A 550,603-nucleotide genomic window follows, 5' to 3' on the forward strand; every position below is an offset into this window, starting at 1 on the left:
TTTTTCATCTGTCTTACTTCTGTTATCGACAGTAACGTCAGAACTGCCTCTCTGGTGCCTTTTCCTTTCCTAAACCTAAACTGGTCGTTCTGGTAAACACGCTGTACGCAGTCTTGTACAAACTGATGTAAGCCATAGGGCGTCGTAAAACCAACTAACATACTATATTTCAGTTACAATCTTTCTAATTTCCGACTGTCGTAACAATTTCTGAAGACGCAATCGGCCGACGTCCATTTTCTCGCGATCGCAAATTCCTGCGAATTCGTCTAGTGGTTCTTTTCTGTGGTATCGTTGCACATTACGCCGGATGGACGTGGCTGTGATTCCGTCTCTCACGGTTGACATGAAACACAAATCATAGTGACAGAAATCGTTCTTATGTTAATAAAGTTGAACCTGTAACTTATGGAAAGAAAACAAATAGAATTAGCTGAACTGTCTGTCTTTTGCCCACTATCTTGCAACGCTTTCAGAAGCTCTGAAAAAGGTAGTTACGCAAATAAGTCTTTTGTAAAACCAGCAAACAGATCTATTCTTAAAATTTCAGCTGAAAAAAAACATGGAAAATATAAAAAGTGTATTAGAATACGTAGAAACACAAACAGGTGAACTAGAGCGAGTCAGTAAATTTAAATATTTTGGAGAAACTGTACACCAGAATGAACTAGAGAAAATTGCAGTAGATGTAAGATTTAATAGAATGGAAGGGGAATAAGCTCTGAGAAAAAAATATCGACAAGAAAAGCATATCTAGACAAACTTATCTTAAACACTATAGCATAGTGTTAAGACCAGAATATTTATGTGCTTGTAAACGTTTAACAAAGAGCTATACACGAAGTAACAGAAGTCATCGAATAGCGATATGCACATGTACACATGCCGATAGTGTCCACAACATATAAAAGGGCTGTCACTTGTAGTCAGGTGATTCATGTAAAAAGGCTTCCGACGTGATTATGGTCGCATGACGGGAATCAACAGTCTTTGAACGCGGAATGGTAGTTGGAGCTACACACATGGGGCATTCCATTTCGGAAGTTGTTATGGAATTCAATATCCCGAGATCCACGATGTTAACAACGTGCCGAAGATATCATATTTCAGGCATTACTTCTCACCACGGCCAACGCAATGGCCAATGGCCTTCAATTAACTGCCGAGAACAGCGGCGTTTGCGTTGAATTGTCAGTGCTAACAGACAAGCGACACGGCGTGAAATAAAATCAGAAATCAATGAGGGACGTGCGACGAACATATGCGTTGGGAAAGTGGGGTGAAATTTTTCGTTAATGGGCTATAGCAGCAAACGACAGACGCGAGAGCCTTTGCTGACAGCCTGACATGGCATGTCGCGCCTCATCTGGTCTCGTGATCCTATTCAGTTGGAGACGACTAGAGAACCGTGACCTTGTCCCCAATTCCCCAATTCAGTTGGTAAGAGTTGTTGGTAGGATTCGAATGTGGCGCAGACCTCACGAAGTTATGAACCCAAGGCACTGTGCAAGTTGTTGGTGGCTCCATAATGGTGTGAGGTGAAATAGACCAGATCCTCTTGTCCAACTGAACCGATCACTGACATTAAATCGTTATGTTCAGCTACTTGGAAATCATTTTAGCCATTCATGTACTTCATGTTCCCAAACAACAAAGGAAGTTTCATGGTTGACAATGTGGCGTATCACCGCGTCACAATTGTTGGCGTTTGGTTTGAAGAACGTTCTGGAGAGTTCATGCGAATGATTTGGCCACCTATGGAACATTTATAGGACATAATCGAGAGGTCATTTCGTGCATAAATCCTGACCGGCAACACTTTCGTAACCAGCCGCTGTGGCCGAGCGGTTCTAGCCGCTTCAGTCCGGAACCGCGCTGCTGCTACGGTTGCAGGTTCGAATGCTGCCTCGGGAATGGATGTGTGGGATGTTCTTAGGTTGATTAGGTTTAATTAGTTCTAAGTCTAGGGGGCTGATGACCTCAGATATTAAGTCCCATAGTGCTCAGAGCCATTTGAACCACTGGAACACTTTCGCAGTTATGGACGGCTCAGTACCTCTGCAGGGGACTTCCAACGACTTGCTGAGTCCATGGTACGTCGAGTTACTGCTCAAAGTTGGGCAAAAGAAACTCCGACACGATATTAGGAGGTATCCCGTGACGTTTGTCATCAAAGTGTAAGCTGGAAAGCACAGAGATTCCCAGAAGATGGGTTTTTAGAAAATAAACATGCAATACATACTATGGATGATGCGGTAGTGAGAAGTAACTAGATCTAGAAAATTACAGAAAAAAATCACAAATAATGGCAAAGCGGAAGATAATCTTCTTTTGACGCCTGTCAGGAAAGAGTGAGAACGGGCTAACGAAACTAATATTCTTCTATATTTGGAGAAACAAATTGGCAAAAGTGTGGATTTCAGAAAGAATGATCGGAAATTACAGAAAGGAACCGTTTTAAAAATAAATTACTGAAGTTAGAAGGGATTCATGGGAAGAGAAATACGAAATTGGGAACAACATCCACAGAGAGAGCAAGAGACCACATGCGAGGTTAGGATTTACTGGAAAAATAGGAAGCAATAGAGCAAGAAGAGACACTGAGGTTGTTACGTGATCCTAGTTGGTCATTATGAAAATAAAAAAGTACAAATAAAAAGTTTCCTTTACTTACCCTGTACGGATGAAGCGGGAAAATATGCCTTACCTTTTAGAGCTCATGATACTATGAACTACATCGCAGTCTGTCTTTCTGGAAAAACCGACGCATCACCACAGCGCCACCGAGTTGCTGACAACATCCTGAGGCTTACCTTACGCGCGCCGGTCAAGATGCGGCGCACAGCGGTCAGTGAAAGGCGAAGGATTTACTCGGACAGCGGCAGTGGCCGAGGGACATCGTTAGTAACCGCGTCCGTTCCTCCGGGATACGGCAGTAATTTCAGACGCTATCGATCCAGTCCATTAGCAGCGCTGCAGCCGCAACATTGCTACTGTGCGACCAACTCCAATCGCCGACAACCACTTTCTTGTATGCTGCTCTACCTGCTTTCAGAGATGATCCAACCCCAACCCCTCCACCCTCCCCCCCCCCCCCCCCCTAGTAGCAACACAGGCGCTACCTGGGAGGCCGCCGGCTCACTGCTCTACCTCTCGGGGGAAAAGTAAGCATCGGCAGTATTTCACTTAGAAATACTTATACTGTCGACAGTTAAATGTGTATTCTACTGGTACTTACAAACCATTCAATATAATACAGGGTTATTACAAATGATTGAAGCGATTTCACAGCTCTACAGTAACTTTATTATTTGAGATATTTTCACAATGCTTTGCACACACATACAAAAACTCAAAAACTTTTTTTAGGCATTCACAAATGTTCGATATGTGCCCCTTTAGTGATTCGGCAGACATCAAGCCGATAATCAAGTTCCTCCCACACTCGGCGCAGCATGTCCCCATCAATGAGTTCGAAAGCATCGTTGATGCGAGCTCGCAGTTCTGGCACGTTTCTTGGTAGAGGAGGTTTAAACACTGAATCTTTCACATAACCCCACAGAAAGAAATGCATGAGGTTGAGTCGGGAGAGCGTGAAGGCCATGACATGAATTGCTGATCATGATCTCCACCACGACCGATCCATCGGTTTTCCAATCTCCTGTTTAAGAAATGACGAACATCATGATGGAAGTGCGGTGGAGCACCATCCTGTTGAAAGATGAAGTCGGCGCTGTCGGTCTCCAGTTGTGGCATGAGCCTATTTTCCAGCATGTCCAGATACACGTGTCCTATAACGTTTTTTTTTCGCAGAAAAAAAAGGGGCCGTAAACTTTATACCGTGAGATTGCACAAAACACGTTAACTTTTGGTGAATTGCGAATTTGCTGCACGAATGCGTGCTGATTCTCTACCGCCCAGATTCGCACATTGTGTCTGTTCCCTTCACCATTAAGAAAAAAGTTGCTTCATCACTGAAAACGCATCCTCTTCCATGAGCTGTTGCAACCGCGCCGAAAATTCAAAGCGTTTGACTTTGTAATCGGGTGTCAGGGCTTGTAGCAATTGTAAACGGTAAGGCTTCTGCTTTAGCCTTTTCCGTAAGATTTTCCAAACCGTCGGCTGTGGTACGTTTAGCTCCCTGCTTGCTTTATTCGTCGACTTCCGCGGGCTACGCGTGAAACTTGCCCGCACGCGTTCAACCGTTTCTTCGCTCACTGCAGGCCGACCCGTTGATTTCCCCTTACAGAGGCATCCAGAAGCTTTAAACTGCGCATACCATCGCCGAATGGAGTTATCAGTTGGTGGATCTTTGTTGAACTTCGTCCTGAAGTGTCGTTGCACTGTTATGACTGACTGATGTGAGTGCATTTCAAGCACGACATACGCTTTCTCGATTCCTGTCGCCATTTTGTCTCACTGCGCTCTCGAGCGCTCTGGCGGCAGAAACCTGAAGTGCGGCTTCAGCCGAACAAAACTTTGTTAGTTTTTCTACGTATCTGTAGTGTGTCGTGACCATATGTCAATGAATGGAGCTACAGTGAATTTATGAAATCGCTTCAATCATTTGTAATAGCCCTGTATATCACTGACTCTAAACTGTAATCATTTTGTGTAATGGCGGCAGAGCTCTGTGTCAGGCGAACAGCTCATAAAAAAATGCATGTTTAACGACAACAGCGAAATAATCAAGCGTGTTACCACGACAAAAAAGGGAAAAAGCACTACATCAAAAACTATGACAAGCTGTAAACTGTGCAGTAGTTCTAAGCCTAACAACATACACAGTAGCGTCGTGTGGGGAAGAAAATAAACGAATAAGCCAACTGAAAACAGCACAAAAAGTGCCCAAAGTGGGTGAAAACAAAACAACAAAAACTGTGTCTTGCATAAGGCGGAATTCCTCTTCAGTTTCTCTGACATTGTGTGTATTTTCCAACATCTGAAAAATACTACAGTCGTAATTCCGCTTTTTGATACGCCACATCTTACATATTACACTCTAAGAGAAAAAAAGGCACACAACGAAGGAATTATCCGAATGAGGCTCAAAACGGTAGATATCAACAACTCTACCACTGAAATGTTCACATTAACTCACTCTCTGCGCCACTTTCCTATTCATAAGGATCCCTACTCGCGTTACGCCATTTTCTGCCGCTTTTGATACTACCGTACACTCATCTGACCAAAAATCCTTGTCTTCTTTCCATTTCATTTCACTGACTCAAAAAAAGTTTCAAATGTGTGTGAAATCTTATGGGACTTAACTGCTAAGGTCATCTGTCCCAAAGCTTACACACTACTTAACCTAAATTATCCTAAGGACAAACACACACACGCACCCATGCCCGAGGGAGGACTCGAACCTCCACCGGGAACAGCCGCATAGTCCATGACTGCAACGCCTTAGACTGCACGGCTATTCACTGACTCCATTTTAACTATATTGCGTCTTTGCATTTCCCCTTTCAGATTTTCTAGCTTCCCTGTCACATCCCAACTTTTGATACTCCAAGCTCCGACATGGAGAACGTTACCCTTTCGTTAGTTATTCAGTCTCTTTCACATAGCCACCTCCCCCTTGACAGTCCCCTCCCAAAGATCGGAATGGGGGACTAGTCCGGAATCTTTTGCGAATGGAAAGATCGTCATGACACTTTTCCAATTACAGACCACATTTTTTGTGTTTAATGGAGTGGTTTCCATTTTCTTCTGCATCCTCATGTTGTTGATCATTGCTAATTGAGCCATGCGCGGCTCGTGTTTGTGCCGTTTATAGCTTGACATCTTGTCTTCGCGGTAGTGCCGTCCCGTTTCTTATTCGATTTGGTTCAAATGGCTCTGAGCACTATAGGACTTAATTTCTGAGGTCATCAGTCCCCTAGAACGTAGAACTACTTAAACCTAATTAACCTAAGGAGATCACACACACCCATGCCCGAGGAAGGATACGAACCTGCGACCGTAGCGGTCACGCGGTTCCAGACTGTAGCGCCCAGAACCGGCCGGCCACTCAGGCCGGCCCCTTATTCGATTTACTAGCATCGCTAAGTTGCTGGCTTTCCTGCCCGTGAGTGGCAGCAGCAGCGATTATCGATAAAAGCACTGTCGTACTATCTTTGGAGCGACCGCTAGTATTTCTGGATCGTCATGTATCGCGAGATGAGTCGGGACGGAGCAGCAGTGACGTCAGCACAGCGGTGACTCGCCCAACCGTTGCCGACACATATGATTTCAGTGAGGACGACCTTGGTTGGTCATTCGGTTGGTCATCTCACTGGACGACGTGTATTTGGCCACCGACCGCTCCTGGGTTCTCCATATGTGTCGACTTGTGATTCGTCCTTGTTCCACAGTTATTTTAATGCTGTCTGTGTGCAGCATGTACAGCATGTAGTCGGTCGGTTGGGACAGAGGAGGGAGAAAGTCTCCGTGGCGCGAGGTCAGGCCGGCACCGCTGGCGGCGTGCATGCGCAGTCGAATTGTGTGAGGTGCTAGCTGTGAGAGCTACAAGTTCGTTGCCCACCGAACATGAGCTCTGAAGTTGAGTGATCAGTTAACCTGTTATGAAGCGTCAACTGCTGTGACATCTCTTCATTCATTGTCAGTTGTAGCTTCCAGGGCCGTTCCGGCTAGCAGCAACTTATGCTGTGTTCGAGTCGGCGAAATTTTGCAGCTGGCTTCCTGTATGGTCTTTAACTGTTAAATAGGTTGTTACTTATCAGTGAAGTGCACCAGCGGTATTTTCTGCCTTGTGGCCGTTAACGCCCCAGTAACCTGCCCTGGTCATTAGTGTAGTTTTCTGGCAGTGTGTTTTTCCTCGCCATGTTGATGCTGTTTGGCGTGGTGTGTAGTTCGATAGCCTTTTAGTTGTTAGTTCATATTTTCTTCTTAGAGTCGTTATTTTGCCTTGGTTATATTTAGACGCCAATTTTGAAGACATAGTGCTGCTGGCTGATACTTTCCGTTGTCGTGCCATTGGTCGGGTGGAAGGGAATTGATTAGGTTGTTGATTGGCCCTTCAGCTGTCCCTGGGTCCGGTTGCCATCCTATTATTTAACTTTACTCTTGGTTACCTGACTCACCTCAACTTATGTTAGAGCTATCTCCTCAGGCCGACCCTTGGAACACTTCTGAGCACCACTGTTCTGTTGGTTTTAGATTGTGATTTTCATTTTAGTCTTAAGTACTGTGCAAGGCCTTCAGTCGTCTATTAATTTAGTTTGTTTTAATTTTAAAAGAAGGCCTTCAGCGGACTTGAATTAAAATGTGAAGACAGATTTGTATAAAAACTAAATTTGGAAAGTTTGTTCTATCTGAAATTCTTGTTGTCCAGACCTTAGGCCCTGAGTTGTTCAATATCCAGTGTGTGGCCTTCAGCCGAGCTTTTACGTGAAATATTTTTAAGATAAGGCCTACTGCTGTCTTAAATTAAAATTTTGATATTCATTTGTTTAAAAAGAATTTTTTTTCAATTACTCTATCTGAAATCCTTGTTATCCAGGCCCTAAGCCTTGAGTTGTTCAATGTCTTGTGTGTGGTCTTCAGCTAAGTATTTACGTGAAATATTTTTAATTAAGGCCTTCAGCTGTGAGTTTTCTTTACAGCAATTTTTTTATAACTTGTGTTCAGGTCTTCAGCCGTTCTTGTTTTGTTGTGGTTCTGGGCCTTCAGCTCAGGACGTATCTCAAGTTTTCTCAACTAGGCCTTCAGCTATATTGTTTTATTTTGATCCTTTTAAGTCAATGTTTAATTAAGTGGTTCTTAGGAATACAAAAGTTTGTGTGTTTTGTGTAACTGAGAGTAACTGATTACGGCCCCATCCACAACCATACCCTGATCCACTCTATCCTGCGAAACCAGATTTCACTAATTCTTTCTCATTATTCTGCCTTCAGTGGCAGTTTACCACCTCTGTCTGATCCTTCGCCCTCTTTGACAAAGCCGTTGGCACATTGAGGTGGCTTCTTATGGCGGAAGTCTTCGGCCGCCATTGCTGATGTCTTTTAATCAAAATTTAAACCGTGGCTGGGTTCGATCCTGCGACCGACGAGAACCTTCTCTCCAATGTAGACCACAATAGCTCAATAATATTGAAATCTGGTGACTATGGTGGCCAGGCAGGATGCGACAATTCATCCTTGTGCTCTAAAAACCAGTGCTGGATGATGATAGATGTGTGAAGTGGAGCCTGTCATCTTGGAACACATAATTGCCACTGGAGAACACACTTTGTATCACGGGCTGCACCTCATCATCCAAACTGGTCGCATCATCCTTGTCAGTAACGCAGCGTTGCAGAGTATACATGTGTCCCATGGAATACCTCGTTGTAGCTGCCCCAATAGTCACCGAACTCTCGCCAAATTTCACTCTCAGGTCGTAAACTCGCCCAGACGCTCGGAGCAGTATGCAGCAAAACTCATCCGACCAAGTGACAATCATCCATTGCGCAATAGTTCAGTTTTTATGGCTTCGCAGCATGTTCTCCTGCTACGGGCATTTACATCACTAATGTGTCGTTCTAGAATTCCGGCTCCCACTATAATTCCATGTTTTTGCAGACCTGTTCGTGTTGTTTTGGTGCTGACAGCGTTCGTGAGTGCGAAATTCGGTTCTGTAGTGAGTTTCGCAGCTGTCGTCCTCACCTTTTGCACCACAGTCCTCTTCCGTCGCGATCACTCAACACACACTTCAGACCGCATTGGAACTTAGCCCGGATGATGTTTTTCCTCTATCGTGACTGCTGTATAAATGTTCGATACGGTACCTGTTGAAACACCAAACACGTCGGCCACATTGGTTATGGAAGCACCTACCGTACCAGCACCAACAATATTCCCACGTACGAAGTTACTTAGCTCCGACATAATGCGCTCACAACTGCACAGAACATTGTTCCTACCACTATTGAAACTTTCAACGTATTAAGGACGTTGGTCAGGTGCCGTTCGTGATCAAATACAAAAACGCAACCTGCGAGCTTGACTAGCACGTGCATTTTTCATGTTCAAGCACGTATTTCGTGCTGTGTTTCCATAGTTTTGTAGAACTCCGTATATAAAATAATGTTTGAGTGATCAAAGTTTATAACATCTATTAATTATTAAATTCGTTAATCTAATTTTGTTGGACGTTATCTCCGCTCGTTGTATGAAAGTAAAATCTCGTTGTCCGCAGCTCGTGTCGTGCGGTAGCGTTCTCGCTTCCCGCGCCCGGGTTCCCGGGTTCGATTTCCGGCGGGGTCAGGGATTTTCTCTGCATCGTGATGACTGGGTGTGGTGTGATGTCCTTAGATTAGTTAGGTTTAAGTAGTTCTAAGTTCTAGGGTACTGATGACCATAGATGTTAAGTCCCATAGTGCTCAGAGCCTTTTGAACATTTTGAACATAAAATCTCTGAGGCGACGGAAGTCATGGGATAGTGATATGCATCTATGCAGATGACGGTAGTATCGCGTACACAAGATGTACAAGTGCAATACATTGTCGGAGCTGTCATTTGTACTCAGGTGATTCACGTGAAACGTTACCGACGTGATTATGGCCGCACGACGCGAATTGAAATCGGTGTCTCTGTTGCATATGTTGTTGTTGTTGTTGTTGTTGTTGTTGTGGTGGTGGTGGTCTTCAGTCCAGAGACTGGTTTGATGCAACTCTCCATGCTACTGTATCCTATGCAAGCTTCTTCATCTCCGAGTAACTACTGCAACCTACATCCCGAATCTGCTTAATGTATTCATCTCTTGGTCTCCCTCTACGATTTTCAACCCCCACGCCACGCGGGATTAGCCGAACGGTCTTGGGCGCTGCAGTCATGGACTGTGCGGCTGGTCCCGGCGGAGGTTCGAGTCCTCCCTCGGGCATGGGTGTGTGTGTTTGTCCTTAGTATAATTTAGGTTAAGTATTGTGTAAGCTTAGGAAATGATGACCTTGGCAGTTGAGTCCCATAAGATTTCACACACATTTGAACATCTTTTTTCACCCTCCACTTTCCCTCTAATACTAAATTGGTGATCCCTTGATGCCTCAGAACGTGTGCTACCATCCGGTTCCTTCTTCTAGTCAATTTGTGCCACAAATTCCCCATTCTCCAATTCTGTTCAGCACCTCCTCATTAATTACGTGATCTAACCATCTAATCTTCAGCATTCTTCTGTAACACCACATTTCGAATGCTGTAAGTAAAATAACAGGTATAAAAATATGAGTTGGTATTGCTGCGTAGGGACTCCGCGGTTACTGATTTCTACGGGTCCTGCGTCTTCTCAAACCCGCTCTGCCTACGTTGACGTTAACGTGATCAATAATAAAGTGTGTTTCCAAAAAATTATATCTTCTATCTGAACAAAGATATAAAAGAGGAGTAAACATTAACTTACGGATCGAAACTGAAAGTTTACTACAACGGCGCCAGTTTTGCCGATTCATGTGGCTTCCCGTAGGATCTCTATTCTGCAACTAGCCTGCTCGCTTGTCCATTGCAACAAAAGGCGTTTGCGTTTCCCGATTCTTCTCCTACTTCTTCTTCTGCATCTTCTTCTTGCGTTTTATCTTTGGCTGGAGCCGCTTTTCCTCCCTCGGTCGCAATCTTCTTCTGTCTTGACTTTCCTCAACGTTCATATTCCTTGTTGGCATTGCTTCCTCCACATCACTTTGCCAGTTGCGTCATAGCCGACCCACTTCCTTCCACTGGGATGGTATCCATCGTAATATAATACTTGGTATCTTGCCTTCATTCATCCTATTCACATGACCAAACCATATCAGCTGTCTTTCTTGGATTATGTCACAGATATTCCAATTCATGTTCTTCCTTTGTTGGATTACGTGATTCCTTATGCTATCCATCCTAGGACTGCTTGAGCTTCGTCTTAAATAATCCATCTCAGTGGCAAGCCTTCTTAAGCTCGTCCTTTATTAAATTTACCAGTGATTTCATCATTACTTGTGCCCTGTGTTTTACATAATAGCCCAAGATATTCTGCCTTTTCCACACGTACAATTACTGATCCATCTGCCTCCAAATCATTTACCTTTTCCGTTTCAAACGGCCAGGTACGCACACTTCTTCATGCTCGTCTTCAGGCCACCATTACTGTACAGGAAATGTATACGCAGTTCCGGATATGAACCACCATCGGCTGATTATTGGAATAACGTCAGTGAAAATTTGTGCCGGACCTGGCCTCGAACCCAGATTTCCCGGGTTACGAGAACGGTTGCCATAACCGCTTCGGTTATCCGTGCATGAATCATGGTCAGACCGAAATTTCCAAATGTGGTGTCACAACATACATTCGTACGTTACTGGCCACGCGGTTTAGGCGCTGCAGTCCGGAACCGCGCGACTGCTACGGTCGCAGGTTCGAATCCTGCATCGGGCATGGATGTGTGTGATGTCCTTAGGTTAGATAGGCTTAAGTAGTTCTAAGTTCTAGGGGACTGATGACCTCAGATGTTAAGTCCCATGGTGCTCAGAGCCACCCCTCGTACGTTACCTCTATTCCCGTTCAGGAAGCATACATTTTTTGAGCAGACGGCCTGGTATAGGCGAATAAATAAGAAGTAGCAGTGGGTATGTTATTAAGATGTACAGCGCAGTATTTCTTCCACCATGCAAGCACGTCCGAAGTGGAGGGAGACCAAGAGATGAATACACTAAGCAGATTCAGAAGGATGTAGGTTGCAGTAGTTACCCGGAAATGAAGAAGCTTGCATAGAATATAGTAGCACGGAGAGCTGCATCAAACGAGCCTCTGGACTGAAGGCTACAACGACAATTTACTTTCATACAACGAGCGGAGGTAACGTCCAACAAAATTACATTAACAAACTGCCTTGGCTTCTGTCTCGGGTTCTTCGGCCGACGTTCATCTAATGATTTTTCTGACGTTTCGCCAGCACGAGTGGCTGGCATTGTCAAAGCTTCACCCTCCATTGCCGGTGGTGAACTGGAGGCGAGCTCGCGGCCGCAGACTATATGTACCTGGCGCGCCAACGTCCGAGGGCTTCTCCGCGGTCATTTCCGGTGCGGTTCTCCTCTTGCTACCTGCGACGGTCGTTCGCTGCAGTACGGGAAGCCAGGATCCGTTTACCTTAAGGCTTTCCTCCTTCTTGTTGAAACTGTTCGCGTGTTTTTGGATTTCTACAGCTTCTCTGAACAAGCGCGTGTGATAGTGCTTCTCTACAGCCAGAACTTCCGTGTCGGAGAATTTTATTACATGGTCGGTCTCATTCAGTGCGTGCTCTGCCACGGCCGATTTCTCCACCTGCCCCAACCTGCAATGTCGCTTATGCTCTTTGATCCTGGTGTTAATGGATCGTCCAGTCATTCCGACATAAACTTTTCCGCATGTGCAAGGTATACGGTATATTCCCGACATTGCAAGTGGGTCTCTTTTCTCCTTCGCCGATCTAAGACACTCTTTGATCTTCCTTGTCGGTTTGAAAATCGTCTTTACGCCGTGTTTGCGCAATATACGGCCGATTCTGTCCGTCACTCTGGGAATGTATGGCAGAAAGGCCGTACCCGACAGTTCTTTTTCTGGTTCCTTACTTCGCCGAGTGTTTGGCTCTGTTACACTTCTAATGTAATTTGTGGAGTACCCATTGCTCCTCAGAACAGTTTCCAGGTGTTGCATTTCTCGTTTGAGGTGTTGAGGCTCACATATTCGTCCTGCTCTCTTTACGAGCGTACTAATCATGCCTCTTTTTTGGCTCGGGTGGTGGTTTGACAGTTTGTGCAGGTATCGGTCCGTGTGTGTCGGTTTTCGATACACGCTGTGTCCCAGGTTTTCGCCGAAAACCGACACACACGGACCGATACCTGCACAAACTGTCAAACCACCACCCGAGCCAAAAAAGAGGCATGATTAGTACGCTCGTAAAGAGAGCAGGACGAATATGTGAGCCTCAACACCTCAAACGAGAAATGCAACACCTGGAAACTGTTCTGAGGAGCAATGGGTACTCCACAAATTACATTAGAAGTGTAACAGAGCCAAACACTCGGCGAAGTAAGGAACCAGAAAAAGAACTGTCGGGTACGGCCTTTCTGCCATACATTCCCAGAGTGACGGACAGAATCGGCCGTATATTGCGCAAACACGGCGTAAAGACGATTTTCAAACCGACAAGGAAGATCAAAGAGTGTCTTAGATCGGCGAAGGAGAAAAGAGACCCACTTGCAATGTCGGGAATATACCGTATACCTTGCACATGCGGAAAAGTTTATGTCGGAATGACTGGACGATCCATTAACACCAGGATCAAAGAGCATAAGCGACATTGCAGGTTGGGGCAGGTGGAGAAATCGGCCGTGGCAGAGCACGCACTGAATGAGACCGACCATGTAATAAAATTCTCCGACACGGAAGTTCTGGCTGTAGAGAAGCACTATCACACGCGCTTGTTCAGAGAAGCTGTAGAAATCCAAAAACACGCGAACAGTTTCAACAAGAAGGAGGAAAGCCTTAAGGTAAACGGATCCTGGCTTCCCGTACTGCAGCGAACGACCGTCGCAGGTAGCAAGAGGAGAACCGCACCGGAAATGACCGTGGAGAAGCCCTCGGACGTTGGCGCGCCAGGTACATATAGTCTGCGGCCGCGAGCTCGCCTCCAGTTCACCACCGGCAATGGAGGGTGAAGCTTTGACAATGCCAGCCACTCGTGCTGGCGAAACGTCAGAAAAATCATTAGATGAACGTCGGCCGAAGAACCCGAGACAGAAGCCAATAGGCAGTTTGTCAACAAGTGGCCACGAAAGCCTCAACAATTTTGTAAAATTACATTACTACATAGTAACATGGACACTGCTATTTCACACCCTTATTATCTTAGTTTTTAAATTTTCTTCGTATTGTATAGGTCAGATCATCTTCATCTTCTGCTAGTACAGTGTACAGTCTGGTCATCTGCAAAATACAGGCTAAATATCTTGCTGTCCTCTACTGTCTCTTTCATATTCAAGAGGTGCAGCTCAGCTACAACTGCAAGGAGTGAGTTTTGTCGAGTGCGCAGCACTACACCGCTTATACTTTAAAGAGTGTACAGATAACTGGTCTCGTGTTGCACTATAGGCCTCAAAGGTCACTAATGTCGCGGTAAGCGATTTTTATTTATTTATTTATTTATTTATTTTTGCTTCGTAAAAGGCCCCTTTTTGTGCCTCCACTTCTAACAACTGCGACACCGCGTAACAACATTAGTTAATGCAGTAACTCCAGACAGACATGATCGCCAAAGTGAGGGATGAGTTTTGCTATCATCTGGATGCTCGTAGCGCAGCCAGTGGAGTGCACATTGAACATCTGTGAAAAGTAAATGAAAACTGTGTTCATAAACATAATTGTAAAAAGTAACCCAACACTTGATTCGGCTTATTTAGTTTCCCCTGAAGCTTTTGTGCATGACCTGCGATCAGGTCATGACATCTCTGTTGCGTCGGTCCAAAGATAGATGCACAGGGGGTACCGAGATGGAGAGCAAAACTAATGAAAAACACACATAATATGTACGTAATTCTGGCCTACATAACTTTGATGTCAGCAAGTCAAATTAAAATTCAATAGTTCCGCCAGACAGGCTGGTTCGTCGTACATAATAACAACAGAGGCTAATTAGCAACGCCTCGAAGGAACAGCAGATGTTCAAGAAAAGACTGAGCTGGTGTGAATTCTTATTTCCCCAACGGACTCACGGTTCTTTCGTGAGTTCGTGCGTGGCGCTATTGCAACCTATTCTTCCTTCCAGAGCTGCACTTCCTTCCCCATGCTCCTCCCTCCCCATCCTCGCTCCTTCCCCGCTTTCCACTTCTTCCCCTCTCTCGGTGTCTTTACTTATGTCGACTTGGCTGTCCACCTGGCTTCCTGTATTCCTTACGGTTTTATCCCTCTTTCTCTTTCAGCCTTCCTATTTGACGTTTTTGGTCCCCCTATGGGGTTTGAGCTTAACATGAAACATTTGGGGAAGAACTCCCTCTCTGGCTTCTACGGCGTGGATTCCTCTCTCACTTTCCTTCCTCTGTTCCTACCGTTCCATACCTTCCCCCCGCCCCACAAGGTCACCAGCACGTGTAGCCACTCCGTTTGGTGGTGCTGTTACGTTCTCATCTGAGTGAGCCGCATAATAACGAAGGTCACTTCTGATATCTAAGCTGCTGCCTCCCCACGTATGTATGCCTGGCAGTGGCTGCTTGTCATTCTGGAGCATCAGAACTCCCAGCAATGGTTGCCATGCCATACAGCCCTTGCTGGTCTGTACTAAGACGGACAGCGATACATTCAGCACCAGACAGACGTTATTTTTTGTGGAAAATGTCGAAGACAAGTTTGGCGAAGTGGAGTCTCTTACTAAGATGAGCTCAGGTTCTCTGTTGATCAAAACTTTTCTGATGGACGGTCTGCAGCTCTTCATTCTTGTGATCAACTTGGCGACGTCCCAGTGTCCATTACACCTCACCAGTCTTTGAGTATGGTCCACGGAGTCATTTTTCATAGGGACCTCACCCTTCAAACTAATGAGGAGCTCCAGGCTAATCTGGAACCACAGGGCATTCATAATGTTTGGCGTGTGCAGAAAGATTGTAAGGGCTACCGCACCGGTACTGGCGTCTTTCTTCTGGCATTTGAGGGAGATAAGATCATCTCCACACTTACCAGATTGTCCAGCTTATAAGAAAAAAAAAAAGATACAAGAGTATAAATCCCTGGATCGTTTATCTTGCACGGAGATTCATCAGAAATTTGACCGACTTCATCCTGTGGCAATTAATTCTACTTTTGTCTCTGTTCCGTCCTGCCTCCTCCTCCTTCTTCCTGACTCCAGTCCCATTTCCCTTTCCTCTCCTCTGCAGTTCCCATACCCTCCACTCCGGGTGCTGCTCCCCCTCCCCGACCAAAGAAGCTTCCCCCCTCTTTGGCGCCCACTGGTGATCGGGTCCCCTTCCAGGCCCCCTCTCCTTGGCGTCCCTCAAGATGGAGGCCTGCTACCACAACTGGGCCACAGGACACACAGTCAGTGCACCCCAATGTCGCCTGTTCTCTTTTGGTTCTGGAACTTGCAGATGCCTGCTCTCCCTCTGTGCCCTGCCCTCCTCGATCTATGAAAGAGAAGAAGAAGAAGAAGAAGAAGAAAGAAGAAGAACCATAACTCTCATGACAAGCCCCCTCTCCAATGCCCCCAGAGATGTCGTCTCTCCCTCGCAACCTGAGTCTGGCTTCTTATTTATGAATGTCACCCTCTCATTGTTGATGTCAAACAGTGACCAAGTGGCATGGTTGGCTCCAGCCCATTCGCCTCTCATTTGGATATCCACTCCATGCTTATTCAGTGGAACTGTGCTGAAAACTACTGTCACCTAACAGAGCTTCAATCCCTTATTGCCTTTTACTAGGAAGCTTGTGTCATCCTCCAGGACTCTCATTTTACCGATGCAACTGACCAGCCCTTCGTGAGTTCCTTCCATTCTGTTGGAACATTGTCGGCCCTTTGAGGGCATCTGGTGGCGTTTGTGCGTTGGTCCATATGGATATTGTTAGAAAATGGATTCCACTTCATTCACCATTGTAATCAGTTGCCATTTGGGTCCACTTGGACTCTGTGGTGATGATTCGCAATCTCTGTCTCCCTCCTGACAGATTACCTATATCTGCTTCCCTAACTGCCTTCCTTCACCAACTTCCCTTCCTCCACCTTGGGGATTTTAATGTCCATCACCCTTTGTGGAGCAATGCTTTTTCATCTAGCTGGTGGCTCCTCACTGACCAATTTCTTGTGGACCACGACCTGTGTCATCTGAAGGCCAAGTTCATTCAATGAGAAAAAAATTGGTAAGACAGGAAATATTTTGAGATAATGGAAAGACATACAAAGGAACTGTTTGGGGTTAATGTCTGACCATACTGTGAACTTCATTTTAGATTTTCAGTAGTGAAATGGTACTCCTTACTTATCACTGTCTTCAGAAATTTTCGAAGGTGCGAGTACTTCGTCTCTGGCAGGGGCCTCTCTTGCTTATAACGTCAACAATGACCATGATTATGATTTGAAAGTATAACGTCAGATCGTAGGGTAAAAGTGATTATTGATTCGGTTTATTTCGCGGAAAGGCGCGCGGTATTAATTACGAAATTTGAGGACGAAACAGTATAGTGGTTGTTGGTAATTAACTTAAGTTAATAAAACATACTGCTGTTTAAATACTTCTGTGATCAGCAATCACCTGTTAAATTAACGTGGAAATGCAACACAGCAGTGATTACTTCAGCATAAATGTGAAATGAGCTTAACTGTTGCTACAAGGGTGTATGACCTTAGGCGTTTTTAGCTAGTGTGTTATATGGTCAAAAAAACAAATCGAAGTGATATTGATTTCTACTGTTATTATTTCAAAATGAAATTTCTGATTTTTAATAGAGATTTCAACTTCGAGAAGTATAAGAGAAATAAACTGCATTCATATTAGGCACATGGTTGGGTTTATTTCATTACAAAGCATGTTCTCTGCGGGTGCTTCACATAGTCGACTGTGATAGCCGAAAAACGATTAAAATAAGTTTAAAAAATTTTACAGTCAGTTGGGCCTTGTCGTGACGGCTTCCTAAAGATTCTTATCTGAGCTGAAATGTCTTCCGACCTTCTCTGTAAAACCTGGAAATCAACCGTTGCGAGGCCGAAAATCGTTGGCACAAAAACAACGGAAAGACAAAGCTTAATTGTTAGCACAAAAGTTACGGTCTTCCATCGCGATCAGTCGCTGTTTTTATACGAAGATCTTCCGATTCCTGTCGTGGACAAGCAAGACTTCTTTCTTGAAATATAGCTTAAGTTCTTTGGTTTAACGGTTAGACAATGGAAAGTCTAGGATAGAATGTAACAATATTATGAAAATGAAAGTGCTACCCGCCATATAGCAGAGATGTTGAGTCGCAGAAAGGCACAACAAAAAGACTGACACAAATAAAGCTATCGGCTCGTCAAAAATAGACGACACACACGCACGCACACGCACACACGCGCACACACGCGCGCGCGCGCGCAGAAAGGCAACTCACACACACATGACTGCAGTCTAAGGCAACTGTAGCCACACTACACTGGCTACAGTTGCCTTAGACTGCGTGTGTGAGTTTCATTTGTGTGTGTGTGTGTGTGTGTGTGTGTGTTTGTTTGTGTGTGTGTGTGTGTGAGTGTGTGTGTGTGTGTGTGTGTGTGTGTGAGTATGTTTATTTTTGACGAAGGCCTTCTTTTGTGACAGTCTGTTTGTTGTGCCTATTTGCTACTCAGCATCTCCGCTCTATGGTGAGTAGCATCTTTCCATTTCATAATATTGTTAGAGTAATTATTGTATGATCATGGAACATAATTGCTGCACGGAACATAACCTCTCCATGACGTGAAACCGTTCAACATTGCAATTAAAGTAAATTTACTAAGTAAACAATGTGTCAATATGCCGAGTCCTTAGATGACTGCCAACGATGTTTCATTCTGAATATGGTGATTTAAAGCGTTCGAAAGTTTTCTCTGAGGATTTAAATCCCCTTTCCTTTTTACAGATCTTCTTTGGCTTCAGCACCAAAATTTTTTTTATTACATGATATTATAAATTCATTTGAAAGGCCTCTATATGAGCCAGTTCATAATGTTTTGCTAAAATTTAACTTCATTTTTCATCCACCTCACACTTTCGGTGCACTCAGTAAATTAGATTGGGAGAAAGAGGCATTTAATAAATAAGGTTTCGAGAAACAGTTAGTTGCTCAGTGTGTCATTATCAGCCATAAATTCATACATTCTCTGAAGTATTTTTAGTTTGCATCTGTTTTACATTACCAAGTTCCTATGTTGCCTCCACCTTCCCCACACTTTAGTATGATGTTTTAGTGTTGTACTGCTATCCGTTTCCACTCCTAAACTCTTATAATAACAGAGTGAGTAAATGCATCTGGATACTGCGTTTTCATAGCGTCTGGTGACGGGAAACCATTTTATCTGCTGCTCCAGTACTTTCGCTAATTTTTGTGTAGGTTTAAAGAGAGGCAAGAAAGGTCTTCATTCCTCTTGGTCGAATCGGTATCCGCCTAACTCGTCGGGGTGCAGAAAGGGTTTTCTCTGACAAATTGCGCTACCTGTGAGTAGCCCGTTTCGGTTAGGGTGTTTTTTACTCTTTCCTGGGATTTTGGAAAGAGAAGTTGCTCACACAGGCGCCGACTCCATGGGGCCTGAGCCCCCTCAAAAATTCGGTTTGGGGGGGCGGAGTCCCCCAATAATTTAAGAAAATTATTAGTTATATTATGCATTGTAAAATCACAAAATTATGTTGGAATATTTTATTTTCCTTGTTTGTCGATAGTTACCTTTTAAAATACATTCAGTAACGAGTTAAAACAAATAATTATTATGGTAGTAAGCAGGTTAACTAAAAACGAGTGGTGTGAATCATGATAGTGTTACAGTGCTGTGGGCACACTTAGAATTTGTCCCGGTGCGCGAACCTTCGGGTAAAGTCTGGCGCCGGGGTGCCAGCGCTGCGGCCGCGGCGACATCAAAAGGACTGGAGCAGAAGCGCCTGGACCCCTCAGCCTTGCGTCGCCTTGACGCTGCGAGACATTACGGTGCTGCGGCTATATAAAACCCACCCTGTCGCATCAGACATTCAGTGTGAATAGTTTTGTTCAGTGCATGCTGCAGATGTGTTTAGTGTTCCGACTTTAGTGTCTAGTGGACCACTTTAAATGAGTACAATTTATTCGTTTACTATAGTCTCGTAAGTGTATTGTGAATTAAGTTAGCAATGGATAAATTTGCTACCAAAAAGGCGCGCTTTGGAAGTTGATGATACTGAAAGTCAACTTCCAACAATTATTGTGTCGTCAATTGCTTCGCCCTTTTCAGGCGAGAATCGTTCACAGCCGAAACCTGGACAATCCGGCAAGGGAAGATCACTTCACAAGCCTTGGTTAATCAAATACACATGACTAGATTCATCTACAGAAAAAGGTTTCAGCAAAACCTGCAAAGAGGCAGATGCTAAAAATCAATTACAATTCTCTTCAAAGACAGAAGTTGCATTTACTTCCGTAGGGTTTTCTAACTGGAAAAAGGCATTGGAAAAATTCCGTCTTCATGAAAATACGTTTACGCATAAAGAAGGTGTTCTAAAACTAAATTCTATCACTAACCGAAGAGTGGCCTCCCAATTGAATGAACAGTTAGATAGTGATATGAAGAAAGGCCGTTTAGATCTTGATACAATTTTTACTACTGGGCAAATTCTATGCCGAGAAGGACTAGCAATTAGAGAGCATGAAGATGTAAAATCGGTTTTTTTTTCAATTGTTAAAACTCCAAAAGAATGATATACCTGAGTTTAAAGATTGGTTAGGGGTTCGGGGTATAACTGCACATCCTACGAAATTCAAAACGAGATCATTGATCTGCTGGGAAATTCTGTGCTGAAAAAGGTATTGGCTTCAGTCAAGAAGACTGAACATTATTCTACTATGGTTGATGAAACAAGTGATTCTTCGATTCACGAACAAGTGTCATTTTATATTCGTACTGTTGATGATTCCTTAATCGTCAACGAAGACTTTATTAGCTTATATGAGACCCCCGACGCTGAATCACAAACTCTGTTTGATATTTTAAAAGACGTTTTTGCTCGTCTTGATTTGTCAGTGGATAACTTAAGAGGACAGTGCTATGATGGTGCCTCGAATATGAGAGGTAAGTTCAAAGGACTAAAAAAAGTTAGTTTTAGATATACAACCCAAAGTACTTTATGTGCACTGCACTGCTCACAGTTTAGACTTGGCAGTTGTGGACAGTCTCCGCCATCTTACGTGTATGAGGGACATTATGGCTTTAGCGAAGGACTTAATAAACACCGTAAGAGAATCCAACAGAAGGATGGGACTTTACAGAAGCATACACTGTGAGAGCGACAACGACCAAGGTGGTCTATGACCCCTTTGCCCGACTCAACGGACTATGCGAGCTTTTAATATCTGGAGAATATTGAAAAACTTTGAAGAACTTCTAGAGTTTTTTGAAACATTTCCTGCAGAGGACAAAACAGAGGCAGGTTACAAATGTGCAGGCTACCTTGAGCCAATGTTACAATTCAAGACTTACTTCTTTTTATTTGTTTATTGCCATGCAATGAACCCAGTAGAGGATCTCGATGAAAAAATTCAATGCCCTCATCTAAGTGTTACTGATCTAGAAAAAATATATGAGGGCTTAATCTGTATATTGAATGGAAGGCGTGATAGTTCTGAGCACTTCTAGGAATTGTGTTTAAAAGAAAAACCTCCACAAGTTGATGATCCTTCGCTTCCTCGGAATCGAAGTATACCAAAGAAGTATGAAAACAACGGAGGCAGCTCACGGCACACTATCAAAATCCCAAAGGAATACTACAAAGCTATTTACTTTGAAGTTTGTGAAACGATGCAATCTTGCATTACTGAGCGGTTTGCTTTAACTGGACTCACACAGGCCATTGCAGTTGAACAAGAGTGCTTGATTTCAGCAAACAGACGTGAAATAAATTTGGAAAAATTAACTGAGTTTTTCAAAAATGACCTAGACATTGAGAGACTGCAGTTACACTTGAATATGGTAGACGATATAGCTAATAAAAAACAACTGGTCTTAAAAAACATATGTGATGTAAGAAATACATTACACAAGAGACTGCAGTTGGAGAAATGTTATGTGAAGTATTAAAGTGCATTAACCTTCTCCAAGTAGTTCCAATCACGACAGCAACAGTAGAACGGTATTTTAGTGCCCTCAGACGTCTGAAGTCATATCTCCGATCAACAGTGGGACAGAAGCGATTGAACAACTTGGCTGTTCGTCATGTCCACCGAGATGATTTGGAGGAATTGGATATCCGACCAGTCATCAACGACCTCATATTCAGTAATCCAGTCAGACGGTCGACATTTTCACCTTTCTAAAGACACTCTAGCCCTAATAATGGCATTTAGAGGAATATTAAAAATCTTTATAAAATAGAGCGTTAGGTACATACATAATGTTAAATTTTCAGTTTCGAAATATTAGTACTAGTTTAGTACTGTATTACTATATTACTGTATTAGTTATATTCAAATACTTAAGTATTTTTAGGGTGTAAGACCCAATTAAAACTCGCTATTTACATACTTTTTACTGAAAGCATTAGGCATACTGTATTAACTTTATTAACTGTATTAAGGAATTAACTTTGAGATATTGTGTTTATTTAATGGTCCCTGAGCCTTATTCAAAGTAAGCTTAAATTAGCTATTTCACTCATTAATCAAAGTGCTGTTACTGTGTGACAGCAATATTTTATGTTTTATTCTGTTAATGTTAGTTTAGGATTTATTTAAATATAATTTCAGTCTTTTTAGAGCTATATGTTCACTGCTCTGTAATAGGCTATATGCATGATTATTACCTTTTTACGAAAATACCATGCGTGTTTGTTTCGTTTCTTTTTTGAAAGCCAAAAATGTTAGGTCAAGCTTGTCGAGTTTCCCGGAGTATCGAGCTGTCAAGAGTCCAGTTTTCGGGGTTCTAATGGTGATCATATGAGTCTAAAATGCTTAAAAAACTTTAGAACTCACTATTTTTCATCGAAGATTTAGAAAATTTCCCGGGGCAAGACCCCCAGTAAGGCCCCCCCCCCTCCCCCCAGTATTTTTAATATGTCAATGCCCCTGGCTGCTCGTAAGTGTTCGTTTACAGTAGTGAGTATAGTACCCGAGTTTCTGCAGATTTCAGGCTAGTTGAGGTCTTAACCTATTTTTTAGGCAGCTTCAGACTTTTATAATAATACAGAACATATTATTCAGAGATTTTGAAGTTGTTTGATTTCACTGGTAGTTACTTCGTTCGGCTGGAATTTAGAAATGTGGTAGCGAGGTGTGCGAGCTAAGTTTAGACTCACTTAGAACCCGTGTTCCCCAGTGTTAATATCCGTGTACGTGTGTTTCTTATATTATTTATTTTTCTGTTTCGTTCTTTTGATCTGTATCCAGTAATTTCTCTCCTTTTGTACGTGTCTCTTCGTTTGTTCAACCTCACATGTTCTCGTTGATTTGGAATGCCCTCAGTTCTCGGAAACTGTTTCATATTGCAATCATTCCTCCGTAATTTACTTGCGAGGATAATTCCTTCCGTGGCGTAACAGACTTTCTTTGATCTAGCTTTGTCTGCCTTGGGCCACGTGTTTGAAGAATGAATGACCATTCAGTTCGTCTGTTTTCTGTTCTGTTCTACACCAGTACCACTTAAATTGCTTTGCCTGCATTTGCGTGTTATGTTTCACATGCGTTTCCGATCTGGTTTGTATTCCGGATAGCAATTCTAATTCATTTCCACTGCTGAGTTTTCCACGTTATGCGTTAGCCCTTCGACGCAAACCTTTTTCGCGCGACTGTATGAGTTTGTGGTACATGTTGTAATTCATCTAATTTCTTTTCTGCCATCTGTTACGTGCTGGTGTGAATACGACGTGCGAGTGTGATACCTTACCTTTACGTTATTCATATTCCTTGAAGCCCTATTGTTCTACAAGTCCATCGGGCAAGATATCGGATTATTTGTTGTGCTTGCGTGATTACGTAAGACAGGCACCAGCAAACGTTATGTTTTTAGACAAATGTGCAGTGACTTTCTAAATGTTTATGGTAAGATAAATGTTCAGCATGAATTAAACTGAATCTCACTGTTATTGCTGGTAATTCGTGCCACCCACACCAGTCTTTCTTCCGTAGTTACTTTGTTCGGCTAGAGTTTAGAAATGTGGGAGCGAGGTGTGCGAGCTAGGCTTGGACTCACTTAGAACCCGTGTTTCCCAGTGTGAATATCCGTGTACGTGTGTTTTCCCTCATGCAAACACACACAAGTGTACGCCTTTATTTACTTATCCAGTAAAGATTTATTTAACAAAGTAATTTACCTAGAAACATAATGACTGTTGATTATTAACAGATTTAAGCTGTGACACATATACTTCGAGCCTGGCCCACAACCAAAGAACGAAAATGTCGAATGTGCACTATTTACTGATCAGAGACTTGCCCACTGCTTATTAAATTCAAATTATGAACTATTGAGTAAGGTACTTAAGTGATGCTGGAGTTACTTTGAATTAACCTTGATACTTATCCAGCACTTGCATCAATGGATCATTTTATCTATTAATTTTAAATAAATCCATCGATCAGTCAATTATTAAGACACCCAATATTTGATATCAACGACTGTTTTATTTGAGGTCGACCATAAATCTGTATTGAATATACACTGCCAGAAACTAGTACAGTTGGAAAGACGACGTCGATTTTAATCCGATGGTGTCATTGCCACCTAAGGGATATGTGATGTACTGACAACGGTTTCAACGTCGCCCGCTAAGAGGTAGGGTAGTGACATAGCCAGCAGAGCGCCGTCTGTGCCTACCCTTTAATAGGAAATCCTGACAACCAGGAGGCTGAGTGTGGTGCAAACGTGTGAAGCACGCAGACCAACCATGCCATGCAGACGCACTCGTGCTTCCCGCAGCCAAATGAGCGAGTGTGAAAGGGGACAAATTGTGGCTGTACGAGTAGCGGGATGGTCGTTTCGGAGAACTGTCACACGAGTTGGAAGTGTTACGTCAGTTGTGCAACGATGCTGCTATCAGTGGTCATGTGAACAGGGCAGCAGTGGCAGATCGTACAGTTACCACAGCACAGACAAGATCGCTTGTGAGCCCAGACGTTTCAACACCAAGTGTTGCGAACCTGTTATTAGCTGTGGAATTATGGTCAGGTACACCTCTATCCCATCTTCCACTCACGTCAGCCTGCCGGTGTGGCCGTGCGGTTCTAGGCGCTTCAGTCTGGAACCGCGTGACCGCTACGATCGCACGTTCGAATCCTGGCTCGGGCATGGATGTGTGTGATGTCTTTAGGTTAGTTAGGTTTTAGTAGTTCTAAGTTCTAGGGGACTGATGACCACAGATGTTAAGTCCCATAGTGCTCAGAGCCATTTGAACCATTTTGAACTCACGTCACAGCATCGACGTGCAGGGCTCTACTGGTGCAGTCAGAGGATCACTTGGAGGACGAAATGGCGTGCCGTGGTCTTCAGCAATGAAAGCAGGTTCTGCCTGCACGTAAATGGTGGACGTTTGCGCATACGGTGTGGACGTGGACAGCACTGTCTCGCAGAGGTGCAGAGAGACACACTGGCGCCGTTGCAGGCTTTACGGTCTGGGGTGCGATACGCTACAACTCTCGTTCACTTTTGATGTTTCTGGAGGGGACACTAACCAGCGGTCGTTACGTGCAGAATTTTGATATTGTTGGTCCATTATTTTGCTGTTCTTGCAACTGGAACGTAATACATTCTTTCGAAAGCATAATGCTCACCCCAAACTGCCCGTAAACTCACCTTGCTCTGCTAGACGTGCAGCAGTTTACATGCCCAGCACGATATACGGACTTGTCTCCAATCGAGCACCAGTTGGATATGACGGGACAAGACGTGATTCGTGTGACTCGTCAACCAACAACACTCACAGAACCATATGAACAGGTCAACCAGGCGTGGAGTAACGTATCCCAGGACAGTATTCGCCATCTTACGATCAATTGGATGCCAGAGTCACCTCCCGCATTACCTTCCGTCAAGGCCACACCTGGCACTGATAGGGGTGTTTCAGCGTGGGTCGATACCTGTTACCTCAGAACCGCTTGTGCTGCTGATCTGTAACTAACCATTTAATGTACTCCAAATGCGCTGTTGCAACAAAAAATCTTGAGTGAGTTGGAAAACTCTAAAAGGATGGTCCAAATGGTTCAAATGGCTCTGAGCACTATGGGACTCAACATCTTAGGTCATAAGTCCCCTAGAACTTAGAACTACTTAAACCTAACTAACCTAAGGACACCACACACACCCATGCCCGAGGCAGGAGTCGACGTTTCCGGACTGCAGCGCCAAAACCGCTAGACCACCGCGGCCGGCTCTAAAAGGATGCACCAATTATTTTTTCCGGCGGTGTATCTCTATCATTCCATAAGTTAAAGATAAACTTTACTTCAATGGATAGCTTTCATCTTACTCTCAATATATGACGTTTACACAGCGTGCTATTACAACTAAGGCACCCGAAAGGGGCATGCAAAAAAACATCAAACCGTCATGACATTTACGATTTCCTTGGAAACGCAAATGATTAGCATTTCAATGCAACCGTACAATATACACTCCTGGAAATTGAAATAAGAACACCGTGAATTCATTGTCCCAGGAAGGGGAAACTTTATTGACACATTCCTGGAGTCAGATACATCACATGATCACACTGACAGAACCACAGGCACATAGACACAGGCAACAGAGCATGCACAATGTCGGCACTAGTACAGTGTATTCCACCTTTCGCAGCAATGCAGGCTGCTATTCTCCCATGGAGACGATCGTAGAGATGCTGGGTGTAGTCCTGTGGAACGGCTTGCCATGCCATTGCCACCTGGCGCCTCAGTTGGACCAGCGTTCGTGCTGGACGTGCAGACCGCGTGAGACGACGCTTCATCCAGTCCCAAACATGCTCAATGGGGTACAGATCCGGAGATCTTGCTGGCCAGGGTAGTTGACTTACACCTTCTAGAGCACGTTGGGTGGCATGGGATATATGCGGACGTGCATTGTCCTGTTGGAACAGCAAGTTCCCTTGCCGGTCTAGGAATGGTAGAACGATGGGTTCGATGACGGTTTGGATGTACCGTGCACTATTCAGTGTCCTCTCGACGATCACCAGTGGTGTACGGCCAGTGTAGGAGATCGCTCCCCACACCATGATGCCGGGTGTTGGCCCTGTGTGCCTCGGTCGTATGCAGTCCTGATTGTGGCGCTCACCTGCACGGCGCCAAACACGCATACGACCATCATTGGCACCAAGGCAGAAGCGACTCTCATCGCTGAAGACGACACGTCTCCATTCGTCCCTCCATTCACGCCTGTCGCGACACCACTGGAGGCGGGCTGCACGATGTTGGGGCGTGAGCGGAAGACGGCCTAACGGTGTGCGGGACCGTAGCCCAGCTTCATGGAGACGGTTGCGAATGGTCCTCGCCGATACCCCAGGAGCAACAGTGTCCCTAATTTGCTGGGAAGTGGCGGTGCGGTCCCCTACGGCACTGCGTAGGATCCTACGGTCTTGGCGTGCATCCGTGCGTCGCTGCGGTCCGGTTCCAGGTCGACGGGCACGTGCACCTTCCGCCGACCACTGGCGACAACATCGATGTACTGTGGAGACCTCACGCCCCACGTGTTGAGCAATTCGGCGGTACGTCCACCCGGCCTCCCGCATGCCCACTATACACCCTCGCGCAAAGTCCGTCAACTGCACATACGGTTCACGTCCACGCTGTCGCGGCATGCTACCAGTGTTAAAGACTGCGATGGAGCTCCGTATGCCACGGCAAACTGGCTGACACTGACGGCAGCGGTGCACAAATGCTGCGCAGCTAGCGCCATTCGACGGCCAACACCGCGGTTCCTGGTTTGTCCGCTGTGCCGTGCGTGTGATCATTGCTTGTACAGCCCTCTCGCAGTGTGCGGAGCAAGTATGGTGGGTCTGACACACCGGTGTCAATGTGTTCTTTTTTCCATTTACAGGAGTGTATGTACGAGTTACGCCGTCTATATTTCGTACATGGGTTAAAGTTTATCAAAAATCACGTTTAAACGTTGGCTGACTGTGACATAGTCGTATCATATCTCGCGTAAGTAGGAGAGTGTCTATCAGCACCACGTGTCGGAATTTCACAGCAGCAGGATTGTAGTCCAGTGACATTGTGGTTCACTGCTCCACGATACTGATGTTGACACTTGTTGGCATACGGACTCGATTGCTTCAACTTCATACAGGAAATCGGCGATCGCATGCGACAAGCACCCGAGAGAACAGCCATATTGTTTCTCGGGCCACGCAGAATCGTACAGCCACGTCACTGGAGTCAATAAATAGGCCCGTTTGCAAGAAGACGCTGCGGGACGTTCGAAAATCTGTAATTTGATGCTGCAGGTAAGTTAATTGCTATAGTGGGAGGCGTCGCACAAAAAGACAAAGGTACCCTCCAAAGGAAAGTGACGGGGCAAACTTATGACTACTAAATAAGATGCCGGACGGAGTGGCCGAGCGGTTCTAGGCGCTTCAGTCTGGAACCGCGCGACCTCTACGGTCGCAGGTTTGATTCCTGTCTCGGGCATGGTGTGTGTGATGTCCTTAGGTTAGTTAGGTTTAAGTAGTTCTAAGTTCTATGGGTCTGATGACCTCAGATGTTAAGTCCCATTGTGCTCAGAGCCATTTTTTGAACTAAATGGGACACGACTTACAATTACTTTGATTTATTCTAATAAGATAACTTGCGGCAACATTAATATAATTCCAACAAAAGGGCAGCCTGTGTCAGCCCTATCTGATATAGGGGGTTCGGGGGGAAAGATGCCGATAGTCGCGCAAGTGAATTAATTGCAAGAATGAAATTCCCAGTGACTGTTGTGATGTTACTTGAAAACAGATAGTACTACAGTAGGGAACACGTCACATCTGTGGTCTGTTTTGAAAGCAAACTGGCCACTGGCGATAAAATACAAGTCTTCAGAGTGAAGCTTGAAGAAACCAAATTACTATAAATGATTTTAATGCCCCTACACTTTGTCTCGCGGTTGAGGCTCGATCTCGCCATAATGTTGTAAGTGCAGGCTGAATTGACTGCGGAGTCAGTCATTGCCGGAACTACGATCCTTGCAACAGCTAAGCGCAGATAAGCCTGAAGATCTTCCAAGTCCCTAATACGTCAGTTCAGACAGCACAGTGGACTGACAGAGTCAATGGTGTAGCGAGGGAATCTGACGAAGGAAGCTTCCGAAGATGCAACTGGAGTTGGTGATGGAAGACGCAATTCTGATCGAATGTTAATGAAAAGGAAACGTGTTTGACGTCTCTTACTGAATTTTGATTGGCTTAGCCCCAGATGTTCTGACTGCCGACCAATAAAACTTCTCCTTACAAAAAACGAGTGCCCTACCTCTAACTGGTTAACCAGTAACTTACGTCCTACCATCCTCCACAGAAAAAAAGTTGCAGCACTCTCTCTCCATCACTCTCTGTGACCAGTGCGGTGCTCTTGATTGTCATTGTGTCATGCTTCTTTCTAACTTAGAATTTATTTATGTTAGCTAATGTTGGCGGTTTTACATTGCATTAACATTTGTTTTTTGCTGAGTCAAAACGTTCAGCAATGTATCACAGTATCAGACACCAAGGACTGCGGGTCCCCTATACGTCTTTGAGATGTTTATCTAACAATTGCTTCCTGGAGAAACCGCTAGCTTTCTACGCTGTGAGTGAGCACGACGGTGATTTCTGCTATATATATAAAAAAGAGCCTTTTAATTACACTCCCAGGTCGTAAGCTGTGTGTACACTAGGCCGGACATCCTCTGGCGGCACCACAAAGAGGTGACTGATTGGCGGTGCGTTACTGACCCTCACTCTCCCTTGAAAGTCCTTTCTCAAATTGGCTCTAAAGAGTATTCCGCTCTACTGTCTGTAGCAATCTACATGCCTTCTTGCCTTTCAGAGTATTTCTGGCGTTTTCTCACTTCTAAAAGGCATGCAAATTCGAATTAATAGCAAGAGAATGATAAGGTTGCACTAGTTAGTTGCCAGAAATTATTAGTGCTGCTTTTTATCATATTACTTGGTGTCAATTAAACATTCTGATGAAATGGTGCATGCATTATGAACTTGCATACGTTACGTTACTGTTTATGGAAAAATTTCCATAACAAAGACAAGTGTTCTCAGTTATTAACACATACGAAGTACACTTATAAAATTTAGCGTAACTGCAGTAGCATTCACTGGTGTGCAAACTTAGGAACGAAAGAAAGTTTCGCATGATAAGTCCTGGCTAAGTAACGTAGCTCAATGAAACTTGGTCCATTTGTAGAAGCAAGCGCTACAGTATAGTACGAAGTAACTGAAAGAAATAAGTGATGAGATTAATAGAAATGACACCATCATTCAAAGACAATAATCGCACTAAAGACAGCGCTATTTATAATGATCCCCTGTACATTACAAAAGATGGGATATAGTCCTCGATAAGTTGTGTGTTTCCCACAGACGGCAATTCATGCTCTGCAGCTTGCTCTCATTCTGGCCACAAGATTGTAATTGGTTCATGTGGTGGGACGCTCCATTCCCTCGATCACTGTGTTTCATAATTCCTGTATCGACGTTGGTTCATGTGGACCTGCTGCATACGTTTACATCTACATCTACATTTATACTCCGCAAGCCACCCAACGGTGTGTGGCGGAGGGCACTTTACATGCCACTGTCATTACCTCCCTTTTCTGTTCCAGTCGCGTATGGTTCGCGGGAAGAACGACTGTCTGAAAGCCTCCGTACGCGCTCGAATCTCTCTAATTTTACATTCGTGATATCCTCGGGAGGTATAAGTAGGGTGAAGCAATATATTCGATACCTCATCCAGAAACGCATCCTCTCCAAACCTGGACAGCAAGCTACACCGCGATGCAGAGCGCCTCTCTTGCAGAGTCTGCCACTTGAGTTTGCTAAACATCTCCGTAACGCTATCACGCTTACCAAATAACCCTGTGACGAAAGGCGCCGCTCTTCTTTGGATCTTCTCTATCTCCTCCGTCAACCCGATCTGGTACGGATCCCACACTGATGAACAATACTCAAGTATAGGTCGAACGAGTGTTTTGTAAGCCACCTCCTTTGTTGATGGACTACATTTTCTAAGGACTCTCCCAATGAATCTCAACCTGGTACCCGCCTTACCAACAATTAATTTTATATGATCATTCCACTTCAAATCGTTCCGCACGCATACTCCCAGATATTTTACAGAAGTAACTGCTACCAGTGTTTGTTCCGCTATCATATAATCATACAATAAAGGATCCTTCGTTCTATGTATTCGCAATACGTAAGATTTGTCTATGTTAAGTGTCAGTTGGCACTCCCTGCACCAAGTGCCTATCCGCTGCAGATCTTCCTGCATTTCGCTACAATTTTCTAATGCTGCAACTTCTCTGTAAACTACAGTATCATCCGCTAAAAGCCGCATGGAACTTCCGACACTAATTACGAGGTCATTTATATATATTGTGAAAAGCAATGGTCCCATAACACTCCCCTGTGGCACGCCAGAGACTACTTTAACGTCTGTAGACGTCTCTCCATTGAGAACATCATGCTGTGTTCTGTTTGCTAAAAACTCTTCAATCCAGCCATACAGCTGCTCTGATATTCAGAAGGCTCTTACTTTGTTTATCAGGTGACAGTGCGGAACTGTATCGAACGCCTTCCGGAAGCCACCGGTTGCATGCAATCTATCCTTTCTAAACACCGTCTGTGCCTTTGTAAAATGCGTCCCCAACGTGCGCGATGTATTTGAGTCAGGGGAACGGGCAGGCCAGTTCATTCGCCGAATATTTTCTCGCCCAAGAGCTCCTTCATCTTCGCTATTCGATGCGGTTGCCCATTGACGCCAGGGCCGAATGCATCCCGAAAGACGCATGTCGGGAAGGAGTACAGCGTGTCAATAATGTTCACCATTGAGAGTGCCTTGTTCTAGGATCTGGAAGTCAGTATGCCCATGCAACATTATGGCTCTTGACGCCATAACAACTGGACTACCAAAACGATCATGTTCAGCAATGTTCGTGGGTGCAGTACTTGTTTCCATCTCTCAACGTATGAGGCTACAGCCAGAATCACTACTTAGACAATCTGCTGTTATGGGGGAAGAGCAAGCTTCTCCAGCTCCTATGTTCTTGGCACCGTCGAAAACGGTGACGCTGATGTGAGGGTGTCAACGAAACAACGTACTCTTCGACGGGCAAAAAAATGCCATCCCCATGCTGTCACGTTGCCACGGTGGTGAGTAAAATTGCGTGCTTTGCTGTCGAGTTAAATGTCGTTGCAAGTGCACCCGCTGTATGATGTGCGCGCCTTCTTGCGTATTGCACTATCTAGTGGTCATCCGCTGATGTAGTTGACCATGCTTGACCACTTCCTCCCTGGTAGGAGGGGTACGTGTGGTTCAGAAGGCCCTCCACGCACGTGAAATAGTGCTGTGTGCAATACCAATCTCCTGGGCTTCACTATTCCCTGTTCCACTGCCCGGTGATTCTACCCCGTGTGAGCCATCCAAATGTGGTCTCCGGGCCGTATCGTAAGTACGCAGCTCGTGGTCGTGCGGTAGCGTTCTCGCTTCCCGCGCCCGGGTTCCCGGGTTCGATTCCCGTTGGGGTCAGGGATTTTCTCTGCCTCGTGATGACTGGGTGTTGTGTGATGTCCTTAGGTTAGTTAGGTTTAAGTAGTTCTAAGCTCTAGGGGGCTGATGACCATAGATGTTAAGTCCCATAGTGCTCAGAGCCATTTGAACCATTTTTTTGTGAGTTACTGAAGTCTCTCGCGGGTGAGCCTCCGCCATGAAGGGCTTAAAATAAAAATCGCTGAAAAAAATTAATACAGCTGTATAAAAATCATAACTGGAGAAGTAGACTGCGCAGCTGATTGTTAAAAAATATTTCGCCGCTTGGTGCTTCGATAAGCTCCAAATAGTACCAAACTGCTGAACAGACGTTCTTTGCACGATATTACAGGTAGCAATATGCTTCAAAAAACCGCGCTCGAAAATGTTATTAGTCGGCGGGTTATTTGTCGCGTTCTGTTTATCGCACAGATAAGGGGTCAAGTATTCTGTATAGCGCTCGACCTAACGACCATTTGGTTTCCAACTGGAAGAACGGACGTACTCTAGCCATCCTACGATACAGAGTCTAAATTGAAACATTACACACTGCTTCCAGTCCAGGCAAATCGAGAAAATCAATGGATTCTTTTGCAACAGGTGTCGTTTATGGTGGACATTAGACAGCTCATAAAAGTATCACTTTGTTCATGTGCGATTCCTGATAAAATCACGAAGAACCATGATTTTTTAATATGAAAAGTACTAGTTATGGGGATGATCACATATATAATTTGTATTCATGGCAGCCCGTCGAAATTTTTACCCTATGTGGTTAAGATGATATTCTTGCGGGAACCCGAACCCTTTTCCGACGTCTTTATACGCCACCTAGGCCCAGAGGTTTAAAGTTAACATACATATGCACATAACCATGCGCTTAAACTGTGGTCTGAGGCGTAAATGTAATTCTAAGTGACGTAGTGAACATATGGCAAGGTATCTAGGGTCATGACAAGGGTTTTGAGGTCACCAACCTGTTTCATTCATAGTATTCGATGTTTCAAGAAAGGTAAACTATGTTTTAGTAAGCGTTCTTTTCGCCAATAAATGTTTATGATCCATTATTTCAGAGTAATGGGTACTTAATGACTGTACAAATATGCCGCTACCACTGCAGTGATAACAATGGGATGAAAAGAGTCTTAACATGCCTGAACAGAACTTACCATTACTGATAAAAATTATGTAAAATTTATAAGACAACAAATTCAGTGAAGTACGAGGATGTGCTCAAAAGTAATGCCTCCTAATTTTATATATGAAATCTCTTAAATATTTTTGAGTAAAAGAAACTTCATTAACACGCTGGATCTTTAGTCCTCATGTTCAAAATGGTTCAAATGGCTCTGAGCAGTATGGGACTTAACATCTATGGTCATCAGTCCCCTAGAACTTAGAACTACTTAAACCTAACTAACCTAAGGACATCACACACATCCATGCCCGAAGCAGGATTCGAACCTGCGACCGTAGCAGTCGCGCGGCTCCGGACTGAGCGCCTAGAACCGCTAGACCACCGCGGCCGGCGGAGTCCTCATGTCTACATATTTATTTCTCAACGTAGTCACCATGGGGACAAACACATTTTACCTAACGGGAGACCTGTTTGTTGATGCCGTCACTGTAAAATGTATGACTTTGTTGACGGAGCCACAATCTCATTTCTGCTTGCACCGCTTCGGCATTAATAAAGTGAAATCCTCGAAGGTGTTCTTTAAGTTCTGTAAACAGATGAAAATCAGCGGAACCAACTCTGGACTATATGGACAGTGATCGATGACAGTGAACCCAAGGCTTCAAATGGTCAAATGTAGGTGAAATCTTATAGGACTTAACAGCTAAGGTCATCAGTCCCTAAGCTTGGACACTACTTAACCTAAATTATCCTAGGGACAAACACACACACCCATGCCCGAGGCAGGACTCAAACCTCCGCCGGGACCAGCCGCACAGTCCATGACTGCAGCGCCCTCAACCGCTCGGCTAATCCCGCGCGGCTGAACCCAAGGCGTCGAACTGTGGCACATGCCGCAGCGCTCTTGTCTGGTATGGCATTCTCATGCTGAAGGGGAGGGTGCTTCACGTATGGACGAACTCTTCAGCGATTAAAAACGTGATTAAAGCACGCTGTTTCTTAAGCGTACTTAAGTTACAAACCACCATTTAACACACGAGCCGCGCGGGGTAGCCGCGCGGTCAGAGGCGCCTCGCCACGGTCCGCGTGGCTCCCCTAGTCGGATGTTCGATTCCTCACTCGGGCATGCGTGTGTGTGTTGGCCTTAGCGTGAGTTGGTTGAAGCTAGATTAAGTAGTGCGTAAGCTTAGGGACCGATGACCTCAGCAGTTTGGTCCCATAAGAACCTCCCATAAATTTCCACACAATTCAGAGTCCTCTAGCCGGCAGAGGGCTGAAAATATGTAGACATGAAGAATAAACGTGTAGAAGGTCAATCTCTTTGTTTTATTTTAAAAATCTTTAAGAGTTTTCACACAAAAATTTCGGAGGTATTCTTCTTAGCACGCCTGCGTATTTCTGTTAACATTTTTTGTCTTTTAAAATACAAATCATAAGCCCAGCGTTTTCAGTGAATTGCGAATGATAAGAGAAGTATCCAGAAAAAATGTACAGTAAATGATTTCTGTGTTAACCTCATATTGTGCGTACTTATCTGTCGTTTATGTGTGTCAAATTATACAGTTTGAAAACCATGTAAACTGCCAAAAAGATCCTGTTAGTAGAACACAAACAATTTATTTAAAACGTCTAGTAACATGCTTGTTCATTTCCTACGGTTGCCTCAGAAATAAAACAAAAAGCAGTTCATCTCGGAATAATGTTTATTATGGACACGTAGACACTGGACATTGCACCAGGATTAGACGTGAGTTGTGTAAACATGACACACAGTAGAATGGGAAAATTCATTGAAAACGATTAAACACTACTGGGTGCCTGCTTTGCTCCCTCTCCAAACACAGGTGCATTTGTTTAAGCAAACGGTTGCTATTATTTACTGCTGCGCGTACTGACATCGCGAGTATGAGTCGCAAACACGTAGGCAACCAGGGCCTGCGTGGCTGACCCATTGCAGTACGCCGATCATCGACAATCACCGAGTTACCTGTGCGGACGCTATTGCGACTCTGTTAAACGGGAGGATGGATGGGAGATTTAGTATCGATGCACTATGAGATATACATTTAATTCATGACGAGGCAAAAGGTGTTGTGAAGCCAGCTGTAAGAATTTATGGAGAACGCTTCCCACGACGGAGACTTCCTGCACGATCAGCATTTGTTACTGTTCGCCAAAACTTTTTATCATCACAATTCTCTACTTTTACTCTATTATTTCGCTATTCATTCGTAACGAAGTACAGTAGTTATCCTAACCTTTTTATATTTAATTCTGCATGCGAAACGTTTGTCTGTACTGATATGCTTTCATTTTATTATTAAGTAAATCACAGAATAAAACTTACGAGTACGCATTTAATTTTCGTAGACAGAGAGATACTGGCTCTTTACTGTCCCGAGCAAAGGCTTAGGCCCACAACGCGAAGAACGTACATTCGAAGCTGAGGAACAAATTCTGGACCGCATCTACGAAGATCCTACTCAGAGTAATAGAAGGGTCGCCTGCCAACTGGATGTATCGCACACTGTCGTTTATCGCGCATTGAGAGAGGGGCGTCTGCGGTCTCACCACATTCAACGCGTACAACCGTTGGAAGAGAAAGATTTCCCTCCGTTAAGAGACTTCTCAGAGCGGTTTTTGTTACAAAGTGCGTAGCATCATTTTGTAAACAAAGTAGTCGTCACAGGTGAAGCATGTAATGCTTCACATGTGGAGTGTACACTATCCGCCCTAAGTAGTAGCGATACATTTTCAGCGCCGCTTTTCCGTAAACGTTTGTCCGCGAATAATCAATGATACATTACTGGGTCTTACGGCTCTTTCTTTTTACCTACACAATTGACTGGTAACCATTACCTAACCCCTTAGCCGTAAGTTATAACATGTGTTTCTTCCACGATAGTGCTCCACCCTACATCGGTCAGAGAGTACGAAGATTTTTGAACAGACGATTTTCAAGACGATGGGTAGAACATTTTGATCCACGTCGATGGTCGCACGCAGTCCTGATTTAAATCCACTGGATTTTTTCTTTTGGGACCATATGAAGGATGCTTCCACTACCATAAATGTGCATGTGTGTAAAAGTATCCGAGTCCGCCCGCGGTAGCTGACTGTGCAGCGCGACAGAATGTCAATCGTGAGGGCCCGGGTTCGATTTCCGACTGGGTCGGAGATTTTCTCTGCACAGGGATTGGGTGTTGTGTTCTTCTAATCATCATCGTTTTATTCCCATCGACCCGAAAGTCGCCGAAGTGGTGTCAAATCGAAAGACTTGCACCAGGCGAACGGTCTACCCGACGGGAGGCCCTAGTCCCACGACTTTTATTTTAACGTGTGCGACGAAAGTAGGTTCGCTGTAATGAAGCATAATGCCGAATCGAATGGTGAGCATTTTCGTATAAGAGGAAACAAAGTAACGTGGATTTCATACTGTTGTACAAAAGAAAATAATCCGAATTTAATTTTCGTTATGGTATTGTATAATGACGATACAGTTGATTGTAGCTAATGCACAGCGAACTACGTGGTAACTTGATGACTATGTACTAAGGGAAACACATTTTATTTGATATTAGCTTTTCTTTACTACCAAGCCTTCGTCAAGGTAACGCTGTGAAAGAGAACACGTCTAGTTTTACTTAATTCACTATTTACGTAAAACTAATTACGCGTTCTGGACGACCCAGCGACATTTCGCATTGCTTGTTTCGATAGTACCTGACCGCCGCGCCGCGTCGTTGTACATTCTCAATGTGTACATTGGTTTGGTTCGTTCGTTATCTTTCTCTGACGGCCGCGACAATGTTGGTAACATACAAGCGAGGCTGCGTACAACGTAAACAGAAATTCGTCTACTATCATGCCTACAAACACCTGTCTTCTAGGAATACAAAAATAAAGAACATAAAACGACGATATTTCATGAGACTGTTTTGTCAAGCACACCGAGATGTACCGTCTGTATATTTTTGCAGCTTATACCGTTTACACCCTGCATAAATGGACCGAAGTATATAAATAAGCTGTCAAAAGTGTATTGACCTATAGAATTCGTTTTACATAAGCAGTACACCATGCTGCAAACAGAAGGGAACCAGCTGAATAATGCTTCTGTCGAAGTACAAGAAACACGAATACGTTCCTCTTTAAAAGACTGAGAGAAAAGAGTTGGAAACCAGGATATTGAATTCTTGTTTCGCCTTTTTAATAGAAAATTTTTGTATGCCAACATGTTCCCGCTTTTTCGTGACAAAAGGAAGCACCAGAGAGACATTGACGGTGGAAGAGAGAGCAGACATTGGGAGTGGAAGATAAACAGAGAGGAGACAACGATGATGGGAGAGAGGAAGTGTCAAGTGAAAAAGAATGAATTATGGATGATGAGAATAGCAGTGAGAGGCAGAGAGGATATACTGGTGGTCAGTGGAAGCAGATAGAAGCAGCGGGAGCAAAAGGTAGATTGAGATAGTGGAAGTGAAAGATACAAATGAGTGGTGACCATAGATAGGATTGGTGGGTCTGGACCCTCCCAGATCGGTGATCTTGAACAAGTGAGTACAGGGCAGAACGCATTTTAGACCGAAATTTTAAACACATGAGCATAGGTGAAAAACAAGTTTGGAACCCCCAGAATTTCTAAGCTGCCGAGTTATAGTGGAGACAAGGGCAATGTGAAAGAAAGACAAAAGGAGACAGTGTAAGCGAGAGAAGAGACAGTGGCGATGATATATACTGTAAATCTGTAGGAGAAAAGGAGACGGTGAGCGGCATAACGCATATAGACCGTGGCAGTGAGAGGGAGATGTTGAGTAAGAAGGCTTAGCTGCAAAGACGTACTGCATTAAGAATGTTCTGTGTTTAGAGTGCGCAAATATTTTCGGATGCTAGAAAGGTTGGCGAGGAGGACGGAACGCGGATTGAGGACGTTGGTTCCCCACTTCTATGTCAGTCTTTTAAAGAGGAATATATTCGGCTTTTTAGTGCTCCGACTGGAGCATTTATCCTCTGGTAACCTACTGCCTCGGTTGCACACAGCAATTAATATGAAAAGCAGCACACTGCACTCGATTATTGGAAAAAATTGAAAGTTTTGAATTCAGTTCGCTCTTGAAGCGGAACGACTCACTACCGGATTAATTACAAATCATATATTCTTAACACAAAATTCCAGGCACTACGATTCGTCGCAGTAACATGCTATAACGGTCTTTTTAAAATATTAATGTTAACTGCGATAATCTTAGCCTGTCCCAACTACGAATACATCACTCCAGAATGCATACAACGTCATGTCTGACTGTCTGACTGGTCCAGTCATACGGCTTTCTTGTTTGTGCGTGACCACAGCGGCTTGTAGACTTCCTCTTTTGATCCATTGTTCTGTGTCCCCACCACAGGCGCTCTCGAAGTCGGGTGTGGGCTCGGAAGTTCTTCGTCGACTACATGTAACACTTTTTTTTCCAGAAAGCATTACTGAAACCATACTTCCCGACTTCACACCACTCTCCCGTCACTCAGCGACAATTTCTCCTGTTGATCCATTACGGGCGCGGGACAGCGGCTGGTCAAATATTTGCCACGGAAAATCTCCAGGCCAAACAGCCATACGTTTTGAGAAGTTATTTTATATTATTTTGACATTCAGTTTCGGCATTTCAACTTGACATACTCCGGCCTTACAAAGGCGTTTTTCGCTGTTACGAAATCTTCTCATTAACTTTCAATCACCAATTTTCTCCTCCGACTGAGAAAACATTCTGTTGACACCCCCTACATAGGGTAAAATTATCATCATGATAAAACAAGAGAAATCAGGGCCCGCACAGAAAAATTTAAGTTGTCGTTCTTCCCGCTCGCATCTCGAGAGTGGAACGGTAGAGAGAGACAGCATGAAGGTGGTTCATTGAACCCTCTACCAGGCACTTTGTTGTGAGTAACAGAGTAATCACGTAGATGCAGATGCATTTCAGGTACAGAGTTACGGCGTAGAGTGAAGCGCCGGCACGCCGGTCGGGAGCAATAGACCAGAGAGGGCTGTGAGAAGAAGTCAACCAATTGCATGCCGACCCACCCCTCTCCAGAACGACCCACCCCTCTCCAGGACGACAACGCGACAGCAGCGGCGCCTATGCGAAGAGCACATAACCGCCGCGCCCGACTGATCGTGGCCCAGTTGAAGAGTAGCTTCAAGACTAATCATTTCGCTTGTAGTATGTAGCGTTGTCTATACTGAAGAAACTTGATTATTTTGCATGTCGCCCATTGCCTCCAACACATCTGTGTAATTTACAAAGATACGTATTGTAATCTTTTCCAGTTGTAATAAAACTCATTAACACGACTTGTTTGAATGATGTCTACCGATCCGACAGAGCAGGTTTCCAGGACACCCCGTATTAGACGACTAGGCTGGTTTTAACAATCAGGTGTCTCGATATTAGCATACTGGAGCCATCAGTATCTGAATAACATTGAAGCAGGTCTAATGGGTGTTTCTTATTTCCACTTCTGGAATTTGTATATCCGTCGCTGGAAGATGTGCCTACTTCGTCATCGCTGCTGAGCAACGAGGACGCGGGAGTTCTATCGTTAGAGGGTAGTGAGTGGGACGACTAGCAGAAGGCTCGAGGCAGTGTACACGTGAAGTTCAGTGCATCTGTGTTCAAGTAAAATTATTTGTGTCTGAATATTGTGGCCGGCCCCTGTGCCCGGACGGTTCTAAGGGCTTCAGTCCGGAACCGCGCTGCTGTTACGGTCGCAGGTTCGAATCCTGCCTCGGGCGTGGATGTCCTTAAGTTAGTTAGCTTTAAGAAGTTCTACGTGTAGGGGACTGATGACCTCAGATATTAAGTCCCATAGTGCTTAGAGCCGTTTTTTTTTTAATATTGTGAAACAGAGGAGAAAGATTTGATTAGTGATTGAGAATGAAATGAGATGCAATGAGGTTAGAAAAGCATATGAAGAGGAATGAAGGTAATATTTTTTTATTTAATTGCATTGCAGTCGCGGGTAATTTGGAACCATTATCCGTATCAGGGAATTTTCGATTTTTCATTTAAGATTGAATAATTTTCATTGTGAGCTGTTTTTCACGTTTATTAATTATTTGTCTAACAATTGCGAGAGTAAGATGTTGATATCATTATTTCCCTTTGTCAATGCTAGTGAGCGTTGTAACACGAATTTCATACAAGTAATAATATGAGATAATTTAAAAAAATTGTTAAGGAAATATCTCATCTAAGAGCACTGACCCCATCTTCGATCCAAGTCATTTTGATTTAAAGAGTGTCTCACGCAATGATGAGTACAAAATAGTTTACTTATTGTCTGGAGCCTTGTGCTAAACTCTCAGGAATTGTAGTTAGAAATTTTCAGCTGGCGCAAAAATTGTGTTAGACGTAAGATATTTTCATTTCAAGATCAGTTTTTTACGAAAATTATCAACGCACAGGGACCATTTCATGAACCTCATTATTAGGCAGATCGTTAACCCAACGGGACCACTCATTCTAGTTAAAGAGATTAATTGTTAACTTCAGGGTTTAATCAGTTTGTACATTTTTAGGGAAATTATAAAACAGGTTCAAATTCGCTTTGCATTGTCGCAGGTACATATACTTGGTTTCTCTCGCAGTTGGAAATGCGTAAAATCACCCTAAGCTAAACAACAGCAAAGTTACAAATGGTTGTGAGCACTATGGCACTCAACTGCTGAGGTCATAAGTCCCATAGAACGTAGAACTACTTAAACCTAACGAACCTAAGGACATCATACACACCCATGCCCGAGGCAGGACTCGAACCTGCGACCGCAGAGGTCACGCGTTCCCAGACTGTAGCACCTAGAACCGCTCGTCCACACCGGCCGGTGCAAAGTTACAACCAACCAGCCAAGCCAGCACGAGCTCAAGATCAAACGAAAATAATTTTTAAAGGAAATCTTCACTATTAATTCGTTATTCGAGTGCTTGCTTCGAGGAATTGACAACAACTGAGCACACACGATTACTCAGACTGTGTGAAGTCTTCGAAGGAAGCACACGAGTAACGAATTCACGGTGTCCAAATACTGATGGCTCCAGAATGCTAATATCGAAACATCTTACAGTCTGTACATGAAGCTCATAAGAGGCCGGAAGATGCCATATTGAATTGCCGAAACCGGTTGTTAAAATAAAATAACTTCTCGAAAGGTACGGCTGTTTCGCTATTTTCCTTGCAGACATTTCAAATTAATGTTTTCCTAGCTAATATTTGTAATTACTATTTTACCGAGGAACAAAGAAACTTAATGTGTGTGGACCGCTACATACTGGATAGCAGTGCCTGCCCTTCAGCTTTCGCACGGTTGCTCTGTCTGTGTGTGCAGCGCGCGCCCGTCCAAGCTGAGGGCGAAGCTGTGCATCGCGGCCATCTGGTGCGTGTCCGGCGCGCTGGCGGCGCCGATGGCGGCCGCGCTGCGCGTCGTCGTCGTCACGGAGACCGTCGGTGAGTCGGCCTGGCCCCCAGCTCCTGGTCGCAGGGCGCAGCGCGCACCCTCTCCCACTCGACCACTCCCTCTAACGCTACTACTTCCTCAGTGACCCTCACCTCCTATTTTCCTCTCCAAGCACTCAAACAAGCAAGCACGCAAGAGCTTGCGCGCGCGCCAATACACACACACACACACACACACACACACACACACACTGACAAACAAACAAACAAAATCACTTGCATTCACAAATCTCATCTGACGCTCGTACCATTTCTCCGAGAAACAGAAACAGAAGTAGACCTTCAGACAGTCAAGATCGCTATTGTACAGCATTTATTGTGATTACCGGCTTCAGTAAACTACGTTGCCGTCATCAGATCTGTACATCATCGATCAACATATTCAAGCACACTGGGACCACAGGTAAACGTGCGTAATATGATTTTACATAAACATGGACTATACCATGGAATATACACTACTGTCCATTAAAATTGCTACACCACGAAGAAATGCAGATGATAAACGGGTATTCATTGGACAAATATATTGTACTAGAACTGACATGTGATTAGATTTTCACGCAATTTTGGTGCATAGATCCTGAGAAATCAGTACCCAGACCAACCACCTCTGGCCGTAATAACGGCCTTGATACGCCTGTGCATTGAGGCAAACAGAGCTTGGATGACGTGTACAGGTACTGCTGCCCATGCAGCTTCAACACGATACCACAGTTCATCAAGAGTAGTAACTGGCGTATTGGGACGAGCCAGTTGCTGGGCCACCATTGACCAGACGTTTTCAATTGGTGAGAGATCTGGAGAATGTGCTGGCCAGGGCAGCAGTCTAACATTTTCTGTATCCAGAAAGGCCCATACTGGACCTGCAACATGCGGTCGTGCATTATCCTGCTGAAATGTAGGGTTTCACAGGGATTGAATGAAGGGTGGAGCCACGGGTCGTAACACATCTGAAATGCAATGTCCACTGTCCAAAGTGCCGTCAATGCGAACAAGAGGTGACCGAGACGTGTAACCAATGGCACCCCATACCATCACCCCGAGTGATACGCCAGTATGGCGATGACAAATACACACTTGCAATCTGCGTTCACCGCGATGTCGCCAAACATGGATGCGACCATCATGATGCTGTAAACAGAACCTGGATTCATCCGAAAAAATGACGTTTTGTCATTCGTGCACCCAGGTTCGTCGTTGAGTACACCATCGCAGGCGCTCCTGTCTGTGATGAAGCGTCAAGGGTAACCGCAGCTTGATAGTCCACGCTGCTGCAAACGTCGTCGAACAGTTCGTGCAGATGGTTGTTGTCTTATGTCCCCATCTGTTGACTCAGGAATCGAGACGTGGCTGCACGATCCGTTACAGCCATGCGGATAAGATGCCTGTCATCTCGAGTGCTAGTGATACGAGGCCGTTGGCATCCAGCACGGCGTTCCGTATTACCCTCTTGAACCCACCGATTCCATATTCTGCTAACAGTCCTTTGATATCGACCAGCGCGAGCAGCAATGTCGCGATACGATAAACCGCAATCGCGATAGGCTACAATCCGACGTTTATCAAAGTCGGAAACGTGATGGTACGCATTTCTCTTCCTTATACGGGGCATCACAACAACGTTTCACCAGGCAACGCCGGTCAACTGCTGTTTGTGTATGAGAAATCGGTTGGAAACTTTCCTCATGTCAGCACGTTGTAGGTGTCGCCACCGTCACCAACCTTGTGTGAATACTCTGAGAAGCTAATCATTTACATATCACAGCATCTTCTTCCTGTCGGTTAAATATCACGTCTGTAGCACGTCATCTTCGTCGCGTAGCAATTTTAATAGCCAGTAGTGTAACGCTCCTTCAGTAGAATATTTCACTGAATCTTGGTCAAATGCACATTATACCATGTCATATCATAGTACGACATTTCATGAACACGAGAACAATAGTACATCAGCAACTCAAGAATAAAACAACAATTACATAAACCAACGTAGATAATGCACTGATTAAACAAGCACATGTTCGCACATTAGCAGAATGAAGACTGAGATTCTCAAGTAAACATCACAGACGTTACATCCAGCCACCAGGTTGCACTGTGGTCTTGTGACATGTTTATTATTATTGTATTTTGTTTTCATTATACGAACATGCAATATGACTGGTTTCACTACTTGTCTCAAACGATACATTGAAGGTACAGTTCTTCCTGTCATGTTTTGAAATTCGCATTAAATTTTATATAAAATAATTTAAAATTATTTTAACAAAATGAGAGCAAAGTACCATGATTTGGATTATTTATTGTACGCCTGCAGTGTAAAATCCTTGAACCGTTGGTTTGTCCTTACATTGTATATGATGGGACGTATTTTTGTAACTGTTGCCACAGTGCCACCTAGTTGCTGATTGTAACGTCTTAGGCCTCTCAGTCTTCCTTCTGCTAATGTACGAACATGAGCTTGTATAATCGCTGCAGTGCCTACGTCGTTTTAGGTAATAGTTATTTTACGCTTGACTTGCTGATGTACTGTTGTTGGAGTTGGGGCTGCGTTGTTTGGGGGAAGAGACCAAACTGCGAGGTCATCGGTCTCATCGGATTAGGGAAGGAACGGGCCGGGTCCTTTTAAAGGAACCATCCCGGCAGTTGCCTGGAACGATTTAGGGAAATCACGGAAAACTTCAATCAAGATGGCCAGACGCGGGATTGAACCGTCGTCCTCCCGAATGCGAGTCCAGTGTGCTAATCACTGCGCCACCTCGCTCCGTATATTGTTCTCATGTCCACGAAATATCGTTCCATGATATGACACAATATAATATACATTAATTTGATCAACATTCAGTGAAATGTACTGCAGAACGAGTGTTATATTCCATGGTATACTCCACCTTTATGTAAAATTGTGTTACACCCCTTTCCATCTGATCCCTGTGTTCTTGAATATGTTGAGCTATGCTTTACATATCTGATTATGACAATGTAGTTTGCTGAACCGGTTGTCACAATATATGCTGTGCAACAGCATTTTAGCTGTTTGTGTTTTGTTGTGTCTATACAAGACAGTCTAGACACAGGGTGAGGTTACCGATAGGCACGCGTACACACACGCCGGCTGGCGTGAGTTCTGGAACAGGATACTTAATGAATGCTATAAAGAAAAGAACGGAGCTTCTCGTATACTTAACTTTATTCTCTTGTGTGGTACATCTCTATGGTGAATACAAGTAAGACTCTCTCCAGATATGGTTAACTGCGCCTTGCTAGGTCGTAGCTATGGACTTAGCTGAAGGCTATTCTAACTGTCTCTCGGCAAATGAGAGGAAGGCTTCGTACGTCTAGTCGCTAGCAATGTCGTCCGTACAACTGGGCGAGTGCTAGTCCGTCTTTCTAGACCTGCCATGTGGTGGCGCTAGGTCTGCAAGTACTGATGGCGGCGACACGCGGGTCCGACATGTACTAATGGACCGCGGCCGATTTAAGCTACCACCTAGCAAGTGTGGTGTCTGGCGGTGACACCACAGTTTGAAATTGCAATTCTGTTTCTATGTTAATCTAGATCGACCCCAAACTTGATACTGTCGAGCATGTATATTTTCCGAGAAATATCGGATGATCGGATGTCCCAAAAATATTGACGTAAAGCAAACCGAAAGCAGGCACGCTGAATCTGGTATACAAACGTTCCTTTAAGATTAAAAATCTAGGCGTATTGCTCCAATGTATTAGGTCGGTGCAAAATTTCGTACTAAACACAATAGATACACATAACAGAGATTTTAGTCATCAATCAATAGTCTCCTTCAATATTTGCAAGTCTGCCAACGCTGGGAAAGCGTTTCGATTCTGTGACTATAGAAATTACGCGGTTTTTAGGCGAAGAACTCGTCCAGACCTGTTTGGAGCGCATTTCAATCCGGAAAGGAAGTTGCTTGAAGCTTGTTCGACAGAGAGCGGAAAAGGAGAAAATCTGACGACGCAAGATCAGGTGAATAAGGTGGGAGCGGAATGACTTCCCTACTCAGCTCCTGTATAGTGTTTTTTGTGTATCTAGCAGGACATGAGCGAGAGTTATGGTGAAGTAGCATCACTTCACGCAGTCTTCCTCGTCATTGTTCTTGGAATGCGTTTGTAAGACGTGTTAGTTTGTCAGTAAACGTCAGCAGTGGTGGTTAAATCTCGGGGAAGCAATTTGTAGTACACCACACCGTCACTGATCCACCAGAAGCTTAACATTATCTATCTATTCTGTATGTACATCGATACTTGTAAAGTCACACTTAAGTGCCTGGCAGAGGGTTCATCGAACGACCTTCACAATAATTCTCTATTACTGAACAGCGCGCGGAAAGAATGAACACCTGTATCTTTCCGTGCGAGTTTTGATTCCCCATGATTGTGTTATAAAATATTTTCGCATTCGGAGGAGAAAGTTAGTTGGTGATTCAGATTTCGTGAGAAGATTCTGCCGCAACGAAAAACGTCTTTGTTTTAATGATGTCCAACCCAAATCCTGTATCATATTCGTGACACTCTCTCCCCTATTTCGCGATTATACAAAACACGCTGGTCTTCTTTGAACTTTCTCGATGTACTCCGTTAATCGTATCTGGTAAGGATCTCAGACAGCGCAACAGTACCCCGCAAGAGGACGGATAGCGTCGTGTTGACACTCGCTTTAGTAAGTCTGTTACATTTCCTAAGTGTTCGGCCAATAAAACGCAGTCTTTTGTTAACCGACAACATTTTCTATGTGTTCTGTCCCGTTTAAATTGTTCGTAATAATAATTCTAAGGTATTTAGTTGAATTTACGGCCTTTAGATTAGACCGATTTATCATGTAATCAAAGTTTAACGGATTCCATTTAGCACTAATGTGGATAACCTCACACGTCTCACTATTTAGGGTCAGTTGCTAACTTTCCTACCATTCGGATACCTTTTCTAAACCATTTCGCAATTTTTTTTTACCTGATGAGTTTACTAGGTAGCGTCATCTGCAAACAACGTAAGACGGTTTCTCAGATTGCCTCCTAAATCGTTTATATAGGTAAGGAACAGCAGAGGGGCCATAACACAGCCCATGGGGACGCCAGAAATCACATCTGTTTTACTCGATGACTTTTCGTCAATTACTACGAACTGTGGCCTCTCTGACAGGAAATCACGAATCCAGTAATAACTGAGACGACATTCCATAAGCACGCAATTTCAATACAAGCCACTTGTGTTGTACAGTGACGAAAGCCTTTTGGAAATCTAGAAACATGTAATCAATTTGAATTCCCTTACCAATTGCACTCAACACTTCGTGTGCTTGAAGAGCTAGCTGTGTTTCGCAAGAACGGTGTATTTTAAATCCGCGTTACTGCGCGTCAGTAGACCGTTCTCTTCGAGTTAATTCATAACATTCTAACACAATATATGTTCCAAAATTCTGCTGCATATCGACGCTAATGATATGGGCCTGTAATTTAGTGGATTACTCTAACTATCTTTCTTGAATATTAGTGCGACCTGCAAAAGTTTCCAGTCTTTTCGTGCGAATATTTCGTCGAGGAGCGATTGTACATGACCGTTAAGTATGGAGCTACTGCATCAGCGTAATCTGAAAGGAACCTAATTGCTATACAGTCTAGACTCGAATACTTGCTTTTATTAAGTGATTTAAGTTGTACACTGCTTCGGGGATATCTACTTCTAAGTTACTCACGTTGGCAGTTGTTCTTAGTTCGAGTTCTGGAATATTTACTTCGTCTTCTTTGGTGAAGAAATATCGAAAGGCTGAGTTCAATAACTCCACTTCCGCAGCACTCTAGTCATAATATTTCCATTGCTACCGCGCAGAGAAGTCGTTATGTTTTACGAAAGAGCTAAGGGACAGCGCTCAAATGGTTTAAATCATACCTAACTGGAAGAGTGTAGAAAGTTGAAATAAGCAGTTCACATAATATGCAAAAAACTGGTGATTTCTCAAACTGGGGAACAATCAAGAATGGGGTGCCGTACGGTTCGGTCTTGGGTCCCCTGCTGTTCTTAATATATATTAATGACTTGCAATTCTATATTCACGAAGATGCAAAGCTGGTACTTTTTGCTGATGATACAAGTATAGCTATCACACCCAACAGAAAAGAATTAACTGGTGAAATTGTAAACGGTGTTTTTCAGAAAATCATTAAGTGGTTCTCTGCAAATGGGCTCTCATTAAACTTTGACAAAACACAGTATATACAGTTCCTCACATGGAACGACACCATTAATAAATATAGACTTCCATCAGAAATCGGTAGCTAAGGTAGAATATTAAAAATTTCTAGGTGTATGCATTAATGAGGAGTTGAAATGGAAAAAACACACTGAAGATCTGCTGAAAAGTTTGAGTGCAGCTACTTATGCTGTTAGGTCCATTGCCTATTTTCATTCTCTGCTTTCGTATGACATCAAATTCTGGGGTAACTTATCATTGAGCAAAAGAGTGTTCATTGGATAAAAACGTGTAATCAGAATAATTGCTGGAGCTCATCTAAGATCATCCTGCAGACACTTACTTAAAGAGCTAGGGATCTCCACTGTAGCCTCAATATATATTCACTTATGAAATTTGTTATTAACAATACGAACGAATTCAAAAGTAGTAGCAGTGTACATGGATACAACACTAGGAGAAAGGATGATCTTCAGTACTCAAGGTTAAATCTAACTTTGACCCAGAAGGGGGTAAATTATGTTGCCACAAAAGTCTTTGGTCACTTACCTAATAGCATCAAAAGTCTGACAGATAGCCATATAGTATTTAAAAGGAAATTAAAAGAATTTCTGAATGGCAACTCCTTCTACACATTAGATGAATTTTTGGATATAGTAAGCGGGTAATTTCCCCCAACCCTCACTCAAAAAAGAAAATTAAAAAATATTAAGTGTCATGTAATATTTTGTGTAATGTAATATCTTGTATAGACACCTTTTATTAACCTGACACGTTCCACATCATTACGAAGTGTCGTTTTCATGATCTATGGAACAAGTAATAATCTAATCTAATCTAAGGTTTTTGTACTGGGAATTGCTGCTTTGTTTGGGTTCAACCACCACTTTATTTTGCTTATGTCAGCACAAAGACGCCCTTTCTCGTTACCAGTAACAACACGGGATAGGAATGTTTGGCGTTGTTCACGAGCCAATTGATGACGAACAAGCAGGGATGCATATATGGCCATCCGCAGATTTTTTTGTGATTTTGGTTTAGAGCATGCGGTACACATACACGTGAGTCATTGCATGAAAATGTTGCACAATGGTGAAACGACCGCAGTTCGTCATATATGCCAGTTCTAGAGTATACTGACGTGGATAATTGTGGCTTAATGCATTTACAAGATCTCCATCAAACCTCGAAGGTCTTTCTGAACGTGGAGAGCCACTAACGTCAAAACTATCCTGCTTAAAACGATAAAACCATTTTCTTGCCGCGCTTTCGCCTATAGCATTATCCCCATGCACGGCGCAAATGTTTCTGGCTGTCTCCGCGGCTGTCACCCCTGTACTGAAATCAAGTAGAAGACTACTTCGAAAATCTTCGGATTTCCCCACTTGGTACTCCATATTGTAGCCTCCACAGCTCCACTCACTATCTTCAAATGAAAAAAAAATGACAATATGTAAGCTCAAATAGCAACAGTGAACTACAAATCAAAAAACTCACAATCGATAAATAAAACCATAGTAACCGGAGTACCAACATGCAAAACAAAAACCCTTCGAACTTATGCAGCGACCTAATAATTCTCACATCACTCCAAAAACGAGCGATATAGATATTAGTGGCAATGGTCTTGAGAAACAACTGAATCGCAAAAACTGAACAAAATTCCAGAACCCGATGGAATCCCTATCAGATTCTACACTAAATTTGCCGCAGCCGTAGACGCTTCAAACAAAAAACCGTATCCTGTAGTTGGAAGAAAGTACAGGTCCCAACTGTTTACAAGAAGGCTAGAAGAAGTGATCCACTAAACCACCGTCCAATATCATCGACATCCATTTTGTGACAGAATCTTAGAACTAATTCTGAGCTCTAACGTAGTGTGGTATCTCGAACACAGTGACCTCCTCCATGCCCACCAGCATGGATTCCGAAAACACGAATCACGTGGAACGGAACTGGCACATTTCTCGCTCGGAATCTTGAAAACCATGGAGCTCGGCAGTCGGGTAGATGCATTGTATCTAGATTTCCGAAAAGAAAGTCTCGCGCGAAATTTGTAAACTGATTAACGATTTTTGTTATGGAGGACGCACCATCTTTACTTGGATGCAGAACAATCGACAAATGTGGAAGTAATTTTGGGTGAGTCCCACGGAAGTGTGTTGAGAGACTTGCTGTTCTTGTTGTATATTAATGGTCTTTCACTCAATATAAGTAGTGATTTTCGACATTTCGCAGATGATGCCTTTATCTATCCGAAACAAACTGCACAAATATCCAGTCAGATTTTGATAAAGATTTCAAACCGGTTCAAAGATTCGCAATTTACTTTAAATGTTAAAAAATGTAAAACTGTGCACTTCACAAAACGAAAAACGTATTATACTACTGCTACAGTATCAACGATCCACATTTGTAATGTGTCAGCTAATACAAATAGTGCGTATAATAATTTGTAGGGTTTTGAAACAGAACAATCGCACAGATTCAGCCGTAAGTGGAGCATGTCGCTCACCGATTTATTGGTAGAATATTAGGAGAGGGCAGTCAGTTTACAAAGGGAATTACTTACAAATCACTCGTGCGACTTATCCTAGAATATTGCTCAAGTGCGTGCGTTACGTGCCAAATAGGACTAGTAGGGCATGTTGAACGCATAGAGAGAAGGGCAGCACGAATGGTCACTGATTTGTTTGACCTATGGGATAGTGTCAGAGAGATGATGAAGAAGCAGAACTAACAGACTGTTGAAGATAGACATAACTATTCCGAGAAAACCTACTTACAAAGTTCCAAGAACCGGCTTTAAATTAAGACTCTAGGAACATACTACCATACTCTACGTATCTCTCCCGTGGAGATCGTAACGGCAAGATTATATTAGTTACAATCCACTCAGAGGCATTTAAGAAACCAGTTCCCACGCTCCATACATGACTGGATGGGGAAGAAGCCCTAAAAACTATTAGAATGGGAATGGGGCTCTACCACGCACCTCACAGACGTTTGCAGAATATGAATGTAGATGTAGTTGTAGATTTATGGCTTAATGCATTTTGGCTAACTATAGGTTTTTGATGTTAATTTTATATGCTAAGTGTATGTATGATTAATGTAGATGATTATATATAGTGAGTGATGTTTTGCTTGAGGTATCCACGCCCAAGTGGGGCGACGAAATCCAGCCTCAATATGTGCTGTATGCCTCCTGAATAGCACCAACAGGAAATTTGGGCTTAATATCTCCACCCGACTGAGGGAAAACAATTCATAATGACATATCTCATCATTCCCATGGATACTTTTGAGAGAACTGGGATTACTCGAGGTCTTTGACCTGCAATTTTAAGATCAGGGAGTGTACCCCACCGTTTCCTTTTTCTTTCCCATTCCATATCTTAGTGATCAAGGTACTCTCCACCGTTAGGACTGGAAGAGGCTACCTACAGGTCCAGCGGTTCGTTCAGTGAAGTATGAATAAAAGTAGAATGTGAGATACAGTGGTTCATTTCTTCAGTGCTATAAATACAAACACAAAAGAACAACACATTTTTACATTACACTCTCTTGCACCAGCATTTCTCAGTAAAATCTTAAGTAAAATGGTCTTTGCACGATCCATTTCATTTTGTCCTTGCCGTGAAACAGTCTCCATTGGGGGTGCAAGAGCTGTCGCCTATAATCAGCTTCACATTCCTTAGTAAAATTCAAATAGGGTAAAACAAAACTTCGTCATGAATAACAAAACTTCTCACAACTGACACATTACAGTTTTTAATGTTAATAAAACATCAAAATGTTTGTGTGTGACAGAAGTGTTGAGAAATGGTAGCAATTCTATTGCAAACGATCAGGAATATGAAATATTTCCTGTTAAATTTATTCTTAATCAGTGATTATACTCTGTTCGAACATTATGAAATACATCGAAGAAAACGATTTATTGACATATAGCATGGATTCAGAAAATACTCCTGTCGTGATTGACAACTGGCCCTTTATTCACACGAAGTAATGAGCCCTATCGACAAGGGATCTCAGTTTGATTCCATCATTCTAGATTTCCAGAACGCTTTTGCGACCGTTCCTCAGAGGCCAATTCTAATCAACTGCGTTCCTATGCAGTATCGTCTCAAGTGTGTGACTGGATTAGTGATTTCCTTTCAGGAGGCACACAGTTCGTTGTACTTCACGGAAAATTTATCAGTAAAACAAAAGAGATATCCGGCGCTCCCCACTGAAGTGTTGTGGGTCCTTTGCTACTTCTAATCTATACAAACGTTTCGGGAGACAATGCGAACAGTCCTCAGACTGTTTACAGATGACGATTTCGTTAACCGTCTTTTCAAATAATGAGAAGATTGATATAAATTACAAACAGATTTAGACAAGATATCTTTATCGTGGCAGTTGACCCTGAACAGTAAAAGGTGTGACGTCCTCCGTATTAGTATTAAGAATCCGTTATATTTCGATTACACGATAAATAATACAAATCTGAAGGTTATCTAGTCAACTAAATATATAGGGAGTAATTACAAAAAGCTTAAATTGGAACGTTCACAAACAAAATATTGTGGGAAAGGCAAACCAAAGACTGCGTTTTATTGGCAGAACGCTTAGAAATGCAAAAGATCCACTAAAGAGATTGCTACATTGTGTTTGTTCATCTTCTGCTAAAGTACAGCTGTGCGGTATGGGATTCTTACCAGATAAAATTGATGGAAGATAAATGATCACCATATTAAAGTAAGACAAATCTCAGCCCGCATGGATAGATTTATGTTTTCGTTTTCGCGCATGTTGTTAGAGAGTGAAATGGTAGAGAAAAAGCTGAAGTTGGTTAGGTGAACCTGCTGCCAGGCACTTGATTGTGAATTGCAGAGTAGTCATATAGATGCAGATGTAGAACAGCGTAGGTGGGGAAGCTGCTGGAAGGAGATAGCATTCAGCAAACAGACTGGGCAGCCCGATCTCCCATTTAAATCCCATCGAGCACGTGAGGGATGCGTTGGTGAGTCGTATTGCAGCAAGTCCGTATACACTGTAATCTATAAATATAAAAACAGTGATATGTAAAAAATATACGGCAGTCTGCCAATGTAATCGTATTCTTAATGACTCAATAGTAGCGGCTGAAAACACCTCTCTGAAAATGACTCACAAGAATGTTCTTAATAGTGCAGTATCTTTCACGTTAGCCCGACACAGATCAGTAATTAATAAACTAGTTCAGTTCTCAGGGTAGTTACGTAATCGTAGATATTTAACTGTCTTTTCCTTATTTACCCAACACCACAGATATTATTCCAGGCACGTGAGAACTCGTGTGCTTATTGCATCAGAGAATATTTCACATGTAAAATACTGCAATACGTAACTTAATATCGTGGTTTCGTCTTGATTCCCCCAATATAAGATAACTACAGTAGCATCTACAAATGAAATCCTATAATGGAACGGAATTGGAATCCTGTGACCTGACCTTTTCTGCCTGGGATGTTATCTCGTGATATAAAGAAAAGCTGTAAGTAAAATTTGTTAAATTATTGTCAGAGGCCGCCGGGCTTTTAAGATCTGAAAGAAAGTTAATTATCCTAACCGACGGCACGTCTCGTAGATGAGTTAAAAGAAAAATGTTAAAGATTTTCTAAGATGGCGCCTAACAATGAAATTTCTTTGTTAAGGCCCATATCTACATAGGAAAATACATGTATCAGATTACAAATTGATTGACCGCATACACAAATTCTTTTGACAAAGTAACGATTATATTTTTCTGGTGCCGGCCGTTGTGGCCGAGCGGTGCTAGGCGCTACAGTCTGGAACCGCGCGACCGCTACGGTCGCAGGTTCGAATCCTGCCTCAGGCATGGATGTGTGTGATGTCCTTAGGTTAGTTAGGTTTAAGTAGTTGTAAGTCTAGAGGACTGATAAAAAAAATGTCGTGTGACCAGGGCCTCCCGTCGCGTAGACCGCTCGCCTGGTGCAAGTCTTTCGATTTGACGCCACTTCGGCGACTTGCGCGTCGGTGGGGATGAAATGATGATGATTAGGACAACACAACACCCAATCCGTGAGCGGAGAAAATCTCCGACCTTAGGGTTGACAGTCTGACCACTCAGCTACCGGGGGCGGACTAGGGGATTGATGGCCTCAGATGTTAAGTCCCATAGTGCTCAGAGCCATTTGAACCATTTTTCTGGTTTTAAGTACAGCTTACATTATTAGCTGGTACATAAAGATGAGCTTTACACAACAACGTCCTCTTTGGTCCGAACCCAAGCAGATAAGATAAGCGAATGACAAAGGAAAGATAGTTCATGCATAGAAGCGCAAGAGTCCATGGAATGACATGTCCATTGTAGTTCTATCTGTCTTCCTTAGTGTAACTTGTCGGTTCTTTATGAAATTTATCGTAATATTTAGTTTACATATTTTTAAACCCAAGACCACCCAGGAGACACAGTACAACACCAACGACCATCCAGCGGTTGTCAATTGCCCTGGCTGAGGAATAGAATTTTATACCACAAGAACTGCTCACCAATCTTGTGACCAGAGTGGCAGCACGTACAGAGCATGCACTGCCATCCCTGGTGATCTCACAACCTATTAAAAACGATATGCCGCCTTTTGTAATGTCCAGGGGATCTTCGTAAATCGCGGTGTGTAGTTATTGTCATTGAATAAAAGTGTAATTTCTATTCGCCTCATTGCGTATTTCTTTCAATTACCTTTTTGATTACTGAAGCAGTTCTATGTATGGTCCAAGTTTCATTTAACTATGTTACTCGGCAGTAACACATCATGAGAAACTTAATGCATTCTTGTCCTTAAGTTTTGCACATCAATGTACGAGGGGTGTGCAGAAAGTAAGTTCCGATCGGTCGCGAAATGGAAACGACTATGAAAATCAAATAAAGCTTTGCACATATGGTTGAGCAGTATCTCTAATGTGACCCCAGATAGCATCAAGTCGCTCTTCTCATTTCTGAGGTCACAGTGAGCGCGTAAAGATGTCTAGAAAATAGTGTCTCCCTCCAAGTACGAGGGCCTTGGTGAGAAATTTCGCCTGAAGCTATGCAGCCAACATAACATAACTGTCGTGCGGTGTATTCTTCAAGACAATTCTCAGCCGCATCCTGTGGGGGCGCTGAAGATGCTCCTGCATCGTTTTCAATTGGAAATGTTGTATTACCCACAATACAACCTGTAATTGTCTCCCTCTGAGTTTCATCTCTGCTCACATGAACAGCTGGCTATGGAAGACAACATTTTTTGCACAGACAACGAGCTGTAAGCCAACGTAGAGAATTGATGGAAAGCACTGGCGGCTACCTTCTGTGATGAGGGTATTAGAAATTTGGTACAACACTAAGATAAATGTCTAAGTCAGAACGACGTCTACGTAGAGAAGTAGCTGGAAGGCGCAGCTAACTAACAAATAAAAGATTTCTGATTTTCACTGTGGTTTCCATTTCGTGATCAATTGGAACTTACTTTCTGGACAGCCCTCGTAGATGCGGAGCCAGCATTCAAAAGAGGTATCTTGCCTTTTCAGTCCACGTCAGACGCACAGTTTTAACCCCATCAGAAAGTCCCAAAGTACCGCACACTACGCTTGACCGATGGGTTGCTCCTGCACACAGTGAAGCGACGACTCCCGTGCGCAGGTGAGCGCGTGGTGACGAAGCCGTTCTGCATCAACGTGCACCTGTCCAACGAGGCGATGATGTCGTACCGCATGGTGCTGTTCCTGGTGCAGTACCTGACGCCGCTGTGCATCATCTCGTACGTGTACGCGCGCATGGCGCTCCGCCTCTGGGGCTCCAAGGCGCCGGGCAACGCACAGGACACCCGAGACGCCACGCTCATGAAGAACAAGAAGCGGGTGAGTACCGGCGCTGCTGCGCGTACTGCGTCGTAGCAAAACGCGTAACGCATCCCAAACACGACGCATTTGTTTCACATAAGCAAGCAATCATAATTCTAGCTTACGATGCCCCTGTGAAAATTTCCACGACAGTGTAACACTATACCATTTAAATCACAAATATATTTATCTATTCTAAAAATCAAGTACTTTGTCAAATGTTTTTCCAGTTAACAGATTCTATCCCTAGAGTATCGAACAGGATGTCTGTAACATGAAACATAAGCTATATCATTCAACATGGTTGAAAACACTGTACCAATTGGTAAACTTAAACGATTTGGCATTGGAACAAAAAATTTAAAAATTACTTCAAAGGGTTATAGTAGTGGACTGGTCTGACTCACCCACACTGGACGGACCTTATTCTGGGCATTTAATCGCATGAATGTTCTCACAAAACAGTTGTTTAAATATCACATACATCAACACTACCTCGATAAAAGAAATCTTCAAAATTTACTTAAGATAAGAAAATACAATTTTTCGTTAAAATTTTTCAATGCTTCTAAAAGGAACAAATGAAGTCAAGGATAACCCATAATAAAATACTCAGTCTGTTCAAAGCAGCAAGTTCAGTTCAATCCGACTTAACCAAAAGGTAAAACATCAAAATGGATCTCAGAATTTCTTCGTTAAACGAACAATTATACTGAGGGGACATAAGTCATTGGATGGCGATACGCACATTTATTGATGGCAGTATAATAGTAATTGTGATAGGACAGGACACTGACGGATCTGTTATTGGTATGAATGCATGGTTTCGTGGCGATATGAATTAATAAAATTTTCTCGGGCTTCCAGCCGCGCTCGGTGGTTAAAATCTCACGAGATTTCGACCGAGCTCTCCTCAGTCGTTGTCAAGTGGTAAGACTGACTGCTGTGTCGCCGTGGCCGCGTCGTTATGCAGGATGTTACAGAAAGGTACGGCCAAACTTTCAGGAAACATTCCTCACACACAAAGAAAGAAAATATGTTATGTGGACATGTGTCCGGAAACGCTTACTTTCCATCTTAGATCTCATTTTATTACTTCTCTTCAAATCACATTAATCATGGAATGGAAACACACAGCAACAGAACGTACCAGCGTGACTTCAGACACTTTGTTACAGGAAATGTTCAAAATGTCCTCCGTTAGCGAGGACACATGCATCCACCCTCCGTCGAATGGAATCTCTGATGCGCTGATGCAGCCCTGGAGAATGGCGTATTGTATCACAGCCGTCCACAATACGAGCACGAAGAGTCTCTACATTTGGTACCGGGGTTGCGTAGACAAGAGCTTTCAAATGCCCCCATACGTGAAAGTCAAGAGGATTGACGTCAGTAGAGAGTGGAGGTCATGGAATTGGTCCGCCTCTACCAATCCATCGGTCACCGAATCTGTTGTTGAGAAGCGTACGAACACTTCGACTGAAATGTGCAGGAGCTCCATCGTGCATGAACCACATGTTGTGTCGTACTTGTAAAGGCACATGTTTTAGCAGCACAGGTAGAGCATCCCGTATGAAATCATGATAACGTGCTCCATTGAGCGTAGGTGGAAGAACATGGAGCCCAATCAAGACATCACCAACAACGCGTGCCCAAAAGTTCACAGAAAATCTGTGTTGATAACGTGATTGCACAATTGCGTGCGGATTGTCGTCGGCCCACACATGTTGATTGTGAAAATTTACAATTTTATCACGTTGAAATGAAGCCTCATCCGTAAAGAGAACATTTGCACTGAAATGAGGATTGACACATTGTTGGAGGAACTATTCACAGACGTGTACCTGTGGAGGCCAATCAGCTGCTGATAGTGCCTGCACACGCTGTACATGGTGCGGAAACAACTGGTTCTCCCGTAACACTCTCCAAACAGTGACGTGGCCAACGTTATCTTGTACAGCAGCAAATTCTCTGACGCTGACATTAGGGTTATCGTCAACTGCACGAAGAATTGCCTCGTCCATTGCAGGTGTCCTCGTCGTTCTAGGTCTTCACCAGTCGCGAGTCATAGGCTGGAATGTTCCGTGCTCCCTAAGACGCCGATCAATTGCTTCGAACGTCTTCCTGTCGGGATACCTTCGTTCTGGAAATACCGCGCCACGGCTATTGCCCCGTGCTAATCCATACATCAAATGGGCATCTGCCAACTCCGCATTTGTAAACATTGCACTGACTGCAAAACCACGTTCGTGATGAACACTAACCTGTTGATGCTACGTACTGATGTGCTTCATGTTAGTACTGTAGAGCAATGAGTCGCATGTCAACACAAGCACCGAAGTCAACATTACCTTCTTTCAATTGGGCCAACCGGCGGTGAATCGAGGAAGTACAATACATACTGACGAAACTAAAATGAGCTCTAACATGGAAATTAAGCGTTTACGGACACATGTCCACATAACATCTTTTTCTTTATTTGTGTGTGAGGAATGTTTCCTGAAAGTTTGGCCGTACCTTTTTGTAACACCCTGTATAGCCGCACTGCTGACTGTGATGTCACTAGTGCTCTCTTCCTCGCCATATATGGTAATGTTTTCATTCCACGTCTGTTATTTGTATACAGGTGATTCATATAAAAACCCTTTCGACGTGATTATGGCCGCACGAATTGAATTAACAGACTTTCAACGCCGTATGGTAGTTAAACAAAACGCATGGGACATTCGAGTTCGGAAATCGCAAGCGAATTCAGTATTCTGAGATCCACAATGTCAAGAGTGCGACAAGAATACCAAATTTGAGGTATTTCCCCTCACCGCGGACGACGCAGTAGCCGACGACCGAGAACGGCGGAATTTGCGGAAAGTTGTCAGTGTTAACAGACAAGAAACACTACATGAAATAAGAGCAGAAAATAATGTGGGACGTATGACGAACGTCCCCATTAGGACAGTGCTGCGAAATCTGGCTTTAATGGCCTTTTCTAACAGCTCGACATCGCGTGCAGCGCCTGTTCTAAGATCGTAACCATTTAGGATGGACTGTAGACGACAGGAAAACGCGGGACTGCTACGGTCCCAGGTTCGAATCCTGCCTCGGGCATGGGTGTATGTGATGTCCTTAGGTTAGTTAGGTTTAAGTAGTTCTAAGTTCTAGGGAACTTATGACCTAAGATGTTGAGTCCCATAGCGCTCAGAGCGATTTTTTTTTTTTTTTTTTTTTACAGGAAAACAGTGACCTGGTCATATGAGTCCTGATTTCAGTTGCTAAGAGCTGATGGTAGGACGCACTATACCAGCAGGTGGAGGCTCCATAATGGTGCGAGGCGGCCCGCACGGTTAGCCGCGCGGTCTAACGCACTGCTTTCCGGGCGGGAAGGCGTGCCGGTCCGTGGCACGAATCCGCCCGTCGGATTAGTGTGGAGGTCCGGTGTGCCGGCCAGTCTGTGGATGGTTTTCAAGGCGGTTTTCTAATTGCCTCGGAGAATGCGGGCTGGTTCCCCTTATTCCAGCTCAGTTATGCTATGTCGGCGATTACTGCGCAAACACTGTCTCCACATACGAGTACACCATAATTACTCTACCACGAAATCGTTGGGGTTACAGTCCACTGGGGGCCGAATCGCACATTAACCCTGGGTTCGGTGTGCGGCGGCGGTGGGATGAATGGACTGCTGTAGCCTGTTGTAGGGTTATGTACCACTGCGGGCTACCGCGCGGACTAAGCGTCTCCGTCGTTTCTAGGTCCCAAGTTCCATACAATACAACACAATACAGTGGTGTGGGCTCTGGTTACATGGAATGTACTGGGTCCTCTGGTCCAATGGAACCGATCATTAACCGGAAACGCTTATGTTCGGATACTTGGAGACCATTTTCAGCCATTCATGGACTTCATGATAGCAAGCATCGATGGAATTTTTATGGATGACAAATTCGCTCTGTCACTGGGTCGCAATAGTTCGCTCTTGCTGTGAAGAATATTCTGGACAGTTCGAGAGGCATACATCCCGAGACCTCGCCGCTTTCCTCTCAGGAATCTCCTAGGTAAGACCAGCAACACGGACAGGGCAAGAGAAGCACATAGAGCCAAAAGATGAACAAGTATAACAGACCACTGGAGAGAGCGGAAGAAGAGAAAAAGATAAGGTATGGTGAGGACTGGGCTGGACCACGAAGACCAGACAGATGCAGCCTGGCCTGGGAGGAGGAGGCAACGGAGTGTTCTGCCAACCCCTCAATTGGACGATAAGGTGAAGAGGCTATCCGTTATAAAGAGTGGTAAAAACACGCTTCACATATAAAACGAAGCGGGCCGCAGAGGCACCGTCTCCTACCACCAGGGGTAGCGAGCGTGGGAGAGTCCGCCGCTGGGCGGCTGCTTCCCTCAGGAGATCCAAATTTTAAGAGATATAAGAAATTATTATTGTTGAAGAAAAGCAGGTAACAGTTACTGCTATTCACTTCTTTGAAAGACTCAGCTTGTAAATACTTTCTTATTGGCGCCTATAATCAGCCATTTTTCTGGTATGGCACTTAGAACGTTCTTAATGAAGTACGTACGCTCTAATTTGTCTCGGTTATGCAGTAAGGAGCGTAATTCTGTATTATTAGAAAACTCCCTCTGACTTTTGGCTACAAATGAGTTACGGGAAAAGAAATTTGCATTGTTTCTTCATTCTCCTGACAAAATTGAGATTTGCATTTCGACACTTAGAACCTTTTCACTTTCCACTATTCAGTTGAATTTAGAGTCTGTTGTCAATTCGCAGATAACGGCCTTTAAATTAGTACCAGTTTTCTGGATTTTATAGCAAGGTTTGGCGTGGTGATATTCACAATATTTTCAGAACTTAGCGACTCGTTTCTGTGTTGAGATGATACGTTGGCGTCTTTATAAGACGGGTTAGTTTCTAAGCACAATACAGAAAAGGTTTTTCTTTAATCCAGCCGAATATTACGTTCTGTGGACTCATCACATTCCCATGTAATGAGCTTGATTCAGTATTTGGAGATACATATAGATAGTGTATTGTTCCTTCATTTCACGAGTAGTGACTCAATTGAACCATATGTTACATGGAGGTATGTTGAGCGTGTCACGGTAGCAAAATAACGCTTTCTGTGCAATTACATACTTTTTTATCAAATGTTGTAAACGTTATTCGTGAAACCTTGCCGTTATTTTCAAATTCTGATGTATTATGTTCACTCTGGCTTCATCAAAGTCAGCAGCCTTGCTAAACTATCATTGCGGTCAACATAGACATATGTGACTACAGTGAGCAATAAGTGTTGCCTTATTTTCTTTGCATGAAGTTTCAGAACAGAAAGTAAGTTCCCAGCAGGAGTTTAAAGAAGGTGCTGGCGCATCATCACTCTGTATGTGAATGCTTTGTTTCTGTCAGTATTCATATTTCTCAATACAAAGGTTATGCTAACAGAATGGGCCAAGAATGCGACAAGCCACATGCACAATGTGACACCTGGCTGAAAATGACTAACAAATTCGTGGCGCATGCCATCGGTAATGCTGGAATTCAGTATGGTGTTGGCCCACCCTTAGCCTTGATGACAGCTTCCACTATCGCAGGCATACGTTGAATCAGGTGCTGGAAGGTTTCTTGGGGAATCGCAGCCCATTCTTCACGGAGTGCAGCGCTGAGGAGAGGTATCGATGTCAGTCGGTGAGGCCTACTGTTATTTTGTCTATATTACAGAAATTTGCACTGCGCAAAAGAATTTAAGCGTCAATTTTTTCAAACCCCGTCATATTCTCGCCTTGCCACCCAAAAGTGTGAAATTAGGCTTAATGGTGCTTCGAGCTTCCTCCGCAACAGTACAAAACCATGCCGATATTACAGAAATTTGCACTGCGCAAAAGAATTTATGCGTCAATTTTTTCAAACCCCGTCATATTCTCGCCTTGCCACCCAGAAGTGTGAAATTAGGCTTAAAGGTGCTTCGAGCTTCCTACGCAACAGTACAAAACCATGCCGCTCTGCGACGTCACCCTCGGGCACGGCGACGCAAGATGTCGACGCATGCGAAAGAAAGACGAGAGCTCAGAAGCTCATGTGAGGTGTAAGATGGGTTAAAAATATCATATTGGCACCAAATTGCACCGGCATTCTGGCTAGCGCCACCGAGGTCGTGTCGCACGATGGAAGGGTCGTTACATCATCGCCTTAACCATATCTCAGCCGTTTTCTTGATGCTCCCGCGTTGGAAGTCATAACCGCGACGCCCATCGCTGAAATCACGCCTTAGTCTTATAGGTGGCCGAGGAAAACATTTCAAACACATCGCCACTCAGAATCTAAACACATTTTGCAGTGCTATGTGCAACAGAACGACGTTCGTGACATCTGTTGCCACTGATGACAACTTCCTGGAGGATTAACCCTTTCTCTAAGGATATTGATGGACTGCAACACCATTGAATGTGATCTCATTCCTTTCGAATGTAATATGACTACAGTGTTTGCTCTGGTATACAGGATGGTACCATTAGGAACCTTTCAGAAAAATTCGACGCAATTTGAATACGATCTGAAGCAGCAAATGGTGTTTATCAGTGTTCAGCGTCCTGTTTTTCAACATTCTGTGGCGTGACCAAGGGGAGGAGAGGGGTGCAAAGTTGACACGTGCATGTACAAAACGACAAAGGGTCCCTCTAAGAACCCTCAGTTCGGCAACACCCATGGTGTCACCTGCACACCTCTGTTGAGCATTTTAAAAATGTACCTGTTCAGAGACAACACCAGACCGATTCCTTGGCGCCTGCAGACTCCTCCTTCAACATCCTACAGCTGAGTGGCGCTACACTGCTGCTCTAGCACCTTCTTCAGGCATGCAGTATCTAATGGGTCAGAAGCCTATCCACAGGCAGCTAGGAAAACGGTAAAGAGTTGTCGCTGTACAAACACATTCGGTTAAAATGCTCCACAAACGTGAGTGGGTGGCATGAAGGGTGTTGGCAGACTGGGGATGGAGGTCTTAGAGGAATACTTTAGCGTTGTTTTATTCATTCACGTTACAATGTCACAGTTGCCCCCTTCCTCCCCCCCCCCCCTTCCCCGTGTGATCACTCCGCAAAGGATGGCAAAACAGGAGAGCTGTTTCCGATCACGTTCATATTTCGTAGAATGCTTTTGAACGATCCGTCATGTTTCCTCCCTGCATACCAGAGCAAAAATTGCAGTTGTGCTACATTCCAAAGGAGTCAAATCACTATCAGTGAGGTTGCAGCTTCACGATGTCCGCAGAGAAGCCGTTAACGGTGCTTGGGGTGTCGGCAGTGTCAAAGGCTGCTCAGAACATTGTTCTGTTGCACATCGTACTGCAAACTATCGTTTGCGCCCGCGAAATGTGTGTAAATCAACGCCCTAAGCGAAGGAGTAGATTCAGCGACGCGCTCTATGACACCTCCTGATGCCTTTCTTATCGATTCTCAGCGATGGTGCGTCTGAAATGTTTTCCCCAGCCATCCGTAAGACAACGGTGTGATTTCAACACTGATCGTCGTGGCTCTGACGTCCATCGCTGAAGCGTTAAAAGAAGTATGAGATGTAGTTAGCCGGCCGCTGTGACCGAACGGTTCTAGGCGCTACAGCCTGGAACCGCGCTGCTGCTACAGTCGCAGGTTCGAATCTTGCCTCGGGCATGGATGTGTGCGATGTCCTTTAAGTAGATCTAAGTCTAGGGGGCTGATGACCTCAGATGTTAAGTCCCATAGTGCTTAGAGCCATGTGAACCATTTAGATGTAGCTAACGGGGAGGGGGGCGGTGAGTGGTTTGACGGCCTTCCCATCGTCTGAAACGTCCACGGTGGCGTTGGTCAGAATTCTGGTGCCAACCAAGGTGACCTCATTAACCCACGTGACATCTCACGTGAACCTATGAACTCCGGTATTTTTTTGCGTGTGTCCACTTCGTTGCTGTTTGAAACTTCACCGAGCCTGAGAGTGATGCCACAAGGCGGTAAGTTTTCGCACCATTTCAGAGGAAGGCACTTTCGCGACAAATTTCAGATTTCTTCGTCGCATTGGATTAAAATGACGGGGTTTCAAAGAAGTGACCCTTTAGTTCTTTTGTTCAGTGTATGTTCAACACGTCCTCTTAAACGTATGAATCGATTTCAACCGAAACTAGTACACCACATACCATCTACTAACTGTAAAGGCGGACTGTGAGAGTAAGAACCACCTACCTGTCTAAGTGGTGGGGGTGAAAAAGAAGAGTAACGCACCGCTCCCAAATACCCAGACTATATTCATCCTGTGTATGAGAATGAGGGCACTTAGTGACTTGCAGTAAACTTTACACGTATTTTCAAACTTTTACTGTAATTTTTCTCACTGACACCCCCCGCGAAATGATTAAATGAATAAAGTTTAACGACCACGTTTTCACTACTCATGCAATAAAACTACCGCATCAGGTATGATGTTTTAATTTATTACTTCTTTACTAGTAACTCTATTGGGAAGGCATTTGGCAGACAGTACCCGCATAGAGCACTGAATGTACATGCAAATTTATATTATTCTAAACCACATAGCTCAGAAGATTTGACGTCATAAACACTGAGATATTTCAAAAACTAGCTCTTATAGAAATGGAGCGCAAATAATCCTTTCTATAATCATCTAGTGATTCATAATGACAGCACTTAGCAACATTCACCAAACTTACAACCTAATTTCAAACTTTTCCGCGCTTGCAGGCTTCACGTAAAATATTTAACAAATCATCTCATTTGTGAATTAATCACAAGTTTGAAGTTGTTATATACAGGGGATTTCAAATCTTTAAAGAATCGTTTGTTTACTGGTTACTTACAACCCCCAAAGTAGCATAGTGGAGTTAACAACCACCTATATCAGATAGGAATGGAAATTAAAAGGGGATGACATTTCACTTTAAATAAGGAACACCTGGAGCTATTTCAGTCAGATTTGTTAAGTACATGATTTTTAACTTATATAAAAACACTACAAGACTATGATTTCCCACTACCACTAGGAGTGGAGTTCTGGATAAATAGGGGTGACGGTAAAGTGTTCGAAAACGACCTGGGCCGGCCGGAGTGGCCGTGAGGCGCTACAGTCTGGAGCCGAGCGACCGCTACGGTCGCAGGTTCGAATCCTGCCTCGGGCATTGATGTGTGTGATGTCCTAAGTTCTAGGCGACTGACGACCTCAGAAGTTAAGTCGCATAGTGCTCAGAGCCATTTTGAAAACGACCTCCTGATATTTCTTTCCTGTATCAGTTAACCTGGAATACTTTTAAGAGTGCAAGTGGAATTTGTCTTTTATTTGTACTGTTTTGTGTGTCAACCACATAGCAAGAATGAATATTGCAGCGAGCCAATTAATTTGTCAAGGTGTTTCGGGATCTAAGATCGCGCCAATCGGTTGAACACCACAGAAAAAAATTAGCTATATCTCTGGAGTTGTATGGTGTAAAATAGAGAAGCATCAGACATATATGTCACAAACGTGTGTGTTCAACATCTCCTCGTAAGTCCCTCTCGTAAGTCATTGCATCGATTTCAGCGGAATGATGGACAGTGAAGGAGGGAAGCAAAAGGTGGACAGAGCGAGGAGGGATGCGAAGATGGAGAGACAGAGAGAAAGGGGGAGATGGAAAGAGACAGAGGAAGGACGAGATGGACACAGAGGGGAGAAGGAGATAGGCATATAGCGGGAGGACGAGGGGGGAGACAGAGAGAGGGGGAGGACGAGTTGGACTAATAGAAGGTTGTAATAAATAAATGCCCAGGCAACGACGTTTTTCTCACCTAGTACACAGGGTGAGTCACTAACTACTGCCACCTAGAATAACTCCGGAAGTATGATAGTAACTGAAACGTTTGTGGGACAAGAGTTGCATGGGACAACGGGGGTCATAATATGACGTTGGCTTCTAATTGCTAGGTGGGGTCGCGTCAGAGATATAAAGGTCAGCTTTGCTTTTTTAAATGGGATGCTATAGTTTGATACTTATTTTCTGATAGCGCCTATCGAGACGAATACGATGATGTGTGACAGTAAGGCCTTTGAAGGTCAACGAAGGTCACAAAGGTGGCGTGGACGTCCATTTACAAAATATATTCGAAGTGATGACCGTTGATATCAATGCAGTGCTGCAATCCTCTTATCAAGGATTGAGTGGCATTCCTTATCACATCGGCACTTATCGAAGCATATGCTCTGACAATTCTCTCTTGTATGTCGTGCAAATTGCGAGTATTCGCCGAATACGGCGTATCCATCAAATGTGCCGTTGACATGTAAACACCATTCGACAGTTTCGCAATACATCACTCATAGGAACGGTTAGACTAGTATCGTCGAATCAAGCGAATGTGAATGATGTATTCCTTCGAAAAACAAACCGATATGCTACTCATTTACGGAGAATGCCAACGGAATTCAGTGAGAGCTAGACACTTATACGCTGAATGATACCCTCAAAGCAATCACCCTACACGTCGTACATTTAAATATGTGTATGATAAATTGTGAACAACTGAATCTTTAACGCGTCGGAAACATATCCGGCAAAGGAAAGTTACTAACGAGGAAACGGAAATTGGTACTCTTGCCAATGTAGTTCGGGATCCTTGTGTTAGTTCGCGTCAAATGGCAGTGGAATCTGGCATGAGCCAGAGTAGTGTTGTTCGTGTTCTGCATCGCCATAAATATCATCCTTACCATATCGGTCTCCACCAAGAATTAACTAGTACGGATTGTATGCGTCGCACTGATGGACTCAAAACTTCAGATTCAGAGGGATTAATTTGATTTTATTTACTGACGAGGCTCCATTCACGAACCATGGAAATGTTAATTTGCATAACATGCATTATTGGGCAACTGAAAATCCATGTTGGCTGCTGCAAGTTGCACACCAAAAACCGTGGTCGGTGAATGTACGGTGTGGGATTCTGGAGGACAGAATTACAAGCCCCTGTTTCATCGAAGGAAATCTTAATGGTAGGAAGTACACCACATTCCTGCAAGAAACATTAGGTCTGTTATTGGAAGAAATACCTTTAGGAACAAGGAACCAGCCGGCCGTTGTGACCGAGCGGTTCTAGGCACTTCAGTCTGGAACCGCGCGACCGCTACGGTAGCAGGTTCGAATCCTGCCTCGGGCATGGGTGTGTGTGATGTCCTTAGGTTAGTTAGGTTTAAGTAGTTCTAGGGGACTGATGACCTCAGATGTTAAGTCTCATAGTGCTCAGAGCCATTTGAACCATTTGAACAAGGAACAGAATTTGGTATCAACACGATGGATGTCCGGCACATTTTTCGCTGATGGCTAGAAATGAGTTGCATAGACAATTCCCAAATCGTTGGATTGGACGCGGAGGAGATTTGTCGTGGCCGGCTCGTTCGCCATACTTGACGCCTCTGGATTTTTTTCTTGTAAAGACTGGTAAAAGACATGGTTTATAAAGACGTTCCAACTACACCTGAAGATATGCGAGAGAGAAATGTCAGCGCACGTGCTTCGATAAGTGGCGATTTGATAAGGAATACCACTCAATCCACGGTAAGAAGACTGGAGATTGCATTGATACCAATGGTCATAACTTCCAACACCTTCTGTAAATGGTCGTTGACCTTCAAAGACCTTACTGTCACACATCATTTGATTCGTCTCGATAGCCGCTATCAGAAAATAAGTACCAAGCTATAGTATCCCATTTAAAAAAACAAAGTTGAGCTTTATATCTCTGACGCGACCCCACCTAGGAACAAAGAACCAACGTCATATTATGACTCCCTTGTCCCATGCAACTTTTGTCCCACAAACGTTTCAGCTCCTACCATACTTTCGGAGTTATTCTAGGTGGCAATAGTTAGTGACTCACCCTGTAGATATAGATAAAGTATTGGATCAGGATAGATAAAGCACAAAGTACGTCTGAGCTATTCTGCTGTTACAGTAAGTAAACAGGAAACAAGGGATGGCAGACAGAGGGCCAATAATTGTGAGACCCATTTAACTGGCTCAGAAGTTGTAGCAGCTCGACTGTAATTTCCAACTAGCTGATGTCTCCAGCGGTCACCCACGTCTGAAGTCTGCCTCACATTGCGTCCTTTATAGCGAATTGGCAAGACTAATAAACAAATGTTACTATCTTTTCTTGCTAGCTTGTGAGAAGAAGAGCTACTTTTTATAGCCACGAAAAATTTAAAGTCATGAGGAACGGTGCATTAACTAATTAGGAAGTTAGAAACTCTCTCCTTTCGAATAGATGTGCTATGTTTGGACCACTGCACCACCTTGCTTGACCGTTGAAAGCTGAAAGAGTACCCAAAATTTTAATGAGCAGCAAAGTTAATTGCAATGTACGCTACATAAGGGAGGTCACTGCTACCCTCTGTGCTTCCAGCCGGCTTCAAACAATATTACGTGGGAAAGTGCAATAAGTGAAATTAACCGTTCTCCGTTTCACATTTGTGACCTTTCCTTTTTCTGCTTTTTCTACGCGAAACATCAAAGAAAAAATTCACGGCTGCTTCATTGCTGCATCCACTCATCAAACAACCACGCAGGACCTCCTTCACTGGTGGCGTTTGACAAATATTGCACGTTTAACACACCGTAATTTGTGTTTTCATTAAAGACACTGCATATATCAGTGGCTGATGTTTTCCACACTGACGTTATTAGTATACTTAATTGGATTATAGACATGAGTGATGCACTGTGTGTAACTTACATGGTTTAGTTACAACGAAATGCAAAAAAATTCTAAGCTGCAACCTGGTTTTGCAAAAGGGGCAGAAACATACAGGACACTAATACTGAATGTAACTTGTACTAAAGATAATACTTTGAAATGCTTTTGTTCTTAATCCAAACAGTTTTTGAAACTGTTAATGATCTGTTGTTTAACCTGGAAAATTTGGTGAGAAAGTTTGCGTATGTTGCTGTTGTACGTACGGATGTTACAGCGACAGACAATCATTACCAAATTATGGAAGACCCACAGAGATTCCCCGATCGATGCAGGAATAAGCAGCTGATTCTGAACGTAAATTAATGTAACTTACTGTGCTTAAAATACGAGAAATTTACCGTATTGGCGATAAATTACTAAAAATAATAACACCCGTAAAAGATCTATAAGTAACTGTTCAGAATGACGTAAAATGTAAGGACTACATAAAATATGACTCAGGGGAAACGCAGTTGCTAGGCTGAGATCCGTTGGAAATATCTGAAAGGTGTCCATTATAACTGGCCATCTTCCGTGTATTCTGTTTTTACGTAGCTTCGTTTCGTGATCAATCTTTGCTACCATATCTTGCTCGACTTCCGCATCTTCACGGCTGCTTCCGCGTTGGGATGAGAAAAACGGACCATTTAAAGCCGATGCCGGTATTTTAGTTCTGAATAACCGGCATTTTTCGGTATTAAGTTGGTCTCGGTTATAACAGATACTTCTTATTTTTCGCTAATAACCACCTAAAACACGTTGTATCAATTTGCCATAAAATGTGCTAAACATTTTAGTTTTTATATGAAATATTTTTTTAAAAAGCGAGTAATGTTGATTTGTATTATTTACGTTGCTCTGAAATATTGGGTTAATGTAGAAAATGGGAAACGCGGTCAGTGCTATTTGAATAACAACACTGACTGTTGGAACGAGCAACTAACACAATGCTGAGACAATAATTCTGAGACAATAATGCTGAGACAATAATGTACCTGTTACATGTGACGAAGCCCAGTGACGGAAGGCGTGTATGTGCAGTTTGCAAGACTGTCTAACACCTGTTCTGTCATTGCTGAGACAATAATGTACCTGTCGCTGTATTAGATGGTATGCGTGTATGGACAGTGTACAAGATTTGCCCTCATGTGGTCTATATGATAGTATCTCTCTGTCGTTACCAGACAGTGGCTATATTGCAGTATGGCGCCACGCCTACTCTGGAAGTCTTACGCTCAGTTTGCTTTAAAACACTGGACAATAAATATTAGCCAATGGATTAATTCGTTATTGAGATCTTAACTATTGTAATGGAACTGTTCCTAGTAGATGCTGTATTTTTCCTACCATATAGACTGTTCATTCGAATTTTTTGAAAGAGCATTTTTAGTTTTGTCAGTTAGTATCAGTTTTGTTCAAATTCATATGAAAAAGTAAATAAAGATATCTGATCACAAACAGAATTTTTCATTCCAAATCTTGAAGAAAAAGAAAGCTACAGATTTTAAACGAAAGCTTATTCGTCATGCCCAAATAGTTACACGATCCTCCAATACAACGTGATTTTTATGTAGTGTTTCAAACAGTTAGAACCAATAGGAGAATACCGGTGCGTTTCTGAGATAAGCAGCGAACGGTGGATGCACTAAATTTTCCCTTACGTACCTATTTTATTTGATATTTTGGTTCTATGTAACTTTCAACACATAACGAAAAAGTCTAAGGGTTTCTTTCGAATTTTTCAGTCTTTGTCCGCTGTCGACGTTTATTACTGAAAACAATGGGAATAAAAAAACTGAAATTTGTTATTTCAGAAAGCGGTTATTTTTAGCAGTTGCAACTTTCAGGTTAAAATGGAAATGAAAAAATCCGGTAAATCCGAAACCAGTTGCTTCAGCTATAACCACCATCCCTGCTTCGGCTATACGATACTTAAGGCATTATCGACCTTTGCACTTCATGCACTATACAGTTAGAGTACTCGACGGCGTTTACTATTGGCATGCTTTGTGTCGCTTTCCCAGTCCTGTAAACGTACCGCTGACGCAGCGGCACACCGCGAGCAGTCCAGTATCAACAACAGCTTCATTCATTTTGTGTTGAGCACTGCAGTAACCTGCCATTTAGAGGCATTCAGCTCTTTGATAGAGTCAGAGTAGTACCTTCAGTTTCAGCAGGTCACACACAGCAAAATGTTGGCGATCGGTTATATGTCACTGAAAGTGGTATGTCTAAGGTTTGTAGAATGTACAGAGAGACGGGAAATATGAACGATAGACCTCGCAGTCGTCACCCTCATATGACAACACCAATGCAGGATTGTTTCCTGCATCTGTCTCCTAGCAGCCGCTCAACATTCAGAAATGACTTCTCCCAGGTAACATGCATTCTTATCTGAGACCAAACAGTACACATAAGATTGCATTAGGGTGGTCTGCATTCCAGAAGACCAATGTTGCTCTGAACCAACAGAACCGACGCTATCGAAGGAAATGGGCTCTTGCACATCAACATTGCACCGCTGCATAATGGAGTAATGTCATATTTGCTGACGAGACCAAGATTGGTTTGCGACCGGACACTGGACTTTTTAGTGTTTATAGAAGCGCTAGACGACACCAGGAACGCCGATACGTTAGGGAAGTCCATCTGTTTGCAGTTGGAAGTTAATGTTCTGGGAGGCAATAATGATGGGACGGCAGTTCCATTTAATTCCCATCTATGGCAATTTTACTGGTCGTCGATACTTCTAAGATGGCCTACAAACGATTGTAAGGCCCTACAAATGTGAATTCGGTGACACCTCCACCCTAGTTGACGAAAATGAAAGACCGCACCGTACTCTAGCAGTGTCTCGGTATCTTCAAAGATGCAACATCAACCGAATGCATTGGCCAGCACAGTTCCCAGACAAGAATGCAGTTGAGCATGCGTGGGACCTGTAGGAGGTGGCCATTGCACAGCGTTTGAATCCACCTGACAATCTTCAGGACCTCACTGGAGCTGCCATTGAGGAGTGGAGCCTCAAACGCAAAGATAAATTTGATGGTATCATCTAGAGCACTCCTCGCAGAGTGGAAGAACTCATCCGTGTGCGGTAAAGAGGTAAAGAATTCACTGTATCTGTTTTCAAGATATACACTTAGGAGAGCGCCTGCTTTGTTTTGTAATGATTTTTTATAACTAACCAAAATCGTTCTTATTTTCTTAAGTAATTGTGTTTAGTTCGTTAACAAGGTATTGTTCACACCTCAATGGGTGTATTATAAGAAGTCATTGTAGTTAACTCTATGATATTCCAAACTTTTGTTGGGGTGTATAACTGAATTACCAGAACACTATTCTTCTAAAATACGACATGACACTTTCAAGTCTTAATTTTTTTTTCTAGCAGTTCTTGATAATATCCGCTATGCGGCTGTGCGCGACCGCTCCTTACGGAAGCCTAACTCCGACTCACGTTACAGCATCAGACATAGCAGCACTCCTTACAGGCTGTGCTAAAGACAGCACGTGTTTCATGTACCTTTAGATGAAAGTTTGTACCAAATCAGTGTCTCCGGCTCACCGGACAGATGCGCTAACCACTATGTCATACTGGCACAGTGGCTTTGCACAACTCCACGGACTTCCCTAACTCGCCTCCCCCATCAGTCCAAATTCTCATTCACGCCTCAGCCCACTTAATATGCCCCTTAAATTCGAACCGCATTGCAGTGGTTCTCCAGCTGTACTGGAATAGCTCCTCAGCATCGAACAAATGGGTCATCCTGCCTGAAACCCAGGCATAGGTGCTTTAATTAAATGAAACTACATTGTTCCAGAGACCTTTAAAGTTTAACCACTCCAATTGCAAGTATTAGAGAAGGTCTCTATAACCATATACACACATCAAAAAAGTTTTGCATCACCTCGGTTCCGAGAGTTCCTCAACCTGTACAGAAAACTGGAATAGAGATCAACATAAACATCATTTCCGCTCTTTTTATTGCCCATGAAAACCACACACTGACCTTCAGAGGTGGTGGTCCAGAGTTCTGAGCACTCCGGTACCTCTAATACCCAGTAGCACGTCCACTTGCATTGATGCATTCCTGTATTCGTCGTGGCATACTATCCACAAGTTCATCAAGGCACTTTTGTTCCAGATTGTCCTACTCCTCAACGTCGATTTGGCGTAGTTCCCTCAGAGTGGTTGGTGGATCACGTCGTCCGTAAACAGTCCTTTTCAGTCTATCCCAGACATGTTCGATAGGGTTCATGTCTGGTGCACATGCTGGCCACTCTAGTCGAGCTATGTCATTGTCCTGAAGAAAGTCATTCACAACATGTACACGATGGTGTCGCAAATTGTCGTCCATGAAGACGAATTCCTCGCAGGTATGCTGCCGATCTGGTTGCACTATCGGTCGGAGGATGACATTCACGTGTTGTACAGCCCAGCCGTTACGGCGACTTCCATGACTACCAACGGCGTACGTCGGCCCCACATAATGCCACCCCGAAACATCAGGGAAGCTCCACCTTACTGCACTCGTTGGACAGTTCGTCTAAGGCTTTCAGCCTAACCGGGTTGCCTCCAAACACGTCTCCGACGATTGTCTGGTTGAAGGGATATGCGACACTCATCGGTGAAGAGAACGTGATGCCAATTCTGAGCGGTCCATTCGGCATGTTGTTGGGCCCATCTGTACCGTGCTACTTGATGTCGTGGTTGCAAAGATGGACATCGCCCTGGACGTCGGGAGTGAAGTTACGCATCATGCAGCCTATTGCGCCCTGTTTGAGTCGTAACACGACGTCCTGTGGCTGCACGAAAAGCATTATTCAACATGGTGGCGTTGCTGTCAGGGTTCCTCCGAGTCATAATCCATAGGTAGCGGTCATCCACTGCAGTAGTACCCCATAGTCGGCCTGAGCCAGGCATGTCATCGACAGTTCCTCTCTCTGTGTATCACCTCCATGACGGTACAACACCGCTTTGGTTCACTTCCCTTGTTGAGAGCCCTTCCTGGCACAAAGTAACAATGCGGACACGACCGAACCGCGGTAGTGACCGTCTAGGCATGGTTGAACTACAGAGAACACGAGTCGTATACCTCCTTCCGTGGAATGGCTGGAACTGATTGGCTGTCGGACCCCCTCCGTCTAACAGGTACTCCTCATGCATGGTTGTTTACATCTTTGGGCGGTTTCAGTGACATCCCTGAACAGTCAAAGGGACTGTGTCTGTGATACAATATCCACAGTCAATTTCTATCTACAGGAGTTGTGGGAACTGGGGTGATGCAATTTTTTTATGTGTGTTGTTTCATTTGATTTAAGCATTCATGACTGGCTTTTGGCAGGATCGTTCGATGGTGAGGTGGTATTTCAATACAGGTGGAGAACCTCTGCAATGGTCTTCCACTTTTGGGTGAGTACAAAGTGCGCTGAGGCGTAAATGAGAATTTGGACTGAGGAGGGATGCTTACTGCGATAGTCCGTGGAGTTGTGCACTGCTAGGTTAGCGCGTCTGACTAGTGAGCACGAGACCCAGGTTACAATCCCGGTCTTGGTACAAGTTTTCATTCGTTGCTACAGTTTGAATATATGCACCATAAACTTCTGTATGCTTGAAACACAATAACAATTCTAAGATAATGCATATCTAATACCTTTATCTCAAATCAGTATTGTTCATATATTCAGTTAAATGAAGTGTGATTTTGTGAGATAATACACGTGACAAATTTCAAGGCCTTGCTCGTAGGCCTCTGAGAAAGTTCAAAAATGGTTCAAATGGCTCTGAGCAGTATGGGACTTAGCATCTGAGGTCAGCAGTTCCCTAGAACGTAAAACTACTTGAACCTAACTAACCTCAGGACATCACGCACATCCATGCCCGAGGTAGTATTCGAACCTGCGTCCGTAGCGGTCGCGGGGTTCCAGATTGAAGCACCTAGAACCGCTCGGCCACCACGGCCGGTCCTGAAGTAAATGAAATAAATATTTTCTTGAATAATTCAATTAACGTTTCATTCAGGATCGTTTTTGCTCGTAACGAATATTAAGAAGCAAGCTATTCTTTTCAATAGTAAGTTGCTTTCAGGAGACGGAAGGTAAGTTAACTACGAGCGTTTCAGGGCAGCAGCTGTTTTGCCGCCAGTGACGACCTTGCACTGTTAGGTCTCAAGCAGTTGCAGACCATTTCAGACGCCAAGAGAATTTCCGTTGCGTTATGTATGCGTGTTTGTCATGAATCATTCTTGAGGGCTATCACATCGCGTAATAATACACTGTTTCTTCATTTCGATCTTTTTCTGCGAAGAGTACATCTTTAATCAGGGCAGTTTCAAGTGTAACTTCAATGTTCACTGCTGCTTCTAAAGTCACATCCAGTTTAACAGACACCATACAAACCTTAAAGAAATGCAATTCTTCCACGAAAGAAGTCGCTACAAGTCATAGTACAGGCAAAAAGAGAATAGAATTTTTTTGCAAGGCACAGTCAATAAGTAATGCAACCACTATTTTTTTCTTAAAACAGGTTGGTTTTATTCAGGACTCCTGTACACCATATTATTTCCCACACTTATGGCTATAAAAACCTATTTTTCAACATAAGCTCCGTTCAAAGTGATGGCCTTACGCCACTTTACTGGGAGACGGTATATGCTGGCTTGGTATCACTCAACTGGTCGACTTTGGAGACAAAGTCTTGTTGCATTGACAACCTCCGCACCATCCATGTACTGCTTTACGCGTATTGCATCAACAGTTTCGTCAAACATGTGGAAGTCGGAAGGCGCGAGATCCGGGCTGAAGGGCGGAAGATGATGAACGGTCCAGTGAAATTTTGTGAACTCCTCTCGGCTGCGCAGATTTGTGTGACGTCTTGCTTTGTCACGCAGAACAAGTTCGTTTGCTTTATTGTGGCGACGAACACGCTAAAGTCGGTCCTTCAATTTCCTGAGGGTAGCACAAAGCACTATGAGAGAGGACATCAAACAGAATAACCCCTTCAGAGTCCCATAAGAGCTATCCATGATTTTACCGTCAGACGGTGCGGCTTTGAACTTCGGAGGAGATATGGTGCGGCGACACTCCACGGATTGTCGTTTTGTTCGAAATGATGAAACGGTCGGTGATCATTCGGCAGCCATATCGAGGTGCTGCATGGGCCCCAATTGTTACTCTGCAGGGTCACATTGCTGCCAAGTTTTATGTGACCATTTTGGCTGTTCAGGACCATCTCATGTTGCAGTGTTTGTTCCCTAATCGTGATCCAGTGTTCCTGGACGACAGCGTCCCTGTTCGTAGCTCGCATCACCCAGGACTGGTTTTTTGAGCACCAGGAAGAATCGTCTCATATCCCCTGGCCACCTACCCCAGTCACGGAAGTGTGCATGGTCACTATCCACCTCCATCATCGTTACTTGAACTTTTTCCAGGAAGAATATAAGATTCTCCTAAAAATATTCAAGCCTTGTATTTATCGATTCTGAGAGGACTGAAGTTGTTTTGAAGGCCAACTGGTTTCCTGCACGGTATTTTTCATGATAATGAGTTGTTGTTTTGCTGTTTCCATACTGTTGTCCAAATCTAGTAGATTCTGTCTTCTTAGATAACCACACGGCATGAAAGTAATAACCTACTCTATAATATTTACAGTATAAAAAATATGCATCATGAGTGACATAATGAACATATGTAAGAAAGAGTAAGCAAAACTAAATATAAATAAATAAAGTTATGTATTAAATCATATCGCATGCGCAGGTGAACGCTGCAGCATAGTTGTCGTCTAACCTACTATGTTACAAGGCTTCTGACACTGTACCACATTCTCGGTAGATAATCAAGGTATGGTCATATGGAGTATCTTCACAAATATGCGGTGTGGTCTACGTTTTTTGACTCAGTTGTTTAAGCTGGACGGCGAATATTCCAAAGAAAAGAATATACACTACTGGCCATTAAAATTGCTACACCAAGAAGAAATGCAGATGATAAACGGGTATTCTTTGGAGAAATATATTATACTAGAACTGATATGTGATTACATTTTCATGCAATTTGGGTGCATAGATCCTGAGAAATCAGTACCCAGAACAACCCACCTCTGGCCGTAATAACGACCTTGGAACGCTTGGGCATTGAGTCAAACAGAGCTTGGATGACGTGTACAGGTACAGCTGCCCATGCAGCTTGAACACGATACCACAGTTAACCACGAGTAGTGACTGGCATATTGCAACGAGCCAGTTGCTCGGCCACCATTGACACAGACGTTTTCAATTGCTGAGACATCTGGAGAATGTGCTGGCCAGGGCAGCAGTCCAACATTTTCTATACCCAGAAAGGCCCATACATGACCTGCAACATGCGGTCGTGCATTATCCTGTTGAAATGTAGGATTTTTCAGGGATCGTATGAAGGGTAGAGCCACGGGTCGTAACACATCTGAAATGTAACGCCCACTGATCAAAGTGCCGTCAATGCGAACAAGAGGTGACCGAGACGTGTAACCAATGGCACCTCATACCATCACGCCGGGTGATAATGCCAGTATGGCGATGACGAATACACGCTTCCAATGTGCGTTCACCGCGATGTCGCCAAACACGGATGCGACCATCATGATGCTGTAAGCAGAATCTGGAGTCATCCGAAAAAATGACGTTTTGCCATTCGTGCACCCAGGTTCGTCGTTGAGTACACCATCGCAGGCGCTCCTGTCTGTGATGCAGCGTCAAGGTTAACAGCCGCCATGGTCTCAGAGCTGATAGTCCACGCTGCTGCAAACGTCGTCGATCTGTTCGTGCAGATGGTCGTTGTCTTGCAAACGTCCCCATCTGTTGACGTTGACTCAGGGATCGAGACGTGGCTGCACGATCCGTTACAGCCATGCGGATTAGATGCCTGTCATCTCAACTGCTAGTGATACGAGGCCTTTGGGATCCAGCACGGCGTTCCGTATTACCCTCCTGAACCCACCGATTCCATATTCTGCTAACAGTCATTGGATCTCGACCAACGCGAGCAGCAATGTCGCGATACGATTAACCGCAATCGCGATAGGCTACAATCCGACCTTTATCAAAGGCGGAAACGTGATGGTACGCATTTCTCCTCCTTACACGAGGCATCACAACAACGTTTCACCAGGCAACGCCGGTCAACTGCTGTTTGTGTATGAGAAATCGGTTTGAAACTTTCCTCGTGTCAGCACGTTGTAGGTGTCGCCACCGGCGCCAACCTTGTGTGAATGCTCTGAAAAGCTACTCATTTGCGTATCACAGCATCTTCTTCCTGTCGGTTAAATTTCACGTCTATAGCACGTCATCTTCGTGGTGTAGCAATTTTAATAGCCAGTAGTGTAACATCGGGTTTGCCGCAAGGAAGAGTACTGGAACCTCTAAAGTTCCTGCCTTATGCAAACCAGGGCCAGACACGGCGCGCCAGACTTCACGCGTTCAGCCTGTGTGCGTCGCGTGCGGGCCAAGCCCTGGCCTGTCAGTCGGCTTTGCTTGGACTTTCTCGGAACTACCCGGTATACCGCGACATTTCATGTAACATTGCAGTGCGACAGTCTGCGGTCGGCACAACTCTGAGTTCGGCAGAACCGTGGTGTTAGCGCTTTTTACCCTTAGCTATTTGTTCTTCGTATTAAGGACGTTTGCAGGTCCAGTGGTTCTCTGCACTAAAAGAGAAAGTCTAGCGATCTGTCATCCTATCCTTTAAAATGAATATGAGTGACAGGAGAGAGAGATGAGAATCCTCAATTCGCGTAAGGGATGGATACTGCTTATTTGCTACGAAACCACATCATAGTACCATGCAGAAAGAATTTAAGCTTTTAGATGACAATGAATCTAAAAAATTGCAACGATCGTCAGACGGGATTCACTATTCTGTACATCAAGAAGCACTTTCTGCTAAATTATCAGGCAAGAAAGCACTTGAAGGAATTGGCGGTACGAACAGTAGAATTCTTGGAATCGCACCCGTTATTCCATTTTCAGTTGAAACAGTTTTCAATGGAAAAGAGCTAAGAGTACAGAGATTTCAGATATCATTACTAAGTACGCTGGGTAAGTTAAGGGGCACACCTGGAGTGATTTTTTATATTTAATCTCGCTATTATTGAATTTATGAAGAAAAAAGGAGTGCAGGAACCAAAGTGAGAACATCTCTCCTTGTACTGCGGACTTCACATTTTAAGTGGACTTCACTGCATACTGCCCACAGTAAGACATCGCAAGGTAACTTCTTTCTGATTTCATGGGGATGTATTTAAAAAGAAAATCGCGTTGTAGAAGGGACTCATTTTAACAAAGACATTCCAGTTCCGTAAGCAGTACTGGCGTTAAAGGAAGTGTAAGGTTTTAAGAATTCATTGTGGCCTTGCAAGAATTACAACGACAGTTCTATAAACGTGTTGAGAACACTGTCAGTCTTATGACTGTTTTCCAGACCTTTGCTTTTCAGTTGAAAGCGCACCTGTGCGTGTGCAGATGGAACTGATCGACCTGCAAGGTAACTACAGTTTTAATTACAAACCTTTTTGCATTAAAACTGTCAAGAACATTTACACTGCTTTTCTCAGGTAGACTTTCCAAGTTCCCATAATGTGGTAGCAAAAGTGCAATAAAATTTCGATCGAAGTATTTGTTTGAAACCCTTTTTTCGATTATTAAACTAAATAAGCCATGATTGGCAACTTGAGTGCAAAACCCTATGATATTTGCTGCATCTGTCCATATCCCGATAGTTTGCACCAGATAAACATTATACTATGTCTTCAGTGCGCCTTGCCGGCCGCGGTGGCCATGCGGTTCTGGCGCTGCAGTCCGGAACCGCGGGACTGCTACGGTCGCAGGTTCGAATCCTGCCTCGGGCATGGGTGTGTGTGATGTCCTTAGGTTAGTTAGGTTTAAGTAGTTCTAAGTTCTAGGGGACTTATGACCTAAGATGTTGAGTCCCATAGTGCTCAGAGCCATTTGAACCAATCTTCAGTGCGCCAAAAATAATTAATACTGAAAAGATGTTTTGTTTCAGTTCTATATTGTTGATAAATGTGAAATATAAAACCAAGTCGTACGCAGTACGACTGTTCTGCCATTTAAATGCGCTGTTTTCCCTCGCCTTCTCCCTTCTCGCGACCAGGCAACGTGGCATGGCGGTGTGAGAAATGCGAAGCGAGGCTGAGCACTTTGGCACTCAGGCCCTGGCGTGGCCCGCGAGCAGAAATCTCGGCCACCCCTGACGTAAATGATTTATCGGATAGGGTTAGTAGTACTACAGACTGTTCACTGCTGATGCTGTTGACTAAACGGAAATATTGTCGATTTACGAGCTTAAGAAAATAAAGAAGGACTTGAACGAATTAAACACCCGGGTAATGAATGTTGGCTGTAAACCTGGGTAACTGAACGATAACGGCAGTAACAATGACAAATACCCACATACTATCCGATTACAACATTATCTGCGAACATCTGGAGCATGTCACACTCTTTAATTATTTACGATTGATACTCAATAGTAAACCGTGATGATCATGTAAAATTCGTATTAGGGAGAGCAAGTGGAAGACAGGTATTTCCGAAGGGTTCTCGGAAAGTGAAGTTCACATTATAAAGTTATTACTAACCCGTGACAGGAGTCGGTAAATGCAAACCTACTAACGCTATTAAGGGCAGATGTAGGGCAAAATTGGTAAAAATGTCTAATTTTTTTATTGCGTAACTTAGATTGATCTCAAAGTTTCATAATCGAATTGCGCCTAAAAAATGTTTTAAAAAGTTTGTTTAGGCGTCTGCGCCAGCCACACCCCCTCTTTCTATGCTGTGATCCACAACTTCTTTACGTTAGAAACTTTTTGTGCGTAATTTTCGTTCACCAATCGAAAAGAACTGCAGATGAGTCGACAAAGCTGTGAGAAAGCTTCTTCCTTTGCTTACAACGTAGTTTTTAGAAGGTCGAAAACCACACTGGGAGGTGTCAACAGACTGACAGACATGGTAATTCACACTTCACAAATATATTATGGAAAAGCTACCACAGATAAATTACTTAGTGTGAAAACAGTGCAGCAAGCCTTGTGCGCAACACTCTTTCACAGACTTTTCACAGATGATAATCCTCAACATTCCCTTTGTAACATATTGTGGTGCAAATATCTTCAGGCAGAAGCAAGTGGAAAGCCATATAGCCACAAACAATGTTTACCATTTACTGTTTTATATGTTACAAAACCAACTTTTAGATACATAGCCAATCCCGAATTGCTGAAAAAATGTTTACATTCGAAAACACAGAATACAAATCAGAGCTACAATCACCTTATATGGGATGCGTTGTCCAAAAACAGGATTTGTGTTCTCAGTTGTTGTGAAGATAGCTGCATGTGACGCCTGCCTAGCGCCCAAATAGTGGAAATGTAGGTAGGATGAAGTGCCTCCATAGACGAGCCTTCCACCCAGGTACATGACACTGACGGTACTTACAAACACCGATGAAACGCAACTTGACAAATCTTAGGCAGCAGAGAAAAAAATGCAAAAGCTGGTTAGGAACAGGAGGCAGGGGAAGAGATTAAACCAGGAAGACGAGGAAGAGAATAAAGATTATGGACACAGACAGCATTAGTCGCTAGAGGTATAGCAATATTGTAAAAATTTAAATAAAAACTTTAAATGCAAATTGCCATAAACTGACTTTTTTGAGTTATAATATACCTTTTCTGAGGAACTGTAAAAGCCAACCTCCAGAAATTTGGCAGAGTTCTTAAGAATTGCTAACTGAATAATCATGTGAACTTTTCCGTTGTCTTTTCTCTCTTTTAAAATTTGAGAAAAATAGAGCAGTCCTGGGTAACATAAAACTGAAAAATTAATTTCAAAGCAACTATGACCTTAAACAAAAGCCTGTTCCACACAATCTCTTATGCAGATGTAAACTCTGAAATTTTAGATTTATTGCTTGATTAGTTTGCGAGAGAAGATACTTTATAGAAACAATGGTAATTAAAAATTCAGAGCCTAATAAAATGTATGTTGATGGGTGTTTTCAAATAAAAATCGCACAGAATATCGAGCATTATGTTGTACATAACAGTCTCAAGTTTCACTGTCGTAGCTGTAATATTTTGAGTGATCTGTGTGTTTAAGTACATGAGTCCACTTTGCCCTACGTCTGAACTTAAGAAAACTTTTATCAAAGTCTGGTCTCATTCTGCAAGGTTTGGGTACGTTAAACCCCCTCAGACACTTTTAGATTTAATACTCCCAATTTCAGAATATAAAATGGCTGAAACTGCCATTTACATTCATTTAATATCTCAACAACGTCTATCAGTATTTATAGCGTAAGTTCACATCACATTAAACGCAAGGGAAAGAAAGGAGTATGTATTGGGTAGTTTCATTAGTTCATAGTGTTGTGTCTAGACAAGACAGCCTAGAGCCAATGCGAGGAAGCCGAAAGGCACGCGCTTAAACTCACGCAGGCTGGCGTGAGGTCTGAAACAGGATACGTAATGAATGCTATAAAGAAAAGTACGTAGCTTCTGGAATACTTAACTTTAATCCACATTTGTAGAACATCGCTCTTGATGATACATCAATAGAATCTCAATATCAATTGAATACGGCGCCTTGCTAGGTCGTAGCAAATGTAGCTGAAGGCTATGCTAACTATCGTCTCGGCAAATGAGAGCGTAGTTGTCAGTGAACCGTTCCTTGCAAAGTCGGCTGTACAACTGTGGCGAGTGCTAGTACGTCTCACTAGACCTGCCGTGTGGTGGCGCTCGGTCTGCAATTACTGACAGTGGCGACACGCGGGTCCGTCGTATACTAGCGGACCGCGGCCGATTTAAAAGCTACCACCTAGCAAGTGTGGTGTCTGGCGGTGACACCACACATAGATTTTTATAGCGTAAGTTCACATCACATTAAACGCAAGGGAAAGAAAGGAGTATGTATTGGGTAGTTCCATTAGTTCACAGATTTTTCCATATGTTTAATAAACACAACAATTACACATAACAGAGACTTTAATCATCAATAATATATTGCCCTTCGTTATTCACAACAGTCAGCCAACGCTGGAATGTCTTTTCGATTCCTTGACGGTAGAAATTACGCGGCTTTGAGGAGAAGAACTCGCCGATCCACTTCATGCGGAAAGAAATCTCCTTGAAGGTTGTTACACAGAAAGTGGAAAAGGTGAAAATCTGATGACCTAAGATAAGGTGGATGAGGTGCCGTACGACTTCTCAACCCAGAGGCTGAATAGTGTTCTCTGTCAGTCCAGCAGAAAGCGGGCGTTATCGTCCATAAGCACCACTTCAAATAGTCTTCCTGGTGGTTGTTCTTGGATGCGTCTGCAAGACGCCTCAGTTGTTGACGATAAATGTCAGCATGATGGTTACACCTCGAAGCAGCGATTCGCTGTACACCACACCGTCGCTGTTCACCAGATGCGTAACATTATCTTCTGTGGATGCGCACAGGTCTTTTTATGGGGAATCACTGCTTTATTTGGGCTCAACCATTCCTTTCCTTTCCGTATTTAACATTTCTCGTCATCAGTAACGATACGAGATAAGAATGGTCGGTGCTGTTCACTAGCCTACTGGCGACGGGCAAGCAGAGATGCATATACGGCCATCCGCTGATTTTTGTGACTGGAACATGCGATATCACAACACCCGATTTTTATAACTTCCCCGTTGCATGTAAACGTCGCACGATGCTGGAATAATTTCAGTTCATCACATGTTGCCAGTTCTCTAGTACACTGACGGGTAGCGTTGTGGATTAATGGGTTTTCACGATCTTCATCAAACCCTAAACGCCGGCCGAAGTGGCCGTGCGGTTCTAGGCGCTGCAGTCTGGAACCGCGAGACCGCTACGGTCGCAGGTTCGAATCCTGCCTCGGGCATGGATGTGTGTGATGTCCTTAGGTTAGTTAGATTTAAGTAGTTCTAAGTTCTAGGGGACTAGTGACCTGAGAAGTTGAGTCCCATAGTGCTCAGAGCCATTTGAACCATTTGAACCAAACCCTAAACGTCTTCCTCAACGTGGAGTCACTAATGTCTAAACGATCCTCCTTAACACGAGAAGACCATTTTCTAGCCGTGTTCTGTCAAGTGGCAGTATCCCCACACACGGCGCAAATGTGTCTTGCTGTCTCTGCTGCTGCCACCCCTCTATTGATTTCAAAAATAAGAATATGTCAGAAATATTCAGAATTCTCCACTTGACGCTCAGTTTTACTGCGTCTACAGCTTCACTCACTGCGTCCAAATGATAAAATGACAATGTGTAAATTCAAATAACAACGATGAACTACATAGAAAAAATTAAAATCGATAAAGCCATAGGAACCTGAATACCAACACGCAAAACAAAGACGCTACGAACTTATGCACAAACCTAATAGTCTGAAATCCGCTTGCGTCAAAGAGTGACTGGACAGAGTGAGACAGTATTCCTCCAATAATTCGACGAGAGAACCAGAATATTCAGTTATAGCAGAAATAATTGCGACCTAACAAGTAGATAGTACCTTCATCCTTCCCTTTCCTGTGTAGTTTGATGTATCCCTTGATATGAAAATGTAGGAGCAATATTGATTTCACTAATGTGATAAAAGTTCGGACATGTAACGACGATAGGGTATCCATGTCGTTTCTTTATCAGTTAGCTTCGAAGTCTCCTGGAGAGTGCAAGCCGAACCAACGGGGCGGCGGTGGCGCGGTGTTGCGCCACGCCTGAAAATTTCTGGGGAAACATGACTTTGGAAAGGTGCGTTCTGCCCACACATATAGGGGCGATTTTACGGTCTCTTACCTGGACGTTACGTGTCCGAGATGCTTTCCCATGCGATGACACAGCTACAGCTTGGCGCCACCCATAGCCGTTGCACGTTCCAAACGATTAAAGCACTTTCTGTTGTATTTTAGTAGTCCTGGCCGGCTAGCTCAAATTTTCACTAGAGATGGGGAATTTAAAGGGTAGTCTCTGCTAGTTCATAGGTCGACCACTGGTTGCGGGCTTTGATTGGACGAATGCAGTTATATCACGCTGATGCCTCGGGCACTTCAGAGAACAGTGGGGACTCGAAATGGCAGTTTATTCTCATTTGGTAAGACGACAACCAGCCACAAGTTTCGGTTCGTCAGTAATAGAGTGATGATCTCATTTGTTTCAGGTGAACACCAGGAGTGGAAAGAAATAAATTTTTTTCTCACTCTTTTGCGAGCCGTTCAGAGAAACACTTCTGCGGCCGTTGGGGCGGGACTTTGGGTTCAGACTGATATGATGTGTCTAGGATGGAGTCGATCAGGCATCGGTTGATTTTTAGGATTGTCGTGATAACGTCTGATTTTACGTACTACCTTTCTTCAACATTTCTTATGATTCATACAGTCACTTTTTTTTCGCGATTTGCTAGTGAATTTTTACTATAGTGGATTCCGTATTTCCATACCTTGATCATTGAAGTGCCAAATTCCCGTTATCATGTCCTTCCGTGTCTCTTTAGTAACCATCCTTTTAACGTGGATAATGCGACTATTTCTGTCATGTCGCTGGAGGTCGACTCTTGCGAGATCTCTGCAAGTAACATTTTTCATTCCGTCTTCCCTTATTCCTAGATACCCACTCATCCTCATATGATAAAATAAAACTGGAGCTGTGTGTGTGTGTGTGTGTGTGTGTGTGTGTGTGTGTGATTCAGAGAGAGAGAGAGAGAGATAGAGAGAGGGAGAGAGAGAGTTTATGTGTGTGTTCCACATCTCATAAGCCATTGGACCGATTTCAACCTTTACTGTCAAGCAACAATCACTGTAGGCGTAAGAATCACATATCTATCACAGTTTAGGAGATATGACGTCATGAACAGTAAAATACGTGAAAGATTGCCGCATCATGCATGGCGTTTAAATATATTACTTCTGTGCTACTAACTGTATTCGCAAAAATATTCGCAGGCAGTATCTACATATGCCGCTAAACGCACCTACAAAAGTATGTCATGATAGCACACCCATTTCAGAACATGTTGTTGTTGTTGTGGTAGTCTTCAGTCCAGAGACTGGTTTCATGCAACTCTCCATGCTACCCTATCCTGTGCAAGCTGCTTCATCTCCCAGTACGTAGTGCAGCCTACAACCTTCTGAATATGTTTAGCGTATTCATCTCTTGCTCTCCCGCTACGATTTTTACCCTCCGCGCTACCCTCCAATACTAAACTGGTGATCCCTTGATGCCTCAGAACGTGTCCTACCAACCGATCCCTTTTTCTAGTCAAGTAGTGCGATGAAGTCCACTTCTCCCCAATTCTATTCAATATCTCCTCATTAGTTATGTGATCTACCCATCTAATCTTCATCATTCTTCTGTGGACCCACATTTCAAAAGGTTCTATTCTCTTCTTGTTCAAACTATTTATCGTCCATGTTTCACTTCCATACATGGCTACACTCCATTCAAATAGTTTCAGAAACGGCTTCCTGCCACTTAAATCTATAGTCGATGTTAACAAATTCCTCTTCTTCAGAAACGCTTTCCTTGTCATTGTCAGTCTACATTTTATATCCTCTCTACTTCGACCATCATCAGTTATTTTGCTCCCCAAATAGCAAAACTCATTTACTACTTTAAGTGTCTCATTTCCTAATCTAATTCCCTCAGCATCACCCGACGTAATCCGACTACATTCCATTATCCTCGTTTTGCTTTTGTTGAAGTTCATCTTATATCCTCCTTTCAAGACACTGTCCATTCCGTTCAACTGCTCTTCCAAGTCCTTTGCTGTCTCTGACAGAATTACAATGTCATCGGCGAACCTCAACGTTTTTATTTCTTCTCCGTGGATTTTAATACCTACTCCGAATTTTTCTTTTGTTTCCTTTACTGCTTACTCAATATACAGATTGAATAACATCGGGGAGAGGCTACACCCCTATCTCGCTCCCTTCCCAACCACTGCTTCTCTTTCATGCCCCTCGACTCTCATAACTGCCATCTGGTTTCTGTACAAATTGTAAATAGCCTATCGCTCCCTGTATTTTAACCCTGCCACCTTTAGAATTTGGAAGAGATTATTCCAGTCAACATTGTCAAAAGCTTTCTCCAAGTCTACAAATGCTAGAAACGTAGGTTTGCTTTTCCTTACTCTTTCTTGTAAGATAAGTCGTAAGGTCAGTATTGCCTCACGTGTTCCAATATTTCTACGGAATTCAAACTGAGCTTCCCCGAGGTCGGCTTCTACCAGTTTTTCCATTCGTCTGTAAGGAATTCGCGTTAGTATTTTGCACTCGTGGCTTATTAAACTTATAGTTCGGTAACTTTCACATCTGTCAACCCCTGCTTTCTTTGGGATTGGAATTATTATACTTTTCTTGAAGTCTGAGGGTATTTCGCCTGTCTCATACATTTTGCCTACCAGATGGTAGAGATTTGTCAGGACTGGCTCTCCCAAGGCTATCAGTAGTTCTATTGGAATGTTGTCTACTCCCGGGGCCTTGTTTCGAATCAAGTCTTTCAGTGCTCTGTCAAACTCTTCACGCAGTATCGTATCTCCCATTTCATCTTCATCTACATCCTCTTCCATTTCCAAAATATTGCTCTCAAGTACATCGCCCTTGTATAGACCCTCTATATACTCCTTCCACCTTTCTGCTTTCCCTTCTTTGCTTAGAACTGGGTTTCCATCTGAGCTCTTAATATTCATACAAGTGGTTCTCTTTTCTCCAAAGGCTTCTTTAATTTTCCTCTGGGCAGTATCTATCTTCCCCCAAGTGAGATAAGCCTCTACATCCTTACATTTGTCCTCTAGCCATCCCTGCTTAGCCATTTTGCACTTCCTGTCAATCTCATTTTTGAGACGTTTGTATTCCTTTCTGCCTGCTTCATTTACTGCATTCTTATATTTTCTCCTTTCATTAGTTAAATTCAATATTTCTTCTGTTACCCAAGGATTTCTACTAGCCTCGTCTTTTTACCTACTTGATCCTCTGCTGCCTTCACTTCTTCATCCCTCAAAGCTACCCATTCTTCTTATACTGTATTTATTTCCCCCAGTCTTGTCAATTGTTCCCTTATGCTCATCCTGAAACTCTGTACAACCTCTGGTTCTTTCAGTTTATCCAGGTCCCATCTCGTTAAATTGCCACCTTTTCGCAGTTTCTTCAGTTTTAATCTACAGTTCATAACCAATAGATTGTGGTCAGAGTCCACATCCGCCCCTGGAAATATCTTACAATTTAAAACCTGGTTCCTAAATCTCTGTCTTACCATTATATAATCTATCTGAAACCTGTCAGTATCTCCAGATTTCTTCCATGTATACGACCTTCTTTTATTATTCTTGAACCAAGTGTTAGCTATGATTAAGTTATGCTCTGTGCAAAATTCTATTAGGCGGCTTCCTCTTTCATACCATATTCACCTACTACGTTTCCTTCTCCTTCTTTTCCTATTATCGAATTCCAGTCACCCATGAAATTTTCGTCTCTTCACTATCTGAATAATTTCTTTTATCTCGTCGTACATTTCTTCAATTTCTTCGTCTTCTGCAGAGCTAGTTGGCATATAAACTTGTACTACTGTAGTAGGCGTGGGCATCGTGTCTATCTTGGCCACAATAATGCGTTCACTATGCTGTATGTAGTATCTTACCCGCACTCCTATTTTCTTATTCATTGTTAAACCTACTCCTGCATTACCCCTATTTGATTTTGTACTTACAACCCTGTATTCACCTGACCAAAAGTCTTGTTCCTCGTGCCATCGAACTTCGCTAATTCCCTCTATATCTAACTTTAACCAATCCATTTTCCTTTTTAAATTTTCTAACCTACCTGCCCGATTAAGGGATCTGACATTTCACGCTCCGATCCGTAGAACGCTAGTTTTCTTTCTCCTGATAACGACGTCCTCCTGAGTAGTCCCCGCCCGAAGATCCGAATGGGGGACTATTTTACCTCCGGAATATTTTACCCAAGAGGACGCCGTCATCATTTAACCATACAGTAAAGCTGCATGCCCTCGGGAAAAATTACGGCTGTAGTTTCCCCTTGCTTTCAGCCGTTCGCAGTAGGAGCACAGCAAGGCCATTTTGGTTAGTGTTACAGAACCAGATCAGTAAATCATCCAGACTGTTGCCCCTGCAACTACTGGAAAGGCTGCTTATCCTCTTCTGGAACCACACGTTTGTCTGGCCTCTCAACAGATACCCTTCCGTTGTGGTTGCACCTACGATACAGCTATCTGTATCGCTGAGGCACGCAAGCCTCCGCACCAGCGGCAAGGTCTATGGTTCATTGGGGGGTTTCAGAACATATGATGTCATAAATACTGATATGAGTGAAATACTGCCACACTGTGAATTACGTTTGAATTTATTATTCATTTTACAATAACCGTCTTCACAACACAGTTTGCAGTCAATATCCATATACGCTGCTGAACGTACGTACAAAACTATATCATTGTATGACACGTAGATCAGTAGGTATGACGCCATAAACAATGACATGCGTGAACAACTGCCGCATGATGCATGAAGCTTAAATTTATTACTCCTTTGCTATTAACGCTATCAGCAACATATTTCGCCGATAGTATCCACGTTTGCTGCTGAATATACGTAAATAAAAGTACGACACAGTTCAAGACAAAGTTTCCCTTACAAAAAGACAACGACTGTGGTTCGTGCACGATCAAGCACCATTCCATTTCCTACGGTTCGCTTGATAGGACTTCACCGCGACGTTGAACTGGACGAGGAGGTCCTGTACCGTGGCCTCCCCTTTCGCCAGACCTGAATCCGTTGCATTTCTGGCTATGGGGTCGTTTAACCCTTTGAGTCCCAAAAGTATGAAAGAAATTAATTTTAAACTTTTTCATAAAATTGGAGTTTGTCCTCATAAAAAGAAAAAATAAGAAAAAATTGGCAACAAGTAAACCGTCAATAATTTGAAGGATGTGTTTTCACTTCGGAATATTATTTTAGAATTTTTCATGCAATTAGCCGTTATCAACCCAGTAAGCAACACGAATACAAAAAAAATTGGCAAAAAGCAATCAATCAGTTGTTTTAAAGCTGTGGTTTCATTTTGAAACCACTGGGACATAAAGTTCCCAACCAACTATCACTTCATGGGATGTATTCGAAAAAAAAAAAATCCCTTTTTTTCCTAGACACAGTCCCACATCTCCAAACTTCCATGAACTCATAATGCCTAGTGCAAATTATAGTTCTAAATAACTAACCAAACTGGGCTCTTAATTTAAGAAATTATTTCAAAACTATACACTGATCAGCCAGAATAAAAGTGGTTCAAATGCCTCTGAGCACTATGGGACTTACCATCTGAGGTCATTAGTCCCCTAGAACTTAGAACAACTTAAACCTACCTAACCTAACGACATCACACACGTCCATGCCCGAGGCACGATTCGAACCTGCGACCGTAGCGGTCGCGCGGTTCCAGACTGCAGCGCGTAGAACCGCTCGGCCACAACGGCCGGCCAGCCAGAATATTATGACCACCGACTGCTATCCATATAAACAAGTCCTGGCGAGGATGACTGCTAGTCAGACACACACACGGTACATGTAGCATCAGTGAGCGTCCTGTTCGTGTGCCGAGTGGGGAATGCGCGCTGTCTATGTGGGTTTGACCGAGGCCAGATTATGATGCCCCGGATGCTCGGCACGAGCATTTCGGAAACCGCACGTCTTGTCGGGTGTTCGAAGAGTGCTGTGGCGAGTGTCTACAACATGTGGCCATCCCTCATTACAGCTTTCGGACGTCGTAGGCTGGGCAAACTGGTAAAACAGGATAGGTGGCGAACTGCGGCAGAACTAACGTCACACTTTAATGCTGGGCAGAGTACAAGTGTGTCTGAACACACAGTGCACCGAATGCTTCATACGAAGGGCCTCCGCAGCCGACGAGCCATGCAGATACTAGTGTTAACGCCACGTCATCGGCAACTACGACTGAAATGAGCACGTAACCATCGGCACCGGACGTTGGCGCAGTGGCAGGGCATTGCATGGTCTGATGACTTCCGATACCTTGTTCATCATGCCGATGGAAGGGCGCGAAACTGACGTCTTCCAGGGCACCAACTCCTTGGCACCTGTACTACGAGACGGAGACAAAGTTGGTGGCAGCTCCATTCTGCTCTGCGGAACGTTCACATGGGCATCCATGGATCCAGTGAAGCTCATGCAAGGCACCATGACGGCCAAGAAGTAGCGCACACAGGTTGCAGACCACATACACCCCTTCGCGACGATCACGTTTCCCGACGGGAGTGGCATTTTTCATCAAGCTACTGCATCATGTCACAAAGCCAGGAATGGATGGAGTGGTTCGGGGAACACAGTGAAGATTTCCAGTTGATATACTGCCCCCCCCCCCCTTCCCGAACTCGCCAGATCTGACCCCTATCAAACACATCTGGAATGTGATTGAACGTGCCGTCAGAAATCATCGCCCTCTCTCCGTGATTTACCGGTACCTTGTGTGTGCAGATGTGGTTCTATCTCCCTCCAGCGACCAACGAAGGGCTCATTGCTTCCATGCCAAGACACGTCGCCACTGTTATTCCTGCCAGAGCTGGACATACCGACTATTAGGTACGTTTTTATTGAAAATGAAACTCCTCTAGCTGTACTTAAGATTTCATATTTACTTGGCTACTAGTTTCGACGTTGCGTCAACGCCATCTTCATGCCCTATGTAACACACCATACATAAGACGAACAATGTGAGACATCAGTAGTTGTGAGCTATTGTACAAAATACATTATAAATATATTATATAAACGATGACTTCATTAAAAGTAGTTACATTCCGTTCATTTTCATTAAGATGCAAAACTATTCTGAATAAAAGGCCCCCACTCTCATGATCGTTCTCGTAAATGAGTTGATAAGTCAATTTATTTAAACTAGTAATTTTATACAAGAGCATGTTATAAGGATAGGAGAAATGAGTGAGTACTTATGGTGTAGTGATGATATAAATGTTCGACTTTAGTCGTCCAAGTAAAGTGGGCGATTAGGCTCAAATGGCTCTGAGCACTATGGGACTTAACATCTGAGGTCATCAGTCCCCTAGAACTTAGAACTACTTAAACCTAACGAACCTAAGGACATCACACACATCCATGCCCGAGGCAGGATTCGAACCTGCGACCGTAGCGGTCGCGCGGTTCCAGACTGAAGCGCCTAGAACCGCTCGGCCACTGCGGCCGGCGGCGATTAGGCGTTTCAATGATTGTTGTTCGCTCACGTCAACCCTTGACTAGATTACGTATAACAATACGAGAGCTATACTTTGTATATCTTACTATGTACTCTTCTTTGGTAATTAGTTATTAGAGGAACTACAAATATTTTACATATGTGACGGACTGTTTTGACTGACAACACCCTGTTTACTTCTGTGTGGAGCACTGTTATGTACTTGATCGTTCTTTTACTAACGCAGGCCTATTAGAATTAGATTATTTTAGACCTGGGTTACGGCCGTAAACGAGACACCGACACTGAAATGGTACATTTTGGTGGCATATTAGCTTACATTTCTCCTGTTGAATGAGTAGATTCATGAATTGACTGATATGTATTTATTTTACACCGTTGACTACCTTTTAATATATTGACTGGGTTCCATACCATTCTTCCAGATCCTCCTCACTTGTGTTTCGTATCGTTATGAATGATGTTGTTTAAGTGACCTATTTCACTTTGTTACTTCGTAGTGATCTCGATACAGTGCTATGCAAACGTAACTCCTTTCCACCTTTCCCACCTTTCACTATTTATAAACAATGGAATCATACCTTACATATGTCTGATTGGCAATGCATATTTTCCTTCCTCTCAGTTAAATTGTGCACACAAAGAACGGTTTAGGGTATTATTATTCGCCTTTAACACAATTTTAGTAGTGTTTCATGCCTATATTAGTAAGAGTAACGGTTTGTCTCCTAGACTTATACATGCCCTCATTTTATTCAAATTTCTGGTGTTCATTTGTAATGGAAGTAACCGTGTATATATAATCTCATTTGTTTTGTACCATATAAATTGCTAATGTCACGGTAAATTGCAGCTTAATGAAAATGTAACTACTTTTAATGAAGTCATCGTTTATATAATATGTTTATAATTTATTTTGTACAATATCTCATAGATTACTGATGTCTCACATTGTTTGTATTATGTATGGTGTGTTCTATAGGGCCTGAAGATGGCGTTGACGCAACGTCGAAACTAGTAGCCAAATAAATATGAAGTCTTAAGTACAGCTGGAGGAGTTCCATTTTTAATAAAAATTATACCAGCTGATGTCCCACCATCATTCAATTTAAATATGGATGTACGAAGATATTAGATAGGTCGTCATAATTCTCTGACTGTTCACTGTATACTGCTCCAGTGATTTCATTTCGAAACTACTCGTAACTGCAGTAGTAAAAAGTCGAATTCACTTTACAGTAACTGTAGACGTACTTACTTTCTCTGTCAATGAGCTCCTGAGGGTTGTGATTATAAAAAAAAAAAAAAAACACTTGTCACAATCTCCTACAGTCACGTCAAATAATATCAGCGGCGACTTTTGTTTTTAACACTGTTATTGACTGCTACAATTTACTACATTCGTAAGGTACTTGAGTGCACCACTAGACGTCTCTGCCTGCAGTAGCATCGGTGGTTTCATGCGAAAGGCATTAGTAATTGAAAAGAAATGATAGTTTCTGGCAGAAACATCAGGTACACAAAGGGTGAAAGGCATTGGTAAATGCTCAACTCATAGAAAATGTTTAGACGTTACAGAAGCGTGTGACAAATGCTTGTGGCGCAGTTCGGATGGAGAGAGGTCAATTTGAAAGAATGTGTAATTCAGTGCGAAGAAGGGGTGAAGAATGTCAGGATGTGTGGTAACCACATGCAGCACTGCCTATAGTGTCTAATTGTAAGCAAGAGACAGATGTAAAAGACTGATTGGGGCATATCTCATAAGGTTTGGGGACATATTGATATAGGAATTTTTCTTCTATATTGTTTACTTGTGCATAATAGAAAGACGTGAATGACAGGACTAACTGGTCCGCATCCCAGCAGGTTTCCAGATATATCATTATAGGAACTATTCTTCTATTTTTGACTACTTTCCTTAGGAATATCTCACTCCTTCTTAAACATCAGTATACTGGAATCTCCTCATGAATATTCAGTGACAAACTAGTTTCAGCTGTGGTGAGACTGTAAGAAGGCGTGTATTTTGTGCTTTGGGTTCACATTATTTTATGCACACTTCTACTTTAATTATTAAAATTTATTCTGAAGATCTGAAGGTGGCCACTTTCGGCAAAAGCGGTTATTTCGTTAGAAATAAATGTGATTTTAGCAGTTACTAAATTATTCTAAAAACTTATTATGTCAGTGGGAATAAGCGATGGTTCTGCGTCCCACAATATGTTAGTAGCGCTGGGCATAATTTCGAAAAGAGAAACGATTGAACCACACCAAGACAACTGATGCTGTAAATATAAATCAAAAGATCCATATGAAAAAAGAACATGGAATTAGTGACCAAAAATCTGTTCCTTTACATCAGATGTACTTGTATTAAGTGAAAAATTTAGGTTATAATGGACAAAGGACCTCGCCTCTGAAGCAGTAGATTAGGAATAGATCGAGTCGTGGCAATTGATCTTTGATTTCTGGAATGAGCAGAGAATTCAGTATAACTGTTTCACAAGGTACTGACATCTGGCAGAACTACTGAACTGTTACCACAGTACAAGTACAGTACCAGGAGGAGGCCGTGGATTTAATTTCCTGACTGTCAAGCAGGAGTTTGAATTTATAGTCTCTTGTCTCAAAAGTGGTAGTGCTCCATTGTTACAGTGGCCAAGTGGAATTTATAGCTGTGCAATCGTTCTCTCGAAAGGTCACCAGGTTAACGACCTCTGGAAAACAGAACCCAAGCAAAGTAAAGAGATTCTCCTGTTACTCCCCACGTCTCTCCACGCATTGAAACCTCGCCGCCCAAAAGAAGTGTTCGCTGGGTGTAAATTCCAGCTGCTAGTTGATTTTTACGCTAGAAAAGCCAAGACCAACAGACAAGTGCTCGTATCATAAAAGCCGTAAGGTGGACATGCAGCTTTCTCCGCATGGGTTTAACCTTTAAATCGAAGAAACAATAAAGGAAAGACTCAGAAGCTGGAATACAATTCAAAATGAAAGGATATCAACGAGGCCGTTCGCTGATTATATTACTGTCCTCTATGAAAGTGAGGAAGAACTACAGGATCTGTTGCATGGGGTCAACGGTCCACTGCTCACAAATTGGGGATTGAAAGTAAACCAAAGAAAATAATATTAGTGACAAACTTAACATAAAAACTACGGGCCACGTAGCAGATCAAGGGAAGGAATTCTGTTACATGGGAAGTAACACAGCACATGACGAACACAACAAGGGAGACACAAAAAGCAGATTAGCAAAGACACAGAGAGCACGACAATTCTTCGCAAGGGGAAGTCTACTGATATAAATCAGATGTATTTGCGAAATAGATTTCTATACTGTGTCACATACGTACCTCACGCACTAGAGGTAGAATGGTAGGTGTTTTAATGCATTAGATAATAGTTTCATGGTACCAGAAACAGCTGTTAACACAAAAATAGCAGAGGAAGACAGAAGCCGAATGTATCCCACAAGTAATTGAGATCGTCACCTGCGAGTGCTAATAGGAGGTGAAGAGGTTGGTACAGGGAATGACGTAGTGCTGGACCATATCGAAGCAGTCAAGCAGCTGATGAGAAAAAAAGTCTTTCACTCCTGCACGGCTGAGGACAGACGAGAAGCTACAACTTGACAATTGCTCTCTTCTTTGTTTCCAAAATCCACACGGGTTCTACTGGAAATCTCATCAGGGCTAAACACTGTGCTTACAAAATGAGGACTAGCGTATCGTAGTTGTTACTAAAATGAAACCTATTGCTACACAGATTTTCGAACTTTAGAACCTGTGGTGTCACCGCCAGACACCACACTTGCTAGGTGGTAGCCTTTAAATCGGCCGCGGTCCGTTAGTATACGACGGACCCGCGTGTCGCCACTGTCAGTGATGGCAGACCGAGCGACGCCACACGGCAGCTCTAGAGACAGATCCTAGCACTCGCCCCAGTTGTACAGCAGACTTTGCTAGCGATGCTACATTGACAAATACGCTCTCATTTGCCGAGACGATAGTTAGCATAGCCTTCAGCTACGTCATTTGCTACGACCTAGCAAGGCGCCATAGCATTTGATAATTATTATTGTGAAGCCTGTACAGTAACGAGAGATGTTCACCAATTGTGGATTAAAGTTAAGTATTCTACCAGTTACTCTTGTTTTGCTAGTCTTATTTCTCTGAACTGTTCCAGACCTCACGCCAGTCAGCGTGTAATTAAACGCGTGCATTTCGGCCTCCTCTAGCAACACAGTGTTGGCTCTTCTGCCAACACTTCAGAACCAACACCCCCTTTTACTAGACAGAAAGCCATAAAGTTCTTGTCGTGCTTTTAGACAGGTTTTATTAATTCCACACGCTCGCTAACGTATCTTTCTGGTTCGAAATTCCACTTTCTGTTATCTGATGAAATTACAATGATGTATTCACGTCCGAAATTGAAGACATCATAATTGCATACATCCATACTATATAAATTTAGAACAGTTACTGTTGATTGATTGACTAACTTCAATATTTTGTATGTTATTTTACTCAAAACTGATAATACACTCCTGGAAATGGAAAAAAGAACACATTGACACCGGTGTGTCAGACCCACCATACTTGCTCCGGACACTGCGAGAGGGCTGTACAAGCAATGATCACACGCACGGCACAGCGGACACACCAGGAACCGCGGTGTTGGCCGTCGAATGGCGCTAGCTGCGCAGCATTTGTGCACCGCCGCCGTCAGTGTCAGCCAGTTTGCCGTGGCATACGGAGCTCCATCGCAGTCTTTAACACTGGTAGCATGCCGCGACAGCGTGGACGTGAACCGTATGTGCAGTTGACGGACTTTGAGCGAGGGCGTATAGTGGGCATGCGGGAGGCCGGGTGGACGTACCGCTGAATTGCTCAACACGTGGGGCGTGAGGTCTCCACAGTACATAGATGTTGTCGCCAGTGGTCGGCGGAAGGTGCACGTGCCCGTCGACCTGGGACCGGAACGCAGCGACGCACGGATGCACGCCAAGACCGTAGGATCCTACGCAGTGCCGTAGGGGACCGCACCGCCACTTCCCAGCAAATTAGGGACACTGTTGCTCCTGGGGTATCGGCGAGGACCATTCGCAACCGTCTCCATGAAGCTGGGCTACGGTCCCGCACACCGTTAGGCTGTCTTCCGCTCACGCCCCAACATCGTGCAGCCCGCCTCCAGTGGTGTCGCGACAGACGTGAATGGAGGGACGAATGGAGACGTGTCGTCTTCAGCGATGAGAGTCGCTTCTGCCTTGGTGCCAATGATGGTCGTATGGGTGTTTGGCGCCGTGCAGGTGAGCGCCACAATTAGGACTGCATACGACCGAGGCACACAGGGCCAACACCCGGCATCATGGTGTGGGGAGCGATCTCCTACACTGGCCGTACACCACTGGTGATCGTCGAGGGGACACTGAATAGTGCACGGTACATCCAAACCGTCATCGAACCCATCGTTCTACCATTCCTAGACCGGCAAGGGAACTTGCTGTTCCAACAGGACAATGCACGTCCGCATGTATCCCGTGCCACCCAACGTGCTCTAGAAGGTGTAAGTCAACTACCCTGGCCAGCAAGATCTCCGGATCTGTCCCCCATTGAGCATGTTTGGGACTGGATGAAGCGTCGTCTCACGCGGTCTGCACGTCCAGCACGAACGCTGGTCCAACTGAGGCGCCAGGTGAAAATGGCATGGCAAGCCGTTCCACAGGACTACATGCAGCATCTCTACGATCGTCTCCATGGGAGAATAGCAGCCTGCATTGCTGCGAAAGGTGGATATACACTGTACTAGTGCCGACATTGTGCATGCTCTGTTGCCTGTGTCTATGTGCCTGTGGTTCTGTCAGTGTGATCATGTGATGTATCTGACCCCAGGAATGTGTCAATAAAGTTTCCTCTTCCTGGGACAATGAATTCACGGTGTTCTTATTTCAATTTCCAGGAGTGTAGAAAGATACCAGTGCTCTATATCGGGAACTTATGAGTGCTGCAAATAAAATTGTTTTTATAGATTTTAAACTTTCGTGTTCAGTTGAAGGATTTCCTTTATTTCTTTTAACTGAATTTATATACAAAATTTCCGTGACTGAAAATAGATCTACAATCGATCTAGCAAGACTTCGGTGCTTACAGACAAGCAGAGCAATCAAATTTATCAAAATATCTTAAACGGGGTGTGGTGCATGTACTCGGTACAGGGCATGTTGGCTAATAAGGAGAGGACGGTTTTTCTTAGCTATAAAAGAAATCATTCCAGCCCCTGGTCATAGGGAGGGCTGAGGTTATATCCAGAAAAATCGTAGCGGGGTGAGAGTGGGACAAAGGAGTTTCCATTTGGGAATATTCTGCAGGGGATTTCTAGTTTCAACATTTGCCTGATGTCAGGAGGGAACTCCCACAGTCGCGGACTAAAGTTAAAATTGTGTATGTTTGTATGCGTGCGTTAAATGTGGATCATCATCCCTGTGAAAAATTTAAAGTAGTCGGCATTAATTGGCTTGAGGTCTCATGTGTACCTAAAGGAGAGAGTAGGCGCTTGTTGTTGGACAGCAGGTGAGTGACAATAGACAGAACAGAGAAAATACGACCCAGTGAAATGTGATTTCGTCTTAGAGAAACTTACTCAAAGGAAAAATCTTCCAGTTAAGTGACATTAAAAGCTGTGGATAATTTAAAAGATTTGCGTGCGTAATTAGTAGGTCAAGATAACACTTTCCATCACAGATAAGAGTGTATACCACTTTTACACCTTTTTGTGAATAGCTCCTTTCATTATACCGTGATTAAAAAATGAAATTTATATTTCTGTTCCTGTCGCTTTTGTTCGATACTCTGCGGATGATCAGACAAATGCGTTGTGGATGCCTCCCGTCATTGTTCAGTAACATTTGACTGCAAAACTTCAGTGAAATTCTTACACCTAAAAATGTAAAAAATTATGTAATCGGACCGTTTCTGACAAAGATAAGCCGATTCTATAATGCGAAATTGATTAACGACAGAGCCAATATTAATCTCTAATCGTTTGGTCATTGAACAATGAGGCTGAGTCCTGATGAAGTCGGTCTCCTTTAAAAATATCAATTACGGTTTTCATTAATTAATAACAAGTAAATAAGGTACTTCAAATATTTCCACTCTTGAGCCTACGCCAAAAACTCACCACTGACCAACGTGTTACAGTTATTAGTGCATAGGCCCCGTCCCTAACTTGTGAAGACGATAAAAAGGAAACCTTCTACTCCCAACCTGAAATGCTTCTAACAATAATACTCCAAACTCACAAAATTATTCTTTTGGGAGAATTCAGTGCTCGAGTTGATAGAGGGCCAACATTCTGGTCCAAAGTAACTGGAAAAGAAGTGGTAGGGAAGTGCAGTTCTAACTCTTCTGCTCAGAAAATACTCAGAGTTATCACTAATGCCATCTTCAGGCAGAAGGATACATTTAAAATCACATGGCAACACCCATGGTCAAAACACTGGCACGTAACTCATCATGTAAATGTACGTGCCAGAGACCAACGTGATGTCATTATCAAGAAAGCACTGTCAAGTGCTGATGACTGCTGGATGGACCACAGACTGATACCGTCTGGTAGGAAACAGAGAAAACTTGCAAGGTCTAAAATGAACGCAGACCATCTTAAGAACCGTAGCGATGAATAAAAATTCCAGAAACTTGAATGAGAGGCTACTGGCTAAATATCCTGAAAGCACCGAAGAACACTGGGCAACACTAAAGGCTGCAATAATGTCAGCTGTTGAAAGATCAGTTAGATATCGCAACACCAAACACCAATACTGGTTTGACGAAAATCACCTTGAAATTCAGGCACTACAAAACAAAAAGAGAAAGGCACACATGGCTTTGCAGAGTAATCCTAAGTCAATAACCCAGAAAAGAGAATATCAAGAAGAGAAGGCGGAAGTGCAGAGGAAAACTTGTGCTTTGAAAAAGAAACGGACGATGATATCTCAATAAATGCAACATCTAGCAGAAACTAACAACACTCAAGCTTCAGCATGACGAAAACTTTGTATGACCCAGTAACTCAAGGTGAAAACCCACTTAAATCTCGGGACGGCTCTACCTCCGGAAGAACAGCAACTTGATTAACACACGACAGCAGGACCATTCCCACAAAATCTTGAATAAAGACCCATAGATCGATGAAATAACAGTTTCCAAAATTCCGTAAGAAACCACAATACCTCACCTTGGCGAATTTCTTTCTCTACAAGAAGTTGAGAAAGCTATTACACAACTGAAACAACAAAGCCAATGGACCAGATGAAATCCTCGTTGAATTTTTCAAGCAAGGTGGACATATCCTCACTGAACATGTACCAATTCTTACTGTCGAAATTTGGAACACTGAAATCATTCCTCCTGTTTTCGGAGATGCACTGATAGTTACCATTTTCAAAAAAGGCGACAGAACTCACTGTGGTAATTAGCGCGGAATGTCGCTTCTATCTGCTGCTGGGAAAATACTTGCTCGTATTCTATCCATTGGCCTGATACCTCTCGCTGAAGTCTGCTTACCTGAAACACTGTGGACTTCGACCTAATCACAGCGCAACAGATATGATTCTCTGTGCCAGAGAAATGCGGGATCAATGTAAATAACAAAAACTTCCTCTGTACAAAGCATTCATAGATCTTGTCAACGTTGTCGACTCAGTCGAGAGAGATTTGTTGTGGAAGATCTTTTCCAAAACAGTGTGTTCTGTCACGTACATTAACGTTCTTAGACTACTGCACTATAACATTAATGGCGTGGTTCTTGTCAGCTATAGCCCTGGAGAGAATTTCTAAATAACAACGGAGTGTGAAGCAAGTCTGCGTGATAGCTACCACTTCGTTTTGAATATTTGTTGGAACTACACAAGCTGCCAAAGGGCATAGAAAAGGATACTGGTGGTGGTTTGTTCAATCTCAATAGGCTACGGGCCAAGATAATAATCATTGAACGCCAATATCCAGATGATAACGTCGCTCTTGCCAACTCAAAAGATCACAAGCTATCTTTGATGAAGCATATACGAGTATTAGTCTAAGCCAGAACATCCAGAAGACGCACATCCTACATCAACCTGCACCCAAATCTATCGCCATACCCCAAAGAATCACAGTCCAAGGCAAAGTTCTGCAAAACCTTTCCCATATCTTGGCAGCCATCTTTCAGGAAACTCAAATATTGATGATGAAATACAATATTGCCTGAAATGTGCCAGTACAGCTTTTGGTCGTCTTGGGGTAAGGGTGTTTGATAAACATAACATCATCGCTAAGACAAAGCTCTTTGTATACTAGGGTACTGTTATACCATCTCCCACATATGGGTGTGAAGCATGGACTACTTAGAGAAGGCACATACGGTCTCTGGATGGTTCAAATGGCTCTGAGCACTATGGGACTCAACTGCTGAGGTCATTAGTCCCCTAGAACTTAGAACTAGTTAAACCTAACTAACCTAAGGACATCACAAACATCCATGCCCGAGGCAGGATTCGAACCTGCGACCGTAGCGGTCTTGCGGTTCCAGACTGCAGCGCCTTTAACCGCACGGCCACTTCGGCCGGCCCGGTATCTGGAAAAGTACCACAGCGCTATCTCACAAGGATCCTAAGGCAGCAACGGCAAGATCGGCGCACGAACGTTACTGTTCCGGAAGAAGCAAACTCTAGTAACACTAAAGCCATGGTCATCAAACATCAACTCCATTGGACAGGCCACATTGCTTGTATGCCTGGATTTCGTCTACCAAAACAAATTATGTATCCCAGCTGAAGGATGGCCAAAGAAAACTAGGAAGACCATAGAAACAATAAAAAGATTTGCTATAGCACAAAATGAAAAGGTGCCAAAACTGAAACTGATAACTCAGAACTACTGCATTTAACCGTCCAGTTGCCAGTATTTTGGAAGGTATTCAGCGCTTCGAACAACCGAGGCAGAAATCAGAAACTGACAAGTGCAATGCTAAGAAACACCGGCAATTCTTGAAGATGAGCAACGATACGCAGCCGGTACCCACCAGAACAAACGTGTGTCAACAATGCGGAAAAATTTTCAACTGTAGGTTTGGTCTCTACAGTCACTTAAGATCCCATAGAAATTGAGTTCCGAAGAAGACAATCATAATCGTCAGCGCGTGATAGCCCATCATCATTTTCAGTAATTAGGCTATTTCTCAGGTAGTATGCTCCCACACAACGTAACTACAGATAAGAGGGTAAGTAAGTCTCCACAAGACAAGCGAAGAAATACAACATTTTCTTGTCAAAAAATAAATGAAAAACCTTGTAATCAGCATTTTGGGATGTAAAACGTAATCTCTGATTAGTCAATATTTTTACGTACTTTGGGTGTGAGAAGTAAAAATCTGTTACATTTAATTTTTTTAATTAAAAAGTAGTACTACACGTGCGGTATAAAGGGTTCAAGAATAAGACGGGAACTCATGGGCGCTGCTCAAGAATAAAAAGAATTGTAAACAACAGTACTGTCGTAATTCAATATCTGAGCAGCACAAACAAAAGTATTTACATACCAAGTGCGAACTTTTTCCCGAGCGCCAGGAGAGAAAAGATACTTATTAAACACGTTCTCTTACTTGGGCATTTTACCCCTGATATGAGATATTTTGATTTATTCTTGTGCTATAAGGATCCTGTTTAAGAACTCTAGCAGAAGACATCTGCTGTAGGTGGCTCGGTACTGCGATCATGAGAGGATTCCTTGGTATTCATTCACACTGACTGCTCAGTGACGCTGGGTCGCGTCTGGTCCAGCCGCACTCTACAAACAGTCAACAACACAACACACCAGTGTCGCCTCTTCTTTTCTTCTTTGTGCAAGGTAGAAGACACGCGCATTAACGCATCACCCCTCGGCGGATAACGAGATGCACCTCGCTTAAAGCCAGGAAAGTCACTTTGAGATTATCAGAACAAAGTTATGCAGATAAAAGCAGTTATAATGTATGTTCAGAATATTCATGCAAATGGCGCAACACGTCATTCTACTGATTGGAAACGCTATACTTAAGAGCATTACTTTAATTTGTCTGTTTGATCGCAGTTTTCCTATACTTATCTACATTACTTGTAGTTAACAAACGTAAGTAACTTAATGCACAACAGAGGAAGAGGTAAAAGACAGCATCAAACAACGAGAAATAATGATCAGTTTCTAAACGGCTTCCACGCTGCAAGAGCAATGAGTCTTATCTACAGCTAGGATCAACCCAAGATGTGACCGTTATACAGGAGACTGTGCCGATGGATAGTCGATAGCACAAAATCTGTTACATACAGGGCAAGATACAGTATATCGTGATAACTAACAGTACAGCACTGAAGAAAATACACATAGAAAAATTACTGCTCAAAATGCTTGGGTGTGTATGTTTTGATCAGAACATGAATTGGAAATCACATGTTGTAGATCTTTTCGAATGTTCGAGTCCAACAACCCTTGCTCTACGTGTAATTGCTGATTTAGGTAGTGAAAACACTGGAAAATTAGCTGTATCTGCATATGTCTATTCATTGATAACACAAGAATTAATTTTCTGGGATAATTTCGCATACAGTAACGAAGTGTTCATTGCCCAGAAACGTTCAGTAATGATAATATCTGGTAAGCATCTCCGAACTTCATAAAGACAACTGTTCAGAATATTAGGCATAGCAACAACAACCTCATAATACATTTCACCTCTTATGAAGCTAATTTTGAAGAAGCAGCCAGATATCGAAAATAAATTCACAACCATAACACTAGAAATTAAACTTGGCCCCAATTTCCACAACTTAACCTTACTCTTTCGCAGAAAGGAGCAAGTTACGCAACAATAACGAAATTTCGCTATCTTCCTTGTAGCATTAAGGTGCTGTCAGAGGTCTGCATGTACGTCAACTACATCATTATTCTGCAGTTCATAACTCAGTGCTTGCCAGAGCTTTAAGAGAACTACTTACAGACTATTTGTTGGTCGTTCCATTCCCGAACAAAATTTCAGAAAAATTAACACCTAAATCTTTCGGTGGGAGCTCTGATTTTTTTTTACGGTTATCATTTCTTTCTGTGTTCTTTGGTGTCACTAAAATATTTTCGGGTTCAGAGGAGAAAGCGTCTGATCCAAAAATTTCGTGAAAAGGTCTCCCACAACGAAAAACGCCTTCGTTTTAGTGATTGCCACCCAACTCGCTCATTATATCCATGACGTCCTCTCCCCTGTTTCGTGATAATACAAAACGAGCTGCCATTCTTTGCACTTTTTCAATATCCTCCGTTAATCCTATCTGGTAAGCATACGGCAGTGCAGAGTAATACACGAGCAGCAGACTGACAAGCGTACTGTCTGCAGTCTCCTGTAGTAGACCTGTTGCCTTTGTTCTGCCAATAAAACATAGTCTTTTGTTTGCCTTGCCCCCAACATCATCTACGTGATCGCTCCAGTTTAAATTGTTGGTAATTGTAATCTCTAGGTACTTACTTGGAAAATACATGACAAATTCTGTCATGTAATAGTTGTTAATAACGACTGGTTTCAGTCACTCACCATCCTCGTGGTAGAAAAAGTTACAATCACATCACATGTGATACATGTCTTCACATACAAAACATAACTTGGACGTATTTACATGATGAAAGCCCGCATCTGGTGGTCGTGCGGTAGCGTTCTCGCTTCCCACGCCCGGGTTCGATTCCCGGCGGGGTCAGGGATTTTCTCTGCCTCGTGATGGCTGGGTGTTGTGTGCTGTCCTTAGGTTAGTTAGGTTTAAGTAGTTCTAAGTTCTATGGGACTTATGACCACAGCAGTTGAGTCCCATAGTGCTCAGAGCCATTTGAACCATTTTACATGATGAAAAATTCGCTTCAGTTGTCAGTAATTCCTTATTTACAACACGAGAGGTTTCCAAGCCTAAAGCTTCGTCTTCAGATGTCACCAAGTAATTGCGGCTGGCGACTGGGCCAGTCAGTCACAGAGGGGAGGGGGTCAACGAATGCATGCGACCATAGGACAGCAGCCACAGTGCCCACCTGGACAGCACGAAACGGAAGTTACCAGAGCTCTAGAAGTAATAAATAATACAAGAAACAACTATGTCAACCATTTTCTCAAATATACTCATGCTGTTAACTGTTACCTGAAAAAAATGTTCCCTACATATTTAGTTGAATCGACAACCTTTAAATTTGTGTTATTTAAGGTGTAACTGAATGGAAGAGATGGAAAACAAGCTCCGTGGTCCTGTCGCCCCACAGCAGAGCCGTACGTGACGCGGGTTTCATCTCCTCGCTACTAGCGCGCGCCGGCAATGGCCTAACCTGGATGTCCAGTCGGGCTTGCGCATTCTGTGCAACCACAGGCAGCAAGCTAATAATAGGCCCGCCTGCCAGTTCACCAGCCCCCACTGTGCCATGTGCTCCGCTCGACATAGTATACACGCAAAAAAGCCACCCCACGAAAGAATCCTCCGAATCGATAGATGCGATTTACATTTACACACAAACAAATGATTACAATTTCAGAAAAATTGGATGATTTATTCAAAAGAAAGAACTTCACAAATTCAGCGAGTCAATAACGCATTGATCCTGCTCTGGCCCTTATACAAGCAGTTCTTTAGCTTAGCATTTATTGATAGAGTTGTTGGAAGTCTGCTTGAGGGAGATCGTGCTACATGCTATCCAACTGTAGCATTTATCTGTCAAACTCCAGAGCTGTTTTGAGGGCCCTGCCATAGTGCTGAATTGGGGAGGGATCCAATTACCTTGCTGGCCAACGAGTATAAGCAATAGAATCTCTCGCCGTGTGCAGGTTGGCATTATCTTGCTAAAATGTGATCCCAGGATGGCTTGCTATGGAGGGCGAAAGTGATAACCAAAGTGTTCCTGTTATGAAATAAAATGGCAATCCAGACCATCACCTCTGGTTTTCGAGCTGTATGGCAGGCATCAGTCACATTAGTATCCCACCACTGTCCATGACGCCTCCAGATACATCTTCAGTGGTCATCAAGTAAGTAGGTTGGTTGGTTGGTTTGGAGTGAACAAGACTAAACTGCAAGGTCATCAGTCTTCATCTATTGAGAGGTAAACCAGGAGTGATGGTCGAAGGAAGAAGCGAAAGGCAAAGCCTAAATGTAATCTAACACAATAAAAAAACAGGAGTGAAAACTCAGGAAACAGACAGTACAGACAAACTGTTAAAAGACAAATCAAGATGAGGCGTTAAAACCAAGAAATTAAAAAGAATAAAAAGGTGAAAAGGGTAGAGGTCAGGCTGGGCCACCAAGCAAGAGCCAACAAAGGACCCCTGGGAGGGCTGCGAGAGGGGTGGGGGAATCAGGAGAGGCGTACCCCATCAACCCCTCAGTCAATGCAGCCAAGAAGCCGTATCTTAAAGGGGCGAGTAGTAACCACCTTCGTGAGCGAAACATAACACCAGATAAGCCGCTTTGGCGTCATCTGCTAGCACCAGAGGTAGTGTGCCACCTCAAAGCAGCCAAATTAGGGCAGTTTATGAGGAAGTGGACCACTGTCAGGCAGGCTCTGCATTGGCAGTGATGGGCATCTTCCCATCAGAGAATGTGGCCATGGGTCAACCAAGTGTGGCCAATGCTGAGTCGAAATAGAATGTAGAATTCCCTGCTAGAAGCATGCAGGAAAGATTTCCACGTGGTCCTAGTCTCCTTAATTCTCCTCAGTTTCTTTGCAGAGATCAGGGTAGACCATTCTGAGTTCCAGACTTCCAGCAATCGATGACATATAAATGACCAATGGTCTGGTTCTGGTACTCACATTACCAGAATTGTCACCCTGGGGGCCAGATGGCTAACTGGTTAGCTTATTCATTTCCCAAAATCCAAACATGATGGGGATCCAAACGAAAACACCTGGGCATTTAGCTTGATGGAGGTCAGAGACAAGATTCTGGATAGCTATGGCCAGTGGGTGAGGAGAATAGTATTGGCCTATCGCCTGAAGGCTACTCAGGGAGTCACTACAGAATAGATTACTGGCGCCAGTGCAACAATGGACGTCGTTAAAAAAATGGCTCTGAGCACTATGGGACTTAACATCTATGGTCATCAGTCCCCTAGAACTTAGAACTACTTAAACCTAACTAACCTAAGGACATCACACAACACCCAGTCATCGCGAGGCAGAGAAAATCCCTGACCCCGCCGGGAATCGAACCCGGGAACCCGGGCGTGGGAAGCGAGAAGACGTCGTTAAGGGCTAGTTTAATAGTCATCAGTTCAGCAGTGAAGACACTACAGACATTTGGCAAAATGTGGAGTTCACTGCACCATGCATGTGTGTATGAAAAGCCTGTTTGTCTGTCAGCTATTAAGCCATCAACATATACCATTTCTAAACCTGGTTCCTCTCAAGAGCAGCCAAGAACAAGTGGCGAAAAATCGTGGGGTCAGCGAAATCTTTTGGACCAAAGGGGACTTTGAGACAAATCCTAGATCGAGGCACAAGCCGTGGGGTCAGATGTGATGCCTCCTTGGAAGTTTCAGGTCCTGAACAGAGATACTGGAGGCATGCAACAATTGTAAATCTAGATCTGGGTCGCTGTTGTGGGAGGTGGAAGCAGTCTGGCCATGGGGCTGTACCAAGGCAACTGGCTATCCATTCACTAAATGGGGCAAAATATGGCTCCAGGTGGCGTTTGCTCTACCCACTGTTTAACGAGCCGAAAGGTGGGGTAGTATTTCTCAGATGCAGATGCACAACTCAATACTCAGCAAAATGTACGGTGCCACTCTGGATCAGGATAAAGGGCACCATCTAAGGAAACGCTTGGTACGCCTGTAGGGGACTGGAAGCCATAGAGGCATATGATCTTTGCCCATATCTCTGATATATGGAGGTATGCGATCTAATGCGAGAAACAAACCATTCCCAGGATTCTTGCTTTCGTCGTTTTGTGAGGTAGTAGACGCAGGCACAGACCAGTTTAAAGGCAGTTAGGTGCTCCAGTGAAGGGCTGTGCTTATGAAACTGGAGGGCACACCTCTAACAGCTGCAGCGATCTCTGGGGTCCACCAGTGTATCAGCTTCCAATGATGGGATCCTGAAGAAGACTGGGTGGCTTGGTTGGCTTCTGAATGAATAGCTGTCATTGTATGCTGAATAACTGCATTGATACTGCCTTGCAATGGACGACAGCAATGTCTTGTCCCAGTCAGCATTATCGAGAATCCATCTGGGTGGGATCCAAGGGAGCAAGGCTGAGGGAGGGAGAGGAAGATCGGAAAGTGGTCACTACCACACAAGTTATCATGGACTCTCCAGTGGATAGATGGTGGAAGAATAGGGCTGCAAAAAGAGAGATCAATGCCCAAATAAATCCTCTGTGCCACACTGATGTGTGTGGAGGCACAAGAGTTCAAGAAGCAAAGATCGAACTGTGTCAGTAAAGTTTCGATGTCCTTACCACAGTCAATAACGATTGTACCACCCCACACAGGTTTATGAGCATTGAAGTCGCCGAAGATTAGGAAAGGTGAGCAAAGCTTTTGGAACAATCCAGACAATACATCCTGGATCACGATACCATCAGGAGGGCGATAAATATTACAGATAGTAAAATCCTGATGTGCCCTTACCTGACCAGCCACAGATTTCAAAGGTGTATGAAGAGGCAGAAGGCCACTGTATAAAGACAGTGTCCAGCTAATACATACAAACTCCACCCGATAACCTCTCATAGTTAGTATGTTGCTTAAAATAACCTCTGTGGCCATGAAGGACAGGGGTTCGAGTTTCTGAAAACATTTCCTTGTTGGCAATGCAGAATGAACGGTAAATGCTTAAAAGCTGTCGTAGCTCAGCCAGGTGGTGGAAAACTCTATTACAATTCCACTGGAGGATCTGACTGTTTTTTTTTTAATTTTGTCGTAGGTTCCTATAAGGACAACACACACACCTATACCCAAGGGAGGACTTGAACCTCCGACATGGGTAGTCGCGCGAACCATGGCAATTCGTGGCCAATCTGACTGTCTGAATGCTGTGGAGCAATGAAGCGACCTGACGATGGGACCCAGGGGGGGAAGGCAGATTATTACCCAGGATCATGAGCTTTCACCGGTTGAGACATCAAGGGATTCAGAGACAGGTTCTGTGCCATGTTACTTGCGGAGATCTGGTGTCTCAGGGGCCACTGGGATCTCCACCTTGGGCACAGAAGGAGTATATGCAGGGTCTGATGGCGTGGGAGCCACCACAGCGTGCTTCATCTTAGAGGACTTCTCTTTGTCCTTATTGTCCTTCTTCTCCTTAGATGACAAGGGCTGGAAAGGTGTCACTGAACTGGTTTTGAGGACAGAGGAAGAACAAGAAGTCCAATGGTCAGCAGCCTGCGGTTTCTGCAGCCACTGGTTGGTGACTGGCCGTGGACCAGCAGGAACTGTGGAATGAAGAGTCCTGAGGGACCTCTTCCTAGCTATAAAAGCCAGAGGAGGTTCAGGAGCCTCCAAGTGGGGTATGAGACAGGTGTTCTCAGCAGATGGGGAGCCAATGCTGCTGAAGTGGGTGCCATGGCAGCACCAGAAGAGCTCCTGACCACATGGGCGGTAGGTACCATGGACAGCTCTGATGGCGCAATGTAAGTGGCGCAACAGATGAAGGCACTGCCGACAGAGAAAGTGACGATGTCGCAGCTGTAGTGTAAGACTGTGTCATTTGTACCGGACTAAGACGCTCATACTTTTTTCTGGCGTCTTGATTTGTGAGCTTTTCCACTACCTTACACTTGCGGATTTTCTTCTTAATGTCAAAAAACGATCAGTCTTGCTAGCAGGGAGAGAGGAACTCGCTGCAGCTTTCACATATGGGGAGGGGGGCACAAGGAATTTTCACATGCGTTGGACATTCACAGCTCCTGCAGACAAGGGTAGCATATGTCCGAACTTATACACCTGAAGCATCTCATAGGAGGAGGAACATAGGCTCTCATGCCACACCAATGAACCACCACCTTGATCTTCTCAGGCAAATTACCACCCTCAAAAACCAAGATGGAGGTTCTGGTAGCAACTCTGTTTTCCATTGGTCCTCTATGGACATGACAGACTACACACCCTGTCGCTCTAAGTTGGCCTGCAGCTCATCGTCAGATTGGAAAAGAAGATCACAGCGAAAGATGATGCCCTGGACCTTATTGAGACTCTTGTGGGGAATGACAGTGATGGGAATGTCACCCAACGTTTTACAAGAGAGCAGCACCTGTGACTTGGCAGGAGACGATATTTTCATCAGGAGGGAATTGCTCTTCATTTTAGAGATGGCTGCAACCTTCCTGTGTTTGTCTTCAGTGTGTTCAACAAAACGTAAAGACTCTGTTGCCAGAAAGGTGCCCTCCTCAGTCCCAGTACAGACCAGGTGTTGGGGAGGAGGAGTTTGCTCCTTGTCGTCTAGTCCTGCTTTCCTCCATGGTATGGCTAGGGAAAGGAATGCTTTGGTATCATACTTCGTTGCATCGTACGAGGCCTTTCCAGCACTGAGAGGAAGTCGCTTCATGTGCGAACTATGTGCCATGGTGCCATCCACTCTTAGCAGGGGCTCTCCTCACGGGTGCCACATAACTACAGCAACAGCTACCTGGCCAGTAATCTGTTGCTGGGAGTCCCTGTGCACCTCTCATGATGGGAACACACTCCATGGCACACAAGGGGAGTGTGCAGTGCAGGCACTAACAGTGCAGACCCTATGTAGTCAGGGGCTACCATCGAGCAGGTACTTGACGACCCCCCTCAATGGGGTGACTACAGTGCTGTGTTATGGTTGTACTAAGGCAAAAGTAAGGGCACTGAAGTGGAACATACACAACAGTGGGCGAGCTTACCTGTGCGACATATACTTCTGTAAGATTTGGGAAAAATGGCAGGTCAAACCCTCTGGTTGGCACCATATAATCGTTAATGGAATCGTGTACGAAGTCCAGGAACAGTCTGCGCCAAAAGGACGATCCAATGTAAAGTCAGAGGAGGTAGGAGATAGTTGAAGAGTAGATAGGCAGCATAGAAAGAGCAAGTAGAGCTGGGAAGGCTGGGAAGTCTGGGATCCTGTGGTACAAAGTATGAACTCACCAAATAGTAATTAGCCCTCTGAGGGGTGGTCATCGGGATTCAGTTCGAAGTGGATCTCATCACTGAAGACAGCTCTACTCCAGTCAATGAGTTTCCAGCCTGAATATGTGTCTGGATACAGCAATGGGATACCAAGCCGACTGTCGCTTTCCATACAGACCGACAACCATGAGTGATGGTCTGGGGTGCCATTTATTTTCGTTATAGAACCATTCTGGTTGCCATACGATGCACTCTTACAGCACAGCGGTATGTCGACGATATTGTACGCCTCGTTTGGTTGCTCTTCATGGCAAGCCAACCTGGGCTTACATTTCAGCAAGGTAATGCCCGCTCTTGCACACAGCGAGAGTCTACTGCTTGTCTTGGTGCTTGCCAAACCCTACCTTGGCCAGCAAGGTCGCTGGATCTCTCATCATTTGAGATTGTTTGGAGTATTATGGGCAGGAACCTACAACCACCTCGGGATTTTGTCGATCTAGCGCACCAATTCGGCAGAGTTAGGCATGACATCCCTCAGGAGGACATCCGACAACTCTGCTAATCAATGCCAAGCCGAAAAACTGCTTGCACAAGGGCCGGAGGTGGACGAAAGCGTGATTGACTTGCTTTATTTGTGAATCCCTTTCTCTTCAATGACTGAAATTTTTCGGAAATTCTGAGCTATTATTTTTCTGTACACGTATACCACATCTATCGATTCAGATAATTCTTTTGTGATGCACAGGGTTCTTTTTTTTTCTTTCTTCATTTTTTTCCTCATCCTTCTTCTTCTTACAATTATAGCTTACTGCACAAGTCCTACAATGAATCACTAGATTCTTACATTATCATTTTCAGCTGTTCCACTCTGCAAAAATACAGCACCTCTGCTTCAATAAACGATGCATCATTTCGAAATTCATAAGTGACATTAGATGTCTCTTCTGAAGGAGTTTTAAATGAACATAAACTGTACTTCGGGCATCCCCTCTATTAACGCATAAAATAGTTAATTGTACAAGACTCAGTACATAACCGAGAATAATGCCGCTGCAACCATGGCCAAAACCTTGGTTTTTCTCCATCAGCAGTAGTTTTATACATTATGACACTGTACCACACCCAGAAAACTTTTATGTCGACTGACTCTGGCCGTGGAAGCCTACGCAATTATAAATGTACAAATTTAAGAAATTTCTTTCATTGTTGTTTACATGTTCTTAGCTCGTGATTTAGTGGTTAGCACCGCTGCATCTAAATTGCAGCGACCCGAGGTCGATTCCTAGCTGCATCGAAGGTGTCATTCGCTTGTGGACTGGGTATTTCCTCTAATGATTTGGTCTCATCTTGATCGTCGTGCAAGGCGTCAAATAAAAGGACTAGCACCAGGTGGCCGAACAACCCGTAGTGGAATCACCCAGTCAGCAGTGTTACTTGGTCATTTCTTTTTTTTTTAAATCAAATGTACTTTTTGTCAGTGGTAATGCTGTGTACTGCAGCCAAAATGTCTGAGAAAGAGGGTCGCACAATAAAAAATTTACTACTGATCTGTTTCTTGTGGCTTTCCGACGGAAACGTGGCTCGCGCAAAGAATAATTTGCATCTAGGCAATACGATCCAGGTTTAGATTTTCAAGTAGAAACAGTGCGTCATTAAGGTGTAGCCATCTATTGACTTTTTGCCTTTCATATTTCCAAATTGGCTTCTATTTCAGAACTTTCTCATTACAACCATTAACAATGGTTTCACAAATCAACAATTATATTTTATCTTTAAAAATGCTCATATAAGTTAAACAATACATCGATGAGTAATTACGCTGGAAATTTTCGTCATACAGAGTAATCTGTATGAACTCCCAAATATAAAATCTTGGAATTAGAATTGTTCAACACGGCAGCATGCGCCAACTGTATCTGCTTCTCGCCAATTCAGTACTCCCAACTACTCACTAAAAAGAACGAAGATTATACATCTACCGAGTAGATCTGTACATAACAGGTGAGTTACTTACCGACACTCTTTTCTCCAAAATTATTTTAAAAGTTTATGCTTAACACTTTCCAAGCAAATGATTTCAAATAAAAGTAAAATGACATAAGAAAATCTCGAAATAAATGCAATACATGATAAATATCAAGTTTTTGGAAAATAATATAAATTTACTTTATTTTAACCAGCTCCATCATTTGAATACAAATTTCCTATATATTGTATGTGTATAAAATTATTTTACTGATGTCATTAAAACTATGCAAAATGTGAAACTTAAATTAAAATTTTGATCTAGTCTTTATCGTGTATGGAATTTATAAAGTACGTGGAATAGTGAATTTTCTTAACTATATCGGCAAGTACTGTACGTTGAAGAAGATAAGTTACTGATCAGTTTGATTACAACTGTTACGAAATAAGAAATTCCTCGACAGTTTTGCCCGCTTCTACGACGAATTCCAGCAGCATCCTAAAGCTCACCAGCATTGTCAGTGCCAGAAGACAAACGCAGTTGCAGCACAAATTATTATGAAGATAGCACAATCCTAAGATGTTGTGGTTTTAAAATGTAGATGTAAAACATTTCCTTATTTTATCGTTTTATCGTAACTGGTAGAATACACACTACTATAGTTGAAATTCTAGACAACAATGGCACTGTGACAACAGAGCCAGTATAGAGTCACGGGCCGTTCGAAGATCTTCTCCTTGTAGGCAGAATCTGAGACCGCCAGGAAGTAGAGGAATTCATGTACATTCGCTGGTTAGTCCTTAAATCCTTCTCTCTCTCTCTCTCTCTGTTTTGTGTTCCTGTACCCCTTTGATCCTGGCAGGAGCCCTCGGCACCGCTGTTTCCCGAAACCGCCCCAGCTGGAGGGGAGAGGGATTTTCATTTATTTGTCTATTTAGTTTTGGATTTGAGCAGGAAAGACCATACATCCAACAGTAGTTAGAAAAATACCATATTAATCGATTTCCACAGAAGAACAATAAAAAGAGTTCAGTGTACAAAGGTAAGTTCTTAACCTAAAATAAAAACACTAAAAGAGGGACACCATACAGCCAGCAGTAGTTACAGCAGCTTCAAGTTAACATTGATGCATTTGTTACAACAGAATAATAGAACAATGATAAGAGTATGTAGAACAAAGACAAGTTTGCTGTATACATTAGAAAACACAAAACCACGACCCACAGTTTGAACTGGGCCGACTCTAGAATGACATCCACAGCGACTGAAAGCTGGACAACGGTGTCGTTTACTAATATCGGTTCTTAATGCAAGGTAAAAACACAAACAAATGTCCCAGTCTGTCCGCAGCTCGTGGTCGTGCGGTAGCGTTCTCGCTTCCCACGCCCGGGTTGCCGGGTTCGATTCCTGGTGGGGTCAGGGATTTTCTCTGCCTCGTGATGACTGGGTGTTGTGTGTTGTCCTTAGGTTAGTTAGGTTTAAGTAGTTCTAAGTCCTAGGGGACTGATGACCATAGATGTTAAGTCCCATAGTGGTTAGAGCCATTTGAACCATTTGTCCCAGTTTTCGAACCAAGCTGCTTCGATGGTAGGATAATATCCACGCAATTTATAGATCAAAGCTAAATACCGAAATCTTTGTGAGCAAATAATACCTGCATGTATTGAATCGATAAAGTGAAGCAGTTACACTTGTAGGGTTGGGGTGGCCCCTCCGATCCAATTTTTTTTTGTACAAGACCGCCGGTGCGGGAGCATAGGTTACACACCAGTATCACGTGGTTCAGTTCCACCACCGCCATTGTGTCCTGATCACAGGCTCCAGAAGAAATGATTTTCAGTTAGTAGAGGTGGGTGGGGTAACACCTCTGTCCCAACCTCTGGCAGAGGGCATTGTTACTCTTCATGACACGACACACATACTCGTTAGTTAATAATATTTGTATAACAATCCATAGATTTATTCCACACGAAGCACACATATACACTATTTCAGTGTAACTCAGCTTGGTGTGGACTGTTTGGCGGCGATTTTAATGTCCAGAATAGACAAACCGTTATTAAGTTTGCCCATGACCACATAGCAGCACTCACGATTTCATAAATTTCAACAACCACATTTGCGCTGCCAGAGGGAGTACGACACCGACATGTGCAGTAAGTAGAGTCTGTGCAGGCTACTTTGGCCGATGCGCAGTTACCAGCTTTCGTCCAGTGCGCCGGGCGAGTTCATCCGTTTGTTCAGAAGGGGAGTCCAACAGTGTCTGCCACCTTAAAGCCAGTCAGTGATGTCAGAATCGAGGCGTACGCCCAGCTATATTTCTCAAAAGATTTTATAGAAACAATATGGTAAAAAAGTTTCATTTTTGCCTTTCTTATAGCTACATATCAGGTCCGTGATAACGTGCCCATCATTTCGTTAATGGTCATATTTATTGTGATATTTACATGGAATTATGACACTGTTCAAATTCGCGCTGCAAGTTTGCAATGAAAAATTCAGATCGCTTTGATTTTGAGATTGGTTCATATTACATAGTATGGTGCTGCATGTGAAATGTAGCTAACATATAGAACTTCTCTGTAGACTTGTGTAGAGGTCTCTATATGTCACCAATCTCGAGAAAACTCATCTATCTGTAACCAGTCTCGAACAAGTTGATCTAATGTAGCACATTCATTTGCGATCGTGCTGCTCCAGAGATAAGGCAAAAGTGAAATTTCCACAACATTCTTCATACCTTATAATCAGTTTGAGATATGAAAATGAGGTTTAGCAAATGATAGCACGGAAAAAGGAGAGTATTTTACCATATGGTTGTTGGGCAGAACTTAATTATCTGCCTTGTTATTCCACTAACTACAGACTTTTTCGATGAAAGAATGTAATTTTTAGGTGCCGTCGACAGCTGGCGAAACGAGAGATGCTACGGGTTTTGGCACAGCATAAGACATTACACGTTTACTTTGAACAGAGTATGTGCTTTTTCGTGAGCTGTTGACCCTACTTTTCCTCAGTTCCTCACTTATAAAACTGAATAAACCAGTGTTTCAGAATTCTCTCGCGATTTCGTCTGTAACACATGTTAGTGAGGTGACACGGTGTAAACTCTGCTGACTTTTGGAAAAATAAGCAAGTTTTTACAGGGCAACAAGGGAAATGTTTAGCTTTCACTCATCATTCGCCACTCTTGATGCTCCTCTGAATGTTAGAAATGATTAACATCTTTGAAGCCAATAATGGCTTCCTAAATCTTAGCCATCAATCTCACGTTAGTTGTAGTTTCTATCGTATAAAAGATAGTGAACTCACTTTGTGTAAAATGATGTTCCTGTTTTGTGAATAACAGCGTATCTACATCCACGTCATTTAACCTGCGGAAATTATTAATGCGTATCCATTCACCGTCCTTTAAAAATTGCTGCTATACGTACTCTGAATGTGAAAATTTTACTTGCCTTGCATTCCACAGTTTTATTCAGATTTAATTTCCCTCCCTTATCGTGAAAGCAGACACTATTTAATGCATTAAAAACGCCAGCGTTCATTACGTGTTCCTCTGAGGTTCTGATGCTTCCTGCAGAAAAATTAGCGTTGCACGGGACGGAAATTCTATTTCTAGAAGTATTTCAATAGATGTATTGCCGCACGATTCTACGAGGCGCCAGGTTTCAACGACGGCCTACGCGTACAGACGCCCACGCGCAAATAGATCGCCGTTCTTTCTACTGCGTAAGCTGTTCAATTAACTGCGCAGTTTGCGTCACCGGAGTTGGAAAAGAGGTGGGGAGGTAAAAAAACTATTTTTTTTTGTTTTTGACTGGAACGAGCTCTGGGTCCATTAACTGACTCCCACGCAGGGGGGCTCGCTTTTACGGCAACATTTTCCCCCTAAAAGGTGGTATTACTGACAGGCGAAATCCGTATAGTCTTTTTCGACCATTTTAATAGTTTCTCATCCTTCTTTTAAATGTAAACACGGGCTCAACTATAGACCGTACCGTGTATCGTAGTCACAAAAGGGAATCTTTAAATGTGGGTTCCAGCACTATGTATTGATCTTCTTGAGATTAAAAAGATATAAAGGCGTAACGAAAGAGGTGGCCAGATAAAAAATCCTTTCTTTGTTCTTTACTGGGACTAGGTCCATTAACCGACTCCTACGCATCGGGCTCGCTTTCGCCGCAATATTTTTTTCTTAAAGTGTGGTATTTCTGGGAAGAGAACCTGTGAACTCTTTTTCAGCCGTTTCAATTCTGTGACATTCTTTTAAATGTAAACTTTGGCATAAGCACCATTGGTTGATCTTACTGACACAGGGAACGTTTAAATGTGGATTTCAGTAATATGCGTTGACCTCCTCAGTAATATGCGCTGATCTCCATGAGATTGAAAATGCGTAAACGCGTAAACGAATACATTCTCTTGTTTTTCCGTTACCCTGGGAACTTAGGGAGAATTGTAGTTGTTATTTTTACAAAGCTGTGTAGTGTTGGCTAATTCGTTTTCCCCCATCTGTTTCTGCTTCTGGTTAGAGATTGGCTGCAAACATTTCAAGACAAACAGATTGTTGTCAAATTTGGACAAAGTTCGAAACATACAGTTCGGTACTAGCCACAGAACTCCAGCGTATGTAACTATGTTCTATTCAGATTGTGAAATAAGTACATCGAGCAAAAAGTTAGTAACCAGAGGAGACATTGCACTAACACAGTTTAGCACCGCCTCTAGTTTTCATACTGGCCTGATTTCGACAAGGAATTGTACTGAGCCAAAACTTAAATAATTACAAATAACTAATTGTTGTTATAGTTCAGGTGCTACAAACCTTTAATTAGTTATAGTAATATCCCAGACTTAAGCGATAGGTGGGACCGAGCGATAACCATGTAACGCGATAAGTCGGAATTGAATTTTGCATTTAAATTCACACGAATTATGTTAAAAAAAGTAATTCAGAAGAAAAATGTTTAATAAAAGTTCAATAAATTATATTACATTACAGTACTATGCACTGCAACAGTGTAAACCAAATTTACTGTGACGTAGAAGGCTTCATAAAATCTAACAAGTGCGTCTGACTAGTCAATTTTTTCTTCTTTTCGCACAAAATTTCCTCGCACAACGCTAATAAATCTCTTATTCACCGTTTTGTGGCAGAAATATGCATTTCCATCGAGTCTACAGAAACCTTCACGTCTCCACTATATCTCTTTTGTTACGCAACCTTTCCTTCTACAATAACCTACAAAACCTTCCCTTAGGATTTCTATCTCTTGCTTAATAATAACAAATGAAATCTTTCCTTTGAAATTAATTCTCTTTCTCAGTAATAATAAGTGCAATCTTCGCATACAAATTTTAATGCTGCTTATTAAAAGTGATTTGCTGATTATTTCGACGAAACATAGAATGTGTCGTCGTCGTGGCCCTCAGTCATTACCTGCAATAACCCAAAACTGTTCCTTACCTTTTTTACTGTTACTGAATCGCCATCTGACTGCTACATCGGACTGCGACAAAAATATACTTACTCTTTTTTACTATACTCTATTAGCTGCTGGTGGGCAGTCATAATAAGTGGCTGTATTTATTACCAAAGCTGACGTTATTCTTTAATTAATTTGACTGAAGTTACGTAATTCATAGTTAAACTTTTTCTTGACAACAATAAACTTTTGCAAAGTTTTACGTTGATGGTTTTTGGGATGGATTATAATCAGTAATTCAATATTGCTGGCAAAAATTAATTATATTCTGTAAACGATTCTTGAAATATTTACTGTTGGTAATGAAATGATTTTACAAACGTTCGAATGGGAGTTACTTTTTACAGTAATCTTACAACTAGCATTGCGCAAACAATCCTTCAGTACTCTTGAGTTTCTCAAAAAAATATAATTAAATAATATTAGTTCCTGTTATGATAATAGTTAGCTGATGTCTCTTTACATCCATTTATAATATCTTGCAAATCATAGCTGGTGGCTGGCAGGCACACCACTCCTCTCAACCTCTCGCTTCAGACCTGCTACAGACCCGCTTCACATATCGCTTACCACTGACTTCCTAGGAACGCTAAAGTGCGGCCTCTCCCGCCAACAATGCTTTCTGGTGCAGACAATCCCTGCTACCATCACAAAATGTATCAATGCGCAGTCTTTCCCGCTCTTTTCTTAAAATGTATCCATACGCTGTCTCTCCCGCCCTTTTCAAAATTATATCAATGTGCGGTCTCTCCCGCCAACAATACTTTGATGCAGACATTCCCTGCTACCACAATTATTTCCAAATGTTAATTATTCCTACTTAATCCTATTAATAAAATATAAGCATCTTTCATAAATTGTGGTTCGACAATAGACAATAGAAATATACACGACTTACACTATTTTTTTTTCTAAAATTTGAAACCCCTTTTTCGATTGAACTGACGCCTTTTGTCAAGTTTGCAACAGCAATGTGCTCGTCTGATTGAACTGCGTCTAAAGAAACACATTGTACAATGTTTTGCTCTTGCACACGCATTTCTATCAGCTTATCAATTGTCAGCCCCTGATCGTGTGAATCCAGTAGTTCTTGAACGTCATCACCATCCATTGCCTGACAAGACAGACTACTTCTTCAACCACATTATCAATACAATCAGGATCTAGTGATGATCACCCTGGGTTTCAGTGGTGGAAAACAATGGAAACTGGTTTTTTTTTCAGATGTCATTTAAAGTATTTTGTGAAATTCAATTCCATGATTGTCCAGTAATTCGTACGACTTGTAAAACATTGAATTGTTTCAAGAAGTCTTGAACAGAGATCTCGTTGTTTCGTCACATTACTTCATGCAGACGCACAAATGATCGTCTCGTGTGGGAAGCTTTAAATGTTTTAATGACTGCCTGGTTCATCGTTTGAACAAGCTGGTTGTATTCGGTGGCAACAATACAACATTCATACAAGGGTCGATATCAATTAGAGTAAGAGAAGAATTTTCTGATGTGTTGTTGATTAATAGCACCACTTTCAGTGGGTCTTGTTTTAAGTGCCAATAACGTTCAACTTCATGTATGAGGTGATGACCAAACCAGTGCTGAAAAAGGGAAGGTTTCACCCAAGCTGTAGATCTGACTCACGGGCAACCCACCTTTAGATGTACTTTTGAAAGTTTTTGGATTTTCTGAGATTTTAACTTACAATCAGCAGCTGCATTCGCGCCTACCAAAAGTGTCAATCGATCTTTTATTGCTATAAAACCTCGAGAGGTGTTCTCTTCATGAGCGATAAAAGTGCTTTTAAGCATTTTCTTCCAGAACAGACCACTTTCATCTACGCTGAATATGATTTGGCTGGTATAGCTTCATTCTTCTGTTACGGCCTTGAATTTCTCTGGAAAGAGTGACGCAGTCTGTATTAGCGCGTGCCGCCTCTTACATTCTTACGATAATATGCCAGTTACGTCGACTTTTGACTCGGCTAAACAATTTTTTCTAGTTTTAAAAGTTTCATTTTTGGCGGGCTCCCCAGCTTCTTTCAGTCTCTCAAAAATCAACTTTGTTAGAGAGCACAGCGTGTTCTGATCAACAGGACAATTTTTCACTCTTACTTGATTATCGCACCATAATTTTAACACTGCTTCCATCTGAGCGATAACGCCATTACATTTGCGGGTGATAATTGAATTCAAAGACTGAGCATTTTTCACAGCTTAGAGAATTTTTTCTTTACCTTTTGTAATTGTTCTGACTGCTGACTCCGGTAGATCAAACTTCTTTTGCCAATTAATTAATTTTTTCATCGACGTCTTTCAGAATATTAAGTTCACATTCCAAAAATAATGATTATCTTTTATTGCTGGATGCAAATGAAGCAGTTATGCTTCGTTTGGATGTCATAGAATCCATCAATCAAGCTAGCTTGCTGGAGAAAACGGTTCCGCATGAAACACGGCCGAACACTGTGTGTGCAGAGTGGGAGAATAAAGGTGCGCAGCCCTCAAGCAGACGAATCGTGTAGTTTCGGATTTGCGTAAAACGGGTTAGCGTAAGTTGGGATACTATTGCATTGTGTTCTTTGATACCAGGAAACCTGACAGTTATATTTATATTTCTATATAGAGAGAACACGGTGTAATTTAGGTTTTAAAAATAATCTGCATAATGTTTTAACACAAAAAAACGTACACTAATAACTCAACCTGATATGTTACCATCAGTTCTCTAGGCTTCAGGGACTGAAAGGACTACGTCCCTGGGTGATTCTGAACAACAAAGTTTATTTACCACATCGTAATAGCATAATAGCACGACACAATGGTATCAACATAGACATTCAGGTTACAGTAACCATTTCTTGGCCGGTAAACTTTATTTAAATAAAGTGTAATAAACTGAAAAACTAAAAGTCAGGACATTGAATTTATAGGTTGGAGGCACCGGCACTTAGTCTGTGAAAAACAACACACACAGTAATTTAAAAAATGTAAATTCTCATGAAAAAATAGAATGTTTGTCTATGAATGCCTCAGTGTGAAATTATATCTCAACTGAATTTAAACTTCAGATTCAAATATCGCAGTTCCATAAAAAAAATTAATCATCACAAGGATGCAACCAGTCGCTCCTCACGGGTACTTTAAGCAAGACAATTTTACAGAATTTAAATAAACTTATCTTAGAGTAAAATAGAAAAACACAAAATACTTCAAACAGCAATTTTAGTTTGTCTATTCTGCAGCCTGATGGGCCCAGTAGTCAGTAACCTCTACTTCCTCTTACTTAAAACAGCGTGATTTACAACTAAAAAACCTTTTTTTCTCTACTGCTTGAGCTTTCATCCCGCAGTTTGAGCAGGGTTGGCACTTTTACAACCGAATTTAGCATGGTTAATTCGAAGGGGTGGCTGAATGCCCTTCCTGCCACCACCCCATACCCCCTCCCCCCTAGGATGGAATCAGTGTACCACAGCTGTGTCCATCTAATGTAAATCATGAAATAGTGAGAGGGTGTGTCAGATGTCTGCGAGTAGTGTAACTGAGGCGGGACATGGGGACCAGCCCGGTATTCAGCTAGTGAGGTGTGGAAAACTGCCTAAAAATCACATCCAGGCTGGCCAGCACACCGACTCTCGTCGTCAATCCGTGGGGCAGATTCGATCTGGGTCCAGCGCGCCTACCCGAGTCCAGGAAGCAGCGCATTAGCGCTGTCGGCTAACCTGGCGGGTCGAAAACAAAAAAAGAAAGTAAAAAACTTTTTTTAAAAAGAAAGAATTGTCTGATTAACATTGTGTTGCTGTACTACGGCACCCTTGAGAGAGCGTAGGCCCCGACGACTGCACCCGACGGCGGCAGCACTTACGTCAGTCCCGTTGACGCAGACAAACGAGTTGCACTCGAGTACATATGGAAAACGCAATAAATTTATAGCCAAGCGTTGACTCTTGTGAAGTCATGAGTCTTTTACGTAGCACTGAATTAAGGTAGCAAACACAGAATTAACCGATCAGATGAATCAATTATTCGGTAAATAACACAGAGCTTGTTTTGGCTCATAAATACCAACTTTTAGACAAGGAGGTGAAAATTAACTATGGACACTACCTTTCCTCTTTAGATAATCACAGTGAAAACTGACAGTATATTAGCATCTAATTACATAATACAAGTTACAGAAGCACTGGCCGATTAGGAAGCTTAACTAATGCTCAGCAGAAAGATTTGAAAATTTCTGTGTTTATAATGACACAATCCAAATTGAATGTAGTTTAAGAATCACTAACAGAACTATGGATGTTTTGCGTTCACATACAGCCTTCACATTATATGGTACGTGCCTGGCACAACCGTTAACATAGGCAACACGAACACTTGAATAAACTGATTTAAATATGAATATCAGTGTAAAAGGGGCATAACTCTGGTGCTTGTGTACCAGCAGTGCAATCACAACACAGTACTGTTTCCAACAGAAAAATAACCGCCAGTAACTTGGTATGTCGGAGAGCAGAACTTAAGACTGCTCACCCACAAGAACCGACGCTGTCGGTAACAGCAGTACGAGGGTTGAAGACACTGCGTGATGCCACAGGACAGGCTACAGCCACACACAGGCCTTAATCGCCCACGGACACTAACGGCTTCCACTACGGACGCTGCTAATCCTAGTTCCGCTACGACAATGTGGCCTCTCCGCCCGACCCACTCAAGGAGAGTCGCTCCTCCGCGTCACGCCAAACCAACAACGGCCCCGCACTGCTCCAGGGCTGACAGTCAGCTGCGTCCGAGTAGCCGAACTACACTCGGTACACGAGAGTACTGCCCTCTCCCAGAAGAGCTCGTAACTCCCTCCAACCTCGCTGGAGACCGACCCCCTTGAATCGGTTTTCTTTTCTTTATTGTTACACTACTGGCCATTAAAATTGCTACACCACGAAGATGACGTGCTACAGACGCGAAATTTAACCGACAGGAAGAAGATGCTATGATATGCAAATGATTAGCTTTTCAGAGCATTCGCACAAGGTTGGCGCCGGTGGCGACTTCTGCAACGTACTGACATGAGGAAAGTTTCCAACCGACTTCTCATACACAAACAGCAGTTGACCGGCGTTGCCTGGTGAAACGTTGTTGTGATGCCTCGTGTAAGGAGGAGAAATGCGTACCATCACGTTTCCAACTTTGATAAAGGTCGGATTCTACCTTATCACGATTGCGGTTTACCGTATCGCGACATTGGTGCTCGCGTTGGTCGAGATCCATTGACTTTTAGCAGAATATGGAATCGGTGGGTTCAGGAGGGTCATATGGAACGCCGTGCTGGATCCCAGCGGCCTCGTATCACTAGCACTAAAGATGACAGGCATCTTATCTGCATGGCTGTAACGGATCGTGCAGCCACGTCTCAATCCCTCAGTCAACAGACGGGGACGTTTGCAAGACAACAACCATCTGCACGAACAGTTCGACGACGTTTGCAGAAACGTGGACTATCAGCTCGGAGACCACGACTGCGGTTACCCTTGACGATGCATCACAGACAGGAGATCCTGCGATGGTGTACTCAACGACGAACCTGAGTGCACGAATGGCAAAACGCCATTTTTTCGGATGAATCAAGGTTATTTTTACAGCATCCCGATGGCCACATCCCTGTTTCACGACATCGCGGTGAACGCACATTGGAAGCGTGTATTCGTCATCGTCATACTGGCGTATCACCCGGCGTGATGGTATGGGATGCCATTGGTTACACGTCTCTGTCACCTCTTGTTCACATTGACGGCACTTTGAACAGTGGACTTTACATTTCAGATGTGTTACGACCCGTGGCTCTACCCTTCATTCGATCCCTGCGAAAACCTACATTTCAGCAGGATAATGCACGACCGCATGTTGCAGGTCCTGTACGGGCCTTTCTGGATACAAAAAAATATTCCACTGCTGCCCTGGCCAGCACATTCTCCAGATCTTCCACCAATTGAAAAGGTCTGGTCAACGGTGGCCGTGCAACTGGCTCGTCACAATAGGCCAGTCACTACTCTTGATGAACTGTGGTATCGTGTTGAAGCTGCATGGGCAGCTGTACCTGTACACGCCATCCAAGCCCTGTTTGAATCAATGCCCAGGCGTATCAAGGCCGTTATTACGGCCAGAAGTGGTTGTTCTGGGTACTGATTTCTCAGGATCTATGGACCCAAATTGCGTGAAAATGTAATCACATGTCAGTTCTAGTATAATATATTTGGCCAGTGAATATCCGTTTATCATCTGCATTTCTTCTTGGTGTAGCAATTTTAATGGCCAGTAGAGTACTTTAATACCTTACAAAAGGTAGGCCGACAGCGGCCTATCTAAGCCGCTCTTCGGTCACATAAAACCAGAGAGCAGATAACACATAGACAGATGTACAGAAAATATCAATATGAAACAGCAGGTGACACAAATATGGATAATAACGAAGACGTTGGAACTGAAGACGCTGAATAGCAGAAGCAAGTGCAAACGTACACGAAGGCACAATGAGTACACTGTCGAACGGTGGAGGACTCTGAAGAGACACAGTTGCACTGGAATGGAGAAACACTGCACAGAAAACACTGACGATGATCTTCGACACACTGCACACACTATTGCACGATAAAAGGGGAGGGGGGCGCAACAGGGAACAGAGGATGGTAGGAGGGAGGTGGGGAGGACGCCAGTAGGAGAGAGGAAGTGAGGGGAAGGGGAGAGGGTAGGGTTGGGTGTGGAAGCCCGGGTGCGGGGGGGAGGAGAGGGAGTGAGAAGGGGAGGGAAGTTAGGAGGAAGAGAAGGGAAAGAGGGAGCCCTGGAGGAAAAGCTCAGGAGGAGGAAGGGGAGGATCAAATCTGGTAGGAGGGGTAGATGGAGGGGACGAGGGAAGTTTCTGGGAGAGGCAGTTGGCGGAAGATATCTTGGGCAAGGGTATGAAGGGTGGTAAGATGGAGAGTGGGTGGGATGCAGGAGTACAGGCATGGCAGCGGATTGGGGTGGGAATGGACGAGAGAGACAAGCAGGTGAGGGGGATCAAGTTCACGGGAGGTGTAAAGAATCCGTATCAGTTCAATGAAGAGGAGAAGATGTGGGAAAGGAATTAAATCGTAGAGGGGCCGCGTGGGGGATGGGAGGCGGATGCGATAGGTGTGGCGGAGCGGATGTCGTTCCAGGATTTGAAGGGACTTGTAATATGTAGGAGGGGGCGGAAATTCAGGCATAACAGAGGATGGGGCGGATCTTGAATCGTTCCATGCGTGCGTCTAAATAGGCGATCGCGACCAATTGTACCGAAGCAAAGCGCGGGCACGAGAAACTGCCGACAGACAAATCATTTTAGAGATAAGTTGCGGCTCACGACCTTTTTGTACAAGGTCATTGTATCTTCTTTAACATAAAACCTCGCTGCTCCTATGCAATATTCCCACAGTATACGGCAACGAAACCTAAAACTGCAATCAAAAGGAAATTCAGTTTGTTTTTATGAAATATCAGATCGCTAAGAACAGTTTTGTCATCTTTGTGTACCGGAAAAGCTCCTTAGAGGAATCTTTTCACGAGGCAGTAAAATAACGTAAGAACGTCTAGGCTTTTGCTGCGGGGGGAATGATTGCATTAGATCTGTTTTAACAGGAATAAAATAATTAAAACTTTATCCATATTTGTACTCACATACGATTGATTTAATCAGAAAATAGTAAATACTTATTGTGTTGTTCGTTGCGGCTACTCGCTCAAGTGCTCCGTAGAAAACTATGTTTCTCTCTCTCTCTCCTCGCCGTCAGTGCTACAATTCGAGAGGATGTGAACTAAAGTGTGCCAAATTTGTCCCGTATGTTCTCTGAGGAAAAAAAAATACGACTGTTAAAGGATCTCTCACAGCCAGCGATGGAAAAAAAGGCTGGCAGCATGATTTCGACGGCATCCCTCAAACACTGGAAGACAGATTCGTCACCATAGTTTAGAATTCGCTGTTATATTTCTTCTTGTCTTCAGCTTGATAGCTGCAGTCTACAGTCCAAAATTGCTGGATACAGTTGCTAGATCACAGCTGAAAATTTTTTCAAAAGTTAGGCGTTTCGTCTTTTGTCATTCCGTGTTATCATCGTAGCACGGTAGTCTTGTATCGAGGAAAAATCGAACTTTTTGTACGTGTAGTTTAATGAAGAGAACCTTCCGTTCATTTTAGCACTTCTTTCTATTTTCCTCCTTCCCCTCCATCATTCGCTCCTCCTTTCACCCTCTTCTTTCGCTGTTCCTCATTTTTTTTGCCCGCCACAAAACTGTGCTATTACAGAAGCGACACTCATGGCACGCGACATGGAGGTTACAGCATAGTTACAGCAAGAATGCAACATACGAGTGGATGGAGGGGGGGGGGAATTTTCTATCGGTGCGAGATGCCTAAAGCTGCCATTTTCGACATGTGCTGACGTACTGCGACACCATCTTGTATTGGAGACACTAACTTTCGTGTGACGGGAAGGCAACTGCGTATGAGGCTGTGTTTATCGTTTCTCCGCTTTTAAACCAACAAATCTAGTCTAAGAGCTAAAGCAGCTGGATTCTTAATGGTGCACAGACATCTTCAAGCGCTTACGAGCGCATGAATAAAGTAGAAGCCATTGTTAGACTTGTTGAGCACAGTGGCTACTTTGTAGTGTATGTTGCCATCCGTAGTTTCCACTTGGCAGACATGCTGTGTACTTACGAAAAGTGGCATCTCATCCCGATCCTCGGAAGAGATGCCACTGTTTTGTTGTGGAAGATGACGAATTTTGTTATTCTCTTTATACAGATGTTATTGCATACGAAATGCCTCGATACCAACTAGGGGCCAGCGGTGTGAAGAATCCCTACAAATAGCTATAGAGCGTGTCAAGACTGATGGAATTAATTGTTTTAGAGCTTCCCAAGAATATGGCGTCCCATACAGAACTCTGAAACGATGTTTGGTGAAGAACGATGAAAGAATCATGCCACGGGTCCACAGAGCAGGCAGCGTTAGATAAATTATAATGTTTTCCTTGATTAATGAGCAAAATGCGTATAGTTTTAATCATAATAGTTCATTAAATTAAAAATTAACGATTCAAAGGCAAAGTTGTTCGACGTTAACTATGGTGCTCGAAATGCACTTTACCAGTTTCTGCTAACATTTGTCAGTATAGAATAACTGTCAACTTATTATTATCATTATTATTTTAAAGGTAGCCTTGGTGAAGAGAGCGAGAAACTATTGGTTACCTACATAAAGAAGTTGCAAATGTATGGATTTCCACCAACCAGAGAAACTCTACGCTGGCTGGTATTCCAGTTTGTGGAAAGAAATGGAATTTTCCATAAATTTTCTAAAGAAAATCAAATGGCCGGTTTGGATTCGTTAAAGTCCTTTCTCAAACGTTACCCACATCTAGCCACGAGAAAGCAGCAAGGTGTCTGTCTCTAATGACAGGCTACGGCAATGAATAGGGAAGCAGTAGTTCTGGTTGTATTAACAGTAAATTCTTTACTGGATGAGCCAGGGTGCCTATACAATATGGACGAAACTGGCTTTCAGATGAATCTCAGGTCAGACAACAGCAGGAACAGATTCTCCTATATTGCGTCAAGTAACTTCTGGAGAAAAAGGGAAAACCATAACAGTTATCACTTATTGCAGTGCTGAAGGGAGCTTCAGTCTTCGGGGGAGCATGTTTAAAGGTGAAAGATAGAAGCCTGAATGGGAGGAGGAACTTCCAAATGGTTCAGTTGTATCCATGAATGACGAATCAATGTATGATAACCTGACATATTCATGACATGGATGGAATACCACTTTTGTCCCAGGAAACAACAGCTAAAAGTAGTTCTGGTTCTCGATGGCCGCACCTCACCCTCTGCTAATTGTTGTTTGCTACAGCCTGCTACGGGTGATGATGTGATCTTTATTTGTTTAGCCTCCTCATTCAACGCAGTGTCTCCAGCTTCTTGATAAGTGTGTTTTAAAATTCCTGGAACGGGCCTTTTACAGGGTAATGTGCAACTGGACATTGTATCATCTTGGGTGCAAAGTCTCGAGAACACAGTTATTGCTCGTCCTTAGTGAAGTATGGAAGAAAGCAGCAGTTCCATTCCGTCCTCATTCTGGGTTAGAAGTTTGTGGCTAGTACCCTTTCAACCCAGAAATAATTACAGGGGAGGCATTTCAAATTTATTACACGGTTTCTACTGTTGTGGCAGGCAGGAATGATGGAGGTATGCTCGACAGCAGGAAATGTGCTCGGGCTCCTACAGACAGACAACAGCACACTTGAAGCAGAAACTGAGAATGACTCGATGTCAGGAATATCCTTTGGAGGTATTATTCATGTGCTTAGCTTGGACGTGTTGTCATCTAAGCGCAGAAAGACAACAGTCGAACTGAAGAGGCAAGAGCTAGATCACAAGGAATTAGGTCTCAAAGCAAGAAATCCATTGAATCAGGCAGGTCACAAAATGACAGTGATTGTTGTGCTCAGTGTGCCGTGAACTACTTCGATAAAAATAGATTACAGGTGGTTAGAATTCAATGTGTCATGTGCAAAAAGTGGTTGTATGAACGCTGTACAGAAGAAGAAAACATGTGCAATAATTGTGCAAAGAAGCTCTGATTCAATGTGGAAGCAATCATGTTATTTGCTAGTTTTCTAAATTTGTTTATTTATTTATTTTATATTTTAGTCTTTGTACTCTATTAAATTTGCTTTCCGAATTATGTATTTAGCGACCCTGTATCATAAATCCACTTCGGATATGGCTACCATCTCACCGCAATGCTCGAGATGAGATGCCTAAACTACACTACTTATGAAAAAATTCGAAACTCATGTAATTATTAAAGGTAGCATAATGCCAAAAGACTTGTACACAGAAAACACTCCTCGGTGAACACCAATTTAGTGTGGAATCCAAACTCCAAATTGTAACTAATGTTTTGATCCTCCAAGCTGTACGTTGGGCAAGTTCCTGGTCTACAGTGTTGGTAGATTTACCTCTTCTTCCCGCCCCTCAACACTACCCAAAATTCTACGTTCCCAGAACTCGGACGAGAAAAAGTCCAAGTAGGCGAAAATAGCTACTTGTACTATGTGAAATCCCATGACTGAGGAAAACACTCACTTGTGTCACGTAAAATGTCAAAATGTTGAAAATCAGCCATCCATAACATGCAACAATTGATAAATACGCCCAATACGTGAAGTTGAAATGATGGGAAATTGAGACGGTACTCTTCGTCCACGCGAAAAACGGGTGGAAAGTATCCAAGATAGCAGATTTTTCTCACTTATTCCGTGTAACAAGCGTCGGAAATTCAAAATACGTTGAATGCGCTACGTTGCAGTGTTGCTGCAGTCACAAGTGGAGGATTTCTCTCCCTTACAATCGTATAATATGTTATTTCAACCTGCTTTGCTTCACCCAGCAGACTGTAGGTTTTCAACAAGTGGCACTGGAGTGACGCTGGTCGAATATTAACCCTAATCCTCTCTCTCCTCTCTGATTTCCTGGCCCTCGTTTGCGCATTTACGCCAAAAGCATTACTGGCTCATGTCCTATCGACGATGTATCCCATTTTGGGCTAATCTTGCAATTACTGCCCTCTGAAAGTATTTTAGAAGTGTCTGACGACTGATTGCTTCCGAAACCACTTACCCAGCCCCGACAATGCATTCCCACATCTTCCTACATCTTCCATTTTCGACCTCTTTGTGTAATTTTTTAGCCAGATTTGCGTTTGTTTTTTTTTTTTGGCACATGCAACCAATATTCTGCTATGTAACCTCCATCCCAAAGACCCTCACTCTGAGATACCGGTTGACAGTTATTGAATTACATGAAATAAAATCGTCATAACTTCTGAACGGCTTGCGTTGGAACGGTCAAACTGCATATGTCATAACATAAATCCGAATATCTGTAGTGATTTTTACATGTTGAATAATGTGTGTGGATGCTGTAGTTTGTAACTATTTTACATTTTTTTTATAATTGTCAGCATGTATTAGTTATCTAATACGCAAACCTGTCAAGACCTATGTTGCCAGGTGCTCCATTTTTTACCGAGCAGGTCGGTATTTCAGCCCCGTGTTCGGTACAGAACTACGAAGCTCTCGTAGCCTACCAAGGAGCCAAAGACTATCTTTCAGTGACGTGGATGTACGAAAAACATATACGCGTATCAAAAGTGGTTGGTATTGAAAAAGACATCGACAAAGTTTATCTTCGTGATGGCTGGGTGTTGTGTGCTGTCCTTAGGTTAGTTAGGTTTAAGTAGTTCTAAGTTCTAGGGGACTGATGAACATAGATGTTAAGTCCCATAGTGCTCAGAGCCATTTGACAAAGTTTATATGAAAGTGTCAAACTTCTACGACCACAAACTCGTTTCCTTTGAAAAAGTTTTTAAACGAAGAAGAAACACCTAGCAAAAAAATATCAAAACTATGATGGCGGTTGCATCAGCAGGGCATGTGAGGAAAGAGTCTTCACTGACATGAATCTTTTATGTTCTGATGTTAAATATAAACTAAGTTTTGATATGGTAAAAGCAGAAATATGCTTTCGTTGTAATTTGAACTTTGTAACATGTAACAACTTTTACCAAGAAATTAAAGGTAGCTTGCCGGTGTGGCCGATCGGTTCTAGGCGCTTCAGTCTGGAACCGCGCAACCGCTGCGGTCGCAGGTTCGGATCCTGCGTCGGGCATGGGTGTTTGTGATGTCCTTAGATTAGTTAGGCTGAAGTAGTTCTAAGTTCTAGGGGACTGATGACCTTAGATGTTAAGTCACATAGTGCTCAGAGCCATCTGAATTTTTAAATTAAAGGTAGCAAAAATTTGTTGAAAGCTGTAGTTTACAAGAATAAATATAATTTGTTACGCTTACTGTTTTATTGTTTTCGCCCTCAGCACAACAAATCCTTTCTCCAGGCAATGTGTCCGCCGCTCGTGGTCTCGCGGTAGCGTTCTCGCTTCCCGAGCACAGGGTCCTGGGTTCGATTCCCGGCGGGGTCAGGGATTTTCACCTGCCTCGAGATGACTGGGTGTTTGTGTTGTCCTCATCATTTCATCATCATCCAGGAAAGTGGCGAAATTGGACTGAGCAAAGATTGGGAAATTGTACGGGCGCTGATAACCACGCAGTTGAGCGCCCCACAAACCAAACATCATCATCGTCATCCAGGCAATGTTCGGTAATTTTGCATTTTAATCTGGCAACCTCAGTCTAGACACACTTGTGCAAAACTTGCAGAATACAAGAATTGCGAGAGTAAAAATTTCTCTTCCTGAAGTGTAACATAATTACGTTTTCTACTTCCATAGATGTCTTTTGAAAAAGAAATAAAACTGGAGAGTGAATAAATAAAAAAGGATGGATTAACTGAGCACTGTATGCGCATCTGCTGTTCAAATATTATTGAGAGTAAAAAACGAATAAAACTGTGATGTTTGATCAGTTCGCAGACTTTATAGCGAATGCAGAAGTCAGGAAATCGCGCTTCCATTTCCTTTCCTGTTGAGTTTCTTCCCGTATTGACACAGCGTGCGTCTAAAAGCATGCCGAATAAGGCGATCGAACACGGCGAATCCGAAGGGAGCCGGAGGGATTCGCTGGAGGCTTGTTAGCCCTTGAGTCAGTAATGCACTGCCAACTCCATCATCTCGCCTTCGACCGACCACCCCGCTAGCAGCATTTCCCGTTTCCTCACGAAGCGGCTCCTACAGGAAGTGATTTCTATCAGTTTGTAAGAGGAAAACGTCGACGCCTGACGGGACGGTCACCAGAGCGGTTCGGATAATTCGCGACTTGTATAAAGAGAAATTTACTTCCACGCTTTATCGAATTTTCTATAACTCTTCATAGTAAATTAATTCTACAGGAACAAACCTTATCATAATACCACAAAAACTCTTTTTTTTACAAGAAAGTTTGGAAAATGTTTTCCTTTAGCATTGATACTTGCATCAACTCGCCTCGTATGGAAATCCAGATGTATTACTGGAATATTGCGTCCCATAATAATGACACGAGGGCTACCTGCTTCATGAACCAAGCCTCGATTTAAAATAACTTTCAAATGCCCCCAAAATAGAATATCGAACCCAGGTACAAGGTACAGATACTCTTGGTGGGTGTATAGTGGAAGGCTGCGAAACCACACACAGTACTCCACTGATACACTATCCCATCAAAAGTATCCGGACATCTACTAGTGAACATTAATATAGGGTGTGTCCACCCTTCGACTTCATGGCGGTTCGCACTCAGCTGGGGAAAATTTCAGTGACGTGTTTCAATGCCTGTAGAAGAATGGCAGCCCATACTTCCTCAAGAGCCGAGACTAGAGAAATTAATTACACGAATGCATGGTGTCCCTTCTTTCGGACATGTCCGGAAGAGCAGCCACCACGCGAAATCCACAGCTGTGATGCGTATTTTTTAAAGTGGAAGTGGAGAGGGTAGAAAGGAAAGAAAAGGGACTACTGATGTCGCCTGCATAGGGATTTTCTGCGGAATCGGCAGCGACGTATTAAAATGTGTCGTACCAAGCAAGATTAGAACACGTGATCAGCTGCTTACTAGTCAGTTGTGTTAACCACTGCGCCACCCGGACACAGAGGCTTTGAACAATTGCGCGGACTGTCCCAGCACGCCTATCAACCGACCTACATTCCCGCCTAGCGCCACCTACGCGGAATCGCGTCCATGTCTTTTATGCTCGCTGGTTTGAGATTCCGACAGGAGCTCGGACGTTATGGTGCATCCACACTGAAGGTGGTGGATTAACTTCCGTTGAGGTGAATCCAGTACATGAATACGTGGTGTCTGTTCCTTCGCACGCAGTTTGCCTCTAGCTGCCACAGTATTGCCCCCGTGTAGGGGAAATTCTAGTTCTACGTCTACATCTACATCTACATGGTTACTCTCCAATTCACACTTAAGTGTCTGGCAGAGGATTCATCGAACCATTTTCGTACTACTTCTCTACCTTTCCACTCTCGAATGGCGCATGGGAAAAAGGAACGCTTCAATCTTTCCGTTCGAACTCTGATTTCTCTTATATTATTATTATGATCATTTCTCCCGACGTAGGTGAGTGTCAACAAAATATTTTCGGATTCGGAAGAGAAAGTTGGTGACTGAAATTTCGTAAATAGATCTCGCCGCGAAGAAAACCGCCTTTGTTTCAGAGACTACCACCCCAACTCGCGTATTATATCAGTGACGCTCTCACCCCTATTGCGCTATAACACGAAACGACCTGCCCTTCTTTGCACTTTTTCGATGTCCTCCATCAATCCTACGTGGTAAGGATCCCACATCGCGCAGCAATATTCCAGCAGAGGACGGACAAGTGTAATGTAGGCTGTTTCTTTAGTGGGTTTGTCGCATCTTCTAAGTGTTCTGCCAACAAAGCGCACTCTTTGTTTCGCCTTCCCCACAATATTATCTATGTGGACTTTCCTATCTAAGTTGCTCGTAATTGTAACTCCTTAGTATGTAGTCGAATTTACAGCCCTTAGATTTGTGCGATTTATCGTATACCCAAAATTTATCGGATTTCTTTTAGTACCCATGTGGATGACCTCGCACTTTTCTTTGTTTACCGCCAATTGCCACTTTCCGCACCATACAGAAATTCTCTCTAGATCATTTTGTAATTGGAATTTGTCACCTGATGATTTTACTAGACGGTAAATTACAGCATCATCTGCAAACAATCTAAGGCGGCTGCTCAGATTATCACCTAGCTAATTTGTGTAAATCAGGAACAGCAGAGGGCCTATGACACTACCATGCTTAACGCCAGATATCACTTCTGTTCTACTCGATGATTTACCATCTATGACTACGAACTGTGATGTCTCTGAGAGGAAATCACGTATCCAGTCACACAACTGAGACGATACTCCATATACACTCAATTTGATTAATAGTCACTTGTGAGGAACGGTATCAAAAGCCTTCTGAAAATCTGGGAACATGGAATCGATCTAAGATCCCTTGTCGACAGCACTCATTATTTCATGGGAATAAAGAGCTAGCTGTGTTGCACAAGAACGATATTTTCTGAATCCGTGTTGGTTATTTAACAATAAGTAATTTTCTTCAAGGTGATTCATAATGTTCGAGTATAGTATATGCTCCAAAACCCTACTGCAAATTGAGGTCAGTGATATGGGTCTGTAATTCAATAGGTTACTCCTATTTCCTTTCTTGAATATAATTGTGACCAGTGCTACTTTCCGGTCTTTAGGAACAGACCTTTCGTCAAGTGAGCGGTTGTATATGATTGCTAAGAAAGGAGCTATTGTGTCTGCATACTCTGAAAGGAACCTGATTGATATACCATCTGGACCGGAAGACTTGCCTATCTTAAGTGATTTGAGTGGTTTTGCAACACCTAAGATATCTACTTTTATGTCACTCATCTTAACAGCTGTTCTGGTTTCGAATTCTGGACACAATGTCTCTGGAATGTTCCCTGTGGTAAAGTATACATACGACTCTCATTCCTCACACGCATATCTGGTGTTCCCAGCTTCTACCGCAAATGGCGATTATTTCCACTGTATATGTGTATCTATAAATCAGTATAGGTGGCCAGTTATAACTGATACGTGCATGCAAAGTGCTCAGATACCGCTTATCAGAGTGTGCAAGTTTCCTTTGGTGTGCTATTACCAACCCACAAAGCACTTATTTACAGACGATATAGCTGATCTTAACCAAGAGTATTCTGCAGGGAATAAAAGGTTGTTTTTAACCCTGTGGCAGACAGTCCACATCGACAAATGGAGGTACTGCCTGCCTTTTGAGACTAAAATCACGATTCTTTAATGCTGATCACTGTAGGTCATGTTGCAGATGGTTTGTGTGGCAAGAGGATCAGGTACTTTTCCATACAACACATTCAAATATAACATCAAGTCGCTACTAGTGTAGTAGAGGGTGCAATACGAGATGCCTCGGACGTACTATTCTCTCATTATAAAGATCTTTTTAACAAATGTTTTAGCAATAGCATTCCGTAAGTGATAAAATGGCACCTTTTCAACCCTGCGAAAGTCTGTCCAGGTATGTTATTGTCTGTCAGTTCTACGTTTCGACACTGACATCATGATTCCATAATGAAGTTAAATGATTGTGACTAAATCATGTTACGAATATTGACCTGTCTAGATATTGTATAGAATATAGAATATAAATATCGTATAGAATATCGATGAGTGAGTGGTGTCTCACTTTAACAAAAGAACAACACCACATCCTTTAGATGTGAGTTTTTTCGTAACTCCACCAAAATATCCCTAAATCAGTACAAACTATACCGATTATCTAAAACTCATCTTCTATGTCCGAAGTATCGTGTAAACTAATGTGTGTGTAGTAAACACCTTCAAAAGCATAATTTCTTTCTGCAAGTATGTCAACGACCTTTCTGCTTTAGTAAATACCCATTTCACATCAAATTCTTTTTCATATTTTATGTATTTTTCATATTTCTTCCGTATTCCATCTGTAAATGTACAAGAAAATTCGTGCTCTTATTGCTTACTCTACAAAGTTGCTTTACCATCCTTAAGTGATATGGATTTCTCCACCGAGCCAGAGGGAATCTAAAACTGTCTGAAGATCACTCGTTCCTCTTCTTCTTCTTCCAAATGTCAACCCACAAAAAAAACTTCTGTCTACACACAAGGCCAACTTCCAGAGCCAACCATCATTCAGAACGATTCCCTGACAATAATACAAACTTTCAGGTATGATGAAGAAAGGTAAACGTGTCAATCTGAGTTAAGGGACCCTGGTCTGGAAAGGGCCTAGTCGAAATTTATAACTGAAAATCAATCTGATAACTCTGACAGTGGAGTACATGATAAGATTTTAGGATAGGCAACTTTCACAAGTGGCAGTATGGACCAAATCAAGACCAAAATGTGTGGTAAACATGGGCTCTAAAATGCATCCTTTAAGAGCTATGTGTACCTATCAGTTGGAGACAGGTGTTTGACAGAAGCTAAGATGAACAACTTCTCATAGCTTTTAAGATATGCATTTACTACCTCTTTCAAAAAATGTGGAAACCGAAGACTTTGCAATAGAAAATATTTATTTCACAGTTGAAGGTGAACGAGTGCCCATAGCTCTTAAGGTATTCATTTTACAGCCCATGTTCTTCTTTTTAATTTATTTATTGTTCTCTGGGACCAAATTAAGGAGAAGTCTCCATGGTCATGGATCGAGTCAATACATGAAATTATAACACGATAGTAGAAACAGATAAAATGAAATACAAGAAACGTAAGTTTAAATAAAGAAAATCAACAATGTAATACTGGAATTTGCTTAAATTTTCAGCTCTTCCAGGAGCTCCTCGACAGAATAGAAGGAGTGAGCCATGAGGAAACTCTTCAGTTTAGACTTAAAAGCGTTTGGTTTGGACTACTGCTAAGATTTTTGAGTTCTTGTGGTAGTTTATTGAAAACTGATGCAGCAGAATAGTGCAGTCCTTTCTGCACAAGAGTCAAGGAAGTGCATTCCACATGCATATTTGATTTCTGCCTAGTATTAACTGAGTGAAAGCTGATAACTCTTGGAAATAAGCTAATATTGCTAACAACAAACGACATTAAAGAAAATATATACTGTGAGGGCAATGTCAGAATTCCCAGACTATTGAATAGGGGTCGACAAGAGGTTCTCGAACTTACACCACATATAGCTCGAACAGCCCGACATTTTTTACTTGTTTTGGTAAATACCACCCGTTCTGAAAGTTGTCTATCCTACAGTCTTAACGACAGTGCTAGTTCCACTCGCTGATAGAGTGAGGGAAAAACGACTATCAATATGCCTCTGAATGAGTCCTAATTTCTCGTATCTTATCTTCATGGTCCCTAAGCGAACTGTATGTTGGTGCCTGTAGGATCGTTCTGCAGTAAGATTCAAATGCAGGTTCTCTAAAGTTTCTCAGTAGTGTTCTTCGAAATGAATGTCTTCTTCCCTCCAGAGATTCCCACTTGAACTCCCGAAGCATATCCGTAACACATGCATGCTGATCGACTCTACCGATAAGAAATATAGCAGCTCGCCCCTGCATTGCTTCGAGGTCTTCGTTCAATCCGACCTGGAGTGGATCCCAAATACTCAAACAGTACTCAAGAATAGGTCGCACTAGCGTCCCATACGCGGTCTCCTTTACAGATGAACCACACTTTCCTAAAATCTCCCAATAAGTCTAAGGCGACCATTCGCCTTCCCTACGACAGTGCTCACATGTTCGTTCCATTTCGTATCGCTTCGCAACGTTAGCTCTACATATTTAAACGACTGTTTCAAGCTGGACACTACTAATGCTATATCTGAACATTACGGGTTTGTTTTTCCGCATTAACTTACATTTTTCTACATTAAGAGCCAGCTACCATTTCTCACACCAACTAGAAATTTTGTCTAAGTCATCTTGTATCAGTCACTTATCTTCGACAACATCCTGTACAGCATTATCAACGAACAACCGCAGATTGCTGCCCACCCTGTTTACCATATCATTTATGTATATAGAAAATAGCAACGGCCCTATCACATCTCCCTGGGGCACTCCTGATTTTACTCCTCTTTATGATGAACATTCACCGTCGAGGACAACATACTGGGTTCGATTACATAAGAAGTCTTCGAGCCAGTCACATATCTGGGAGCCTATTCCATATGCACTTACCTTCGTTAACAATCTGCAGTGGGATACTGCGTCGAATGCTGTTCGTAAATCTAGAAATATGGAATCAGCCTGTTGCCCTCCACCCATATTTCTCAGTACATCATGTGAGAAAAGAACAAGCTGGGTTTCACACGAGCGATGCTTTCTAAAGCCGTGCTGATTCGTGGACATGAGCTTTTCGGTCTCTAGAAAAATTATTGTATTAGAATATGCTCTAGAATTCTGTAGCAAATAGAAGTTAGGGATATTGGTCTGCAATTTTGCGAATCCGTTCTTTTACCCTTCTTATGTACAGTAGTCACCTGCGCTTTTTTCCATTCGCTTGGCACTTTGCGCCGTTAGAGAGATTCGTGATAAATGCAAACTAAGTAAGGGGCCAGTGACGTAGAGTACTCTTTGTAAAACCGAACTGGGATTCCATCCGGGCCTGGCGACTTATTTGTTTTCAATTCTTTCAGTTGTTTCTCTATGCTAGGGATGCATTGTGCTACGTCATCCACACGTGACTCTGTGCGACTGTCAAACGACGCTACGTTTATATGATTCTCCTGCGTGAACCATTTCTTAAACGTGGAATCTAATTACTTCGGCCTTCGCTTTGCTATCTTCTACTGCCAACCTAGACTAGTCAACGAGTGACTGAATCGAAGCCTTAGATCCGCTTACCGATTTTACATAGGGCCAGAATTTTTTCGGGCTCCCCGCCAGATCTTTAGCCAAGTTATGACGGTGGATGCTGTTGTATGCTTCGCGCATAGATCTTTTCACAAACACACGAATCTCTAATAAACTTTGCCTGTCGTCATTTGCGCGTCCTCTTTTGAACCGAGAGTGCAACAGACTTTGCTTCCTCACTATTTTCCGAATTTCGTTATTAAAGCACGGTAGGTCTCTTCCGTCCTTAATCCACCTACTAGCACATACGTGTCCAAAGCAAGATTTACAGTCTGTTTAAACTTTGCCCATAATTTCTCTATGGCCATCATTGTGGAATTAAAAGATTGCAGTTCATTGTCTAAGTGAGATGCTAACAACTGCGTATCTGCTCTTTCTGGCAGAAACACACTCCCAGCCCTCTTGACTGATTTAATAACTTTCTTACGCATAGTCGCTATAATGATATCATGATCACTAACCCCCGTCTCTATACTGATGCCATCGATAAGGTTCGACCTGTTTGTAGCTACAAGGTCAAAGAGACTTAGATTGCATGTTGATTGCCGAACTAGCTGCTCAAGACAGTTTTTGTAAAATGTGTTCAAATGTACTTCACAAGACTGTGTGTCTGTACCCCCTGCAATGAATCCATACATATCCCAATCGATACCTGGTAGTCCATTAAATTTGGGGCATGCAGCCGTGCGAATAAAATTTCCTCCACTGACATTTCGGCCGCGTATCGTCCAGCCATCCTCAGAGTGAGTCACAAGACTGACGACAAGATGTCAAGCGCGGCCTTACATGCTCCACCGAGGTGGTACTGCGCATGCGGGACGCAGATGCTGGTCGGCGGCAAAGAAATACGCATACACATTTGCCGCACTGTGGGGAAGGTGTGCAGACATTCGATTCGCTTATCGATGTATGATCGGCGGCGGTGACACCATGACGACTTCACTGCCGTTTAATTACCCCAAGAGCCGGATTCCTTGCTTTGTCCAAATTAAAACCATTATCTCTGTTTATTAAATTATTAGCTAATCTAATCTGTATAGCTTCCTTGAAGACAGATTCCCAAAAGGAAGAGGTGGATGTTAAAATCGTCACATCACTGTAATTCACGGAATGCCCCGTATCAACACAACGTTCGGCCACAGCTGACTTGTCTGGCTCTGATAAGCGTGTGTATCTTCGATGCTCCACGAATCTCTCATGAACGATGCGTGTTGTTTGACCTATGTACGACTTCTCACAATTTCCGCAAGGAATCTGATACACACCCGCTTTACGAAACTGCAATCTTCGTGGGGGGGCGAAAGATTACCTTAACACAGTGTTTCTCAACAATACGGCCTATCTTCTAGAAAAAAGGCTGAATATTGATACAGGGCATCCCATGAATTACAGTGATGTGAAGATTTTAATATCGAACTCTTTCTTTTGGGAATCTGTCTTCAAGGAAGCTATAGAGATTAGATTAGCTAATAACTTAATAAATAGAGATAATGTTTTTGATTTGGACAGCGCATGCAATCCGGGTCTTGGTGTAATTAAATTGCAGAGAAATCGTCATGGTGTCACCGCCGCCGATCACACATCGATAAGCGAATCGAATGTCTGTGGCTTTCACTACAGGCGGCGCATGTGTGAGCGTATTTCTTTGCCGCCGACCAGCATCTGAGACCAGCATGTGTAGTACCACCGCGGTGGAGCGTATAAGGCCGTACTTGGCATCTTGTCGTCAGTCTTGTGACTCACTCTGAGGATGGCTGAACGACACGCGGCCGAAATGTCAGTGGAGGAAATTTTATCTGCGTGGCTGCATGCCTGAAATTTAATGGACTATTCACTGCACCGCGAGAAGTTGAAAAAGATACTTGGTAGGTTAAAGTCACCACCAACTAGTACTGCGTGATCTGGAAATTTATGGACAAATGACCATAGACTTTCTTTGAATGAATCTTGAACTGCCACAGCGGCGTCGGGTGGTTGGTAAAAGCATCCAACAATTAACTGGGTTTCACTTACACTTGTTATGTGCAACCAGGTAACTGCACCATCACACTTCGTTTCAACCTGAGTAAAGACATTATTTTTGTCGACTGCAAATAACACTTCCTTTCTACGGCGTCTAGTCTGTTTTTCCGATAAACATTCAAATACTCACTAAACATCTCAGAGCTTTTTCAAAAAAAAATGTTCAAATGTGTGTTAATTCCTAAGGGACCAAACTGCTGAGGTTATCAGTCCCTAGACTTATACATTACTTAAACTAAGTTACTCTAAGAACAACACACACACCCATGCCCGAGGGAGGACTCCAACCTCCGGCGGGAGGGGCCGCGCAATCCGTGACATGGGGCCGTAAACCGCGCGGCCACTCCACGCGGCTCAGAGGTTTTCACGTCAGGTTTCAACCATCTCTCAGTCCCAAGAACCTTTTGAGGTTGAGAATTTTCCTGGAGGGTAGAAAATGCGGGATCTTTGTTACGAATACTTCGACAATTTACTGACAACATTTTTAAAGTCGAACTGTCTGTACTCTGAAATGGCTCTGATCTCTATGAGATTTAACATCTAAGGTCATCAGTCCCCTTGTCTGTACTCTGAACGCGGTCTAATTTCCCTATATGCGGATCAACTGACGGGTGTTCATTAGAGTACCTAAAACTACCGCCTAGCCTAAAACATCCCAAAGTGTACTACCCGAGTACCTGCTTCCTATGTGTAGTGCACCCATGGCCTGTCAAATGGAGTCCTAGACATCCCCACCCGATAACGCATAATAGGAAATCTGCAGCCAGGACCGTCACAGAGACGACGAAGCCTTTGACTGAGACGCTCCACTCGGCCAAATTGCGAGCTCTGCTTGTCCCTGCGTGTGTGACAAGTAGTCTTCACCATCTCCGCCTTTAAGAACTGAGGATGGCCTCAGAACCCATGCGACAGGCGTCGTTGGTGCCGACCTGAGCCACAACTTGCAGACGACTGCACCCCGTACGCTCAAAACCAGCAGACAAGCTCGCCTCCACATCTTGGATGAGGACTCCCCCGGCAGACAATCCGAGTGCACATTGGCTTTCTTTCCAGCCCTGAACTCTATCTTCCTAGCTGGCTCCATAACAAGCCTAACATTGGAGCTCCAAATAACTAGCAAACCCTGTCCGTGTGTTTCTGCTAGGATCCTGCTGAAGGAACGGACACGTGTTCACTCACAGGGTGAATAGACGAGGCCATACGGCCAGCCTCCACATTGGCCCCACACTTCTCGATCATCTCTGGAAGTTTGAAATATCGTCACGAAATCTCACTGTATGCAACACAACAAATGGTTCAAATGACTCTGAGCACTATGGGACTCAACATCTTAGGTCATAAGTCCCCTAGAACTTAGAACTACTTAAACCTAACTAACCTAAGGACATCACACACACCCATGCCCGAGGCAGGATTCGAACCTGCGACCGTAGCAGTCCCGCGGTTCCGGACTGCAGCGCCAGAACCGCTAGACCACCGCGGCCGGCGTTTGCAACACAACACACACGGATTGCAGTAGAGATGGAGCGCTGGTTTAGCTATCTTAAATGCCGATTTGTGATAACTGACTTTTATAAAAAATTTACCTACATGAGCAGCTAACAGCGATAATGTTTATTTGTACTTTCTTGTATGTTGATAACACAGAATACTGTCCAGTTACGTTTGTCAAAGTTTCATATAAGGAGCAGTCAAATGAAAACGAGACAAATGGGAAAAAGGAAATAAACTGATTAATATCTAATACATTTACGCCACTGTGAGACAAAACGGTCAATGCCTTCATGGTACATTGTTTGCCTAAGGAACCATGATAGTACCCAGTCATGCACCTCTTTGTCCAAAGCAAGTAAGTTTTCACGTAATAAACTGGAAACACTTTGAAACGTCCCCTTTTTGAAAAATTATATACGACTGTGCTTAAACTGACACACAATATTTTTAGCGCAACGCAATCTGACTTTCAAAAATCCCTACAAAAGAATGGCCCTGACTAACATTAACCTATACGTTTCGCAAATCACTTACCTCACAAAAATCTTGGTTACTCGAACTACTGCAATACAGCGAGCGCCACTACTGCCAGCTAAATAAAAGATTCAAACTACTGAAGGCACTAACTACTGATAGGCATAGTTAGCAAATGAAAGATTTTAATAGAGAACAAACAATGTATTTACCTTAATAGTGTGGAAAAATCATAATATGCATAGCAGTTCACGACATCCAGTCATACAAATTTCAAAACTCCGCCATTTCTCTCCCCACATCCACCACTGCTGGTGGTTCACCTCCAACTGCGCAACGCTATGCGCTGTTCACATCCAGCTGCCCAACACTACAATGGCAGACAACAATGCAAACTAGCCACAGACTGCACACAGCACAGCCAGTGATTTTCATACAGAGCACTACATGGCGTTACCAATAAGAAAACCTAAACAGCCTACTTACAACTTCTTCTATACAAGCACGAGCTCAGTGAAGTTCTTTTGCCTACTCACATAAGAGAACTGGACAGGAAATGCTGCCTGTATATTGAAAAGCGATCAGCGTTCATGGTGGAGGAAGTTGTTTTTCCCAGAAGAATGCTACCAGTAGCATGCGGGACGACTAACAATCAATTTGCTCTCTAGCAGTGTAGAGTTGTGTGCAGACATTTACATAGATGCTGTCCCTATGCTTTTCTTGTTTCAGTATTGTTAGCAACTCATATCTGAGTTCCATGTCGTGTTAGCGCACTTAGTGAAAAATAAATAACCCCCAGGCATGTCTGCACACTAAGGCGCCAGTGATGCATAAATCAAGCTACGGAAGGGCTGGTATAACTTCGTCAAACACATTACTGTTGGTTCTTGTTACATAGTGGAGTAGAGAGAGTGGGAAATCGCCGGCTCACTCTTCAGTTTACAGGCCTATGAGGGGGGGGAAATGCATGACCACAATCCGGCGCCCTACCTACCCTCGCGCGTCTACTATCTACCCACTCCCTTACAGCCCATCACTCTCCCAGAATAGAATTCATCCTTTAATACTGCACCACGGCACTTAACACTTTTAATATTGTTTTCTTAATCAGCTTCCTTTAGCAATAAAAACTAATTTCATGCCATTAAAACAATATTGTAGAAATCTGCGACAACTCTCCCACGTCCTGCAATTGGAAACTATTTGTCATAAGGAAAAATGAATGGGACCTGCTTTTTAAGAAAGATTATGCACTTTACTATTGTATGCCTTGGTTTCCGAATTTTCAAGAAAAACGTAAAAAACTGCCATTTAAAGGCCCCCGCCCCCTCCTTGTTTAAACCCTACCAGTAAAGTTTCTTAGTATGGTATTCATTGTTCACTGCATACAAATCTGCGACTACATGAAATTTTTACCTTAATTTTCCTTCACTGACTGGTGTAACGTCTGAATAGGATAGGAAACAGTTAACTCTTTTTTTGTAAATGGGCAGTGACGCTATTGTAGGTCCACATTTTATAGCTAATTATTGTTGATGATAATTGGCAGTGTAACTGCCGATTGCTCACATTGATTACTTATGCATTAAGTGGCGCAGACAAGTGAAAAAATGATCCATTAAGGTCTCTCTGTTCCACCGCTAGAATCGCAAATACTGGTAGTATCATGGTTCAAAATACACTCCTGGAAATGGAAAAAAGAACACATTGACACCGGTGTGTCAGACCCACAATACTTGCTCCGGACACTGCGAGAGGGCTGTACAAGCAATGATCACACGCACGGCACAGCGGACACACCAGGAACCGCGGTGTTGGCCGTCGAATGGCGCTAGCTGCGCAGCATTTATGCACCGCCGCCGTCAGTGTCAGCCAGTTTGCCGTGGCATACGGAGCTCCATCGCAGTCTTTAACACTGGTAGCATGCCGCGACAGCGTGGACGTGAACCGTATGTGCAGTTGACGGACTTTGAGCGAGGGCGTATAGTGGGCATGCGGGAGGCCGGGTGGACGTACCGCCGAATTGCTCAACACGTGGGGCGTGAGGTCTCCACAGTACATCGATGTTGTCGCCAGTGGTCGGCGGAATGTGCACGTGCCCGTCGACCTGGGACCGGACCGCAGCGACGCACGGATGCACGCCAAGACCGTAGGATCTTACGCAGTGCCGTAGGGGACCGCACCGCCACTTCCCGCCACTGTTGCTCCTGGGGTATCGGCGAGGACCATTCGCAACCGTCTCCATGAAGCTGGGCTACGGTCCCGCACACCGTTAGGCCGTCTTCCGCTCACGCCCCAACATCGTGCAGCCCGCCTCCAGTGGTGTCGCGACAGGCGTGAATGGAGGGACGAATGGAGACGTGTCGTCTTCAGCGATGAGAGTCGCTTCTGCCTTGGTGCCAATGATGGTCGTATGCGTGTTTGGCGCCGTGCAGGTGAGCGCCACAATCAGGACTGCATGCGACCGAGGCACACAGGGCCAACACCCGGCATCATGGTGTGGGGAGCGATCTCCTACACTGGCCGTACACCACTGGTGATCGTCGAGGGGACACTGAATAGTGCACGGTACATCCAAACCGTCATCGAACCCATCGTTCTACCATTCCTAGACCGGCAAGGGAACTTGCTGTTCCAACAGGACAATGCACGTCCGCATGTATCCCGTGCCACCCAACGTGCTCTAGAAGGTGTAAGTCAACTACCCTGGCCAGCAAGATCTCCGGATCTGTCCCCCATTGAGCATGTTTGGGACTGGATGAAGCGTCGTCTCACGCGGTCTGCACGTCCAGCACGAACGCTGGTCCAACTGAGGCGCCAGGTGGAAATGGCATGGCAAGCCGTTCCACAGGACTACATCCAGCATCTCTACGATCGTCTCCATGGGAGAATAGCAGCCTGCATTGCTGCGAAAGGTGGATATACACTGTAGTAGTGCCGACATTGTGCATGCTCTGTTGCCTGTGTCTATGTGCCTGTGGTTCTGTCAGTGTGATCATGTGATGTATCTGACCCCAGGAATGTGTCAATAAAGTTTCCCCTTCCTGGGACAATGAATTCACGGTGTTCTTATTTCAATTTCCAGGAGTGTAGTTCAAACGGCTCTGAGCACTATGGGACTTAACATCTGAGGTCATCAGTCCCCTATAACTTAGAACTACTTAAACCTAAATAACCTAATGACATCACACACATCCATGCCCGAGGCAGGATTCGAACCTGCGACCGTAGCGGTCGCGCGGGTTCAGCCAGAAGCGCCGGCGGCGGTAGTATCATGTGATTGGGCGCTGCCTTCTTGTAATTTAGCCATTGCAATCTATTCCTGTAGATGATCTGTTCTATTCTCAGCGACCCCTGTTAATTAACGTGTTTTCATAATTGTACGTGTTCAAATGTATGTGAATTCCTAAGGGACAAAATTGTTTAGGTCATCGGTCCCTAGACTTACACACTACTTAAACTAACTTGTGCAAAGAACAACACATACACCCATGCCCGGGGGAAGATTCGAACCTCCGGCGGGAGGTATTCATAATTATGCAGCGGGAAAATGGATACATCAGTTGCACATAGTAGGCAACATGATAAATGAAGCCATTTTTTCTGTCATGGTGTCAATGAATTTAAAGTGGTCCTTATTTACAACGCTAAGATGATATCCATGAAAATCCCTTTATGCAAATCTAGCCGCTATGTAAAATTGAGACATATGTGTAAGACTTGTCTTCATTTGTCCAGCTCATCCTGACTGTTATGTAATAAACTCAAACCCAACATGCATTTTTTGGAAGTAAATCATGGACTGTGGGAAAGCCGTAGATGAAGATAATCTAATCTAAGCGTGCGAGATGTGGTGCTACAGAAGGATGCAGAAAACTAAATGTAAATAACATCTACATATGCACTCACAAAAACGTACCACCGTACAGTGGTTGTCGAAGGGTACATCCTGTTCCATCCGCGTACTGAGGAAAAAATGGCTATTATGTATGTGACGTAATTTCTTATCCTGTTCTCACGATACCTAGACGATATACACGGTAGTTATAGCATAACGGTACTGCAGCCTTCTTTAATCTGAGGTTGTTTAAACTTAACGTACATTGTCCAGTCATCAATATGATCACCTGTCAAAAAACTGAATAAACACCTTTTTAAGCTAGGACAGCTGCAAGGCGTCCAGGAAGAGAATCAGTGAAGTTCTGGATATACCAACAGTGATGTGAGCCATGCAGACTCCAATGCTGCCGCCAATTGCTCTAGGTTTCTCGGCTGAAGATTCATGGTGCGAACTGCCCGATCGAAATGGTCCCCCAGATTCTAGATTGGGTTTAAATCCGGGAAGCCCGGCGTCCAATGGAGTACAGTAAACTCATCTTGCTGATCTTCGAACCACGCCCTTGGACTGCAAGCTGTACGAGACGTTCCACTGCCATCATTCCGAGGAAAAACGAACTGAATTTAGGGGTGGGAATCGCCTCCAAGGATAAATTAATAATTGTGTTAGTCCAGTGTGCCTTTCAGAACCACGAGATCACCCAGGGAATGCCACGAAAACAATCCACAGACCATAAAGCAAGCAGAGTGTTTGCTTTCAGACGATCCATGCCGTACACGCCAATGGCCATCTCTTTGATGGAGCACAAAACGTGATTCATCTGAATGGTCACCTGTCGCCGTTCAGTGGACGCCCAGTTACGGTACAGGCGTGCAAATTCCAGCCTTTATCACTGGTGAACAGCAGTCAGCATGGGTCCATGACCCAGGTTCCTGCTGCAGACGCTTATATGCAGCAACGTTCGCTGAATGGTCGTTGAGAAGAAACTGTTGATAGCCCGTTGATTCGGCAGGGTGGACAGTTCCCTATAATTTGCAAGTCTATTGGCCTATACACATCTCTGTAACCGTTGTTCACCCCTCAACCTGACCCAAGATGCACCACAGTTGTCTCGGCGCTGGCTTTGATAACGTCATCCAACCATGCACCGTATACTTTAACCACAGTGGTATGTGAACTTGGCCGCTTGGGATATGTTTTCACCCTTGGCCCGAAAGTCAGTCATTACACTACTGGCCATTAAAATTGCTACACCACGAAGATGACGTGCTACAGACGCGAAATTTAACCGACAGGAAGAAGATGCTGTGATATGCAAATGATTAGCTTTTCAGAGCATTCACACAAGGTTGGCGCCGGTGGTGACACCTACAAGGTGCTGACATGAGGAAAGTTGCCAACCGATTTCTCATACACAAACACCAGTTGACCGGCGTTGCCTGGTGAAACGTTGTCGTGATGCCTCGTGTAAGGAGGATAAATGCGCACCATCACGTTTCCGACATTGAGAAAGGTCGGATTGTAGCCTATCGCCATTGCGGTTTATCGTATCGCGACATTGCTGCTCGCGTTGGTTGAGATCCAATGACTGTTAGTAGAATATGGAATCGGTGGGTTCAGGAGGGTAATACGGAACGCCGTGCTGGATCCCAACGGCCTCGTATCAGTAGCAGTCGAGCTGACAGGCATCTTATCCGCATGGCTGTAACGGATCGTGCAACCACGTCTCGATCCCTGAGTCAACAGATTGGTTACAGGTTTCGGTCACTTCTTGTTCGCATTGACGGCGCTTTGAACAGTGGACGTTACATTTCAAATGTGTTACGACCCATGGCTGTACCCTTCATTCGATCCCTGCGAAACCCTACATTTCAGCAGGATAATGCACGACCGCATGTTGCAGGTCCTGTACGGGCCTTTCTGGATACAGAAAATGTTCCACTGCTGCCCTGGCCAGCACATTCTCCAGATCTCTCACCAATTGAAAATGTCTGGTCAATGGTGACCGAGAAACTGGCTCGTCACAACACGCCAGTCACTACTCTTGATGAACTGTGAATCGTGTTGAAACTGCATGGGCAGCTGTACCTGTACACGCCATCCAAGCTCTGTTTGAATCAATGCCCAGGCGTATCAAGGCCGTTATTACGGCCTGACGTGGTTGTTCTGGGTACTGATTTCTCAGGATCTATGCACCCAAATTGCGTGAAAATATAATCACATGTCAGTTCCAGTATAATATTTTTGTCCATTGAATACCGTTTATCATCTGCATTTCTTCTTGGTGTAGCAATTTTAATGGCCAGTAGTGTATGCGCTTATTGACATCAGATAAATAGCCCCATTTCCAAATTTCGGCAATTGCACTAAAATTCGCGTCCCCCCTCCCCCCCCCCCCCCGATGCTCGTAATGTTCCCTCCAATGCTAGTGCTGCCACCCCCCTCCCCCGACGCTGTGTCTGAGTGGTTATTAAACGTTTACGTCGAACACAGACAGTGGTCACATTAACATGATTGTACCGTGTATGACGAGTCACACTAGCATGTATTGTATTTTACTTTACATATTATTGCAGAGCTCTCTTGATAAATCTATGTTTCACTTTATCCTTCCCCAATACTGATAAAGGGTCCATTCCATTTCAGATTGCTTCTGAGTAACACTTCAAAATACTTATACTATGTACTACGCTCAAGATTTCACCATTAATCTCGTAATAAGATGCTTTCACGTACTTTCTCTTACTTTTTCACATTGAAAGAAAGCTGCTATTTATTACATAGAGGCCTGGTGCGTGACCTCCACAGTGGTGGATGAGCTGCGTTGCGGCGTGGCAGTTAAGACCCCAGGGCATGGCTGCAGTGGCGGTGGTAGCAGGAGTCGGAGGGCAATCCATCATGGAAACATTTCTAGATGAGAAGATTTTTTATTCCAAACAAATACAGTTGTGAGTTAGAGGTGGTGAGGCAGTCAGCGGCCTCCATGGTGTAGGAAGCAAAGAGTGGTGTTGCATGCTGCCATCAGCAACAGGTTGTCAGGAGAACAGTACGTAGAGTGTAGCCATCAGTGGTGGTGGCTGTCAGTGGGGTGTTGTTCTCAGCATGACAGCAGAGGTGCTAACGCAAGGTGGTGGCATATGGTGGACAGCAGGACGTTATGCAACTCAGTGGGAAGCACATTGGGCAGATGAGATCAAATCTCGGTCTCCAGTGTTAAGACCCAATGCACCGCTGGAGCTTTGTTGAGAATTCCACCCAAGTAAACAGTGAAGAATAGTTTCATTTGGATATTAAACAACATAAACAAAAGCTCATTCAAGAAATAAGTTATTTGCAAGACAAAAAAATGAATTATTGTGTGAACGCCAAAATGAATAACAAAGGGTCTAGTTTAGATTCAGTACGTTGGACTTTTATAAATTCAGTGCAGATTATCAATTTGGATGGTTCAGAAGTTAATCTGTCAGTACTGAGATTATGTAAGGCTGAAGTATGAAGAAGTAAAAGTCACTGATCTGAGCTCAGTAGGTATTGCATGATAACGCAGAACGCAAGTTGTCCAATGATGAGACCTCAGCAAAGCGCTAAGTGATGAGCTGCGGATGCAGCTAGCGCTTGGCTCGCAGAGTACAAAGGATAACTGGCTTGTTAGCTAAGACCAAACTGCCGATCCGTGATTGAGGCTGGTCTACATACCATGGCAGCGCACAGATACAGCGTGAGCTTCTTGCGAGCACATGGCATGTTGTAGGAAAGTAATACCCGCAATTTCAGTGTCGTGTTTGTAAAAGTGCGCTCTTCTGGTAGCAGGCTTGATGCCTTTCATGGAGGCTGCCAGAAAGTCTAAGGACAACAGATCGGTGTGTCGTTGTTTGTTGTTGACGTCGTTGTCTGGAACACCCAAAACATGGGGAATGACTGCAGCTCATTGTTTGGCTTGCAAGCATGTGCCATGGTGTATGATGCCTGAAACCTGGTCACCCATGAGACGTGAGTGTGTTGCAGCGTTAGAGGTAGCTGGAGGAGGTGTGGCTGGTTTCGAGAGCATGTGCCCACACCTGCTGGTGGACAGGGGCAGCGTCTACCAGCCCTAAGTGACGAACAGCGGCAGTGAACCCACTCAGAAAGTGGAGGTCGGGCAACTAGTGGGCCTAGACTCAAATACATGGTCCACAAGGAAGGTAGAAATCAGCAGGTGCCAGCCATCCAGCAGGTCGCCTGATAGTGCAAAGACGCCAAGATCGTAGCATTCAGATTTAGCATAGGAGTGGCCTGCAGTTAAAGGTGGCAAAAACTGTCTGATTCACCCTGGTGTGACAATTGGTGTCGACCTCCCTGTGGCTAGCAGCCGACGATGACTTAGAATGTGCCTACATTTGACGGTACTTATGATGGCCAGGTCCGCTAGCATTTCTGCAACTGTGGTAGTTGTTACCTCTAAGCCAAGACTCCTCTAGTTTGTCCATCATAACAGCACTCCATATCTCTGGCAGTACGATAATAGTGTCGCAATTTCTCCTTTCTGAAGCCCAGTCGGAGACATTTGGATTGTCGGTTTGCTGAATACTGGTTCTTGCAATCTGAATGCATGTTCTCGCAACCTGGCACCTAGTTAAACAGCTGGTGTACACTGTATTCATTTTCACGCCATTTATCACGAGAGTAAGGTGGAACTGCAATGCCTCAAAATCTTCCAATGATGGTACTTCACTATACATAAAGGCACCATCAGCGAGGAAGATACAATATATGGTACTTGCAGAAACAGTGAGGAAGGTAATGTATGGGAAACACCGACCAGAAGAAGAGACAGGGTGATAGGATATTAGTCAAGACATCAGGGAACAACTTCCACAGCACTACAGGGAGAGATAGAGGGCAAAACTGTAGTTGAAGACAGAGACTGGAATATCTCCAGCAAATAATCGATGAAGATGTTTGGCTTGTGGGGCGCTCAACTGCGCGGTTGTTAGCGCCCGTACAAATTCCCAATCTTGCCACTTTCATGAATGATGATGAAATGAGGAGGACAACACAAACACCCAGTCATCTCAAGGCAGCTGAAAATCTGACCCCGCCGAGAATTGAATCCGGGACCCCGTGCTCGGGAAGCGAGAACGCAACCGCGAGACCACGAGGTGCGGACGCAAGTAATCTGAGATGAAGTATTTGTCACAGGAGACAGAGTTGCACCCTGCAGCATGTAACCTGTCAGAAGACTGCTGATGCGAAAATAAAAGCTTCCATTCCCCACTGGCAGAGTGACTCTGTGATAAAGATTATGAGAATATTTTCTTCAGTAACTTGGTTGAATATCGAAATCTGTTTCACTTACCCAAGCTGAAGTTATATTTCAGTGAGTCCACGAAGACATCAGTGTAACTATTACATTACTGTTACATGTTACGAAGCGATATTATTTCATTTTCCTTCCACTAATTCAGAATCATTTTGTCGTGAGTACTAGACATATTTGCTGGGATGCGATTTTCGCTTTTTTCTCGCGGGGATGTTGCAGTCCTCATGTAATCTAAGGTTCCTGTTTGTCGGCAGAAGGCAGTTAGTGAATCTCATTAGGAGAAGAGACCCTCTCCAGGTAGATGGCCGGTTTTTGCAGAAGCGGGTCTGCTGCCTGCTCTGTGATTTGTGGGCAGAACTGGCGCCTGTCATATCACCACTGTCATCGCCAGATAAAATATTTGCCCTTTCTTTTCAAACATCAAAGGGCGCCACCTAACCAATGTTTTAGGTTGCATTCTGTCAAAAAATTTTCTTGTATTCAACCAAAAGTGTAAGCTCCAGCACAGTGCTTAATGTGAAGAAGCCAACCAATCAAAAAGACACCACTCTTGGCCTGTACCAGCCTCATTTTTTGATAATGTGCGTTTTGTATGCCTAGAGTTTCCCTATTTTTTTGTATAAAAAGAGCAATATTCTCGTCTACCACATTGTTAGTAGTATTGAGTCATTCCCTCCCTGCAGAGAGTTATTGAGTCATTCCCTCCATGCAGAGAGTAGTTTTGTATCGTTTGTGTTCTGGCCACCGCCTGGCGCTTATGGGTGCACACCTTGATGATTTGGGGGTAAATGTAAGTTTTCCAGTCCACAGTAGCATGATCTGTATTCTGAGCAACTCGCTACTTACTTGTTCTGGCATCCAGCTTGAGTTGCACATTTTATTATAATTTGTGGTTTTGTCCCGTTAACGCTGAATTCACAAGCTACCAGATAAGTATAATGTATTGCATTTTTTTCCACGCAGTGTTCCGTATGATTTGTACTTTCCCACAGCGATCCGTTCTGATTGATTTCTGTCAGAATTTTTAGAAAACTTTGCTCTCTGTTAACCACTTCCGTATTGTTTCCAAAAAGTAAGAGCCTCTTTTAGACTACCTTTTAATTACAAGATCCTTTCAGTTGTCTAACAACTTTCCAATTGTTAGGCGACCCACAGACAATAAATATAACGTATTGCACATCTAAGCTTGTTGTTCTCGTTGTGATGGTGTTATCGCTTTGGAAAGTGCCCAAACTCAACGATCATTATCTTATTGTACAGTGAAGGTCTTGTTCGACTATAAGTGTGTTTAGTTACAAAGGATGGATGTGTGATCAGCCCTAGGTTTATACTTTTCCTGTGTCTTGTTTCATGACTATTTGGCTAACGAACTTGCAGTTTTCAGACGTAATAAGCAATAACATTTTTACAGCTTCGTCATATCATAACACAGATCACGGACACTCCGTCATAACGGTCAGAGATGACAAAACACCACTTTCAAGAGAAAGTAAAGGCTTGTTACATTGGAGCGTAAGCTGGAAAGATATTGTGAGTAGCAGGAGCAAAGTATCGGCGAAATCAAGTGTTCGATGGCATATCTTGGAGCAAGTGATGACGCTATCAGAGCGTGCTGCGGTTTACAGCCCTCTGGTGCCGCCTGCCGCTAGGACTACTCACATAAAAAATTTGCGCGCCCACGGCCGTCCCACGCATCAACTTCACGCCCAGGTAGACAAGCGCTCAATACCGCCGGGACCTCTTTCGGATGTAAAGCAGCGCTTGTATTGCGCCAGCAGGGGAACGAGAGCCCCTACGCACCAGCTTTCGGTTTTCCCGCTCTTGTGGGCCTCCTGCTCCTGTCTCTCTTCTTCCGCGACTCTGATGGCGCCTGCCGGGTCTTTGTGGGAGACCGTCGCGAGCGTACCGGCAGATGGGCACATATTGCGGGAAGTTATGGAACGGAGCGGGCGGGCGGCCTGGCGTCCTCACAGGCCAGATATTGACAGCTCTTCTGCGGCCCGGACCTGCACCTCTCCTGGCTGAAACAAAGGCCGACTCGCCCTCCTTTGTGTGATTGGCAGCGGCCGCATCCACGTCCTTTTTTATCTCCCACGCGGGGTTCGCGGTAGAGGACATTTTCTTTCGAAGCTAGTTGTCACGATCCACCTGAACGACTACTTCCCGTCTTATCAATAACCGACTTTTTCTCCTGCAGTTAGTAAAATAAATTCAGTTTTAAGAAAATGTTCTTGTCTTTTACACCAGGTGTACCGGTATGAAATGAGCGTTTTTTTTTTTTTGTGAAAATGAAACACTAATTTTGAATTGAAAAGTAAAAACATTTTATTTGAAGTACTGACCATTGCTTTCTATACATATTGACCACCTTTCTGGCAATTTGTGGACACCGCGCCAATAGAAATGCTCGTCTTTTGAAGCAAACCAGTCAGACACCCCATATTCGACTTCTTCGTAGGAATCGAAGTGTTCCTCAGCCAATGCGTGCCCCATTGATGAAAACAAATGGCAGTCGGAAGTGGCCAAGTCGGGTGAATATGGCGGGTGGGGTTGCAGCTCCCAGTCAAGTGTTTTGATTGTATCCTGAACCAGTTTTGCTTTGTGTGCAGGTGCCTTGTCGTGTAAAAAAATTGTTTCGCAATGTCTTCTGGCACATTCTGGTCTTTTTACGATGAATGCATAGTTCAAATTGATCATTTGTTGTCTGTAGCGATTAGTATTCACTGTTTCACCGGGTTTTAGAAGCTCTTGATACACCACACCTTTCTGGTCCCACAGAGAATTGTCTTCTTGCCGAATCGATCTGGTTTTGCAGTCGATGTTGATGGTTGGCCCGGATTATCCCATGATTTTTCCCGTTCATGATTCTTAAAATAAATCCTTTTTCATCTCCAGTAACAATTCGATGCAAAATTGATTTTCTTTCATGTCTTTGAAGAAAAATTTCACAAATGGTTTTTCGATTTTCCATCTGTCTTTCAGCCAATTCATGTGGCACCCATTTTCCACACTTTTGGATCTTTCCCATAGCTTTCAAATGGTCAGAAATTGTTTGTTGTGCAACATTTAGCGCTGCTACCATTTGCTTCCGACTCAAAGTATCATCTTCATCCAATATTGACTGCAATTTGGCATCTTAGACCTTTTTTGGTGGTCCTCCACGTTCTTCATTTCTTACATCAAAATGATTCTTTCTGAACCGTTGAAACCATATTTTGCATGTTGCTTCTGATAGAGCATGATCACCATCTGCCTCGACAAGCATTCGATGCGACTCTGCAGCACTTTTTTTCAAATGAAAACAAAAAATTAATGCTTTCCGCAAATCATCACTTTCTGGTACAAAATTCGACATTGTTAACACAATGAAAACATATGATGTCGTTTGTTCCATGACTTGATGTATACCAAATATCTTTGACAGATGCCATACCAACCAAACAAAAAGAATTAAGGCTCGTTCACAACAAATGTTCCCTATTGACACATTTGTATCTTAACGTTCATTTCATACCGGTACACCTGGTATTTGTACCTTTTTCGACAAGGTTTTCAGCCCGTACTTGAGCTGATCAATGATGTTACATACGGAAGCGTATACGAAACGCGTCGGAGGGGGGAGAGGGGACGCGAAAAAGTACAATCTTTGTCGGAAACGTGAAATGGAATCGTTTGTCTGACATCTAAAAGGCATGATTATTAGCTTTCAGTCCAGTCATAGAAGCATTTCCGAAACGTCTAACTTTGTAAACTGTTAGCGTGCTTATATCGATAAAGTATACCGTGCATGGCAAATTGGCGCTATCCAAAAATTGCGCCGACACAACTGTGATGCACTGCGGTGAACGACGGCTGCGGAGATATGTATGGGCGAAGAGAAGTGCAACTATTGGAAAAATGAGCGCCCAGAATGAACCAGTGTCTCATTAACAACCGGCCAGCGAACGTTGCTGCGCATGGGCTTCTGCAGCAGGTGCACAGGTCGTGCACCATGCATTTGTTCATGAGACAAGGAAAATATTAGATACAGGCTCCCAAGTAGATGCCATTTTCCTTGACTTCCGGAAGGCGTTCGATACAGTTCCGCACTGTCGCCTGATAAACAAAGTAAGAGCCTACGGAATATCAGACCAGCTGTGTGGCTGGATTGAAGAGTTTTTAGCAAACAGAACACAGCATGTTGTTCTCAATGGAGAGACGTCTACAGACGTTAAAGTAACCTCTGGCGTGCCACAGGGGAGTGTTATGGGACCATTGCTTTTCACAATATATATAAATGACCTAGTAGATAGTGTCGGAAGTTTCATGCGGCTTTTCGCGGATGATGCTGTAGTATACAGACAAGTTGCAGCATTAGAAAATCGCAGCGAAATGCAGGAAGATCTGCAGCGGATAGGCACTTGATGCAGGGAGTGGCAACTGACCCTTAACATAGACAAATGTAATGCATTGCGAATACGTAGAAATAAGAATCCTTTATTGTATGATTATATGATAGCAGAACAAACGCTGGTAGCAGTTACTTCTGTAAAATATCTGGGAGTATGCGTGCGGAGGGACTTGAAGTGGAATGATCGTATAAAATTAATTGTTGGTAAGGCGGGTGTCAGGTTGAGATTCATTGGGAGAGTCCATCAACAAAGGTGGTGGCTTACAAAACAATCGTTCGATCTATACTTGAGTATTGCTCATCAGTGTGGGATCCGTACCAGGTCGGGTTGACGGAGGAGATAGAGAAGATCCAAAGAAGAGCGGCGCGTTTCGTCACAGGGTTATTTGGTAAGCGTGATAGCGTTACGGAGATGTTTAGCAAACTCATGTGGCAGACTCTGCAAGAGAGGCGCTCTGCATCGCGGTGTAGCTTGCTGTCCAGGTTTCGAGAGGGTGTGTTTCTGGATGAGGAATCGAATATATTGCTTCCCCCTACTTATACCTCCCGAGGAGATCACGAATGTAAAATTAGAGAGATTCGAGCGCGCACGGAGGCTTTCAGACAGTCGTTCTTCCCGCAAGCCATACGCGACTGGAACAGGAAAGGGAGGTAATGACAGTGGCCTCCACCACACACCGTTGGGTGGCTTGCGGAGTATAAATGTAGATGTAGGCGTAGATGTAGACTCCTGTTCATCGGCGACGACGGGTAGAACTCACACGTCGGTACCCAGCTGGACGTACACTGAATGATGATAGGCGGCTGTTTCAGATCAGTCATGTTTTATGCTCCATCGGACAGAAATCCGTCTGAAAGAAAACTCCATGTAACAATCGTCGGAAGGGTCCAGGCCTGAAGAGGGAGTGTTATGGTCTGGGGAATGTTTTCGTGGTAGTCCCTGGGTGATCTCATCGTTCTGGAAGACAAAATGGGTCTTCACAAGTATGCAGTTACCCCTAGGGGTCATCTCCCCCGCTACATTCAGCTTGTTTTCCGGCACGCTGGCATCTACCAGCAGGAGCAAACAACGTGTCACACAGCTCGCAGCATTTTTCTAACAGCACGACATCTCCTTAGCGTCTCTCATGGGCTCGTGACCGTATCGGTTGGATCCTAGACGACTGGAAAACCGTGACCTGGTCAGATGAGCACCGATTTCATTTGGTAAGAGCTGATGGCAGGGTTCGAGTGTGGCGCAGACCCCACGATACCTTGGACTTAAGTCGTCAAGAAGGCACTGTGAAAGTTGGTGGGGGCTCCATGACAGCGTGGGCTATGTCTACATGGTCCATTGACAGCTACTTGGAGATCACGTACAGCTATTCATGGATTTCATGTTCTCAAACAACGATGGAATTTTTACGGATGACAATGTGCCAAGTCACGGGACCAAAGCTTTTCGCAGTTGGTTTGAAGGACATAATGAACAGTTTGAGCGAACGGTTTGGTCACCAGATCGCCGACATGATTCCCATCGAAGGTTTATGCGAATGATCGAGAGGTCAATTCGTGCACAAAATGCTGCACCGACAACACTTTCGCAATTATGGACGGCTGTAGAGACAGCATAGCTCAATATTTCTGCAGGGGACTTCTGCACTACATCTACATCTGCATCTGTATACATACTCCGCAATCCACCATACGGTGCGTGGTGGAGGATACCTCGTACCACAACTAGCATCTTCTCTCCCTGTTCCACTCCCAAACAGAACGAGGGAAAAATGACTGCCTATATGCATCTGTACGAGCCCTAATCTCTCTTATCTTATCTTTGTGGTCTTTCCGCGAAATATAGGTTGGCGGCAGTAAAATTGTACTGCAGTCAGCCTCAAATGCTGGTTCTCTAAATTTCCTCAGAAGCAATTCACGAAAAGAACGCCTCCTTTCCTCCAGATACTCCCACCCGAGTTCCTGAAGCATTTCTGTAACACCCGCGTGATGATCAAACCCTCCAATAACAAATCCAGTAGTCCGCCTCTGAATTGCTTCTATGTCCTTCCCCAATCCGACCTGATAGGGATCCCAAACGCTCGAGCAGTTCAAAATGGTTCAAATGGCTCTGAGCACTATGGGACTTAACATCTATGGTCATCAGTCCCCTGGAACTTAGAACTACTTAAACCTAACTAACCTAAGGACATCACACAACACCCAGTCATCACGAGGCAGAGAAAATCCCTAACCCCGCCGGGAATCGAACCCGTGAACCCGGGCGTGGGAAGCGAGAACGCTACCTCACGACCACGAGCTGCGGACGCTCGAGCAGTACTCAAGAATAGGTCGTATTAGTGTTTTATAAGCGCTCTGCTTTACGGATGAACCACATCTTCCCAAAATTCTACAAATGAACCGAAGGCGACTATCCGCCTTCCCCACAACTGCCATTACATGCTTGTCCCACTTCATATCGCTCTGCAATGTTACGCCCAAATATTTGATCGACGTGACTGTGTCAAGTGGAGTATTCAAACATTACGGGACTCTTTTTCCTATTCATCTGCATTAATTTACATTTATCTATGTTTAGAGTTAGCTGCCATTATTTACACCAATCACAAATACTGTCCAAGTCATCTTGCATCCTCCTACAGTCACTCAACGACGACACCTTCCCGTACACGACAGCATCATCAGCAAACAGCCGCACATTGCTATCCACCCTATCCAAAAGATCATTTATGTAGATAGAAAACAACAGCGGACCTACCACACTTCCCTGGGGCACTCCAGATGATACCCTCACCTCCGATGAACACTCACCATCGAGTACAACGTACTGGGTTCTATTACTTAAGAAGTCTTCGAGCCACTCACATATTTGGGAACCAATCCCATATGCTCGTACTTTAGTAAGGAGTCTGCAGTGGGGCACCGAGTCAAACGCTTTCCGGAAGTCATGGAATGTGGCATTCGTCTGATACCCTTCATCCATGGTTCGCAAGATATCATGTGAAAAAAGGGCGAGTTGCATTTCGTAGGAGCGATGCTTTCTAAAGCCGTGCTCATGCATGGACAGCATCTTCTCTGTCTCAAGGAAATTCATTATATTCGAACTGAGAATATGTTCGAGAATCCTGCAAGAAACCGATGTTAAGGATATCGGTCTGTAATTTTGAGGATCCGTCCTTCTACCCTTCTTATATACAGGCGTCACCTGCGCGTTTTTCCAGTCGCTCGGGACTTTACGTTGGGCAAAAGGGGATCCGCACGATACCCCATGGTTTTTGTCACCTCAGTGTACGTGGAGGGAGCAGTTTCTTTCAAGAGTTCATTCTGATCTGGGGCTGATGAAAAGTTGCAAGTTAAGATGGCTAGATTGTAAATGTTAGGCAGTCTATAGACAAAATGCCTCTACCTAAAGATCTTGATTGATCAGTTTTATGGATTGATTTATGCATGCGCCATTCTTGTCTTACTTTCTCAAGTACAGCTGAAAGTAATGGAGACAGCCTATCTCCTTGTTTTCCTCCCGTTTTGATTTCGAAGGAATCTGAGATTTCCTCCATAAATTTAACTTAGACGTAGAGGTAGTGTCTGTAAGTTTTTGTTTTATATTTCTAAGTGTTTTCGGATCTAGATATTGTTTGTGTAATATTTGGAAAAGTAACTTGTAATCAACACAGTCATAGACTTCTTTGAAATCAAATGAGCATACTAAATTTTTGGTATAAATTCGCTGGCGCCTTAGGATTAGCTTTAGGTTCAAAACCCGCTCTGGACATGGGCGGCCTGGTCTGAATCCTGCCTTGCATTCTTCAATTCTTTGTTCATATTGTTTCTTAGCTCTGTCGAGAAGACTCCCAGATAGAATTTTGTATGCAAGTAATATTAGTGAGATACCCCTGTAGTTATTTACATTTGTTCTGTCTCCGTTTTACTGTAACAGGAGAGTTAACGCATTTTTCCAGTCTTCAGGGATTTCGTCTGTTTCCCAAATGCTTTACACAATTTTGGTGATTGCTTTTACCGTATTTGAGCCTGGTTATTGGGGACGTCTGCTATGATTTTATCTTTCCCCGATATTTTATTGGTCTTTTGATCTGTCTAGATTTTTTTCTTCATCTGGCGGTAGTGAATTTGGATTAGTGTCATTAGGTTTTTGATGGGAATGATTATCTTAGTTCTGGGAGGTTAAGCAGTTATTTGAAATATCTGGCAAGTTCCTTGCAGTTTCCTTGAGTCAACTGCCCATTGTCTTTTTGGAGCACAGGCTTCGGGCTTTGTAGCTGATATCTTATTACAGATATTTCTTGTGTTGCTTCTTTCAATGTTTCCCTCTATTTGAACTAGTTGATCATTTTCGTCTGCCTTTGGCCTTCCTGATTAGATTGGCTGTCTCCTATCTCACTTTCAGCAATAGTAGTGTTCCCCTCTCTTGTTGCCGTCACAATTATTGTATGCATCCTGTTGAGATTGGATTGCATGCTCACATTCCACGTTCCACAATGTGTGCTGATATTTCCTTTTCTGCAGAGGAATTAGTGTTTGTGCTGTTTCGATCAGTAGCCTTTGACTTTATGCCAGTTATTTGACTTTGTTTAGTTCTGCCGTGAGAGATATATGGATCCTGCTAGGGTCAAAATTTTGCGATTTGTGTCATCTTTCTTGGGACACTCTGAGGTTTTAAACCTTGTATTATTCTTGTCCGGTAATGGCCTGAATTTCTGTTCGTACCCTTCCTGACTTGAACTTTTACAATTTTTATTCTGTGGTTTTTTTTTTTTTTTTTTTTTTTTTTTTTTTTTTTTTTTTTTTTTTTTTTTTTTTTTGCTACATGGTCAGATTGGAATTCACCAACTAGTGTGTCTGGTGATCTCTATATCACTTGTTTTCATGATTGTTTCATGTTTTGACATGATCTGAAGACTGAATATCCTTCAGAGTTCAAATAACCATCTTCTGTTTTGGTTGGCCCACTTACGTGTTTAGCCTAAATAATATTTATTATACTGTGCACATTTGACCTTATACACCCTGAAATAATTATATTTCTTCTCTTTTACAAAGCTTTAATATGTACCCTTCATTTCGATATGCTACGGCTTCGTTATCTGGAAAACATTTGGTAATTATTTCTGAAACTCGCGCTTTGTATGTTAAAGTGATAATTATTTCTTAACTTTAACTTTCTTACTTTCGTCATGTATGTGGGTAATTTTGTTTTTGATTTGTTCGACATACGGGTGACAGCTTGGGTGCTATATCCATTTGCAGTTGCTAATTGTTTAAATATTCCTAATTCTCTTTGCAATTCATCTTCCATCAGTTGCAGTCTCATTCTGTTGCACTTAGTATAAAAATAAGGTCTCTAATGTTGGCCAGGTTGGCACGAAGTATTTCCTGTAATACTGTGATTGCTCCATTTTCAGTCACATATTTGGGAGTTGCTTGTTTAATATTTCCATTACTTCGTTTTTCTTCCTGTTTAGTAACAAAATGTCCAAATACCGCTTGTAACAAACCATCTTCTAGAAAACTGTAATTTATTTCTATCGTTTAACAGCTCCGGAGATGGGTGACATGGTCCGAAACAGGTCATCCTGATATAAACGAACGATCGGCACACAGACAAAAAGACCATTTTTGAAAAATAACGATCGTAGGTAACTTTCTATGAAAACCACGTCCAGTTTCGGGCAGATCATAACAACTCCATTCGGAACTGACTCCACTGAAAACGAACGGAATGTGGCCATTACCCTCAGTCAGTTCTTGCAGGTGGTGCAGTCATAACATTCATTGTGTTATTAGTAAAAGAACAAAGTACGAGCGCGTTTTGCCAATGTTATTTGCTTCTGTATAGCGTACTGTGAAGGAGTTTTGCTGATATTTAAAATGCCATGATGATTACAATTCGCGCTGGAACAGATGGTCAAAAAACCTTTTGTATGAATTGTTAGACATAAACTGATATATTCGTTTGGTCTGTCACAGTCAAAACGATTCACTTCGCATAATTAGTATTTCTAAAATGCAACGATTTCACAAAATTCTACAACAGCAGCTCAGTCAAATGGTTCAAATGGCTCTAGGCACTATGGGACTTAACTTCTGAGGTCATCAGTCCCCTAGAACTTAGGACTACTTAAACCTAACGAACCTAAGGACATCACACACATCCATGGCCTAGGCAGGATTCAAAGCTGCGACCGTAGTGGTCGCGCGGTTCCAGACTGAAGCGCCTAGAACCGCTCGGCCGCCCCGGCCGGCGCATCTCAGTCGTTTCAACATATTTAAATACTAATGAAACATTTTACTTGTGCAGCTAACGAAAAGTGTAGACTCCAAATCTTGATATCATTACACCTGATTCATACATTAGTGAGAATTTATAAGCAGTGGCGAAAAGCACTATATTACGATCCATTTTAATGTCGGTTTCTGAAAACGGCACATGACGGCACTTTTTGGTTATTTCTGGGATTGGCCTCGATGATTCCTTTTCTTTCTTGACTGTTTCTACTACACGTTTTCCATTCCTTCGTCAGTCCAAACCTTCATTCAGTACAGAGAAACTGGCTTCCGCGGAAGCCTCGGATGATCTGTGTACTACGTAAACCTACATAAAGTGGCCACGAAAGCATTGAGTTCCATCTGAGTGAAGGGGGGTAATGATCCCTTTCCCTTTGGATCTGCGGGAGAGACAGCTGTTCAGAAACACTCGACTTGGCTGTCTCGTGAACGACGGGCGGAATTGCATAGCGGGAGCCGATCGTGGCGTCCTGTATCAGACGCTGAGGGATATTAAGGGCGCTGCTGCGAAAACCAACGTGCTCCCTTGTCGACGGCTTATATTTCAGTTCAGGAAGCCTCATGGGCCATTGCACGTTGCCCATCAGTGTATCGAGGTACAACTTACATACAACGAGTATTAATGTATGACGAGACACATGTGATTACGTAGGCTTTCCCGGCGTAATGAGTCATGAAAGTCTCTTCGGGTTTGCTGGCGGATCCTAAAATCAACTTGACTCGATATTTCGGCGATCCAACTGGTCGCCATCTTCAGGAAAATGCTGCTTCTGCTGATGAGTCACGCTTAGAACTGACGCCAGGTTGCAAATCGACGTCCTACATAGGCCACCGTTCAGTACACGGCGCATGCGCCGCCCATCATGGTTTCTGCCTTCCAAAACAGGGAGGTGGCGCCGCCCTTAGTGAAACACTGCTGGCAACGATATATCGCAATCAAGGCCGCACCGAAGAACGTTCAGTTTTGATGCCAGATAATACAGGATTCCACGTTTTGCTAAGAGGAAACTCATTGTCTCTGTTGATTAAATTATCAGCCAACCTAATTTCGATCGCCTCTTTGTAGACACTGTTCCTAAAACCGGAAATGTCTGCGGGAAGGCCTGACGCTTCTTTCAGTGCTAATTGTTAATCAACTCGGAAATGGCGCGACGCTACATTTCTTTCCGTTCCTGAGAGGTAGGGGGGGTGACTTTTGACCCACTTGACCCTGGGTATGGGTGCCCTTGCTTACAAGCTTTGCAGACTGTTTCTGACCACCCTGTACTTACTGCTGGAATCTAGCCTCCTCGGAGCTTCTACTCAAATAATGAAATTTTCGATACCTTCTAAATTAACGCCAGATATTAGTTGACTTTATGTAACTTATTTATTTCTTTTCTATGAAAGCCCCCCACCTATGAACCATGGATCTTGCCGTTGGTGGGGAGGCTTGCGTGCCTCAACGATACAGATAGCTGTACCGTAGGTGCAACCACAACGGAGGGGTATCTGTTGAGAGGCCAGACAAACGTGTGGTTCCTGAAGAGGGGCAGCAGCCTTTTCACTAGTTGCAGGGGCAACAGTCTGGATGATTGACTGATATGGCCCTGTAACACTAACCAAAACGGCCTTGCTGTTGTGGTACTGCAAACGGCTGAAAGCAAGGGGAAACTACAGCCGTAATTTCTCCCGAGGGCATGCAGCTTTACTGTATGATAAAATGATGATGGCGTCCTCTTGGGTAAAATATTCCGGAGGTAAAATAGTCCCCCATTCGGATCTCCGGGTGGGGACTACTCAGGAGGACGTCGATATCAGGAGAAAGAATACTGGCGTTCTACGGATCGGAGCGTGGAATGTCAGATCCCTTAATCGGGCAGGTAGGTTAGAAAATTTAAAAAGGGAAATGGATAGGTTAGAGTTAGATATAGTGGGAATTAGCGAAGTTCGGTGGCAGGAGGAACAAGACTTTTGGTCAGGTGAATACAGGGTTATAAATACAAAATCAGATAGGGGTAATGTAGGAGTAGGTTTACTAATGAATAAAAAACTAGGAGTGCGGGTAAGCTACTACAGTCAGCATAGTGAACGCATTATTGTGCCCAAAATTGACACGAAGCCCACGCCTACTACAGTAATACCAGTTTATATGCCAACTATCTCTGCAGATGATGAAGAAATTGATGAAATGTATAATGAGATAAAATAAATTATTCAGGTAGTGAAGGGAGACGAAGATTTAATAGCCATGGATGACTGGAATTCGACAGTAGGAAAAGGAAGAAAAGGAAACGTAGTAGGTGAACATGGATTGGGGCTAAGAAATGAAAGAGGAAGCCGCCTGGTAGAATTTTGCACAGAGCATAACTTAATCATAGCTAACACTTGGTTCAAGAATCATGTAAGAAGGTTGTATACATGGAAGAATCCTGGAGATACTAGAAGGTATAAGATAGATTGTATAATGGTAAGACAGAGATTTAGGAACCAGGTTTTAAATTGTAAGACATTTCCAAAGGCAGATGTGGACTCTGACCACAATCTATTTGTTATGAATTATAGATTAAAACAGAAGAAACTGCAAAAAGGTGGGATTTTAAGGACATGGGACTTGGATAAACTGAAAGAACCAGAGGTTGTACAGAGTTTCAGGAAAAGCATAAGGGAACAATTGACAGGAATGGGGGAAAGAAATACAGTAGAAGAAGAATGTGTAGCTTTGTGGAATGAAATAGTGAAGGCAGCAGAGGTGCAAGTAGGTAAAAAGACAATGGCTAGTAGAAATCCTTGAGTAACAGAAGAGATACTGAATTTAATTGATGAAAGGAGAAAATACAAAAATGCAGTAAGTGAAGCAGGCAAAAATGAATACAAACATCTCAAAAATGGGATCGACAGGAAGTGCAAAATGGCTAAGCAGAGATGGCTAGTGGACAAATGTAAGGATGTAGAGGCTTATCTCACGAGGGGTAAGACAGATACTGCCTACAGGAAAATTAAAGAGACCTTTGCAGAAAAGAGAACGACTTGCATGAATATCAAGAGCTCAGATGGAAACCCAGTTCTAAGCAAAGAAGGGAAAGCAGAATGGTGGAAGGAGTATATAGAGGGTCTATACAGGGGCGCTGTTCTTGAGGACAATATTATGGAAAGGGAAGAGGATGTAGATGAAGATGAAATGGGAGATATGATACTGCGTGAAGAGTTTGACAGAGTACTGAAAGACCTAAGTCGAAACAAGGAACCGGGAGTAGACAACATTACATTAGAACTACTGACAGCCTTAGATGAGCCAGTTCTGACAAAACTATACCATCTGGTGAGCAAGATGTATAAGACAGGCGAAATTCCCTCGGACTTCAAGAAGAATATAATAATTCCAATCCCAAAGAAAGCAGGTGTTGACAGATGTGAAAATTACCGAACTATCAGTTTAATAAGTCACAGCTGCAAAATACTAACGCGAATTCTTTACAGACGAATGGTAAAAATTGCTAGACTCCGACCTTGGGGAAGATCAGTTTGGATTCCGTAGAGAAGTTGGAACACGTGAGGCAATACTCACCATACGACTTATCTTACAAGAAAGATTAAGGAAAGGCAAACCTACGTTTCTAGCATTTGCAGACTTAGAGAAAGCTTTTGACAATGTCGACTGGAATACTCTGAAACATCCCCTTAGAAAAATTATGCAGGACTGTGCTTAAACTGACACACAATATTTTTAGCGCAACGCAATCTGACTTTCAAAAATCCCTACAAAAGAATGGCCCTGACTAACATTAACCTATACCTTTCACAAATCACTTACCTCACAAAAATCTTCGTTACTCAAGCTACTGCAGTACAGCGAGCGCCACTACTGCCAGCTAAATAAAAGATTCAAACTACGGAAGGCACTAACTACTGATGGGCATAGTTAGCAAATGAAAGATTTTAATAGAGAACAAACAATGTATTTACCTCAATAGTGTTCGAAAGTCATAATGTATATAGCAGTTCACGATATCCAGTATTACAAATTTCAAAACTCTGCCATCTCTCTCCCCACATCCACCACTGCTGGCGGCTCACCTCCAACTGCGCAACGCTACGCGCTGTTCACATCCATCTGCCCAACACTACAATGGCAGACAACAATGCAAACTAGCCACAGACTGCACACAGCACAGCCAGTGATTTTTCATACAGCGCGCTACATGGCGTTACCAATAAGAAAACCTAAACAGCCTACTTACATAGCCCCCATGCCCCCCCCAAAAAATTTTACAAATTGTTTTGGGCTGTGGCCAATAATGATTTGATAAAATTTTTCATAATTACAATAACAAAGATATCAAATGCACACACTTATTGATACAATGTTGGTCAAAAGCTAAAATTTTCTCACAGTCCCATAAAGACAGTCCTGATCATTCATCACAGTATTAATTACCATTTTATGCACAAAGTCTGAGCAGTAGATGAAAATGCACATGGAAGTACTGGATTTCCATGCAGTCTTGTAGAAGTAGTGTTGTCCTTCCAACAGAAAGATAATGCTGACTCTTGACATGCAGATAGGTAATGGTCCACAATAGGGCAAACCCACAGCAGAGTCAGAAGAATACTGAAGAATATTGGTAGGTAGGTCATCACAGAGCAGACCCACTGGAGTCCTGGTAGAGATTACAGTATTGGTGGGCCACCAGAGGTGCAGACCCACTGCAGTCCTTGTAGAAATAATGATATTGGTGGGCCCTCAGAGATGTAGACCCACTGTAGTCCTTGTAGAGATGGCAAGCAGCCATCTGCTGTGACTGTACAGGTGCACAATCACCATTGAAGAGTCTTGCGGATAATATAGCAAGTCCATAACCCACCACTTGTGCACTCACCAAAAAGATTTATGAAACGTCCTTAGAACCAGCAATGCTGTTATCCAGTCCCTTGCTAAATTATTAACAAACGTGCAAACACTAACAGTCCCTACTTCTCACATATTTTCCATATAATATGACCAACAGAAACGTGTGCGGTGAAATGGAACTTACAAGTTACTTAATTTGATTAATTGCTGTCAATTACAGTTTTATAACATAAGAATACAATAACAAAGGTACAAAATACATCATTAAAAACATAATAATACAGATAACATTTGTGGTGATATAGGCTTTACAAAAGAATTGAACTAACATATACATCAGTGTTACAGGAATTATGACATAAGTAAATACATAAAAGATCGGAATAACTTTCGAAACATCAACTTCACACATGAGCATTAAAACAGAACAGAATAAATAATGTCTATACATCCTTACAAAGAAAATAACATATTATCAGCAAAAATTCTACAACATAACTCTTATTAGCTAAACACATAAAGACAGGAAAAACACAAATACACAAGGGTACACAAACATATAGAGGGACAAGACAAAAGGAAAGGACAGGGTTTGTTTTACTGCAGTATTTTGCATGGAGATCTCCCTTCGTTCATCATTATTCACAAAAAGTCCTATCTAAGCCTGCTTTCTGTATTCTGTTCACATCCTTTTCAAAAATAGTTTTTCTCCACTGTACGATACTTTTTTGGCCAAACCATTTTCTTATATATTCTCAATGCATTTCTTCCAATTCATCATAGTTAGTTTCTTATATAGTCTACCCCCTCTTAAGCTAACTTAAATCTGCTGAGCACAGATATATATAGTAAGGGACGAGGCAATGCAGCAGCACAAAACAATTAACGCAAACAGCAATAAAAAATGCAGATTTGTGAAGCAAACAGCATTATAGAAATTAGCAAACCAATTGCAACATTACAACTAATATAAGGCAATGTGCAGCAAACAACAAAAATAAATCAGTAGTAAACTGGCTTAGAAGAGTAACACAAATTAAAATTCAGTAGCACTATGCCTGGCAAACAGCAGCAGCAAATGCAATAACTTATATCTAAACATGACAAAGCTCAAGCAGAAAAAATATTACAGTAAAAATGGCCATGTTTAATACCTATGTCACATCTTAACACTAGAGTGATGCATCACAATTTATTCTACAAAATAAATTACCAAGTACTAGAAAAGAAAATTCTGTATGCAATTCCTGTGAAGGGAAATGTGTTTTTGTGCTCCTTCGTTTTTTTTAAGTACATCAAAGTTACTCTTTACTGGGTCTGTAAGCATAAAATATTTATATTAGTACATTCATAAAATTTTATTTTAAACAATGCTGCAGGGCAGCTAGAAACTAGATATTAAACAAAATGAGTAAATAAATACATAAAGCAAGCCATATGGCATTTCTCTCAACTAGAAAGACAGTAGTCATAATTAGGTGTATAGACATAAAAATATTTCTCGTCATTTCATTAGGCATTGCAGTAAATATCATAAATTAGGAGCTCCCCAGTGTTATCATGTTTTCAATTTTGAGGGTGTCGTATTTACGATGCTTTCTACAAAGGAATGTCAATAGCAAGGATAATGGCCTCCCTTTTTTTTTCTACCTGTGCCTCTGAAAGGCACACACTAATGGCTTTTTTCCAGGCGACGCACAGCTGGCCGCTCAAGGCGCATTACATCATTACCGAAATATTTACGACACCAGTTTGCAATACAGTGACAGTCTCATATAAAAATATTTCACAGGTCAAGAATTTGCGTTACAAAGCTGTAGAAACAAAATCCTATTGATATAACAGTGTCCAAAAAATTTTCATTGGCATTGTAATACATTCATGCATTTACATACATTTCATAACTCTTAAAGTACGATTCTTGGTTTCCAACAACCTTTTTCACAAACCAGAGTCCCTAACCACTACTCATTATTCCTTACCTTATTCGTCGACACTTCAATATTTCATCATAACAGATACGTAGCATAATCAAATAACTCATATAGCATCAGCTTATTGATCATAAACATACCGCAACAGCATAATACACATAGTCATCGTAATAATAACATTATAACACCTCAGTCAACTCTCAAAATCGTCGTAGCTTCCTCCCATAATTTAAAAAAAATTCTCTGCTCATGTCAAAAGTGTCATCTGCCTCAAACTTACTTTAAAAATCGTGATCCCATACCAAATATATCATTCAAAGTTATCATAATATCACAATGGGTCTGAAAAAATACAAACAGTTCACAAAGTACAGACAAAATACAATTTCTTAAGTGTGAAGTTACCCTACTGTGTAATTGCGTAAACATGTGTCACTGATGTAGTAAAAAAATTTGTCTCTCTCAGTTGAATGATCAGATAGCTGTGTAATTTATGTATTAGAGAAATATGGTACCGATGTGTAAAGTTGTATAAGCAAGTACCATATTAGCTAGGGCTCCTTGTGCTCGCCAAACACATGGTTCACAAAGTAGGCGTGTACCCCCTGAGGATTAATGTAATTATACCCTCAGGTGTTACAGATTACAACAATGGAATGAAATGTATTACGGAAAACCTTTGTATCATTGTACTTCAAATATCTTTAAAAATAAATGATTTAAGTACAAAATTAATCACTCAAATACGTGTCCTATAGCGCTAAATGTGCGTCTTGCTGTAAGATAATCTCTGTGGAAGTGTCGTAGTTATTGTCCTCCGAAAGCTAAGTTCTGCAGAAGTCAATGTACTTACCTCATTATAAACAAAAGTGAAATGCTTTGCGTATAGATATCTTAGTTATTACGCTTATTGTTGTGATGAAGAAAGTACTGTGCTGTAACATATTGTTGTGCTACGAAAGAGGCCGTCTCATTGTAGCTATACCACAAAAGTTACTACTAAAACATGTTTTACTTTCCAGGATAATTCAGAAAAACTGTGGAAATGTAAAACAGAAACACCGCAAAAGCAACATTGTAAATTGTCACTCATTAGTAGTGTCGTGATAAAATCGTGTAGCTGTCACATAAACTAACCACTGTGTCATCTGGTATCTCACAGAAAGTACTTTAAATCCAGAATGTTTCTTCAAGTAAACCAAAATGTTGCATTAAAATCTCATTAGCAGTACCAGTATATGTCCTAAGTATGTAAGCCTGATAGTCATTATGTAATCGTGGAACTAACAAGCAAGAATGTACACACACAGTAACACTGTGTCCTCTGTTCACTATCACAATGCAGTGGTAATTACTGTCTAAATATGTACCCTAGGTTCTAGACTGGATAGTTAACTTCAAAACATAGTTGCATGATAAGTTTCGAAGTGTGACAATGCATACTAGAAATGTGAAGCGAAACGTTTTATGGCAAAGACAAAGTTAAAAAGCAGATTATTTTTCAATAAACGGTTTTACATGTGAAATGTGGTGTAAACCTTTACTCTTCCTAGTACACAGAGTTTCAACTTCAACGCAATTATCATGTGGTATACGTCGGATTCTGTAAGGTCCATTGTAAACTAGAAAGAATTTGTGACTCAAGTGTTTCTTCTTATGTGACAATGAATGAGCTTTAATGAGAACTTTCTGACCAATATATAATTTCTTTGCATTTGCTTTACCGTGTAGTTTTCTTATTTTGTTTGCTGCAAATTTTATATTTTTAAGAGCCAAATCAATTATGTCTTTGTGTCGAAGTTTACGTGTATTCGGGAAAGGTACAAGCTCTCTGATTCTGTTCGGTGGTTCTTCATTCTTTAGTACAAGAGTACGTGGTAAAGCAGTGGAATCATGAGGCATTTCATTCAGCACGTTTTGAAATAAGTGTAAACATCTGTCCCAATGCTGATGCTTTCTGTGACAATAAAGTCTGCAAAGCTTATTCATTTCTTTCATAATCCATTCAGACGGGTTACAATGTGGTGAGTACAATGAAATAAAAACAGGTTTGATTTTATGATTCGGAAGCATGCGTGACCAAACAGCAGATCTGAATTGCGGTCCGTTATCTGAAATGACTTTAGCAACGTGGCCAACTGCATGTACGAAATTTTTAACAAAGGCGTTGGATACAGACCGTCCAGTGGCTTTACGTAATGGAGTGAAAGAAACAAATTTTGAAGTAAGTTCAACAGCGACTAGAACGTACGAAAATCCATTCGATGTTCTGACAAGGGGTCCCAAGAGATCAACAGCAGCAAATTCTTTTAATTTAGAAGGAATAATAGGAAACAACAGAGCACGATGTGAGATAGTAGATGGTTTCGCCTTTTGACAAAGTTTACAAATAGACAAGTCTCTTCGAATTCTCTTGTCCATATTGTTAAAATAACAAGTCGTTATTGGGGTTTGGAGACCTAACTTCTACAAATTCACCTTGCTGAGAGAGCCCTGCCCTGTTTAAATCCCGCCATTTCTGATGCAATTCAGGTCTGTCGTTACGATCACATCGTCTGTCACCATGTCGGTAGTTCCTGCAGTTTCTTTCTTGTCGGTTAAGTGGTGGAGAATTTCTCCCTGAATCATAACTGCACGCTGGACCGTTGCGTCTAAAGTTATTCTGTCTCCCTTGATAATAACTATTTTGGTTCCCATATGGTCTGTTTCTATGGTTGTCTCTGTCACATTCATTACTATGGAAAAGCGATCTTTCTCTGTAACTATTATTCTGCCAACGGTTGTCATACCGATGGTGTCTGTTTTAGTCACGATTTGTGTTGTGAGAATAGCCTTGTCGTGTCCAGTTATTATTTCTTTCGTCGCGGAATTGTGACAGATGTGACCTGTAGTTGTTGTGTTCCTGTTTTCGCGTTCCGCGATTTCCGCGATTGTCAGTGTCAATTTCCAGTTCTTGTAACAGTCCCTGAAAAGCTTCAATGTCGTCTTTGCGACGTCGTGCTAAAATAATATGTCATAAATGTGCAGGCAATTTGATTAAGTAAATGTGGATGAGTTCTGAAGGGCTGTATGGGTTTGAAAGATATTGATTCTTATGCAACAAGTCTTCAAAATATTTCACAAGACTGGAAAATTCAGATTGTTCAAAGCGTTTCATCATCATGATGTTACTCAGTCTTGTGTAGCTTGAGACCAATATGCTGAGAGGAAGGCATGATAAAATTCTCCTTCACTGTGACAATCGTGAATGACCGATCGCATTCTTACAGCTGGTTCATTCTCTAAATAGCCACACATAAATTCTAATCTGTGTTCTAATGACCAGTTGGGAGGAAAACAATGAGAGAATTGATGGAGCCACGCTTTTGGATGAATGTCGTTGGCAGAATTCTTAAACGTTTTGAATTTACGTGTAGTAATGAACAGCTTATAGTCAAAATCATCATGTCGGCGAGTCGCATGTCGGTCATTGTTACGTCGTTTCGGCGGTTCCATCTCAAAATTCGGTGTACCTTGCCAATTTCTCTCATAATTTCCGAAGTGCCCTGTGTTATTATTTTGTGGCTGTTCCGTATTTCTATGTACCTCTTCCTGTATTGGAGCGCGAGTGTTCTCTGAAGTACGTAATTCTTGTATTACCTGTGTCAGCTGATCTTGTACTTCCCGGATTTCTCTTTGGTGTTGCGTATTAATTTGATTCAGATTTTGTTTCAGTAACCTAAGTTATTCGCACTCTTCTGTGTCATTAAAGACTACCGGTTTTGTGTCATTCAGGTTACCATCTACCTTCGTAGATGAATTATTTAGCTGATCCGAAAGTTCAACTACTTTCTCTGATAATGAACTAATTTCCTCCATGTGTCTTTCTGAACCAATTTTCAGAGTATCTACTGTGTCCTTTAAGTTTTCTTGAGTTTTTGCAAGTTGCGTAACCGAATCGGTAGATGCAAGTGAGTCAATTTTAGCTTGCAGTTCTCATGATTTTGATGAACAATAGTTTGCAGTTCTTTTATGGCTGCTTCGTGATTCAGTAATGCATTTTCATGCCGCGAAAAAATAGGTTGAAAATGCTTACAAATTTGTGTTTTTACGTCATTACAGACTTTTGGCATTTCGATTCAATGTTATATAACTCAGTAGTTAAATCTTCACGTGTTTGTTCAAGTGTGGTGTCTAACTTTTGAAGCTTTTGCTGTGTTTGTCTCTGATTTTGTTCCATTGTGTCTAACTGTTGCTGTGTTTGTCTCTGATTTTGTTCCATTGTGTCTAACTTTTGAAGATTTTGTTCCATTGTGTCTAACTTTTGAAGATTTTGTTCCATTGTGTCTAACTTTAGAAGATTTTGTTCCATTGTGTCTAGCTTTTGAAGATTTTGTTCCATTGTGTCTAACTTTTGAAGCTTTTGTCCCATTTGTTGCATTAATTGTAATAACAATGCCCTGGTGTCTGAAACATGTTCCTCAGTGCTATTCGGCAATACATTTGAACCGGCAATATTCGCAGTTTGAAAAGCAGAAAATGTGTCTTGACTTATTTGAGAAAAGGGTGAGGACGCAAAACCTGAATCTACAGTATTTGCAAGATTGTGTCCTGTCATTTCGGATTCCTGAGGCAAGCTGTTGCCGACCGATTGATTGATAATGCTTCCCTGTTCACTAATTGTTTCACTGTCTACACCATTGTTTGCAGCCCGCTCCATTTCCCTATGTACAATTACCAAATTACTACTTTGAACATTAGTTAATTCATTACACAGTGGTGCTGATAAGCTACGCTCGTCGTCACTATTATTTCTCAGTTTACTTTGAAGCCTAGTGTTACGTTTTTCACACGCCATTATTGTCACAATATTTCACACGATAACACAGAAAAGCACAATTTGAAGAGCAAAAATAAGAGAACACATCAACATAGCACTGAAAATAATATCTAGTTAATTGCAAGCGCAGCTGCGAAATACTTGGTGCAAATTTACATGCATGCCACAACTGCTTTACTGTACAACAATGAAAGACTGCCACTACAAAGGAGATTCTCTCTACAATTACGCGCCAGCAATAAACAAAATCTACACTAATTACACAAACTACAAGAAAAAATCAGAAGATTCCAGTGAAGTATCCTCGGCTAAGGGTCGACATATGAAACATCCCCTTAGAAAAATTATGCAGGACTGTGCTTAAACTGACACACAATATTTTTAGCGCAACGCAATCTGACTTTCAAAAATCCCTACAAAAGAATGGCCCTGACTAACATTAACCTATACCTTTCACAAATCACTTACCTCACAAAAATCTTCGTTACTCAAGCTACCGCAGTACAGCGAGCGCCACTACTGCCAGCTAAATAAAAGATTCAAACTACGGAAGGCACTAACTACTGATGGGCATAGTTAGCAAATGAAAGATTTTAATAGAGATCAAACAATGTATTTACCTCAATAGTGTTCAAAAGTCATAATGTATATAGCAGTTCATGATATACAGTATTACAAATTTCAAAACTCTGCCATCTCTCTCCCCACATCCACCACTGCTGGTGGCTCACCTCCAACTGCGCAACCGTACGCACTGTTCACATCCATCTGCCCAACACTACAATGGCAGACAACAATGCAAACTAGCCACAGACTGCACACAGCACAGCCAGTGATTTTTCATACAGAGCGCTACGTGGCGTTACCAATAAGAAAACCTAAACAGCCTACTTACAACTCTCTTTCAAATCTGAAGGAGGCAGGGGTAAAATACAGGGAGCGAAAGGCTATTTACAATTTGTACAGAAATCAGATGGCAGTTATAAGAGTCGAGGGACATGAAAGGGAAGCAGTGGTTGGGAAGGGAGTGAGACAGGAGTGTAACCTCTCCCCGATGCTATTCAATTTGTTTATTGAGCAAGCAGTACAGGAAACAAAAGAAATGTTCGGAGTAGGTATTAAAATCTATGGAGAAGAAATAAAAATTTTGAGGTTCGCCGATGACATTGTAATTCTGTCAGAGACAGCAAAGGACTTGGAAGAGCAGTTGAACGGAATGGACAGTGTCTTGAAAGGATGGTATAAGAAGAAAATCAACAAAAGCAAAACGAGGATAATGGAATGTAGTCGAATTAAGTCGGATGATGCTGTGGGAATTAGATTTGGAAATGAGACACTTAAAGTAGTAAAGGAGTTTTGCTATTTCGGGAGCAAAATAACTAATGACGGTCGAAGTAGAGAGGATATAAAATGTAGACAGGCAATGGCAAGGAAAGTGTTTCTGAAGAAGAGAAATTTGTTAACATCAAGTATTGATTTAAATGTCAGGAAGTCGTTTCTTATAAGTATTTGTATGGAGTGTAGCCATGTATGGAAGTGAAATATGGACGATAAATAGTTTAGACAAGAAGAGAATAGAAGCTTTCGAAATGTGGTGCTACGGAAGAATGCTGAAGATTAGATGGGTAGATCACATAACTAATGAGGAGGTATTGAATAGAACTGAGGAGAAGAGGAGCTTGTGGCACAACTTGACTAGAACAAGGGATCGGTTGGTAGGACATGTTCTGAGGCATCAAGGATCACCAACTTAGTACTGGAGGGCAGCGTGGAGGGTAAAAATCATAGATGGAGACCAAAAGATGAATACACTAAGCAGATTCAGAAGGATGTAGGCTGCAGAAGGTACTGGGAGATGAAGAAGCTTGCACAGTAGCATGGAGAGCTGCATCAAACCAGTCTCAGGACTGAAGACCACAATTACAACAACATCTATGAAAGCTTATAAAATCACCTAAATGTCTTGTACAATTTTTCTATAAATATATTTCTCTACTTCAATCTCAGGATATCATTGGGTATGGTTCTTACACCATGAAAATTTATAGTCACAATTTTAAAAATATAGGGTCTGAAAACAAGTCTAGGTAAGATAAAATAAGTTGTATTTTTCAATATTAACTGTAAATAAAATACTTGCCTTCACTTACAATTTCATTAATTTTACTGTCGATAATGGAATCATTGTTATAAAATAACAAGAAGCTTCTGTTTTTAATGTTTTCAAAATCTGCAACTTTTGTTATTCACCATTAGGCCTATAAATCGCCCCATAAATAATTATTTTCAGAAAACAATATATAAAACAAAACCGAAAACCATTTACAGTAATGAAAGTTTTCATAAAGTGAAACTGCTTTATTTTCGGTTCTACATGGGTCTGAAACCTTGGTGTATAATATACACTCCTGGAAATTGAAATAAGAACACCGTGAATTCATTGTCCCAGCAGGGGAAACTTTATTGACACATTCCTGGGGTCAGATACATCACATGATCACACTGACAGAACCACAGGCACATAGACACAGGCAACAGAGCATGCACAATGTCGGCACTAGTACAGTGTATATCCACCTTTCGCAGCAATGCAGGCTGCTATTCTCCCATGGAGACGATCGTAGAGATGCTGGATGTAGTCCTGTGGAACTGCTTGCATGCCATTTCCACCTGGCGCCTCAGTTGGACCAGCGTTCGTGCTGGACGTGCAACCGCGTGAGACGACGCTTCATCCTGTCCCAAACATGCTCAATGAGGGACAGATCCGGAGATCTTGCTGGCCAGGGCAGTTGACTTACACCTTCTAGAGCACGTTGAGTGGCACGGGATACATGCGGACGCGCAATGTCCTGTTGGAACAGCAAGTTCCCTTGCCGGTCTAGGAATGGTAGAACGATGGGTTCGATGACGGTTTGGATGTACCGTGCACTATTCAGTGTCCCCTCGACGATCACCAGTGGTGTACGGCCTGTGTAGGAGATCGCTCCCCACACCATGATGCCGGGTGTTGGCCCTGTGTGCCTCGGTCGTATGCAGTCCTGATTGTGGCGCTCACCTGCACGGCGCCAAACACGCATACGACCATCATTGGCACCAAGGCAGAAGCGACTCTCATCGCTGAAGACGACACGTCTCCATTCGTCCCTCCATTCACGCCTGTCGCGACACCACTGGAGGCGGGCTGCACGATGTTGGGGCGTGAGCGGAAGACGGCTTAACGGTGTGCGGGACCGTAGCCCAGCTTCATGGAGACGGTTGCGAATGGTCCTCGCCGATACCCCAGGAGCAACAGTGTCCCTAATTTGCTGGGAAGTGGCGGTGCGGTCCCCTACGGCACTGCGTAGGATCCTACGGTCTTGGCGTGCATCCGTGCGTTGCTGCGGTCCGGTCCCAGGTCGACGGGCACGTGCACCTTCCGCCGACCACTGGCGACAACATCGATGTACTGTGGAGACCTCACGCCCCACGTGTTGAGCAATTCGGCGGTACGTCCACCCGGCCTCCCGCATGCCCATTATACGTCCTCGCTCAAAGTCCGTCAACTGCACATACGGTTCACGTCCACGCTGTCGCGGCATGCTACCAATGTTAAAGACTGCGATGGAGCTCCGTATGCCACGGCAAACTGGCTGACACTGACGGCGGCGGTGCACAAATGCTGCGCAGCTAGCGCCATTCGACGGCCAACACCGCGGTTCCTGGTGTGTCCGCTGTGCCGTGCGTGTGATCATTGCTTGTACAGCCCTCTCGCAGTGTCCGGAGCAAGTATGGTGGGTCTGACACACCGGTGTCAATGTGTTCTTTTTTCCATTTCCAGGAGTGTATAAAGACAACTTTTTGGCGCCAGCGCATCAGAGTGTCGTTGACTTTTTAGAATTTGATGCATGTTGTTTTCTCGATCACACAGTTTTCGATGGAAGGCTTTGGAATGTATGAACAAGACAGTCGTACATTTTCTCTGTGTTTTTCTGAAGATTGTTACGCAGTATTTGTGAAACTTAGTGTGCTCAAATGAGAATAGCTCTGGTAAACTGATATGTTATTTCTTCACGTACGATTAATATTTATCACCCAGGACCTCCGGTTATAGAATATTTAGCAGCAGGAAAAGAGATACAGACACTGAAGCCATCATGAAAAGGTAAGTATCAATTATTATTGCAATGTTCTGAATCCCATCCTTAACCCAGGAAATAACTGTTACAGCACAAAGAAACACCACATAGAATTGTTATTATGAAGAATAATTGTGGCACGTTTAATGGTGGCATCATCACAAGGTCAGTATTTTCACAATATTTTAATAATAATATATATCCTAATAGCTCATGCTGCTTTCCATGTCATTGTCTGCCACCTGCAGTGCAGTAAAATTGCAGCACACCTGATTTTCAGTACAGTTTGTTATCTTCAACCAATAAGGATTTGTCTAAGTACTTAGGTTTGTGTGAAACAAAAAATTTAGGAGTAAAAGGAAACTATTGGCTTTTAGGTTATCTCGTGCTTTGTTGAAACCATTTATCTTGCTGTTCCGATTTATTTGTAAATTTTTGGAGTCAGTATGGCAGATTAGTTACAGTTATCGTTTTGTACTTGGTTCCTGTAACTGTTGTTAAAACATGTTACTCATGATATGGGAACTGTATGTAATTTGTTCTTGTGTGCATTTTGTGGTTTCCACCTTGTCAAGACTCTGTGAAACTATACATGCAAACATGCATAGTATCGCTTCAAAGGTTGGAACACGTGAGCTGGGAATGGAAGTGCTAGGCCAAAAAATATTTGTGCCAAAGAAACTATTTATTTATACTCAGTAGTTCATCCAGAACAACAAAAACTGCACAAGACTGAGAGCGAACTCTGCAGAGGAGCCTCTAAAACTCTTGTGGGACGTGATGGCATCTGCTGCTAGACTACTGAGTCAAAGATACGACAGAGGGAAGGCCTCTACACGACTCATCACTGTTTCCGAGACACTCGACTGTTCCGCCATCTCTATTATGTGTTCTGAGAGACAATACCGAACTTTGTTTTGATTGCAGGCTTTGAGAGGTGCATCGTACTTGTGTCCGTCTCTCTTTCTAAATACTAGTGTTGACAGCAGAAATTGGGATATAAATATTAGTAGTGAGAACAACTTAACAAAGCGTAAAGTATTCCAAACAAGAATAGCCTTATTTTAATTGGTACAACGTACTGTACTTATAGAAACCACTGTTAACTATAGGTGGCAACCTGTAGTGAAATACCAGCTATGTTGCAGAAAACAGAGAGCTACATGGACAACAGCATGTGCTAGTAAGGTATTAAATTTTCGTGAGATATTTTGAATATTACGGCCACACTTCCGAAAGTACATGTATTCCCAAATGTCATTTTACTTTTTGTCCGAGATAAATATAAAGGGAATACACTGATGATGATGATGAAGCATCATTGGAACACGTATAGGTGAAACAAATAAAAATGTATTTGTATTCATTGTCAGCTTCTGTAGCAGCTGTTGTGATGAATTATTATTGAATTTTTTATAATCTTTAGTGTAATTAGAGAGTATTTCTTACCAGACACATTTTGCTGTTTTTTAGGAAACATCTTTCGTGATCGTTCTTACCATGTATCATGTAATAAAATTGGTATACATTAATGTGACAGTACGAGAGAGAGAGAGAGAGAGACAAAAATATTCTTTATTACTCTGTGGCGCAGTGCGTTTGGATAATTGTTCTTAGATAGTAAGCTTTTGTTCTTGTTAAGATTAAATTCATGAGGAGAGGAGTGTGTTTTTTAGTGTGTAAATCGACGCCATTGTGAGATTATGAAGGAAATTTGTACATACATCTATATATATGATAGAGAGTCGCTAATTGATGTACGAGAAGAATTTCATTGACACTAAGGTCAATGAAACTTCGTTCGTTTCAAAAAGGTACGTGTTATTCCCACAAACGACGTATACTCAAGTATGATCTATTAATGAATACCAGTTCGAGAACAATTCCGACGGGAGCGTTCAGTTCTAATTAAACAATTTGATACTTTCCTCGGAAAAGAAGTGATTTCACGGATCTTTTTTTTTCCACCAATGTTCCTAAGAACTGAAGGCAAATCTGATTGTTATGCAACAGAGCTCCGACGAATATTTTTCTCGCAACTTTGATTGCCTTTTTCAGCTTCAATACAGCATCTGCAGCAGCTGGAGCAGATCGCCATAACAACGGAAGCGTATAGTGTGAAAGCAGTTTCACTTATCGCCCTGTGTCCCACCAACGGTGTATGTATTCACTAAACAGAACACACACATAGACAATCACTCATACATATAAAGCCACAAGACAAGGTGGTGTGGGAAACATTTCAGTATAATAGGCTCAGTATAGGCAAAATACAAATAACAGTAAGTGAAGATTAAAAATATGGTTCAAATGGCTTTGAGGACTGTGGGACTTAACATCTGAGGTCATCAGTCCCCTAGAACTTAGAACTACTTAAACCTAACTAACCTAAGGACATCACACACATCCATGCCCGAGGCAGGATTCGATCCTGCGATCGTAGCGGTCGCGCGGCTCCAGACTGTAGCGACTAGAACCGCTCGGATACTCCGGCCGGCCTAAGTGAAGATAGCTGAGCGATTTTATATTCTGGAAACATTGTACCGCATACATAACAAGTATTTTCGCTTTGGCATTTATGGATTAAAAACAAAACTTCTTTATAAAATTGGCGCACAAATAACTTCCGGTGTTCCTGTGTCTAGTTACATTTTGTGAAGTCGTATTCTCTTTCCGTCGTTGTTAACATAAGCTGAAATCGAAAAAGGCCATAGTTCCACATTAACTTTTCGCAGTTTTTCACCTCTTACGAAACCACTTTTTTTATTAGTTATTATATCCTGTCAAGCACTGACGGAACATTCAGATAACGCTGAAAGTAATATAATACACTGTCGTGTCACATTAATGTGACCACTTGTCAAAAGCCTGAATTACCACCTTTTGATACGACAGGGATTTGGAGCCATGCTAACTCCAGTACCGTAATCACCGGAGCCAGGTTTATCGGCTGAGGAGTCATGGCGCGAACAGCCCGGGTGAGGTGGCACCACAGATTCTGGATTGGTTCTGAATCCGGAGAGTTTGGTGACTAGGGGAATACAGTAAACTCGTACTGATTCTCTTCTTACCACACATGGAGTAAACATGGTCCGCAAGGCTAGATGCTTATTTTTGTTGATCCATTGCGCCTTCCAGAATCACGAGATCACTGAGCGGATGCCTTCTGGCGTGAACCCTTCTGATGAGTGGTTCAGGGTGTTTGCATTCATACTTTTCACTCCGTACTCGCCAACAGTCTACTTTCCAAAGGAACATCTGAAAAAGCCTGCTGTTCCCACTCAGTGGACGTCCATTTGCGGTATTGGCGTGCAAATTCCACTCTTCACCCCCGACGAACAGCAGTCAGCAAAGGTGCGTGGACCAAAGAGCTTACTACAGAGGTCCATACACAGCAGAGTTCGCTGAACAGTTGTTGAGGAGACGTTGTTGGTAGCCCCTTGGCTGATATGGGTCGTCAGCTGCTCAACAGTTGGACGTCTATTCACCCATACACATCTCTGCAGTCATCCTTCACCCGTGTCATCTATGGCCCCAGGTTCACAACAGTTGCGTTGTGTCGGTTTTGCACAGCGCCAGTTTGCCAAACCAAGCACAGAATACTTTCGTCACGGTGGCCACAGGTTACATGAGTGGACGACAGCTGCGGAGATGTGTAAGGGCGAACAGACGTGCAACTGTTGAGCAGTTGTTGTCTGGAGCAGTTGTCTGGGGAACGTGCAGCTCAAGTGCAAATTCTACTTATCGCCGCCGACGAACAGCAGTCAGCAATGATGCACCAAGCAAGCGCCTACTACAGTGACCCACAAGCAGAAACGTTCGCACACCGAGCGAGGTGGCGCAGTGGTTAGCACACTGGACTCGCATTCGGGAGGACGACGGTTCAATCCCGTCTCCGGCCATCCTGATTTAGGTTTTCCGTGATTTCCCTAAATCGCTTCAGGCAAATGCCGGGATGGTTCCTTTGAAAGGGCACGGCCGATTTCCTTCCCCATCCTTCCCTCACCCGATCTTGCGCTCCGTCTCTAATGACTTCGTTGTCGACGGGACGTTAAACACTACACTCCTTCTCCCAGAAACGTTCGCTGAACGGTCGTTGAGAAGACGCTATTGCTAACCCCTCGGGTGATAGGCGGCCAGCTGCTTTGAAAAGCACACATCCGAAAGCTTGAGAAGTACATGCGTCACGCAGATAATTTCAGAAATATAATAAAAACAAACTCTCCAACTTCCATAACGTCATAAGTTACATAATAGAAGATGGAAGTGTGCAGTGACAATAACCAGTATTTCCTTAAGCACTACGACTGTGAACACTAGTCTGCAACTTATGCCACGCGGGATTAGCCGAGCGGTCTTAGGCGCTGCAGTCATGGACTATGCGGCTGATCCCGGCGGAGGTTCGAGTCCTCCCTCGGGCATGGGTGTGTGTGTTTTTCCTTAGGATAATTTAGGTTAAGTAGTGTGTAAGCTTAGGGACTGATGACCTTAGCAGTTAAGTCCCAAAGGTTTCACACACACATTTGAACTTTTTTTTTTTTTGCGACTTACGGCTGTACGAGCGTGTAAATAAATGCAGTATTACTTCTTTCAGTAGTTTCTGCCTGCGATCTAGAAGTCAGACTTGTTGTCATTTTTTTCTTTGAAGATGGTCTGCCTCATTGTGTCTTTCCTTATACCAACTTTGGTTGCCGGTGCTACCTGTGGATTTATGAACCGTATCGGATGTCTTGTTCACAGTAGACAGATCAGTCTGCATATGCGTCCTTAACCTGACTGGAATGTTATCAGTTAAATGGCAAGCGCATCCACGAGGCCAGGCCTTCAAGCAATGCGACCAACTGAGAAGTATCGTTAGTTAAGCGTGGATTCTAAATCCTGGAACTCCACGCCATTTTCTAAATTTTACTTTTCACAGTACCTATATTCGAAATTTAGCTGAGAAAATTTGGAAACTAATGTGCACTGCCTGACAAAAAAGTAAATAACGCAGGAAGGGAGGAGGAAACAACATGAAACTTCACGGGTCGGGAGGGTACGTAATGTTATTTCAGTGATTAGGAACTACAGTCAAATTGACACAGAATTTGGCAATATTGGCCCACTTACTAGTATCACGTTCCAACCCCTCTGATCCGTATGCATGCACTAATTCGATTGAGAAGGGTGTCATAAAACTCTGTAGGCCTTTAAGCAATGCGAGCAACTGAGAAGTATCGTTAGTTAATCGTGGATTCTAGATCGTGGAATTCCACGCCATTTTCTAAACTTTTACTTTTCACAACACCTTAATATTTGAAATTTAGCTGAGGAAATTTGGTAATTAATGTGCACTGCCTGACAAAAAAAGTAAATAACCCAGACAGGGAGGAGGAAACGACATGAAACTTCACGGGTTGAGAGGGTATGTAATGTTATTTCAGTGATGAGGAACTACAGTCAAATTGACATAGAATTTGGCAATATTGGCCCAATTTTAGTTTCACGTTCCACCCTCTCTGATCTGTATGCGTGCACTAATTCGATTGAGACGGGTGTCATAGAACTGTCGTACCCACTACTGATGTAAGCAAGACACGCAACTACAGCGACTGGTCCAGGCTGTCCTGGATACTGGCCGTGTTCTGACGGGAACAGGTCTGGTGATCTTCCTGGCCAACATTAAAATTACGCAGACAGTTCTAAGAATCACATTTCACCTGTGAACGAGCTTTGTACTGTTGAAAAATGGCAACGCGGTACAGTCCCATGGGAGGGTAACGCATGAGGACGCTTGATGTTTGCCGCTTACCAGACTTCCCATAGTCACTACCAGCCATAATCTGGAGTCATACCCGATGGCTCCCCACACTACCGTATGAAAACAGGGAGTGACACCGTTGTGCCTCTCCAAAGCATTGTAACAATGAGACCTTTTCGCATGTCGCCTCGCCCCTCGCCCATCGCCGACGATGGTCATTTGGGGAAGATCAGAAGCGCGATTCATCGCTGCGCACAGAGTGACGCCGTCCATCAACAGCCAGCGCTTCGCGGGCGCGACAACTCTTCAAACACAGCCATTTGTTTTTTCGTGTTAACGGCAACCTGCTCTTGGGGCGGTAATTCCTTAATCCGGCTACTGCTAGTGCGTGATAAAGGGTGTGGGGTGACACAGAAAATTCTGTGAATCCATCACTTGTTCTCAGGTGGCAGCCACATAAATGATGGTGTTACGATGTGCTTGGTGCAAATTACATCGATCTCCATTGTGACGGTCAGACAAGGTCAACTGGAACCTAGACGACCGGTATGCTTGACCTCATGTTCCCTTGCAGCCCAACCTCGGGCCAGAGTCATATCTGGATGCCCTACAAAACTAAACTGTGCACGATTGAACCTGACAGCCATATGTAGATCCAAAATCAGGCCCTTTTTAAACCCTGTCAGGTGCTAATAACGCTGTTTCACATCAGTATCCAGCATTCCCGTGTCCTTCAACGTGATCGCTCTGCGCTTGTTGTTGCTTGCGCCACCTTATATACCTCATCAGGTCTGGTAACAACAACACTATGAACAACACTAATGTACTGTGGCAGCTACCTGTCACAGAGAATTGCTACCTTAATCATTTACATAGCCGCCTATGATGTGTACGTGTACACTGGTATCCGACCATGTGGTCTGGGCGCCTCAGCCGGCCGGAGTGGCCGAGCGGTTAAAGGCGCTACAGTCTGGAACCGCACGACCGCTACGGTCGCAGGTTCGAATCCTGCCTCCGGCATGGATGTGTGTGATGTCCTTAGGTTAGTTAGGTTTAAGTAGTTCTAAGTTCTAGGGGACTTATGACCACAGCAGTTGAGGCCCATAGTGCTCAGAGCCATTTGAACCATTTTTTTGGGCGCCTCACTTCTTTTGTTAGGTAGTGTATGTAAAAAAAAAAAGTTCTACTACTAAACATTATTTGGGGTGGGAGGGAGATGTCATGACCCCACGCCACCACTGTCTTCATCTTGAATCTGTGCCTATATTCGAAGCTGCAGCGAGGCCACGTTATAGAGCTGGCGACCTGTATATATCGGGTCGGACTCGCTCGCTCGCTTCATTTTCCATTTCCATCGATGGCGCTGCCTCGGGGAGCAGAAAGAGAAACAGCAAGCGGTGTAGGTGGGGGACGGGGAGAGGGTGGGACGAGCTTGTACAGTGCGCCAGAGTGCGCCCGGAAGAATAAGTCAGAGGGGCGGGCTCGCAGGATCCAGCGAAGACCGCCTTTATTCCAGCAGGAGCCAGCGGCACGCAGTTCACAGGAGGTACTGCGCTGCCGTCGCTGCTCCGAGAACAACCGCACATACTGCGAGACGGTCTGGTCCCATGAGTTCGACGGCTGGCCACCCCGTAGAGGAAGTAAATGAGCCTTCCAAGACTTTTAAGGATCCAATAGCCCGTAGCCTTATCTGCCTGCTTAGCTTGTCGATATGGTTTTGCACGTAATGTTCAGTTATAACCAAAAATTCATTTTACAATCTTCTGAAGCAGTGTTCAAAACAATGCTAAAATTAACAAATTAGGCTAGTAAAATTATGCAACCTTGTTTCAGCATACACCATATTCAGAGATATACAGCTAATACGTCCAGAACGAGTTGACGCTTCGAGGAGCGATTTTAGATAAGTTATAGGGGACAATACCGTAATTTCTCTAATTCTTCTCGATTTTTTTTTATTGGCGCTACATACTTTTTTATGCCATTGGAAAGAGCATTCCAAGAGGACTTCACCGACATAATGTGGGTTAGTCATGATCAAACAGTGCTAAAAAATGCTGTTCCATAAAAACACGGGAAACTGCCGAATGTCAGTAATGTCCTGCCACGATATTTCGGCGCAGAGTCAACTGGCCATCTTCAGATGATTACCACTTTAGTAGTATTGGCGAGTACGTGCTGAGCTCTGGTATTTAAAGCCATACTGAGGTGACATTGCGCATGCGCTGCTCAGCCTGCGCGCTCATAACAACTCCGTGTGCTGCGCCTGGCGCCCTCCACGGTGAAAGCTTGGCGTATCGATATCAGGTCAATTTCCATCTTTATGCAGATAACTACCTCGACTACGAAGTTTCTCTATAACAGGATTCCAAGCAGAGTTTAGCTGATAACCACTATCTCGATTGATGAGAGTCTCGTTGTCAGACAATCTTATTTCCACAGATTCATTGATAATCGAGCTCCAAAAATTTTATGTATGGGCCAAAATTTTTGTGTCGTTGCAATTCATGGAATGGTCTGTGGAAAAACAATGTTCGGCGATTGCGGACTTGGTAGGTTGGAGAAGGCGAGTATGCCGTTGGTGTTCCACAATGCGTTCCTGCACGGTTCGTGTTGTTTGCCCTATATATGATTTGCCGCATTCACACGGAATTTTGTAAACACCTTATTTACGCTGAAATATCTTGGCAGGACGTTACTGACATCCGGCAGTTCTCCCGTGTTTTTATGGAACAATCAGAACGCCGGGAAAGCTTTAAACATCATAGTGCTGAAAAACATTATTCTACCACCAGGAGCTATACTAGATATAGCTATGTCTTTGCTGCAAATGGTAACTTAACTGATGAAGTTTTTTTATGGATGCACTTCCATATCAGTTCTGTTTGTTGCCTGTAGATCATCTAGTCGATGCTCAGTTTCCCTCAATGTCTTTGCCTACATATTTTCCGTCACTGTCTCTACAGCATCTGTATACTTTCCTTGAAAGGCGAAAAGTCGCTTCATCGGATGAACAAACTTCATTACCATTGTCTGCATCGATTCGTTCCATAACGTTCCTAGCAAACACAGCACGTCGGGACCTGTCATGAGACTGCAGAGCTTGCAGGAGTCGTGCTTTTCACGCACGGAAACGCAGCCGTCTGTGTAAAGTCTTCATCACAGTGCACTGAGGTACGCCAGTTTCTCTGGAAAGACGACCCATGAATTTCCGCGGACAATGTTGAAAATCTGTACACACGAACAGCGTCGTAAGTCACTCCACATCTAATTGTGTTCTTTCCTGCGCACACCCAAATTATGGTACCTCTAACAAGAAAGAGTGAGAAAGAAAAATTAGACACTATTAGAGCACATCTAGAAGTGTCTGCATAAAAACTACACACATTAAACTGCCACTTACAAAAAATCGTGTAAAGACGTGGAACTGTATCCATAAAAAGCTTATTGAACTAAGCCACCATTTGCAACAAACCGCGTAGCTGTATTGGCATACTGGCATACTTCCGTGGAAACAAATTATTGTATTCAGTGATTCACCGCGTGTTATAAGTCGATTCTGGGCAGGAAATAATGCACGTCAAATTTCATCTGAATTATTCACCTGAATTTATCGCAGCATAGACCTGTGTTATGTAGCAAGTCTTCTGGAGTCGTCGGTGTTTCTTTGTCGACCTTTCCACCTCATTTTACCTCTTCCTGTCGAAGCAAAGCAGCTCGTATATATAACTGTTTCCTGTGTCTAAATGATTTTCAAGAATCGTTTAATGGATCCTAACAGATATTCTGTCACATTTATTGGAAATCATCTTTTTCATGTATTCCTATCTTCGTCTGTCTGTCACTGTAGTGCCGGCCGCTGTGGTCGAGTGGTTCTAGGCGCTTTGGTCCGGAACCACGCGGCTGCTACTGTCGTAGGTTCGAATCCTGCCTCGGGCATTGATGTGTGTGATATCCTTAGGTTAGTTAGGTTTAAGTAGTTCTAAGTCCAGGGGAATGATGACCTCATATGTTAAGCCACATAGTGCCTAGAGCCATTTGAACCATCTGTCACTGTAGTATTTACACAGCTTATCTAGTCTCAATGCCAATCTGCGTCTTCCTCGATGTTGTAGCTGATGTTTCTCCAAGCTGTCCATTCTTATAGTAAGACTTTTCTCTAGACATCTTTGCTCACCCACTAATTCTAATACAAAAGCAAAATTATGGTCTGAGTGGGGCAAAAGTCTACGAAGACTTTTAGCAAACGCTAGAAATATATAATCTGTTTTATTGTACAGATCCTCAGCTAGAGATAAGTTTCTGTTCACGTATTTATAATATCAGTATTGTAATTGTGGTGTCACCGCCAGACACCACACTTGCTAGGTGGTAGCTTAAATCGGCCGCGGTCCATTAGTACATGTCGGACCCGCGTGTCGCCGCTGTCAGTACTTGCATACCTAGCGCCACCACATGGCAGGTCTAGAAAGACGGACTAGCACTCGCCCCAGTTGTACGGACGACATTGCTAGCGACTAGACGTACGAAGCCTTCCTCTCATTAGCCGAGAGACAGTTAGAATAGCCTTCAGCTAAGTTAATGGCTACGACCTAGCAAGGCGCCATTTGTAACATTGCATGTATCTTAATGAGTCTCACTTGTATCATGAAGATTGCTGTATACCAAAGGATACATTAAAGTTAAGTATATTATAAGCTACGTACTTTTCTTGCTACCATTCAATAGTTATCCTGTTCCAGAATTCACGCCCGTCTGCATTACATCGCGTGCCTTTCGGCTACCTCAGAGTGGCGTGGCTCTTGATACGCCACAACAGTAATTACAGGGGAGATTTTTGTTCCCTGGGAATACTTTCCAGACTTCCGCCTCTAGCCATCCCTGTAAGAGGGGTCTAATATAGTTTTTACTCAGTTTTGAAACGGTAGCATTCACTTTATGTCTGCTGGAACCTATTCCGAAAGTACAAAAATTACTCCGGAAAAGTAAGGTTTTCCCAAACGTGAAAAACTGGTCCAAGTTGCAACATCGCCATATACCAAGGAAGAAATATTTTATTCAACTTTAAAAGTTGCAATCGAGAAAATCTTGCGAATACTGTATTTTATGGCCTGTGTGTTACATTCTTACTCTACTACACACCAGTAATGAAAAACTGGAATCAAATCAAGACTAAGTGTTATCAGAAAACAGTTACAAGTTAAAAGCTTTTTGAAATAGAAGCCGTTGTCAATTGACTCAAATTTCCATTTTCAAGATGGGAAAATCTTTAACTGCCTTTTGTCTCAAGGCACAAGATGATGCACGACAGCGAAGTATGGCATAAACGTCCAATGATGTGTAGCTAGTTTCAAAAATATACAGAATTTTAGTCACCATGAAGCTCTGCAAAGAATTAACAGTATCTTCAGAATAGTTTTAATACACTACGCGGCTCTTAAATATGCAGAACTCGCTTCACAGAACACCTTATGTTTCACAACAACAAAAACAACAGATGATGATGATGTTTGGTTTGTGGGGCTCTCATCTGCGCGATCATCAGCGCCCGTACAAAGTCCCAACTTTTATACTGCCCAATTCTTTTACCCAATCCAAATAGCCACTGTCACGAATTCTGATGATGGTGGTGTAATGATGAGGACAACGCAAACACCCAGTCCCCGGGCAGAGAAAATCCCCAACCCGGCCAGGAATTGAACTCGGGTCCCTGTGATCCAGAGGCAGCAACGCTCGCCACTTTTTTTTTTTAATCTCATTTTCTTCTATAGTGTTCGATTGTTATTTGAAATTGTTCGGGGCGGACGTCCGATGACACCCGTTAAGGTTCTACGTTGATCCGTTCAGTCTCCTCTGACCACCACTAGACCACGAGCTGCGGACAACAACAAAAAATACCGGAGTCTCCTTACTGCGGTTTTTAGCGTGCACTTCTTCGTGTGATTCTAAAATAAGATACTAGATTGAAGCATCGACCAGGTAACATATGTTCCGTGGTACAGAATTCTCCCCTGCATAAAGTATTTATGATATTTGTAGTATGAGAGGGAGTGTAGGCCTGTTCTATTATTTAGGTAAAATACAGTCGTATATGTCAGGAAGGACACGGTTTCAATACCTAGAACAAACTTATATCTACTCTTCGTTTGATATTTTTATCTGTTTCATAAATTATAGTCTAATAAAAATTATATTTGATTGAATTTTCTGATGTTGAGAAATTAGAACAAACGATCTGTTTTACTTGGTAAAAAAAAACATTCAATAGCCAGGAACGCATAAATTTGTCTTTATTTTTGACAACCGAAAAGATACAACTGTCATCTTCTGGTCTTCATAAATTTTTGCAACTAAACATGATCATTGTGAGTTAGAGCCTCACGCAAAGTTGTCGTTTTGGTGGATAAGATATGGCTCTTAATGCAAAAGTTTGTCAGAAATAAAACATTTAAAGTTAACAAGCACCTTGTGCACAAGGCCACGTATGTATTCGCCCACACATGATTGTCAATTCTTACAAATCACAATACGTTCTAAAACTCACATCTGTACATCTGTTTTCGTTTGCGTGGCACTTTCCAAACATTGAGGATCCGCAGTGGACGAGGTATATAGTTGCAGCATGTCGAGCGAACAGTCCAGGCGCGCACGACTCACAGTGAGGTTGGGTCATGGGTCGTACCTGCATAGAACTGCCCTCGGAAGGCCTACAGTCATGGTACGCGTCGGAATCTTGACGCCACAGTACCGCAGCACACCGACAGAGATGCCGAAACGAAATGGTGCAGCCCGTCTCATCAATGTGAAGCGTTATTAAGTTTTCGCACCTCTGTCGGCTGTGCTATGTTTCCGTGGCGCCAAAACTTCGGTGTATACCAGACGGTAGACATATACTTGTTAACATTAATTACGGAGCTTCACTTTTTACAGACGATCTTTATATGTTCGTTGTCTTCAGACTTTATTCACTCCTGTTCCAGCCTTTGATAAATGATGTGCAACAAATTAAATGACATATCCAGTCTCACACATATGGGCACACCCGTGGCTCACTTAGATAATCAACGCTGGATGTAAACATACAAATAATGTCATGATACAGTCGCTAAAAAGTTACATGTACGATGTGATTTAGCTGTTGCCGCTACCGATGTGGTTTGACGCAACCCACAATTCTATATCTGGTCTTCAAATGTCAAGCGCGTGATTTTTATATCCTTCGCTCGCTACACGCAGACTATTAGTCCTATAGAAAATAATGAACAGGACCTATTTGTATGAAATTAAATGTGGTTAAATTTTGTCCTGGGATACGTTTTCGCTGGAGGCCACGGTTTTCAAGTTATTCAAGAAAAACGTAAGAAAGTGACGACCAAGCGCACCTCCACTCCCACATTCACCCCTCAGCACTCAGTATTTCTAGTATGTTGCACGTTATTTGTTGCCTTCAGACTTTATCCACTCCTGATCAGGTTACAGCCTTTTATAAATGATGTGCAGGAAATTAAATGACTCCGACTACACGAACTATTCGCGATATTCGATCTTTTCTGATCAGTATATATTTGGTTATTACGACACCAGTATAGTTGGCTATTTCGTTAATGTTATTAATTTAAAGGGCCCCCTGATGGTAATGAAAGAGAAACGACTTTCGTAAACGTTACGGTGAAACTATTTATGTTTGCAAGTCAATCCAGAATCAACTGTTACAAGCACGGTGGTTTCGTAGTAATAAGGCCTGACGAATGCAACTACGTAATTCTTTACTTTATGCCGCTAATATTCATCAAATTTTTAGGTAAAATTACCCAACTTCAATTTTATAATTTCTATGTGCTCGAGTAAGCCGATGGAATAATACGGCCTGTCAGTGGAAACCAAGAAAAGTCGATTGTGGGAAATAATTAGTGCAGTCGCAAATTTTTCTACAATGATAGGATGGAATGTCATGAGTAACATACCACAAATGCTAACCGGTGGGGGCTGAGTGTGTGTGTGTGTGTGTGTGTGTGTGTGTGTGTGTGTGTGTGTGCGTGTGTTCAAATGGCTCTAAGCACTAGCGGACTTAACATCTGAGGTCATCAGTCCCCTATACTTAGAATTGCTTAAACCTAACTAACCTAAGGATATCAGACACATCCATGCCCGAGGCAGGATTCGAACCTGCGACCGTAGCACCAGCGCGGTTGCGGACTGAAGCGCCTAGAACCGCTCGGCCACAGTGGCCGGCGTGTGCGTCTGTTCGAAGGTCACTTTTGTACACTTTTCTTAAATACCTCGAAAACTAGAGCCTCTAGCCATAATCTATCCCGGTGCAAAGTTTAACTACATTAAATTTCCTCCAAAAGATTCTGTTCATTTTTTTTTTTTTGTGGGGCTAGCAATTCGCGCGTAGCAAGCGACAGAATATGACACTCTCGCGAGTGTCTTTTGAACGTCGGATAACATTGCTGGTTGCATAAAACGATGTCGGTAGGGGCAGCTGGATCACCTTGTACGTTTATACAGCGACACATCATGCTCGTGAGCAGTCTTCACCTTGGTGGAAAGTTGTTGGGCCTGAAGCACTAAGCACTGCAAGAAACTGGCTGTCACGTAGTATCGCACTGGGCTGCCGAAAACGATATGCTCGATGTCATGATCCGAGCCACGGTCGCATAGGGGTGAGTCAATCAATCCAAGCTTCTGAAGGTGCAGTCGAAACCGTCCTCGGTTAAAGCGGAGGCGGAACATGGTGACAGGAAACTTTCTGTGATACGTGCGAAGAGAGTACTCGGTCGTCCACGGATGCTTTGTAGTAAAGCTGCGTAGTGTCTGGTAAGAGAGAGTGGCATTTTTTGTTCCACAAGGTTCTCATCTGCTGTCTCAAGAGTCACAGATACTAATTTAATTTCGTTAATTTAACTTATATTGGCTTTATATTATTTTGATGAATTAACCACACCAGCGAGAGATTTAAAATTGTATAAGTAACCATCTTATAGTTGGCTGCCATAAAAGATTCGAAAAAGGGAAGAAGGATAAGTGTTTAATATCCCGTCACAACGACATCATTAGAGGTGGAGCACAATCTCGATAAGATACGAGAAAATAGTAACAAGCAGTGACGATACTAGAGAAGAGCATTGTGAATGATAAGGCAATGGGAAAGAGGTTGCCCAGAAAGTAATGCACCGCATTTTTTTCTCATCCGAAAACGAATGCGAAACGTTATTTATGTATAATTTGAAGTCTTCTGAGTGAGCGTGCCAAGTTTCCGTCACTTTTGACAGATAGCGTAGCTGCAGGATAGTTTGAAAATGGCGTCTGTAGGTGAGGTACGTTACAAGGAACGTGCCGTCATTGAATTTCTCACTGCAGAGAAAGAAACTGTGCGGATTATTCACAAACGCTTGTGCAAAGCCTATAGAGCACCTGATGTCGACAGAAGTACAGTTAGTCGCTGGGCACACAGGGTGAGGTTATCAGAAGGCGGTTCGGCGGAGCACCACGATTTCCTGTTGTCGGGGAGACCATCCACGGCTGTCACACGTGACACCGTTGACGTAGCCACCTAGGACTGGCACTTGTTTGGGTCATTAAGGGATGTCATTCGTGGAAGACGTTTTGAGGATGAGGAGGAGGTGATTCACACAGTGAATCACATGCTCCGCCACCAGGACAAGGACTGGTACCGACAAGACATACATTCCCTTGTTTCACGCTGGAGGAAAGAACGGAATGGAGATTCGTGAAAAAATAGGGTGTGTAGATAAAACACTATTCTTCCGTCTGTGTAAGTCTCATTATGTTCAATAAAGAATTTATGAAGAAAAAATGCAGTACATTACTTTCTGGGCAACCTTCGTATCTTTGTTGTGCATAGTGGATCTTCACCACATCTTTGCAGATGCAATTGGCAGAATTCCTCTCCGGCAGGCTGATATTGCGACGGAAAGGGCACACTGTACATGCCATGTCCATGGCAAGAGCCCATGCAGTATCGTTCAGATTAGAGGATGATTAAACCCCAATACATACTTAAATTCTGCGTAAGCTGTTTCCAAGTGCTCCTTCCATTCGTCGCATTAGTCCCTCCTCCACAACAGGAGTGCGATTAGTGTGAAGTATGCCACGATCCACGTCCGAGTCTGCCAGTCCCTGAAAAAGACATATGGTACCCTGCGTTCTGGATATTTTTCAGTTTACAGGATACGGGCGTGAAGGCTCTCTCCATCTGCCAGACCATAATAGATCTTATCTGCCATTTCTCAGGTGACACAACAAGCTTCCATTATGCTGGTAAACGTAAGATGAAAGTACAGTGTAAAAGCATCTCACAAACTTATCAAAACGTAAACTGTTTCTATTAGAACTAATGTATGCACTGCATTTACCCGCAACAGCGAATACTGTTTACAGTCTCAACAGATGGGTATCGCACACTGTATTCATGGACAATAACAGACGAGTGTGTCCTATGCTCACTGCATATTGCAACTCGTTCGTAATACGAAATAACTTCAAATAAAATTAGATCTCGAAGATTTTTCTCGGGCAATTCTCCCCTGCTATTCCAAAGTCATTCACTAGGTTTATCTTTAAATTGTCGACTTCTTTAGGTTTTGTATAGCAAATAAAGTGTCTGAACTCTCACTCGACAATGTTACCTTGTACGTAAATCGTTCCCGATTTTAAACGGAGTTGTCACATCACTTAATTCTGTTTTTCTTTAGGATTTAATTAATTTTACCTCTGTAAGTTAAATGTGGCTCACTCCCGCGAGATATTTTGTTTGACAAATGTTTTATGCTGCGGAGTTCGCTGGAACACTGGATGGCCTTACAAAATGCACGACTGCCAACCACTCATTGTCAGCCATGAAACGGACGGCACTGCGGGGGCGTTAATACTGCAGCGACCTCCCGTCGTCACAGTCGGCTGCATCCGGCCTCAGTTGGTCAGATCTATTCCGGTCGCTTTCCTCTTCCAGGAATAGCCGGCTAATACAATGACCACAGCCTGCATACGGATCACCATAATGAGCACGATGCCAGTCATGTACTCTATTTAAATTTTGGCTCTGCATCCTTCAACGCTGTTTTCCATTCATCTAGAATGCAGATATTACCACCATCTACGAAGAACTGAAGGTTATGTGTGCGTCGACGCTAAATAAAACGTTACAAGAGACATTTTTACATCAAGACCTTGCCATTTCAAGTCAACTGTTGCTTCAGTCGGTTGTAACAAGAGGTAATCTTAATGGTGTCCTCTTTCCCACTCTGAAAAATACTGATAGCCAAGCGAATGTTAGTCTTGTATAGACCAAGTTGCTATACAGTTTTAATGTGCTGCAGCCTGTACATAAAACGTACAGCAAGCAGAAAAATTAACTCTATAGAGGTTTTTTTGTTCACATATGTAAATTTCCTTAACGAACATCTATAGAACGTGAATAATTTCGACGGCAGTTACAGTACGTTAGACACGTAAATCATACTTCTAAAATTTATTTATACTTTTGTAGCTATGCCTCATTATCAGCTTAATCAAAATACGCCACATAATCATATACGCAATTTGGCTGTTCGCTACTTACTGCTACTATAAAATTTTACGTTCCTGCACCTATATACATCCTGAGGCGGCAAAACTCATAGGATACCTCCTAATATCGTGTCGGGTCTCCTTTTGCTAAGTGTATTGCAGCAGCATGACGTGGCAAGGACTCATCAAGTCGTTGGAAGTTCCCTGCAGAAATATTGAGCCATGCATCCTCCAGAGCTGTCCATAAGTGCCGGTACAGGATTTTGTACACGGACTGTCCTCTTACGTCCCACAAATGTTGGGTGAGGTTCATGTTGGGTGACCAAATCATTCACTCGAATTGCTCAAAATGTTCTTCAAACTAACCGTGAACAACTTTTGTACGTTCACATGGTGCAGCGTAATCCAAAAACATTTCATCGTTGTTTGGGATCATGAAGACCGTGAATCGCTGCAAATGGTCCCCATGCAGCCGAAAATAACCATTCCAGTTAGTGCAATTACCATTAAATCGATACCATTAGCCGCTGACAGGCGTTGTACATCATCGGGGACAGTTGAAAATGTGTGCCCCGACCGGGACTCGAAGCCGGGATCTCCTGCTTACATGGCAGACACTCTATCCATCTGAGCCACCGAGGATAATGCAACTGCAGGGACTTATCGCCGGCACGCCCCCCGTGAGACCCAAATTCTCACCTTATAGTCCACACACTACATTCGTAGTGCCCCTGCCGTTATACCCATTACTCGCGGCAGACAATCCACCGAGTCCCGTAAGAGTTCAGGCAATTCGTGTGCATCCTCACGACATAGCCACGAACCCAAGAGAGGTGCTGCAAGCGATGTCGTGCTGTTAGCAAAGGCACTCGCTTCGGTCGTCTTTTGCGATAGGCCATCAACGACAAATTGCGCGGCACATTCCTAACGGATACGTTAGTCGTATGCCTCACATTTATTTCTACGGTTATTTCCCACCGTGTTGTTTGTCTGTTAGCGGTGACAAGCCTACGCAAACGCCGCTGCTCCCAGTCGTTAAGCGAAGGCCATCGGCCGCTGCGTTGTCCGTGGTGAGATGTAATGTCTGAAATCTGGTATTCTCGGCACACTCTTGACACTGCGGATCTTGGAATATTGAATTCCCTAACGATTTCCGAAAAAGAATGTCCTATGCATCTAGCTCCAAGTACCACTCTGCTTTCAAAATCTGTTAATTCCCGGTCTTGCAGCCATCATCACGTCGGAAACCTTGTCACAAGAATCACCTGAGTACAAAAGATAGCTCCGAAAATGCACGCCCTTTTATACCCTGTGTACGCGATACTGCCGCCACCTGTATATGAGCATATCACTATTCCATGACTTTTGTCACCTCAGCGTCTATATGTACTATCTACCCCATTAATCATCATCCAACGATCAGTCATCTGCTTTAATACAATGACCAATATCACAAAGCTTCCTCCATAACTGAACCTGTGGTCTAGTGGCAGTCAGCCTTTGACTGTGGTGAGGCGCGCATGCCTTGTTTGCGTCTCGCCTGTTATGATGCTTGCGAGCGAGCGCACGTTTGTTTACTTCAGCGTAGCGGCTTGTCTCGGAGTCCGACTTCATCGACTTACATGCCGTTTTTTTACTACCAAGCCATAATTAAATTGTCCGCGGCTCGTGGTCTTGCGGTAGCGTTCTCGCTTCCCGCGCACGGGGTCCCGGGTTCGATTCCCAGCGGGGTCAGGGATTTTCTCTGCCTTGAGATGACTGGGTGTTGTGTGTCTTTCATCATCATTTGATCCTCATTCAAAAATGGTTCAAATGGCTCTGAGCACTACGGGACTTAACTTCTGAGGTCATCAGTCCCCTAGAACTTAGAACTACTTAAACCTAACTAGCCTAAGGACATCACAGACGTCCATGCCCCAGGCAGGATTCGAACCCGCGACCGTAGCGGTGGCGCGGTTCCAGACTGTAGCGCCTAGAACCGCTCGGCCACTCCGGCCGGCCATCCTCATTCACTCGCATGTCGCCGTAGTGGCGTTAAAGAACTTGTGGAGCGGCGGCCGGACCGCCCCGACAGGGGTCTCCCGGCCACCAGTGCCATACGCTCATTATTATTAAATTAACTTCTCCATTGGAACGTTTTATACGGAATGAAATGCGTCTCCCGCCGCAAGTTGTTCTCGGAATTCATTTTTCGATCTTCAGTATAACTGTGTACATAAAGCGGCACCACGCTAACGATCTCAAGTTCCGATACTCTGACGGACGTATGGGGACTGTCGTGGTTGATCAAGCTGGTTGTGGCCTGCGACAGTTTTCGAACTACCGCTTGAAGTACCGCCGGATTTTGTGATGGCAGCCATTAAAACTTACGCCAACGGTCGTCAGTCACGTGGATGAAACGTGGGAGACGCTCGATATATACCTTGTCTTCAATGGTCTCTGTCTGTCTTTCTTTCTTTGCGCCTTGTCCCGCGCCAACGCGGGGTCGGCCTTCTTATCACGTATCTGGCAGTGTTAGGGACAAGGGTGGCCAGATGCCCTTCCTGCCGCCTCCAGAACTTCCCGGGACATAAGTAGTGTACCCCAGCTGTCTGCGTCTAATGGAAGCATGCAGTAGTGCGAATGTGTTCAGATATCTGTGAGTCGTGTAACTGAGGCGGAACGTGGGGAGCAGCCGGTATTCACCTAGTGGGATGTGGAAAACCGCCTAAAAACCACATCAAGACTGGCCAGCATACTGGCCCTCATCCTTAATCGGCTGGTCGTATTCGATCCGGGGCCGGCGCGTCTACCCCAGTCCAGGAAGCAGCGTATTAGCGCTCTTGGCCACCCTGGTGGGTTATGTCTTCAATGATGTCTGTCAGATAAAAATCGAACTACGGAATCACGTGCCTTCCTAATTGGTCGTCACGTACCAGGGATGCAGGGCTGTCGTCACGTACGATGCCCAGCTGCGCACTGGTGGATACTCTGAAAGTCTCCAACGTACACTGGTTCAGACACTGATCGGGGACGACGCTCTTCCTACGGCGCCTGCTGTATTACGAGGGCTCTCCAGAAAGTAAGTTACGAACGGTCGTGAAATGGAAACGACTATGAAAATCCGATAAAGCTTTGCAAATATGTGTTGGGCAGTGTCTCTAGTATGACTCTAGGTATAATTATGTCGCTCTTTTCATTCCTGAGCTCTTTGTGAGCGCGTAAAGATGATAGAGAAAATAGTATCTCCCGCCAAGTTCGAGGGCCTGGTGAGATTTTTCCCCTGAAGCTATGCAACCAACATTACATAACTGTCGTGCGGTTTCTTCTTCAAGACAATTCTCAGCCTCATTCTGCAGGGGCAATGAAGATGATCCTGCATCGTTTCAATTGGAAATGTTTGGTTACCCACAATACAGCCCGTAATTGTCTCCAAATGAGTTTCATCTCTGCTCAAACGAACCGCTGGCTATGAAGACAACATTTTGGCACTGACAACGAGATTTAGGCCAGCGTAGACAATTGGCGGAAGGCACTGGCGGCTGCCTTCTAAGATGAGGGTATTGGAAAGTTGGTACAACGCTACGACGAATGTCTGAGTCAGAACGGCGACTACGTAGAGAAGTAGCTGAAAGGTGTAGCTAACTGTTACAAATGAAATATTTCTAATTTTCAGTGTGATTTTCATTTCGCGATTAATCGTAACTTACTTTCTGGACAACCCTCGTACCTATATCTTACGCGTCTGCGGCGATGTTGTCTGCTGCGTCCCCTCTGAATCACTCAGTACCGGCCTCGACTCCTCTAGACGACGCAATGGATGTTTTGCCTGTCTCTCCTACACTCCTGCTAGACGCAATACAAATGAATTGTGAGATTCAGCAGGCACAAGCTGCCTGTCCCGACCCCGTAATTGTTGATCATGGAGCTGTACCTGCCTCCGCTTTTCTGCCATCTGGCCACGTGTCGGACGATAGCCGCCCGCCATGCGAAACGAAACAGAATGTTAGGAAGCAACAGTCGCCGAGGGAACGGAAAGCAACAGTCGCCGAGGGAACGGAAGAGACAACGTCGTACCCGATCTGATGACTGCCTCCATCGGATGTCTGCACAGGATGACGACCCTGCTACTGATACGCGCTGTCCTCGGACGCTCTGACACCTGACAATGCGATGACCTACCGCGTCTACATCTCCAGTCAGTGTCGACCTCGGGACACCGACCTTACCCCGATGCTGCTGCAAACGTCGTCCAACTGTTCGTGCAAATGGTTGTTGTCTTGCAAACGTCCCCATCTGTTGACTCAGGGATCGAGAAGGGGCTGCACCTGCGTGTGATGCCCGATGCTGTCGCCTCCCTTTCTGTTTCTGACGGTACTTGTGGGCGCGCCTCTGACAGTGTTCCACTGAACCGTCCCAGTCAGACGTCTATCTCATGGGCGGACGACGTCGGTACTGAGGATGACATTCTGGAGGTCTACAGAACGATGGACCCCCCCTTGGAGGCGTCGGCTCCCTCCGCGTCACACTGGTGCGCTCTTCCATGGGGGCCTAACAGGGAGTTCTCTGTGCTTCTTCCGTGTTTGGATCGCCCATCCTCCTGGCAATGGCAGCTTTCCACACATATCACATAGCCACAGTCAATTTCAACATCATTCGCGTACGCTAGAAACGGGTTTTACTGCATGACATGCCGCATGCCGCAGATATTGACATTTCTCTCCTTCAGGAGGTGCACGTTGCAATTTTCTGTGCTCCCCATGGTTTTACAGCACATATTCCTCATGCTTCCTCTACTGGTTGCGGGGTGGCGATCCTCTTACATGACGGTATCCTCGCCGATGCAGTTGCCTGTCTCCCTGACGCCAGAGGCGTCGGGATCGTCAATATCTATGCGCCATCTGGTTCGTGTCACCGCCGTAGGGACATTCCACCTTCTTCTCAGAGACATTCTCGCCTCTCTTCCTGGGTTGGCAGGATGCATTGACCATGGGAGGCGATTTCAATTGTACCCACGCGCCCAAATAGCAACTACCACTTCACTCTCAATGCGCGGCGCTAGCGACAGTACTCCGGCACTTTAGCCTAGTGGATTCTTGGGAGTACGTTCATGGCCATCGTCCGTGGTTTACGCATTTGACTAGCCATTGTTCCAGCAGACTCGATCGCATCTGCCGCAAGGTGCAGGCTGCAGGAGTCTGGCCCATTACGTTCTCTAACCATGACACATATATCTGCACCGTCAGCCTCTGTCGAAAAAGGGCATGGTGCGGTCGTGGACCATTGGAACTAAACGAATCCACTTTACTTCACACGACTACCGGCAGCTCATCGAGGCCACGTGGGCAGATTGTCGTCGACGCCGTAATGGCTATCAGTTTTCCTTGTCTTGGTGGGTACTGTGTGCAAAGCGTGCCCTCCACAAGGCCTCGATTGGTTATGGAAGGGGGGTTGTGTCGTGAAGGCGACGGACTCAGGAATTCTATTTCACCATTCTCCGGGAATGTACTATGATGCCGTATTCGCCAGAGCGTCAGGCGATGGTGAATCATGCCAAGGTGCAGCTCACATCTCTCTCTCGCCGTCACCATGAAGGAGCTGTGGTCAGGGCACGCACCCACGATGCGTCAGTGCAAGACCGTCCATCTACATATCATGTCACAGCGGAACGATGCCACCATCAGAGGACTTTGATTAATGTTCATACGACCCTTCATGCAAATTATGTTATGCTGTACTCTGAACAACGTCACCACGCTGCCAACATTACGGCGATCTCCAGACTTCCATTGACTTAGTTCCCGTGAATGAGATGATGGATCTGGTTGCTAACGTCACAAAATGGCTCTGAGCACTATGGGACTTAACTTCTGAGGTCATCAGTCCCCTAGAACTTAGAACTACTTAAACCTAACTAACCTAAAGACATCACACACATCCATGCCCGAGACAGGATTCGAACCTGCGACCGTAGCGGTCGCGCAGTTCCAGACTGTAGCGCCTAGAACCGTTCGGCCACACCGGCCGGCCTAACGTCACAGAGGAGGAAGCCATCCACGCGGCTTCTACGAACAGGTCACGGCCTCCGACTAGAGGTTTATCGGACATTTAGTTCCCTTCTGGCGCAAATGTGGACGAAATTTGTCAGGACCTTATGTCGGCTTTCGTGCAGATACCAGACGTCTTCCTCGGTGTTTTCCTCATTCCCATCCACAAGCCTCAGCCATGTCCAGATCTTCTTCAGTGCGGATGCAGTCACATTGCTCAAGCTCTTACGGGAATCGGTAGACTGACTGCCGCGAGTAATGAGTATAGTGGTCAGGGGCACTACAAATGTTGTGTGTAGACAGTAAATGTGGGTCTCACGGGGAGCGTGCCAGAGATAAGTCCCTGCAGCCGCACTATCCTCTGTGTCCTCGATGGCTCGGTCGGACAGTCTGCCTTTGGCAGGGCAACAGCTCGGACCGCGCTCGGCCGTCCACGCCTCTGCGCAGACAGAGTGTTTGTTTACTACCTCGCCACCGCGCTTCTCAGTCGAACAAGCTACGAGGGTTATTCGGCAAGTAAGGAATGATCGGTCGCGAAATGGAAACCACAGGGAATATCCGATGAACTTTTGCACAGGTGTGTTAGGCAGTGTATCTAGTATGCCCGTCGATCGCGTTACGTTGTTCTTTTTAGTTCTGAGCACACTGGGAGCACATAAAGATACCTAGAACAACAGTGTCTCCCGCCAAGTACGAGGGCCTGGTAAGAAATTTCGCCTGAAGCTATGCAGCCAACATTACATAACTGTCGGGAGTTTTCTTCTTCAAGAAAGTTCTCAGCCGCATTATGCAGGGGCAATGAAGATGATCCTGCATCGTTTTCAGTTGGAAACGCTTGATTATGCACAATGCAGCCCGTATTTGTCTCCCTATGAGTTTCATCTCAGCTCAAATGAACCGCTGGCTATGAAGACAACATTTTGGCGCAGACGACGAGCTTAGGCCAGCGTAGAGATTTGGCGGAAAACACTGGCAGCTGCCTTCTATAACGAGGGTATTGGAAAGTTGGTAGAATGCTACGACAACCGTCTAAGTCGGGTCGGCAACTATGGAGATAAGTAGCTGGAAGTTGTAGCTAACTACTGCAAATAAAACGGTTTTGATTTTCACTGTGGTTTCCATTTCGCAACCTATCGTTCCTTACTTTCCGAATAGCCATCGTATAACGGCCAACTCTTACAGGAAGAACACTCTTAAGTTCACCTTCTCAAATGAATACGCACGACCCAAAGCACTGGCCGTCGAACGCTTCCTAAGCGAAGATGTGAAGATCCCCCCGTGACCATCTCATCGGCGAACACCTATAGATAAGTTGCAGCGTCGTTTATGTGAAGATTACTTCCGACGCTGCCTGCAACGAGATTATTCAACAGACGCGACACGGACTAAAATTTCAGCACTCCGACTGCAATGTCGGGCCTGTGGATGTCGACCATGCAGGTTTTGGCCTTCGAACGATCCGTGTATTCGAACTGCCTTTCGAGGTGAATGAAGATGAAGCCAGCCTCGGTGGCCGAGCGGTTCTAGGCGCTTCAGTCCGGAACCGCGCGACTGCTACGGTCGCAGGTTCGAATCCTGCTTAGGGCATTGATGTGTGTGATGTCCTTAGGTGAGTTAAGTTTAAGTAGTTCTAAGTTCTAGGGGACTAATGACCTCCGATGTTAAGTCCCATAGTGCTCAGATATATTTGACCATTTTTTTGAAGATGAAGTCATGGCGGCGCTAAACCCGTGCCGGCCGGTGTGGCCGTGCGGTTCTAGGCGCTTCAGTCTGGAACCGCGTGACCACTACGGTCGCAGGTTCGAATCCTGCCTCGGGCATGAATGTGTGTGATGTCCTTAGGTTAGATAGGTTTAAGTAGTTCTAAGTTCTAGGGGACTGATGACCACAGATGTTAAGTCCCATAGTGCTCAGAGCCATTTTTTGAACCATTTGCTAAGCCCGTACGGAAAAGTCCAAAGTCACGTAGCCGAGACATGGGCACAGTTTATGACGTATCCGGTGCTTAATGGTGTGAGACAAGTCCGAATAGATCTCAAACGGCACATTCCATCGTACATTTCTGTCGGTGGCTGCCGTGCGGTGGTCATTTACGACGGACAACCTCGAACATGTTCTGGTTGTGGCAAAAAGGCCACGTCCGTAATGAATGCCTGCAACGCCACATCGCATAACTACGGCAAGACGATACGAACACCGACCGAACCATAACCGCTCTTCCGATCACCTATGTGGCGACACTGCACGTCCAGCCCTCACAAGACGCAATTCATGAGCGTTTCTCTGGACCGATACCCCCGGAGGCGTCCCAGCACCTTGCCACAGGCAGTGCCGCCCGCGAACATAACTTACAGCCGGACACACCCACGCCAGAAGATCACATTTCGCGATCGAGGATCTCTTCACCGTCAACGGGTGACTGTGTGGTGTGCAGTGTCCAGTCGCGGAATAAACGGTGTGACATTCCTTGATGGCACAGTGACTACCGAAAGGTACGTGATGGTTCTGGAAGATGATTTCATCGCCGCGCGGGATTAGCCGAGCGGTCCAGGGCGCTACAGTCACGGACTGTGCCGCTGGTCCCGGCGGAGGTTCGAGTCCTCCCTCGGACATGGATGTGTGTGGCTGTCCTTAGGATAATTTAGGTTAAGCAGTGTATAAGCTTAGGGAATGATGACCTTAGCAGTTCACACACAATGATTTCGACATGTGGTTCATGTAAGACGTAACTCGACCTCATCGAATCAGGATAGTGTTAGACGTGCTGGAGGGGCACTTTGGGGATCGCGTTCTGGCTCTATGGTAACCAGAGACCACTGGCATGGGCCTCAATTGGCAGCCATATTCTCCGGATCTGAACACATGCGACTCCTTTTCGTGATGCCAAATCAAAGCCAGGGTTTACAGCAATAACCACAAAACCATTTATGAACTGAAAACAGTCATTCAGGAGGTCATTGTCAGCATCAATGTTCCGACGCTTCAGCGAGTGGTGCAGAATTTTGCTATTCGTGTGCACCACATCATCGCCAATGATGGCAGGCATATCGAATATGTCATATCCTGAATCGAATATCTGTAGCGACGTTTACGTGTTGAATAAAGTGTGTCACGCCGTAGTCTTTAACTAATTTTCGTTTTTCTCATGTAGTTCAATAATTGTCACTCTGTAACTTATAATTAGCACTTCAGCCAAAGTGACCTATTGGTGATGTATTACAAAGCTATTATCATATTGTTCGGTCACACGAACTCGACGTTTTGAAAGTCAAATGGTTCAAATGGCTCTGAGCACTATGGGACTTAACATCTTAGGTCATAAGTCCCCTAGAACTTAGAACTACTTAAACCTAACTAACCTAAGGACATCACACACACCCATGCCCCAGGCAGGATTCGAACCTGCGACCGTAGCAGTCCCGCGGTTCCGGACTGCAGCGCCAGAACCGCTAGACCACCGCGGCCGGCTTTGAAAGTCACTGTTCAGATGTTTAATTCTGTTTTTGACAGGCGACACAATTTCTCGTTATTAACTTTAGTTCATATCGGAATTATGCTATCGACCCTTTTTATGAGCGTACCAAAACCGTTCCGTGACGCGGCTGGCTGTTGGTCTCGTGACACGATACACGAATCAGAAGTACCTGCAGTCGTGAATTATAACTGCACTCAGTTTATAGGTCTCTCTAAGTCAAAGCGTTCATTGAATTTTGATGAAGTTCACGTTTTTTCATTTCGTAGTTTTCTCGCCGCAGCAGATTGTTACCTCAACAACACGACTCACGAATGCGGAAAGGACACTTCTCATAATAATTACAGACGCTTTTGCTGTTGACCACTGATATGAGACACGCATCATCAATGGTGTATGATTGAACCGTTTTTGTCGCAACAGTTGGCATTTTTGTTGACCAAGCGTCTTGCAGCATTCATGGCGTACGCATGCATGCACCGCGCACTCGACAGAGGCAACGATCGATTATGAGGCGGGCTGCGATAGCACTGTACGTTTATAAACGGTGGTAATATATCTAGCGGTACTTGAACGACAGCATGGATGACCTCGAGGGTCGGTGGCGATCGTGCTTTCAAGGTATCGCGATTATTTTTGCTCGTGATTCTTTTTGCTACGCCAACTACCATGACTTTCAGGCAATAACATGATTATAATGATAGCTCGTCGAAAATAATTTGACCTAATGATTGCTCTTTGAAAGATCATAGCTTCCTTAGGCCTCTTGAAGCTTCAGCACTCAGATGAACATCTACAGACATTTCGTCTAAACTGTAGGTCCGTGTGAACTGCAACCAGACTATAACAAACGCGGAAGTGCATGTCCTTTCCCTAAGAGCAGCTAAAAATTTTATGTGACTGCACTTTTCGGATCCAATTGAAAGATTTTGGACTTGAGAAAAGAAGGCCAAGTGCTCTGTGCCTTAGCTGCAAGTTCTGAGATTAACGATGGATGATATTAGGTTCCTATGCTATAGCAAGATTTTACCATCAACTTTGCCTTGCCACGCGGGGTAGCCGCCCAGACACAGGCGTCTTCTCACGGTCCGCGCGGCTTTCCTGTCGGAGTTTCGAGTCCTCCTTCGGGCATGGGTGTCTATGTCGCCCTTAGCGTAAGTTAGTTTAAGTTAGATTAAGTAGTGTGTAGGCTTAGGGACCGATGACCTCAGCTGTTTGGTCCCCTAAGATCTTACCACAAATTTCCACTTTCCAACTTAGCCTTGCAGGTCTGTCCACGCATGAGATGGTGTGCTTTTACTACAGGAAGACTTGATTTTAATGGAAATCGCCTTCTTGACGATAATTTGTAATTTATTAATTCAATTGGCTATCGATTCGCTGAAATCAGGGAAGAATACTCCTTTAGATGTAATACATCATTACTTTATCATATTCTGTCGGTTGCCTTCGAGAGACACGTCAAATCAATATTTAAATCTTCACTCTCGTTAAAAAGTGGGGTTTCTTATTCACTTTCAGGCTCAATCAGTTCTACTACTTAATTCATGAAAATGTGACATCTTACATTCACGTCTGGATTGAACTTGGAGCCGTTCCTCTTGATGAACGTAATACGGTTGTAGTCTGAATCGCACTTATTCCACCTAATAACTAACCTTTCAACAAGCTGACCACATTGAGCATTGAAAACTGTCTTACAATGCATGTTAATTCGAGCTTTTCCACCCTTGAATACGTTGCAGGTCCTGCAGACAAAATAGGTTTTCCCTATCGAAGATTGTGCTCCATTTTTAATTACTTTCATCATCGATGGGAGTATGATAACAAACGGGAATAGGAATACGCTGTGTTACCATTTTACAAATCGTAGTATTGCAAAACATAATTCTGGTAATTAACTATATGTAATACTGTCATATATAAGTTACATGAGGGCACTGGACGCCAACATATCTGTAGAAACGAAAAAATATGGTGTTCCAAAAGTCATCATATCCTTTTGTATCCGCTGATGTTTGCACTTCGTACCATACTCTTCGATAGGCTTTGCAGTTTCTGTTCTTCTTACTCTCCCCGCTGCCAAATTAGGTAGTACAGGAAGAGTTTACACTATTTCTTCTTTTAATGAAAGTTTTCGATAAATTTGTGATTAGTTTGTTCTACTATCTCTCAGCCGGGCGGGGTTAGCCGAGCGGTCTTAGGCGCTGCAGTCATGGACTGTGAGGCTGGTCCCCGCGGAGGTTCGAGTCCTCCCTCGGGCATGGGTGTGTGTGTTTTTCCTTATGATAATTTAGGTTAAGTAGTGTGTAAGTTTAGGGACTGATGACCTTAGCAGTTAGATTTCACACACATTTGAACTTTTTTTTCCCTACTATCTCTTCTTCTTTTTAACCAACTATCTGCTATGTCACGTTTTAAATGAATCTAGTTTCTTTCGTCCAGTTTGCCGTTTCACTTCCACAATATATGATGAGCCGACCGCACATTTTCTGAAATATTTCCGTAGGTACGCAGCAAGGTATGTTAGCAAACACTTTATTTACGTACTTTTTAAGAAAGATATTTTAGGCCTTCCAAGCCTTCTAGATCTCTTTCTTAAGTTCCTGTATGGCTTATTTTGCTCCCTTTGGTCTTTTCAAGTTTTCGCGTTTACGTAGTTACCACATCAATGTAAGATACCTCATCGAGGATCCACTATCCGCTATATCTTTTCCATTTTGAAAGCCAGGTCAGTAACAAAATTTTTATGGTAAACATCTCAGGCATTTAAGGGTGTTTTTCTCATGTTAAGAGCATTCCCACTACATTACGTAGGTGCATTTACTGACGAACGTAGACCCACAATACTGCCCGAATCGGAACCATTTCTTTTCCTCGGTTCTCCTCACTTCACAAAAGAAAAACATGGCGACTCTCTATGCTGTTCGCGATTAATTTCATACCCCTTCTCCTACTGACACACTAACACTGCACGAAGTAAAGTCAATGAACTTTATCATTCCAGATGGTTAAATTTGCCTACTTTTATCACCTGCCGTTAAAATAATGAGGAAGACAGCTGGTTACGTAAACCTAGTCAGCTTCCATCTCCGTAGCCTGGATGTCGGGCCCTTTATAAAGTACTCCGAACCACAGTGGAACCTCCTGCCAACCTCCTCTCGCTGTTGTCGTACGCAAGCACCCTCCTGTTATATTTCCTTGTCACTGCTGCCGCATCACAATAAGCTCCAGCCCCGTCTGATGACGTAACTTTACTGGCGTCGTGTTTCTGGCATTTTCTGCTCCTCTGTGACGCTGTATTCACGTCTACGCCTCGATGAATTTACTTCTGAATTTAACATCCCTACACAGTGCCCAGTGAACGTAAAGGGGCTTTAGGGAGCAATTCTCTACAAAAGTTGCAAATGGCAGATAATCAACAGTTGCAAAACAGTTGTTAACGTGCGTATGGAGGCAATTCGTTTCCAAGGAAGTTCCAAGACAAATATTCGTCCTACAGGTGGAAACTTTTAGTTACACACCTGCGGCTCGCGTGTTATGGAAAATCCTCCGGGGAAGTGTGATATTCACAACTTGCAAAAGAATGATACGAACTGGAATTGACCAGTGGCTTTGACTATATTGGCAGTAAAATTGTTAACATAAATTAAGCAGAAATAATATACAATAAATAAGATAGAAAATAAGGGTAGAGAAACCACCACAGCTACAGCAACCTCATAGGCAAATTTAGTGCTGAAAGAAAGAAGTACAACAATCCAAGGGCATCGTATGGAAAGCTAGCGACTAAGGTCGCGTTGATATGAAGCGAGTGACAAAGAAGGAATGTATGAAATAGACATGTAAGAAATGAAGAAGGTCGAAGGAAAAATGACGCAGATTAGGGATAGACTGAACATTTCCCACATAAGCGAGGAATTAGAAGTTTGTCAGTGAAATTTAGGCAAGAAGATCTTTTAATTTCAAAAGACTGAGCGGATAACTGGCGGAAATAAAATGGACAAATCTTCGAGAAGCGTTCAATAGGAAATGGAACACTGTTTTTCTGAAAGCAAGCCTAGTTTAATCACGGTTCCAACTTACCATATTATTCCCCACTCTTGTGGCCAAAAGACCCTGTTTTTCAACACAATCTCCCTTCAATGCGATGGCCTTCTGCCACCTTTCTTGGAGAGCCTGTATGCCAGCGTAGTACCACTCTACTCATTGACAGTCAACGTCAATAACCGCTCCATCATCCACGTACTGCTTCGTTGGGCCAAACAGACTGACGCCGCACGATACGAGATTCGGGCTGTAGGGCTGATGAGGAAGAACAGTCCAATTAAATTTTGCCAGCTCCTCTCGAGTGCGCACGCTTCTGTGAGGCCTTGCGTTCTCACGCAGGAGAAGTTCGTTTTCATTTTTCTGGCAGCGAACTCGCTGAATCCGTTTCTTCAGTTGCCTGGAATAGCACGGCTGTGTGCGACTGGCCTATGTGCGGGTAGGTTTGCTCCACCGTGTTGCGACGATGACAGACACCTCGCGCAAAGGCTGTTGATCACTGAAAGGTCTTCATAGACATTCTGTAAGCACCTATGAATATCTGTGGTGCTTTGGTTTCCTGCCAAAAGAAACTCAATGACAGCTCTCTGCTTTAATCGCACCTGCATAACAGACGTCATTTTGAAGGCTGTATGGAGCGCCAACACCAATCGAAATTTCATGAAATTATAGGACCTGAAGGGGAGGTATTCCCCTATGTTGTAGAAAAAATTCCAGATTTTTTCAATCTAAACCTGGCCAGGAAAAAACGTGTTGCATTACTGATTGATCACCTCTCGTACTACAGGGAAGATCTGCCCTACAGAGGGGTGCAAAAGTGCAAGAACATTGATTTGGAAGAAACAGGAGCTGCAATAAAGAGCTGAAAAGTCTGATAACCTACGTAGCTGAGTGGTCAGCACGGCTTCTGCCATGCGGCGGACGCGGCTTCGATTCCCGGTAGCTCCAGGGATTTTTCATTGATGGTAGGGTACACTCAGCTACGTCATGCCAGTTAACGAGCTACTTGACTGAGAGCAGTAGCGGCACCAGATCCTGAAAACCTATAACGGACGGAAGAATTCTGTGCTGCCCCCCCCCCCCCCCCCCCGGTCGGTATCTATGGGCCCGCCATGACATGTGAACGGAGTTTACGTTTACTTTATCTTGGAATTGAGATTAGATTAGCGTGCAGAAGCAAAGGGAGAAATCGTCAACAGACTGGCGCAGATAAAGAAATCTTTCTTCAACTTTTTACACGCTGATCTGTAACTGAGGAAGACGTATTACAGCTGTAGGCCTACAACACAACAATGAGTGGAGTGAAAGTGTCATGGAAAATCCGGAAGATGTCTAAAGAATTTGACATATAATGTTGTAGAACCGATTATCAATTGATTCAGAAGAGTCTGGATCTGCTCTGAACAGACATCCAGTTTGAAATCTCCAACCTCGTTCCAGTTACTAACAGATAGTTGCAACATTTCGTAATGCACAACATTAAGTCACCGTGGTTTGATTCACTTGAAAATGTTGGCTACTTAACAACAAAATCACCCAGCTTGACGCCTCATGTCTTTCGAAATGCAAGAATCTATTACTGTATTTCCAAGGCAGAAACAAGATACAAACGCCACTAGTGACAATTGAAGCCATCGAGTTTATTATTTTTTACTTGATTTTTCCATTGAATAAACAATATCATTGCCTCTCAAAAACACAAATTTTTACGCTGACAAATTTTTGAGAGCATAATTAGAAAATTTTGCATAAAAATTGAAATAGACAATCTGTAAAACGTGGGCCCAAGTCATTTTAAAGTAATACGGGAATCTGACAAGATAATCGTTGTGATCTCTCAGGTTTTCTAGGATTTAACAACCGTATATTTCCTGTCCTCCTGAATTAGGTTTTTGAGAAAAGCATCAGTAATTTGAACTGTATATTACAGTATTGCATTCGCCGACTATTTGCACTTGAAATAAAAAGACTACTAATACAGAGCGCCGACGATCTCTCTGACGAGAAAGATCATAAACAGAGTTGATCCAGGAATATTTCCAAGGAAACCAACAAAGATAGAAGAAAGCTCCGAATCTGATAGTAATAGATATTGAACGAATAGAAAATGACAAACAGTTATTGCCTCTATGACAGAGAAAAACTTCATAGATCTCTCATAGATAAAAGAATAAACGACAGAGGCATTTCATAAACTACAACCAAAACATTTTGGAAGAGAAATAAGAAAAGCTTTAAGTTTTGATGGAGGTAAGTGCCTAAGATTTAATAATAATTAGAGAAATTGATAACAGTCAATAAAATAATTGTAAGACAAGTTTATTGCTCAGTAATAACCAAAGAAGTAATTATGCTAAGAAGGTGTGATAAAATACATCAGAAAGCTAAAAATACAACAGAAACAACAAATGAAAGAAAACTAATATTTTTAGAAAAAAATGGAAATGTCGTGTGGCTAGGGCCTCCCGTCGGGTAGACCGTTCGCCTGGTGCAGTCTTTCGATTTGACGCCACTTCGGAGACCTGCGCGTCCATGGGGATGAAATGATGATGATTAGGACAACACAACACCCAGTCCCTGAGCGGAGAAAATCTCCGACCCAGCCGGGAATCGAACCCGGGCCCTTAGGATTGACAGTCTGTCATGCTGGCCACTCAGCTACCGGGGCGGACATGTTTTTAGAAAAAGATTTCTTGCTGCCTTTGGGAAAATAAAAATGAAAACTAGATTACAGATTTTTTTTTAAATTAAAAGGTCGAAAGTATAGAGAAAGTAGCAGCGGATAGGAACGTTTTCAAAAAACTGATATCATTAAGTTAAATACTCCCAGGTCTGAAACATGTCCGTCTGTGGCTGCCATAATCCCTTAATTGTACTCAAATCGGAGGGATCAAAATATACTGAATAACTTGCATAACAATTATATCTTGCATAACAATTCGCACTTTAAATCCCTAGCTTTCACCAATGCCAAGGAGTTTTTCGGACAGGTTCATTGTTCTCATACGAGACGACTTTTTCATTTGCAGGTCTCCCAGTTGCTTCAGACGTCCTGCATAGGAGTTACCAGTAATATTTCCCTTCGTAATGTATCCAGATGGTGGAACTCCTTTAGTAGCAGGGAACGTATAGATAATCATTTCTCCGGGCGTTGAAATCGATTGTTTGGCCTACGGTCACTGGTTTTCTTTCAGTGGTTAGGTTACTGTTCCGTGTCTGCTTTTCAGAAGTGAACCCAGGTCTCAGTCAGAACAACAAGACGGGGTTCTACGATCAGTAGTAATCTTTTTAAAAAGATCCAGCATTCGTTTTAGTTTTCGAATCAGCTAACAAACGTAGTACCAAACTTTGCAGAAAGATTTCTGTAGTAAATTCTTCATGTAATATGTTCCTATGTCATTCCAATAATTTTGCGATGGTGCTGGCTATTTCCTGCACCTTTAATTCCCGATCGCCCTTTACCATTTTGTGCACTTTCCTGACGTTTTCACATGTAGTTGCAACTTTGTAACGATGTTTACTTGTGTAAACGTCAAAAGCCCATGCTTCAATTCATACCATTTATTTCTTAATTTTGAAACAGTAGGAGTCCTCCAATTACAAGTCTTCACCAACTTTGGTGTAAGCTCTCTTGACACTAAACCAACTACAACAGTGAATTCACGGTGTCAAGTTATAACGATGTAACCCTTAACAGAATCATGAACAAAACGACTACACAATCCACTTAAACAGAACTACACTCCTGGAAATGAAAAAAAGAACACATTGACACCGGTGTGTCAGACCCACCATACTTGCTCCGGACACTGCGAGAGGGCTGTACAAGCAATGATCACACGCACAGCACAGCGGACACACCAGGAACCGCGGTGTTGGCCGTCGAATGGCGCTAGCTGCGCAGCATTTGTGCACCGCCGCCGTCAGTGTCAGCCAGTTTGCCGTGGCATACGGAGCTCCATCGCAGTCTTTAACACTGGTAGCATGCCGCGACAGCGTGGACGTGAACCGTATGTGCAGTTGACGGACTTTGATCGAGGGCGTATAGTGGGCATGCGGGAGGCCGGGTGGACGTACCGCCGAATTGCTCAACACGTGGGGCGTGAGGTCTCCACAGTACATCGATGTTGTCGCCAGTGGTCGGCGGAAGGTGCACGTGCCCGTCGACCTGGGACCAGACCGCAGCGACGCACGGATGCACGCCAAGACCGTAGGATCCTACGCAGTGCCGTAGGGGACCGCACCGCCACTGCCCAGCAAATTAGGGACACTGTTGCTCCTGGGTTATCGGCGAGGACCATTCGCAACCGTCTCCATGAAGCTGGGCTACGGTCCCGCACACCGTTAGGCCGTCTTCCGCTCACGCCCCAACATCGTGCAGCCCGCCTCCAGTGGTGTCGCGACAGGCGTGAATGGAGGGACGAATGGAGACGTGTCGTCTTCAGCGATGAGTGTCGCTTCTGCCTTGGTGCCAATGATGGTCGTATGCGTGTTTGGCGCCGTGCAGGTGAGCGCCATAATCAGGACTGCATACGACCGAGGCACACAGGGCCAACACCCGGCATCATGGTGTGGGGAGCGATCTCCTACACTGGCCGTACACCACTGGTGATCGTCGAGGGGACACTGAATAGTGCACGGTACATCCAAACCGTCATCGAACCCATCGTTCTACCATTCCTAGACCGGCAAGGGAACTTGCTGTTCCAACAGGACAATGTACGGCCGCATGTATCCCGTGCCACCCAACGTGCTCTAGAAGGTGTAAGTCAACTACCCTGGCCAGCAAGATCTCCGGATCTGTCCCCCATTGAGCATGTTTGGGACTGGATGAAGCGTCGTCTCACGCGGTCTGCACGTCCAGCACGAACGCTGGTCCAACTGAGGCGCCAGGTGGAAATGGCATGGCAAGCCGTTCCACAGGACTACATCCAGCATCTCTACGATCGTCTCCATGGGGGAATATAGCCTGCATTGCTGCGAAAGGTGGATATACACTGTACTAGTGCCGACATTGTGCATGCTCTGTTGCCTGTGTCTATGTGCCTGTGGTTCTGTCAGTGTGATCATGTGATGTATCTGACCCCAGGAATGTGTCAATAAAGTTTCCCCTTCCTGGGACAATGAATTCACGGTGTTCTTATTTCAATTTCCAGGAGTGTATTTCACAGATCAAGTTGGCACTTGGTTGTAGTTATTGGTTAGCATGTACCAATGTAACAAGGAAAACTAACAGTTATCTACGACATCTTCGCGCCAGCCCAATAAGGTTCCAACTGGCCTTCTTACAGATCATAACAGAGTAAGCAGGTACCAGAAAAGGCATAATTATTTGTTTGCAACATTTTTTTTAAATCGTAGATTATTCACTTTTGCAAACTCTAATGGTCATGTTTCATTAATAGGTCTATGCAGTAAAGAGAAAGAAAAGCACAGTGGACGCTAGTATGGAAAAAAGAAAAAACAACTAATAAGTGATGACCTAAGTTAATTTCTTCGTCCATAATTCATGGAACCGGGATAAAAAAACAGGTGGTAACAATAATTTTCGTCATTTTTCTCAAAGTTTTAACGACAGAATCACAAAGTGATTCACGTAAAGTAATAGAATTGGGGAGAAGAGGAATTTGTGGCACAGCTTGACTAGAAGAAGGGATCAGATGATAGGACATGTTCTGAGGCATCAAGGGATCACCATTTTGGTGTTGGAGTCCAGTGTGGAGGGTAAAAATCGTAGAGGAAGACCAAGAGATGAATACACTAAGCAGATTAGGAAGGATTTTAGGTTGCAGTAGTTATTTGGAGATGAAGAAGCTTCCACAGGCGAGATTAGAATGGAGAGATGATTCAAACCAGTCTCTGGACTGATGACCACAATAACAACACTAGGTTCTCCACGTAACTGTTTAGGTGCAAGGCTTTAATTTTGCGACCCTATGGTTTGGTACATTATTTCTGCTAAATATTGACAAACAGTAGGAATAGTATTAGTTCTCGGAAAAGTAATTTTCTGTCTCTAGGAAACTTCAGTTATATTCCAAAAAATTTCTGCATTATACTGAGCAATAAATTTTTAAAACCCTACAGGGGTGTGTGAAATTTAAACGTCAGAGCAATTAAATAGAGTATAAAAATTAAACTCAAGCATTTTAAATATGGGTTCCTGGATGGTGTTAAAGCGTCCACTAGCGAAAATGAGACTTCACTAAATAGATGAGGGAAATGTTTTATGCAAAGCTCCAAGCCTAAAAAGAAGAAAATATTAGCTCATGTGAGAAAATTTTTATGGGGCCAGATAATGTACACTGTGTGTGGCAGAAACTTATAATAGGTGAGGATATAACAGATGTTGAGCGATGAAGAGAATGGCAAGTAATAAAGCCAAGGGACAAGTATATCAGAAACTCTTAACAGGTTCAGAACCCACAGTACATCTGATGTTTTAGCATTGGTTTAAGTAACATCACTGCCTACGTGTTTATGATACTGCAATATATTGCTCGGACTGTGTACTTTAGACACTGGAAAGGGGCCCTCACCAGGCAGTTGATATGACTATCGACTTAACCGTTACCCTGTATATGGCAAGTATTTTTATGATAGCAGAATTTAACACGCCGTATAAAATCTTTACAGCCACTATTAAAGGGGAAAAGTAAGGTGCGTAAGCCCTTTCACTACCGCGAAAAGCTTTTACGTAATCGATTGATATATTATGAAGATGGCATTAGCGTAATTACAGTAAATCATAGGAATAGAGCTCAGAAATTCCTGAAACACATAATATTTAGAGCACAAATAAAACCATAACAAGCTACTGCATCATTATACACGAAGTTTCCAGGTAGTATAACGAATCAACTGTCTGAAATAAAATATTGAAATTTATCACGTTTCAACAGCCTATTAATGCGGATAATATTTAAATCTATACAACGACTTACACACATTAGATTAGATTTACTTTCATTCCAACTGATCCGTAGTGAGGAGGTCCTCCAGGATGTAGAACATGTCAGAAAAACAATAATATATGACAAATATTTACAACTAAAACAAATAAGTTAATGTACCTTCCACAGGTCCCAAGTGCAATGATCGTCATTTTTTTAATGAACGCTATATGAAAGGATCATTTTACAACACTCATTTACTAGATCGCATTAATTCACATAATTTAAAATTAAAAACAAAAAAGCTTTTTTATTTATAAGCTAGTAAACATGTAATAGAACTACTACAATACTTATTTATAATGAGTACATTACTGCACTGAAATGTGCAGAAGTTAGATTGCGCTTATTCATTATATACGCGCACACACAAAATCAGTTGGTTATACTGAGAAATTTATCAATGGAGTAGAAATAGTTGGTCACCAATAAATCCTTTATACTTCTCTTAAACTGAATTTCATTGGTTGTTAAGCTTTTTATGGCTGCTGGCAAGTTACTGAAAATGTGTGCTCCTGAATAACGCACACCTTTTTGTACAAGAGTGAGTGACTTTAAATCCTTGTGAAGATTATTCTTATTTCTAGTACTGATTCCATGAACTGTTGGTTTGAAAAAGTGATGTATTTTTAATGACAAATTTCATTACGGAATAAATATATTGGGAAGCAGTAGTTAGTATCCCTAGTTTCCTAAACAGGTTCTGCAGGATGTTCTTGAGTTCACACCACATATAACACTTATTGCATGTTTTTGTGCCTGGAAAACATTAGCTTGGATTGATGAATTACCCCAAAAAATAATCCCATGTGACATTATGGAATGAAAATAAGCATAGTAAGCCAGCTTTTTCATTTTTATATCCAATATGTCTGACATAATTCACATCGGAAATAGAGATTTGTATAGACGCTTCAGCAGTTCTGTGGTGTGATCCTCCCAGCTGAATTTATTATCGAACTGTAATTCCAAGAATTTAACACTGTCCACTTCTTCTATCTGCATATACTCGTGGGACACCCCTTACAAGTTCTTAACTGCATGTTGTGTGTTTTTTCAAAGTTTAGTGACAAAGAATTGGCTAGCAACCAGTGATTAATGTCCACAAATATTTTATTAGCCGATCTTTCTAAGACTACACTAGATTTGCTATTTATTGTAATGTTTGTATCATCGACAGAGAAAACGAACTTGGCATCTGGTAATGTTACTGATGAAGGTCATTGACATACACAAGAAAAATTAAGAGCCCTGAGATGAAACCTTGTGGGGCCCCACATGTAATTACTGTTACTTTCTTCCAGGAACACTCCCTATTTGTTAATTGTGTGACCGTATAGCGTAATGCACACAGCATTACATAGCTCGCCAGACAAGGAGGTGATATGTAAATTGAAGGTGAAGGTGGAAAGAAAGGAAAGGAAATGGATTACTGATGTCAGTTGCATCGGGACGTTACGTGCAATCAGCGGTGATGAGTGAAAATGTGCACCGGATCGGGACTCTAACCTGGGATCTCCTGCTTGCTAGGCATGTGCGTTAACCACTAATCCATTCGGCACACACTGTTATTGCAACTGCGCGGACCATCTAGGCATGCCACACGGCCCATCCACATTCCCACCGAGCGCCGACTATCCTCAGTCCCAATCCATTTCCTCTGTGCTCGCTACTCAGGTTCTCACAGGATGTCGAACGTACTTGCGCACCTGTACTGAAGAACGTGGATCCATTGACACACACCTGGATGAATTAATTATGTGAATGCGTGATGTTTGTTCCTTCGGACATATGGTGTGGTGTCTGTTCCTTTGGACATGTCGAGAAGAACAGACACCATGCATTCATATGAGTTGGCCCGGATCAATAGGCTCGGCGGATATACGACCGTTGTTCTAGTGGATTGACCAGCTTCTGTGATTTTTATGCCGTTTTCCATTCTTGTTTAGATAAATGCTGGGCCTAATCTCTGCCTTATGAAGTGCGATATTAAAAAAGTTGAAATACGATGCCAACAGATTTCGCGTGGTGGCACAGTAAATTAGAATTCCCTCCCATTGGTTAAGTGACAGTGGTGTCGGAAATGTCATCAAGCTGCTAAGTTAAAGGAAATAAATTTGCTAAATCTTGAAAACAACGGACGCTATACACTGGCATAAAATTTACTGCGAAACAGAGGAAGAAGAAAAGGGACTTCATATTTGCAAATAACTCATGAAAAATATGCGTTACCATACCTGATAGCAAGTCAACACCGCTATGTCGAACACAAAACAAATCCACCTGTTTAGGTTGCGCTCCCTCCGAAGGTATTGTGGAAAGTGAATGAGAAGTGTGAAAAAAGGGGCCGCACCCCCGGAACATTAGACGTCTAGAGTCCTTGTTCAAGATCTAAACATCGTTTACCTTTATAGATTGGAGACTGAGTAGTAGTAGTAGTAGCTACGTGTGCTGTAACGGCGTTAATCTAATGTGTAGACACAATAACAGTGTATAAATAGGACATCCAGATGAAACTATAATGTTTATTTCATATTTACACTGCCGACTGAAATCCAACACAAAAATATCGTATCTCAAACGGCTGGCGTTATTCTACATTGCTGGTTGCATTTTCTTGCTTATGAATGCTCTGATAAAGCATCTGCTCTCCTTTCCAAACTTCATTGTTGAAAAAAATTCATCAAGCGTCATAAGCCAACGTAACATCTTAAGTAGGATTATTAGTAATGGACATAGTCATTCAAATGGTCAGCATACAGGTATTACGAAGGAGATAAACATTCTGCAGTTAACGGCAGTGAAATACTGCCAATGAAACCACCATGTGCCTCTCGTGTACAAATGTATGAAATAAACCTCTCGAAGCCCAGATAATCGCATATAGCCATATTTATTGCACATGGGCTCTGTAAGGTGTCTTGGGTATTCCTTGTATAAGTATCATTTTCAAATCTTTCCATGACATTAAGGAGTGATCTATAAGAAAAACGAAAGCTTTATGTTTTATACGCTTCCTGATCCTAAATGTTTTATCATTGTTGACACCCACTCAAACATAATCCAGTAGTCAGACGCTACGATTCTCTTCTCTTCCGATTTCCCGGTTTTCGTACAGTCAGTGATTAACTACAATACATTGCAGTGCTCCAAACGTACATTCTCAGAAATTTCTTCCTCACATTAAAGCCGACATTCGACACTAGTGGTCTTGACTTGGCCAAGAAGACCCTTCTTTTCCTGCGTTACTCAACTTTTTAAGTCCTCCTTGTCCGGCCGTCATGTATTCGCATTATTTTGCTTCCAAAGTTGTAGAATTTCTTAACTTCGTCTACTTGGTGGTCCCCAATTTTGATGTTAAGTTTGTCGCTACTCTCATTTCTGCTATTCCTCAACACCTCCGTTTTTCTTCCGTTCGCTCTAAATCCATATTCTGTACTCCTGAGACTGTTTATTGCGTTCAGCACGTACTGTAATTATTCTTGACTTTTACGGACGATAGCAAAGTGTTCAACGAATCTTATCACTGATATCTTTTCACCCACAATATTTATCCTGCTTTTGAACCTTTTTTTACTTCTGTCATAGTTTTTTGATGCATGGAATGAACAGTAGGAGCGAAAGACTGTTTTCCCGACTAAGATAATTTTTCATTCGAGCACTACCTTCTCGTTATTCCATGCTTATTGTTCCCTCTTAGTTCTTGTAAGTATACAGCCCTTCATTCCCTGTAGCTTACTTCGATTTTTCTCAGAATTTCGAACCATTATCAGTCGCAACGTCAGAATTGCCTCTCTGGTGCACTAACCTTTCTGAAAGCCAAACTTATCGCCTTATAACAAATCTTCCGTTTTGTTTTCCATTGTTCTGCGTATTATTCTTGTCAGCATCTTGGATGCATGAGCCGTTAAGCTGACTGTGTGGTAGTTCCCTCACTTATCTGCCATTGCTATTTTCGCGATTGTGTGGTTGTCAGTTTTCCGAATGACTGATGGTATGTATCCAGATTCTGCACAATAACTGCAGGTGTCGCTTGGTTGCCACTCCCCCCAACGATTTCAGAAATTCTACCAAAAGTGGGCGTAAAGGTCCGAAACCGGACATGGTAGTAAAATGAGGCTTCTGAAAAATATTTTTGGCTGGATACTCAGTCAACTGATAATCTCCCCCTCATATACTGGACACCTAATTCTTCTCTGATCTGTTCACTTAATTATTAGTGAAATAGTATATAACCCAGCGAATAATCGCAGTAGTTTCTTATAGTTCAATCTGCCAGAGTTCATCTGCTGTTCCGTGTAGCAGTCCACGTATTTCAGTTAGGTCGTGCGATTTTCGTAACGTTCCTGTTCAGATTTACGATTCGACGATTTTAAATTTTCGCTACGGTTCTCTGAATTTTTTCTGCTTTATGTATAAGATTAAATAGCTGAACTTTTAAACATTTCCCTTATTTTCGTTGTTAGTGGTATTACCTACATCCACTCACTTTTTGGGGGGGGGGGGGGCACCTCATCAGTCTTCTGACTGGTTCGATGCGCCCCGCCACGAATTCCTCTTCATCTCAGAGTAGCACCTGCAACCTAATCCCTCTCTTATTTGCTGGATCTATTCCAATCTCTGTCTTCCTCTACAGTTTTTGCCTTCTACAACCCCATCTAGTATCATGGATGACCTCTTGTCTTAAAAGGTGTCCTATCATCCTGTCCCTTCTCCTTATCAGTGTTTTCCACATTTTCCATTCCTCTCCGATTCTGCACAGAATCTCGTCATTCCTTACCTTATCAGTCCACCTAATTTTCAACATTCGTCTGTAGCACCACATCTCAAATGTTTCAATTCTCTTCTGTTCCGGTTTTTCCACAGTCCATGTTTCACTACCATACAATGCTGTACGTCAGACGTACATCCTCAGAAATTTCTTTCTCAAATTAAGGCCGATGTTTGATATTAGTAGACTTCTCATGGCCAGGAGCGCCCTTTTTGCCATTGCTAGTCTGCTTTTGATGTCCTCCTTGCTCCATCCGTCATTGGTTATTTTTAGAGATGTCCATTCCTCTTCAACTGTACTGCATATTGAGCTATTCCTTGTTGCTGTATCTATACCCTTAGACATCTTCAAAGGTATCTCATTTCTTAGCACTTCCGTGTACCACTTCTTTGCGTATTGATTCTTCCTGACGAATGTCTTGAACTTCAGCCTACTCTTCATCACTACTATATTGTGATCTGAGTCTATATCTGCTCCTGCGTACGCCTTACAATCCAGTACCTGATTTCGGAATTTCTGCTTGACCATGATGTAATGTAACTGAAATCTTCCCGTATCACCCGGACTTTTCTAAGTACACCTCCTCCCCTTGTGATTCTTGAACAGGGTATTCGCTATTACTAGCTGAAGCTTGTTACAGAACTCAATCAGTCCTTCTCCTCTCTCATTCCTTGTCCCAAGCCCATATTCTCCTGTAACGTTTTCTTCTACTCCTTCCCCTACAACTGCATTCCAGTTCCCCTAACTATTAGATTTTCATCCGCCTTTACATACTATATTATCGTTTCAATATCCTCATACACTTTCTCTATCTGTTCATCTTCTGCTTGCGACGTCGGCATGTATACCTGAACTATTGTTGTCGATGTTGGTTTGCTGTGGATTCTGATAAGAACGACCCTGTCACTGAACTGTCCACAGAAACACACTTTCTGCCCTATCTTCCTATTCATAACGAATCCTACTCCTGTTACACTATTTTCTCCTCCTGCTGATATTACCCTATACTCATCTGATCAGAAATCCCTGTCCTCTTTCCACTTCACTGACCCTACTATATTAAGATTGAGCCTTTGCATTTCCCTTTTCAGATTTTTTAGCCTCCCTACCATGTTCAAGTTTCTGACGTTTCACCCCCCGACTCGTAGAACGTTATTCTTCCGTTAATTATTCAATATTTTCTCACGGTAACCTCCCTCTTGGCAGACCCCTCCCGGAGATCCGAATAGGGGACTATTCCTGAATCTTTTGCCAATGGAGAGATCATCATGATACTTCTTCAATTACAGGTCACATGTCCTGTGGATACACGTTACGTGTCTTTAATGCAGTGGTTTCCCTTGCCTTCTGCATCCTCATGCCGTTGATCTTTGTAGATTCTTCCGCCTTCAGGGACAGTTTCCCACCCCTAGGACAAGAGAGTGAAGGCCGTTGGCAGAATGAGAGTGAGTGACTTCTTCTGCCGCAAGTCTTTGGAATCCAATGCTGTTTGTTAATCAAAATTTAAACAGTGGCGGGATTCAAACCCGGGACCAAAGACGTTTTGATTGTGAATCAAAGACGCTACCCCAAGGCGACGGGTACAAATCCACTCTGTGTAGTGACTAAATATTTACTAAGTAATTGTATTATTTCCCTAGTTGGTTTTCATCATGAAACACTATTATTTTCGTAGATATTCTTTTTTTTAATGCAATTGTTCCCAACCTTACTGAGAACCTTACGCCTTAGAGCAATCAGGTACGAAATAGTACCTAACGCCTCACCCCCTCCCTCTCCCTACTAACATCAACAGTAGTGCCAAATTAAATTTTGAAATGAAGAATTATTTCATATATTGTTACGAAGCAGACAAGAAAGCTATTTGTAGTCTATTGCACGTACCACCTATGACAAGGAGAACGCTTTTTTATGAGATATCTAAGCATACCTACACTCCTGGAAATGGAAAAAAGAACACATTGACACCGGTGTGTCAGACCCACCATACTTGCTCCGGACACTGCGAGAGGGCTGTACAAGCAATGATCACACGCACGGCACAGCGGACACACCAGGAACCGCTGTGTTGGCCGTCGAATGGCGCTAGCTGCGCAGCATTTGTGCACCGCCGCCGTCAGTGTCAGCCAGTTTGCCGTGGCATACGAAGCTCCATCGCAGTCTTTAACACTGGTAGCATGCCGCGACAGCGTGGACGTGAACCGTATGTGCAGTTGACGGACTTTGATCGAGGGCGTATAGTGGGCATGCGGGAGGCCGGGTGGACGTACCGTCGAATTGCTCAACACGTGGGGCGTGAGGTCTCCACAGTACATCGATGTTGTCGCCAGTGGTCGGCGGAAGGTGCACGTGCCCCTCGACCTGGGACCGGACCGCAGCGACACACGGATGCACGCCAAGACCGTAGGATCCTACGCAGTGCCGTAGGGGACCGCACCGCCACTTCCCAGCAAATTAGGGACACTGTTGCTCCTGGGGTATCGGCGAGGACCATTTGCAAGCGTCTCCATGAAGCTGGGCTACGGTCCCGCACACCGTTAGGCCGTCTTCCGCTCACGCCCCAACATCGTGCAGCCCGCCTCCAGTGGTGTCGCGACAGGCGTGAATCGAGGGACGAATGGAGACGTGTTGTCTTCAGCGATGAGAGTCGCTTCTGCCTTGGTGCCAATGATGGTCGTATGCGTGTTTGGCGCCGTGCAGGTGAGCGCCACAATTAGGACTGCATACGACCGAGGCACACAGGGCCAACACCCAGCATCATGGTGTGGCGAGCGATCTCCTACACTGGCCGTACACCACTGGTGATCGTCGAGGGGACACTGAATAGTGCACGGTACATCCAAACCGTCATCGAACCCATCTTTCTACCATTCCTAGACCGGCAAGGGAACTTGCTGTTCCAACAGGACAATGCACGTCCGCATGTATCCCGTGCCACCCAACGTGCTCTAGAAGGTGTAAGTCAACTACCCTGGCCAGCAAGATCTCCGGATCTGTCCCCCATTGAGCATGTTTGGGACTGGATGAAGCGTCGTCTCACGCGGTCTGCACGTCCAGCACGAACGCTGGTCCAACTGAGGCGCCAGGTGGAAATGGCATGGCAAGCCGTTCCACAAGACTACATCCAGCATCTCTACGATCGTCTCCATGGGGAATAGCAGCCTGCATTGCTGCGAAAGGTGGATATACACTGTACTAGCGCCGACATAGTGCATGCTCTGTTGCCTGTGTCTATGTGCCTGTGGTTCTGTCAGTGTGATCATGTGATGTATCTGACCCCAGGAATGTGTCAATAAAGTTTCCCCTTCCTGGGACAATGAATTCACGGTGTTCTTATTTCAATTTCCAGGAGTGTATATGAGATATGTATCACAATTTTACTATCATACATGTATGGTACGTGTGTAAGTGGGTGGACTGTGTGAGAAAGTAAGAGAAATTCAGATCTCAGCAGCAAATGGGTACTGAAATAAATCCAACGGCAACAAGTGAAAATTTGTGCTAGTCTGCGACTCGAACCCGGATGTTTCGCTTTAAGCGAGCGGGCGCCAGCTATACAAGCGCGCTTTCCATCCCACTGAAGTTCTCAATTTGTTACATACTACACACATAGCGTTTACTGTCTATTATGCATGTTGTTGGCAGCTTCACCTAATTTCTGCTAGAGTTTGGACGCAGTGTAAATACACTCTCAGCGTAGCATTATTCGCCGTCAAGGTGCATCTATATTATTTATATGTGAGGAAGATAATGTTCACACATCCGTGTGACAAGCTATAGCCTCCACCACACTGCAAAGTGCATTAATGCTAGTATTTGATTTAAAAAATGGTAACTTACATAATCAGTCCCATAGACGAGAGAGTGGTAATAGTACTGATGTTTTAATAATAATTTAGTTTCATGACCGAAACAATTAAAACCCTTTAGGTTTTAGACTTCAGATAACTTAATTGACTCGGGGTGTCACTAACCTCAGATTGCGAACCACAGTTTTAATGCATTAGCCTGGTTCTGCAGTTTATCTTTTGTCCCTTCTATTTAATACTGCTACCTTCCCATGGAAAACTGGTCAAACGTATATACAGGATGACTCAACTGTCCCTACCTATGGATTTTATGCAATCACAACATCTTGAAACACCACAGCCTCCAGCAAAAACTTATCAAGTTTTACTACATTAAATTTCCCACAAAGAGATCCTGTTCATTTTTTTCTCTAGTACTGAAAGTTTGCACATAGCGACCGAGAGAATATAAAAATCTTGCACATAGTTTTTGAAGGTATTACGGGTTGTATAAAATCCATAGGTAGGGGCACCTGAATTAACCCCTATAGTAAAAATTTCTCTTTTGGCTATTTCTTCCTGTATTATTATTATTATTATTATTATTATTATTATTATTATTGTCTGCATATGGACCCTATTGGTTCGTGTAGTGCTTTTAGATTTGTTTTTCAGATCTTCCATATGGGGCTCATTCTTTCTCCGTGGATATTTTTCTTGCTCCAGGCGATTTGGTTTCTTTCTATTTCTCTTTTTTTTCTTTGGAGACTAATTGTCTGGCTGTACTAATAAATATTTTACCTTTTGACTGGCCAGATTATTGTGTGCTACTGCCACTGATTTTGTCTCGGCTTTTCGAGGTCTTTTTAAACTTGATGACGCCATTGTATATTCTTTAATTTTCCGACGATTCTCATAATCTTGTGTGTGTCATTGTTGGCAATCTCTGAACAAACCCATAACATTTCAATCATTGTTTTTAATGTTTGCTGCAAAGTGTGACAATGTCTCTCTTGCTTTACAGGATTTCCGTTTTTTGTGGGCCAAGGAATTTCCTCGCAATCTTTCGTTCGTCCTTTTGGATTTCTTACGTATCGCCTTTCCTGTCGCTATTTAAAATTTTCCCCGAGTACAGAGTCACAGGTTTGATCATCAGTGTTGTACTGTCTAACCTTTGTATTTGTGGACACGCACATTTCGTTGTTAAGCTCTCTTAAGTTTCTATTATCGACCTTTCTGTACTTCTTTCTATAGCCACGTTGATTCGTCTCCTCAGCTACTTGATGTGTTTGATCCTTTTCATTTGCCCATACTTCGTGTTTATTTTCTTAGTGTTAAATTTAGTATAAATTCACTCGGTATTTCAAAAGAGATTTGTATGCCAGGTTTTTCGTATGTAGTTACAGAATACGTTATTGTCTGATTTCTTGGGTTCTGTTGGATATGAGAGCACCAGTTTTATAAGTTCATATTTTCACAGCGTTATACCAACAAAATGAATTTGATACTTCTAAACTTGCTAATGTTCATCGTTTACTACTGTCTCGGAAAATTATACCTTTCCAAACGTGCCAAAGGACTAACAAGTAAATAATATGTTGGCAGATTAAAACTCTTCCTTTCCTGGTCGACAGAGCGAGTGTTAACGCTTCATTTTCGAAATCCGAGTTGGAATTCCATTACATATTCCTCTCTGTTTTGTTCATCATCTGTACGCAGCCCTTATTGAACACTTTTCACTTCAATTAACAGATTCCCTCAAGCTCTTACATTTCAGCCATGATGCTAGGGTAGTATGCCCAACGATCCGAGCTTTGCTTTGGCAACTCTTCTGCTTGCACTCTTGCTCCTATTCTCAACATTTCTGCCGTTAAAGTTGCTAAATCTACAATACAGGGTAACCCTGATAACCCACATACAGCATCGAGATGGGGACGGGAGGGTGGTGGGTGAGTTTTGTAACGTTCCGAAGTTGTTTCTAGGAGGAGGCAGAAGACAAGAAAAATGAAGAAGACCGCACAACAAGTCTTATCAGCGGACACTGTCTCCCAGGAATTTTTCTCTGTGCACTTTACAGAATTAGTCGATGGAGGAGAGGGGAGGAGGTGTTGAAAGGCAAGGGTGAGGGGAAAGGAGCAGAAACAGCAGCCTGCGAAAAACATCTGGCGCCTCCTTCGCGCTGGCCAGCGTAATTTAATGCCCTGTGTAAGCGTCCGTAAAGGAATGGGCACTTCGGCGAGTAAATAGGGAGCCTAGCTCTGGATCGAGCAGCCACGGAATTTAGTAGTGGCGGACACGCCCACACAGCTGCGATAATCTGTTAGTCTGTTGTTCGTTGGCCTTTGGATCCTGGCCAATACTTGGAGCACCGGCGGCCTAGCTGTTTGTGCCTCCTGTTGGGAACTTCCTGTGAGCGAAATGTGGTTCTTAAGTTCACAGAGTTCACTAGAGGCTACAGGAACGCTCTAGATTTTAAGTTACATATAATAAATATGTTATTCATACTAACTAGATCTGGAGGCTAGGAACGTACAATTACTACTAGTGCTACTGAATGTTGTTAATTTCTGTTCCAAGTTGCAACAAACTCTCCCGAGTCACATATCATAATATAATGTTACAACAGTAAGAATTGAGTAAGATACAACTTAGAGCATTAAATCGGTGGATTTTCCTAGAAAAATTTCTCTGGTGTTCTGAAGAACTTTCAGAAAGAAACAGTGGAACGAAATTCGTACGAGTGGCTAATGATGTAGCATTATTACATCAAGCTCAGTAGACAATCTTCAGCAGCTTGTAAGAATTTAGGAAATTTGAACGGCATGGTTTGCAAGTGACAGTGAAAAGAATCCAAACAATAATGATACCAACGAGAGAAAGAATAATATACAAATTTGAAGAGCAGTTACAAAGCAGATAATATAAAGCACATTGGATACAGAAACACTAGAAAACGTTTTGGAGAAAAGAAAATTGTCTTTGAGTGGCTGGATAAGGCGTTAAGAAAAACGTTAAAGAAAGGTACCCTCATAAATGTAACATTACGAAGATGTGAAGAGCAGTGTATACAATCTTTCAAATGTGTTCCAGGAGGAAGAAAAAGGTGTGAATTACGAAGAAAAGGAATGCTAACGTATTCAAAAGGGTGAAATATAAAATATAATTACAAGGGAGAATTAAGGTAATGGATGATGGATGATAACAAGGTACACAATACAATACCAGTCAGAAGTTACCACTAATGGTCAATAAATGACATATACATCCAGTTGATTGCATAAAGTCTTCTTCAATAAGGTTTATTTATTACAATAAACTACCCCCCCACCCCCCGGATAAACAATCGAACTTGCCGTTTGGTGGGGAGGCTTACGTGCCTCAACGATACAGGTAACCGTACCGCAGGTGAAACCACAACGGAGGTGTATCTGTTAAGAGGCCAGACAAACGTATGGTTCCTGAAGAGGGGCAGCAGCCTTTTCAGTAGTTGCAGGGGCAACAGTCTGGATGATTGACTGATTTGGCCTTGTAACATTAACCAAAACGGCCTTACTGTGCTGGTACTGCGAATAGCTGAAAGCAATAGAAAACTACAGCCCTAACGTTTCCTGAGGGCATGCAGATTTACTGTTCGGTTAAATGATGATGTCATTCTCTTGCGTAAAATATCCCAGAGGTAAAATAGTCCCCCATTCGGATCTCTGGGCGAGGACTACACAGGAGGGCGTTGTTATCAGGAGAAACAAAACTGGCGTTCTACGGATCGAAGCGTGGAATGTCAGATCCCTTAATGGGGCAGATAGGTTAGAAAATTTAAAAAGGGAAATGGATAGGTTAAAGTTAGATATAGTGGGAATTAGTGAAGTTCGGTGACAGGAGGAACAAGACTTCTGGCCAGGTAACTACAGGGTTATAAATACAAAATCAAATAGGGTAACGCTGAAGTAGGTTTAATAATGAATAAAAAATAGGAGTTCTGGTAACCAACTACGGACAGCATAGTGAACGCATTATTGTAGCCAAGATAGACACGATACCCACGCCTACCACAGTAGTACAAGATTATATAGCAACTAGCTCCGCAGATGACGAAGAGATTGATGAAATGTATGATGAGATAAAAGAAATTATTCAGATAGTGAAGGGAGGCGAAAATTGAATAGTCGTGGAGGACTGGAACTCGACAGTAGGAAAAGAAAGAGAAGCAAAAGTAGTAGGTGAATATGAAATGGGGGTAAGGAATGACAGGAAGCCGCCTGGTAGAATTTTGCACAGAGAATAACTTAATCATAGTTATCACTTGGTTTAAGAATCTTGAAAAAAGGTTCTATATGTATAAGAGGTCTGGAGACATTGGCAAGTTTCAGATAGATTACATAATGGTAAGACAGAAATTTAGGAACCAGGTTTTAAATTGTAAAACATTTCCAGGTGCAGATGTGGACTCTGACCACAATCTATTGGTTATGAACTGTAGATTAAAACTGAAGAAACTCCAAAAAGGTGGGAATTTAAGGAGATGGGACTTGGATAAACTGAAAGAACCAGAAGTTGTTGAGAGTTTCAGAGAGAGCATTAGGGAACGATTGACAAGAACGGGGGAAAGAAATACAGCACAAGAAGAATGGGTAGTATTGAGAGATGAAATAGTGAAGGCAGCAGAGGATCAAATCGGTAAAAAGACGAGGGATAATAGAAATCCTTGGGTAACAGAAGAAGTACTGAATTTAATTGATGAAAGGAGAAAACATAAAAATACTGTAAATGAAGCAGGCGAAAAGGAATACAAACGTCTCAAAAATGAGATCGACAGGGAGTGCCAAATGGCTAAACAGGGATGGCTAAAGGACAAATGTAAGGGTGTAGAGGCATATATCACTAGGGGTAAGATAGATACTGCCTACAGGAAAATTAAAGAGACCTTTGTTGAAAAGAGAACCACTTGTATGAACATCAAGAGCTCAGATGGAAAACCAGTTCTAAGGAAAGAAGGGAAAGCAGAAATGTGGAAGGAGTATATAGATGATTTATACAAGGGCGATGTCAAAACTCCACCATCTGGTGAGCAAGATGTATGAGACAGGTGAAAGACCTCAGACGTCAAGAAGAATATAATAATTCCAATCCCAAAGAAAGCAGGTGTTGACAGGTGTGAAACTTACCGAACTATCAGTTTAATAAGTCACGGCTGTAAAATACTAAAACGAATTCTTTACAGACAAATGGAAAAACTGGTAGAAGCCGACATCGGGGAAGATCAGTTTGGATTCCGTAGAAATGTTGGAACACGTGAGGCAGACCCTACGAATTATCTTAGAAGATAGAGTAAGGAACAACGTTTCCGGTATTTGTAGACTTAGAGAAAGCTTTTGACAATATTGACTGGAATAATCTCTTTCAAATTATGAAAGTGGCAGGGGTCAAATACAGGGAGCGAAAGGCTGTGTACAATTTGTTCAGAAACTAGATGGGAATTATAAGACAGTCGAGGGGCACGAAAGGGAAGCAGTGGTTGGGAAGGGAGTGAGACGGATTGTAGCTTATCCCCGATGTTATTCAATCTATATATAGAGCAAGCAATAAAGAAAACAAAAGAAAAATTTGGAGTAAGAATTAAAATCCATAGAGAAGAAATAAAAACTTTGAGGTTTTGCCGATGACATTGTAATTCTGTCGGGGACCGTAAAACGACCTGGAAGAGCAGTTGAATGGCATGGACAGTGTCTTAAAAAGGAGGATTAAGATGAACATCGACAAAAGCAAAACGAGGATAATGGAATGTAGTGTAATGAAAGCAGGTAATGCTGAGCGAATTAGATTGGCAAATGAGACACTTAAAGTAGTAAGTGAGTTTTGCTGTTTGGGAAGCAAAATGACTGATAATGGTCGAAGTAGAGAGGATATTAAATGTAGACTGGCAATGGCAAGGAAAGTGCTTCTGAAGAAGAGATATTTGTTAATATCGAGTATAGATTTAAGTGTCAGAAAGTATTTTCTTAAAGGATTTGTACGGAATGTAGCCATGTATGGAAATGAAACAGGGGCGATAAATAGTTTAGACAAGACGAGAATAGAAGCTTTCGAAATGTGGTGCTACAGAAGAATGCTGGAGATTAGATGGGTAGGTCACGTAACTAATGAGGAGGTAATGAACAGAATTAGGGAGAAGAGGAATTTGTGTCACAACTTGACCAGAAGAAAGCATCGGTTGGTAGGGCATGTTCTGAGGCATCAAGGGATCACCAATTTAGTATTGGAGGACAGCGTGAAGGGTTGAAGTCGTAGAGGGATTCCAAGAGATGAATACACTAAGCAGATTCAGAAGGATGTAGATTGCAGTAGTTAGTGGAAGATGAAGAAGCTTGCGCAAGATAGAGCAGGATGGAGTGCTGTACCGCGCGCCTTATACGGTTGCAGGTTCGAATCCTGCCTCGGGCATGGATGTGTGTGTGTGATGTTCGTAGGTTAGGTTTAAGTAGTTCTAAGTCTAGGGGACTGATGACCTCAGATGTTAAGTCCCATAGCGCTTAGAGACATTTGAACCATTATGGAGAGCTGCATCAAACCACTCTCTCGACTGACGACCACCACAACAACAAACAACAATAAACAATGTACAACCAACTGGCTATATACATCATTTATTGAAAGTTTATTTACAGTTGCTGCTGTCAGCCATTTTCAAGGTTGTGAAAAGTGAATATGCTTCGAGGATGTATTTCCAGATCCATGATGCACTTGAGGAAATTCTTGTCCAGTCGCGATGGCGGTGTCAATATTTATATTAGTAGGCCAGTACTAACGGTAGTTAATTCTCATACACAACGATAGAGCGTGCAAGTCGATGTGGGGCAATACTAATTTATCACCAAATACGTCCGTTGTTAAGGGCTTGAAGTTAGCATACAGTATCCGATCAAAAGTATCCGGTATCCTCTCTGAATGAATTGACTACCAGATGCCTCGAGAGCCTCATCGGCCAATATAAAAGAATGAGGGGAGTAAAAATCAAATGGCTCTGAGCACTATAGGACTTAACTTCTGGGTTCATCAGTCCCCTAGAACTTAGAACTACTTAAACCTAACTAACCTAAGAACATCACACACATCCATGCCCGAGGCAGGATTCGAACCTGTGACCGCGGCGGTTGCGCGGTTCCAGACTGTATAGCCTAGAATCGCTCGGCCACCATGAGGGTAGTACTGTATTGGCAGCAGAAAAGCAGTAACAGCACGGCGGGAGGGTCAGGAGAGCTTAGTGACCTCTCCTGTGGACTGGTCATTGGATGTCACATTAGTAACAAATGCATCAGGTACATTTCAACGCTTCTAAAGATGTCCATCACGACTTTTGGTTGTGGGGCTGTGAAATGTAGATGCGAGGAAACAAATACAGCTAAACGAAAACCAGGCAGTCATCATGTACTGAGGCATGGGAACTGCCACACATAACGGAAGGTGACTGTAAAACCACGTAACACCATTGGAAGGAATCTCTCGTGAGTTCCAAAGTTCTACCAGAAGTCCAGCTAGCGCAATGAGTGTGCATTTGATTCAAAAAGATTGGGATGCGACGGTCGAACAGCTGCTCATAAGCCACATATTTCTGTGATCAAAGCGAGCGACGGTGGAAGCAGTATAATGAGCGACGCCATCAGTGGATGACTGGAGGCGAGTGATTTGGAGTGGTGTATTACGCTATACGCTATAGCAAGCCGACGGCAGCGTTTGCGTTTGTCGAATGCCTCGAGAATGTTACCTTCCATCAGCATACTCTCAGAGTATGCTGATAAAATAGCTCCATATTTAGCAATTATATACAACCACTCGCTCACAGAAAGATCCGTACCTAAAGTCTGGAAAATTGCTCAAGTCACACCAATACCCAAAAAGGGAAGTAGGAGTAATCCGTTTAATTACAGGACTATATCACTAACGTCGATTTGCAGTGGGTTGGTTGGTTTGGGGAAGGAGACCAGACAGCGTGGTCATCGGTCTCATCGGATTAGGGAAGGATGGGGAAGGAAGTTGGCCGTGCTCTTTCAGAGGAACCATCCCGGCATTTGCCTGGAGTGATTTAGGGAAATCACGGAAAACCTAAATCAGGATGGCCGGACGCGGGATTGAACCGTCGTCCTCCCGAATGCGAGTCCAGTGTCTAACCACTGCGCCACCTCGCTCGGTGATTTGCAGTGGGGTTTTGGAACATGTACTGTATTCTAACATTATGAAGTACCTCGAAGAAAACGATTTATTGACACGTAGTCAACACGGTTTCAGAAAATATCGTTCTTGTGAAACACAAATAGCCCTTTATGCTCAAGAAGTAATAAGTGCTATCGACAGGGGATGTCAAATTGATTCCATACTTTTAGATTTCCAAAAGACTTTCGACACAGTTCCTCACAAGCGTCTTCTAACCAAACTGCGTGCCTACGGAGTATCGCCTCAGTTGTGCGACTGGATTCGTGATTTCCTGTCAGAAAGGTCACAGTTCTTAGTAATAGACGGAAAGTCATCGAGTAAAACAGAAGTACACTCCTGGAAATGGAAAAAAGAACACATTGACACCGGTGTGTCAGACCCACCATACTTGCTCCGGACACTGCGAGAGGGCTGTACAAGCAATGATCACACGCACGGCACAGCGGACACACCAGGAACCGCGGTGTTGGCCGTCGAATGGCGCTAGCTGCGCAGCATTTGTGCACCGCCGCCGTCAGTGTCAGCCAGTTTTCCGTGGCATACGGAGCTCCATCGCAGTCTTTAACACTGGTAGCATGCCGCGACTGCGTGGACGTGAACCGTATGTGCAGTTGACGGACTTTGAGCGAGGGCGTATAGTGGGCATGCGGGAGGCCGGGTGGACGTACCGCCGAACTGCTCAACACGTGGGGCGTGAGGTCTCCACAGTACATCGATGTTGTCGCCAGTGGTCGGCGGAAGGTGCACGTGCCCGTCGACCTGGGACCGGACCGCAGCGACCCACGGATGCACGCCAAGACCGTAGGATCCTACGCAGTGCCATAGGGGACCGCACCGCCACTTCCCAGCAAATTAGGGACACTGTTGCTCCTGGGGTATCGGCGAGGACCATTCGCAACCGTCTCCATGAAGCTGGGCTACGGTCCCGCACACCGTTAGGCCGTCTTCCGCTCACGCCCCAACATCGTGCAGCCCGCCTCCAGTGGTGTCGCGACAGGCGTGAATGGAGGGACGAATGGAGACGTGTCGTCTTCAGCGATGAGAGTCGCTTCTGCCTTGGTGCCAATGATGGTCGTATGCGTGTTTGGCGCCGTGCAGGTGAGCGCCACAATCAGGACTGCATACGACCGAGGCACACAGGGCCAACACCCGGCATCATGGTGTGGGGAGCGATCTCCTACACTGGCCGTACACCACTGGTGGTCGTCGAGGGGACACTGAATAGTGCACGGTACATCCAAACCGTCATCGAACCCATCGTTCTACCATTCCTAGACCGGCAAGGGAACTTGCTGTTCCAACAGGACAATGCACGTCCGCATGTATCCCGTGCCACCCAACGTGCTCTAGAAGGTGTAAGTCAACTACCCTGGCCAGCAAGATCTCCGGATCTGTCCTCCATTGTGCATGTTTGGGACCGGATGAAGCGTCGTCTCACGCGGTCTGCACGTCCAGCACGAACGCTGGTCCAACTGAGGCGCCAGGTGGAAATGGCATGGCAAGCCGTTCCACAGGACTACATCCAGCATCTCTACGATCGTCTCCATGGGAGAATAGCAGCCTGCATTGCTGCGAAAGGTGGATATACACTGTACTAGTGCCGACATTGTGCATGCTCTGTTGCCTGTGTCTATGTGCCTGTGGTTCTGTCAGTGTGATCATGTGATGTATCTGACCCCAGGAATGTGTCAATAAAGTTTCCCCTTCCTGGGACAATGAATTCACGGTGTTCTTATTTCAATTTCCAGGAGTGTAATATCCGGCGTTCCCCAAGGATGTGTTATAGGCCCTCTATTGTTCCTGATCTATAATAACGACATAGGAGACAATCTGAGCAGCCGTCTTTGATTGTTTGCAGATCATGCTGTCATTTACCGTCTTGTAAAGTCATCAGATGATCAAATCGACTTGCAAAATGATTTAGATAAGATATCTGTATGGTGCGAAAAGTGGCAGTTGACCCTGAATAAGGAAAAGTGTGAAGTTATTCACATGAGTACTAAATGAAATCAACTAAATTTCGATTACGCGATAAGTCACACACATCTGAGGGCTGTAAATTCAACTAAATACTTAGAGATTACAATTACAAATAACCTAAATTGGAACGATAACATAGATAATATTGTGGCTAGAGCAAACCAAAGACCGCGATTCATTGGCAGGACACTTGGAAGGGGCAACATGTCTACTAAAGAGATTGCTTACACCAAGCTTGTCCGCCATATTCTGGAGTATTGCTGTGCGGTGTGGGATCCGCATCAGGTGGGACTGATGGATGACATCGAAAAAGTACAAAGAACGGCAGCTCGTTTTGTATTATCGTGAAATAGGGGAGTTAGCACCACTGACATGATACGTTTTGGTTGGCAGCACTGCTCCGACGCGGACTCTTCGAGTATTTGCCGCAATAAATAATTATAAAAAGCGTTGTTATTAAGCTGTTTTTAAACGTTTACAGTTGTTATAAATATAATCCAAGTGTTGTTAAATTAGTGGAATTATTATTGAAGTATAAAATAAGATTAAACAGGGTAAGAAGCGTATTTTTCTTCTCTCACCTGTAGCACGAATTCTAGGACTAATTTTACGAGCGCGAATCGTAAGCAAGAAGTTAATTAAACTTATGGGTAAACGTTTCCAGTTGGTATAAATATAATATAAGTGTTGTTACATTAGTGGAAGTGTTAGTGAAGTGTTAAAGAAGATTAAACGGGGTAAGAAGTTTATTTTCCTTCTCGCGCCTATAGCACGGATTTTAGGCTTAATTTCAAGCGCGCGTATCGTAAGTAAATAGTGCCTTAAATTTATATGTAATCACCAGTTTTTTTTTATTCAGTACTCTTTCAATTTATTTATATCTGCCAGAATAATTTCTAGGGTCCTTTGTTTACGTTTTAGTCAGTACTTAAATCAGTTTATACGATTTCTGTGACTGCTACGGTCGCAGGTTCGAATCCTGCCTCGGGCATGGGTGTGTGTGATGTCCTTAGGTTAGTTAGGTTTAAGTAGTTCTAGGGGACTTATGACCTAAGATGTTGAGTCCCATAGTGCTCAGAGCCATTTGAACGATTTCTGTTTTTACCATGAGTGAGAAGTGTGGGACATGCCGTAGGATTGTTAATTCCGGGGTGTGGTGTGATGGGTGCTGTAGTTTCTTTCATTGGGGCGAATGTAGTGGCGTGGGAAATGGGGATATAATGAAGCTCACCAGTGGTATTGTAGGATCTACAGTAGAGATAGGAAAATACTGGAACAGGGAGGGAAAATTGCAGCTCTTCAAGCTCACTTAGAGAAGGCAAGGGAGGATCTGGACAGGTTTAAGAGGGAGAAGCGTGAACAAAGGTGGGAAGTGGCAAAAGGTAATAGGGAGACCAGGCAAAGGAGAGCATCAGACAGCTTTGTCATAAATCTTGTAAATAGATTTGACCTGTTGCCTCAGTCACAATCGGATGAGTCTCATGTAGCTGAAGCTGTAGAAAGGGCACAACAAGCTTTCAAGGACTTTAAAAAGGTAGGGAAATTTGTAAAGAGAAAGTAAGTTCTCTTGTTAGGTAGTTCCCATGGTAGAGGTGTTGACCAACTACTGCAGGAAAATCTAGGTCCAGAGTACCAGGTCACAAACTTTTCCAAGCCTAGTGCCGATATGGGTCAGGTAACAGAGGATGTAGGTTCTTTATGCAAGGATTTCACGAAGGAGGATGCCGTGGTTATAGTGGGTGGTCCAGGAAATAGCACTGACAGAGACACTGAATATCCCATAGAGAGTGACCTGGTGAAGATAGCATCAGCAACGAAGCATCGAGTGCGGAATTTGTGTCTGTGTTGAGTCGCCATGATCGGCCTCATTTGAATTCTTCCGTCGGGAGGGTGAACTTGCAGTTTGAGTGGCTGCTTGGGACGGATATAGGGTCCCATATCGGTCTGATTCCTGTGGATGCTATCAATAGGTGAGACAACATTAGGCATGGCCTTCACCTCAATACGAAAGGGAAGGGAAAACTGTCTGGGTTGATTGCGGAAAAGGGGGGACACTGTCACAAGGGGTAAAATACCAGTGGTCACAGGTGTCAGAGGGATGCCTTTTTTAGGATAGGGAAGGGTGGAAAGAAAACGAGTTTTAAGAGAGATTGGCAGACACACTCAGTTATAATCTCGCTAGGATGCAGTATCAGTTATCTTTATTACACCAGAACATTCTGGGACTCACAAATAAAGTTGATGAACTACTCATTTGTATTGATGAAATGAATTCATCTAACCAAATTGACATAATCTGCCTCTCTGAACATCAACTGACGACTGGTGTAGATATGTTAGACATTTCAGGATTTAAGCTAGCTTCCTACTTCTGCAGAGTAGATATGGCTGGAGGAGGAGTTGCCACATTTATTAAAAACTGGCATAAACTCAAGAACATCGACATTAATAAATTCTGTTTAGAGCAGCATCTAGAAGCATGTGCAACAGAAGTAGAGTTCCATAACACATCCTATATAATAGTAACTATTTACTGAGCATCTGCAGGAAATTATAATTTATTCATAAATCATCTAGAAGCTCTTTTGGGTTATTTAACAGGAAGAAACAGAGAAATTTTGATTGCTGGTGACTTTAATACATATTTTCTAATGCAATCTTCCAGTAAACATTTATTGCAGTTAGTAATGTTGTCTTTCAATCTAACTCACACTGTAAACTTTCCAACTAGGATCACTAAATCCTCAAGGCCTGCCATTGATGACATTTTTATAGACAAATCAAAGGAACAAAATCATATCATAAAACCTGTAATAAATGGACTATCAGATCATAACATGCAGCTCCTTGTTTTAGATGTAAATTCTAAGCAGATTATCAAGACTTCTAAATGTGAGTACAGGAGAGTAGTCAATCAACCAAAAATTTAGTGTTTTAGAAAACTGTTCAAAGATATGAACTAAAAAGATGTTTATACTGCTCGTTACATGAATGAAAAATGTAACACATTCATGAACAATGTCAGTACCATGTTTGAAAACTGTTTTCCTCTGAAAGTTACTCAAATTAAACAGAAGTCTATAATAAAACCATGGAGGACACAAGGAATAAAGATTTCCTGTAAAACAAAAAGGAACATGTAACTGTCGACCAAGAATGCTCCAATGCTCATGATTTAGCTAAATACAAGGAGTGCTGTAAAATATTAAAAAAAAAGTAATTCAGACATCTAAACAAATGCACTATGAGAAGATAGCAATGTCAGGGAAAAAATAAAAACAATATGGGATATAGTGAAAGAGGAGACTGGTAGAACCAGAAAGGAACAGGAGCAAATAGCATTAAGGGTAGATGACACATTAGCAACTGATGGGCATAGTGTGGCAAATATATTTAACACGTACTTTATATCCATTACTGATATAATGGGATTGTCAGGTCAGTAAATAATGCCCTTGAATATCTGAAATTAGCCTTTACAAATACCTTCAGGTACATAAATATGTCACTCACATCACCAAAAGAAATAACTTCCATAATAAAATATTTAAAAACAAAGCAATCTAGTGGTTATGATGAAATATCAACAAAGTTAGTTAAGGCATGTTCTTGTGAGGTTGGTACAATTATAAGTTACTTGTGTAACTAGTCAATTATAACTGGGACATTTCCTGACTGGCTAAAATATGCAGATATTAAACCTCTATTCAAGAAAGGGGATAAAGAGATACCATCAAACTACAGATCGATTTCACTTTCGCCAGCATATTGAAAAATGTTTAGAAAAAGTAATGTAGAGACAGCTTCTCAACCATCTGACCACAAATAACATATTATCAAGAACACAGTTTGGATTTCTGAAGGGTTCTGATATCGAGAAGGCTATTTACACATACAGTGAAAATGTACTTAATTCATTAAATAACAAATTACAAGAAGCAGGTATTTTCTGTGATTTGTCAAAGGCATTTGATTGTATGAACCACAACATCCTGTTAAATAAATTAGAATTCTATGGTGTCACGGGCAGTGCTGCAAAATTGTTCAAGTCATACCTCACCAACAGGAAACAAAGGGTGTAAGTGCAAGGGACTCGTGAATTATGTCATCAGTCATCATCAGAATGGGAAGAAATTACATGTGGTGTCCCACAAGGATCCATCTTAGGGCCATTGCTTTTTATTGTGTACATTAATGATCTCTCATCAGTTACACTGCCAGAAGCAGAGTTCATTTTGTTTGCAGATGACACAAGTATAGCGATAAATAGTATATTGAGGGTAGTTCTAGAAATATCTGCTAATGATATTTTCATGGATATTAATAAATTGTTTAAAGCCAACTCACTGACATTAAACTTCGAAAAGACTCACTATATGCAATTCAGAACCTGTAAAAGGTTTCCACCCAGCATATGCATAAAGTATGAAGAATAGCAGATAGATGAGGTTGACAGTCTTAAATTCCTGGGATTACAACTTGATAATAAATTCAGTTGGGAGGAGCACACCACAGAACTGAAGAAACGCCTTAACAAATCTGTATTTGCAATTCGAGTGTTAGCAGACATAGGCGACATAAAAATGAAAAAGTTTGCATACTTTGCCTACTTTCATTCCATAATGTCATATGGTATAGTATTTTGGGGTAACTCTTCAAGTAAAACATAAGTTTTCAGTGTCCAAAAGCGTGTAATACGTATTATTTGTGGAGTAAATTCACGGACGTGCTGTAGAAACCTCTTCAAAGAACTGGGTATATTAACTTCTGCCTGTCAGTATATTTACTCCTTAATGAAATTTATCGTAAGTAATATATCTCTTTTTCCAATAAACAGCTCAGTTTATACATACAATACCAGGAACAAAACTTATCTGCACAAGGACTTCAAAGCACTTACTTTAGTTCAAAAAGGGGTCCACTACTCAGGAACACTCATCTTCAATAATATGCCAGCAAACATAAAAATTTAGTTACAAATAAAGATCAATTTAAAAGGAGCCTGAAAGAGTTACTAGTTCCCAACTCCTTCTACACCATTGACGAATTTTTTAATAGAAACAAATGATGTGTTGAATATACTCTTACTATTAGTATTGTTATTTCAGCATTTAAAAAATTTAACATGTTCCACATCCACGAGGATCTCCTCAGCACGGATCTATGGAACGAAAAACTAATCTAATCTAATCACGTGAATTGGAGTGGCAATCATTAAAACAAAGGCGTTTTTCATTGTGACGGGATCTTCTCATGAAATTACAATCACCAGTTTTCTCCTCCGATTAAGAAAACATTCTGTTGGCACCCACCTACATAGGGAGGAATGATCATCACGATAAAATAAGAGAAATCAGGGCTCGCACAGAAAAATTTAATTGCTCGTTTTTCCCACGTGCCATTCGAGAGTGGAACGGTAGAGAGACAGCTTGGTGCTGGTTCATTGAACCCTCTCCCAGGCACTTTATTGTGAATAGCAGAGTAATCACGTCGATGTAGATGTAGATGTAGTGCCAACAGTGAAGTACAGAAGAGTGGTACTATGATACGAGGGTTTTTCTCGTGGTTAGAAGTGAGCCCCTTATGGCACATAAGGAGACTCTCGATGTGCAAGAATATGACCACATTTTACAGCTTTGTTTACTGCATGCAGAATAGAAACAGTTCAGAAACGATGATTGTTTATACGAGTTTGAAAGTGCACCGTGTCGTAAAGCAGCATCTGTCAGGCAATAACATTCCTGAAACGGACCGGCCTCTCCAGAGTCCCGACCTGAGTCCACTGGAACACCGTTGGCATGAGCCTGACGGTCAGCTTCGCTCCAGACTCCAGCGTCCAACATCCCTACATTCTCTGATTTCAGCTCTTGGTAAAGAATGTGCTGCCACTCCTCCGCAAACATTAAGGCACGTCATTGAAAGTGTCTCCCTGCAGAGCTCAAGCCTTCATAAAGTTGAAGAGTGGACACACTCCATATTAATGGTTCAAATGGCTCTGAGCACTATGGGACTTAACATCTGAGGTCATCAGCCCCATAGACTTAGAACTACCTATACCTAACTAACCAAAGGACATCACACACAGCCATACCCGAGGCAGTATTCGAACCTGCGACCGTAGCAGCAGCGCGGCTCCGGACTGAAGCGCCTAGAACGGCTCGGCTACAGCGCCCGGAACTCCATATTAATATATACTAATAGGTGACTGAATAATTTTGATCAGATAGTGTGCATTTCTAGCGACCGAGATGCGTTTCTGCAGCTGCCACTGTTCGCAGCTGCATGCATGTTGTCGAAATCCACCGGCTTATACGGCAGGTGAGTGTGCTTGTGACTCATTCGAAGATATCTGTTTCTTGCAAAGCCGAAATAATGGAAGAAGAGAAGAACTGGTTATGGCTGCATTCCAGACACGTCATGTATTGAATTAGCAAAAATTCGCCATACTAAAATACGAAAAGGATAGAGACGGGGAGAGGAGAATGGAGAACTCCGAGCTTGCGCCGATAATATTGCACGTGATTATTATAATTATTATAAATTTATTGAAGAAAAAATATGATTAGCTTCACAAATGTATCATCGATTCTATAAATACAAACCATGTAACACTTGCACATTATCTTACAGGTACCTTTAGTACAGCTGCTGTACATGACACAGATTGAGAATTTTGTCACAGTTACTGTGGATCTCATTGCGATTTCCAAGCTCATTTTCTATTTTAGTTTCCTACTTTAGAACCGCATTTCTCATACGTCGCTATGGTGAGGCAGAAAGTAGAATTAACTGTATGTTTTTCTGCGTTACCGATTCCAAACAAAAATATTTAGTATTTTAAAAAACAGACGAAATTCGCTGCTTGAAAACAAATTAATATTAACAAATGGCGAGATATTGGAAAATAAATTTGAAATTCTCCGCCAAAGATAATGTTACTGATGGATAGAAGCTGTTATGATGGATGAATGCCTTTCATGCTCGTACAGAGGGACTTTTAGAGAAAGACTCTATCAACAGAAGTTATGTGAATGTAGGCTTCCCTGTGAATACTGCTGATGAAATCTTCTAGGGCTTCCATCCGGGTAGCTGCGTCGAAAATCCGCGACTCATCGAAACGTCGCGGATTTTCGACGCAGCTACGCGGATGGATGCTCGAGAAGATTTGATCAACAGTAGTTATGTAAATCGGAAGCACTCTCTCGTCTGTCGCCTCTAGAGGACCCAGTCTTGTAATACACTTTACAGAACCAGCACGTAACCTACTTCGCTCGAGTAACACAAAGATGCGCACAGAGCATAATATAGTTACCCGATGAACGTATCTCCATCCGCTATACATCAAGTAAATGTAACGTCTTGTATCGCCCATACCGCGAGCGGCGTTCCTCCGCACAGTGTCCCATTCTTCGCTGTTGTTCATAGAACTAGTCCAGACTACAGAGCCCAAACTCTCCTTTTTCAAATGTTTTAAAATGTTTCCCTAACTGTGTTGCAGACTTGGAAACGAGATCTAGTAGAAAAAAGTTATGCAGAAATATTCTGCTTATAGAGGGCGAACAAATTTACCGACAAAATTTCGGTGGGTGATCAAGAATATTTTCTAAGTATCCATACATATTATAAGACGCAGTATTTGTTTATGTATATACACTGAGGAGTCATAGAAACTGGAACACCTGCCTAATATCGTGTAGGGCCCGCACAAGCACACAGAAGTGCCGCAACACGACGTGGCTTGGACTCGGTTATGTCTGAAGTAGTGCTGGAGGGAATGGACACCATGAATCCTGCAGCGCTGTCCATTAATCAGTAAGAGTACTACGGGGTGAAGATCTCTTCTGAACAACACGTTGTAAGGCATGTTCATGTCTGGCGAGTTTGGTGACCAGCGGAAGTGTTTAAACTCAGAAGAGTTTTCTCGGAGCCACTCTGAGGAATTCTGGACGAATGAGGGGTCGCATTGACCTGCTGGAATTGCCCGACTCCGTCGGGGCCCATATCAGATGTGTCAGGAGCCCATATCACTTCAACTCCACACGCCCCACTCCATTACAGAGCCTCCACCAACTTTAACAGTCCCTTGCTGACATGCAAGGTCATAGATTCATGAGGTTGCCTCCATACCCGTACACGTCCATCCGCTCGATACAATTTGAAACGAGATTGGTCCGACCAGGCAACATGTTTCCCATCATCAACAGTTCAGTCTCGGTGTTGACTGGGACAAGCGAGACGTAAAGTTTTGTGTCGTGTAGTCATTTAGGGTACATTAATGGGCCTTCGGCTCCGAAAACCCATATCGATGATGTTTCGTTGAATGGTTTAGCACGCTCGCACTTGTTGATAGTCCAGCACTGAAATCTGCAGCAATTTGTGAAAGAATTGCACTTCCGTCACGTTAAACGATTCTCTTCAATAGTCGTTGGTCCCGTTCTTGTAGGGTCTTTTTTCGGCCGCACATCCGTGAAATGTTCGCACGGAAAGTCCCAACTTCATCTCTACGTCGGAGTGATGTGTCCCATCGCTCGTGTTCCAACCATACTACCACGTTCTAACTCACTGAATTCTTGATAACCTGCCTCTGTAGCAGCAGTAACCGATCTAACAACTATGCCTTGCTCTTGTTGTCTTATATAGCCGTTGCCGACCGCAGAGCCGTGTTCTGCCTGTTTATATATCTCTGTATTTGAACACGTATGCTTGTACTGGTTTCTTCGGTGCTTCAGTGTATGTACGTATACATGTTCCACATCTCCTCCTTAATCACTGCATAGATTTCAACCGAACTTGATGCACATATCACTTATTGTCTGAAAAGAATCACTGTGGGGTTAAGAACCACCTACCTCTCAAAGGTGTGGGGGAGGGGGGGGGGGGGGAGGGGTGAAAAAAGAAGCGTAGCTCGCGACACGCAAACAAGCACACTATATTCATCCAATAATAGAAAAGGAGAGCAATTACTGACTTGCAACCCAACATCATTACGAACCTTTAGGAGGTGTTTCCTCGCTGACACTTCTCACAAAATAATGAAAGTAAAAAAGTTTATCCTTTACCAAATTTTCGCTGTTCGTCCAGTAAAACTGACACATCACCCATGACCTACTTATTTATTTCTTCTTTACTACTTGCCCTATTTCCAAAACATTTTGCAGACATTAGTCACATAAACTACTGAACGTCTGAAAGTACGTGCAAAGTTATACAGTTTTACAACACATAATTCAGGAGTTATGACGTAAACACTGAGCTGCGCGAAAATGAAACTGCAGGGCGAAATTCGCTAGAGATACAGGTGAAATGCGTATACACACATGTATGAAACATGTGTTCAATATGTTCAATATATGTGAAATATGTGTAACATCCATGCACATGGGCAGTCACATTTAAATCCCAGGATCGATTTCAACCACAATTGGTACACATATTAAATACTATCTGGACAGAAATACTGTGCGGAGTAAGGACCAGCAAACTCCAGGAGGGGGGAGGAGGAGAAGGAGATAGATAGGGGTGAGGAGGAGACTGAAAGAGGGGGAAGAGGAGGAGATGATCATAGAAAGGGGAGGAGAAAGGACGGAGAGAGGGTATCGAAAGTTGGAGGAGGGGGAGGGGGGGTTGATTTGGGGAGGAGGCCAACCTTCGAGGTCATCGGTCTAATAGGTTTAAGGAAGGATGGGGAAGGAAGTTGGCCGTGCCCTTTCAAAGGAACCATCCCGTCATGTGCCTGGAGCGATTTAGGGAAATCACGGAAAACCTAAAACAGGAGCGCCGAACGCGAGTCCCGTGTGCTAATCACTGCGCCACCTCGCTCGATGGAGGGATGGAGAGAGAGAGAGTGCAGGAAGGAAATGGACAGAGAAAGGGAGAGGGGAGATGGACAAAGGAAGGGTGAAGGAGACTAAAAGAAGATTAGAATAAATACATACCTGGACAACGCCAGCTACTCATCAACGACTAGTTCTGGTATAAAGGACACGTGAACTCCGGAGTACTCACTACAGAATAATTTCGTTTGGTTTTGTACTCCGTTTATCGCTGTATGTGTACTACATGCAAAAGCTGAAAAACGACTCTATGGTGAATTTTGATACAACTGCTTCGGCTGAATGTTGCATTCATCTGTGTTTTGTGTTATACGTCTTGGTGATCTCATATTACATGGATTGTGACTTTTCTTGAAAGTATTATCACAGAAACAAAGGTTATTTGGGTAAGAAACTGAATGAATCCTAATTAAATGTATACTCTTTAATGGACCACGGAAAATTAGGTGTTCCTTGTAGCAAAATGTTCAGAAAACATCATTGCAAATTTTTGTTTCAGTGTAGTGTGTATTCTTGAGATGTTTGGCTTTATTTTCCTATAAGCTATTGCTAAACATCATTAGTTTCGTGATCATAAACCCATCAAGAAATCTGAGAATGGTTGCGTAATTTAGCCACATGATCATTTATAATTTCGTATAAAGTTAAGAGTTAGAAATTTGAACCTGGCTGAATATTGTCATGGCTGTCTTACATATATATGCTTCAGATGGTAAGTTACACTACTGTCCCACACTAAGACTATTGCCCAACAAGAGTGGCACATTTCAATGTCAGTAACACCCGTACGTTTTAAGATATATTACTTTATTCTCAAAGCAACCTGTTTCGTCATTTATTTTTGCCATCTTCAGGCCCCATATGCGTTTTTCAAATCAACGAACGTATCGTATAGCGCCAAAAAACTGGATTTCGTGAATTCCAATCGTTGTGCATCTGATTCATACGAAAGTGTGACAGCAACTGCTGCTGCTGTTGCAGTTATAATCAACAGATTCTTTTTATTGTCCGTCTTGACTACAGTAAGCCTAGGACCTTGACGTAGTGATAACACCGGTTCCCGTCAGATCACGGAAGTTACGTGCTGTCGGGCTTGGCTAGCACTTGGATGGGCCACCGTCCGGGTCTTCGGAGCGCTGTCGGCAAGTGGGGTGCACTCAGCCCTTGTGAGGCCAGTTGAGGAGCTACTTGACTGAGTAGTAGCGGCACCAGCCACAAAAACTGACAACGGCCAGGAGAGCAGTGTGCTGACCACATGGCCCTCCTTATACACATGCGGTGATGCGTAATGGCTGAGGATGGCACGGCGGCCGGTCGATACCGTTGGGTCTTGAAGGCCCGTGCGGACGATGTTTGTTTGACTGCATTAATTTTTTTTAAAAAAAATTATCAGTTTTGGTATAACATGAACCATCCTCAGTTCTGACTGTATCGGTTACTGGAGTAACCATTTGCAGCTTACCAGCAAAATTTACGTGTTACTTCAGGGGATAAAATAGCGTCTAGAACCTAAATTTTGCTGGTAAGTTGTATGGGTTACTCTAGCAACCGATACAGTCAGGAATGAGGATGGTTCATGTTTAAATGAAACCGGTCAGTTTGAAAACATTAATGCAATAAAGGCGGCTGATAAAAAATCTGTTTTACAAGCAGTCATTGCGAATTTTCTCCAAGGACATTTTCAGTTTTTGCAAAGGGAAAGAGATTATCCAGCGATGAAGACGTTCACACAGTGGTTCTCAAGTATCTGCACGACTAAGGAATCGAACGATTCGTAGCAAGTTCAGACTGTTGCTTACAGAGACTTGGTGGCTATATTGATAAATAGTGTCATATGTCAGTGTAGCTCTAAATTGCAGAGCGGTATTCAATACAAGCTACTTCTCCTGCTTTAATAGTGTGAAACTTACTTATTGAAATGCGCTCTGACTAGTGGCTGCGACGTAATATTGATACTCCTGGACAGTATTTCAGAAATGTTCAAGTGAGTTGCAACTGTGATGTGCGATTTTCATTGACAGTAAGACAGCGCGCCTCCTACAACTCAAAACATTCAACAATGAACGAGGAGTTTCAAGACTAGTCATTTATGTAAAGGAAAATCCACAGGTCGCCACCGAGTGCTCGTTTAAGAGGTAAAACGTGTTTTTTAACGGAGGACACACTGAACGTTTGTTGAAGGTAAATGGAAACTTTTATCATATTATGTAGCTATACGAAGAACCCCAAAGTGGTAAGTGCTGCAAAAAAGATATACCCTTGTAAAATTGATTGGTTCTTATTTTAATAAGAACATTGTGTTCTTTAAGTAAGTTCAATGTCACCCCAAGTTTCTGGCTTAATTCGTATACGAGACATAGTCTCGTGAAATTTGCTGAATCTTTATGAAAGACCCTGTATGATGTAACTTACCACACAAACAAATAATTACAAAAAAATATATGTCACGAACTTTAATGACTCTGTTTTGGCATGTTCGCATCGTAAATAATGCATACATATTAACTGGAACTCTCACATACAGTGTGCAACAAAATTAAAGAACACTTTTTTAAAAAAAGTTAAATCCTGTCATTTTGTCCCTTTGCGACGCAAAACTTATGAATTTGGCTCTAAAAAGCCTACAACTTTCATCGTAATGGTTCAAAAGCGTGACACCCTGTACCGGTGCCGTCACCCTCGTGCTCGGAGACGCTTCAAACACCAAGGTATCGATACGCGCAAAAAGATGGTCAGATCTCAGAAGCTCGAATGAGGTTTAAGCTGGGTTAATAATGACACATTGATACGAAATATCATTACAGTTCTGCCAACGCCACCGAGGACGCGTCAGACCATGGAAAGGTCGTCACATCTCCCCTTACCCAGATCCCGTTCCTTGAATGTGACAGGGTTCAGAGCCGCGACACCCAGCGGTGAAATCACGCATTTCTCTTATGGGTTCGCCGAGGAAAATATTTCGGACACAACACTGCTCAGAATCAACACGAAAAGGCCTCCGGTTGCGCATGAAACGATCCCATACCCTGTGTAGTTCATTTTCACACAATTCATGGTCGAAAACGACAGTCTGCAATGCAATTTGCAACAGGACGACATTCCCGACAATACTCTACTGCTCATTAAAATTGCTACACCACGAAGATGAAGTGATACAGATGCGTAATTTAACCGACAGGAAGAAGATACTGTCATATGCAAATGATTAGTTTTTCAGAGCATTCACACAAGGTTGGCGCCGGTGGCGACGCCTATAACGTGCTGACACGAGGAAAGTTTCCAACAGATTTCTCATACACAAACTGCAGTTGACCGGCGTTGCCTGCTGAAACGTTGTTGTGACGCCTCGCGTAAGGAGGAGAAATGGGTACCATCACGTTTCCGACTTTGATAAAGGCCGGATTGTAGCCTATCGCGATTGCGGTTCATCGTATCGCGACATTGCTGCTCGCGTTGGTCGAGATCCAATGACTGTTAGCAGAATATGGAATCGATGGGTTCAGGAGGGTAATACGGAACGCCGTGCTGGATCCCAACGGCCTCATATCACTAGCAGTCTAGATGACAGGCATCTAATCCGCATGGCTGTAACGGATCGTGCAGCCACGTCTCGATCCCTCAGTCAACAGATGGGGACGTTTGCAAGACAACAACCATCTGCACGAACAGTTCGGCGACATTTGCAGCAGCATGGACTATCAGCTCGGAGACCATGGCTGCGGTTACCCTTGACGCTGCATCACAGACAGGAGCGCCTGCGATGGTGTAAACGACGAACCTGGGTGCACGAATGGCAAAACGTCATTTTTTCTGATGAATCCAGGTTCTGTTCACAGCATCATGATGGTCGCAACCGTGTTTGGCGACATCGCGGTGAACGCAGATTGGAAGCGTGTATTCGTCATCACCATACTTGCGTTATCACCCGGCGTGATGGTATGTGGTGCCATTGGTTAGACGTCTGGGTCACCTCTTGTTCGCACTGACGGCGCTTTGAACATTTAAGATGTGTTACGACCCGTGGCTCCACCCTTCATTCGATCTCTGCGAAACCCTATACTTCAGCAGGATAGTGCATGACCGCATGTTGCAGGTCCTGTACGGGCCTTTCTGGATACAGAAAATGTTCGACTGCTTCCCTGGCCAGCACATTCTCTAGATCTCTCACCAATTGAAAACATCTGGTCAATGGCGGCCGAGTAACTGGCTCGTCACAATACGACAGTCAGTCTTGATGAACTGTCGTATCATGTTGAAGCTGCATGGACAGCTGTACCTGTACACGCTATCCAAGCTCTGACTCAATGCCCAGGCGTATCAAGGCCGTTATTACGACCAGAGGTGGTTGTTCTGGGTATTGATTTCTCAGGATCTATGCACGCAAATTGTGTGAAAATGTAATCACATGTCAGTTCTAGTATAATATATTTGTCCAATGATTACCCGTTTATCATCTGCATTTCTTCTTGGCATTAGCAATTTTAATGGCCAGCAGTGTATTTGCCACTGCCGACAACCCCAAACTTCTTTAGGAACATCACAGGGCCGCATCTCCATTGAACATGATCTCAACCCTTTGATTAGAAGTAGAAAAGTGTGTTCATGCTTTTTCATCCCTTCTTTTTTGCAACCTCCTATGGCTTTTGCACGCGAGGTGGGCGGTGGGAGGGTCGACATTAGCACACGTGTTAATAAAAAGGTAAAATATCCGTATAAGACCTATCACTTTGACATAGCCTTGGTGTGACCCACGTACCTTTATTGGCCTCTTTTAAATACATTAGTCTCTGTAGAGAGGCATCTGTCCACCAGTCCCCTGCTGCCGACGGAATAGGCAACACGTTAGACACCCCTCGTATTTTGCATGCCGCCAGTAGGCGCGACTGTTGAGAGGGTTGCCTTATTTTCTGGCAGTGTTCCTCACCCAGCCATAAGCAAAACAGCGTGATTTCAACTATGGACATCGCGTTTCTGACCCCTGTCGCAGAGTCGTGAAGGTAAGAGGTGAGATGTGGGTAAGGGGAGGTGTGTCGACCTTCCCTTGGCTTGACACGTCCACAGTGGCACTGGAGAGAATTCTGATGCAAATTGGTGGTGCTGCTGCTGATTATGGGTTTAAGGAGACTAAACAGTTAAGGTCTTCAGTTTCCTATCCACTCCACAGGACGCAATCAGTGTACCAGACCTGTCTTAGGCTAGAGTAAATTCTATGTGGAGTTTTGAGAACATTTCTGTATGTTTGTGTACCTTGTATCTGAGGACGGACAGGGGTACCAGCCCAGTATTTACCTGGTGAAATGTGGGAAACAGTCGAAAAACTGCATCCAAGCCGTTACCATTATTCTGCTGGGCAGTTTCGAACCGCAATCACTGCAAGTGCTGATCCCGAAAGTGGCACTTTAACGTGTGTAGCTATCCAGAAGGGTAAATTGTGTGCCTGTACGTCATTGAGTCCATCTTACAACTCACATGGATATCAGAGCCAGATAATCACATTGTAGGGCGCCACACCTTGACACCATCACAGAAAATGGTTATAGGCAGGTCTGGGCCAAATTTAGACCTTCCGCATTGGGATGGGAGAAAACCAAAGGATTTCAAAAAAGCGGCCTTTCAGTTTGATTGCGTTTTGTATGTAACATCGTTGCCTGAAGACTCAGAGCAGGTGCTTCACCGAAACATCCCAGAAAGTCAGTGACAGCGTAGACACAACTTTCCAAAGAATGAGGAAGATTATTTTTTTGTTTTCGTAACATTTTCCAATTTAAACCGAGTCATGTTATCTTCGGAAATTTTAATCCTGGGTTATTACGTGTTAGATCCGAAAGACAACAGTCTATGCTATCAGCAAACGTTTGGGCACGTGTCCATATTACGGCTATATGCCGTTTTTTGACGCTTATCTGGACTGGCATTTTGTGACGCGAGATATGCCCCTGGTAATGGAACACGCGACACACAATATCGCGCTTCGGTGATCGCCTCCGTGCCGCTGTCAAAGTGGATCGTTAGCGGCAGCGACGCGTGCACCGGCGAGTCGGCCGCCCGAGTGGGACCAGACAGGCAGCCGGCGACGTCACACTCTGCTCACCACCACGGCAAGCGTCATGCGTCCGAAGACGCCGCTAAGCCGAGGCCGCAGAACATCGTCCGCACATCTGTGGAAGGTAGGAAGCAAGGCGAGGCTTTAAAGTCCCCTCTGTGGTGAGGTGTTCAGAGACGGAACACAAGCTACATTTGCGAAAGCGACCGTGCTTAGAGTTGTAGAACTACAGCAGGCTACTGTAGACTATCATAAGTAACTGTAGACTACGTTAAGGTTCCCTAGTAGCTTTGCTCATTTAAGGTCGTCTTGGCGTTACCTGTACGTTAGGTGTGTTTGCCGCCTAATGGGCGTTACCTCATAACGATCGCTCTCTTTACGTATGCAATCAGTGTCTTACTAGATTCTCCTAAAAGCCAGAAGCGGTGAACCGTCTACAGACTGAATGAGGACCGATAAAGAGCTGAAGATTTTAATCTACGTAGTTACCCTCCTGTTTGTCACTTAAAAATAAGCTGTTTCTATAGCAAAAATGAAACAGTTGATGTTTAGTTCATGTTTTATTCGAAAATTGTTGACTTTTTGTAGCAAATACAGATAAAACAATACAAGTTTATCACATACCTCTAGAAAACAGTATTTCCTCAACATAAACGGAAAATAAGAGAGTCATTTTTTAGAACATCTCTCGTGGAGGAACAGCAGTCTGGCTAAAAACATTTTTAACATGGATTAAAAAACAGTCTCCCCCGAAAAAATATTTATTTCGGTGGTAACCAGTTTAAGTCAGTATTTGACCATCCTCAGACCCTCATACCATCTGATAGGCTGTGGCAGTGAATGTACCAGGTGTTGTAACACCATGAAAGTCAACTGTATTTTTAGTCCACCCTACTTACTTACTTACTCACTTACTTACTTCATCTTCCAGGATTAGGTTATTAGCTAGTTCCGACTTCAGTTCTCCTGCCATATGGCAACCAACATCTCTGCTTCAGGCAGGATCTCCAGGCGGAAGCTTCGAAATCTCTTCACAGTGTTTTTATCTTCTCACTGATCTCAGGAACCACATTGCAGACAACTGTATTTTGTTTCGATAATTTGTTCACCTACATCTCGTTTCAGTACTTCAATGTTGGCACTACAATACTTTTATTAAATTTAAGCGGAGTTTCCTCTCTCACTTTATCATTCCATGTTGTCGAATTGTTCCACATGTATGAATGCACCTTGGAAAATATAGCTTACACAAAAAATATATAGCATATCTAATGGTTTATGAAACTTATCTTTATCGTCCTGTGGGATAGATTGATCGTCTGGAGAAACAACAGGGTTAATGTACATATTATTATTCAGTTTTGTCCCAGGATGCATATGTTCATTCCAGTTTCTAATTATTTCATACTGAAGAGCTTTGGAGAGAGGCCGAAGCTTTGACATACTCCTTAATTACTTAATGTTTCACGATCTACTATGTTTCCGATCAAAAACAATTTTTGTCTTTGCTTACAGACGTTGGGTACCAGAATGAAACATTCACTCTGTGGCATATTGAAACCGTCTGCCAGACCGAATCTCGAACTCAATAACTTTTCGTCTTGCAGAGAAGTGCTCTATCGACTGAGCCAACCAAGCAACACTCAGGACTCATTCTCACAGCTGTACTTCTGCTAGTACCTCATCTCCTATCTTCCAAAATTCACCGAAGTCCTCTTGCAAAACTTGAAGGAGTAGCATTCCTGCAAAGAAGGATATTTCAGAGACACGGCTTAGCCACAGCCTGGAGCACGTTTCTTGAATCAAATTTTCACCCGCCAGCGGAGGGTAGTTTAAAATTGTGTGACGGACGAGGACTCAAAATCTGAATTTCTGCCTTTCGCGGGAAAGTGCTCCACAGACTGAGTTCTAATATGACTGGAAGTTTCATATCAGCTCACACTCTGCTGCAGAGTATAAAATGCGTTCTGGAAACGTCTCTGAGTCTGTGGCTAAGCCACGTCTCCCCAGTATCCTTTCTTCAAGGAGTCCTAGTCCTCTAACTTTCGAAGGAGTTTGGAACGTAGGAGATTAGGTATTGGCGAGAGTAAAGTTGTGAGGACAGGTCATGAGTCGTGCTTTGATAGCTAAGTCTGAAGAGCACTTGCATGCAAAAGGTAAATGGCCAAAGTTTCGAGTCCCTACGCGGCACATTGTTTTAATCAGTCCAGAAGTTTCATAGCAGCGCACACTTCGCTGCAGAGTGTAAACTTTATTCTGAAAACATTCCACAGTCTATGGCTAAGGCATGTGTCCCCAATATCCTTTCTTCCAAGAGTTATAGTCCTGAAAGTGTCGCAGGTGAAGTTCTGTGATGTTTGTAAGGTAACAGATGAGGTGCTGGCGGAAGTAAAGCTATGAGAACGCATCGTGAGTCGTGCTTGGCTAGCTCATTCGGCAGAGCACTTGTCCTCGAAAGCCAAAGGTCCTGATGTCAAGTCTTGTTCAGGCACACAGTTTTAACATGCAAGATAGTTTCAAATCTTGGGTACGGTGAATCATATGTTCGCCGTACCTTTTTCTTTTCTTTCGCAGTCAAAGAAGGCGATATAGGTACTTACGTTAAATTCTCCCCTCCTTTGCAACATCTGTTTTACGCTAAATGCCAGGTTATAGTTAAATTGACACTGTGACAACTGCTGCAGTGCGAGTTGTATACATCGCAGGACGCCGAAATATCGTAGAAATGTTCATTAATCGGGGCGTTCACAAATGTATGTTGAAAAAATAATAGCTCCACTTTCTGCCACCAGGTGAACATATGGCTCTGTGAGCAAACATATGTGGTGTGGGTGCAGGAAAAATGGAGGAACCATCAAACACATAGGAACTGTGATTCTGGCACGTTTATAAGGATATAGTCGCATGTCATATCTCCGATGGACACGATGTTTCAGATATATCCAAAAACGAAAATCACATGGATTTAGGGTAGGGGATCTGGAAGGCCACACATTTTCGAATTTACTAAAGATAATTAAGTTGTTACCGAAGGTGTGTCGAAGCAAATCTTTCATCTGGCATGCGACATGTAGTGTTTCCCCATCTTACATAGAAATAGTGGTGTGGACACAGTTGTGTTCTTGCTAAGTTGGAATCACAGGTTGCACAAGGAGGTCCTTGTAAGCTGTAGGTGTCACTGTACACCTAGCAGGCCCACGATGTGTCATCTCCTCGAAGAAAAACGAACCTAGAATGAAGGAGCTTGTGAAACCTCACCACACAGTCACAAAAGCTGAGTGCAATGGATCTTCCTGCACAACATGCGACAGAGTAGAACCACATATGCTGCAGGCTGCCCATTCACGGCACCGTGCCACGTCCGTTCAAAGAATATTCTCTGATCACAAGTCATTCATTTGCATGCGTGCCAAAAAACGAAGGGCAAAGTCATGGCGTTGTAACCTAACTTTTCGGGATTCATTAAGTGCACATTCTGCATCTCGTAGGGGTGCTAGTGGAAAATGCGCCGCAAATTCTTTTGAACTATTGACAGGGGAAAGACAATTCCAGTGACACAGCTCGAGCACTGGCTGCAGAATTTGAGCCATGTGCAGCACAGTCGGCTATAGTTAGAGCAACTTCATCAACAACTGCCATGGGAATGGGCCACCTCCCTCTCAGTGCTGCACCTCCTAATTCAACTGTTTTTTTTTCAAATTTCTTGATCATATTCTTAAGGCCAATTATTGGCATGGGGCCTCTTCGCAGCTGTTTTTGTCGCCGATATTTCCGCAATGCAGCGCTGCTACCACTGCCATTCTGATAAAGCAGGTTTATCAGGCGTGCACGATCTTTTTTCTCAACAGCCACTGCATTTCGTACGGAAAACTTCGATCTTCTTAATTCCTTACACCAACAGCCACTTCAGAAAACAAATCAACACAGCGACAAACAGCACAATGACGTCAAAACGGAGAACATGTGACATTCTGACTGCTTGCAGCGTCATATTTTCATCTGGTGACAGAAAGTGGAACTATTATTTCTTCATCATACTCCATGGACGCCCTGATTTCTCACCGTGCCTATTATCTTTCACCCTCCTGTGCGATGTATACAGTCCGCACTGCACCACTCGGAACACTATCAATTTAATAATAATCACCGAGCAATTTGTAACCACATACTTTTTACCCAACGTGTAGTAGATTTAGTCGACGATATTTGTTACAAGGACTTCTATAACTTTACTTGAGAAGTGAAATTATTATAGTTTCAGGTACGATTTTCCCGTACCGACAAGCATTAATGAAATGCAAGTAGACGGTCCACTTTTCGAGTGCAATCGACAGTGATTAAACATGCCATGGACTTCACTCGTGTGTAGTAGATTTCCGAAGGTATGTGCACCAGATGTCTACATACAAGCCAGGGAATTCCCTTAAATTCAGGACAGTTAGTGGGTGCGGAACTGATAACATCCACGATCTGTTCTATCGTATCCTTATCTTGTTAATGTGGTGGCGGAAATATCAAGTTGAGTTCACTATCATGTTCCTTAAAACCCCTGTAACACGATACTGGCCTTGTGACCCTCTTATCTTGCAGAAGGACGCTTCACCGTTAGGGAATAATCATAGTCGACAACTGACGTGGTTCCTTAGATTACTATCACAACATGGTTCAGATGTGGTTCAAATGGTTCAAATGGCTCTGAGCACTATGGGACTTAACAGCTATCCTCATCAGTCCCCTAGAACTTAGAACTACTTAAACCTAACTAACCTAAGGACATCACACAACACCCAGTCATCACGAGGCAGAGATTCAGACGTGGTCATGCTAATAAAGCACAGGTGTCAAAGGCGGTATCGGTATGTCTTTCTTCTTCCCGCTCGTCATACAAAAAAAATGAGAAGATAGCTTGTGAACGTCTTTTCACTTCTGGTAGACCCTGGGATCTCATCTGCATCGGAAAAACTTCTCTCGCTGTAGCAAGTGAAACATTGCATTGTCAAGCTGTTTCTTTGCTGATGAAGAGTCTCTCCCCCCCCCCCTCTATCTCTCTCTCTCTATCTCTCTCTCTCTCTCTCTCTTTCTCTCTCTCTGTCTCTCCAGATTCAAATCAACGGCCGCTACTTCGCAGCCACATGGAAAGACCGCTATCTCCTTTTGCTTATTGTTCTTCTTGTAATAGGCCTTTTGCATATTCCGATCTCAGTCTAGCTATCTTTTCCGTGGTCTTCCATTACCTAGGTTTTCATATGTTTGTAACCCAATACTTGTTTTGTTAGTGTACCTTCTGGCATCCTTTCGGTACGTCGTAGCCATTTTACTCTCTCCTGTTTTATCAATTCGTTAACCGAACAAATTCCCAACTGATGTTTTCATTTCTAATCATTACGAATCAAGTTATCATACGGGGTACAGCCCACTTTTCAACACATCTAGACGACGCCCTACAAATGTGGAAAATTTTTTTCAAGCATAAAAAATTGAAACTGAAGACAGGAAGACGTTTCAGGTGATTACCTTTGCTGATGATCTTTTTATTGTAGACGAATAAATTCGTTACACATAAATGTCAACAGATTTACTATGGTTGCAACGTACTGATGTTAACAAATAAAATTAAAGTGATTAATTCCTTAGTAAAATTCCCATTTAGGTGAAAAATTATTTTTCGTAATAAACCAGTTTAACAAATTTATCATTTAGAACGTCAGTTATAATCGTGGCCAACTTAAAATAGTTAGTAGTAAATAAATCACAAGCTATATGCAGAACAATTATAAACAACCTGAAAATAAAAGAAAAAGAATAGAAGCATAACTGCAGTTATATAAAGTTATGTTATGTCAGTACTTCTTTATGGAAAAGTGGTGACCAAACGAGGTATAGCCCTACTGAGCAGGCAGGAAAGGAACTCCTTACATCACTCACAGGATACACCTGTCTACATAAGATAAGATACTATCTAGTCAGAAAAGAGCTGAAAGACTGTAGTGAGATAAAATACGAGGTATGATCAATAGGGAATGCAACACCTTTTTTTCTGGAAGCAAGTTGGTTTTATTCAGGATTCTAATACATCATGCTATTCCCCACTCCCTTGGCTACAAAAATTATTTTTCTAGAGAATCTCCGTTCGATGAGACCGCCTTATGCCACCTTACAGTGAAGGCCTGTATGCCGACATGGTACTAAACGCCTGGTCGACATCGGAGTCAACATCTCATTGCATCAATAACCTCCCCACTATCCGCGTAATGCTTCCCGCGGAGCGCATCCTTCATTTGGCCAAACAGATGTAAGTCGGAAGATGAGAGATCTCGACTGTAGGGTGGAGGAGGAGGAACAGTCCGATGAAGTTTTGTGAGCTCCTCCCGGATACACAGATTTGTGTGAGGCCTTACGTTGTCATGGAGAGGTTCTTATGCATTTTTGTTGCGACGAACACACCCCAAATGGTGGACGAGTGTGTCATCACTATAAACAGAAATGTCCAGCGAGCAGCGAGATGTTTGTGATCCGTCGATCACCCCGAATGAGAGTATCCGCACGCTCCAACATTACAAGAGTTACAGCCGTGTGTGCCCGCCGGCGCGTGGAAGACTGGACAGGTTTGCGCAACCTTGCGATGATCACATCCCTGAAACTATAGGAATTGAAGTGGAAATATTCCACGATGTCCCACAACACATTTTGCATTATTTCAATCGAAATTGGCCGGGAAAAAATTTGGTGCATTACTTATTGAACACCAATCATAAAATATTGCAGATGGAACAGGAAGAAGCATTTAAACAGGATGGGAAATAACAGATTACCAAAAATAGTTTACAACCACAAGCCAGTGACTCTAAGGACAACTGGAATACATACAAAGAGATGGGAACAAGAGCCGTAATCCTTCGTACGACCGACAATCGGTGGAATAAAATATCTTTCAATCCTTCTTGACATTATTATTTTTAACAGGCTTTATTGTACACGAATGGTAACATATGACTATTACACATAAAAATTAACGAATAATACAGGGGAACTGTCACCAATTTTCATCTGTTGATGTCTTTAGTTAGCAGAAAGTTTCTTCTAAAGTGGAACCTATAGGAGATATTGAAAATTTTAAGAGGTGCACTGGGTCAGGGACAACGGGATGCTGTTTCAGCTACCTGATAATGATGGTACTGATCAGTTCTGCTCATAAGTGCAGTATTCTGCAGTCCACCCTCTCTTCCCTCACCATTTTCATAACTACTTGGAACTCAGTTGTCTAGATCTCATTTACCTAGTGTCTTCTTCTTCCTCTGCTACTCTTCACAGTCTCCATTCGCCGGCCGGTGTGGCCGAGCGGTTCTAAGCACTTCAGTCCGGAACCGCGCTACTGCTACGGTCGCAGGTTCGAATCCTGCCTCGGGCATGGATGTGTGTGATGTCCTTAGATTAGTTAGGTTTAAGTAGTTCTAAGTCTAGGGGACTGATGACCTCAGATGTTAAGTTCCATAGTGCTTAGAGCTATTTGAACCATTTGAACAGTCTCCATTCCTTCTAGTACTTTGTCTTTAAGATGATTCCTCTTTCCCAGTGTCCTAGCTAATTTTTGTCCCTCCTCTTAATTGTTTCGAGAATTTACCTTTCTCATTCGCTGTGTGTGAGACACAACCTCTGTCCTTATTATATCTGTCCATTTAACATCTTCCATTTTTTCCAGATCCAAAGCTCGAAGAGATCTAAGCAATGGTCCTATCTCCATTGCAGTTTTCATGTGTCCGTATCATATTGGGCAACACTCCATACAAAACACTTCACCAATCTTTTCATGAACTCTTTATTTCATGGCCCATAGATAATACTCTTCCTCCAGTAAAACAATTCTCTTGTTTTTATTTCTCAATTACATATTGTCGCTGGTAATTTTACACGCCAGGTGACTTAAGTTGTTGTTCAATTAGCTCATCATAATATTTCACATATACCTTCAGAGCCTTATAAAAATACAACACACTACCTTACTTTTATCGTGTCTTAAAATCTTTCTTCCTTTTACAGAGATTAGCCGTGTTATCGGCGAATATTGTCACTGCCGTTCTTTCACCCTGAATTTTAACCTTTCGCCCCTCCCCCACCCCCCCCCCCCTCTCCCACCACTCCTGATCCTCTGATTTCCAACCATGCTTCTTTTGATGACAGTTTGCCCGCATTCCTGTCTCATAACCTTTTCAATCAGAGCACTACGTCTTTGGTCTCCCATCCTCATTATTCCTTCTTGGTCCTTATGCGTATTATTTGTTACTTGTACAAAAAGGCATTGAAAAGAGTACACAGGACTTCATAAAGTATATGTTCCCTGGACTGTTACTCATGTGCATAACTACAATGAACATTTATTTTAATTATAGACCATGAGTACAAGAACAGCGAGTCTGCCTCTAAGCAAATTCTATTTATTCATTACGATGAGTTAGGAAAAGGTAATGTTATCACTAAGTATTCAGCAGAAGGATGGAGATGAAACAATCTCAATATTCATTCTTATGAATAACACAGACACCATTGTTTTTCACAGAATTATAACTTTCAAGCCCTATACTCAGTGAATATAAGACAACATTTTTCCCAATAACTCAAATAAATCACCCGTATGTGGAACAGGAGGTCTTGCGTAGCGAAAGTATCGTTGCATGCCCAGTAGTATAACGTATTTGCGAAGAAATCACTGATTTGATTGTAATGCGTGGATAATGAAAACATGCAAGAGTATCAGTTTGAGTAGCGACATGCATCCATGCCCTCATGTGCCTGACCTCCAAAAAGAGCGTCCGTTAAATCGTGACGATTTCGTTCGTGAATGATCTGGAGTGACATTATAACACAATTTAAACAATGTTGAGAAAAAAAGCACAGTAGGTCCGTATGAAAAAGCCACCCGATCTTCAAATGTGTATCTAGTGCCATGTGTTTCGGCTGACAAAGAAACCTCGATAAAGACTCAGCAATTACACTCGCAAACTGATGGGAATAATTTCAGATCAGAATTTAATCAATTTAAGTTGAGAAGAAAACGCTGCAGGGGCGTATTTAACACTGAGCTGTGTGATACACTGTCTGGTACCACGTGAAACCAATCACAAAAATGATTTAATTACGAAAATTAAATTCGCAAATAATCGGAAACGCTAGCGAAAACCATGAAGCAATTGATATCGAAGAAAAAACGGTGTGGGTTTGAGTAACACTATAAGCTATATAAAACTTTGTCTGGTATCACGTGCAAACAGACACAAAGAAAAGCGGGCTTGGTTATGAAAATTAAATTCGAAAATTATCATAAGTTTTGATAAATATTATTTAAGCAAGAAGCACTGTAAGAACCTGTTTGAATCACCAAGACATAACAAAGGTCCGCCCTGGCCAAACGTGGTTGGAATCCCAAAGGGACATCGGATAAAAATGTAGGCTGTAGCTAGCAGCAGTCTTGCGGATGACAGAAAATGCAAGGCTATGGATGTGACAATAGAGGACGGCAAGATATTTAGCCTGTATTTTGCTGATGACAAGACTGTAATAGCAGATTGATGAAGACGATCTGATCTGCATGGTAAGAAAACTTAAAGAGTAATACAATAAGGCTGGCCTGAAGATTAAAATGAAATATGAGTTCTTGGCTGTAGGAACGAAAAAAGTAAATAATTCGGAGGTAGATGGAAAAGGCAAAATATCTTGTTGCATTATTTTCTAAACAAGGCACCAGCAGGATTAATAAAGGACAATCTGCAACAAGGGCAATGAATTCTGTTCTGTGGAACAAAAAAGATAAGAAGCTCTAGCTGTAATGTGGTGGATACGATAAGAAATGAGGCTGTCCGACAAAGGATGAAAATGGGTAGAGATATCTGTGACGACAACCAACGAAAATGTCTGATGTGGTTTGGCCATGTGAATAGAATGAAGGAAGACAGGATACCAAATAGGATACTATAATAAATACCATCCCAGCGGAAGAAAAGAAGTCGCCTAAGACGCATCTAGCGAAATGTTTTGGTAGAAACAATGGAAGCATGGAATATGAACGTTGAGGAAAGTCAAGGCAGTGGAAATGGAAATGAGCGTTTGGCGTCAATGGCCGGGAAGCCCCTTGCGGGGCAGGTCCGGCCGCCTTGATGCAGGTCTTATTACATTCGACGCCACATTGGGCGACCTGCGCGCCGGATGGGGATGAAATGATAACGAAGACAGCACAACACCCAGTCTCTGAGCGGAGAAAATCCCCGACCCAGCCGTGAATCGAACCTGGGCCCGTAGGACGGCAATCCGTCACGCTGACCACTCAGCTGTCGGGGCGTCATGTCAGTAGTAGATGGCGACAGGGGTTGGAAGACGGGAGGGGGAGGGGAGATGGAGAAGCGGCGCCAGCAGTAGACAGTCCGCAGGGACAAGAAAAATTGTCAAACATCAGAAATAATCGTAGAGCACTACTTAAACAAACTGAAGTCAGAAAAGACTAGCTTCAACGTTGTAACAGCCCTGGACCGCAGTGGTCACAGTGAAGCTAAGAATGCTTAGTAATCTGCTCATTTTTTGTCTTAGTGTCTCGCTCTTCTACACGCATTCTGCCAAAGTTCAATGGACACTACCAAACACTTGACCCAGTGCAAGCTTCTGCAAGTGATCTCTCTGGCCAGTGATCTCTATGCCTGCTGACAAAAGCCAAAAACGTCAAGCTTACATCCTTTAGAAACCGGAGAAATTACGAAAGTTGCTAGCGAATTGTTATAACCAGTGACACAATTAATAGCAAGAAAGGAGTGAGATAAACATGCAATCAGTTTACAGTTGTCAGTCACTTCTCTCATTATTTCTCATATTTTACTCTCTTATAGGAAACGTGGTTTTATATCTCTTTTCTTAAGAAATGGTTCTGCTCTATATTCAGCTGTCGCATTTCACCCATCGTTTCCAGTAGTTTAGATGTACTTTTCCAAGGATTTCGAACTATTTGCACCATTTTTACATAGCTGAACACTTTTCTAGGTCGACAAATCCTGTGAGCTTTTCTTAATTTTTCTTTAATCTTGCTTTCAGTATCAAGCACAAAATGAGAAGTGCCTTTCTGGTGCTTTACGCTTCCTAAAGCCTCACTGATCATCATCTCACAGACACTAAGATTCCTTTTCTTCTTGAATATTAAATCTTACCTTTATCAAAATGAAGTCAATCTGGTATCTATTTAAGTCAACTGGACTAATCTAAGTTCATCTTCTCCCTGTGTGTTGTTTATATGGTATGTATCTGTTACATAAAGCAGAGTGTATGTGTATGTGTGTTGATGTCTGAGCTCTCCTCCCAAACCTCTGTATCGATTTCAACCAAATTTGGCACATAAGCAGTAGACCTAACGACTATCAGCTCTGTGCAGGTTATATCCTCCTAGCTCCAATAGGAGCAGAGATTAGGCAAATCATGTTCTTTCCAGCCCCTGGAGTATATGCTGCCCTGATCAATGGGCAAATTGTGTGGGAGCAGTATTGGCCTGCCAAATAAGCTTGCTATGCAGGACAGCCTACATGCCAGGACCAAGAAATGGTCCTCTAGGCCCCATGATGCAGGTTGCCCTACACAATGCATGTTTTTTTTTATTGGAGTATTATTGGTCTGCTTTATCAAACCGATTTGCATGGATGCCTCCACATCAAGGCTAATAAACGATTTTCAAGCCTTAAACGTGTAGCCCACCCTGCATAACAAGCATGTTGTTTGACTATTATCGGCCTGATTTGTTGAACAAATATTGCAGGGGCTAAATGTGCTGATGGGTAGGGAACCAGTTGATATGGAAAGAGGAGGAGGAAATGGACAAAGCGAGGGGGAGGAGCAAATGGACAGACAGAGGGAATGAAGGATACATGCATGAGGCATATGGAAGCTATAGTGGGGTAGTGATCAGATTTTGAAGGAGAGAGAGGATGAGGATATGATCAGAGGGAGAAGGAAAGGAGATATGGTCAGAGAGAGAGGGTGGAGGAAATAGACAGAGAGGAGAAAATGAAGAGACCTAGTGCGGTGGAGTAGATAGATATAGGCAGTGGATGGATAGAGGGAGGAAGAGGTGGACACAAAGGATGGGAGGAGAGTTTGTGTTCAGTGTATGTGTTGAATGCATATGTGGATGAAGATATCCTAATCTGTTCCTTTTTCTTAATCTGTATTTTCCCATAGTTTCTCTATATTGGCCTTCACTCACTACCTAATTAGTTAACATAATTTTAGTGAAGACTGATAGCGAATTTGTAAAAACATATGCCACAGGTGTATACATTAGTAGATTAAACTACCGTGAATGTTATGGCATTATTCAGGAATTCCAGACCAGGATGGGCCATAACAATGCAAAACAATTATAAAATTGCTGAGAAAACAAAATTTGTTAATGAGAATATATTTGGTGATGTGGTGTGCATACTGTAAGACCTTCCGTACACACACCATCAGATTATTTGAGTTGTCACTCTAATGAAGTAGGCGAGTGTCAGCAATATGTCTCGTGGTCTTATTGTGCCATTAGGTCAGACGATAGAAATGCCACTTGCATACTTAGAGTAGCAGATTGACAGTGACCAACTTTAAACAGAACTTGATTAATTTTCACACACATTTATTAAAATAATAAAAAGCATAGACATTACTTAACTTGATTCTGGATGCTATTTACGATTGACACTCTGAAGTTCCTTTGGTCTTGGTACTTTATTCTTATTCTCACATATCTCTGATACTTGACAAAGTGTCTATTCATTTATCTTCATGACTACGTACAGGAATATGATAATTTTCTTAGGTGCAGACTGAAACTTGACTATTGACTGGTACAGACAATGCAGACTGGTGCAGACAAATGCAGACTAATGCAGACTGACTAATTGGAGGTCTGTACACTCGTTATAATACCTCACGCGTTCAGGTTATCACTGCATGAGTCTGATCCGTGAGGGGAAAAGGTTCTACATTAGCAGCAATCTCATTGGCTGCGTTATACATTAATACACGGATCGGCGGAAGCAGAATTTGGTCCAGCTCTAAGGCAGCGCCATCTCATAGTGTGGAGACGGACGAGCGCTGCGCCTGCGCTGTTGTGCTTAGCGGGGCGCGTTCTAGTGGGAAAGTTGTGTACGCGTTGACTACGCAGAACTATGTACACAACAGGTGATAAGGAGGAAAAACGTAATTAATGCACTCTTGAATGGACTTCCAAAATAGTTGACTCCATGTGGTACTTAGATCTCTTCAGTGAGAACCACAGAACAGAGATAAAAATATATAGATGACTAGCAGCTCTCAGAAGGACATATTTCAGATATAAAAAAATCTAAGAACCTCTCAGCATTAATTTCAAAATTCGCTTATATCATTCTACATACTATAACGCCAATATTATTTTATGGGAGTAAAGCTTTCACCTTCAGGAAATAGTATGCGCAAAAACTATTAACATTTGAACGGAACATATAAAGGAAGAGTTAGTTCCTTTAATCGACTATGATAGTAAATGAAAATTAGAAAAACTGAAGATTCTGGGAGCTGCACACACTGTAACATTGTCACATTGCTAATGAAGTTATTAATATCTTGGCAAAAAACTATTCTCTTCAGCTCAGAACAAGTCTTAAATAATTATTAAAAAAGGAAAACAAGATAAAAAAAGTTAATTTGGATGACATAATGATGGAACGGAGCCTAAAAAGTGTCGCATAAGTCATGACTACAGAGAATATAATGTGACACGTTTAAACCACATTTCACCAGCCACATCTGCTAACTTCTTGACAATTTATTAATTAACAAGCATACTACAACAAAATAAGTAGGCGACATACTTCACACGTTTGAGAGAAGCATATTTTAAGTTAGCAAGTTTTCGAAACGGTAGAGGAGATCGAGAGAATCGCCTCAGAGGTTGTTCAGCAACGACTCACGTTTAAAACCTGCACTTCAGGCAACAAGAGAAAACCCAAAATGTGCCCATCGAGGCTTCTCGCATTTATTATGAATTTTACGTCATCCACCTGCTACTCTGCCATAACTTCTAGGTTATGGGCGCTCACGCTGTGTCAGAAATTTTACTTCCAGCCTCGGGCTCTTATATCCATGCATAATATAGAGATTCCATCAAATTTACGACTAACTCTAAACGAAATATTATGACAGAGTTTTAAAAATTCCATTATCTGTTCAGGTGATTATATCCAAACGAGCGTTTGCAAGATTGTAAATGAGAAAAAGGGAGGTCGTAAAAAACTGTCCATAAATTAGTGTAATTTTAAGCTTTAGCGTTAGTGAGAAACTTTACCGATGCTTGTGGGTTTATTTACGATCCAGTGCACGATACCTGCAGGCATGACCAATTTTTGAGAACGGGCCGTTTCTGTATATTGTTATGAATCTGAATACACTCCTTAGGATTCAAGGTAGTTGCTAGATAAACATGAAGACCACAGAATTATTTGTAAATTACATCGATGTCTCTCGAAAGTAATCGAACCCGAATTTCCTACGACGTGAACTGACGAATATAATGTCTCAAATGACAGAAGGTGTACGTCGAGAACTTTATACTTCCATCATGTCAGCTTCTGCTCTTCTGTGTCGACTTTCCACGCTGTCATATTAATGCAGGGAGATATGACATTTCACGTCCTCAATTCCCTTTACATTTTACTGGACTTTACTTTACTATTTGTGGGAGGCGTATATGTACTGATGCTTGAAAATCAGGAAATTCTGTACAGCTGCATTGGTGCTACGATTGGCACTTTAGCCGCAGAATTCCAAGACGAGATTAGCGTCAAAGTAAGACTCAAGAATCTAGATTTGTATTAGACGTTCTGCCTTTCTATAGAGGATTAGGGAAAACGAAATATTTTTGCCGATTAGCGTAAAAGTGATCCTATAGCAATAAAAACGTACTTCTGCAAAATCGTTCATGTGATTATGTTTGCGTATTAACAAACGGCTTACTTCCAATCATTTAACAGAACTCATTTTAATGCAGTCCATTACGTCATTACGTTAAGCTATAGTGTGTGTGTGGAGCAGGTTTCGATACAGACAAAAGTAATCCAAACAGGGATCTGAAATCGGAATATCAGAAGTATTCGGACACATGGCTGAAAATGACTTACAAGTTCGTCGCGCCCTCCATCGGTAAAGCTGGAATTCGATAAGGTGTTGGCCCACCCTTATCCTTGATGACAGTTTCCACTCTTGCAGCCGTACGTTCAATCAGGTGCTGGAAGGTTTCTTGGTGAATGGCAGCCCATTCTTCACGGAGTGCTGCACTGAGGAGAGGTATCGATGTCGGTCGGTGATGCCTGGCACGAAGTCAGCGTTCGAAAACATCCCAAAGGTGTTCTATAGGATTCAGGTCAGGAGTCTGTGCAGGACATTCCATTGCAGGGATGTTATTGTCGTGTAACTACTCCGCCACAGACCGTGCATTATGAACAGGTGCTCGATAGTGTTAAAAGATGCAGCCGCCATCGCCGAGTTTCTCTTAAACAGTGGGAAGCAAGAAGGTACTTAAAACATCAATGTAGGCCTGTGTTGTGATAGTTCCACGCAAAACAGCAAGGGGTGCAAGCCCCCTCCATGAAAAACACGATCATACCATAACACCACCGGCTCCGAATTTTACTTTGACACTACACACGCTGGCAGATGACGTTCACCGGGCATTCACCATAACCAAAGCCTGCCATCGGATCGCCACATTATGTACCATGATTCCTCACTCCACACAACGTTTTTCCACTGTTCAATCGTCCAATGTTTACACTCTTTACACCACGCGAGGCATCGTTTGGCATTTACCGGAACGATGTTTGGTTTATGAGCAGCCTCTCGATCATGAAATCCAAGTATTCTCACCTCCCGTCTAACTGCCATAGTACTTTCAGTGGATCCTGACGCAGTCTGGAATTCCTGTGTGATGGTCTGGATAGATGTCTGCAGTTTCCAGCAGCACAAATAATTTTAATTATACAGAATTCCAACACACAGCCGTTCATCAAAAAAATTCTCCTAAGGTACAGTTAATTAATCCGAGCTGTCATCAAACCCAGGAAAACTGAAATCTCTTTTAACAAGTTAACCAGGGGACTTAGGAAACCAACTAAAAATATTAAAAAAACATTTCAGCAATAAGGTAATAATATCAGGAAAGTTTTCCTTTCTACCAAACCATTAAAGCAGCCACAAGGACGCTCGCATAACATTCAAAACTCATCAGTACATACATTAGCCCACTGCAGCTCCGACAAAACAAATCCCTCTTGGAACAGACTAAAACTTATCTGAGCTGCTTAAGTTGTACAGACGCATTATATAATTTGTTAGACAACATAGGCCTTTGACATTAGCTTAGAAGAAACCAGAACACAAAAACAGATTATAAATAGGCCAATAAAACCGTAAAACAGACACACATTCTGACACGAATAATTCATCATCGCCGGTCGCTGTGGCCGAGCGGTTCTAGGCGCTTCAGTCCGGAACCGCGCTGCTGCTACGGTCGCAGGTTCGAATCCTGCCTCGGGCATGGATGTGTGTGTTGTCCTTAGGTTAGTTAGGTTTAAGTAGTTCTAAGTCCAGGGGACTGATGACCTCAGATGTTAAGTCCCATAGTGCTTAGAGCCATTTGAACCATTTGAGTTAATCATCCGTGGTAACTGGTAATTCCAGTGGTTACAATTAAACTTTGCCTATTTAACACATATTAACACGGAAACGTAACTGGTAATACCGGATAGTTATAATTAAACTTTCCCTGTTTAACACGTTATAACACGGAAAGTAATTACCGTACGAGAAGCAAACTTGGTAGCATAAATGTCAAGGACATGAGGAAGAGAAATAATCCAGAATCAATTCAATTACGACACTTTTAATGTGCTGCTACTGTACGTAATAATATTACACACAGGTACCGTTACTGCTACAAAAAGGGCTCAATGTGGCGCCCATCAGGGTCCACAAGAGTCTGAAAGCGCAGGATTGCATTCTGAACAGCAGAACGAAGTATTCCCATAGGTATGCTACCTGCCCCTCTTGATGTTCTGCGCTTCAGATAAGCACATGTGTGAATGTTCCCATGGCAAACCCTGTCCTTCAGGTACGCCCACAACCAGAAATTACAGGGAGTGAGATCAGGTGATCGCGCAGGAAAGCATTTAGAAACGATCGACTGATAATTCGATCGTTTCCAAATGCGTTTCGGAGAAGCCGGTGAACTTCACGAGCGACGTGCTGTGGGGCGCCATCTTGCATGAAAACTGTTGAGTTCAATGCGTCTCTCTCCTGTAGTGTGGGTCTGACATGCTGGCGAAGCATATCGCAGTAACAGTGGCCAGTCACACTGCACTTCTTTGGTCTCTGAGTGCCAACCTATTCAAAGAATAATGGGCCAATAATGAACGTAGCTGTGAAGCTACACCACACAGTGACACGTTCACCGTACAAGGGAACTTCATGCACTGTGACTGGAGGTGAAAATCCCCACACTCCGCAATTCTGTGTGTTCATCTCACCCGTCAGACAAAAATGAGCTTCGTCTGTCTATACGATGGTCCATAGAAAGTCCTCGTCAACTTCAATCCTTGCAAGAAAACGGAGAACGAAGTAAACACCTCGTTGTGCGTCATGCGGTGCAAGCTGCAGTATGATATGGATCTTGTACGGATACCATTTGAGAATGGTTCGAAGCACCATCCGTACAGTGGACCACGGGATGTTCAACTCTCATGACACAGCACGCGCACTGCCTGACGCTAGGGAATTGCGTGTAGCGTTGTCTGCCTTAGAAAAAGCGATTTAATCAACCACCTGCGGTGCAACCGGTCGTCGGCCTCTCCCCGGAGCAACGCGCAGTTCTCCAGTTGATTCGAACTTGTTCATCATGAACTGCACAGCAGATGGAGAAAGAAGATTGTTCCATAATCATTTCAGCCGCCGATATTCCCGAAGTGCAGCTGCAGAATTACTGTTGTTTTGATAATGAACCTTCACCAATAATCTACATCTACATCTACATCTACATTTATACTCCGCAAGCCACCCAACGGTGTGTGGCGGAGGGCACTTTACGTGCCACTGTCATTATCTCCCTTTCCTGTTCCAGTCGCGTATGGTTCGCGGGAAGAACGACTGTCTGAAAGCCTCTGTGCGCGCTCTAATCTCTCTAATTTTACATTCGTGATCTCCTCGGGAGGTATAAGTAGGGGGAAGCAATATATTCGATACCTCATCCAGAAACGCACCCTCTCGAAACCTGGCGAGCAAGCTACACCGCGATGCAGAGCGCCTCTCTTGCAGAGTCTGCCACTTGAGTTTGTTAAACATCTCCGTAACGCTATCACGGTTACCAAATAACCCTGTGACGAAACGCGCCGCTCTTCTTTGGATCTTCTCTATCTCCTCCGTCAACCCGATCTGGTACGGATCCCACACTGATGAGCAATACTCAAGTATAGGTCGAACGACTGTTTTGTAAGCCACCTCCTTTGTTGATGGACTACATTTTCTAAGAACTCTCCCAATGAATCTCAACCTAGTACCCGCCTTACCAACAATTAATTTTATATGATCATTCCACTTCAAATCGTTCCGCACGCATACTCCCAGATATTTTACAGAAGTAACTGCTACCAGTGTTTGTTCCGCTATCATATAATCATACAATAAAGGATCCTTCTTTCTATGTATTCGCAATACATTACATTTGTCTATATTAAGGGTCAGTTGCCACTCCCTGCACCAAGTGCCTATCCGCTGCACATCTTCCTGCATTTTATTGCAATTTTCTAATGCTGCAATTTCTCTGTATACTACAGCATCATCCGCGAAAAGCCGCATGGAACTTCCGACATTATCTACTAGGTCATTTACATATATTGTGGAAAGCAATGGTCCCATAACACTCCCCTGTGGCACGCCAGAGGTTACTTTAACGTCTGTAGACGTCTCTCCGTTGATAACAACATGCTGTGTTCTGTTTGCTAAAAACTCTTCAATCCAGCCACACAGCTGGTCTGATATTCCGTAGGCTCTCACTTTGTCTATCAGGCGACAGTGCGGAACTGCATCGAACGCCTTCCGGAAGTCAAGAAAAATAGCATCTACCTGGGAGCCCGTATCTAATATTTTCTGGGTCTCATGAACAAATAAAGCGAGTTGGGTTTCACACGATCGCTGTTTCCGGAATCCATGTTGATTCCTACATAGTAGATTCTGAGTTTCCAAAAACGACATGATACTCGAGCAAAAGACATGTTCTAAAATTCTAATGCCCTGCTCCTTTTTTCCAAGTCATGTTGACACGTCAACAATTGCACTGCGACTGGTCGGGTGTGTGAGACTATGAATCATGATGACTGATCAGGGCTCCTGGTGGCCATAGTTGGGACTGGACGGTGGCGCTGCATGGAAACCATGCACCCCGTACTCCGGACATCAATGCTACTAAGTTTGGTACTCGTACGATAATTACTGGTTAAATGGGTAAAGTTTAGTTATAACCACCCGGTACTAAACATTTCACTGCGCCTCCAATTGAAATTTTCATGATGAATCATTTATTTTAAAATCCAGAAGAACTAAGGGAAGGCGGACAAGAACATGTAACGCATACACTAACGCACACGGCCATAATTCAGAAGAATATTTTTTCTGGAACACGGCGCTTAACACTGGCTAAAGGTTCACAACCGCCACGGATACACAAGGTTAACACATAAAACAAATTATAATGAGATGTCAGCCAATGAATCAGTTTAAAATGTCTACCAGATCTTGGAATCACTGTTCTTCGAATACCATGAAGACACCCATATCCAACAAACAGAAGGAAGACAAACCAAAATGAAGGTGAACACTACCCTGACAGCTCGGCAGGGTCTCATAAGTCACTGCACAAGCCATGTCGGTATTCGATTACTTACACGGGTAACATCACCCCAATATTTGTCGCCCGCCAACGGCTAAACACCACGGTGAAGGGGCCCCACAGAAAGCTAGTTACAGCTCCATTCCTCAGCTCATACAACTACGAAACCGGCCACCACGCCCGGGCCCGCCACACCAGAGGGTGCAGCGCTCCAACGGCAACACGTTAGTCAAAGATCGTATGAATAGTAATATCGATACATTGCGAGAAATCAGGCACCGCTCAAAGGCAATGCTACATTCACACTGACATTCTAACGAAAAAGGTAAGCAAAATTTCCCATTGTTACCGTATACATTGGTGAGTACGTGTATTCTGTTGTTCAAATGACATACGGGAATGGAACCAGGTGACATCGTCGACAACCGCCGGTATTTCGACAGGTGCACACCCTATTATTTCCAAGGCAAAAATCCAACAAGTATGCGTTGTGTAAGTACAAAGCACTTCCCTGCTGTACAAAGTACTCACGTGCCGTCGTTTTGCTTGAAAGTGACAGGGTGCGCACCTGTAAGTTATTTGAATATTGTATACACTGGGAGAAACTCAGGTCTCACACGGGAATTCTAGTTTCTGTGACAAGCACACACTTATTGTTTTTGTTTATCAATCGTAACCAGAACAGCCGATTTCTTAATATGTTGATTAAGAAGAGTAAGGGATCAGCCAGGACATCCTGACAGGTCTAATAGTGATGACTTCCCTACACACGTCACTCACCGGTGGTCTCTAAGAAAAGATGGTTGGATATTACCAATTGCTCTTTGTGCTTGAAAGCGTACGGAAATTGGAGGAATATGATACATTCCGTCATAGAATAAAGGTATCAAAACATGGTTTGATGAGTATTCTGCGCTGTATAAACCTTAACCTAGCCTTTCGCTTCACCTTTCCTGTTACGAAACAGGTTAAACAGATCTTATCCTGAACTATATTTTCCACCCATAAGCGCTGAGGAACTCGATGCAGGGGCTGGAACTACACTCCTGGAAATTGAAATAAGAACACCGTGAATTCATTGTCCCAGGAAGGGGAAACTTTATTGACACATTCCTGGGGTCAGATACATCACATGATCACACTGACAGAACCACAGGCACATAGACACAGGCAACAGAGCATGCACAATGTCGGCACTAGTACAGTGTATATCCACCTTTCGCAGCAATGCAGGCTGCTATTCTCCCATGGAGACGATCGTAGAGATGCTGGATGTAGTCCTGTGGAACGGCTTGCCATGCCATTTCCACCTGGCGCCTCAGTTGGACCAGCGTTCGTGCTGGACGTGCAGACCGCGTGAGACGACGCTTCATCCAGTCCCAAACATGCTCAATGGGGGACAGATCCGGAGATCTTGCTGGCCAGGGTAGTTGACTTACATCTTCTAGAGCACGTTGGGTGGCACGGGATACATGCGGACGTGCATTGTCCTGTTGGAACAGCAAGTTCCCTTGCCGGTCTAGAAATGGTAGAACGATGGGTTCGATGACGGTTTGGATGTACCGTGCACTACTTAGTGTCCCCTAGACGATCACTAGTGGTGTACGGCCAGTGTAGGAGATCGCTCCCCACACCATGATGCCGGGTGTTGGCCCTGTGTGTCTCGGTCGTATGCAGTCCTGATTGTGGCGCTCACCTGCACGGCGCCAAACACGCATACGACCATCATTGGCACCAAGGCAGAAGCGACTCTCATCGCTGAAGACGACACGTCTCCATTCGTCCCTCCATTCACGCCTGTCGCGACACCACTGGAGGCGGGCTGCACTATGTTGGGGCGTGAGCGGAAGACGGCCTAACGGTGTGCGGGACCGTAGCCCAGCTTCATGGAGACGGTTGCGAATGGTCCTCGCCGATACCCCAGGAGCAACAGTGTCCCTAATTTGCTGGGAAGTGGCGGTGCGGTCCTCTACGGCACTGCGTAGGATCCTACGGTCTTGGCGTGCATCCGTGCGTCGCTGCGGTCCGGTCCCAGGTCGACGGGCACGTGCACCTTCCGCCGACCACTGGCGACAACATCGATGTACTGTGGAGACCTCACGCCCCACGTGTTGAGCAATTCGGCGGTACGTCCACCCGGCCTCCCGCATGCCCACTATACGCCCTCGCTCAAAGTCCGTCAACTGCACATACGGTTCACGTCCACGCTGTCGCGGCATGCTACCAGTGTTAAAGACTGCGATGGAGCTCCGTATGCCACGGCAAACTGGCTGACACTGACGGCGGCGGTGCACAAATGCTGCGCAGCTAGCGCCATTCGACGCCCAACACCGCGGTTCCTGGTGTGTCCGCTGTGCCGTGCGTGTGATCATTGCTTGTACAGCCCTCTCGCAGTGTCCGGAGCAAGTATGGTGGGTCTGACACACCGGTGTCAATGTGTTCTTTTTTCCATTTCCAGGAGTGTACATACGAGTAACTCAGCACCTCCAGAGATCTTCCATCGATTGTGCTCAGCCAATGCAAAGTGAAAAGGCTGTACTTGCTCGAACTCTGACGAGTCTGAGTATCCATCCCACACCTTTATTAATCTGAAAAAAAAAATTACGTTTCAGAGTATTTTCTAGCATGTAACCGTACTCACTGTTTAGACCCAGTGAATTAGGAAGGGGTATTTTCTAATGGTGGTCTCTCCATTTTTCAAGTAATTCTTAATTTAAAAATTATTTATGGCCGTCCTGAACAATAGCGCAGTCTTAAGCAACTTGGTGTAACTTACAGACGTTTAGTATGGCAGTTAGTTATATCACCAAGTTCAGTGACGTACTTTTTAATATTATTTCTCCAATTCTATCGATCTTCTGCTGTATGCATCATTTGGTACTGTCTCCCTTTTCTTGAATCATTCATTCGATAGCTTGCAATACCGTTCGGTTCCCCTTAAATGAGATCTTGAACCAGGCATTTCCTGTCACGATGTTTCCAGCATTTAGAATTCCGTCATATTCTAATATTGATACGTTCTGATTTTCAATAAATGTTTTCCTCAGCCACCCATAAGAAAACCGCTTGATTTCAACGCTGCATGTCACATTCCTCACCTCCATCACAGAGGCGTCAGTAGAAGGGGTGAAATGTACGTAAGAGGGTATCTGACGATCTTCCCATAGTTTGGTACACCCACGAAGGCTTTGCGCAGAATTGCGCTGAAATTTGCTGCTAGTGTGACTTCATTAACCCACCTTACATCTCGCATGAACGTCTGAGCTGTGGTCTTTTTTGCACACATGTTGACACCTTGCTGTGTGAGGCTTCGCCGAGCCCTTCGGTGACGTCGCAGGGCGCCATACGTTTGTATCATTATATAGGAAGGTTGTAGCCATCTTTGAGTCAACCTTCAAACTTACGCGTCGCAATGGGAGACAGTTTCTGGGTTTCGAAAAAATCATGTTTTAATTGTTTTGCGCAGTGTAAAAACAGTAGACTCCTACAAACTGAGAAACAATGCTGAAGTATTTGAAAACATGGAAAATGTGGCAGAGACAGCGGTGAAGCGGAAAATGGGTATCTTTATTCACTTTGACAGAACTGACGACAATATACAAACCAAACAAATCTAAAAAACACCTTTGTGAAACAAGAATTCAACGGTAAGCTGGTACACGAGGTCAAGGTTTTCGAAGGTACGACATAGGAGGAGCAGAAACAATAGCTATAGTTTCAGAATAAAAGTATTAAAAGTATCAAAATTGGAAAGATCCGAAAGTTTGAAGGAAAAGGAAGGGTATATGTAAATCGATGACAGGAATGTGAAACATAGTGAAAAGATGGAGTACCGGAGGGAAGCAGACACAATGGAAAATGAAGAACTGAAACATGGTCCTCTTATGCTTTGAATACAGTCAACAATCCTTCTCATGATGTCTGAAAGACATCTAATTTGCTGTTCCGAAATTGTTAACGTACCATTCCTGGAATTTAGTCAAGGCTGTACTTTGACTATTAGAAGAATTCTGATGAGTATAAGGTTCCAGAACGCACTTAAAACTAAACCAAACTCCGCCTGAACAGACCATGAAGGCCCAACGCAACCGATAGGCCTCTGTGTCATCCGCAGCTCACAGTCTCACTGGATGCGGATCTGGAGGGGCATATGGTCAGCACACAGCTCTCCCGACCGTAGGTCAGTTTTCGAGACCGGAGCCGCTACTCCTGAATCAAGTAGTCCTCAGTTTGCCTCACAAGGGCTGAGTGCATCCCGCTTGCCAACAGCGCTCGCCAGACCGGATGATCACCCACCCAAGTCCTAGCCCAACCGACATCGCTTAACTCCGGACATCTGACGGGAACCGGTGTTACCACTGTGGCAAGGCCGTTGGCTCCAAAACTTAGTTGAGCCTCTAAATTTTCCTTTGTGTGCTACAGCAACCGCCTTTTCTATTCCACAACGACTCACAGCTTATTTTTAATCCCTTTGAGATTGTTATGATGTTGCGTGTTGAGGTTGGGTGTGATGATTGACCCCTAAATTTCGTGCACCCTGAGCTCATTTTCGTGCTATACCTGCTGACAAATTTGACCACCAGCAAGAACCGTGTTATGTTCCAACATAGGCAGCGTACCTTCAAAGACTAAAGGCCTGTGACCTGCCATTGTGATGTTTACCAAAGTATACAGTTTATCTCGGAGTGCCGAAGATGAAGCAGGACTTGTCGCAGGAACTTGATACGCACGTCGTTCTAAAAGGAATAAATTTATCATTGTGGATAGAAACTTGGGAGAAACGAGGTAGTTTAGGAAGAGCTGACCAAGATTCTCGTCAAAGAATGTTCTCCACAGTAGAATACGAGAAGTAGTGCTACACCACGTAGGCAAGATTGTTCTACATAACCTATCATTTTTTCATGAAATGCACACGAATATCGTATGTAGAGTACTTGTTGAGCAGCGATCACACCGCTCTCAGAAACAGGCATGCCAGAAGTGAGGTCATATGATTCTGAAGTCAGAGTTCACTTATCTAGCGCAACGCTGGATACCGATCACGCATCTTTCAGCCGGCGTAATATCCATGTCTGGAGTGATGAAAATCTCAGACCACCACCAATATTTCTCCCTGAAATTGCATGCTGGGACTGTACCAGATCTGCTAACAGGACCTCATTTACTACTACCAAGTTTTAATGGTGCACGCTACGTGGAGTTCATTCTACATTTGCTGCCTTACTTGTTGAAGATTACCTTTTTTTGTCCACAAAAGGATGCGTATAAGCTGTCCCGCTTTGATATTAATCACTGTGTGCATCTAAATCTAAGGGATATTCTCTCCCAACCCACTGCGTGACTTGAATTTTTTACTGTCTCATTCATGTTAATTTTGCTGCATGAATCCCAAGATACTGAAGAGGAACTGCTTGGTACAGTGCCGGCTGACTGTATTGTTGTACAGTGGGCGACGGAGATGTTTGAGAGAGCGTGGTGAAATTTTACACGCATTTGTAATGCATGCTTTAAGACGCAGTCTTAATCATTAATAGCTGTTATTATTTAAAGTTTAGGCTATAAGATATAAGCCGTTCATGCGCATGAAAAAGTCTAAGTATTCATTTATGACCAAATGCCCCCTTAAAATGCTCCATTCAGCATTTGGGTTTGTCAGCAAATAATAATGCTAAGCAAACACTCGAGAGACGTACACCTAAACATGTAATGACAACTGAAGAGAGTATTTTCATATTGATGTATTTTCAAGAAATAAAAATTTTCAGCGAACACAGATTTTAAATTAGCTACTTATTTTTCTCTCCCGAAGCTAACCTTTGAGCACATTTCTTTAATACCTAAATAATGATTTGTTAAATTTCAGAAAAAGTCATATTATACTGAAAATGCCGACAAGGAATGCATGAATTGCTAAATTTTCTACGATCAACACATTAATCATTTCCCGTGGAAAGCATTCACGTGGACTGAAAAGAAAAGCACTCAATAATGCACTTGAAAGGTTATTCACATCATACACCTTTCAGAAATCACCAAGCACGCATCAAAAGATAGCTCAACGCACTTTTACATTTCCTCCGCAAAGTGTTTGTACAAACGACGCCCCTGCAGCCTATATTTTTTGCATTTTTCTATAACCGAATGGCGTCGCCAATGAAACTTGTGTTGTGCTTATTCTATTGATCGTAAAACGAAGCATAGAAGTTTGGTAGTCTCGTCACTGCAGTTTCAAAGTCAGGCAACTTCCATCTGTGTTAGCAAGCCGATGCAGGCTTCATCATTACTGCATCTCTCAAGCATATTCTCCTATCATTCTTATGGATTTTGTGATATCTTTCTGCTACAGTGGGTCGATATTTTCTATATTTCTTCTTTAAATGAGGCCATATTACACACTTCCCGTAAACACTGCACAAAACATCGATCTGATGTTTACCGGTGTCCAAAGAAACCAACAATAAAGCGTCAGATCTCTAGTATTTCTCTTGACTGCACGGAAATGCGGCATTTATGGAGACCGACATAGGAATGAGATTCTTTAGTTTCGAAATAACATCGATTATTCTGTACCGCTGTAAACAGGAATAAACGCCGTTTCAGAAAGAAACAAGCAAGCAGCCAGTGTTTTAGCATTACAAAATGAATATTGGTCGGAGATGATGATGTACCGGTTTGAAGACAATCTGCGAATCACATATCTAGACATAACCCATTCCTTTGTATCACTCCATTCACCGCTACTTCTGTAATCGTCGTGACTCTGACAGGATACACTTTGAAACCAAAAGGCAGTAAGGGAGAGTGAGAAAGCTTTGGATAAAGAAACTGCTGCTGTAAGAGAGTGTCTTCACGCTTGCCACAAGAAAACCGCAAGGCACGCAGTGGCACAGCGTCTTGGCGTACCTGCCGTTTACGACGCGTGGCTGCGGGCCAAACTGCTACATTACCAGGGGCTTCGATCACCGTCTCCACCAGAGACCGCTCGCCTAACACCGGTCGGCCTATTTTTTGCCACATCTGCGAGGCGCAGGAGGCTGCCACCAACAGCCTAGGAGGGCTGAAGAGTGCGTTGTGATATGTCACCGAGATTATACTCGTGGTCTCGCGGTAGCGTTCTCGCTTCCCGAACACGGGGCCCCGGGTACGGTTCCCGGCGGGGTTTGGGATTCTCACCAGCCTCGAGATGACTGGGTGTTGATGTGTCGTCTTCCTCATCATCATTCATCCCCATACGGCAGGAGGAAGGCAACGGCAAACCACCTTCATTAGGACCTTGCCTAGTACGGCGGTGCGGGTCTCCCGCATCGTTCCCCTACGCTCTGTAAAGAAGCATGGGACTTCATTTTTCCATGATCTCGCGACTAACATAAAAGTCTTATTTTTCTCTTTGTCGCTCCCTATCCCCCCCTCGCAATATTGTCATTAATTATCGCTTTATGTTTATCATACAGATAGAAACATACGAAATCAGACTTTCGCAACCGAATGTTTATTCTGTTTTCTTTGATAAATGAAGAAAACTTCACAAGCCAAAATCGCTAGACAAGCTTTTTATTGGACGACCGACTTCGACAGAACTATACCGTCGTAATCGGAGCTCCGAAATCGGTCATCCAATAAAATTCTTTTTTGGCGATCTTGACTTGTGAAGTTTTCTATAGTTGTCACACATTGCAGCAGACATGTTTCATCTGTGAAAAGCAGGCGTCATCAGTGGTCTATAAAATGAAAGATAATGGTTCAACTATACACATTTTCTTATGATAAAAGCAGTAAGGGTAGCGGGATGCCTGAAAAACAAATTTATGACAGCTGAGGGGAAAATAAATATATACACTATGTGATCAAAAGTATCCTGACACCACCAAAAACATATGTTTTTCATATTAGGTGCATTGTGCTGCCACCTACTGCCAGGTACTCCATAACAGCGAACTCAGTAGTTAGTAGACATTGTGAGAGAGCAGAATGGGGCGTTCCGCGGAACTCACTGACTCGAACGTGGTCAGGTGATTGAGTGTAATTTGTGTCATACGTCTGTACATGAGATTTCCACACTCCTAAACATCCCCAGGTCCACTGTCCCCGATGTGATAGTGAAATGGAAACGTGAAGGGACACGTATAGCACAAAAGCGTACAGGCCGACCTCGTCTGTTGACTGACCGCCGACAGTTGAAGAGGGTCCTAGTCTGTAGTAGGCAGACATCTATCCAGACCATCACACAGGAATTCCAAACTGCATCAGGATACACTGAAAGTACTATGACAGACGGGAGGCGAGAAAACTTGGATTTCATGGTCGAGCGGTTGCTCATAAGCCACACATCACGCTGGTAAATGCCAAAGATGCCTCGTTTGGTGTAACGAGCGTAAACATTGGACGATTGGACATTGGAAAAACCTTGGGTGGAGTCACGAATCACGGTACACAATGTGCCGATCCGATGGCAGGTTGTAAGCACGTGAACGTCATCTGCCAGCGTGTGTAGTGCCAACACTACAATGCAGAGGCGGCGGTGTTAAGGTGTGGTCGTTTTTTTCGTGTAGGGGGTTTGCACCCCTTTTTGTTTTGCATGGAAATATAACAGCACAAGCCTGTTGATTTAGTAAGCACCTTCTTGCTTCCCACTGTTTAAGAGCAATTCGGGGATGGCTATTGCATCTTTCAGCACGATCGAGCATCTGTTCATAAAGGACGGCCTGTGGCGGAGTGGTTACATGACAATAACATCCCTGTAATAGACTGACCTGCACAGAGTCCTGACCTGAATTCTACAGAACACCTTTGGGATGTTTTGGAACGCCGACTTCGTGCCAGTCCTCACCGACCGACATCTATACCTTTCCTCAGTGCTGCACTCTGTGAAGAATGGGCTGCCATTCCCCAAGAAACCTTCCAGCACGTAACTGAACGTGTGCCTGCGGGAGTGGAAGCTGTCATCAAGGATAAGGATGTGCCAACATCATACTGAATTCCAGCCTTACCTATGGAGAGCGCCACGAACTTGTAAGTTATTTTCAGCCAGGTGTCCGGAGACTTTTGATCACATAGTGTATATAAAACAATGGTGCTTCCTCTTCTGAAAAGTGCAGCAGAAACTAAAGCAGAAACGAAAAAAGATCAAAAGTAACAGCAGTGGATATGAAGGAACCAAAACAGATCAAAGGAGCAAACATGCGAACCAGAAGAACAAAAATTTCAAAAAGGCAGCGTTGTGGTATACAAAACACAAGTAAATGGAGAAGACAAGACAAAGAAATTGTAAGGATCTTGCAGAAAAGATGGATCCTACAAGACCAACTACATTTTGTAGACATGGGCGACCGCGTAGGGAATGACAACCCGGACGACCACACGATAGATGGGACAGCAGTTGGTGCTGTACATCCGCGGAATGTGTCAGACAAACGGGGGCAACCCAATTCAGCATAAGAAGAAGGCATTTTGTTATGACACAAGTAGTGTTTCCTAGTAGCATATTTATGTTACATTACTATTTACCATTGAATCGCGGATAAATACTCTGATGTCACACAAAGCGCAATCAGTGGACAGCCTTGAGGCTTTTGAGCACTCGGTGTACTTCCGGAGTAATCAGAATCGACGGCCTACTCCTTCAGTTTTCTGTAAAATCCATATGCTGTGTCGTTTTATGAAATATTCAAAATACTAAAGTAATTAAATAACCGACATTTCGGTCGTGTGGTAGTGGTATTCCTAAGGTAGTACACATAGTCGGTTATTTTAGTATTTTAACATTTTAATTTATAAGATAACGTGACGGTACATCAGAAGGTTTTTAATGAAATTGACACCAGCTGCAGAAACCTATACACTCTCCGTCCGAATTGGCCTCGGAATGTCCAACGGTATCGACCGACCGCCGTGTCATCAACGGTCGATATATGTCACTGGATACGGATATGGATGTAGTCAGCACACCACTCTCCCGGCTGTTAGTTTTCCTGACTGGGAAGCACATATACCCCTTTATTATCTTTCGATATTGTCTGTCCATGCAAGAAGCTATCTGAGTTCGCAAATTATTCCTCTTTTTACACTATCATCTATAAATGTAGTAAATCATTCATATATCTGTGAGACATAGTTCTGTTTCCATATTCAGGATGCTTCTGAATCTTAGTAATAAACTTTGAAAACCGAAAACCAGTAAGCCAAACACAGAGCACCCTATTTTGTTAAATGATATACTCTCTTCAACCAGTCACTAACGAGCTGTTCCTGGGACGGCCATAGATGTCAGAGTTAAAAGCAAAAGTAGTATACAAAATATATTGCACTAAAGTCATGTTTGAGTAAATATGAAATAGGTTTTCACACTTTCCTGAGAATCACACACTCTCCATTCATACTAGTGTGGCCACCTGTCGAAAGCCTGAATAACCACATTTTGCAACGCGGACCGCTCCCATACGTGCAGGAGCAGAGTCACTCAGTTTCTGAAAGGCACCGACAGGGATGAGGCGCCGTGGCGACTGCAGCCGTGCCAGCTGAGCTAAGCTGTGGACCCGTGGCACGCACAGCCAGATCGAGGTCGTTCCACAGATTCTCGACTGGGCTTACATCCAAAGAGTCTCGTACTCATGGGAGTACGGTTGCAAGATGCTACTCCAGGTGGGTGTAAAATGAATGTGCGCAACGGAGAGTAATAAACGCTAAAATGAAGATTTGGCCCTGTCTGACTGCTCCCTGAAGCAGATCTTAGGGTCTCTTAGTTCTATAAATTACAATCTAACCAAATGAATGATGAAGGCAACTAATCCTACTAAATGATAAACGTTGTTCCTGTTTATATATTTATTGTAGGTTAAAAAAACCTTTATATTATAAAGTTTATATTTCCTAAGTGAAATTACTAATCAATTGCCCAACTCTGCCCCTTATTATGACTGCGAAATGACTGATATCATCTACGTGCCAAACACTAGAAAACACTACTTACAAAGATGATCTACGGTGGTGTGGAACCTCAGTGGAAATAAACTAACGTGATCACAGCTGTTTAGCTTCTATAGCCCAAATAAACCGAAGCAATTTGCGATATCACCGTATGTACTGCATCCGTTGCGTCGAAGTGATGGTTCTCGTTCTCGACATGACGATGGAAGAACGCCAGCCACAAATAAACGCTTTCAAACCCTAGAACGGCAGAAGACAGTCCTCTGACTAATATACTCTAATACTGTCTTCTCCTCTCTGTGTTCTACAGATGAGAAACGCGAACTCCCAACCACATGGACAGAGTTCAGACAATGCCTCAACGTAAGTATAGGTAGAGGAAGTGCTCTCAGTTACTGAACGCTGCATACGCAACGACGACTTCCAAACCAGAGATGAAGTCCATAATCGTATAGGTTCGCAACAGTACAGTGCCTAACTGTTCTAACTATAAACTCTCCTGAGAGCAAAGACAGCAAGTCCGTCTGTACCTACAAAGCTGATATCGAGCGACCGTCACACACGGGCCCTCACAACGGAAGACCTCGTTTCTCTACCTCTGGCCTCCCAGCAAGGCTCGGCTCCCCACCCTCGTAATTCCGAAAACGAATCATATTCCCGAAACCACAGAATATTCTCCCTCTCTACAGATTCTTCCGAAAGCCGGCCAACCATATTTTAGTCTTTTGTCGTCCAGCGCGGGAAGTTTTCGAGGAAATACCTATACTTATACAATGGTACACTTCTGAGTAAAAATGCTTGGAAATAACACAGCCTGCGTGGATTCCGAGATGCTGCTTCTTCGTTCCTCTCCTGCGTCCAAGATTTGCAGAGTTCGGAAGTATTATCCAGTTATCCCTCCAGCCCTACTACAATAGTGGCCGAAACCGGCCGCCCGCCCCTGTATTGTGTCTTTGCTCCCAGGTGTCCTGACTGTCCGTCTTGGCACTTCCTGTGTGGAGCTACACCACCACACCTGCGTGGGCCTTCCACCCAGGGCTTGAGTTCCGCCTGCCGTTTCATTTCCACCGCCGTTCCAGCATCTACTAGTATAGACAATCATTCATTATGCCGTTCTGATAATAAAGACACTCCGTCACCTTTCATGCAATTAGCGTTAACAATTATTTACAAGGCATACGTGACAATGTCAGTCTCGTTTATATATTCATATACAGGGTGAGTCACCTAACGTTACCGCTGGATATATTTCGTAAACCACATCAGATACTGACGAATCGATTCCACAGACCGAACGTGAGGAGAGGGGCTAATGTAATTGGTTAATACAAACCATAAAAAAATGCACGGAAGTATGTTTTTTAACACAAACCTACGTTTTTTTAAATGGAACCCCGTTAGTTTTGTTAGCACATCTGAACATACACTCCTGGAAATTGAAATAAGAACACCGTGAATTCATTGTCCCAGGAAGGGGAAACTTTATTGACACATTCCTGGGGTCAGATACATCACATGATCACACTGACAGAACCACAGGCACATAGACACAGGCAACAGAGCATGCACAATGTCGGCACTAGTACAGTGTATATCCACCTTTCGCAGCAATGCAAGCTGCCCCCATGGAGACGATCGTAGAGATGCTGGATGTAGTCCTGTGGAACGGCTTGCCATGCCATTTCCACCTGGCGCCTCAGTTGGACCAGCGTTCGTGCTGGACGTGCAGACCACGTGATACGACGCTTCATCCAGTCCCAAACATGCTCAATGGGGGACAGATCCGGAGATCTTGCTGACCAGGGTAGTTGACTTACACCTTCTAGAGCACGTTGGGTGGCACGGGATACATGCGGACGTGCATTGTCCTGTTGGAACAGCAAGTTCCCTTGCCGGTCTAGGAATGGTAGAACGATGGGTTCGATGACGGTTTGGATGTACCGTGCACTATTCAGTGTCCCCTCGACGATCACCAGTGGTGTACGGCCAGTGTAGGAGATCGCTCCCCACACCATGATGCCGGGTGTTGGCCCTGTGTGCCTCGGTCGTAAGCAGTCCTGATTGTGGCGCTCACCTGCACGGCGCCAAACACGCATACGACCATCATTGGCACCAAGGCAGAAGCGACTCTCATCGCTGAAGACGACACGTCTCCATTCGTCCCTCCATTCACGCCTGTCGCGACACCACTAGAGGCGGGCTGCACGATGTTGGGGCGTGAGCGGAAGACGGCCTAACGGTGTGCGGGACCGTAGCCCAGCTTCATGGAGACGGTTGCGAATGGTCCTCGCCGATACCCCAGGAGCAACAGTGTCCCTAATTTGCTGGGAAGTGGCGGTGCGGTCCCCTACGGCACTGCGTAGGATCCTACGGTCTTGGCGTGCATCCGTGCGTCGCTGCGGTCCGGTCCCAGGTCGACGGGCACGTGCACCTTCCGCCGACCACTGGCGACAACATCGATGTACTGTGGAGACCTCACGCCCCACGTGTTGAGCAATTCGGCGGTACGTCCACCCGGCCTCCCGCATGCCCACTATACGCCCTCGCTCAAAGTCCGTCAACTGCACATACGGTTCACGTCCACGCTGTCGCGGCATGCTACCAGTGTTAAAGACTGCGCTGGAGCTCCGTATGCCACGGCAAACTGGCTGACACTGACGGCGGCGGTGCACAAATGCTGCGCAGCTAGCGCCATTCGACGGCCAACACCGCGGTTCCTGGTGTGTCCGCTGTGCCGTGCGTGTGATCATTGCTTGTACAGCCCTCTCGCAGTGTCCGGAGCAAGTATGGTGGGTCTGACACACCGGTGTCAATGTGTTCTTTTTTCCATTTCCAGAAGTGTATAAACAAATACGTAATCAGTGCCGTTTGTTGCATTGTAAAATGTTAATTACATCCGGAGATATTGTAACCTAAACTTGACGCTTGAGTACCACTCCTCCGCTGTTCGATCGTGTGTATCGGAGAGCACTGAATTACGTAGGGATCGAAAGGGAACGGTGATGGACCTTAGGTACAGAAGAGACTGGAACAGCACATTACGTCCACATGATAACGCCTTTTTATTGGTCTTTTTCACTGACGCACATGTACATTACCATGAGGGGTGAGGTACACGTACACACGTGGTTTCCGTTTTCAATTACGGAGTGGAATAGAGTGTGTCCCGACATGTCAGGTCAATAGAAGTTCAATGTGGTGGCCATCATTTGCAGCACACAATTGCAATCTCTTGCGTAATGAATGTCGTACACGCCGCAGTACATCTGGTGTAATGTCCCCGCAGGCTGCCACAATACGTTGTTTCATACCCTCTGGGGTTGTAGGCACATCACTGTACACATTCTCCTTTAACGTGCCCCACAGAAAGAAGTCCAGAGGTGTAATATCAGGAAAACGGGCTGGCCAATTTATGCGTCCTCCACGTCCTATGAAACGCCCGTCGAACGTGTACCTCACCCCTTATGGTAATGTACATGTGCGTCAGTGAAAAAGACCAATAAAAAGGTGTTAGCATGTGGACGTAATGTGCTGTTCCAGTCTCTTCTGTACCTAAGGTCCATCACCGTTCCCTTTGGATCCCTACGTAATGCGGTGCTCTCCGATACACACGATCGAACAGCGGAGGAGTGGTACTCAAGCGTCAACTTTAGGTTACAATATCTCCGGATGTAATTAACATTTTACAATGCAACAAACGGCACTGATTACGTATTTGTTTATACGTTCAGATGTGCTAACAAAACTAACGGGGTTCCATTTAAAAAAACGTAGGTTTGTGTTAAAAAACATACTTCCGTGGATTTTTTTCTCCTCACGTTCGGTCTGTGGAATCGATTCGTCAGTATTTGATGTGGTTTACGAAACATACCCAGCGGTAATGTTAGGTGACTCACCCGGTATACGATGTACAACCTATCAAATGGTATCGAATTGTGATTGTATTTTACGGCAAAGTATGCGGATGAATGATTGTAAGGTGCGAAATTATAGCCACCTTACACGGTATACTCATCCTGGTGTTCTTCGAACCAAGCGTGTACACTGCTATCTGTGTGGCACGTTGCATTATGCTGCTGGTAGATACCATCGTCCCGAATCTATGGTGTCACTCATTGAATGTCCAGTTGCAGTGTTGGCGTGCAAATTCCACGTTTCGCCGCCGATGAACAGCAGTCAGCAAGGGTGCGTGGACCAGGCGCCTGCTGTGGATGTCCAAACACAACAACTTTCGCTGAGCACTTGCTGAGGAGACACTGTTGGTAGCCCCTTGGTACGTCTGGGCGGTCAGATGCTCAACAGCTGCACCTCTATTCGCCCGTACACGTCGCCTCTGTCACTACGGCCCTCGGAGCAACACTGTCGCCTCGGCGCCGCTTTTAGATTTTGCTCTGCATGTTACACATTAACCACGATGGCACCCGAACAATTTACAAACTTGCCCGATTCGGAAATGCTTCCATCTTTGGCCAGAAGCCAACGATTATGCTCTTTCGGACGTCAAAGAAATAGCTCCGTTTTCGCATTATGACAACGACTGTACTTTTCTTTTGACGGCCCCTCGCCTTATGTATTTCCACTAACAACGCTGCCACATTCCGTCCTTTAGTGGTTACTGCACGTTGACGTTAAACATAGTCGGCAGTTACATTAATGTGGCTGGACCGTGTACGTCTGATCCCTTCCCAGCAATGACTGTCCAACTTTCGCGAGTAAGGAAAATTTCTATTTCAGTCATGAAGAGCATGATTAATTGTATGGTCTGGTCAGCTTTGGTGGTAATTTGGGCACTGTTCTCCACACCGCTGATATTCTCACAAAGACGACAATAAAACTGGGGACAAAGCAGATGAATGCACTGAGCAACCAAGAGGTCCTACTCGACCATCCAGTGCTTCCCAGAACCGAAAACTAACGGCGCTCTCTCGTCCAAACTGAAATATGGTAGTAGGCTCCAACTGGAGGTTTCTGCGCTCAAATTACCGGCATTGTACCCAACAGTTTTGCAATGTGGCAGACAGAAAATGGTGGTAAGCTGCTCCAAGTAAGCGTTGTGGCAAACGTACTGGTCCTAGAAAACAAATACGAGCAGGTCCAGCCCAAATATTCACAGAATAGTTAATTATAGCATGGATCCAGAGCTTAGATAAATGAATTGAATGTGATCAATTCCCTCAGTTCCTTAAAAATGTTGTATCTAACCGATTTCGATGCGGACATCATTATCAAACAGGCGTTTTCTTAGTACTAGAACAAAGTAAATGCTCACCAAACGAGGAATGGAACCATATGTGACTAATGTCGAATGATCTAAACGCCAATAAATAATCAAGTACCTTGGGGTCTTAAAATCAATTAATATACTCCGCACATTTACAGAAATATTCATTATGTTCCAGTACTAAGAGACGGCACATGTCGAAGTTTGTCACTACGAATAATTGTTGCAAAAGTGATAGCTATTAGTGGTCAAGATAATTTTCAGTTGATATAGTTCTAACACGAATCGCATACGTCCACGTGTGTTTGTGCGCGCCCGCGTGTGTGCGCGTGTGTGTAGGGTAATATCATTACCATTTTGGTGGCCGAGCGGTTCTAGGCGCTACAGTCTAGAACCGCGCGACCGCTACGGTCGCAGGTTCGAATCCTGCCTCGGGCATGGATGTGTGTGATGTCCTTAGGTTAGTTACGTTTAAGTAGTTCTCAGTTCTAGGGGACTGATGACCACAGACTTTAAGTCCCATGGTGCTCAGAGCCATTTGAACCAAGCCAGTTTTACCATTTTGGTGAAGAACGGACCGCATCAGCTGCATAAGGTAAAGCTGTATTCTATGCAAAGTTTGGTTTGATTATAGTTATGATGCTTTGCCTCAACCAGTTGCCAGGAGAAGTACAGTTTAACGAAATATCCGAACCGTACCCCTGTATGGAATTTTCCACATATGCAAATTGCTACCGTAATCACCTCGTATTTTTCTCCACTAGTTTTTCTAGTTGACTGAAAAAACTGGTGAAATCGTCAAAAACTAAGCCAATTCCTGGAGTTTAATTACTTGAAAAACTAAATTATTCTTGGCTAACAAGCTATACAACATTCATCTCTAAACGAAACGCGAAAATAAATGGTTACTGAGCCTGCGATTTCTGATTATAGGACACAGTTTTTTTAACTCCGGACTCACTGTCCAAACAGTTACGTCACTCTGCCCATAGTAGAGCTTGCCAAAAGTAACTTGGTCCATGCACAGAAGCGCATTCTCGTCCTGAGTGCTGGGTGATTCCTCCAGTTGTTCCGAAGGGGTTGCCGCCTCAGTTGACTGTCGTCTGCCGGCTTTCGCTCTTTGATCGTTGTTGTTAACTTGTTACTACATGTTATGGCACTACCATCTATGTGCGCCTTATGTGCAGCGAAAGTTCTTCATGGTCAGCCACCTGTGATAATATGTAGTGCCATTAAATTTATGTCTGAAGAGGTACAGGAGGAAGCAAACATATCATTAAAACTGATTGAGACCGTTACAGGAACCCCTAGCTATTCTAATCACACAATAAAAAGAATGGAGAAAGAAAGGGAAGATATAACTACTAATGCTGCCCAAGTCTCCATTACTTATTTTGCTTTGGTTGATCCTTTGTTTGTGTGACCAGTTCTTTGTCAGTTCTCTAGTGAGAAACGTTGAATGTTTTACATTTTATATATATGTCATGAGGGTCCATTCCCAGACCCCTGCAGACCCAGTCAGCTGAAGCGAGTGCACGTCGCTGGCGGTTGTGATGCATTGCAGAAGGCTCGTATGGTGGCCTTCACGTCACGGATCGGTCTGTGGTCCCCAGGCACCAGCAAGCACAGCCTTTTCTCAACAGCAGCGGACTGCAACTCTGCGGGCTGGTCTCCAAAGCGCTCTCGTTGAGGAAGCTTGCATATGAGAGACGCATTCTAACCATCCTGTAGTGTTCATTGTCATATAGAGTCTAAGCCACAGCTTCGAGTTAGGAGACAGAAGCCAATAACATCAGTGTCGGCTACAGGGATGTACAAACAGTAGCAGTGGCTCCTTCTCACGATGGCGGATGACATAGTGCTTCCCAGCCCTGCTGGTCAAGCCTCCAGTAGAACAGCAGACTGATGGCGGTCTCTGCATTGTATCAGTGATTACTCGAATGACGGCGCTGCTGACCATTGTGGCGGAGTCTCTGCAGGGAGACGACTCCATGGATGATTTTGGATGGTTAGACGCACAGAGGGTAGACTGACATGGCCTCCTCTGTACCATGGGATTGAAACAACTGCAGTTAAGGTTAAGAAAGGCATAGTATTTATAAGTGAGCGTTCCAAGTGCTCTGCTGTGATGAGGGTTGCAGTGACATCATGTGTACTAGTTTTCCCACGTGATCAGCTTCATACTTTCATAAATTCGTCTGTCAGATGCGTTTTTACCCTGAAGCAGTGGCTGAATAGTTACTGTTGAGTTGTAATTAGGTTTTCCTGTGTCACTCTGCTCTGTCACCAGTATGATGATACCTGTGTAAGTAGGCTGTTTAGGTTTTTATGTTGGTAACGCCACATAGCGCTCTGTATGAAAATCACCGACTGTGCTGTGTGCTGTCTGTGGCTGGTTTGCATTGTTGGAATATTTGCTAGTGTAGTGTTGGGCAGTTGGATGTGAACAACGCGTAGCGTTGCGCAGTTGGAGGTGAGCCGCCAGCAGTGGTGGATGTGGGGAGAGAGATGGCAGAATTTTGAGAGCGGACGATCTGGACGTGTGTCAATCATAAAGAGTAAATTTGTAATACTGGATACCATGATGACTGTTGAACGTTATTAAAGTAAATACATTGTTTGTTCTCTATCAAAATCTTTCATTTGCTAACTATGGCTATCAGTAGTTAGTGCCCTCAGTAGTTAGAATCTTTTATTTAACTGGCAGTATTGGCGCTCGCTGTATTGCAGTAGTTCGAATAACGAAGATTTTTGTGAGGTAACTGATTCGTGAAAGGTATAGGTTATTGTTAGTCAGGGCCATTCTTTTGTAGGGATTATTGAATGTCAGATTGCGTTGCGCTAAAAATATTGTGTGTCAGTTCAGTGTTGATCAGAATAAGTAAAGAGAAAAGTGCCTGAGTACGTTCAGTTTTGCTCAGCTGTTCCAGAAGCAAATAACATAGAGGTTTTCCAGGACTGTCACTTATAAAGTTTTTTCTAAGGGGACGTTACACCTGTTGTTGCTATGGTATAACAGTGCTTCACTTGCAGACTGGGCACGTAGCCAGTCACCTGCAGTTGCATTTTCCTGCTCAGAAATTCCTTCTAGCTGGCAGTTTGTGGTCATTGACACAGATGTCTTGGCTTCTGGTGTCATCAGTTAAGAATTTTGACAAATTTTTGGAGTTAGTCTGCTATATTGATCCCTGGTGCAACAATATAAAGCAGAGTGTATGTGTGTATGCCCAGGAGCTCCTCCAAAACCCCTGTATCTACTTCAGTCAAATTTTTCACAGAAACAGAAGGCATCACAAGACTCAGGACTGTGGTTTTACAATCTCCTAGACACACTACGAGCGGACATGTTGGTAGAAACGTGTTTTTTCCATCCCCTGGGGTTTGACTACCCTGCATGACAAGCATGTTGTGTGGAAATAATATTAGTCAAATCAACCTGGAATGCATGACAACCTACATTTCAGGGGCAAGAATTTTTTTTTTCGTAACCCAGAAATTAGTCTGCTCTACATGACAGCTGTGTCGTGATAGTGTAGTATCAGACTCCTGTGTGAACCTGATTTGCATGGCGGCCTGCAGGTCTGCGACAAATAAATGATTTCCAACCCCACAATCGGTAGCTTTATTGAACTGGGGCGCAGCTTGAGATGGGTACACGAGGAGAGAAAGAGACTGAGGGGAGGATAAAATGGACAGCTAGAGCGAAGGAGGGGGAGATGCATGAGGCAAGTGGAAAGTTTAGAGAGCTAGTGACCTGGTGGAGAAGGAGGAGGGGAAGACATAGAAAGAGGGCGAGGGAGGAGGCTATGATCACAAGAAGGGGAGGGGAGATATGGTCAGAGAGAGAGAATGGAGAAAATAAACAATGAAATGGGTTGGTGGAGATGAAGAGACAGGCGGTGGGAAGGAGGAGATAGATGCAAACTGATGGTAGGATGAGGTGGACAGACAGAGGGAGGAACAGGAGGACACAGAGAGGGTGAGAAGGAGGTGTATTCAGTATGTATGTCTAATGCATATGCACATGAAGCCATGGGGAAAACGCAAGTGTTTACATTTCTCAAATTATTGGTCGTAATGTCATAGCCTGTTAATATGATATTTTCGATACTTACAAGCAGTCGCTTTGTGTGCAGGCTTCAGTTGCTCCCCTACCATGTGGTGGCAGTTACGGTGGAGCTCCCACCACGACTCTTGTCTCCTCCCCGACTACATCGTTCGTGCAGATATGGGTCAAGCTATTTTGTGTGCACACCGTGTGTACTGACTGACTGCGTTACTAAACCTCTCGATATTGGCACCTTTTCAGATCACACCTGTCAATAACAGTATGCTTTTGTTGGAGATCTTGTTTCTAAAAAGTGTCGGTATACATCTGGTGATATCAATGTCTACTGTTACAATGAGAACAGATCCTGAGTTTTCTCGCACCTTTTGTTGCATACCCATCGTGACATAATTTGTGTTTGTTACAAGCTGCCTGTAAAATTCGTATGATTAGTTTATATCTGTAGGCAACGTAGCACACGTGATTCCCTTCATGTATTTTCGCCTTATTTATCATCGTGAGTATATTTCGATATTTCATAGTTAGCAAACAAAAGGAAATGAATGACTCGGAAATATTTTCTGAGGTTTCCGTCAACAAGTATTCAGGTGTTCCTGGTGAGTTTACAAGTCTGGATGGTTGTTTTAAGAAATGTATTTATGGTTCTGGGGACGAATCCAGTGACAATTAAATTTTTAAACCTGTAAAAAAGCGTAAGGAGGCAGTGTTGTCAAGTGATACCGATAATAATGATGGTGATTCTGTTCGTATGAATGATTCGTGGAGCCATAATGATAGCAATGATTAGTGCAAAACTGACGTTCAACCACACTTGCAACCATTTGAGTTTCATCTTGGGATCATCACATTTCCAACGCAATGTGACTCGGTAGCCTCTGTGATTAGCTTCATGTTTGGTGACTACTGGTTTGAATTGTTTTGCAAGGAGTTTTCCATCTATCAAGGTCAAATCTCAGTTAACGTCTCAGTTAAGTAAAACGTCTCCAAAATCACTCAAGTGGCCTCCTGTTACACAAAGAGACATGATGAAATTCCTTGGGTCATTTCCTCTAATGGGACTGAAAAGAAAAGACAGATGGAAAGATTATTTGTTAACAGACCCTGGAACAGCTACCCTAATGTTTTCACAGATAATGAGCGGCGATAGATTTGCACAGATTTGAACATTCTGCCGCTTTACTGACAACACGAATTTGAACAATAGCTCTGAAGACTCTTCAAGGTTCAACCTGTGCTGAATTATTTCCTAAATAAATTCGAGACGCTTTACAAACCAAAGCAACAGTTATATTTGTACGAGGGGATGATTCCATGGATTGGACATCTAAGGTTTCGAACGTACAGCCTTGCAAAGAATATGAAGTATGGGTTTATCGTCAGGATGGTGCACGAGAGTGACAAAATATGTATCTGCAGTATTGAGATTTACACTGGTTAAGGGAAGAATTAGAGGAATTTTTTCTGTCAGTTCTTGGCCCTCATCTTGGTATGTGGCACCATATCTACAGGAATAATTATTATAACAGTACTACTACTACAAGTTACTACTGAAAACCCAAACCAGAGTCTGTGATACTATTAGAGTGAATATACGTTTTTCGCCAAATCTTCATGAATGAATTAAAGTGACACAGTTTTCTGTAGAAAAGGTGACATTCTTCTCCTCGTATGGAAAGACAAGCAGGATGTCAGAATGATATAAACTATTCGTGACGTTTCAGTCTCAAATAAGCGAAAAAAATTGAAAACCCGAGATAATGTATTGAAGCCTTTGTGTGGAAATCAGTACAATGCCCACATGAAAGAAGTTGATCGTACGGATCTGTACCTTTCTTACTGTCCTGTTCTAAATAAATCGGCGAAATAGGAAAAAAGCTTGTTCTTCATCTAATAAACTATGTGTCACTTTGGATCGGAAGAGATTTTCTCTGGTTTAGAGCGGCTAACAGAAGTGGTAAAGGCTGCCAGTCTTGCTTGTGAGATGAAAGTAAAGCTGGCCATGTGCAATATAGTCGACAGGACCGATTGCAGACCTCTGATACAGAGCCGAGTGGAGGGTCTGAATCAGAGGCTCAGGCGGTTCTGCGACAGATTTAGTAAACATCGCTCTTGTGAAACACAACTACCTGTTTACTCGCACGAAGTTCTATAGACAAAGTATTTCAAATTTGTTCTGTATTTCTGGATTTCCGGAAGGCTTTTGACACTGTACCACACAAGCGGCTTGTAGTGAAATTGTATACTTATGGAATATCGTCTCAGTTATGTGACTGGATTCGTTATTTCCTGTCAGAGAGGTCACAGTTCCCAGTAACTGGCGGAAAGTCATCGAGTAAAACATAAGTGATTTCTGGCGTTTGCCTTTGCTGTTCCTTATCTATATAAACGATTTGGGAGACAATCTGAGCAGCCGTCTTCGGCTGTTTGGAGATGACGCTGTCGTTTATTGACTAATAAAGTCACCGGAAGATCAAAACAAATTGCAAAACGATCTAGAAAAAATATCTGTATGGTGCGAAAATTGGCAATTGACCTTAAATAACGAAAAGTGTGAGTCCACATGAGTGCTAAAAGGAATCCGTTAAAATTCGGTAATACGATAACTCAGTCAAATCTAAAGGCCGTGAACTCAACTAAATACCTAGGAATTACAACTACGAACAACTTAAATTGGAAGGAACACATGGAAGATGTTGTGGTGAAGGCTAACCAAAGACAGCGTTTTATCGGCAGGACACATAGAATATGTAGCATATCTACTACGGAGACTGCCTACGAGTACATTGCTCTTGCCCGTCCTCTTTCAGAATACTGTTGCGTGGTGTGGTATCCTTACCAGATATGATTGACAGAGTAAATCACAAAAGTTCAAAGAAGGGCAACACGTTTTGTATTACTGCGAAATAGGGGAGAGAGTGTCACTGAAATGATACAGGATTTGGGACGGACATCATTAAAACAAAGGCGGTTTTCGTTGCGGAGGAATCTTCTCACGATATTCCAGTTACCAACTTTCTCCTCCGAATGCGAAAATATTTCGTTGACGCTGACGTACATAGAGGGAAACAATCACCGTGATGAAATAAGGGAAATCAGGGCTCATAAGGAAAGATATACGTGTTTGTTCTTTCAGGGCGCCACTCGGGATTGGAATAATAAAGAATTCTGAAGGTGGTTCAAATGGCTCTGAGCACTATGCGACTTAACTGCTGTGGTCATCAGTCGCCTAGAACCTAGAACGAATTAAATCTAACTAACCTAAGGACATCACACACATCCATGCCCGAGGCAGGATTCGAACCTGCGACCGTAGCGGTCCCTCGGCTCCAGACTGTAGCGCCTAGAACCGCACGGCCACTCCGGCCGGCTGAAGGTGGTTCGATAAGCCCTCTGCCAGTCACTTAAATGTGATTTGCACAGTATCCATATAGATGTAGATGTAGATGCAGATGTAGACTCCTCCATTCGTTTAGGATTTAGAGTGCCCTGAATCCAGAGAAAAAATACACTCCTGGAAATTGAAATAAGAACACCGTGAATTCATTGTCCCAGGAAGGGGAAACTTTATTGACACATTCCTGGGGTCAGATACATCACATGATCACACTGACAGAACCACAGGCACATAGACACAGGCAACAGAGCATGCACAATGTCGGCACTAGTACAGTGTATATCCACCTTTCGCAGCAATGCAGGCTGCTATTCTCCCATGGAGACGATCGTAGAGAAGCTGGATGTAGTCCTGTGGAACGGCTTGCCATGCCATTTCCACCTGGCGCCTCAGTTGGACCAGCGTTCGTGCTGGACGTGCAGACCGCGTGAGACGACGCTTCATCCAGTCCCAAACATGCTCAATGGGGGACAGATCCGGAGATCTTGCTGGCCAGGGTAGTTGACTTACACCTTCTAGAGCACGTTGGGTGGCACGGGATACATGCGGACGTGCATTGTCCTGTTGGAACAGCAAGTTCCCTTGCCGGTCTAGGAATGGTAGAATGATGGGTTCGATGACGGTTTGGATGTACCGTGCACTATTCAGTGTCCCCTCGACGATCACCAGTGGTGTACGGCCAGTGTAGGAGATCGCTCCCCACACCATGATGCCGGGTGTTGGCCCTGTATGCCTCGGTCGTAAGCAGTCCTGATTGTGGCGCTCACCTGCACGGCGCCAAACACGCATACGACCATCATTGGCACCAAGGCAGAAGCGACTCTCATCGCTGAAGACGACACGTCTCCATTCGTCCCTCCATTCACGCCTGTCGCGACACCACTGGAGGCGGGCTGCACGATGTTGGGGCGTGAGCGGAAGACGGCCTAACGGTGTGCGGGACCGTAGCCCAGCTTCATGGAGACGGTTGCGAATGGTCCTCGCCGATACCCCAGGAGCAACAGTGTCCCTAATTTGCTGGGAAGTGGCGGTGCGGTCCCCTACGGCACTGCGTAGGATCCTACGGTCTTGGCGTGCATCCGCGCGTCGCTTCGGTCCGGTCCCAGGTAGACGGGCACGTGCACCTTCCGCCGACCACTGGCGACAACATCGATGTACTGTGGAGACCTCACGCCCCACGTGTTGAGCAATTCGGCGGTACGTCCACCCGGCCTCCCGCATGCCCACTATACGCCCTCGCTCAAAGTCCGTCAACTGCACATACGGTTCACGTCCACGCTGTCGCGGCATGCTACCAGTGTTAAAGACTGCGATGGAGCTCCGTATGCCACGGCAAACTGGCTGACACTGACGGCGGCGGTGCACAAATGCTGTGCAGCTAGCGCCATTCGACGGCCAACACCGCGTTTCCTGGTGTGTCCGCTGTGCCGTGCGTGTGATCATTGCTTGTACAGCCCTCTCGCAGTGTCCGGAGCAAGTATGGTGGGTCTGACACACCGGTGTCAATGTGTTCTTTTTTCCATTTCCAGGAGTGTATATAAGCAATTTCTCCCTTCGGTGGTGAAATACTGGATTACGATGGTGATAAGGAAGGTCCTCCAGACCCAGAAATATGGTAGCCCATACCCTAGTGGAACAGGAAGAACACCACATGGAAATCCAGCTGGAAGACTGTCGATTAACATGAAGCAACATGAACCTGTGCCTATTTCAAACAATAGAAACAAGTTTTCTACCAGAGCTGGCAGAGTTTGTGCTGCCCACGGGAAAAGAAGTGAAACGAGATATACTCCTAAATTTTGTACGGATCCGATTGTTACAGAGACATGTTTTATGCAGTACCACACATTAAGAAAATATTAGGTTCATCTGTGTAGCTGTGGACCCTAATCCATGTGAATATGAAATAATAGTAACTGTAAATGGTAAAGTGTCCTTTATGAATCAAAGAAAGGGGCTGAGGCAATATTTTCACAAACCTTATGTCTCAATGCAGTGCTACCTCTATGGTAACGGTAGTAAATTTTATAACAAAGGAGCAGATCAACAAATGGACACTGCAGATACAGGCGTATTCTTTCTTTGTGTGATGTAATGCATTTATTGCTGTCTACACTAATATGGTGGAGTATGACGATTATTTTTATATGTAGTTTACAAGTACATAACGATTATCCAGGGGCTGTTTGGAAAGTAAGGTCAGATCGGGCACGAAATGTAACCCACAGCGAAAATCCTATGAAGTCTGCCGCCGTTGGATAAGCAGCTGCAGCAGCAAGTCGTATACTCCTAGCTCATTCATTTGTTACATAGTTTAATTCTTAATTTCTTTGCGTGTTTTTTATACTTGCATTGTTTAATTCATAAATTTCGGGCGTATTATAGTATTTGAGAGTTGTAGCATCGCGTTTTAGTACCTGAATAGTGTAAATTCGCGTAGTCGTCTGTCATCTGTTTTTGTTTTGAACGGCCAGTGTCGGTTGGTCACAGTCAGTGTGCTCCCTGCCGCCGTTGGATAAGCAGCTGCAGCAGCAAGTCGTATACTCCTAGCTCACTCATTTGTTACATAGTTTAATTCTTAATTTCTTTGCGTGTTTTTGGTACTTGCATTGTTTAATTCATAAATTTCTGGCGTATTATAGTATTTGAGAGTTGTAGCATCGCGTTTTAGTACTCGAATAGTGTTAAATCGCGTAGTCTCCTTCCGCCGCCGAGCAGTGTGTCAGCAGTGCACAAGTGGCAGCATTACTGCATTTACTAGGCAATCTTGTATTTTAATAACCGTTTCAATTTTGTGTCGTTTTGTTTGCGCTCTCTGTAGATTAGTTCAGACGTTCTTTGCACAACAGTTTTTAGCATGGATAGGGACTGCAACTGCTGTGTTCGGATGCAGGCTGAGTTGGCATCCCTTCGTTCCCAGCTTCAGGCAGTGTTGGCTTCGATCACACAGCTTGAGGCTGTTGCCAATGGGCATCACTGTGGGGGTCCGGATGGGGGTTTGTCGGGGACGGCCAGCTCGTCCCACGCATCCCCCGATCGGACTACGACTGTGGTTGCCCGGGATACTGCCCGCATTGAGGCTGATCCCTCACCTTTGGTAGAGTGGGAGGTCGTCTCAAGGTGTGGCAGGGGGCGAAAGACATTCCGGAGGGCTGAACGGAAGGCCTCTCCAGTTTGTCTGACGAACCGGTTTCAGGCTCTGTCTCAGGCTGATACTGATCTTCGGCCTGACATGGCTGCTTGTCCTGTTCCAGAGGTTGCCCCTCAGTCTGCAAGATCCGGGCAGTCGCAGAGGGTGGGCTTACTGGTAGTTGGGAGCTCCAACGTCAGGCGCGTAATGGGGCCCCTTAGGGATATGGCAGCAAGGGAGGGGAAGAAAACCAAAGTGCACTCCGTGTGCATACCGGGGGGAGTCATTCCAGATGTGGAAAGGGTCCTTCCGGATGCCATGAAGGGTACAGGGTGCACCCATCTGCAGGTGGTCGCTCATGTCGGCAACAATGATGTGTGTCGCTATGGATCGGAGGAAATCCTCTCTGGCTTCCGGCGGCTATCTGATTTGGTGAAGACTGCCAGTCTCGCTAGCGGGATGAAAGCAGAGCTCACCATCTGCAGCATCGTCGACAGGACTGACTGCGGACCTTTGGTACAGAGCCGAGTGGAGGGTCTGAATCAGAGGCTGAGACGGTTCTGCGACCGTGTGGGCTGCAGATTCCTCGACTTGCGCCATAGGGTGGTGGGGTTTCGGGTTCCGCTGGATAGGTCAGGAGACCACTACACGCAACAAGCGGCTACACGGGTAGCAGGGGTTGTGTGGCATGGGCTGGGCGGTTTTTTAGGTTAGATGGCCTCGGGCAAGTGCAGAAAGGGCAACAGCCTCAACGGGTGCGGGGCAAAGTCAGGACATGCGGGGACCAAGCAGCAATCGGTATTGTAATTGTAAACAGTCGAAGCTGCGTTGGTAAAGTACCGGAACTTCAAGCGCTGATAGAAAGCACCGAAGCTGAAATCGTTATAGGTACAGAAAGCTGGCTGAAGCCAGAGATAAATTCTGCCGAAATTTTTACAAAGGCACAGACGGTGTTTAGAAAGGATAGATTGCATGCAACCGGTGGTGGAGTGTTCGTCGCTGTTAGTAGTAGTTTATCCTGTAGTGAAGTAGAAGTGGATAGTTCCTGTGAATTATTATGGGTGGAGGTTACACTCAACAACCGAGCTAGGTTAATAATTGGCTCCTTTTACCGACCCCCCGACTCAGCAGCATTAGTGGCAGAACAACTGAGAGAAAATTTGGAATACATTTCACATAAATTTTCTCAGCATGTTATGGTCTTAGGTGGAGATTTCAATTTACCAGATATAGACTGGGACACTCAGATGTTTAGGACGGGTGGTAGGGACAGAGCATCGAGTGACATTATACTGAGTGCACTATCCGAAAATTACCTCGAGCAATTAAACAGAGAACCGACTCGTGGAGATAACATCTTGGACCTACTGATAACAAACAGACCCGAACTTTTCGACTCTGTAAGTGCAGAACAGGGAATCAGTGATCATAAGGCCGTTGCAGCATCCCTGAATATGGAAGTTAATAGGAATATAAAAAAGGGAGGAAGGTTTATCTGTTTAGCAAGAGTAATAGAAGGCAGATTTCAGACTACCTAACAGATCAAAACGAAAATTTCTGTTCCGACACTGACAATGTTGAGTGTTTATGGAAAAAGTTCAAGGCAATCGTAAAATGCGTTTTAGACAGGTACGTGCCGAGTAAAACTGTGAGGGACGGGAAAAACCCACCGTGGTACAACAACAAAGTTAGGAAACTACTGCGAAAGCAAAGAGAGCTTCACTCCAAGTTTAAACGCAGCCAAAACCTCTCAGACAAACAGAAGCTAAACGATGTCAAAGTTAGCGTAAGGAGGGCTATGCGTGAAGCGTTCAGTGAATTCGAAAGTAAAATACTAGGTACCGACTTGACAGAAAATCCTAGGAAGTTCTGGTCTTACGTTAAATCAGTAAGTGGCTCGAAACATCATGTCCAGACACTCCGGGATGATGATGGCATTGAAACAGAGGATGACATGCGTAAAGCTGAAATACTAAACACCTTTTTCCAAAGCTGTTTCACAGAGGAAGACCGCACTGCAGTTCCTTCTCTAAATCCTCGCACCGACGAAAAAATGGCTGACATCGAAATAAGTGTCCAAGGAATAGAAAAGCAACTGGAATCACTCAACAGAGGAAAGTCCACTGGACCTGACGGGATACCAATTCGATTCTACACAGAGTACGCGAAAGAACTTGCCCCCCTTCTAACAGCCGTGTACCGCAAGTCTCTAGAGCAACAGAAGGTTCCAAATGATTGGAAAAGAGCACAGGTAGTCCCAGTCTTCAAGAAGGGTCGTCGAGCAGATGCGCAAAACTATAGACCTATATCTCTGACGTCGATCTGTTGTAGAATTTTAGAACATGTGTTTTGCTCGAGTATCATGTCGTTTTTGGAAACTCAGAATCTACTATGTAGGAATCAACATGGATTCCGGAAACAGCGATCGTGTGAAACCCAACTCGCTTTATTTGTTCATGAGACCCAGAAAATATTAGATACAGGCTCCCAGGTAGATGCTATTTTTCTTGACTTCCGGAAGGCGTTCGATACAGTTCCGCACTGTCGCCTGATAAACAAAGTAAGAGCCTACGGAATATCAGACCAGCTGTGTGGCTGGATTGAAGAGTTTTTAGCAAACAGAACACAGCATGTTGTTATCAACGGAGAGACGTCTACAGACATTAAAGTAACCTCTGGCGTGCCACAGGAGAGTGTTATGGGACCATTGCTTTTCACAATATATATAAATGACCTAGTAGATAGTGTCGGAAGTTGCATGCGGCTTTTCGCGGATGATGCTGTAGTATACAGAGAAGTTGCAGCATTAGAAAATTGTAGCGAAATGCAGGAAGATCTGCAGCGGATAGGCACTTGGTGCAGGGAGTGGCAACTGACCCTTAACATAGACAAATGTAATGTATTGCGAATACATAGAAAGAAGGATCCTTTATTGTATGATTATATGACAGCGGAACAAACACTGGTAGCAGTTACTTCTGTAAAATATCTGGGAGTATGTGTGCGGAACGATTTGAAGTGGAATGATCATATAAAATTAATTGTTGGTAAGGCGGGTACCAGGTTGAGATTCATTGGGAGAGTCCTTAGAAAATGTAGTCCATCAACAAAGGAGGTGGCTTACAAAACACTCGTTCGACCTATACTTGAGTATTGCTCATCAGTGTGGGATCCGTACCAGATCGGGTTGACGGAGGAGATAGAGAAGATCCAAAGAAGAGCGGCGCGTTTCGTCACAGGGTTATTTGGTAACCGTGATAGCGTTACGGAGATGTTTAACAAACTCAAGTGGCAGACTCTGCAAGAGAGGCGCTCTGCATCGCGGTGTAGCTTGCTCGCCAGGTTTCGAGAGGGTGCGTTTCTGGATGAGGTATCGAATATATAGCTTCCCCCTACTTATACTTCCCGAGGAGATAACGAATGTAAAATTAGAGAGATTAGAGCGCGCACAGAGGCTTTCAGACAGTCGTTCTTCCCGCGAACCATACGCGACTGGAACAGAAAGGGAGATAATGACAGTGGCACGTAAAGTGCCCTCCGCCACACACCGTTGGGTGGCTTGCGGAGTATAAATGTAGATGTAGATAGATGTGCCGGGCAGGGTCTCCAGTATGCCCGTCGACCGCTTCACGTCGTTTTTCTCAGTTCTGAGCGCACAGTGAGCACGTAAAGATTCAGAGAACAATAGTCTCCCGTCAAGTATGAGAACCCTATGAGAGATTTCTCCTGATGTAATGCAGCCCACATAACATACCTCTCATGCGTTTCCTTCTTCAAGACAATTCTCGGTCGCACCTGCAGGGGCAATGAAGATGCTCCAGCAGCATTTTCGGTGGTAAGTGATCACCTGCCATATAGCCTGTAACTAGCTCTCTTTGAATTACATTCCTGCTTGTATGAACAGCCGGCTACGAAGACAATATTTAGGCTCAGACAACGGGCTGTAGACCAGCGCCGAGAATTGGCGGAAAGCACAGGCGGGTGGCTTCTTTGACGAGGGTATTGGAAACCTAGTGCAATGCTATGACGCATGTCTAAGTCGGAGAGGTGACTATGTAAAGAAGTGGCTGTTAGGTATGTCTAACTGTTGCAAATGAAACATTTTGATTTTTGGAATGCTTTCTATTTCGCGACGGATCGGTCCTTACTTTCCCAATAGCCTTCGTAGTTTATAAAAAGAGGTACTTTTCAGAATGCATATAAAATTATTGTTTCATGATGTGGAGAAATATTTTATGTTCAAACACTGACAGTGTAAAATAGAAGCTGTGCAAAGTTGATGTGAGAGAAATTTGTTTACAGTTACATGCGAAAACAAAACATATATCAGAAAAATACCGTGTTGTAGTCAAACGGCCGTACCGAAAGGAGATTAGAGGACCTGCAAGACAGTTAAGTTGTGCTCTCTACATACAAATCAGGCAATACCCGACCGCTGTGGTAAGTCGGAGCAAAAATATCTGGTCCTTAATGTGTTAAGAAATGTATTCCTATGGATACGGTGAGCTGCTCTCCTATTGCTCATCGTCCGAATGATACACATAATCTTATTGATGTGTGCAAACAGTTCCCATTCCACGCTATATCCACGAAGTCACATGAAAATAGTAGAGAGTCAGAAAAGGTGTAACTAAGAATTGTCTACGGCTAGTTGCGTACGATGGCCAGCGCGCCATAGTCATGGGTACAGCTCACACGCGAAAGGTTAAAAATGATTCATTGTTCAACAAAAAACGATCTTGCATGTGCGACCATCGCCCCTCAGTGTACGGCAGCGAAGTCTTGAAACACGCTACGGAAGTAGAATTTTTATCTCTGCTATTTGACATCAGTCCGAGAGGGAGAGGGAAACTTTATTCCCTAGTTGAGTATGCCGAAGATCGCTTCTCAATTAAGCAGCTCAGAGCCAACTTCTATATCGCATTGGATGCTCTCGAAACGCAATAACCGGCACCGCATTGCAGTATAGGATTCAAATTTCCTGTTCGCAATCTTATTATAACGCTTGATTCGTCTCGCTTAATACCCGTCGATGACGGGGCACTTTTACTTCCACTCTCGAAGCTTCTCGAAAGGTAGCTCTTCGTGTGAAGGAACTCTGGTACTTCAGTTCAACGTAACAAAATAAATACGCCCCGAGGAAGTAACACTTTTCTTCAGCTTTTTTCAGCCTTCTGGAAAGACGTTTTAAACTGGTTCCCACTTCCTCGACAACTGCACAGACGTTTAGTTCGACAACGGGTAAAATGTACAGAAAAGAATAATACGTACAACCGGACAGTGGATCGTTCGATACTATTAATCTTCACGAGGCGTCCTCTAATAGTGTTTCTTTTACCTTTATATACTTTTTAACAGATATTATATTATACAGCCATCCTTGCTACACATTGTGTCACAAACCGCATATGTTGTATCGCAAAACACAAACTTTAATGGTACAAACCGTTTGTTCCTTCCCAAACATGACGCTTTCATTCAAAAATATTAATTGCACTGAAATCACAGCGATTCGTGATGGTCCCCTGGAAATAGCAAAAGGCGGGACATGGTTCGTAACATGCTGTGTGATCACCAAGGATGGCAATCCATGCTCTGCAAAGTGTTCCCATACTGGCTACAAAGTTGGTAGTAAGTCCTCACGGTAGGGCGTCCCATTCCTCCACCAGCGCTCTTGACAACTGCTGGGTGGTCGTTGCTGCATGTGGACGTGCACCAATTGATCTCTCCAACTCATCCCACACGTATTCGATGGTGTTTAAGTCGGAGGAACGGACAGGCAAATCCATTTGCCGAATATCCTCTTGTATCAAGAGTTCCTCCACCTGTGGTTTTCGGTGCGGTCGTGCATTTTCATCTATAAAAATGAGGTCAGGATCGAATGCACCCCTGAAAAGACTCACTTTCAGTACTACACTAACGCTGACCGGTGAGCGTACGTGTTCAAAGATTTGGAGATCAATACGCCCATTCGATGTGCTGCTTCCCCACACCATAACACTTGGACCAAAAATTCAGTCATGTTCGACAATGCTGGACGCACCCTCATGTAGCGAGATATGGGAACACGTAATGTACACAGGAACATTGTCGAACGTGTTCGTTTTGGCTGACCAGATGTTATCGTGTTGAGGGGGATAATGCTGCATTGGCTTCACTGATATACAAATCTTACAAAACGGTACACTTGAATGTCAACGTCATAGTGACACTGTACTCCTTCCCCATGTACACCTTTTTTCGGGTCATGGAACCCAAATACAAAGTAGCTTAATTACATATGAGTGCGAGCCTGTAATGTAAAAGTGCAGGAGCGCAACAAATCTACGGTCTCCAGTCCAAGAAGTACATACAGTATTATGAATAAAGCAACTTCTCATTGTTTGCCTTTACACAGGAAACTACTTGTTCTTCGCTTTCTAATAAGCAATCACGCAAAAATTGCCTGTTAAAAAGTACTTCTGTACACAGGTTAAATAAATATCTGCGTCTTAAGAGAATGAATCACCACCCCCTAATAACAGATACTTTCTGAAGATAAAGATTAATACCAAATTACTATTATCATTCATGTGCAATTCTCAAATGACACAAAAGAACAGACGCTACGCTACGCTACGCTAAAGTTCCAAACAGGATTTGAGAAAAAGAACCAATCCCAGGTAGTATGCATTAGGTAATTCACTGTCCGCAAACACCGAACGAGGTGGCGCATTGGCTAGCACAGCGGACTCGCATTCGGGAGGACGACGGTTCAATCCCGCGTTCGACCATCCTGATTTAGGTTTTCCGTGATTCCCCTAAATCGCTCCAGGCAAATGCCGGGATGGTTCCTTTGAAAGGGCACGGCCGACTTCCTTCCCCGTCCTTCCCTAATCCGATGAGACCGATGACCTCGCTGTCTGGTCTGCACCCACAAACAACCCAACCCAACCAACTATCCGCAAAACATCTACGTTAATCAAGTTTACTGAATTCAAAGGCTTGTCTGAACATTAAATTACAAAATCAATACTTTTCCTGCAAGTGATGAAGAGAAGAGGAAGTTCGCCGTTGTCTATGCCACATACAGTGACGCCACTGGCAGAGGATGACACGGCGGTCGACCAGTCCCGTTAGCTCCTTCAGGGTTGGAAAGCGGAGCTTTGCATTGATCGCTTTTCGATTCCTACAAACGGAACAGCAACACCCCAATTCACACCATAAAATTCGTATGGCTCTAAGCACTATGAGACTTAACATCTGACACTATGAGACTTAACATCTGAGGTCATTAGTCTAGGGGTAGACTTAGAACTACTGAATTCTAACTAAGCTAAGGACATCACACAAATCCATGCCCGAGGCAGGATTCGAACCTGCGACCGTAGCAGCAGTGCGGACCCGGACTGAAGCGCCTAGAACCGCTCGGTCACAGCAGCCGGCTTTACACCATAAAACTGCATAACAGTCCACATAACTTCAAGAAAATACAAAATAGCATATTTCACATACAAAAGTTATCAGAATGAAAAGCATTCGGGATACATCGATAAAAATATTAGTTATGAATTAGTGTTTATTACAGATGAAAATTCGGAGTAATTTAGAAGGGTGTTGACAATACGTGTGTGATGAAAATCAAAACACGTAGAGGAATTTCATCTGAGTGATGCTACAATATGAAAGTATGGCTACCATGGCAGAAAGCCTCGCTTAACACTTGAAAACCTTAATGACGAAGCTCGCACGTCGAAATATGTACCGGAAATGTAGACCGAAATACAGACAGTCGACAGACTTTCATTCATACAATATATGTCTTTCACATTCTTTATGTGATAGGCTGAACCATTATGAATTCGTTAAAAATTTTAAATAATCATTTAGTTCCACGCTTCGGTATACTTCAATTGCAAAAAATTGTACGCGTAAAATCTTTTAAAATTTTTACCTTTTTCTTATTCCGCTCCATAGTTAGGAATAACTTGTATTGTACTGGACTGTATTGTATCGTACGTTAACCGGGGGCCTAGAAACGACGGAGAGGCTCCGTCCCGGCCGCAGCCGCAGTGGTCCACTTCACCCCTCCGCCGACGCACATCGAACCACTCTTTCACGGTTATTGTACGGTTAGGCCCCCGGTGGATCCCCCCCCCTCCCCCCTCCCCCCCAGGGAACGTCTCACACCATCGAGTGTAACCCCTACGTTTGTGTGGTAGAGTGATGGTAGTGTACGCGTACGTGGAGAACTTGTTTGCGCAGCAATCGCCGACGTGGTGTAGCTGAGGCTGAATAAGGGGAAACAGCCCGCATTCGATAGGAATAACTTACATCTACATCTACATCTACATCCATACTCCGCAAGCCACCCGACGGTGTGTGGCGGAGGGTACCTTGAGTACCTCTATCGGTTCTCCCTTCTATTCCAGTCTCGTATTGTTCGTGGAAAGAAGGATTGTCGGTATGACTCTCTGTGGGCTCTAATCTCTCTGATTTTATCCTCATGGTCTCTTCGCGAGATATACGCAGGAGGGAGCAATATACTGCTTGACTCTTCGGTGAAGGTATGTTCTCAAAACTTCAACAAAAGCCCGTAACGAGCTACTGAGCGTCTCTCCTGCAGAGTCTTCCACTGGAGTTTATCAATCAACTCCGTAACGCTTTCGCGATTACTAAATGATCCTGTAACGAAGCGCGCTGCTCTCCGTTGGATCTTCTCTATCTCTTCTATCAACCCTATCTGGTACGGATCCCACACTGCTGAGCAGTATTCAAGCAGCGGATGAACAAGCGTACTGTAACCTACTTCCTTTGTTTTCGGATTGCATTTCCTTAGGATTCTTCCAATGAATCTCAGTCTGGCATCTGCTTTACCAACGATCAACTTTATATGATCATTCCATTTTAAATCACTCCTAATGCGTACTCCCAGATAATTTATGGCATTAACTGCTTCCAGTTGCTGACCTCTATATTGTAGCTAAATGATAAGGGATCTTTCTTTCTATGTATTCGCAGCACATTACACTTGTCTACATTAATACTTTATTCTACATAGAATAAAGTAAAATGCCTTCCTCGTAGATTAATATTTAACTCAATTATAATTTCATCTTAGTTACGGTATAGAAGTTACTAATAAAGAGACTGCTTTACTGAGAGTACTGACTTACTGAGAGTACTGACTGACTTACCGAGAGTACGACAACTTTAATATTTAGTTGTTTTATAAGCTCACGAAAAAAAGTTTTTGTAGATGCGTGAAGTAGATGTGGATGCGGAAGTGCGTCTGATCAATAACTCGTAGTAAAAGGATACCAACAACTGTAATTCTTCCCAAAAATTTTATTGTTTAAGTAACCAGTTTCGACGCGTCATCTTCATTGCCCCATGCGAAAAACACATCGAGACATCCAAACAGTGGCTCACGTAGACCAGCTGCTGTTATATTGTTGTTGTCGTCCGTTTGGAGTGTAGACGTCGAATAAAGAGAAGTCCACAGTATCCAGTTCAGTATACGAGGGCCATTTAATAAGTCATGGTAACTTCGGTATATCTTACGATAATGCGACATGGGATTTCCACGTTGTGCGTTGAACCAGTAAGGCAGCGTGTATATGGATGCCAACATAAAACAGGTTTCCGGTACAGTAGATGGCGGCAGAGGATGAAATGAAACACAAGCACTGAAATTCTGTGTAAATTTATTGTTGACGAGTAAAAATGGAATAAAATCGAACCAAAACCGACTATTGTCCTTCAAAATAGTCCCGCAGTGGATTTAGAACAGCGTTGCCAACGATGTACAAGGCATTGTATGCCAGTGGCACTGCCATCAGTATGTACCACCTGTAGTGCAAAGTGCCTATAACGAAATGGTTTCTTCAATTGTGGAGTTAGGTCTAAGTAATGGGCTGGGATTTGGTGAGTAGGGTGGGTGCGGGAGGGCTTCCCAGCCCCACCGTTGTACACAGTTCTTGATGTCATCTGCACAGTGGGGTGTAGCGTTATCATGGAGTATAGCTCCATTATGCAGCTGTGCCGGACGTTTTTGCCCTCACCCACAGCTGCTCGTAGTTCCGCATGACACAAAGTAGCATTTCTGCCACCGAGAAAGGCAATTTTCACATATGCCCGCTGTTTCACACTGCCTGCATGCATCTACACTGAAGAGCCAAAGAAACTGGTACAACTGCCTTCATATCGCGTAGGTTCCCCGCGAGGACGCAGAAGTGCCGCAACACGACGTGGCATGGAGTCGAATAATGTATGAAGTAGGCTTGGAGAGAACTGATACTATGGATTCTGCATGGCTGTCTATAAAGCCATAAGAGTGCGACGGGATGGAGATCTCTTCTGAACAGCACGTTGCAAGGCATCCCAAACGTGCTCAATAATGTTCTTGTCTGGCGAGTTTGGTGGCCAGCGGAAGTGTTTAAACTCAGAAGAGTGTTCCTGGAGCCACTCTGTAGCAATTCTGGATGCGTGGGGTGTCGCATTGTCCCGCTGAATTTACCCACGTGCGTCGGAATGCGCAGTGGAGATCAATGGATGAAGGTGATCAGACAGGATGCTTACATACGTGTCACCTGTCAGAGTCGTATCTAGACGTATCTGGAGTGCCACATCACTCCGACTGCACACACCCCACGCAGTTACAGAGCCTCCACCATGTTGAACAATCCCCTGCTGACATGCAATTTCCATGGATTCTTGAGGTTTTCTCCATGCCCGTACACGTCCATCCGCTCGATACAATTTGAAACAAGACTCGTCCGTCCAGGCAACATGTTTCCAGTAATCAACAGTCCAACGTCGATGTTGACGGGCCCAGGTGAGGCCCAAATCTTTGTGTTGTGCAGTCATCAAGGGTACACAAATGGACCATCGGCTCTAAAAGCCCGTATCGATGATGTTTCGTTGAATGGTTCGCACGCTGACAGTTGTTGCTGGACCAGCAATGTAACTGTAGTAGTTTGCGGAGGGATTGCACTTCTGTCACGTTGAACGATTCTCTTCAGTCATCGTTGGTCCCGTTCTTGCAGGATCTTTTTCCAGCCGCAGCGATGACGGAGACTTGATGTTTTACCGGATTCGTGATATTGACGGTACACCCGTGAAATGGTCGTACGCGAAAATCCCCACTTCATCGCTACCTCGGAGATGCGGTGTCCCGTCGCTCGGGCGCCGGCTATAACACCACGTTCAAACTCACTTAAATCTTGATAACCTGCCATTGTAGCAGCAGTTAACAGATCTAACAACTGCGCCACACTTATATATATATGCGTCACCGACTGCAGCGCCGTATTCTGTTTGTTTACATATCTGTGTACTTGAATTTGCATCCCTATACCAATTTTATTTGGTGTTTCAGTGTAGTAGCATGGCCGAGCTTACACAGAATTTTTCAGGCGCTGGTACCGAGCCATCTTGGATGCAGTCGCAATGTGTCGGTTGATTTCGGTACTGTTTGCCGCTGGCGTTCGAGTGTATTTACTGCGATTACAATGACGCCACATTTTCACATGCTATACCATAGTTGTCACGACTTATGGCAAGACCCTTGTATGTGGTATTTGTTTTATGTGTGCCAGTGCTGCGATGTCTCCATTCGCTTTACGCTTAGGAGCCTGAAGATAACGCCAACGAAGCGTCGAGTCTAGTTGCTTAAATAATAATTTTTTTAGGAAAAGTTACTGTTGTTGCTATCCTTTTTCTAGGCGGAAATAGTAATCACCGTCTTAAAAGGACGTACTGTCAGTTTGGAGCACTGTAGATGATGAAAAACTGGTACCAGGCGGTCACATGACCCTCTGTTGCTGACTTAAGTTACGGCAGCATGATCCAATATAGTGTGGAATGAGCGAAATAAGATGGATCGACGTGGAGACGTGACGGAATGGCACGGAGGATATATGAACGGAGCTGCCCGATTTGTTGATGTATCAATACAAAGTGCCCAACGTGTCTACGAGTAATGGTGTAGCACTCGCAGCCACGTAACGCGGCGTAACAACAGCGGCCGTGAAAAAAATCCTAAGTGACAGGAGCCAAAGACGAGTGACACGCCATATCAAAGAAGATCGGGTTCAATGCCGACAGGATTTTCTGCTGTCAGTGAATGCAAGTTAATCTCAACCAGTTTCGTAACAGACACTGAAGGGAATCGGCTGCCACGGTTGTTTTCTGAGTCTGGTATCTTGCTCACAGTGCCTTATGAAGCTGTACCTCTTCAATAAGCTGAACAACACGGTATCTGAAGAGATATTGACTGGAGGCGTATAGTGTGGTCCGAAGATCGCAGTTTGCTTCTTTTCAAATGATGCAAGGTGCCGAAAGCACCCACTGCCCATAGTGACGTTCACTATGCATTACGTACTTACTGGTCAGTACTACAGTCCTTGTAGAACCTTGGTCTCCTTTGTCGCCTACCTCCACTCTTCTCTGTCCATCGCTTTCCTTCTCCAGTCCCCCACTCCCATTGCTCGGAGGAACTCCTGCACATCTTCCACCCACCCCTTCTTGGGTCGTGTCTTCACCCTTCGATGTTTCCTAAAAACACTTAACACTTCGAGTTTTTGGCATGCTCTGTGCATGTCCAGTCCATCTTCTTCATCCTTGCTTGATTTTCAGTACGATATTGATGTGGCCAAGAATTATCTCTAGTTCTGCGTTTGTCCTTATTCTTCCTCTCTCACCACCCTAAATATCTTTGACAAAATCTTTCTTATTCAGTTTTCCTTTATTGATTCATTAACAGCCGCCTTCATCCTCTTTCCTCCAAATTTCAATAATTCGGCATCTAAGTCGTCTTCTCGCGTTGCGTTACTGTTCATTGAGTTTTCAATTGCAATCATCACTTCCTCTAAGTCTGATTCTAATTCCAATTCGAAACTCAGTTCCTCTACCTAATTCAAGGTTTCCTCTCTGTTCCCTAACCTCCTTTCCGTGAAATAATTCGGAAAAGTACTCTTGCCATCTTCCCGAAGCTTTGCTTTTATCTCCAAGTAGGTTTCCATATTTAGCCTTAAATAAATCTGCTCTCCGTTGGAACCCTTTCTTCATTTCTACAGATCTTTCACAGAATTTTAGTATCTCATTATTACCTCTCGTTTCATGCAATTGTTCTATCTTCATCTTCTCATACCGTTTTTTCTTCAACCTAGAAAACCTGTCCGCTCTTTTTCTCTTCTCTCTACAGGCTTCCGCCGATAGTCTTGTTTCGCTTGCAGCGTTCTTAGTCTCTTTACCACGCATTACATGGAGGGTGTAATTCAGGCTCAAGACAGTTTGTGATGTTTTGGAAACGTTTTTCGGATAAGGTCCCGGACCCACTCATTCATGGTACCGTGACGACTATTTTGTAAATACTCTCCTCTTCCAAGATGACAACAAACGTTTCCACAGAGTTGTACGCATACATTTTTGGTTTGACGAACACTCAGCAACCCTACTGCACCTCTAGTGGCTCACTAAATCATCCTATGTTAATTCCACGAGAAATGTCAGGGATAGTTTGGAACATCAGGTGAAACAGCAGCCTACGTCCCTATAATTTAATAGCTTTTCGGAATCTAATAATATAAACAACGAGTGGCTTCAGGTGGGTATGACGTACCTGTAGAAACTTGTGGACTCTCTTCCTATCTGGACTCAGGTCAGTATCAAGGCTAGAATCTGTGTTACACGGTATTAGCGTGATTAATATTTTGTTGAGTGTGCCTGTATATTGTGTGTCTTCAACTGATTCAACACCGGAGTCGCACTGGGAATTATTACTCTCACAAAAGACTCCAAACTTACCATATTGACGTTAGCCTTGCTACAGAATCGCAGGTGCTTTTTTTTTACTTTCAAGGTCCACAAAGTAAATGGAGAATACAGAAAAATGGATTTTCCCAAGGGTGCGTGCTGACTCCATTACTATTCTATATTCACACTGATGACCAACCGCTTCCCAACAACACAAGACGTTTTATCTAACCAGACGACTTTGCTCAAGCTTGCAAGGGAGCAACCTTTGAAGAGGTAGAATTTATCCTCGATAGCACTCTGAAGTAACTGTGCGTTTCACTTCGGGAAGAAAGAGAGTTCAAGGAAGTTGCATCTACTAGAATGGAACCCTCGTGGAGCACTCTCACTCCAAAGCATATAGGAATAACGCTCGATAGCTCCCTCACATTTCGAACGCTCTGCTAAAACATGAAGCATGAAGTTCATGCCAGAAATAACATCCTGAGGAAGTTAACATGTCTGGATGCGTAACTACAAGTTCTTAGAATCACAACATTGGCTCTGTGCTACTCTGCTGGAGAAATGCATCTCGTGTGTGGCATAGCTCAGCCTGTATCAAGACTGTAGACCACGCCTTGAACGAAGATTGCAGGCTAATCAGCGGATGCCTAAAACTCAACCCTGTTGAAATGATATACGGTCTTCCTGGCACTGCACGTCCAAGTATTCGGCGAGAAGTCGCTGCTGATCAAGAACGACTGAAAGCTGAGAGCGTTGAAGCTCGCCTATTTTTGGTCATCCAAAACTCTCAGTCAAGGTTGAAATCAAGGAAAAATTTATTCCAGGCATCAATGACTTCGGAAGTACCTCCAGATAAGGCAAGATATTCGTGATGGATATCTAAACTCCAGGACGTGATGGGGCCACGTGAACATCTTAAAGCTACCACGAAGATTAGGATGTTTTGAGGTCCTTAACCAAATAAGAACTGGTGTCGGCAGAAGTCATAGGGCTTCACAACAGAACAGCAGTTTTGAGTGTGACAGTCGGCCACATGTGCGAATGCCCTCTCATCTCACTTTCATGCTCAGAACAAGAGCTATTGCTTGCCACAGACAAGGGCCTAGATGTGGCTCCGTTTTGGGGGAATGTTACCTGAATGTAGATTTAATCAGTTCCTTTGTCTTGTTAATTTATTTTTTTGGAATCTATGTAAGGGAACCATATCTAAGAGTGCGCAGTGAAGGAATAACCTTAAATATATGGGTTATCAACAGAAAAACAAAACCATTTTAGATTTATATTAACATAAAATCTACTTGTTCAGGAAACTAGAGGAGCAGAGAGGTAATACTTTCACTGAACTTTTCAAAAATACAAAAAATAGGAAATGCGCACTCTTTCGTACACCTGTGCTTGAGATTACGCAGAATATGCCCAAAGTGTATGCATTTAGCAAATGTCACAAATCAACGCAATATTGTCCTGAAATGAAGAGCACTGTTCGTGCCAACATCTTCCATACTTAATGCACTGGATCCAGTCCTCTGGAAACGCCAAAATCTATGTTCTCTACTTGCAGATTTGAGTATTTTCCTTAAAGCAGACATCCGTATTAAGAACAGCGACAACCTAAGCTGAAGTCGTTAAGGAACAAAACCTATCATTCTGACTACACAAAGCACAAGAGGTACAAATTTGCAGTTTTGCTCTAAAGAGAACGCACGCCCTCTTTGCGGACGTTATATGCGCGCTCTTTCGTACAGAAACAATGATTCCAAGACTACAAGCCAGCCTTTCAAAATGCAATCAAGAATTGAAGGCTATTGCTTGCGTATTCAGTGTATAACTTACGCAACAGCGTGTCACTACTACATCAAGAAAGCTGAAAAGTGTTCTTACCCGTTTCACTTCCGAAACACGGGACTGCTTCACACAACCTCTACGAGGTCTTTCTGATACTACTCTGAGCTCAACTACGTCAGTATCAAGCTGATCAGTTTAGTCAACTGTCAGGAACACAAGCTGCGCTCTTTGGGACTGCGCACTCTTTGGTACGTTTACCCTATATATGATCTCGATAGTTATGTAATCTTCAGTACATTAATTTGTATATATTTAGCATGCATCTCACACCAGTCAGTTTAGTATACCGTGCTTCACGGTCTACGGTGAATCTAAGATCAGCTATCCTGTCATCCTTCTCGCTCCTCCTCTACCCCCCCCCCCCCCAGGAGACGAAATATTGAGTAATATTGAGTACTGGGTTCATCAAAAAAATCCACAAGTTGTTGACGACAACGGGAAATATAATAAATGTTGATAATCTCGAAATTTAAAACTGACAAAGTGTAACCGAGCATTAAGTGGAGGGGCTGGGGGTGGGGAGGTAGACGTAATACAACAGTGCTAAGCATAATTTTATTGTAACTAACCATCCAGTAAAATCCGCTGACACTCTTAAAACCAAACTTTTAAAAACACGTAATAACTGATTTAAAACAATATGTCAAAAAGCTTTACAATGCAACGTTTTATTTAATTTAATGTGGTACTTTGGCCAAGAAAAAATTTAAAACCAGAAGTGAATATAACACATGCGCTCAGCCTAACAAAATTACTGCAGTTCCTCATTCGTCTATCTTTGCTCAGTGCAAACAGCTACAAAATAAAACAACTATCATAATTTGTCTCTGGAAGGGACACGAAAATAACCATCTGAATACAGTACATATGAGTAGCATGACAAGTTTTGGGACTCCACCTTCCGCAGAATTCTCTTAGTTAAATATACTCCACAGCTGAGCCACTTAGAACACGCCTGGTATTCAGAACCCTGGGCGACTACCGTTCCAATCACCACAGCTCACTGTAACTGAAAAAGGTTAGTGATCGGTACTGTCCACGGTGTCACCGATACCGACCAAAGGCATCTTCTGTCCGGAACACGTCGTGTAGCAGGTTGACGCAGTCCGTGGCTCCGCCCTTCCGTCTCGCTCCGTGGTTGCGACCGTTCTCCACGTATCTGGCTCCGGCCGTCCCTCATGGCGTCGGCAGAGGGCGACACCTGAGTGACGCTGGTCGCGCCACACTGTAGTACCGGCGCGGGAAGGTTGCTCACGGCGTTCAAAGGCGTCGGGCACGTGGCGATGATACCATCGCCACATCCTCCCCCGCCAATACCAAGTCCATCGGAGTTGGGCACCTCTGAAACTTGGACCATGCATTAGCCTCACCAGTCTGACTGGCAACATATTCGTAGAATATGTGTGAGCGGGTGAAGTGCATTATCACCAAATGACTCCATATGAAGTTATTCACACGGGAGTTAATGTTTATAGAGAATCTCTGAGCGTATATTTGATTGAGAGTCAGTGATAGCGATGTTTAAATTCACTTTGCGCAGAAAAGCATAGATGACTCAGTCCACTGTAACACATAATATTGCGTATCCCCTCTAACGTTATGTTTAAGAGACTAAAGACCCTAAGGTATCCACATATTCAAGATTCACAATTTCCATCACAGAAACGTAGCAATTATTTGGCTGCACCCACCTTAGCGTACGGCTTAACCTGTGATATGTGGACACGATGAATTCTTTTATTTTGCGGGTTTCTCAGCAGCAAGGGGACCGGGGTACAGAAGCGCAAGGTATATATAGGACCGACGAACCGGGGCAATAGCTTCCCCGTAACTTTACCCACCGCCCTACTTACTGCACCAAAACTCGTTACCCAAACCTGGTCGCCCGCCTTAAGTGTGGTCGGCCGTCTACCAGCAGTATAACGCCCTTCCATTTGCTCGTGACTCTTCCGCAAATTCTTCCTAGCTCGCTTCCAGTTGGCACCGATATGTGCACCGTCCACCCTTTCTAGCAACAAATCACTAAGTGACCACAAACTCGCCAGGGGCGAATTAGGTTTAAAAGCAAACATTAACCTCGCGGGGATGGCCTTATGAGCCTCATGAGTAACAGTATTGAAGGCATACCCTAACCGTGGCAAGAAACTATCCCAGTGATCCTGATCATTATGGTGGAATGCGATTATCGCTGCCCTCAAGTTCCGGTTCACCCGTTCTACCATAGACGGGTTCGGATAATATGATGTGGTGGTAGTATGAGCTACTCCCGCTTCGAAACAAAAGTTACGGAAAGCAGTGGACTTAAAGGACATTGCATTGTCAGAAACCAACACACGACAGGGTCCAAACACCCCAAACATACTCTAAGCACCATGTGGAGGCTTGCGAGGTTCATTGCGGGTAGGCAAGGGCCAGCAAAAACGCGTGAAAGCATCCACGAAAACAAACATATAACGATTTCCATCTTTCGAAAGCGGAAAGGGTCCTACAAAATCAATAATCAATATAGAACCGTTCCATGGGCTCCGTCGCCTCTGCTGAAGCTAAGAACCTCTGCTTGGCGTTCCCCAGTGGTTTGTTAAACCCACACGTTTTACACTGATGCCACTTGCTTAATCTTCTGCTCCATTCCTTTCCAAGTAAAATGCTCCTTACTTCTCATGCGAGTCTCAAAACTCGCCAAATGTCCACCTCCTCGTGTTTCATGATAGTATTCGTAGAGGTCAAAATTTGAGGCAGCACTACCATGGGGTCACCCTTCCCACGCGTCACAAAACTCAAAACATTCCCCTTTAGGCAACAGGGCCTAACAACATCCCCGCACTGTATTCTGTTTAAGCTTGTGCAGAGTGACATCTTTGAACAGCAATAGCAACTCGCCCAAAATGGCACAACAGTACTAATTGAACTCTCGCGACAGAACCCTATCACCCAGAACCACACAGCTGCAGTTATCCCGACCGCTGGCCTCTCCGAAACTTCCCTCTTCATCCTGCTACTCCTCGAACTCCGGCTCGAATATTCGGCTTAATCTGTCAGCCACAACATTCTCCGAACCCCTAATATGCTTAACCCTGAACCTGAACGCCGAAATTCGTATCGCCCACCTCGCTATTCTGCCTGTTCGCCTCTGTCTTGCAAGCACCCAACTAAGAGCTTGATTGTCCGTTTCCAACAGAAATGGTTGTTGTTTCAGATATAATATAAATTTTTCGAGTGCGACCAGGACTGCTAAAGTCTCAAGTTCGTATACGGAATACGTTGCTTGTAAGGGAGAAAGACAAAGTCAAGCGTAAGCGATTGGGCGTCTTCCCGACTCCTCTTCTTGCAACAGAACTGCAGCAACTCCCGACATGGATGTATCTGTCTGAACTATAAAATCCTTGTTGAAATTGGCCATCGCTAACACAGGGGCAGTAACCAGCGCTTACTTTAAAGCCTCGAATGATGCCTGCTGTGAGGATCCCCACTCAACATTTCTACTCTTCTTCCGAAGCTCTTTTAAGGGGTCAGCAAACTGGGCAAAATTAGGAATGAATTTTCGAAAGAAATTTATCATTCCTATAAAACGAGTCACGGCCTTCACATTTTTAGGGGTTGCGAACAAATAAATGGCCTCAGTACGACTTTGGTCAATTCGCACTCCGTTCTTTGAGACAATATGCCCCAGAAAGGATATTTCAGGCTGCGCGAATTTAACTTTAGATGGTTTGACAGTACATCCGGATTTTCGCAACCTTTGGAGTACCTTGAACGTGCACAACATGCTCTTCAAAATTCTAAATAAAATATCACCAAATCATCCAAATACTGATACACACACTCAAACTTAAGATCCGAAAAAACTGTCGAGGATATTGGACAGCACAGCTGCACCTGTCGATAACCCAAACGTAACTATTGTACTCAAAGTGACCAGTCGATCGCAAAGGCTGTCACCGATTTAGAATCTTCCGCTAGAGGCACTTAATATGCCTTGTTCAAGTTGAAGGTAGTAAAAACCTTTGCTTTGTGGAACCAGGAAAACACGAATGCAAATCAGGGAGAGGTACAGATTGTAGCACAATTTTTTCATTAAGACCCCTATAATCCAACACCGGACGCACTCGCTTCTGCTGATTGAGCACCACGAATTTAGGTGAAGAGTACAGGGATTTAGATGGTCTAACCATTTCGTCCTGCAATATTTCCTGAATAGTTTCCCTTAATGCTTTCATACGAGACGGGGATAACTTATATGGTGGGAACTTTACGGGAACGTTGTCCGTTAATTCGATCTTATACTCGGCTTCTTTAATCTCACCTAACTGATCGGTTAGCAAATCAGTGAACTCAGTACACAACGCGACAATCTGTCTCTGCTCTGGAAACAAATGCTCCAGGTGATACGCGAAAACGGTTTCCACTGAGTTAATTGTCTGGAACCGCTAATCCGGCGATGGACACGTTTTTCCCTGTAAAACTCGAAATAAAACTTCTTCCTACCCCACTGGGCCATCAGGCCTACCAGTATAGCCGGCACCGACAGATTATCCACAACGTGGACAGGAAATTTCCACGTAAACTCACCGATTCGGATCTTAACCTTAATTGTCCCCAAAATTTACATTTCCTCTAAATTGGCTAGTAGGCAATAGCCAATTTTGTCTGGTAAGTCAGGCAACTTGCCGTGTCCACGGTGTACAGACACCCATCTTTCATTCACTACAGATGAGGAACTACCGGTGTCCAGCAGGGCACACGTTCCTCATTTAGTGCTGCGCAAACAAAAGGAATTATCGCTGGGAGCCGCTACAATTTCCCTACAGAACCCCCTACCACGAGATCCCCTCTTACAATACCGTCATAAATTCTTGTCCTTCCCCTTTTCAGGACAATTCTCGGCGATATGCCTCCTCTTCTTGCACTTTGAACACCTTACTGTAGGACAGTTCCTAACAACATGCCCACTGCTCTTACACTCAAAGCACTTTACTCCCATGGAACCCGCCTGTCGTATGAGGCTACTATTATCCAGCTCTTGCTGTTGAGAACCTTTTCCCTTACCCCGTTGTTGGTCGGTGTAGACGAGAGCTTGTACCCTATTGATCAATTCATCTAACTGCCTGAAGTTCTGTGGGCGTTCACAAAACACAGCCCCGCAACTGTCGCTAAGACGCGTCCCCTGGAGAATACTCTCGGCTACCTCAGCTTCCTGAGAACCCGTGGTCTAGGGGTAGCGTCTTTGATTCATAATCAAAACGTCTTCGGTCCCGGGTTCGATCCCCGCCACTGCCTAAATTTTGATAAATAATCAGAATTGGCGGCCGAAGACTTCCGGCATAAGAAGTCAGCCTCATTCTGCCAACGGCCTTGTCAAAGAGGGCGGAGGAGCGGATAGAGGTTCAGGGCACTCTCTTGCCCTAGGGGTCGAAAATTGCCCCTAAAGGCGGAAGAATCAGCAATGATCAACGACATGAGGATGCAGAAGGCAATGGAAACCACTGCATTAAAGACACGTAACGTGTATCCACAGGACATGTGGCCTGTATTTGAAGAAGTGTCATGATGATCTCACCATTGGCAAAAGATTCCGGAATAGTCCCCCATTCGGATCTCAGGGAGGGGACTGCCAAGGGGGAGGTTACCATGAGAAAAAGATTGAATAATCAACGAAAGGATAACGTTCTACGAGTCGGGGCGTGGAATGTCAGAAGCTTGAACGTGGTAGGGAAACTAGAAAATCTGAAAAGGGAAATGCAAAGGCTCAATCTAGATATAGTAGGGGTCAGTGAAGTGAAGTGGAAGGAAGACAAGGATTTCTGGTCAGATGAGTATCGGGTAATATCAACAGCAGCAGAAAATGGTATAACAGGTGTAGGATTCGTTATGAATAGGAAGGTAGGGCAGAGGGTGTGTTACTGTGAACAGTTCAGTGACCGGGTTGTTCTAATCAGAATCGACAGCAGACCAACACCGACAACGATAGTTCAGGTATACATTCCGACGTCGCAAGCTGAAAATGAACAGATAGAGAAACTGTATGAGGATATTGAAAGGGTAATGCAGTATGTAAAGGGGGACGAAAATCTAATAGTCATGGGCGACTGGAATGCAGTTGTAGGGGAAGGAGTAGAAGAAAAGGTTACAGGAGAATATGAGCTTGGGACAAGGAATGAAAGAGGAGAAAGACTAATTGAGTTCTTTAACAAGTCTCAGCTAGTAATAGCGAATACCCTGTTCAAGAATCACAAGAGGAGGAGGTATACTTGGAAAAGGCCGGGAGATACGGGAAGATTTCAATTAGATTACATCATGGTCAGACAGAGATTCCGAAATCAGATACTGGATTGTAAGGCGTACCCAGGAGCAGATATAGACTCAGATCACAATATAGTAGTGATGAAGAGTAGGCTGAAGTTCAAGACATTAGTCAGGAAGAATCAATACGCAAAGAAGTAGGATACGGAACTACTAAGGAATGACGAGATACGTTTGAAGTTCTCTAACGCTACAGATACAGCAATAAGGAATAGCGCAGTAGGCAGTACAGTTGAAGAGGAATGGACATCTCTAAAAAGGGCCATCACAGAAGTTGGGAAGGAAAACATAGGTACAAAGAAGGTAGCTGCGAAGAAACCATGGGTAACAGAAGAAATACTTCAGTTGATTGATGAAAGGAGGAAGTACAAACATGTTCCGGGAAAATCAGGAATACAGAAATACAAGTCGCTGAGGAATGAAATAAATAGGAAGTGCAGGAAAGCTAAGACGAAATGGCTGCAGGAAAAATGTGAAGACATCGAAGAAGATATGGTGACATTAAAAGCAACGGTGGTAACATTAAGAGTGCAACGGGAATTCCACTGTTAAATGCAGAGGAGAGAGCAGGTAGGTGGAAAGAATACATTAAAAGCCTCTATGAGGGTGAAGATTTGTCTGATGTGATAGAAGAAGAAACACGGGTCGATTTATAAGAGATAGGGGATCCAGTATTAGAATTGGAATTTAAAAGAGCTTTGGAGGACTTACGGTCGAATAAGGCAGAAGGGATAGATAACATTCCATCAGAATTTCTAAAATCATTAGGGGCAAAGGCTACAGCCTTGTCTTACACCCTTCTTAATACGAGCACTTCGTTCTTGATCGTCCACTCTTATTATTCCCTCTTGGTTGTTGTACATATTGTACATGACCTGTCTCTCCCTATAGCTTACCCCTACTTTTTTCAGGGGGGCGACGACCGTTCCAATAACCACAGCTCACTGTAACTCAAAGAGGTTAATGATCGCTACTGTCCACGGTGTCACCGATAACGATCAAAGGCCTCTTGTGTCCGGAATAGAGTGCTGCAACGCTCCATGTTTGACCGGTCACGGCTCGCCTGTTGGCGGGGGGACCGAGCCGCTCGGGTCCGGCCCCCTCACGACTCGGCTCGGTCACGTACTCGCCCCATGTCTGTTGTCCGGATTCCGGACACGCGGATAACCGAGCGTGGCCGGTCACCGCTGACGTCTCACTTCGCCTCGCCCCGGCTCGCTGCACTGTACTGTACAAATCTGACGTCTCTCTCTCTCTCTCTCTCTCTCTCTCTCTCCCTCTCTCTCTCTCTCTCTCTATTTCTGTCTCTCTCTCTCTCTCTCTCTCCCTCTCTCTCTCTCTCTCTCTCTATTTCTGTCTCTCTCTCTCTCTCTCTCTTTCTTTTAATACAAAAGTAACGTTTTCAAGAACGGGTACGTTACACAGCTAAATTCATAGAGCACTTTCTTTTATAATATTTACTCCCGTCTTCCTAACGTCCGGGAATTTTGTTGTAAATAAAACATTGATCAGAAGAGACCAATCTGTGTTAATGTAATGAGATGTAAGCGTCAAATAGTGCACCTGATTATGCGAATCAGTCCACATATCAACTATCGCAGCACATGTTTTATTAATAACTTCCGCAATAACGGAAGGCATTATACTGTTTCGTATTGCATCAGCTTGCTCTTTGACATGTCTGCTTATAGTAGAGGGATGTGGCATGACATCTGCCACGTTAACTTTTCCATAATGCGCACCTACATGTATTAATTCTTGGCCTATTTCTCTGAAACCTTCACCGCAAACAGCATTAAAAGGTCTCATATCTTTGGCACACATTGCGACACACTTTGCTGTAATACTATTTTTTATTACTGCCGGTATTCCCGAAGGAGCTGTATCTTTGTGAGGTTTCTTGCAACTGTGTTTCTCTAAAAGAGTGGTTCCCGATTGGAAACACAATAATGTGGAGCAGTTTATGCACGATACGTATCCAGTAGACGCACTGTTTTCGTCTACAACCACCAAAAATATGCTCCGTACTTGGCTTTTTAGACCTTCCCGTCTCTTCAATGTGGAAACATTGATTTCAATCTTACTGCACTGGTTTCCTCGCACTGCATCATTGCAGAGAGAGAGAGAGACACCACAAATTAGAAGCCCGTACTGGCTGCAGTCTCACACGGATAATGACACGTGTAACGTGTTTGAAGTTGCGTGCTACGTATTCGGTCACGGCTTCTATGCTCGGTCACTAGAACTAGTGCGGGCAGCCTATCCAGTTAGGGTGTGCTCGCCCCATCTCGTATTTTGTGCTCGCTTACTCGGTCATGCAGGACTCTAGTCCGGAACACGTCGTGTAGCAGGTTGACGCAGTCCGGGGCTCCGCTCTTCCGTCTCGCTCCAGGGTTGCAATCGTTCTCTCCGGCCGCCCCTTGTGGCAGTCTTAGAGGGCGACACGTGAGTGTCGCTGGTTGCGCCACACTGTAGTCCCGGCGCGGGAAGGTTGCGCGCGGCATTCAGAGGCGTCGGACATTTGGCGATGATACCATGGGCACAGAAATAGAGGGGTAATGTGGGGACCCAGCTTTTAGTTTTAATTTGTCATAAATAAAAATTCTGTCATAAGAATTTTGGCTCTTTCACTGGATATAAACTATGTTTCAAAATGAAATAGAGAAACGAGGAGGTATTACATATGACACGATTTCTTCCTGTGAAATACGACGTTATAATCGTACGAAGATACTCGTCATTGTTACATTGGGTTAAAAACGTTATATCCTGAACACAATCACATTTACATTCTCATATGACTGCGTTCATCCGAAACAAATGATCGTGTTACTGTTATTAAATCGGGAAAAAATTGGAAAAATTAACACACTCTCCATGGGGATTATGCGATTATCTGATTTTACAGAAAAATCATACAACGATTTCACAACGCCGTAATTGGATTCGAGCAGCCAGCGAACATTTTTAGAGTAAAGCCATATGCGACATTTGGTTTCCGTTGTATTGCCAACAATACCGAAGGAAGCAGCACGCAGGGGTCGCTGTTTCCCATTCGGACTGAAATCCTCTTTCAGTCGATAAATATCTACATTCGTGACTGGAATATCTACTTCGGCAGATTTTATAGTTACATTGGAAAATGAAACTGCCGTGTGACTAGGGCCTCCCGTCAGGTAGACGGTTCGCCTTGTGCAAGTCTTTCGAGTTGACGCCACTTCGGCGACTTGTGTGTCGGTGGGGATGATGATGATAAGGGCAACACAACACCCAGTCCCTGAGCGGAGAAAATCACCCAGCCGGGAATCGAACCCGGGCCCCGTTAGGTATAACATTCCGTTGCGATGACCACTCAGCTACCAGGGGAGGACGCAGTTACATTCAGTAGAGTAAAGGTAATATGATCGTTTTACTGTTAAAATACCTTAATATTTTAAAACACTATTAAATTTGAACGTGTGTAATTTTTTTAACGAATCCCTTCACACAAATATTCTCGATTCCTTTTTTCCGTTAAGGATGTGACTTCCGCATTCTCCACGACTGACTCTGAAGAAGTAATCAGTGAGGCGCAGCATGTTGTGGCAAAAATAATTATTTTTCCTTTTTGGACACGTTCCTAAAACCATGACTTGTGTCCCAGAATTTTTCAACCAAATTATTTGAGGACAGAAGTTTAAGCAATGGAATTTTTATTGGTGACATTCCTATAGAATTGCGCTCCTTCCGTGTAAATTATTTTATATAAAACTTATATGACTAGGCACTGCAGTCTTAGTTCCATTTGCATTCCAGTGATTGCATATTTCCTCTCTGCTGTTTATGAATGTTGCACCGTATTCTACTCAGAGAAAGATTTTGTCCATTCCTCTGTTTGTCAACAGAATACCATTCGTCGTCATTTTAAACAAGTCATATGACCCCATCAGCTGCCTGTTGACATATTACCTGCCTTTCCTGAGGGAGAGACTGATGGTTAGAAATTCCGGAACCGATGCATTGTGCAAAGCTACGCCACACCACCCACGTTAGGAAAGTTAACAACAAGTAAAAGAACGCATCATGAGCGAATAGCTAGGATTTGGTAGCGCTCCAAAACTGCCATCGCAAATCATAGAATTTCTCCACCATCTCTATCGACGGTCTTCGCTGCTGCCTGGCGCGGTAACAGGGAGTTATAAATTATCTCCCCACCTCAGCGTGTTTGAAAAGAGTGTTGTTCTTCGTTTTTCTTTTCGAGCTGTTGACGGAAACTGGAAGAGGGAGAGAGAAGATCTCATTAAGTGTATTTAGGCGGAGAGCAGCTACTGCAGGGAGCAGTCATCTATTAAAGCCACATACTATCCCTCATTTATGCTTTTTAATCTGAAAAAAGCCTTAATTGTTGGACTTACACCTCTAATATGGCTAACTGCTTTGAGAGCCCCTTAGGGTCGCGCTTTAATGGTAGGTTAAATTAAAAAAGTTTGCTGCGCACCATCAGAAAATAATTTTACGACCTGTAGGAAGCTAAAATGTTGGTAGATCTTTTCTACATAGGTCTTGGTAATATTAAATAATCTCTTACGTAAAGATTTGGAAACGAGACTCTCATTATGCATTGGTCACTTTAATTAGAGAATCAGCCACTAAGTGTTAATTTCGCTCCAACTTCATATGCCTGTTCTTTCAGAAAAGGTAAATGCCTCGTAATATTTTAATTTTAATACTTTATGAATTTAATGTACAGTGCGTTTGCACAGAGACGGAACATTTATTGATACTTCTTGGTGTTGAGTGTTGTCACTTGACTGCGACACTTTCTTAACTCGATACTTTTCACTTGGTACTTTCAGTCATTTAAGGACTTTTTATCACGTAGCATGTTTAATGACGCATTTGCCAAAATGCTAGCCGCATTACACTGTTCTACCACTCTGAATAACTGAACGCGCAAGCATCAACGGGCCAAAAACTGAACGAGTACTGTGCGTGTGAAGTGACTGTACGAAAAAAAAAATTGCAACTCTTCACTAAAACTGTCAACGTTTCGTTCGCAGTTCGTTCATTTGGAATCCCCTTGTTTTCAAGATTCGACTTACTTATTTACGGTTGTTTAAAACAGTTTCAATGCAAGAATTATTGAATCAGCAGCTAGGAAAACCCCTACCTAAAGTGAAACTTGGCAGTATTTCGATAAATTGATAGTAATGAAGTACAAAAGCTGTTCCAAAAGTTCGATGTCTTCGGGAAATGCTTCAAACAACAAAACGCATTTGAGAAAAGAGCCCACCGCAACAGAAAAATAATATGAATGCGAATGGCGTTTTTCTTACTAGCATAAAACTCCAAATTCTTAAAAATAGTGTTATGTAACGAAAATAAAGACGATTATTGATTTAACGCTTGTATTATCCTATACTGCCTGTCAGAAAAAGTGAGACAGCCAGAAGACATAGTCGCATGTCAATGGAATTTCGTACATCTGCACACCACCAGTAAGTGCCAGGTGGTTATAATTAAAATCCAGCTACTCCCTGAGGTCCACTGTGACCTGTAATTATCGTATGACTGGGAAACTTGGTTGATATTCTAATGCGTTAACATAGTATCGACTTACGCTGGAAAATAATTAGTTACAATTTTGGCCACCAGGTGCAAACCTAACGCTGTGAATGCAAGAATGACGTATAGAGATGTTTCAATATGTAATGGGTTAGATCAAACAATTGAGAAAGGTGTAATGTGATTTTATTATTAACATGTTGATTTTATTACTAACAGTCACGTACACAGTTTGTTCACTATGAGCACCAGAGGCATCGACGAGGTGCTGTATAGCGCCAGATTTGCACCTGGTTATCAAAATTTGAAATAATTTTTTTCTGCTTAAATCGATTCCGCATTAACACATCAGCATGTCTACCAAGTTTCCTTACCATACGATGATTACAGCTCACACTAGATCTGTTTGAGTAGCTGCAATTTAATTATAACCACTCGGTATGTAAATGATTAGAGCTGCAATTCTCTGTGGCAAGTAAAACGAACATCAGAATGCAGTAATTTTGTTCGTGTTTAGGGTTATTACCAGGCGTGGCAGAATATATAAGGGGCTTCAAGAGCGTCAGATTGTGAGTGATCACCGTGGGGGCTAGGAGATGCCGAGTACTCGTGTGAGTCAATATTATCAGTACCTCATAAACTCCCCATGGACTCTTATTTTGGGTCTCCATTTGGCCGCCCCGTCGAATCGTGCAGCACCCAGACTTTTCGGGCATCTAGAGGTGACAGTGGCCAGATGTTGGATTGCATGGGAACGTGAAGTGGGTGTCATGGAGATCAAGAAGGATACTGGAAGCTTGTAACAGCCAGTTCTGCTATAGAGTTTAACTATTTTTTTTAAAATATATTTACGTTCACCTAACACTCAATCAACAATACACATATTTTGCATCGAAAACGTATAAAAGTAATGTAGCGCGTTTGCTACAGTTGCAAGCGTCCGTCTTACACAAGGTTTCAGAAAACAACTGAAGAAATGATGACATATGCGCGCCGGCCGGGATGACCGAGCGGTTCTAGGCGCTACAGTCTGGAACTGCGCTACCACTACGGTCGCAGGTTCGAATCCGGCCTCGGGCATGGATGTGTGTGATGTCCTTAGGTTAGCTAGGTGTAAGTAGTTCTAAGTTCTAGGGGACTGATGACCTCAGAAGTTAAGTCCCGTAGTGCTGAGAGCCATTTGACTTATGCGCTGCCTGATGGAATATGATGAGCATATACTTAGTAAACTGAAAACTTGTGCATAATTTTTCCCCACGCGTACTTTTACCCCTACGTGGACGATATTTTCACTTTCGTGAAATAATTTTATTTTTGACTCGTTGAGGACCGACTACGCTTGGTCTTTCTATAACGTAATGCTTCGTCTGTCAAACTGTAATCATACATTTTGCTGCTTTGCACTTCTCGTACATTAATGTTTTGATCACGTGTTTGCGATCGTTGCCTTTCATGAAATTCAGCCTTTCGTAACTCCACTTAGTTCATATCGTAATCTTGTTTCTTCAGCAGTTTCTCTCTGTCTGCTTGCTAAATGTCTCACTCCATTTTCTTCTCTAATTTCATCTCGTTGTCCATCTGTTAAGATTACTCTCAATCTATTTATTCACTTCAATTTCGAAGCTATATGTTTTTATCGTTCCTCATCTGTTTCATTTCTTCACTGTTCTTTCTGTGTCCTTCTTTTCAGTCCGCCACTGGCAACATCTCCTCCTCTTTTAAGTTTTGGCATGCTGCTAAATATTAATGTTGCTTAAAATTCTGAAATTGCACTTAATACACTAAACACTAGCTTAAACAATTGACTTTCGCTTAAATTTATTTCACTTCCTATCACTTTTAATTTCCTCGATCACTCTTAATCGATTTTCAAAAGTACACACTGGCGCATGCATCTTGCCATTACCTGTAATACCTTCTGAGCTGGACTGCATCCCCACCACAACAGGATAATGAAAAATTGAGAAGATTCTAGAACACCATGAAATGTTCTAGAATATTCTGGAAAATTCTAGAACATTCTCGAGCCTTCTGGAACATTGTACAACAATCCGTCTTCAACATTCTAAAATATTCGGGTACATTCTGGTCAGACTGAGCCACCCTGGCACAGCTGCTTCACCAATTTGCCATACGAAGTCCTTTGGTGCGATGCCACATTTTGATGTCCATATCCGTAAACCAAATTACTGCAGCTCCAAACCGAAACCTTCTTCATGGATGGGAGATGGAGGGTTCCCATAGCATATACTCAACATGCGATTGTGGGGCTTTCCTGCGGAGCTATAGCGTCACGCACTAATAGACCATGCTCATGGCATCATTTACTTCCTATTTGTTAAGATGTTCTATTTGTTAAAATAGAATATAAATGATTATTCAGTTGTCTCTTTTTTTGTCCAGAAAGCAGTGTAACGAGATTTAATATTTTCAACTATTCCTCTAGCATTTTTATGCCTTATTAGAAATTTTGTTAAGAGCTACTACGTCTCAAAAATAAAAAACGTCGGTGATAAGCTTGTGTAGTTGTATGAGATACTCGGAAAAATACACGCAATGATTTTTTCGTATCGTGGATCATCAAACTAGTGACTCACGAGACTTGGTTGTGATTTTTGCTTCGTATTTATTGCTCTTTCACACTATCAGAAATATTGACATTACTCGAACCACGTGCCATATCTACTGTGGAACTATTACTAAAATGGTTCAACACAGATAAGCAAAATTTACCATTTTTTACAATAAAAGACATTACGCGTTATACATACGTGATCAGTCGAAAAATACCCGTTACACTGGCAGGAAATACACACCAGTTAGCTGTTTACATTGCTTCGCACAGCTGCTGTACGTTAAGTGGGGGGTGGTGGTTAGTGTTTAACGTCCCGTCGACAACGAGGTCATTAGAGACGGAGCGCAAGCTCGGGTTAGGGAAGGATTGGGAAGGAAATCGGCCGTGCCCTTTCAAAGGAACCATCCCAGCATTTGCCTGAAACGATTTAGGGAAATCACGGGAAACCTAAATCAGGATGGCTGGAGACGGGATTGAACCGTCGTCCTCCCGAATGCGAGTCCAGTGTGCTAACCACTGCGCCACCTCGCTCGGTGGTACGTTGTTACTACGCCTTCAAAAGTTGGACACGATCTGCAACTCCACAACTGTCGCGCGACTTATCTACACTCATGCTCATAAATTAAGGATAATGCTGATACGTAATGAAACAACGCTCTGGTGAGCGGTTTCCAGGTTTAAATCACCTCGGGATAAGACCATGTGGTGCATTTGACCTGCGGTCGTCGCAAAGTGGCGCTGGCAGCAGTCCACATACGCAGAGGTATGTTGGTGCATGTCAGAGTATGGTGCAGTGAGTTAAGTGTGCAGACGTTTTCAGACGTGCTAATGGCGACTGTGTGTTGAAAATAGCTCAAAGAACACATATTGATGACGTGAGGGGTAGTATACTAGGGCGACTAGAGGCTGGTCAAACACAGTAGGTCGTAGCAAGGGCTCTCCATGTGCCACAAAGTGTGTTCTCAAGATTATGGCAACGATTCCAGAAGACAGGAAATGTGTCCAGGCGCTACAATACGGAACGTCCACAGTGTACAACACCACAAGAAGACCGTTATCTCACCACCAGTGCCCGCAGACGGCCACGGAGTACTGCGGATAGCCTTGTTCGGCACCTTACCGCAGCCACTGGAACAGTTGTCTCCAGACACACAGCCGACTGAACAGACATGGTTTATTCCCCCGGAGACCTGCAAGGTGCATTCCCCTGACCCCTGGTCACAGGAGAACCAGTAAAGCCTGGTGTCAAGAACACTGTACATGGTCGTCGGAACTGTGGTCCCAGGTTATGTTCACGTACGAGTCCGGGTATGGTCTGAACAGTGATTCTCGCCGGGTTTTCATCTGGCGTCAACCAGGAACCAGATACCAACCCCTTAATGTCCTTGAAAGGGACCTGTATGGAGGTCGTGGTGTGATGGTGTGGGGTGAGATTATGATTGGTGCACGCAAAAAAATGCTTCAAATGGCTCTGAGCACTATGCGACTTAACTTCTGAGGTCATCAGTCGCCTAGAACTTAGAACTACTTAAACCTAACTAACCTAAGGACATCACACACATCCATGCCCGAGGCAGGATTCGAACCTGCGACCGTAGCGGTCGTGCGGCGCACGTACACCTGTGCATCTCTTTGGCAGAGGAACTGTAACAGGTCAGGTGTTTCAGGACGTCATTTTGCACCAGTGTGTCCGCCTTTTCAGGAGTGCAGTGGGACCGACTGCACAGTGGGTCCCACCCCCCTCCTGATGGACAATAACGCACGGCCCCACCGTGATGCCATCGTGGAGGAGTACCTTGAAACAGAAGATATCAGGCGAATGGAGTGGCCTGCCTGTTCTACAGTCCTAAACCCCATCGAGCACGTGTGGGATACTCTCGGTCGACGTATCGCAGCACGTCTTCAAACCCCTACGACACTTCAGGAGTTCCGACAGGCACTGGTGCAAGAATGGGAGGCTATACCCCAGCAGCTGCACGACCACCTGATCCAGAGTATTCCAACCCGTTGTGCGGCCTGTGTACGGGTAAATGGTGATCATATCCCATATTGATGTTGGGGTACATGCGCAGGAAACAGTGGCTTTTTGTAGCACTTGTGTTTCGGGACGGTTTTCTCAAGTTATCACAAATACCGTGGTGTTATAGATCTGTGTCGTGTGTGTTCCCTATGTACCTTTGCTATTAACGCCAGTTTTGTGTAGTGGCATTTTGTGTGGCACCACATTCTGCAATTATCCTTCTTTTATAAGCATGAGTGTGGTTTTCTTGCTTAGGCGATGGACAGTAGCACGTACAAATTTTACAAAATACATAACACTGTTCCGTCTGTGATACTGTTATTTATTCTGCTACCGGTTTCGGTTCTATACCATCATCAACGCAAAAAAATTGTGACAGATGTATCACATGTCATACATGTTCTGACAAACGTTACCACAGAAAAGCATAATTGTCAATAAAAATTAAAAATTGTAACAAGTTTAAAATATGACACATTCAGTGGTAACTTATGTCAGAGCACGTATGGCAAGTGATAATTTTTCTGGGTTGAAACCGTTAGCAGAATAAATAGCAGTAGCACAGCATGTTGTAAAATAACCTAGTTTTCTTTAATCCTCATTTGCATATAGATACGCCTAAACCAAATTAAATGGTTAAAATGGCTCTAAGCACAACGGGACAACATCTGAGGTCATCAGTCCTCTAGACATAGAACTACTTAAACCTAATTTAACCTAAGGACATCACACACATCCATGCCCGAGGCAGGATTCGAACCTACGACCGTAGGAGCAGCGCGGTTCCGGATTTAAGCGCCTAGAACCGCTCGGCCACAGCGGCTGGCGAAGCCAAATTAATCCTAGTGCACTTGCACTTCAACTACTCCTTCTATTCTTATGTATATTTTACTAGTCGAGTATTTACAAGTTGACAGCTGGTCGTGCGCTTACTTTCGCTGTAAATTCCATGGCGTTGTATTCGTGTCTCCTCATTTATTCAATTCTGGCCTTATCTAACGCAATTTAAATTTGAAATATATAGAAAAAATTAGTATTCTCGGATATAATGTGGAAAGAAGAATAAACTGTACTTGAAAGTTGTCCACTGATCCAAATCAAGTGAAGCTTCTGTAGTTTGAAGGATCACTTTCCGCTTATCTGAGATGTCTCCGGCAGGTTTGTTTGATGTTATTCCTCCTTCGTTACCACGGAGCAAGGCTGCTCCCTGTTAGAGCTGGATCTTGGGCAGACACAGTTCAGCGCAGTTAATTAAACCTGGTGCCCACAGGCAAAGGGAACTCCGTTGCTTTGCGCAAGTGCAGTACGCGGTACTGGACGCGCTGGCGGTGAACAACCGTAATGTCACTCCCCTGTTAGTTGCAGCCCGCAGTTAAAAGCGTAAAACGTCCCAAACAATTCTTACAGTAAATAAAATTAACGACATTATAAAGAAACTGGAGTCGACAATTACTGCTATATTGGTGGATAAAAAATTTCTTTCTTTCCACAGACAGGTCTGAATTTATCAGACGGTTATATGTATCACTGATATCTTGGTATCGTTGGGAGATAAACATGGTTCTCGACGAGACTAAGGACACAGTGATGACCACTGATTTGAAAATGACCGTTTGATACGACCGAAACCGATAAAAATATAATATTAGGTCTACAACTTTGCTTCCACCGTTTTGCAGTAGACGGCATTCAAAAAATGGCTCTGAGCACTATGGGACTTAACATCTGAGGTCATTAGTCCCCTAGAACTTACAACTACTTAAACCTAACTAACCTAAGGACATCACACACATCCATGTCCGAATCAGGATTCGAACCTGCGACCGTAGCAGTCGTGCGGTTCCAGACTGAATAGACGGCATTAGTGGAACGTAGTGCCTCAAGTAGAAGGTCGTAAGTGTCATACAGAAAGCTTAGGCATTTGAGAACATAACGCCATCAAAATATTAGTCAATTTTTGACTGGATCTTAAAGTTATTCTAGGCTGAATATGTCAACTTACGAGCCCAATTCTTGTCATCTGCGGGAGGTTTTAATTTTCTGCTTTGATATGAAGAAATCTGCGGCTAAGGCTAATAAAATGCTGCGTAAGAGACGCCTGTTAATGACAGAACTTCGCAGAAAATTGTCTTCAAGAACGGTGATTTTGACGTTGAAGACCGGCATGGTTGTGAAAGAGAGAAAACTTTCGAAGCTACTGCAATCGATGGAAACAATCACAGGATATCGTTATCGAAAGCAATCGATGTGTTTGAGCCGATAACTGAAAGACAAACGGCCACATTACAGTGATAGACATGAAAAGGTGATTTTGCAGCATGACAGTGCTCGACCCCATGTCGCAAAACCCGCCAAAACATAACTGGAAACGTTGAAATGGGAAGTCCTACCCCACGGGCCGTATTCTCCAGACATTGTTCCCTTTGACTACCAACTTTTTAGTTCAATGGCACACGACCTGGGTGCCCAGCGCTTCCTGTCGTATGAATAGTTGAAAAATTGGATCGATGCATGGATCTTTTCGAAAGACGCCCAGTTCTTCCGCCGTGGGATTCGTATGCTGCCCGAAAGATGGGAGAAAGTAGTGGCCAGTGACGGCCAATACTTTTAAACGTAAATTTTTTGTAAGATGCTCACAATAAAGCCTAGAAATTTGAGAAGAAACGGCGGAAGCAAAGTTGTAGCCCCAGTATTAATATGAATGCGTTCGAAAGTGCGTAAGAAAGTACGTAAATTAACGCTGTAGGCAGGCACGCCGCCATGATTTCCATTTTCTGAGAACGCTTGTAAAAAGAAGAGGCATATTCAGAATACCGTTATATCATCGAAAGAGCCAGTACCAACCGTATACCAAGCAGTTATTACTATTAGTTTGATACTAAGTAGCTTTGTCCATGTCCCATACATGCGAAAAAACCATGTAGTGAGATTAAACTGAAGTTTTATCGCATACAGGTCACAGAACACATAGAAAAATTAAACAGTTGGGCAGCTTCTTGCGCTGGATGCTAACAAAATTCAATGATGTTTCATTTAAAGCAACTCTTTAAACGGTAAAATATTGGAATGATAGAACCAAACAAATCACACTGTTCAGTTACAGTAATGCGATCACCAGTCAAAAGCCTGGATAACTACCACCTTTTGCAGCGCGGATGTGTAGCAACACAGGTTCTGGATAGGGGTGTGGCGATAGGGATGTGGAGCGCAGGCGCCTCCTGTGCCGCAGCCAGCTGCAACATATTTCTCGGATGATCCACGCTGCGAACACCTCAGTCGAAGTCGTTCCACAGGTTCTCGAATGGGTTTAAAAACGGGCGGTCCGATGGCCAGAGGAGTACGGTAAACTTATGCTGGTGCTCTTTGAATCACGCACGTACACTGAGACCTGTATGACACGTTGCATTGTCCTGCTGGTAGATGCCATCCTCCCGACGAAAAACAAATTGAGTTTATGGATTAGATGTATGCTTGTGTTGATTCATTGTGGCTTCCAGAACGACGAGATCACCAAAGAGATGCCACTAAAACACTCCCCAGGCGAGACACTCCCTCCTCCAACCTGGTGTCTTACAACGATCGTTGCAGGGCCAATGGTTATCTCCCCGATGGGGCACAAAAAGAGGTTCATCTGAAAAGGCCACCTGTCGACTCTCAGTAGGCGTCCAGTTGCGGAACTGGAGTACAGACTGCAGCCTTCGTTGCCGATGAACAGCAGTCATCGTGGGTGCATGAACCAAGCGCCTGCTGTGCAGGCCCGTACTCCCCAACGTTCACTGACCTGTTGTTGAAGAGACACTGCTGGTAGCCCCTTGGTTCACCTGGGTGGTCAGTTCCTCTACAGTTGCACGTCTGTTCGCCCGTACCCATCTCCACAGCTGTCGTTCGCACCTGTCATCTATGGACCGTAGTGCGGCACAGTTACCTCGGTACCGCTTTTTGGTAGTGGCATTTTGCAATGCATGGAATACTTTAACCACGGCGGCACACAAACAGTTCATAAACTTAGTTCTTTCGGAAATGCTTCCACCCTTGGCCCGAAAGCCAATAACCATGCCCCTTTTGGACATCAAATAAATCGCTCCGTTTTCCCATTGCGACAATGCTCGCACTGCTTTACGCCTGCTCCCAACGCGCTTTATACACTACTCGCCATTAAAATTGCTGCACCAAGAACAAATGAAGATGATAAACGGGTATTCATTGGGCAAATATATTATACTATAACTGACATGTGATTACAATTTCACGGAATTTGGGTGCATAGATCCTGAGAAATCAGTACCCAGAACAACCACTTCTGCCAGTAATAGCAGCCTTCATACGCCTGGGCGTTGAGCCAAACATAGCTTGGATGGCGTGTACAGGTGCAGCTGCCCATGCAGCTTCAACACGATACCACAGCTCATCAAGAGTAGTGACTGGCGTATTGTGACGAGCCAGTTGCTCGGCCACCATTGACCCGACGTTTTGAATTGGTGAGACATCTGGAGAATGTGCTGGCCAGGGCAGCAGTCGAAAATTGTCTGTATCCAGAAAGGCCCGTACAGGACCTGCAACATGCGGTCGTGCATTATCCTGTTGAAATGTAGGGTTTCGCAGGGATCGAATGAAGGGTAGAGCCACGGGTCGTAACACATCTGAAAATTAACGTCCACTGTTCAAAGTTCCGTCAATGCGACCAAGAGGTGACCGAGACGTGTATCCAATGGCACCCCATACCATCACGTCGGGTGATACGCCAGTACGACGATGATGAGTATACGCTTCCAATGTGCGTGCACCGCGATATAGCCAAACACGGATGTTACCACCTAGATGATGTAAACAGAACCTGAATTCATTCGAAAAATGACGTTTTGCCATTCGTGCACCCAGGTTCGTCGTTAAGTACACCATCGCAGGCGCTCCTATCTGTTAAGCAGCGTCAAGGGTAACCGCACCCATGGTCTCCGAGCTGATAATCCGTGCTGCTGCAAACGACGTCGAACTGTTCGTGCAGATTGTTGTTGTCTTGCAAACGTCCCCATCTGTTGACTCAGGGATCGAGACGTTGCTGCACGATCCGTTACATCCATACGGATAAGATGCCTGTCATCTCTACTGCTAGTGATACGAAGCCGTTGGGATCCAGCATGGCGTTCCGTATTACCCTCCTGAATCCACCGATTCCATATTCTGCTAAGTCATCGGATCTAGACCAAAGCGAGCAGCAATGTCGCGATACGATAAACCGCAATCGCGATAGGCTACAATCCAACGTTTATCAAAGTCGGAAACGTGATGGTACGCATTTCTCCTCCTTACATGAGGCATCACAACAACATTTCACCAGGCAACGCCGGCCAACTGTTGTTTGTGTATGAAAAATCGGTTGTAAACTTTCCTCATGTTAGCACGTTGTAGGTGTCGCCAACGGCGCCAACCTTGTGTGAATGCTCTGAAAAGTTAATCATTTGCATATCACAGCATCTTATTCCTGTCGGTTAAATTTCGCGTCTGTAGCACGTCATCTTCGTGGTGAGCAATTTTAATGGCCAGTAGTGTACATATCCTCCATTGCTAGTGCTGTCAAATTCGTCAGCGAGTGGTTACTGCACATTGACTTGGAAGATAGGCGGTGGTCGCATCAACGTTACTGGACCATGATCAATAAAAAATTAACATGAAGATACTTTTTACAATAATGATTTACTAGCTTTATTGTTCGACTAACATAGACCTAACAGAAATGAGAAGTATTAAATTTAGTAATGGTTTTGGTTTGTTGGTCCGCCGCTCGTGGTCCCTCGGTAGCGTTCTCGCTTCCCGAGCACGGGGTCCCGGTTTACATTCCCGGCGGGGTCAGGTATTGCCCCCTGCCTCGAGATGAATGGGTGCTGTTGTGTCGTCTTCAACATCATTCATCCCCATGACGGTCGGAGGAAGGCAGCGGCAAACCACCTCCATTAGGACCTTGCCTAGTACGGCGTTCACCTACGCTCTGTCAAGAAGCATAGGACTTCATTTCCGTTTCCATTTGTTTGTTGGTGGCCATGTGACCAGCCCTTTACCAGTCAATGGTGATAATCTAATTCTGCTTGAGAGTAGAACTAAGAAACCATGGTTGATCTGAAACGTCCTGGCAGAGCAAAACTCGAACCTGAGACGTTTACCTTTCGCAGGCAAGTGTTCCACGAACTTTTTATCTTCTATCCTTTGATCTGTTTCTTCGTCGAGTTTCACCTGTGTTTCTGTGCGGATGTCGCCATGACATCTTTTAAATTCAGCTGATGAGAACTTCACCCAGTTTTTCTATTGAGTAGGGCGCCCATTCCTCTGCCCGCACACGCTGAGCTGCCGTGCTGGCTCCGACCGAGCTTTCCAAACACGACTCACGGCCCGCCCTCACAGCCTTACTTCTTCTGCTGCCACATTACGTACCTTCCAAACTTCATAGACGTTCTCCTACACATCTCGCGGAACTTGCACTTGTAATCTCCCCTTCCCCCCCCCCCCTCCCCTTCTCCTTTCTTCTTCCATCTATTGTCCACATTAAACAATGCTTAGTACAAGTAATTAATGAGCGAAGTCTTTTATGAACTTTTGAGAGGAGCAAAGATTACAATAAACGTTTAAGTTTACTTAGCTTGTCATGTTGAGATGGCTCCAGTTCTTTTTGTCTAGGGGTCTGATTCTTGAAGCTGAAAATTTAACATCAAGTCCTCACGGTTGCTTTGAACTAAATAAACTGGTAGAATTTTTACGTAAATATATTTTCATCGATTGTCTCACATTTTAGTATACAGTATTTTGATTTTTGACATTAACAATGCCGAAATTACATTGTTCGCACCTATTATACAAAAATACGTCCGATCACATCAGAGGCCAGCTTACGACTCTCACACTCACCGGAAATAACAATTTTCCAAACAGTTTACAATTTTTCTTAACAAATGAATTGCTACTAGTTTTCGTCACATTATTAATTTCGATTATTGTTTCATAAATGAATCCAGAAATGAACATAGTAAACAGCACAGGATTACGTAATTAATAATAAAAACTTTAAGTGTGCAAACTTCTAAAAAAATAATTTTAACTATACTTTCAGAACTAGTACTTAATGATTATAACATCTAAACTAAAATATTTTACAAAGTAATTCGTTTTCATAAATTTTAGCATGAAATATAACATACTGTGTATAAAACTATATGGAAGTTTCCAGAAAAGCAACTGAGATAATACTGACCTGTCCAAACTTCGAAAAATTATATTGGAATCGACAACTACTGTTGGGAAAACTTAGAGCTAGAGGAGGATGTCCCGTTACACACTCCTTTTAACTGCATGGCCTCACTACATAACATGTAACATTGACTATCTTTTTTTTTTTTTTTTTTTTTTTTTTTTTTAGTAGAACAAACTCCTAAATTTCGATACAGCCAGATGTTGTACATAAAACAGAGTTTATAATACATGTTTCTTTAATTTTTGATTGTAGCTTCTTTTTTAATGTGTTTGTCTTCTCTATGCCTTCGTGTCCACAGCCATTGAACAATCTGGTCGTGTAAGTAGTGTACTCTCGGGAACTGTTGCACCTTAATTATGTTTCATTTGAATGTGCTATGTACATAAACTTACGTTCCTCTAAACTATGAAGTTTTTTGTGTCTTTCAGCTCATAAAGTAGTTGGAAGTGATTGGTTTGGTGAGACAAAGATCGCGCGTCATTGTTTCCACCAAATTCAACGTACATAATCCAAACCTTTAGTTTATAATGTCAACGAAGTGCGATTACTATTTCTATTATCATGCAAATCATTCTTTGGATTGAAACCTAACACAAAATATGGTTTTGTGTCACCAAGCTTCTCCATTCTCCAACAACGACTTCTGCGCCTGAAAATGCAGTTCGCAAAGATAACAGGTATTTAATTAACCTACGGCAGGGGTGCTCAACCGCGTTGATCGCGATCTGCCGGTCAGTTGCCATATTTCAAAACCTTTGTCCTAAATTTATTTAAATGAGTTGTTTTTGTAAAATACCATTTTCTTGACAGTGAGTGTTTCGCATGGTATTTTTATGCGGTAAATCTAACGACGTTCTCTCCGTCTCTTTTAACTCCTTCTGCAGTTTACCGCCTTTAACACTCGCTCCAAGCAACAGTCTTTCTTCCTACATGGAAAGGTTACTAGTCGTAATCTTTTAAGTACGCGTGTTGTGAGCGTGGATTGCGCTGAGGTGGATAGGCCTCAGGGTCTGCTGCATGGAAGGCTACGTGCGGTAAGCACTGTGGTGCGAACAAGCTCCGCCTCTAGTATGCAACACAAACCTCTGTTTTCGAGCTTCCACATAACAACAACGTGCACTAGAAGGTGATGGCCAGTTAAATAGTTCGTGTTATCGAAACTGAGGTTACCTCTTATACTGAATGTCAAATAGCCACCTCATCACTTATTATCGAAACAATAGCGATAAAAATAACGCAACAGTATACACCATAGTGACAACACAGCTCAGATACAATGCTGTCAACACCGGGGAATAGTATCCTGCACAGATAGTGATGTGTTGGCAGAAGAGCCAACACCGTATAGCTAGAGGAGGCCGAAATGCACGCGTTAAAGCTCACGCAGGCTGGCGTGAGGTCTGGAAAATGACAAGGAATTATAGTAGCCAAAAATAGTACATAGCTTCTGGAATACTTAACTTTAATCCATAATTGTTGTACATCGCTCTTGATGATACATAAGTGCAATCTCAATATACACTGGTAATGGCGCCTTGCTAGGTCGTAGCAAATGACGTAACTGAAGGCTATGCTAACTATCGTCTCGGCAAATGAGAGCGTATTTGTCAGTGTAGCTTCGCTAGCAAAGTCGGCTGTACAACTGGGGCGAGTGCTAGGACGTCTCTCTAGACCTGCCGTGTGGCGGCGCTCGGTCTGCAATCACTGATAGTGGCGACACGCGGGTCCGACGTATACTAACGGGCCGCGGCCAATTTAAAGGCTACCACCCAGCAAGTGTGGTGTCTGGCGGTGACACCACAGATAGCAAAGAACATCACTACGGTGCCAAGTTTCCCGACCGCTACCGAGTGCTACCTAACAGAACTCTGGAGTTCACGCGGCATGTTGTAATTCTCACTTAGAGACGTGTTTGTGAAACATGAGAGCATTGAAACACAGGAAAACTTACGACCTCCATGATGAGTGGAAAGAACAGTCTTTGTTGCAATGGATAAAGACAGGTATATACATTTGATATGTAATGCTACTTTATTCGTACTTAAAAAGGGAAATATTGAACACCATGCCGGCCGGAGTGACCGAGCGGTTCTAGGCGCTACCATCTGGAACCGGGCGACCGCTACGGTTGCAGGTTCGAATCCTGCCTCGGGCATGGATGTGTGTGATGTCCTTAGGTTAGTTAGGTTTAAGTAGTTCTAAGTTCTAGGGGACTGATGACCTCAGAAGTTAAGTCCAAATAAAATGGTTCAAATGGCTCTGAGCACTATGGGACTTAACTGCTGTGGTCACCAGTCCCCTAGAACTTAGAACTACTTAAACCTAACTAACCTAAGGACATCACACACATCCATGCCCGAGGCAGGATTCGAACCTGCGACCGCAGCAGTCGCGCGGTTCCAGACTGTAGCGCCTAGAACCGCTCGGTCACTCCGGCCGGCAGTTAAGTCCCATAGTGCTCAGAGCCATTTGAACCATTTTTGAACACAATTTTAGAACAGTTCACCAAGACTTGGAATCGGAAGCAGCTCTTAGTAGGGAGTTGAGAAGGGGGAAAATTTCTAATCTTAAAAGTAATTTACGACCGCAGTATTCGTTTCTCGTAAAGCCAATACAAAAAGACTTTCATTAAACGTAGCATCATTTCGTGTATCAGAAGTGCTGTCGAAACATGCAAAACCATTTGACTGTGGCACAGTTGTTAAGGACTGCTTTCTGTCAACTAGTGAGTCCTTGTTTTCCACATTTAAAAATGTCAGAGATAATACTCTAACGAAAAAAAAATAACACACCCGTTTAGAGATTTCTAGTTCATTCACAATTTTTTGTTGCAACAGTACGTACGGAGTACGTGAAATCATTACACCTGCAGATAAATAGCGCAAGCGGTTCTGGGGTACCAGGTATCGACACATACTGAAATACCCATATTTGTATGTGGTGTATACTCCACAGACGGCAATGCGGGCTTTGATTCTCGCATCCACTCTGCCACTCTAAACGGACGTTGATGCTTTTACACTTTTACAAGCGAGTTCTGAGAGAAATCTACACATCCATAAGGTTGACTTCCTCCCAGTAGACGTACCCTGCGCTCCATCCATCATCCTTCATAGAACGAAAACTGTCTAACGCTCACTGCCATATTGGTGAAAATTAGAAACTACAAACTGGGAGAAGCTACACTAAGATCAAAAATCACCCACTAATGAATACCATTACCAAAGTTCCATCTCTTTCGCACCTCCCAAAATACACGAGACATTGTAACGCAAATTTTTATTACATTCACTAACAGCTTACTCGCTAAGACAAATAACACGCTGCAATTGAATTGGGCGTCGTTACCTTTGAGCTATGTATTTGTAGTATCCCTTTTATTTTCACACTACGAAAGTAGTCTTTTGGTAATACCCACAGTGTATTGGTTAAAAAGAACAGGACTTAAAGGATCTAATTGTAGTAAACATTTATACTTGGCTCTGGTAACAATCTAACATTCATCGAATTTGGACTTACAATGCTATGGTGCAGGTCGTGATAGTACTACGAGCGCGTGCAGAAAAGTAATGCCTCCGAATTTCTTATGTAGAATGTCTTAAAGCTTTCTTAATAAAACAATTGTTACTAACATTCTCAATCCTTATTCTTCAAGTCTACACATTTATTTCTCAAAATAGCTACAGTGGCGAAGAACACAGTTCTCCTACCGAGAGATACCGTCACTACAGAAAGTTGTTGACGAAAGCACGATCTCACTTCTGCTTGCACAGCTTCATCACTATCAAAGCGAAGCCCTTTTTTTTTATTGAGGAGTTCGATTCCCCCCGAAGGGGGCGGGCTGGCAGTAGCTTAGTACGCCGCTCTTCAGCCTACAGAATTTGTTTTAAGAAGGTGAAGATAATAAATGACAAAATCAAGTGATAAAACCGGTGACTTAATGGTAAAAAGGTGGAAAATCGTGGAACTTAAAATATAAAACAAAGAGTTTATGGTGCTAATAAAATACACATGAAGCATACAGATAAAATAATAGACAGACAATTAAAAAAACACGGCGACAGTCTGTTTTCTGTTCGCAAGAGATATAAAATTCACACCCAGCGACAGCATAATTTCTGTTCGCAACACTTTGGAAAGACGAACAACACTGAACATTCACATGAACACTCCACTAAAAAGTTGGCACAAATATGACATACCACGGCCGAGGGCAGACAGGGGAAACCTGGACAGATGATGGGAAAGAAGAGGAGGGAAGGAGAGGAAAAACGAAATGGTGGGGAGGGGGGAAAGGGGCCGATGGAGGACGAGGACCCATAAGAGGGGCGGGACTCGGGGGGGGGGGGGAGAAGGGAGGCAGAGAGAGGTTAGGCGGGGAGAAAACAGGATGGAAGAGGGGGAAGAGGGAGAGTGAGGAAAGGACATAGGGCGGGTGGGGGGGAGGATCAGAGTTGATAGAAGGGATGAATGGAGGGAGAGAGGGCATCATCCAGGAGGGGGAGTTGACGAAGCCACATTGGGAAAGGAGATGAAGGGTGTAGAGATGGAGGGTAGGGGAGACATAACAGTGAAGGCGTAGCAGAGGGCGGGAATTGGAGAGGAGAGGAGCAACCAGGGGATGAGGGGGGATACAGGCGGCGGGAGGTGTAGAGTATGCGGATATGTTCGAGGAATAGGAGCAGATGGGGAGAAGGAATGAGGTCGTAGAGGATCCACGTGAGGGACGGGATGCATATATGGAAGGCGAGGTGCAGTGCATAGCGCTCGAGGACCTGGAGGGACATAGAATTTTAGGGGGGCGGATATCCAGGCAGGACAGGCATAACAGTGGATGGGACAGATTAAGGATTTTTAGGTGTGGAGGATGGTAGAGGAGTGCAACCCCTATGTCCGGCCAGAGAGGAGTTTGAGGAGTCGGAGGCAGTTGTGGGCTTTGGATTGGATGGAGCGGAGATGAGGGATTCAGGTGAGGTGACGGTCAATGGTGAGGCCAAGGTAGGTGAGGGTGGGGGTGACAGGGGCAGACAGGACGGGCGCAGATGGTAAGGGAGAAATCCAGGAGCTAGAAGGAGCGAGTGGTACGACCTACGATAATTGCCTGAGCGAAGCCCTCAAATGCGTTCTTTAAGTTTCGGAAACAGGTGTAAATCGGATGGGACCAAGTCGGGATGGTATGGAGGATGATCGATAACAGTGAGCCCGAGACGTCGGATAGTTGCAGACGCCACAGCACTCGTATGTGGTACAGCATTGTCATGCTGAAGGAGACAGTGCTCCATGTGCGGACAAACTCTTCGAATTCTAAACTCGATTACATCACGTTGTTCCACATGCACCGATACAGCGCCATGTTACACGCTACAATTCAGAGCCCCCTAGCGACAGAAGTCTGCAAACGCGTAGACACGAAGAATAATGGTGCTGGGTTGGTGCTTAAGTTCGTAGCGTTTTTTTCGATAAGTTTGATAAAACAACAGATACACTTAAGACACTTTAGTCATCAATAATATATTTTTCTTTACTATTTACAACAGTCTACCAAGGTTGGGGGTGACTTTTCAATTCCACGACTGTAAAAATCACGAGGTTTAGAGGCGAAAAACTAGTCGAGCCATGTACAGAGCCCATTTTCATCCGAGAAAGAAGTTCCTTGAACGTCGTTCGTTGGAGAAAATCGAGGGTGCGAGATCAGGCGAATAAGGTGAGTGTGGTATGACTTCCCAACCCAACTTCTGCGTAGCGTTTTTTGTTAGCCTACCAGAATGCGGGAGGGCGTTGTCGTGGAGTACCATCGGTTTATGCTGTCTTTAAGGTCGTTGTTCTTGGACTGCGTCTGCAAGACGTCTCAGTTGAAGTTTCAGCGATAATGGTTACACCTCGGGGAAACAATTCATAACATACCACATCGTCGTTGTTCCACCAGATGCGTAACATTATCTTCTGTGGATGTGCACATGTCTTTGTACAGCGAGTTCCTGCTTTGTTTGGGCTCATCCATTCTTTTATTTTCCTTATTTTAGCATAAAGACACCGTTTCTCGTCACCATTAACGATACCTGATAACAATGGTCCGTGTTGTTCCCGTGCCAATTGTTCACGAGCAAGCAGAGATGCATATATACCCACCCGCGGATTTTTGTGATTTTGGCTTCGAGCATGCGGTACCCATACAGCAGATTTTTGAACCTTTCCAAGTGAATGCAAATGTCACGCAGTGGTTGACTGATGACCGTTCATCACATTCGCCAGTTCTCGAATACAATGACGTGTATCTTTGCGGATTAATGCGTTTAAACGATCTTCATCAAACCCCGCAGTTCTTCATGAACGTGGAGAGTCACTAATGTCAAAATGATTCTCCTTAAAACGAGGAAACCATTTTCTTGCCGTACTACGTCCAGTGGCGTTATCCCCACACACGGCGTCAGTGTTTCTGACTGCCTCCGCTGCTGTCGCCCCTCTCCTGAACTCAAACAGAGGAATATGTCGGAAACGTTCCAATTTCTCCACTTGACACTCCATTTTCTAGCGTCCATAGTTCCACTCACTATCTCCAAATGATAATACGTCAACTCAGATAGCAACAATAAACTACAAATAAGAAATGACAATCGGTAAATAAACCCATAGCAACCGGAATACCAACATGCAAAACAATAATCTTGCATACTTATGCACCAACCTAAGAGAATGTTAATAACGTTTCTTGTATTGAAAAGACTTCAATAGTTTTCACAGAAAATTTTTGGAGGTATTATTTTTCAGCGCGCCCTCATAGCTGATAGCTTTGGATGACACATCTTATTCCGTACGTTACTTAAGATAGCTGTTCCCTATTCGTACCAAGCTAATGATTATGCAATAGCTCTATATGGTAACGGGAATGACATGAAGAGTAATTCTAGTAACGATTGTGTCGGAAACTGTACCTGATACACCAAATGATGCTACGCTTGTGTTCATGACAATGCTGTCATTATAAATTTTGAAAATTAGCTATTACTACAGAGGAAAACTCATTTCACTGCAGCAATCCCTATACGCGTTCTTAATCATTCATTGTACTACAATATATTGTTCACTTTCCCAAAATCCTTCAGTTGCTGCAGTGCAGTGCATTCTGTCTTCAGTTTTCTGCAGAGCTTCAGAAAACGAATTTGTAAACTCCAATTGTTGTATTCTCCTATTAACTTTGACCTCCGTGTTTCCCTCCTCTGTCGACCAGATTACATAAAATCAAACAAAAACTTTTTCTTAAGAGCTTTTTAGACCGACCTCTATTATAACAGTAACTTGACGTCACATTAATTCGAGAGAAGTGCGTGACCTTTAAACACAGCTGGCAGTCCTCAGAGAATTCACCAGGGAAATGTCAGGAAACCTTTGTGAGGAACATCAGCATAAGATTCTAAATGCAGAGCAGGGAACCAATGTCATCTGACAGTAGGGCAAAGTTCAAAATTTCGTATTACGTAACCAAGTCAATGTTTGATATCCTATGATCAAGATGAAAATCGTAGAAAACCATTAAATTAATTCTAACTGAGGACTAGTTCTATAAACAGAACGTTTAGCTACAAAACGAGAAAGGAAACTCAAATGATATTTTTCAAGGTAATGATAGGTCTTTTGCTGTTGTATGATTGTAAGAATTCGAATAAAGAGAAAAACAGAAGCACTGAAACAGCGAGAATGCAGTTTCTAACCTGAAAGGCTGAATTTATCTCTAAATGAAACAAACGAAAACACCATACAGGAATTAATGACAATTACTAAGAACGAAAAACTAGAACAACAAAAAGTAACTCGTGCGTGCATCTTTTACGGATTGAAGACGAAAGATCTCCGAAAACAGATTTTTCTCTACAAGTCGACTCGTCTGGGAGGTGTTGGTCTCCTGAGGAGAGATAGGAGGATAATATTGGAATTATTATTTGAATGGAACCATGAAGATTATGTTTATTATTATTAAGGCAATCATGATGATAGATTACACAAATGTCGATTTCCTTATAAATGGTTTTGAATTCATTTCTCCCTCTTCACATTCCATCTGCAATAATGCAGTTTTGTGCTACGAAAATTAGCTTCTTTTCGACTATTCTGCTACAACGTTACAAACAAAACGATGTGAAGTGCGAACGTGATGCGCGTCTGGCCGAAGCCTTCTGATGCTCATAAGACGTTGGTCTGCACCATTTCTCCGTTTCGATTTTCTTTCGGTTAGCTTCTGCTTTCCCACTTATGTAGTCCCTGAACTTGGCATTTTCGCCTCCAAAAGCGTAGGCTCACAAGCCGATAATTTCTATTGACAAAATAAGGCTTCCGTATTACATTAAGCTTCATTCCTTAACTTGAAGTATACTAAAAAAGGATAATATTCAGCAGCATGGGACTATTTTCCATTTGAAAAGTTTCTTTCGTTATACACTGAAACGCCAAAGGAACTGGTTTAGTACGTATGCGTATTCAAATATGAAGATACGTAAACAAGGACAACACGGCGCTGCTGTCGGCAACGCCTATATAACGCAACAAGTGTCTGGTGCAGTTGTCAAATCGGATGATACTGCTACTATGACAGGTTATCAAGATTTAAGTGAGCTGAACATGGTGTTGCAGACGGCGCACGAGTGATGGGACATAGCATCTCCGAGGAAGCGATAAAGTGGGGATTTTCTCGTACGACAATTTCACGAGTGTACCGTGAATATCAGGAATCCGGCAAAACATCAAATCTCCAACATCGTTGCGACCCTAAAAAGATCCTGCGAGAACGGGACCAACGATGACTGAAGAGAATTGTTCAACGTGACAGAAGAGCATCGATTCGCCAATTGCTACAGATTTCAGTGCTGGGCCATCAATAAGTGTCAGTGTGCAAACCATTCAGAACAGGGAGTCCCTGTTCAGCGCTCATAGGCAGCACACTGCGCCTGGTACACGCGGCGCTCGGAGACCACAGCACAGCTACGACACCGGTCATGTGAAAATAAAGAAACTTACAACTGAAGCGGTATTTTTACCCTCTGCTTTATAGTAAGTAGTTTTCGTTTTGTAAACAGGCCTCTGTTAATACACAGAATGTAGTCTCATGGGAAATATCAATTAACGCTGTACCCAACAATTGACACTGTACTCGCTTTTTGCAACCAAGCAAATCTGCTATTGCCGAAGATTGCATCTCTGCCGGACGTTCAATGTAGAATGAAGAAAAAAAAGGCTTTGGCAACAGCAATGTCTATTTGGGAAGCCAATATTAAAGAATTCGTGGAAACACGCATGACGGAAAACCTAATGATCTGCGACAGTGGCTACCAGCTGGATTATGTTGTCCTCGACGACGAGTGTTCATCAGAGACAAGGGTATCGTCAGGAGTGCTCCAAGAAAATGTGATAGGACCGCTGTTGTTCCCTATATACACAAATGATTTTGTGAGCTAACGAGCATTTCGCTCTCATTTAAGTATATGGCCGAAGGAGTCAGCCCTCAGGAATTGTGAAACGAATCCTGTCGTCCAGGAGCGTGTGCCACAAAGAGCGCAGATTCGCCATGAGATGGGGAAATTCACATACGTCTATTGTGATGAATGAGGCCTAAGCACTATAGTGTGCGAGTGAGACAGACGAGAACCTATGTCATAAGGAAACCCCTTAGAAGCTGTTTGTGACCGAGGAGGCATAGCAGTGTTAAATATGGCGGGCCTACGATCGCGATAAAAGGAAACATTTACGAAAACTATTTAATTCTGTAGTAATTCAGGGAATAAAGCCACAGTAATTTTAATCTACCATCCTTCATAAATTTTTATGGTGATCCCAATAAAACTTGAATGTTGATATCTATAATAGTTTAGGATTTACTAGTTAAAGTGAAATTAACAAGTTTCGTAACAAAACCTGAATGCTAAAAGCTGAATGCTTTGGTCGATCTTAACGATAGACATTTCATATAGAAGCGCACCATTAAAATGACAAATGTTGTAAATATCAACTCTGTCAGCTTACCTGTTTAAAAGATATAGTAAATTTAAATTATCAGTATTTACAGTTAAGCATCAGATCATCGTTTCCTCCACACAAAACATGTTGAACGATGACAGCATGACACCTTATTGAATCATTAGGTAATAGAATATTTGTTGTAACGTTTAGTGCATAATCGTTATTTTTGTTCTTTATTGATTTATCAGAAAACACATAGGTGCACCGAGTAGGTGGTGTAGTGGTTAGACACTGGACTCGCATTCGGGATGACAACGGTTCAATCCCGCGTCCGGCCATCCTGATTTAGGTTTTCCGTGATTTCCCTAAATCGCTCCAGGCAAATTCCGGGATGGTTCCTTTGAAAGGGCAGGGCCGACTTCCTTCCCCGTCCTTCCCTAATCCGATGAGACCGATGACCTCGCTGTTTGGTCTCCTCCCCCAAACAACCAACCACATAGGTGCTAGGCTACTGGCCGTGACGTTCAAAGTTAAGAAGGACATTGTATTGGTGGTATGTAAAAGAATTTAACGTTTTTATGTAATGGATATTATTGTTACTTTATTTAGAACGTGAAAGTGGTCAAGCTTTAATTATTTAAATATTTAAAATGTAAAATAATGTAGAATAGGGTGTAGGCAATCAGATGAAGGGTTTCAGGAAAGGGAGCTGCCCTAGTCAGTTGAGCGACGATGTTCAGCACGCGTGGGACGCGGCCGGAGACAGGCAGAGGATCAATGCTGGTCTAGACACCAAAGGGTCCGGTGCTGGCGCAGACGCGAAAGCGGACAGTTCTGGTCCAGACGCGAAAGCGGATATTCAGTCTTCAGGAAGCTAGGAAGTGAAGCGACGTAGAAAATTTCGCGTTGTGTGCTGTAGCGGAGCTTAGTCTCTGAGCGGTGAGCAGCCACGTGCCTTGTGTTACTCTAACTTTTCATGTAAATAACGAGGTGGAGTACTGGACTTGTGTTTTATCGATGTGATGGTGATTGATGGAACTGTGCCAAATGCATATGCGCTCGAGTGCAACAGTAACTCTAAATACGACCACTTTCGCTGTTAGTTTGTTTCCTGAGTAAACATTATTCTAACCAAATCGCAACTGTGTGGCCTACGGCATTTATGGGTCGTTAATTGCGTTCCCAATATTATTACTACTGTTATTATAAATTATATTAACTTTGAATGGTTCATACAATTTCGCAAACTGGCCATCAGCCAGACAATTTAACCAAAGGGTCACAAGTGTCTAATTTAGGGCGTGTAATGCGACATGTGCGGTTCAACCCCTGAGTTTGAGCCAAGACATTTCGACGAACCACATGTGAACCCGAACATCTTTGGGATGTTAGCTCGCAATTTGGAGCACAGGGTGGGCAGCGATCTGCGGCTGTTTGCTGATGATGCTGTGGCGTACGGGAAGGTGTCGAAGTTGAGTAGGAAGATACGACTTAGACATAATTTCTAGTTGGTGTGATGAATCACAGCAAGCCCCAAATGTGGAAAAAAGTAAGTTAATGTGGATGAATAGGAAGATCAAATCTGTAATGTTCGGATTAAGTACTACTAGTGTTCTGCTTGACACAGTCAAGTCGTTTAAATATCCGGGTGCAACGTTGCTAAGCGATAAGAGATGGAACGAGCATGTAAGAACTGTGGTAAGGAAAGCGAATGGTCGACTTCGGTTTATTGGGAGAATTTTAGGAGAGGGTGGTTCACCTATAAAGCAGATCACATATAGGATGCTGATGCGACTTGTTCTTGGGTAATTCTGGAGTATTTCAGATCAATACTAGGTCAGATTGAAGAAAGACATCCAAGCAAATCAGAGGTGGGCTGCTAGATTTGTTACAAGTAGGTTCAAACAACATGTGTTATGTATATACTTCGGGAACTCAACTGGAAAACCCTGAGTAGTAGGGAGATGGGGGTTCTGGTGCAATTTTGATATCAAATTCATATGCAAAATAATTAAACTGATAAATTAATTACCACCACCACTCTCTTACCCCCAGATGACGTTATGTGCTTTCCTCAGCCGGCATATGGATCCCTGCCACCTCCCCGTTACTACCCCTCCACCTACCCATCCCCTAACTACACTATTGGCAGGAATTTCGAATTTTGGCGGGAATTTCGAATTTTGGCGGGAAATTAGAATTTTGGTGGGAATTTAAAAAAACTGTGGGAATATCTTTGTCCAAGAGCTGTGAGGAGATATAAATATATTAGATAAATGTGGACCACCCCAAGTAACCTTGTTTGTTTGTCTAAAACGTAGTGACATCACTCCAATCCACACTCCACCCACTGGTCGAGGCACAGCTGCATCAGCGGACTCACACTCACAGCTCCATCCCCACATCACCCCACAAGTGCCTGCTGTTCTGAATGTGAAAACACTTCACTATAATAACTGTATTTGATGTCAACTCATCTTTTATAATGGAGCATCAATTAATTAGTAAAACACAATCATAATGATAATAAATGTCCTCTTTCCATGAAATTATGAGCAGTTCATTTTCTTTTAGTTTTGTAAGGGGTTGGGGTTTAGTGACACAAGATATTTTGCGTCAGTGATACAGGGGAGCAAAGGTAATTTTTTTATCAGGGATGGTGGGAGGGAAAGCGACATTCTGTAGGCAGTGGAATGGGTTCTTTTCTTGACTCAGTGGGTGAGGTGTGAGAGAAACATTGGTGATTCTACTAACGGTCATTTATTGAGCCATAAGACCCTTTAAACAAACACGGTAATGAAATATGTTTTAACTTGCTCAGTTCCTTGCGGCAGCCGAGTGGCAGAGTTCCAGTGATGGTGCATTCTTGTCCTTGTGAATTTGCTTGTTGCTTTATTAACAAGCAGATTCGGCAAGATGTGGAATGCTCCATCCTGCAATCGAATCAGCGACCCTCAGCGTCTTGTGGCGGAGTTCATCAACGTCTAGGTTCACAGGTGACCCATTTGGTGAGACAGCAGTCCCTTCATCCTCACCAGCAACCTGGTTAAGTATCACACGGGCGTCTTTTTGGTAACATCTGGGCTGATATCTTCTGCATTGTCCTATTGGCATGGTACCAACATCTCCTTGTGTTGTTGAGAAGCGTAGCAGCTAAGTCTTTGTAGCGAAGTTTGACATCCGCTGACTAACCATTGGTCCATCCGTCCAGGCAAAGTTTCTTCTCGCCTCCTTTGTCCCATCAAAGGACCCACTCATGCCCATTTGTCAGAGGTATTTATTCAGTGTTGCGAAGATTCTGTGGTAGTGAGTGACTCTTCAATCATTGATTTATGCATCTCATGTTGGGCAGAAACGTGACCAATGTGAACACACATGCTACCTTTCCTTCTTCGATTGCTGCCACTTCCAAATATTGTGGCTTAACATGTCAAAGTCTCTAAAATGTTCACTTAACCTAGAATAAGTCTTTATATATTTTTCTGCCGAATCTCTGCTATGAACATCCATACACAGCACATAATTATTGTACACAACCATAAATAACACATAATTATTATACACCCTACATTCCTACCCTGTCCATAAACATTCACCTTCTAATTTTCTCCTACGTCCATCTACAAATGACTAATAAACAAGAAATAAAAACACAGTGGCAACCATAGTCTGTCAGGAAAATTACATAATACATTCATTCCATAATAACTTCAAATACATCATCATTAAGAAAACTTCTGGAAATAATGTTAGAAATGTGGTAGAATGACGATTAGTAACAACACAATAAAGTAGCAATCAACAATTACCTCTGTGTATATTTTAGTAGTACACATGTATGCTCAGTATTTTTGTAGCCATACAACTGGAATTTTATGTTGTGATATGATGTTGTTCTCGTCCAATACACAGGAAAGCAGCACAAAGTACATTATGAACAAGAAGGTTCCAGAAATACCTCTGCCCAATGACACAATTCGCGTTTTATGTTCCTTTTACGACTGTACAATATTCTGCATCATAGTGTTGGAATAAATCTGGCCTTGTTGTGCAGTGGTAAGAACATCTGATGATTGAATGGTGGAGGAATCGAGGGTGTTGTTTAGTAAGACAAATTTTGAGGAGCCAATAGTTGCATAGATGTTTCTGGTCAGTAAATTAGTGGGTACGATGAGGTGATAATGGCCGCACTGGTTATGATTGTGGGTGAAGGAAATTTCACACCTGAGAGATAACACAATGTGCCTGTAATATGGAAAGTAGTATTGCTAAGCGCATTGTGATTTGATGGCAAAGGAAAAAATATTGTGCCCTTTGAATTATCTACATACTTTTACTATCAAATTCTGGTGAATGACATATTTATTGAAGCACATAGTGTCAAATCATATGTCAGTACTTCCTATTATTTAAGACCCAGAATTTACCTTCATGTATTCTGCTAATTCCCCTCTCTGTACCCAATTCGCTGTTAGTACATTATCGCTAAAAACTGTAGTATACAAATACGCTTCTCGGGTTTGCCGCCGGATCGTATTGTGTAAATCGTACAATATTTCTTCGATGCAACTGCTCGACATCATCAGGTGGTGGTAGCTGCTGCTGTCACTGCTGCAAGGCGCGACTGATGATAATCGCGCGGCGGCGTCGGAATTTATCATGACGGGAGCAGGCAATACGCGTGCGCGGGAAGACGCTCATAGTTGGAGAAAGCGGCGCTCCTGGTGCCCCCTACTGGGAGCTGCAGAAAGGCCATCCACGCGTGCGCTTTGGGCAATAACTGTGCTGCCGGACGCTCCTGCGGATAAAGTTTGAACTAAATCTCAGCTACGCGTTGCGTCACTTGAGGAAACGGAAGTTCTTATTTTCCCTGTTTTTGATTCTTTCTGAAGACTTTACGGCCTACCCAAGATACACAAGGATGGGATACCTCTTCGCCCAATAGTGAGCAACATCGGAGCTCCTACTTATTTTCTGGCCAAATATCTTACTACACTGTTGGGACCTCTCACAGGCAAGTGTGATCACCATATCCAGAACTCAGAGGACTTCGTAGGACGCCTGAAGACACTTAAGTTACAAGCGTCGGATATTTTAGTTAGTTTTGACGTTATATCTTTGTTTACGAAAGTACCTCTGCAGGACTCGTTAGAGCTTATCAGCAGCCAGTTTGAGAGAGACATTGTGGCGTTGTTTAAACATGTGCTTACCTCAACTTATTTCTTATTTAATGACCAGTATTTTGAACAAGTGGACGGTGTCGCCATGGGAAGTCCTCTGTCTCCCATGGTGGCCAACTATTTTATGGAAGACTTTGAGGAAAAAGCACTACAGTCGGCAAGTCTCAAACCTTCTTATTTTTGGCGGTATGTAGACGATACCTTTGTGGTGTGGCCCCACGGAGTAGAGACATTACCTGTGTTTCTCAGACATCTGAACTCGCTACATCCCAATATACAGTTCACTATGGAAGTGAAAAAAGATGGCCTCTTACCATTCCTGGACGTCTTAGTCAGAAGAAGAGCTGACGGTACATTGGGACACAGCGTCTATCGCAAACCCACTCATACAGAGCTATATTTGCAGGCCACAAGTTGCCATCATCCTGCTCAACGCGGTAGTGTACTATGCTCTTTGGTGCATAGAGCACATGTAGTCTCAGATGCCGACAGCCTACCTGGTGAGCTACAACACCTGAGAACGGTATTCCAACAGAATGGCTATTCCGAAAGGCAGATATGCCATGCATTCCGTTCTCAGCAAACTCGACGCAAGGATGTATATGAAGATGTGGAGGCACCCACTGCAACAGCGTTCTTGCCCTATTTTGGCGGCATGTCTTCGAGAATAGAAAGAATCCTCAAAAAGCACGACGTCAAGTGTGTTTTTCGGCCACCAGCAAAATTGAGGAATTTATTGTGCTCTGTCAAAGACGACCTTGGCCTCAGAAAACGTGGCGTGTACAAAATCCCATGCCAATGTGGAAAATCTTATATTGGACAGACATGCCGAACCGTGCAAGAACGCTGCGTCGAACATCATCGTCATACACGCCTGGGGCAACCTGATAAATCAGCGGTAGCGGAACATTGCCTGGACACGGGACATCGTATGCTTTACGAACAGACGGAAATTTTATCCCCAGCGTCATCTTTCTGGGACTGTGTTATTAAGGAGGCCATATATATTCGCACGGCGGACAATCTAATCAACAGGGATGCAGGTTTTCAACTGGGCGTCGTCTGGAATCCAGCACTGGCTGCCATTAAATCAAAAACAGGGAAAATAAGAACTTCCGTTTCCTCAAGTGACGCAACGCGTAGCTGAGATTTAGTTCAAACTTTATCCGCAGGAGCGTCCGGCAGCACAGTTATTGCCCAAAGCGCACGCGTGGATGGCCTTTCTGCAGCTCCCAGTAGGGGGCACCAGGAGCGCCGCTTTCTCCAACTATGAGCGTCTTCTCGCGCACGCGTATTGCCTGCTCCCGTCATGATAAATTCCGACGCCGCCGCGCGATTATCATCAGTCGCGCCTTGCAGCAGTGACAGCAGCAGCTACCACCACCTGATGATGTCGAGCAGTTGCATCGAAGAAATATTGTACGATTTACACAATACGATCCGGCGGCAAACCCGAGAAGCGTATTTGCAACAGATCCGTCGGGAAAGCATGAACAGTCACATGTAGTATACAAAGCTTATTTGCATTTGCATTAGAATGGTAGATTTTGTATTGTGGACGCTTAATTGACTGTGCATGGCAGAAGGTTATATGGGGATTAGTGCGTGTCCTGTGTTGGTGGATCAGCAGCCTTCCGTTTCCGCGGCCCAGCATGCTTCAGAACAGTATTTCCTGCCGACGGTGGCACTACATCTATTACTCCCTTAACAAGTTTCAGCTGGCTTGTATGAACAATAGTTGTTTCTGTGGGTAACTGTAACTTGACATTAACTGGTGACATGATTTTGACAACTTGGTAGGGACACTGGTAATTTGTCACAATTTTTTTCGTCTTTCCTTTTGCAGCATAGAGAGTGGATAGAAAAACCCATTATCCAATTTTGAAATCCGGATACGGATCCTCTTGCCATTGTAATGCTCTGGTATTTGCTTTCTGTACTTTTTTCCACACATTTTTAATGATCCAAACAAATTTCCTAACTACTTCTCCATTCTTTCCTTCTTTGGGCTTAATAACATAAAATGGTGACAGCATCTGGCTTCCATAAACAACTTCATATAGTGACATGCCTGTTCCTTTGTGTGCTTTGGCATTGTATGTGCTTACACAGTATGAATTGATAATATACTAATTATTATGTTGGTTAGTGATAAAATAACTAAGCATTTTCCTGATGGGGCGGTGGCCCCTTTTGTCTGTCCATTTGTCTGTGGGAGTAACGTACTTTCAGCAAACAGCAAAGTTGTTTCTTGAGATTGGACATGAGACTACTACATTGGTCAGTTATAAGTGCTTCTGGTAAGACTAATTTTAAAATCCACAGCCTGTGCAATGGTGTTTGATTGTTGATTAGGGAGACTTACCATGGTTAGATATCTTAGGAAATGACCTATAATCGTTAGTATGTGCCTATCTCCAGCTGCTGTTCTATTAAAGGGACCATACATGTTCATTCCTATTAGTTGGAATGGGTATAATGCTTCCAGCAGTCTTTGTAACAGTATACAGTGACACCAGTAGTCTGCTCGCTGGGCACATGGTATGCAATAGCACACGTATTGCGCTACATTGTGCTTTCTCGTCTCGCACTAGAAACATTTAGCATCACATCTTTCAGTAATTCTTTGATCACTGTGGCCTGATCATGGACCTCTTGCACGACTTCCTGTAAGAGGCATTGGGAACCACGATTCTTGGCCCAAATCTAGTTGTTCGACACAGGACCCCATCCTGTAGGGAAAACTGCCATTGTGTTGCATATCTTTTGCAATCTGCATCTGAAGCCTTTGCTTTTTGCCATTCTTCTGCATCGTGACCTACTGCTTTTAATACTGCTACCTTTCGACTAAGGCAATCTGTGCTGGAATGTTTCTTGCCTCGTTTATGAATTACTTCAAAGTCCATTTCACAGAGGCATAGGTACCAACATGTCAAACGCCTGGTATGCAGCGCAATATGCAGAACAACAGCCTGGACCATTTCTGACTCCATCCCAGTTCTGTCTAAACAAAATTAGTGGTTGCAGCGAAGTGCCTGACTGCATCAATTTTTCCATTGTCCGGTGTACCTCGTGCAGGAAAAATGTTTATTTTTGCCATTCAACAGACACTTCGCATTTTAGTGACAACTACAGGGAATAAACAAAGAACTGTTTAACTGATAGTCAAATGTACCACAGGCCAGCCACTATGCCCGAACGGTTCTAGGCACTTCAGTATGGAACTGCGCGACCACTACGGTCACAGGTTCGAATCCTGCCTTGGGCATGGATGTGTGTGATGTCCTTAGTTTAGTTAGGTTTCAGTAGTTCTAAATTCTAGGGGACTGATGACCTCAGATGTTAAGTCCCATAGTGCTCAGAGCCATTTTTTGAAATGTACACCGTGCGGGATTAGCGATTAGGCGCTGCAGTCATGGACTGTGGGTCTGGTCCTGGCGGAGGTTCGAGTCCTCCCTTGGGCATGCATGTGTGTGTTTGTCCTTAGGATAATTTAGGTTAAGTAGTGTGTGAGCTTAGAGACTGATGACCTTACCAGTTAAGTCCTATAAGATTTCACACATATTTGAACATTTTTGAAATGTAGAACATTCAAACGTTAGTATAAAGAATGGCTTACAGGGATTGTTATACAATCTAGTACTGTAAGAGACATTTCATTTCAACAAATTACAAATTCTCATGATGTAAGCCATCTGTGACATCGAACGCTGCCATGATTTTATTTTCTCTGCTGATCACCTTTATCAGAATTACAAATGCAAGAACTGAACTGTCTATATGAAGTTATTCAAAAAAATGTTTGTATAGCTTAAGCCAGGTTTTCACTGGAGCAAACAGGCTAACGAGCACGAGCAGTGGAAAATTCTGCCTGGTGTACCCGTTAGGCCTCTTGCAGGTCTTTCAACTGGACACCACTGCATCTACTTGTGTGTCCCTAACCTTCCCCAGTTACCTAATCGGAAAATGGAGACCTGCAGTTTAACGTGGAATCCGAATCACGTGTCTTTCATGACCATTCCAACATCTGTGTGAATTGAACGTTCAGTTAAAAATTGTAGTGAAAAAGCTGTGGTCTGAACGGGATTTGATTCCACGCTCTCTGATTCATGAAGTAAACACTTTGCCACTAGACCATTTTTGTTTTAGAAAAAAAAGCAAAAAATAATATGTCCGTTAGACCTTACATGTGTAGTGGAAACACTAGCTGTGACACCTCTTGAAATGATGCTCGACGTCGGTAATCAGTGTTCTTTTTATAAATTTCCCCTCAATGATAACGAGACGCCAGACAAAAATGGCAGCCGACATACAAGGAAAATTTATGACCAGTGCTAAGGAGAGATGGAGCTGGAATTCCATGTAAAGTGCACGATCTCCATGCATGTCACGTTTCCATACAAGTTGAAACAAACAAATTCTTCCTTCCCTGCGCCGTTTTTTATACTCAGCCAAGAACAGTGCGGTCGCCATGCAAAATAATCCACACGGAATAGCAAAGTTTAGCATTGTGTCCCTAGCAAGATAGAGTCGTATCCTATATATCGAATATTAGTTCCAAAAACTAAACAATAATAACAGAGCCTTCATAGGTAATGTTTGCAACATCGTGTTCTTTTCCGTTCGCTCTAGTATAAACCATTCTCATCATATACAAGCGAATGGTAGTGAATTTTCTGCACATACTCATTCCCACTTGTTTGCTTCCATTCGATCCATTGTAAACCAGGCTTTAGGTGCTTAAAATTGATGTCTGTGAACTTCGGATAATTCCGCTACGTGGCGCTACGTGAGTGACTCGACGAATCGCGCGTTAGGCGGTCATGGCTGTACAAACCGCTGTAACAAGCTGTCCTTCGCGCGGCAAAAGTGTGTAACTTCAACATTTTTTACAAAATACTTCCAGAGCCTCTTAGCAGCTGAAGTGCATATCTTTCGCTGACTTCTCTGTGTGTAAAAAAAGTTCAGCTTAGGTTTCGACATGTATTATTGGACCATTTCTTTGTGAGAATCAGCATATCGCAATCGAGTAGTCTCTACATTCTCAACGGGTGATTGTGTGGTGTGCAATGTCCAGTCACGGAATAATCGGTGTGATATTCCTTGATGGCACGGTGACTACCGAACAGTGCAATTAAGTTTTTGAACGATGATTTCATCCCCATTATCCAAAGTGTCCCTGATTTCGACAAGATGTGGTTCATGAAAGACCGAGCTCGACCCCATCGAAGCAGGAGAGTGTCTGATGTCCTGAAGGAGCACTTTGGGGACCGCATTCTGGCTCTGGTGTACCCAGAGGCCACTGACATGGGCCTCGATTGGCCGCCGTATTCTCCGGATCTGAACACATGCACCTCTTGTTTATGGGGCTACATTAAAGACACGATGTACAGCAATGGCCCCAAAACCATTGCTGAGCTGAAAACAGCCATTTAGGAGGTCACTGACAGCATCGATATTCCGACGCTTCAGCGGGTCATACAGAATTTCGCTATTCGTCTTCGCCACATCATCGCTAGTGATGGCAGGCATATGGAACTTGTCACAACCTAAATCCGAATATCTATAGTGACGTTTACATGTTGGATAAAGCGTGTGCACGCCGTAGTTTGTAACTAATTTACGTTTTTTTTATCACAGTTCAATAATTGTCACCTGTCCCCTTCTAGAACGTGAGAGGTTCGCTTTCCCTGTAGGTGCAAAGTGCGCACCCGCGCCAACGTAATTTATAGACGAATAGTTAACAAGTTACGCATTCGAACCGCAACCGTCTGCCACTGACAGCTCTACATTCATACATATACAGACTATGCAAGCATATGACGAACCATAAAGTCTAGATTTCAACCGCTTGGATGTTATTTTCGACAGGCTAGCAAATAGCGAAAAACACTTCGCCAAACGATTCTGTAGGGGATGTAAGCAGACTTAAACTCATCCTGCTAAAGAGCATAACATCTTCGATGCAAGATACGTTACCAATATTTCGTAAACGATATTGTCTAGATTCTCCATTAATAAAAACAAATCAAGGCATCCTGCTGCGCCTGTCACATTCCTTTTGTCCTCGTAAAGATCCACGATGACGGCAAATGATCATCCCAATTCCGCTATTTTGTATGCTAGATGTCCGTTGGAAGCATGGCGACAGTCCTTTGTGAGTGTTATGAACAAGATAGAACAGCACATTAGTTGGACAGTATAGGACAGCACTGTACTCGAATGCGTCCGGTCACTCTAAACCAAATATTCTACAGACGCAATGCATTTGCTCCATTTTCTGTATATCTATGTCCATTCATGTGTCGTGGATGGCTCCCATGACCCAGAGAAGGCCTGGATCCATCCTGTGTTATTATCTCGAACGGAGCGTAGATATGGATCGACAGTGCGCTACATTTGGGGCAGGGTTCGAAGGTGGATCCACTATGTGTTATATCTGGATGGAGATAGAGAGAGTAGGAACTGTTTTAGTTGAGCAGAAAACACGAGGCCGGATTGATCATCCAGAGTACAGGAAACAAACGCAGACTGACATTTATTTACTTGAACGCAAAAAGCTTTCACCCTACACTTTGCACAGGAAAGCGGTCATGAGCACTTCAGTACACAGACCAAAGATTATTTATGGTGATGACTATCTTAACTGCAGCACTTAAGACGCATGTTCAGATAAAATGGTTACAACAGGAGAGTCATTGCTAACTTTTTCATGTCCACTGACGAAGCATACCTCGTATGTCGGCTGCAGAGGTCAAGCATACTGCATTTCCTCCGTACTTTGGGAAAGTATGCAGCAAGATAGGACGTGTGTTGCAGAGACATGGACTGAGACCAGTGCTCCTGCCTGCCTCCAAGATATGCGATATGCTATGCCCCTTTAAAGTCGATATACAAGCCACAGTCAAACGAAAATCAAGCACTTGCCAGAACGGGACCATGGTTTCGTTTCATTCAGTAGTGGTAACCACATGTGTTAAAATATTTTTCCCACTGATAGATATCTGCTGACGGCTTGACAACCGCACTCACGCTTGCACTTCCTCCTCCAACTCAAAATGTTGAAATGAGTGTGAATTCCTAAGGGACCAAACTTCCGATGTCATTGGTCCCTATACTTACACACTGCTTAAACTAACTTAAACTAATTTATGCTAAGAACAACACACACACACACACACACACACACACACGCCCGAGGGAGGACTTGAACCTCTGGCCGGAGGGGCCGTGCAGTCCGTGACAGGGCGCCTCAAACAGCTCGGCCACTCCACGTGGCCCTCCTCCAACTGAAACTGACGTCCACGCATGTCTTCCTTCAGGTCACCACAGATGTGAAAAACGCACAGTGGATAATCTGGACTGTACCGACGTGGTTTCAATGTTTGCCAACCAGACTGCTCAAGTGTAGCCTCCGTCCCATTGTCAGCTTGTGGAAACACTATATCTCCCCACTGCTTCCCAGGATTTGCGAAATTACAAGTTAACACTGACCGTGAATTTTGAATTATGACTCGTGTCGGGGTAAGGCATCCGAATCCGAAGTAAATAATGATTATCCTGTGGGAAACAGGAGACGTTATAACTTGATCGTTATTGAATGAGTAATTTCATTCAATAACGGTCGGTAAATGAAATGACGGAAATAATTTGGAAATAAATTTTGCCAGTGGAAATTTTGCCAAAAGAAATGATTAAGTTGTAAAAGCAATTAAAAAATCGGTCGCCAGCTCAACTGATGAGCGACGGTACTGTTAAGTACATGAATAATGGTGTCAAAAATAAAGTTTATCTGTTTGTAGCACAGCATGTGGAACGGGAACTTTTATGCAAGTGCTGTGTCAGGCTCAGTAGTTATATAAAATAATGTCATAACAATCTAACTACACTTAAACATTAATCGTTGTTGTGTACATAGTCCCGCGTAGTCAGCGCGTACACAACATTCCCACTAGAGCGCGCCCTGCTAAGCACAACAGCGCAGGCGCAGCGCTCGTCCGTCTCCGCACTACGAGATGGCGCTGTCTTAGAGCCGGACCAAATTCTGCTTCCGCAGAAGCAGCCAATGAGATTGCTGCTAACGTAGAACCTTTTCTCCTCTCGGATCACACTCGCACAGTGATACCTGAACACACAAGATATTATAACGAGTGTACATACCTCCGATTAGTCAGTCTGCATTAGTTTGCATCAGTCTGCATTAGTTTGCATCAGTCTGCATTAGTCTGTACCAGTCAATAGTCAAGTTTCAGTCTGCACCTAAGAAGATTATCATATTCCTGTACATAGCCATGAAGATAAACGAATAGACACTTTGTCAAGTATCAGAGATATGTGAGAATAAGAATAACGTACCAAGACCAAAGGAACTTCAGATTGTCAATTGTAAATAGCATCCAGAATCAAGTTAAGTAATGTCTATGACTGTTATTATTTTAATAAATGTGTGTGAAAATTAATCAAGTTCTGTTTAAAGTTGGTCACCGTCAATCTGCTACTCTAAGCGTACAAGTGGCATTTCTATCGTCTGACCTAACGGCAGAAGATAAAAACGCCATGATAAGACCACGAGACATATTGCTGACACTCGCCTACTTCGTTAGAGCGACAAGTCAAATAATCTGATGGTGTGTGTACCGAAGGTCTTACAGTACGCACACCATAATGGTTAACTTTCAATAAGTATTTTGATAATTATTTTGTTCATAATTTGTCAGCTAAGTGCAATGCTGACAACACAGGTAATTATCTATCGAGATTTTGAATAATGGACTGTCATTCTGTCTCTAAAATTACGTACTTTGCATATTTTAATCTACTGATAAGGAAATATATTGCCAATAATTGATTAACTATGTTTTGAATGATAATAATTCGTTAATTGGGTGATTGCCAGGTGGAATAAGCTTCGTAGTTTCATGAAATATCCTTGAACTAACTTCAGCTGAATATGCATTGAAATAAATCTGAATAATCAAATCTATTACTTAAGTCTCTTATTACATTACTACGGTTGGCATAAGCTTATTAAGTGCAACAATTAACTACGATAACCAATCGTTCAAAACAGTCTCAAATTTACACTTCACTGTCTGTGCAAATAATCTGATAATTAACATATTTTCTCTTGATAATGGCATGACACACTCGGTTCAGTAAGGTAAGGATCGGAAGGAACCTACTTGGTGTTATTGTCGGGCGGAATGTAACTGCAACACTTCGATTATAAAGTACAAAACAATCTCTCTGACTTCAACGTTAACTAAATATGCCCTGACTTGCCAGTGTTAAATATTACACAATTTAAACATAGTATTTACAATACATGTTTACACTAGACAATACATCGTATACAAACAGTTTCATGCGTTAAGTAAGCGAAAAAATTCATAGCAAGGACTGCGTTGTAGCGTCACAACACTACAACCATTTTACCTGAACATGCGTCTTAAGTGCTGCAGTTAAGACTGTGGATAGCATAAAAATTATTATCTGGCTGCATTCAGTTTTAACTGCTCTTCCCACGTAAACCACTCGGGTTTTTGTGTCACACTTCAACAGAGGCGACATAAGTATAACACAGAGGCGCTATATTAAAGCAGGAAAAACACATGTGCCCAATCCATAACTGTGTTCTCATACATGAAGTCGAATACAGATATTACCAAATTACGGTTGGTTATCGCAAGCAGTATTATTCCATAACTATTAGGGAGAAGAATCAATGTGTTTGTCAGAATAAAACGATTCCCAAGAGTGTTCTGTAGGAGAGTTGACCGATGCCACATATAACACTTTTAATAGTGTGAGGAGGGTGTATGTATTCAAGAGACATTCTGTTAGGATGAAATTGCTATATTCTCCTACACATGAGCAAAACTACCTAACATCAGACCATGACTTCTTTGTGCAAGAGGAATCCTACCAGAGCCGTGGTAGTGCTACTGTAAACAGCAGTAAGACTATTAAATCTCTTTTGACTGCTGATCGTGTGCTTACTCCCTCGTAAGAAGTAGCACCTTCTTCGTGTGCATTTTTATGCAGCGGGGCAGCTGAACGTATCAGCTATCGAAAATAGTCACGTAGGTTTTCCCTCGCTCTGTTTCCTAGTGAGACATAGCCGCATCTCTCGAAACCAGTACTGATATTACACTACTCGCCAATAAAATTGCTACACCACTAAGATGACGTGCTAGAGCGCGAAATTTAACCGACTGGAAGAAGATGCTGTGATATGCAAATGATTAGCTTTTCAGAGCACTCACACAAGGATGGCGCCGGTGGCGACACCTACAACGTGCTGACATTTTGATACAGATCGGATTGTAGCCTATCGCGATTGCGGTTTATCGAATCGCGACATTGTTGTTCGCGTTCTTCAAGATCCAATGAATGATAGCAGAATACGGAATCGGTGGGTTCAGGAGGGTAATACGGAACGCCATGCTGGATCCCAACGGCCTCGTATCACTAGCACTCGAGATGACAGGCATCTTATCCGCATGGCTGTAACGGATCGTGCAGCCACGTATCGATCCCTGAGTCAACAGATGGGGACGTTTGCAAGACAGCAACCATCTGCACGAACAATTCGACGATGTTTGCAGCAGCATGGACTATCAGCTCAGAGTCCATGGCTGCGGTTACCCTTGACGCTGCATCACAGACAGGAGCGCTGCGATGGTGTACTCAACGACGAACCTGGGTGCACGACTGGCAAAACGTCATTTTTTCGGATGAATCCAGCTTCTGTCTACAGCATCATGATGGTCGCATCCGTATTTGGCGACATCGCGGTGAACGCACATTGGAAGCGTGTATTCGTCATCGCCATACTGGCGTATCACCCGGCGTGATGGTATGGGGTGCCATTGGTTACATGTCTCGGTCACCTCATGTTCGCATTGACGGCACTTTGAACAGTGGACGTTACATTTTAGATGTGTTACGACCCGTGGCTCTACCCTTCATTCGATCCCTGCGAAACCCTACATTTCAGCAGGATAATACACGACCGCATATTGCAGGTCTTGTACGGGTCTTTCTAGATACAGAAAATGTTCGACTGCTGCCCTGGCCAGCACGTTCTGCAGATCTCTCACCAATTGAAAACGTCTGGTCAATGGTGGCCGACGTCACAATACGCCAGTCACTACTCTTGATGAACTGTGGTATAGTGTTAAATCTGCATGGGCAGCTGTACCAGTACACGGCATCCAAGCTCTGTTTGACTCAATTCCCAGGCGTATCAAGGCGTTATTACGGACAGATGTGGTTGTTCTGGATACTGATTTCTCAGGATCTATGCACCAAAATTGTGTGAAAATGTAATCACATGTCAGTTCTAGTATAATATATTTGTCCAATGAACACCCGTTTAGCATCTGCATTTCTTCTTGGTGTAGCAATTTTAATGGCCAGTAGTGTAATAGTAAGCGTGTGACATGGGAAGTGTGATTTAGGGTACGTACATTTCCGACTTTAAAAGACGTACAAAATCCATTAATTTCCTAATAGACGGAATAGCAGCCTCTTGACTTCGTTCCAGTAGATTTATAAGCAGATCGAGCAGCGGACATACGCTGACGATTTATTTATTTATTTTATTTTATCGTATGGCTAGGGCCCCCCGTCGGGCGGACCGTTCGCCAGGTGCCGGTTTTTCAAGTCACGTAGACCATTAAGCTATCGGTGGCGGACACACTGACGATACCTTTCTAGGACACCAGAATGGTTCAGAAGGAAGTACACTCCTGGAAATGGAAAAAAGAACACATTGACACCGGTGTGTCAGACCCAAATTAGGGACACTGTTGCTCCTGGGGTATCGGCGAGGACCATTCGCAACCGTCTCCATGAAGCTGGGCTACGGTCCCGCACACCGTTAGGCCGTCTTCCGCTCACGCCCCAACATCGTGCAGCCCGCCTCCAGTGGTGTCGCGACAGGCGTGAATGGAGGGACGAATGGAGACGTGTCGTCTTCAGCGATGAGAGTCGCTTCTGCCTTGGTGCCAATGATGGTCGTATGCGTGTTTGGCGCCGTGCAGGTGAGCGCCACAATCAGGACTGCATACGACCGAGGCACACAGGGCCAACACCCGGCATCATGGTGTGGGGAGCGATCTCCTACACTGGCTGTACACCACTGGTGATCGTCGAGGGGACACTGAATAGTGCACGGTACATCCAAACCGTCATCGAACCCATCGTTCTACCATTCCTAGACCGGCAAGGGAACTTGCTGTTCCAACAGGACAATGCACGTCCGCTTGTATCCCGTGCCACCCAACGTGCTCTAGAAGGTGTAAGTCAACTACCCTGGCCAGCAAGATCTCCGGATCTGTCCCCCATTGAGCATGTTTGGTACTGGATGAAGCGTCGTCTCACGCGGTTTGCACGTCCAGCACGAACGCTGGTCCAACTGAGGCGCCAGGTGGAAATGGCATGGCAAGCCGTTCCACAGGACTACATCCAGCATCTCTACAATCGTCTCCATGGGAGAATAGCAGCCTGCATTGCTGCGAAAGGTGGATATACACTGTACTAGTGCCGACATTGTGCATGCTCTGTTGCCTGTGTCTATGTGCCTGTGGTTCTGTCAGTGTGATCATGTGATGTATCTGACCCCAGGAATGTGTCAATAAAGTTTCCCCTTCCTGGGACAATGAATTCACGGTGTTCTTATTTCAATTTCCAGGAGTGTAGTTTTATCAATTTAAAGTTTGTCGGCGTAGTGATTGGGGTTGGATACTTGCAGGGTGTTTGCATGTCTGATGCTGGAGAAATGAATACCGCATTAGAGTATTAAGAGCGTTGCATTCTACAGGTCTAATATGGTTCAAATGGCTCTGAGCACTATGGGACTTAACATCTGTGGTCATCCGTCCCCTATAACTTAGAACTACCTAAACCTAACTAACCTAAGGACATCACACACATCCATGTCCGAGGCAGGATTCGAACCTGCGACCGTAGTGGTCTTGCGGTTCCAGACTGAAGCGCCTAGAACCGCTCGGCCACACCGGCCGGCTCACGTTTCTTCTTAACCATCTGTTATATCACAGCAACACTCTCATGTCTACTATACACCGATAAAGGGTACTACCCTCCTCGACATGCACACATCTGGAGAGATCTTGTGCATATGGATGGGTGCCGTTGGTAAGACTGGTGCTGATAATTCTTCGCTGAACAGCAGCTACGGAACAGCTCGCCCTGTTTTTTTCACGAGACGTGGAATGTACTGGGTGTGGGATCTTCATACTTCTGGTCATTTGCAGATTATATTGGTAACCGTGTTGCTGGGAGGATTGGTCAAGGACGATGTGGAAAGGATATGTCAATTTCTGACTTTATCCTACGAATGCGACATTACTCTGTGACGCCCATTCACACATGGGAAGATGGCCAGTCATAATCTTAATTGCTGCACTATGATCGATGTGCTACAAATATGTAGATAACCTAACTGCATCGGTATAAGATGCTGTCTGGTATACTTTGGTGTATATGGCTGAATTGACGTACTGCACTGTCATTTATCAGCATTTGAAATCTAGTATATGGTGCATATGACTAAATGCCCATACACCTGAATCATCTATTTGTGTTCGCGATCTACTATATAGTACTTGCAAAGTAGTGTAGGGGTGATTTAGCGATGATACAGAAATTGAGAAGCAATCTGCTGTGTCATGGACTGACGCTGAAATTATGGAACAGCTGGTAAAATTGCTAAAATTGGTGATGCTGTCAACTGTGGTGCATATTACAGTACATTGTCCCATACGAAAGGTGTCTTTTCCATCCCATCCATCCATTGGTACACTGTTGATCACCACATAATGATTAACTGATAGCACTTGTTTGAGATGGAGGGAGCCTTGGTGGATATTTGTTACTTGTAATAGTATAACAACGGATAAAATGTAGAGGTCATAAGTTTCAGATAGTTTTTTGGAAGTGTTCCTCAACACTGCAGACTCATCTTATTTCCATATACTGCGACGCCCTGAATTTTTTTCACCAGTAAGATAACCGTATCTCTGTTTATTTCTACTACCGCATGCATATTGTGAACAGCGCCTTCCGGCGATGGTCAACACCAGAACAGTAATCATGTACATGACTGCAAAATGAGGAAATGATGCTCTTCAAAACAGAACACTGAGACATCTGCTACACTGTCACTGTGGAAGATGAGAGTAACTATACAGGCCATCACCTTTGGATAGCTGTTGAAAACGCTCGACAATGCCGCAAACTCTTCCAATTTCCATATCTTGTGATATCTCCCACATGATTATCAATGAGAAACATCGTCATTGTGTTTTATTTCTACCAACCTGTGTGTTGTGGGAGTTGTATAGTTTACACCATGTGATGTTCCTCTTTCTGTGAGATCCAGTAGATCAAACGTATTACTGTAGATCTAGCACCTGACACAGACCTCGAAACCATGGTAGAAGGAAAAAGCGTATTGGAATGTACAAAGCTGTAGTCATACACAGCTTGGATACGTTACAGCCAAAACAACAATAAATTGAACTGCTTATGAAGGAACAATACTGGAACCCACTCTTGTGATTGATAGTCTGTTGGATGTCGTCTTCCTCCAGTGAAACAACAAAACTTTGTGAAGATCTGTGGAAGCGACTTCACTGAAGCGCCACATGTATATGTAATATACTCGATGTCAATAGTCAGATGGTATTTGTTTTTTGATGTATCACAAGAGAGAAAGATGTGGTAAAGTATTATAGAAGGTTCTATTACAAAATATGGTATAACTGGTGAAAGTTTGGATGCATATGCTTCTCTCAAAACTAAACTAGTTTTGGAATTAAAACTAATAGAAATCGGATGTGTCTATTCTTGTGGAATCATGACTATTTTTGTTATTATCGTCACGATTTAAAAACTGGTGATACCGGAAGTCCTATGTTATTTCCTAGCCCATAATCTCTAATTATAAAGTACACATCACTTGAATTATAGCTTGTTTCGGAACCTCGAAATGATAGTGTTTCGCCGGCCGTTGTGGCCGAGCGGTTCTAGGCGCTTCAGTCTGGAACCGCGTGACCGCTATGGTCGCAGGTTCGAATCCTGCCTTGGGCATGAATGTGTGTGATGTCCTTAGGTTAGTTAGGTTTAAGTAGTTCTAAGTTCTAGGGGACTGACGACCTCAGATGTTAAGTCCCATAGTGCTCAGAGCCATTTGAGCCATTTGATAGTGTTTCTCCTGACATGTGCGTAGATTGCATGAAACAGGCTGTGATGATCAAATTGTGTGTCGGGGGGGGGGTTATTAATTGATCGATTTAATTAACCTTCACATCAATTTTATATCGAAATTGGGGTGGGGACCCTATCTCCCTGCCACTTCCCTGGTGGGAAGGTGGCGTCCTTTCCGAGAAACGCTGTTGAGAAAATTTAGAGAATCGGCACGTGAAGTTGACTGCTGAACGATTCTTCTGCCGCCAACATAAACAGCGTGTAAGAAAAATGGTTCAAATGGCTCTGAGCACTATGGGACTCAACTGCTGAGATCGTTAGTCCCCTAGAACTTAGAACTAGTTAAACCTAACTAACCTAAGGACATCACACACATCCATGCCCGAGGCAGGATTCGAACCTGCAACCGTAGCGGTCTCGCGGTTCCAGACTGCAGCGTCAGAACCGCGCGGCCACTTCGGCCGGCAAACAGCGTGTAAGGCACACAAAGATAAGATAACGAGAAATAAGGACTCATACGCAAACGTATAGATAGTCGTTTTTCCCTCGCTCTATTTTTCAGTGAAACAGTGAAAGAAATGACAAATAGTTGCTTGAACCAAAGACAATAGAGTGCGCCAATGGCCGTGACGAGCGGCAACGCCGAGGACAGCTGAGTTGCGCAGTTTCACCAGCGAGGGCGCAGCCACCGAGTTACGTGGTCCGTCTGTGAACATAATTTTGACACACGCGTGGATTACTTACAGTGCGGAATGGAGGACGTTTTCGTCAGTCCTCTGTGGCTCAAATAGCAGATACCCAGTCGAAATATCGTGGAGTATAGTTGACGAAGACTGGCTTTAAGCCCGAATTTTCTTCGAGTATTCAGTTCGCCAGGAAAATTTTAAAATTCACAGTATGGTGATAGATTATTGTTACTGCACTCTACATATTAAGTTTGTAAGAGTTTCTCCTCTTTTTGTTAACAAACTCCTCGTGCTATTCAATAACCGTCTTAGTGGTACTTACGTAGCATGATGAATGAATTAACGCATTTCCGTGCAGCCTTTACAAGTTCATTAATTGGTTAACTTTTCACGCCAGTCGATTACACAGGGATTTTCCACTGATTTTCGTTAGCTTAAAATACCAGACTCCAGTTTGGTACAGTGGTAGGTGACGTTCTCTACCATCCTTGTTCCATTAATTTGGATTCGTAGTGATCTGGCGTATTTGTGCAAATTGAATGAAAACAAGACCAGATGGGAGATTAAATTTTTGAGAGGGAAAAATCCCAAACGCGCTTCACATTTCGTTTTGTCGGCCGAGCGATGATAAAAGCGGCAGTTGTTGTCTGAAACAACGTTTACAGACGCAGCAGATGCACTCAGTTTGTGTTTACTTTCAATACAGCCCGTATGCACGGTCGGTTTCCCTCATAATCGAGTGTTTCCTTGATTAGAAAAACATTTTAGCTAACGAAAAAGTAGGTAATCTTCTATTCGCAGTTTTGAAAGCTTTCATCCCCAGATTTTCCGTTCTCCGTTACACAGAGGTCCTATTTAAATACTTGTGTCTCCTGTTAAGCAACCATTCAAGTATCAAGACACCGACACCACCTTTCGCGACATTAACAATATTCTTCGCCTTTTTAATTAGGCGATAACAGGACAATGTGAAGAACCCCTGCACGCTACATTAGGTGCGATGGGTTTAAAAGTACACAAGTCGTTGAATATCCTTCATGTATCCGTTCCAAAAGAATAATTTCACGAACGCTCGTTTATCATAGGGTAAATGTTAGTGAACTGATATCTGTTTCAATAAAGACGACATTTTATGGTATATTGAAGCAAATAGGGAGTAGATATGTGCTCCAAGCAATAAGAATGTTATTATTGGCAATCCTCAGCACGTTTTGTTTCTTCTTTCTCTATATAAAGCGTGTTAAGAGCTGCAACATCGGAGGACTACAGATGGAATCTACACCACTGTGCAGAGTCTCATATAATCAAGGAAAGAGAAAATCTGAGAAGTGAAATGTCAGCTTTCCTTAAAAATGATTGTCAAGATTCTCCCACGAACTGAAATTACAGACCAATATCGGTTTGCTGCACAATTCTTGAACATATTCTAAGTTCGAATATAGAAAAATTAGAAAATTTCCTTGAGACCGGAAATCAGCACGGTTTTAGAAAACGACGCTCGTGTGAAACTCTGCTAGCCCTTTTCTCACATGATAAAATGCGAACTGTCAATGAGGGACAACCGGCAGATTTCATATTTCTAGATTTCCGAAAAGCATTTGATACGGTACCCCACTGCAGACTGTTGACGTAGGTACGAGCATATGAAACAGGTTCCCAGATATATGAGTGGCTGGAAGCGTTCGCAAACAGCAGAACCAAATACGTTGTTCACGACAGCGAGTGTTCACCAGAGACAAGGGTGCCGTGACGAGTGACACAGGAGAGTCTGATAAACCCGCTGTTATTTTCGATATACACTCCTGGAAATGGAAAAAAGAACACATTGACACCGGTGTGTCAGACCCACCATACTTGCTCCGGACACTGCGAGAGGGCTGTACAAGCAATGATCACACGCACGGCACAGCGGACACACCAGGAACCGCGCTGTTGGCCGTCGAATGGCGCTAGCTGCGCAGCATTTGTGCACCGCCGCCGTCAGTGTCAGCCAGTTTGCCGTGGCATACGGAGCTCCATCGCAGTCTTTAACACTGGTAGCATGCCGCGACAGCGTGGACGTGAACCGTATGTGCAGTTGACGGACTTTGAGCGAGGGCGTATAGTGGGCATGCGGGAGGCCGGGTGGACGTACCGCCGAATTGCTCAACACGTGGGGTGTGAGGTCTCCACAGTACATCGATGTTGTCGCCAGTGGTCGGCGGAAGGTGCACGTGCCCGTCGACCTGGGACCGGACCGCAGCGACGCACGGATGCACACCAAGACCGTAGGATCCTACGCAGTGCCGTAGGGGACCGCACCGCCACTTCCCAGCAAATTAGGGACACTGTTGCTCCTGGGGTATCGGCGAGGACCATTCGCAACCGTCTCCATGAAGCTGGGCTACGGTCCCGCACACCGTTAGGCCGTCTTCCGCTCACGCCCCAACATCGTGCAGCCCGCCTCCAGTGGTGAACGCGACAGGCGTGAATAGAGGGACGAATGGAGACGTGTCGTCTTCAGCGATGAGAGTCGCTTCTGCCTTGGTGCCAATGATGGTCGTATGCGTGTTTGGCGCCGTGCAGGTGAGCGCCACAATCAGGACTGCATACGACCGAGGCACACAGGGCCAACACCCGGCGTCATGGTGTGGGGAGCGATCTCCTACACTGGCCGTACACCACTGGTGATCGTCGAGGGGACACTGAATAGTGCACGGTACATCCAAACCGTCATCGAACCCATCGTTCTACCATTCCTAGACCGGCAAGGGAACTTGCTGTTCCAACAGGACAATGCACGTCCGCATGTATCCCGTGCCACCCAACGTGCTCTAGAAGGTGTAAGTCAACTACCCTGGCCAGCAAGATCTCCGGATCTGTCCCCCATTGAGCATGTTTGGGACTGGATGAAGCGTCGTCTCACGCGGTCTGCACGTCCAGCACGAACGCTGGTCCAACTGAGGCGCCAGGTGGAAATGGCATGGCAAGCCGTTCCACAGGACTACATCCAGCATCTCTACGATCGTCTCCATGGGAGAATAGCAGCCTGCATTGCTGCAAAAGGTGGATATACACTGTACTAGTGCCGACATTGTGCAAGCTCTGTTGCTTGTGTCTATGTGCCTGTGGTTCTGTCAGTGTGATCATGTGATGTATCTGACCCCAGGAATGTGTCAATGAAGTTTCCCCTTCCTGGGACAATGAATTCACGGTGTTCTTATTTCAATTTCCAGGAGTGTACATAAATGATCTGGTGGACAGGGTGGGCAGCAGTCTGCGGTTGTTTGCTGTGGAGTACGGGAAAGGTGTCGAAGTTGAGCGACTGTAGGGGGATATAAGATGACTCAGACAAAATTTCTAGTTGGTGTTACGAAATATAGGAAAATGTAGGTTAATGCAGACGAGTAGGAAAAACAAACCCACAGTGTTCGAATACAGTGTTAGTAGTGTCCTGCTTGACACAGCCACGTCGTTTAAATATCTAACATTGCTAAGCGACATGGTTGTCGTGGGAAAGGCGAATGGTCGACTTCGGTTTATTGGGAGAGTTTTGGGAAACTGTCGTTCATTTGTAAAGGAGACGGCACATAGGACGCTAGTGCTACCTATTCTTGAGTACTGTTCGAGTGTTTTGGGTATGTACCAGGTCGGATTAAAGGAAGACATTGAAGCAATTCGTAGACTGTCTGCTAGATTTGTTACCGGCAGGTTCGAGCAACGGGCAAGTGTTGCGGAGATGCTTCGGGAACTCAAATGGGAATCCCTCGAGGGAAGAAGTTATTTTCGCGGGACACTATTGATAAAATTTAGAGAATCGGAAATCGAAGTGGACTGTAGAACGATTCTACTGTCGCCAATGTAACATTCGCATAAGGACCGCGAAAGTAAGAGCTCACTCGCGTTTCAGTGTCGTGTTTGGCTACGTGGTGTGTGGTATTAACGAAGACGCACGGGCGGTTTACGACGATAGAGGAGAGACCCATGTGGTTAGATGTTGAACACCATAGGCGACACCATTTTAGAGTTTTTTTATATTTTGACGACTATGTGGGGATGCACCTTGGGAGACACGGCTGCAACAAGGGAAGTAGCCACGATGTTTTAATTTTATTATCAATTTTATTGTGCCTGGTACATGTTCCATTTTAGCGAGTTTTAACATGTTCTTTTACTTTTTATTATTCTGATGACGGAAGCTTGACTTGCGAAACGCGTCAATCTTAGTGGTTTACACTATAAACAAGTGGTTGAGCCGATATGTTTTTTAACATTGACATGGACAACCACGACCTCTCATCCAGTATGGATAAAATCAAAGACCAGTGTCTCCATTTCTCTTGCGATTCCCGGTTCTTCACAGAGACATGGTCTGCCAATTCAGACTCGTCTGAGAACGCTGGAAGCGTCAGCGCCACCTAACATCAGTCCAGTATGATGGTGTATTATTGCCGTACATTTCCACCAACTCAAGCCTCATTGTAGCTATGTGTAGATAAAAATTCTACGTTGAGATCGCAAAGTTTCTTTATTAATCGTCCTTTTCAGCTTATTGACGAGCTATCTTCAGATCTAAAATGAAAAACCATAGTTGGTTGTTTAAATTATCATTGCTGTCGATCGTTTGTACACATGTATGGCGACATGGGCACTGTAACAATGTTTGATTAGTGATGAACGTTGTCAGCTCGCGTAACGAACTACGATATTTCATTTCAGATCTGAAGATGGCTCGACAATGAGTCGAAACCGATAATCAATAAAGAAAATCAACAGGTCATGTATCTCACAATTGACAAAGTCAAAGAATAACATTCATTGTTGTATTCTTGTTCACCTTTAAACGAATTACCGTACGTTACGTCAGTTCATCAATAGACTGCACCAATCAGCTTTGGCTCCTATCACGGCGCAAGGAATTCACTGCGTGTCAGAACTGGAGACATCTACCGGCAAACATATAAAAAAGTAATAACGTTACCTTTTCGAGGTGATGATTATAACACTATTACTACCCTTTGTAAACTCTGGACGAAGTTCGTAATTTAACATCGTGAATTTGCTGTTACGTAGGCTAGAGTCCACGGACACTCTGAAGCAAGTGAGACTAGGGACATAGTTTCATCAGCGCTGAATGGTCAAGAAATGGTGGTCCCGAAGCACAGGAATTGTTCTTCGTGCGCCAGTACAAGCCGAGCGGAAGTACCCACCATCCCATAACGGGGCCTACATCTATCATTAAATGCACGACAAAATCCAACTATGTTTGCAAAAATATCTTGTGTAGAGATCACAGCTTCCTCAGCGGTTGTAGTTATTCCACCCCCGCCGCCATTTCCCTACACAAACTTATCGTTTGGTGCCCCCATACTTTCCCTCACTCCATCACAATTTAGTTGCCTCTCCTTGCGCTCTTGATAAGACCATTAAAAATAAATCTAAATCTAGTGAGTGTGGGAATGTGTCGTTTTCGCTACTTATTATGATATACGTAAATACGTTGATAGTAGGGGAAAAGAACGCCCAGCGGTACAGACATGATGCACTGTCGTTCTATGTGCAACATTTCAGACGTTCAGTAAGAAATCAACCTGACGATTATTCCTGGGAAGTAAACAAGTCCCCACGAATATATTTTGGAATATTCTCAAATACACAACACTGTTGGATATGGTCTTCACGTCGTTTTGTCCAGAGGCGGAGGTCCACGGATTCTTTTCATGGCTGAGGAGGCCTATACAAACTCAAAGACCAAAAAGGAAAGTACGCTCTCCGAAGGAACTATCTGAATAGGCGGAAATCGGGAGATATGATGTACGTGCACAGAGAGTCAATAACCCATTGATCTGTCTCTGGCCCTTATGCTAGCGTTTTCGATAGGGTTGTTGGATGTCTTCCTGCTGGATATCAATCCAATTTCTGTCCAGCTGACGCGTTAAATTGTCAAAATCCCGAGCTGGTTGGAGGGCCCAGCCCGTAATGCTATCGCCGTTCTCAAGTTTGAAGAAATTCTGCGACCTCGCTGGTGTACGTACGGTTTTCCAGGCACGAAGACAAACAGTAGAAAATCTCACCCTGTGCAGGCGGGCATTATCTTACTGAAATGTAAGCCCAGGATGGTTTGCCATAAAGAGCAACCAAACGTGACGTAGGATGTCATCATCGTAGCGCTCTGCCGTAAGGATGCCGCAGATGGCAATCAAAGGGGTCCTGCCACCCCAGAGCATCACTCCTCGTTGGCGGGATGTTTGGCTGGCAACAGTCAGGTCGGTATCCCACTGCTGTCCGGAGTGTCTCCAGAAAAGTCTTCACTGGTCATTGGGACTCAGTTCGAAGTGGGACTCATCACTGAAGACAATTCTACACCACTTAGTGGGATTCAAGGCCGATGTGCCCGACACCACTGCAACTGGGCATGTTGGTGTACGAGGTGCATTCAAGTTCTAAGGCCTCCGATTTTTTTTTTGTAATTAACTACTCACCCGAAATCGATGAAACTGGCGTTACTTCTCGACGTAATCGCCCTGCAGACGTACACATTTTTCACAACGCTGACGCCATGATTCCATGGCAGCGGCGAAGGCTTCTTTAGGAGTCTGTTTTGACCACTGGAAAATCGCTGAGGCAATAGCAGCACGGCTGGTGAATGTGCGGCCACGGAGAGTGTCTTTCATTGTTGGAAAAAGCCAAAAGTTACTAGGAGCCAGGTCAGGTGAGTAGGGAGCATGAGGAATCACTTCAGAGTTGTTATCACGAAGAAACTGTTGCGTAACGTTAGCTCGATGTGCGGGTGCGTTGTCTTGGTGAAACAGCACACGCGCAGCCCTTCCCGGACGTTTTTGTTGCAGTGCAGGAAGGAATTTGTTCTTCAAAACATTTTCGTAGGATGCACCTGTTACCGTAGTGCCCTTTGGAACGCAATGGGTAAGGATTACGCCCTCGCTGTCCCAGAACATGGACACCATCATTTTTTCAGCACTGGCGGTTACCCGAAATTTTTTTGGTGGCGGTGAATCTGTGTGCTTCCATTGAGGTGACCGGCGCTATGTTTCTGGATTGAAAAATGGTATCCACGTCTCATCCATTGGCACAACCGACGAAAAGAAAGTCCCATTCATGCTGTCGTTGCGCGTCAACACTGCTTGGCAACATGCCACACGGGCAGCCATGTAGTCGTCCGTCAGCATTCGTGGCACCCACCTGGATGACACTTTTCGCATTTTCAGGTCGCCATGCAGGATTGTGTGCACAGAACCCACAGAAATGCCAACTCTGGAGGCGATCTATTGAACAGTCATTCGGCGATCCCCCAAAACAATTCTCTCCCCTTTCTCGATCATGTCGTCAGACCGGCTTGTGCGAGCCCGAGGTTGTTTCGGTTTGTTGTCACATGATGTTCTGCCTTCATTAAACTGTCGCACCCACGAACGCACTTTCGACACATCCATAGCTCTGTCACCACATGTCTCCTTCAACTGTCGATGAATTTCAATTGGTTTCACACCACGCAAATTCAGAAAACGAATGATTGCATGCTGTTCAAGTAAGGAAAACGTCGCCATTTTAAGTATTTAAAACAGTTCTCATTCTCGCCGCTGGCGGTAAAATTCCATCTGCCGTACGGTGCTGCCACCTCTGGGACGTATTGACAATGAACGCGGCCTCATTTTAAAACAATGCGCATGTTTCTATCTCTTTCCAGTCCGGAGAAAAAAAGGCGGAGGCCTTAGAACTTGAATGCACCTCGTACAGTGGTCACGGCAGTTGGTGCTGGGGGCGACGTGAGCTCATCCTCCTTTCTGTGCGACGCCTTTTTGTGGTCTTTGAGGTCACTGATGCACCAGCTGCACTTCGAGTCGATGGTAATGATGGATCTGAGTGCCTCTTTAACGATTCCTCGGTCATTACATTCTTTCGTCTCTCTAGGTCGACTGCTTCTTCTTGACACTCTATTATAACAGAGCAATAAGTACATATTAAAATACGCTCTGTATTTTAATATGTACTTATTGCCCTGTTATAACATTCACTGTATAGGCCTGAAGACGTAATGTATCGTCGAAACTGGTAGCTTAAAAATTAAACCTAAATAACGTCGATTGGTATTGCATTATTAGGGAACTGAGAATGAAGACCTCAGAGGGATAAATCTGCTTGACTGATACTTGATCATCTATGATTGTTTCATCAATAATTTATAACTCCAGTTTATATGCTTATGTGACACAGCGGCTCACGTAGCCAAGCAATAAATGTGTTTAAACAGCACACTCACACAAAAGATTAGTTTTAGTACCGATTTTATTACTAACATATTTTATGCGCAACGGTAGGGAGCATTGTATACTGGCACTAATGATGTAGTATTAAATCTGAAAAGTATAAAACTTTCCAGCATAATGTGCAATATTATTTTTAACATAAATTTATCAAATGTTGAGTATATTTGTTGTTATCTTAGTATGAGGTAGCATCGATTTTGAAAGATCCTGACGTTCCAAAATAATTCGATTGCAGAGTCATTTATGCGGTGGACTTGACTGACTAATGATAAGTAACCATTTCAGCAAGATTTGAAAAGTACACTTTAATAGACCCCATTCCAGCGCAATGCGCTTAACAAGAATAACTAACTGACGGAGCAGAGAGTAATTATGAGAACACTACCTGAAAAGGTAAGGAACATATATACAAAAACATCGTGCACGGCTTACACCCGTTACTGCGAGAATTCGCTGTACTTCCTATTTGTTTCATTCTTAAGTGACCTATATTTCTGTATTCCTGTCTCTCCCTGAACATATTTGTACTTCCTCCTTCTGTCGATCAATTGAAGCATTTCTTTTCTTATCCAAGTTTTCTTCACAGTTCCCTTCCTTGTACCTATATTTGTGTGTCAAATTATATGACTGCCCTTTTTAAAGTTGTCTATTCAGCTTCGAATGAATTGTATACTGAGATGTTCTTACCACAGTAATTGGCATGGGTTGGGTTGTTTGGGGGAGGAGACCAGACAGCGGGGTCAACTGTGTCATTGTATTAGGGAAGGACGGGGAAGGAAGTCGGCCGTGCCCTTTCAAAGGAACCACCCAGGCATTTGCCTGGAGCGACTTGGGGAAATCAGGGTGGGCGGACGCGGGATTGAACCGTCGTCCTCCCATATGCGTCACAGTAATTATGGCCTCAAAAAAGAAATTCGTCTCATGATTATGACGACGTTAGTATCCCACTACTTTCCACACTGTTTATTCCAGAAGAGTCTCTTAAGCATTAGCTTACTTTTCATTACGAAATTGTGATCCAAGCCTAAGGGTTTATCATAATGATCCTTGCAGTTTTGATCACGTATATTTTAGAAATGGTGATAGGTAAAAAGTTGAAGATTGAGGCATAATGTTCACACACACCGAAAGGCTTAGTAGCCGTTAACAGATTTCAGCGCGTGCGCCAGGTGTGGTGCGCAGAATGTCTAAGAAATATTCCAGTTCTTCGCGATATTCCACATCCTCCCATGTCCGACCCAATACGTTCTCATTAATGTGTGCAGCTGCTGCTCTGATGCGACATCGTAGCTTCTGCAAGTCCTGCTCCGGGATCCAGTAGACATTGGCTCTCTATCTTTAGAGTCCCAATGTGGAGGGGTGCCATCGTGCTGCAGCATGATACCAGTTTGACAGTCTTCGAACTGTGCAAATACAAACTATTGCGATATGTTCAGATAAACTGTCAAGCAGCGGCAGCTGCTGTCTAGGAGCACAATAGCATGTGAGCACCTGAACTCTCAAATTTATTGGTTATTTTTCCTTGAATGCTGTTAAACGTAGCATAGATGCTGCAATCTGAAAGATGCGGCACTTAAACCTACCGCGGTACTGCTCCCTCTAGACTCCATGAAACTTGGCATCAGAGTCTCGAGCACAGCATCAGTTATGCACGTTTTAAGGAGCTTTTGCACCTGAGCTCCTCGCGTGTCGTAATTGCCTTACAGGCCAAATACGTACGAATTTGATAAAGAACGTGCACGGTTCACAATGTGCGCAGCTAGTCTTTGCCACTGAACTACACTCCTGGAAATGGAAAAAAGAACACATTGACACCGGTGTGTCAGACCCACCATACTTGCTCCGGACACTGCGAGAGGGCTGTACAAGCAATGATCACACGCACGGCACAGCGGACACACCAGGAACCGCGGTGTTGGCCGTCGAATGGCGCTAGCTGCGCAGCATTTGTGCACCGCCGCCATCAGTGTCAGCCAGTTTGCCGTGGCATACGGAGCTCCATCGCAGTCTACATCTACATCTACATCCATACTCCGCAAGCCACCTGACGGTGTGTGGCGGAGGGTACCTTCAGTACCTCTATCGGTTCTACCTTCTATTCCAGTTTCGTATTGTTCGTGGAAAGAAGGATTGTCGGTATGCCTCTGTGTGGGCTCTAATCTCTCTGATTTTATCCTCATGGTCTCTTCGCGAGATATACGTAGGAGGGAGCAATATACTGCTTGACTCTTCGGTGAAGGTATGTTCTCGAAACTTTGACAAAAGCCCGTACCGAGCTACTGAGCGTCTCTCCTGCAGAGTCTTCCACTGGAGTTTATCTATCATCTCCGTAACGCTTTCGCAATTACTAAATGATCCTGTAACGAAGCACGCTGCTCTCCGTTGGATCTTCTCTATGTCTTGTATCAACCCTATCTTTAACACTGGTAGCATGCCGCGACAGCGTGGACGTGAACCGTATGTGCAGTTGACGGACTTTGAGCGAGGGCGTATAGTGGGCATGCGGGAGGCCGGGTGGACGTACCGCCGAATTGCTCAACACGTGGGGCGTGAGGTCTCCACGGCACATCGATGTTGTCGCCAGTGGTCGGCGGAAGGTGCACGTGCCCGTCGACCTGGGACCGGACCGCAGCGACGCACGGATGCACGCCAAGACCGTAGGATCCTACGCAGTGCCGTAGGGGACCGCACCGCCACTTCCCAGCAAATTAGGGACACTGTTGCTCCTGGGGTATCGGCGAGGACCATTCGCAACCGTCTCCATGAAGCTGGGCTACGGTCCCGCACACCGTAAGGCCGTCTTCCGCTCACGCCCCAACATCGTGCAGCCCGCCTCCAGTGGTGTCGCGACAGGCGTGAATGGAGGGACGAATGGAGACGTGTCGTCTTCAGCGATGAGAGTCGCTTCTGCCTTGGTGCCAATGATGGTCGTATGCGTGTTTGGCGCCGTGCAGGTGAGCGCCACAATCAGGACTGCATACGACCGAGGCACACAGGGCCAACACCCGGCATCATGGTGTGGGGAGCGATCTCCTACACTGGCCGTACACCACTGGTGATCGTCGAGGGGACACTGAATAGTGCACGGTACATCCAAACCGTCATCGAACCCATCGTTCTACCATTCCTAGACCGGCAAGGGAACTTGCTGTTCCAACAGGACAATGCACGTCCGCATGTATCCCGTGCCACCCAACGTGCTCTAGAAGGTGTAAGTCAACTACCCTGGCCAGCAAGATCTCCGGATCTGTCCCCCATTGAGCATGTTTGGGACTGGATGAAGCGTCGTCTCACGCGGTCTGCACGTCCAGCACGAACGCTGGTCCAACTGAGGCGCCAGGTGGAAATGGCATGGCAAGCCGTTCCACAGGACTACATCCAGCATCTCTACGATCGTCTCCATGGGAGAATAGCAGCCTGCATTGCTGCGAAAGGTGGATATACACTGTACTAGTGCCGACATTGTGCATGCTCTGTTGCCTGTGTCTATGTGCCTGTGGTTCTGTCAGTGTGATATTGTGATGTATCTGACCCCAGGAATGTGTCAATAAAGTTTCCCCTTCCTGGGACAATGAATTCACGGTGTTCTTATTTCAATTTCCAGGAGTGTATTTTGTGGGTTTGTGAATGAGTTATATATGAAGTTGTGAATTTTATCATAAATTAATCCATTTGAGGCGCTGAGAATAAAATGAGCCTAAAGCACATCACCAGTGATTGTGAGATTGTAACATTTATTCATTTTTCTGATATCCGTCAGTCTTATCTGTGCTGTAGGCCTACACTGTATACAGGGTGAGTCGCGTAAGACGTAACACCCCCTTTATTCCGGGGGCGATTGCACATATCGGCATACGGTTTTCGGCGAATCATAGCGGACTATGGGGCACATACGTTGGTATATGCACAATTATCACAACGTTTGTATTGACGAGATAATGAGGCAAGTACATGTTCTTTAAATGGGCCGCTATACTTATTTTATCATCATTCGAACGCTCTGGAAAAGACGCATATAGTGATACAACGCATGTTGCTATTGTGATTCAAACTTTCCTTAAAAGATGGCGGATGAGGATTTACCTACGTAGCGTAGGCCGTGCATGCTGCATAGATCACGGCAACTCGATCTGCGGGTCGCGCGAGCCGTATTTACAGTCTGCAGCCGCTTCCGACCGCCTCGACCTTCAATCGTACAATATTTCCCAGCGTCTTTTAAGCGATGTTTGAGTCACAATAGCAACATGCGTTACATCACTATACGCGTCTTTTCCAGAGCTTTCAAATGATGGTAAAAAAAGTATAGCGGCCCATTTAAAAAACATGTACTTGCCTCATTATCTCGGTCAATATAAACGTTGTGATTATTGTGCATGTACCAACGTATGTGCCCCATAATCGGCTATGATTCGCCGAAAACCGCATGCCGATACGTGCAATCTCGCCCGGAATAATGGGGGTGTTACGTCTTACGCGACTCACCCTGTATATGAAAATTCACGAAAAGCTGTATCGCTGGTTTCTCTGATAATCACTTAAATGTGGGATCGACGGCGGCGTGCTTTTGTCACTTGTGGATCGCAGCGCCTCATCTCTATTCTAGTCAAGTGACCATGTTGGTAGACATTACTACTTGAGTTTATTCATTCCCACAAACCGCACTTTGTGTTTGGAGTTGGCTGTTTACTATGCGGGAATCGGCTTTCGTGTGCAGTATAAACATGAGCTGGGTTGAATCTATTTTAAATGCTAAGAGAAAAGTAAAGCTGTGAGGACGGGTCGTGAGCCGTGCTTCGGTAGCTCATTTGGTAGAACAGGAAAGACTAATGTCCCGAGTTCGAGTCACGGTCCGGCACACAGCTTTAATCCGCCAGGAAGTTTTATATCAGCGCACACTTCTCTGCAAGATGAAAATCTCACTCTGGGAACAGAAAAGTAAATTACGAGGAAAAGTTAGCTACGAAGGAACCAGACCCTGCGATAACTCATCCTTTGATTGAGAAATCGAATAAGCGTGACTACAAGCGAACGTTTAACAAGCAAGTAAGCAGTTAGCACAAGTTGTTGTGTGGATGCAAAGTAAGAATATCTGATTTTCAGGCCGGAAGTAAAATCGTGAACTAATACATCTGTTAAGGACCTTGTACATTTGTCTGAAAAAATGGAGCAGCACGAAATCTCCCACTTACGCAAAACTGTGTAACAGAGAGCTGCGAAAAGCTTACACGTTATTTCGTTATGGCCCTAAACTGTACTTAATTATATACAAAACAACAAAATTCCCCAAAAACAATTATTTCTTTTGTCAGATAAGTTACGCATCTTATTATTACTATTTCTATTATTATTGGCAGTGGCCGTAGTTGTATAAACGTGTTCATAAGAGTAACTGTTATACACCAGAGGCTATTAATTTCACACTCTCAGATTTATCTGAATCTAAAAATTTTTTGAACACCCAGAATGTACGAGGGTTGGAACTTAAATAGTGTCAACTATTTATTCACAACCGATACAAAAGAGTTACATGTTTGCACCTGTTACTGTCCTTCAAAGTAATCAGCAGCGTTGTGTAGAACCCGTTGCCAGCGATGTGGAAGGCGTAGTACACCGTCAGCAGAGCCTGTTCTGTTGATGGTGCGAATGGAGCGGTCTAAAGTTGTGGTGATTCTCGTGTACGACTGTGATGGTGTTATCCTAACGCATTACGTTCCTCCACGGCAGACCGTCAGTGCACAGTATTACTGTTCGTTTTTGGAGCATCACCTGCGCCCAGCTTTGCGAAAGTAGCGGCGGCACTTCCTGCGCAAACCACCCATCATTTTTCACGACAATGTGCGGGCGCATACAGCGCAAGCTGTGACTGCTCTCTTCTGTCGATGGGGCTGGGAAGTACTGTACCGTCCACCATACTCCCCGGACTTAAGTCCTTGTGACTTTGCTTTTAATTCCAAAGATGAAGGAACCACTTCGTGGCATTCGCTTCAGAACCGTTCCAGAGATTCGAAAGGCAGTAGACCGCTCCATTCGCGCCAACAACATAACAGGCTCTGCTAACGGTATACCAGACCTTCCACATCGCTGGCAACAGGTTCTTCACAACGCAGTAACAGGTGCAAACATGTTACTCATTTGTATATGTTGTGAATAAATAGCTGCCACTATTTAACTTCCAACACTCGTATATTCACGAACCGCCACTGCTGTCGAAATTATTGACTCCCCTGCAAAGGAAAACTGTCCCACCACACGTTTACCTTCGGACTGTCGTACACAATGTCAGTTTGTACACAGTGCTAAAGTAAGGGTTCTCAGAGGCCTAGATCCCCATATTGTGTCGGTTTACCTTCCGGTACATATGAAATAAAGTTCCATCCGGAAACATCACAGTTTTCAGATAGTCTCGGTCATCGTCGATGCGCCTTAGAATCTCGCTTTGGCCTTTCATCAGGCTTAAGTGCCTGCAGCAACTGCACCTTGTAGGCCGAAACTTTAGTCTCTTGTGTAGCATCCTGTACACCGTAGTTGGTGGAAGCTGAAACTGTGGAGACGCTTATCGGATTGATTTGGATGGGCTCCGGATAAATGCCTGTTACACCCGTTCCACATCCGCTGTACTCGTAGTCGGACGCCGGTAACTCATCCTCTCAATTACACTTCCGTATTCCTTGAACCTCGTGTACCACTCTCTGTTGGTTGGTGGTGATGGTGGTGTGCTTCTCTAATGTGTCCTGAAGCTCCTACCGAGCGAGGTGGCGCAGTGGTTAGCACACTGGACTCGCATTCGGGAGGACGACGGTTCAAACCCGCCTCCGGCCATCCTGATTAAGGTTTTCCGTGATTTCCCTAAATCGTTTCAGGCAAATGCCGGGATGGTTCCTTTGAAAGGGTACGGCCGATTTCCTTCCCAATCCTTCCCTAACCCGAGCTTGCGCTCCGTCTCCAATGACCTCGTTGTCGACGGGACGTTAAACACTAACCACCACCACCACCAACCACCTGAAGCTCCACTGGATCTGGCTGTCAGATTTGGTCTGTATCAAGAAGTCCACATACTGTGCCATCTGCTGATGAGTGGCCATTTTCGTCAACAACCAACCTGCAAAACAAACAGAAACCTTTAGGTGTATGAACATTATCCCTAAAACTACACTTTCCAAATATCTATCCTCATTTCTGAAACATGCGTGATCAAAGCTATGAAGATCATTTTGGAACATCCTGTATGTCTGCTTCTTGGCACGCCTTACAATGCAACATCTGATTTTTGAATCTCTTTCTGACCAGATGAAATCCTTCTAGTGTCTTCTCCCGTCTCCGACCTTTTCTAAATATACGTCCCGCTCTAGTGATCTTTTAACGGTGTATTCGCTATTGCCATCTGAAATTTATTTCATAACTCAATTACTCTAACTTCTCTTTCATTCCTACTGCCTAGCCTATATTCTCCCGTAATCCCCTTTTCTATTCCTTCCCCTACAACCGTGTTCCGGTCCCCCTTGATTATTAGATTCTCGTCTCCCTTTACATACTGAATTACCCGTTCAGTACTCTCATATACTTTTTGTAGCTCTTCGTCTTTCCTTGTGACGTAGGCATGTATATCTGAACTAGTATTTATCAATTGAAGACATAAAGTCTGAAAATGAGTCCGTGATCATATTTTTGGCACTTTAATTTACAGGTCCGTCTTGATCACACAAACGTTTACACTTCACTATTACCGGTTTCGGTTACTGCCATCTTCAGATCAGTGCTACGGTCGCAGGCTCGAATCCTGCCTTAGGCATGGATGTGTGTGATGTCGTTAGGTTAGTTAGGTTTAAGTAGTTCTACGTCTAGGGGACTGATAACCTCAGATGTTAAGTCCCATAGTGCTTAGAGTCATTTGAACCATTTCTTCAGATCATAAAATATTCTGATGTAGTATCAATGTCAAACTAAACATGTAGGTACATAGTATGTGCTTATTATGTACCTAAATGTTTAGTTTGACGTTGATGCTACATTAGAATATTTTATGTGCTGACGATGGCAGTAGCCGAAACCGGTAATAGTGAAGTGTAAAAATTTGTATTATCAGTACGGACGTGTAAAATAAAGTGAACTAGTATTGTTATCGTTGTTGTTGTAGCCGTCGATTCTAATAGAACAATCCCATTCTAAAATGTTGGTTACTCAAACTTTTTCTCACGGTTACCTCCTCTTTGGCAGACCCCTCCCGGTGATCCCAGTGGATGACTAGTATATATCCTTTTGCCAGTGGAAAGATCATCATGACCTTTTTTCCATTTGCATGCTACACGTCCTATGGTTAAACCTTACCTATTTTTAATGAAGTAGCTTGTATTGCCTTGTGTGTCATGCCGTTGATCACTGCTGATTGTTCCGGCTTAGGGACAGTTTCCCAACCCTAGCGCAAGAGGTCGCCCCGAAACTCTGCCTTCTTCTCCGCCTTCTTTGAAAAGTTCGTTGGCAGAACGAAGGCTACTCTTGGTACCGGATGTTTTCGGCCGAAATTGTTGATGATTTTAAGCAGTGCCTGGAATCGAACTAGGGACAAAGGACGTTCTTCGACTGTAGTCAAAACCGCTTCCACTTTCTTCCCCCTTTCGATCTACTTCTTTGTCGTTTCGTCAGTCGTTCTGTGTGGACGACGCACAACAACTTTTATATTCCACCGATGAGAACTAGACTCATTTTTTTCACAAAGGGTGGCCAATACTCTCACCGAAAACGCCGAGCTACCGTGCCGGCCCAATAGACCACGGGCACGATTCAGGACAGAAATGATCTGTCATCTTAGAGTCTGAACGTGCTTGTGAGGGGGCAGTTATTAGCAAGCTGTGGATAACAACAACCAATTACTGAAGATTAAATTTAAAATCGTGCCACTCTTTCGACCTTCTCTACTACTGAATTACAGTGACGAGCTTCATTCTAATGTCATGTTACTAAGGGCTGCCGTTCGCCGGGTGCAAGTCTTTCGATTTGACGCTACTTCTGCGACTTGCACGGGGATGAAATGATGATGATTAGGACAACACAACACCCAGTCCCTGAGAGGAGAAAATCTCCGACCCAGCCGGGAATCGAACCCGGGTCTTTAGGATTGACATTCTGTCACGCTGACCACTCAGCTACCAGGGGCGGACATCATTCTAATGACACTTGTACTTCCTTTTCACAGGAACTCCTAATAGTTCATAAGCATTGAGTGACAGTAGCAGATAAACACGGCCTAGTAATATAAATAGAACAAAAAAAATGGCTCTGAGCACTCTGCGACTTAACTTCTGAGGTCATCAGTCGCCTAGAACTTAGAACTAATTAAACCTAACTAACCTAAGGACATCACACACATCCATGCCCGAGGCAGGATTCGAACCTGCGACCGTAGCGGTCGCTCGGCTCCAGAATGCAGGGCCTAGAACCGCACGGCCACTACGGCCGGCTATATAGAACACAGTAAGTCTTTAAATAGTTAACTTCCATGTTTTCATTGCGGTATTTAGTATCACAAACTTCAATAAAAACAAATTTAAGGAAATGTTTCCAACAATATCACTAGTGAAGATTAGTGTTCACGACAGCAGTTGGTGAATACTACAGAAGGAATTTCTGTGCACTGTGTCATTCGATATCTCTTAAGGTTCTACTTCATACAGAAATCTGTTGATCATAGTGTCTAAAAGAGCAGCAGCAGGAATGAACTTAAAGGAATTAGGAATTGAGTACTTTGCCAAACAGATCTCTCTGAATGTTGGACGCAGCTGACGATCCGCGGCTCATCCGAGCGAAGTTTATTTTTCCGAGTTGGCCATTCATCCGGCTCCGCGGCCGTATTTTTCGCCACTCGGTCTGCAGGTTTCTCCGTCCCCCGGCGTTACACGCTTCGTTAGGCTCTCCGGCCTCTTGGCGCCCTTCCACTGCTTTAAGGACTCCTTAATTAAATGCCCGACGACTCTGGCACGGAGCAAAGGATTTCCCGAAGTCGCAGCGCAAGTTAAGAAAGCAGATTTCCTGCCCCGATTGAAAATTAAGCTTCAAAGCCTCTGGAAGCGGACTTCGGAAACAGAAGACGAGGAGCCCTTCTCGCAGTAGGCGTGCAGAGTGCGTGAGATAGAAAGGAAGAAGGCGAGGAGCGTAATGGGCATACCCTTTCCCACGGAGATGATACAGCAGCAATTTACTGCTACTTAATGATGTGGGCATTTCAGCGGGAGATTCTAATTGTGGCGTAGTGAATGGTGCGCAGTTAACACCAAACAATGTATTGGTGTTGCAGTGTTTTGATGAATCAAGACACAAAGGAATTAAAGATATTAGCTGCCAGTGGGCATTGATTTATAGGAATGGAGCAATTTCAAAATATGTGCTGAACAGAGATTCTAACCCGTTTCTCCTGCTCACTAGGCACATATGCTGACCGCTGCATCAGCCACGCACACTGGTTACCACACCTACGTGGATTACGTGATCACTCTGCTATTCACAATAAAGTGCCTGACACATCTACTAAAGCAACAATAATGATAAGCATTGTCCCTCTTCGCATTCGTTACCCTTGTACATCCTTCTTTCCAATCAGATCTTTACCATTTCGCCTCAGTGGATGCAATCTTCCTAAACTTCCTTTCCCCAAAAATCGCTTTATAAGTCAACATCTATATTGTACACCTATAAATTATTTTATACCAGCTGCCATCATCATTATTATTATTACTGTCGTTATTATCGTTATTGTCCGCCCCTGGTAGCTGACTGGTTAGCGCCACAGAATGTCATACCTAACGGCCCGGCTTCGATTCCCGGCTGGGTCGGGGATTTTCTGCATTCAGGGACTGTGTGTTGTGTTGTCTTTATCATGATCATTTCATCGCCATCAACACGCAAGTCGCCGACGTTGCGTCAACTCGAAAGACTTGCACCAGGCGAACAGTCTACCCGACGGGAGGCCCTAGTTCAAAATTGTTCAAATGGCTCTGAGCACTATGGGACTTAACATCTATGGTCATCAGTCCCCTAGAACTTAGAACTACTTAAATCTAACTAACCTAAGGACAGCACACAACACCCAGCCATCACGAGGCAGAGAAAATCCCTGACCCCTCCGGGAATCGAACCCGGGAACCCGGGCGTGGGAAGCGAGAACGCTACCGCACGACCACGAGATGCGGGCGGGAGGCCCTAGTCACACGGCATTTCCATTTCCATTATCGTTATTAAATTATTACTAAGATCACTATTAGTGGAAGCAGCAGTAATACACACTAAAATCATTTCAGTACTATTTATCATATTAAGACAGTTATTTCTTAGGTCACTATGACGTAAAAAAGATACCGATGTAAGAAAGGACCTGATGGCTCTAATCAGATCAGGTTCAATAAATAAATACGAGCTGTGTGAGAAAATTAATGAGATAGTCAACACTGCGAACGATTTGGGAACGCTGTGTTATTTTACTTATGTAAATCGGTGTGTTCATCCGTTCTGCGTGCTCAGTCCGAGATTCACCTCCGTACAGCCATCATGTGATTTTTGAGAGCGTCATAAGTGGTGTTTTTTGTGTGTGTGTGTGTGTGTGTGTGTGTGTGTGTTTTACGAAAATGGACCAGCGGAATTTAGGGCAACGTTATGTCATCAAATTTTGTGTTAAACTTTGGGCATTCGCGAATGTGACCTTTGAAAAGTCAACACAGGCCTATGGGGAGCATTCCTTATCAAGAGCACAAATTTTTCACTGGCACAAATGATTTTTTCGAAGGTCGAGACCATGTCACTGATTGCGCGATCCCTCCCGCCAGAGGTTCAAGTCCTCCCTCGGGCATGGGTGTATGTGTTCTTCTTAGCCTAAGTTAGTGTAAGTTAGTTTACGTAGTGTGTAAGTCTAGGGACCTATGGCCTCAGCAGTCTGATCCCTTAGGAATTCACACACATTTGAACATTTGAAGGCCGAGAACACGTTAAAGATGAACTTCACTCAGAGACAGATCTTCAGCTTTAAAAACTGACGAAAACGCCAAACGTGTGCGTGATCTGGTGAGATTGTTCCACAAGAACTAACCTTCAACCAAGTGTTTTACAAAGATGCCCTCGAAAGGCTCAGGAAAAGGGTGAATCGAGTGAGTGTGAGACCGGACATTGCAGACAAGTGGTGCTGCATCATGACAACGCCCCATGTCACACGGCCACCTAAGTCACAGATTTTTTGCCTCGAAAGGCGTTACTGTTGTTCCACAGCCCCCCTGTTCACCTGAGTTGAGTTCTTGTGATTTTTTCTTTTCCCGAAATTGAAAAATGTCCTAAAATGACGTCATTTTGGGACATTGGAAAAAATTCAAAGGAATGTGAGCGGCATGTTAAAGGCCATACCTGTAGAAACCTCTCAGCGCTACTATCAACATTGCAAACAATTCTGTAGCTGTCGAAGCGAAGTACTTTGAAGGAGACAATATTGTTCCCAGAATGAGATTTTCACTCTGGAGCGGGGTGTGCGCTGATATGAAACTTCCTGGCAGATTAAAACTGTGTGCCCGACCGAGACTCGAACTCGGTACCTTTGCCTTTCGCGGGCAAGTGCTCTACCATCTGAGCTATCGAAGCACGACTCACGCCCGGTCCTCACAGCTTTACTTCTGCCAGTATCTCGTCTCCTACCTTCCAAACGTTACAAAAGCTCTCCTGCGAAACTTGCAGAACTAGCACTCCTGAAAGAAAGGATACTGCGGCGACATTGCTTAGCCACAGCCTGGGGGATGTTTCCAGAATGAGATTTTCACTCTGCAGCGGAGTGTGCGCTGATATGAAACTTCCTGGCAGATTAAAACTGTGTGCCCGACCGAGACTCGAACTCGGGACCAAGTTCGCTGGTTAGCTGGTTAGCAGCCACAAAGCATCAGTTCTTCGGCCGTCGTTGAATCATAAATGCAATGGTAATAACAGCAAGTTTTAGACAGCCAGTGTAGACTGCGTCCCTGTGCTGAGATGACCTAGGGCGTTGGTGATTGCCCAGCGAAGTACGCAGCAACGTGAGGTGGCAACAAGGATGCCAGGCTGGAAAGGCGGTCACAGCAGACGAGCGGTGTCAGCACCTCAGTGAGTGCCACCTACGTCTGGCCTTCTTATCCCAGGCACACAGCGGCCCGCCGCCAGGTGTAAAGCAATGTCCAGCCAGCCGCTTCCAGTGGGTCTGGTGCAGGAGCCACTCAAACACAGACTACGAACCAAGGACCATTCTGAGGCACCCAGAAATCGGTTTGTGTCAGCCAACAGAAGGCCCCATGTGTAAGGTGCCATTCAGGCGCCGACATCACCAGGTCATAGACCAGTGTCTCGCAGAGGCATCAGCTAGGTGGAGACGAGAGTGGATCATCCACGCTGGACCGACGACTGGAGTGAAGGATGTCACAGTGTAGGCAGCAGTCACAAGAGGTACTGAATGGTCACAGTGGCTATAATTTATACTCTCTCACCCCTGTGTCGCCATGAAAAGGCGCCGTTTCTGGCCATGTACGTGGCTCAGACAGCAAGCGTCAGTGCTTATGGTGTGGTAAATACACTCCTGGAAATTGAAATAAGAACACCGTGAATTCATTGTCCCAGGAAGGGGAAACTTTATTGACACATTCCTGGGGTCAGATACATCACATGATCACAATGACAGAACCACAGGCACATAGACACAGGCAACAGAGCATGCACAATGTCGGCACTAGTACAGTGTATATCCACCTTTCGCAGCAATGCAGGCTGCTATTCTCCCATGGAGACGATCGTAGAGATGCTGGATGTAGTCCTGTGGAACGGCTTGCCATGCCATTTCCACCTGGCGCCTCAGTTGGACCAGCGTTCGTGCTGGACGTGCAGACCGCGTGAGACGACGCTTCATCCAGTCCCAAACATGCTCAATGGGGGACAGATCCGGATATCTTGCTGGCCAGGGTAGTTGACTTACACCTTCTAGAGCACGTTGGGTGGCACGGGATACATGCGGACGTGCATTGTCCTGTTGGAACAGCAAGTTCCATTGCCGGTCTAGGAATGGTAGAACGATGGGTTCGATGACGGTTTGGATGTACCGTGCAGTATTCAGTGTCCCCTCGACGATCACCAGTGGTGCACGGCCAGTGTAGGAGATCGCTCCCCACACCATGATGCCGGGTGTTGGCCCTGTGTGCCTCGGTCGTATGCAGTCCTGATTGTGGCGCTCACCTGCACGGCGCCAAACACGCATACGACCATCATTGGCACCAAGGCAGAAGCGACTCTCATCGCTGAAGACGACACGTCTCCATTCGTCCCTCCATTCACGCCTGTCGCGACACCACTGGAGGCGGGCTGCACGATGTTGGGGCGTGAGCGGAAGACGGCCTAACGGTGTGCGGGACCGTAGCCCAGCTTCATGGAGACGGTTGCGAATGGTCCTCGCCGATACCCCAGGAGCAACAGTGTCCCTAATTTGCTGGGAAGTGGCGGTGCGGTCCCCTACGGCACTGCGTAGGATCCTACGGTCTTGGCGTGCATCCGTGCGTCGCTGCGGTCCGGTCCCAGGTCGACGGGCACGTGCACCTTCCGCCGACCACTGGCGACAACATCGATGTACTGTGGAGACCTCACGCCCCACGTGTTGAGCAATTCGGCGGTACGTCCACCCGGCCTCCCGCATGCCCACTATACGCCCTCGCTCAAAGTCCGTCAACTGCACATACGGTTCACGTCCACGCTGTCGCGGCATGCTACCAGTGTTAAAGGCTGCGATGGAGCTCCGTATGCCACGGCAAACTGGCTGACACTGACGGCGGCGGTGCACAAATGCTGCGCAGCTAGCGCCATTCGACGGCCAACACCGCGGTTCCTGGTGTGTCCGCTGTGCCGTGCGTGTGATCATTGCTTGTACAGCCCTCTCGCAGTGTCCGGAGCAAGTATGGTGGGTCTGACACACCGGTGTCAATGTGTTCTTTTTTCCATTTCCAGGAGTGTATGTTCACTACAGTGTCGGAGTACAGGCTTTCGCCGTGCAGACTGTGCTCTTTCCAACTTTGGCCGCGGAATTTGGAAGGCAGACTGCCAGCTCGCCGGGCTGCAGGCTGTGGAGCCGGCTTGAGAAGGTGCTGGCGTAAAAGCTGTAAAAGTATGCACACTCTTTAGCTCTTTCATAAAATGAAAAGTGTGCGTGTTAGGTGAAATGGTTATGAAATACGTATACGTCATAGCAAATGACAGTTTGTTTGGTATATTTGACTCTTTGTTTGGAATGTTACTATGCGCATCTTTACACCGCCGATCGCATGATTAATACATGTTTTTTGGCTGCCGAGGGTTGTAGTATTATTGAGTAGAGCTCAGGTGAGTGAAAGTGCCGAAAGCAGTTGGAGAGACGGAGAGAGGGTTGTATCGTGACAGAGTGAAGAGCTTCGATAGAGCACGTACCACACAGAGAAATGAAATGCCCCCTGATGTGTAACTGAGAATAGACAATGATTTAAGATAATTTTACACAGAGACGGCTCATTCGGAAAAAAGATAATTGCTGCAAGCATTAGCCGAGTAACTATTGTAGTGAAAAGATTTCAATGAGTCTAACAATACCTGCTTGTTGATATACAGGGTGAATTATCAGTCGTGTTCAGATTCCCATTAGCTTTCTCCGTCCGATGTAAGTTAAAGTGTGTCATTAAGAAAGGCAATGAAAGATAATGGAAGTAGTTACATCTGCGAAAGTTAATCAACACTGCCATTTAAATCGTAAAGTATCACTTTTTACTGATATAACAAAACTTAAGATTTGATGACTGACTGAATAATAATTTAAAATGAAATCTTTTCGTTTAAGTGACACTCGGTTAGTTTAATGATGGGAAAAGGATCCAGCAATTGGTATGATTATTTGGGATAATTATTCAGACTGACAAAATTTAAAGTTAACAAAATTTCTCGCGGTGTTTCCACAGTTCTGCCCAAACCCTGTATGGGTGCTGATATTTTGCTGGTGCAAGTCCCAAATTTTATGTAACCATTATATTGGAAGTTGTGTGTTTACAGTGTACTTAATCTACTTAAGTGCAATATTGATCATGACTGTTGAGATATTTACATTATTTTCGTAATTATCTCTACTTGCGTCGAATTTTTCTCGTGATTGATTAACCAGCCTTCAATCGATAGACGCAAAGTTGTGGTATATTTTTAAATTACAGATGTATGACTTGAGAGGTACATTTACATATCAAATACTGATGACAACAATTCTGAAAGTAAAAATTTCAAATAATGTTGTTAGTTGATAAATGAACTCAACTGCTGATCAATTTTCGAAAGAAAGATGATTTTCAAGTCTGCCACTTCTTCATGTAGGTCCTTATGGCTGTACTTCAGGATGTAATCTAGTTACTTTCGAGCCGGCCGCGGTGGTCTAGCGGTTCTGGCGCTGCAGTCCGGAACCGCGGGTCTGCTACGGTCGCAGGTTCGAATCCTGCCTCGGGCATGGGTGTGTGTGATGTCCTTAGGTTAGTTAGGTTTAAGTAGTTCTAAGTTCTAGGGGACTTATGACCTAAGATGTTGAGTCCCATAGTGCTCAGAGCCATTTGAACCATTTTTTTTTAGTTACTTTCGATGCGAGCTGTGTGTTAAGACTTACGTAGTCCACAGTTTCAGCCATGATACAGTTTTACAATACGAACGTAATGTGCCCTGACTAACGTATTAATAATCATTTGGTCTACTGACAACCCCGAAATGAAATGTTAATCACTTGGCTTTAAACATACAGAGTAGAGTTCTTAATGTAATATGACTGTAGACGTGTGGTGCTCTCCGCTGTGCAGGTGATCAAGATGCTGGTGATCGTGGTGACGCTGTTTGCCGTCTGCTGGCTGCCACTGCAGACTTACAACGTCCTCCAAGACGTCTTCCCCTACATCAACGAGTGAGTACATGCCGACACATGGCCCTACAGTGGCCGTCTACAACTCACTTGTTTCAATGTCCTTCGACGTTCCCAAGCCAGATAATATGTTTTTGTAAAACTGATCACACTAGCTCTAGTAGAAGAAGAAGAGACATGAGTAAAATTTGCGCACTCAGTGGAAGTAGTAGAAAAATCAGTCCAATCGCTGGGGGCATTGTCCACTTTTGGCTAAACCGTGATCAAAGATAAATGTAAGCGATACGGCTATCAGCAGTAGTACGTCGTAGTCAGCCGTACCACTTACGCATCGCTGGTTCTCCCCAACACTCGGAACTGGTCGAGCCTTTTCAGTTGGTTGATTAACAATGCTACTTTTCGCACCCCTTTAGACAGGGCGAGGGCAGTCGTTGTTCAGGTTTCCTGTGGAACGGTCGTATAGAGGGCCAATTTAAGACCTAAGCGAAAAAAGTCACCGTTTGGTGTGCCAAGTTGAGAGGGGCGGTAGGAAAGCAGTTATTCGCCTTAGCATTGATTGATAGAGTTGTTGAACATTCTCCAGAGGGATATCGTGCCAAATTCGGTCCAATTGGAGTGTTAGCTCGTCAAAATATCGAACTGGTTGGAAGGCCTTTCCCATAAAACCCCAAATGTTGGGCAGAGATCCAGCTGGCCTAGGTCGAAGAGAAGCAGCAGAAACTCTCGCCGTGTCTGGGCGGCCTTCTCTTGCTGGAATGCAAGGCTAGAATGTCTTGCCATGAAGGTCAACAGAACGGATCGTAGAATATCGTCATGTACCGCTGTGCTGTAACAGTGCCGCGGGTGACAAACAGAGATATCGGACTATGAAATGAAATGGCATCCCAAAATACCACTCCTGGTTGTTGGGCAGTATGGTGGGCTACAGTCATCGCCATCTGAGGCGTCTCTAAATATCTCTTCGACCTGGAAACTCATTCACTGCAGTATAATTACCTTCAGTTATGACTACTGCTTCGAATTGAGTCACAGGGACCAGAGAAGACTGCGGTAGGATACCGGCCTGATGGTCGCCTTTCATACAGCCCGAAGCGAGGAGTGATGGCCTGGGGTGCCTGTTTTCTTAGTAAGACCCCTTTGGTTGTCATCCGCTTCATCTTTGCAGCACAGCGGTACGTCGTCGATTTTCTTCGCCCAGTCTTGGGGCCCTTATGGCAACCCATCCTGGCATTACATTTCAGAAAAATAATGTCCACTCGCACAGGGTGAGAGTTTCTACTGCTTGTCTTCGTGCTTGCCAAGCCCTACCTTGGCTAGCAAGGTCTGATCCCCCTTAAATGAGAACGTCTGGAGCACTAGGGGAAGGGCCCTCCAACTAGCTCGGAATTTTGTCGATCCAACGTGCCAATTGGCACGATATGACTCAGAAGGAAGTCCAACAACTCTATCAATCAATGTCATGCCGAATAACTGGTTGCATGAGGGTCACAGGTGGACTAACGCGTTATTGGCGTGCTCAATTTATGAAGCTTTTTCTCATGTTTTTTCTGACTTCCGGCACCGAAGTTCTGGCTGTACAGCAGAACTATCACACTCGCTTGTTTAGAGAAGCGACAGCAATATACAAACATGAGAAAGAAGAAAGCCTCAGAGCAAACAGATCCTGAATTTCCGTTCTGCAGCGAGGGACCGTTGCAAGTAGCAAGAAGTGAACCGCGCCGAATATGACCGCGGAAAGCCCTTGGACGTTGGTGCACCAGATACATATAGTCTGCGGCCACGAACTCGACTCCAGCCCACCACCAGCAACGGAGGGTGAAGCTTTGACAATACCAACCACTCGTGCTGGCAAAACGTCAGAAAAACGTTAAACGCCGGGCGAAGAACCGCAGACAGAAACCAACAGGGAGTTGGTCAACAAATGGCCATGAAAACCTTAACAATTTTGTACTTTTTCTCTTGAATAAATCATCCAAATTCTCTGCAATCAGTCTGCCTCTACATATACATTACGTCTACCGATTCTCATCTCATTTGGATGATTTCTTCATGGTGTAGCGGTTTTATCTTTTTTTTCTTTCTTCCTTCCTTTCTTTCTTTGAGTGTGTGAACAGTTTTTGCATGTTGATGAACTATCTGTTTGAAAGTTTCTAGTCGAATGATAGGGTAACAGTGAGGGCTTAATCGGTACATTCGTGAAGCGTGCGCGTAATTGCAATCGAAACCAGTGGTCAAATCAGTATCATCAGTTTTATTAAATAACCTGTTGGAGGGGCTATATTAATACTTAAATACACTCCTGGAAATTGAAATAAGAACACCGTGAATTCATTGTCCCAGGAAGGGGAAACTTTATTGACACATTCCTGGGGTCAGATACATCAGATGATCACACTGACCGAACCACAGGCACATAGACACAGGCAACAGAGCATGCACAATGTCGGCACTAGTACAGTGTATATCCACCTTTCGCAGCAATGCAGGCTGCTATTCTCCCATGGAGACGATCGTAGAGATGCTGGATGTAGTCCTGTGGAACGGCTTGCCATGCCATTTCCACCTGGCGCCTCAGTTGGACCAGCGTTCGTGCTGGACGTGCAGACCGCGTGAGACGACGCTTCATCCAGTCCCAAACATGCTCAATGGGGGACAGATCCGGAGATCTTGCTGGCCAGGGTAGTTGACTTACACCTTCTAGAGCACGTTGGGTGGCACGGGATACATGCGGACGTGCATTGTCCTGTTGGAACAGCAAGTTCCATTGCCGGTCTAGGAATGGTAGAACGATGGGTTCGATGACGGTTTGGATGTACCGTGCACTATTCAGTGTCCCCTCGACGATCGCCAGTGGTGTACGGCCAGTGTAGGAGATCGCTCCCCACACCATGATGCCGGGTGTTGGCCCTGTGTGCCTCGGTCGTATGCAGTCCTGATTGTGGCGCTCACCTGCACGGCGCCAAACACGCATACGACCATCATTGGCACCAAGGCAGAAGCGACTCTCATCGCTGAAGACGACACGTCTCCATTCGTCCCTCCATTCACGCCTGTCGCGACACCACTGGAGGCGGGCTGCACGATGTTGGGGCGTGAGCGGAAGACGGCCTAACGGTGTGCGGGACCGTAGCCCAGCTTCATGGAGACGGTTGCGAATGGTCCTCGCCGATACCCCAGGAGCAACAGTGTCCCTAATTTGCTGGGAAGTGGCGGTGCGGTCCCCTACGGCACTGCGTAGGATCCTACGGTCTTGGCGTGCATCCGTGCGTCGCTGCGGTCCGGTCCCAGGTCGACGGGCACGTGCACCTTCCGCCGACCACTGGCGACAACATCGATGTACTGTGGAGACCTCACGCCCCACGTGTTGAGCAATTCGGCGGTACGTCCACCCGGCCTCCCGCATGCCCACTATACGCCCTCGCTCAAAGTCCGTCAACTGCACATACGGTTCACGTCCACGCTGTCGCGGCATGCTACCAGTGTTAAAGACTGCGATGGAGCTCCGTATGCCACGGCAAACTGGCTGACACTGACGGCGGCGGTGCACAAATGCTGCGCAGCTAGCGCCATTCGACGGCCAACACCGCGGTTCCTGGTGTGTCCGCTGTGCCGTGCGTGTGATCATTGCTTGTACAGCCCTCTCGCAGTGTCCGGAGCAAGTATGGTGGGTCTGACACACCGGTGTCAATGTGTTCTTTTTTCCATTTCCAGGAGTGTAATTATCAAGGTTATCGTGTACGTTTATAGCGTGATACGTTAATTAGGAAATTCGGTACAGCAATGACATCCTTCAGTGTGAAAGGGGAACTAAATTTAACTGCTAGTATGAGCATTGTTGGGTCTAATCATTCTGACGAAGTGTGTTACTTACGAACTCAGTAAACGAAGTAAATTGTATGAACTGCTGTTCTTTCAAAGCAACGCTTTCATTTAAAATTAAATAGAGAAAAGAGTCATGTATTAGTTTTAGGCAACGCAGCTAGGTCTATTAACCATCACTTTCCCATGTGACATTTGGCATGTAATTCTAAAATCTTGATAATTTGTTTTACTTACATTAAAGGACAGAGGTTACAATTCTTTCCGGTGTATGAACTTGTGCAAATGGTAGTAACATACAACAAGCACGACCAGCTGCACTGTATCAGGTCGATGCCCGATTTTTGGCTACAGACCTTGAAACGTCCCCTTAGAAAAATATATGAATTACTCTGCTGATAATCCTCTTACATTATTTGCTTTTCAAACAGATGAGCAAAACTGAACGTACTCAAACATTCACTAAAGTGACACACAATACTTTTAGCGCAACGCAGTCTGACTTCCACTAATCGCTACAAAGAATGGCCCTGAATAACGTTAACCTATACCTTTCACAAATCACTTACCTCACAAAAATCTTCGTTACGCGAACTACTGCAATACAGCGAGCGGCACTACTGCCAGCTAAATAAAAGATTCAAACTACTGAAGGCACTAACTACTGAAAGGCATAGTTAGCAAATGAAAGATTTTGATAGAGAACAAACAATGTATTTACCTTAATAATGTTGAAAAGTCATAATATACATAGCAGTTCATGACATCCAGTCTTACAAATTTCAAAACTCCGCCATCTCTCTCCCCACATCCACCACTGCTGGCGGCTCACCTCCAACTGTGCAACGCTACGCGTTGTTAACAGCCAACTGCCCAACACTACAATAGCCAACAACAATGCAAACCAGCCACAGACTGCACACAGCACAGCCAGTGATTTTCATACAGAGCGCTAAGTGGCGTTACCAATAAGAAAACCTAAACAGCCTACTTACATAGCCCCCATGCTCCCCACAAAAAATTTTATAAATTGTTTTGGGCGCTGGCCAATACAGATTTGAAATTTTTTTTCATAATTACAGTAAGAAAGATATCAAATGCACACACTTATTGATACAATGTTGGTCAAAAGCTAAAATTTTCTCACAGTCCATAAAGACAGTCCTGATCATTCATAACAGTAAAATTGCAGTGTTTTTCTCAAAGTCTGAGCAGTAAAAGAAAATGCACACAGAAGTAGTGGATTTTCATGCAGTCTTGAAGAAGTAGTGTTGTCCTTCCAACGGAAAGACAGTGCTGACTCTTGACATGCAGACAGGTAATGGGCCACAACACAGCAAACCCACAGCAGAGTCAGTCGAAGTTTTGAAGAATATTGGTAGGTAGGTTATCACAGAACAGACCCACTGTAGTCCTGGTAGAGATTATCTTATTGGTGGGCCACCAGAGGTGCAGACCCTCTGCAGTCCTTGTTGAAATAATGGTATTGGTGAGTCATCAAAGGTATAGACCCACTGCAGTCCTTGTAGAAATAATGGTATTGGTGGGTCATCAAAGATGCAGACCCACTGTAGTCCTTGTAGAGATGGTCAGCAGCCATCTGTTTGACTGTGCAGGTCCACAATCACCATTGAAGAGTCTTGCGGAGAATATAGTAAGTCCATGAACCACCACTTGTGCACTCACAAAAAAATTTTTTGAAATGTCCTTAGAACCAGCAATGCTGTTATCCAGTCCCTTGCTGAATTATTAACACACGTGCAAACACTAACAGTCCCTACTTCTCACATATTGTCCATATACTATGACCAACAGAAACACGTGCAGTGAAATGTAACTTACAAGTTATTAATATGATGAACTGGTGACAATTACAATTTTATAACATGAGAATACAATTACAAAGATACAGAAAACTTTATTAAAAACATAATAATTCAGATAACATTTGTAGTAATACAGGCTTTACAAAAGAATCGAAATAAATACATCAGTGTTACAGGAATTATAAGTACCTACATAAAAGATCAGAATAACTTTTGAAACATCAACTTCACACATGAGCATTAAAACAAAACAGAATAAATAATGTCTAAACATCTTTACAAAGAAAATAACATAGTATTTGAAAAATTCTCCAACATAAATCTTATTAGCTAAACACGTAAAGACAGGAAAAAGACAAATACACAAGGGTACATAAACACATAGCGGAATAATACAAAATGAAAGACAGGGTCCGTTTTCAGTGTAACATTTGGTACTGCAGTCCAACCCAAAACTTGATTCCATAGATCTTTCCTCTTATTTCAACATTTGTTTCCACCAAAAAAATCCTATCCAAGCATGCTTTCTGTATTTATATGTTCACATATTTCTTACCTCATTATTTTTTTCCATTATATTACCTCATCATTTATTTCCAAGAAAATCCTACCTAAACTTGTTGTCCCTAAAGCCTATTTTTTTTTCATGTCCTCTTTTAAATACTTTTTTGGCCAAACCAGTTTCTTATAGCTTCTCAATGCATTTCTTTCCATTCATCACAACTCGTTCTCTTATATAGCCTAACCCAACTTAAGCTAACTTAAATCTACTGAGCTCAGATGCTAAACTAAGGGACGATGTAATGCAGCAGCGCAAAACAATTAACACAAACAGCAATGATAAAAAATGCAAATTGGCAAAGCAAGCAGCATAAATTAGCAAAGCAATTGCGATATTACAACTAATATAAGGCAATGTGCAGCAAACAATAAAAATAAATCAATAGTAAAACTGGCTTAACAGAGTAATACAAAGTCAAATTCAGTAACATTATGCCTGGCAAAGAGCAGCAGCAAAAGCAATAACTTATATCTAAACATGACAAAGCTCAAGCAGAAAAAATATTACAGTGAAGATGGCCATGTCTAATACCTATGTCACATCTTAGTGTCTATGTAACTAAAGTGGTACACCACAACAACTTATTGTAAAAAAAAGTATTACCATGTACTTGAAAAGAAAATTATGTGTGCAGTTACTGTTACTAGACCCTTCTTATTGTTCTTTCCTTTCCAAGTGCTCCTTTTTTGAAGAATGTGGATCACAAAATTATTATTTAATAGATCTGTTGATAGAAAGTATTCACATTAGCAAATGCATTTTATTTTATTTTATAAAACCAATGCTGCAACACAGCTGGAAACTAGATATCAAATGAAATAAGCAACTATGAAAAGCAAAGCATAAAAATATCATTCAATAGTCATTTGACATTTCACAAGTTATTAGAAATTGTCTCAACTCTCGTAGAAAGACGCTTGTCATAATCAGGTGTGCAGATGTAAGTATCTTTCCAAGTAATGAGCGTGTCGTATTTGCGATGCTTTCTCTAAAGGAATGTCAATGGCGAGGATAATGGCCTCTTTTTTTCTTCACCTAATGGCTTTCTTTTGTCAGACGACTACCTCTCAGCTGGGCGCCCAAAACGCAATAGGTCAAGGTCACTTACCTTTCTTACTGAAATATTTACGACAGCAGTTTCTGCTACAGTGGCAGTCTCATATAAAAATTTCACAATTCGAGAATTTGCTTTACAAATGTGTAGAAACAAAATCCTGTAAATATAACAGTGTCCAAAAAATTTTTGCCGGCATTGTGATACATTCATGCATTTACACACATTTCATAACACTTAAAGTACAATTCTCGGTTTCCAACATCCTTTTTCACAAGTCAGAGTCCCTAACCACTACTCATTATTCCTTACCTTATTACACATATACATATTCGTCGACACTTCTTCAATATTTCATCATAACAGATACGTAGCATAATCAAATAACTTATATAGCATCGGTTTATTAGTCATAAACATACCTCAACAGCATAATACACATTGTCATCGTAATAATAACATCGTAACACCTTAGTCAAATCTCAAAAACGTCGTAGCTTTCTGCAATAATTTCAAAACCTAAAGAAAATTCTTTCTCATTTCAATAATTTCATCTACATCAAACGTACTTTAAAAATCATGATCTCATACCAAATACATCATTCAAAGCTCTCATAGTATGGTTCCGAAAAAATATGAACAGTTCACACAGTACAGACAAAATACAGTTTCATAAATGTGAAGTAATCCAACTGTGAAATTGTGTAAACATGTGTCACTGATGTGGTAAAAAAAAATTTATCTCTCAGTTAAATGATCAGATAGCTGTGTAATTTGTGTGTTAGAGGAATATGGTACCGAAGTGTAACGTTGTATAAGCAAATACCATATTAGCTAGGGCTCCTTGTGCTTTCCAAACACATGGTACACAAAGTAGGCGTGTACCCCCCTGACGATTCATGTAATTATACCCTCAGGTGTTACAGATTACAACAATGGAATGAAATGTATCACAGAGAACTTTCTTTGTAATTCAAAAATCTTTAAAAATAAATGTTTTAAGTATAAAATTAATCACTCAAATACGTGTACTGTAGCACTAAACTGTGCGTCTTGTTGTAAGATAATCTCTGTGGAAGTGTCGTAGTTATTGTCCTCCGAAAGCTAAGTTCTGCAGAAGCCAATGTACTTAACTCATGATAAACAAAAGTGAAATGCTTTGCGTATAGATATCTTAGTTATTACGCACAGTACCGTGATCAAGGAAGTACTACACTGTAACGTATTGTTGTGCTACTGAAAAGGCAGTCTCATTGTAGTTATACCACAAAAGTTACTACTAAAACATGTTTTACTTTCCAGAATAATACAGAAAAACTGTGCAGATATAAAACAGAAACACTGCAAAAGCAACATTGTAAATTGTCACTCATTAGTAGCGTCATGATAAAATCGTATAGCTGTCACATAAACTAACCACTGTGTCATCTGGTATCTCACTGAAAGTACTTTAAATCCACAATGCATTTTCAAGTAAACCAAAATGTTACATTAAAATCTCGTTAGCAGTACCAGTATATGTTCTAACTATGTAAGCCTTATAGTCGTTACATAATCGTGCAACTAACAAGCAAGAATGTACACACACAATAACACTGTGACGTCTGTTCACTATAACAAGGCATTCGCAATTTCTGTTTAAATAAGTTATCTTAGTTCTTGATTGGATATTTAACTTCAAACATTGTTGCATGTTAACAGATTCTAAGTCTGACAAAGCATACTAGTAATGTAAAGTGAAAAATTTTATAGCAAAGGCTAAGTTAAAAAAACAGATTATCTCTCGATAAACGGTTTTACATGTGAAATGTGGTGCAATCCTTTACTCTTCATAGTACTCAGAGTTTCACCTTGAACGCAATTATCATGCAGTATACGTTGGTAAAGAACACTGGAATTTTTCTCAAGGTTGGCGTCTATGTTATTTTTCTCTGAGCCAGCCGGCGCACGTGGCTGCCTGCGGTGCGAGTCATTGTCTATCTCTTTGTTGGCGTGCGTCGTTATTGGGATTAGGAGTCCTAACTTCTACAAATTCACCTTGTTGAGAGGGCCCTGCTCTGTTTGACTCCCGCCAGTTCTGATGCAATTCAGTTCTGTCGTTACGATCATATCGTCTGTCGTCATGTCGGTAGATTCCATAGTTTCTTTCTTGTCGGTAACGTGGTGGAGAACTTCTCCCTGAATCGTAACTGCGCGCTGGACTGTTGGGTCTAAAGTTATTCTGTCTCCCTTGATAATAATTATTTTGGTTCCCATATTATCTGTCTCTCTGATTGTCTCTGTGATAGTCACTGCCGCAAAGAGGTGATCTTTCCCTGTAATTATTACTACTCTGCCAACGGTTGTCATACGGGTGGTGTCTGTTTTGGTCACGATTTGTGTTGTGAGAATAGCCTTGTCATGTCCAGTTGTTATTTCTTTCATCACGGAATTGCGACGGATGTGACCTGTAATTGTGTTCCTGTTTTCGCGTTCCGCGATTGTCAGTGTCAATTTCTAATTCTTGTAAGAGTCCCTGAAAAGCTTCAATGTCGTCTTTGCAACGTACTGCCAAAATAATATGTCGTAAATGTTCAGGTAATTTGATTAAGCAAATGCGGATGAGTTCTGAGGGGCTGTATGGGTTCGACAGGTACTGATTCTTGTGCAACATGTCTTCAAAATATTTCACAAGACTGGAAAATTCACATTGTTCGAAATGTTTCATCATTATGATGCTATGTTTTACTCGGTCGTGTGTAGTTTGAGACCAATATGCTGAGAGGAAGATATGGTAAAATTCTCCTTCACTGTGACAATCGAGAATGACCGATCGCATTCTTACAGCTGGTTCATTCTCTAAATAGCCACACATAAATTCTAATCTGTGCTCTAATGACCAGTTGGGAGGAAAACAATGAGAGAATTGATGGAGCCACGCTTGTGGATGAATGTCGTTGCCAGAATTCTTAAATGTTTTAAATTTACGTGTAGTAATGAACAGCTTATAGTCAAAATCATCATGTCGGCGAGTCGAATATCGGTCATTGTTACATCGTTTCGGCGGTTCCATTTCAAAATTCGGTGCACCTTGCCAATTTTTTTCATAATTTCCGAAATGCGCTGTGTTATTATTTTGTGGCTGTTCCCTATTTCTATGTCCCTCTTCCCATATTGGGGCGCGAGTGTCCTCTGAAATACGTAATTCTTGTATTACCTGTGTCAGCTGATCTTGTACTTCCCGGATTTCTCTTTGGTGTTGCGTATTAAGCTGATTCTGATTTTGTTTGAATTTCCTAATTTGTTCGCACTCTTCTGTGTCATTAAAGACTACCGGTTTTGTGTCATTCAGATTATCATCTACCTTCGTAGATAAATTTTTTAGCTGATCCGAAAGTTCAACTATTTTCTCTGATAATGAACTAATTTCCTCCATGTGTCTTTCTGAACCAATTTTCAGAGTATCTACTGTGTCCTTTAAGTTTTCCTGAGTTTTTTGCAAGTTGCGTAACCGAATCGGTAGACGCATCTGAGTCAATTTTAGCTTGCAAGGTCTCATGATTTTCATGAACAATAGTTTGCAGTTCTTTTATGGCTGCTTCGTGATTCTGTAATGCATTTTCATGCCGCGAAAAAATAGGTTGAAAATGCTCACAAATTTGTGTTCTTACGTCATTACAGACTTTTTGATATTTCGATTCAATGTTATGTAACTCAGTAGTCAAATCTTCATGTGTTTGTTCAAGCTTATGTTCCACTGAGTCTAACTTTTGAAACGTTTGTTCCATTGCGTCTAACTGTTGCTGTGTTTGTCTCTGGTGTTGTTCCATTGTGTCTAACTTTTGAAGATTTTCTTCCATTGTGTCTAACTTTTGAAGATTTTGTCCCATTTGTTTCTGATTTTGTTCAAGCTTTGTGTCTAACTTTTGTAGCCTTTGTCCCATTTGTTGCATTAACTGTAATAACAATGCACTGGTGTCTGAAACATGTTCCTCAGTGCTTTTCGGCAGTGAAGTTGCACCGGCAACATTCACATTTTGACAAGCAGAAAATGTGTCTTGACTTATTTGAGAAAACTGTGAGGACCCAAAACCTGTATCTACAGTATTTGCAAGATTGTGTCCTGTCATTTCGGATTCCTGGGGCGAGCTGTTGCCGACCGATCGATCGATAATGCTTCCCTGTTCACTAATTGTTTCACTGCCTACACCATTATTTGCAGCCCACTCCATTTCCCTATGCACAATTACCAAATTACTATGTTGAACATTAGTTAATTCATTACACGGTGGCACTAACACACTGCTTACGTCTTCACTGTCATTTCTCAGTTTACTTTGGAGCCTAGTATTACGTTTTTCACATGCCATTATTGTCACAATATTTCACACGATAAAACAGAAAAGCACAATTTGAAGAGCAGAAATAAGAAAACACATTAACATAGTACTGAAAATAATATCTAGTTAATCGCAAGCGCAGCTGCGAAATACTTGGTGCAAACCTACATGCATACCACAACTGCTTTACTGTACAACAATGAAAGACTGCAACTACAAAGGAGATTCTCTCTACAATTACACACTACCAATAAACAAAAGCTACACTAATTACACAAACTACAAGAAAAAATCAGAAGATTCCAGTTCGAATCCTGGCAGGGTCGCCATATGAAACGTCCCCTTAGAAAAATTTATGAATCACTGTGCTGATAAACCTCTTACATTATTTGCTTTTCATACAGCTGAGCAAAACTGAACATACTCAAACAACTAAAGTGACACACAATACTTTTAGCGCAACGCAATCTGACGTTCAGTAATCGCTACAAAGAATGGCTCTGACTAACATTAACCTATACCTTTCACAAATCACTTACCTCACAAAAATCTTCGTTACTCGAACTACTGCAATACAGCGAGCGCCACTACTGCCAGCTAAATAAAAGATTCAAACTACTGAAGGCATAGGCATAGTTAGCAAATGAAAGATTTTGATAGAGAACAATGTATTTACCTTAATAGTGTTGAAAAATCATAATATACATAGCAGTTCATGACATCCAGTCTTACAAATTTCAAAACTCCGCCATCTCTCTCCCCACATCCACCACTGCTGGCGGCTCACCTCCAACTGCGCAACGCTATGCGCTGTTAACAGCCAACTGCCCAACACTACAATAGCCAACATCAATGCAAACCAGCCACAGACTGCACACAGCACAGCCAGTGATTTTCATACAGAGCGCTACGTGGCGTTACCAATAAGAAAACCTAAACAGCCTACTTACAACCTCTAAACTCGTCATGTTAATAAAAGTACCCTGACAGAGATTGTGGAAATATCATTCGAACTTTCCTCAATTTTTTAGCCGTGCACAAGTACCGTTCAGAGAAATCTTGTTCTTGAGTGTTCCGGGGCTTTAATTCTCATTAAATTTTCAAAGCTGATTGCCTCTGTAAATCGACTTTAAACCGATAATTGCTCTAAATAAAGAAACATTTCGCATATTTTATTACCAGCATTGCATTTCATGCTGGTGCTGGTGGTGGCACGTGATTACCTTGCTACCTACCATATCTCTCGTCAACCCTCTCTGCCAGAAGTAAGGAAGACATGAACAATTAGGACACTTATCGTAATCATGTACACTAATAATTTAGGCTTAAAACAGAACATTCTATATAAATTTTCTGTAGTATGTGTCGCATTTAGGTGGTTGTTTTATTCCATATACAATGACATACGACTTTATTCATTGATTTCAAAAAAGTCTATGATTCGATTGATAGAGAATCTCTGTTATCAGTCCTGGAAGAAATGGGTTTGGATAAGAAAACAACTAATATTATAAAAGCGACCCTTACAAATACATTTTCGAAAGTTAAATTTATGGTCGAACTATCGGAACCCTTTGAAATAAAAACGGGAATGCGACAGGGCGATGGGCTCTCACCGTTGCTGTACAATTGTGCGCTTGAGGAAGTAGTCAGAGAATGGAACACAAATATTAAGAGTGGTATAAGACTGGGTTGCAAAAAGAAGAACCTTAAAGTAAATTGCATTTCTTTTGCAGATGATATGGCCCTGTTTGCTGAAACAATGGAAGAAGCACGGGAGCAAATCCTTGAACTAAAGAAACAAGCAGCTAAAATTGGTCTTCACATCTCCTCTGAAAAAACTAAGATATTGACAAACACCAAGCACTCATGTAAATACCTCAAACTTCAAGAACAGAAGATTGAAATGGTAAAAGAATTCAAATATCTTGGAGAATGAATTAGTTGGAATGCTGGGGAAAGCAAACCAATGGAATCCAGAAAAAATAAACTTGAATTGGCCTTCCAACTAACAAAAAATACATACAACAAAAAATCCCTTTCATGGGGGTCCAAAATTACACATTACAAGACAGTGATTAAGCCAGAAGCACTGTATGCAGCAGAAACACTTAATGTGAATTTCAAAGGCCAAATGGAGAAACTTGGGTAAAGGAAAGAAAAATTTTAAGAAAAATCATTGGGCCAAAATTTCAAGACAATAAGATTATATACATCAAAAATGAAACTCTCTACAAGAAAATTGAAAAACTTTCAGATTCTATGCGAAAAAGGAGAATAAATTTTTATGGTCATCTTCTCAGATTGAATTCCAACAGATTAACTAAACAAATCTTTGACTCCGTAACCGAAAAACGAAGCCCAACTGGTTTAAAGAAACTGAGAAAGACCTACTGGAATTAAATATTTCAGAAAATTCACTTATTGATCGAACTGCTAAATTAATTACTAAAGATGAAAGCATAAGGTTCCAAGACAAATCCACACAAAAGTCCAAATCCTTCATCTCGGAAGAAGAGAGGAGAAGAAGATCAGAAAGCATGAAGAAATACTTGGCCCTAAGAAAAGAACAACGCACAACGCACAAAGAAATGATTGATCCAGCGTACCCCAAAGAGGGTGAAACGAAAGAAGAAGAAGAAACAACACAAACTCTAGGTTTATTCGTAAAATTTGATGACAGTTAATACAGGGTGGCTTCTTCAAAATATTACTATTGTCATTATGCACGTATCTTATGCACATATCTGAAAATTAACCACTAAATAAACAAAAGTGGCTCTTCAGGAATACGTAAAAGTCAGCACAGTATTTTGCATGTCTATAGTTCATACATAAGTAGGAGATGAGTTCAATAAGTAATGCACCATATATTTTTTCTTAGTCAATTTCGTTTGAAAAAAATGCTGAATTTGTTGTAGAACATCGTGGAATATTCCCACTCCAGCCTCTGTCGTTTTACGAAGTTCCGATAGGTGGCGGCGCAACACGTAGCCTTAAAAATGACGTCTGTGGCAGAGGTGGGTTCCAAGCAGAGAGCTGTCACTGAGTTTCTTTCGATGCAAAACCATAGCATCGCAGATAGATAAGCGCTTTGAGAATGTCTATGGGGACCTTGCCGTGAACAAAACACGGTGAGTCGTTGGGTGAGGCACCTGTCATCATCACAACAAGGTCACGCAAACCTGTACGATCTCCCGCATGCAATGTTGGAACGTGTGGACACTCTCATTTGAGGTGACTGACGGATCACACTCAGACACCTCGTTGCACGATTAGTGGACGTCTCTGTCAGTGACGCTGGTACACACGTCCACGAGTTGCGGTACTCAAAGGTGTGTACCAACTGGATTTCTCGTCGCCTAGCAGCAGACCATATAGAGCAACGAAGGACCAAATGGGCGGAATTATTTCCGCGGTACAAGGCTGATCGTGAGAATTTTTCGTCGAACATCGTCACGGCGATGAAAAGTGGGTCCATCACTTCGAACCGGAAACAAAACGGCAATCTCCTCCGAAGAAAAAACACAAAACAGCATGCTCAACCGGTAAAGTCATGGCACGGTCTGTATGGTGTTCTCCCTCTTGTACCTTCAGGAAGTTGAAGAAACGACTTCAGTGCGTTCGTCGCCACAAAAATGCAAACGAACTTCTCCTTCTCCGTCGCAACGCAATGCCTTGCTCAAGTCTACGCGGCTGAGGGGTGAAAGTGGCTCTGAGCACTATGGGACTTAACATCTGTGGTCATCAGAACTACTTAAACCTAACTAACCTAAGGACATCACACACAGGATTCGAACCTGCGACCGTAGCTGTCGCACGGTTCCAGACTGTAGCGCCTAGAACTGCTCGGTCACCCCGGCCGGCAATCCGTTTTATAGCCACACTGCATTCGCTCGCAAGAAGAAGAGTTGGGGGATTCATTATGGTATAAAAATATACCCTGCTTACCGTCTAGTCTTACTTTACAGTGCGTTGTGAACGATGCCACAAATATTTCCAAATGCACCCAGTTGGATGTACCAAATAAATGACATATAATACTTGTTTCAAAATTATAATGCCCTGAGTAGTTTTAATTTAGACCAAATCGTTAACCCACAAGGCCGTCACTTTTGTCTTAGTTTTTTCGAAAATAAAACACAAATTGTTTGAAACAGAAGTACCGAAGTACACTTTGTGAATCATATTTTTCTTTCAGTATTACGTGCAATATGTAATATAGTGGTATTGATTACTGGATGTAAGAACCTCCTGTTGCCCAAAACACTGTTTTCCCGTATAGACCCAAACATATCCAGCATTGTTACAGCATCCTCAGTGGGTTTTCTTTATTTTTATCCTTATTTTACTTTATCGGTTTACTGTTATACTGGTTTTGATATTATAATATCTTTGTGTATATGAGTTACCAAATTCCAATTAATATCATTATTACAGATATTAAGTATATACCCTTATATGACCTTGAAACACTATTTCATTTATTACAACAGCATCAGTCATTGTTTCATGCATGTTTATCATCATCTTCGATTTCTTGCACAGGCATTATCTGCATTATTTCACTTAAATAGCGAATATTTTCGTTACTATCCAGCTATTATTTCTATTACTATGTCATTTGGATTAAGAGATTCTATAAAAGCTAAAAATGTTTGTAGGTTTACTTGTTGTAAAACACTCTTTTTTTAACTTGCAGTTTCTACTGTCGTGATAATCCACAATTTCTTATTTTTCAGATATCACTACATCAACATCATTTGGTTTTGTTGCGACTGGTTGGCCATGAGCAACAGCTGCTACAACCCGTTTATCTACGGAATTTACAATGTGAGTCGTATTCGTTTACAGACATAAAATTTAAAGTGTGTCTACTTAAATTATTCCTCTAAATATATTCACTGAAATCACAGAAGTATAACGTGAATTGAATTTGCTACCGATACTTGAAGGAACATGATAATTATCACAAAATGAAAAAGTCACTTTCTTACGTTCTACAGTGACATTTTTTGTATATTCGGCTTAGGCCATCATCAGGTTGCAACTGACTGGCGGAAATGCTGATGAAATAAGCATAGGAAAAATAGAGATATTAGATAATATCAGAAGCTGCCATATTTCTGCGTAGATAGTTAGTCCTACATTCCAATTTTATATAAACATAAACATAAACATAAACATCTACTTTAAAAACTATGGTAAATCAAAAGTTGTGACTGTCTAGTTCATTGCTGTAGTCTTCCGTACGAAGACTGGCTTGATGCAGCTCTCCATGCTAGTCTACCCTGTGCAAGCTTTTTCGTTTTGAAATAACCGCTGCAATCTACATCTCACTTGAACCTACTTATTGAATACAAGCCTTGGACTCCCTCGACAATTATTACCCCTCACAGTTTGCTCCTTTATCAAATCGAGAAGTTGTTGTTACCTTCGGACACGTCACGTCAATCGATCTCTTCTTTTAGTTAAATTGTGTTGAAACGGCAGGTAGCGTGGATCTGGGAGTGATAAGGTGCTTAAAGCATGCTCGTCCTGTGGAGTGATCGAAGACACTTTAAAAGAATAACTTTATTTAGAACACGAAACTCACTTATATTGTCCTTGGATGAATATACACGCACTTGATACAATAGCAATAATGGGTGTTCCACATAAAACCGGTAAGCACCAAGAACAGGTTAATCATTTCTAGTCGAATTCCTTGTGAAGTGGCAACAACACTGTCTCGAATGTTGGTTACACTGCATTTTATCGGAAAGTTGAGTTCAGTTCTGTTTTCATTCGTCAATTGTTGTGAGAAGCTCGTATTGTTGAGTTATTACAGAAATGGGACAGTTTGCATTAGAACAGTGAATTGATATTGTCACATAAAGGAATGTATCCTGATAGGAAACTCCCCACGACCAACAGTATCCAAGATCTTACAAGAAGTGGAAGGCTGTAGGATCCGTTCAGAATGTGCATAGAAATAACGACCGAGAGCCAGGACCCCTGAAACTATGGACAGAATTTGCATGGATTTTATAAGAAGTCGCCGCAAGTCGGTAAGGAGGTTTCCGCAGCAGGTTGGTGTAACTCGTACCTCGTGTCATCGTGTACTAAAAGATATGAAATTAAAAACCTGTCATGTGAGTGTGGTGCAGGAGTCGAAATTTAAGGTTCAGAAAGAAAGAGCTCATTATTCTAGCTGGCTGTTAACGTCAGCTACTGCTACTCTAACCTCTTGCTTTACTTCATGTCAAATGACGCTTGGTTTCATTTGTCAGGTTATGTAAATTCCCAGAATTGCAGATACTGATAGCAGCACAATCCCCATATTCTGCATGTAGACTCTCTCTACTCAGAGAAGATAGGTGTTTGGTGTGCATTGTCCGGTATGAGCATTATTGTCTCCATATTTTTTCAATTACACCTTAAACAATGCCAGGTATCTAGAGATCTTTGACTCTTTCTATGCACAGTTAACGGATGCAGAGAATCTGTATGTAGCATTCCAACAAGATGAAGCAACCGCTCTCACATCCATCCAAAATATGGCCCACATCACCAACGTGTTCCCTGAAGACGTCTTTTTAGTAGAGGCCTTTGGCCCCAAGACAACCGGGCTTAACATCGTGCGATTTTTATTTATGGGGCACACTGAAAAGCAAAGTGTATGTTGTCCTAGTACAACAGATGATCTTAAACGGAACTTTACTAGAGAAACTAACAGTATCACGCCTTCAGAATTACAGAATGTTGATGATAACGTCACCACAGGAAGTCATCAATTCTGGATGCTTATGGCCACCACTTCCAGCATCTCTTATAAACAGATAACTACATTTTTAACGTTACTATTATCTATTCTCTTTTAGTTAGTTCATTGTTACCTGAGTATCGAGCGTGTGACCCACCGGTTTTGTGTGGAACACCCTGTACCTCACCTGTGACGTTATCTGTGATGCACATAAACGACGAAGCCTAAGAGTCGTGGAAGCTGGCGGCGTGAAGGCCTGGAGCGTTACTGGGCCGGTGATGCCGGTGTGTGATGGCTGAGGTATTGCTGCTGCAGACCAGGAAGAACTTGGCCAGGTCTGTCGGTGTTGGAGCGCTAAGATGAAACTCCTGGTACTGCCAACTTGTAGCGCCGGAAATGAACGGCTGATCCGCCGTAAGGAACTGCTCTGACTGCCGACTTGAGGACTAGGGCGTGATTGACTTCGCACGGTACGACGATGGTCTAAATAGTCGGAGCAGATGGATATCCGGTTGGCGCTCCAAGAGTACGTGGCAAAACAGTGCCCTGCCGACTGCGATCTCTGCTGCGACAGACACGCTGCCTGTCGGTGAGGTTGGCGCCCTCGGACACTGTGAAGGCAACGTGTAACTCCGTTGTAAATAGCCCAGGCCACACGAGGAAATTATCTCGGTGTTTATGCGAGGCCCTGGTGGGGCGGCTACCCGCACCGCCTGCCTGGTGTACGGAGGAATCGACTACCAGGCGGATACAAAAGTGCAAAAAAATGGCTCTGAGCACTATGCGACTTAACTTCTGAGGTCATCAGTCGCCTAGAACTTAGAACTAATTAAACCTAACTAACCTAAGGACATCACACACATCCATGCCCGACGCAGGATTCGAACCTGCGACCGTAGCGGCCGCTCGACTCCAGACTGTACCGCCTAGAACCGCACGGCCACTCCGGCCGGCGCAACAGTACAACAGAGCTAAAACCAAAATAAGAGGTAACAACATTTATCCACTTAATGGCATTTAAATAACATTAACTTTTAAAAAAATATTTTAAAGTTTGATACATATAACTTTCAGTAAGGTAAAAAGTGAAAGAATCAATATTAATAAATTTTTTAAAATGATAAGACTGTCAGTATTAAATTCTAATGTACGGAGCGGAAATAAGGATATCTAGAGATTAATCGTCCAACGGCCTTACCGCAGTGGTAACAACGGTTCCCGTCAGATCACCGAAGTTAAGCGCTATCGAGCTGGGCTAGCACTTGGATGGGTGACCATCTGGTCTGACGAGTGCTGTTGGCAAGTGGGGTGCACTCAGCCCTTGTGAAGCAAACTAAGGAGCTATTTGATTAAGAAGTAGCGGCTCCGGTCTCCTAAACTGATATACGGCCGGAAAGCGGTGAGCCCCTCCATATCCGCATCCAGTGACGCCTGTGGCGTGAGGATGACACGGCGGTCGGTAGGTACCATTGGGCCTTCCCAGGCGCGTTCGGACGGAGTTTAGTTCAGTTTGGTGATTAATCAGGCATTGACATAAGGTGACCAGCATAAGGTGACCCAGTCATCGTTCGATCCCTTCAGTCAGCTTAGATTAGGTACTCTAAAACACACACAGGGTAAAATTTAAAACCACATAGCCACAATATAGATGAATTACAGTTAAAATGGCAAATTGCCTCTCATAAGGCCCCTTCAGACAATTTTTGGAGTAACTGTGCAGTTTAACACCTGAACATTTAAAAGACAACAAACATTTTGAAAGATTAATCTCAAAACAGTTTTAACACATGAACTTTATAAGAGGTAGCACACAGTTTTTTTAAAAAAAAATTCATTTATAAATATAAATACGACTCGCTCTCTGAGGGTTCCGGACAAACTTAATTATTTATATAGATAGTTCATCCCTCACGGGAATAGAAAATCTCGACCAGTTTTGCCTGTTGTCGCTGTCGATACAGGCATGATGTTGGACTGGAGAATTCCAATATTTTCGATAATGTTTCAATTTTAAGTTTAAATTTTTTGGGTGATTTCGTATTTTCTATAGCAATTCCTGAGGAAAAAGATTCTTCACAGACAGACAAGCAGACTCTCAGATAACGAATGACAAAAAATATTTTTTCGTGGCATATAATTACAAGTTAACAATTTTCGAAGTTATTCCTTTACTTATATCGTGAAACTTTGCTTCTTGTCAAATTTCATGATTCCAGGTCAACGGGGAGGTACAACATAGGTTTTGATGAGTGAATTTGCGACTATCAGAATATGTGACATAAACGACCATATCTTTTTATTTCATTGACTTAGAAGCTTGAAATTTTTGGGCCGTCAAGGGACCGTATACTTTACTAGGCAGTATAAATCTGAAGTTGATACGTTTACTCGTTCCTGGGAAAAGAGGTGTTAATAGAGGGGCACACAGACAGTCTGATAACAAATGACATTTTTTTTCATTTCAGCTAATATACTAACAAATTTACAATTTCCGGATGTTTTTGCAAGAATCAAAATACTTGATATAAATGGCCGTATCTTTTGATTGCGCTGACTTAGAAGCTTACCATTTTTACACCACAAAAGGACCATGGACCGCAGTATGTGACATAAAATTCAGCTTGATTTATCTACCCGTCCCTGAGAAAAAGGATTTGTAACAGTCGGGTAGACAGCTAGACGGACAACACAGTGAAAGAACTGAGTAGGTTTTGATGTGTGAGTTTACTAGTACCACAATATATGACATCATCTCTTATTGCCTTGACTTAGAAGCTTAAATTTTTTACCCTGACGAGAGACTATAGACATTGGTACGTGACAAATTTCTATTTGATGTATCTACCCGGATGAGCATCAACAAAGGCAAAACGAGGATAATGGAATTTAGTCGAATTAAATCAGGTGATGCTGAGGGAACTAGGTTAGGACATGAGACACTTAACGTAGCAAATGAGTTTTTCTCTCTGGGAAGGAAAATAACTCATGGTGGTCGAAGTAGAGAGGATATAAAATGTAGACTGGCCATGGCAAGGAAAGCGTTTTTGACGAAGAGAAATTTGTTAACATCGAGTATAGATTTAATCGTCAGGAAGCCCTTTCTGAAAGTATCTGTATGGCGTGTAGTTATGTATGGAAGAGAAACATGGACGATAAACAGTTTAGACAAGTAAAGAATAGAAGCTTTCGAAACGTAGTGCTACAGAAGAATGCTGAAAATTGGATTGGTAGATTACGTAATTAATGAGGAGGTACTGAATACGGTTGGGGAGAAGAGGAATTTGTGGCGCAGCTTGACTAGAAGAAGGGATCGGCTTGTAGGACATGTTTTCAGGCATCACGGGGTCACCAATTTAGTATTGGAGGGAAGCGTGTACGGTAAAAATCGTAGAGGGAGACCAAGAGATGAATACATTAAGCAGATTCAGAAGGATGTAGGTTTCAGTAGTTAGTTTGAGGTGAAGAGGCTTGCACAGGATAGAGTGGCATGGAGAGCTGCAACAAATCAATCGCTGGACTGAAGACCACTACAACAGTAAATCGTGCCTGAAAAAAAGGAGTGTCAACAGACGAACAGGCAGACAGTCGGATAACAAATAACAAAAAAGTATTTTTTCGTGTGACGTAACTACAATTAAGAATTTCCGGATTTTCTCCATTACGTGTACTGCGAAACCTTGCTTCTTACCAAATTTCATGATTCCGGCTCAACGGGAAGTACGCTACAGGTTTTGATGAGTTAACTTGTGAGTATTAAACTATGTTAAATAAATGGCCGTATATTTTTATTGCATTGACTTAGAATCCTATGTCTTTTATACCTCCAAACTACCGTAGACCACATGTGACATAAGTTTGAACTTGATACACCTACCCCGTCCTGAGAAAAAGATTTCTTAACAGTCGAGCAGACAGACGGACAAGAGAGTGATCTTATAACGTTTTCGTTTATAGCGACTGAAGTACGGAACCCTAAAAAAGTAAAACGATCATATGAACATATTACTATTGAAAATACCAGTAGCGCTTTTGCTCGGTTTCAGTTATTACTTTGACGCAAAAGCAACACTGACAGACAGATTTTAAGACGGATACTTTGTTGTTTTTTATTACCACACAGTGCTCCGGGGTGACCTAGCAGTGTACCGGTACTGAGGTGCTGTACGTAGCAGTAGGCAGGTGGAAAATGGGCACTGGCTTATTGTGTGTGCAAAGAAAGCAACTGCTGTTAGCCCAAGTTGGACCAGGCCAGCTGCCTGTTGGCTGTCGTTCTAACAGACTCAAAATCAAAGTACCGAGTGACAACCAAGCAGTAGTTTAAATGTCTCAATCAGGTCTAAAAGTGAAATGCCTCTCATGACATCTAACAGTGACGAATCTCACAACTCAGGATTTCCTCACTGGCGTTTTGTGAAACACTGACGGAAAAACATCGCAACACCAGACAGTAATTAATATAGAGTATTGAAATTTCTGGAATTCATTTGTCTAGGAAACATATTTAACTAAGTTTACCTGAGAGCCCGTGGCCCACCGAGCATTGGCTGGGGTGACGAAGTACGCTTCTGATGTTTGAGCGAAGTACAGCTATTGACATGGCACACACGTACAGTTTATTTTACATTTTATGCTAGTCTTTTGCCCTTTTGGGCGTTCTGTATTAATGTTGGACCATGCCTCTTTAGGCAGTTTGTAGTTTTAGTGTGTTCCGAAGAAGGCGTGATTACCCGCGCCGAAACCTAGGTCAACATACGGTTTCTATTTACAATCGAGGCGGATTCTTTATAATCATTAACTGATTTCCATTGCAAGACCACAGGTTAATGCAAGCGCGAGATAAAAATGGTTCAAATTGCTCTGAGCACTATGGGACTTAACATCTGAGGTCATCAGTCCCCTAGAACTCAGAACTACTTAAACCTAACTAACCTAAGGACATCACACACATCCATGCCCGAGGCAGGATTCGAAGCTGCGACCATAGCGGTCGCGCGGTTCGAGACTGAAGCGCCTAGAACCGCTCGTCCACCCCGGCCGGCTATAAGTAACAGGATTCTTGTAATATGACATTTATCTTGCGTCCTAACGTGACTTCCAATGTTTATGCTTGACGATTGCTTAATGCTGACAGTACAGTAACAGAATAAAATATTCAACAGTTGTTAGTGTCCGTTGAATAAAATGGAAAATATCCTGTAAACAATTCATACGAACTGCGGAACCCTATTAGAAGTACAATTACACAAAGTTTTTTAGGTATCACCAAACTCCGGCCGGCGCGCGAGATAAGCTATTGCAAATGTGAAATACTGGTACATTAGTAACCTGTATAAGCGAAAGAATGTTGAATGCAAGCATGCAAACGTATTTGCTTAGTGTTGTACAAGTGCCGGCTGTCAGTTTGTGGGATGGAGTATCATGCCTGTTGCACGTGGTCTGTCAATACAGGGACAGTTAATGCTGTCCGTGGATGTCACTAAAGTGTAGTCCGATGACGTCCGATATGTGCTCGATTGGAGACAGAACTGGTGATCGAGCAGGCAAAGGCAACATATCGATAACCTGTAGAGCATGTTGGGCTACAATAGCGGTATTGGGCGAGTGTTATCTTGTTGGAAAATACACAGACGGGTTAGTTGCAGGCCCTCAACTGGTCCCCCCCTAAACAACACACGGCGATCACTGGCCCCGACGCAGAGCCTTCTTTCATCATACAGCATACTTCTACCATGCCTTTCAGTGTATTCCCTCTTGACACCACTAAGTCGCGAATGGTGGTGGTTTCGCGTTAGCGGAATCTCCGCTGCACGACGCCTGGCTCGGAGCTGTCCCTGAAATAACCGACTTGTAACATTTCTTTGTGTCACTGTGGTGCCAACTACTGCTCAAATGGCTGCTGCACATGCATTATAATGCGCCAGAGCCATACAATGAACACGATGGTCTTCCCTCTCGATAACGCCATGTAACCGATTGAAGACCGGTCATCTTGCGACTTTGTCTTCTTGTGACCACCGTTGCTAGCATGCATATACGTTGGCTACATTCCTGCCAACTTCTTCTACAACATTGCAAAAGGAACCATTATACGAACTCACTAACATGTTCATAATGGCGTCTTTGTCGGCTTAAAGGCAATCTTGACTGACATCAACTCACCACGTCCAATCCCAAATGTAACTAAGGCTCACGACAGTTACAGCGTGTATTTAAAGCAAACCTGATTTGTATTCTCATAGTGGCACCACTAGCGCCACTCGTAGACGACTGGTGCGAAATCTGAAGAGACATCATCATTTAGATGTAGAAACACGCCTACCAACTTACGTTTATGTCACACAACTGCTGTTTGGTACTGCTATTTCCGTCAGTATATTACTGTGGACATGCCCATGCATCTGATTGGGTGACACGAATGCTTTGTCTCGCAGATCGAATTGTTTAATAAAGGCTTTCGTTGCAGTTGCGTGAGGTGCGCTAAGAGAAGAAAACCTTCGCCAAAAAAAAGAAAAAGGTGGCCGTCTAAAGGTATCCCAGCATTGTCTTCAGTTTCTTGAGTTTGGTGATACCTAAAAAAATTTGTGTAATTGTACTTCTAATAGGGTTCCGCAGTTCGTATGAATTGTTTACAGGATATTTTCCATTTTATTCAACGGACACTAACAACTGTTGAATATTTTATTCTGTTACTGTACTGTCAGCATTAAGCAATCGTCAAGCATAAACATTGGAAGTCACGTTAGGACGCAAGATAAATGTCATATTACAAGAATCCTGTTACTTATAGCCGGCCGGGGTGGACGAGCGGTTCTAGGCGCTTCAGTCTCGAACCATGTGACCGCTACGGTCGCAGGTTAGAATCGTGCCTCGGGCATGGATGTGTGTGATGTCCTTAGGTTAGTTAGGTTTAAGTAGTTCTAAGTTCTAGGGGACTGATGACCTCTGAAGTTAAGTCCCATAGTGCTAAGAGCCATTTGAATTTGAACTGTTACTTATAACTTGTATCTGTGCCGTGTCACGATACTGAATATTTACGCAGCCGCGCGGTGTAGCCGTGTTGTCTCAGGCGCCTTTTCACGGTCTGTGCGGCTCACCCCGTCGGAGCTTCGAATCCTCCCTCGGGCATGGGTGTGTGTGTTGTCCATACCGTAAATTAGTTTAAGTTACATTAAGCAGTGTGCAGGCTTAGGAACCGATGACCTTAGGAGTTTGGTCCCATAAGACCTTATCACAAATTTCCAGTATTTATGCCTGACAATGGCATATTGTTGACATTGTTGTAGCAGAATAAGGTCTCTAACAACAATAAGCGGAAAATTATATCCTTTAAATTCTCTGTCCTGCTATCAGTTTGTTAGAAGCCATCGGTAATGTACTGTAGCATACAGCCTGACAACAACTGTGAAGCACCCAGAAGACGCAATCGGAAGTCAGTAACTTCGTACACGTGCACACCATCAGCGGGTATGTAAATAATTAGCGTTACAATAAGCAGGACGGCCACCAGAGACCATTAGTGTGGCTCGTGTTCAGTGTTCTTACCACCCCCGGTGGACCACGTGCGGCATTCATGAACTAATGCAACACATTTTTTTTTCAGAAAGCAGGTTGGATTTCTTCAGGTTTCCATTACACCATATTATTCCCCACTCTTTTGGCTACAAAATCCTGTTTTCCAACACAATCTCCGTTCAATGCTTCGGCCTTCTCTACTTTCCTGGGAGGGTCTGTATCCCCGAATGGTATCACTCTCCTGGAGCATGTCGGGGCCAACGTCCAGCTGTATCAGTAACCTCACCATCATCCATTTACTCCTTCCCGCGGAGTGCTTCCTTCATTAGGCCAAATAAATGGAAGTCGGAAGATGGAAGATCCTGGCTGTAGCGTGGATGAGGAAGAACAGTCCAATGAAATATTGTGAGTTCGTTCTCGATGCACACAGTTGGGTGAGGCCCTGTGTTGTCTAGGAGAAGGAGAATTTCATTTGTATTTTTGTGGCAACTAACACACTGAAGAAGCTTCTTCCCCTAGCCTGAAGGACATCAAAGAAAATAACACCTTCAGATGACCGTCGCCATGGCTTTACCGAGGAGGGGTGGTGTCGTACCACTCCATAGATTGCGGTTTTGTTTCCGGTTCGAAGTGATGAACCCATGTTTCATCGTCTGTGATGACAAAAATTATCACGTTGAGCCTCGTGACGTGAAAGCAATTCCGCCCAAATGGTCCTTGCTTACTCTTTATTGTTGTCGGGTAGGCGGTGAGGAACACAGCGGGCACATACCTTTCAGTACCGCAACAAGTGGAAGAGTGTGTCAGCACTACCAACAGAAACGCACAGTTGAGCAGCGAGGTGTTTCATTGTGATCAATCAAACACCTCGAATGAAGGTGTCCGCACGTTCGAGCACTGCAGCAGACACAGTTGTGTGCGGTCGACAGGCATGCGGGAGGCCGGACAGGTTTGCGAGACCTTGTGATGACGGTCCTCGCCCAACGGCTCACCGTGCTTTTGTTCACTGCTAGATCTCCGTAGACTTTCTGTAATTGCCTATGAATATCTCCAGACGATTGTTGCACGGTGTTTGTTTTGAGCCGTTTCACGCCGTACACGCCAATGGCCATCTGTCCGATGAAGAATAAAATATGATTCATCTGAGAAGGCCACCTATCGTCACCCAGTGGACGTCCAGTTGCGGTATTGGTGTGCAATTTCCAGCCTTCGTCGCCTACGAACAGCAGTCAGCATCGGCGCATGAACCAGGCTCTTTCTGCAGAGCGTCATACGCAGCAACGTTTGCTATACAGTCGATACGGGTAGCCCATTGGTACATCTAGGCGATCAGCTGCTCAACAATTGCACGTCAGTTCGCCCGTATACATCTCCTCAGCCGTCGTTCACTCATACCATCTGCTGGCCGCTGTGGCCGAGCGGTTCTAGGCTCTTCAATCTGGAACCGCGCGACCGCTACGGTAGCAGGTTCGAATCCTGCCTCGGGCATGGGTGTATGTGATGTCCTTAGGTTAGTTAGGTTTAAGTAGTTCTTAGTTCTAGGAGACTGATGACCTCAGATGTTAAGTCTCATAGTGCACAGAACCATTTGAGCTATTTGTTGCGTGCAATGTCATCTACGGCCCGCGGTGCTCCACAGTTGATTCGGCGCCGGTTTTGGATAGTGCCATTTTGCCTTGCGTATTGTACATTGATGAAGGCGGCACGCGAACAGTTTATAGACTTAACCATTTCGGAAACACTTCCACCCTTGGCCCGAAAGCCAATGATCGTGCCTGTCTGCGTGCCAAATAGCTCCGTTTCCGCATAGCGACAACGTTCGCATTGTTTTTCCGCGTCCTCCCGACACGCCTAACACAGCCTCCATTGCTAGTGCTGTCACCTGTCGTCTGTGAGTGGTTATTGCACGTTGACGTCGAACGTAGGTAGTGGTCGCATTAATGTGAGTGTGTAACATGCCAGGGGGTAAAATTGGGTGGGGTGGTACCTTAAAGTGGTTGTCGTTTGTTGACCGTGCGCCCTGTCCACACCACGTACCTGATAATCCCAAGGCGGTCGTACTGTTCTGCTCCACACTGCTGATGGCTTGCCTGAAATTATCTATCGAAATATGCAAGCGGGTTTAGGGGAACCACTCAACGTAAAAACACAACACTGTCCAACGTCTAGTATGAACAACTATATTCTGAGCCGGCCGTGGTGGCCGAGCGGTTCTAGGCGCTTCAGTCTGGAACCGCGCGACTGCTACGGTCGCAGATTCGAATCCTGCCTCGGGCATGGATGTGTGCGATGTACTTAGGTTAGTTAGGTTTAAGTAGTTCTAAGTTCTAGGGGACTGATGACCTCAGATGTTAAGTCCCATAGTGCTCAGAGCTATTTGAGCCATTTTGAACTATATTCTGAGACGATTAAAGAAAATCGCGGGTTGCACTGTTTACATTCTAATTCATAAGTGTTTATGCCAATTGATGGATGATTGCCAGTCCACAATATCACTCACACGAGCGTACGCGTAACCGACACGACGAGGATGATTGTTGATGATGCGGAAGCCGAATGATCGCACGAGAGTTCTTACCCTCGTCACGCATACACAGATTTCTGTTGGTACCAGTCCTCCTTGACACTAGTAATGATATAACACTGATTATAGAGTCAATTATTCAGTTCTTACTTCTCACTTGTACGCGGCGCGGCTGATTGTTGATAATGCGGAACGCGATGACCGAACGCACGTTCTCACGCTAGCTAGAAGACACTGGCACTTGACTGCACTCTTTTGTGGTAACTATTTTTTTTTATTACATTAGTTCATTCTGGGAGACCGAGCATGGCGCGGATGATTGATACGGTACCAAACGCAACGAGAGGATACACAAATACGTTATCAGCAGCACTGCACATTATTAAATTACTTCTTGACGCACTTTCCTCTGAATCATTTGCTTATTTTATGTCTTTACTGTAATAGCACTTGTAGCAACATTTCAACTTCCACACTAACAATGCCTCTCACATGCAGAGCTACACACTACACAACATAACAGTTCCGTGTCCCGCGCTCGACTCTGCAGACGTGGCTTCCCGCAAAGACACTCCACAACTAAGCCACCGATATGACAATATGCTTACAAGTGGACCATGTATGTGCAATACCTTATATTTACTTACGTTCGGGGTCAACTACCAGTCCCTACACCAAGCGTCTTCCTGCGTTTCGCCGGCTTCTGTGACCGAGCGGTCATAGGTGCTTCAGTCCGGAACCGCACTGCTGCTACGATCGCAGGTTCGAACCCTGCCTCGGGCATGGATGTGTGTGATGTCCTTATGTTAGTTAGGTTTTAGTAGTTCTAAGCATAGGGGACTGATGACCTTAGATGTTAAGTCCCATAGTGCTTAGAGCCATTTGACCCATTTCCTTCGTTGCGCTACTGTCTTCCGGAAGTACAACCTCACTATGGTCAACAGCATGTCCCCAAATATGCTCAAGGAGCCTCAAGCGCTCTAGGCTAGATCATCAACATAAATTTTAAACAGCGGCGACCCTGTAACACTACTATGTGGTACTCCCGAAATTACCTTTAATACACTGAAAGTCAGTATGTCCGAAAGAACAGACTTTCAGTGTACTCCATTTTGATCCTGCAACCACTATGAATTAAGACACAAAGGAAAAAAGACATTAGCTGTCAGTGGGTATTGATTCACATCAATGAGGCAAGATGAAAATTTGTGCCGTTTGTTCTTTCGAACAGGTCATATACAGTTACAGCGATGATGGTCAATGATTCCTTCAATGCAGATGCACACCAAGCTCAAACTCTTGCGGGAATCAGCGAGGTGCCGCGATTAATGAGGCTAGTGAGCAGGGACACCACATCAGTAGTGTGTGGTGTAAGCTGAGCATTCTGGTCTGACGGGAGGCGTGCTAGGGTAGTTCATGCTCTTGTGGTGACTGCTGTTTCTGGATGACGTAGTGGTCAGCACATCTTCCTAGTAAGCAGGAGACCCGGGTTCGAGCCCCAGTCCAGTAAAAAGTTTCACCTTGCCTCAGTGGTATAAACCAATGTCCACAGACAGCTAATGTCTTTAATCTGTGTACGTTGAAAGTTGCGTCAACATGTCTCCTCAAAAACGGTCTCAGCGTGTGTGTAATATTAAAGAGGAAGAGCGTCACTTAACGTTAGGAATCCAGCTCAGTTTACACTTTTATTTAGGTTTTTCTGCCGCGGTCTTCAAGTCGCCTCACGGTCGATGGGCAAAGGAAGGCAATAGCCTGGGGTGCACGCCAGTACAGCCCCGTGGCGTGCAATCAACAGCAGCTATTGGAGATTTCCTGTGATCAGCGGGGCTTCTTTCTCCTGTGCCAGCCTTCCTTTGTCAGGTGGCTTAATTACTTCTCCTCCCGCCTTACGCTGCTCTCAAATGACGGCATTCACAAACAAGGAACGAGGTCAGTAAACTTCCTTACAGGAGACCTCATTCATAGGTCCGTTACGAGACTTAGGCTTTCCAAGGTTATCATCATCTCATGTTCTGTTGGAGAATTATATGCATTCTAGCTTAGCGTCCGCACGTTCACTCGCGTAGGCTGTGTGGTCTGAGCAGATGATCATTTTTTTTGTTTTTCTTTACTCGAATTTTTATGTTGCTTACAAATTCTTCTAAACTTTTCGCGCTAGTTGAGGCCAGAGGAACACGGTCTTCACCCAGTGTCAAAAAGCTATTCTGGCAGTTGGAGTTGAAAGGATTGTTAGTCATGCCTTTTGCGTTCTTTTGGTAATATTGACACCGAAGCTTTCATCCCCTATCACACACTTTTTTATATCGAACCGAGAAGAGAAATACCAGTTTTCATTAGATTTAGCTTTAAAATGTTTTAATACAACTAAATAAAGCACTCCGTCTTCAGGCCACGAGTAGCCTACCGGGACCACTCGACCGCCGTGTCATCCTCAGTGGAGGATGCGGATAAGAGGGGCGTGGGGTCAGCACACCGCTCTCCCGGTCGTAAGATGGTATTCTTGACCGAAGCCGCTACTATTCGGTCGAGTAGCTCCTCAATTGGCATCACGAGGCTGAGTGCACCCCGAAAAATGGCAACAGCGCATGGCGGCCTGAATGGTCACCCATCCAAGTGCCGACCACGGCCGACAACGCTTAACTTCGGTGATCTCACAGGAAGCGGTGTATCCACTGCGCCAAGCCCGTTGTCCACAACTAAATATGTTCTTACAAAATTTCGTCCTCTATTCAGAGTGTTTCAAAAACGACTTTCCACATTTAAAAATTCATATAAATTTATTGAAATAAGATATAGAGCTGGGTTTTGTGTTATTTTGTAGGGAAACACATCAAGTTTTTTTACCTTAAACTAAAGATGTTTGTGTGGCTTCCGTTGGTTACCCTGCACACATCCTATTGGAAGTCAATTTCTTCCGAAACTCGCTGTAGCATTGCAGGTGTAACTTGCTCAGTGGCGGCGTAAATTCTTGTTCTAAGTTCAGGCAGAGAAGCCGGTGAAGGAGACACAAACACGATATGAATCCCCATTTTAAAGAAAAATTCGAGTGGTGTCAGGGCTAGGGAACGTAGGGGCCGTGCAACTGGCGCATCACGGCCAATCCATTGACCTGGAAAGCGGTCACTGAGGAAACCCCAGGAGTCAGATACGTAGTGGGGTGGTGCACCATCTTGCATGGAGTAGGCATTTCGTTCTTGGTCCTCATCGATCTGTAGAAATTGTTGTAACATATCAAGGTACGATATCTCGTTGATGGTTCTCTCACGGAAAAAAGGCGCCGTACACTTTGTTCTTGCTCCATGCACAAAAAACATCTATGCCACTCATAAAATGTAGGCCTACTAGGAGGATCTTTAGCGTACTTGGTACGGAAATTACGCTGAACTGTTGTCACCGACTTCGATTCTTCAAAACCAAAACACACAGCTAGTACGCTTGGCTCCAGTGAAGGCAGTCATCTTTAACGCAACGGCCGCTAGAGCTCCTTACGGTACGTTTCGGCACTACCGAATTATGAGAGACAGAACTTGATGAATTTCGCTACAAATTGACACTGCAATAACCTGTGTAGGTACTATGAGTTAATTTATATGAATTTTCAAAGCTGTAAAGTACTTTTTGAAACATCCTGTATAACCACCTTGGACGCTGAATTTCCAAAACCAGTCAAATACGTATTTTTTTATTCCTGACAAAGAATTCGGAAACAAACTACCATAGATTAATTTTCAAAAATGCTTTCATAATTAAGTAATTTCATAAAATTTTTCGTCCCCCTGTTCACTCCCTTGGGAAGCTGGATTTCCAAAAAAACGGTGAAACACTTTTTTTCTGAGAAGTTAAAAACCAATTTTCATAGATTTAGCTTTAAAATGCTTTAGTACTTCTTTAATAAGGACTTATATTCAAATATCACTCACTATTTTACCGCCTTGGTTGAATTCCCAAAAATGCTTAAACACATTTTTTTTAATTTCTGATTAAGAAATCCAATACTAGTTTTCTTAATTCTAACTTCAAAATTGTCTTAATAGCGACATCTTTTTCCAAAAGCCTTTCATCCCCTATTTAACCCCTTTTGGAGTGAAATTTCGAACACCCTTCTTAAACGATGCCTACAGTATAACACGTACACCCTTTCCGAATTTCAGGTTTCTATTCTTAGCAGTTTGGGGTGGGAGATGATGAGTCAGTCAGGGCATTGCCTTTTCTACGTATACAGATATGAGTTTTGGAGAATGCAGAAACATAATTTTAACTAAATACACTTGTGTCCAAATTAAAGAAACACGCCGCTATCCCTCCGTCCTGTGCCTAATTCTCGATATAATCGTACCAACTGTCAACAGATGTCCGTACGATCGTGTTCCGCACGGGAGATGTCATCCCTGTCCACGGACAACAACGCCAATGCTGACGCCAGGGCAACTATCAAAAGGAATAGCGTGTGTCGGGTAGACTCACAACAATAGTCGCTGTGTACACAGTCACGAACGGTGCAGTATAGCACAGAAAAGACACCTACCAGACTCTCTGTAGTGGAAGGCCACAGTAAGAATGGAAGCAGGGTAGTCGGAAACTGATGTGGCCCGTTGGCTTAATGCAAATCGTTCTGTTGTTTTCCGGATGTGGCGACAGTTTATAGAGGCCGAAACTGTATCCGGACGACCAGGGCAGGACCGATTACGTGTGACATCAGAAAGAGAGGGCCTTTATTTGACTGTAATGGTACGACGGTACCACCTTAGTACTGCACGGCAACTGGAATCTGACCTACCAGCCTCCAGTGGACGTGTTGTATCGAGGCAAACGGTGTAGAGAAGGCTTCGGCAGAGTGGCCTTTACTGTCGGAGACCTGCTGCATGTGTACCTCTAATGCATCCTCACAGAAGGGAATGTCTAGAGTGGAGTCTTCAACATTCCACATGGACGATCGAACAGTGGGCCATTGTACTTTTCACAGATGAGTCCTGGGGGTGATTCTTGAGATATTCGCAAATGGAGGGAACGTGGAACACGATTTCTGAACCCGAACATTGTAGAAAAAGACAGGTATCGAGGAATTTTCCTAATGGTGTGGGCAGGGATTATATTGACCAAACAAACAGCTATTCGTGAGATTGTACGGGTAAATTGCCAAGGTTTAACTGCTGTCAGGTATCGTGATGAGATCTTGAGACGTCATTTGCGTTTGTTGCGAGGTGCTGTGAGCCCAGGATTCATTTTCATGGACGAAAGCACGAGTAGTTGATGTTTTCTGGAAACGTAAGATGCTGCACACATGGCGTAGCCTCCTGGCTGTTCCAATTTGCATCCCATAGATGATGTCTGAGATGCAGGAGGGAGACGGATGGCATCACGTCGGCATCCACCTATCCCTCTTCAAGACTTTCTATCAGCTCTGCAGAAAGAATGGCGTTATTGACTCATCATGAAATGGATCACATTTGCCACAGCATTCCCCGCCATTGTCAGGTCTGTACTGCTGCCAGATGTGGTCAAACCCCATGTTCTTGTTGTTCTTGCGGTCTTCAGTCCTAAGACTGGTTTGATGCAGATCTCCATGCTACTCTATCCTGTGCAAGCTTCTTCATCTCCCAGTACTTACTGCAACCTACATCCTTCTGAATCTGCTTAGTGTGTTCATCTCTTGGTCTCCCTCTACGATTTTTACCCTCCACGCTGCCCTCCAATACTAAATTTGTGATCCCTTGATGCCTTCTTGTCAAGTTGTGCCACAAAATCCTCCTCTCCCCAATTCTATTCAGTACCTCCTCATTAGTTATGTGATCTACCCATCTAATCTTCAGCATTCTTCTGTAGCACCACATTTCGAAAGCTTCTATTCTCTTCTTGTCCATGTTTCACTTCCATACATGGCTACACTCCATACAAATACTTTCAGAAACGACATCCTGACACTTAAATCTCGATGTTAACAAATTTCTCTTCTTCAGAAACGCTTTCCTTGCCATTGCCAGTCTACATTTTATATCCTCTCTACTTCGACCATCGTCAATTATTTTGCTCCCGAAATAGCGAAACTCCTTTACTACTTTTAGTGTCTCATTTCCTAATCTAATTCCTTCAGCATCACCCGACTTAATCCGACTACATTTCATTATCCTCGTTTTGCTTTTGTTGATGTTCATCTTATATCCTCCTTTCAAGACACGGTCCATTCCGTTCCTTTGCTGTCTCTGACAGAATTACAATGTCATCGGCAAACCTCAATCTTTTCATTTCTTCTCCATGGATTTTAATACCTTCTCCGAATTTTTCTTTTGTTTGCTTTACTGCTTGCTCAATATACAGATTTAATACCACCGGGGAGAGGCTACAACACTGTCCCACTCCCTTCCCAACCACTGCTTCCCTTTCACGCCCCTTGACTCTTACAACTGCCATCTGGTTACTGTACAAATTGTAAATAGCCTTTCGCTCCATGTATTTTACCCCTGCCACCTTTAGAATTTGAAAGAGAGTATTCCAGTCAACATTGTCAAAAGCTTTCTCTAAGTATACAAACGCTAGAAACGTAGGTTTGCCTTTCCTTAATCTTTCTTCTAAGATATGTCGTAAGGTCAGTATTGCCTCATGTGTTCCAATATTTCTACGGAATTCAAACTGATCGTACCCGAGGTCGGCTTCTACCAGTTTTTCCATTCGTCTGTAAAGAATTCGCGTTAGTATTTTGCAGCTATGACTTATTAAACTGATAGTTAGGTAATTTTCACATCTGTCAACACCTGCTTTCTTTGGGATTGGAATTATTATATTCTTCTTGAAGTCTGAGGGTATTTCGCCTGTCTCACACATCTTGCTCACCAGACGGTAGAGTTTTGTCAGACTGGCTCTCCCAAGACCGTCAGTAGTTCTAATGGAATGTTATCTACTCTTGTTTCGACTCAGGTCTTTCAGTGCTCTGTCAAACTCTTCACGCAGTATCGTACCTCCCATTTCATCTTCATCTACATCCTCCTCCATTTCCATAATATTGTCCTCAAGTACATCGTCCTTGTATAGACCCTCTATATACTCCTTCCACCTTTCTGCTTTCCCTTCTTTGCTTAGAATTGGGTTTCCATCTGAGCTCTTGATATTCATACAAGTGGTTCTCTTTTCTCCAAAGGTCTCTTTAATTTTCCTGTAGGCAGTATCTATCTTACCTCTAATGAGATAAGCCTCTACATCCTTACATTTGTCCTCTAGCCATCCCTGCTTTGCCATTTTGCACTTTCTGTCGATCTCATTTTTGAGACGTTTGTATTCCTTTTTGCCTACTTCATTTACTGCATTTTTATATTTTCTCCTTCCATCAATTAAATTCAATATTTCTTCTGTTACCCAAGTATTTCTACTAGCCCTCGTATTTTTACCTACTTGATCCTCTGCTGCCTTCACTACTTCATCCCTCAGAGCTACCCATTCTTCTTCTACTGTATTTCTTTCCCCCATTCCTGTCATTTGTTCCCTTATGCTCTCCCTGAAACTCTGTACATCCTCTGGTTTAGTCAGTTTATCCAGGTCCCATCTCCTTAAATTGCCACCTTTTTGCAGTTTGCTCAGTTTTAATCTACAGTTCATAACCAACAGATTGTGGTCGGAGTCCACATCTGCCCCTGGAAATGTCTTACAATTTAAAACCTGGTTCCTAAATATCTGTCTTACCATTATATATAATCTATCTGATACCTTCTAGTACCTCCAGGATTCTTCCATGTATACAGCCTTCTTTTATGATTCTTGAACCAAGTGTTAACTATGATTAAGTTATGCTCTCTGCAAAATTCTACCAGACGGCTTCCTCTTTCATTTCCTAGCCCCAATCCATATTCACCTACTATGTTTCCTTTTCTCTCTTTTCCTACTCTCGAATTCCAGTCACCCATGACTATTAAATTTTCGTCTCCCTTCACTATCTGAATAATTTCTTTTATCTCATCATACAATTCAACAATTTCTTCATCATCTGCAGAGCTAGTTGGCATATAAACTTGTACTATTGTAGTAGGCGTGGGTTTCGTGTCTATCTTGGCCACAATAATGCATTCACTATGCTGTTTGTAGTAGCTTACACGCACTCCTATTTCTTTATTCATTATTAAATCTACTCCAGCATTACCCCTATTTGATTTTGTATTTATAACCCTGTATTCGCCTGACCAAAAGTCTTGTTCCTCCTGCCACCGAACTTCACTAATTCACACTATATCTAACTTTAACCTATCCATTTCCCTTTGTAGAACGCCAGTTTTCTTTTTCCTGATAACAACGTCCAACCCCATACTGAGCACATTAACCAGTTGTCAGAACGTCTGTGCAAATCCTTTGAGCTGGAAAAAAGAACATTTTTGTCTACCGTTATGTGTGTTGCAGTTGTTTACGTTCTGTATTCTTTACATTGTCTCTGTTTTACTATCACTCGTTTATACAGTTTTGTGGAAAAATATTTCTTTTTTGTTTTAGTTTTGGACACCAGTATATTTAAATAATTTTCTTTGAAGCTTGTACGAGGGCAAGATAAAAAGGAAAAACATTTTTAAACAAACCTTTTGTTGGGAAAAGAAAATGGCATCTTTCTACACAATCTGCTTCAGATTCTATGGGAATCTCTCATTTCTTGAAACGTTCTAGAAGAAGCTTTGTAACATCGCTGCCTCCATGACCTCGTCATCCGACGAAAACCTGAATTCATGCAGACGTTCCGTCATTGGACCAAAAGGATGAATATCGCTTTGAGCTAGGTAATTACTGTGTGGTTGGTACTCCAGAAGCTAAAGACCAGTATTTTTTAACACTGCTTTTTGTGTTCCCAGCTGCTTGTGGGCAGGCATTATCCTGAAGCAAAATAACGCCGTTTGCAAGCTTCTGTCTATTCTTCGTTTTGATTTTAGCTTTCAGATCTTCCAGTTGCTCACAGAACTTGTTGTTATTGTTTAAGCTTTACGAGTGTAATTGATCAACAGTAGATCTTTTATATCCCAAAATACTCTCATAAATATTTTGAATTCCTCTGGGTCAGCAGCGTGTTGATTTCTCATAAGGATACTATACGTATAGTAAACGAATCTGCTGCTACATTCTATGACTTTTTATTACTATGTTATTTTCTGGTGTTAAAAGCTTATGTCGGCTGCATGACGTTATCAAGCTATTTCCGTAACACAACCGTTAACGCTGTTGCTGTTTAATGCTTTGTACTACTGTGGTGAAACGCAGACAGAATGCTTATTATCGATATATATGAAATGTCTCAGCAGTAGAATTTGTTGCTGCTGAATATTTGCTAGGATCTATTTAATATTTTTCGTAAGTTAAGTTAAGTTAACAATGTTGCAATAAAATTTAGGGAAAATATTAAATAGGTCCCAGCGAATATTTCTCAGCAACAAGTTCCACTGCTGAGACAACTCATATCTAGAGAATAATTTCGTCTGCGCTGCATCTACGATACGAAGCAATACGAGATATTTGACAGCATTAACGATTGTGATGGAGATAGTTTGATTATGGAGCCCAAATAAGCTGATAGCATCAGAAAATAGCATCATAATAAAAAGTATGTGAATATAGCAGCGCTTACGCCTACTGTACGTAAACTGTTATAAACGTTCCTACAGAGCCTTGGATTTTGAACTTCTTTCTACATTTTAATGACTGCTCTGTAATTCACACTTAATTACTTGGCAGAGGGTTCATTGAAACACATTCAGACTATTTCTCTATCGTTTCACTCTCTAACAACACGTGGGAAAAAAGAACACTTAAATCTTTCCGTATAAGCTTCGATTTTGCGCGCTTTATTACGATGATCGTTTGTCCACGTGTAGGTGAGAGTCATCGAGATATTTTCACATTCGGAGAAGAAAGTTGGTGATTTCGTGAAAATATCTCTCCGTAACGAAAAACACATTTCGAAATAAATTCACTGAATGCGAATAACTTGGCCTCAGCTGTGTTAGGTAAACATGTAGTACCTGTTGGTGACATGTGAAAACTTGTGCCTGATCGGGACTCTAAACTGGATATCATGCCTATCATGAGCGGTCGCATAAACCACTTATGCTATCCGTGCACACCTCCCAGTCCGACCCAAACTTTCCGGGAAATCCGGGTTCGGCACAAATTTTCTCATGTCACCAATAGATTGTAATACAGCTTCTGTCAAGTTATTCCCATTTAGTGAATTTATTTCTCATTAATTTCGGACGGATGTCTACTGTCATCAGTTTCTGTTCATCCAGACATGCAAGCAGAAGAAGATGCCTTTGTTTTAATAATTTCCACCCCAACTCGCGTATCATATCTGTGACACTCAATAATACAAACGACCTGCCTCCTTTAAATTATTTCAATGTCCTCCGTCGGACCTATCTGGCAAGGATCCCCTACTATGCAACAATACTTCAGAAGAGGGTGGACAAGCGTAGAGTAGATCTGCTGCATCATCTAAGTATTCTGCCAGAAAATGCAATGTTTTGTTCGACTCCCCCACAACATAATGTATGTGACCGCTAAAGGTGTTCGTAATTCTAATCACTAGGTCTTTAGTTGAACTGACGGCCTTTAAGTTTATCTGCTTTATCGTGTAACTGAAATGTAAAGAATTCCTTGTAGTACTTATGTAGATCACCTCACCATACAGACATATTGCCTACATCAGTTTGCAATTGGTTTTGATCTGTAAACGACAGCATCTTCTGCAAACAATCTAGCAGGGCTGCTCAAATTGTGTTCTATTGTTTGTATAGATTACGAACAGCAGAGGTGCTGCAACACTTACTTGCCGATTCGACGTATTAGTTGCAGAAGAGGAGGGGCGTTTCCACACCATATTCTGCCGCTTGCTCTTGAGTATGCAACGATGAATTCGCGCCTCATCAAAGATTTAAATCTTCTTCTTCCTCTCGAAAAGCCTTGAAAGTAATTTTGACGTTTACAAGCGCCCCAGTATGAAGGTTGACGTACGCAACGAACACAAACTTTGCGATAATTCAGAGACTGTAAGCTAACTTAACTACGGGGACCAAGTTCTTTGCGAGATGGACATTCTCTGGATGTTGTGAAGACGATAGAAAGAGCTTTTCAACTGGACCGCGCGATAATTTTGAAGTCAGTTGAGAGTCAAGTTTGGGAGAATAGCCCAGATAGAAAACAGAATGGGCTATCTACCTAGTAGAAGATACTCTGATTTAAAAAGCGGTCCCCCACGATGGGCGTCGTACGATCGGCTAGTTTCCTAAACACACAAAAAAATTCAACTCATAAGTTTTTAACGAATAAGATGAATAGTCCTCAAAGACTACGGCAAGGTCACGGTAAAGGAAAATGCGTTGATAGTAAGACATTTTATGTGTAAGGTACTTGTAACATAAGAGGAGGTTTTACGACTATATAAATGAGGATTGTGATACATAAATTATTCCAAGATTTTTCTGCTTTTTATTGACACTTCATTAATTCGCTTAATGTCTGTCACGACGAGCTGATTTCGGTATTTTTTGCCGTTTTCAAGTGATTCTGCAATGATAGTACAACTGTTCTTAAAAATGTTGCTACGTCTCTAGCATGATACAGACATACGTGGCTTACCTTTATGTTAATAGTTACTTATTTAACGTCTCAGATTTTTATACTAGCATTTGTGTAGCACTTATGCACGTCTGACAGTTTTCTCTAGTGATGCTTACATGTTTACAATGAATTTTATCTGCGGAAAATCAGCTATAATATGTACACTACAAAGCTAGTATAATTTTTCGTTTCTCGTACAAAGTTAATTGCGTTGAGTATTCTATGGTCTTTTACGTATCGTGAAGAAAATTTATCCTTTTTCTGTTAGGATGTCAATGAAGTTTTGTAGATACTTTTTATGCTTTAGTTCTGCTTGCTAATTTAGAATTTCGTTTGGGTACGCGTTTGTATGAGCGTAAATTTTCGCCTCCTCCAGCATTTAAGTTTTATGTCCTTTCGGTACCTTACGTATAATTTTTACTACATTTATTTCTTTCTGCTTTGTGTTTTTAGTTTCGAAGGCGCATGTAAAACTCTACTGATTGTTGCCACAGTCCCGCTTGTGTTTCTTGACCCTTATTCTGACATTTGTACCTGTTTGTCCGATGTAGGGTTTGCTGCAGTTATCAAAAGAGGTTTTGTCAATTCTTGGATTTGAGAAGTTGGGGTTTTTGGATTTTCCTGAATGTATTTTTTTTAAATTGTTATCGGTACGAAATCGTAGTTTCATTTTAGATTTTTAAAACAGATTGTTCAGATTTTTTGGAATTTGTCCAATTACGGCGCTCTGACGTAAGATGGTTTATTTGTAATTCGTTCCTCTCTGTTTAGCGTTTTTTCTCTACGCGTGTCGTGCAATTTTGGCTGAGCGTACTGTTCCAAGAGTCTGAGCATCATTGTGGGGATGAAATGTTTCTGCTGTGCTATGACTTGCAAAGCTTTTAGTTCTTTTTGTATTGGAATGGACTCTATAGGTGACATTTACTCTGCTAATTTAGGTTGAAAAAAAGGTGGATATCGCGGAATGTACCTGCTTCAGCCCCTTTAGTTTAATGAAGTTCCGGTAGGTGGCAGCGTTGTACGTAATCTTCAAAATGGGTTCCGTAACTGAGGTGCTTTCTCCAAGTAGAGAGCTGTCAGTTAGTTTCTTTTGGCGGAAATCCAGAGCATCTCAGATATTCATAGGCAGTTACAGAAAGTCTACGGAGATCTGGCAGTGAAAAAAAGCACGGTGAGCTGGGCGTGGCGTCCGTCATCACAAGGTCGCTCAAACCTGTCCGGCCTCCCGCATGTTTGTCGGCCGCACACAACTGTGGCTGCTACAGTGCTGGAACGTGCGGACACCCTCGTTCGAGGTGTTTGACGGATCACAATGAAACACCTCGCTGCTCAGCTGGGCGTCTCTGTTGGTAGTGCTGACACACTCTTCCACTCGTTGCGGTACTCAAAGATGTGTGCCCGCTGTGTTCCTCACCACCTACTAGACGACAATAAAGAGTAAGGAAGGACCATTTGGGCGGAATTGCTTTCACGTTACGAGGCTGAATGTGACAACTCTATGTCGAACATCATCACAGACGATGAAAGATGGGTTCATTACTTTCAACCGGAAACAAGACGGCAATCTATGGAGTGGTGCCACTTCACCTCTCCTCCGAAGAAAAAGGTCAAAGCCGCACCCTCAATCGGTAAAGCCATGACGACGGTCATCTGAGGCTCTGAAGGGGTTATTCTGTTTGATGTCCTTCCTGTTGGCGCAACGATCAACAACGAAGTGTTTTGTGCTGTCCTCAGAAAAGGGAAGAAGTTTCTTCGGAGTGTTAGTTGCTACAAAAATGCAAACGAACGTCTCCTTCTGCAAGACAACGCATGGCCTCACCCAAGTCTGCGCATCCGGAAAGAACGAACTCCCAGTATTTCATTGGAGTGTTTTTCCTCATTCACCCTATAGCCAGGATCTTCCATCTTCCGACTTCCATTTATTTGGCATGTTGAAGGAAGCACTCTGCGGGAAGGAGTAAGTGGATGATGGGGAGGTTGCTGATACGGCAAGACGTTGGCTCCGACGTGCTCCAGGAGAGAGATACCATTCGGGCATACAGACCCTCCCAGTAAGGTGGCGTAAGACCGACGCACTGAACGGAGATTGTGTTGGAAAACAGGATTTTGTAGCCAAAAGAGTAGGGAATTATATGGTACAGTGGAAACCTGAAGAAAACCAACCTTCTTTCAGAAAAAAAAAATGTGTTGCATTAGTTCTTGAATGACCCTGCCTTTCGTAGTGAGAGAAGCAGAATGTTGGGTGAAACAACGATTTGTTTAGTACTAGTGAATTTTAAAAGGGAGTTACATGTCGGTGGGAGATAAGTAGTGGAAGCGCTGCAAAAACTGGGCCGGTTTAAGCCGCAAGTGACGCAAGTCGCCGCTTGGGGCGTTAAGCTGAGACAGGCACCAGACATGGGACAACTCGAAGATTTCTTTATAGGACGTAGCGACCACTTGTGGCCCCAAGCTGAGAGGGCATCATTTTTATACTCTGTGTATCATAATTAATAGTGTAAACTGCCACAGATGAAGGTGTGCGAGAGGAAAATGGGGGAGGGCACTAAAAGGTAAGTCGCTTGCGTGGAAATCTCCAACCAGCCTCGTACGAGCTTAGGATTATTACATAACTTAGGGAACACATATTAATAAGAATTCTTTATAGAAGTAGCGTTCAGATAGAAGAGATCCAAGTTAATAAAATTGGCATGATGAGAAACAGAAATTGCCTTATACGAGGTTTCATACACTGAAGAGCCAAAAAAGTTGGTACACCTGCCTAACATCGTGTAGAGCCCCCGTGAGGACGCAGAAGTGGTGCAACACGACGCGGCATGGATTCGCCTGATGTCTGAAGTAATGCTGGATGGAATTAACCCTATGAATCCTACAGGACTGTCCATAAATCCATAAGACTACAGGGGGGGGGGGGAGGGGGTGGAGATCTCGTCTGAACAGCATGTCAAGTCACCCAGATATGCTCAATAATGTTCAAATCTGGGGAATCTGGTGACCAGCGGAAGTGTTTAAAATCAGATGAGTGTTCCTGGAGCCACTCTGTAACAATTCTGAAAGTGTGGGGAGTCGCATTGCCCTGCTGGAATTGCCCAAGTCCGTCGGAATACACAGTGAACATGAACGGATGCGGGTGATCAGACAATATGCTTACTTACGTGGCACCTGTCAGAGTCGTATCTAGACGCATCATGGATCCTATATGACTCCAGCTGCAGACGTCCTATACCATTACTAAGCATCCACCAGCTTGAACAGTCCTCTGCTGTCATCCAGGGCCCATGGATTCGTGAGGTTGTCTCCATACCCCTACACGTCCCGTACAGGTCCATCCGCTCGATACAACTTGAAACGAGACTGACCCGACCAGGCAACATGTTTCCAGTCATCAAAAGTCCAATGTCGGTGTTGACGGGCCCCGGCGAGGCGTAAAGCTTTGTGTCGTGCAGTCATCAAGGGTACACGAGTGGGCGTTCGGCTCCGAAAGCACATATCGGTGGTGTTTCGTTGAATGGTTCGCACGCTGAAACTTGTTGATGGCCCAGCATTGAAATCTGCAACAATCTGTGAAAGGGTTGCACTTCTGTCACGTTGAACGATTTTCTTCAGTCGTCGTTGGTCCCATTCTTGCACGATCTTTTTCTGGCCACAGCGATGTCGAAGATTTGAAGTTTGCCGGCCGGTGTGGCCGTGCGGTTAAAGGCGCTTCAGTCTGGAACCGCGTGACCGCTACGGTCGCAGGTTCGAATCCTGCCTCGGGCATGGATGTGTGTGATGTCCTTAGGTTAGTTAGGTTTAATTAGTTCTAAGTTCTAGGCGACTGATGACCTCAGAAGTTAAGTCGCATAGTGCTCAGAGCCATTTGAACCATTTGAAGATTTGAAGTTTTACCGTATTCCTGATATTCTCGGTACAATCGTGAAGCGGTCGTACGGGAAAATCCTCACTTCATCGCTACCTCGGGGATGCTGTGTCGCATCGTTCGTGAGCCGACTATAACATCACGTTCAAACTCACTTTAATCTTGCCACTGTAGCAGCAGTAACCGATCTAAAAACTCCACCAGACACTTGTCGTCTTATGAAGACGTTGCCGACCGCAGCTCCGTATTCTGCCTGTTTACATATGTCTGTATTTGAATACGCATGCCTATACCAGTTTCTTTGGCGCTTCAGTGTATAATCTTTCATAATCTTGATGTGGAAATTTCCAGCATGGCAGTAACCTTAATGAAGTAGTGTTGAAACCAGTAACCCGCTACCCATGATTCTTTCAAGAACCGAATTCCCGCATGTAAAACAGGATGAAGCGTCTGATTACTTTAAAAATGAATTACTGTGTTTTGTATTTTCTGTTAACTATGTAAAATTGTTATGGTTGAAGACGCAAAACCTTAATTATGTTGGCTCAATTATTTTCGTATTATTCACTGAATGGTACGGTAACTTGCATTCCGTTTTTAGGAAAACAATTTTTTCTCCCATCTCAATAATTACGACGTCTAATCTCCTGAACTATGTGTCATACAGTGTTATAATTTCGCAGGTAGTATATTTAGATACTGTTCGCAAAACATGTAGCAAAAAGAATGAGTGATAAAGAAATAATAAAATGAAACGTCATGCTTGATGCTGAAGTTCTACTACGTGAACAGTGAAAATATAGTAACCGGCAACTTTTTTCCTTTCATTATTTTACGGCGATTGTCGACGAGAAAAAGTTTCTACATGGTTTGAGATTGCGTAAAGTTTGTTGGTAATTGCTAAGTGCTCTCATTCTCAAACACTGGATGAATGTTTTCTGGGTTAAGTTGCACGCCGTGAGTGACGTATACAGTTTCTAATAGTTGCACTTGACTTATAGTGTTGTACCTTTAACGTAATATTATACCTCTTAATAAGTCGATTAATACAACATTTCAAATTTTTAAATTCGGTCAGTAATTATATGAAACACTGAAACTCAAGTTTTAGTTTCTCTTGGAAGCATTTAGAGAGGGGCAGCCTGTAACTGGTTCTTCTTGTCATCGATTAGTGGTGCAGATGGTACCAAGTGACAGTGCAGACCCGAGGTATTGTTGAGTTTAAATGAGTAGACAGCATTCCATTAGAACTACTGACGGCCTTGGGAGAGCCAGTCCTGACAAAACTTTACCATCTGGTGAGCAAGATGTATGAGACAGGCGAAATACCCTCAGACTACAAGAAGAATATAATAATTCCAATCCCAAAGAAAGCAGGTGTTGACAGATGTGAAAATTACCTAACTATCAGTTTAATAAGTCACAGTTGCAAAGTACTAACGCAAATTCTTTAGAGACGAATGGAAAAACTGGTAGAAGCCGACCTCGGGGAAGATCAGTTTGGATTCCGTAGAAACGTTGGAACACGTGAGGCGATACTGACCTTACGACTTACCTTAGAAGAAAGATTAAAGAAAGGCAAACCTACGTTTCTAGCATTTGTAGACTTAGAGAAAGCTTTTGACAATGTTGACTGGAATACTCTCTTTCAAATTCTAAAGGTGGTAGGGGTAAAATACAGGGAGCGAAAGGCTATTTACAATTTGTAAAGAAACCAGATGGCAGTTATAAGAGTCGAGGGCCATGAAAGAGAAGCAGTGGTTGGGAAGGGAGTGAGACAGGGCTGTAGCCTCTCCCCAATGTTATTCAATCTGTATATTGAGCAAACAGTAAAGCAAACAAAAGAAAAATTCGGAGAAGAAATAAAAACGTTGAGGTTTGCCGATGACATCGTAATTCTGTCAGAGACAGCAAAGGAACGGAATGGACAGTGTCTTGAAAGGAGGATATAAGATGAACATCAACAAAAGCAAAACGAGGATAATGAAATGTAGTCGAATTAAGTCGGGTGATGCTGAGGGAATTAGATTAGGAAATGAGACACTTAAAGTAGTAAATTAGTTTTGCTATTTGGGGAGCAAAATAATTGACGATGGTCGAAGTAGGGAGGATATAAAATGTAGACTGGCAATGGCAAGGAAAGCGTTTCTGAAGAAGAGAAATTTGTTAACATCGAGTATAGATTTAAGTGTCGGGAAGTCCTTTCTGAAAGTATTTGTGTGGTGTGTAGCCATGTATGGAAGTTAAACATGGACGATAAATAGTTTGGACAAAAAGAGAATAGAAGCTTTCGAAATGTGGTGCTACAGAAGAATACTAAAGATTAGATGGGTAGATTACATAACTAATGAGGAGGTATTGAATAGAATTGGGGAGAAGAGGAGTTTGTGGCACAACTTGAGAAGAAGAAGGGACCGGTTGGTGGGACATGTTCTGAGGCATCAGGGGTTCACTAATTTAGCATTGGAGGACAGTGTGGAGGGTAAAAATCGTAGAGGGAGACCAAGAGATGAATACACTAAGCAGATTCAGAAGGATGTAGGTTGCAGTAAGTACTGGGAGATGAAGAATCTTGCACAGGATAGAGTAGCATGGAGAGCTGCATCAAACCAGTCTCAGGACTGAAGACAACAACAGCAACAACAACAAATGACGTCTAATAAACACTGACTGTAGCTACTTTATCATTCATCATAATCGTTGTATATAAACTACACGTATACTACCAATATGGAATTGCGCTATAGTAGAAACAGGGAAATAGGAATGGTATTACGAACATGCGCTTCCAAAACTTGGCCTGTTTCTCTGAATCCCATTCTACATTGTGGACGTAGAATTCCTGTTTTATCCCGAAACAAATTACAGCATCTCTATCGGCAATGGAGGAAATGAGGTCTTCTTCTATTTGAAAGTGGTGTAAAATTGCGGATATCCAGGAAATATTAATTTCTTATCAACGGTTACTTATGTGATGATAATGCGCAGCCCAGAATTTTGACCCTAGTAATTTAAAACATCCTGTGGAGCACTTTCTGATTGTTATTCCGCATTACTGAAAAAAGGTAAATTAAACAGCCCTCCCTTTATCACCCCGTCTCGTTGATTCGCAGCCGTATGACAGGTTTTTATGGTGATTGTTTGCGATAGTTTATTCCAAAATGACTATTTGATTCAAAGGAATATTTCTTATTCTTTTATATACCTATTTACTTCAAACTCCTTACGGTATTGCTTTAGTTTTAGTAATTAAAAAATACTTCCAAGACACCATGTAATTTCTTACTTCGGTTTCCAACGTCCTTTCTTTCCTTCATTAACTGCCCCGCATAATATTATACTACGGAGATTGCTTAATATCTCTGTGCGACTGCCGACACGACACCTGTATTGTCCTCCGCCCCATTCCACACGCTTCTCTCCACGTGCGTGTGAAATGCGTTGCGTTGAGCCTCACCAGGGACTGATGGGCACCGTGTGTCCTATATTTTTAATCCTCTTCCCCAGGGAAATTCCGTGAAACCCAGCACATCTTCGTAGAGCGCGCGACAATTTCCCTTAAGCTTCTGAAAAGCGAGCCACATTATCACGAGGCAGCTACCTGAGCCCTGTTAGGGACCAATGACCACTGGCTTTCCACGCAGTTGCAACACAACTTGCTAGAATTTATTTTACGACGCGCATTTGCTGCTAGCTCCTATTTTTCGTATGTGTAATTCATAATATATGCGACCATTTAACATGTAAATAAAGCAACACATTTTCGATATCACACCAGCCAGCTGACAGCTCGCCTTCAGACAGAGATTTTTATTCGGAGAGTTACATCTACTTAACACACATCGTTTGGTGAAGAAATTCGTTTTATCATCCTGTAAAATGAACATAAAAACGACGTGATGGATAAGAATTTATTTTCTAGAACTAAATAATCACAAAAAATTTATCTGCGGACAACAAAACGCGACAGGTTGCGAAGTACAGTGCCAAAACTACATTCAGGGTGGTTCAAATGGCTCTAAGCACTATGGGACTTAACATCTGAGGTCATCAGTCCCCTAGACTTAGAATTACTTAAACCTGACGACATCACACACATCCCTGCCCGAGGCTGGATTCGAACCTGCGACCGTAGGAGCAGCCCGGTTCCGGACGGAAGCGCCTAGAACCGCTCGGCCGCAGCGGCCGGCTACATTCTGGGCTAAAGAAAGACCACTTGTAAATTAAGTTCTCATTTTTGGTATCCCTGTATTAAACTACTCGCTCTAACGCTCTATTAAATCTGTGAGTTAGTACAATAAGTGTAAATAACATGTCTTTTGCATTGAAGGTGTTTCCATTTGATGTTTGCTAAAGCTCTCAGCGAACATAAACATGTGTTACTTGGTCTTCTGACGTATGGCTCTGAGCACTATGGGACTTAACTTCTAAGGTCATCAGTCCCCTAGAACTTAGAACTACTTAAACCTAACTAACCTAAGGACATCACACACATCCATGCCCGAGGCAGGATTCGAACCTGCGACCGTAGCGGTCACGCGGTTCCAGACTGTAGCGCCTTTAACCGCTTGGCCACACCGGCCGGCTTTCTGACGTACATTTAACCCAGTTTGAAATAAGAACAATTATTCAAACAGTCTTTGTGATGTTTAACATGTCCATTACGCTTTTACCCATATCTGACTTACAGCAATTTTTTGTAGTCATCCAAGTTTTCTACATCTACATCTACATAGTTACTCTGCAATTCAGATTTAAGTGCGTGGCAGAGGATTCATCGAACCATTTTCATTTAGTTCTCTACCATTCCACTCTCGATTGGCATGTGGAAAAAAGGAACACCTAAATCATTCCGTTCGAGCTCTGATTTCTCTTATTTTATTATAATGATAATTTCTCCCTACGTAGGTGAGTGTCAACAAAATATTTTCGCATTCGGAAGAGAAAGTTGGTAATTGAAATTTCGTAAATAGATCTCGCCGCAAATAAAACCGCCTTTCTTTCAGTGACTGCCACCCCAACTCGCGTATCATATCAGTGACATTCTCGCCCCTATTGCGCGATAACACGGAACGGCTGAGCTTCTTTGCACTTTTTCGATGTCCTCCGTCAATCCTACCTGTTAAGGATCCGACACTACCCAGCAATATTCCAGCAGAGGACAGACAAGTGTAATGTAGGCTGTCTCTTTAAGGAGTTTGTCGCATCTTCTAAGTGTTCTGTCAACAAAGCGCAGTCTTTGTTTCACTTTCCCCACAATATTATCTATGTGGTCTTTCCAAATTAAGTTGTTCTTAATTGTAATTCCTAGGTATTTAGTCGAATTTACAGCTCTTAGATTTGTGCGATTTTTCGTATACCCAAAATTTATCGGATTTCTTATAGTACCCATGTGGATGACCTCTCAGTTTTCTTTGTTTAGTGCCAATTGCCACTTTTCACACCACACAGAAATTCTCTCTACATCATATTGTAATTGAAATCTTTCGACCAACTTTGTTGTATGGGAGCGAAAGCTGGGTGGATTAAGGTTACCTTATCAATAAGGTTGAGGTTACGGATATGAAAGTAGCTAGGATGATTGCAGGTACTAGTAGATGGGAACAATGGCAGGAGGGTGTCCACAATGAGGAAATCAAAGAAAAACTGGGAATGAACTCTATAGATGTAGCAGTCGGGGCGAACAGGCGTAGATGGTGGGGTCATGTTACACACATGGGAGAAGCAAGGTTACCCAAGAGACTCATGGGTTCAGCAGTAGAGGGTAGGAGGAGTCGGGGTAGACCAAGGAGAAGGTACCTGGATTCGGTTAACAATGATTTTTAAGTAATAGGCTTAACATCAGAAGAGGCACCAATGTTAGTACTGAATAGGGGATCATGGAGGAATTTTATAAGGAGAACTATGCTCCAGACTGAACGCTGAAAGGCATAATCAGTCTTTGATGATGATGATGATGATGATGATGATGATGATGATGATGATGATGATCGATCGTCTGATGATTTTACTAGACGGTTTCCGCCCTCGGTAGCTGAGTGGTCAGCGCGAAGGACTGTCAGTCCAAAGGGCCCGGGTTCGATTCCCGGCTGGGTCGGAGATTTCTCCGCTCAAGGACTGGGTGTTGTGTTGTCCTAATCATCATCATTTCATCCCCATCGACGCGCAAGTCGCCGAAGTGGCGTCAAATCGAAAGACTTGCACTAGGCGAGCGGTCTACCCGACGGGAGGCCCTCGTCACTCGCGTATATATACTAGACGGTAAATTATAGCATAATCTACAAACAACGTAAGGGGGCTGCCCAGACTATCATCTAGATCGTTTATGTAAATCAGGAACAGCAGAGGGCCTATGACACTACCTTGCGGAACGCCTGATATCACTTCTGTTCTGCTCGATGATTTACTTTCTATGACTACGAACTGTGCCCTCTCTGAGAGGAAATCACGAAGCCAGTCACACAACTGAGACGATACTCCATAAGCGCGCAATTTGATTAATAGTCGCTTGTGTGGAACGGTATCAAAAGCCTTCTGGATATCTAGGAATATGGAATCGATCTGAGATTTATCGTCTTTATATGATTTATCTGATGTGGCACTAGGATGCAACCGAGCCTGCTTTTTGTCATGGGAATTGCTGAAGAGAATAGGTCCGTGTGGCCCACAGCCTCTTCGCCGCCTCCTTGCAGACGGCCGGAGAATTGCCGTCTGTCTGACACAAAACTGTTCCCTGTGTGATGGGCATCTTCGAAGCACTGATTTGCTCTTGGCTGCTGACACCACAGGTGTTAAGCCTTGCACTACATTGTTACCCTCGTCCAACAAGGTGCGTGGTTAGATCAAGGGATTTCTAGCAGTGACAACTCAACAAAAAATGGTTAAAATGGCTCTGAGCACTATGGGACTTAACTGCTGTGGTCATCAGTCCCCTAGAACTTAGAACTACTTAAACCTAACTAACCTAAGGACATCACACACATCCATGCCCGAGGCAGGATTCGAACCTGCGACCGCAGTGGTCCCGCGGTTCCAGACTGTAGCGCCTAGAACCGCTCGGCCACTCCGGCCGGCAGTCACAACTCAATACAATCTTCGTAGCATAGTGAAAACAGCAAAAATTAATTCGGACATACGTCATGCAATGTTACAGGGCCGTTACTGTTCCAAATAGTTATAGATGATGTGGATGATAAAATTGGAAATCCTGTGGAGATGTTCACCACTCTGAAACGAATGGTAGATGTCGGTTAGTCTGTTACCATAAGCTATGGTCTTTCTGCTCCAGTTGCGTACAGTGTAATGGAAGTATGACTGATTTAATGCCAGTGTGACTCCTGAAGGTAATGTAATTTTGTCTTCACCAACCTGACAAGTGTGAGATGTAATGGTTGCAGAATATCTCTAGATTCTTCGCTAACTACTCATTCTTGAAATTTAGTAAGTAGGTCCGTGCAAAGTAACTTGCACCTGTCTTCAACAGTCTGCCAATTCAAGTTATTCAACATTTCTGATGATGCCCTGTCATGAGTCAAACAACTCTGTGACCACTTGTGCGCCTTTCTTTATGTAGGAGACAGTATTGTACTTTCGCACACTCGTCAGACTTTCACCTCTGCCCAGCTCTGTAACACACTGACAGAAAAAAGTCGCAATACTAAAAATAGTTAATGTACAGTAATGAAATTAAAGGAATACATTTATCTAGATAACCTATTTCATTGATCAACACTACAAGATCACAGGTTAAAGTAAATGTGAGATAAACTACTGAAAATGTGACATGCTGGGCCGGCCGTTGTGGCCGAGCGGTTCTAGGCGCTTCAGTCTGGAACCGTGCGACCGCTACGGTCGCATGTTCGAATCCTGCCTCGGGTACGGATGTGTGTGATGTCCTTAGGTTAGTTAGGTTTAAATAGTTCTAAGTTCTAGGGGACTGATGACCTCAGATGTTAAGTGCCGTAGTGCTCAGAGCTATTTGTTAAATGCTAGCACTTTAATAACCGGTGTAACTCCCGGAACGTTGAATGCAAGCATGCAAACGTGCATGAGCTGTGTTGTGGAGATGCTGGATGACATATCTGCTGCACTTGGTCGGTCAATACATGGCGGTTAATGTTAGTAGTGCGTGAGTCTACAGTTGTCCTCTGATGATGTTTCATACATACTCGATTGGAGACAGATCTGGTGATACAGCAGACTAACGCAGCATGTCGACTCTCTGTAAAGCGAGTGTGGTTACAACAGCAGAACGTGGGCGAGCGTTATCCCGTTGGAACACACCCCCTGGAATGCTGTTCATGAACTGCAGCACAGCAGGTCGAATAACCAGACTGGCGTAAAGACTTGCAGTCAGATTCCACGGGATATCCACGAGAGTGCTCCTATTGTTATATGAAACCGCTGCCCAGACCATAACTCCAGGTATCAGTCCAGTGTGTCTAGCTCGCAGACAGGTTGGGTGCTGGACCTCGACTGGCCTCCTAGCCACCATACGGCCATCACTAGCACCGAGGCAGAAAAAGTTTTCATCAGAAAACACAACCGATCTCCACCCTGCCCTCCAATGAGCTCTCGCTTCACACCGCAAATGGCGGTGGTGTGTGGAATGCACGCTACAGGGCGTCTGGCTCGGAGCTGACTTTGAAGTAACCAATTTATAACATTTCGTTGTGACGATGTGATGCCAACTGCTGCTCATATTGCTGTTGCAGATGCCATACGACGCGCCGGAGTCCAGTCTTCTTGCGACCGTACAATCTGATGACCACCACAATCTATCAAAGTGGCTACATTCCTGTCTTTCTGCAGTATCGCAGAAGAAACATCTATTTTTTCGTAGCCCTATTACACGACCTCGTTCAAACTCACTGCGGTATTGATAATAGAGCCTTTTCACCTTAAAGACATTTTGACTAACATCAGTTCACGACGTCCAGTCTCAGAAGTGTGTGACGCTCACGTCTGTTACAGCGTATATTTAAAGCAAACCTGATTTGCATCCTTATAGTGCAGGTGTTGGCGTGAAATTTTAATACGACTAGACATCATCTTTCAGATACAGAAACACGCCTACCATCTTCCGTATATGTCACACAACTTCTCCTTGGTGTTGCGATTTTTTGCCGTCAGTATAGAAGTTTAACATATTTTCCTTTTTAATTTATAACTGATGGCATTCACTTTTCTTGTAGCTCGGTTTTTCATGAGTTACAAAAATTACTCTAGAAAACTAAGCGTTTCTCAAAATGTTAAAATACTTTCTCTGTTACAGCATAGTCATCTACCTAGAAACAAGTGTTCTATTCAAATTTGAAAGTGTTGAAATGGAGGAAATCTTGTCTACATCTACATATATACTCCGCTATCCACCAAGCGGTGAGTGGCGGAGGGCACAGTTCGCGCCAAAGTATTCCCCCCCCCCCTCCCACCCCACCCCCCTCCTTTGTTCCACTCTCGGATCGCGCGAGGGAAAAACGACTGTCTGAACGCCTCAGTACGAGCTCTAATTTCATTTATCTTTGAATGGTGATCATTACGCGATTTGAAAGTTGGTGGTAATAATATATGCTCTACATTCTCGGCGAAGATTAGATTTCAGAATTTAGTGAGCAGCCCCTTCCGTTTAGCGCGTCGTCTATCTGCAAGTGTGTCCCAATACTGTATTTAATCGTCTATTACATTATTACGCTACTATGTACCAATAAACACCTAAGTGAAATCAATTTAAGCAGAAATATTATCAAAAAATCAGTTACAAGTTAAATACGTTTTGAAATTGAAGCTATTGGAAAGTAACATAAATTTACAAGTCGGGTAAAATTGTTAAGAGATCAACTAAACTCTGTTAATTTGCAAATACAGCCCTCAACATAAAGTAAAACGTACTGCGCATAAATAGGGTGAAGATGCGTAGCTGTTCAGAAATTTTTCAGAAAATTTCTCGTGGATAACATCAGCAGTCTCTATAAAATGATTTAAAATACATTTAAAAACATCATTGTTCGTAACAAAATATTTATTGCCAATGGTAACCTGTTTCGGTGAAAATATGACCATCTTCGGGCCATGTTGCACCATGCGGAAGACAGTGATGGTGACCGGAGCATGTCTTGTGGATCCAGGAAACGAGTTGACGCTCGTGGATCTACGATACCTGCTCCGTTCAACACCCCCGCCTTCCGTCATGGTCTAATATGGTATGAAGACGGTCACGTTTTGACCGAAACCGGCTACCATTGCCAATAAATATTTTATTGCGGTGACGTCTGTTTTTAATTCAATTTTAAATCACAACTATTCGATTACAAGATTACCCATCAATCAAAGGAAACACTAACATTGGTGCAATAAATATGAATATGCGCAAACAGCGAGCTAAAATGTAGCAAATACATAAAACTAATTGCAGGAAAATCGGATGCCAGCCTGAGACTCGTTGGAAGAAAACGTGATTCACTCACGAAAGGAGTAATTTACACAACTACCAGTCGTCTGATTTTTTAGTACTGTCAGTCTGGGTCCTCAACTGGTAGCATTAATATAGGAGACGGAAAAGCAAAATTTTCCTTCACGGATTCGGTTAGTAAACGCAAGACTGTCATAAAGATACACATCAGACTTCAATGAAAGACGATAAAGTGAGGTCTTGTGCACCACGTAAAGGTGTTTTTATCATAATACCGGGTGCGACCTTTCCAGAAAGAGTTGTTACATAAACTGGCGTGCACAACATAAGAACGAAAGCGTGATGTCTCACTGCCGAGAAACATATTTCGATGAAACTTGGACCACACATGGAAAGAATTGCTACAGTATATCACAGAACGTACTTGAAAGAAATATGTTATGTGACTAACTGAAATGACACTATAACACTTACTGCCCAACAGATAGTAATGTAGCGGGAAAAACCAAATACAACACTACACTGCGCCGTGTATTAACAAATATGGTTTTACATAGCAGTAATTGTTACCCTCTGGGAGGATTTAAGTAAATTGACGGTGACTTACCTAATGGATTGGGATTATCGAACCTGACTTTAATATAACAGTATAAACAAGGAAGCTAGAGATTGAAATTTGGAAAATTACTTAAGTAACCAAGTTTACTTGAATGAAATAAAATACGGTAGCCAGCCTAAGCTTAGTAATATGGAACATTACTTTTAAGAATCTGTGTTGAATTTTGGTAAAGGAAAGCTACCATTACGTCTTTCCCAGAGAAATGTAATAAACTCTAGCAGCCATAAGTAGTATATGGAAGTTCTCACGGAAACCATTAAGGGCTTATTTCTTCTCAACAGTAATTACTTGGTTATATATAAATTATGTGATCACCAAAAGTTATGAAAGTCAGTACGGAACCAGGTATTGGATATGGAATTAGCCCTATTTGAACAGTTGCTTTCTAAATAGTACAAATATAATTAAAAGTCACTTGCAATAGGATTTTTACACTCATTAAGAAGTAATATTTTTTCTATTTTTATGGATAAGGGCAATTACAGTAACTTCATCTTTCATAGTCCAAGACTTGGGTGGGGGCACTCAAACTGTCTTTCCAAATTTTACTACACAACAAACACAGAATTTCTTCAAAATGTAATTAGTAAACTCATTGTTCAAGAATGTTTTCTCATATTAAGCAACACAAAAGTGAGGGCCCTTAAATTGTCCATTACCATAAAGCAAACGAAACACACTTTTCTGAGACAAATTGTGAGATGCAAATTTTGGTATTATTCTTTCACTAATTTTAAAACAGTTAATGTCAGTGATCTTTTATACAGGTCCTTAAGTATGACTTTAAATGCAGTTTACTCTAACTAACCTCAAAATAACGTGCTTCCTTTTGTCATTAGCACAACCAGTAATTTTCACTGACAGAATTAAATGTAGTTAATCTTTGAAGCACAAATACTTTGAATTAAAACAAATCAAACATTATAGAGGTTTTCATAAATGCAATATTAACTACCTCCCTTGATTTCAATGAAACCCACAGTATTTCTATATATCTTGTTGCATTCAAAATTAAGCAGCACCAACCATCACTTATTTTCAATCGTTTTTCATATACAGGGTCTTCGGATGTTAGTAATTATGTGGAATGGATCCTAAGAGATATTGAGAGGAACCAATTCGAGGGTCAGACACACAGTTTATCATAATTTGCCTTATTATTGCAAATTCAACAACACTTAAATGTACTGGTTCAAACTTTGACATAAATCTGACCTCTTAGATTTTGCTGAAGTGATGGCGCAATATTGGTGGCGAATACATGATGGCTACCTGGTCTTTCCTCTTGATGTAATTTGCTCTATTACTTTCTTCTTAGCGACGACATTGCCACCTTTAGAGCCTTTGCTAATAATAGAGCACCATTTTAGAGTCGTACATACGTCCGAGGCTTTTCCATATTAATCCAGGTGCTGAATGCCTCACTCGGCACTTGCGCTGTTCACTCACTTGCTGCTCAGACCAGACTTTCCAGTAGCTAGCTGCCGACTGACTGTGTTCTCTCACTTGGCGCCCAGACTGAGCGCCACATCCATCTACATCTAAATCTACATCTACACCTATACTCCGCAAGCCACCTGACGGTGTGTGGCGGAGGGTACTTTGTGTTCTCCCTTCTATTCCAGTCTCGTATTGTTCGTTGAAAGAAAGATTGGCGGTATGCCTCTGTGTGGGCTCTAATCTCTCTGCTGTTATCCTCATAGTCTCTTCGCAAGATATACGTAGGGGGGGGAGCAATATACTGCTTGACTCCTCAGTGAAGGTATGTTATTGAAACTTCAACAAACGCCCGTACCGAGCTACTGAGCGTCTCTCCTGCAGAATCTTCCACTGGAGTTTATCTATCATCTCCGTAACGCTTTCGCGAAACTAAATGATCCTGTAACGAAGCTCGCTGCTCACCGTTGGATCTTCTCTATCTCTTCTATCAACCTTACCTGGTACGGATCCCACACCGGTGAACAGTATTCAAGTAGTGGGCGAACAAGTGTACTGTAACCTACTTCCTTTGTTTTCGGACTGCATTTCCTTAGGATTCTTCCAATGAATCTCAGTCTGGCATCTGCTTTACCGAAGATTAATTTTATATGGTCATTCCATTTGAAATCACTCCTAATGCTTACTCCCAGATAATTTATGGCATTAACTGCTTCCAGTTGCTGACCTGCTGTATTGTAGCTCAATGATAAAGGATCTATCTTTCTATGTATTCGCAGCACATTACACTTGTCTACATTGAGATTCAATTGCCGTTCCCTACACCATGCGTCAATTCGTTGCAGATCCTCCTGCAAAATGGTTTAAATGGCTCTGAGCACTATGCGACTTAACTTCTGAGGTCATCAGTCGCCTAGAACTTAGAACTAATTAAACCTAACCAACCTAAAGACATCACACATATCCATGCCCGAGGCAGGATTCGAACCTGCTACCGTAGCGGTCGCTCGGTTCCAGACTGTAGCGCCTAGAACCGCACGGTCACTGCAGCCGGCCAGATCCTCCTGCATTTCAGTAAAATTTTCCATTGTTACAACCTTTCGATATAGTACAGCATCATCCGCAAAAAGCCTCAGTGGACTTCCGATGTTGTCGACAAGGTCATTTATATACCAGGTGATCAAAAAGTCAGTATAAATTTGAAAATTTAATAAACCACGGAATAATGTAGATAGAGAGGTAAAAATTGACACACAAGCTTGGAATAACATGGGTTTTATTAGAACCAAAAGAAAAAAACAAAGTATTGCTAGACGCGTGAAAGATCTCTAGCGCGAGTCGTTTGGTGATGATCGTGTGCTCAGCCGCCACTTTCGTCATGCTTGGCCTCACAGGTCCCCAGATCTCAGTCCGTGCGATTATTGGCTTTGGGGTTACCTGAAGTGGCGAGTGTATCGTGATCGACCGACATCTCTAGGGATGCTGAAACACAACATCCGACGCCAATGCCTCACCATATCTCCGAACATGCTTTACAGTGCTGTTCACAACATTATTCTTCGACTACAGCTATTGTTGAGGAATGATGGTGGATATATTGAGCATTTCCTGTACAGAGCATCATCTTTGCTTTATCTTACTTTGTATGCTAATTATTGCTATTCTGATCAGATGAAGCGCCATCTGTCGGACATTTTTTGAACTTTTGAAATTTTTTTGTTATAATAAAACCCCATGTCATTCCAAGCATGTGTGTCAATTTGTACCTCTCTATCTACATTATTCCGTGATTTATTCAGTTTACAAATTTATACTGACTTTTTGATCACCCGGCATATTGTGAATAGCAACGGTCATTCGACGCTCCCCTGCGGCACACCTGAAATCTCTCTTACTTCGGAAGACTTCTCTACATTAAGAATGACGTGCTGCGTACTGTTATCTAGCCGGTCGGAGTGGCCGAGCGGTTCTAGGCGCTACAGTCTGGAACCGCGCGACCTCTACGGTCGCAGGTTCGAATCCTGCCTCGGGCATGGATGTGTGTGATGTCCTTAGGTTAGTTAGGTTTAAGTAGTTCTAAGTTATAGGGGACTGATGACCTCAGAAGTTAAGTCCCATAGTGCCCAGAGCCATTTTTTCTGTTATCTAGGAACTCTTCAATCCAATCATACAATTGGTCTGATAGTCTATATGCTCTTACTTTGTTCATTGAACGACTGTGGGGAATTGTATCAAACGCCTTGCGGAAGTCAAGAAACACGGCACCTACCTGGGAACCCGTGTCTATGGCCCTCTGAGTCTCGTGGACAAATAGCGCGTGCTGGGTTTCACACGATCGTCTTTTTCGAAACCAATACTGATTCCTACAGAGTAGATTTCTAGTCCCCAGAAAAGTCATTATACTCGAACATAATACGTGTTCCAAAAATATACCCGTGTATTTCTTCCTCCAGCATACACCTAGTAAAATGACTAAGATGTTAAAATCAGATTGTGTCTTGGTGGTTTACCGACATTCGCTCTTCCCATGTACCCCTCGTGGTTGAAACGAGAAAGGAGGAATTTCGTAGTGTTACCGGAAGTATCCTGCCTCTCAAAATGTCATCTGTTCGCACCTGAGGAAGACAAATGTACATGGTAATAATTTTGACTTTTTACAAAGCACCTAAAGTTGTCAGGGGGCAATGCGAAACGATGACAAACTGAATGCTCGTACAAGATCTGCGACTATTAGCCTGCTGCACTTATATGGTTGAATGTATGGATTTTCGATGATCAACGACTTTTACAAAATATTGATGTTGGGAGGTTGTTATTGGTGCTTCTATATCGATAATGAGTATCGATTTTCGATGTTGGCAAACTAACCGGGCCTCTTTTTTCCACTGACAATAACCTTTTCGTCATTAAGTCCAATACTTTTCTGAAAATGTCTCGTAATTACATCAGTGTAACACATTACTGACTTGTCAAACGTGGCCATGGGAGTGAGGTAACATTTTTGAATTTCCTAAGGTGGTATCAATGGCTGTTGTTATAATTAAGCGTCGACAAATGTTTTTCATCGTTCATTCAGTTCAGGCTTGCATGGTGTCAAGTCTTGTGTATGCGTATTGTTTTATTGTTTATTTGCTCAAAGTTATACTTTGCATTAAGTAAGCACATTTTCCGTTTATGACACGTAAGGTCAGGTTTTATCCGTGTAAATTTAAGTACTTACGTAAAGGAAACCTACATATTTACAATTAAGGTTTTTCAGATGTTCGTGTTCCGTCCGTTCTTCAAAGATTTTGCTCTTTTTGTTTGCTATTTTGAAAGATTCTTATTACGAAGAATAAACACTTTCAACAGTTTAAAATAATAATCATTTATTATTGTGTCTCATTTTTTATTTAGATTACATGTTTCGATCACTCAGGCTCTTAAGATGATCCTGAGTGGTCGAAACATGTAATCTATTTATAAATGTGCAACAATGACGAAACAGTAAACAAGATTTATCTTAAATATTAATACACTTGCTGGTTCTCACAAGTTGAGTAAGTCGGCTGCAACGACTTTTAACGGTCTTTCACTTTCAAACTATCTGCGTTAACACTAAATATGACTACGATATAATACGGAAGTGTAGCAACATCATATTCGCCATCTAGCAATCTCAACGAGTTGTAGGTACTTTATTTTCTGTTTTTTAATACTTGCATTGTTACAAAAGACTTTGCATAAACAGAAGGAGAATTTCGTGTCACGTTAAATGTGGAATGAGCAGTCACAAATCAATTTATACCTCAATCCTTACTGTACCTGCTAACAGGTGATAACAAAATCATTACAGTTTGTAGACAAAACGTTGTGGAACATATAATGTTAAATATTGCTGTGATTATTGATTAATAAATATTATATTGTGGGATAGATAATTGTCGGTCGTCGATTTTCGGACGTTGGTGATGTTATCGAAATCAGCATTTATGATTTCCCAACTTCGCACATCCCTAGTTGAGTGTCGCTTTCATTTGTTTGAGCAAATAAGCGCAAGAAAATTCCAGTCTGGTTCCCTAACGCATAAACGGTTTCAACATGAAAACACAAAGACTTAAATTTACACTGCTGCGTTACTTGCAGCAGAAGAGAGAACCTGCAGTGTGAGCGCCCCATGAAGAAACGGCAGCAGGACACAGAGAAATCACAGTAGCCTGAAACACAAGATTCTAATGCCAAATGATGTGTCGTAGTAATCAAAATTAGCTGAAACCTTCGTAATAATCTTATCCCTCCAAATGTGTGTTACTTTTATAGAAAACCATTTAACAAACTGAAAATACATTGTGTGTCCAAAAAGTTCCGACACTGATTTTATTCCTAGCATATGAGCCACGTCCTCGCAGTAATTACGATGATCGTTTGAACTAACAACCGTAAACGACAGATGCGCTTTCGACCAATCATTTGCGATCAGTGCTATGTCAACGTAGCTGCGTCATAAATCGCCGTGGAGAGATGAATCGAACATATCTGAATCAAGACTTCAAGACATTCCCCACAAAGTTTCCAAGAAGAGAAAAATGTGTGGAAAGATTTTCCCACGCAGCTCGAGTCACAAAAAAAAAAAAAAAAATCGTGCATGGACGTCTACCGCGACTGGATTGGAAAACATGGTCAATGCTTTGAAGACGTTACTGACATTCAAGCCAATGTAACAAGCGAGTTAAGTGACGTCCGAAAGAAGAATCCCTCTGACAGTTTCACATGGTTGTATGCACGTCCTTTGCATTATGCTCAAATGAGGGGACACTTTGTAGAAAACAATAAGCATTAATGGCTCAGAGCACTATGGGACTTAACTTCTGAGGTCATCAGTCCCCTAGAACTTAGAACTACTTAAACCTAACTAACCTAAGGACATCACGTGCATCCATGCCCGAGGCAGGATTCGAACCTGCGACCGTAGCGGTCACGCGGTTTCAGACTGTAGCGCCTAGAACTGCTCGGTCACCGCGGCCGGCAAGAAGCATTAAAACCACCTTCTTAACTCTCCTCTACTTTTAATTAATCGAGCCTCGAAACTTTTTTGAGTAATGGGGTACATCGAATTACACTTGTCGAATGGATACCGTTTTAAATGAAGCATAGTACTTTAAAGTAAATCGTATCGGGTGAAATAATTACGTTTCTTCTCTTCCAGGGAGAAAACGGAAATAGATACTACGACCGATTTTCAACATCAGTTGAGTGTAGAAGCCATCAGTTGGTCAGGTATAGTCTAATCCGTGTTTGAAGCCAGTTAAATGCTATACTGGTATGCTTATTTGGTTTTAGCGGTGTGTTGTGACCCATTTGTGGTGGTATGATCGTGATCGTGAGGTCGACCATAGAGTGAGGAGGAGTGGTCCAGTACATGCCTGGGGGCAACAGTTATACAGTAGTACAACATCAACATTTATTTATTACGCAGAGTGTACAAAGATGTAAGTGTGATCAGAGCAGCAGTCAGCGGCCAGGCGCAATGGCAAGTGCCAAAAAGGAGTGCTGACATCCTGTCAGCACGTCCTGACGTCACCACCGCAGGTCAGTGCCACGCCCACGTGCTGTGCTGGCTATTGCAGTTGGGTGAGGAAGGTGCTGCCCACCTTGACATTCCTCAGTGACCCAGTACAGCTCTCACCTCAGCACTCTCGAAGACAGCCCAACGTGTGCTCCGGTGCCGACTGTCGACTGTGATCCAGGATGTAAGTTGTTGTGAAGACTGGGCCCTTTCAACCGCCGTTGACCGACAGTGACTGCAGCAGATACTCTCGAGTCAGCCAAGAGGCTGCACAGACGCGCCTCGCCTGGTCGGTGGGAAGGTGGCAGCTTGCAGATCATCTGCGATGACCCAGTAGTGAGGAGGGTTGAGCCGGACGCTGTGGCCGAGCGGTTCTAGGCGCTTCAGTCCGGAACCGCGCTGCTGCTACGATCGCAGGTTCGAATCCTGCCTCGGGCATGGATGTGTGTGATGTCCTTAGGTTACTTAGGTTTAAGTAGTTCTAAGTCTAACGGACTGATGACCTCAGATGTTAAGTACCATAGTACTTAGAGCCCTTAGAGCCATTTTGAGGAGGGCTGACCATTCACTAGTCTTTTCATCCACAATGACTCAGTTGACTGCAATGGCAGACCACGGCTGTGGCGCGTAGTAAGTTGGCTGCCTCATGGTGTTGACATCAGCAAGCAAGCGATCATCTCGATCAGCTTGTCGTGATTTCATTGAAATTCAGTAGTCATTCTTCCTGGTTCTAGCGAGACATTCAGAATAACAGCACGACAGAGTGTGTTCGTGAGCTCCGAAGTCTCTCTGTTTAAAGGGCTGAGTTCCTGCCTATGACGTGGAGGCTGAGTTTATGAGCGCATTTGTCCTCACTTATCAGAGACGTCAGTGCTTTTTGCCTCACTGTGCTAATTCAATAACAATTCTCGTTCACTGAGCTCCGTTCTTTTCTGTCGATGTCTGATTTTGTATTGGCACCTGGGTTGTGAAGTTACATAGTGTTACCTCACAGTGCCCTGTTAAGTAACACTGCAGCATTTTCAATTTTATTTGCCTCATTCTGTGGTCTGTTACATTTGCAGTACACCTTGTTGACTTCAAGTTGGTACATCAGCCCACCGCTAACATATTCTGTTCTGAGATCGCCTTGTAGCACTTCAACAAAATTTTAAGCCTGCACAATAAAATTATTCTGCTACTCAACACTCTTCTCTTGTTTCGAAACATTTGTAGTGAATTTTGCTTCTGCTGATTCTGTACACGAATTTTATAAATCGAGTTGTGTATTTGTATATGGTGTAAAACTTCGTCGCCTGTGGGAGCTGACTTAGATAGACAGTTTGTCAATTGTATATTATGATCCTGAAGCTTTGGCATGCTCAGTCTTTTTCCATTATCCGTATTTTCCTTTCATACAAGCTGTATGAATTAAGGGAAATTTCTACATGTGAGACAAAAGTATAGTACTCAAATTTCTGTCAGTAGCACGACAAGACTTGTGGTCATAAATCTTACAGTTACCACATTTCAGTCTTGGTCCTTCTGGTATTTTTGAATATTTACAACATTTTCCTCGTCAAATGTTGCCCTGTTGAGATGCTATCAGCGTAAGGTAAGTTAGATTTTGCGTTGGCAGTACTTCAGATGGTTTCTCTGGCCAATACAATGCGGAGTGGTGAACTGGAATACAGTCGCACCCGTGAGTGTAACTGGGAGGCAGAAACTTGTCCCAGCTATCTCACAAATCGTGTCGTTCACCAAAATACCACTATCACTTAAATCGAACCTTACCATGCCCTAGGGTTTCCGTTCCCTATATATTTCATAATTACAGTTTCTACGACTCACTGTATCCAGTGTGTTCCTTTCTTTTGAAAATGAGGCCGTGGTGGTAATGTTTCTTTCTGATATTTTACTTCTACGTTTGCTACATAATAAAACATTGCTAAGTTTTTCTCCACCATCTCTACTGTGTCATAACTCCACAGGAAATTCTTTTTCTGCTAGTTTCAGTCATGTCAAGAACTCTCGGGGCAGCAGAAATAAAAGAAGAAGAAATCACGCAGTCAGGCCCTGAGGACCACACAATAGACGACCGACCTCCCTGCCCTCCTCAGTCATTCATCACCAGATGTGGTATGGAGGGGCATGGGGTCAGTACACTGTACTCCCAGCCATTGTCGACGTTTCGACCTTGGAGCAGCTACCTCTCAATCAGGTAGTTTCACAACTGGCTTTACAAGGCTGAGTTTCCCCCAGTCTAATTCACCCACCAAGGAAAAATGCTTGAAACTACCAGTTGTCGAACCCAGGTCCTCTTCATGAATGTCTGTCGCACTGAGTACTCGACTATGGAGGCCAGGTGAGAGACCTGTACCAGAATGCACTTCACAGCTGTATGTGCAAACTATGTATTGCAAATTTGTATCCCACTCTTTATGACTGCTGTTAACATTATAACTCACATGTCTGTGGAGAGAACGTATTTGTTCATAATTTCCAGGTATGGGGTTCATCAAGTCTGGCGCAAAATTTTGTGCTCTGTTTCGTAGCTAAGGCATCAGGTACCCCAAATTTAAGTACCCAGTTGTTAAGTAAAGGCTGGGATACTGTAGTATCTTTCTGATCAGGAATAATCATCTTTGCTAAGAATCTTGAGAAATTGTCTATGATTTCTCACGACCAGAGATAACAGTCATGTGTGTAAGAACATTGGTTTTTAGCGATTTATGAGAAGGATGTGCAACATTGCTAACATTTCATGTAATTTACATCATTTCACAATTTACAGAGCTTCACTCTTTTGATGTTGCCTTATTTCTTCAGTGAAAAGGCTTATTTTTGACGATGACATGTGTACATTTCGAGGGATTTTAAAGTCTGCCTTTTGCTGAAGCAAAATCTTTTGGAGTAGCACTTGAAAATGATCCAGGGCCCGAAACCGCAATTGTGAAATAAGTAATTTCCACAGTCAATGGCCAATGTGAAGTGCTTTAGAAAATGATATATGGTTGCCAGTACTTACTTTCTTCAGGCAGGTGTCCTATTAAAAGGTCCTAAAATATCTAGTCCAATCCTTTAAAAGGTCTTGAACGCCTTTTGTAGCCTTTGTTAAGGAATTATTTGAAGTCTAAGATCAGCTCATTGTATATAATGCACACAGTCCCCCACATATTGTTCGACATAATGTTTCTTTGTTTGCCAAAAGAATTTCTCTGCTACAAGTCATTCAGCATCCTCTATACCCTGGCAACACATAGTCATGCGCCTGTCACAGCACTTCATATCCTTGAATGCCCCCAGAACCACTATGCATGTTCCAAATTTCATTGCTCTGCAGAGTAAGCCCTCATGCATCATGAATTGCAGTTATGACCTGGCAGTCTTTCTCAGACGCTTGTGCTCTCTGCCACTCTGTTAAACTTCTGCCCAGAATGTTTAGCATACTATTTCCCTACTTAGCATATTCGTATTTGTGTGCCTTGTTTCTTCTTTTTTATTTTATTTTTTATTTTTTTGTGAACCACCATTGTAATCAAAGTTTGAATGCCCATCTCGTTAATTTACTCAACAGGTTTTTCAGCTCCAACAGCCATTTCAATTAAGCATCGACCATGGCCACCTTAAATTTCCATCCATATAAATAGCAACGAACTTATGCTATTCCTTATATCATTGTCACCATCTCATTTGCTGTAGTGGAGTAGTTATGCTCTGCTTTGTTCACCTGCCTTGACACATGTGCTTCTGGATGTTCCTGCCCATCACTGTTATGGCTCAAAACATAACCAACCATCCCACTGCTGGCATCACTGAAAAGTATAAATTCTTTCCCAAAATTAGGAAAGAATAGTACCATAGCAGAAACTACCGCTGTCTACAATGCCTCAAATGTTGCTTGACATTCTACTGGCCTCTGGAATTTCACGCCCCTCCTTAACAACTGATTCCAGGAGATCTGCACAAAATTCTTTATGAATTTGTGATAATAATTGTATAAAGCCAGAAACTACTGCAGTCGCTTTGTTGTTTGTTGTGTTGCATAATCCAGATTGCCTCTGCTAGGCGAAAATCGGTTTGAATGTCTTTCCTACTGATCACATGCCCAAGTTAATTTATCTGCAACTCCACAAAATAGCACATGGATATGTTAAGCAATGGATTTGCAGCTCGTAGACTGCTAAATACATCTGGCGAAGAGTTCTCGGGCTTCCAGCCGGGTGGCGGTGTCTTCAAACTGCGACGTTTCGACGAGTGACATACTCATCATCTTCTGGCGACTTCGCCAGAAGATGATGAGTATGTCACTCGTCGAAACGTCGCAGTTTGAAGACACCGCCACCCGGCTGGAAGCCCGAGAACTCTTCGCCAGCTGTATACGCCGGGAAAGCATACATTCACATTTGCTAAATACATCTTTCAAACATTTCACACGCTTTGGCATATCTTTCGAGAAAACTGATGATATTGTCCAAATACACCACGCATGGTTTCGGCTTTAACCCATGTAGAACTCCATCTAATAAACTTTGGAACGTGGCTGGCACGTTTTTCAACACAAATGGCATCTGTTTGTACTGTTCATATTTCTCATGGAACCGTGAAAGCAGTCTTTGGTCTGTCCTCTGGAGCTACATCCAGCTGGTGATACCTACTACCACATCCATTGTTGTAAAGTACTGGCACTGTCCTAGGTTGTCAAATTTTTCTGTAGCATTGGGAATTGCATGTCCCACTTTTTCTCATGATGCTGCTGCATCAACAGTTTGCTTGCAGTTCTGGTCATCACATGACTTATCAATATCTTCCTCATCTAATACATCTAATGTGTCAATCATTCTAAACTGTCTGACAGATTAACCACTCCCATGCTGAAGTTTTCCAGGCATACAGGAATCATAGACTCAGCATTAATGCTACTTACACATACTAAGCAGTTCATTCCATCTATTTCTTCATTTTCCTTTAGTGACTCTGTCACATATAATGCTTCCTATGGCAAACTGATATCACCTGAAACCCACACTAACTTCCCTGCACCTGCTGGTATTTTATCATGAGAACCAATCGTTAGCATATGTGTTTGCAGTTGAGTCGACAATACCTTTGTTAGGGGTGCACCTTGCGACATTGCCTCGCATGCACCTGTATTTTCCAATGAAAACAAAGCTCTACTGAATTCCACTGCGTACTGTGAAAGATCGATATTGGCATGTTATTTGTAGAGAAAGTCTAGCTCAAGAATCGATTAATACTCTTCACCTATGTATAGTAACACTTCTATATACTCCTGGAAATGCCTACTTCCGATACCAAAACTGAGCAATGTCATACCAAACGACTCTATACTGTCATCACACACTCCAGCACTCCAACGAAGGGGTCTCAGTCTCCTGCTTCCTGCTAACTACAATGTCCACACTGATGACTGGCGTGCGCGCACCTGCCGTCCCAAAAAAAGTGTTCCCTTTTGCTTATCCTAACATGTAGCATTCCATCTGTGTACCAAATTTCCCTTGTTACATCCTATTGAAAATGCCTTCAAACAGTCGAAGCACTCCCATCTGCATTTAACCTCTTTGGGGCTATGTGCATATAAGTATACCCAGCAGACTGAGCGCCCAGATGGCTATGGGTGTACCCACAGGTAGAACGGCCAGACGGCTAAGTGCATCCACATATGTCCGGCAGGCAGCAAGGCGTGATGTGTAGGTGCAGGAGCAGGTAAAAGTGCACAAAAGAATGGCTACTATCTGTAGTCCGCGTTCCAATATTCCTACCAACGCCGTCGTTATCTGCTCCTCTTTGTAATGTGGGAAAGTGCTTCAGCTTTCATTTGCTACTAGTTCCTTTCTATTTATAAGTCAATTGAATACATACAAACAGAATTTCTAATGTACACAAGACAAATGACACAAACATATGTAATCTGAAAGGCATGACTCATCCACAAAACTGACGTATCAGATGTTTCAAAAGACAAACAGTGTTACAAAATATTTACAGTTTCTAAGCATCTCTCACGGCTATAACGAACACAAAGCAACACGCACGGCAAAGCAACTGTAACTTGAATTGCTAATCTAAAAAGTACACATGATACAGATATAATATGAAAGAGTATGAATCATCCTCCACAACTCACGTATCGGGTGTTGGAAGGTGCGAGCAATGCAGCAAAATACGTGTAGTTTGTCAGCAACACTTGGTGCCGTGTGAAACACAAGACGGTCTACATTTTTGGCGTCTTTACTACGAATTGTTCACTTAAAAACCTTATGTGTTTGTTGTAGGTTACAGGCACGTATATTGCTATTGTAAATCTCATGTTACAGAATTTTCCAGTCACAGGTGAAAAAGTTCTTATCTCAGCCCAGAATAAATTTATAACAGAAGCTTGGATCAGATTTGAAGTTATTTTCTTGGTTATCAAACACTAAAACGACTCTGACTGTACCGTGTGGTACTGATTACATTTCGAATACTATTGAAGAGAGGTTCTATGAGCAGTGGAACGTGCAATTAGCCGACAATAGCCGAAGTCTGCAGATATCGTAGGGCTGTTTCAGCCGTCCGCCGGTACACTTTACCTTCGCCCCATTAGTCTGTTGGGCAGGCTGGACGCTGGATCATAGCACTCGTGAAGGGTAAAAGCTGCTTCTTTTGCTGTTGCTCTCCGTTCCTATGCTCCCCACTATCCATCAATACTTGAGGTCTGTCTGGTATTGGATTATCTGCAGTTTCTGTCCCTTCGCGTTTCCACCGCATAATCTCATCATCAACAGTGCACTTGGACCCCTTTAGATGGGCTGAAATTATGCTGATGGATTTGTTACTCGGATGACAGTCAACATACAGCCCACATTCGAAATCAATGAGGTCTCTGACCGACATGTTCTACCTTTACTGCTTCTCTGCTGACAACACAACACTCCCTGACTCGTAGACTACTGTGTCCGTCTCTTGTGGTATCTAGTGGTCAATGCTGCCCAGATAATTTTGATCACATAACGATTTTATTCTGTGGTCATTTTCCAAGTGTTAAAAATATCAAAAATCATTAGACTTGGGTAAAACACACTTGATCGTCAAAATGTTTATCTTCAGTTATAGAAACCAATTTTGTCAAAAGTGAATGTCAGAACATTTGTGTAATAGGCTAATTAACAGGCAATTAGCATGACTTATTCACTTGATAGGATTGTGGACTAAAACAGAAGACCAAATCACAGGTTTAAGCTTCGCTACACTCTACCTAAGCAGCCACTCTTAGCTGCTTAGACACAGTGTAGCGAAGTTTAAACGTTTGATTTGGTCTCCTATTTTATTCCACAGCCATGTAGTAAATAAGTCATGCTAATTGCCAGTAAATTAGCCTATCACACAAATGTTCTCACATTCACTTTTGACAAATTTGTTTTACATTACAGAAATACAGATTTTGACGGTGACTTGTATTCCTCAACAGTTCAAATGGTTTCTGGTACTTGAAAATGGTCTAAGGCCGAAAGTTAGATCATCGAATAAAATCTGTTGTACCGGCAGTTATATCTTTGAAAACGTTTGATATGGTTGTGATTCATCCCCCTCCCCAGGGTCCCCTTTTCCTCTCCCCTCCTTCTCCCAGGGAGGATTTTCCTTCTCCCCCCCCCCTGAGACCCTGCACCCCATCCTTGGTTCTTTCCCTCCCACATCCCTTCCTACCTGTCCCTATCCGCCCCCCCCCCGACCATCTCCCCCCTCTCTTCCCCTCCCTCCCTTCTTCCGTTCTCTCTCATCTCCTTGCACCTGGCGGATCCTCCATTTTGATCATCGTCAGTGTGACACGTCAGTGTTGTGTTTAGTGCTGTTTTTCCTGTGCGTCGAAAGGTGTGATTTTAATTGTGTGCTGGCCTTGTAGTTAGAGCTACTGACAGTGTTTGTTATGCGCTACGCCATCCGTCGATACTTTTATGCTCCGGTCATACTGTGCCTTGTGTTCTTTTAACTGTCCCAGTGTGTGGTTTTTTGCGTGTGCTACTTTTTTACGGTTTTTATCTCCATTTTACGGTCGCCCCTCTTTTGTCTATTGTCTTTCATGATGTTCCCCCTTTTTTATATCTATGTTCACCATGTTTTCTCCTTTGTTATTCTTAAATGTCATCTATTGTTTGTTCTGTCTTTCGGCTGAAGAGCAGCGCATATGCTGCTGCCAGCCCGCCCCGATGGAGAATTGAAATACAATAAAGGAAAAAAAATTATGATTCAACACCAAAGTAAAATCATATTTTGTGGTCGTTGGCTGTTAAGGTTTGCAGGTCCACGGTTCCATTATGTATTCAACGTGATGCTGTTTCTATAAATAACAGACAAAAACGTTGAGCAATTTTTGTTTACTACTGTTGAGTACAAAACCAATAACACAAGAACAATGAACTTTATACTGAAATATCAGGGTTGCGACCTTCATGTTAAGCAAAAATAACACAGCAACCATCTGAAAACATGCACACATACGAGATGTAACTGTGAAAGTGGCTTGCTGCTACACCCGATGGTATCGCGCGAAGAATTTTTCCACAAATGCTACTTCGGCCCCCTTCGTCTGAGGCTGCCGCTTTTACACTAGTGGTTTGTGGCGTCATTGTAAAGGCGTCAAACGAACGCTGTGTCAGGATTACGAGGTGTCTTATCAATCAAATTACGTGTACTATCATTTTAAGCTATGCCGATGATCAGTTCTATAATTATTTCATTATTCCTGTGAATCCAAATGACACTGACAATCCCTCACAAGTTGATCTTAAGAAGACTTCTACTGACAGCTGGTAGAATTACATAACCGGTTTCGCGGCCTAATCAGTTGCAACCTACGCTTCGCAACGTAAACAGAGAATCGTAGTTTGATTCACACTCAGAAATAATATTACAGACAGTGGACTTTAAGCGGTTTTGATTGTCGTTCATAGCCTTTCGGCATGTAGCTGATACAAAAGTTTCGTTTGCCTGCGACCCCGGCAGCGTCTTTTGCGGCCGAGCAGAGCGGATGCGTTGTGGCGTTTCGGTCGCCGTGCTGTCCAGTAAAGAATACTGCTTCTTTCGTTCGTTGTAGTGTTGTGTTTAATTGCGATTGTGGAGATAAAGTCTTGAGTATCCTTGTTGTTAAGTGTTTTGGGCGCTGTTACATACTGCTGTGGTTTCCCAGCAAGCTTACTCTAAAGATATGGATTTGACAAAGCAACCTGTGATATTCAGCCAATTTCACTGGAAATTCAGGCTGGATTGTTGATATAATTGACATTACTTCAGATCAGTCGTACACTGCTTATTACGACATGGAACAATACTGCTGGAACGGATTTTACAGAAATTTGAATTCCACCATCGTGACATTTCGGCGAGTACAGTTACTATTTTAAATACTGATGTTGATTAGGAATAGGACACAATATTTAATTTGCCTCCTCACGTAGTATATCGTTCTGGCAATACCGGCCATGACCTTCTTCTGTGCGGATGCACACATGTTACCCGAAGTCTAACGGGACTTGGTAAGAACGTCTTCCACGAGTAATGAGTGTGTGGGGGTGGGACACTACGAATGTAGTGTGTGGACATACAAGGTAAGAATGTGGGTCTCGCGGGAGGCGTTCGCGAGATAGTCCCTGCAGTCGCGCTATACTCTGTCTCCTCAGTGGCTCAGATGAATAGAGCGTCTGCCATGTAAATAGGATATCCCGGGTTCGAGTCCCGGTCGGGGCACACATATTCAACTGTACCCGTTGATATATATCAACGCCCGTCAACAGCTGAAAGTATTAATGTAATTCTAATTTCGTCGTAGACAGCTGTAGGTCATCAATGGTATGTTCGAAAGAACAGACACCATATCTATATAAGTACATCTCACGTTTTGGCTTGTTGTTACGAGGCACACGTGATTTACGATGGAGAGTCAACCCCTGGAAGAGTGTTTGACTTGTCGCATAGGTAACTAAAGTGGGCATCTCCGGCAAAACTGTCCAAAATAGGTGTATATATTGCAGAACAATTTACAGCAACATGAAGATTAACATTGGCTGAACTTGTGACCAAAAATCAGATGCCCAGGGACCGATGAACTCAGCATTTTGGTCCCATAGGAACTTACCACAAATTTCCTAAATTTCCAAATTTCCAAAATTCTGATGTTGAAGGTTTCAGGTAAATGTGGAGGAAAGGCCACAAAATACTCTTGAAGCATTTCCATCTTTACTTTGAAAAGACGCTGTAGATAATCCGGTTGTTAAAAGTAGTATAGCCACTGACAAGAGATGTCGAACTTGTGGCGGCGGTAGTATAGATGAAGAGGAAATCAACCGGTCGCTGAATGTTGAAGGTGACATTCAGAATACAGCGTTAGAAATTATAATTTCAGACAATGTTGTAAGCATAGATTCAAACTCAGAGTGAAGTATACCAGCAGCGCAGTAGAGTGCGCCACGGGCAACTGAGCATGTTGAGGTGACGTCACAGCTCCGTCCTGTAGACAGCAGCAGCGTTGCCAGCAGCTGGCAACGCGTGGGCCTTGTTTACGTCACAGCCCCGCACTGCAGTACAGCCATGTCAGTCTATGCAAACAGACTCGCCAGCGGTTAGAACAGAAAATAAACATGACGACGTAGCGAGTGACTCTCTATAAGCCGTGACGCCACCGTCTCAATCTCACAACGAACAAGCAGAATTCTAGAGCAACAACAGACAAACAGCAAACTACAGTGAGCGCAGAAGTGGCCGGATATCGGATGAATGTGTGCAGACTGCTTATATGCCGCGCTCGGCAGACTAGATATTGCCACACGACAGCCACTCAATTCACCGACGCCGCCCTCCGCGGAAAATTGCTCAGCGAGTGGGCGGAGCAGAAGTTCGGAGAAGTCCAGTGTCAGCGCAAACCGTAAGAAGAATAAAAACAAAGGTTAAGATTCTCTGGAGGGATCGGGCATGAAATGGCATGAAATGATGGACTAGAAAAAATAACGTCACGCTCAAACGTTACAGTCATATACGATTACCACATTAAACATCAATAGGATACAGTCGGAGGTAAACACAGCTGCTTTGAACATCAATAGGATACAGGCGGAGGTAAAAACAGCTGCTTTGAAACAGTTTCTATATGAGTCGGGTACACACATTGCTCTCCTACGGGAAATAGTGACCCCCAAACTAAATTTTTTCGGTTACGTTGGTTTTTACAATATATCCATTGTAACGAGCGTTGGAACGGCCATTATAGTTAGAGAATGTATTCCGGTACATAGCGTTTATAAATTAGAAACGGACGAAGTATTGGAATTAATATAGCACAAGTTCTATTGTCAATTTATATGCGCCTGCTGGCAGTACTTAAGGAGCTGTGGCAGCCACTTTCTTTAAAGAATGCGTAATCTATTTAATGACGAAAAAACCTCTGCAACTCATACCCGGAAGAGATTTCAGTCGTGTAGTCATTCTCAAGGATCAAACTTACAACTTTAATTACTCAACAAACTTAAGAGGCCCTGTTGTTGATCTAAAACTAAAAACTGTGTGAGAAATAAAATACCCAACAATAGTGAACTTCACTCGTAATGTTGCAAATACCTGCAGTACGACTGACAGGATTTACATATCGGAAAACGTAGAAGACGAAGTGTTGAAAGCAGAAACAGTTCCCGTTGGTTTTTCCGACCACAGTACTTTGCTAACCTGTGAAAATCTAGCACCAGAACCTACTCGAAGAGTACGGATCCAGTGCAATCTAAATATATCTTTATTACCAGTAAAAGATTTAGAAGGTGGCCTAACCAGAGCTTGGGAAATGTGTCTCCGTTCATTGAACAACTCTCCAGGTACGCTGTAATGGTGGACTCGACGGTCGAAACCGAAGCTAAAGAAAGTTTTAATATCTTTTAGTATTGATAAGACCACGGAAAGAAAATACATTGTAGAATTTTTCTATAGTGTACTAAGGGACCTGTATGCTCAGGAACAAAAGATAAAATCCAAAGCAAAGTAACTCATTGAAGATGAGACTGCTGCAAGGTATCATCTTGTCAGTCATAACAAGAACAGAAGAATAATTTGTATGGATGAACTTCAACCCGATTATGGTACCATAATCACTACTCAGAAGGGAATAATTAAGGAAATTTGCACATACTATGAACAGGTGTGTACACTGAGGCAAACAAACGAAGAAGGATATGGTGAGCTCTTTGGCACACATCTCCCACGATAATCTCGAGATGACGATGAGAACATTTCTTCGGAAGTCACCAAGGAAGAGATATTGGAAATCATACGAAGCTCTCCCGCTAGGAAATCTCCAGAACCTGACGGACAGCCGCTTGAATTCTGTGAATAATTTTGGACCCTAACAGGAGACAAGTTCACCGAAATTGTCAGTGAAGTCTTACGGGGAAAGCCAGTGCCTGCAGAGTTCAACAATGCAAACTTCGTTGATCCCAAAGAACAGAGACTGCAAAATAAATATATATATATATATATATATATATATATATATATATATATATATATATATATTACCTAACCTACGGCCGATCTCGCTTTTAAATTCGGATCATAAAATTATAGCTTGAGTAATTAATAAGCGTCTTATTCCATGCACTGCGGAAATCATAGGCCAACAGCAGTGCTGTTAGGAGAACTATGTGATAAACTGCGGCTCTATACTGCAATGTTATTGTGCTAAGACAGACAACTAATATAAAATGTGGACTGCTTTTCACTGACATCCATAAGGCATTTGATCAAATTAATCGCCGATGCCTTTCAGAGCCAATGCGCCGAATGGATTTCCTACCAAAAACCATCGACATCATCCAGAACATGGCAATCGGTGTTACTGCACAAATCTCCGTTAATTGTCAACTGAAAAAACAAATTGAAATTACCCAAGGAAGCCTTTAACAATGCTGCTGTTCGTAACGCACAGAAGCGCAAGAAATTGGCATAGACATGCATATTCAGATACAGAGATATGTAAACAGGCAGAATACGGCGCTGCAATCGGCAACGCCTATGTGAGACAAGTGTCTAGCGCATTTGTTAGATCGGTTGCTGCTGCTACAATGGCAAGTTACCAAGATTTAAGTGAGTTTGAACGTGGTGTTATAGTCGGCGCACGAGTGATGGGACACATGATCTCCGAAGCAGTGATGAAGTAGAGATTTTCCCGTACGGCCATTTCACGAGTGTATCGTGAATATCAGGAATCCGGTAAAACGTCAAATCCCCAGCATCGCTGAGGCAACAACAGGATCAACGATCACTGAAGAGAATCGTTCAACGTGACAGAAGTGTAACACTTTCGCAAGTTGCTGCAGATTTCAATGCTGGGCCATCAACAAGTGTCAGCGTGCGAACCATTCAACGAAACGTCATAGATATGGGCTTTCTGAGCCTTGATGACTGCACGACACAAAGCTTTAAGCCTCGCCTGCTCCCGTCAACACCGACATTGGACTGTTGATGACTGGAAACATGTTGCCTGGTCGGACGAGTCTCGTTTCAAATTGTATCGACCGAATGGACGTTTAAGAGTATGGAGACAGCTTCATGAATCCATGGACCTTGGATGCCAGCATGGGACTGTTCAAGCTGGTGGATGTTCTGTAGTGGTGTGGGGCGTGTGCAGTTGAAGTGACATAGGACATCTGATACATCTCGTTACGAGGCTGACAGGTGACACACACGTAAGCATACTGTCTGATCACCTGCATCCATTTATATCCATTGTGCATTCCGACAGACTTGAGCAATTCCAGCAGGACAACGCGACATCCTACACGCCTAGAATTGCTACATAGTGGCTCCAGGAACACTCTTCTGAGTTTAAACACTTCCGCTGGCCACCAAACTCCCCAGACATGAACATTACTGAGCATATCTGAGATGCCTTGTAATGTGCTGTTCTAAAGAGATCTCCACACCCTCATATCCTTGCGGATTTATGGACAGCCCTGCAGGATTCATGGGGTCAGTTCCCTCCAGCACTACTTCAGACATTAGTCGAGTCCATGCCATGTCATGGTGTGGCACTTCTGTTTGCTCGTGGGGCCCCTAAATGATATTAGGCAGGTGTACCAGTTTCTTTGGCGCTTCAGTGCATTACCGGAACCTTTTCTGAGACAACTGGAGGGTAGACTGACAGGCATTACCACTCAAGGAACAAAGTGGTAGGTGCCTAAGCGGACGATGTATGCGTAATCATTCGAGAAGTCACAGATGTGTCGCAGCTAGAGATGGTAATTACAAATATGTTCCCCATCAGGTGCGATGATACAAAAGTAAAATTCTTAATATAAAGCGGCTTGCTACATTGCGCATTAAGCGGGTGAACCATGTTAGTGAACACAAGGCACTGGGAATGTCACTGACAAAGTCCCTTTAGAAATAAACTACACTCCTGGAAATTGAAATAAGAACACCGTGAATTCATTGTCCCAGGAAGGGGAAACTTTATTGACACATTCCTGGGGTCAGATACATCACATGATCACACTGACAGAACCACAGGCACATAGACACAGGCAACAGAGCATGCACAATGTCGGCACTAGTACAGTGTATATCCACCGTTCGCAGCAATGCAGGCTGCTATTCTCCCATGGAGACGATCGTAGAGATGCTGGATGTAGTCCTGTGGAACGGCTTGCCATGCCATTGCCACCTGGCGCCTCAGTTGGACCAGCGTTCGTGCTGGACGTGCAGACCGCGTGAGACGACGCTTCATCCAGTCCCAAACATGCTCAATGGGGGACAGATCCGGACATCTTGCTGGCCAGGGTAGTTGACTTACACCTTCTAGAGCACGTTGGGTGGCACGGGATACATGCGGACGTGCATTGTCCTGTTGGAACAGCAAGTTCCCTTGCCGGTCTAGGAATGGTAGAACGATGGGTTCGATGACGGTTTGGATGTACCGTGCACTATTCAGTGTCCCCTCGACGATCACCAGTGATGTACGGCCAGTGTAGGAGATCGCTCCCCACACCATGATGCCGGGTGTTGGCCCTGTGTGCCTCGGTCGTATGCAGTCCTGATTGTGGCGCTCACCTGCACGGCGCCAAACACGCATACGACCATCATTGGCACCAAGGCAGAAGCGACTCTCATCGCTGAAGACGACACGTCTCCATTCGTCCCTCCATTCACGCCTGTCGCGACACCACTGGAGGCGGGCTGCACGATGTTGGGGCGTGAGCGGAAGACGGCCTAACGGTGTGCGGGACCGTAGCCCAGCTTCATGGAGACGGTTGCGAATGGTCCTACCCGATATCCCAGGAGCAACAGTGTCCCTAATTTGCTGGGAAGTGGCGGTGCGGTCCCCTACGGCACTGCGTAGGATCCTACGGTCTTGGCGTGCATCCGTGCGTCGCTGCGGTCCGGTCCCAGGTCGACGGGCACGTGCACCTTCCGCCGACCACTGGCGACAACATCGATGTACTGTGGAGACCTCACGCCCCACGTGTTGAGCAATTCGGCGGTACGTCCACCCGGCCTCCCGCATGCCCACTATACGCCCTCGCTCAAAGTCCGTCAACTGCACATACGGTTCACGTCCACGCTGTCGCGGCATGCTACCAGTGTTAAAGACTGCGATGGAGCTCCGTATGCCACGGCAAACTGGCTGACACTGACGGCGGCGGTGCACAAATGCTGCGCAGCTAGCGCCATTCGACGGCCAACACCGCGGTTCCTGGTGTGTCCGCTGTGCCGTGCGTGTGATCATTGCTTGTACAGCCCTCTCGCAGTGTCCGGAGCAAGTATGGTGGGTCTGACACACCGGTGTCAATGTGTTCTTTTTTCCATTTCCAGGAGTGTATTTGGAGATGGCAAGAAAAATCAAGAGCGCATTGATTGAAAATTGTTAAGTAGCATAGACCAGTTCCAGAGAATACCATTCATGAAACGTATATTTTGTCCAAGACCTAACAAATAGGACAGGTTCTCCCCATCCTATCACAGGTGGCGAAGTAGGTTCAAAATGGCTCTGAGCACTATGGGACTCAACTGCTGTGGTCATAAGTCCCCTATAACTTAGAACTACTTAAACCTAACTAACCTAAGGACGTCACACACATCCATGCCCGAGGCAGGATTCGAACCTGCGACCGTAGCGGTCGTGCGGTTCCAGACTGTAGCGCCTTTAACCGCTCGGCCACTCCGGCCGGCGGCGAAGAAGGCCGAAGACAGAAATGTATGGTGAGCTGCAGCTAACCAACCTGATGGTTGAACAGCGAAGCAAAAAATAAATAGAATGGAATTAGGAAGACCTGATGGTGTCAAGAATGACACAAACTGTTACACTAGACAGAAAAAAAATTTGTCACATAATTCACGACTTGATTGCTGGTCTTGCACAAGATCCCAAGAAGTCTCAAAAAACTTGGTCTGCTGAGAGGTAAAGAGCATATTTTGAGAGAATTGAAGTAGTATGGGCAGAAAGTAGAAGAAAAATCTGAAAATTTCCTATGTTGTACATTGCAAGGACCTGTAGGGCCCAGATGTAAACAATTATGATTATTATGTTTCTGCGGAACATCACAATTAAAAAGGCCAGTGGTTTATTCGGATGAAATGGGGATTCAACACGTTAAACTGTGACAGTGTACGAGGAATATTGTCAAAGTAAAAGTGTCACCTAGTGTGTACTTTAAGAAGTATCTAGGGCATTGGCGTATATACCCTATGTGATCAGAAGAATCTGGAAACCTATTAGCGGACATTAATATTGGGTGTGTCCATCCTCGTCTTTATGATGACTTGATATTTCCTTGGGACTCTTTCAACACGGTGTCTGTATGTTTTTGGAGGAATGGAGCCCATTCATCCCCAAGAGCCGAAACCAAAGAAGATAGTCATGTTGGATGCTGGAGTGAAGTCGACATTCTAACTCATCCCAAAGGCATTCCATTGGGTTCAGGTCAGGGCTTTGGGCAAGCTAGTCCATTTAAAGAATGTTATTGTCCATAAAGCATTGCCTCACAGATGCTGTTTTACGACAGTGTGCATTGTCATGCTATTACAGGTGATCATCATCTAACAATCCCTCCACTACATGCGGTGCACAATGGAGTAAAATGTGTTCCTATCCTTCTGTATTTTGCGTTTTTTAACAGAATAAAGGATCCATACCCTAATCACAAAATCATCTGCATGCCTTAACACCAACTCCTCCATATTTCACTGTTGACACTACACAAGATGGCAGGTAATGTTCTCCAGGCATTCGCCAAACTCACTCACTTCCATTGGATTGTCACAGGATACACTGTGATATACTTCTCCAAATGACTAGTGTCCAGACAGCCACTGTCCATTGCTGTCACTCCTTCGGCCATCTCAAGTGTTGCTTAACGTTGACGACAAACATGTGTGGCTTTTGAGGAGCTGCTCGACCATTGCACCCCATTATTTTTAACTCCCCCAAGCACAGTCACCATGCTAGCTGGACTGCCGGTAGAACTTCAGAAATCACAAGTGACTTCTTCCGCTGATTTCATGACATATTTTACAGAGACCCTCCCCAGTCCAGTCCCTGTCCATCAGCACATTAGGTCTGCTTGGTCTTGGTTTAGCTGTGGTTGTATCTTCGTGTCTACACTTCAGTCACATCACCAACAGTCGACTTGGACAGCTACAGAAGTGTTGAAATATCCCTGGTGGATTTGATACTCAGGTGACATCCAATGGCTAGTCCACATTCAAAGTCAGTGAACTCTCCTGACTGACTCACTGTGTTGTTGCTGCTTCTCTATTGATGGCACAATATGGCCTGCATGCTCTTATACTGGCGAGTCCACTTCTCGTGATACCTAATGGTCAAAACTGCATTACATTGAGGTGTCCAGATACTTTTGTTCAAACAGTGCATGTGTAGGGTGTTACAACGCTCCACCTTTAAGAACACTGTAGAGTACAGATTTGATACCAGCTCTCCCTTTTTCCCAAGTGTAGAACTCTTCTGGTACCCTGGGCAGTCTTCAGCTTGCATTGCCCTAATACACAAGTACCCAATTATGACGAGAACAACAGTCTACAGGAAGATGCATCACAGTTTCAGGACTGCTGTTTATCGGATGCAGTCTGTGGGTCCACGTCACTGATGGCCAGTAAGTCATATAAATACTTAGGCTAAGAAATGCAGTCTCAAGTCACACTGACACTTTCATTCTCAAACTCTGATACCACACTGCGCCCAAATTATGCGTTTCCAGACAAGAATTTTCTTTTGGAAATGACTAGTGTACTGCCCAACACAACCCACACAACAACCAGCGTCTCTTTATCATACCCTGTATAATTTTAGAAGGACAGCTGTGATGCTACCATTCTGTTTCTTTTAATTAATCCTTTCCCAATTGGGAATGAGCAGCATTTGACTGTGAGGCATCGGGCTTTGGAGCGACAACTCACCACACTTTGGAGCTATAATGTTCACATGCAGTAACTGCTCACTAATTATGTTTACCAAAATGCAATTTGTTAAATGACAGTGCATGAAAACTGCCACACAAAATGTATAGTAAATTAGAATTTTAGTTGCATACAAGAAGAATTGCTGATTGGGCTCTTAACTATTTAACTGATTTTGGGGTGGCTAGTGGTGGACATTAACGTACCTCTACAAAAAATTAACATGAGCACTTGAATCTGTCTGCCATAAAGACTACAGACCATAAAAACAAGTAAAACACTTAAAAAATGAACTGTATGTATATACAATCAGTATCCATGAGGCAAGGCTCAATGTGCGCTGTGGTGGCTGTTACTTTAATTAAAATACATTGGTTTCTGATAAATTACATTATGCAAAAGGTGACAAAAATTCACTTGGTCGTAATTTTTTTGAAACCTGATAGGTATCTGGACACAATTTCAACAGCCTGCATCTGTTCTGTGAAAAAGCTTGAATTTCATCACACATAAAGAGTGCTTTCACTAACTTTAATACCCACAGCGCCTGTGCTGTTCAGTAGTCAAATTGGCGTATTACGTTTTGAAGTCAACTTCTTGGCATAGTTCACAACTAGGTTACACTTATGTAACAAGCTGCTTAATTATAAATACGATTACTTAACATTTTTTATGTAAACAGTTGCTTTTCAAGTGGCATCAGCTTGCTTTTGTAACTGTAGACTATGGGAAACAGCTTCAGTCATAGGAAACATAAAATTGAATGCACACATGGTTTATGAATTAAAACACAAAACATAATTCAGTTAAAATGGTTCAAATGCTCTAAGCACTATGGGACGTAACATCTGAGGTCATCAGTCCCCTAGACGTAGAACTACTTAAACCTAATTACCCTAAAGACATCACAAACATCCATGCCTGGGGCCGGATTGGAAACTGCGACTGTAGCAGCGGCACGACTCCGGACTGAAGCGCCTAGAAGCGCTCGGCCACAGCGGCCGGCACAATTCAGTGAGTGAACCAACAATTGTTCAAGAATCACGCATCAGACTGGAGAGAGGCTGGCTTTACATAAAAAAAGGAACAATTTTACTTGCGCTAATGGCTGCCTCACAACATGTCTACTAAATTTCGCAACACTCATAATAAAAATACTTAAATTTTCGGCCGCTTCAGTGGACTTGAAATTGGCCTCAATTGTAAGTGCGATGCAGTTTCCACAAAACTTCATTAGTTAAACATTTAGCTCCAGAAATTAGCTTCCAACATATACAATCTGCTGAATCCGTTGCATAAAATACCAGATACAATCAATTATAAGCCTCCCGCCGTCCATGTCACTGTTTCAATACTGGCTACATGTTACATTCCTAAACTCAGCCAAAAATTACTCTGCTCTGTCGACTTACAGCTTTTACAAAGACGTCTTCTTAACAAGTAGCATTTTTAATCCGAGGCACAGTAAAAAATGCGCATTTCAGTTCACAAGCTGCTTCTCAACAAAACGTCTTAAGGCTTACCATAGCAGACTAATCAAAAATACCGGATAGTGTAGGATCCTTGGTCCTACGGTACATTCCCTAACTGACGTCACAACTAGTATTTTATAGCCACTGTTCTCTCCTTAAATACATTAAGAATTTGACAACATTGTTTTGTTCTTTGTTTTACATATTACAAAACATTTTAGTAATTAACACATTTGGTTATACAACACAGTAAAGAATACATCTCAGAACTAGGCGCTAGGTGTCAGCATCCTTCAGAACAGTTCTTAGCACATGTTTTCAGATAACATGACACTTTTTTAATTCGTGCTGCTGTTGAGTGGTACTTCAGATAGGTAAATAAATTAGTGAAATCAGTGTGAAGTGAAGTAGCAGTTAGAAAATAAATGAAAAACTTAGTTTAGTTTAGAAGAATTGCACACTGGCAAACAGCGGACAGAGCAGCAGTGGCAACAGTCGGCGCTTGCAAGTCAGCATGTTGAGGAGAAGCCATCGCCCTCCCCACATAAGCGGAAGCTGTCGATTCAGCCATCAGGGCATCGGCCGACCGGTTCACGTGTTTCTCAATTGTCACATGTGATCAAAGGCCCTCGCCTACATTCCAAGAGCCAATGACCGACGTTAAGAAGATTCTTCGAGAAGCTTTTCAACGTGACAGAAGAGGCAATGACCGTGAAGTCGTTCACCTCCACTGAACTGAAGTAAATAAATACGCGAGACGCAGTGGGCCCGACAGTAGTTTTCAGTTCAATTCCAGTACAGTTCAGTTGGCGCTGAAGACCGTCATGCAGGAAGAGACTACATCGTACACAGAAGCACCAAGTCCGCCGCTGTAATGAAATGGCAAGCAGCAGCCTCGCCGCCAGAAGACAGAAGTTAGATGGTATTTGAAGACTGGTTTTTACGTACCCGGGTGACTTGTGAGGACGGGAAGGAGACGGCCTCACATCAGCAGTCACCTGTGAGCTGGTGATGAAGATCGGACAGCCGAAGACTGGCAAGCTGGAGTCCGTTGTTCGAGTCCGGGACACTGGCCTTCCCCCGCCGCGCCGATCAGCTGGCCGACGCACAACACGGACAGACGCGGCCGCATAGAGAAGAGAAACAATGGGACGCCACATCCAAGGTATCACCATCCGATTCACGACTTCGTTCTCAATAATTAAACGGGCCATCTCACGATACGCGGCTCCAGTCAACTGGGCGAAACAGTGACACGAGATATATACTACCAGGCGTAATCGGACGCCGCCGCTCACGCAGCAGAGGCTTCGCAAACGACACAGCTGCCGCTCTCCCAGCCAGAACACTCCAGTAAGGAAACCATTGTACATATCTTTCAATAAAAGTCATCTTATGTAAAGATGATGTTTCATTCTACCTCATACCCGAGCCAAGGAAGAACCCATCCTGCCCACATGTTGTTAAGAGAGAAAAAGTAAATTATTTAGTGTTTTTCACTCTGACATAATGCCTTAGAATCAAATGCCCTCTGCGGTAATGCTCAACATGACAACTGGCTAGCATCAAAAGAGAAAACCCAGTTACACTGCTACCGCCAGACGTCATAGGGTTACACATAACTCATTGCTGCCTCCGCGTTGACGTTCAGACAGATCGTCTGCGCTAAGCACATGCATTGCCAACTCATGAAACGAAAACTAATTTTTATGGAACGATAACGGTAGCCATTCGTGTATCGTTACTCTGTGTGCTAATAGACTTTTTGCACTCGCAGGAGAAGTTCAAGCGGGAGTTTCGGCAGCGCTTCCCTTGGCGGTCCCGCGGCTGGTCATCTTCTCCAGTGACCGAGTCTCTGGAGCTGGATCGCTCGTACGGGGGTCCAGCGACCGGCCGCTGCTCACTGCGCAGCTCCGGCTACGACTGGAGGCGCTCCTACTCGGCCAGTCCCGCCGAGCGACGCAGCGTCCACCGCGGCAACACCGCCAACTTGGCCAAAGGTAACCCGGAGCCTCGCAGGGTGGATGGGGAGAGAGGTGGGGTGGAAGACAATTAATGAGGGGTCAAAAAGGGGCTTCGATTAGACTACACTCACGAAAATAAATTATTCAATAAACTAACCTCTATTATCATTATTTCGTTACATTCTAAGATTTATTAGATCAACTTCATGTGCTATTTGACATACACTGTTGGTTTAAGACCTCTTTTATTTCCCACGTACTACAGTCTTCAGTTTATGCATCCATGTTGCTCTCGCATGTTGTCCATTGCAGTATGGCTATTTCAATTCAGCAAAGACCTTCTTTCTTCCTTTTACCATCTATTTGTCTTCTACACGAGTAGGGAACAAAGGCAGGTACTGGTGCTATTCGAAGTCTACGGCACTGTCACAAAGGTCAAGATTGAAGTTACCCCCTCCCCTCTCTCTTCCCCTATTACCCCCTCCCTTTCCACTTTCTTTCTTTCTTTTGCTAACGCCTTTATCCTGCATTGTGCACAGGGTCGGCAGGGTTAAGTACGGATTTGACATGGTTAAGTGGAAGGGGTGGCCGGATGCCCTTCCTGCCGCCATCCCATACCCCCCTAGGACGGAAGAAGTGTACCCCAGCTGTCTGTGTCTAGTATAAATCGTGAAATAGTGCGAATGTTTTTCAAATGTCTACGAGTCGTGTAACTGAGGCGGGACGTGAGAATCAGCCCGGTATTCATCTAGAAGGATGTGGAAAACCGCCTAAAAACCACATCCAGGCTGGCCAGCACACCGGCCGTCGTCGTTAATCCGCCGGGCGGACTCGATCGGGGGCCGGCGCGCCTACCCGAGTCCAGGAAGCAGCACATTAGTGCTCTCGGCTATCCTGGCGGGTTACCTCTCCCTTTCCACTCTCTCCTCCAATTCAAGATGAAGGATCTAACACACTTGCATGTCCATCTCCACTTCATGACTATTAAGTCATAATTATGTATTCCACTCCAGTTTGTTTCCTGATCTCTTTGTCTTCCTGTTTAACCTGGCAACTGCTATCGTACATCCCTTTATTGCTCACAGTAGTTCTAAGTTATTATTTTTTTCTCATTTAAAATCACTTTTGCAGCGCTCTAGACAGTTTCTAGTAAATTACAGACGCGCACGCACACTGATTCTGTATGGTTATAATTAAAGTGCAGTTACAAAGGTCCAATGTGGGCTCTAATTATCATATGGCAGAAAAATTTGGTATCTACACTAATGCATTAATGCAGAACCGATTTATGCTAGAAAAAGCATTCCAGTTGTGCCCAGCAGGTGCAAATCTGGCACTGTACACTGTTTCTGTGACAGTGTAACATCCACGCTGTCATTTTGGTAAACCACAACATGAGTGAACAGCATGGCTACCGAGAAGAAAGACAATGCACTGTTAATGAAACTGTTTATGTGAATGGCAGCAGTTACAGATGAGCTTGGTGTTGCACCTGAAAGAGTGCGGCATCCAATTCCAGTGGAATTTATTTTTTGTTTTATTTGGGGAAGGGGACTAAACAGCGATGTCAGCAGTCCCATTGTATTAGGCAACGATGGAGAGGAAATCAGCTGTGCCCTTTCAAAGAAACCATCCCAGCATTTGCCTGAAGCGATTTAGGGAAATCACGGAAAACCTAAATCAGGAGATCAAGCGCGGGTTTGAACCGTCGTCCACCCAAATGTGAGTCCAGTGTGCTAACCACTAATTGACTGGGTTGCTATACCTGTAAACGACCATGCAAAATGTGCCCCAGGTAGTGTTAGTGCTCATGCAGTGTGACGAGAATTGTCTATCCCAGGATCAACAGCACAGAAAATTCTGTGGTCTATTTTGCACTGGTACTAGTACAAGATCCAGACGGCACAGCAGCTGAAACTTCATAATCTGCAGCAATGTTCTGAATTTGCTCCTTAGTTTCTGGTATGTATCGAAGTTGATGACATGTGGGCAGGCCGCATTCTGTGGAGTGAGGAGGCACATTTCACACTGTAGCATGGAGTGAATACACGGAACTGCCGAATTTGGGGTACTGTTCAATTGTGCCTGAAGAGCCACTGCACTCGCCGCATGTGGCTGTGTGGTGTGGATTGACAAGTACCTTTAATTTCAGTCCATTCTTCTTTGAAGAGAATACTCCCAGAGGACCTTTCAGATGTATTGTGATGTTTGTACGTTAACGAGCCTTCCTTGTACAGCATGTGATTTCTTCTTTGGAAGAGTGCAGTTTTGTGGAAACCACAGTTTTAATGCAAGATGGGGTAACACTTCATGTCGCTCACTCAGTGAAAGAACTGCTTAATGCAGCCTTCCTCGAATGTGTTATCTCCAGAGGTTTTACAAATGTGTGATCTGCAATATCACGTGATCTACATCCATATAACTTTTGACTCTGGGGGTATCTAAAAGAACGCATTTACCAGGGACCAGTTCAGTCTCTGATTTGAGGGACAGTGTACGGCAACACTGCTGCAAGCAACTGTTAATCACATCGTTTCACAGATGCAGCATGTTGTAAATGTTTCCAGTGCTGAGACTGAGTAAATTTTGTAAGTGTCAATTAATAATGAAATCGATGTCATGCCTTTATCACTTGTTTGACCTTTCCTGCCCACATCCCATTCCTAATCCATTATATATGGGAACATTTATATACATTTTTCTTGTAGTCTCATCGCCAGAGTTACTCCTTGGGGCAAAAATTGAAACAAATTTTTTTCACAGTGTAAATCAATTCCACGCTAACACATTAGGATAATTACCAAGATTCGTTGAAGCACAATAATTAAAGCCCACATTGGATCTCCGAGAGTAGCAGCTTTTTAATTATAATCATTTGATACCTTCGTTTTGAAATTACTTACAAGTTTCAAAGGTGTTTCAGATCACTTTTACACTTCTATTACTTTTCGTGTCCACTCAGTCACACTAGTCTCTTGGTTTGTAAAATGAGCTAGTAAATGCTTGAGTTCTAAGACCATTTTCAGTCACTGAAGGAATATTTTAAGAAAGTCAAATTCGAGATGACGTACCATTGTTTGAGGCCTGCTAGTGGATAATACACTACAAATAGATATTCATGAAATAAAACTGTCAATATTTTTGTTAAAGATTGTTGACGGTTATCCATTACACTCGGAAGCAGCGTTAAGAATATAGATTCCATACATGACGACTAGCAGATGTGAAAGTATATTTTCAACCATGGTAGCACTAACGGGCGTATAAGGCTGCGTTCGGATAATTCCTATATGGTCCGTCATTTTTGTTCTTTTTTCCCTTATAGAATATGAAAGAGGAGAGACAGAGCTGGAGTTCATATCCAAACGCAAAAACGAAGAAAGCTAGACGAGTGATTGCGCTTAAAGTGTTACCGTGTCAGTTCATATTCATCATACGTCGTATACAAAGGAAAAATGCGAGTTGGAACTGATCCTCTTTTACCACCAGGCAATAAAAGAAGTGTTCAGAAGCATACAGAAAATCTGTATCAATACACACAAGACGCGATTCGGCGTCACATGTACAGAAGGATACGTCTCTTCCCACATCACATGAAACCGAACTTTTTGTGGGCAGTTCTTACTGTCGTGCCCTAACACAGAATAGAGGTAAGACTGGAGGTTATAGGTCAGTCTCTAACTACCGTTCGGTTAGGAGCAAATTCAGTAAGACTAACTTCTAGTGAAGGCAGGTTGGTTGCGTGCATCAGGGCCGAAAACTGTCACTGGGCACCCACGACAGGCGCGAATTTTGGCACTTTATAGAATATTCGCAGCAGGGGACTTAGGGATACTCAGGGATCTGAGTAACGCCATATTTTTATCAAACTAAACACTACATTGAAGGCTACTTCTAAACGTTACAAAAAGCAAAGGATGCAACGGGTTGCACATCAGCGTCTGCGTCCGTCGGGCGAGAACTAACAGAAATAGCAATCACTAGCGGCACTATAAAGTACAAACTTTGAGAGCAGTACTCCAAGTGAGAAAAACTGACTTGTCGGAGCTGACACAAAGTTGACAACGGGCGACATGGAGGTTGCACCCCAGCAATCTGCCTGACAACTCTCTTGAATTCAAAAGCACGGATTTTTAAAGGGTTGTGGCAGGGCACTACTTCTCCCTTCCTGTAGCCGGCCCACCAGCCCACCACCACTTTACAGGCTTCAGCCAATCTGACGAGCAACTCTGCACCTACAGGGCACATCTGGCCAACAACATTGAGATTCCTCCCCTGCTCCTGCTCCGTAGGTAGACATGTTTCTGGCCTTTACATTAGCAACCTCCAAGTTTCGCAGCAACAGCGTACAGCTAAAAGGTAAACGTCACTGTCTTTCCTATTATGGCTAGTAATAACAATGTTTTACCTCACTTGGGCCCGCTCTGAGGCCTCTCGTGAGTGGAGAGTGCTGTTGTAACACTCTAACCTGTGTAAACCCACTGACGTTGTGGTTCACAGGGACAAGAACCAAGCTTGCTGCCTCTGCTAAGCTATGCCTTTTTGTGACCATCTTCTACTGTGACTCCTTACAGCAGCGTCTAGGCAATAGATGGAGTTACCATTTAATTCTGTGAAGTGAACATTCTGCCCTGGGACAGCTGCCTAGTGTCCGCAACTCGCAGAGCTCTAGCGTTACTGTGTATCTCCGGTAACCTAAACGCTGACGTTTTCCCTACTCTCTGCACTGTGTCTCTGATTTCCCATCTTGACCTCTCCTAGTTGCCGTTCAACAACCCTAAGCTTGACAATGTGCAAGTCAATATATCGACAATATATGACATTGCGATACGTTCTCAGAGGTCTCGGTTTCAAACACAAAATTATTTTTGGCCCTAATATGTTGATAAGTGATGTATCTCCATGGTGATTACGAGAAGTGAAAGATATTAATTTCCAGAATACAGCTTGGATCGCCTAACTATCGGTAAATGCTGACTATATTGTTACAGAAGGTTATATTGGTTGGAAGTGGAGCATAGGTGGTTCCATTGTTCTTTACCATGCTGGTACATCCCTTGGTTTCATTCCCAGCAGTCAACTGATTGTCATATCAGAGAAACTGTCTTGATTACAACGAAGGAATCAATAACGTGATATTTTGAAATTGATTAGAAATTTTTTTTTGTCTTCCAAGGTGAGAAAAATCATAAGTAATTATTGTCGATAACGCCCCATAACACTCTGTTACAAAAAAGGAGGTTACGATCCTGTCCTCTAGAAAGCAGGGTTTTGTGACAAGAAATAGTTACTGGTATGACAAACTGAATAAAATTCCCTCGAATATTTGCACATTGTGAGAATGTGGTTACATTAGAAACCGAATGAAAGGTAATCGCTACAGACCACGTCGTCAGCCTGCTCCTTTCAAGCAGCTGCCGACACAGTGGCTTGCGTTCCCAAGGAGGGCGCCGCCAACATTGCTCTCGGAAACACATACCTAAAAGAACGTCTTAAGTGAACCGCTGCACCCGTGTATCCCAGAGCAGTGCAGCAGCTTAACAGCCAGTGTGGCTACGCTGTAGAGTAACTTGACAAACGGAAAATAACGAGCAGTTTTAATCGGAGTGTGGATGGAAATGAGTTAGAAGCGTGCTGACAGGTCTTATAGGCTATCAGAAGTAATGCTGCCCGTCTTGCTTCCCATAGAAATTGAAACGCCCGTCGTAGCGAGTGACACTTGAGTATGTCCCACTGATTTTGCATCCGGCGAAACCACTGCTGAAAACATCTGAGGTGCTTGGGGCAGCATTGTGTTCTCGTCATGGCATTCTCTGCGATCATTAATCAATGTGGGAGACAATAGTGACCAATTATATTTCAAATCCATAGTTCGAGAACGTGATTATCTTTCCGGGGGGAGGGTAACAAGTAGCTTAACGTAGAGTTGGAATTTATGGAAAAGAAGTAAGTGCGCTTCCTCCAAGAGGCTCGAGAATTTCTCAATGTTTTTCAAACAAAGCATGCCTAATGCGCCTACCTATAGCTAAGCACTCATCTGACGTCTCGGTTACTTGGAAAATAGAACAAGGCACTTTGACGTCCTGCCCATTGGAGCGAAAGGCTAACCCATGAACTTAGAATTGGGCTTATCTTCAACAGTGAAGAATGTGTGCCTGGAACTTGGCATGTCTGCAACACCACACAGCACAGGAGAAAGAATCTATTTCATCTAAGTCGAATCTTTCACTCATGTTAATACACTCTAAGACAAAAATAAGAAGAAGAACAAACGACGCACTACAAAGGAATTATCCAAATGGGATGAAAATCGGTAGAAGCGATGTACATATATAGACAAACTAATGCTCGAACAGTCCACGGGTGTACTGCCGGTCCATAGTGCCCAACAGGCGCAATATTTCGGTGATCAGACATGTTGCCATCGTCAGGTACGCTGGCGAACTGAGCTTCTGAGGGTAGGTGGCCGTATTAAAACCCTACCCTCGCGAGGCATTCTCTCCGATGTCATGGTCAAAAGAAGAGCGGATGGCACCCTAGGCTACGGGGTATACAGGAAGAAAACGTACACCGATCTGTATTTGCATGCGAATAGCTGCCACCACCCTGTGCAGAGAAATGGGGTTTTAAAAACACTGGTGTACAGGGCGCACCATCTCTGATGCAAAGAGTCTCTCCCAAGAGCTGGAACACCTCAAAACTGTATTCCGGAAAACGGGTACTCAGAATGGCAGATCAGACGCGCTCTCCGCCCCACCTCTACAGTACAGCGTGTGGAGACGGAAGAAGTCATGGAGAAAGAGATAGCCATTGCCTATATACCGTATACTGGCACACTATCTGGGAAAATAGGACGAGTATTGAGGAAACACCGAGTAGGAACCGTCTATTGTGTCGATGTGGGAAGACTTCTATTGGACAGACAATGCGCACCATCGAAGATCGTTGCCGAGAACATCAGAGGTTCAAATGGCTCTGAGCACTATGGGACTCAACATCTATGGTCATCAGTCCCCTAGAACTTAGAACTACTTAAACCTAACTACCCTAAGGACAGCACACAACACCCAGCCATCACGAGGCAGAGAAAATCCCTGACCCCGCCGGGAATCGAACCCGGAACCCGGGCGTGGGAAGCGAGAACGCTACCGCACGACCACGAGATGCGGGCAACATCAGAGGCACACTCGACTTGGGTACCCCAACAAATCGACGGTCGCAGAGCACTGTTTGTCCGAAAATCACAAAACGGACTACCAATATACCAGGGTCTTAGCACAGACATCTAAATACTGGGACAGCGTCGTTAGAGAGGCTATCGAAATTCGTACCAGGGACGGACTCAACAACCGAGATTGCGGCTACAACCTCAGCAGGGCATGGGAAACAGCATTGAGTCTAATTAAAAAGACGCTCATCAAAGGAAACGAACGGTCGGACGAGGTAATTACACCGACGCCACCAAAGAAGCCGACGCCAGCGTCTCGGCGACTGCTGACGCGCGGGCGCGGACCGCGGAGAGAACGCCTCGCGAGGGGAGGGGATTTAAGACGGCCGCCCGCTCTCAGGAGCTCAGTTCGTCTGGGCACCTGACGTTGGCAACATGTCTGATCGCCGAAATATTGTGCCCGTTGGACACTATGGACCGGCAGTACACCCGTGGACTGTTCGAGCCAAAAATACGCCGGGAGAAACTGAAGAATCAGACAAACAGATGATTAAAATTTCAGGAAAATTGAATGATTTATTCAAGAGATAGAGATTCAAAAATTGAACAAGTCAGTAACGTGTTGGTCCACATTTGGTCCATGTTCAAGAAGCTATTCGTCTTGGCATTGTCTCTTAGAGTTGTTGGCTGTCCTCTTGAGGGATATCGTGCCAAATTCTGTCCAGATGGTCCTTTAGATCGTCAAAATACCGAGCTGGTTGGAGGGACCTGCCATAATGCTTCGAACTTTCTCAGTTGTGGAGATATCCAACGGGCTTGCTGCCCCACGTAACGTTTGGCAAGGACGAAGACAAGTAGTAGAAACGCTGGGGAATCATCTTGCTGAAATGTAAGCCCAGGATGGCTTGTCATTAAGGGCAATAGAACGGGCTATAGGATATCGTCAACGTACCACTGTGCTGTCAGGGTGCCACGGGTGGCAACCAAAGGAGTCGTGTTATGAAATGAAGTGGCATCCCGGACCATCGCTTCTGGCTGTTGGGCCGTGTGGCGGACGACAGCCAGGCTGGTGTCCCGCCACAGTGCGGGGCGTCTCCAGGCTCGTCTTCGCTGGACATCGGAGCTCAGTTAGAAACGGGATTCATCACGGAAGACAATTCTACTCTTGTCAATAAGATTCCAGACCGAGTGCGTCCGACACCACTGCAAACGGGCTTGTTAGTGTACAGAGGTCGATGGCAGTCGGCGCGTGGGGCGCCCCTTTCCGTGAGTCGCCTATTGGTGGTCCTCGTGGTCACAGAAGCAGCAGCTTATGAGTCTGGGGCACTGAGTATCTCTCCAACGCTTGCTCGGTCCTCAAGTTCTGTCGTCGGTCTAGGTCAAACGCTTTCTTCTTGACGCTGCGTTCGGCCAAGGTTCTCCCATTCCTGTCGACATCGTGGAATATTGACACCACTCCTATTCATATATCGGGCGATTCACCATTTACTTCAACTGGCTTCTCTGAGCTCATCCAGACATCCTCTCACGCGAGGCACAGTTTCTGTTCAAATGAGTACACGCAAAGACTTTATGACTTACCGAACTATCAGTTTAATAAGCCACTGTTGCAAAATACTAACTAGAATTCTTTACAGACGAATGGAGAAACTGGTAGAAGCCGACCTCGGGGAGGATCAGTTTGGATTACGTTGAAATGTTGGAACACATGACGCAGTACTGACCCTACGACTTCTCTTAGAAAATAGATCAAGGAAAGACAAACCTACGGTTATAGCATTTGTAGACTTAGAGAAAGCTTTTGACAATGTTGACTGGCATACTCTCTTTCAAATTCTGAAGGTGGCGGGGGTAAAATACAGGAAGCGAAAGGCTATTTACAATTTGCACAGAAACCATATGGCAGTTATAAGAGTCGAGGGGTACGAAAGGGAAGCAGTGGTCGGGAAGGGAGTGAGACAGGGTTGTAGCCTCTCCCCGATGTCATTCAATCTGTATATTGAGCAAGCAGTAAAGGAAACAAAAGAAAAATGCGGAGTAGGAATTAAAATCCATGGAGAAGAAATTAAAACTTTGAGGTTTGCCGATGACACTGTAATTCTGTCAGAGACACCAAAGGACATGGAAGAGCAGCTGAACGGAATGGACAGTGTCTTGAAAGGAGGATATAAGATGAACATCAACAAAAGCAAAACAAGGATAATGGAATGTAGTCGAATTAAATCGGGTGATGCTGCGGGAATTAGATTAGGAAATGAGACGCTTAAAGTAGTAAATGAGTTTTGCTATTTGGGGAGCAAAATAACTGATGATGGTCGAAGTAGAGAGGATATAAAATGTAGACTGGCAATGGCAAGGAAAGAATTTCTGAAGATGAGAAATTTGTTAACATCGAGTATAGATTTAAGTGTCAGGAAGTCGTTTCTGAAAGTATTTGTATGGAGTGTAGCCATATATGGAAGTGAAACATGAACGATAAATAGTTTAGACAAGAAGAGAATAGGAGCTTTCGAAATATGGTGCTACAGAAGAATGCTGAAGATTAGATGGGTAGATCACATAACTAATGAGGAGGTATTGAATAGAATTGGAGTGAAGAGAAATTTGTTGCACAACTTGACTAGAAGAAGGGATCGGTTGGTAGCGCATATTCTGAGGCATCAAGGGATCACCAGTTTAGTATTGGAGGGCAGCGTGGAGGGTAAAAATCGCAGAGGGAGACCAAGAGATGAATACACTAAACAGATTCAGAAGGATGTCGGTTGCAGTAGGTACTGGAAGATGAAGAAGCTTGCACAGGATAGAGTAGCATGTAGAGCTGTATCAAACCAGTCTCTGGACTGAAGACCTCAACAACAGTAAGACTTTATGCCCTCGTATCGGCACATCCCCTGTTTACTATTCTTGCCAGTTGCACGGTGAAATTACACTGCAGCGTTGCACATTCATCCATCGATCGCAAGAATTCACAATTTTGCATTTTTCGTCAATACCAATTTGAATAACTCCTTCGTGGTGCGTCTTTTTATTTTAATAGTATATGTAAGATAGTAGGTACTATGCTGAATAATAGTATAGGCTATTAGATACCCTAGCTACCTACTAATGTTGTAGTTCCAGATCGGATTCCTGATGGCAGAAAAGTCTTTGCCTTCTAAGCTAATGAATCTAAATGAACTGTTTGACTAGAAAAGGCATTAAAGTTGTTGAAATGACATCAAATCGGCCGGCCGGTGTGGCCGTGCGGTTCTAAGCGCGTCAGTTTGGAACCGCGTGACCGCTACGGTCGCAGGTTCGAATCCTGCCTCGGGCATGGTTGTGTGTGATGTCCTTAGGTTAGTTAGGTTTAAGTAGTTCTAAGTTCTAGGGGACTGATGACCTCAGTAGTTAAGTCCCATAGTGCTCAGAGCCATTTGTCTTGTGACAGCCAGAGCGAGAGCACCAGCAGCAGCGAGTACTGTTTGTATAAAGCGTTTATTTTGCATTTTGTTTACGACCTTCCACTAAGGAAGGGATTCTATTTGTGTTTATCTGCTCTGCATAGTAACTAACAGTTCTTGATAAAACTTTACGTAGTTTTCGTGTTAGATTTCTTAGTGTTTTCTTGATCGTTTAGAACAGAAAGCGCTCTAAAACCGTTTTTGTTTGTTTCGCGGCCGTTAGCCACTAGTCACTTGAATCAGCAGTTGTCTTGTGACTGCCAGAGCGAGAGCACCAGCAGCAGCGAGTAGTGTTTGTATAAAGCGTTTTTGTACTTATTTGCTGCGCTTAGCTTTTAAATAGTTTTTCTGGGAAAACCTAGCGTAGTTTTAGCGTCTCGTATTTCAGTGAGTGTTTCTTGATTATCAGAGTAGCTCATCAGAAGATTATCTTGGGAATTTGTCACCGTATAGGGTAGGGTAAACATAGTCATGTGTAGGGACTGTGGTTGTTGTGAGCGGACGCAAGGAGAATTGGCCACTCTTCGGGGGCAGGTGGAGGCTTTGTCTGTTAGGCTCATCGAGCTCGAGGCGCAGGCGTCGGCTCGTAGTGGCGTTGGGGCAACTGTGGTGAGACCTATGCCTACTTCGGTGGCCTTGGAATCACATGGAGCCCCTGATGTCGCTGCGTCTTCCGGCAGTGAGCATCTTACCGGTCAGCCATCACTCCAGGGTGAATGGCGGACAGTGGTGGGCTCGCGCGTGCCTGGCCGAAAGGCGAAGGTGGGATCTGGCCGCGTGGCAGCTGCCTTACCCCTTTCCAACAGGTACGGGGTGCTTCCTAGTGGTGATGACATCGTTTCCGAGCCACCACAGGATGCCTCGCCTGTTGGGCCAGTGGCCGATTCTCCGGCAAGGTCCCGACAGTCACAGAGGGCGGGCCTATTAGTTATAGGGAGCTCCAACGTTAGGCGGGTTATGGAGCCCCTCAGGAAAATAGCGGGTAGGTCGGGGAAGAATGCCAGTGTGCACTCGGTGTGCTTGCCGGGGGGTCTCGTCCGTAATGTGGAGGAGGCCCTTCCGGCAGCTATTGAACGCACTGGGTGTGACCGGCTGCAGATAGTAGCACATGTCGGAACGAATGACGCCTGCCGCTTGGGTTCTGAGGCCATCCTTGGTTCCTTCCGGCGGCTGGCTGATTTGGTGAAGACAACCAGCATCGCACGCGGAGTGCAAGCTGAGCTTAATATCTGCAGCATAGTGCCCAGAGTCGATCGCGGTCCTCTGGTTTGGAGCCGTGTGGAGGGTCCAAACCAGAGGCTCAGACGACTCTGCGACTATAATGCTTGCAAATTCATCGACCTCCGTTATTGGGTGGAGAACTGTAGGGCCCCCCTAGACAGGTCAGGCGTGCACTACACACCGGAAGCAGCTACTAGGGTAGCAGAGTACGTGTGGCGTGCACACGGGGGTTTTTTAGGTTAGAGGGACCCCCCCTTGGGCGAAACGATAAAATACCTGACGGCTTACCAGAGAGGACATTATCATCGTTGATAAAGAACGTCCGTCCTCAGAGACCAAAAACAGGAAAAGTTAACGTAATATTGGTAAACTGCAGGAGTATCCAGGGCAAGGTTCCTGAATTAGTATCTCTTATTGAAGGAAATAGTGCGCATATAGTATTAGGAACGGAAAGTTGGTTAAAACCGGAAGTGAACAGTAACGAAATCCTAGACACAGAATGGAATATATACCGCAAGGATAGGATAAACGCCAATGGTGGAGGAGTATTTATAGCAATAAAGAATTCAATAATATCCAGTGAAGTTATCAGCGAATGCGAATGTGAAATAATCTGGGTTAAGCTAAGTATCAAAGGTGGGTCAGATATGATAGTCGGATGCTTCTATAGACCACCTGCATCAGCAACCGTAGTAGTTGAGCGCCTCAGAGAGAACCTGCAGAACGTCGTGAAGAAGTTTCGTGATCATACTATTGTAATAGGGGGAGACTTCAATCTACCAGGTATAGAATGGGATAGTCACACAATCAGAACTGGAGCCAGGGACAGAGACTCTTGTGACATTATCCTGACTGCCTTGTCCGAGAATTACTTCGAGCAGATAGTTAGAGAACCAACTCGTGAAGCTAACGTTTTAGACCTCATAGCAACAAATAGACCGGAACTTTTCGACTCCGTGAATGTAGAAGAGGGTATCAGTGATCATAAGTCAGTGGTTGCATCAATGACTACAAGTGTAATAAGAAATGCCAAGAAAGGAAGGAAAATATATTTGCTTAACAAGAGTGATAGGGCACAAATCGCAGAATATCTGAGTGACCACCATCAAACGTTCATTTCTGAGGAAGAGGATGTGGAACAAAAATGGAAAAAATTCAGAAACATCGTCCAGTACGCCTTAGATAAGTTCGTACCGACTAAGGTCCAAAGCGAGGGGAAAGATCCACCGTGGTATAACAATCATGTACGAAAGGTACTACGGAAACAAAGAAAGCTTCATCATAGGTTTAAGAGTAGTCGAATCATAGCTGATAAGGAAAAGCTGAACGAAGCGAAAAAGAGCGTAAAGAGAGCAATGAGAGAAGCATTCAACGAATTCGAACATAAAACATTGGCAAACAATCTAAACAAGAACCCTAAAAAGTTTTGGTCATATGTAAAATCGGTAAGCGGATCTAAATCCCCTATTCAGTCACTCGTTGACCACGATGGCACCGAAACAGAGGACGACCGAAGAAAGGCAGAAATACTGAATTCAGTGTTCCTAAACTGTTTCACTGCGGAAAATCGTAACACGGTCCCTGACTTCAGCCGTCGCACGGACGCCAAAATGGAAAATATTGAAATAAACGATATCGGAATTGAAAAACAACTGCTATCACTTAGTAGCGGAAAAGCATCCGGACCAGACGAGATACCCTTAAGATTCTACAGTGATTATGCTAAAGAACTTGCCCCCTTTCTATCAGCAATTTATCGTAGATCGCTGGAAGAACGTAAAGTACCTAGCGACTGGAAGAAAGCGCAGGTCGTTCCCATTTTCAAGAAGGGTCATAAATCAGATGCGAATAATTATAGGCCTATTTCGCTTACGTCAATCTGTTGTAGAATAATGGAACATGTTTTGTGTTCTCGTATTATGACGTTCTTAGATAATACAAATCTCCTTCATCATAACCAACATGGATTCCGCAAACAGAGATCATGTGAAACTCAGCTCGCCCTATTTGCCCAAGAAATTCACAGTGCCGTAGACACTGGCGAGCAGATTGATGCCGTATTCCTGGACTTCAGGAAGGCATTTGATACGGTTCCGCACTTACGATTAGTGAAAAAAATACGAGCTTACGGAATATCGGACCAGGTTTGTGATTGGATTCAGGATTTCCTAGAAGAAAGAACACAACATGTCATTCTTAACGGTTCAAAATCTGCAGATGTAGAGGTAATTTCGGGAGTACCGCAAGGAAGCGTGATAGGACCTTTATTGTTTACAATATACATAAATGACTTAGTTGACAACATCGGTAGCTCCGTGAGGCTATTTGCAGATGACACGGTTGTCTACAAGAAAGTAGCAACATCAGAAGACTCGTACGTACTCCAGGAAGACCTGCAGAGGATTAATGCATGGTGCGACAGCTGGCAGCTTTCCCTAAACGTAGATAAATGTAATATAATGCGCATACATAGGGGCAGAAATCCATTCCAGTACGATTATGCCATAGGTGGTAAATCATTGGAAGCGGTAACGACCGTAAAATACTTAGGAGTTACTATCCGGAGCGATCTGAAGTGGAATGATCACATAAAACAAATAGTGGGAAAAGCAGGCGCCAGGTTGAGATTCATAGGAAGAATTCTAAGAAAATGTGACTCATCGACGAAGGAAGTAGCTTACAAAACGCTTGTTCGTCCGATTCTTGAGTATTGCTCATCAGTATGGGACCCTTACCAGGTTGGATTAATAGAAGAGATAGACATGATCCAGCGAAAAGCAGCGCGATTCGTCATGGGGACATTTAGTCAGCGCGAGAGCGTTACGGAGATGCTGAACAAGCTCCAGTGGCGGACACTTCAAGAAAGGCGTTACGCAATACGGAGAGGTTTATTATCGAAATTACGAGAGAGCACATTCCGGGAAGAGATGGGCAACATATTACTACCGCCCACATATATCTCGCGTAATGATCACAACGAAAAGATCCGAGAAATTAGAGCAAATACGGAGACTTACAAGCAGTCGTTTTTCCCACGCACAATTCGTGAATGGAACAGGGAAGGGGGGATCAGATAGTGGTACAATAAGTACCCTCCGCCACACACCGTAAGGTGGCTCGCGGAGTATAGATGTAGATGTAGATGTAGATTTGAACCATTTTTGACATCAAATCAGAAGGGTTACAACCGAATTGGAGACATCGAACATTTATTTAATTTTAACGAAGGCAGCGCATTTAGTGCGTATATGACAACCAAATGAAGTCAAGGCCTTTCGAATATATCACGAAAAACAAAGTAAAAAGTAGTAGCGAACTCAGAAAACGCATTACCCATATTACAGAAAAATCTAAATAGTAACAGATGTTTATTTCGTTTCGTTTCGTTCCTATGACAACTCAAGGGAAGAGAAACACACTGCTTTATTCAATGGAAAATACATTTGTCCCTGAACATAGTTTAAGCTGAGATTTTTCCTATGTCCCTCTTTTATCAAATAGGGCGCTTTTGTTCATACTAACTTAAAGTCAAAGCAATTTCTCACGTGTCTCACGCCAGATCAATCGAAAAAGTGGTTGTTCGAAATAGTCTGACTGCCACGCCTCAAGATAGGAGTTCCAGCACTAACAACAGGTTGCGATCTACGCGCCTATGACAATGCTGCACTAATCACTTTCTCCCGAAATGCTTTACAAGAATTTCCTTACTTGTCTCGAGACTCTCTCTCGAGAAAAATTCTGATCCCCTGGTTGGAACTAAATGTAAATGTACGGAAGAGTACAATCAAAAACTGGGAGTTACCTATGCGACCGCTCAAAACCCAGTCTAAAATTATTACACTATCATGCTCAGTGCTATTTTCTGTAAGATGTTGGCTCAATGCTAAATATTCCTAGCGATGTATTTCTTCTGAATTTTTTATTATATCTACATCTACATTTATACTCCGCAAGCCACTCAACGGTGTGTGGCGGAGGGCACTTTACGTGCCACTGTCATTACCTCCCTTTCCTGTTCCAGTCGCGTATGGTTCGCGGGAAGAACGACTGCCGGAAAGCCTCCGTGCGCGCTCGAATCTCTCTCATTTTACATTCGTGATCTCCTCGGGAGGTATAAGTAGGGGAAAGCAATATATTCGATACGTCATCCAGAAACGCACCCTCTCCAAACCTGGACAGCAAGCTACACATCGATGCAGAGCACCTCTCTTGCAGAGTCTACTTGAGTTTGCTAAACATCACCGTAACGCTATCACGCTTACCAAATAACCCTGTGACGAAACGCGCCGCTCTTCTTTGGATCTTCTCTATCTCCTCCGTCAACCGATCTGGTACGGATCCCACACTGATGAGGAATACTCAAGTATAGGTCGAACGAGTGTTTTGTAAGCCACCTCCTTTGTTGATGGACTACATTTTCTAAGGACTCTCCCAATGAATCTCAACATGGCACCCGCCTTACCAACAATTAATTTTATATGATCATTCCAGTTCAGATCGTTCCGTACGCATACTCCCAGATATTTTACAGAAGTAACTGCTACCAGTGGTTTGTTCCGCTATCATATAATCATACTATAAAGGATCCTTCTATCTATGTATTCGCAATACATTACATTTGTCTATGTTAAGGGTCAGTTGCCACTCCCTGCACCAAGTGCCTATCTGCGAAAAGCCGCATGGAACTTCCGACACTATCTACTAGGTCATTTATATATATTGTGAAAAGAAATGGTCCCATAACACTCCCCTGTGGCACGCCAGAGGTTACTTTAACGTCTGTAGATGTCTCTCCATTGAGAACAACATGCTGTGTTCTGTTTGCTAAAAACTCTTCAATCCAGGCACACAGCTTGTCTGATATTCCTTAGGCTCTTACTTTGTTTATCAGGCGACAGTGCGGAACTGTATCGAACGCCTTCCGGAAGTCAAGGAAAATAGCAGCTCGTGGTCGTGCGGTAGCGTTCTCGCTTCCCGCGTCCGGATTCCCGGGTTCGATTCCCGGCGGGGTCATGGATTTTCTCTGCGTCTTGATGACTGGGTGTTGTGTGATGTCCTTAGGTTTAAGTAGTTCTAAGTTATAGGGAACTGATGACCATAGATGTTAAGTCCCATAGTGCTCAGATCCATTTGAGCCATCTACCTGGGAGCCTGTATCTAATATTTTCTGGGTCTCACGAACAAATAAAGCGAGTTAGGTCTCACACGATCGCTGCTTCCGGAATCCATGTTGATTCCTACAGAGTAGAGTCTTTATGGCTTGTCCATGCTCTTTTCTTCGCTTTTAAAACCTCACAATTGTCTCTCTCTCTACTTTCCACGTCTTTTGTTACAGCCAATCAGAGTAACTTTTTATCAATCTAGATATCATTGTACCACTTACTACTTTTATTTCAAATGGCTACTGCCCCATCTACTTGCATTATTTTGTACTAAAAGCAAGAGTTTTATAAACTCTGTGATTTCTTAGTTACTATTTCAGTTGTCTTTCTACCTTCCTAGAACCTTTTAGTCTTGTGATTATCATTTAATTGAGTTAGCTGTGATTTAAGTTGAACAATGATAAGTCGACACATACATCTTGATATTTCAATGTTAACCTGTAATAATGAATTAACTCTTTCTTTTTACTTCTTATTAATACCTCATTCCCTTCTGGTATGATCTAAATTTACCGTGACCATTAGATATAGGAAAAAAAATGTTTTTAGGACTGGTTTAAAATTACCTGAATAACACTCTAAATTTGTATTAGTACTAAAATTGAAATTTTACTCTAATAGGGCACAATTAGTATACATTTACGTCTCCCCAAGAACTCAATAACTGTTTATGTATAATGTTACAATATGTGTTGTGTTGTGTAATTTATTTTGGGTCCAGTGTTCTTAAAAAATGAAAGAATGTCCGTACCTCAAGAGATTTTTTTTTCTATGAGTTTTTTTCTGTGAGTTGCACTTTTTCCGTCTTGGCTCAAACTCGTCTCGGAGTTGAACCGCACGTGTCGCATTACACGCCCTAACTTAGACACTTGTGACAAATTGTCTGTCTGTTGGCAAGTTTGCGAAATGCGAAGTTAAATTAACATATAATAACAGTAATAATAATATCGAGAACTAAATTAACGACCCTTAAATGATGGAGGCCACACAGTTGCGATTTGGTTAGAATAATGTTTATTCAGAAAGCAAACTAATAGCGAAAGTTTTGGTATTTAGAGATCTTGTTACACTTGAGCGCATATCCATTTGACAAAGTTCGATCACTCAATCTCATCGCGAAATACGAGTTATCTATGCGAAAAGTTAAGAGTTCACACCAGGCGCGCTGCTGCTCACCGCTCAGAGACTAAGTCCCGCGATACCGCACAACGCGAAATTTTCTAAGTCGTTTCACTTCCTAGCTGCCTAAAGACCAACTGTCCGCTTTCGAGTCTCAATCCGAACTGTACCCTTTGGTGTCTCCAGCCGAACTGTCCGCTTTCGCGTCTCCACGAGCACTGCCCTCTGCCCGTTCCCGGCCGCGTTTCCCGCGAGCCGAATATCCTCTCTCAACTGACTAGGACAATTCCCTTTCCTGAAGCCGTCCATCTGATTGGCTACAGCATATTCTACATTATTTTACATTTTAACATGTTTAAATAATCAAAGCTTGACCACTTTCACGTTCTAAATAAAGTAACAATAATAGCCATTACATAAGAAACGTTAAATTCTTGTACATAAAATCAATACAATTTCCTTCTTAACTTCAAACGCCACCGCCAGTAGCCTTGCACCAATATGCTTTCTGATAAATAAATAAAGAACAAAAGTAAGTATTATGCACTAAAATTTATACGAAACATTCTATTACCTAATGATTCAATAAGGTGTCATGCTGTCATCGTTCAATGTGTTTTTTGTGGAGGAAATGATGATCTGATGCTTAACTGAAAATACTGATAATTTAAGTTTACTGTATCTTTTAAACAAATCAAGTTACAGAGTTGGTATTTACAACGTTTGTCATTTTAATGATGCGCTTCTATATGAAATGTCGATCGTTAAGATCGACCAAAGCGTTCAGATTTTAGCATTCAGGTCTTTGTTACAAAACTTATTAATTGCACTTTAACAGTAAGTCCTAAACTATTATAGATATGATCAATATTCAAATTTTATTGTGATCAGCATGAAAATTTATGAAGGATGGTAGATTAAAATAACTGTGGCTTAATTCGCTGCATTACTACAGAATTTAATAGTTTCCATAAATGTTTCCCTTTAACGCCGATCTTAGGTCCGTCATATTTAACACTGCTACGTCTCTCTGGCCACAATCGGTTTCTACCGGGTTTCCCTATTATGTAGGTTCTCGTCTGTCTCACTCACACAATACAGCGCTTAGGCCTCAATAGACAATAGACGCCTGTGAGTTTCCCCATCTCGTGGTGAATCTGCGCTCTTTGTGGCACACGGTCCTGGACGACAGGGTTCATTTCTCAATTCCAGAAGGCTGACTCTTTCGGCCATGTACGAGGCGTGTTTTTTAAGTAAGTACCGTTCTTAAATTAAAAAAAGACGTGCCAAGATATCTCAATAATTTTATTTTTAAGTGAAAGCCTGTACCTTAATCTACGCACTGACGCCATTACAGTCTGATTCTTCCTTGTTTACTTTGTGTTCTGACTGTTTAAGATGCCTTCGATAGTTGTGAGTCCCTCCGACTGTGAAGTACGGGCTGTTATAAGATTTCTTAGTGCTAAAGGCCTAAAAGCGATCGATATTCGTCGTGAGATCTGTGCAGTTTACGGAGAAAACATTATGAGTGACGGAATGGTAAAAAAGTGGCTGAGAGCATTTAAAGATGGCCGCACAAATGTGCATGATGAACAACGTAGTGGGCATCTTTCGGTCGTTAATGAAAGTTTGGTGCAGGAAGTGGACAATAAGGTGAGAGAAAACAGAGGCTTTATGATTTCCTCCTTACTGGATGACTTTCCTAATGTTTCTCGTAGTGTTTTGTATGGCATTTTGACCGAGTACTTGAATTACCGAAAATTGTGCGCACGTTGGGTGCCGAAAATGTTGACGGATGTGCACAAAACCAAACGTTTAGACAGTGCATTGACTTTCCTTGAGCGGTACCACAACGACGGTGATGATTTCTTAAGCCAAATTGTTACGGGCGAAGAAACGTGGGTGGCCTACGTCACACCAGAATCAAAGCAACAGTCCATGGAAGTTGAGCAAGGGCATCGTTTTGCTGCAATACAATGCCCGTCCGCATGTGGCGAATCAGACCAAAGATCCCATCACATCTTTTCGATGGGAAACTATAGATCATCCTCCGTACAGCCCCGATCTTGCGCCCAGTGACTACCATCTGTTGCTGCACTTGAAGAAACACCTGGGCGGTCAGCGTCTTCAAGACGATGACGAAGTCAAAACAGTAGTGATGCAGTGGTTAACAAGTCAGGCGGCAAACTTCTATGTGGAGGGTACTCAAAAACTGGTACAACGTTATGACAAGTGCCTCAATATTGACGGAAATTATGTAGAAAAGTAGATTAAAGTACAGGCTTTCATGTAAAAATAAAATTATTGAGATATCTTAGCACGTCTTTTTTTAATTTCAAAACGGCACTTACTTAAAGTAACACGCCTCGTACTTAAATGAGAGCGAAATGCTCGTTAATTCATACCCTGTGCTACAACAAACCAAACTGTTCAACCGTGGAAATATTAGTGACCCATCAGTACCTATATATCTGAGTGTTTTTGTGTATGTTGCGCCATAACAGTAAGCTGCTTGATGTTGCTGCCGTAATACAGCTCTCTCTGTCTTCGCAGCCACCCTGCTCCGCTCCGCGACGACACAGAGGTCGCTGCCCCATCGACAGGAGAAGCTGGAACGGATAGCGGACGTGGCCAATGGCCATGGAAAGGTCCCCACATGCCCAGCCACCACGGAAATGTACATCTTTCCCGCAGCTGGAGTCCTTTCCAAAAAGGACATCACTTCCAGCATGGAGGAACTGTGCTCCTTATAGACTGCTGGCTGTCGAAACCATTAAACATTTACTCTGCTTTCTCTGAGTCGATGTGTTGGCATTTGTTTGTTGTCTGCTTGATGTCCTCTGAGCTAGGTAAGAGATGTGCATAATGGACATTTTGTGCTTTAATATATCCGACAAGAGGCGTTCTGAAGCAATCTTATACTGAGAAGCTCGAGACAGATATGAAACTGCCATAACGATGCATGTGAGATTTTCCTAGGAGTTCGATACGTTTGCAGAACCTGGTAGAGTGACATGTTTTTTCAATAACAAAAAATAACAAAACAATATCTTCTCGTGACAGTCCTACAGTCCACGAAAGAAGTTCTTGTCACCCAGAGGTAGAGGCAAAAAAAGTAGTGAGAAAGTACAGATACTTCGACGACAACTAATCCCGCAAATTTTTTTCTTATAGGTATTATGGACCAGATGTCACACTGTGAAATTCAGGGTGTTAGATTACGTATCTGTATCTGTCTCACTTCTGCTCAGGACTGTTTCTGTAATCTGGAAGAAGACGCTCAGAGTACCAGTGGTTCTTGAGAGAACGTCAATATAGCTAACGATTCGTGATCTTGTTCTGAGAAATAAGGAATATTCTGTGTACTTTTTCGTTCCTTCAATGGCAGCCAAAAAATTCGACTAAGAGAGAGTTACCTGCGCGCTACTGTAAAAGGTCCTGCATATCACTACATCAAGTCTCTCGAGGTCGCAGAAACTGTTTCGTTGTAAAGTGACTTATAACCTATTCGTCGAACAAAACTGGTGTGTTTTACATTTAACAGAAAATCATTTTTAACGGCCTTTCGCCGTGCGTTATTGTAATCACAGTGCATATGAATGAGTGAAACCTGAAATTGTTACTATATCATCAAATACTTATCGCAAGATGGGAACAATATTGTTAACTGGATCTCTTGATATTCATCCATAGTAAATTATTCGATATTACTCGCTGCTTAGTCCTCCAGTCTTCTCAGGTATCGCAGTTCTTAAAATTTGCACAGCAGAATTAGAGACCTAACGAATTTTTGAACATTTCCTGACAAGTTAAGCAGTGTCTATAACCGAAACTGTCGGTTACCGAAGCATTTGTTCTTATTTAACTGTCCTAGTCAGTCACCGACGGGCTGTGTCGCCTTGACGCACAGAATAAGCCTGCAGTTCTGTGTGTCAAAGGGACAGAATGGTCGTAGCTCAACCACAGATCAGTGACCAGCACGGTGTTTCCAATGCTACTTTTTCCAAGCCTACAAGCAAGTTTCTGAAAATGAAACCTCTGAGAAGAAAGGATTCATTGCAGTGGGCCACGCACGTATCAGCGACAACTTTTTCACGTATGAAAAATTATGTAATTGTTGACACTAATTGGCTACCTGTTACACCATGAGGGCACACAGAGTTCTCCCTTGATGTTAAAATCTCTAAATACAGTGTAAGTGTTCTGTTTTAAGAGCACACAAATGTACTTTTCTTCACAATCTGTATGAATTTATATTTACTGATATTCTATTTCTCTCACTGTTGCAATAAAGATGTATCCAATTAAGCACAAACTATAGTTTCATTTTAATAGTGGCATATCATAGCTGTTGTCTGAACTCCACATGTTTTCAAAATTGTACTACACGATCTGACCCCAAAACAAATTTATGTAAAAATTCATAAGTAATTACTGTCTGTATACATTTTTCTCTGAAAAGGTGTGAACATTTATATACTATCTAGGACACAAATCATGAGAAGTATGAAATTCTTGCACAACACACTTACACTGAAGCGCCAAGGAAACTGGTATAGGTATGCGTGGGTGTACCCATGATGAATGCACAACACAAAGTCTTACGCTTCGCCTGGATCCGTCAACACCGACAATGGACTGTTGGTGACTAGAAACATGTTGCGTGGTCGGACGAGTCTCGTTTAAAATTGTATTCAGCGGATGGACATGTAAAGGTATGGAGACAAGCAAATGAATCCATGGACCCTGCATGTAAGCAGGGGACTGTTCAAGCTGGTGGAGGATCTGTAATGGTGTGGAGCATGTGCAGTTGGAGTGATATCGGATCCCTGATACGACTAGATACAACTGTGACAGGTGACACGTACGTAATCATCCTGTCTGACCACCTGCATCCGTTCATGTCCATTCTGCATTCCGACGGACTTGGGCAATTCCAGCATTACAATTCGACACCCCACATGTGCAGAATGATTACAGAGTGACTCCAGGAACACTCTTCTGATCTTAAACACTTCCCCTGGCCATCAGACTCCCCAGACATGAACATTATTCAGCATATATGAGATGCCTTGCAACGTGCTGTTCAGAAGAGATCTCCACCCCCTCGTACTCTCACGGATTGACGAACAGCCCTGCAGGATTCATGGTGTCAGTTCCCTCCAGCACTACCTCGAACATTAGTCGAGTCCATGCCACGTCGTGTTGCGGCACTTCTGCTTGCCTGCAGGGGCCCTACACGATATTAGCCAGGTGTAGCAGTTTCTTTGGCTCTTCAGCGTTTTACACGTGTAGTGACTGTCACCAGCGACATCCTAAAACAGAGAGACAAACAACAGCCATGATAGATACATTAGCAGGTATCAATGATCACACCTCTCACGATGTACAGTCTTAGACATAAAAACTGACCGCCGGCCGGCCGCCTCAGAGACTAAGTCCGAGTCATACACTTAAGGTGGCCAATAAAACTGACCGCCCCTGACAACTCTTTTAAGTCCGGACATCTGCACAATCTGGCAACACTGTAAGATGCGGAAGTGTTAGGAGGAAGTGTTGTCTACTTCCGAGTTGATATGGATGGAGTGAGCCCGTCGTCTTGCGGTAATCGTCGTGCATTCTAAACTTAAGAGTCGCATGTTCGCGTGCAACTGTTTTTTTTTTCCACATTTCGGTCTAAAGTTATGAGTCTGATTGAACATCGAAGACAATTCCCTTAACATTCTACCCACCCGCAATAACAAGTATTCCAGAAACAATTCCGCAGGACAGCTCGTGGCTGCGTCGCGATCAGAACAGCTTACGCTCGAGCGTTTCCTCGCGCTGCAGCGGCTACCGGCCACCGGCCAGACGCCACCCGCCGCCTGAAATCCGGCGCCGCCCATGTGAACGCGGCGCCACGCTGTCAGTGTATGTATCAATGTCATTTTCGAATATGAAGTTCTAGTTATCATCTTGCAGCTAAGCATTGGATTTTGCATACTTGAAAAATCATGAACTACAGTTAAGCATTGTAAAATTGAGCTGCAAGTGGAAAAAGGTGTAACATCTGCAACACAACGTTTACTTTTGGTATAACAGAGGGGTAAATGTAGAGGAGGCAACTAGAAAGATTTGAACTGAGCGTCAAGCGAGTACGTTTGGGAAAAATACGCCAGAAAAAGATATTCTAGTTTCAACAAAAATCGTTCTGGCATGAATGATTTTCCACATTAAGAAAGTCTCGAATACTGATATATGTGACATTTTACCATTTTACCATCATGCGACATTTGCATTCAACAGGCAAAGTTCAGAAGTCTGGTGTAGGAGTACTGCATGCTCTAATTCGAAACAACAAAAATCAACGGAGTGACTATTATTGAACGTCATCAGGTCGCTCATTGAGCATTCCTTTGCAGTACTGTTACTGGTGACGTGTTATGATGCCTTTATCGTTAACTTCCTAAGAAGAAATGAAAGGCTGGGCCCCACCAAAAGACGTAGACTAGAGCAAAGAGTAGTGTGAACATAATATTTTCCATTTGATAACTCCAAAAATGTGTTTTGGGCTACGAATTCTGCGCCAACGGCTGTGTGCAACACAGCTGGAATTTGTTGTCAACAACTGAGACACCTTTCGGTCGCAGTGTAAGAAAATCGAGCATCAAAACTACATCACCTGTGCTACTGCATGATAACTCACTCTGTAGATTTGAGAAACAAAACTATCCAGGAGATTGATAGGAAAGTCGTCTCACAGACACTTTTATTGATAGGGAAGTCCTCTCTCAAGCACTTGCCCCTCTCGTAATATATTCGTAAAATATTACCTTTCCCGCTCTTATTCGATCAAACGTCAAGGCAATTCATTTCTAGACGAAAATACTCTTAAAACTGCTATTGTTAAATGACATCGTTAAAACAAGTAGGTTTCTACGAGCGTAGAATTTGTAAACAAATGTAGCATTATCAGATTGTTGTATGTATCGTGAAAGAAAATTTAGCTGCGGAATAATTTCTCTTTGATGATTACTGTTGCGTTTAGTAAACTAATGGAAAATGCAAATAAAATATTCACTTTACTAATACAAATTAAATTCAGCTTACTACAGTAACATCACGACGGCAGTCTATCTTAATAAAGCAATAAGTTCAAAAATGGTTCAAAGGTCTCTGAGCACTATGGGACTTAACTTCTGAGGTCATCAGTCCCCTAGAACTTAGAAGTAGTTAAACATAACTAACCTAAAGACATCACACACATCCATGCCCGAGGCACGATTCGAACTTGCAAACGTAATGGTCGCGCAGTTCCAGACTATAGCGAAGCATTAAGTGTCTGTAAGACGATTGATCCTATTTTAACACGAATTAGTAGGATATTACCGACTTTTGACTTCGAAAAGATCTGTATTTTCTTTATTTCCTGTATCATTCGCAAGTATTATGAAAATGTGGAATTTCAAAGATAAAATTATGTATTCACAACAACAAAAAATATGTAGGCAGAAAATAAAAGTGGAATTATGAAATTGGCAGTACCGTAAGGGTTACTGAAAGTACCAAAACGTATTTTGCTCGAGCGCTGTCTTACGATTCCCTCATTGAGTCTGTATCTGCCTGCTTGTAGCTCTACGACAAAAGAGTAAAAAATTTGGCTTTCAGCGAGTCTAGAAAGGCGAACCACAGCAGCTTGCACCTGGTAGCCAAGCATGTTACCTGAGAAATGGTATTTTCCTAAAGTGGGAAGACATCCTTTTGTAGTTGAATTGTTGGCAAACATCAGTCAGACGTGTGCCGTTGGTCTAAGAGTTTCGGTGAGTTGAATTTGTACCAATGATTTTCCTACAGGTTTTTTCTGTCCCAAATAGAGTGTTGAAGTCTCCCTTTGGTAGTTTTACGTCATCTTGGTGAATTTTGCTCATAGTATTTCGGAGTGTGTTCCAGAATTTTTCGACATTTTTTCTTATTTGCGATGTTGGTGGGGCCATGTGCATTGATGAGTGTATATTTTTTACTGGGGCTCTGAATGAGCATAGTCATAAGTCGATTGTTGATGGGTGTGATTTCTTTGACAGAACTGATGATAGATCTGTGTTCTAGAAATGCCATGCCGAAGATTGGTACGCTTTTCGCTACCTTTTGTTGCATTATGCTCTTGAAGATGCAACGGTTTCCGTAATGCAAGGTTTCATTGTCAGTTAGTCGTGGTTCTTGAAGAGCAATGATGAGAATTTTTTGTCGGTCGATTTTCTATGCGAGATTATTTAGTTTTTGTATTTGCCTCAATGTATCGATGTTTTGTTATAAAAAAAACTTTTATGTGTGTGAAACCTTATGGGACTTAAGGTCATCAGTCCCTAAGCTTACACACTACTTAACCCAAATTATCCTAAGGAGAAACACACACACACACACACACATGTCCGAGGGAGGACTCGAACCTCCGTCGGGACCAGCCGAACAGTCCATGACTGCTGTGCCCTGACCGCTCGGCTAATCCCGCGCGGCGTGTAGTTTTCAAATGCATGTTTTCTGCTTGTAGAGAAATTTACAAGAGATCTTCAATATTCTCTGCCGTGCTAACTTGACCTCCGCAGAATCCGAAATTCCAACTGCCGCCTGTCGACAGATTGCACAGTTCATGTTTGCTTGTGTTTCATTGGTTTGGCCTGGGTGATACCAGGACCGGACAGGACCAGAGGGTGTTGAAGCCTTTGGAAGCAAATATTTTCAGCCGAGCTCATTGAGTTAACAGACGGTGACCAGGGTAGCGGTGGTTTTCACTCAGACGTGCGTGGAATTTGAGTTCAACGGACTGAGTAGTCGTTGAGGACTGTGTTAGTATTTGGTTCACCCCAAGTATTTGATTTCCTCGGTACCACCCATATGGGGGGAGGGTTTCCCCTATCGGCCCCACGGGATTTTAATTATTATTATTATTATTGTCATTATGTCATCAACAAATCCGATATGGTGCATCTTCCCACCACTGAAATAGATGTGCATTGTTCGATTCCATCACATAAATACGGCTTATAATAACGTTACATTGCTGCTAGTAGACATATTTCTCACTTCTTCTTAGGCAGTTGCTACCTGTTACTCCATCATAGGAATTTATGTGCGCAGCATTGTTGCAATACAGACGTTCGATTTATCCGATTTCTGTAATTTCATTTCGATACCAGATCGTTCTAACCGGAGTAGACTAGTCAGGCTTAATGTGGATATCCGAATACGACTCTCATCATTTGGTAGACTGGGTAAACCACATTCTTAATCGGACGGTTGAATCTAGATCACTTATTTATGACAGGGCCTGAATTCTTAAACACTGTGGAAAATAATAATACAATGTGCTTATTACTAATATGTTATTTAAATATAAATATATGAACGAACGAGATAACGGTTTATTTACAGGAGCAGAGCCCCATGCATCATAGCAGAGCAGTGCGAGATTGGTTTCAGGGCCAAGAGAGGATAAAGCTGTTGCCGTTTGTTCCACGATCACCGACCATCAACCAGACAGAGAGTATGTGGGCAGAGGTAACAAGGTCATTGCCATGTGGACCTACAAATGCAAGCGACCTTTGGACGAATATAGAAAACGTATGGTGGGAAGTAAACCATCACGCCACACTGTGGACGACTTAATGAAATCAATGCCCCTACGCCTTAGAGAAATCTTACGTAATGATCGTGGGTGGGTTGGTTACTAAAAGTATACTCGTCCACAAAACCCATGTGGACAATTATCTGATAGTCGGTCAAGCTTTGCTTTGTCGCAGCTACTCTGGTCACCATCTGTTAGCTCAATGAGCTCGGCTGAAAATATTTGCTTCCAAAAGCTTCAACACCCTCTGGTCCTGTCCGGTCCTGGTATCACCCAAGCCAAACCAACGAACACAAGCAAACATGAACTGTGCAAGCAAAGTCAACCCTATCACAGGTGGCACACAACCCGGCTGTCGACAGGCGGCAGTTGGATTTTCGGATTCTGGGGAGTCCAGGTTAACACGGCAGAGAATATCGAAGATCTCTGGTAAATATCCCTACAAGCAGAAAACATGCATTTGAAAACCAAACATCGGTACATTGATCCAAGCACGAAAACTAAATAATCTCACAAATGAAATCGACCAACAAAAAATTCTCATCCTTGTTCTTCACGAACCACGACTAACTGACAGAGAAACCTTGCATCACGGAAACCATTGCATCTTCAAGAGCAAAATACAACAAAAGGTAGCGAAAGGCGTACCAATCTTCGGCATTGCTTTTCTCGAACACACATCTATCATCATCTCTGTCAAAGAAATCACACCCATCAACAATCGACTTTTGACTATGCTCATTCAGAGCCCCAGTAAAAAATATACACTCATCAATGCACATGGCCCCACCAACAACGAAAATAAAAAAAACACCAAATATGTCGAAAAATTCTGGAACACACTCGAAAATACTATGAACAAAACTCACCAAGATGATGTGAAAATACTAATGGGAGACTTCAACTCTCTATTTCGAACAGGAAAAACCTGTAGGAAAATCATTGGTACAAATTCAACTCACCGAAACGCTTAGACCAACGGCAGACGTCTGACTGACATTTGCCAACAATTCAACTACGAAATGATGTCTTCCCATTTTAGGAAAAACCAGTTCCCAGATAACATGCTTGGCTACCAGGTGCAAGCTGTTTTCGTTCGCCTTTCGAGACTCGCTGAAAGCCAGATTTTTAATTCTTTTGTAGTAGAACTACAAACAGGCAGATACAAACTCAATAAGGGAATCTTAAGATAACGCTCGAGCAAAATTCGGCTTGCTACTTACAGTAACCCTTAGTACAGAGCGGAAACCTTGCGGTACTGCCAATATCATAATGCCACTTTTGTTTTCAGCCGACATATTTTTTGTTGTTGTGAATACATAATTTTATCTGTGAAATGCCACATTCTCATAATACTTGCGAATGATACAGGAAATGAAGTAAATACAGATCTTTTCGAAGTCAAAAGTCGGTAATATTCTACTATTTCGTGTTAAAATAGGCTCAATTGTCTTACAGACGCATAATGCTTTATTAAGATAGATTGCCGTCGTGATGTTTCTGTAGTAAGCTGAATTTAATTTGTTTTAGTAAAGTGAATATTTTAATTGCTTTTTCCATTAGTTTACTAATCGCAACATTAATCATCAAAGAGAAATTAATCAGTAGCTGAATTTTCTTTCACGATATCTACAACAATTTGACTATGCTAAAGTTGTTTGCAAATTCTACGCTTGTAGAAACCCACTGGTTCTAACAATGTCATTAAACCAGTGTAGTTTTAAGAGTATTTTCGTCTAGAAATAATTTGCCTTAACGGTTGATCGATCAAGAGCGGGAAAGGTAAAATTTTACGAATATATTACGAGAGGGACAAGTGCTTAAAAGAGGACTTCCCCATCAATTCAAGTGCCTGAGAGACGACTTTCCTATCAACCTTCTGGATAGTTTTGTTTCTCAAATCAACAGAGTGAGTTATCATGCAGTAGCATAGGTGATGTAGTTTTGTTGTTCGATTTTGTTACACTGCGACCGAAAGGTGTCTCAGTTGTTGACAACAAATTCCAGCTGTGTTGCACACACCCCTTAGGGCAGAATTCGTAGCCCAAAACACACTTTTGGAGCTATCAGATGGAAAATATTATGTTCACACTACTCTTTACTCTAGTCTACGTCTCTTGGTGGGGCCCAGCCTTTCATTTCTTCTTAGGAAGTTAACGATAAAGGCATCATAACACGTCACCAGTAACAGTACTGCATAGGAATGCTCAATGAGCGTCCTGATGACGTTCAATAATAGTCACTCCGTTGATTTTTGTTGTTTCGAATTAGAGCATGCAGTACTCCTACACCAGACTTCTGAACTTTGCCTGTTGAATGCAAATGTCGCATGATGGTAAAATGGTAAAATGTCACATATATCAGTATTCGAGACTTTCTTAATGTGGAAAATCATTCATGCCTGAACGATCTTTGTTGAAACTAGAACATCTTTTTCTAGCGTATTTTTCTCAAAAGCACTCGCTCCAAACACATTTCAAACCTTTGTAGTTGCCTCCTCTAAATTCACCGCTCTGTTATACCAAAAATAAATGTTGTGTTGCAGATGTTACACCTTTTTCCACTTCCGACTCAATTTTACAATGCTTAACTGTAGTTCACGATTTTCAAGTATGCAAAATCCAATGCTGCAAATCTGCAAAATGATAACTAGAACTTCATATTCGAAAATGGCATTGATACATACACTGACAGCGTGGTGCCGCCTTCACATGGGCGGCGCCGGATTTCAGGCGGCGGGTGGCGTCTGGCCGGTGGCCGGTAGCCGATGCAGCGCGAGGAAATGCTCGAGCGTAAGCTGTTCTGATCGCGACGCAACCACGAGCTGTCCTGCGAAATTGTTTCTGGAATACTTGTTATTGCGGGTGGGTAGAATGTTAAGCGAATTGTCTTCCATGTTCAATCAGACTCATAACTTTAGACCGAAATGCGGGAAAAAAAAGTTGCACGCGAACATGCGACTCTAAGTTTAGAATGCACGACGATTACCGCAAGACGACGGGCTCACTCCATCCATATCAACTCGGAAGTAGACAACACTTCCTCCTAACACTTCCGCATCTTACAGTGTTCCCAGATTGTGCAGATGTCCGGACATAAAAGAGTTGTCAGGGGCGGTCAGTTTTATTGGCCACCTTAAGTGAACGACTCGGACTTAGTCTCTGAGGCGGCCGGCCGGCGGTAAGTTTTTATGTCTAACACTGTACATGGCTCATGACTTTGAAGTATTGGTGTCCCAAAATTCCCAGCATTATTCTTAAAATCTGTTATTTACTATAACCTTTCATTCAGGTTTAGGCTTCCAGCTTGTTCCATATTTGTGAATCTGCCTGAAGTCCAACTGCAAGCACAAAAGAAGTCGCTGTTCGGAGTACCTGAAGAGGACCGTGAGGTAAGTCATAGAAATGTTTTGAAAACGATAGCCCAGTTCCCAAAATCCATGTCTTATCATCAACCGACCACGATGGAAACACTCAAAAATCGCAATACTAATCAGTATTCAGCTCTGTGTGATCTCGAAATTATTCTAAACTTCAGCACATTTTGATAATTTTATTGTTGTTTCCTGTCGACAGGAGTCAGATCTACGAACTTCCAGCGTCCTGAGATAATAGTAGATCGGCAATTCCTGTTAAGCAGTACAACGAAAAACCAGCCAAAGATACAAGTTTCACTTTTTTTATTCAGTCGATGACAAGTTTCTGGCCGGGACATATTTTCAAATCATTATAACGGATAGTCAAACTAGTATTTCTGAAAAAGCAAAAACAATATCAAAAACTTACAAACGAACACTTACAGCACATACAGATAACTTACTATGGGCAAACGAACACTTACAGTGCTTACAGATAACTCATTGTCTATGTGCGCTGTGACTGTTCGTTTGCACATTTTTGACATAGTTTTTGCATGTCTGAAATATCAATTTAGTCAGTGATGATTTGAAAATGAGTCGCGTCCAGGGACTAGTCATCGAGTGAATAAAAAAGTGAACTTTGCAAGTTTGGCTCGTTTTTCGTTGTACTGATGAGCCAAATCTGTCTCCCTGCCTTCTTCTCAGTAGTTTTGTTTTGCTTATCCTCTCCTCGTTTAATGTCATACGGCACTGTTGAATGGGAGACCCCCAGAGTAGTATTTTCTTTCCTGCCATACAGTGATACGTTTCCTTAACGATGTGTGAATCATATATCAAGTTCATCTGTTGAAGGTAAGTGACTATGAACAGCGCGTGTGGAGGTTTAGTGTCAAGTTTAGTTACTTCTTATTTGTTGGCTTGTTACTGCATTTCAGACGTCCATGCATCTCGTCACCGTACTCAAGATATCGCAGAACACGCGTGGTACCTGATTAGTAGTATCCGGATACCGCCATGTAATGCGAAATTGACCACTAGATGTCACGAGAGGTGGCCCGTACTTATAAAAGGAGGTGGAGAGTATCGTGTTGTCGGTACGTAAGGAGTAACAGTAAAGAGAGTCCCGCCCCCCCCCCCCCCCCCCATCTGCCTTCGTGTCTACTCTATAGTGCAGTGTTTACGTGAGTGTTCAGTGTTGTGCGTCCCCTTTTTTAAGCGTTGCGAACAGACACCGTACTGACGCTAGGTGTGTTTTTTAACTTTTGCGAACAGAAACCAGATTGTCGCCGTGTTTTTTTAATTGTGCCTGTCTAATTACTATTTGTTTTAATCAGCGTCACCAACTCTTTGTTTTTATATTTTCACATCCGAAACTTTTCGCCATGTTATAGTTTTAAACACCGTTTTATCGTCTGTTTTTATTTTTTTGTTATCTACTCATTATGTTTTTAACTCTTCTGTTGGCTGCAGAGCGGCATATTACGCTGCTGCCAGCCCCCAATCCCCCCACCCTCTGTGGCGCCTTCTCCCTCCCCCCTCTGGGCGGGGGGAGGATCGAAATTCAATAAAGAAAAAAAGAAAAGAAAAGAGAGTCGGTCAGGCAAGCTCAATGACTTGGAAAGTGGACTATTCATCGATATGTCCGCCTGCTTAGCTGCGCAGTTCAGCTTCTAGCGCCGGGCGGGAAGTTCCTTATTTACACTACTGGCCATTAAAATTGCTTCACCACGAAGATGACGTGCTACAGACGCGAAATTTAACCGACAGGAAGAAGATGATGTGATATGCAAATGAATAGCTTTTCAGAGCATTCAGACAAGGTTGGCGCCGGTGGCGACACCTACAACGTGCTGACACGAGGAAAGTTTCCAACCGTTTCTCATACACAAACAGCAGTTGACCGGCGTTTCCTGGTGACACATTGTTGTGATGGCTCGTGTAAGGAGGAGAAATGCGTACCATCACGTTTCCGACTTTGATAAAAGTCGGATTGTAGCCTATCGCGATTGTGGTTTATCGTATCGCGACATTGCTGCTCGCGTCGGTCGAGATCCAATGACTGTTAGCAGAATATGGAATCGGTGGGTGCAGGAGGGTAATACGGAACGCCGTGCCGGATCCCAAAGGCCTCGTATCACCAGCAGTCGAGATGACAGGCATCTTATCCGCATGGCTGTAACGGATCGAGCAGCCACGTCTCGATCCCTGAGTCAGCAGATGGGGACGTTTGCATGACAACAACCATCTGCTCGAACAGTTCGACGACGTTAGCAGCAGCATGGACTATCAGCTCGGAGACCATGGCTGTCGTCACCCTTGACGTTGCATCACAGACAGAAGCGCCTGCGATGGTGTACTCAACGACGAACCTGAGTGCACGAATGGCAAAACGTCATTTTTTCGGATGAATCCAGGTTCTGTTTACAGCATCATGATGGTCGCATCCGTGTTTGGCGACATCGCGGTGAACGCACATTGGAAGCGTGTATTCGTCATCGCCATACTGGAGTATCACCCAGCGTGATGGTATGGGGTGCCATTGGTTACACGTACCGGTCACCTCTTGTTCGCTTTGACGGCACTTTGAACAGTGGACGTTACATCGCAAATGTGTTACGACCTGTGGCTCTACCCTTCATTCGATCCCTGCGAAACCTTACATTTCAGCAGGATAATGCACGACCGCATGTTGCAGGTCCTGTATAGGTCTTTCTGGATACAGAAAATGTTCGACTGCTTCCCTGGCCAGCACATTCTCCAGATCTCTCACCAATTGAAAACGTCTGGTCAATGGTGGCCGAGCAACTGGCTCACCACAATACGCCAGTCACTACTCTTGATGAACTGTGGTATCGTGTTAAAGCTGCATGGGCAGCTGTATCTGTACACGCCATCCAAGCTCTGTTTGACTCAATGCCCAGGCATATCAAGGCCGTTATTACGGCCAGAGGTGGTTGTTCTGGGTACTGATTTCTCAGGATCTATGCACCCAAATTTCTTGAAAATGTAATCATATGTCAGTTCTAATATAATATATTTGTCCAATAAATACCCGTTTATCATCTGAATTTCTTCTTGGTGTAGCAATTTTAATGGCCAGTAGTGTATTTCACTTGCCGCAGCCACTTGTGTGAAGTTTTCCTCGTTAGTGTTGTTCTGTCTGCCGAGTGAGTCGTAGCGCCTCCGCTCCGCCTTACTGTCTTTGTGTTCGTCTACTTGCAGCTATGGCCATCATGGTTTCCACATGTATTCCACAAAAAGGTACTGTGAGCTTTACTTTCGATAAAACAACGCGACACGTGCAGCCCGAGTCTCTTGAAATCCACGATTGGTCTGTCGATGCAATTCATGTGAACTCTGATCAAGTCCACACAGCTTATATTGACGCAGACGAGTACGTGTTTTACGTGAAATTTATGGATCCTCTTTACGTTGAAAGATTACTGTCGCGACATGGTTCTCAAGTCCTATTGAGGCATCGCGATACTTCAGTTAGTATGGTGTCAATCGCAGATGCCAATGTTCGTGTGTTCAGCCTCCCGCCGGAGGTTGTTGACAATTTTCTAAAGGACATATTGACTCATTATGGTAACGTGAAGAACGTTCGTCGTGAACGTTGGTCTATTCAACACGGTGTTATAGTGGAATTCGTTCCGTGAAATTGCATATCAAACGCAATATTCCGTCACATTTACAAGTGTGTGGTTACATACTGGCCAAGAGGGAACCTGCTTGCTATGTAATGAAAGTGCATACGTCTGGTCTAATTGCCTGCGGAGGGTATTTGTATTAAAGCCGTCATTAGTGCAGCGTCGCAAATTGACGGTTGCTGACCTTGTTCCTTCCACTTCAGATCATAATGAACAAAAACTCAGCTCTGATAATCGTATAAATGAATTTCCGCTTTTACCTCCGCGACAGGTTCAGAATTCTATTGCCCCCAGGAAAGAATCTGTAACAGTGTCAAACAAGCGACGTCGCACTCAAGATGGTGAGGGTGAGGATTTGGCTGTGCCTTCTTTCCCAACCTCCGCATCTATTGTGTCCCCTGCTCCTCTCGATGCTACGTTACCTCCCGTCCGTGGTACGGTGGGGGGCGAAGAATTTATTCCAGCATTCCTCTTGCTCGCGAAGTGGCTCCTTCTGAGCTGCCTGTGTGTGGAGAGGGAGCGGAATCCCCCACTTCGTCTTTGTGTCCTCCGTTACAATCTGAGGCTATGCAATATCCTCCTGCTTCTTCGTCTTCAGTCGCCGACGGTTTCCCGAATTTGCCACCTACAGCAATTCCCGAGAAGAATAAAATTAGCGACCAAGTATCACCTGTTGCATTGGTAGTTCCACAGAATGCTTCCGCCTTAATGACTGGACCTGAATTACATGGCCCTTGTTCTGCAGGGCAGGAAGCTGTGCCTATGATCCCTCCCACGCCTCTGTCCGCAGAGGCCGCCATGCCATGTAACCGACGGAGACAAGCTGACCGTGCGGTGGCATGTAAAAAATCTAAGAAAAAAGATTGCGATGGACCTTGACGCTCGGCTGTCTCCCTAATTCTACGTTCCGTACATCCCTGTATAGCTGTGTTCAATGACCCAAGCCTACACGTTCCTTTCCTTAAATATTAATCGCGTGGAGTCAGAATTGCTATTGGCATCGCTGCATCAGTTCATTTATTATTCACGTGCGAACATAGTGTTCTTACAAGAGGAGTTGTTTAGGAATTTCTCCTTACCAGGTTTTTGTATGATCTTTAATGTCGCACCCGAATATTCTACGGGGACCGCCTTATTCTTGCGCGAAGGCATTCCTATTGCTGAAGTGGAAATGTTAGACTCTTGGTAGGGCATAGGTTGTTGACTTTTTAATCTTACCTTAGTTCTTTTATTTGCCCCTTCTGACACTGATCGCACAGTAGATCGTTAACGTTTTTACAAAGACGAAATTGTTTATCATTGCGTTAAGAGCCCTCTGGGTATTCTGTAGGGTGGTGATTTTAACTGTGTGTTGCGTCCTGCAGATCAATCTCCAACTTTTAATTTCTCTCGCGAATTACATGAATTGGTCCGCTCCTTACGCCTGCAAGACGTCCGGAAATGTAAATAACCGACGTTAAATTTACCCACTTTACTGCGACTTCTAGTTGGAGGTTAGATAGGTTTTACTTATCAGACTGCCTGAGCAATAATATTCTTAATATTGAAGTCAACCCAGCATCCTTTATGGATAACTGTGCTGTGACTACAACTTTCAATCTTGAACCGTAACCAGTCAAATTGTTTCGCCCTCCGTGGATGTTAAACGCCGCTCACCTAGCTCCTTCTCTCCACGACATGATACGAACCAGTGGGAACGTACTCTACGATCACTGGGAAGTATTCTTCCATCCTTGACTGGTAGACACAGCTAGCGAAACCGAGGCTCAGCCAACTCTGATACTTTTTTGTGCTGCCAAAGCGCAACACTTTCGGAGAAATTATGACTATTAATACTCCATCCTGCGTGAACTTGATCCTGGATCACGTCCCTCTGCAAATTTCAGATATTACGCGTTTAAAGGGAAAATTGTTGACCTTGAAGAGAATACAAATGGAAGGTTTGAAAGTCCGATCCAAACCGCGTTTATTTGGGACGGAGCAACTGACTTCATTATATCATTTGCTTCGGCATCAGATCCGTCGCCAACGAGCTTGTATTCACTCTCACACGACAAATGATGTACGTATAGTAACGGCACAAGCTGATATAGTGCGTATCTTACACCAGCACCACGTAAACATCTACGACGTCGATGAGTCCAATGAAATGTCTTACGACCCACTAGTCAGCATCTTAGATACGACCATGACACCTGAACATAATGCAACGCTCTTAGTTGCCTTTCAGCCTGAGGAAGTTTACAAACTTTTTGTGGGATCGCCTTCTCAAAGGTCTCCTGGTCTGGATGGACTTCCCAAGGAATTTTACCATTTGGTCATTGTTGGGTGCTACGTCCCTTTTGAATTAAGTGTTAAAAAGGTGGAATAGCGCCAAGCGCGTTCAAAGTGGGAAAAATCGTTTCAATCCCGAAAGGCCCTGGACCGGCTGCCTTGATAACATTCGCCCAATTACTTTGTTAAACTTTGATTATAAGACTGTAGCGAGGGCAGTTAATAGTAGAATATCGGCTCTGATACAGACGATTGTTGCAAAACATCAAAGCTGCCAACCTGGTCGCACCATTCTTACCCCTATAGTCAAGTGTCGTGACGTGGTTTCGGTTGCTGCTGTAACGTCCGTCCCTTGTGCCCTTGCTTTTCTAGACTTCAATAAGGCATTTGATCGTGTTAATAACGGGATTTTGCTTCGGATTCTGGAGGCATTTGGTTTTGCTGTTGACGTACGGAGACTGCTCTCAAATCTCTATTCGGCTATTTCGGCTTCGATGGTTGTTAATGGCCAACTGCCGCCCCCGATAAATATCCGTAGGGGAGTGCTTCAAGGAAGCCCGCTGTCAATGACATTGTTTGTGTTGTCTCTGGGAGAGGACTGATGACCTTAGACGTTAAGTCCCATAGTGCTCAGAGCCATTTGTCTCTGGGAGGGCCTACTTCGGATGCTAGCATCCCAGCTGACAGGTTGGAATCTTTCAGGCGGGACTGTAGCTGTTCGTGTATACGCGGATGACGTGACGGTTCTACTTCGCAATCCTGCGGAGATACCTCGACTGAAGGCTGTAATCGATGATTTTTGTCGGAGTTCAGTTGCACTATATGAAAGTAAACGCAGGCTTCTTACCTTGCGAGGTTTTGATGACGCGATTGTTCCATGGGCTACTGCAGTAGATCAGTATACATCTCTTTGCATCATCATTGATCGTTGTTCACTCAAAATGGCGACGCTCAACTGGAAGTCTGATACGGAAAAGCTTCAGGGAGCGATACTAGAGCATGAAAGACGTTCTCTTACTCTGCTTCAGAAAGTCCGAATACTGGAAACATACACTCCTGGAAATTGAAATAAGAACACCGTGAATTCATTGTCCCAGGAAGGGGAAACTTTATTGACACATTCCTGGGGTCAGATACATCACATGATCACACTGACAGAACCACAGGCACATAGACACAGGCAACAGAGCATGCACAATGTCGGCACTAGTACAGTGTATATCCACCTTTCGCAGCAATGCAGGCTGCTATTCTCCCATGGAGACGATCGTAGAGATGCTGGATGTAGTCCTGTGGAACGGCTTGCCATGCCTTTTCCACCTGGCGCCTCAGTTGGACCAGCGTTCGTGCTGGACGTGCAGACCGCGTGAGACGACGCTTCATCCAGTCCCAAACATGCTCAATGGGGGACAGATCCGGAGATCTTGCTGGCCAGGGTAGTTGACTTACACCTTCTAGAGCACGTTGGGTGGCACGGGATACATGCGGACGTGCATTGTCCTGTTGGAACAGCAAGTTCCCTTGCCGGTCTAGGAATGGTACAACGATGGGTTCGATGACGGTTTGGATGTACCGTGCACTATTCAGTGTCCCCTCGACGATTACCAGTGGTGTACGGCCAGTGTAGGAGATCGCTCCCCACACCATGATGCCGGGTGTTGGCCCTGTGTGCCTCGGTCGTATGCAGTCCTGATTGTGGCGCTCACCTGCACGGCGCCAAACACGCATACGACCATCATTGGCACCAAGGCAGAAGCGACTCTCATCGCTGAAGACGACACGTCTCCATTCGTCCCTCCATTCACGCCTGTCGCGACACCACTGGAGGCGGGCTGCACGATGTTGGGGCGTGAGCGGAAGACGGCCTAACGGTGTGCGGGACCGTAGCCCAGCTTCATGGAGACGGTTGCGAATGGTCCTCGCCGATACCCCAGGAGCAACAGTGTCCCTAGTTTGCTGGGAAGTGGCGGTGCGGTCCCCAACGGCACTGCGTAGGATCCTACGGTCTTGGCGTGCATCCGCGCGTCGCTGCGGTCCGGTCCCAGGTCGACGGGCACGTGCACCTTCCGCCGACCACTGGCGACAACATCGATGTACTGTGGAGACCTCACGCCCCACGTGTTGAGCAATTCGGCGGTACGCCCACCCGGCCTCCCGCATGCCCACTATACGCCCTCGCTCAAAGTCCGTCAACTGCACATACGGTTCACGTCCACGCTGTCGCGGCATGCTACCAGTGTTAAAGACTGCGATGGAGCTCCGTATGCCACGGCAAACTGGCTGACACTGACGGCGGCGGTGCACAAATGCTGCGCAGCTAGCGCCATTCGACGGCCAACACCGCGGTTCCTGGTGTGTCCGCTGTGCCGTGCGTGTGATCATTGCTTGTACAGCCCTCTCGCAGTGTCCGGAGCAAGTATGGTGGGTCTGACACACCGGTGTCAATGTGTTCTTTTTTCCATTTCCAGGAGTGTATGTCTTATGCAGAGCTTATTATGTGGCCCAAGTTTATCTGCTTCCCTCGATGATGGCGAGGAAATTACAACACTTGTGTGGTCGTTTCTTATGGAAAAGACATGTATTTCTCTTACAGTATGAGGTGATCACGAAGCCTCGTTCCTTTGGGGGGGGGGGGGGGTTGGGTCTGACTGATATACGAAGGAAGACACAGATGCTATCGCACATTTACGTCTCGTTTATTTCTCTGTGTCCGTCCTGCTAGTCTTGAACCCCCTATTGATTTTGGTCGCTTAAAGTATAAGTTAAAACACATTCGTGACTTATATCTTGCCGTGAGCTATTTAAGGGCTGACAATATATGGAGACCCATCCTCACCATGAAACTCCTAAAGTCTAGGTGGAAAGCAGTCCCTTGCCCGAACCTCGTTGAAAGAGAATCACCGCAAATGACCTGAACGACACTTTGGTGCAATATCAGTCTTCCGATTTTGCTGATGTTCGTAGCGTCCTCGTGGTGTAAGGTGGATATAACTTCATTCCAACGAACGAGTGACATTTCCGTACTGGGCTTAGCGACACGGATTTATGTAGTCGTTGTACATCTACAGATACGACATTGCTTTACTTGTGCAGGTCATATGGCAAATTGGTCTTGGATTAGGACACAATTGGCCTTCCTTACTCGATCTTCTGAGACTGTATACCCTACGGACATCATATTGGGCCCAGAATATTCCTTCTTTCCACGGACGAAAACCCATACCGTTATGTGATTGCTGGGAAACTTCGTTCATCATGTTATCGAAGGCGAGTGGGAAGATCACATGAACTTTACGCAGTACATGATCACGGTCTATTTGACATGCTTGCGAAAGCCTCGATATCGAGACCTCTTCGCCGACATGTTGAATTTTGTTTTCCCTCGGCAAATTTCATTTTTCTGATGATAGGTGTATTTCTTTGTTATGTATGTTCCCATCCGATTTGCTTCGTTTTGTTTTGACTCAGCATCGCTTCAGTTATATTGTAAAAAGTGTGTAGGTGAAGTATACATACACATGAGCGTATACAGTCTTCGCAATCAAATTAGAATTCTTCTTAAATGAACAAGTACCGATATAAGCTTCAACTATACACACCCTTTTCATTTGCAGAATACGGCACAGGCCTACTTCATTTGAATATCTTGGGGAACAACGAAATTATACATATAAAATCGAGCGAGCAGAAAACTGTAAAATCACAACGTTTTGCTTAAGGAGTGGAGCTCTTCTATCTTGGACACACAGTCGTACAGTTACTATTTCTGATACGTTCGTTTTTTCCCTGCTTACTTGTTTCAAAATAATAAGTGCTTAGAAAAATTATACTCTCATTGTATATTCCTCCATACACAGTAAATTGCAGCCTCTTGTCGCTAGCCAAACGCGGATTGTAAGGGAGTATATTGCAATTTCGCACTCCGTCTTCTCATGAAGAATACCGCTACTAAACGTATTTATTGTTTCTCCTCACAACGTTTCCGTCTCGTGGACTGTCTTAACAAGTTGGAAAGAAGTAATGAAGTTGTCTGTCACATTTCTTCCTTGGTTCTGAATGTCTTCTATAAGGTGCAGGAAAAACGCTTCACTCTTCTCCGAGATTAGGAAACACAGGGACACGCATATATCGACACAACGTCAGCAACAAAGCAAGTTTGACTTAATATTTGTCTGTTTCCTTGATTGTAAGTTTGTATAAATCTGCGAATTGTTTTGTACTTCAGTACCTGAAGAAGCTGTTTCCTAGTTTTCTTATTTTTCGCTTTGCCCATTTGATGACCTCGCTTCTTAGATGTTATTGATGAAATGAAAAGACAATAGTGATAAATACACCTCTGGAAACAAATACCTTGTGAGATGTGGGTCCTTTTTACTCAGGTGGAGAGTGCTCTGTACCTTGTGGTGTGAGCTATCTTCCCAGTGGACTTCATTGCTCGCTCTTTATTCGTTAGATTTTGAAATTTCTTGGCAGATTAGAACTCTGTGCCAGACCGAGCTTCGAACTCGGGCTACAAGAAGCAGATATGAAGCTCTGACATAGTAAAGACTGAATTTGCTATTTTGTATATGTACAAAGTACGTGTGTCTTTAAAATTTAATTTTGGTCACTAACGTAAACAATCGTAATGGCTGTACTGTTTGTTGCTAAAAGCCAATATCTTTAATTTTAAAACATCCGATTCTTGAAGCTATGATCTGATAAATCTATTAAGATCGCTCTGTCTAAAATAATTACACTCACTCTTCATGATTTACCTTTTTCTAAACACCTTCAGATAGATTTCCAACAGTGAATAAGTATTGATTCATGCTTCAGCGCTATTCTTAATTCTTTTGTGAATGACTTTCTCAACACTAATAGCTTTAAAATGCATTTTCTTATTCAAACTAGCACCTTTCCTTTAATTAGTATCTTTTGAACAAACTGTTTACAAGCTTGTCCACTTTTAGTAAAATATTAGGTTGGGCACAAGTTCGTAGCGTTTTTGTTATGAATGTTGGTATTTTGGTTCCTGTGGGTTGATTTATCGTTTGTCATTTTTTAATTTGTGGTTCATTGTTGCTATGTGAGTTTATATACTGTCATTTTGTCATTTGGAGATAGTAAGTGGAGCTGTGAACGCTAGAAAATAGAGTGCCACGTCGAGAAATCAAAACATTTCCGACGCATTCTTCAATGCAGCGGAGGCGGCCAGAAACATTTGCGTCGTGTATAGGGATAATACCATTGGACAGAACACTGAAAGAAAACGGTTAGCTCGTTTTACGGAGGATCGTTTTGACATTAGTGACCCTCCACGTTCAGGAAGAGGTTCATGGTCTGATGAAGAATTTTTAAACGCATTCATCCACAATGATCCAAGTCAGTGTACTCGAAATCTGGCAGATGTTATGAACTGTGATCATTCCACAATAGTACGACATTTATATGCAATGCGGAATTTTCAAAAATCGGTTGTTTGATTACCGCCTGCTCTAACAAGGAGAGGTCACTTTTTGAAACCAGATATACGGTGATGTAGATTAAGATCCCAAGTACACTATGTGATCGAAAGTATCCAGACACCTGGCTGAAAATGACTTACAAGTTCGTGGAGCCCTACATCAGTAATGCTGGAATTAAATATGGTGTTGGCCCTCCCTTAGTCCTGATGACAGCTTCCACTCTCGCAGGCGTACGTTCAATCAGGTGCTGGAAGGTTCTTGGGGAATGACAGCCCATTCCTCACGTAGAGCTGCACTGAGGAGAGGTAGCGATGTCGGTCGGTGAGGCCTGGCACGAAGTCGGTGTTCCGAAACACCCCAAAGGTGTTCTATAGGATTCAGGTGAGGACTCTGTGCAGGCCAGTCCATTATAGGGATGTTATTGTCGTGTAACCACTCTGCCACAGGCCGAACATTATGAACAGGTGCCCAATCGCGTTGAAAGATGCAATCGCCAACTCCGAATTGCTCTTCGAGAGTGGGAAGCAAGAAGGTGCATAGGCCTGTTTTTGATTGTGTCACGCAAAACAACAAGGAGTGCAAGCCCCTCCATGAAAAACACGACCACACCATGACACCACCGCCTCCGAATTTTACTGTTGGCACTACACACGCTGGCAGATGACGTTCACCAGGCATTTGCCACACCCATACCCGCCATTTGATCGCCACATTGTGTATCGTGATTCGGCACTCGACACAACGTTTTTTCCACTGTTCAATCATCTAATGTTTACTTACACCAAGCGAGGCGTCGTTTGGCATTTACCGGCGTGATGTGTGGCTTATGAGCAGCGCTCGATCATAAAATCCAAGTTTTCTCACCTCCCGACTAACTGTCATAGTACTTGCAGTGGATCCTGATGCAGTTTGGAACTCCGGTGTGATGGTCTGGATACACATTACGACTCTTTTCAACTGTAGGCGATATCTGTCAGTCAACAGACGCGGTCGGCCTGTACACTTTTGTGCTGTATTTGTCCCTTCACGTTTCCACTTCACTATCACATCGGAAACAGTGGAGCTAGGGATGTTTAGGAGTGTGGAAATGTCGCATACAGACGTGTGATACAAGTGACACCAAATCACCTGACCACGTTCGAAGTCCGTGAGTTCTGCGGAGCGCCCCATTCTGCTCTCTCACGATGTCTAATGACTACTGCCGTCACTGGTATGGAGTACCTGGGAGTAGGTGGCAGCAAAATGCACCTGATATGAACAAAATGTATGTTTTTGGGGGTGTCCGGATACTTTTGATCACGTAGTGCATCACACCCTGCAGCTATTCACCGTGGTGGCCCCTCGTTTCTGAGTTACTGGCGAAAAAATTTCGGAATTTTTTTTGATGCTCAATAAGCTTAAAATGTTCCGTTGCATAGTGTGGTTACGTGGTGTAATGGATATGACAACAGCTTCATACGCGGGGGTTTGAGTCTCGTCGAGTGCAGTGACTTTTTTTTATTTTTTGAATATTCATCGAAATGTCTCGACCATTATTTTTATTCATTTAATTGGTTTAAATCTTTGTTTCTATTCCTCTGTCACATTGTTTTAACCACTGTATGAACTTTTCTCCATTTGTTTTTTTTGTTTCTTTTTCCAAACGGAATTTTTATGAAGAGGAATTTAATTATATTTATCTACGAGGTGTGTTTTTTAAGTAAGGCCCGCTTTGTTGTAGACACAAGAACTTCGCGCGCATACCGCAACGAGCGCGTACGTCAAGCACCGTTGTGCCTCGCGAATAACTGCGCTCAGTTTCAGCTCTGTAGCTAACCTGTACGGTTCTGGTCTGTGCTTTCAAAATGTTTGAGACTATCAACTCGTCCGTCGTGTGTGAGTTTCATTTAGTGATACGGTTCTTGTCAGCAAGGAACCTGTCTGCTGCAGAAATTCTTCGGCAGATTTGCGAAGTGTACGGTGATAGTGTTATGAGTGAAAGCAAAGTGCGTAAGTGGATACGAGAATTCAAAGATGGCCGTGACAACGTCCATGATGAGGACAGCACCGGTCGCCCTTCTTTGATTACAGACGATTTGGTGGCTTCAGTTGAAGCGAGGATTCGTGAGAACAGGCGCTTCACAATAACAGGTCTCTCAAACGAATTTCCTGATGTGTCGAGATCAGTGCTTTACAACATTGTTTTTGAACACCTAAAGTTTAGGAAACTGTGCTCCCGTTGTGTCCCGGAACTCCTAACAGAGGACCACATGAACCAAAGATCTGAGTGTGCGATGAAGTGCTTCACTCGTTATCACGAAGAAGGTGACGGCTTCTTGAGTCAGATCGTAACTGGAAACGAAACATGGGGTTCGCATATCACGCCAGAATCGAAGCAATAGAGCATGGAATGGAGACACACACACTCGCCCGTAAATGTGAAGGGCAAACAGACTCTGTCCCAGCGCAAAATCATGGCGTCGGTGTTTTGGGATAGGCATAGTGTTTTGTTGGTCGACTTCATGCAGCGAGGAACCACTATCAATGCAGTAGCATACTACCAAACCCTGAGAGAGCTACGCAGAGCTATTCAAAACAAAAGACGCGGCATGCTGACAAAGGCAATTGTCCTTCTCCATAACAAGGCAAGACCTCACACTGCAGGTCATACCCGTGACTTATTGGACAGTTTTGGCTGGAAAGTTTTAGACCACCCACCCTACAGTCCCGATCTTGCGCCGAGAGATTACCATCTGTTCCTCCACCTCAAACAACACCTCAGTGGCTACCGTTACTATAATGACGACGACGTGAAAATGGCAGTTAACTCTTGGTTATCGGAGCAGGCGGCAAGTTTTTATGAAGAAGGTATTATAAAATTGGTTGAGAGATATGATACGTGTTTGAACAAACTTGGCAACTATGTCGAAAAACAGAATGAAATATGTACTTTCTGAAAATAAATTTACTTTTTTGAAATAACCTTCGTTGTGTACTTATGTTCAAACGGACCATACTTAAAAAGCACACCTCGTATTACCATATTCAAGTTTTTGAAATTCCGCTCTATCAGTTTAAAAACAAAAGACCAAATAATCTATTTATACTGACTGTAACAGAACTGTGAAAAATGTATTTTTCGTTACCAGATGTGCATTTTTTTTTTTTTTTTTGCATATTAATCGTCATACGGACATTTAAAACATAGCCTAAATATTTATTGCAAATAACACAAATGAAGATTTAAGTGAAAGAAGAATTTGTAAGTGTACTGAAATTCAAACAAAATGAGAAATGGATACAAGGAACGCAATAATGTGGACAAAACGACATGGTGATAAAATTAATTATAAACACATGAACAAATATTTCAAGCTGATAAAGAACTATATGAAGAAACTGAGAGCAAATGAAGTTGGTATTACGATTAAAATGATGTGGCAAAGGAATGGAAATAAAAAAGTACATTTAAATCAGTTAATTGAATAAGAATGACAATCAAAGTCATTTCGATAAGGATTTGAAAATAAAACAAATTTATTGCATACAACGAGTTTTGGACCTAGAACCTTCAGCATGCGAGGTTACTATCCTATCTACTACACCACGCAATTAGATTATTAAATGTAATGATTTTAAAGCTATTGGCACACAAAAATCCAAATTCTTTTTCCGTAAGGTAAATGGCTGCAGTGTGTGATATCTGGGATTTTAACGCACATAACCGTATAGAAGCTGTCAAAAAGACGATCCCACCGCTGAGAATCTCTCGTTGTAAGCCAAAATCACAAAGATCAGCAGGTGACCGTATGTAAATCACTGCTTGTTCGTCGTTAATTGGTTCATGAGCAACACTGACCATTCCTTTCCCTTATCGTTACTGGTGAAGAAACATGGGTCTTTATGTTAGCATAAGGTAAAGGAAGGAGTGGTTGAGTCCAAACAAGGATGCAACTCCCCGTACAAAAGGCCTGCGCGCATCCAGAAAAGATAATATTATGCTTCTGGTGGAACAGCGACTGTGTGGTGTGCTTTGAAACGCTTCCCGAGGTATAACCATCACTGCTGACATCCACTGTCAACAACTGTTGCAGACGCAATCCAAGAACAACGACCAGAAAGATTGCGTGAAATGATACTATTCCACGGTAAGGCCCATCTGCATTCGGTTACACTGACAAAAAACACTACACTGAAGTTGTTGGAAGTCTTTCCGCACCCACCTTATTCACCGTATCTTGCACCCTCAGATTTTCGCCTTTTCCACTCGCTATCGAAAAACTTTGAAGCAGCTTCCTTCCCGGATGAAAATGCGCTCCGAACGTGGTTCGACGATTTCTTCACCTCAAAACGACGTGATTTCTACAGTCACGGAATCGAAAACTTACCCCAGCGTTGGCAGAAAACTGCGTATACTGAAGGAGAATATATTATTGACGACTAAAGTCTCTGTTATGTGAATCTGTTGTGTTTATTAAACTTAGGGGAAGACACTATCAACTTATGCACCATTTAATATTTTCCTTAACAGCGAACTACGTCGATGATTTACTTGTACTGAACTACTCAAGAGATGTATCCTGCACAAAATATTATATATCCATCTTTTATTTTGCACTCCGTGGTAGATTTTACATCTGACAACACAAAACAAGAGCTGATACAAAATTCAATAATTTTCATTCACGTTTTGTGAACAACAAAGTACAAAGTCTCTCCCGACAATGCAGTCCATCAACACTTCCTGGCTTTAATCGCATTGCCACTAGCAGCGTCCGTAGACTAGTACTGGACCATCTTGTCAGGAACTTGCTCGTTCAAAACGAAACAAAGAAAAAAAATTAATATAATTATTTAGGACACAATATACTACCTGACAGTTAACATTTCTGACTTACATGTCGTTTATGCGGCAAAATAAGCCGGTCCTTCGTATCAAAATCTGAAGCGCCACAATGTGCCAGGAAACAGCCGTAGTTAAAAAATGTAATTTGTTCATGGTGAATATGTCTTGCCTGTGGGCATTATTGTAATAAAGTCTTGTTCGAATGGGATTGTTGATTGAAACAGTGATGCTCTTTAGTCGGAAAAGACCGTTGGATTTCTTCTTACCATTCGGTGAAATCTCGATAGTTAATTTTTGCCCAAATTCTTGGTAACGCAGTGAATAGGACTGGAACTATAGAGGCTAGACAAAAATACGGAAACGTCGCGAGAAATTCGTGTTTGAAATGCAGATGCTAGTAAAAAAGATGGCTCTGAGCACTATGGGACTTAACATTTGAGGTCATCAGTCCCCTAGAACTTAGAACTACTTGAACCTAACTGACCTAAGGATATCACACACATCCATGCCCGAGGCAGGATTCGAACCTGCGACCGTAGCAGTCGCGCGGTTCCGGACGGAAGCGCCTATAACCGCTAGGCCACCACGGCTGGCATGCTAGCAAAGCCTGCAGGTTGTACCATATTGCATTTGACCATGAACAGTATTTGTGCAATGTCCTCATTACGTTGAAAGTGTCAGATGTGGTCAGAACAGTGGTCTGCAGTTGTGACTTTATTATGTCGGATCTAAGTAAACTGGGACGTGAGCAAATTGTTGGTACTCATATGGTGGGTCCTTCCGTAACCAAGGTAGCCGAAGTGTTTACTTTTTCAAGAGACAGCCTATAGAAGATTTATACCTCACACAGGGAAAGCAGAAGGAACATGATCCGCTAAGGCAAAACGTGGACGAAAGTGTGTGTTGAATGGTCGTGACAGACGGTGATTGAAGAGGATTGCAACAAAAAATAAGAGAACGACATTTGCAAATGTCAACTGCAGAACTGAATGTAGCATTCATTTTCCATGTCAGCATCAAAACAACACGAAGTAGGCTCTCCATAAGCACGTAATTGCAGGATGAGGTGGAACTCCAAAACCACTCATAAGTGATGCGGATTCCCGTAACAGGAAAACGTGGTGCTGAAGCCATAAGACCTGGCCTACGGAGCACAGGAAGAATTAATTTGTTCGAATGAGTCTTGCTTCATACTGCTTCCAGCTCCTGGTTGCGTTTACGTCCCAGCTATATTACAAATCTCATCGTGGTCGACCTTGACATTACGAATCAGCTGCTATGTCCTAGCTGGTGGGCAGAAAACTATCTTCACTAGGTGTTAGAAATCGTCCTGTATGTCGGAATAATGTATCAGAAAATGGATTCAACGCAATGGCCACATCCTTCTGAATTCCATCCTCTGTTATCGCCTGTTATACAGTCAGCGTAGGCCGCAGAGCTCCCTAAATTTCCCACTCTGAGTAGACAGTTCTTCCAGAACACTGTCCTCCGACGTTCAACTTCTTAGTTGAGACTCTGATTTTCAGAGAGGACGCGAGCCCTTTATACCAACGTTTTGAGCATCCTGTTCCTCTGCTGCAGGTGGCGGCAGCTGTGGGCATGTAGGTACACGTCGGTGTGTGTCCACTTGCGGTTCACTCTGTGGCCCAATACACCATCTGCTCTTCTTTTTACCAGGACATTAAGAAAAAGCAACATTCCACCAATTTCGGTTTCCTTCGTAAAGTTGATTTTCTAGTGTATGGAAATTGAGATGTATAAGAAAATCATTCAGCTCGTCTCTTCGATGTGGATGTAAGGAAGGTGCCGTCGACATAACAGAAATAACAAGTAGGTTCCCATCGGGCTGATTCGAGGGCGTTTTTCTTAGAATGTTCGCCCGCATCTCGTGGTCGTGCGGTAGCGTTCTCGCTTCCCACGCCCGGGTTCCCGGGTTCGATTCCCGGCGGGGTCAGGGATTTTCTCTGCCTCGTGATGGCTGGGTGTTGTGTGATGTCCTTAGGTTAGTTAGGTTTAAGTAGTTCTAAGTTCTAGGGGACTGATGACCATAGATGTTAAGTCCCATAGTGCTCAGAGCCATTTGAACCATTTTTTTCTTAGAATGTTCCATAGACATGTCGGTGACAACAGGTGAAAGTGGACGCCCCATGGTTACTCCTTCTGTCTGCTCGAAAAAAATGTTTGCCGACGTCAATGGGTGCCTGAAAATGTTGGTCGCGTCTATGTCAAATTTCTGGCCAACAAGGTGGAAGGATTCTTGTAAACGTACTCTTGTGGGAAAAGAGACAGCATCGTAGCTCACAAGGATGTTGAAATTCTTAAGCTTAAAGTTGTTATGGCGTACAACCTCCGTCGATCTTGTTGGACACCTTTAACAACTAACAGGATTCTGATAACCTTGTCAACATACATTGAATTCCTATGTTGTGCATTCTACAAGCAACAATTGCTGTATATTTTTCCAGACCACCTACAAATTCTCAATGTTATATGGTAGAGATATTGTTCTAAAAGCTCTCGAAATTTGTAAAAATCTTTCTTCAGTGTCCTGTCTCATCCTTTGGGACTCCAAAAGTCTTAAGTCTATCTCAGTGTTCAACGTTCTAAAAATAATAATAAATCTGTGGTCCAAATTTGCTCAGCTTACTACTAGTGCTAACAGGGGTTCTTACAGGTTGTATCATCGCTAGTCAGCTCTTGCGATCAGCTCTGACGATCGCTTAACTGCCGTCGCTTTCTGAAAGGAGCTCTTTCACTATTACGCCACTATTCAGGACTCAGCCCATCAGTACGACCTCCGTCCGGCAGCCAATGGTGTCACTGAAATATATGACGCCACTACAAATTTTCGACAGAATGGTTACTTGACGCCTGGGGCGTCCAGGCGACAATACGCCGCGTCCGGCATTATCTTCCACCATCCGATAAAGAGCATCAAATTGGCGACTTGGAAATTGCAGTGGAATCCAGAGAAACATCGTCGCTCAACCACGGTCTACTGGTGCAGCCATCAGGGCCAGTCACTGCGTATACATAACGACATATCTACCGGAAGACGAAAACCGAATTTGGGAAACCATTTTTCGCTGTCCCGTTTGCATGTTAAGGCCTGAAGCGCATTTGCTAGCCCAGGTTAATACGGCACCTGGAAAACAGATGTTACAATTTATGATTAGTCAACGTAATCGTTAGATTAGATTAGATTAGATTAATACTAGTTCCATGGATCATGAATACGATATTTCGTAATGATGTGGAACGAGTCAAATTTTCCAATACATGACATAATTAAGTTAATTTAACAACATACTTAAGTTAATATAACAACTTTTTCATTTTTGTGTTTTTTTATTTTTAATTTTTATTTTTTATTTTTTAATATTTTTTTTTAATTTATATCTAAAAATTCCTCTATGGAGTAGAAGGAGTTGTCATTCAGAAATTCTTTTAATTTCTTCTTAAATACTTGTTGGTTATCTGTCAGACTTTTGATACTATTTGGTAAGTGACCAAAGACTTTAGTGCCAGTATAATTCACCCCTTTCTGTGCCAAAGTTAGATTTAATCTTGAATAGTGAAGATCATCCTTTCTCCTAGTATTGTAGTTATGCACACTGCTATTACTTTTGAATTGGGTTTGGTTGTTAATAACAAATTTCATAAGAGAGTATATAAACTGAGAAGCTACTGTGAATATCCCTAGATCCTTAAATAAATGTTATTTCTCTTCTGTCAGACGGGGTGTAAGCAGCTTCAGTCTGACATTTATACTTACCCTTCACTGTACAAAAAGCCACTCCCACTACGTCAGCCAAAAATTTGTAAAAAGAAGACAAAACCTGACCGCCCAAGCACGTTTCAAAACCGGTTGCGTTTACATGGGACCGCAAATCTCTTGCAGAATTGGAAAACCGGCAACCAGAAGCGGATTTCCAGAATCGATTTTGAAGTGTTTACGTGATCACCCAGAAGTGGTATTGGGAAATCGGTTTATGAAATCCGATTTTTGGAGCCCCATGTAAACGAAGTGAGTCAGAATTATTCCATAGGACTGCTTGTCGTATAGTTCTGTCTCTAGTACCGAGGGGCGCGATGGTCGAACTGGGCCTATTAGCCACCACCCGCTTTGTGACTGCCGCCGCTGGCTACTGTCAGCAATACGACGGGGACCGGCAGTTCGCGCCTTGGATAACACCGCATTCACCACAAGCCGCTGTCTGGTGGACCGGGAACATCTCTCGGCCAGCTTCGTCCGCGAGGTACGACTGCATCCTGACAGCGCTCTGATGCCAAAGACCATGGGTTCGACGCACACGCTGCCCACTGGACGTGGATCTCTAGCATCATTGTATCATCACCAATACTAATGAATGTACATGTCTGTGAAGTTTAAGCTTTGCTGAATTTGCTTCAAGCTTTTCTGAATTTGCTTCTGTCCTCGGCCCTCTTCCCAGAGTTAACTGATCCCAATGTAAGCTCCCTCTTACTAATCGGCCTATCCTGCTTGCGATATAAAATATGACCGTGGATCGCGTGTATGCCTAATGGATTTTTTCTAATTGTATAAGGCTATCTTTCCCGAAGAAGTGATACCGATAAGTAGGAGGAAAGTGTACAAACGACCCTTCTAATAGAAAGTCTACTAAAAATAAAAGTAATTAAATCGAACAGGGCTATAATTGGGAAAATGAAAGTTATTTTGCGCATTCACTCACCAACAACACGGGACAGAAAGGGATGCGACTGATCATGAATCCAAAAGTTACACTAATGAACGAAAAGGGAGTAATTAACGGTCGCCAGCCCACTAGGGCCATTTACATCCAAAACCCTGTACAAGATCATGGGAAAGAAACCATGTACTATTAAACACTGACGTCGCAACTAAAGGTTGCCACGCTTTTTTTTTACACTAATTTTAAGTGAGTATGTAATGATAAAGAAAACTGAGAAGCCACTCTTACGTTATGGTTGTCATTAAATTTTGAAAAAGGGAATCGAATAGTGATTTGAAAATATGCAATTAAACTGTATGTTAGTACTGAACTTCGTTACGTGAACAATGACTTTCAGTGACCTCAGCATAACGTCATCAAAGAAATTTAGGGAAAAAAAGCAAGCACTTTTCACTTTGCCGTTACTTATTTTGCAAATTGGATTTCATATTATTGTCTGAACAACTGAGCCTTTTTTTACTGACTTGAACAGAATTAAATACTAGAATACGTGCCAAACCAAACGGCCATGTGCTCCACGCTATATGTAAAATAAATAAAACTTCCGCCCTCTTAATTTGTGCATATCTTTAGATTTGTATTTTTTTCCAGTGATTGATTCTCAAACTTGAAATATGAAATTGCTTTACTTTAGTCGTATACTGAAGCCTATGTTGTACAACAGTTAATTGAAAGTAGACTGAGGCTAAAATTCTTAAAAGAGAAATCATTAATCAATGAACTGGCTGTAACTATTCAATTTTGTTTCTTATGACATTCAGGTAGCATATTACGAAAAAAAGGAACAAGGACCCTGCTTAGTAACAATGTCTGGGGGCAATGAGGACACAATCGCCCTGAGTTTAACTGATTATTATTTAAATAAATCTTATCAATCAAATCACATTAAGTTGTGCTGCTGGGTTAGCCGTTAATACTTTCTACCAATGAATAGTCTTACTTCAGTGCTGTGCATACGACGAAACTCGGAGCCGATGACGGAACTGTGATGATGGAACTGCTTCAGTTGTTGAAGACGGTAGCATATTGTGGAGCCACGGCTAATTATAGGAACGGGCAATCGTAATTAATACAGCCTCTTCCGCCCATCCACTGTCCGTACTCCTGCTCTAGACATCTGGCCGGCGCGCGTACATGATGCCGCCGAAAATGGTACTCTATACTGCGAGAACTTTAACACCACACGTCATCACCCTACAAATGCTGGAACCCGTCTCTCCCTCTCAGCGAGCGCTCTGCGCAACCCAGGCCCCCACAACCGCACGAGTGGTCGACTGTGAAGAGCGGACAAATTGAATAGCTGGCCGGCGGCCATTAGAGTGGTAAACTGACGCGCGGATTTCGAATGTTTATACATCGCTTTTGGTTACAAAATGCCTTCCCTAGAGTTAGGTCACAAACATAATGCCTCATTTAAATACGTTACTACAATATAGTTTTTAATTTATGAACAAACAGCAACTAGTCACTGTTTATGAATTTATGTTACGTAGTACATGGAATCTGCCGTAGCTAAAAGTTATGCACTGGACCCCTAGCATTTTTCGTAGTTCATTTACGACAGATGTATACAAAATGCATCAAAATACTCGAAGATTTGCCCACTATGTTAATAGATATTTTCTGACTCTACCTTGCTTTAGATTTTATGACGAAAAGTGCATTATATATGGCGTAGTGCATTGGCAACTCACGACCAAATTATCAAGTTTCAATCTAACCTAGACCATGAAAACACTACCGATCAGCCAGCTACAACAAACAACAAACAAGACTTCAGTATCGCATTAGTCACAATATTTACTTTCGAAGATGTACACTTCAGTTCATATGTGTCGTTTTTTCATATAATAAATAAAACTCAACAACTGTTCCATCGAGAGAAGTTGTGAAATCAGATAACAATTACGCACATTTCGTGTTGCTTGCAACTCAACTTTTATAGTTAAAATAAAATGTGGTTCACAAAGAAAAATTTATCTTCTGCTGTATATGGTCTGGAAAACGAAAGATGGATGGAACAGCATCATCTTTCAGCTTTCTGCGATTTACGTAATTTTCAAGGAAACAACTTTCTTCAAAATGATCGGAACATATAAAATGGTATTCTGTCGGTCGGAAATCTTGCCTCCTGACAGCGTGTAACCATTTTTGTAACAGCTGTGGTTTTTAGAAAGGAAACCTGCAAATATATGCACAGACATTTTGCTAATACCGTGTTACAAAAACATTTACTAGGCAAGTGCACTGACATACAAAACAACTTAAAATATCCACATACCTGTGAAATGTAATATTCGTTCCTTTCTCGAATTTATTTGTACAATTAATCGCTGCACAACTCTTCACCATTGTACTTCTTTTGATTGGAACGTACAGACAGTAGAATTACGAGTAACAAATACTGTATGTACACGCCAACAAATATACAACGTTGAATCAGGGTCTTCATAAACAACAGTACTACACAACACATCAGACTACAACCACTATAATGGCGTCCAGCCGAAGGTTCAAATTATCCCGCGACTGCAGCGCCATCAGTGAGTCTAGTTATTTTTTACAAGGTCTTTGGCGCAACCACCCCTACCCAAAGATTTTACAACGCACAAGCACTGCTATTATCGTTGCTAGTCGATGCAAATAACAATTCCTTTGGCTTTTTCCCAGAGCTTATAAGTTTCACAGTAAAACACAGATAAATACAATGAAACGTCAACAGACTTCTGCCTAAATGTACACATACAGTGAAGCAATGTCCTTACTTATTAAAAGAAAGCATTTAAATAACAAATATTTACATACAATTCAAAAAAAAGTTATATATCGGTAGCAGGTGCTATGCATCCTGCATTTTCGGTGTTACAGTAATTGTTTTCTTTATTTTCTTTCTCTTCCCTACGGCGTGTTTGGTAACATAATGGGAATGGATTACGAAAGAATATCGTAAAATATTATAAGATTTTCAAATTATTATTTTTTCCTTTGATATGTAACTGCGTCACCCCATGAACCATGGACCAACTTCGGTGACTTCACCAATACCGACAACTGTGTCAGTTAAACAACAGTATTCCAACCGAGAAGAAATATCACACGATCCTGCTTACTATTTTCATTAAAATTTTACAGTAAGCAATCGCGAAATTTTTATTCGTAAGGAACCTGTATATTTTCAAAATAAAGATTCTGACTTTTCCGAGGCATCCAGAACCTACAAAGATGGTAATTAATCAGTAACTAGGTATTTCAACAAAGCATTATTTATTCGCAAATTAAAGAACAATGAAAGGGTCGAAAGAAAATTTTTGTTGTACTCACCTTCGAAAAACTCTATGTTTTGTTTTTCATGCAGATTATTTAACCCTTCTGATATTAATATATGCTGTATGTAATGATTGGAAGCACATTAATCACATCATTTCAACTCATGAAAATAGCCCAGCACATAGGCAATCTATGATGACTTATCTGACATGAAGTAAAACGGTTGGTAGAATAGATATAGACTTATTATCTCAACATAAAAAGGAAGTGCATTACTGGAGAAATGTACTTACGCGAATTGTAGCTGTCGTAAAATTTTTGGCATCGAGAGGGCTTCCATTTTGTGGTGACAATGAAATCCTAGGATCTCCCAACAATGGAAATTATTTGGGATGTGTCGAATTACTGAGTGAATTCGATCCATTTCTTGCAGATCACTTACAAAAAGTTGAGAATCCTGGAAAAGGTAACACTTCTTATTTATCAGCGAATATCTGTACAGAGTTTGTTGACGTAATGGGAATACAGTTCCTAAAAAAATTATGAATGAAGTTAAATCAGCAAAATATTTTTCCATTAGCATTCACAGTACTCCCGATGTGTCTAATATTGACTTGTTAATTTTTATAATTCGATACGTAAAGGACCGTGTTCCTGTTGAAAGGTTCTTGTATTTTTACTTGTTAAAGACCATAAATCTGAGTATTTAGCTGAAACTAATTTGAATTTTTTATAGAATCATGATATTCCGATAAAAGATTGCAGAGGACAAAGCTACGACAATGCTTCAAATGTGGGGTCACTCCTGCTATTCCGTTGAGGAGTCCCTTGAAAAATTAAGCTGATTCTTATGTTATATTGTTGATTGCGTTTACTTCAACTTATGGCTTGACTTTTTTGGGTTCATAAAAATTTTATTTTTGTCTATTATTACTTTTATGTTGTAATTTCATGTACTGACGCATTCCATGACCTTGGAGATTAACTCCTCTGTTTGGTCCTACGGAACTTCTTGACATGTAAATAAATAAATGTTGAAGACATATACTGGTCTATAAGCAAGAATCAAGGAGAAATGTGAGTTTGCCAACCTTTGTACCATGTGCTGGACATTCACTAAACTTGGTAGGAACGAAATTAGGATTACATTAATACCTACAGCTGTTGACAGGCGTTGATATAATCAACCACTACTCGAACCTGGGATCTCCTGCTTACATGGCAGACGCTCTATCCATTTATTTATTTATTTATTTTATTACAGAGAGCACACAGCCCTCTGACCGAACACGCTGAGCTACCGTGCCGGACATGTCCGAAAGAACAGACACCATACCTGTATAAGTATAAACTTAGTAGGTGTCCAAGCTGTTGCGTGTGTATCAGAGGCAACAAAGTTTTTGAAATGATTCAGAAAGTGTTCAAATTTTTGTCGAGCTCTACCCACCGATGGAATAAATTCACGGAATATTTAGGTTCAAAAAAATTTGTCAACAGTCTTTTACAAACCAGATGGTCAGCCCGAGCTGATGAAGTAAGAGCCTTACGTGAAGGTCATAAACAAATAATAGAAACTTTGATGTGCATCGCAGAAGATGCAGAACAAGCAAGAGAAACTATAGACGAAGCCCAAAGTCTATCCAGAAAAGAGGGAATGCTATAATCTATTACATTGACGGAAATTTGGAGCTCTATATTGGAAAGAATAGACAAACCAAGTAATTATCTTTAGAAAGAGACAATAACACTGCACATTGCAACTAATTTGTTCGTTCCACTTGATGATCTTATCATTAACCTCAGGGATAAGTTTGATGGCTTCGAATCGTCCGCCAAAGAAAGAAACCTAGAATCTGACTACAAGGACCTATCTCGAAGAACAAAACGTAGAAGTTCACGCCAGAGTTGTTTTGATGGCTCTGCACCGTCAGTCCAACTGAATGGAAAAGAGAAATTCAAGCTAGAAACCTTTCTTCCCATAACTGATACTCTGAGCGTTCATCTAAAACAGCGATTAAGTTCTTATGAGAATATTAGTCAACGTTTTGATTCATTTTTTCGCTTGAAAACTCTGAATTCCGAAAAGCTGAGACAAAGTTGCAAAGAATTTGCTGAAATTTATTATGAAGACATTAATAAGCATGACTTGGAAACGGAATGTCTGCATTTAACAGAATACTTGAAAACTGTTCATAGTAAAAAGGGGGAACTAATAGTATATTGGAAATATATCACCTTTTAAAAGGAAACAAAATTGAACACGCATTTCCAAGTGTAGAAATCGCATTGCGTTTAAACAGTTATCGCTGCTTAGGTTAGATTAGATTAGAGATTAGATTGTTACTTGTTCCATAGATCATGAATACGACACTTCGTAATGATGTGGAACGTGTCATGTTAATAAAAGGTGTCAATACAAGATATTACATTACACAAAATATTACATGGCACTTAAAATATTTTTTTTGGGGGGGGGAGGGGGAGGGGGGGGGAATTACCCACTTACTATATCCAAAAATTCATATAATGAGTAGAAGGAGTTGCCATTCAGAAATTCTTTTAATTTCCTTTTGAATGCTGTACAGCTATCTGGCAGACTTTTGTTGCTATTAGGTAAGTGACCAAAGACTTTTGTGGCAGCATAATTTACCCCCTTCTGAGCCAAAGTTAGATTTAACTTTGAATAGTGAAGATCATCCTTTCTCCTACTGTTGTAGCCATGTACACTGCTATTACTTTTGAATTCGTTCGGATTGTTAATAACAAATTTCATAAGTGAATATATATGTATTGTGAGGCTACAGTGAAGATCCCTAGCTCTTTAAATAAGTGTCTGCAGGATGATCTTGGATGAGCTCCAGCAATTATTCTGATTACACGCTTTTGTGCAATGAACACTCTTTTACTCAATGATGAGTTACCCGAGAATATGATGCCATACGAAAGCAGAGAATGAAAATAGGTGTGGTAAGCTAATTTACTGAGATGTACATCGCCAAAATTTGCAATTACCCTAATAGCATAAGTAGCTGAACTCAAACGTTTCAGCAGATCTTCAGTGTGTTTCTTTCCAGTTCAACCCCTCATCAATGCATACACCTAGAAATTTTGAATATTCTACCTTAGCTACCGATTTCTGATCTAAGTCTATATTTATTAATGGTGTCATTCCATTTACTGTGTGGAACTGTATATCTTGTGTTTTGTCAAAGGTTAATGAGAGCCCATTTGCAGAGAACCACTTAATGATTTTCTGAAGAACATCGTTTACAATTAATCAGTTAATTTTCGTCTGTTGGATGTGATAGCTATACTTGTATCATCGGCAAAAAGTACCAGCTTTGCATCTTCGTGAATATAAAATGGTAAGTCATTAATATATATTAAGAACAGCAGAGGATGTCCATGGAATGAGATGTGCTCAAGGATATAGATTTTGAAGAAGTGATTAACGATTTTGCCCCTCTCAAATCTAGAAGGGTACCTCTTCAACCAACAAAGATTTTTAAGCACTAACCTGTGAATGTTAAAAGAGTCACTTTTGTGGATTATATTACATCTATTCATTTAATGTGACTGTAAAGAAATAAAAATATATCTAGAACCTCGCTTAGGATTGGAAAAGGGCACAAGGCATCCTCGTTTTCAAGAAGGGACGTCGAACATATGTGCACAACTGTAGACCTATATCTCTAACGTCGATCAGTTGCAGAATTTTGGAACACGTACTATGTTCGAGTATAATGACTTTCCTGGAGACTAGAAATCTACTCTGTAGGAATCAGCATGGGTTTAGAAAAAGACTATCGTGTGAAACCCAGCTCGCGCTATTCGTCCACGATACTCAGAGGGCCATAGACACGGATTCCCAGGTAGATGCCGTGTTTCTTGACTTTCGCAAGGCGTTCGATACAGTTCCCCACAGACGTTTAATGAAGAAAGTAAGAGCGTATGGACTATCAGACAAATTGTGTGATTGGATTGAAGAGTTCCTAGATAACAGAACGCAGCATGTCATTCTCAATGGAGAGAAGTCTTCCGAAGTAAGAGTGATTTCAGGTGTGCCGCAGGGGACTGTCGTAGGACCGTTGCTATTCACAATATACAAATATGGCCTTGTGGATAAGATCGGAAGTTCACTGAGGCTTTTTGCAGATGATGCTGTAGTATATCGAGAGGTTGTAACAATGGAAAATTGTGCTGAAATGCAGGAGGATCTGCAACGAATTGACGCATGGTGCAGGGAATGGCAATTGAATCTCAATGTAGACAAGTGTAATGTACTGCGAATACATAGAAAGAAAGATCCTTTATCACTTAGCTACAACATAGCAGGTCAGCAATTGGAAGCAGTTAATTCCATAAATAGTCTGGAAGTAGGCATTAGGAGTGATTTAAAATGGAATGATCATATAAAGTTGATCTTCGGTAAAGCAGATGCCAGACTGAGATTCATTGGAAGAATCCTAATGAAATGCAATCCGAAAACAAAGGAAGTAGGTTACAGTACACTTCTTCGTCCACTGCTTGAATATTGCTCACCAGTGTAGGATCCGTACCAGATAGGGATGATAGAAGAGATAGAGAAGATCCAAAGGAGAGCAGCGCGCTTCATTACAGGATCATTTAGTAATCGCGAAAGCGTTACGGATAAGATAGATAAACTCCAGTGAAAGACTCTGCAGGAGAGACGCTCAGTAGCTCGGTACGGGCGTTTGTTGAAGTTTCAATAACATACCTTCACTGAGGAGTCAAGCAGTATATTGCGCCCTCCTACGTATATCTCGCGAAGAGACCATGAGGATAAAATCAGAGAGATTCGAGCCCACACAGAGGCATACCGACAATCTTTCTTTCCACGAACAACACGAGACTGGGATTGAAGGGAGAACCGATAGGTACTCAAAGTACCCTCCGCCACACACCGTCAGGTGGCTTGTGGAGTATGGATGTAGATGTAGATGTATTTACTCTATTTGCTTATTTTAACAAAAGAGTGCTCTGTCAAGGTCATAGTGACCCCATTATCTCAATGCGCCCAGGGCCTCCAGTAGGTTAAAGACGGCACTGAGTGTATGTGTAACGTGATGAGGCTCTGATGCGGGTGTATAAGCATTGTCATGTAGCCAAGGGATTAGTGTGGCATTCGTGTCTTTCCAACGCGCATGTGGTACATACTGAAACGTGAACTATGCCGACGTCATTAAAAAGAGCGTCCAAAGAGGACCAACGTGCTGTTATTCTTTTCTTGGCTACCGAAGGACAAACGCTGATAGAAATCCATCGGAGAATGAAGAAAGTGTATGGAGCAGCATGTCTGTCGAAAACCACCGTTTTGGAATGGTGCACCAAGGGATGCTTCGTGATAACGCACATCCTATTGTCGTAAATGTCGTAACGCAAAAGTTATGCCAACTCAAGTGTGAGACACTCGAACACCAGTGCTATAGTTTTGATCCCCCATGTGACTATCACACCTTTGCTCCCCTAAAAAAGGCCCCGAAGAGTCGAAGATTCCTGTTGGGCGAGGATGTGCAGCAGGCAACCACGGACTTCTTCACGCAACATGACACGGTGTTTTATCAAACGGCTTTCTTCAACCTGGTGCATAAGTGGGATGGTTGCCTCAGTGCTCACTGTGATTTTACCTGGTTGGCATACCGATTCAGGGCTCTACGACCTTCGAATGAGAACTTTTTAATTGGCCTTTATAATATCTTATTGAACATGATATGGGCGTTTAGAAAAGCTCCAGCTCAAATTAGTTCTCGCACATTTACCTCGAAGATGGTAAGTTACCTTACAAATCGAACCGAACTGGTACTTAATGTTACCGATGGAAAAATGAATCCTCCGATCTGATGGCCACAAAGCCTGGCTCCCACAAGTTGATAATGGAGCGGACTTACTCTGACGAGTGCAAAATTACGAGTGACAGTGCAAAAGCTCAAAACCTACAAAGGCACAATTAAAGAAATACTCAGCGTTATTTCCACCAAAAGAAAAACTTTTTCCCAGCAGAAAGTTTCGCTAACGTAACAAGTTTATTGTTTGATTATCAAAGATTGATCGGTTGTGTCTGTCTCTGTATTTATTCTCACACAGTAGGAATATCGGAGGAGAGAGCGTACCGTTCAGTATATATTTTTACTCATTTCTTTGTCGGCAGAAACAATGGTGGGTAGGTCTAATTGTTGCTGCTACAGTTGCAAATCCAAATACGTCAAAGAAACAGAAGTTACATTTCATGGGTAAATTTTGACCAATAAGTTACTTTCACTTGTAAAAATAGGGGAATTTTTTTTAACAAATCATGTATTTTGTTCAGTGTAGTAACAATGGCCGCAATTTTCAACTAATGTCTCCCTTTGTTTAGGTAAAAGAAATAACTTCTCCGGTAGTAGGTGGTGATTCGAGTTGATTTTCATCAAAACGTAAGAATATGAAACAAGGGCCTACACAGAAAGAGACACGAAGTGCTGCTGCCCTTGGTGAAAGAAAAGAAGAAAAATCAACTCTCAGCCATCCTTGTCAACAAGCAGCCATAAAAATGGAAATGAGCGTATGGCATTGTTGGCCCCATCCACCCAGTCCACGAACAGAGAAAATCTCCAACCCGGCCGGGAATCGAACACGGGCCCACTGCATGGGAGGCAAGCACGTAACCACCTAGCTAAATTTCGCATCTGTTTGAAGAAAGCAGCAATATTTAATAGCATTTGGCTAGTAGCAAACGTGTCCAGCGACTTTTGTTGTGAATTCCCAAAATTATTTCGCTGTTCTCCCTCCTCTTACCTAGCTCAAATCCTGATTATGTTCTTGACCTGAGGACGTGAAATTTATCAGTCGCTATTTTAGACCCAACCTATATTAATGCAGATGCCCAACTGCATAAATATACAGGGTGGACCAGAATTCCACCGAAAGATTTTTTTAAGATTATTCAGGGATATTTTCCGAGTATTTTGGTACAAGAGACCCATGGTCTCCGGTGGCTCGTTACAGAGTAATTACTTTTCAGTATAACATTCAGGACGATAACGATGTTATATTTCGCCTAACCTAATGATGTGAATACTTTTTTGAACCTGGTGATAGTCGGATAACTGAAACTAGTTGTATAAATAAAGTATTCTACCAGCAGCTTAAGCTGATAATATGAAATTTTTCAAATAACTGCATTTCATTTCCCGTCCCCGTTTATCATTGCATCGCTATTGCATTAAAGAGATCTGCACAACAGTGAAAATTTTGACGGTATGCAGTTTGTGTCTTGTAGGAAACACTTGTTCGATTCACTCGTGATACTTGTTGTTGACAAAATTAAAGCTTACTTTACTCCTTGGCCTTTAAATTGCTTTCAACACTGCCCTGTTCTCTCTCTCTCTCTCTCTCTCTCTCTCTCTCTCTCTCTCTCTCCTCTTTTTTCTGACTTAGTCGTTCGGTTTTCAGTGACTCACTTCAGTATTGATAGGTTTGATGATGGAGAGTTTGTCGAAATCCATCTTATGTATGGGTTCACTGAATGCAGTGGAAGAACTACACAAAGACACTAAGTATGCTGGCATTGGACAGCAATCCCATTACACTGCTTTTGCATCTGCTTGATGATGGTTTCATTATTGTGTGATCTATGTTGTCATAATACAGGCTTTTTCCATAAATAAAGGTAACTGAGGTGACAGGTTGAATAAATCATAATTATATAATTACTCTGCCAAGAGCCTTGCCTCAGTGTCCCTGTCATGTCACTGAAGTTAATTGCTGTTGGTCTTGGCTAGCTCTTGGTTGGGTGACCGTCCAAGTCTGCCAAGCGCTGTTGGCAAGCAGACCAATTAGGAGCTTCTTGATGAGAAGTAGCGGCTCATGCCACGAAAACTGATGACGGCCAGGTGATGCCCATTGGCCGAGGAGGTCACGGCGGCCAGTGGGTACCGTCACAGTCTAATATATTAGACTGTGGTACCGTTGGACGTTCCAAGACCTGTTCAAACGGAGAGAGTTAGTCATCACTCGAGAGAGACACCAGGGACCATGGTTCCGTTATACCTGACAACCGAGGCAACACCACTGAAAAGTCTCCAAAATTTTGCCGGTAGAGTTCTGGTTCATCCTGTATATCACCCACTCAGATACCTTTCATACACATCGTACAGGGAAAAGGAAATTTACATCCCAGCATTCTCGTTAAAGAACTGAAATGCACTCTCAGCAGGAAAAAGATAATGTTTACTTACTCGCAATGAATATTATTTGTGTGTCGTGATTGTTCAATAATTCAATCCAGTTGCGAGCATAGTGACGGACTGTTCAAAGCAGCTGCCATTTGTCCGGAGCCGCGCGACTGCTACGGTCGCAGGTTCGAATCCTGCCTCGGGCATGGATGTGTGTGATGTCCTTAGGTTAGTTAGGTTTAAGTAGTTCTAAGTTCTAGGGGACTGATGACCATAGATGTTAAGTCCCATAGCGCTCAGAGCTATTTTAGCCAGCTGCCGTTTCATCGTTGAGTTATTTACTACAAATCAGATGCCTGCTGTTTATTGCTGTATATGAGGCACAAATAACGATGCTGTCGAACTGAAGTGAAGTCTTCTGCTGTTCGTACAAAATTTACATGAAGATGCCAAATCAGTGTAGTTCTATAACTTGTAGATAAAAAAGTCAACTATGAAAGGTAAGAGAAAGTCGTATGATTTGGTAAAAATAACTAAACGGAACGCAGTATTAGCTTCAGGTTGGGGCCCCTTCTGTCACTTGATTTATACAAGGTATCCCAGGAGAAATGATCATTGTCAAGGGTTACCACAGACACGATCATTCGAAGCAAAAAAGTCTAGTGAACATGGACTCTCAAATGCATAACTTTAAGAGCTATGAGCACTTCTTCTTCTTCAAACCTCTTCCACAAAAGCTCTTTGCTTTCCATATTTTGGGAGGAGGTAGTACAGACCAAAACAAGAAAAATGGACTATACTGTGTTCATCGTAAGAATAAATCTGATGTAAACAGTACACCATGTATTCTTCCGCATTTGCTTGAATCTCATTGGATTTCGTTTCATGCAGAAGTCAAGCTGTGTTCAGTACAGTCAAGTACGATAATAAGGATACGTTTTATGCTGTATTAACATGCACATAGGCTGGACGATAAATGAGGACAACAGCTTTAGGCGCATTTAACTTGGACATCACTGGCCAGCCAGCCGGTCCAACTGAACTACAATGATGTGAGCAGTTGCAGTTCAGTCGTGAAAAGAGACGAGCCGAGAAACAATATAGCTTCGAATTTCATTTAATTTTAAAACAGAATGAAATAATATTCGGCAAAACTCCAGCACTTCCGCACGCTTCTTAGGTGACTAGACGGAAAACATAAAATGCTTTCGTTTCCAACTAACATAGTATTCTACTTACCAACAAGATTGATGAAAATTCCCAGCCCGCATCTCGTGGTCGTGCGGTAGCGTTCTCGCTTCCCACGCCCGGGTTCCCGGGTTCGATTCCCGGCGGGGTCAGGGATTTTCTCTGCCTCGTGATGGCTGGGTGTTGTGTGCTGTCCTCAGGTTAGTTAGGTTTAAGTAGTTCTAAGTTCTAGGGGACTGATGATCATAGATGTTAAGTCCCATAGTGCTCAGAGCCAAAATTCCTAACGTAAACACAGGATTATTTTTCTGCGTGAGCTATGTGTGATGCAAAAGCATACTGCAGGAATTTCACCGTGTTGCTGAAAACGAAGCCACTGAGTAATTACAGTCATCTGGTAGTCTCTTAGCTCCTTCCTTATCCAAAACCGAGAAGTACAGTTCTGGAACTGTCATCTCTTGGTTGATAACGGGTCGGTCAACAACGGAATTCATGAAGCTACCCAGGCACCACATTTGCTCCTTTCACGACGTGTGCCGCTCTGTGTATCACAGTGTTTGGCAGTGACGCGTGAAAAAGCTGCATGGTTAGTTCCACTACGTCTGGCAACTTAACAGTCTTGTTATTTCTCGCGACAAATCCCTTAATTTGGCTCCAGATCAATTCTGTTGGATTCATATTGTAGTGGTACAGTGTCAAATGTGAAATATGCAGCATTTCTATTGTGTGCTTCGTGCTATGAAAATGATTTGTTTTCCATGTTTCTACGATGTTTATCACTCTGGCTTCTGTGAGACCACATCTGTTCTACAAAACAGTGTGCATGTTCAAATAAAGAGTATTTGATTTTTCACTTTTCTCCAGAAAATTTAATTTGTGTAATGTTATCTTAACCTCAACAATCTTTAAAAGCTTTTGTAAAAAGTCGATAATTATAAATCTATACTTGCAATGAAGAAAGAATTTTTGCGTTTGATTAGAACCTAGAAGACGCGTATTTTTCTTGAAAAATTATGATTAAGTACAAGTTAATTAACATGTATCTGATGAATTTCATATTTAAATGATTTAGGTATTCAAACCGAATAAAAAAATAGTTATGTACCACACTGGGTTTCGATCCACCAGCCGCTCGTATACACTATTATCGATGCACGCCACTACCGGTTACGCTACACATATAATTGGTATATGTTTATTACGTACTGTTTCTCGAAAATCGTCAAACCTGATTTTTCTCTGTGTTCATGTAGGTTGGTTGATTTGAAGAGGGGGCGGGGGTAGGGAGGGAGACGGGACCTGTGTTCATGTGATAAACATTAAGAACAACTTGTTTCTCGTCAGTAGCCGTATTCCGCGCGCGTATTTCACTTCGAAGCAGGAAGCAGTGTTATCCATTTTCACAGTACTTAGGAACAGTGAGACAATCAGAGAACAAATAGCGTTTACAGCTTTAATACCGCCAGTACCTCTTCTTCCAGGAGTGCTAGTTCTGCAAGGTTCGCAGGAGAGCTTCTGTGAAGTTTGGAAGGTAGGAGACGAGGTACTGGCGGAATTAAAGCTGTTAGGACAGGGTGTGAGTCGTGCTTGGGTAGCTCAGTCGGTAGAGCACTTGTCCGCGAAAGGCTAAGGTCCCGAGTTCGAATGACTGGGTGTTGTGTGATGTCCTTAGGTTAGTTAGGTTTAAATAGTTCTAAGTTCTGGGGGACTGATGACCATAGATGTAAAGGCCCATAGTGCTCAGAGCCATTTGAACCATCCCGAGTTCGAGTCTCGGTCTGGCGCACAGTTTTAATCTGCCAGGAAGTTTCACAGCAGAATGTCTTTAAGGTTATTTCACAGTGACCTACTTCCAACAGCGACACCACAGTGTATGAGAGCTACAGCTGCTGACCAATCGTCTGTGGTTGTTTACATCAGGTTTATTCTCACGATGAACGAAATGTTCAAGTGGTTCAAATGGCTCTGAGCACTATGGGACTTAACATCTGAGGACATTGGTCCCCTAGAACTTAGAACTACTTAAACCTAAATAACCTAAGGACATCCCACACATCCATGCCTGAGGCAGGATTCGAACCTGTAGCGGTCACGCGGTTCCGAACTGAAGTGCCTAGAACCGCTTGGCCACACCAGCGAACGAAATGTATTTGAGATCACTTTAACACTTCATAGTAGCGCATTTAAACAGACTCACACTCTCCATAACATATGACAGAGTTATGGATTTTATTGGTTACCTCTTCGTTGACTTGTTTATTTCCTGCCTGGTCCCGAATGCAGCCAAGTATTTGCGATGTATATTGGCCAAGGCGACTAGTGTGACATCACGAGTTTGTTGTGGGGGTGGAGGGGGGGACCTGTATTTCCCGTGGGTCCTCTATATTGAGGCATCATGCAGGTGCGGTACGAAGGAGCATGAAGTCAGCACACCGCCCTCCCGGCTGTTGTCGACTTTTTCAGGCTTTGGAGCCGCTACTTCTCATTCTAGTAGATCCTCAATGACTCAGAAAATGGCATCACAAGGCTGAGTGCACCCCATCCCAGTCACATCACCAAGGAAAAATCCTTGGCGCCAACGTGAACTGAACCCAAGGCCACCGCATCAGATTTGGACTGCTAATCACTTTTTTCCAGTCTTCTTTCCTTTGACCTTTTTCTACAGTTTTTTCATCGGTTCTGACTGTATGTTGCATGACATCTTTCAGTTTCAATCGATGGAAACTTCATTTAGTCTTCGTTCTTTTAATGACTGTAAGAATAAAAATTGAATTACAATAATATAGAGTCTGTCATTAATAGTGATAGTTTTCAAATTTTGAAAAGATAAAAATAAACCTCTTAATGTATCGAAGTAAATTTTGCTTTATTTTGAGGCTTAGAGATCGCAATTAGGTTCTAAACAAAATTTGATCAATGTCCACCACAGCTTTGAACACAGACCCCATACAATGGCTCCAATTGTTAGTCACTCTATCCAGTATCAGTGACATTATGTCTCTAACAGCCTGACAAATATTCGCCTCCAAAAGTTCCAAAATTTCTGGTTTGTCAGCATAGACAACAGAGCTAATAGAACATCAGCGGCACACTCGCCTCCTCTAAGCCAATAAGTCCACTATTGCCCAACACTGTATTTCCACTTGTCGTTTGATTAAATACACCCAAACGAAAATTGTGGCCCATGCATCTTTTTGGAGCTCCGTCATCAATTAATGAGTGGAAACATACACTTTTTAATCAAGACGGCGGTTTCCAGTTAAAATCTGCATGGAATTTCATTACTGAAAAGCTTTGTGCTCCACTTACCATAAGAAGACAATCGATTTCACCACGCAGGGCGCGCGGAGCAGCACACAGTCTTGCAGACAGACAGCATATGCGCAACGCCAAGTGGTCACACCATGCATGTGCTGGCGACGTCTTAAATCCGTGAGCTCAGTGCCTTTCCCGTCAGTGTTCACCTGAAGATGGCCAAAAAGCTCTGCCTCGAAATATTGTGGCACCAAGTTGTAACATCTGGCATTTCTCCCGAAATTTAACGAAACAGGTACGGTAGTTAGTTACTATCATCTTCCATAGATCGTTTGAAGAAAATGTGACGCGGCCTCATAACCCAGAAGATTTTAACTTCATTTAAGAACATGTGAGTTGAAAACCAAATTGCTTAAACACTAAAGATATAACAAACATCACTTTTCTTTGTTCCCAGATTATATACCAACTATATCGATAATGTTTCACGGTTCAGTCGCACCTTGCTAGAGTGAAGTCCCACAAACACTTTTACTGAAATGATGTGGCAGAGTCAGTCTACAGGATGTTTACACATTATTTTTTAATACTACTCATGCCACTACACTTAATACTATTTTTTAAGCTACCAGTTTTTAAATACAAATTCATCCACAGAATAGAAGGTACTGTCTGGTAGAAATGATTTTCAGTTAGATTTTTAACTTGCTTTGCTACCTGTTGAATATTTTATGTTTTGGGCAAATGATAAAAAGTTTTTGTTGCTGCATATTGAAATTATGTCTGAGTCACTGACAGCTTTAATAAAGGGCGATAAAGGACATTTTTCCTCTAGTATTGGAGGTGTGGAAATCATTATTCTTTTCAAACTGTGATGGATTTTTTATGATGAATTTTATTAGCAAACATATGTACTACGATGGTGCAGTTAAAATGCCTAACTCCTTGAAGAGATACCTACATGAAGACAGTGGGTTAAACGTACTGACTTGCTCGCTTTTGTGTAATTGGTACTTTCTTTCTAAGTAATGAGTTACTCGAGAAAATTATTCATTGAGACATTATTGAGCGAAAATATGTAAAATATGTTGGGAATTTGATTCATTTGCTTTCAAAAGTATTAATAATCATATGAAGAGCAAAAGTAGTTGAACTTAATTGTTTGATGAGTTCAGTAACATGTTTCTTCCAGTAAGTTTTCATCAGAATGTATTGGAATGAGTATATGGTACAGAAATGAACATAGTGTGTTTTCTCAAAACTAAGGGAGAGTCCATTTTCAAAGAACCATTTAATAATTCTTTGAAAAATGTTATTAACTATCTCTTTCGCTTTATCTCTCCAATTGAATTTATTACAACACTTGTATCATCTGCAAAAAGTACTAAGTTTGGTTGATGAATGTTAAATGGCAGGTCATGAACATTTATACAGACTAGGAATGGACACAACATTGACTCTTGTGGCACTCTCTTTGTGATTTCTCCCCAGTCACTAAATTTTCTACCTTTCCAACACTGAATTATTCAGTATATTTTTTTGTATTTGTTTGAATAGTTTGATTCGAACCAGTTGTGTGTAAAGCCACCACTTCCATAAAACTTAAGTTTTTCTAAGAGTCTAATGTGATCTACACAATCAAATGCCTTCAAATGGTCACAAAAATACCAACTGCCGATATCATAGTATTTAAGGCTTGTAATATTTGTTGGGTGAATGTGAAAATAGCATTCTCAGTCAAGCAACCCTTCTAGACGCCCTACTGTCATATTCTGCATACTTACTACTTACATATGGGAATACTTCTCAGTAAATTACTTGCTGAATAGCTCATAACTAAGCTACGGCATAGTGAGATTAGATTAGATTAGATTCAGTTTTCGTTCCACAGACCCAAAAAATGAGATGATTCTCATGGGTGTGGAACATGTCAGATAGTATACCGTAAAAACATAAAACTTCTGAATATAATACTTAGTACCCTGATAACCTGTCAGGAGATTATCAAAATAGGTGAATACAATGCGGTAAATTGGAACAGTTAATATTTACAGAATTAAAACGCTGTCAGAATGAAACATGGTTATGCACTATTAATAAATTTATCGTACACAAAAAACCTCATCTTGACTGTTGTGACCAAGTGCTGTCAAAAGTGAAATCTAACAGACATTTTTACTTAAGCTGGCTTAACATTCTGTTAAGATATTCATCTATAGAGTAGAAGGGGTTTCCAATCAAAAAGTCTCTCAAACTCTGTTTAAACTGTGCTTTATCTGAAACCAAGTTTTTTAATGGGTGCTGGCAATTAATTGAAAACGTGTATTCTGAATATTGGACCCCTTTTTGGACCAAGGTAAGTGATTTTAGGTCTTTATGTAGATTGTTCTTATTCCTAGTATTGATACTATGTATCAAGCTATTGGTTGGAAACAGAGATGTATTACTTGCAACAGATTTCATTAAGGAAAAAATATACTGAGAAGCAGTGGTTAGAATACAAAGTTCCTTGAACAGATTTCTGCATGATGTTCTTGACTTTGCACCACAAATGATTCTTACTTAATGCTTTTGAACCCTAAAAACTTTTGCACGGTTTGGTGAGTTGCCCCAGAATATGATTCATGTGACATAATAGAATGAAAGTAAGCAAAGTATGCAAGTTTTTTATATTTATATCTTCTACATCTGGTATCATTGTCACTGCAAATACAGATTTGTTTAGGCGCTTAAGCAATTTTGTGGTATGTCCTTCCCAACTGAATTTATTATCATGTTGTAGTCCCAGAAATTTAACACGGTCAACCTCTTTGGTCTGCATGTCTTCAAATGTTATACACATGCTGGAAATAGATCTCTTCCAGGTTCTGAACTTCATATAGTGGGTCTTCTCAAAGTTTAATGACAGTGAATTAGCTTTAAACTGGTCTTAATGTCACTGAAAATTTGATTAGCAGCAATTTCTGAATCTGTACTTAACTTGCTACTTATTGCAATGTTTGTATCATCTGCAAACAAAAAAACTTAGCATGTGGCAGTGTATGAGATGAGAGGTTATTGATGTTCACAAGAAAAAGCAATGGACCCAAGATGGAACTTGAGGAACACCACATGTAATTAATGCCCAGTCAGATGAAGACTGACTGCTTACTGCACAGGTATTTTGCAACGACAGCCTATGTTTCCCGCGAAACAGATAAGACTCAAACCATTTTGCAGCATTCCCAGTGACACCATAACATTCTATTTTACTTAAGAGAATGCTGTGGTTCACACAGTTAGAAACTTTTGACAGGTCACAGAAAATGCTAGTAGCCTCTAATTTATTATCTGATGTTTTAAGTACATTCTCACTGTAAGTGTAAATATATCAGAACCCTTAAGAAATCCAAACTGAGACTTGGACAATATATTATTTACAGCCAGATGCTTAAGGAGACGCTTGAACACATCCTTTTCAAATATTTTTGAGAAAGCCAGAAAAAGTGAAATTAGTCACTAGTTTGATGGTATCTCTTTATCGCCCTTCTTGTAAAGAGGCTTAACTTCAGCATATTTTAGCCAGTCCGGAAATGTTCCACTGATAAGAGATTGATTATTTTTATTTATTTATTTTATTATCCATCTTTAGGCATTAAAAATGCAATTGATGTCGTCATTTGTGTACATATACAGTTTACATAACTAACAGAAATGGTGTAATATATTGTAGATCATTATTGTCTAATAAGATACAAAAATTTGTCATTGATGCTGCACAAGGTATTTGCATTATATTTACACGTATAAGTTTAATCTAAGTGAAACTATATTAGTACTGGTACTTAAGAGCATCTTTAGTGCACATTATAAACTCTTCTATTGTATAAAAAGCTTTTTCTCTAAGCCATTTCTTTGTGACACTTTTAAACTCATTCAGTGAAACATTATGTGCCTCTATTGGCAACATATTAAATAGTTTTACTCCCATATACCTGTAACTATCTTGAGTTTTCTTTAGTCTAGCAACTGGGATGTCAATTTGCTGTTTTATACGTGTTTCATGGTGATGGATAGATTGTCCTAGTTTTTTGTGACTGTGTTGGTTTTCTTTTCTGTGTATCAGACAACATAGTATAAAGAGGGCTGTAACTGTTAGTATTTTTAGATTTTTGAAACATGGTCTACAAGACTCATTATTTCTGACTCCATGGATGCATCTTACTGCCTTATTTTGCCAAATGAAAACTTGTTTTGCTCCAGGTGAGTTTCACCACAACAAAGTGGCATATGTTAAATGGATGTGGAAAAAGGCATAGTATGCATTGAGTAATAACTTACCACTAACACATGACCTTAGTTTACCTAACAAATATGTCACGTGTGCTAACTTAGTACATATATAACCGGTATGACCCTTCCACGTTAATTTTGAGTCAAGATGGATCCCAAGTAGTTTAGGTGAGACACAATCAATCTTATCACTCTTAACACACAAGCTAAAGAGAATATTTACAGTTTTATCATGATTTATATGCAAGTCATTGAGTTGGTACCACTTGATGGCTGCTCTGAGATGAGCCTCACTTTCCTCGTTTAATTTTCCTAAATCTTTCCCTGCTGTAACACTGGTAACTTAAGATAGAACTCAGGTCACATGAGTACTCTGTGATTATCTTGGTTTATATGTTATCATACCCACTGGAATACTTAGATTCTTAGGATTTTATGATGGATGCTACTTCTTTGGAAGATGAGAGTGTCATTTCCATTTTACTTAAGTTATTTTTAAAGATTGGTCTCAGATACTCCATTTCACTGTTCACCAGACCTGATAACCCCAAGCTGTCAGTTACAGAAATGAAGTACTCATTTAAGAGGTTTGCAACACTACATGCACTTGTTACCAAGTCTCGTTTATTTTTAGAGCTATTCAGGGGCAAAGGTCCATGGAAATTGGGTTGCTCATTTAGATATCTTGATTTGGCCATTGGAACTTATCAGGTGACCAGAGAAAAAAATTGTCAGACACCACAAAAATATCCTTCAAAATTCCACAGAATTGGAGATAGTTCATGAGACAGCTTTTCTTTGTAGTGCAGGAAGGAAATTATTGTCAACTGAACATTAGCACTTGCATTATCATAAGTAATTAGAAAAGTGTGTAGATCCACAAGGGATAGGAGATGATTATGACAAACAACCATGCAATCCTGAAACTCTGAAGAACAATATTTATAGTCATAAGAGCATGCACAAATATTTCAATACAGTGAAGTTTTCAGACCAACTGTCTGTCAAAGAGTCAGCTGCACTGGAACCAAGTCGACCACCAGCGATGTTACCTCACAGAACAGTATTTCCACAAGTACAATGCTCAGTTTTATCAAAAAATAAAATCAGAACATGTACATGAAGTTTCAGACAATTTGTCTTACAAAATTTATATACCCATGCCTCCATCTTTGCCACTCCCCCTGTTTACCTTTCCCCTGTTGCTTCATAACCTGGGTTGTGAGTAACAGTCCACTTTCCCTTCTTACCCTTTTTACCCCCTCTACCTACTCCGAATTTTTCTTTTGTTTCCTTCACTGCCTGCTCAATATACAGATTGAATAACATCGGGGAGAGGCTACAACCCTGTCTCACTCCCTTCCCAACCACTGCTTCCCTTTCATGCCCCTGAACTCTTATAACTTCCATTTGGTTTCTATACAAATTGTAAATAGCCTTTCTCTCCCTATATTTCACCCCTGCCACCTTCAGAATTTGAAAGAGAGTATTCCAGTCAACATTGTCATTTCTCTAAGTCTACAAATGCTAGAAACGTAGGTTTGCCTTTCCTTAATCTAGCTTCTAAGATAATCCGTAGGGTCAGTATTGCCTCCCGTGTTCCAACATTTCTACGGAATCCAAACTGATCTTCCCCA

General features: G+C 43.2%; 1 protein-coding gene, 1 non-coding gene and 1 pseudogene across 2 annotated transcripts; all 3 read left to right on the forward strand.

Annotated features, from left to right (window-relative positions):
• Positions 1 to 2,832: 2,832 nt before the first annotated feature.
• LOC126101356 (tachykinin-like peptides receptor 99D) lies at positions 2,833 to 476,901 on the forward strand. Its single transcript, XM_049912024.1, has 6 exons — positions 2,833 to 2,900; positions 41,878 to 41,996; positions 55,889 to 56,106; positions 393,083 to 393,183; positions 409,464 to 409,554; positions 476,623 to 476,901. Exons 1-6 carry the CDS (start codon positions 2,833 to 2,835, stop codon positions 476,899 to 476,901), a joined length of 876 nt encoding a protein of 291 aa, XP_049767981.1.
• Positions 185,312 to 185,395, forward strand: Trnas-gga (transfer RNA serine (anticodon GGA)). The gene is given in 2 exon segments: positions 185,312 to 185,351; positions 185,361 to 185,395. It is a non-coding gene; the product is annotated as a tRNA-Ser (tRNA).
• LOC126102506 (5S ribosomal RNA) lies at positions 412,651 to 412,768 on the forward strand (annotated as a pseudogene).
• Positions 476,902 to 550,603: the final 73,702 nt, after the last annotated feature.

The sequence above is a fragment of the Schistocerca cancellata genome, chromosome 9, assembly GCF_023864275.1.
Source record: "Schistocerca cancellata isolate TAMUIC-IGC-003103 chromosome 9, iqSchCanc2.1, whole genome shotgun sequence".
NCBI lineage: Eukaryota > Metazoa > Arthropoda > Insecta > Orthoptera > Acrididae > Schistocerca > Schistocerca cancellata.

What these genes read in the sequence shown, in the direction of transcription:
- LOC126101356 (XM_049912024.1), top strand. Translation starts at nt 2,833, where the DNA reads ATGCGGCGCACAGCGGTCAGTGAAAGGCGAAGGATTTACTCGGACAGC. An exon ending in GGCAGTGGCCGAGGGACATC is followed by an intron (nt 2,901 to 41,877) that starts GTTAGTAACCGC and finishes CTGTGTGTGCAG; the next exon opens with CGCGCGCCCGTCCAAGCTGA. An exon ending in GTCTTCCCCTACATCAACGA is followed by an intron (nt 393,184 to 409,463) that starts GTGAGTACATGC and finishes CTTATTTTTCAG; the next exon opens with ATATCACTACATCAACATCA.